The sequence below is a fragment of the Mesoplodon bidens genome, assembly GCF_964165515.1.
Source record: "Mesoplodon bidens genome assembly, chromosome: 1".
Lineage (NCBI taxonomy): Eukaryota > Metazoa > Chordata > Mammalia > Artiodactyla > Ziphiidae > Mesoplodon > Mesoplodon bidens.
In genome coordinates, this window is record NC_138176.1 from 62577858 (window position 1) to 63154573 (window position 576716).

The following is a 576716-nucleotide window of genomic DNA, read 5'->3' on the forward strand; positions in this document are numbered from 1 at the left end:
AACCCTCCTGCACTGTTGGTGGGAATGTAAATTGATGCAGCTATTATGGAGAACAGTATGGAGGTCCTTTAAAAAACTAAAAATAGAGTTACCATAGGATCCAGCAATCCCACTCCTGGGCATACATCCAGAGAAAACTCTAATTCATAAAGATACATACACCCCTAATGTTCTTGCCACACTATTTACGATAGCCAAGACATGAAGCAACCTAAATGTCCATCAACAGATGAATAGATAAAGAAGATGTGATATATATATATATATATATATATATATATATATATATATTATATGTGATGGAATATTACTCAGCCATAAAAAAGAATGAAATAATGCCATTTGCAGCAACATGGATGGACCCAGAGATTATCATACCAAGCAAAGTAAGTCAGACAGAGAAAGACAAATACCATATGATATCACTTATATGTGAAATCTAAAAAACTGATACAAATGAACTTATTTACAAAACAGAAATAGACTCACAGACATAGAAAGCAAAGTTATAGTTACCAAAGGGGGAGAGAGTAGAGGGATAAATTAAGAGTTTGGAATTAAAATATACACAATATATAAAATATTATTATATATAAAATATATAACAAACAGGGACCTACTGTATAGCACAGAAACTATACTATAATATACTACAGTATCTTATAATAACCTATAATAGAAAAGAATCTGAAAAAAGATAGATATGTATAACTAAACCACTTTACTGTACCCATGAAACATTGAATCAACTATACTCCAATAAAAAATAGAAATCAAAAAATATATATATTTAAATCTAATCAGAGAGCGAATTCCAGAAACTACAGAACCAATTCAGAAAACTCATCCTTACACCTCCATTTCTCTAGAACATCTCTCAATACCAAAACATGTATTATTCAGTGTTCTTCAGAGAAACAGAACTAATGGAAGGTATAACTCTCTCTCTACCTCTATCTAAAGAGATTTATTATAAGAAATTGGCTCACATGATTATGAGGCTGACAAGTCCCAAGATCTTCAGGGTGAGTCGGCAAGCTGGAGACTCAGGAGAGTCAACGTTTTAGTTCCAGTCTGAAGACTAGCAGGCTTGAGACCTAGGAAGAGCCAATTCAGTTCCAAAGTGAAGGCAGGAAAAATTCTCCCTTACTGTGAGAAGGTCAGCTTTTTTTTTTTTTCCGCCCAGGCCTTCAACTGATTGGATGAGGCCCACCCACATCAGAGAGGGCAATCTGCTTCACTCAATCTACCAATTCAAATGTTAATCTCATCCAGATATACCTTTACCTACACACCCAAAATAATATTTGCCCAACTATCTGGGCACCTCCTGGTCCAGTTAAGTTGACACATAAAATTAACCATCCCACTCTCCAATGCTTAGCTAATACCTGATTCATTGTGGTGCCAACAAATGTTTGTTCGATTGACCTTACCATACACATCACTGTGTATATGAAAGATTGATTCATTTTGAAATGAGGTTGTAACTGATAATACATCTCACAATATATCATATGTTTTGAAATGTTCACTACATACCAATCAACAGTCATTGCATCCAGACCTAGTTTGTCATGATGTGTTAAGTACAAGATACTGTGTGGGTGTTAGTTTCTATGCAGAAGGCTCAGGGCCTCTTAGTCTTGTTAATGAGTCAAAGAAAAAGTTGAAATATAGATTGGGGAGTTGAGGAAGGCCCTCTAAGAAAGTGACATTTACATCCAGATCTGAAGGATGAATGCCAGATAGTCATTGTTCTGTTTTCTTATGATTGTGGGAAATGAGAAAAGAATCAGGGATTTGTCAGCCACAGTCCTGTACAGTGGATGCTCTGTTACCAGCATCCAGTGGGGGTGGCAGATGCAGGGCTGACACAGAGGTGACCTGCTGGGTCCTTCTGCGATAGAGAAAATCAGGTGCATTTCACATTTTCCTTCATACTTTGAAGTATTGTGTGAATTTCCTTCACAAGTATCTATCATGCTTACCTACATAACAATTAAGTCAAAATTAGAAACTGCTGGTGGGACTATATCCATCTAACTCATTTATAGGGCAATTTGGTAACATGTAATTAAAGATTTATAAAGTACATACCCTTTGCCTTAAGATGATTTTACTTTTAGCATTTTATTGTGGATAAATGTGGGCGTACAAAAACATCTGCCATCACCACACCCACAAAAAGATGTGAAGTGATAAACGTGTTAATTAACTTGACTGTGGGAATCATTTCACAATGTATACACACGTCAAATCGTCATATTGTACCCCTTGTTATTTGTCAATTATATCTCAATAAAGCTGGGGGAAAAAGATGCGACTATTTGTGCAAGGATTGTTGTATTAGAGAAAAATGAGGAATAATGCAAATATCAACTCTAGGGAGACAGTGGGATCAGTTAAAGACCATCCACTTAAGGAAATCCTCCCCAGCCCTCAGAAAAGATGTGTAGAAAACTAGATAACAACAATTAGCTTGGGAAACAAAACAGATAAAAGCAAAAAGTGGGCTGATAAAAGCAGTGGTAAATGATAAGTCCCTAGCAAACTACAGAGGCACTAAGTGCCGCTTTCAGGAGCCCAGTTGCTTCCCCAAGTTACCTCGGCTATTAAATACTTCAAAGGCTATGGCAAATGACAGGGGGAGATCTGGCCAGTGCTGGAAAATGTACCATTATGTACTGTTACTTTCCAAAATAAGTTGTTTGATCTTGGATTAGGGTAGGGCTTTTATGAAAGAAAAACACAGTCACACTTCAGATGTCAGTCCTAATAATAGAGGGACTCAGAAGTCAATTCCAAGCAAGTTCGGGCATCAGGGGGTTCTTTTGTTTGAGAATGATTCTCTGGGTCCAAGTTGCAGGTAGAAGTTTGTCCTTGGCAGGCTTTGGGGCACTGGGCAGCCAGGCTGTCTTCTGGGTGTTGGCAGCCAACCTGCAATTCTGTGAAGCCCAAGGGAGAGTAAAGGAGGCAGGAGGTCTGTGGCTGAAATCTGGAGGAGCAAAGGGAGTTCTGGCAGATTGGGGGCGGTGGGAGGGAGGGATATGGTCGGGGAGCTAGGGAGGCAGCACTAAAAGCAAGGTCTGGGAAAACAGAGGACGAACTTGATATAATGGATAATAATTTCTAATATGTTAGAAAAGAGTCTGTGTAACAGAGATTTCGCTAGCACGGACTGTCATTCATGAACTTGTGAAATATTTGTCACCCACTTTATTTGACGCAAGCACAGTTTAGAGGTGTGGCACAGTGTGTGTGTGTGTGTGTGTGTGTGTGTGAGAGAGAGAGAGAGAGAGAGAGAGAGAGAGATTTGGGAGGATGTCATGTAAAATACAAAACCTGCCTTCAGGGACCTTATCCATCATCTAACAAGGAGGACCACATTCTGTGCGTGGTCCCTCCATCATGCCTAGAGGGAAAGGTGTCCAACCCATCAGGGACACTGTGAAAAATATAATTTTATATAAAGCACCAGACTCTACATTTGTATGGCAGTTAGTAGGCAATCGGTAAATGATGCCATTGCTGTTATTATGATAACAATTATTAGTACAGGAAGAGACACATGCAAGCTCTCCTGGCCTCCACTTCTAACCCATTGTGTTGGGCTAAGCTGGCCTCTTCGTGGTTGGATCTGGGAGGCTGGGCACACCAGGTCCATTTCCCTTCTCTGTTAGAGTGCGAGGGCTGCTGTAACAAAGCACCACAAACTGAGTGGGTTAACCACAGAAATGTATTCTCTCAAGGTTCTAGAGGCTCTAAGTCTGAGATCAAGGTACAGGCAGGGCCATGCTCCCTCTGAGGGCTCTAGCCAAGAATCCTTCCTTGCCTCTTTCCAGCTTCTGGTGGTTTCTGGCTGTCCTTGGTGTTCCTCGTCTTGTAGCAGCATCACTTCAGTTTCTCTCTCTGTCTGTGTTTCTGTCTCTGTGTCTCTCCTGATAAGGATGCCCGTCATTGGGTTTAGGCCCACCTTCATCCAATAAGACCTCATTTTAACTTGACTGCATCCATCTGTTTACAATAATATCATAGTCACAGGTACTGAGAGTTAGGACCTGAATATATATTTTGCAGGGACACAGTTCAACCCTCCACACCCACCTTCTGGTAACGGGACACTGTGGTTTCATGTGGTCTCTGGATTTAGAAGGGCCAACTCTGACCCAGGCCGGAAAGGTGGACACGTGACCCAAGACTGGCCACCCTCTTGGCCATATTGATTAGTGTAGATGTGTGCATTTATGTCCAAACCAGGCAATGAGATCCAATGCCAGCATTTTTTGGAAACTCCTGCAGAGGAAACCTCTCTTTCTGCTGGACTAAGTGGGCAGATATAAACCCAGCTCTGCCTATGGTCACCACACAGACAAGCCTGCCTGGGAATAAGGAAAGCCTATAGGGGCAGCAACAGGGTCCAAGTCCTGATGATGTCATTTGGGACCCTGGATCCTACCGTACCTGAATACAGATACTTCTGATTTTTCCAATCACGTAAGTCAATAAATTTACTTTTCTTTTTTGATTATGACATTTGTAATAGTAAGTTTTTCTTGTACTTGCAATTAAAAGTCCCAAATGATACATTGTATTCATCTTCACATTTCTGTTTTTTCTGTTTTCGTGGCAAAGTTTGTTGCATGTCTGTTCCACCATATACTAGAAAAGGCTTGTTCTCTGCTTTCAAACAGCTCACAACCTAGTGTGAAGATGGACAAGGGGCTGTGGACGATATTGGTTGAGAGCCTCAACAGAGAGGACCCAAATGCCTGGGTTCAGTTCCCATCTCACCCATCACCCATTACCACCTGGGTTACCTTGGATAAGTTACTCAGCCTCTCTGTGTCTATGCTTCCTCATCTATAAAATAAGAATAATAATAGTCCTTATATTATGAGATTGTTGCAAGGATTAAGTGAATTAATATATAAAAAGTGCATGGAACAATGCCTGATGCTTTTTAACAGCTATGTAAAGGTTAGTTATTGAGTAGAAAGTATTCTTCCTAAATTCCCATAATGGCCCTATGAAATTAGTACTATTATTTCTACTTTACAAATAAAGAAACTAAGGCTAACTTCGGTGATTCAATAATTATGTGAAATCTAGTTCACACAATGAGGAAGTGACAAAACTGAATCGAGAGTGCAGTGTCTTTGACATTTGGCCACATGGCCAGGCATGGGTCAGAAGTAGATTACAAAACTCTAAACAGCAGCTCTGAGATCTTTTGGATATTGAACAATTCATGATGACAAAGGGCTTTATAGGGTAATGACTTCTGAAAATGGAGTTTCTTAAGTTATCACATTTGCCCATTTTTGTTGGGCCAGGATCTAGCATAGTATCTGACTTGTACTAAATAACCAATAGATGCTTTCTGAGTGAGTAAATGAATGAATGAATAATAGCTTTTATCCATCCCTATACATTATGTTTTTATCTATATATTATGGATAGACTAGCCTAGAATTAGAGGATGTAAATTGCTAGGACAACTCTTGGGATTCATTCTGATAAGTTTTTATCCATTTATTTTACAGAAATATATAGAGCACCCACATGTACCAGGCAGCATGTTAAATTCTGAATGTACATGGGTGGATAAAACCAACACATCAGCACTCGTGGAATTTACAGTCTCATGGTGGACACAAGCAATAGAAAAGTAAATAGCAAATACAGACATTACAAATAATGACCAGAGACCTACCAAAAGGAATTCAATGATAGAAAGTGATGGCGCATGCATAGGGAATTTAGATATTTGGTCACGAATGGCTCTCTCTGAAGAGGTAACATCTTGAGCTGAGACTGAAGGCTAAGGAGGAGGCATGCCAGAGGCAAAGAGAGGAGGGTTCTAGAATCTAGAGGAAAGCATTTAGTGTGTCCTGAGAATGAAGGGGGTGGAGTGTCCTAGGAGGAAAGAGAGGCACAGATGTGGTTGGAGGGGCTAGAAGGGGGCCAGATCACACAGAGTCTGAGGGAGGAGGGTCCCACACATGGTGGGCACTCGGTAAACACCTGTGGAATGATAAAATGAATGTTGGATGGTCCATGCTGTGGGGTTGGATTTTACTGTTGCTCCTCAAGAAATGAGCTGTTCTCAGTGGCTATGGCCTTCTTAGTCATTACAATTACTTATTAGATTTGGTTTAGTCAAGAGGACAGTAGAGAATGACAGGAAACACCACAAAAAAAGTAAATCCAAGACGTCTCCAAAATTGCAGGGTTGAGACAGATTTCCAAGCTCTTCAGGATAGTCAGCAATGTTCTCCTCAGCCGAGGACTAACTCCATTTGTAAATTTGAAATGCCTGGACCACAACAACTAGTAATGATGAGAAGATGGCCTTTGGGAATTCCACAAAGTCATCAATCATGTTAATTCCAGGTAATAGCCAAGAGCAATGAGAGAAGTCTTTCAGCCTCTGTTCTGGGCCTTGTTTTATCTAGTCCAGAGAGAAGTTACTGAGTAACCATGTGTTAGGGATTACTTGGGCTGAAATCAGCCTCCCAGAGCATCCTTCAGTTCTTGGGTCTGTCTGAGTCAAATCCACCCACCTCGTATCCACAAATCCTCTTGCTCAAACCAAGCACTTATCTTGTCATTTACTGGCTCCTCAGGGCCCATGCAATAAACTGCAAATTCCTTAAAGTGGTACTTTAAGACCTTCTAAAATTGGGCTTCAACATCTTTTTACTGTCTCTACGTTCTCAAAGTTTCTTGATTTTGCTTGATGTCAAACATGTTCATTTCTGTAGTGTTCCTGCTGTTTGGCATGACCTTCCACAGACTCTCATCTTTATCTCTCTGACAGATCCTTCGAGGATAAACACAGATGCCAACTCCTCTGTGAAGCTTTCTTTGACTTAACTAGCTTGAACAGATCCTTCCTTCCTTGAAGGCTCTTTGTAAATTAGCATTTCATTTGTAAAGTTTGAAGATGCCTACCATAGGATGTCTTAGATTTTTCTGCCTTATCTCTACTGCTAATGCCTACTCCCTATCTGAGCTTGTCCTCCACACTTCAGAGTGTCATTTTATGTTTATTTCTGAGATTGGGTAATCCCTGTTACTTTTTCTAATAATAACAGTAACAACTATGAACACTTATTAAATGCCAAGTACTGTTCTAGTCGATTTACATGTATTAACTTATTTAATTCTCATAAAGGCCATAAGATTGTTATTAGCCCATTTTATGGGTTAGAAAACTGAGGCACAGAGAAATTAAGTGTCCAGGATCATACAGCTAAATGCAGGATTCAAGATTCAAGCCAAGTCAGTGAAGTTCCAAAGCCCATCCTCTAAAAGAATATTCATGTCTTTTTAAATTTTTATCTCCCTATCACATCTCAGCCGTATCTTGCACGCATATGTTAGCTAAATGCTTATGGAATGAAGAGGCAGAAAGAAAAATAAAAGATGCAGAAATAGGTAAGAAAAGGCAGAGAGGGACAACCAAAGAGTGGTAAGAAAACTAGCTTTCTAAAGCAAATGCAGTTTCATAGAAGGAACTCAAGACGGTGCAATCAGATAGATTAAGGAAAGGGACAATGACTTCAATACCTAGATGGATGAGGCAGGTAAATGGAAATTAGGGACCTTGGCTGGTGAAGGCCATGGAGTGATGGAAACCATGGTGGATGGACAAGCACTAATAGGTCCCACTGCACATTGCCATGCAGGCAAGGATGGGGCCAAGGGTTGCCAGAGCTTAGGATTTTTCAAGAGAAGATGAAAATCTGGATTTTATGTGAAATTCTTTATTTTTGTAAACTGTTGTCAAGTAGTTCAAATTAAAGGAAAAATAAGCACTCTATGGGTTAAACCTAGGGTGAATATGTCAAGATGAAGCTCCAAGCTCAAAGGTCGGGCCAGATTTTAGAGCATCCTGAATGTCTGTGAGAGGACTTTTGCAGCTTATTCAATACTCAACATGCAAAATTATATTTAAACTAGCATGGTTCAATTTTGGGGGTAATAGAACTGTTGCATTGGGGTTAGACTTGTTCATTCTTTTATGGTATACAAACATTGCTTCTTGAATTTCTTTATGGTTTCCTAAAGGAGTTGATTTGCAGGCTTCAAATGAGGACATTTCTTTCATTTCTCAGGCTCAGCCCTGGGCCAGAATAAGATGAGTCATAGCTGGTCCCTCAGTGTGGGGGAGGGATAAATAAGGAGGTTGGGATTAACATATACACATGTATATGTATACAGATATACATATATACCTACTGTATAGCACAGGGAACTCTACTCAGTACTCTGTAATAACCTATATGGGAAAAGAATCTGAAAAAGAAGAGATACATGTATATGTATAACTACACCTGAAACTAACACAACATTGTAAATCAAATATACTCCAATATAAAATAAAAATTAAAAAAAGAAGAAAATCCAGAAAAAGAAAAAAAAGAAGCAGGGAAGTGACAAAACCAACCAGGTAACCTGATAATGCAAAAGATTAAACATCTAACAGTGCAACTTTGGGAGTATGTGCTGGAAGATTTGGACAATGAGAAAAGTGGGAATAGTTTGGTGAGGCTTCAGGGAGGATGGGTAGAAGTGGGGCCGTGGGGACAATGGATGCCTGAAATTGAGCAGAACAAATAATAAAATCAAGGTGATAAGAGCCACTTCTTCCTCTTGCCCTTTCTTCCAATAAATTCCATGCGTATGGCTTGAGTACCTACCGTGGGCTTAGCACTACGCTGGCCACTGGGGACAAAGAACAGAGATGCCCTAAAGATGAGGAGGATGGACCTGGGTTCAAAGCAGCAAAATGCTTAAGACCTAGGCAGACTGGTGTGAATCTTGTCCCTGTCACTAATTAATTGTTTGATCTTAAAGGAATTTCTTAGCAACTCCAAGTCCTAGTCTCCGTATCTGTAAAATGGGGAGAGTAGTTCCATCAATCACATAGGTTTATTGTGAGATTAACAAAGAATATTTGTGTCAACCAGTCAGCACAGTGCCTGCCACATAGTAAGGACTTAATAAACAATAGCAATTACTACATTTACATGTAAATTCTCCAATAGAAGAATATAAAAGATATAGTGTTGACCCAAAGGGGGAAATTATTTTCTATCTCTTCCTTTGATTTGTTTCCTTCATAGCATGCACTACAATTTGAAGTTATGTTCCCAAAGTCTTATTAGTTTTTCTATGCTACCTGTACCACCAACCCCCCATTGCAAGGAGCAGGAAAGCATCTGCTATATCCACCTTGACCTCCCAATGTTTCCTAGCACCTAAGTATGTGTTAGGTACCTATTAATAATAACATTTTTGAACACTCATATGTGTGGATTCTAATCCATTCTAGTGCATTATCTCATCTAATCCATTGCAGCAATCTAAAGGATTGTTGCTATTATTCTCTCCAATTTAAAAATGAGGTGACTGAGACATACAGAGATCGAGTCACTTGCTCAGGTTCACAAGGCAGGTAAGTGGAACCAGGGTTGAAATGTGTTCTGGCCAGTGCTATAGCCCATGCCCCCATCCAATGCCAATGTAGTATTTGTAGAATAAACGCATTAATGAATGGGCAATGGAAAAAAGGCTCACAGGGGAGGGGACAGTTTAATTGGATAGGAGGATGAGAGGAATCTGCAGGTAAACAAGGGTCAAAGAGTACAAATGTGTGCATGCATGAAATGAGATAGTAACTACAGGAAGATCAAGTATAGCAAACAAACAAACAAATAAATAGTGTGTGTGTGTGTTTGATAGAGACAGAGAGAGACAGAGATAGACAGAAAGAGACAGAGAGACAGAGAACAGGTCTTAATGAATTTGGGCATTTTCCTACCAGCAGCGGAGAAAACACTGAAGGGAAAACATGGGGCACAGTTACTTCCCTTTCTATAATCAACTTTCTGGTTGTAATAAGGATGAATCACAAGTTAGAAGACAATTGTGACTCTGTGAGCAGTTTCAGATATTTCTGAATTTGGAATGTTTAGGTATTAACAGGAAGAAATATTTCCAATTATAGTTTGGAACAGTCCACAAGAATTAATGAGAGCAAGACTCAACCTTATTCAGAAAGGGGTTCCCTAAATGGATTTTTCAGCTTTTCCCATTTTTGATCCAATATTGGACTGCACAGTTCTGCTAGGTGTTACTTTAATTCTTGGGCTGAAACAGCCACGTAAACACAAACGTGGACAGGCACTAAACCCTTGGACGGTCTTTAGTTTGGGAATTTTAACACAAGGAATGGTTAGGTTTTGCAGTGGCCATCATTCCAAAACATAAATCACGCCAAATTTGTTTGAATTCCTGTCTTTAGAAGGTTGTGTGTTTTGACAAACCTTGCAGCAAATTTGGTCCAGCTTTTGGATGTGTAATGAAACCTGAAACCAAACGTGCTGGCCTGCCTTGGGGTCCTCTTGAAGGAAAGAGTTCCAAGCAGCCTTACTGTAATGCCTTCCCTAATCTCATCCTGGCAAGAGACGTTACTGTATTGGGCTGCACTGGAAGGTTGGGGTGGACTCTGCAAACATTTCGTGCACTTATGGTAAAGGACTAATCAAGACCGCAATTTGGGGGCATTTCTATGCCTGAGTATTCTTAAGAGTGTAAATTGCAGAATTAGCAATACCTTATCCCCTGTTGGCTAGTGACTTAGAGATACCCCAAGCCATGACTGGGGCAGAAAGTTAATTAATCTGCTTATTAAAAAGAAGAAATGTCTCATTTGCATGCATTTACATTTAAGTCTTGCATGCATCAAGCTTTTTGGTGGTCTTTGCTTTCTTTCCTCAATACCACTGACCTAGCTAGATATTAGTTCAAAACATTTACATTTTCTGCATCTGGGCTTTGTTTAAGGGGTAGATGTCTGGTTATCATTGGTTCCAGCAGAACTTGATTGTCATACAGATCATTTAATATCTATAGACATCCTTTCCCCTCCCATGGGCTGTGTGCATTTTCTCCCAGTTATCACATACCGCAATTGAGAAAAGATTCATGTACTTGACCAGTCTTAGAAAATAAAGACCTTGTCTCCATTAGAGTTGGACATGTTATTTGGGGATGAGCCATTCAATTATTTGTAATTTCCTACTCAACTGAATTTTCCATGGTCACTTTTGTGGGAGTTTTCTCTTTCTTGCTTTTCCTCTCTTACTTGGAGGTCTGCTTTGGCAGGTTTTTTTTTTCTTTTTCTTTTTCTCTCTCCTGGAGAAAGAAGACCATTGCACCATGGGTGTATCTTAGGCATTCCACATTCCAAATAATCGTTTTTTACCTGAAAATGCTTCAGTGACCTGAATCCTGGCCCCCTTAAACCAGCTTGAATGAAGCTTTGGGAGAAGGAGAGGGAGGGGGCTGGGAAGAGGGGTGATTGGGGAGGACAAGGGGTTAGGATGGGTTGAAATGCAAAGACTCTAACAAGCTCTTGCTTGGAACAACAGTAAGCAAAATCAAAATTATACAGGAAGATTAGTGCAGAGGGAAATCTGCATGGGAGTGAATCACCAGCTCAGTTACCGGGGACCACGATGCCCCCGTTTCTGTATTTTGTAGTCATCACATTTCTGAACCATTACAACGGTGTGGCTGTCAGGGGTGAGTGGCTCTGGCAGCGGTTAAACCACCTATATGCTAACAAGCTCAGCAATCAGGTTGTGAAGGGTCCTGGCTAGAAGAAAATAATCCACCCAAACCTTAGACCTCTGTCAGGCTGTGAGGAGAATTATATTTTTGAACTAGTCTACAGTGTGGACAGGAAATGACCTCTCCACAAACTGCTTCTTTAAAAACAAGCAGTGGTGCCTAAAGCTATCCAGCTCCCCTCTCTCTCTCCCTCCCTCCTTCCCTCTCTTCCTCCCTCCCAGCCTCCCTCCCTCTCTGAAGCTCCTGCTCTCTCCCTCCCCTCCCGAGAGCTCTCCCCCCCTCCTCCCTCCCTCCCGCTTGCTCTCCGTCTCTCTCTCGCTACCGAGGGCTCCCACAGCAATTCCCAGCCAGTGTGTTCAGCCTGCCTGCCTGCCTGCCTCTGTGTGTGTGTGCGCGCGCGTGTGCGAGCGTGTGCGTGCGGCTACTTTGTACTGTGAAGAACACAGCCCATGTGCTCTGCATGGACGTTACTGCTACTCTGTTTAGCTTGATTTTCGACAGGCAGGCAAGATGTCCAGCACACCACATGACCCCTTCTATTCTTCTCCTTTTGGCCCATTTTATAGGAGACATACACCCTACATGGTACAACCAGAGTACCGAATCTATGAGATGAACAAGAGACTGCAGTCGCGCACAGAGGTAAGTACTTCAACCTTGGGTGTGTGTTTGTGTGTGTGTTTTTCAAACTGTGCCTGAGCTTTTCCTGGGTGGCTGGCTGCATTCTGCGGGAAGTGTCCCACTAGATACTACCACGTACGTGGAAATGAGCGCCAGCCTGAATCCACTAGTTTTGAACGCTGGGTTTCCAGGCACAGCAACTCTTGGAGCTGGGGACAGTTTCTGCCGGAATCTTGAAATAGACAACCCAGCACTTGATTCGCCTGCCGGGTGTCCAGAAATGCTGCTCTACCAGAACTCTGGCATTTTCAGGCTCTCAGTCGGTTCCCTTAGTGTTCTTAAGATAGAATTCCGAGGGATTTGGTGATCATTTGCATCCAGCAGAATAATTTATTTTTTTTAACAAATCCCAGAGGAAGTCTGCTTGACAGGCATTTGCTTTTCAAAGTCATCAAAATCGAGGTGAAAAGGGCAGAAGAGCCACCTTTCGTACTTTTCAGAACTAGCCCTGGAGGGACATGTTTGTCTATTTCCGTGTTAAATTCAGAAACCAGTTGCTTGGGGCAAGGGGTTCTTGACTTTCTTCCCTAGGCGGTGGGAGTGTCTCCCAGGAGCTCTCACTTCCACGGGAGCTGGCTCAGAATTCAAGTCAGCTTGAGTTTTTGCATATTGTGATCTTGTGCCCCAGAGAGAAGCCTCACCTACTCGCAAGCAACTCTGGGAGCAGAGAGGAGACAGGACTTTCAGAACTTTGTAAATGCAAAACTCCAGACCGCCTCCTGCAATTTAAATATTTAATGCCAGTTGACTTTTCCTCTGTGCTGGCTGGGCTGGTAGGTCCTACTCCTGGGCTGTCCATTTGCCTTTTAGTTGGGGCTTTGTGTTGAAGTGTTCTGAGAAGGAGTTTGTTATAGGGGCACCAAAGTCACTTTAAGAAGTAGAAATCGCTGGGAATTCTGTCTTCTCTGCAGAGTACAGATACCCGGAGGGTTGATGGCAAAGAGCTTTCAGGGAATAGCTTTGGTAGAATTTTAGGTAGAAGCTTGACTCTCAATTCTGGAAAGGGACTCAAGGTTGTACGATAAAATAAAACACACTTGCTTGAATTGTTAACAGAGCCATGGAGAATTCATGATGTTTAATGTATTTAATACAGCTAACAAGAAGTGACCTGCTTTCTGATTGGCTAACTGCTGGACAAGGACTGATTTAAAAAAAAAATCTGGGCTGTCTTTATCACTGCTATTTTCTTTATATGTTAATACATCATAGATGTTAAGTGTACTTGATGATACAGTTGCTCTCCCCAGAAGCCAGTAGCTTTTATACAAGTGTAAACTCTGTCGTGCTAAGGGTGGTGAGCTGTTGGCAGAAAATGATATTTGTGTGTTGTGTGTGTGTAGTTGTGTGTGTACGTTACAATTTGTATATTGCATTCAGATCTTTGCAACTGTGTATTGGAATCTTAAACTCTTGCACAAACTATTGATTGTCGCAGCCTGCTTTCAGAATTAGGAGGACAGAAAATGTCATACAGTTCAGGCACACATAATTGCAACACAGATTTGGAGTAAAAAAATGACTTAAAAATATGATTAGTTTTAAAAAAGAGACCAGGGGCCTTTATGGATCAATTCTTGAACAGCGGCAGGATTTAAAAAGAACCCGTGTCCATCTTACATTTTAGAAAGTTTTTGAGGAGTTGTAGAAGGAGGTTTTTCTCCATGCTTCTTGTTTAAGAGAACAGGCAGATTTCTCAGATATCTGTGTTCTCCTGTGCCCCTTAATTATCACCTGGCCAGTTCTGAGCTAGAATACTTATCTGGAGGACTTCTCTATCCTGGTCCTCATAAAAATCTGCAGGATGCAATAAGGTCCCCACATTTGTTTCACATTTGAGAGAAAACCTTTAAAGTCCCCCATTCATAGTATTGTTTCTTAAAACTGACACGTTATCTTTTGTGAGATGGCACGTTATCTTTTGTGAGAGCTAAACTCAGGAATTCCTAACTTTTGGATTCTGAGGTATTACTTTTAAGTAGAAAACCTGCTTCACAGCTTAAGAAACTGGAGAGGAAAGCTTGCTATGACAAATCCTAAAGATTTTCTTAAACCTCGCTGACTGACAGAAAAGCACTGAGAACTGTTTTCTGGTATGTTCTAGAGCCAACCCTGAACACTTCTTCCCTTAATTAGATCTTTTTTATAATTATCCAGATAATTGCTCTGACACTTCCTTTTTTCTTTGCCAAGCAGTAAAGGATGTCACGAACCCAAGGCCATAAGTTTGTTTTCATTTCATATGAAAAAAAGGAGAGAATCAAATAATTGCTCCTAAGATATATAAATATTAACATTCGATATTAGATTTTGATCAAAGTTTGTAATGGAAAAAATATTTAGAAAAAAATAACTTCTTGAAAAAGTTACATTGTGCATTTATCAATATTAATGGTGACTATTTATGGTAAAGTTGTTCTGAGCCCTAGAGAGGGATTGGTTGGAATAAAGTACAGTAATACCCAGCAATACCCAGTTTATTCACACACAAAATCACATAGATTGTTGAGTGATTACTTTTAGAATTTAACTGATGCATCCAACCATTTTGGCCAAGAGAGACTCATTTTCTTTCTTCTCTCTCTCTCTTCTGGTTCCTGCTTCTATATTACATGGTATTATTTCGTTGACTCCTAATATCGCACTCTCACACACACATACACACCTATGTAATACTCTCGATTCTCCATCTTTTGCGAACGTAGACTTGCCTAGAAAGAAATTGCAGCAAATCAGTTTCAATGAAAAAATTATAATCAAGTTTGCAGAAATTTCCTAGAAACCTTCTTTATGGAAAGGAAAAAAAGTAGTAAAGAAGCGCGGTGCTCACCTACTCTCCTTCCATAGATGACTCCCCCAAAGCATTCTCTCCTGGGGATTGATGCATTTCTTCCAATTAAATAAAATCAAAGCCCTTCAGAAGCTGGGTAGTTTTAAAAAACACTGGATTGGGAGTTAATCCTTTTTCGAACTTGTTTCTTTCACTTACATGGATCTTGGTTCCTCATAAGCAAATTATCTGCAAGGCCTCTTTAATTTAAAAATTCAGATTTTACCAAAGTTCAAGGTTTGGTTTTCTTTAGTATGAGAAAGCATTGTGAACTTGAGTAATGAGCACAGACGTTACTTCTTGGCTTACGGTACTTAGTTCAAAATCACAAATGGTACTGAAAAAATAGGGTCATAGTGGAGAAAATATTGCAGGGAGCGACCCTGCCAGTCTTGTTTAAGGCCAGTGCTGGGAGCAAGCAGTTCCTGGGACAAAGTAGGTGCTCAATAAACATTTGTGAACAAGCCGATCATGAATCAGTAGATGACAGAGGAGAGAGAATTTAACTATATCACTGAAATTGGCACCTTTCCTGAGAAGCACAATTCTGATGCCTTTGGGGGTCCTGGTACCTCCTGAAGCTGCTTTAGGGACCTACTTCCAATTCCCCTAAAAGTGCTCATCTCCACATTCTCCACACTTATTGCATCATGAGGCAATTTAGATCCCTAATCTTTGTGGCAAAGGAAAGCAAGTGTCTAAGAAATTATGGGACCTCGTTTCTTTTTAAAGGAATTTGTATGCATTATGAAGCAAACAAAAACAACACAAATATGCTTTAGATGCTGTTGGCTATTGTGGGAAATAAAATTTCTTTGCAACACCGGAATCTCAGTGGAATTTCATAAAGAAGTACATAGATGTTTCCCCCTTTTTTAAATTGAAATTCAGAGAAACTCTTGGAGCTTTGTGTCAGTTTTGGTCACTGTAATTCCCAGGCAGTAGGAAGAGGGCTATGTTTTCCATTGTGTATGTTGCCATGAATTGACCTGAGATCTTCCAAATTATTTACTGTTTGAATGGTCTTGCTGTCTCAAATGTATTTTGAAAGAACGAAACTGCACAATTTTTAGTTTAACACTGCACACAGAGAACCGTCAGATAGGACTTAAAAATGTGTCCTAAAGATTTCAGGATTTGTTCTGTAACAAGCTTCAGTAATAACAAAAATAACAGTATTTTTTTCATTTCCTGAAGTCTGTGCTATAGGATTAAAAATATGTATAGGTAAAATATGAGATCATCATAGTGACCTTCATTTTTAGTGAAAGGATTTTAATAATGTTGGATTTTTATAGAATTTAAGAAAGTTTATCAAGTTATAAAAATTTTGGATATTGTAGATATCCAAAAATATTGGATATTTTTACCTTATTCAAATGACCAAAAACGTCTCCATTCCAATGAAGATGTTTTTAAGTGCATAGATTTTTTTTCAGGTCGGCAGTATGCTAATTTTAATAAAATACCACAAACACCAGGAAAGTGTGGGTACTAGGATGTATTTCTTCTGTTTTGAAGTTTTTTATTCTTTTATCAGTATTACACATCCCACTCCCAAAGAGAAAACTGTGATTACAATGGGAAGCTGCCATGTAACAAGGATTTTATTAGAATTACGGTTTTTAGTTTTACAGGATTTAATATGAACGTTGAAAATATTTGAAGACCTTGAAATTTAAATCTGCTGCTTTCACCCCGCTTCAGCTCAACTCTCCAACTCCCCGGGGAGGGGGTGGGAGGGGGTGGAGGGCTCTCAGTCTTTTCTTTCAGCTACATTTTTATATACTTTAGTCACAGGGTTTCCCGTTGTAGCATCATGTTTATTCATGGGGTAGCTTAGTATCATTGATGCTCAGATGGAGCCTAGTTAAAATGAGATTAGGTATTTTGGATAGGTGGGAAAAAAATGAAAACTGCTTTGTGATAAACTTGGATTTTTTTTTTCCTAGAAATTTAGAAAGAAAAATGGTGCTGTTACTCTGAGGCATATGAATGATTTTCAGTGTTAAACACAGAACTTTCCAAGTTTTTCGAAGGGGGTTGGTGAGGAGTAGGGGGAGGGGGGATTAGTAGTGGTAAGGAAAGCTATTTTGAAAATGTTAAATGAAACCAAAAGTGAAGTTTTAAAAAATAAGAACTTCCAACCTCTCTTATTTTTCAAGATCTCTACATGGCCTCAGAAAACAAATTGCTGGACTCTTGTACGGATTTTATTTTCCTGAGGTCTTTTTTTCCCCCATTTTCCTACTATGGGAACTGTTTTTAATTAAAAATTGCTGCAAACTAACTATTCGTAGGAGGCCAAGAAGAAAAAAAAAATCTCTCAGCTCACATTCAACACAGATTCTTATCAGCCTAAAATCAATGCACACTTAAATCTCTCCCCTTTTGGTATGTAAATTTTGATATAGGATTTAAACAGTATTCATTTTTTAAGCATTTAGCTTTTTGTTTGGGTTTCAGAAAGAAATTAATTTAAAATGTATGGAGACAGGGCTATAAATCTCCTTTTATTACATTTGTCCACATTAACCCATTTTCAGGAGGAACACAGAAAACCCCCTTTCTGAACAAGCAAACAAAACAGAAAACAAACAACCCCAAATATCGTCAGGAACAAGATTCATAAACTTACTTATCTGGATTTGGTTGGTGGGTCTCGGAATATAATTGATCTGGAAAAACAAATCTCTTTTTGAAAGTAGCAGAAAACAGAGCTTTAAAAATGTGTTCAGCTGATGTAGATATGACATATACCTTTGTCATTTTCTGACCAAAATATTTTCCTCCTTTCTTTCTTTCCTTCCTCCTTCCTTTCCCTTCCTCCCTCCCTCCCCTCCTTCCCTCCCTCCCTCCCTCCTTTCCTTCCTTCCTCTCTTTCTTTTTCTTTCTTTCCATCTTTCTTATCAATCTGAGCTTAGACTCTTTTTTTTTACATTTAAATTCTGGCAGCATGCATCTGAACATAGGCAACTATTAATACTTGAGACAAACTTCAGCCCTTCCTTCAAGAATTTCTATACTTCAGGCAATGACAATATCTGTGTCTGGAAATACAGAGATGATTAAGACCATTTGGTAACAAAGGGCGACGTACAAACCAGTTCTTACAATGTAGTGCCCTGTTAGGTTAATACACTGTGCCTTTGTATATTGAAAGATATACACCTTTCTGAAAAGTAGTCGTGATGATAGTAACTAGCATCTATGCAGGGGTCACTATCTGTAGGGCCAAGGCGCTAAGTGCTTTCTGTACATCAGCTTATGTAACCCTCATAGTCACCTCCTGAGATTGGTACTCCTAACATCTGCAGTCTTACCGATGAGGAAACAAAGGGTTAAGTAAATTGTCTAAGGTCACACAGATGGTAGTTTAATTTTAGAAGTTATGCTGTTAACTGCTTTGCTCTATAGCACTTCTCTGAGATAAGAAATACTAGCAAGGATTTTAGTTTCACCTGTGGAAATTTATTAGGTGAATGCATTCATTTTTTCCTTGGATAGGTTGACTTTGGCAGTGGCTGGAAAGATGACCCCATCCACCTAGCCTGGTTGGACTGTTTGCCTCTCAAGTGTCTGACTCATTTCAAAAGGGACCATGTGAAATTCCAAAGGATGGAATCAGAGGTGGAAAACATACCCTGGTTATATACCCCAAATTCACACTCCCTATTAAAGAATGAATATTTTCAGTATTCATTGAAGTGGCCTTATCTGAAGAGTCACTGGACTTGTTGAGGAACACTATGCATAGTTATCTAAGAGTTTAATTTTTTTTTAACTTAAAAATATTTAAATTTCTATTCAGTGCTTGACTCTTCTCAGGAGTGTTCTGTAGAAGACGGTGGTTTAATTATTTTAAACATCAATGGGATGAGTAGAAAAGCTATCCCATTTTTGGTAGTGCCACCCCCCTCCAAATATAAGATTAGGAGAGTAAATTAGAATGTAGCATGATGTTGGCTTTCTTTGCAGGTAATCAATTAGGAATCATAGAAAAAATAAAGGCATAGAGGGAAGAGAGCTCCTAACATGTATTGGTTTCTCACTATCCTAGTTTGACCCTAAGAGGCAGTCTGTCCACGTCGTGTGTCTTTGGATTTCCTCGTGGGAAATGAGGTTTCCTTCCTAATCCTGTAGCCTACTTTAGCTAACTGTGAGTCCACTGTGTTTGTAGTAAATGCCTGCCAATTATTAGAGATAAGATGGATCTCTTCATGTGATCCACTCCCAAGCCCAAGATGCATGTGTTCTGGTTCCTTTAACAGATAAGGAAACTGAGGCTCAGAGATGTGACGACCAAGTCCATACATGGGCATCCCCGTGGGCTGGATCTTTTGACTCCCCCGTTCAGTGCTCTGCCCAGAAGCTTGCTGGTAAAGGCTACCCGCTCCCTGTTGGAAGCCCTGACAGCCACCCCTTGCCCTCAATTTGCTACCACTTTTGACCAGCCTAGTTTGAAGTTATAGTCTTCCAATTAAAAACAGAGTGCTGAGCATTAAAGATGTGGTAGACCCCTCTGAAGAAGACGAACCACCCCTGTTCTGGGGACATCACAAGCCCCCATCCTCTCTTTTCAAGATTTGGATGGTCTCCTAACTATACTCTCTGCTCCCTCTTTCCACTATATAATCTATTTTCCCACAAGCAGCCAAGGTGATATTTTTGAAGCAGAAATCAGAGCACGTCACTTTCCAGCTCCCCCTCACACCTAGAATAAGCTCCAAACTCCTTGCTCTGGCTTTTAAGGCTCTATTGATCTGTTGTTTCCTGATGGACCAGTCTTACCACGTGTTCAGCAAACTCCAGCCACAAGGGACTTCTTTGGATCCATTAACTTGCCAAGCTTGTGCATACTTCAACACCCTTGCCCTCAGTGGTAGAATGCATATACGGATTCCTCCATAATAACACTTATAAGTATTAGGAAATCTAACTTGTATTAGAATTTGGCATGGTGTTGGCTTGATTTGCAGGTAATTGATTCAATGTCTCAAATAAAATAACAACCATGAAGGATGAGTCCTAACACTTAGTAGGGCCTCTACTGATCAACTTAGATGCCCCCTTCACAGAGAGGCCTTCCTTAATCAGCTCATTACCCCTCCCCCACACAGTCTCACTCACTTTCTATCACATGCCCTGATAATTTTCTTCGTAGGAATTATAGCAAGCTGGTATTTTTTTTGCTTCTAGTTTATTTCTCAAGTGTCAATAGAATATAAGCCACGTGGGAACAAGGGCCTCATCTGTCTCCTTTACAGTTGTCTGCCCAGTGCCCCATAGCACATAGTTGATATGCAAAATATATCTGTTGAATAAAGGAAATTATGTTGTACCAGCACTATCCAGACTGACACTGGAATTTACCTTGAATCTCCCCAACAATCACCGACAACTACAGTTGGAAAAGAATCTGTAAGCCTCATAGTCGGGTGATCATTTACAGATAGAATGTTCAGCCAGACCTGCAGAGAAAAGAAGCCTGAAGAGAGGAATTTCTTCTGTGAAAGACGTGTTGAGCTGAGAACTTTTCCCTCTGGGTAGTATGAATCTGTTGGGAATCTCCTGACTTCTGATGAAAAATATTTACACCTTTCTCATTTGCTATTTCTACTACTTCTCTCTTTGGGCCCCTCCCTGAGGGCCCACAGCCATGAATTATGATATGAATCACGATAATACCTTACATTTCCTGGAGCACTTTGCATTTTGGGAAAGTGCTTTCAGGGCCATTAATTAGCTTATGTGAAGTGATTTATACAACAGAAAATATGGGAAGTTATATTAGTATATGATGTGGTTTATAATGTCTTTGTGTTTACGAATTGTGTGGTGTGTTTGTGTTGTGTGTGTGTGTGAATGTGTGTGCATATGTATTAGAGAGAGACAGAGACATAGAGACAAGAGAGATATTTGCTTGCCCCAATCAGATTTTGTTTGTGTATGTGTGAAACTTCTAGTTAGGAAACATGCACAACTTCTTTTCCACTAGTGGTTTTTCCTTTGGAATGAAAAGAGTAGCGTGCCTGGAATGTAAAGATCTGAACTGAAGTATGACTTATAACAAATCAGATTTGGATCCAAACCCTGGCTCTACCTCTTGCTTGCTGTGTGATCTTAAGACAGTCATTTAACTTTTCTGAACCTTCATTTTCTTAGCCTGAATTTTATTTTGGGAGGTGAATGGCTAAATGCATGTAAAAATTCCTGGTATATAGTAAGTGCTCAATAAATGGGAACTATGATGATGGTGATGATTATGCTGCCCTTTTCTCTGCCCCATCAGAAAATTAAGTTGTGTAAGTCATGCAAAACATTGCTTGATTTCCTAGAAGTATCTTTATTTATTTATTTTTTATTGAACTATAGTTGATTTACAATATTGTGTTAGTTTAAGGTGTACAGTAAAGTGATATATGTGTGTGTGTGTATATATATATATATGTTCTTTTTTCAGATTCTATTCTATTATAGGTTATTATAAGATATTGAATATAGTTCCCTGTGCTATATGGTAAATCCTTGTTGTTTATCTTATATATAGTGTTGTGTATCTGCTAATCCCATAGTCCTTACCCCTCCCCCTTTCCCCTTTAATAACCATAAAAGTATCTTTAAAAATATATCTTACAAGGCTTGCACAAGCATATTTCAATTTAATGAATGAAACTTGCAGTGACATGTAGGATTTGTGGGTTTGGGGTTCTTATAATACGTGACAGAATCATCAGGGCGTTCCACCATCATATAATAGTGATGACACAATAATCATACACCTTCTTGTGGTTGTGATCTCCCCCAAAGTCCAGGTTATAATTAACTCTTAGACATACCAAGGTTAAAGACTAAGAACTGATCAATGTATGGGACACATGCACACCATTCTGTTGGGGAAAATCTGTGTTCAGGGTTTGCTCTAGCTAAGAACTCAGTGGAGACAGCAGAATATTGAAATGTTCCTCTTCACCAGTGCCTTTGCAGGGCCATCTAAACAGGGACCCTGGGGAGGGCTGGAGAGCACACACCCACTGGCCTTGACTGGCCATTTTATCTAAAGAGGTGTACTTCTCAAAATGCTGCCTGGGACAGACTCCTCCAAGGGAGCTGTGTCAGTACTGGGTGAAGCCCAGAGCCCCACCTGCGTGTCTGGACAGATAACAGCCCTGCCAAACTGATCCACTGTGACATCTTGTGGCTTACTCCTTAACACAGTGCAATGTACACGGGTGGAACTGGTGATGCTCTGAACAGCACCATGTGGCATCTATCTGGCCAGAGGGATCAGGGTGACAGGTAGTAAAGCTACCCGCCTCTACTTTCTTTATGGATGCAACTGATTGTTACGATGGGCTGTTTTGTCCCACCGACTTCAGTGTACAGCCTCCCTGATTTTTGATATTGAATTCCTTAAATTACACATACCTTCCTACACTTCATTTCATTGATTAGGTCACCTGTGATTTTAATGTAGAATTCCACATTAATAATAATTTTTAATCAACCTTTCTAGAGGAATAGCTTACATAACTCAAACATTACATTGTTTTAAATTTTAATTTAATACATATTAAATGAAATATAATTTAAATTTACATTTGTTTTAATATATGTTATTTTTTTAGAGAGGGTAGTGCTTTAAGTTTTGCCTCCCATTATGGGTAATTTCTTAGGATTCATGAAAATTTGATCTTGAGATTGAAAATCTGTGCAGACAATCAAAAGTTACACTAATAATTTATACAAGGCTAACCATTCGGCAGTACACACGCACACACAAAACCCTTCTTATGCCTTATAATGTTATCCATGATTACTCTGCAGTTGGCTGAAATTTCTTCCTTGAAATTGAAATTAAGCAGTTGGTGCGTATCACGTGCCTTTGAAAGGTTCTGACACAGAAACTCTGATGGAACCTATGGCTTCCCAGTTGGCTGAATCCTAGAATTTCAGGGCTGGAATAGATGTGAGTGATCATCTAGTCCAAACTTCTGATTGTGGAGATTGTGGAAGTGCTGAAACCAGACACAGGTGGCGCTTACCTGGACTACAATCTGTTGTGGATTCAGAAGTGGTCTCAGGTTTTCTAAATCATAACACTAGTTGCCCAGGTAGTACCTAGGAAGTGGCCAAATCAAACACTCTTACCTATCACTAATTTGTACTTCAACCCTACAAACACTTTTCCTTTTCAAACCCCTTTCTTCTTTCCAGTTTTCCAATTTGCCCTAAAATGGTATCGATCTTTAGCTTCATGCTATTGATGTTGAAAAACACATCACTAAGCTTTATTGCTTTAGAATTTATGACTGTTTTCCTTGCCAATTTATTTAAAATAAAGTTGCATATGTTTTAAGAAATAGGTCTACTTTTTCTGATTTTAAGAACTTGGTTCATTATCAATAATAGAATATTTGTAAAGTACAATGTACAAATACATAAATACAAATTATCTTTAGTTCTACTATGCAAAAAATTGCTGTTAACATTTTAGCATATCAATCTAAGACAGACAAACATATGCATCAGCCTTTACATGCTTAGGGACATACTGAACACCCGTTTGAATCCAGCTCTTTTAACTAAAATTATGAGTATTTCACCATGTTCTTAAATCTTCTTAAAATTTTGAGTTGCCTGAATTATTTACACAAATGTTTTTGTTTTTAACATGATATATATATGGATATATTAGCATGATATATATATATTTAAAAAAATTATCCAGCTTCTTTGCACCATGATTTGATCTCAAGGAAATAGCATTCTTAGTAATCAATCTTGTCCCAAGTAAGTTGGAGGGCTGCTGATATAAGGCGTTAGCTATGGTGCCTATTGTGATTACCATTAACATTTAATACTAGTCAGAAGTCTTGCACCCAGGACTCTCTGTCTCCTTTAAGAAAGCTTTTCCCTCCCATTTGAAGGCAGATCATTTTCCCCCCGTTTATCTTTCCTTTGTATTATTTCTGAGTCGGGAGGCAACCAGCACACAACCTTGTGCAATGTCTGTAAATCAAAAGATTTTTGCACAATTCCTACTGCAAAGAGGGAGGTTGAATTCATGTTAAGAGTTAGTGTTGATCTAGAACCAGTAGTTGGGATACAGCCAGTTAATTTATGATACTGTTTGAAGGACATGTCTTCAATTCAAGGAGGAAAGTGATATCTCATAAAGTGGGCTATGTCATGAGTTGTATGCAGTATTATCTTATTTTCCTCACTGGGTCGAAGAGCTCCTTGGGGTCAGGTACTACCTTATTCATGTTTTATCCATCATGACAAGTGACAGCCTTGGTGGCCAACTGCAGTCTTTTTTTTTAAAGGTACATTTCACAGAAGCCGCCATTTTGTAATGAGATTTTGAGTTATCACTGTTTTTATATGGGTGATATGCATTTTATAGATAAGCCTCACACACATGTTCTAGGAAAGAGCAGTCATAGCATGCAATCAGACTGTGTCCCCTGCATAACATGAGCATTGAATGATTAACTTCTGGAGTCCAGCAGACTTGTTTCTCTCCTTACTATTTGTGTGACCTTGAGTGAGTTAACTCACCCTTCTGCGCTCTGGATAATGTGGGGATGATAATAGAATCTACATCCTTGGATTTTTATGAGGATCAGGTGAGATAATTCTTATAAAGTGATGAGCATAGTGCCTGTGCCCTCTGAGTGTTCATTACTACGATGACGATGATGCTGATTTGTTTGGCAGATGTTGAAGTCTACCATATGTGATATTACTGGTCTGGAGATGAAGAGGGCAGCATGCCTGACTTGAAAGGGCTTAGTGAGACCACAGTAAGGATTTGCAGAGAAGGAGGGATGAATGGGAATTTGCCAATTTAAGAATAGTGGTGGAAAGGATGCTTTTGGCTGAAGGAAAGGCACAGGCAAAGAAAGTGAGTCTCAAAAGATGATGCTCTGTTTGAGGAAGGGTGAGGATTTTGGCATAGCTGAGACTTAAGGTCTAGGGTGGTTGTATGCGTGTGTATATATGTGTGTATTTGGAATGGGGTTGGAATGTGGTAGGAAGTAAACCTGGAGAGGAAGTGAGGGCTGGTTGTGAAGCCTTCGTTATGTCCAGTTATGTCCAGTGAGGCCGTTGGTCTCTATCCATTAGAGACTATCTGTTGGACTTCAGTATAGTGAGTACGAATAGGGCCCTGGCATGATTATTTAATTTCTCAGTGCTTTGGTTTCCTCATCTGGAAAATGACACAAGAGTAGTCCTCACCTCATAGGTTTTGTTTTAGGGAATTTAATGGGATGAGGCCTTTAAGCTTTTAGACCTGCTGGTCCACCACCTCACTACTATGTAGTAAGGATTCCATCAACGTTGGTTTCTACTCTCAGGCAAAGGGAACTGATAAAGGTACTTTTTGGCCTGGGCAGTGAAACCAATGATGTGCCTTCGAGCAAGGTCACTCTGGTCACTTTGTGGAGGGCAGACTGGCAGTCTGTCTAGGAGCATATTTGTCTGCTGAGAGGAGGGGGTCAGTGGATGGGGAGATGCACAAAAGAAAAATGACACACATTTACTGGCTGACTGAGCTATTTTTAGCCTAGCGTGTCTGAAGCAAAGGATAGATTTTCATGGCATTTTTTTTTAAGATGCAAAACTACTGTGAGCCAAAGTTATGTAACTTGCCTAGGGACACTTTATTTGTCCACCAATGAGGCCACTGTGGGGTCCACGAAACTTTTAACAGCCATTTTAGAGGGTGGGTCCCCAGGGTCGCCAACCCTGACTTTTCCTCTTGCCGTGACAGAATTGGGAAACTCGAATTGATGAGCTGGGGCTTCTGGGAAGATCCCCCCCTTACCTGGCAGCCAGCCTGGAACCAGGACCCCAGACGGAGATGACAGTGAGTCAAGTGAAGAGGTTGAGTGGGGAGAGAGAAGATGGGTTGAAATCCTTTCCCACCCAGGCCATGTAACATGAGTCTCTGAGCCTCAGTTTCCTTGGTGTAGAAAGGGCAGAACAATAGGTCAGCATCCGAGGAAAATCTTGGACAGTCAGTGAGATGGTGGAGGGACACTGCCAATACCGGGAGGTATTGGAGGGTGGCTCTGCCCTTCCCTACCTGGCATTTCATGTCATATCGAAGGCCAAAGAATTTTGTTCAAGAGTGTTTCTTAGACTCTTCTTACATTTTCTTTTCTCCTTAAACTTGAGCCTGTGACCTTAGATAAATCTTTCCCTTTCCTGAGCCTATTTCCTCTTCTGACAACTCTGGATTCGAAGAGATATGAACTGCAAGGTATCCTTTCCATCACTATTTTTATTCTGATTCACATTAGGTGGACTGTCTGCTTCTGTTTTTAATCTCCCCCATGAAACATACAATCAAGGTAAATAATGTGCTCCTGACATTGAGACTCCTGCCCCTTTTCTCCCACCTCGCTTGCTGAGGGGATCTTGCTGAGTCACAGAAAGATTTGTCTTGCTTTTCCTCCGGCATTGGCTGGAGCTGGAGCACCACTCTGGCCTTCTCACCCTCTGGGCACCATTGTCTTAAAACCTGCACATGAAAGAAGGTCCGGGGATTGTTTTTTCCGGTCTTTATAAAAAACCTCAAAATGCAAATGCAGGATGTCCTAAAATCACAGAGTTCAGAGGGGTCCCAGTACCGTTTGTTTTTTTCTTTTTTTTAAAGAAACATTAAAATTCATCCGAACCAAGACTAGAAAATAAGCTTAAGGTGTCAGGTTATTCCGAAAAGACTGTTAATGCCTGTTGGCTGAGTGCATTAAACTGCTTTGAAATGATCACTTGTGTGTACTATTTTAAAAGCTGCTTGCTAGGAGGGTTATTTAAACCTGTTTTTTTCCGGACTCAAAACTTCACATTTGTCCGTTGAAAAAAATACTATATTTGAAACAAATAAACATTAAAATATAGTTTATTATATTTCCAGCCATTCGTCTGAAAGGAAAATATGTCAAGACATTTATAGTTAGAAACTGAAAACTCCGCCCTAATTCACTCCATTGTATTTCCAAGGAGCCCAGCCATATATAATATTACCGGGTCTCCTGAGGCCTCCTTGAAGGGATACCAGATACTCCTGGTATAACAAGAGATTGGGGTAGGTGGGGAGAGAACGGCCAGGGAATGGCTTCCAGTCCTAATTCTATATTTCCTGTGATTTTTTTTTTTTTTAATGGAGGCAGGGGAAAAGGAGAGAAGAATGAACACTGCTGTTACTTTTAGTATGGATTTGACTTTTAAACCATTTAAAAAGAAACATTCATGGTGGCACCCTGGGGTGTCTAGGATGGGATTGCCTTGGCTCCTTCATCCCTCAAACACCTGTTGAGTATTTTTTATTATGTGCTCAGTGATAGAGGTCTACCAGGAAGCCCTGCCCTCATGCTCAAAGCCTTGTGGGGAAGACAGCCAGCTGAATGTCTGCTTATGATGGGCAAGACTGGGCTGTTGAGAGCAGCGAGAATGGAAGGTATCCCAGCAGGGACTGTGGTATCAGGACACACACACTCCTGCACCCGCTTACGCTCTAAGTTGCTTACATTATGGAGTAAATTGTGATCTAAATATTCGTATTTTTAATCTAGAGCACTGCTAACTTTTTGTCAACTCTGTGTATCCGATGATCTTTGGAGAAATTAAGCTGCTTAAATATCCCAAAACAGGGAGATAAAGTCATGCAGCATTCATGCCCCCATGATGGCTGCACCCAGGTCCCTTAAACTACTATAACCTAAACTGTGGGTGAGGAAGAAGAAAAGGGGACTCCTCTAAGCCTACTTAAAAGCCAAGATATGGCAAAAATAATCTTTTTTTTCTGCCTTAGTCCATGAGAAATTGTCTTTGTGTAGGGTAGAAAATGTCATCCTTACCAAAGAGTTAATCATAGTAATTTTTGTAAAACTTCCAGGTTCTCATTTAATGAACCTTAATTGAAAAAATATCCCCCTCCTCCAACTATGTTATATAGCTAGACAATATTGAGAGGAGTTTAGGGAAGGAAACAGATCATGCAAAGCCTTGAGTGGTTAGGAATCCATAAAACTGAAGGCAGGGGACTGGATGAGAAAAAAAGCAGTATCTCAAAAATTCAAGATGAGGAACAATGTAATCATATTGTGTATTTATTAAGTGTCTGCTGCATGTCAGTCTCCCAGGTGAGTACTTTAACTTTAAGTTAAGTTGCACAGCAGTGCAATAAGTAGGATTATTACCTCTATTTTACAGATGAGGGAACTGAGGCTGAGAGAGGCTTAGTAATTAGCCCAGAGTTTCACAGCAGGCAAGAGTCACACTATGGCTTGATCCTGGGTGCACCCAAGGCAAGAGCTGATCTTCACCCCGCAATTCCACTAACTCTCCAGATGGTGCCCCACTTTACAGGTGAAGAAACTGAGGCCCAGGGAAGTCCAAGCAGGCCTTGGGTCATAACACGGGGCACAACTGAAGCCTTATCATTGGTGATGACTTTGGGTCCTTAGTGGGAACCAGCATGTGCACAAAGAGAATCCACCATGAGTTCACATCACCCTGGCCTTCTTGAGGTATGGGACCACATTTGGCTCATCTTTGTATCAACAACACAGAACACAGTTGCAGAAGAGATGCTCTAGACCTTTCTTGACTCAATAAAGACTATGAGAAAAAAGCAGGCCCAGAAATTTAAACACAACTAACTAAGCTCCACACAGACAAGCACGAGGTCTGTTCTTCCAGGAACAGCAGCCTATAGGTCATGTTTATGTGAATTAGTAAAAGGTCTTCCCTCTGGGTGAGCTTTTTTGTGCAAAGGGAAAGCTTTCTGATCTTCCTGGCAGACACTAGCCCCAAAGGGCTTGGCAAAGTGCTTGGGATTTTAGTCCTCTCTTCCTATTTCCTAGACCAACTGCCTTTTTTGCAGTGCGGAAACTGCCCAAATGTACAAATAGGACTATTTTTATTTAATTCAGTCACCCAATGTCTAACCCAGGACCTGGAATCTGATGGATATTTACTACATATCAATTGAACACATGAAGAATTTTAAAGGCAGTGCTAAATGGTCTACTGTCATTAGAATACAGTGAATACCGTAGAATGTTTAGGCCATGTGTCATGGAAGAGGTTGGATCTGAATTGGTCTTATAAGGGATTATAGGCTTTGGATTTGTTGAGGAAGAAAAAGAGCAACCCAACTGGAGGGAGCAAAGGCCCGAGATGCTGGTCTGGGGCAGGAATAGGATGTGGCTGGCTGCGCTCTGCTCAGGGGAGTCTCTGCAGGTGGGAAGAGAGTTGCATAATTGGAGTAGGCACCATTCTATTCTCACTGTGTTCCATCCTTGGGGCCCGCAATCCACAGAATACAGTCATTTTAATGGTATTTTGAAAACATCACTCAGGTTGCTGAAAGGAGAATGATTTGGGAGGATTTAATAGCAGATGAAAGAAGACACATTAGAGAAGGATATTACAGTTTTCCAGGTAAAAGATAATAATGAATTGGATCAACTTGAAGCCCATCAAGGGGGCAGATGAGTGTGGATGGGGCAGTGCTTGGTGATGGATTGGCAATGGAGGGCGTTGGGTAGGAGAGGTCTCCAGCCTAACTCTAAGGTTACTGGAATAAGTGTAGGGACTCTTTCCAGACTTTATCTCTACCCATTCTTGCCAACAGCATGTATCTGTGTCCTCAAGCCCCAAATCAGTGTGCAGTTCAATGATGTTCACTCTACCTGCTTCCCAGAATCCACTTGAAATAACAGTAACAGCATCCTCCTTGTCCATCCATTCTGTTAAATTCCTCCGTAGCCTTCTCTGCCTCCCTTGAGCTCTGCATTTCCCAAGCCCCTTCCCTTTACCTACTTTAGATTAGCTTCTACTTTCACAGCATCTTCATCACTTACAAGTTTGTTCAACATTCTTTTTTTTTTTTCTTTAAAGCAAAGATTGATTAAGAGTTTATTCTCTTCCCCATTTCTGAGTCTCATTATTTCCCTGTTTCTTCTTGGTTTTTAGTGGTCCTGTTTTCTCTCAAGTACCTTTTGTCTTGAAAAGCTCTTGTGATTCTCTTAAGCCCATTTGCCGTTTTCCTGGCCTGTCACCCTTTTCCCTATCAACCTTAAGTACGGCATTAGAGTTTTCTTTCATCCCTTCTTCCCTTCTCCAGGTACAACTATAGACACTTGACTGCTCTAAGTTTGCTAAGCAGTGTCTGACTCAACATAGAAGCTCAATAAATATTGGTTAAGTTTGTTCCTTTTCTTGAATGTGCAGACTTTTATGGAACCACTTAAAATGCTCTGGTACACACTCTCTTTTATATTTATATATATATATGTGTATGGCTACCTGAATCCAGGCTTTCCCTGGGGAGACTCACAAAATAATTTAATTCTCTGTGACTCTGTAACAGTGAGGTGGATTTTCACCCATGTCTGTGGGAATACCTCAAAAGTATTGGGTGCTCATCATAAATGTTCAATCAATTCTTATGAGTGAATTTACTTTATAAATTAGTTGCTAGGTGACTTTTGATGTTTTTGCATAATGATTATGGGTCTCAGTTTCTATATCTGTTAAGTGGCGGTAATCAGGGAATCAAAAAAATTTAGGGACATTTGCAGAGTATGCATATATTCCACATATGGAAACTGTGCTAGATTCCAAAGAAGCAAAGATGGCTAAGACTAGAAATAAGAAGGAAAATAGAATGGTTTGTTGTAATGACCCTTTGAAGATCTAGTTGAAATGTGAAGAATTGTTTGCCCTGGATCGGAAGTGGACCCTAAAGTGAGGTCATTTATTTCTTTAAACCACATCTGGCCTGTCTCTCTCCAGGTTAATGTTAAAGGTAAGATGAGGTAACATTTGAAAGTGTTTTCAATAAATATAATTACCTTATAAATTCCACGCTGGGAAAATATCATTAAATCAGAGGTTAGAAGATTTATACAATGGATGTGGCATTTGGTGAGTGAAAGGAGATTTTTGAGGACCGATTAAAATAGTTATTTCTGGAAATAGCTTGTTGTTTGCTGATTACTGCTAATTAGCCTCAGTTTAATGCTTTTTCTCTTAAAGTGTTTAGAGATTTGTGATGGGATTATCTATGCAAATTGAATACTTAAAAAACCCCTCTGCAAACCTGTATGTTATATTTATAAACTTTACATTGTACTAAAGTCAGCAAATGTCACAGAATTAAAATCAGTAAATGCAAAAGTGAAGGTTTCCATAGCAACAGTAACTAACCCATATTGCATGTAAAATGGAATGTACATTAGGATTTACATTTAATCGTCTATTAGTAGATAAAAATACTATACAGAGCAGGTACAATATGGTTACGTTCGGGTGACCCTAGCAGCTCTTTATCTTTTAAACTTCAGGCTTTAGCTACTGTAACTCTTTTGTATCTAGCAAATTTTGACTCCTTTAAGGAAAATGAGGTACGGAAAATTAGAGGCGATGTTAGGGCAGAAGTATGCATCCCTAGATTTAAATGTAGCAGAACATCATCCTTGCATAAATTATCAATCAACTCAGTAGGTGTTTCAGAGAAAGAAATAGATTCAGAATACTAAATGTTTATGAAATTGTTGCACGAAGCATACTTAAGAATTTCTGTCTCTGTAGTTAGTTTATCCAAATGTTCAGTGCCTCTAAAACATGGTAATGCAAGGTGATTTTGTGGCTTTTAATTGGTTGTGGAAAGGCCCATAGGAGGGTGGCAGGACTTGTGGCAAAAACATGGGTCATAGCTCCATCTTGCTACTTCTGTGCATCTGGCCTCCCTCACTGAACTTCACTGTCCTCCTACTGTGCATCCATTATCTACTACTAAGTGTTCTCAGTGTCTCAAGTTGGAATGGGAGGAAGAGAATGGGGGGCACTTCACAGAATCTAGACCTCTTTGTATGGATGATGGTTTGGCTACAGTGTGAGCTGCTTTCATATGGAATTAGCAGTCCAAAAATTAGGCTCTGCCTTTGACTGTCTTCCCTGGAGATGGCCTGTCCTTGGCTGTGGCTTGCATAACAGGATATCTTCTTGTTCTGAGGCCTTCCCAGCCCTTCTGGTAGATAGCTCTGTGTCACTGCTGAGAAACAAGCCTCCTCCATCCCAGTCTAGATCAGGAGATGGCTCTAGATAGGGACTCTTTTATTGAACAAAATTTTCTTTTATAAAATTAGAAGAGATGTTGGTACTGACTAAACGTATGATTCACTCTAAAATGCGGTTGATTTTCAAAAATAACTTTAAGTAAAATTAATCATAAGATTTTTCCCCATAAACTTTAATGGTCTTTAGTATTTCTTGGCTTTGATCTCCACCTCTTTGATATGGTAGATCCTGAGTAGGGCACAGAATCTGCTTTTTATCAAGTAACCATGGTAACTTCTAAAAATTTCTTTTAAAATCAATCCGTTAATTTCATATAGTGTAAGATGTTAGAATGCGGTTATCTGGCTACAAGATCAGAATTTTGCCATAAGCCCAGAAGCTCTGTCCTAGTCACAACCCTCTTCTTTGTAGAGTATTAAGGGACATTTTTGTTTTTAACGTTCTGTTTTCTCTATCAGTTTCAGCAGCTATTTTCAAACTGGTCTGCCTCATTTTCCAGTGAATACCTGTTGGCTATTTTTGGTTCACTTATTTTCTGGGTCATCAGATGAGCCATGGCTTCTTTCTGCTTCTCCCTACCCATACTCTGATAGCATGCATATCCTGTAGCTGTCAGTGGTCTCTTCCACCTGCCTGCGTCTTAGAGTTCATGTCACTTTTTCTTATCACATAAAATTTTTATTACATACTTACTTAAAAAGTTCTTTCAGTCTTTGCCTTGTTTAGTCCAATCTCACTCTTGTGCATATATAAACAGGAATATAAATGAAGTACGTTGGTTAGGTATCCTAAGACTGTTCATATTCAGAGTCTGATTTTTTGTTCTTTTGACTCATAGCAGTCCAAGAACATTGGTGAGACAGCACACTGCAAAATCACCCATTTAAAAAAAAAAAAAAAGCCATTGGTGCTAGGCTCTGAGCAGACTTTCATTATATAGACCTTGACTAATTTTGAATTCCATGCTCAGGAATGTAGCTTATCTTATTGGATGCACAATCTCCCTGACTCTGACCTTGAACCATTTGATTCTGAGAGGTTCAAGTGCGATCCATTTTGTCTTTCATTTTCCCAAATTATTCACACCTAATCTGCCAATTACAAGGCTTCTGTTTCTGATATTTGCACACATGCAATGACAGTGACTGCTTGACAGAGAGGGTAAATTAAAAACAATGTAAAACACGCATTTAGACTTTAGAGCCCAGAGCCATTGATTGATATTGGAAAAAAAATGTGCACCTTAGAATTAATATAATTATACACAGAGATATAAATATTTGGGATCTTACTGCATGTATTACTTTGTAACCTGATTTTTCATCTTAAAATATATATTCTAAACATTTTTTCCATTTAATAGGATATAAAACTGGACTTTGAGATTTGCATATTTCCAACCTATGCATTACCATGTTATATATAATCAAAGCGCTTTTGGTCTTGTCATCTAATTTTGTTGTGTTTCCCGTGGGTTTTTGGTATTACACAACTCTGTCTGGTTTATGTGGGGAGTTGGAGATATTTTACAGTGATGCTATCATTGTTTATAAGAGTCAAAAAATAGAAATAACCCAAATGTCTGTTAACGGTGAAAGGATAAACAAAATGTGGTATATCCATACAATGGGATAGTTTGAAGTCATAAAAAGGAATGAAATCTAATACCTGCTGCAGCAAGGATGAACCTCAAAAATATTATGCTAAATAAAAGAAGTCTGTCACCAAAGACCATGTATTATATGATTATGTGGGTGGGATGGGGTGGGAACAGGAGCCCCTGCAATGGGCAGGAGGGAAATAAGCTGAAAATGGTTACGGTGATGATTGTGAAAACATGTGCATTTTGTGGCTTGTAGATTATACCTCAATAAAATCATTTAAAAAACCTATTCTGCCACCGCTGCTATTTTCCCAGAATATTAAGTTTTAAGACTAAACATAGGCTAAATAATATGATATAAAATAGTATTAAACAATTTTTTTTAGAAAACTTTTTTAGAACAAAAGAAAAAAAAATTTTTTTTAAGGCATGAGGTAGATTGTTGAAAGCAAAAGGACAAAGACTGGGTTTAGTGACAAAATCTCCAGGTGAATAGAGACTATTGACATCACCAAAGTTAACCACAGGCTGGAAGTCAGATTCTCTTTTCAGTCATCCCTCACCCATCCCTGTCCTCTGCTCTAGCACTTTCGATGTTGAGCAGCCCACCTCCTTTTGAGGCAATTCGTCCTATTGTCTGAGGTTCCAATTGTTAAAAGGAATAGAAATGATTAAACTAAAGTTTTTTAGGCACTTTCAGTCACCAGTCATTTTCTAAGCTTGTACAGAACACGTTCAGTCTTTTATGAGACAATCCTCCACTCTCCAAATATTGGGAGTTAATTAGACCACACCTCTAGGTCTTCTCATTGTTGGACTAAATATTCCTAGGGGATTCAGCTGTTCTTCAAGTGCTCCATAGGCATATGTGCCAATCTCCATCACCTATCTCTTGACTCATCTGGCTCCCCATCGAACAGCGAGCATCTCCCTGGACTGATTGCTTTCCCTGGCCATTGGGTTGTTAAAGGGACTCTTAGAATGTGGCCTTAGAAGCAGGAAAATTACCTCACAGGTGATCTGGGCAGTCTTGGTTTGAAGACGATGGGTCTTCTGCTTTCCCTGCTTTATTTATAAAAGTCATAAGAAACATAATTGTAGATCTTGTCATCTTTTGCTGAACAATATTGAAAGTAAAGTAATAGTCAGAGGTTAGTTACACAACACTGATCAGAAGCTGTAAAATCTTTTTTTTTTCTTTCCTTGCACCAATTTCTAGACCATACTGGCAAATGTTCCTCTTGATTGTAACACTATGAGAGGGGTCTGGAGTGCTGCCTACATTTACTTGTAACAAAAGATGCCATTAATTTGAGAAGACCTTTTGCACTCATTCATTTTTTCAAAAATATTTGTTAAGTACCTGCTATATACCAGGCATCTATTCTCAGTGCAGGGGAAAAAGAATCAGTGCCCCCAGAACAAAGTATGTTTTGTTTTTCTTTGTTTGCCAATTTAGAACTCACAATTCAGTGGAGGAACCAGATGGCAAGCAAGTAAACAGATACATGTATGATATAGTAATAAGTAGTGATAAAATACTATGAAGACAAATAAAGTGGAATTGGGGATAGAGAGCTATGATAGGCACCACTAATGTGATCACTGAAGACTTCTTCGAGAAGATAGCATTTGAGCAGAGACCCAGATTAAGTGTAGGAGTGACACCATTGTTGTGTGGGTAACTGTTTAATGACTGGTTTTCTAAAAAAAAAAAAAAAAAATTAAAAAAATAAGGAAGCATGCATATACATATATATTTATTATGATTTTAACTGATAGAAATATTTATAGTTTAAAGTTTATGAATAATAATAAAATATACAATGTTCTTTATTATAAATTCCATAGAGCCAATTAATTCTCCCCAAATGCTTTCACTGATTTGTGCTGAACTCTTGTATTCATAGGCAAACTATCATTTTAATTGACAAGAGTAGTTCTGATATGAAAGTTGGCTGATACTTTCTTTCACATTAATGAATAAAAAGGAAGTGAAACAACAGAGAAGAACATCTAAGTTTCTCTCCTTCATCAATGGCATGAGTTACTTCTCTTTTGAATAAGATAGTGGTTTTTAAATACTGGAAGAATATTTCCTCAAGTGTGCTATTCACAGTGAAATGGCTACCGACAAGGCACACTTTTATGCTTAGTCTGCATTATCAGTGTTTTTGTCCATCACTTTTGTAAGTCTAGACAATCGGCAAAACAAAAATATCAAGCCCTGATGTGTAGCACTGGCCAGTTTCTGTGGTGTAAATACTCCCACTATGGCCAATTTCAAGCTACCAACGTGAAGTTACTAAACATGGCATTGGGAAGAGCTGCCCACATGCCAGGGGAAGGATCCATCATGTAGGTACAATAGACATGAATAACCTCAAGAGCTCAGTAATAGCAAGATAGAGCAAAATAATTTGGAAGATTTGAGCATTTATCACAGTTGTTTTTAATATAACTTATTGAACTGGAAATTAACAACTGTCTCACAAAATTCCTGAAGGTGTAGCACTAGGAGAGCTGATCTGAGCTGGTTGTAGCACACTGCAGAGTGAGGTATATGGACATTTGAGGGAAGGCAGGGAAGTGGGGTGTGGGAAGGCCCTTAGGTGGGAAGGCCAGGGGGTCAGTGTTGTGGATACAGAGTAGACATGAGGAGGGAGGTGGGCAGCAGAGATAGTGGGGCCTGATCAGAAGGGGTCTTTGAGCCTTGTGGATGGGTCATTTTAAGGGGATTGGGATTGACCACTGAGAACCATGCTCTCCAAGTGAGACTACCCTCCATTGGCACACACCATCCTTAGTGGAGATGACAAGCCCCTACGTGACTTTGGAGGAGCCACTTATCTCCTGGCTGTCACTTTTCTTATCCAAGATTAGAAAGTTGGACTAATGTGACATTCAGGCTTCCTTCCAATTCTAACAATCGCTGAATCTGGATAAGACTTACAATCCTTTTCTTATGTTGAATGCAGCAGGTCCTGCTGCATCTTGACTGTCTGTGTGGAGATCCCTGGGCTTTCTCAGCATGTCTGCCATATTGATATGGGTATGGTTCATTTTCCAGACACCGTGAACCCACTGCATCTTCTGCACCTCCTACTTGCCTCTGAACTGGGGGGCCTGCCCCAGTAGCTATCTTGTAAAAAGAACCCAGTGACTTGTTTTTTCCAGTTAAGCATCTGGGGACAGTGGGGAGCAGCCCCATTCATTCCAGGTGTTGTTGTTGGCTGGCATTCCAGTTTGGGCACCAGCTCACATCAGCTCATGTCACTGCCACTCTGAATGAACAAGTTCCCAAAGACTGAGATGCCTAGTTAAGAAAAGGCTGCAGGTAGGGAAACAGATTCAAAGAACTTTCTGAGCACCGTTCTTGAATCTCCACATTAATCTTCTAGACCGCTTCCAAATTTGGAACCAAAAAGCTGGGTATTCTTCAGATTGTTAAGATGTAGGATGATAGAAGGTATCACCGGGGAAAGTGAACATCTGTGTATCAGTTATGACCAGCTCCAAATTCAAGGGAGGAAGCACGTGAACTGTACCCTTGTGACTTAGGAATGTCTGGCCTCAATAAGAATTATCATTTTTAGAAACACCCATAGTGTAGTGGTTAAGATTTCAGGCCATAGGACCAGACTGTCTGCATTTGGATTCCAAGCCAATCATTCCTTGGACAAGTTACCCAAATGTCTGAGTCCATTTCATCATTTTGAAATGCCAGGTGATAGTGACAATAACTGCCTCATCAGGCTGTTATTAGAACTAGGTAAACTAATACTGTTACATAGTGGTCATATAACATGGTAGTTTTAGAAGCCTCATTATACATATGATTTCACTTTCTCTTTAGAACAACTGCTGTCTTAGTCAGTTTGGGCTGCTAAACAAGACTGTGTGGCCTAAACAACAAGTATTTATTTCTCACAATCTGGAGGCTGGGAAGTCCAGGATCAAGACAGTGGCAGATCTGGTGTCTGAGGAGATGCACCTCCTGGCTTGTGGATAGCTGCCTTCTTGTTGTCCCTTCACGTGGCTGAGAGAGCAGGCTCTAGTTTAGTCTCTTTCTTCTGGTGAGGGCACTAATCCTATCAAGAAGGCTCCACCCTCTTATCACCTTCCCGAAGGCTTCATCTCCAAATACCATCACATTATGAGATTAAGATTTCAACGTATGAGTTTTGAGGGGATACAACATGAAGTCCACAACAGCCCCCCTCCTGAAAGAAGGTTGGTTAGTATCACCACCTCCATTTCAAAGGGGTCAGCATAGCGTGATCTACTTTTCCCCAAACTTCAGTCATTTGTGAACTATTTTTTAGGATTTGTGCCATTCTAGAATTCTAGAATACTAGAATTCTACCTCTGGAGCTGACCTGCCTGAGCTTAATTTCCAATTTAAATCATTTTACTACTTATGAGTGTCTTTGGGGGAAGTTAATTCACCTCTCCAGGCTTCGGCTTCCTCACCTGATGAAAGGGGATAATAACAACAACAACAACAATAATAATATAACAGTGATAACCTTGCCCACCTCATAGTGTGATTGAGAATTAAGTGAAGCAATGAGGCACTTAGCATGATGCCTGACCAATGGTAGTACCAGTCATCGTCACCAACATTATCACCAATAACATCAGCAGCAGCAGCATCCTCCTCTTCATCAATATCATCCTCATCACCATCATGACCATTATCATCCCATGAGAGGAAACAGGATTTCAAGGAGGTGAAGGGACTGGACTGAAGAAAAGCATCAAGGTGAAGGTCCTGGGCAGGCAGTGCCCCATGTGACCAAGAAATGCTTCTGTGTTACACTCTCCATGATTATGACCATGTTGTCTTCATCCTTTGAGAGGATTTGGCCCTTCTCAAAAGACTCCTTTGTTTGACTGACTATGAAACAATGCAGTGAAGAAGGCATTGAGCCTAGAGTCCAAGTTCTGCTTTTAATTCTGTCTCTTCATTGATTAACCTTGAGAATGACCTTGGGCAGTTCACTTCCCTTTGAGGCTCAGTTTCTTCATCTGGCAAATGAGGGTGTTAGTCTAGACAGCCTCTGTAGTCTCTCCAAATGTTACAATGGTCTTTTATTTATTAGATTTAGTTGGTTTGTATACTTATGTATTTATTTTATTTATTAAATGTACTCTTAAGGTTAATAAAGTAATATAATAGTGTACAAAATTTCGAAAAATAAAGGAGGACTATCACTTATTATTGCATCACCTAAGTTTCGTATTTGTCTATTTTACCCCAATCCTTTCTGGTGTCATCGTAAAGTGTGTTACTTTGTAACCTACATTTTCATTAACCTTGCATCAAGTGTATTTTCCATATTGATGCCTTTTTGTGTATTGATTGTTTTTAAATGGCAGTTAGGGAAAAAGTTCTGCACAATCACCTTCCTTTTTCTCCAGCTCTTATCACCCAGTCCTCTGTAGATATCCTGTTTGGCTAGAACAATAGTTATACTTCCATGTGGCGATAAGGCCTTTGAAGGAAAATAAAATGGGATAAGGGGTTGGGGAGTGACTGGGATGGGGGTAGCTGATTTAGGAAGGGTGATGAGGAGAAATCTCTGAGCAGAGGCCACCTGCAGGAAGTGGAGGCATGGATCATGTAAAGGTCTGGGGCAAGAATATTCTAGGCAGAGACAGCAGCAAGCACAAAAGTGAGAATGAGTTTGGAGTGTTCATGGGGCAGTGAGAAGGTCAGCATGGCTGGAAGCATGAGTGGAAGATTCCATCCTTGAGCTCTCTGGGACACATGCCCCTACCCTTCCTTTTTCCAAAGTCAAATTGGATCGTTCCCAGAGTGACTGGAGACAGCCACGTGGTGGAATGCTGACTCAAATATTCTTAGTCAACTGCTCCTTTGGTGTGAGGCTGATTTGACTGAAAGGGAAAGAGGGGAGTTGGAGATGCTTCCCCTCCATCTGAAGTGTTGGCTTCACAGACAAGGACACATTTTTGGAGGCTGTAGTCTTCCCACCATCGCTGGGGCTGGCTGTGGAGACTCCCTGGATGCACGTCCAACAGGGCATGTGGAGCTGAGCTTGCTGCTGGGCCAGTCCTGAGTCCCTAAATATCAGAAACATTAGCCGAATCACAGAGAGTTCCTACCTGTGCAGAATACAGAGGCTTCCTGCAACAGGGCTGAGGGCAGCAGTTTCTGAATACTGCTCAGTGGGGCCCAAGGGGATCTCAAGATGGCCAAGTGAACTCTAGGCATGGACCATTTTTAAAGAGATGGTTATGGTTCCTCAGTTTCTGTCTTTGTGGCAGTTTTCTTTATATTGCTGTTTTCTTTGTATTCTTTGTATTGCCTGAGAGGGGCCTTTCATACTCTATGGATAATTACCTACCCTAATCTTTAGTCTTTACATTTTACTTGAGTCTAACATTTGCTGTATTAATTTGGCACCAAAGTGAGTAGAGGTTTAAAGCATAATCTTGGATGTGCAAAGAAAGTCCAAGAGACATATTATATTTGAAGGAGTTTCCATTCTTATATCTGAAAGTCAGATTGGATTTTGATGTGATGAATCACTCTTTGACTCTCTTCTGGGTTTGTTTACCAGTTTTGCCCTTAAAACATGTGCATTGGATCTTTAGAATGAAGATCTAATAAAATTGTAGAATAGAAAAGAGTAGTGTAGATTCATTAGGTTAGACTAGCTACTGTAATAAAAAATTCAGAATTTCAGTGCCTTCATAAAGTAATTTGCTTTTTTTTTTTTTAACCCCTCTTCCTCTCTCTCACTCCTGTGACAATCCCCGTGGGTTTGTGGGAGGAGGGTTGGGACTCTGATCCACTTGATGGTTCTGGGACCTCTTCTTTGAGCAGCTCTGCTGCCCCTCTTGCCCAGGGCTTCCCTTGGGTCCTCTGCATCCAACCAGCCAACAACCAAAGAGAGTGAGGATGGAGCAGGGGCCTGAGAGCCAGACCTAGAAGTGGTGCATGTCACTTCTATCCCCTCATTGGACAGAACACGGTCACATGGCTGGATGTGGCAGGTGATAAGTAAGAATAAAATTTCTCTGGCCCAAACCAAGACCTCATGAGGCCGAATAGCTGAATACGAGGCCAAGCGATCTGCATTGTAATAGGCCATCCAGCCTATGCTTTCAACACCCTGATGTTTCAGATTCACTGGCTGAGAAAGCAGAGGCTGAAGTTATATAGAAGTAAACATGACAACAAATGCTCCCCTCGTCGCGCCTTCTCTACATCTGGCACCTTTTCAAAGAGGAATTAAATTAATAACTTGTTGATTTGTAACTCTTGCCTTTTAAGCATGTAAGCTCTCAGCACGCTGGATGTCAGAATCATTAGTCAGTACATCGATACTCTTAAGGAGTCTACTCAATTAACGAATGAAGCAATGCCAAGGTTGTTTTTTCGCTGTCCTTGGCTGGCCAGGGCTGGTGCCCTCTGTGACTGGAAACGTCTGTCCTTGGCTGGCCAGGGCTGGTGCCCTCTGTGACTTGGCTGCCCGAGAAAGGCTGGTGATGGATGGCCTCTCTGCTTAGCTGCCTGTGACCCTCGGTATCCTCTTCCCTTTCCTCATCCTCTTCCTTTTCCTGGTGACCAATCTCTGCAGGGTTTGGCATCCTTATAAGTGTTACACAAAGAACTTCAAATTTGCTGGACTTCAGGGGCGGAGAACTGTGGCATTGTTCCTATTTCTCCTGTTATCGTTTTCTTTAATAATTCCAATTTCCTTATATTCCCGTGGGAAACGGGAAGCCTTTTAAAAAACTACTGTTGGTGGCAAACAGTGTGGGTTGCAGATAGCACTGTTTGGAGAGAAATCCCCCACGGCCAGAGCTGGAGGCTCTTTGATTCACACAAGATAGGGCTGTTTCTATAGTTACACTGGTATCAAACTTGTATTCCCAACTCCAAGCACTTAAGGGAAGAATCTATAATAACCCCAAATGGAAAAAATGGAAAGTCCCTCAAAAGAAAGAGATTTTAAGGTTTTTAGGTCTAATTCTGTATATTAAATGTGTGAAGATCGTATAGCCCAGAGAGTGAGCCCATTCTTGTCAAATAATTTTCATAGATTGGTAAGAACAGCAAGATAGAGGAACTTTTCAATAAGAACTTGTTAGGTGGCAGCCACCTGAAGTCCTTTACTTCTCATAACACCCATGTGAGGAAGGCTTCAATGTGCCCATCCTACAGAGGAGGAAACTGAAGTCTCAGGTAGTTAGGTAGCTTGATGGAGTCTGATTCTGGGGCAATTGAGCAATGAATCAATTCAATTCAATTCAATTCAATTCAATTCAAGTCTAATAGTTATTGAGCACCTGTGGAGTGTTCACAGCTGATGTATGGGTTTAGGAAGGTGAATTCATGTAGTCTTTGTCTGTGAAGACAGGAACAGCATTGCAGGCAGAGGTAACAGTATGTGCAAAGGAGGAGTAACGATGCACAGTGTGTCTGGGAAGTGTCCAGTGCTACCATGTGGCAGGAGTATCAGGGTTGGGACTGATATCATGTCTGGAGGCCACCCAAAGTTGTCTGTGATTTTATAGCCAATGAGAAAAAGACTTGAGAGTTTTAAAGCTGGGCTTCAGAGGCTTCCCTGGTGGCACATTGGTTAAGAATCCTCCTGGTGGCGCAGGGGACGCAGGTACGAGCCGTGGTCTGGGAACATCCCACATGGCGCGGAGTAACTAAGCCCGTGCGCCACAACTACTGAGCCTGCGCTCTAGAGCCTGCGCTCCACAACAAGAGAAACCAACGCAGTGAGAAGCCTGCGCACCACAACAAACAGCAGCCCCCGCTCACCGCAGCTAGAGAAAGCCTGTGCGCAGCAACAAAGAACCAATGCAGCCAAAAATAAATAAATTGATAAAAATAAAGTTATTAAAAAGGTAATAAAAGAATATATAAAAAAAAAGCTGGAGTTCAGCATAATAATACCTGTGATTTGTAGGAGGGCTGGTATTACCGAGAAAGTTAGAAGTGAATGGAGTAATCTGGGCCTGAGCACGACCTCAGTCCTCAGGGGAACAGAAGAGTTATCACCCACCCTGTATTCTTTGAACATCTGTAGCTCTGGCTTTCACTCGGGGGTGAGTTTGCCTCACCAAGAACACTTGTCAATGTCTGGAGACATTTCAGTTGTCACAACTAGAGGGGAGAGCTACTGACATCTAACAGGTAGAGACCAGTGATGCTGCTAAACATCAGACAATGTACAGGACAGTCCCCCACAGCAGAGAATTAACCAGCCCCAAATATCAGTGGTGCCAAAGCTGAGAAACTCTGAGTGACAGTGATTCAGGGTAAAACTGGCTGAGTGTTGACTGAAATTCACAATCCCCATATTTATTCTCATCTCTTTTGATCAACTTAGTGAGTCTGTGCTTGAGTTTTCTTATCTGTAAAGTAGATATGAGATAACAGAAAGAATCCAGTTGTATGACAATTTTATCAACTGTCCAGTGATTATTTTTTAATATATATGTTCTTTATAGACTCATAGTCAAGCAAGGGAGACACCCTCCTTACCCTAATGAAGGTAATTCCATGGGGCAGGGGAGAAAGGTGGTTCTTCTAAGTTAACATGCCTATTACATTTAAACAAATTAAAAATCCTTGTTTCAGGATGAATGCCTGCTTTTTTGGCAAATTATTTTAGATTGATTTTTTTTTTTTTTTGTAGCTGTAGTTATACCCCTGGGGTATCTAGTATTTTCCACTGGGAAGATATGGATCCATGTGGTAAAGAACAACTGTGTTGCCAAGGTCAATATATTGCTGGATATGAAATAAATTCACCAAGCGTGACTTAGTCCACAAATGTGGGATCACTGCCAATATTGCTTCAGCATTATAGAGTCTCTCATTGGATAGGCTGGTCATGAAACTAGTCCTCTTTGAATGAGATCATTTTAGAACACTCTGTCAAGGAACCATAGAGCATTTGGATGGATGGGACCACTGATTTTGTTCAGTCTACCTGTACTTTTACAGATGAACAAACTGGGGACCAGAGATGTTGAATGATTTGTCTGAAGTCACACACCTGATGGGCGGCAGCCTTTAGGTCCTGTTTCTGAGGAGGTAGGCATTTAAAAACCACCTGCACCATGCGGCATTCTCTGTATTCAGAGATGAGCAGGTGTCATTTCCTTCTAGGTTGAGCAGAGGTGGATCACTTTGATTCAGATTTGGGCTCTCTATCTAACATAGAGACATTCATGGAACTGGAAGAATTGCATATCTGCTTGTATGAGAGGAATACTTTGTTTTCTTTGTGACAGTGGGTCTCCTTGTGCCTAAAGGATCAAGGCTCCAAATTGGTCTGGAAAGGCTTTCATGGCCCTTTTTATTTTATTTATTTATTTATTTATTTTTATTTTTTTGCGGTACGCAGGCCTCTCACTGTTGTGGCCTCTCCCATTGCGGAGCACAGACTCCGGACGCGCAGGCTCAGCGGCCATGGCTCACGGGCCTAGCCCCTCTGTGGCATGTGGGATCTTCCCAGACCGGGGCACGAACCTGTGTCCCCTGCATCGGCAGGCGGACTCTCAACCACTGCGCCACCAGGGAAGCCCTTTCATGGTCCTTTTTAAATAAGTCCCATTCGTATTTCAATGGTATAGGAAAGAACAGGTAAAGGATCCGCAGCCCCTGTGGGGCTGGCAGATGATTTTACTTTCCGGACTACCAAAACCCTTCTGTCTTTCTCAGTGTTTGTCTCAGCAGAAATGCGTAGTTAGGAAGATCCTTTGTGGCTAAGTTAGGGCTTTGGAGAATTTCATTCTGTGTGCATTTTCCCCGTGTTTACAGTACAACAAGGGCCATGCTGCCAGACAGGCCTGGGCCTTTGAATCCTGTCTCTATGACTGAGTGGCTTCTCTGAGAGGTCTTCTCATCTGTCAAATGGGGATAATTATAGTACCTGTCTCCAAGTTGGAGATGATTAATTTTTTTAAAATTTGCATTAAGCACTTTGCACAGTGCCTGAAAAATTTTAAGAGCTAGATATATATTAGCTATTATTATTAGTTTTAATATTGCTATTATTGTTGTTATTTCATTATGAAATGTATCTGACACAAAGCAGGTTTTCAACAAAGGTTACTTCTCTTTTTCTTTTCAAATAACTCCTCTGCTACTAAGTGACATGTGGCCCAGAAAAAGGCACCCTCCGCTCTAGACCTCAACTTCCTATTTTGAATGAAATGAAGACGGCCCCTCCCAACTCTGCACATTCTCTGTAATGAGTCTCTGAGTCTGTGATTCTGGTCACACCATAGTTCAAGAATCCAAAGTGACAGCAGCAGGGAAAATGGATGTGAAAGTGTTGAGGATGCAAAGAACATTTCTCATGATGTTGATTTGGCTGTGAAGGCTCACCCCATAATCAATTAGGAATAATCAGGAGGGGAGAAAAGAAATGAGGCATTGTGGCAGCTTCAGTATTGCCATACTGCTTATGACTTTCATAATGCAGTTTAATATGTGGTTAACTGGCTCTGGTACCGGGGTGAATCACCCACACACACAACCAGTCTGGGCGACAAGAATGGCATCCTTGCTCTGTGTAGCCCTTACTCAGGGAAGTCTGTTGATCTCAAGTTAAAGTAGCAAAATGTTTCAGGGACAAGTTATTTCTCTTATTTGCCACGTAGAGATCAGTAGTCAGACTTCCAGGGATCAGGGGATACACCTGTGACTCACTGAGAGTGTCATCACACCACTTTCCTTTGCTCAGTTTCCTCATCTGTAAAATGGGAAATATTCACAGTCTTGGGGTGTGACAGTACTGTCTATGCTCTACTGATGTATAGCATAGTGCCTGACACATAGGAATCACCAGAAATGCTATTTTCTTGTTATTTGTCTTTTTTTTGAAATGTAGTGATTTAGCAGGGTTCTATCTGAGGCCTCTTTTTGTTTAAAAAAATTATGATTTCAAGTTTGGAGGGTTGGTTGATCACAGGGCAATTAGCAAAATCTTTTAATGGATTAAAAAAAAAGACACCCTTCAAAAACATGGGCAACGATACAGAAAGAACTGTCTATTGACGCAGTTTGTAGAATTCAGTAAATATTGTATCAAGTCCAGGATGGAAAAAGGATGTTGCCGAAATCATTGTGATGTGATAGTCTAAAAAAATAAACCCAACAATAGGCCAGTGTGCTGGCCAGCAGGAAGCCCCAACAATACCCCACCTTTTTCCTGTACCTTACCCGGAGTTCCTTCCAGGCGACACAGATAACCGATGGGTGATAAAGTTGTGGACTGGGTTTGGTGCCAGAGGAGAATGGAAGAATGAGTGTCAAATGGTTATCTGATCAGAAAATGGACTTAGCAAAGACCCTCCCCAAGCTGTGTTTAAGAAAGTCCCTAGTGGGGGGGAAAGTCCTTTTTTTCACCTGAGAGGTCCCTCTGAGTCACGGTGACGCACTGAGACTCAGCTCACCAGGAAGAGGAGCACCTCCGTCTCTGCGGCCCTTTATTGCATCCTACACAGAGCCTTTGTCGTCCGCGATGACGTCAATAGTAATTTCTCTCATTTATAGAGAGCACCGAACTTTCAGCGAGCATGCCCATCCCTTATTCCTTTTAGCTCTGGAGGCAATTCCTGGCTTTGACTATTACCACTGTGTAGACCTGGGAACCTGGGCAAACGACTCATGCCCTCTGAGGCTCAGTTTCCTCATCTGCAAAGTGGGAGATAACGATTACATCAATCTCAATGGGTTGTTGTTGAGATTATGTGAGATAATGCAGGCAGGCTGTTTAGCAGCACGCCTGGCATTTCTTGCTATAGTCTAATAATGAAATAAACAGTAATTATTACTAATAACAATCCTGTAAGGGGCAGTATTTTCTCCATTTTAGAAGTGAGAAAACTGAGGTTCCTTCCATTGATATATTTTTTGAGTAGCCGTGTTCCACGCACTATTTTAGGTTGGGCTGAGGTGAGAGAGGTTGTAAACAAATAAACATATGAAAACAAGATGTATTGGGTTCTGATAAGTGATATGAAGAAGGTAAATCTGAGGATGGAAAGAGACAATGAGGGAGATGGTAGTGGTGGTCTTCTTGATTAGATAGGATGATCAGAGATAGTCTCTCTGGGGAGGGGACATTTTAGCAGAGACCTCCATGAAACGGAAGAATGGGCCTTGCCAACATCTCAGGGAAGAGCATCCAGGCAGAGGGAACGGCCTGTGCAAAGGCTCTGCAGCAGGAGGGTCTTCATCTGTCAGGGGAGTGGCAAGGACCCCTGGGTGCAGAGTGAGCCAGGACCTCATTAGGAGACGAGGTCAGGTCAAATGAAATCAGGCTTTGAAGGCCCTGGTGAAGATTTGCAGTTCTGTCCAGTGGCAAGCCACTGGAAGCTTCTGAGCAGAAGTTTTGATCTGAATTGAACTTTGTATAAAGCTCACCCTGGATCCCATGGAGGGAACGGATTACAGGTGGATAAGATGGGAGCAGGTACATCCATCTGAAGACTTTTTCAGTTCAGACAAGCAATGATGGCTTCTTGGACAAGAACGGTAGCAGTTATAACACTGTAAATCAACTATACTTCAATAAAATTTAAAAAATTAATTTTTTTTAACGGTAGCAGTGGAGTCAGTTGAGTTGTTGACAGATGGTAAGGAATAAAAAGGGAGCATGAGAGCCATTCATTCCTTTTTTTCCTCATTTTTTAAAAAAAATTATTTTATTACTTTTTAAACATCTTTACTGGAGTATAATTGCTTTACAATAGTGTGTTAGTTTCTGCTGTATAACAAAGTGAATCAGCTATACATATACATATATCCCCATATCCTATCCTCTTGCATCTCCCTCCCTCCCATCCTCCCTATCCCACCCTTCTAGGTGGTCACAATGCACCAAGCTGATCTCCCTGTGCTATGCGTCTGCTTCCCACTAGCTATCTATTTTACATTTGGTAGTGTATATATATCCATGACACTCTCTCACTTCATCCCAGCTTACCCTTCCCCCTCCCCATGTCCTCAAGTCCATTCTCTATGTCTGTGTCTTTATTCTTTATTCCTGTCCTGCCCCTAGATTCTTCAGAAAAAAAAAATCTTTTTTTTAGATTCCATATGTATGTGTTAGCATACGGTATTTGTTTTTCTCTTTCTGACTTACTTCATTCTGTATGACAGTCTCTAGGCCCATCCACCTCACTACAAATAACTCAGTTTCATTTCTTTTTATGACTGAGTAATATTCCATTGTATATATGTGCTATATCTTCTTTATCCATTCATCTGTCAATGGACACTTAGGTTGCTTCCATGTTCTGGCTATTGTAAATAGAGCTGCAATGAATATTGTGGTACATGACTCCTTTTGAATTATGGTTTTCTCAGGATATACACCCAGTAGTGGGATTGCTGGGTCGTATGGTAGTTCTATTTTTACTTTTCTGAGGAACCTCCATACTGTTCTCCATAGTGGCTGTATCAATCTACATTCCCACCAACAGTACAAGAGGGTTCCCTTTTCTTCACACCCTCTCCAGCATTTATTGTTTGTAGATTTTTTGATGATGGCCATTCTGACAAGTGTGAGGTGATACCTCATTGTAGTTTTGATTTGCATTTCTCTAATGATTAGTGATGTTGAGCATCCTTTTATGTGTTTGTAGGCACTCTGTATATCTTCTTTGGAGAAATGCCTATGTAAGTCTTCTGCCCATTATTGGATTGGGTTGTTTATTTTTTTCATATTGAGCTGCATGAGGTGTTTGTATATTGTGGAAATTAATCCTTTGTCAGTTGCTTCATTTGCAAATATTTTCTCCCATTCTGAGAGTTGTCTTTTCATCTTGTTTATGGTTTCCTCTGCGGTGCAAAAGCTTTTAGGTTGCATTAGGTCTCATTTGTTTATTTTTGTTTTTATTTCCATTTCTCTAGGAGGTGGGTCAGTTTTCCCAGCACCACTTATTGAAGAGGCTGTCTTTTCTCCATTGTATATTCTTGCCACCTTTGTCAAAGATAAAGGGACCATATGTGCATGGGTTTATCTCTGGGCTTTCTATCCTGTTCCATTGATCCATATTTCTATTTTTGTGCCAGTACCATACAGTCTTGATTAGTGTAGCTTTGTAGTATAGTCCGATGTCTGGGAGCCTGATTCCTCCAGCTCCATTTTTCTTTCTCAAGATTGCTATGGCTATTCACCATCTTTTGTGTTTCCATACAAATTGTGAAATTTTTTGTTCTAGTTCTGTGAAAAATGCCATTGGTAGTTTGACAGAGATTGCATTGAATCTGTCGATTGCTTTGGGTAATATAGTCATTTTCACAGTGTTGATTCTCCCAATCCAAGAATGTGGTATATCTCTCCATCTGTTTGTATCATCTTTAATTTCTTTCATCAGTGTCTTATAGTTTTCTGCATAGAGGTCTTTTGTCTCCTTATGTAGGTTTATTCCTAGGAATTATTTTCTTTTTGTTGCAGTGGCAAACGAGAGTGTTTCCTTAATTTCTCTTTCAGATTTTTCATCATTAGTGTATAGGAATGCAAGAGATTTCTGTGCATTAATTTTGTATCCTGATACTTTACCAAATTCTTTGATTAGCTCTAGTAGTTTTCTGGTAGCATCTTTAGGATTCTCTATGTATAGTATCATGTTATCAGTAAACAGTGACAGTTTTACTTCTTTTCCAATTTGGATTCCTTTTATTTATTTGTCTTGTCTGATTTCTGTGGCTAAAACTTCCAAAACTATGTTGACTAATAGTGGTGAGAGTGGACAACCTTGTCTTATTCCTGATCTTAATGGAAATGGTTTCGGTTTTTCACCATTAAGAACGATGTTGGCTGTGGGTTTGTCATATATGGACTTTATTATGTTGAGGTAAGTTCCCTCTATGCCTACTTTCTGGAGGGTTTTTATCATGAATGGGTGTTGAATTTTGTTGAAAGCTTTTTCTGCATCTATTGAGATGATCGTATGGTTTTTCTCCTTCAATTTGTTAATATGCTTTATCACATTGATTGATTTGTGTATATTGAAGAATCCTTGCATTCCTGGGATAAACCCCACTTGATCATGGTGTATGATCCTTTTAATGTGCTGTTGGATTCTGTTTGCTAGTGTTCGGTTGAGGATTTTTGCATCTATGTTCATCAGTGATATTGGCCTGTAGTTTTCATTTTTTGTGACGTCTTTGTCTGGTTTTGGTATCAGGGTGATGGTGGCCTCGTAGAATGAGTTTGGGAGTGCTCCTCCCTCTGCTCTATTTTGGAAGAGTTTGAGAAGGACAGATGTTAACTCTTCTCTAAATGTTTGATAGAATTCGCCTGTGAAGCCATCTGGTCCTGGGCTTTTGTTTGTTGGAAGACTTTTAATGACAGTTTCAATTTCAGTGCTTGTGATTGGTCTGTTTATATTTTCTATTTCTTCCTGGTTCAGTCTCGGAAGGTTGCGCTTTTTCTAAGAACTTGTCCATTTCTTCCAGGTTGTTCATTTTATTGGCATATAGTTGCTTGTAGTAATCTCTCATGATCCTTTGTATTCCTGCAGTGTCAGTAGTTACTTCTCCTTTTTCAGTTCTAATTCTATTGATTTGAGTCTTCTCCCTTTTTTTTCTTGATGAGTCTGGCTAATGGTTTATCAATTTTGTTTATCTTCTCAAAGAACCAGCTTTTAGTTTTATTGATCTTTGTTACTGTTTTCTGCATCTTTTTCATTTATTTCTCATCTGATATTTCTGATTTCTTTCCTTCTGCTAACTTTGGGTTTTTTTTTTGTTCTTCTTTCTCTAATTACTTTTTGTGTAAGGTTATGTTGTTTATTTGAGATTTTTCTTGTTTCTTGAGGTAGGATTCTGTTGCTGTAAAGTTCCCTCTTAGAACTGGTTTTGCTGCATCCCATAGGTTTTGGGTCGTCATGTTTTCATTGTCATTTGTTTCTAGGTCCTTTTTGATTTCCTCTTTGATTGCCTCAGTGATCTCTTGGTTATTTATTAGTGTATTGTGTAGCCTCCATGTGTTTGTCGTTTTTATACATTTTTTTCCTGTAATGGATAGCTAGTCTTATAGTGTTGTGGTTGAAAAAGATACTTGATATGATTTCAATTTTCTTAAATTTACCAAGGCTTGATTTGTGACCCAAAATATGATCTATCCTAGAGAATGTTCCATGAGCACTTGAGAAGAAAGTTTAATCTGCTGTTTTTGGATGGAATGTCTTATAAATATCGATTAAGTCCACCTTGTTTAATGTATCATTTAAAGCTGGTGTTTCCTTGTTTATATTCGCTTTGGATGATCTGTCCATTGGTGAAAGTGGGGTGTTAAAGTCCCCTGCTATTATTTTGTTCCTGTCGATTTCCCCTTTCATGGCTTTTAGCATTTGCCTTATGTATTGAGGTGCTTCTATGTTGGCTGCATAAATATTTACAATTGTTATGTCTTCTTCTTGGATTGATCCCTTGATCATTATGTAGTGTCCTTCTTTGTCTCTTGTAAAAGTCTTTATTTTAAAGTTTATTTTGTCTGATATGAGAACTGCTACTCCAGCTTTCTTTTAATTTCCATTTGCATGGAATATCTTTCTCCATCCCCTCACTTTCAGTCTGTATGTGTCCCTAGGTCTGAAGTGGGTCTCTTGTAGACAGCATATATACGTGTCTTGTTCTTGTATCCATTCAGCCATTCTATGTGTTTTGGTTGTAGTATTTAATCCATTTATATTTAAGGTAATTATCGATATGTATGTTCCTATTACCATTTTCTTAATTGTTTTATGTTTGTTACTATAGGTCTTATCCTTCTCTTGTGTTTCCTGCCTAGAGAAGTTCCTTTAGCATTTGTTGTAAAGGTGGTTTTGTGGTGCTGAGTTCTCTTAGCTTTGGCTTGTCTGTAAGGGTTTTAATTTCTCTGTTGAATCTGAATGAGATCCTTGCTGGGTAGAGTAATCTTGGTTGTAGGTTTTTCCCTTTCATCACTTTAAATATGTCCTGATACTCCCTTCTGGCTTGCAGAGTTTCTGCTGAAAGATTAGATGTTAACCTTATGGGGATTCCCTTGTATGTTATTTTTCCTTTGCTGCTTTTAATATTTTTTCTTTGTATTTAATTTTTGATGGTTTGATTAATATGCGTCTTTACATGTTTCTCCTTGGACTCTCTGTGCTTCTTGGACTTGATTGACTATTTCCTTCCCCATAATAGGAAAGTTTTCAACTCTAATCTCTTCAAATATTTTCTCAGTCCCTTTTTTTTTCTCTTCTTCTTCTGGGACCCCTATAATTCGAATGCTGATGTGTTTAATGAGGTCTCTGAGACAACATTAAATGCATCAATTGTCTGAGACAATTTTTAACATATTAAAATTTAAAAATGTAATTAAAAAAAGCAAGAGAGAAAGAAAGAAGAGAGCAACCAAACCAAAAACCAAATCCAGCAATGATAACAAGTGCTAAAAACTATACTAAAAAAAACAAAAACAAAACAAAAAATGGACAGTCAGAAGCCTAGGGCAGATCTCAAAACAAAGCTATAGAAACAACATCACACAAAGAAGCATATACATACACACTCACAAAAGGAGAAAAAAAAATGTATATATAAAAAATTAAAAAAGGAAGAGAACAACCCCATCAATAAACAAACCTACCAATGATAACAAGCTCTACCTACTAAACTAAGATAAACATAAGACCAGAAACAAATTAGATGCAGAAAGGAAGCCCCAAGTCTACAGTTGCTCCCAAATTCCACCACCTCAATTTTGGGATGATTCCTTGTATATTCTGGTATTCCACAGATGCAGGGTACATCAAGCTGTGTGGAGATTTAATCTGCTGCTCCTGAGGCTGCTGGGAGAGATTTCCCTTTCTCTTCTTTGTTCACACACCTCCCAGGGTTCAGCTTTGGATATGGACCTGCCTCTGCATGTAGGTCGCCTGTGGGCATCTTTTGGAAAGTGTGAGGTCTTCTGTCAGCATTCAGTAGGTGTTCTGTAGGAGTTGTTCCACATGTAGATGTAGTTTTGATGTATTTGTGGGGAGGAAGGTGATATCCACATCTTACTCCTCTGCCATCTTGAAGGCACCCCTCAAGAGCCATGCATTCTTAATCCTTAAAGAACTGTTGGTTAACCAGGACATAGAAGATAGGCCAAGGGAATATTAAACTCCATAAACTCCAGAGATATTATTTCCTGCGGATTAAGAAGAACAGGGATTATCATGGGCCTGCACGGTTAACAATATCTTTAAGGAGGACATTGGACTTCAGATGTCCCTCAGAAAATTTGAATAAATCAAGGAATGAAGTCAGAAAACCACTTAATTTTGGAAGATCTATTAAGGGAAGACACCAACCAGAACAACATAATCTTTAAAGTCTCTAAATATTTCGGTCATTTCTAGTGTTTTGCTATGCAAAATAATGTTGCAGCCAACATCCATTAATTAGCTGTGTGGCCTTAGGTGTTACTAAACCATGATGCGCCTCAATTTCCTCATCTAGAAAATGGAGAAACTAACAGTATTTACTTCATAGAAGAGTTGTGAGAATTAAATGGGTTAATATATGTAAAGTGATTAGGCTCATGCCCAGAGCATATTAACCAGTATATAGGTGTGAGCTTTTCTTTATAGGTACTGAAGAGCAGAGTAACCGAAGCACGAGTATATACATTTTAAATATAAATAAGCCTTTAAAGAGTCTGCAAGTAGCAAATGCTGGAGAGGCTGTGGAGGAAAGGGAACCTTCCTATACTCTTGGTGGGAATGTAAATTGGTGCTGCCACTACGAAAAACAGTACAGAGGCTCCTTAAAAAACTAAAAATAGAGTTGCTATGTGGTCCTGCAATCCCACTCCTGGGCATGCATCTGGAGAAAACTATAATTCAAAAAGATACATGCACCCCTATGTTCATAGCAGCACTATTCACAATAACCAAGACATGGAAACAACCTAAATGTCCATCGACAGATGAGTGGATAAAGAAGATATCCATTGGAATATTACTCACGATGGAATATTACTCAGCCACAAAAAGGAACAAAATAATGCCATTTTGCAGCTACGTGGATGGACCTAGAGATTATCATTACTAAGTGAAGTAAGTCAGAAAGAGAAAGACAGATAATGTATGATATCACTTATGTGGAATCTGAAATATGACACAAATGAACATATCTACAAAATAGACTCACTGCCATAGAGAACAGACTTGTGTTTGCCAAGGGGGAAAGGGGTTGGGAGAGGGATGGAGTTGGAGGTTGAAATTAGCAGATGCAAACTATTGTATATAGAACGGATAAGCAACAAGGTCCTACTGTGTAGCACAGTGAACTCTATTCAATATCCTATGATAAACCCTAATGGAAAAGAATATGAAAAAAGAATGTATATATGTATAACTGATTCACATTGCTGTACAGTAGAAATTAATACAACATTGTAAATCAACTACACTTCAATAAAATAAATTTTAAAAATATAAATATAAATAAGGCTTTTTTTCCCCTTTCTTTGGTCTTCATTGAAAAAGTATGCCAACCCCTATAATAGACATGGCCTAAGTGACCTTCAGAGTAACTGTACCAATTTATAATCTCTTAAGCAATCAGAATATGAGAATATTCACTTCCTGTACTCTTACTGATGCTTAATACTATTTTTTTTCTTTTTTTCTGGTACGCGGGCCTCTCACTGTTGTGGCCTCTCCAGTTGCGGAGCACAGGCTCCGGACGCACAGGCTCAGCAGCCATGGCCCATGGGCCCAGCCGCTCCACGGCATGTGGGATCCTCCTGGACCGGGGCACGAACGCGTGTCCCCTGCATCGGCAGGCGGACTCCCAACCACTGCGCCACCAGGGAAGCCCCGCTTAATACTATTAATTTTGACAATTTTAACTAAGCTGATGGATCAAAAAATGGTATCAGACTTTAACCTTCATTTCCTTGACCAGAGGTTCTCAAAGTTTTTGTTCTTAGGACCTCCTGGCACTCTTTAAAAATTTTGAGGGCCCCTAGGAGTTTTTGTTTCTGTGGGTGATAGCTATCAAGATTTACCATGTGAAAAATTAAAGCTGAGAAATTTTAAAAATAGTCATTTAAAAATGGCAATAGTAAACCCCATGTTAACATGGATGACATTTTTTTAATTAGAAAAATTACATTTTCTCAAACAAATTAGAAGTGAGAAGACTGGCATTGTTTTGCATGTTTGCAAATCTCTTTAATGTTTGCCTAATAGAAGAGAGATGGATTCTCACATTAGTTTCTGCATTCTGTCTGCTGATAGGTTGTTTTAGTTGAAGAAAATATGGAGAAAATCAGTGTCACATAGATATATGGTTGGAAAAGGGAGGAATATTCTAATAGCCTTTTGAAATAATTCTTTGTTCCTATACCAAAACTCTACAAGTGGTAGTTTCTTAAAGATAGGTTTCAATGTAGAATCTGAAACCATATCATTGAACTTTTCATGCTCTGTAATATTAAAAATTCATTAGTCTATCTTGCACTGAGTGGTGTACATGCTCATGAATTTTTAATGTCATACATTGGTTATTTGGAAAATAACTGAATTTTGCAAATCTTACAAATTTGACACTTTTCATTATGCAAGAGCAAAAAAATCACATTTGTTAATATCACCATCAATCTCATCAGAAAATTCTTTAAGTATTGGGGAGCTGTCAAGCTCACAGTGGTAGATATAAGTTTACCATAATTTAATTTTTGCTCAAAAGTTCAAAATTTGTCATTGGCAACATATACCATCAGTTGTTTTCTTTAAAGTGATTGGCTCACTTTGCTAATTTTTGAGAAAATATCTGCCAAATGGAATTCTGAATAACTATAGCTTTCAGTTGTTCTTTCACCTAAAATATTATTGAATGAAATAAGCCACTAGCTGAGCTTACAACAATTACACGAGTGTTTTTCCTAGAAATAGCATTCATACATCTCATCTCATATGTCTCACACAGAAAAATAAAATGGCTAGTACTCAATGGTAGAGATATAATACAATTTATAATTTTTATTCCTTCATCAAGAAATATTTTTTTAACTCCAAGGGCATGGTGGTGAAGAATACAATTACTCCTATATAGTTTGGTACCACTGCCTTGATTTTGTGTGAAGGCTCCCAGTTTTTTCCACCACTGCTGTGCACTATCATTGCAAATGTCAACACAAAGAAAAAGGCAAATAATGTAAAGTATGATGAAACTGTTCTGGTCTCGTGTATCCCCTGAAATGATCTTGGGTACACTTTTAGTACTGCTACCCTAGATAATACTGAGATTGAGCATATTTTTATCTGTATTTTCTTCTGCTAACTGGCTATTTCCTTTGCCAATTTGTCTAGTGGGTTGCCTTTTCCTTATTGATTTTTAGAAGTGAGATATATATATATATATATAGAATAGTGATCTTTTATATATATATATTGCAAATATTTCTTCAGCAATAAGGCAAAGCCTAAATAATTATGTGCCTCTGTACATAGTAAAACACAACACTGCATGGCATGATATAGAATGTACTGACAGAAAATCCTAAAAGATATAGTTTATTGTAAAAATGGCAAGTTTCAGAAAATGTAGAGTATATTGCTTATAAATTACTCTCTCCTACCCAAAACAGTTTTTATATAAACATATATATAATTGTATAACAGTTAAATTGTATATGTGTACATATACTTATATATACATAACTGTTATGGATATAAAACACATATGTAGATGTAAAATATATTTAAATGTGCAGGAAAATAAACAAATAATTTGAGTGTTTATCTTGAAGGATAAACAGCCACATTGTATCACCAAATGATAATAACCATTATTTTAGATGGATGGAGAGGACCCACAACAGGAAGTTATATCAATTTTATGACTTTTGATTTATTTGGTATTTTAATTTTTTTTACAAGGAGGATATATTTATGAATTTATTAACAGCATTGATAACTTTTAAAAATTACAGAAACATGGCTTCTTAAACCTTATAGCATAATTCACACGAGGAAATATTCCTATTCCATATGCAACAGGACGAATAACAGTGCATGCATACTTGAAAAAATAATAATGTTTTCTGGAAGCTCCAATGCTTTCTTTTGGTTGCTCCCTACTGAGAAGTGATGCCTACCTATTCTGTTATGGAATTGTGGGCCAAAGTTTTCATTAAACTTAAAGTGACCTTTACTTTTTTCCATTTTCCAAATTCTGACTAACTAATATAAATAAGCCTAATTCAATATTTATATGAAATCCAGGGTACAGTAACCACTGTTACTTAAAATATTTGGATCAGTTTGTTTGATTTAAATATTAGTGACTGACTTTTACACTTTCGTAACTGCCTAACTTTCATATATTTACCATAGGAAAATAAATAAAGTTAAGTTTTCAGCCCCCAAGAAACCATTTAAGGGATTTAAAACAAATATTACTCTTGTATTGAGTTCATATAAGAAATGAGATCATAAAAACCCCCAAACAGCTAATGTCAATGTAGGAAAAGCTGGAGCAAGTTAATTTCCTAGGTATGATCTTCTGAAGTTATACAGAGTTCATAGCTTCCCATGATTCATACCAATAGAAAATGTAAGGGTTTCCCTGGTGGTGCAGTGGTTAAGAATCCTTCTGCCAATGCAGGGGACACAGGTTCGAGCCCTGGTCCGGGAAGATCCCACATGCCGCAGAGCAACTAAGCCCATGCACCACAACTACTGAAGCCCCCGCGCCTAGAACCCATGCTCCACAACAAGAGAAGCCACCGCAATGAGAGACCCATGCACCACAACCAAGAGTAGACCCCGCTCACTGCAACTGGAGAAAGCCTGCGTGCAGCAGCGAAGGCCCAATGCAGCCAAAAATAAATAAATTAATTAATTTTAAAAAAAGAACATGTAATTGGTAAAGACCACAGATATTCATGTAACGTCTTTTATCCAGATGATCCTCCAAGTGCTTTATGAATGGATTTCCCTCTGTGTGGCCATACCTAGCTCAGCCCACGGGTATGAAAGTTCCTCACTTCACTGTGCTGTAGTTGTATGTGGGGGAAGAAAGGTCCATCCTGTTTATCCCTCATGTCCTGGGAGCTGCATATTTACCCAGTAGAAGGAGCATTTCCTTCCTCCCAGATCATGGCTAGAGCACAGGATACTTTGTAATATTAGTTTCAATGCCTTAATGCCCTTGATAAGGGATGAAGTAAAGAAACTAAAAGCACCTGGGATCTACCCTGTTCCAGGTACTTTGATAGGTCCCTTGCACATTTTAGATAATTGTGTCTTCATAAAAGTGAAGTGAGGTTATTATCATCTGCATTTTACAGCTGTGGAAATGAATCTTGCCTGAGATCACAAAGCTAGAACGTGATAGGGTCAGGATTGCTCCCAATTGTCTGATTTCAGAAATCAGGCCTGGGCATCACAATTTCTTTCCTGCTCAAGATGGTAACAACAGAGCAGACAGAAGAACATTCCCCAGAAGTTTCTTTCTCTCTCTAGCATATGGTGGTGCTCTTTACCACCTGAAATGCTTCTCGTCCTGTTGAGTAGCTGTTGTCCTCAACCATTTTTTGGCTGCTGCTTGCTTTCTATCTAGTGGCTCATGCCTCTCAGGTTATGCTCAGACCCCACCTTGACTCTTCATCCTGCTGTAGGCATTGCTTTATTTCTGCCCTGCCCTTCGTAAGCCAGGGTTTTGAAAAGCTTTCCTAGATTTGTCTCCAGTTCCTTTCCATTTGTTCCCTGTCAAGGCACTGAAGGTTGACTTCCCCTTCCCTCCCTTTGCTGAATCTGCCTCTCAAGGGTATCCCTCACCTACATATTGGCAAACTGAATGGTATGTTTTGTGTTTATTTACTGGATCTTTCTGTTGTGATTGCCACAACCCCTACTGAGAAACTCAAAACCCTTGACTATCATGGTGCTGTTTTTTCTTCTGCTTCCCTGACCATTTTAGCGTTCAGTCCTTTTTATCCTCCCTCTCCTGCCATGTGTGGCTCACACTTGCTTGTGAAAGCCAACTGTTAATTTTTCAGGAACTTGTGAGCTGTTAATGTCATGTTGGTAGCTTGAAATCAGTTATACTAGAGTATTTACACCATGGAGATTGGCAACTGTTAAAAATCAGCCCCCCTCTAACCCTAAGAGCGTTAAACATTTACCAGCCCCCCACTGCTTCTACTCCCACATAATGTGGGTATTTCTTAGGGTAGCCACTCTGAACTTTTCCCCTCACTTGATATATCTCTTTCCAGCACACACACACACACGGTTTTAACTGTCATCTGTACTATTACACCTAGGCACCTATCGGCAGACCTGAAGTCACTCCAGAGTTTGAGAGCTGTATGTCCAACCACTTCCTGAAAATGTCTATTTGGTTTAACAGACATCCTAAGTTCACCGAATCCCAGTCTGAACTTACCACCATCTGGCTCTTTTCCTATGTCCCTTACTTCAGTGAATGGCTCCACCATCCTGCTTCCATCTATTTCAAAAATTTGCCGTGATCTCTCTCTCCTCTTTTCAGTCATGCTGAGCCCAAGATGACATTGTCAAAAAGGATTCTCATTCTAGGAGCTAGTTTTTGGGGTGATAACATGAGGGAAATGGTGATTTTGGGTGACACTGAGGTTTTTGTTTTGATTCTCAGACTGTTCAAGTTTTGCAGTGTGGGAAATTTGACATCAGAAATTTCTGCAGTGAAAACAGCATCCTCCTCTGTGCTCAGGCAAGGGAGGAAGTAAGCTCATGTAAATTAAGCATGTACTAGATGCCAAGACTTTTAGAAGCTTTTCCTTAAATAAGTTGACTTAGTCTTCTGGATATTTCTATGACATAGATATTACCATAATATTTTTGCACACAAGAGAAATTGAGCCTCAGCTAAAATAAATAGCTTGTCCATGGACCACAGCTAGTAGGTGGCAGAGTCAAGATTTGGACACGCCAATGGGACTTCAGAGCTTGTGATCTCTTGTGATTACCCTTCCTGGTGCCTCTGGTCAGGTGTTTTTGTGTGCACGAAACTGGTCACTGGCAACTGAAAGGACCTCTTGCCCTCACCCCATGCAGAGCTCCAAAGGCCCTCATTCTTTGTAGTGCGGCCTCCATGTTCCTCCACATCCAAAACCTTGCCTGCCCTCCAAGGACCTATGTAGCTTTGTGTCTATTGAAACACCCGGATGGATGGAGTCAAAGTTCATTAACATTTGTTGGAGTTTTTAGGCTAAAAGGGCCCCACTTTCTTGGAGAACATTGTTAGAAGTATGGTTTTCACACTTTTTTAAGGTCACTCGGCAGTATGCACATGCCTACTAGCTTGTGCATTAGGCAGGAGCAAAGGTAACAGGGACCAGAAGTAAGGCTAAGAGCTGGTGCCGGCTTTCAAGTAGGAGACAGGACATCTACCCATGAAATAGTCAAAGAATGATAGGAAGGAAAGTAGGGGCAAGCGTCCTTGTGTTTTTTTTTGTTTTGTTTTGTTTTGTTTTTTGCGGTACGCGGGCCTCTCACTGTTGTGGCCTCTCCCGTTGTGGAGCACAGGCTCCGGACACGCAGGCTCAGTGGCCAAGGCTCACAGGCCGAGCCGCTCCGCTGCACGTGGGATCCTCCCGGACCGGGGCATGAACCCGTGTCCCCTGCATTGGCAGGCAGACTCTCAACCACTGCGCCACCAGGGAAGCCCTGTCCTTGTGTTCTTGATGGCTATGTTTCAATAGCTACACTTCAAAGAATGTGCTACTTTTGATAATCAGGAAAGAGTCCTGTCATCAAATGTCACTTAAGACTCCATTAGTCACTATATTGTTAAATGGCTCCATTTAATGGAGTTAAGGAGTTAAATACATCAGTTGGGCCAGAGAGTTTGAAGGGAGTCACACAACTGTCTGAAAAAGCTTCTCAATGAGTCACTAGGCTCCTTAGATAGTGTCTTTGTGTTCTCCCTGTGTGGAATTTGGTCCTGGTCAAGTGTATCTAACACTCATTCCATCTGTGTTAGTTAAACAACTGCTTTATACCAAGCATTTTGAATGAAGCAATGAACAAGATTGACAAGGTCCCTCTCTCAAGTAGCTTGCATTAGGTGAAATCTATTAATGAAAAATAAGAACATATCAAGTAGTGATCTAAGTAATAAGAAGAAAGAAAAGAGGGTGATGGGAGAGAATATATTGGGTGCAACTTTAGATAGGGTGGTCAGGGAAGTCCTTGCTGAGGAGCTGATACCGATATTTAAACAAAGATGTGTATGCAAGAGTAAGCCAGCCCTATGAACATCTGGGAGGGAACATTCTAGGTGGGAGCCAATGGCAAATACAGAAGGAAAGAGAAAGTGAGAGCGAGAGACAGTGAGCCAGACAATACAGCTGAAGCAAATGACCTGAGGTTGTATTGAAGAGATAGTTGGGGGCCAGATTTTTCTGGTTCTTGTAGATCAGGGAAAGGATCTACAAGAACCTTGGGGTTTAATTGTGGTGCTTTGGGAAGCCTTTGGAAAGCTACAGGTAGGGGAGTGGTATCTGATTTATGCTATAGATATATCATTCTGGCAACTGTACAGAGAGTGAATTTCGGGGAATGGGGAAAGAGTGTGGACAATGAGGGGGCCCCTCCAGTGCTCCACTGGAAACAGTTTGGACCAGAATGGCAGCATTGGGGTTGGGGAGAAGTGGATGGATTTGAGATGTATTTGCTGATGGACTTGATGTGGTTGGTAAAGGAAAGAAAAGATTACAGTATTTGTTTTCAGCAACTATGTGGGTATTGGTGCCATTTACTGAGATGGGGATTACACAGATGGTGGTGGGAGAAGGTTTAGGAAGGAAATGATTTCTCCTACATTCTAGCACATGGCCCTGCAGTCTCTGCTAAAATCCTTTCCAAGTTGAGGCTGCCCACTCCTTTGTGGGATGTCTCTAAAGGTGAAAAATTCTTTCACATGCTAATCTAGACTCTGCCTTCTTGAAACTTTCATCCATGTGTATATTTTTGTTTCTCTGGAAACACATGGAATACATCTGCTGTCTTCTCAGAAAGTTTTGCCAAATATGTGAATACCAAGATTCTTGACATTGTTTTAGCATATTAAAATTTCAAATTAGTTTGGGTAAAAAAGCCATTAATTTGATTGTAGTGTGTATACGAGGGCTTCTCCAAACTGACTGTATAATCTCTCTGTGGAACCATGTTATGTAGCCTTAGTTTTGAATGAAATACTAATCTTTTAGTGGTGACTTGTCACTAAGATGCTTTATATAATTCTTTTTCATCTTTTTTGCTTTCTATAATTTACTTTGTACTTAGTTTTAATGTAATATCTTAAGTATTTTTCACAAGGGGATGATATTTGTACTATACATTTATATTTTGCTTTTTTCATTATAACAAATGTTTAAAAATATTACTTTTAAAGGATTTCTCAGAGAATATTTCTCACACTTGCTGAATATTTTTTCAGTCAGTAAGATGATTTAATTTATTTCTAGAGTTGTAATAATTGTTATTAGTTTAATGCCACTGTAGTGAACAGCTTTGGTTAAAAGGACTTTTCCATAATTTGGATCAAATCCTCAAGGGGGTTACAAAGTCAGAGAGTGTGGACTTTCCTGAAACTCTTCTTTTTTTTTTTGGACATTCCTGAAACTCTTCTTTTTTTTTTTTGGACATTCCTGAAACTCTTCATACAGTGTGACAACACTGAGTTTCCAGTAAGGTGAAGCCATTATTTCTCCTATCATGGATGTGCTTGGTGATTTGACCACACCCGGGCCTGTGTTAAATATCATTAAAAGAAACATCTGCTGATTTAATAGACAAAACCTATTGGCGTTAATAGTCTCATTTGCATTCTGTGACTTACTAGTGAGGATGAATTTTTTTCTATATGTTTGTTAGTCATTACATTTTCTTGCTTCTGAATTTTCTGATTTTGCTTTTGCCCATTTATCAGTTGAATCTGTTATTTTTAAGACACTTCCCTGACCACCATATCATTATTCTGTCCCTTATCTTGTTATAAAAACATTCATAAGAGATTTTTTTGTGAGCTAGAGTCCAACTAACTAGAATGTTAACTATTCAAATTTGGGGTGAGAGGCAAATTGAAAAAGAAAGATATGACACATTCTCCACAAGTAGAAAAATTCAAATAGAGTGCAGTCTTTCTCCAGCTCTCAGTATAAAACTCATCAAAGCAAAAACTGTTTTATTTAGACATCTGGGGAATGTACTTTGACAAACAGCCGCTTGATGACTGTCAGTGTCATAAAGAGACTTTGATATAAAAAATCCACAGAAACTACTGAAATAAATTATATATTTTTATGACAAAGCGCTCTTTGCTGACTCATTTGCATTGTCCATGTGATGTGGCTTTAGCATCTTAATACAAAGGAGGGCTCCATTTTCATGTAAATGACATGATGGAATTAATAAAGAGCTCTGGGGAGTCTACCAACTGCAAAAGTAGGATCTCCTTCTACCTGCTTTGAGCAATGCTTACACATGGTTGCTCTTCAGTATTTTTAACATATAAGTGTTTCCCAAATTTAAGTGCTTTTATAGCTCTAGAAAGACTTTCTCAAACTACCACAGAAGGTAACAAAACATCCTTCAAAAGTCTGATTTCTATGCATGTAGGCCATAAAAATATACAGATAGAATCTTTAGCCCTACTTCCAATAAGTTAAAATGCAACCAGTTCCATTAGAGTTTGATCTTTTGTTCATTAACAGTGCAAGGAAGAACATACTTTGCCTTCTGCTTTCAAAACCTGAAACCACTGGGTTATTAGTTGTTTGAAATTATTAAAACCGATTAGTCATCCTGATGGGCTTACCTATTACAGGGGAAGTGTCTCTTCTAACTACCAACTGCTTGGCAAATTGTGTGTATTAGGCAATAGGCAGAATGTCAGGAATGGGCCAAAGTCTTACAGACAGTGTGATGTGTAGAAAAAGTATGAGAGTCGAGATCAGAAAGACTTGGCCTTAAAAGCCAGCCTTGCTGCTTAGTACTAGCTCACCTCTTCTGGGGCAAACTGTTTGACTCCTCTGGCACTCAGTTGTCTCATAAGTGACCTCCTAAACTAGAATTAATAATATATACCTGGCCTGAAAGTTGAGGACTGAAAGAGATAATATATATAAACCACCTAGGAGAGCACCTGGCCCATGGTAGGTTTCCATAAGTCCTTATGCTGTTATTATTGGTGGGCTTATTATTACCTATAACTGTTGCTATCATAGAATGTTGCTGGAAGAAGGAACAGTGAGTGTGGAATAATAGGTAACATTGTATTTTGTAAACAGCCTATATGATATTGAATATTAGCAACCATAACAAATATTTATTGAGCACCTGACGTGCCATGTCCTTGCGCCTTGTGCTAAAGGAGAGCAAGAGAACAAAATGGCCCCTACTCACTTTTGTCTGGATTCCTTTAATAGGGAGAGTGTTACTGACAGGGCTTACACACCCACCAATGCTCAAAAGAAAAAGGCATGGCCATAAAATCTTCACATGCAGAGTTAGAAGGGACCTCAGGGGCCCCCAGTACAGTTGTGGTTGTGGTTACCAAAGCTGCTCTTTCATATGGAGGCTCAATGTGTGAACTTGGGAGTAGGGGATCTGCTCACAACCATGCACCCCACTTCCCTCCCATGAGGCCCTCTAGATCTTCAGAAACCACAGAACAAAGACCACTGACCTGGTACAACCCCACACTCCAGTTTTAGCATGGTGCAGTTGAGGCCCCAAGTCTGAGGAAGACCCCTCTAAGCTGGGGTTGAGCTGAAACATTCATTCAATGTGTCTACTCTACGCACTCTTAAAGAGCCAGAGTGAACTGGCCCCCAGTGACCAGTGGATTCCACTGCATCTGCTTGTAGATGTTTACTCTCAGCCCACCATTAGCAGAAACATGACATGATGTAGTTTTCCCCCTTGTACCTGTTAACAACAGGCCACATTCCATTTGCTTTGAACGTACAGTATCAAGTCTGAAATTAAAGGAACGAAGGTGGAGAAAACACTAGCCTGTAGAGGTCACGGAAAAACGATGTTTCCAGGGGTTCTGAAGGATGTGAAGAAACTCTTGGCAATAAGATCGGGGAAGGAGCCCTTTGAACCACTGTCTTAAGAAGTCATTGCCAACACGATTCAAGGTGAGGAAAGGCAGGAGGAATATTTTCTTGAGTGCAAAGAGTCAATCAGTTTGATTACTTAAAAATTAAGAACATCTGTGCCTCAAAGATATATTCCAATTACACCATAAAAAAAAGCAGAATTAGAAAAAAAATCCTTATGAGAAAAGTAAAAGACAAATTCTTAATATCTTTACTGTATAAAGGGCCATGAGGGAGCCACACAAGTGCTTGTGAAGTCAAGTTTTAAAGTTCCTTTTCCAGATGTGGAACTGCAGAAATGTAAATAGAGCTTGAGTGAAAGGATGTCCTTTTAGTGAAAGGATATCATTGGCCAAGGGATTTGAAATGTAGAGGAGGGAGGGATTTAGTTTTAACCTCTATACCTGTTGCTAGTTGACCCACTATTAATTGCTCCTAACGGGAGGAAAACACCTTGGTTTTTGAAGAAATAAAATGTTTGGGGGGAATTCCCTGGAGGTCCAGTGGTTAGGACTTGGTGCTTTCACTTCTGGGTCCCGGGTTCTATCCCTGGTCAGGGAACTAAGATCCCACAGGCCTTGCAGCATGTCCAAAAAAAAAAAAAAAAAAAAAAAAATTTAAGTTTTTGACAAAAAGTTTATGCCATTTGATAATGCCTTCATTAATGTATGCAATGAGAGTATTCTATAGTTTTTAGTACTTGGCATTTACATTTTAATGAATGATATATACACTTACACCCAATGTTTAATATATAACATGTTGAGGTCATTCATTCATTCATTTGTCATTTCTTGAACCAGGCTCTCTGCTAGTCTCTGGGGACTTAACAATAAAGAATAAAGACATGGTTCCTGTCCTGAAAGAACATACATATAAAACATTCATTCTTGGGAAATAGTCCAGTGTGTGGAAAATGCTAAATTCAGGAAGACACTTATTAGAACATTATTTTTAATGCTAAAATTGGAAACAACCTCACTGTTTAAAAACTAAGGAAAGGAAATGATTACTTATAATAAATTTACTGAGTGTATATATTGAATATGGTGTTTGTGAGAAAAGTGTTTATGCTATATTAAGTAAACACTGCAGTGTACAGATTTGTATATACCGAATGGCTGCAAATATGCTAACAATGAGGAAAGGGAAAAGTACAACAAGGAAAAAAAATAATAAGGATTGTAGGATGAAATTATGGTGGACTTTCTTCTTCTCTTTGCAATATGTCCTTTTTGTTGAAGTGTAATGATAACAGTTTCCCTTTATAGTAAACATACTCTGCTAGGCTTCATGAGTTTGATACACATTCGTTCACTTAATCCTCACAATAGTTATATAACAGGTAAGGAACTGAGGCACTGAGAGTTGAGAGCTTAGAATCCAACCTGGAAATCTAACTCTATGCCCAGTTGTTCCTTCAGAGAGAGAAACTGGTCTGGTTTAAAAAATACAAATCCAAGCAATGGTCTCCAGAGTTCAAGCTCCATGTCTTGTTGGTAAGATGGAGATCTTAATAATATCCACTGCTCAAAGGTTGCTGCGGAAAGTATCAAACACGATGATGTTTGTGAACGTTTTTTGTAAATTTTAAATTTCCACCCAAAAGTCAGTGATAGTGCATATTCAAAATATTTTGAGTGCCTTAGTCAATGTGTATATTAAATAATTTTAAACATGTTTCTGTTGAGTGTACAAATGTAAGTCAGCTAGTTTATATATTTTAAATAACTGTTAAGAACATAATTTTTTTAATTGATGAGAAACTGTACTGGATAAGGTCTATTTTGGAAATTAGTTTTTTCCTGTTGGGTCAGCTCCTCTTGGCTCTTTCTCCCTTTATCTCTCTGACCTTCTCAGTCCCACCCATTGTGTGATTTTCTTGACTTTTTCCTTTCATTGAACAAGCCCCTTCAAGGTCAAGAAACTGCTCTAATTTGCACTTTGGAGGTATTTGGCAGGCAAAGGTTTAAATTCTCAACGAGCAATTGGGATGCTGGGCTTAGATTGCTTTATTATGCTTTATACCTGTTGACTATAAGTAAAAAATAATATGTGGAGTAGAATTACAAAGGTGACTCTTAAAAAGCATGTGGAAGGATTATAACCTTAAAACATGCTCACCAAAGCCATGAAAATAGATTGAGTTCCCAAGAGGTACCCAGCAATACCCCTTTATAGACTTCTAGAATGCATATATGAATTCCACGTGGGCCTTGATGGACTTGGAGAAAATGGGGAAGAGTTTTTTGTTCTAAGAGTTTATGATGTTTTGGGTTGCACTGTATGCAGCTATTTAATTTGGAAGTGGTCTGTTGAAAATGTCATCTGGTTTTCATTTGTAGGGGCCCACTTGAAAACGGGAAGTTGGACTCTGTGACCTCCTGGTTTCCTCCCAACTCTGAAGTTTTTGAGGTTGTTTGATTCTAAGATAAATGTAAAGTTGATTTTCCAGCCCAACAATCGATATTTGTGTAGAGCTTCAGAATTGACAAAACATTTTTCACACACTCCATCATCCTGTCTTCAAGGAGGGTAAAGGGAGAAACAAAGTCCTTGTTCAATCTAGGTTAGAACACATAGTATACAACACGGATGGTATATTTCTGGGTGTTGTTTGCAGTCAGAATGGAAAATAATACCTCTCGTTCAAAGGTAACTACGTGTGAATTAGAATCTTACTCACAAGCAACGTGTTCTAAAGGATTGTCAAAACCTGTGAAGTAGGTGCACGCATCATGGATAATGCCATTGAAAAAGGAGTTTCAGCAGGTGGGAGAATTTGAATAAATCATGTCATCATCTAATTTAAATATTTGGTTCATCTGCTTCAGATATTGAAGGGAAAATATTGATATTTTTCTGGGACTCCACTCACATTTTCTGTGTTCTAAAATGGACTTTAGTATACTGGGTGCGTTAGCTATGCTTTCCCTGGAAATTCAGGGCTGCTTAGAAACGTCAAGGCTAGCTATGGTTATACCTGCCCTGAATTTTTAAAAATGTAATAATGGAATCTTTTTCTATGGGGACTAAGAAAAAAATGGTATTCTATAATTTTCCTTAGGGACTTGGGTAGATAAGACCAGGCATATGTGGTGTACCCAATCAAAACACAATTTCACAGGTTATGAGTTTGCATGAGATGCAGTCTATCTCATCTGGGTTTGAGTGTGCATGCAGAAACGGGGAACACTGATGCAACTGAACAAATACCCTTGGATCCTGTTCATTGAGTCTGTATTACTGGCACCAGTTCCTTCCTGGTAGGGTCTTCTAGGGGTTGATCAGGGAACTGTGAACTGAAAATGGGGCATCGCCCCACTTGCTTCAGGAAGAAGAGAAGGAGAACTCTTTGTTCATTCTTAGATGAGAAGAATGGACATATTAAGAGCTCTTGTTTTCTTTTGTGTGTATTATGTATACTGCGCCAAGCGCTGTAATCCATTTGATAGTCTTTGTGAGTTGGGTATCTTCGTCTGAGACTGAGGTCAGAGTTCATGGTCTAACCTCTGTTCTGTCCTATCACTCACATAATCCGAAACCTCCATGCATGCGGGATTAGTAGACATGCTACTCAAACCACAAAGTCAACAGGGCCTTCTCTCTTTGACACTTTCTTCTCCCCAGTGTTGACCTTCTGTGAGTTTTCCTCTCTTATACCTTCCCAGATACATAACTGGGAAAGATGAGATAGAAAACATCAGTATGCATTTTTGCATCAATTTTTATCAGGCTCATTCATAAAAGAATGTGTGGTGTGTATCTGTTTACATCACTGATTATAGTACATACATAAACTTAGGTTACACTTTGTCACTTAAAGTCATGTCCCTGTGAAGTTTACCACTGGTGCTGAAGAGCTATTGAGTCCAGTACCTGACCTCACCATTATTGGCTGATGAGTTTGGAGCAAGTTACTCAACTTCTTAAATCTTTAACTCCTCAACTTTGAAGTGTGTATAATATTTCCTTTCTTTTAAAAAAAAATTATTGAAGTATAGTTGATTTATAATGTTATGTTAATTTCTGCTTTAAAGCAAAGTGACTCAGTTATACATCTATATATTCTTTCTCATATTCTTTTCCACTGTGATTTGTCACAGGATATTGAATATAGTTCCCTGTGCTACATGGTAGGGCCTTGTTGTTTGCCCATCCTGTATACAATAGTTTGCCTCTGCTGATCCCACACGCCCAATCCTTCCCTCCTCCACGCCTCCAACTTGGCAACCACAAGTCTGTCCCCTATGGCTGTGAGTCTGTTTCTGTTTTGTAGATAAGTTCATTTGTGTCGCATTTTAGATTCCACAGATAAGTGATATCATATGGTGTTAGTCTTTCTGACTTACTTCATTTAGTATGATAACCTCTAGGCCCATCCATGTTGCTGCAAATGGCATTATTTCATTAATTGTAAAGGCTGAGTAATATTCCATTGTATACATGTACCACATCTTTTTTTTTTATCCTTTCATCTGTCGATGGACTTTTAGGTTGTTTCCATGTCTTGGCTATTGTAAATACTGCTGCTATGAACATAGGGGTGCATAGTTTTGACTTGATATATGCCCAGGAGTGGGATTGCTGGATCTGTAATATTTCCTTTCTGATAGGATTATTGCAAGGATAAAGGAGACGGACGATTCTGCAGGTGCTTTGTAAGCTGAAGAGGTTATAGACACAGAAGGTATTAAATACACAAGGATTTGGGAGACCTTTGAAGTCCCTTTTAGTCCAAAGAATTAGTGAGCTTCATAAAAATGTTGGCCACTTTCAAAAAAGTTTGCGTGTGCATGTGTGTGTGTATTTGTCTACTATTAGTGGACCTGTTCATAAGGAGTTAGATTCAGACAGAGGGGTTTCCTCATCTACAAATCAAGGATAATAATTTCTTCACATTTAAATAAAAAAATGGACATGAGGCTCATAGCACAAGGCCTGGCACATAAGTAACTCTCAAAAACAGTATTTTTCAGTTGAAATTTTCATTTTGAGTATCTGTTTTACCATTAATTACCTGCCCACCCTCAGCTAATCATGACAAATTTCTTAACTTGGACAAATAAATTGTGACACATTCCTTAACTGGGGAAAATGACTTAATCTTCTCAGCCTCAGTTTCCCCTTATGTCATGAAGGTCATTCCCAGCACGTGGAGGCGTAGCCACGCTTCCATATAAGCATGTGTAGTAAGCATCCGGAACGTAAGAAGCTCAAAAAGCTGTAGTTCTCTTTGCCTTCCTTCCACTCCCATTGTCGGGTATGGCGTTTTTGAGACTTGCGGGCAGGACACACTTGGGAAAGTTACTTGACTCTCTTGTGGGACTTTCTCACTCACAGCACAATTCCAACTATACTCAATATCTTGAGGTAACCTATAATGGAAGAGAATGTAAAAAAAAGAATATATATATATATATATCTGAATCACTTTGCTGTACCTCTGAAACTAACACAACATTGTAAACCAACTATATTTTGATAAAAATTAAAAACAAAATAAAAACAAAAACAACCCACAAAGGCAAATGGAGCCTTCTGGGGCCAAGTCACCGATACGGCCATTCCTATCAGACCTTTAGACGATCTTCTTCCAAAATGCATGAACTATGTTTTTGCTTTTTATTCTTCACTCAGTGCTCAGATGGCTGAATCCTTTATTAGCATGAATGGAGAACAGATTACGGTCCTCCCACTGGAAGTCACCTGCTTAGCAGGCAGGGAAATGGTTGAGGTGAGTGCGTGACTTCAGTGTGTGTCAGGGGTTTTGCAGTGAGGTATGTCCCCCAGTGTGTCCCCTGAAGGGTGACAGTCTACTCTGGGTGTCCTTCTGTAAATACTCGCCAAGAAGTGCACTCACATCCCAAGGGTGCCTCCTAAATCACGGCACACTGCTCGAACTGCAGGCTTCACAGACGTGGACCTTGTGTCTTTAAAGGCCAAAAGGGAGCCACTAGTGTGCTCATGAAATCAAGTTCAGGAGCTGCTTTTCCAGATGTGGAGTCACAGAAATGTCAATACAGGTGGGGAAAATGCCCTTGTGGTCACACAGCAAGGGATTTGAGGTTGGGGCCGGGGTAAAGGAAAGGCTGCTGAGTTTGATTCTCTGTTTCTGTTGCTAGCTGATCTCCACTCCTTATTTCCCCTCATTGGAGGAGGGCAGCCTCTTTCAGCATAGGAGCTGGGATGAGCCTTTCCTTTTTTATTGCATATTCAGTGTTTTTATTTTATTTATTTACTTATTTATTTAAATTTATTTTTGGCTGTGTTGGGTCTTTGTTGCTGTGCATGGGCTTTCTCTAGTTGCAGTGAGCGGGGGTTACTCTTCATTGCGGTGCATGGGCTTCTCATTGCCGTGGCTTCTCTTGTTGCGGAACATGGGCTCTAGGTGCGTGGGCTTCAGTAGTTGTGGCACGCACGCTCAGTAGTTGTGGCTCACGGGCTCTAAAGCGCAGGCTCAGTAGTTGTGGTGTATGGGCTTTCTTGCTTCACGGCATGTGGGCTCTTCCCAGTCCAGGGCTTGAACTCATGTCCCCTGCATTAGCAGGCAGATTCTTAACCACTGCCCCAGCAGGGAAGTCCCTTCAGTGTTTTTAATAAACTACCAATCTGTAATTAGGAGAAGCAATGTGTGAAGATACATTGGTTCATGATTTCAAACATATAGTACATCCTGTAGGCCAGCATCCAGCACCTCATAGGTGTTGTCTCAGTTGGAGGTTCACCTGGATCCTCAATAGGCCATTCTGCTGTGCTATAAGGCAAGCTGCTTGTTGAGGCATGGAAAGAGTATGAGATACCACTTCACACCCATTAGGATGGGCACTGCTAGTGTTACAGGGTCTCCTCTGGAGGAAGGGGGCGGCTGTGTCTCACCGTGGGGAGGGGGACGCTGGCAGCAGAAGTTCTGGGAAGTACTTCTTGGCATGAGGCCTCCCAGAGTCCACCATTAACCCCACCAAAGAGCCAGGTAGGCTCCAGTGTTGGGTCACCTCAGGCCAAACAACCAACAGGGAGGGAACCCAGCCCCACCTATTAGCAGACAAGCAGATAAAGTTTTACTGAGCTCTGCCCACAAGAGCAACACCCAGCTCTACCCACCACCAGTCCCTCACATCAGGAAGCTTGCACAAGCCTCTTAGATAGTCTCATCCACCAGAGGGCAGCCAGCAGAAGCAAGAAGAACTACAATCCTGCATCTTGTGGAACAAAAACCACATTCACAGAAAGATAGAGAAGATGAAAAGGCGGAGGGCTATGTACAAGATGAAGGAACAAGATAAAACCCCAGAAAAACAACTAAATGAAGTGGAGATAGGAAACCTTCTAGAAAAAGAATTCAGAATAATGATAGTGAAGATGAGCCAGGACCTCAGAGAAAGAATGGAGGCAAAGATCGAGAAGATGCAAGAAATGTTTAACAAAGACCTGGAAGAATTAAAGAACAAACACCTAGAAGAATTAAAGAACAAACAAACAGAGATGAACAATACAATAACTGAAATGAAAAATACACTAGAAGGCATCCACAGCAGAATGACTGAGGCAGAAGAATGGATAAGTTATCTGGAAGACAGAATGGTGGAATTCACTGCCGCGGAACAGAATAAAGAAAAAAGAATGAAAAGAAATGAAGACAGCCTGAGCAACCTCTGGGGCAATATTAAAATGCACCAACATTCGCATTATAGGGGTCTCAGAAGGAGAAGAGAGAGGGAAAGGACCCGAGAAAATATTTGAAGAGATTGTAGTCCTGGGATGATCCTTTTGATGAAAAGTGGAAGTCCTGGATTCTATGTCAGAAAAAGTCCATCTAGTGAGAGAGGTCCCATTGCTCAAGAAGACGCCTATAAATCTGGATTGTTTCTATTAACAAGACTTTGATTTTCTTTAAATTCAAATGGAGTCAAGTTTCCTTTACTGCAAAAAGCCTTATTTTGCACCTTCTCTGTGTCCCAGTTCTGTGAGATGCCATTGAAATACAGAGCCTTGTCTCTGCCTTCAGGGATGGCTCAGTCTCAGACAAAAGCTTTCTGCTTTATAGAACTCACTGAACATGCATCACATACCTTCCGCATATGAGCTAGAGTGCTGAGTGCTGGGAAGCTTGAATATGAAGGACTCATTCCTGCTTAACACACCACTCCAAAGTTTAGTGACTTGAAACAACCACTGTTTTATTTGCTCTGAATCCTGTGCCCTGACAACTTTGGCTGCACTGAGTTTGGTGGCCCTTCTGCTGTTCTCTCCTGGGACCACTGATGTGACTGTAGTCTTCTGGCAGCTCCTTTGGGGCTGGCTGGTCACAGGTGGCCTCACGTACATGTCTGGCAGTTGGTGTTGGGTGTCAATGGGGTCACGTGCCTCCAGTAGGCTAGCTCATGCTTTTTCATGGGGAGACAGCATTGCAAGAAAGCAATCCCAGTGTACAAGTGACTGTTAAATCTGTGCTTTCAGCCTGTTTACTAATGTTCTGTGGACCAAAGCAAGTCATACAGTCAAGCCCAGAGTCAACAGGGGAAGATACTATGCCAAGACATGGATCCAGGAGGCATCATTCACTGGAGGCCACCACTGTAGCAATCAACCACAGGCTCTGACCCCCTGTTTGCCCATGCTGTTTTGGGGCTTGATGCTTCACATATGTTATTTTATTAAATTTATATGATAGTTCTTGGAGGTAGATATTATTATTCTAAGTTTTCTGAGGTTAGTTGAGTTACCTAAGTTCATACAGAATGTAAATGGCCAGGATTTTAACACTGAACTGTACAATTCCATGGAACTATGATGGACACAGGCCTGGACCAGCAACGATTTCAGGAACAAAAGATGAGGTAAGGAATTGTATCGGGAAGGTGATGGTTGTTTAGCAGCTTAGTGTGTGTTAAAGGTTGATCAACCATAAGGGCTAATAATTCAGGAATGTCTTCAGTGAGTTCTAGAGATTTTAATTAGATTTTCCTACAAATGGGAAGCATCAGGCTTTGGTTATGAAAAGAGCTAAGTTCAAAATCTGGTAATGCTACTTCTAGTATGTGATTATTTAAATTTTATGAGCCTCAGTCATCTTCTTTTTAAAATTTCGTTCTAAGGATTTAATGATTGCATGTCTGTAAAATTCTGAACACAGCATTCATACCTTGATGGAACTCAGTAAGTGGCAGGCATGAATGATTTGAGTGGGAAAATGGCAGAGGAAAAAGGAGAGGGTATTGTAGGCAAGGAGAGCCGTGCTGGGAAGTGGGAGGAGATCTGATAGCAAGGATGACCTTGGGCTCAGTGTGCACATTTCTTCCCATTCTGAGGACAGATATCTGGTGTAGCTCAGAGGAGAATCCTACCTGTGAAAAAGTGGGTATATCTTTGTGTCACCTTGAAAACAAAATACCACACCTACAGATGGCTGAAATGATAGAGACTGCTAACATCAAATGTTGGTGAGAATGTAGAGTAATTAGAACTATTATATATTGGTGATGGAAGTATAAAATGGTACAACCACTTTGGAAAACTCTTTGACCGTTCTTCATGAAATGAAACTTACACCTACCCCTATGACCCAACAATTTCACTCTTAGGTATTTACCCAAGAGAAATAAAGACTTATATCCACAGAAAGACTTGTACAAGAATATTTATAGCAGCTTAAAATAAATAATGGCCAGAAATCATGGCAGAAAAAGGGTTGAACAATTTGGGTTTGTCCTTATAATGGAACAGTACTCCGCAATAAAAAGGAATGAACCATGATACATATAATGGCATTGAAGAATCTTAAAAAGTTATGTTACATGAAGGAAACCAGAACAAAAGAGTATGAAGTGATAATTCCATTTATATGAACTTCAAGAACAGGGGAGTATATCTATGACAATTGACAAGAACACTGGCTACCTTTGGGGTGGGGATAGAATTGACTGATAAGGAGTCTAGGAGAATTTTCTAGGGTGATATAAAGGTTCACATTTTGATAAGGATGGTGGCTACATAAGTACATATATTTTTCAAATCTCAAACTGTAAACTTGAGATTGATGTATTGATATTTCATGGTTACATAAATATGACCATGATTTTAAAAATCAAAGCCCATATTCTTAAATGTAGGAGATAATTGAAAGGAGATCTTCCTTCATTGTCTTTGTGGTATAGAAATCAACCCGCTGGGCTCAAGATTTAAATTCCATCTGTACTGTCTCCATGCTTTTGGGTGAGTTACTTAGCCTCTCTAAATTTCAGCTTCCTCTTCTGAAATATAGGGAGAATATATTCATTTATCCTTTCAATCAATAATCCCATGTGCCACTTATTGTGTAGATGCTGGGAATAGGATAGTGGACAAGAGAGACCCTTCCCTTCCCTCATGGATCCTACCTGCTAAAGCTGGTGCCTATAGGGGTTAAGACAACATCTGGAAATCATGGTGGTGAAAGTTTGACATTTCGTTCACTTTTTTTCCAAAACACATTACAGGCTAAACACTTAGGTTTGTGAACTTTTGCAAAGTTTACTTATTCTTGCAACATCTATTTATAAACCCCAATCTGAGGTTTATCCTATCTGATCTTTCATCACTATTTCAATTTTTGTATCAGTAAAACAGAAATATTTAAGTTGTGGAATCATATAGTAGGTGCTCAGTTAGGTAAGCTTTACTGAGACCCTCAACTTACAGGATTTTTCTAAATTTTTCCCATGGTCTTGCAATTTCGCTTTATAGGAAGTTGAGAGGTTCTCAACTTCACCTCACCCAACTCCTGTGTCATTTATGTCCCCATTTGTCAGCAGTGTTCGTGGCACTTACAGAGGTCCCTCAATTCTGATTGTCCTAATCTGAGCAATAGCCTTTCTCAAAGCATTGTGGGTAGATTGTTAAAATGCTGCTCAAAATTCAAAACCACCTACTTATTTCTATTTTAATCAATTTCAAGACTTAGGGTATTTTTTTCACTATGAATTTTGACGTTACACTGTGAAAGTAGAGTTAGTGCAATATGCTTAGCAAAAACCAAAATCATAATCATTTTCTTTAAAGAATGTTATAGCTTAAAAACTAGTTTTTGATCTAGTTTAAGGACTATAACCTGAATTCCTTTACATTTCAGTGTCATATAAGATGTCGAAATGCAATGTTGTTAGATAAGAATAACTAAGATATTCTTCTTTCCCTGTAATTTCATCAGTATTATCTTCCCCCTTTTCCCCTATTAGTGAAATTCTAGCTAGCCTGGCTCTCCTAATTATAAGCTGGGCAGGGATCATAGGTTATTTAACTTCTCACTGTACCAGCTTTCTTTCCACAAAATGGTGACAATAATAGTATTTCTGTCTTGGGATTGTGAAGACGAAAGAACAAAATATGTGGTGTAAAGTATTGATACTTTCCACATTACCTGGAACGCAGCAAGCATTTAATAAATATATTAATAGCTGTTATTATTTTTATTATCCTTTGATTCAGTTAGGATTAGGGCAACTATGAGTGACAGAATAAGATCCCAAATCATAGTGTTTTAAACAAGTTGGAAGTTTAGTTATTGTTCACATAAATGTAGGCAATCCAGGGCTGGTATAGATGCACGAGGATCAGTGAGGACCAAGACTTCTTTCCTGAGTGCTGCCAACTTCAACACGCAGGTCCTACTCCGTCCAAGATGGCTGTTCCAGGTCTGGCCATCCTGTATCAGCACACAGAAAGGAAGGGAAAAGGGAAGGGTATGCCCCCTTTCTTTAAGGACATCTCCCAGTAGATGCACACAGTACTTTAACCGACACCCCATTGGCCACATGGTCACATTTGTTGCTGGTGAGACCAGAATATATAGACTATTGTTTTTTCTGGGCAGTCAAGCGCTTAGCTAATATCAGGGGTCCAATTACTGAGAAAGAAGGGGACAACTAGCACCTTTGCTCTGTCACATTCTTTATAGCAGAAACCACGTTCTTTTATGAAGTTGTCCTCAGCTACTTGGATTCCCTAGTTGTTTCTTTCCTCTTAGAACGCTCAGGAATACACCATTCTGAGTCTGCCTTTTCTTATCACCAACACCACTACTATCACTGCCTTTGTCCAAGCCACCATCCTCTGGCCCAGGATTATTGTAGCAGCCACCAATGGGACTTCTGCTGCCACCATTTTTTCCACACAATAGGCAGAGTAAGCTTTTGAAAATGTAGGTCAGATCATGTCTCTTTTCTCGTCAAGACCTTCCAATGGCTTCTCATATTACTGCGAAGAAAATCTCAAATCTTTGCCCTGCCGTCTGAGATATATAGGACCCGACTCCTCTCTTACTGTGACTTTGTTGCCCTCCCCCTCACTATATATACTCCAGCCACACCAGCCTCCTGGCTGCTCTTTCTACTCCAAAGGAAGGTACAATCTTTCCTTAAGGTCTTTGCACTCAAAACAGAAAGACAAGCTCAGTGAGGCTAAGTTGCACAAGGCCATGCTGCTTAGAAGTAATGGAGCCAGGATCCAAAACCAGGTTAGTCTGCCTACATGTTCTGTATCTTTTTATTCAACCCCATTGCATAAATGCTTAATGAATGCCTGATTGCTCAGTAATAGATTCTCTGGAGGCCATCAATCCGTTCTGAGAAAAGACTGCTCAGCATTTCTGTGAGAGCCACAGGTCCTTCTGTGGGAGAAAACGAGGGCTTCTAGGATCCCTCTCTGCCAGAATCATTAGGAGCCCTTACTCTAGGCCCTGTATCCATAGAAAATAATAAGCATCATCAGACATGAGGTCAGCAGAAGCAAATTGGATCAGCCATCTTCCTTTCATGGACCAAATGGAAAGATGCTCTCTGGGAGTTAAGGTTGGACCTCCTCAGGTCAGTGGACTCTTCTGCTGTTCTTTGTGCTGAATCATTTCCATTTGGGGCAAGCAAAATTAGATACAGTTCTTATCCCATTCACTGAGTTGCCTCTTTTGCTGAGCATTGAAATTGATTTAAAAGAAATGAAAAGGAACATGCTTGCCCTTAAGGACTTCATTTAGATCAGTTACTTAACCTGGGGAGGAGGTGGTTTTTTTGAGCTTCAGAGAATCTGAGATTCCTTTGAAATTATGTGTAAACTCTTGTCTGTATAGATACATGTATTTGTTTTTCTAGTGAGAGGAAACAGAGCTTTTATCAAGTTCTCCGAGGGGTTTAGCACTCCGAAAACAGTGAGAATTCCTGGAAATAAACACTTCCCTAGATGCTTATTATTTATTTAGCACAGAGTATACACTCTATGTTATATTACTCCTTTTAATCCTCGAAACAACCCCATGAGTCAGCATATTACCATAGTAATTTCATAGGTGCAAAAACTGAGGTCAGAGAGAATCAATTATTTTTTAATATCACACATAGATTTTAAGCCTGGGAATCACATTTCAAACCCAAATCTGTTATACTGCCAAGAATGTACTCTGTTTTCATCTTGACATATATTTTACTAAAGCAGCCTATAGACACATGGTTTTAAAAATTAAATAGTACTTTGTAAAAACGTTTTCTTCTGCTTCCTGCATTGTCTCTTTCTTTTGGATTTTCCCCTCATTCTTTGTGCTCATTTCTCTGATTTATGTTGGAAACTTTGCTTAAATCTGTGAATCCTTGGTTACCCTTTGATATTAAAGATGTGCTGCCCAAAAAGCTCATTACAAGCTCTGAGGGTGGGTAAAGCTTTTTGCCTCATGGGTCTCACCACTGGGAGATTGGGTAACCAGCTGGCATTTTCACTGGAATGACCCACATGAGTTTCTAGAGTTTGTTTTCCAGACCCTTTAAATTTCTCCAGGCAAGAACTTTCCAACTCCCTGCTTAGGGTGTATGAGACCTGCTGTTTGGTAGGAGGCGGGTAGCAGTTCTTGGTAGGTGGGAGGAGGGGACGTGATTCTCTAAGTACTCTATTATAAACAAAGCCCTTGTTTCCAATTCTATGCTTCACATACCTTCTTCAGGCACACATCTAACTTCTGAGCCTTTCTGGGGATCTGTGGGATAAACTAGCTCACCTTTCTTTGATATCCCTCTCTGCAGGCTGCCATATCCTAGGAGTCTCCACTTTTAGTGACGATATTACTACTTCTCCATTCAATTTCCATCTTCCAAAATCGATTAAACTATCTCATCCATTTCACTTCTTCCATTTCCTTTAACCCCTGGAGTTGCACATTTTCTATTACTTCTTTGTCTCTTCAGATGGACTTTTTAAAGAATGGATGTGGTCCTGCCACAATTCTAAAATGGAAGTTTCTAGGTTTGTTCTTCCCACTGTCATTATACTACCTCTTGATATCTATCACATTCCTTCCAGACTCTGAGAGGGACGCAAGAAAAACCTTCAAGCGATTCTGCCCTTAAGTGTCTTATAGTCTATCCCCTGATGAAATCATGCCATAGACTATGCACCTTGGATACGACCACGTGATTGCACACCCAAGAGGGAGATTACAGAGTGAGGGCTGGAAGTTTAAACTTTTCCTATGCAGAGGGATCCAGAAAGGTACACTTAATGAGGTGGAGAGTGGTATATCTAAGACTAGGGGGAAAATATGAGCAAAATCCTGAAGGCAGACAAGTTCAGGGAGAAAAAAGCAGTGTGTCTATCAGCTGGCTTGAGGAAAGGAATGTATGAAAGGAAGTATTAATATGCAGATCCCCATCCCGCTAGGCGCCAGGTGGAGTCAGGTCCTGAATGTTTGATTAGAAGTTTGGGTATGATTTTGTCCTAAGATGATGGCTCGTCATTGGCATCCTACAAACAGATGGTATAAAGAGTGTCTATAAGAACTCTTATGAGGGGTATGTCACTTAGGACATAATAGGCTGGAAAAATCACTTAAGGGTCTTGAGGTCTGGACCAACCAGGGCATGTCACATGAACAGGGTTATATCCCAGATGCTGGTAAATCTGGGCTTTTCCATGAATCTTTGTGATTTCTGCTCCGATTTTTGTCCCCTGCCCGTCCAGTTATCAAAGTGCAAACATATGCGCAAAATTTTAGAATAAGAACAAGATAATGTTGTTGATTTTGCAGTTCAGGCAAAATGTGAATATTGAACTGTATGCAGACAAGAGAATTTTCATGATCTATTCACATTCCAGATTACTTTTTTTTTTTTTTGCTGTTTTCAAAAATGAAGACTCTTCAACATTAATCTGCTTAGCAAATCTTATTAACTAAATTGAAAGCCTTGCAAACCTATTGCCAAACATGTGAAAACTGTAGACTTTTCTTAACCTGTTATCCTGGTGTTCATCCTGTTTTTTTTTTTGTTTTTTGTTTTTTGTTTTTTTCCTACGTAGATAGGAAACTTCTGAATATGTTGAAGAGTAAGGAATGAATGGCATTTTTTAGATGCATCTTAGTACTTATTTTTTTCACTTTTCATAACTCCAAATTCCCTTTGAAAATGTCAGCCTGCCCCCAGCCTCTCCACATTGGCCATTCCGAAGCTGCCCTCCAGCTGTCTGGGTAATGCTGCTTGGGGTGGAGCTGCGGTCTCTGCCCACCAAGGCGGATGGGCAGTGCCTCCGTGGAGATTCTTAAATGCCTTTTCTGTGGATGGGTTTGTGCTTTCTTGGGTCCTCGCGGGGAATCTTCCTGTAGGTCCCATCTCTGAGTCGTGATTATGATTGAACCACTCCGCCAATCAAGCCTCGTTCAGTATTTAATCAATCTCAAATTACCCGCCAAGTCGTTGCAGTTCAAATGTCAGTCTTGAAGCCTCCCTAACTCTTTCCATTGGCATTTAACATACCTTTTCTGTTTTTTTTTCTTTTCCTCTTTTTTTCTTATTGTCCAGACTCTTCCCAAAATGTTTAAGCTTGTTGAAAAAAAAGCATATTTTGTCAAGCATTTGCAGTCATATAAATAAGCTAATGAATCAGAAACGGGCTTGGATTTCCCCCTTTCACTGCAGGTATTAGAGCTCAGGTTTGGCTGTTGCTGGAAATGCTTGGTGAAGAACTCTGTCTCTGGAACCGTCTGTGGGAGGAGCCCTGCTCACCAGAGGGAGGCAAAGGGAATTGCTGTGCACCAGAGAGGAGATGTCTTTTGCATAACAATTTAATCCATCCACTTGCTGGTGAATATTCATATTCTAGGTGTAGAAGTTTTAGAATTTACAAATTTATGGAAGTAGGAAATGTAGATCATCATCAGGTAAATGTAATAGTTACTTCTCTGTTTTAAATGGCCAGGATCACCGAAACTGAGTTTAATTTTTCTCCTTCTGCTTTTGTTTACACTGAAATTAAGCCTGGAAGGTTATAGATACTGAAATATTGGTAACAGATATGCTCTGATGACTTTCATTTTGTGATAAATATGAGTTAAAGTCAGTTTGCTCAATTATGATCTAAGTATTGTTTTTGTCTTAATGTTATAGCTAGCTCTATCTATGTTCTATCTGCATATTTCTCTACTAATCAGTAATCCATAAATAGATTAGATAGAACATTAGAGCTAAACCAATATTACTGATGCTAATGATTTATATATACATAATTATTATAATATATAATGAATATATGTGTGTGTTTCATACATACACATGTCTAAAATCAGTTTTATGGGTGATTAATAAATAAACTAAATTTGGAGTGCTTTAATTATATTAAGGCTTTCTAGAGAAAATGAAAAGAAAATTGCTACTTATTAATCTCTGTGGGAAAGAATTTGACTATATAACACATCTCATATATCATGTAATTCTCATAAAAACTCCGTGATGCAGATATGAGAAAACCAAATCACAGAGGGTGATGTTCATTGCCCAAAATTGCTGAGCTGGGCTCAGGGTGTTTTTCTGTTTTACTAGAGAAATGTGGTCCCTCCATCTCACTATAAGAACAGAATTAGAACTAAACTGTGTGCCATCCTCATCTCCTTTAGAAAGGAACACTTCTCTTTTTTATCTCAAGGTCTTGCATTGGATAACACTGCATCACCCTCAAGGTCTTGCATTGGTCTTATTTTGGATATCATGTGGTCACCCAAAGACCTACATGGATCACAGACTGGATGCATCCAGTAGATGTTCAAGGTACTACACTTGCTTTGGCGGTTTAAAGTATCAGGAAAGATCAGGGTCTTGGAGTGTTCTCACACTTTGGGTCTCTAATCTGGAGAATCCTAGCTCCTGTCTCAGAGTTACCATTTTCACTACTTTTTTTCCGGTTTATCTCTTCACTCAATGAATGACCACATCTAGGATTAATATTTCAGAAAAATAACTGAGCTCCATACTCCAAGTCCTTACTTCTTATTATGCCAAAAAGCAAGTCTTTTCTTTCTGCCTGGAGTGTCCTTCCCACATTATCTGCCTGGTGAACTAATCATCCTTCAAGGACTCTCTCTACAGCCACCTCCTCCAGGAAGCCTGCCTTCTCTGAAATTCCCAGACATAGTCAGTATCTCAGCTCCTATTGCATTGCAAATACTTCTCTGGTATCCCACATGTATTTACTCAGCACCTAGTATGTTAGGTACCATGGAGGTTCCATTAGCATGAGTTACTCTGTAGTGTAATGCTTTCTTTTCTGTCTCCCTCACATGGCTTTAAGACTGAGATGTCCACTGTCTTATTCACTCTCATATCCCTAGCACCCAGACTCATACTGGGACATGGTTGGCACTCAACCATGGGCTGAGTTAAGGAAATCCACCTTCAGTCTTAAAAGCATGCTCTGGAATGCATCAGAAATTGGATGGATTAAAGATGCCAAAACTTTGGGCTGAGAGGTTATGGGCAGAGTCAAAGAAGGGACTTAACAGACTTTGGGGTTCAGGCAAAGTTCAGGCAAAGATCACACAGGTTTAAGTTCACATTCTATGTTGCCTCTTGAACACAGAGGTACTAAATATTCTTCAAGTTAAAAAAAAATGATGGTGACAATACTTACCACATGTGGTTGTTATGTAGATGAAAGAAAACAATATTATGTGGATTAATTAAGACAGTTTCTAGGACATGAACTCATTCCAACTTCCCGTAAGTAACTTGGTCATGACGTGTGAGTAGCTTATGGCATAGTCAGTATTCTAACTCTAGTCTTCTATGTCCAAAAGCTAGTGGTGATTAACTTGTATCATTCTGCTTTGTAAACAAGTACATGTGCTCGCGAGATGAGGTGAATTCTCATTAATCTTTCATTTGTGTCTAAAAACCAAAAGATAGTGGTCAGTCCTCCTTCAAATGGATGTCGTAAAGCAGCGAATGATAGCATCATACTTTCTACATGGAGAGCGGTACTTTCGTCCCTAAGTTTGCCCGCCCCTGTGGAATTTGAGTAGAGCATCCCTTCATGGTGCCACCCAGTAACTGGTGTTGTGATGAGGTGTTTAAAAATGGATGTAAATACTTAACACTTCTTTGAAAAGGAATCAAATCCACACTTATAGCCTTTATCAACCAGCTGGTTCTTATAAGCTTCTTCCCGATCTGTGTGCAAACATTACTTTTAAGTGATCAGCTGGCATAATTAGGTAAGATTGTACATGAGAAGCACAACTGTTTTCATCTCGGCTAGAAGAAGAAACAAACATCAAGGATGATGATGTGACGGTAAGTTAGATGTGGGAGATTTTTCCAGCAGCTGCAATACCTTGCTAATCAGCAGAGCTAGTTATTTATTTATTTGTTTTTCTTTTTGAGTTCAAAGGTGCAGCTTTACAGAACCTCAGCCAGAGAGGTAATTAGGAAGCCTGATACTCGTGCGGTGCAGATAGCAGCTCAGCTGGGTCTAGGATTCTGTGTTTTATCTTCTGTTAGGATTTTTTAGTATTTAATTTTTTTTTAATTTTCTTAAAATTCTCATTGCATCATAGATTTAAATCAGATTTAGGGAAACTGAATTGAAGACCGGGCTGGGGATGGGACTGGGGGCTGTGACCTCAGAGACAAGATGTTTTTAAAGAAGTAGGAAGATGTTAAGCAGGGAAACCATATAGCTTTGATAAAATGGATGGCAAGTGGTTGCAGAATGGGGAGACCCACATTCTAATGTCAGGTGTGCCCACTGGGCAGCTGATTAACCCTCTCTTGACCTCATTCTCTGATCTGTAAAAATGAGGGTTTGGAAATAGTCCCCAAATGGATTGAGTGCCTGTTATGTATCAGACTCTGAGGTGATTCTCACCCCGTGGGGCTCAGCTGCCTGGGAAGACAGACCAGGTGGACAAAGGATCCTGATGGAGAGAGTGCAGGGTCCATGCGTTAGCAGGACCACGTGTTATCTGGAGCTAGACTGGCCCGTGTCACAGCCATCTCTGAGATTACTAACTGTGTGATCCTGATGACAACACCAATACCTATTGCATCAAGCTGTTGTGAAACATGGAGAATATTGCCTGACACATAGTACGTGCCCAATAAATCTAGCTGTTAGTATGGGAGCGCAGAACAGAGAACCACGATTATGTAGAGGGTATGGGGAGACCAGACCTCTGAGAGGAAATATTAAACTGAGACCTGAAAAAAAATCCAGTGGGCAATTTTAAGGCATCTCCCACTTAACAAGGTTGGCTGACAACTTCCTTCCCTCTGTAAAATGTATGGTTGATGCCCAAGCTCATGGTCAGTAGGTCATGCTACCTCGGCTTCAACCAATGTTCCATTAACCTATCAATTACCAGGTCCTCTTATGCCAGATAAAAGAGCATCTATGGTCAGGGAATACAGCCAGTATTTTATAGTAACTTTAAATGGAGTATAACCTTTAAAAATTGTGAATCAGTATGTTGTACACATGAAAATTATATAATACTGTACATCAACTATACCTCGATAAAAATTTTTTTTTAAAAGAGCACCTACTGTAAAATAATTGTTAATATTCATGGGGCAGATCCAAGGCACAGATAGCAATTTAGGTGTACATGGACACGTATGCCCAGATGATCTCATTTAATCTTTTTTTTACAATCCTAATAAGGCTTCTTTATATGCCCATTTGACAAATGAACCCATAAAGTGATAAGTAGGGGACCTGAGATTTGAATCTAGGTCTCTTTTGGGCCAAAGCTACCTCATCTAAAAGCACTTTAGAGGTTTGTCAGGTGGAAAAAGTGATCCAGAACATTCCAGGGAGAGAGAACAGCATGTCCAAAGCCTCAGAACAGAGACAAGTTCTAGGATGCTTTTCTTCCAGCACTAACATTTCATTATTTAATGACTGGCCGTGAGTTTCACTGTAGAAAATGAGGCTCAGAGAACTCAGGAGATTTGCCCTGTGATTTTTACATATAATTCCTTATCGTGATTTTTTGTTTGTTTTTTACGTTGGAATGGTTTCCATTCTCAGGTACCAAAGATAAAATTGTTCCAAATATACCATGTAAAAGGGCAGTGGTTTCAAAGTCTGTGGTCTGTTTTCAGACTTTCTGAGAATCCAAAACCGAAACAGCACTCCTGATATTTAAACGCTGCACTAAAACCTCAGGATAGCTAAATCAATGCCTTCTTGAGGGACAACACTGTGAATACCTCTTTACCTGCTTCCAACCCCTTGCTGTCACCCCAGTGAGTGGGAGGGGTGACGAAGGAGAAGGGGCAAAGGTGCCAAATGGTAAAATATTTTGGAGAAAATCAACTCCAGCCTCTCACATTCTCTGTTGACAAAAATAGTATTTTTTTCTTTTGCAGCTGTAAAGCATTTTGTAATTAGTCAACTCATTTTTTAAATTATCAAATAATGATTAAGAAGTTAAAAAAAACCCTGTAAATATTTAGAACACGACAAGACCATTGCTAATGGAAACTTTGGAGAAATCGGGCTCAAGGGAAAGAAAAAAAATCCTTTATACAATCAAACATTATCAGTCTGATCTTTGTCCTAAAGGGACTTTAACAATCAGATTTCAAACCTATCAGGCTATTTTGAGTATGTACTGTGCAGAAAAATTTTACTGGGTTTTTCTCTCTCCGCCCCCCTCCTCAAAATATGGAACAAATAGGGGTTGGAGTTAGAAGCATTAAGAATGAGGCCTTTAAATGCAGTATATTCACATGGAAAGAAAGTGCTGGGTATGTGAGATTCTCTATTCTGCGCCTCCCCATTTCTCCTGGAGAACGCTCTAGGCCTATTTCCTCTTGGGGATCTTTGTCCCGGCAAGTTCACTGCCAGGAAAACTCTGCCCTTGGGTTTGCAGGGGCCTGACTCCTTCCTGCCATTCAAGTCTCAGATCAAATGTCACTTCCTGAGAGGTTCCCTTGACCTGTACATCTGAAGTCATCACTGATCTTCACAAGCTGCTTTTTTTTTCCCCCTTCATAACACATCACAATCTGCAATGATCTGGTTCCTTTATTTGTCTTCTTGTCACCTCCCTCAGTTAAGCTGTAAACTTCAGGGGACCTTGTCTGGTTCGCCACTGCCCAGAGCAACGCCTGGCACAAAGCAGGCACCCAAATACTTTTGAGTAAGTGAATGAAAATAAGTGCTTTTAAAAAAGTAAAGTGCCCCATAAATATATTATTATGTGAAAATTGAAATCAGAAAATTTTTAAAAATTTAAAATATTTGTCTCATCACTTCTAGAAGTTTTTGAGACAACGGTGTCATATATTTTCCCTTAAAGCCCATTTTAACTTTATTCCTCATGGACTATTTACCTGAGTGCCAATTTCTAGAAGTTTAGGAAATCAATATTTTCTAAAATAAAGTGTCTTTGCATTTAGAGTAAAAATATATCTTGCTTGTTGGCTGAATATACAGGGAGGAGTCTGCATTGTTTTATATTTGTGAGAAAAAAATTACTAGGTCATACATTCCAGCCAACAGAATCGAACAGATCAGAGAAACAAGGTCATCCACAATTCATGTCAACTCTTAATACTTCAGAGTATGTTCCTGTCAACATTTGCAGAACTGTTGAGTCATGGAATTTCAGCATAAAAGGAAACTTATGGTTCATTCACTTCATCCAGTCTCCAAACCTGACATTTGTATCCCTAAATCACTTCTTTAATTTTGCAGGTTGTATCTTCTGAATTAATTTAATTTAGCATCAATAAAATATTGCTCACACTTGTATTTTAAAATATTCTCTTGAGGTTTAATTTCTAGACATCATTACACTGAATAAAAATTGAATTGTTCATGCTACATCCCCAATTGGAAGGATGGTCCTGATGCTTTTGAGGTAGTAAAATTTCATTTAAAAAATACTGCTTGAAATGAATACAGGACGTATGAGCTGGGGCTTGGGAATATTTTCTGTGCAGATTTTTCTTCTGAGGGCAGGAAGGTTGGGTGAAGGGAAGGGTTTTTTGACCTAAGGTAGAGAATGTGTTTTGGGTTCAAATAATAATATATGAGCTGATAAATATGGCAAGTGTATTAGAACAAATAGTCATTTTTTTCAGGGTCTGGTTCAAAGCAAGTTAGATACAGCCTCTGTTTTATACAAGGTTATGGTTGAAATGATCATTCCCAGAATCCTTTTTGATCTGGAAGGAATCAAAAAAGGTCACCTAGTCCAGTGGCTTTCAAATTTTTCTCTATCATCTACAGGAAGAAATACATTTGGGGGGCATGATCTGGTACACAGACACACAGACAGACAGACAGACACACACACACACACATGCACACGCACATGCAAATAGGCAACCACAACTGAAACAAGAGATTTACAAACAGTGTTCCCCCTCCCTTGTTTTCTATTTTTATACTCTGTCATTTAAAAAAATGTTGGTTGTGCTTTTATAAACTGAGTTCAAGAGCACATTAGTTTGGAGAACACTAATCTGGCCCAAACCCTTCACTTTATAAATGGGAAGACAAAGGTGCAGAGAGGGGAAGCTACATCCTCAAGTTCATACCAAATTCAAGTAACCCTGTCGCTAAATTGTGTATTAGTCAACGTTCTGTGTCTTCTCTTTCATTCCAATCAGTGAACCTATAAAACCATAAGAAGAAGCTACAGTTTAGTTAAAAAGAAAGAAAACACACAACACATTTCTTGGGTTTAAACCCAAGTCCTCAGTGGCAAGTTTCCTAACCTCTCTGAGCCATGGTGTACTCGTTCTTTATACAAGAACTTAAACCTTCACCATAACAAGCCAACATCACTCTGTCCGATGAGTACTGAGACAGTGTGGATGGAAATGCCTGATAAAACTCCTGGCTCCTGTTCTTCTGCCTTACTCCCCATCCCCCCACCAAATAATAATAACTTTTTAAAAAAGAACAAAAAGTAAAGAACAAAATACACAATGTTATATTTTGGTTTAACTACCCAGAAGTCAACCCTCTCTATGATACTTGCTCTGTAGACTAAGATGGCCATGGTTTTGCTGATGGTTCTCCTAACAAGAGGCAGGGTCCATTCCCCCTCTTCTTGTATCCACCTGGCCTGTGCCTGCCTTGACCAGACCACTGCAGAAGTGGTGCCAGTTCTAGAGCTGGTCTTTAAGTGACTGATAGTTTTCACCTTGGTCCCTCGAGCAAGGAGCCACCCTGTGGACATGTGACTACACAGCTAAGGGACCATGGGGAGAGGTCCTGACACTACATGGAGAAGAAGCTGGGCTCAGCAGAGACCAGCCTTCCAGCTGTCCCCATCCAGGGGCCAGGCAGGTGGCAAATCTCAATGGATCCTCCAGAACAGCCTGACACCAGCTGAATACCACCCTGTTTGAACCTTTTTGATCCTACGTGGAGTAGAGAATCACCCAACTAAGCCACTGACCTATAAAATCATGAAATTTCATAAAATGGTTTTTGTTTTAAGCCACCAAATTTTGGGGTAACTTTTTTTTTTTTTTTTTTGCGGTATGTGGGCCTCTCACTGTTGTGGCCTCTCCCGTTGCGGAGCACAGGCTCTGGATGCTCAGGCTCAGCGGCCATGGCTCACGGGCCCAGCCGGTCTGCGGCATGTGGGATCTTCCCGGACTGGGGCATGAACCCATGTCCCCTGCATCGGCAGGTGGACTCTCAACCACTGCACCACCAGGGAAGTCCCTGGGGTAACTTTTGAATACAACAATGAATAACCAGAACTCTTGAGTTGCTGCAGATAGTTTAAGTAAGCAGTTTCCTAGAGACAACATAGCATGGTACAAATTCTGGAACAAGAATACCTCCACTGAATTTCTATGTACCTCAGTTTCCTCATCTGTAAAATGGGAATAATAATACTACCACCTCATATAAGGATTACTTTGAGGATTAAAAAAAGTTAATATATATAAAGTTCTTAGAACAGGGTCTTGCACACAGAGTGTGCTTTGTAAATATGTGTTATTATTCTAGAGCAAGAAATTACACTTTTGAACACTGATTTAGATTACAACTCAGAGGATCAGCCTTTACTGCTTTTAGATTGTGAGCAGGTCTTGGTTCTGGGTCTTCAGGTCTCTTGAAATGACTTGCATAAACAATTCAGATTGGGCTTATGAATGAATATCACCATGGCACCTAAAAGAGATAAAGAATTGTAAACAAGGGGAAGAGAGACATGATATTTGCTGGAGTGGCATTTAGTGACAGGTCCACTGTTCTTAAATGTTGTTATTAGCAATGTGAACAAGAGGATGAATAGCACATTAATCACATCTGTGACATCAAATCATGTAGAAGACATGAGAAAACAGGGATTACATCTCTGTATCAGGAGAGAGCTGCACTGGGGAAAGAAGGAAGAGGAAGAGGAAGATGCACTGGGGAGAAAATGAAACAGTAAGATTAAATGCAGTCAAGTTCAAGATTTTGAATTGAATCTGTTGATATGCCAATCCTTTCCCCAAAGGATTATTTGAAGCATTTCAGTTGAACAAGTATTTACAGATGGTGTGCCAGGCACTGTTCTCAAAAATGGAAGCTCCTAGGTAGACAAGGCCTGTCCCTTCCTGTAAGAAGCGGTCTTGTAGGCAATGTAGATAGAAACCAATAAAAATTATACAGGGTGATAGGTGCCAGAAAAAAAATGTACATACAGGAGGCTCCTTAAAAAATTAAAAATAGAGTTACCATATGATCTAGCAATCCCAATCCTGGGCACATATACAGAAAGGACTCTAAGTTGAAAAGACACACATACCCGCAATGTTCATAACAGCATTATCCACAAATAGCCAAGACATGAAAGCAACCTAAATGTCCATCAATAGACAGATGGATAAAGAAGATGTGGTACATTTATACAATGGAATACTACTCAGCCATAAAAAAGAATTAAATAATGCCATTTGTAGCAACATAGATGGACCTAGAGATTATCATACTAAGTGAAGTAAGTCAGAAAGAGAAAGACAAATGCTATATGATATCATTTATATGTGGAATCTAAAAGAATGATGCAAATGAACTTTTTTAACAAACAGAAATAGACTCACAGACTTTGAAAACAAACTTATGGTTACCAAAGGGGAAAGGGGGGAGGATAAATTAGGAGTTTGGGATTAACAGATACACACTACTATATGTAAAATAGATAAACAACAAGGACCTACTGTATAGCACAGGGAACTATATTCAATATCTTGTAATAACTTATAGTGGAAAAGAATCTGAAAAATTTCAGTTATATATATATAACTGAATCACTTGCTGAAACTATCACAACATTGTAAATCAACTATACATCAATAAAAAATGTATGTACAGCGTGCAGATATCATACAGATGAGGGAGTGAATGTTTCTACTTGGGATGATGTATACAACAACTGACATGTAAACAAAAGATTTAAAAAGTAGAGATAGAAATAGGAAATTGCGTCTGTATATATAGAGAGAAAGAAAACAGAAGGTCACAAGACCTTGTATGTTTGAGAATCAGATTTGTCTGTGTCTTTTCTGTGAATGACATAAAAAGAAAACAGGATGAGTTGCAAGCTGCCATCAGAGAGAATGAGAGTTAAAATCAAGATATAATTGAAGAAAAGTGATCCACAAAAAAAAAAGTTACTGAACTTGGAAAAAATCACTGAGTAAGGGAAAATAGACTTCACTGATATCCACACATAGGACATTTGCCTTGTCTTTGGAAGTAATAAGATTTTAAGACAAGTATATTAGAGCTCTGTGTTCATTTATCCATTCATTCATCAAAGTTGACACAATGCAAATAACATATAGTCACAGTCCATCTGGGGAGAATCATTAATCAAATAATTATGGCAGTACATAATCATAACTTTTTCACCTTATAATGGAAAAGCAGAGTGAGCTATGAGAGGGGCAACTGGGATCTAATATTAAGGGACTGCTTAAAGGGGTTCTTCTTTAAAAGATGATGCTTGACTTGAGACTTGAAGAATGGGTTACATAGGTAGGAAGAGAAGGGGAGGGTCAGGGCAGTTTACACAGAAACTACAGCCTTTACAAAGACCCTGTGGTAGGAGGATCTTATAAAATAGGCTTTGGAGAAAACAGGATTTGCTGAAAGGTACTAGATTTCAATAAGTACCATATGACCTTCAATAGAAAAGTTTTTGATTTATTTTATTTAACCTCAATAAAAATTCAGGGTTACTTCAGACCCCAGTGAAATATTTTGGACAGTATAAACCCTTTTAAACTGGGAGAAATATCTAAAGGAGGCTATTATATGCTTTTTCACTCTCAATAATGTCACTAGTGTCAGGGATAGTTTAGACATTTTTTTTTAACATCTTTATTGGAGTATAATTGCTTTACAATCGTGTGTTAGTTTCTGCTTTATACCAAAGTGAATCAGCTATATATATACATATATCCCCATATCTCTTTCCTCTTGTGTCTCCCTTCCTCCCACCCTCCCTATCCCACCCCTCAAAGCACCTAGCTTATCTCCCTGTGCTATGTGGCTGCTTCCCACTAACTATCTATTTTACATTTGGTAGTGTAAATACGTCCATGCCACTCTCTCACTTTGTCCCAGCTTACCCTCTTGCCCCTCCCTGTGTCCTCAAGTCCATTCTCTAGCAGGTCTGCGTCTTTATTCCCGTCCTGCCCCTAGCAACCTAAGTGTCCATCGACAGGTGAATGGGTAAAGAAGATGTGGCACATATATACAATGGAATATTACTCAGCCATAAAAAGAAGTGAAATTGAGTTATTTGTAGTGAAGTGTATGGACCTAGAGTCTGTCATACAGAGTGAAGTCAGAAAGAGAAAAACAAATACTGTATGCTAACACATATATATGGAATCTAGACATGATTTTTTTAATCTGAAGTATTTGCTCTACTTAGGATACTGACCAATTATAGTATTACTATAGCTTTCATTTGGAAACCCGCTTCTAAACCCAGCAGGATTTTACACTGTCATCAAGTGGTAAATATGATGAATGCAATGAGGAACACAATACTTTGCTTTTGACTTACAATTAAAAATGCTTATTAAAGTTCATGTTCTCCTGCTCTGTGATAATTTTCAGGCTTGATGTGAACAAATGCTAAATAACACATTTGAGTGATCTGAATATATAAAATCATATTTCCACAAACGCTCTGCTTTTCCATAAATCAGTCACTGCTTCTTAGAAGGAAAATAAATTTGCTTTTGAATGGAGCACCAATGTTTTTTTTTTTCCTAGTGTTAGACTCTACATATTTGAATGGGTTGCAAATCCTGTTCATTTTTCAGGACCCAGTGGAAGCTCCTGCTTCTACAGAAAGCCTTTGTTATCTCTCTGCTTAGCCTGATCTACGTATTTTCTGATGCCCATCACTTTGTACCCCTGATTGTGGCATTTCTTTATATCTTATTTTTTTTAATTTAACTCTCTTAGGTGCTTGTTTCTTTTTCTCATCCTGATTATCTTCCAAACCATAATTCATAGCATGGCAGCTAGCAATTGATAAATTCTCAATGTGTATGTCTGTTGATGGAAGGGATGAGAGAAAGAAAGGGGCGATAGTGTTGCATTAGCTCAGGCCCTTAAGTTGCAAAAACAGAAAGCGATTTTTATTAACTTAAGCAAGAAGACAATGTATTGGAGTATTACAAGGGTTTCTCAGAGGATGGGCAGGGAGGCTGAGGAACCAGGCTTGGGAGAGTTGGGAACCAGTAGATGCCATAGGATATGAGCAGCAGAAATAACTTCATGGTCATAGCCAGTTATAATCACTGGATTGAAACCATCCTTTCTTCCAACCGTGTGTCCTGCTTTTCAAGATCCTAAGTCATAGGAGACAGAATCCAACTGTCTGAATCTAGGTTTCCCTGTTGACACGTGGCTGCACTGGGTCAGGTAGAGAAAGACCTGGAAGAACAGCCTGTAGGATTCGCTCACCTTGCATAGATGGTATGTTTACTATCCAACCAGGTCTACGCACACTGCAAAAGCTAATTTTCCACAAGAAAATCAAAGTGCTGTTAGGAAGATTAGTATGGGTAAGACAAAAATTTAAAAGGCCACAGAGATATCCATTGCAGGTGGAACGAACTCCACAGTAATGAAATTGGTTTTGAATTTGTCTTGACTTCTCACTGGCCGGTGACCTTGGGTGTGTCATTTGTCCTCTCCAGTCCTTTGCTTTCTTACTTATCATATATAATAACGTTAGCTTCTCTACCTCCCTGGATGGTTGTAAAGATTATAGACAATAACATATCTAAAAATGTTATGTAAATGAAAAGTGCTGTATAAATGCAGAATACTCCTTTTATAATTTTTTGGTGTATTCTGCAGCACCATTATTCAGTAGGTGCTGGTTGAGCAGAATTGAGAGGCTTATTCCTCTCTTGAATGTGGAGGCTCCAGAGGAAATGTGAAGGTGACTTTCTCTTACCTACATCATGCATTCTAATAACAATAAAAATATCACTTATATTTACTGAATGTTCACTATGTGATGGGATCTCATCTAAGCCTCTTTCTGTGTCCTAACTCCTTTAATCCTTACAATTACCCTATGTGTTAAATACTATAAATATTATTTTACAAATGAGTAAACTGAGGCACATTGAAACATCAGATGTATCTCATCAACATCCCCCTCTACACTCTATATTCCACTGATAAAGTTTGAATATTAATTTTTTGCTTCTTAACCATCTTGCAAGGTTATAAAGAAGATTAATGAGGAAATGTTGGTATAACATTTAGTGTACCTTGGAAGAAAGCTTCTGGTGAATGCAATTATTGTGGTGCATTTTCATAATAATTAAATGTGAAATATTGTAGTATTTTATGCTCTTCTTCTCTTTAATTAATCTTCCAATCCTAGCTCACCATCAACTAAATTTCCAAAGCCAAAGACTTCAGAATAGTTACTCTTTCTTTTTTCCCCCTGAAAAAAAAAAAATATATATATAATTCATTGGTTCTAGTCTCACATATTTATTGTTTTACCCTTGAGGGACAGAGCTGCAGGGCTGCAAGAGTTTAAACTCTGGGTCCAAAATGTGTTGTAGCTCCTCTGGTGAGGAGATGATCAAATTTAGATTTGGGGGAATGAAACAAGCAACCCTAAGTTAAAACTTTAACTGCAACTGCAGAGTTAATGCCCATGCTTCTTAGATCATAATAAGGGACCCTTCCTGTGTTAAGAGAAAAGGGAAAGGAGAGAGGGAGAGAATGTGGTCTGGAAAAAATTTCCCCTGATATCTTGTCACTCACCCAAATGACTGGTTATAATTGGACAGTGGAAACATTTGTAAGATCAAATAGGGTACCACATCCTTAAGAAGCTACATCTCTTGACAGTGGAGTGTCAGTCACAGGGGCTCCATGCCTTGCTAATGTCAACGTGCTAAACCTCAATTATCAGAAAATATGATGAGAAATTATAAAAGATGGAACAGAAGACTTCATCCAGGTGATAGAGTTTAATAGTATCTGGGATAATCCCAAATTCTCCCGTAAGGAAAATAAAGATACAGACATATTGTGGCAGGATTGGGGGCCTAGAAGAAAAATAGCTGATAAAAATAATTGGAAAGATTTCTATAAGCCTATGAATGAGTTCTGATAATTTTGTTAACTAGAAAAATATACTTTTTTGTGTTCATTAGTCAATCTTCCAAGTTTAAAAAAGCACCTTTACAGAGCAAATATACATATGCATATATAGCTTCACTCTTTATTTATTTATTTATTTGGAGTATAATTGCTTTACAATGTTGTGTTAGTTTCCGCTGTACAGTGAAGTGAATCAGTATTCAGGAATAAGTATACCTATATCCCCACCCTCTTGGATCTCCCTCCCACCCTATAGCTTCACTCTTTTTATCTGCTCTTCCTAACTGCATTTTTATGGCACTCTTCCTCAGTGGAAAACAAAATGTTTTACAGCAGACCTAGATATAAGTTGATACATGTGTCTGTATTATAATATAAATGAAATGGCTGCTATGTTAAATTTAACTTATATGTCTAAGGGAAAGCAAGTGTACATTTAGGGATGGATTAACTGTATTTAAAACATGATATAATTTTACAAAAATAACAGATTGGATGATCATTGTAGAAAATTTGGTCCGATAAATGCCCTTTCTCTAAAAGATTTTTTCAAAGTTTTTTTTTTTTAATTTTTATTGGAGTATAGTTGATTTACAATGTTGTGTTAGTTTCAGGTGTACAGCAAAGTGAATCAGTTATACATATACATATATTCACTCTTTTTAGATTCTTTTCCCATATAGGCCATTACAGAGTATTGAACAGAGTTCCCTGTGCTATACAGCAGGTTCTTATCAATTATCCATTTTATATATAGTAGTGTGTATATATCAATTTCAATCTCCCAATTTGTCACCACCCCCCTTATCCCCTGGTTACCATAAGTTTATTGTCTACATCAGTGACTCTACTTCTGTTTTGTAAATAAGTTTGTTTGTACCATTTTTTTCTGATTCCACATATAAGCAATATCATATCTTAGTCTTTCTGTGTCTGACTTACTTCACTCATTATGACAATCTCTAGGTCCATCCATGTTGCTGCAAATGGAATTATTTTGTTCTTTTTTATGGCTGAGTAATATTCCATTGTATATATGTACCACATCTTTATCCATTCCTCTGTTGATGGACATTTAGTTTGCTTCCTTGTCCTGGCTATTGTAAATAGTGCTGCAATGAACATTGGGGTGCATGTATCTTTTTGAATTATGGTTTTCTCTGGGTATGTGCCCAGTAGTGGGATTGCTGGGTCATATGGTAGTTCTATTTTTAGTTTTTTAAGGAACCTCCATACTGTTCTCCATAGTGGCTATACCAATTTACATTCCCACCAACAGTGTAAGAGGGTTCCCTTTTCTCCACACCCTCTCCCGCATTTATTGTTTTTTTTTTAAGTTTGATGTGTGTATAATAGAGTCTTATAGTATGAAAAAGTACAGTCAGTAGCAGTATTTGAATGCTTGATTAAAAATATGGTAGAATGATTTAAAGGTTGTTCTATCGAGTGGTAAGAATCCTCATCAATCTATTAAAAACATTAACTGAGCAACTATTGTAAGGAAGGGGCTCTGCTTGGTTTGGATGGATCAACCTCAGGATGTAGTAAAGGGCCCATACCTGACTCCTGATAAGTGCTCAATAAATGTTTGCAATATGAAGGAAGAAATGAACTCAGAAACTTTGAATAACCCTGAGGATTTTTTGGAGTAGATACCACATGCAAAGCGCATCCCATGGATCAGTCCACTTAATCCTTACAACAAACCTGTGCTGTAATTGATTATTCTTGTATTAAGGATGGGTAGAATGACAGATTGAGAAACTATTTGAGGCCAGGCTTCTGGGGGCAGGTAGTAAAACTGGGATTTGAACCTGGGTTTGATTGCATCTGTTTTGGGGGTTCATGGATTTACATGACCTTCTGTGAATTCCCTGAAACTGTTTTTCAAATTTGACTGTAAATTTTTCCAGAGAGACAGCTAATAGCTTTCATCACCTCAGTGAGATCTATAATGAGATCCCATATTTTCCTCCCAAATTTAAAAACTCGTACAATAATTGAAAAACTAAGATTTAGTCATAACACAATAGAAGATCCAACACACATAGATAAATAGATATGGTTCAACGTAAATAACGTGTGATTAATTGCCTGGGAATGTTGTAGGGTTGAAGGGGTAGAAACTCCAGTGGGTGGTGTGATTTGGGAAAGTTTCTCCTAGGGAGAGACGTTTGAGGTGGGCCTTGAAGAATATTGCTGTGCATGCCTCATGGAACTGGATTCCAGCCTTGTGCACTGCCAGTGGACTCTCCCTCCCTCCCCTCTCCCATTATAGGGACATTTGTCAGCAAGGAAGAATTAATTACCACACATTTCCCTCTGCCTAGAGCCTATTACCTGCAGGCTGCTCCATGAACATTAGGCTGAGAATAGCAAGGAAAATGCCATTTGGAAATGTTCTGCTCAGAGCAGATGTCCAGCTGCTCATTTAGATCATGAACTGTTTGTCAATACTGACAATTAGTGGGCTAAAGATTGCATTGACCACAAGACAAGAATCAATATAAGCAATACTTGTTAGTTATTTACTGCCAAGTGTATTAAAGCCTGTAGATTTCTTATAAATCCTTCAAAGCCATCCTGCTATGATCCTCTGGACAACATGCATTGACACATCAATAAATCCTTTTGACAAGGGTGATCTGTGAAAATCAATACCAGTTTATCCACAATTCCCATGTAGTTTTTTTTTTTTTTTTTTTTTTTTTTTTGATAGGCCAGTAGAGGTTTAAGATCATTTCCCAAAGCTGGAGAACTTACATGGTTGAGGTACAAGGCTTGTTGTCACTGTGCTTGCAGGCACTGACCTTGATTACTATTCTTTGCTCAAAGAATCTTTGTAAATCCCATAGGCGAGAGAGAGACCCACTCACTGATAGTGGTGATGACTTCAGCCTCTTTCAGAAGTGGAGACTTAAAGGTCTCAGTGCATAGTAATCTGCCGCTGTGCCTGACAATCTTCAGTTCCTCTCTGTCTCAAAAAAAGTTTCCCAGCAGTTACTCACCCTTATTCTTTGACAGCCTTTAGCACTGGTGCTCAATAATATCTGCTTGTTGAATAGATTTGCTTTTCATTTTTTATTATATGAGCTGAATTAAACCTTCACGATAAACAAAAATACTCACAGTTCAAGTTCATGTACATAAACAGTGTGTTAGTTGGGATAAGAATAGCGGCTGTAACAAACCTACCTCAAAATGTCAATATCTGTATTACATGTGGTTCTTGTAGCTGTTTCTGGACAGGGAGTGATTTTTCTCCATATCATGATTCAGGGACCCTAGCTCCTTCCATATGTGGCTCTGTTATCCTCTAGTATCTGAGTGATTTCAGCCTGAGGAAATGGCAACAGAAGAGAGAAAGAGAAACCCACCCACTTAAAAAAAAAATCCTGACCTGGAAATGACACATTTCGTGGGCTTATGTTCCACAGGTAGGAACTTAAAAAGGGGGCCACACGATGCAAAAAGGGATTTGTCTGTTTAGCCCTAGATGGACAGTCACCTCCCAGGGATAATCCCATTCTGCAAAAAAGCACAGATTTTCCGGGGAGAGCTGGCCAGAAATGTAGACTAGGACTGGCTACATCTGTGACATAAAGTACCTGGGCTACAGACATGGAAATACACCGCTCAGATACTTCACAAAGTTTGCTAGCAATTGGGGGAGACGGTCTGTCTGCCCTAAACTAGCAGAATTTATGCAAATGTTCTTTTCCTCTTTACTAATCTCCATGGTCAAACCCCCTAAATGCTGATAAACTTTATTTCTCTGGGTTTCCATGGACCTCTGCTCTTGGCATAAAAACTGCTACATCAAAACGGAATCTTAAGTCTCTTCTTTGAAAGTTCTGTTAGCAGCAGTTAAAAGACACTGAAAGATAAAGTGTTCATAATCATCTCATGTTCTCTCTCCTCTCTCGCTCTCTCTCTGTCTCTGGAATATAATCTCAAAAAGAAGCAACTGCACTAAACTTTCAGGCTCCCAGGTCCCCTGGTCATTCATAAAATCTGCCCCCAGCTCTATTTGTCTCAGGGCTTTCTTGATCTCTGCCTTCTCTCTGCCTCTTATAAAAGTCTTTGCTGAAGAGCCATGTCTGTGTCTTGCTGAAACTAATAAAATGATATCTATCATTCTCTTGGGGAGCTCTATCCAGAGTCACATTTGAGATCCAAAGACAAAAAGAAGTTTCTGCTGGCATTTTGCTGTAATGAAAAACCCAGCAGTTTTCCAGAGGGGCGTATCTAAAGCAAGAGATGTCCACTAACTTGAGGATTTTGAGGGTTTTTTCTTTTCTTTTCTCCCTTCCTTCCTTTTATATCTCTTCCTCCTCCTCCTCGACCTCCTCCTCTTTCTTCCTCTTCATTTTTCTTTTTAAATGACAATACCAACTGCATTCAGTGTTTAAAGTGATCTGTTCTCTCATACTTTTTCTAAGCATAAAACTTTGACATATGGAATTGGGAGAAGAAAAAATGCTTGGGAGAAAGCCTACCCTCCCTTTATGTAGGTCAACTTAAATATTTAAATTCTGGAGGAAAATTCCTCATAGGTAAGGCATACATTTTCTGAGTAGTCTTAAGTTTTTGGCTGTGTATTGAAGTCTTTGGCAATTTCTTGTATGCTGGGGTGACAGATAAGTGAATATTTGGAAAGACACGGGTAAAACAAGACTGGATGTGGGGGAAGAGAAAGCTGATCTTTGTGTCTTGTTTTTTTAGCCATCTTAGTTTCTCTAAATACAAAATTTAAAGAGTACAGCAGTGGGTGAGGTAGGGATGTTCAGTTTCCCTATAGCTCAGGTGGCCATGAGAATCAGAATGAAAGATCTGGTGGGTTTTCTACAGTGTAGCAAATGAAATAGCTCACTAGCTGTAAGCAGCCAAAACTCTTGCGTCATTCACCAATAGCTACTATTCCTCAGGGAAATTTATGCTAGGCAAGGCAGGAATAGTAAGGAAGCAAGAAGAAAGGGCACAGGTAAAGCAAGGAAAGAATGAGTGAAAGCATGCTTCCCATTCTTTCAGAAGGATGTTCTGTTTCTGACATACTGAGACATTTTTTGCTGTACTTCATCTTTGTATGTAGACTATTTTTAGCATCCAGCATTATTCCTGGTTAGAAGGATGACTTTGGGTATTATCCATGATTAATTAAGGCCATATGGCTCTTGAAATATTTTACTTGTGAATATAATAATAAGATCATAACTGTTTACATTTTTTCAAGGTATGGTCACAATACATTTTAACCCTATGAAGTACACAGGCAGGAATTTACTCTTGTTCTACAGAGGGGATGATGAAATGACACACATATCTTAGGCTCATATTTCAGGGGTGAAAACTTAAAACAGGGCCACACCCACATGAAAGAGGGACTTGTCAATGTAGTCCCAGGATGGGACAGATGCAGGCCAAAACACAGTTTTCTTAACTCCCAGTCTGTGGCTCTTTCTACCAAGGAGATTTGAAATAGAAATATACTAATGATAGCTAACATGTATGGAGCATTTTGTTAAGTGCTTTTCATAAATTAACTCATTTACTCTTCAGAGCAATGCTATATAAGTTCTGTTATTAGCACTCTTTTACAGATAAGAAACTGGGGACCAGGAGAGGTGAAGTAGCTTATCCTTAGTGACTCAACTGGTAGGGGAAGGGGCTGGGAGTACAATCCAGGCAGTTTGTCTGCCAACCCCATGTTCAGAACCTCCATGTAATGCCTCCTCTCTAGGAGTTTCAAAATTTGTGCAAGATTCTTGAATGTGTCCCATGTCCTTGAGGATCCAGAGTTCAGATTCAAGACTTATCAGTCTTCTCTCCTGAGTCCTGATGAACTCCTGCAGAAAGAGTTTTTGTATAATTGGAAGCAAAATCACCCATAAAGTAGTTCCTCTGCCACAGTCCCCTCCCTTAAAGGCAGGGGGAGCTTCACAGATGACCTGTATCCTGTGGACCCTCTTGCTGCACAGAACTAGACCAGCCTGATGGCCATTTATTTATACCTTCATCTGCCATGTACTAGTGCCTGCTGTGAGCTATGGAAGACATAAAGATGGAGAAGCTCTGGTCTTTGTCCTTAAGGAGATCACAGTCTCAAGCGGAGACAGAGATGTGGAATCAGATGGTTATTACATGCAGTAAGTGCTACCATGGAGGTAGGAGCAATGTTCTCCTTGAACCAGAGATGGGAGGGACTAATTTGGGCTAAAGAAATAGGGGGTCAAGGCAGTACGGATTAACTTGCTGCTCAGGGACTAAAATCAGACTGCTCTGTGTTCAAGTCATGGCTGGGTCGATTTGTACTTGGAAACTATTAGGAAAGTTCTTTTTCTTCACTATGACTCAGTTTCTTATCCTGACAAATCAAGATGATAATGCCATCTCCCTCGGGGGGTTACATGAGGATTCTGGAGAGAGCAATAGGAAACCGATCCCATAGTAAGTGTTTGGGAAAGGTGATGATAACAATAGTGACCATCTTGAAAGCTTCATGGACGCTGTGACACTTAGTGATGGCGTTGTGGTTGATGTGAAGGAGGTTGTCAGGCAGAGAAGGGAGGGAGTCTGAGCCGAGGGAGGACATTTCCTGCACCAGAAATCAGCGCATGTGAACGAAGCCACAGAATAATTTCTCCCCATAGTACAGTCCTAAGAATGCTGTCTGGCATAAGGCTCCACCTTCCTTTTCTCTCCGCAGACCTTGCCTATTCTAGTTGATTCTACATATAGTCGGAGGAATCATTGTCCATTGCCATAATTGCTATCATAGCAATTTCCCTCCTGAGAACCGGGCAGTGGTTCCCAATTGCCTCTTGAATCAGCTTGAATCAAAGTGATCATGGACTCCCAGCCCTCATACCCATCCCTCATCTCATCTCTTGCCATACCCTGGATTTTCTCTCCACTCCAATCAAGGAAGCTAGCTTTTCCTGAGTCTCTACATTATTTTCCATCCTTCCCTCTTCATATGAAGGTGACCCTCTTCATAGGCATTAGACAGAAGGTGACCCCCTTCATAGGCATTAGACAGAATTTCTAAAGTAAGTGTGTGTATGAGTGTGTGAGAGTGTGTTTGTGTGTATTGTGATTTTAAAGTGGTAAAATATGGAGAAGCATGGTGGGTAGAATTTATCTGGTCACAAACCAATGGCTTTGATCCAGATAAGCATTCGCTGATGTAGAGTGAACTTTGTCAGGCTACGCAGTGTTTAAAAATATTCAAGTACAGTGTTATGGACTAAATGTTTGTATTTTCCCCCTACATTTGATATGTTGAAGTCTTAACCCCAATGTGATGGTATTCAGAGATGGGGCCTTGGGCTGGTAATTAGATTTAGATGAGGTCAAGAAGGTGGGATGCTCATGATGGGATTAGTGTTCTTCTAGAAGGGTCACCAGAGATCGTCCCTCCTCTCTCTCCACCATGTGAGGTTGCAGTGAGCAGGCGGCTATCTACAAGCCAGGAAAAGAGCCCTTGACAGAACTGGACCAAACTCATACCCTGAACTTGGACTTCCAAGACTCAGCCTCCTCCCACATGGCAACAATTGCCTGGAGCTGATAGAGGCCGCCCTCCTTCCACGGGAACCTCCAGTTTGCCACAGTCCTCAGTGATTCCTATTGCCTCCCTCTGCTGTCCTTGCCTTGTGCCTGTACATTACCTGCAAGACAAGTGTAGTCATTTGAGCTTTCTCTTCCTGCTTTAGAATCATCCTTTCTTGTTAGGAACACACTTCCTTGAAGACCAATCACTGCTTTTATTGCATAAATGAAACAGTAAAGTAGCATATGTGTATTCATGAGCAACCTCAATAAATCTGTGTCAACAGTGAAGTGCAGAGGGCAATTCAGGGGACTTCATTCTTTTGTACTTGTTATTTTTCATCTCGTTCACCTCTGGGCGGGGCCTTTCCAAATGTCTGTTTATCTCTGTCTCTTTTCCTTTGTTTCACCCTCTCTTTCTGTGTGTGTGTGTGTGTGTGTGTTTGTGTGTGTGTGTGTGTATACATATACATATCTATGTGTATGTATTTATGTAGGTTTGGTATACATTATATCAAATACATCAAATCTGATTGTGTAAAAATATGTATCTTCTCTCTCAATTTACACATTTACATAGATCGATAAAAAAATTGCCAACTTTCTCCAAAAGGCAATTTATAATTACATTTTAATTGTACTCAATCAAGTGAGGAAATCAATTCAGTCTTGAGGAATCTCTTTGCTTCCTGCAGTAACCTCAACAGTCCTTAAAGGTAGAAGATTGTCAATTCTTTATTCCCAACACCTGACTGATATGGAAACTATTTCAGACCCATAATACTTAAGAAGAAAAATTAAAATAATAACAAGCGTTGTTACTTAACAACTAAGTGTTACTTAAGCAACTGCCCTGTGCCCAGCACTGCGCTAAATTAACTGCTCTCTTCATCTCATTTAGGACATGAACAAACCTAAAATAAGTAGGATTATTTCCGTCTTACAGATGAGGAACTCACGACACAGCTAAGTTAAGCAATAATAAGACATAAGCATAGAGTCGTAACCCAGATTTTCTTACTGCAGTCCAATTCTTCTTCCATTTTTGCCCTATTTTTCATGATTCTGCGGTTGAAAAATTATTGGTTATATGTGAGAGCTTGACAGCCCATAGCAATTTGATAGGTTTACATTCCTAATGAAGTGTGTGCTGCTTTGATTTAAGTTTAAAATAAAAAGGAACTTTGCCCTGAGGTCAAGCCCTCCTTTATAATTTGAACTCTGAACCACTTTTCTTAAATGATATAAATTTACACATGCTCTGACTCCCCAAAAAATCCTTTCTTGGCAAGTCAGCATTCTTCTTAGTTTTCAAGAGCAGTGATATTTTTCTGAATCCCAAGAAATTGATGAATTCAGTCACTTGAGTCAATGACTTGATATAGGCTTGGGGACTTTTAAACTGAAAAGGGGATTGGAGATGAGTTATGAGTAACAGCAACTAACAAACTGGGGTCAGTGATTTTTGAATGAAAACTAAGTGATATTCCTCAGGGCACAGTAACTCCTGTTATTCCTGGTGTAGTCCAACAGGGAGGGTCCTTAGGGTGAGATATAACTACTTCAAAGCTGATTTGTTTTTTTTTTTTTGGCTGCACTATTGCACGGCTTGCAGGATCTTAGTTCTCCAGCCAGGGATGGAACCTGGGCCCCTGGCAGTGGAAGTGCAGAGCCCTAACCACTGGACTGCCTGAGAATTCCCCGAGATGTAACTGCTTCATATCATCTCTCTAGGATGCCAGCCTTATACAGTCTTTCCTTTAAGCAGTGAGATGCAAAATGTATTGTTTTCAAGGCCAGTGGCAGAGGGACCTCTGGGCCCAAAGACTGCCCCCGAATGTCCTATGACTCAGCTCCAATCTCAGGAAAGCATACAATGATCGGTCCTATTTCAGATTCCTTCAGTTCAAAGGATTTTTCCCTTAAAAGCTTGGCCTGAGATGGATGCTCCTGGTGGTGAGGTGCTCACACCAGCACTTAGAGCCTCTTGCATGAATTCCGGAGTTCCCCATCCCACCTTCCCCAACCATGCCCACTGCAGTTCCATTGGCAGCTGGCCAAGTGCAAATCTCTCTTCACAGCTGCCCCATCATTTTCTAGCCATGTGGCCTGGGACAAGTTCCTTACACTCCTTATGCTTTGTGAGGGAATCAAATACTTCAGAGTATCATTGGGAGATAAATGAGATGGCAGAAATAAAAACCCTACCACCAAATTTTCAAACAAATACTACATCCTAATTGTTATGAGTTTGGGTCCAGTCATTTGGCTTGATTTGATAGTATTGCTGCCACCATGTTGTAATAAAACCTTGGGGAGGTTTCAAAACATCTTTGGCGTCATTTTCTTCACATCTCAGATGAGGATGGAAATGGTTACTGTCACATAAGCCTGGCGACGAGCATGTTAAGAGAATGCATAGAAAGCACTTAGCACAGTGCTTGGCACGTGGCAAACACTCAGTATCTTTTAGTTCTTGTTCTTTTCTAGAATGTTTTTTACACTTGACTGTGTCTCTTCAAACAGAGCTAACTTGTGTTCTGAAAGGTGGACATTAGAGTCACAGGGGGATGCAGCTCTCCAGCAAGATGAGTCCATGGGGCGCACACCCAGCTTTATCCTCAGCACCCCCCCTCCTGCCTAGAGCTACCCACAGTGGGGCACCACCACGAGTTCTCCCTCCAGAAGGGTCAAACCCACATCCTGACTCCAGCCTGGCCTTTGCCTATTTGTGGTGGGAGGGGCGGATTTCTTTTGCCAGCAGGTTTTGTTCATTGATATGAGGGACAGGAAATAGTAGCTGTTGAATGACCAGTGACCACTAGGCATTCAGTAGTGGCTGCTGTCCCCTGAGGCCAGCTAGGACTTGTCAGAAGAGAAATATAGGTGTGATGGAGCCTGTAGCACCTGGTCTCAGCTCACTTTCTCCACAAGAAGGAATCAGCTTGTACCCGCAGTGGAAACAGTATGGTTTGCAGTGGGAGCTGGCAGGCGGTAGGGAAGCATTACCCTTAATGCTCACTGAGACTCAGATCTCTGCAGTAAACACCATTTAGCTAATTCACCTGTGCAAGGCCATCAAGGGAAGGATTTTTACAAATGGAAACCATAGCCACCAGAGTGGGCACGCTTGAGGACTAGAACTCAGGTTGTCCTGGGGAATTATGAGAAGTTACAGGATCCTGAAATTCTATGGGAGCTTTTAATTGGTAATTGAAGGCCGAGATGGGACAACACATTTGAAAGGATTTGGGAGTTTGCACTTTTCCTGGAAGCACCTTGTCTAAATGGGTTGGCTTTTTTCCAGATTGTGGACAGTTGAGGTTCAAAAATATATTTTTTCTTTCTTTCTTTCAAATAGGGAACTTCTTTTTTTTTGAGAAAGAATATAAAACACTGAGATTTTAGGTGTCCAATTTTATAATTCAGTTTCATAGGAAGAGTAATACAAATTATTATGTTGTGATGTTGAATAATATAATAATTAGTGCTGTGCAGTTAGACCGGATAAGAGTGAAGCAGCCCCTGGGGAAGGAAGGTGGCTTAGTGACTTGTCCCCTAAAGTGGTTTTCTAGGAAAATATAGCTAGGATGAGTCTGCTTGCCTTCATCCTGTATTTCTCATTCCCTTAGCTTCCCTCTCTTATGTGTGTAAGTGATCCTATTCTTCTTCTAGTGCCATTATTCGTTCAACATTTTTTTGAGTCTCTCTGTGAGCCAAGCCCCTCTGCTTGGAGTTGGGAATGTACATGTAAACAAACCAAAGCAGGTTTTGGTCCCTGCCCTCACAAAGTGCAATGGAATGCAGGCTATAGAAAATTAAGCAGTAATTGCAATGCAATGAGAAAAGTGCAATGGTTGTGAAGCCCAGGGGGCTCATGGGAGCCCACAGGATGGGCATCCATCTAAACCAGACTGAGAGAGGTCGGGGAAGCTGGAGGGAGCCCCATAATAGGGGTGGGGCAGAGGCAGGGAGAGAGTCCTTCAACTCACAAAGGCAGGGCGCTAAGGGTGACAAGGAGCACTGCCCCCAGGGAATTTTGACTTCACCCTCAGGGCCACGTCTCAGAAGTCAGGAGAAGGTTTTCCATGGGGAATGACACCATCAGATTTACGTTTAGAAACACGTCCTCCTCTGTGCCTCTCCAGCCAGTCCATTTCATTTCACATCTCTCTAGCAGTCCTACAATTACTTAGGCCCAGCCTCCATTTAGACTTCCTTCCAGACTCACGGTCCAGAGAAGAATGACAAACTGCCAAAGAGTAATTTTGTATAAAAGGTAAAATAATGAATCTTATAAATATAAAACTTGTATGTCAAATATTAATGTCAAAAATTAATTTAACTCATTAGTTAATGAGGAAACTGGTAAGATGTTACAACCAGTTCAAAGGAGAATTCAAAGAACCACATGTTTATGTGCCCTAAAGGAAAGCTAAAATAAGTTTATAAATGGATGCAGAAATGGGTCTGTCCATAGTGCAATAATCAACCTCATGCAACTAACACACATCTATGGATAAAATGATTTACATTGTTATCCGTTTTCCGTTATTTACAAAGCTGGAGAATAACTTAAAAGTGGAGATAACCCAGATGGACAGGAAACTTCTGCATCTTTTTGGTCCATTTCAAAGTTTTTCATAATTTTTCCTGATAGGTTCTAGAAGCCTGCATTCATTTCTGAGCTTTACCATTCTAATTTGAACCCTGAAAGTCCAGCCACTTCCCCTCTGGACCTCAGTCTTTCCATTTTAATTTATTCATATACTAGGCCTCTGTGTGTGATACTATTTAAACAAAGCAAGCCACTAAAACAATAATTTATACTCTATGTAGGGTTGCCAGATTTCACAAATAAAAACACAGGATGCCAGTTAAAATTGAATATCAACATCAATATAAACATCAAATACTTTTTTAGTGTATGCATATCTCAAATATTGCATGGGACACACTTGGACTAAAAAAATATTCTTGATTTGTCTGAAATTCCAGTTTAAGTATCCCATGTTTTATCTGACAACACTACCAATACACAAAGGGTTAAGCAAGGGATGTAGACTGTAGTATTCAGAGTCCACAAGAGAAGGTGATCAATTCAAATATCGTATGATTTCGCTTATATGTGGAATCTTAAAAAAATGGTACAAATGAACTTATTTACAAAACAGGGATAGAGTTACAGATGTAGAAAACAATCTTATGGTTACCAGGGGGGAGAAGTGAGGGGAGGGATAAATTGGGAGATTGAGATTGCCTTATACACACTACTATATAAAATAGATAACTAGCAAGGACCTACTGTATAGCACAGGGAACTCTACTCAGTACTCTGTAATGACCTATATGGGAATAGAATCTAAACAAGAGTGGATATATGTATATGTATAAATGATTCACTTTGCTGTACACCTGAAACTAACACAACATTGTAAATCAACTATACAACAAAAAAAATTTTTTTTTAATATTTTTTTAAAAAAGACTTGGAAAGCTCGAGACTCCATATCCGAAGTTTTAAATTTTGTTTTGTTTAGTAATGAATCCTAAGGAGAGAGATCTCATTCAATACAAAACTGAGGTATAGGCTACAGATTGGCAGAAACCTATGTTCCAGAAGGAAAGAGAGGGGAAACAGCCAGTGGAGAGATTGTTTTCCTTCTATTATCTTCCTCCCATTCATTGGGGTCTGACAGGTATTTGCTTGTCATAGGAGAGGACACTGGCCATGCAAGTTCCATCACCAGAGTGGTTCTCTGCTGGCCTTAGAGAAGATCTCCATCCCTAATTAGCTCAGTCTAGGGCCTTAGGTTACCGTGCATCTGCTTGAGGCGAGCAGGTGCTCCAGGTGCCGTGTCGAGTGTTTGGGGGTTCACAGAACACTGTGAGTTGGGAGGGACCCATTTCTGGTTCTTCCAGACTATTATAGGATTTAATCATTCACATGGGATAGCTATTCATTTTCTTTATTTTTTTTTTTCCTAATTGTACAGTTGGCCGACAGATGAAAACTCTAATCTTAGCACAAGTAAGCGGCAGAATCTCTGTCCCTGGATTTGAAATAACTGCAGATTACAGAGTCCAGCTTCCCACGGCAGAGGCAGAGGAAGAAAATTCTTATGCCGGAATTCTTACATGTTTTAGGGGGAAACTGGACATTCAGGAGCAAATTCTGTCCTTACGGAGAATGCTAGACAGAGAAAGGTCCACTGGCCACTGGTCCTTAGGAGATGTGGAGAGAGAGAGATTGGGGGTATTTATGGCTTTATCAGAAGTGGTCAGTCTACCAAGATTTCCTGGCAATTAGTAACCAGGAAGGTGTCTGTAAAATTGCAGAGTAGACCAAGGTTAGTTTTGATGCTGTGTCCTCATGCTTTTAGATTTTCTTTCTTTTCCCTTAGAACTTCCTCCCACTCCTGGAATCTCATTACTCAGGGTCCTAGGAATTGCTTCTTTCCAAGATCCTAAGTCTTGTCTTTCAGGCTTGGGCTTCCTGCCAGATGGGCCTGACTTAGTTAGATCTCTAACTGTGAGATATGGGGCAAGTTACTCTCTATAAAAAGGTAGCTGGTAACTACCGCATGTGATAATATTTGCTATGTAGAGAAACGACAGATGGAAAGCCCTCAAGAAGTCACAGTGAGGGTATTACGTTGAGCAGTCTACTACATACTGATGACCATGGAGTCATCTATATACACACATTGAATTCTCATAATAACCCTGTGAGAGGGGTAGCATAATTAATCCTCTTTTGCAACAAAGGAAACCGAGGCACAATTAAATCAATTTGCTTAAGACTGGACAGTTTTAAGTGCTGATGCTAATATGTGAACAGGCAGCCTAGCACATGGGACTACAGTATTAACTGTGATGCTCAGAGCCTCTCTAAAAATGTTAGTTATTATTATCATTACTGTTGTTATTATTATTCCTAACTATTCTAGAGAACACTAGGACCCAAGAGAGTGTAACAGCTATTCATTTCCCTAGTCATACTCATTTGGCAAGATTCATAATGCATCTCAATATATTAAAGTATCTGAAAAGTCAGATAGTAGAAACACCATTTAATTTTTTAAAATAGACTTTAAAAATTTTGGAATACTTTTGGATACACATAAAAGTTGCACAGATAGTCCCGAGAATTCCCATGTGTCCTGTACCCATTTCCCCAGTTGTTAAGATCCGATGTTAGTGTGATACATTTGTCACAACTAATGAACCAATGTTAAAGCATCATTATGAGCAAAAAAATCCATACTTTGTTCAGATTTCTTCAGCTTTTATGCAATGTTCCCAGGCTTCCACCCAAGATACCACATACCATTGAGTCATCATGTCTCCTTGTTTCCTCTTAGCTTGGACAGTTTCTCAGACTTTTCTTGTTTTCTGAGGATCTTGATCGTTTCGAAGAGTACTGGTCAGGTATTTGGCAGAATACCCCTCAATTTGGCTATGTCTGTTGTTTTTCTCATGGTTAGACAGGGGCTATTGGTTTTGAGGACAAATACCATGATGTATAGTGCCATTCTCATCACTTCATGTGAAAGCTACATATCATCAATTTGCCTTATTAGTGAAAATGTTAAGCTTGATCCTCTGGCTAAAGCGTTTGTGATGATTCTCCACTGTTAAATTATTATTGTTTTCCCTTCTTTCTATACCAAACTCTTTGGAAAGAAGTCACTAGGCACAGCTCATGCTTAAGGGGTGGGAAGTTATACTCTACCTCTTTACAAGGGGAGTGTCTACAGAAATTATTTGTAATTCTTCTGCATATGAAATTCATCTCTTTTCCCCCATTTATTTATTCAACCATTTACTTATATCAGTATGGATTCATGGATATTGGTTTTATACTTTGGGTTATAATCCAATACTATATTATGTATCTCTTTATTCAAATTGTTCCACTGTTGGCCATTGGAAGCTCTTTCAGTTGGCTCCTGCATCCCATATCCCGATCAGCAGTGTGTGTGTGTGTGTGTGTGTGTGTGTGTGTGTTTGAGCACTTCCTTACTTTCTGACACTACTAGGTACTCCAGGCTCATCTTATATATTCACTGCCCCAGCTGTAGAATTCACCATTTTTTCGAGAAGCCTTTCTTCCTTTTATTGGAGAATTGGGTGCTGGATGGGCTCATTGCTACTGAGGTGTTATTGCTTCTGGGCCCTCTCAGTGGAGGAAGTTTGAAACTATATGTATGTATACTGACCCATTTACTGTCTCTAAGCAAATGTTTCCCAAGCTTCTTTGAATACAGGCCTTCCCCCAAATGCTCAAAACATTGCTTAATATTTCTCAGAATGTTCGTATTCCATAGAAATGACTTACTACATGGTACTATAGCAACAGCATTTGTGTATCTGGGTTTCAACAACACGTATTAATAACAGTAGTCATGATGATAGTAATAGTTAATGATTATTGATGATCTATTCTGTACTAGGCATGGTGCTGGTCTTGGAACTAGGGTAGTGGGATAGACTTCTAGGTCCTTATTCTTAGGGACTTCTGTAGGTGACTTACAAGGCCTTTGATGACTGGGTCTCCGCCAATTGTGGTCTCTAACTACTCTCTCACCCCAGATTCTCTTTCTCTCTACAACCACACCCAACATCCCTCTTCCCCAGGCTCTCTCTTACTTCTAGACCTTCACAGAAAGGTCTAGATGTTTCTGGAATAATCTTTCTTTTCATCCAACCAATCCCAACTCATTCTGCATGTCTTGAGTAAAAGATTACTTGTTCAAGATTTCTCTGCCCTCAACCTGTGCTCTGCATCAAGATCCTGTTTTCAAGCATGTCTTTCCATAGAGCCCTTTACTTGCCTAGAGAAGCACTCACACCATTGATTGTACTTGGTTGGCTGCCTTCTGTTTGGATTAAGCTCTTTGAGGGAAGGACCATATCAGCCTTGCTCACTGTTTATTCTCAGTGCCTGGCACTAGTCCAGGGTGTTCAATATTCTGCAGATAAGTGAGTGAACAGATGAATGTATGAGGCATCATGGAAGGCTTCTAGGAGTTGGTGATGTTTGAGTTAAACCAAGAGAAGAAAAGATGAGGTTTCAGTAAGGTTACGAACCTTAATAGTTAAGTTAAATGGTTGATAATAGGTTGAACCATATGAAATTGTAGTTTCTCTAAGTCAAAAATGGTTGAATATTCATAAGGGTCAACCTAATGATAGCTAACACGATTGAACATTTAGTATGTGCTTTAAGGTCTTTGCATGTATTGACTCATTATTGATGTTGTCAATCCAATTAGCTAAATACTTCTATTATTTACATTTGACCAATGAAGCAACTGAGGCACAGAGAAGTTAAGTAACAGACCCAGGGTCACACAGCCCAGTAGGAAATCTAGGGCTCCAGCCCAGAATGTCTGCTTCAGAACCCTGAGCCTGTAGCCAATATCTTGAAAGCAAGGAGGGTGGGGCACATGGAAGGACATTAAAGAGGGTATGAGAAGATGAGACGTGCATTTTCCATAAAATAGAAAGTCCGTTGGGCAGATTGAAGATTAGAAAGAGTGGCAGCCATCTTGAGATGGTCATCCTGAAATTAGCAGTTTCTTTTCACCTTTTCCTTTAACCAGGGCACTTCTGACCCTCTCTTTCTGCCAACCAAGGTACCTTGAGCATGTACAGACTCCAGCCTGGCATTTCAAGGGGTTTAAAGCCAAACCATGCCAGCTCTGCCCAAGGCATCAGCTCTGCCCCACCGAACCCACTGGAGGCCACATATTTGTGCTGCTTGCCGTGGGCTTCATGGTTTTTAGCGGGTAGTTCTAAAAGGGCCCTTTTCTGGCAAGAAAGAAGACTGCTTCTCCCTCTTGCTAAGGCTATTTTCCTGGAAGTTTGCCAGTGGATTTTGGATATGGTCATATTTACTGAAAGAGGCAGCTATGGTGTTTGGCTGTTGCCATCTAAGATTTTATTGAGAGAGTGAGGAAAGGAGCCTCAGGTCCCAGACAAGTGCTTTAATTGCTCTAATGATTCTATGGAGCTTTCAAAGGCCTCAGTGAGCTTTCACATTTGTAAAATGGAAGCATGATCTGCCTGCTCCATTGAGTTCCAGCCCCTCTGAGTCCCCAGTCTACATGGTAGTTCTCAGCACACAATGGTTCAGACTGATGCTCTGCACAACTTTGCTCCAAAAACATGTTCTGTATCCTGTCTGCCCCAGCAGAGCGATATAGCATGCAAAGAGAGGTCACAAAGAGGAACCATTAAAAATCCTTCAGAATCATTTGTGAATTATTTACATGAAGGATTGAGATGTATTCAGATGTCTTTACGTCCATGAACAGACACTCTGCTGTTTGTATGAACGAATGACTGCTTACAAGACAAAACTCCCTTTAACTTGAGTAAAAACAAATCTTGGGTAAAGACCCCAGTGATTAGAAGTAAGAAGCTTGAAATGACAAGCTGATGGCTTGATGGCTTGGGCTTCAAATGGAATTCCACTGACTGAAACTTTAAGTATAATTAAGCGCAAAACACCACCTGAAGGAACACTGAGGATTTGATGTAAACCTGCAGAAACCAGAAGATTCAGCGGAGGCTCTAAAGTCACGAGGCGCATTCTGCCCGGGTTAGAGGGCGCTTTGATACTGTTTTCGCTCCTGGGAGGCGGAGCCAGAGCAGCGTGTGTAATCGCCTAAACCGAAAGGACCAGGAAAAGGGGAACAAAAGCTCGAATTGAAGGCAAAGTGCATGCCAGTTTCCACCGCTTTCCGTTCGTCAGCTGAAGGAAACCTAGAGATTCTATTGAGCACATTTAGAAATGAGGTTTCCTGATCTGGAAAATCAAATGCTTGAACTGTACAAAGAAAATAGACGCCTCAACCCTCCACTTACATAACGCGAAATCCTGTTACAACGTACCTCAGCCACGGGGGCGCTCTTCCTTCGGGACCCGACTCCTTCCCTTTGAGGTGAGGAAGGCTTGCCACCAAGACCCCTCAGACTGACGCTTTCGTCCTGCACTTGTGGAAACTATTTTACTCCCTCGCAAATATATGAGAAAATAAATGTTAGCTCCCCTCAGAGGCAGCACATTGGGACAGAATGGGTGTCCTGGGTAGGAATCAGCCAAGCCCGGCAAATCCATAAAATAGGAACAAAACATCCCTTCTAGGACTTCAGGGTGGAGAGGGCCTTTTTTATTTTTTTAACATTTGCCCGTTATTTATCATGTGGCACTTATAGTAGCAAGTTGTCCTGGAAAGACAAAATCGGTTAATACACATAGAAGGAGGAGGAAGTGAGGAGACACCCAACATTTATTAAGTGACCATGATGGACCATTATACTTATATTGTAATCACATAATTTAATTTTACTTTGTACTTCTTCTTCTTCTTCTTTTTTTTTTTTTTTTGCGGTACGCGGGCCTCTCACTCTTGTGGCCTCTCCCGCCGCGGAGCACAGGCTCCGGACGCGCAGGCTCAGTGGCCATGGCTCACGGGCCCAGCCACTCCACGGCATGTGGGATCTTCCCAGACCGGGGCACGAACCCGTGTCCCCTGCAACGGCAGGCGGATTCTCAACCACTGCGCCACCAGGGAAGCCCTTTACTTCATTTTTGTAAAAATCTATGAAGTGGGTTTTCCAGAGATGAGGTGACAGCTCAGAGAAGTTAAGTAACTCACTCAAAGTCACACAGCAAGTATGGGGCAGAGCTGAGATGTAAACCCCCAAAACCATGTTTATTTCTACCACAGGATGTGGAAAATACTTTTCAAGTGCAGTCATAGAGTGTATCATAACATTCTTTCTTTCTTTCCTCCTAGTAAAGCTTCTTGCAAGAGTTTTCGTAAAATCCTGCCTGCAGGTCACCGAGAAGAGAGCTTTTAATTGCAGAGATAGCCGGAGTAAAGGGAAGGGAACAGGGACGTGATAACTGGGAGGAATACCAGGTTTCCATATTTGTCAGCCCAGATTGGCAGGGCATTGTCTAGGGGCTTGGCACTTTCCCCATAATCAGGATGCGTCTTTTGAAAGGAAATGAGAAGTTGCTCAGAAAGAGTAATTAGATAATTGGTTCTGGGGAAGGGGTCTTGCTAGACTAGGAGTAGTTTTCAACTCCATGACACTTTTCATCCGCTTTAGAATGTGCAGTAGTTCTGAAAAATTCATCCTATGTGATGCAATGAATATTTCTTTCCTACATGATAGAAACAGAATATCATAGCTGGGACTCAGATGAGAGTTTAAGAAGATAAAATAAGGGGCAAATCAGTACCTATCTCATAGGGCTGTTATGAGGATTCAATATTGATAAAGCACTTAAAACAGACCCTGGCACATAGTAGGAATGTAGGTATTTGCTAAGTAAAAGTAGTGGGTTGCCCTGTTATCCTTACTAAGACATGCATTCCACGGGTAGTGTATATTCTTGTCAGGCAATAAAGGCTCATTAAAGTTTAATGGATGAAAAACCCAGGGTGACCATAATGGTCTCAAAAATATGTGAAATTCTCAAATCCACACCTATTTTGTTTCTCACTGAGTGTGTATATGTTTCTCATTAAGTGTATATGGGAGTGTAAGAAATTACAAAATCAATACTGAGCCTGTTCAACTTCTCTTCTCCAAAACTGGGAATTCATCTATGTAAGTCTCTTAAGATACGTGCACCCCAATGTTCATTGCAGCACTATTTATAATAGCCAAGACATGGAAACAAACTAAATGTCTATTGGCAGATGAATGGATAATGAAGATGTGATATCTATATATCTATCTATAGATATATATGTATATATCTATAGATAGATATATAGATACATAGATATATAGATACATAGATTATATATATAGATATATAGATACATAGATATATAGATATATAGATAGATAGATACAGAATGGAATATTACTCAGCCATAAAAAAGAATGAAAATAATACCATTTGCAGCAACATGGATGGACCTAGAGATTATCATACTAAGTGAAGTAAGCCAGACAGGGAAAGATAAATATCATATGATATTGCTCATATGTGGAATCTAAAAAAAAAAGATACAGGTGAACTTATATACAAGACAGAAATAGACCCACAGACATACAAAACAAACTTATGGTTACCAAAGTGGGAAGAGAAGGGGAGGGATAAATCAGGAATTTGGGATTAACATATACACACTACTATATGTAAAATAGATAAACAACAAGGACCTACTGTATAGCACAGGGAGCTACACTCAGTATTTTTTAATAACCTATAAGGGAAAAGAATCTGAGAAAAGAATAAATATATATATATATATATATATATATATATATATATATATATATATATATAATAGAACTAAATCACTGTGCTATACACCTGAAACTAACACAACATTGTCAATCAACTGTACTTCAATAAAAAATAAATTAAAAAATAAAAATAATGGGACTTCCCTGTTGGCACAGTGGTTAAGAATCCACCTGCCAATGCAGGGGACACACTACTGAGCCTGTGATCTAGAGCCCGTGAGCCACAACTGCTGAGCCCATGAGCCGCAACTACTGAAGCCCACACGCCTAGAGCCCATGCTCCGCGGCAAGAGAAGCCACCGCAATGAGAAGCCTGCGCACTGCCACGAAGAGTAGCCCCCCTCGCCAAAACTAGGGAAAGCCTGCGCGCAGCAACGAAGACCCAAAGCAGCCAAAAATAAATTAATTAAAAAATAATAATAATAAAAAAATGCCTTTTGCAGTAAAAACTTAATAAGTTTCAGAGAGAACTATTACATATAAAAATGTTTGGAGCTTCAAGTTTTAACCATGCAAGTGGGTAGCATTCCATGTGGCTCTCTGAAATGCTCAAGTTGGTTGGTGAAATGGATGCATAGAAGTTATTACAGGGGCTTCCCTGGTGGCGCAGTGGTTGAGAGTCCGCCTGCCGATGCAGGGGACACGGGTTCGTGCCCTGGTCCAGGAAGATCCCACATGCCGCGGAGCGGCTGGGCCCGTGAGCCATGGCTACTGAGCCTGTGCATCCGGAGCCTGTGCTTTGCAACGGGAGAGGCCACAACAGTGAGAGGCCCGCGTAACGCCAAAAAAAAAAAAAAAAAAAAAGAAGTTATTACAGGTAAGCACTTCATGATACCTAAAGAGTCCATTCATAATCTTCAATAAAGTGTCAGCTTATCCATATGCAGCTCCCAACCCCCTTTTCAACAGCAAGAGTGAGGAAGGTGCTACAACAAATTACTTGATTAGCTATCTTTCAAAATTAAATTGGTTCTGATCTGGATGTTGTCAAAAAAAAAAAATCTAAAGCCTGGGGAAGATTACAGTGTTTATAAATCAAAAGCATCTGCTTCTATTTGTCATGGCATTTTGTTTAAAAAAAAAAATCTTGGTTCGACAATCTCCCTTTCAGGTTTGATTGAGTTCAATACAAATGTGAAAAATAGGCAATGTATTAAAGCACAAAGAACAGGTTTTATCATGGAAATTCTAAAATGCCCTTAACTGTGGTGGTGGTGTGATGTGTCAGCTTGGCCATCCATCAGAGAAAGCTAACCCAGGAGCTGATAATGACAGGTAGTTTTATAAATAGATTTCGGGAGCCAGGCAGTTGGGTTTCTGTAGAGAACAGAAGTACACTGAGCAGAAAGTATGCTAAGAAAAGGCTGGTGTGAAGGTGCACACAGTTCTCATCTACACACCTGACTAAGTCCTGGGTTGCCTGTTTATGTCTCTGCTGAGAACGTGCAATTTAACAAGAGGCCCTTTCATAGTTACCACATTGCTTTGGGTCCTAAGCATTTTTCCGTTTCTGGTTCATTCCCAAAAGTTACTTTGTAAGAGTGTTGAGTTTAGCTCTGGCTTAACTGGGACAACTAGACAGCTCAGAGGGCCCACATCTGCGTTCTTCTCCAGTGAGTCTGTGGACGGTGACTCCAGGATGTTCTAACACTTGAAACTTTCCTCCTGGTTATCAAGGAAAATACTTATTTGTTCCATTAGACTGCTTTGTATTATGTTCTGGGGAGGCCAAAAGATTGCAGGGTCACACAGACCTAAGTCTGAATCCTGCCTTCACCCCATACTAGTTTTATCATGTAGCAGGTAGGTCAAGCTAACCAGGCTCTCTGAATCTCAGTTTGTAGAATGTGGCCAGGAAGTGCGGACATGGAAGGCGTGTGGCAAGGATTCTGTGTCTGCTATTTAGCAGGTGCATTCATCACTGCTTGCTGTTATTGATCGTAGACCTTTGAAAACGGCATAAAGGGGCAATGTTGCATTTGAGGTCACCTGCTGTGTCTTCGAGCAGATAAGTTTCAGAACTCTGAGCTTCAGTTTCCTCATCTGTAAAACAGGAATAACTATACCCATCTCATTGGGTTTTTGTGAAGATTAATGAAAGGTTTGGTGAGTGTCTAGAATGTAGTAAGCATTGAGTAAGTGGATTAATGGTAGTTGTGTTATTTTTGTTATTGCTGGTTGAGGCCACTACTATAAATAAGGAAATAATCAACTTCCTTATCACTGTACTCTGTTACATTGATTTCCTAGCATTGGAAAGTTTTGCATAACTCGTTGCTTCTTTCTTGTCTCCCCTTCTATAGAATATAAGTTTATGAGGTCAGGGAACCTTTATTTTTCTGTTTCACTGCGGTTTCCTCCAGCTCCTACTTCAATGTCTGACTCATCATGGGCACTCATAAATATTTGTAGGGTAAATGAATGAATGAATGAATGAAGGGTCTTTAGGTGGAACACCACTTCCTCCCTCCCTTTGGGGTCCCTGGGCCACTGTGCAGTAGCGCTCTCTGCCTGATGCCTGGTTGACTGTTCCACTGTGTGCCTCGTCCTCTGAGAAGATTCTCTCCACCTCTTGGCATCTTCTCAGGCCACCTCCTTCCTCTGCCTGCTGCCCCTCCCCCAACCAGCATGTGCTCAGGGAATGCACACTAATTTAACCAAAGCCAAACATAATTAGGAGAGTAAATCTGCTGCTACTGCTGCTGCTGTTGCTGGAGCAGCAGGAAAAAAAAAAGTCTTACAGTGCATTCCAAAATGAAATCCAGTCTGGAGGCCTCTTTGGACCCCCTACTGTTAGTGCAATGGCTGTGCCTAGGTGTCCCCTACCCCACCAGGCTGGGAGGGGAAGAGTTAATTGCACAGTGGCACCCCTTGGCTGCCAGTAGTGTCGAGATAACATCCACCCTACGCATGTGCTAGTTCTTAAGGATTCACTGTTGATATTTGACACAAGACCATGCCAAATCCCAGCTGCTTCTTTCCTTTGTTCATGTGTTCCTTTAGTTCTTTTGTTCATGCATTCATTCATGTGTTCACTTATTCATCCACTTACCAGTGCTTATCCAGGTTCTGCTCTTGTGCCAGGCACTGTGCTGTGTGTTTGAATTACAGCAGACAGTAGAAGCTGGTGCAGAGCGTGGGTGTCTTGGGGGCTGGCAATGTTGGGAAGACTAGTCTAGGAGGTGCCCCTTGGTTTCTCTTGGTTTCTGCTTAGACACCTGAATAGAGCTCATGCCATAGATCTCACAGGGACAGGAAGGCTCAGCATTTGAAGAACTAGCATAGCAAGTACTTGCCTCTGACTTTGGTTTTACATCTATTTGGGTTGCTTGAGGTGGGGGAACCTGACTCCACAGCACCTCCTTTCTATTATCACCCCTGAAGTGCCTCTTCAGCCATTCCTTGGATCGTGCCCCCATGGACAGTAGAGTCTCGTGTTAATAGAATGTAATATGGCTCCTTGGGCACTCTTGCCGTAGGTGAAAGGCTATTGAAGAAGCTCTTGGGAATTTCTCTTTTTTTTTTTTTTTCCGGACGCGCAGGCTCAGCGGTCATGGCTCACAGGCCAAGCCTCTCCGCGGCATGTGGGATCTTCCCGGACCGGGGCACGAACCCGTTTGCCCTGCATTGGCAGGCGGACTCTCAACCACTGTGCCACCAGGGAAGCCCTTGGGACTTTCTTGAAGCCAGATATCACACATCTGTCTGCGTCTTCTTGCCTAACTCCCATGCCCAAACTTCACTACTGTACAGGGAACACCAAGCAGGAGCAGGGGAAGGAAGCACCCTAGCAGCCGGAAAGCAAGATGATGAAGCATCCGTATCTGAGCTTAGTTACATTCAAACCTAAGTGGTAGGAAGCAAATCTGAATTCAGGTCCTGACATACCTCCCACTCCCCGTTTCTGATAATAATTTTCACAATGTAGTGAGTGCTTGCAGTAGGTCTTGAACTTTATTAAGCTCTTTATACATGGAAGTGTGCTGAACCCTTACAACTGTCCTGCAAGGCTGTGAAAGGATTCCCATGTTTGAGTAACAAAATCAAGGCTTGACAATAGGCGGTGACTTGCCAGGGCTATATGCCTTCTAAGGGGCAGAACTACGGTTTGAATGAAGGTTAGCCCTTATTTTGCTACGGTGGCGTCATCTTGTTTGCTTATAATAAATTTTGTTGCACCCTAGGTTTATTACCTATTTACTCTTGTGTGTTCTCTGTTGGCCATACGCTTTTTGAGGCAGGGCTGTGTCTTTAGGTTCCCTCTCTGTCCCCAGCCCTTAGCACAATCCCTGACTTAGCATGGCCGTTCCCCACACATTTATGGAATAAAAGAGGGAACAAATGAATCAATGCCACTTCAGCACCTGGTACTTCTTCCGTCCTCCGCAGCAGCCTTGAAAAAACTCAAGCTTTCTCACAGAGAAGATTTTCATCTCTATTTTGTGACTTACTTTATTTAAATATCAGCAGTGAGTCCCCTCCCTTTCAGGGCCTGTAAGACAGCTCCGCTTCTGAGGCAAGCCAGCTGGGAGAAGGAGAGTGTGTTGGGTCATCACCCTGCCAGCGCCAGGGATGCGTTCATGAGGAATCCGGAGTCTGCAGAACTTGGGCTTCGGTTTGGTGCGGGCAGGAGAGGCAGGTGCCTGTGGTTTCTGGTGAGGCACGAGTATTTCCCAAGGACAGGAAGGCTCGGCCATTTGAGGAGTTGCAGTTGTTCTAAGTCTTACATCAACACTGAGAGGGAGGAGAGAGTGCAAGAGGAGAACTTAAGTCCTGAGAGCATGGCTCTTCCCCTTTCTCAGCCCTTACTGTCTGGGCCAACCATTTGGCCCTTAGAATATGCTACCATGATGTCTGTGTTTGCGTGTGTGTTCATGTGTGTGTGGCTCGCCACCCAGCCAGGGAGACTAAAAATTCATTCCTGGTGGGACCTGTTTGCATCCCCAGGCTCCAGTTTCTCATACTTAAGAGGGTCATCATGTAGGAGAGGAAAAACATCTTTTTCCTCTACCCATCTTAGGTTGTCCAGCTAGGACCCTGCAGATTAGACTGATTTACAAGAGAAAAACAAACAGGAGTTTATCCATATGTGCATCACACATACAAATGGGACCATTCAGTGAAGACTAACTCAAAGAGGTGGTTAGAACTTGGACTTATATAGCATTTTAAGGTAAGAACAAAATATTTGTAGAGAATTGACAAGACAAAGGAAAAGGGCTTTGAATTTCTAGGAGCAGCAAATTGTGGGAAGGTAAATATATAGGTAACTCATGGAAGATAAGGGCTAGTTAGCAAAGTTTGTTATGTAGATTCCTCTAGTGCTAATAAGGTTCTAAAGTTGTCTCTGGTGGTAATTTCTATCCTTCCTAGTAGACAGGGGAGGGGGAAAATCTTTACAAATTTAGGTCCTGCTTTTAAGCAAATAGGGGGAAGGCAGAGGGCTAACTTGTATCTGCTTCTTCTCAGTTGCCTTCAGTTCTAAATAATGCTTATGCCAAAGTGGCATATTTGGGGGTGGCATATTCTGATCCCCTTCACCAGTCAGCAAATATGTATCAATATTGGGAGCCCACAACTGCCGGGCAGCTCAGGACTACAGCAGTGAGCACGGCAGATAAAAATGTCTGCTTTGTTGAGCTCACATTCTAGTTGGGGTAAGACAGACAATAAACAAATAAACATGTAGGAGAGCAGATGCTCCAAACTTTTGTGGTGGATAATGATGCCGACTATAGCATTCGCCAGCTCTGCTAATGAGTCTCCCTGGAAACTTGAGTGGTTGATAAGCGTATTAAGAACCTAGAAAAGTCATACGAGTAGATTGGCCGACTTAGGAGTTACAGAAGCCTGTGGATCATGATAGATGCAGGATTCTGTCAATTACATTCTGGCTGGGAAGAAATTCAATTAAAATGTATATGTTGAAACTTTCTTCTTAAGGTATTTGTTCCAGAAATCAGAGCTCCCTTTTAGTGGTTGTTAATATCAGGAAATGAATATCTGATTACATTTTTCAAAGGCGAGTCCCTTAGCAGCAGGTGGAATCTCATCTTATCACAGCTTCTGCATAATTCATTTTGGGGGAAATCTCTTGAGTTTTGTTTTCAAAACTTGAGGAGACAAATGAAGCTGGTTTGGGGGTCATAGGAGTTTTTAACCTTTCAGGATAAGCAAAAATACCTAATGTCATTCCAGGAACAGACCCTGAAATGTGGATTCCTTGAGAAATGACAAAGGAGCTAGGGCACAGGCAAGGGGGAGGAAGTGTGAGCCTGCAAAAAGCCAGCCAGCAAGTGTGTTTTGCACGCTGCCTTGTTTATCCATCAGGCATGTCTTGGGAACCACTTTGCGTGCTTGGCTAGGTCTTATTATCATCACAGGAACATTATAGAACATTGTTTTCTTTTGCCTGGTCCAGTGGCTGCCTTGCCATTGAAGCCACAATAGGCAATGCTTGCACATTGCATTTTGGCCTGTTTGTGGAGCCGGAATGGGCACCTGCTACTCTGTGTTATGGTGATGTGTCCTTCCTCATCACACAGCCCTTCTGTGTCTCAGCAGAGCACAAGGGATTCTCCCGCGAGCTGCCCCTGCCCTCTTCTGTTCTGGCCTGGCCTGTGGTAGAACTAAGACCCAGGAAGTGACTGGGGAAAAGTTGGAAATGGTTTGCACTTTGGTCTGGGCTCTTTCTGAGCACTGGGGTAACTGGCCTGGGGTCCTCGGGGCTCTTGGATGGAGCCATGTTTTTCATGCCAACAGACATTTTCTTTGTGTCACCTTTAATTTAACCACCCAGAGAATTTCTCCCAGGCTTTAAAAAAATAAACATATTTGTGCAAAATTGAGGTCATTAATTTTATATATATACATGTATATGTATAACTTTATATAGTGCTTAGTTTATTCACTATTGGATCATATGCTCTTTCTATGGTATTAAAAATTGGAAAATAACTATTTTCCTTAATTATAAAGCAACACCCATTGCCTTCATCCACTCGGGCAGCTATAACAAAATACTGTAAACTGAGTGGCTTAAAAACAATAGAAGTTTACTTTTCACAATTCTGGAGGCTAGATGTTCAGGATCAAGGTTCCGGCATGGTCAGGTCCAGGTGAGGGCTTTCTCCTAGTTGCAAAGTACTGTCTTTTCACTTTAACTCCACATGGCATAAGGAAGGAAGGGGCTAGCTAGCTCTCTCTGGGGTCTCTTGTGTAAGGGCACTAATCCCATTCATGAAGGCTCCACCCTCATGACCTAAGCACCTCCCAAAGCTCCCACCTCCTAATTCCATCACATTGGGCATTAGGTTTTAACATGAATTTGGAGAGGACATTCAGATCATAACACCCATTTACTGCAGAAAATTAGACACTGTGGAGGATTGGAGGGTATCTAAGTGTGGGAGAGAAAAGGGATGTGGTAGACTATGCCCAAGGAGCCAGATCTTCAACACTACTTTATTGTTAAAGTAAAGAAAGTATGATAGTGAAGAAAAAAATGGATGTTTCTGTCATTACTTTAGGGAGAATAAAAACAGGTACAGAAATGCATGAGGTATATAACAGGCTAGGGAGAGAGTTGTTGGGAGAAATCAGAAGGAAAGAGATTGATGGGTTACCATGGCAGGTTGGGATGAGACACCAGAGAGCCTTGAATAGTGTACTGAGGAATTTGAGCTTTATTTTCTGAGTAGGGGATTTTGCTCAATACTTTGACAAGTGGAGAGAAGGATCAGGAAGAAGGAAACGTTCTGAGGTTGTTGTTGACCTGAAGGCTTGGAACCAGCCTCTGAGACCCTAGAAAGAGATATGTATCTTATCTGCCTCTAAGATTGGGTCGTGGTCTGGAAGCCTGGAGTGCTGGCATTATGTGTTCCTTTGGAAATCACTACCATTGTTGCATAACCCCATAATTTTGCAGGTCCAAAAACTGAGATCCAGGGAGTGGAGCAAATTAGAGAGACATGGCAATGGTTATCAGAGCATGTCTTTGTGAGTGAGTTGCCTGTCTCTCCAAGCCTCAGTGTCTTCGTCTATAAAATGGGACGAGAGAGTACGAGCCTCACAATGTTGTTGAAGGGATTAAAAGACACAAAGCATGTAAAGTATTTAGCATTGATGTTTGGCATCTGTAACAGTAACAGTAACTATTCAGGTAGCAGTAACTATTTTCACTGTCGGCAGTCATTGTCATCACCATCCTCATTATTTGTGTAGTGCAGGTAGTGTAGCATTAGTGGTTGATAAAACCTAATGTCAACCCCAGAAAAAAAAGAAAAAAAAAAAAAACTAATGTCAAATGACTAGTAAAAGGCAGATCTTAAGGCATCTTTGCCATGAGCACTGGCCCAGGAACAAGGCCTTAAGAATACTTCCCTGCCTGCTGATGGTCTGCCTAATATAACATTTTTAATCACAAGGCCCTTGAAGATATATTTAAAAAAATAATTCAGTTTCATATCCATGATAGTGAGGGCCATTGGTCATCCTGTAATTGGGTTCTGATGAAGATGTATTCATTCTCGTCCTGGCCTCTTTGGTATTGTAGTGGATTTAACCTATTGATTTCTTTCAGCCCCAGGTAGAGACACATAGGACTCTATTTACCTGTGTCTCTGTTTCAGCAGAATTAGGACATGGGTTTGTTTAGAGGCTTCCTGTCCAGCTCTGCCTCTGAGCAGATCTGTACCTTCTCTTGTTCTTCCAGCTGGTCCCAGTGTGGGTGATAAAACACTTCCCACGCAGAGCTTACCCAGATGCTAGGCCCCGGTGCCAGCAACTTGGCCATCCCAGAGGGCACTTTCTGGGTCTGTGACTTTCACACACATGCACAGGTACAAGGCTCTCCCTCATGTCCTGCCTGGATCACAGGGCTAGGAGGTGACAGACACTTGGTCAGGAGAAGAAGGAAAAATAAGAAGATATAACACTGTCAGAGACATGCTATGCTCATTACAGATATTCACTCATTCATTGTGAGGTTTGGTGCTTGATAAAAGTTGCGGGTTTAAGTCATGCAAGAAGTGTATTTGGGTCTCTACCCCCATGTGTTTATGAGACAGCTGCCAGGTGATGCAGGTTCCACAGGGGCTGAGCTCCTTCCTCTCTGGGTGGGGCCTGCCTGCCTGGTCTGTGTTGTGCAGGAGAGGAGAGAGTGTGTCTAGCTTACACGGGCCTGCTGGACAAGTAAAAGATGTAGGGCCCCTTTATGAAACTCAGGCCCAGAGAGACACTAGACAAACATGTGTCCCTGGAGACCTCATATTTTAATGACTTTGGGATCTGAACCCGTACTGAAAAAGCATGAACAGATTTGGGGGTACATGGTGAGTAGAAAGACCTCTGGAGACACCCAGGCTTGGATCTGAGTCCTGGATGTGCTTTAATGTTCTCAGCCTCAGTTTCCTTATCTGTAAAATGGGACAAGTGATCCTTTATCTTGAAATTTTGTGGGGATTAGATACGAAGTATGCAGAGTGCTGATACCATATATCAGCTAGGCAGACTAGCAGCTAGTAATTATTCAATAAATTTCATTTGTTCTTATTTCTTGTCTACATAGAGAACTTAAGTTCTATGAGATAGGTAGTGTTATTATCTCCATTTTACAGACGAGGATGTTAAAACACAGATGTTAAGTAACTAGCCAACATCATACAGTAAGTAAGTGGCCCAGCTGGGATTCAAATCCAGGCGTCTGATCTTAAATCCCATGTTCTTAATCATTACGTTATTCTGGCTTTTACAGGAAGGCTGCTGGTTCAAATGTACTGAGGTGTCCTGTAATTACTGTGTTCAAGTCATGAGGTCTGGCTGGAGTTGAGTGAATGCGGGAGGGAATATAAGGAGGTGAAGACAGAGAGGTGAAGGCAGCCAGCTGATAGCTGTGGGCCCCATGGGCTATTCTAAAGACTGCCTTTTCCTCTGCATTGATTGGGAACTACTGGGGGCATTTGAGCAGAGATGAGACAGGATTTGTGTTTTGAACCCCTGTATTTTAATTCCCTCTCTTCTTCTTAATAATTGCTGGCATTTATTGGGTGCTGACTGCATTCATTATTATGCTAAGTGCTTTATGTGCCCTTTCTTATTTAATTCTCAAGCCAAATTTGCGAGGTGGGAATTTCCAGCCCCAATCTACAGATGAGGAAACTGAGGCTTAGAGAGTCTCAGAACTTGGTCAAAGATCCCATAGCTTGTAAACAGTATAATCCAGTTTGGGTTAAAACAAAGTCTGCTTGGTTCTGGAACCAGTGTTCTTTTTCTCTCCTATCTCCAAAGAGTTTCTTATCTGCTCTTCTGTTGTGGTCCACAGACTTAGTCCCAAATGGTCCCCCCAAGGGAGGGCCCCACAACTGAGTTAGTGCTCCATTGCCAACTTATCAACACCAAGGGGAGGGGATTTCTCTTAATGTCACCTGCCATTATATCTCACCAAGCCCCCTCATGGTACAGCTGGAGAAGGTGGGATGGTGACAGTGACACTCATGAAAATCAGAAATCTCTGAGCTGGTTGACATGAATTCTAGTTTCAGGTGTACCAGCAACTAGTTGTGTGATCTTAAGCACAGTGCTTATCCAACTGTAATCAAGAGTGCCTGTGAATTTGTGTTTCAATGTCTATCTTCCCAGAAGCCTTCAGGAGGATAAGGTCAGTGTTTATCTCACTTCTTGCTGCATCCTCATTTCTTGGAGCAGTGTTTGACACATAGCAGAAGGCCAGTTACTATTTGAGTGAAAACTAATAATAGCTGGCTATTATGGAGTGCTTTCTCCCTACCAGGCACAGTAAGTACATTTTTCCATGTCATTGAATAATGACAACTATTTAAGGGTGGATAATATTATCATCATCTCCATTTTACAGATGAGAGAAATTGAGGCCAGCAAGTCTTAGCAACTCATTCAAGATCACACAAATAAATACATAATGAAGGTGACCTCAGTGTCAATGACCTTGGATAGAAAATTAGAGACTCTAATTAGCTTAGGTCTGAGGGTCTTTCCAGTTCTAAAATTAGACCTAAAGAACCTGACTCCCAGCGTAAAGCTTTTTCATCCCCATCTCATTGTCTCCCTGTAACTCAGAGGAGGGAACTTTTAGGACAAACGCATGGTTTTCACAAAGCTCATTTTATATCTTTCTTTGTGTTCGCTTTTTCAGGGAAACGCAGTGGGACGGATGAGTTAGCCTGGCCATCTAGCTGGGGCGGGTAGTGAGCTGGAGAGGAGTCTCTTTGCAGAACTTGGCTTAGGTGGCTCAGGGATTTGAACTTGGGCTGCTGCTGGCAGGACTCCTCACCGCTGCTCAGCGAGGGATGGTTATGCAATTTGCTTTCCCTCCCCAAGTGCACCACAGGATGCCTGGTCTTCTTGAAATTGCTCTCATTTAAGAATCTGTCTATTTTGAAGCAAATGCATCGTCTGAAACCTTTTATGACTATAGAAATCTAACTGCACTTTCGAAGCACAGATGGCCCGGGTTTACCTGCCTGTCTTTTTCACTCCCACTGTTACCCACATAGGAAGGCGACTGGATGGCAAGTTAAATATCTCTTTGACTTTGGCCCCATCATCTTGGATGATGAGAGGAAATGAAATTGTCTTTTGAAAAAGAGAGGAAAGACTCAGGGATGATTAACCTGGAGAGGAGGAAGGGCCATGGGGCCCTGGCTATGTCCTCGAATGCTTGAAGGTCATTTTTAACAGAAGGAGACCAATATTCAGGACCCTCAGGTAGTAAACCAGCCCTGATGCTGAGTAGCCAAGGAAAATGTGTGACTGGGCAAGCTAATTTCCCCCTCACCCCCTTACCTCACCCTCTTCAGTGCAGTTGACTGAATGCAATAGCCAGATATGTCCAAGAATGCTTATTCTAGATTATATACAAGGTTCCTGCCGTTCTTAACTTGCTATGGTAATCCCACTAGTAGAAATTAAGCGTGAAATTCTTTTGACTTCTTTCATTTTCTTCTCCAAATTGCACAATCCTCTTCCATTATTTTTTTAAACTGTTAAAATGATGAAAATAAGGCACCATCTCCATTTGCTGTCACAGGATTTATTTTTTTCCTCGTTCATTCTTTTGACAAATGTTATTGAGTGTATTGCCCTGTGCCAGACACTGGGATTAGAGAAAGATGGACTTAATCTGTACCCTCATGCAGCAAAAAGTCTAGAACAGGAGACAGACAATAAACACAGGAGTAAATAAAACACACAAAAATATCATTATTTGTATAAGTAGTATGAGGAAAATGGACTGAGTCTAAATAGAGGAGACATGTCCTCTTTTAGATAAAGCTTGTTTGACAGGGTCTCCCTGAGGAGGTGACATTTAAGTTTCCTTAAGTACCTAAAGAATGAGGAGGTAGAAACCATGGAGGAAAAACTGTATTTCTCTATCAATGAAAATATAGGTCTTTCTTTCCAGACCTCAATCCAGTATGTTTTCTCTCTTTCTCATAACCTTATTGTCTCTCTATATATCGGGTCTTTCAATTTTCTTCTTTAAAAATTTATTTTATTTACTTAATTTTGGCTGCGTTGTGTCTTTGTTGCTGCGCGGGCTTTCTCTAGCTGCGGCAAGCAGGGGACTACTCTTCGTTGCGGTGTGCGGGCTTCTCATTGCGGTGGCTTCTCTTGCTGTGGAGCACGGGCTTTAGGCGCACGGGCTTCAGAAGTTGTGGCACATGGGCTCTAGAGCGCAGGCTCAGTAGTTGTGGTGCACGGGCTTCGTTGCTTCGCGGCATGTGGGATCTTCCCGGACCAGGGCTCGAACCCATGTCCCCTGAATTGGCAGACGGAGTCTTAACCACTGCGATACCAGGGAAGCCCTAGGGTCTTTCCGTTTTCTTCGTGCAATTAAAAAAACATTTATTGAGCACATCCTATGTGTCTTGAACTGTGCTATATGCATTATTATTTTTAAATGTAATGCATATTTTAACTCTGTACGGTAGGAATTGACATCAATGAGGCAATGGTCGCTAAGAAGGTTAAGCTATTGGTCTACAGTGAGATGCCTAATAAACATTAGAGCTCAGATTTGGACTCTGGGCTGGTTGATTCCTGTGTCTATCATCTCTCCACTGAGTCCCAGGACATCTTTGGGGATGTCCTGGGCATATCTGGGCTCTGGGTGCATGGAGGTGGCTGAGATCCTCTCCACTGAGGGAAACTGTCTCCATACTCTGGCCTTCTGTTTAGGATTCAGAGGCTTCTGTTTCCATCACTGAGAGGAGCTCATACTATAACTTGTAAGGAGAATGGACTAGGAATACGCGAGCAGCGGCTCATGATCCAGGCTAAATTTAGAACCAGAATGCAGACAGCAGAGACACAAGGCTGAGATCTCAAGGGCCATGCAGAAGGAGATATATAATTTGTGGCAGTTTCTTTAGCTTCCCTGAGTGCTTCAGAATGAGTCTTCCTACAAGGTATCTCCAAGAGGGAGCCCTGCACTGGGCTTGTGCCTCCCCCTTGGCTGAACACAGACCAAGAGATAAAGCAGAAGCAGAGGAGATAGAGCCCTGAGCTGAGGGAGGCTGAAAGGGAGAAGGCAGGGCAGTGAGGGGTCGGCAGCCAGCCCCTGACCTACTTCACTCCTCTTCCCCTCTGGTAGACTGAATACATCAGGGGGAGAAGAAGAATGTGGGTCACCCCTCACACTTTGGCATACCCATGTGTTCAGCGGAGAGTAAAATTCTGTCATACTGAATCCATCAGACAACCAGTGCTCGTGAAAGTAAATCTATTTTCCAGAATCAAAGACTAAGGTGTAGCCAACTGTCCTGGGTTGAATAGTACATTCTCCTCGTATCCCTCTCTCCCAAATCCTAGACTCTCAGAATGTGACCTTATTTGGAAATAAGGTCTCTGAAGATGTACCTAGTTAAGATAAGGTCATACTGGGTTCGGGTGGGTACAAATCCAATGAATGGTGTCTTTATGAGAAAATAGAGACACAGAGACAGACACACACAGGGAGAAGGCCATGTGAAAGCGGAGGCAGAGATTGGAGTGATGCAGCTACAAGCCAAGGGATGCCAAGGATTGCCTGCAACCACCAGAATCTAGGAAAGAAGCATGCAGCAGATTCTTCCTGATAGCACTCAGGAGGAACCAAGTCTGCTGGCACCTTGATTTAACACTTCTAGACTCCAGAACTGTGGCAGCATAAGTTTCTGTGGTTTTAAGCCACCAGTGTGTGGCCATTTGTTACAGCAGTCACAAGAAATTAATACAGCCGCCAACTTAACAGTGAGGACCTCTGAAATTCCATTCCTCAGGCCAGGTAGCATTACCAACTGTCAAGTGCCAGCCACTCCTTGGTACCCTGACATGTTCTTCACCTCACATCCTACTGCAGGGGGCTGCTTTCTCTTTCTCTCCATCTCCATTCTGAACTCCTTATGGGCAGAGACCCAGATTTAATTCTTAGCTGTTTCCCCAGCTCCTGGAATATACTTGGTACTCAACAAATATTGAAAGGATAAATGAATAAAATAGACACTTCTTGGCTACAGCAGTCTTTCCAAAACTTCAGAAACTCCAAGCAGCCTACCATTTTATGCATTCATTGTACTGATGTTATTAAGTGCCTACTGTGTGCCAGGAACTGTGCTCGGAGCAGGGAACATGGTGGTAAACAAATAAAAGCTCAACATTTCTGCTTTCTCATGGCTTATTATCTAGAGAAGAGATTGGGCAAGGGCATAGGTTAAACCAGCAGATACACTGATGTATTAATAGGTAGTTTTGGAGGGCGATAAGTGCTCAAAAAAAAAAATCAAACATGATAATGGGTAGAGTAACTGGAGTTTCCTCAGTTTGATGCTGCTCGAAAGGTCTCTCTCTGGCATTTGAGCTGAGACCTAAATAATAAGGGGGATTCAAGTCTGACGCTTTGGAGGGCAAGCCCTACAGGCAGAGGAAACAGCAAGTGCCAAGACCCGGAAGCAGAAATTAGCATGCGGTGTTGGGAGCACAGAGAAAAAGACTGCTGAGCAAGGTCCAGGGGCCCCAGGGTAAGGAACGATATCAGTGAGATAAACTTGTCTCCTTTTTCATCTCCTGAAGCCGGCAGAGTTCCAGTTCACAGGAGAGTGACTTATGTATGTTTCTGCGGTGAGGGAAGTTGCTTAAAATCAAAATTACGTTGGATGTTTATGGCTGGCAAAGGGGAGCCCCAAGGATGATCAAATCCTGCTAAGGAATGGGGCTAGGTTTTTATCAAAGCCAAAGGGAGGAGAAGCCAGACCTCGAATTTTCTCCTCCTGAGATCATTGGTCTGAATGGCCACCCATGGAGGCTTGGTTATGCTTGTCTTTGTTTTGTTTACAGCGCTGTGTTCTTTGTGCTCTAGCAGAAGGCAAGGAAGACTGGACTTTTGGAGATCATGCCTCTGGCTGATTTGAGCCCTGTGTCACTGGTACCAGCTTTTCAGCCATTCTGTGTCCTGCCGTTGGGTGGAAGGGATTTGAGAAGTGGCCTCATGTTAAGAAGTTGTTTTGTTTGTCCTTGGTTTCCACATTTTCATTAAATCATAGAAGTCTTTATTGCTTCCATGTGGCCGAAATGCTCCTTGATTGGAATTCTATGGAAAATAGAGTTTGCTTTATTAAGTAGCATTTCTTGAGGGATTTGAGTGTACTTTGGTTTCCTTCCTCTCCCTCCCCTCTTTTTCTCTGAGTTTTTAATTTGTTGCAATGTATAATCGCTTGCTTCTGTGCTGGAATTGCTCTCCAAGCTTCTACAATCGTGTATTATAATTCCCTTTATTACTGCAGAATCATTTTTAGCCTTCAGTTAAGATGACTGGACAAGAATCAGATTAAATGGAATTAGTACCTATTTTTCATGGTGCATTGCTCCTGAGGTCAGAAGCCCCCCTTGCTTGCTAACTTTTTTTGTGGTTTTGGAAAGAATGAAATTATAAATAATCAATTCCTGATCTCTTTTAAGCCTCAGGGCACCCTGGGGGACATAGGTGTAAGTAATCCACATTTTACCTCCTTAGAGAAGTAATATGACTTGTCCAAGGTCATCCATGCAGAGTGTGTCAGAGCTCCAATGCCAACCAAGCTCCTGGAAATCCAAAGCCATCTCTCAGGTCCCTTCTACACTGTGATTTTCTAAAACATAAGTGAGCAGGGGAAAAAAAGCTGCTTCTGAGATGTTGGAACAAAACAAATTACATCTAGTGCAATGTGTTAGTGAGTCCTTTGCTGCAAACTATTGATAATTAATGCTTCTTCTCCACTGGAATAAAAGGAATTCTATTTCTACTTAATACAGAGAATGGAAACATACTAGGGCTTAGGTGTATACCACTGTATTAGTCAGGGGTCTCCAGAGAAACAGAACGAATACGATATACGTATACATAGAAAGAGATTTATTACAAGGAATTGGCTCATGCAGTTATGGAGGCTGACAAACCCCAAGATCTGCATGGTGAGTTGGCAAGCTGGAGACTGAGGACAGGACTGAGTCCAATAGCCTGAGAATCAGGAGAGCCGACAATTTAAGTGCCAGTCCAAGGGCAGGAAAAGACTGATGGCCCAGCTCAGGCCAGTGGAGTTTCCTCTTAGTCCTTCTGTTCTATTTAGGTCTTCAACTGATTGGATGGGGCTCACCATCAGGAGGGCAATCTGCTTTACTCAGTCTCATCCAGAAACAACTTTACAGAAAAACCCAGAATAAAGTTTACCCAAATATCTTGACACCCAGTGGCCCAGCCAAATTGACACATAAAATTAACCATCACAATTCCCTAGATTTGAATTTTGCCTTTATCATTTACTAATGAAGTGGTCTTGGTCAAAATCTTATTTTCTTCATCTGTCAATTGGAAGCAATAATATCTGTCTCATAGGAATGTTGGAAGAATTCAATGAGATAGTTTTCTGAAGTGCTCAGCACACTGCCTGGCCCAGAGAAAATGTTCAATGATTGCTAGTGATTTATTTTGTTACTATTAGCATGTTATTGTTGATGATAACAAGTCCAGGAACACACAAGCAATGTTTTTGTGCATATATTTATGTTACATAGTTTGAGTCTAAACTTTTTTTTTTTTTTAAGTTTTGGCAAATGGCAATTTTATTCAAAATAGAAGTCTAGCCACTGGAAGTTAGAAGATTCATATGTAGCTTATGACTTTGATATTTGCTTCCTGGTAAACTTTGAGCACATTGTTTGTTTGCTCGTTTACAAAACACCTGTGTTGTTAATCTTACTCTCTTGGTATGGGGATCGCATAAGATTCAGTATGTGACATCACTGAGCTTGCATCAGCCCCTCCAGAGGATGCTGACTGGGGTGGAGAAGGGGTGTTGCTTGGTATCAGGCCCTGTGCAGGTGCTCGTATCCAAGTTAAGTGGGATGGAATTACTGCTGCTAAAGGTAGTGGGGGAGGGGATGGGGATGAGGGCAGGGAGGGCTGGGAAGGGAAGCTTGTGCAAGGATCAGCTGGCAGAAATTCTCTGGAACGTGAATTGAGGAAAAAGGCTTTACAGGTAGAAGCACTGTGTAAGCATTATATGTCTTATAAGAAAGTAGTACATTGTCATTAGATGGGTGGGTGGTTTGATGACCCTCAGAGGTGACAGTTGATTGCTTTGGAACCCATTCTTAAGGCAGGACTGAGAGTTATACATATATGGGGCCTTAAAATATTTAAGGAAGAAGAAGGCCTCATCGACATTGGTTTTCAAGTGGAAGTATTTGTCCCCAGTAAGGACTACTGATAGAGAATATACAGTCCAGGTGTGCAGAGAAGCTGGCAAGCAGGTGGTGACCTAGAAGTAGAAATGCAGGGCTCTGGGTGCAGAGGCTGGAGCTGGCCTGGGGGTGTGGGTGGGGGCAGGGCAGGGCAGGGACGGGGAGGGTGGATATGAAAGCTACACCCGCAGTAAGTTTCACTTGGTAAGCTTGGCCTTGGTAAGCTTCCAAGAGAAAGGGAAGCAAAGAAGAGCTAACATTTGTTTAAGGAGAGTGCTCTTCATCAAGGCTAAGTTTATGACCAGGTGTGCTCTGTGTTCCAGGCACAGTTCTAAATGCTTTGCATAGATTCTCTCCTTTGATAATATCTCACAACAAACCCATGAAGCAGGTACTAATATTGTCCCTATCCCCCATTTTACAGATGAGAAAACTAAGGGCCAGTGTAGTGAAGTAATTCACCCAGGGCCACACAGCTCTTCAGGGGTGGTGGTCACTTGGTCTTGTCATAGAAGGTCCTTGGAACCTAAATTGATCACAACACTTCCCTGCTTAAAACCTTCCTAGGAGGTCTTGCTGGTAGGAAGAGATCCCGGGCCCTCACCAGGCTCATCTTTGGCCTCACTCCTGGCTCCCAATACTTGGCTCAGATGCCCTCCTTTTCATTCCTTAAACGCATCAAGATCTTTTGACCTCCAGGCTGGGGCACTTCTGGATCCTCACCTCTACTGACCAAACCCTCTCTTGAGAACAAATATACTTAAGAAGATATTTGTTTGATGTAAGTTGGCTGTGACCGGGGGGAGGGGGGTAACCCCAGACTTGTTCACCCCTCTGCCTCTGGTGCCTTCCCAGGATTCTTCTAGATCTCTGTGTGGCTCCTTCTCTCTCTTTCTTCAGGTTTTTACTCTAAATCAGTGGTGGTCAACCTGAAGGACATCTGGAAATGTCTGGAGACATTTTTTGGTTGTCACAACCGAGGGAGATGCTACTGGAATCTCTTGGGTAGAGACTAGGGATGCTGTCAAACATCCTACAATGCACAGCATAGCTGCCCCCTCCCCCAACAAAGAACTATCCAGCCCAATGTCAGTAGTGCTGAGGTTGAGAAACCCTGATCTAAAGAGACATTCCAGCAAGGCCACCCGTGGTTGCCCCATCTAAAATCTCACCTCTTCTTTCTTACCCTCCATTCTTTGTGTCCCACTTTTCTGCTTTATTATTTTTCTTCTGTGCACCTGTCACTCTCTGATAAATGGTATATTTCACTTATTTATCTTGTTTATTGTTTGTCATCCACTACTGTATATGCTCTACAAGCACAGAGATTTATGTCCTTTTTGTTCACTGCTTTATCGTTAATGCCTAGGATATTGTCTAGCCCATAATAAGTGCTCAATAAATATCAGTTGCACGTAAGAATGGATTCAGAGTCCAGGTAAGTAACAATCACTAGTTCATCACGGAGGCCGCTTGGGTTAAAATCCATTTGCCATCCCTATGGAGACTCTTCTTGCACCCTGGAAGGTGATGGAAATATTCCTTTTTACATCCTCTGGTGATGATGTTGCCTTTACTTTAGCCCTGACCAAGATCCCCCAAAAATGTTTTCCCTGAAAGCAAGAGTAGGGAAGGTGGACAGGTTCTTTTGTTGAACAATAATCCCTGAAGAAGTGAGTGTTCTATCAGGATGCCTTTGGAAGGACCCTTAGCATCATCCTTATACTTGACAGATGGAGAAATCAAGGCCTGAGCACATCCTCTAAGGACATTTAAAACACTTAAGAGTCTTTGATTTGTACTTGTGTGAGGTCACCCAGCAAAGAATTACCAGGATCAGAATTAGAACTCAGTTTTCTGCCTTCAGTGGAGATGGAAGGGGGAAAGTGAAAAATCCCGTATCAACAAATATGCTGCTGGCAGGCAAGCCACAATTCTCTAAAGCTCTCTTTTGCCTTGCAAGTTGTGATATCTAGCTGACAAGGAAGCAAATTGAATAGCTAAATGCAGAGCTTTCAGAGATGCTGAGATGCAAATTAGCCCGAACCACAGACAACTGTGGATTTGGGGCTGGCGTGCAAAACAGAGGCTTCTCTTCCTTAGGTCTGCATTGTAAACTCACTTTGTTGGATAATGTACCCTTGCTTTTTCCCAGACAGGCACTGTGCAAGGCACTAGGGAGATGGTGAAAAACAAAACATTGATCCTGCCTTTGAGGAGTTTGCAGCCCAGAGAGGGAGACAGACAGAGGAGGGTGTCCTTGTTTGCATCTGCTGTCAGTGGCAATTGTGGGACAACTGGATAATTGGATTATACATTTTCTGAGGATAGAGATCTCTGTCTTGGGTGCCCTTAATGCCACCTAACACTGATGGCCAGAACAATAATGATGGGTAAGAATTAATAAGCTCTTCTTGTGTACCAGACACTGTACTAAGCACTTCAGTGTATTAGTTCATTTAATCTTCACAACAGCACTACGGGGTGCAGGGAACATTATGGTTCCCATTTTCACAGTGAAGGCAACTGAGATTGAATATCTTGCCCAGAGTTACAGAGCAAAGACGTGCTGGCTATTGACATCTAGCCCCAGGCTGTCAGGTTGTCAAGTGTGTGGGCTGTTCTATAAGATGTATCACTGATATATATTATTTAATATATATCCACCCAACCCTGGCCTTGAGACTTTCTCCACCACTTAGTAATAATGCCCTTTATTGGGTGTTTACTCTCTTCCAGTCACTGGTCCATGTATTATCTAGTATAATCCTCACAACGAAAGGTGAGGAATTATTATATCCATTTTATACCCAATGAAGTGGAGACAGAGCGAGCTTATGTAATTTGCCTGAGATCACACAGCTAGTAAGTGGTAGAGCCAGGATTCAGGATATTTCATACAAGTGGCATCATTCAATATGTGGCATTTTGTGTCTGGCTTCTTTCTCTTTGCATAATGTTTTTGCCGTACATGTTAAAGCAGTTATCAATATTTTACTCCTTTCATTGCTAATAGTATTCCATTATACAGAGATACCACTTTGTTTATCTGTTCATCAGTTGATGGACATTTGGATGGTTTCCATTTCTGGGCTATTGTGAATGATGAAGCAATGCACAAGTCTTATATGTGACCTCTTATTACTAATATTTTCTGTCTCATGTCAGTCAAAAGGGATGAGTTCTGAAGCCAGGACGTGGCTTTGAACACTGATTCCAACATGTACCAGCTGTATGAATGGGAAAATTAAGTAACCTGTCTGAGCTTTGGGTTTTTTTTATCACTTGTTAAAGGAGGATAATAATAGTAGCTACCTGATCATGCTCCAAAGCCTGAAATATATAATGCACAGTGTTTGGTTCATAATTAAACACACAATAAATGTGTGCCAGATAAGCAGTGGGAAGCAAAAACCAACCCAAAGTATATGATGTCTCTACCCATGGAGTTTAGAGTTATTGAGACATGAAAATGTAATAATTAGATATAATGTGAAATAAAATAATATTAAAATATAGTACCACAGGAGTAGTCAGCATGAGGCCCATAGTAATTGAAAATTTTTTAAAAAATAATGTTTCTCAGTCTAGAAGATGGAGACTTTTTGTAGTTTGGAAATCCTGGGAGGCTTCAGGATGGAGGCAAGACTTGGATGGATGTCTTGAATGAGCAAAGGATGGTTGGGAAATAGTGGAAGAATGTGTGGTGAGAGGAGTATTGCAGGTGAAGAGGCGGAAGGGATAAAGGGAAAGTTTGTCAGGCTGCAACGACGTCCAGGAGAGTGGTAGGTGCTGAGTGGGTGGGTAATGCTGGCATCTGCCTACTTTGTGCATCGGGGCTTTCAGACTATGATGAGAAGTGACCACAGTGCACGAGAGTTCCCGTTTCCTCAGCTCTCCAGCAATGTGTGGCATAGTTCAGTTTTTTTTTTTTTTTTTTTTTGACAATCACATGGATGTTCAAGGGCTTGGATTTAATTTACCTTTTCTTGACTACAAGTGAAATAGAACATCTCTTTATTGCTTTATTGACCATTTTCTGGGAATGGTACTTTCACATTTTTTGCTCTTTTATATGTTATTGATTTTTAATCTGGAACAGTTCGTTATATATCCTAGTTACTAATCCTCTTCCAGCTCGTCATTTATACTGTAGCATGTTTACAATGTCTTTTATCGTATGAAATGTTTATATTTTGATGGATTCAAATGGATCGCTTGTTTCTCATATGTTTTGTCTTGTGTTTGTTTACAAATTTTCCCCCTGTTCTGAGGTCACACAAAATATGCTCTCTTTTCTTCAAATATTTTGAAAACTTTGTTTTTCTTCATTTATATGTTTCATCCATCTGGAATTTATATTTGGTTATGTGAAGTGGAATCAAATTTATTTTTTCCATGTGAAAAGCCAACACTACTTACCCGTTTGTCTATCCTTCCTCACTCCCCCATAAGGCCACCTCTTTCATAGACCCAGGTTCCATGCATGCTTCTGTCTCTCAGCCCTCCATTCTGCCCTACTGCTCTGTTTATCCATCTTGCTTTCTTAATTTTACATTATAACCTAAGCATGCCTTTGTGTTATTATAAACCATGGGTAAACATTATGTTTAAAGATTCCTATTTTCTTTCTAGTGGACATATCATGGTTTCTGGAATCATTTCTCCCTTGTAGGGCAGCACATTGTTTCTAGGTTTTTTTTTTTGCTATTATGAAGGCTCCTGTGGTGAATATTTTTGCATATAAAACATTTACATAGTTTTGGATTATATCCTTTGGATGGATTCCCAGAAATAGAATTACTAAGTCAAAGGACATGAATATTTTTAATGCTTTTAATTCATGATATATATTTATTTTAAAAATTAAAGGGAATAAAGATTCTGGTAGATTCCTAGTACTCTATTATGTAGTTGTAGCCAAATGCACTGTGACAAGTCTGGATCTGGGAATTGTTGCCCTGTAGAAGTCCAAAAGAGAGATTAATGTGGTCTCTTTGATAAGATTTCTCTTTTCTTTTTTCTTAACACATTTTCTGGTATTTTCATTTATTCAAGCCATCATTTATTAAGCCCCTACTGTGTACCAGGTTCTACAGCAAAGTGGGCAGCAGGATCCCAATGAGCTTATGTTTGTTAGTAGGTAGGAAGACAAGAAATAGACCAAATCAAGTGATAAGTTCCTCCTGGAGAAAAAACATTAACTGATAAGGTAAAAAAGTTGGCTCCTATAGACTAGTGACAAGTGACACAGAACTTGAGATTTGAATGACAAGGAAGAGAAAACTATGCCAAGTAGAGGAAAGGCATCCACTCACGGATGGAACAGCGAGTGCAAATGTCTCTGTGGTGGACTACAGTGTGGCCCCGGGTTAGAAGGAAGGTCTGTGTTGCAAGAGCTCAGGCTCGTGAGCTGTGTTCAATGAAGGGAGCTGAGGCCAAGGAAAAATACCAAGTCCCAACCACGCAGAGCAGTTTGCTCCATGACTAAAAGCAGCAATGGGAATCCACCGGATGGTTTCGACAGGGAGTGATGCAATCTAGTGGGCGTTGTTCAAAGATCATGCAGGCTTCTCAGCAGAGCACACGTACAGGGAAACAGAGTGCTGGCAGAGAGAAAGATTAGGAAGCAATCACTGCTCTCAAGGCTGGAGGTACTGGAGGCCCAGACAAGGAGTGCAGGTGGAGGGAGAGAAATGTGGGTGGGCTCCATTCTAGGTTGGAAATAGATTGCTGTTGGATTGGGGGTGTGGACTTAGGAAAAGAGCAAAGTCAAGAATATGTCCTAAAAGTTTGGGCTAAGAGAATGACAACTTGGAATTACATTATTGACATAGAAAAGAGTGAGGAGAATAGGTTTGAGGTGTGGTAAAAATAGGGGTGGGTCTGGCTTTGGCCATGTTCAGTCTGAGATGCCTCTTTGGTTAACAAGGGGGGAAGTTGGTGACGCAGCTGGAGCCAGGGATCTGGAGCCCAGGGAGAAGCTGGGAGCTGTGATACAGACTTAGAGCGAATCTAAGATCCCAATAAACAGATGTGTAAACTGAAAAGAGCATGAAGGCCTTCGACCATCATCAAAAGAAACCTATTATTTTCCTTCTGAGTTTTGAGATTATGCTGGATTTCTTCTATTTATCTTTGTGAACAAAAACCTTTTCCCTTTTCCCAAGGAAGAGGGAAAAACACAAGTTTTCTTTTCTTGCATCAGTCCTGGCACGGCCTTCCAATTTTGAGTGGTAACTCTAAGAATTATTCCTGTCATTTGATTCCGATGCAATTGGGCAGGTCACAAAATTAAGCTTTTGCATCTTGCAAGCTTTTCCAGAAGTGTTCTCTCATTGTCTGCTGTGTGTATGTTGGAACAAAAAATTTGTGTCTGATTTTATGGTGCACTTTTCCCAAGATATACGACTTGCTGCCTCATCACATTATCCTGCCTCTCAGGACCTCTCACACCTAGAGGGTATGATGTAATATGAGGTATGGTGCTCGCCGCCCAGAACTGTCACCAGCGAGACCCATGCTGCTAGAATAATGCTTCGCTAGGTCATTTTCAAAGTGGGTTTGCGCAGGGTCCCTAGTATATTATTTTTTGATATGTCAGAGTGCGTGTTTCCAGGTTGGAGTCTGACAGAGGAAATTTAATTATGAAGAAAATACTCCGCCTCCTTCACACCAGAATAGTATAGATGAGAACAGGCAGTGAAACTTTGCAGCTAGAAACAAACATTCAGGAATCGCAATATTCAGGAACCAAATCCCAATGTTGCCCCTTACTTGGTCTGTGACCTTGGGTATATATCTTGACCTCCTGGGGCCTCAGTTTCCCCATTTAAATTGGGATAATAAAGGTACCAACTTGATAGGGATTCTGTGATGACTAGAAAGTAATTCATTGTGAAACTCCTAAGCACTTTCGTTGAGTCACTGATTAAATATTTAACACCCCTGCTTAACAGACACATGAACAAAAAAGAGAATAGAAGTGTCCAACCATCATGAAAACACGATTGTGTTTCTTCAAGGTTTTGAGAATATGCTGGTTTTAATTTAACAAATATTTATTTGTTAAATGAAATAATTTAAATAATCAAGTAATTGAGTACTTATTTGTTGCATGCCTGCCAGGTGTTAGCAAATACACAGGCACGGGTAGAGATCTTGCCCTCATAAAGCTGATAGCAATTCAAACTTTTAAAAAAAGTTATTATTTCATAATAGTTGCAATAAGTCCAAAGCTTATTTTTGGCACCTCAACTTGTATACATTTTAGTCATTATTTTTAGATTATTGTAAATAGCATTTCTCTTTGGAATCCTCACCATTAATTAATACTTTAGTAGGTCAAGGGCAGAGATTGAAATACATAATTTTTCTAGGTGTTTGGGGTGTTTGATGTAGATTTAGCTACAGAGGCATATCTGCTGGATGCCAATTCCTGTCTCTCTGCCTGTTTTAAGAAATGTCTCTCCCAAGGCAGCAGCACAAGGGACTGAAATGTAGTAGACACTTTCTAAAAGGGAAGCCTCGAATTGTGAGTGAAACCCTGTTCTATCAAGACACACAATTTGGGCTTCCCTGGTGGCGCAGTGGTTGAGAGTCCGCCTGCCGATGCAGGGGACACGGGTTCGTGCCCCTATCCCGGAAGATCCCACATGCCGCGGAGCGGCTGGGCCCGCGAGCCATGGCCGCGGAGCCTGTGTGTCCGGAGCCTGTGCTCCGCAACGGGAGAGGCCACAGCAGTGAGAGGCCCGCGTACAGCAAAAAAAAAAAAAAAAAGACACACAATTTACTCTCTTAGTAACATGTCATTTTAGAATTTCTCTGTTAAAATGATAACTAACGTTTACTGTTAAATCAAATGCAATTTAGTTGAGAATAAACGAAGTCATAGTTGAGAATGAGAGAGAAAAAAAAAAACAAAACTACAACCTCTGGGGGACTTCCCTGGTGGTGTAGTGGTTAAGAATCCGCCTGCCAATGCAGGGGACACAAGTTCAAGCCCTGGTCTGGGAAGATCCCACATGACACAGAGCAACTAAGCCCATGTTCCACAACTACTGAGCCTGCACTCTTAGAGTCCGTGAGCCACAACTACTGAGCCCACGTGTCACAGCTACTGAAGCCCGCATGCTGCAACTACTGCAGCCTGTGTGCCTAGAACCTGTGCTCTGCAACAAAGAGAAGCCACCGCAGTAAGTCAAGAGTAGCCCCTGCTTGCCGCAACTAGAGCAAGCCTGCACAAAACAGCAAAGACCCAATACGGCCAAAGAATAAATGAATAAATAAATAAATTTATATAAAAAACCAACCTCTGGGACATGAGATTTAAAAAAATTCCATAACGTTAAATAAAAAGGGAGGATTTAAAATTCTCTCCCTGTGTTCATTACATGCTTGTTCAAAATTACCAGCTAGTGAGAGAAAATGATCTTACCCTATTACTTTTATTTCTGTGTCTCGATGTAGAATTCCATCGATGTGATGGAAAGCCTTGCTTTGAGTTGTCTGTTCAAGAAACAGAGCCCCAAACATTCAGTGCATTAATTGGAGATTGAAACAACTAAGAAGACAGTAGAAATTTTGAAGAATATTGCTCTAGACAAAGAACATCGTAGTAAAGTGCTTATATGAGCCCAAACTCAAGAGCCAGAGTCCCTGTGTTTGAAATATCTCTGCTACTTGTTAGCTTCATAGTCTTAAGCAGATATTTAACTCCTCTGTGCCTCAGTTTTCTCATCTATAAAATGGCATGAATAATAGGACTTAGCCCCTAGGGTCATTGTGAGGTTTCAAGGAGTTTATATTAGTCAGTGGATTCAGAATGGTGGCCGGCACACAGAAATGCTATGTAACTGTTGACTACTATTATTACATGTGGCTAATTTGGAATAAACATGGTTTGATACAAGACTCCTAGGTTTGGAGAAATGAAGGAAGCAAAAAGACCTTTGTAGTTAGAGAAAATAAAAACCTGCATTCCCTTCAGTGTGTGAGAGCCTCTAGAAAGGGAAAACCAGGAGATTTGGCAGGAGATTATTGTCTTCTGTCTCAACATATGCAAGTGACAGGCAAAGAAATTTAGGGAAAGCAAGTCTGACCAAGTGCGCATCAGTCTTGGTCCTGGAGACACATGTTTTTTTCTGCAGTGTTTTCTAAGAGAGGTCAACTGACGTGTGTAAGATGGGAGTGACCACAATGGTAAGATGCAAATGAATAGTGTGCTATGTGTGCGTGCATATAAGACAGTAGGGAGAGGAGATATCATTATTTTCTAGAACCGCAAGATACTGAAGAAAGTCAGTGCCCTCCTCATCTTCCCGTTTCCAGACCCCTTCGTACATTCTCTCCACTTTGACCTGTTTAAGTTTATTTTCATTGAAAAAACACACTTTTCAAGAAATAGATGCTTTATGTATGGTTCATTCTTTGGAGGGGGTGTATGTGTGCCACGTGACAAGTGGTTGCCATGGTAATTTCTCATTATTGTTGAATTGAAAAATAATTACTCTGGCAAAAATCCCACATAACCTGTCAGTGCTTAAGTTAAAGATGCTGGGGGGCAACCCTGGCACCAGGATCCTGTTTTTGGTGGAGAGAGACAGAGATAGGAATGGAAGAGAATCCGGGTTGGAAGCAAAATGCTTTTGTGGATTTTTAAATATAATTAAGACTCTTCTGCTATTTGACCTGAGTGCATCTCTCGTCCTGATATATGATTTGGCTGCTGGGGCTACTTGGGCTCACCTGTGAGATGGGACAAAGGGACCAAGGATTTTCATCACAGAAATGTATAGAGGGGATTACTTAGAGTGGAGAAGATTTAATGGTGTTTTTACCTAATTAAAATATATGAGAATTGTAGGCCGCACCCCTCCACCCGGGGCCTGGGTTCAGGCTGAGTTAATTTCGTCTTTATTTACCTGGAGGCTGCTCTCTGCTATTGTTACTTTCCAGCTTTGGGAAAAGAATCCACTTTTTACTTATTAATATTCACTAAGCACTAAATATGCACTGTTCAGATACTAAACAACAGCCAGGATTGAAAGGCAAAGGCAGGCATGACCTCCATGAGAAGCCTCGTGGCAGAGTGTATGGAGTTAGATGCCCCTCACTCCCTACCTCTGCGCCCACACATTGGGGTGTTTGGTACTCAATCATTCTGTCTCATGAGCCATTTCGGAGGACCATGAAGCAACTATGCTCCCTTTCTTGTGTTGTGTCAAGAACTCATCCTGCTTTTGGTTAATGAAGTCCCTGGGATACACTCTGCCTTTAAAAGAATGATAGGAAAACTTTTATTAGGAGTGGTATTTCCATCATTGCATATTCTTTGGACTTTCAGATGCTCATCCTTCTCCTGGCAGAGCTGGACTCTGTTTTGTAATTCTGTGGATCTCGTTATTAGGTCTCACTTGGAAATATATCACTTGGAAATGCTCTTAGTTTCATCTCTACCCGTTCATCTTCAGACCAGAAGTTTTCAATCTGGAAGCATAGGGACCTCCTAATGGAAGAGCCAAAATATACACAAGTGCACACCCTATGCCTAGGCATGGCCGCTTTAGATATATGCCCCAGAGAAATTCTTACACATTAACACAAAGGGACACTGCAAAGATACTTATCGCAACATTGTTGTAATGGCAAAAAATTAGAAACTGTCTAGAGATCATTAGTAGCAAAATGCTTAAATAAAATATATTCTTTTCTTCTAGTGTACTACCATGTAGCTTATATAAGGAAAGAAGAGTCCCTAATATATAAAATGGAGACGTTTCCAAAACACAATGTTGAATGAAAAAAAAAAAGTTTAAAGAAGGAAACATAATGTATGATATCATTTAAATAAAATATTAAAAACATAAAACAGAGCTATATATGAATGGAGTCATGTATGTATATAGATATAAAAGATGGGCTAGGAAGGGCCATATGATTTTCACAAAATGATTGTTTATGGGAGCCTGGGGGAAGGGAGAGAAAAATACAGCAAGCTATGGAGACCCAGGACGTTTATTTATATTTATAATTTTTAATTCCTTTTAAAAAGGAAAGAAAGATATTATTTTAATAATTGTTAATTCTGGATAATGGGCCATAGGCCTTCACCATATTATCCTCTATTCTCTATTTTAAAAAATTAATAAAGTAAAACATCACTTATTTATTTATTTACTTATTTTTAAACATCACTTATTCAAGTTACAATCAATGAAGTGTATTCATTTAACCAATGTTTCACTGAAAAGAACAAGAAAAATGCCCAAAGGTGGTCCAGTGGAATGGCAGTGTAGGTGGGAAGTAATTTCTGCATCAGTATGAACTTGTCACATGCATGGTTGGTACGTCCACTGATGAAAAGTGAGGCAACAGTGATATGACAGAGAGAAGCCTCTGCTTGTACATTGTCCTGGTCCCCTAACCACTGAGTTTAGACTTAAGATTCCTGCAATCTTCGAGGAAGAATCTTACTCACTGTGTGGTTACGGCCTCACCATCTGTTCTACTCCCTCCTGGGTAATTTATAGGTGGGAGATCTGTTGAGGATGGAGAGATGCCTAATGCCCGGTCCTTATCCTTAAGCATCTCATGGTCCTCTATGGCAGCCACAAGTTTCGATAAATTTATATTTCAAGGCAGTGATTCAATTATAATATGATCCACATTCTAACAGAGGTAGAGGTATCAAGCTTTCCTAGCACAGGAGACAGGGAAAAAAGGAATCAAAGGACTGGGACTTGGTATTTGCTGGACATGCCAGGCCAAAAGAACAACATATGCAAAGAAAAGGAGGCAGGAAATGGTTAAAGAGGGACCCTTGGTTTGACAATGTAAGTTGCTGGGTCCTTTGGCTCCACACAGGCCAACTCCTGACCATGCTGGTCCCCAGAGTGGTAAGAGTGGCTTTTCCCTGGATAGAACGTCTTTTCCGATATATCCACCAAATGTTGTATCTATGCTATGTGGCAGTAACTGGTGTGCATGGCCACCCCACCTACCAAAAACCTCAAGCAATTTTTTTTTTTTTTTTCGGTACGCGGGCCTCTCACTGTTGTGGCCTCTCCCGCTGTGGAGCACAGGCTCCGGATGCGCAGGCTCAGCCGCCATGGCTCACGGGCCCAGCCGCTCCACGGCATGTGGGATCTTCCTGGACCAGGGCACAAACCCGCGTCCCCTGCATCAGCAGGCAGACTCTCAACCACTGCGCCACCAGGGAAGCCCTATTGGTTTGTTTTTAAAGGCATTTGTCATAACCTTTACCTCCAAGTCTTGAGAGGTTGATCTTGACCTGCTGGTCAGTCTCAAGGCCCTTCCTAGTTATTCTCCGCATTGGTTTGACTTGAGGGGATTGCCTGCGTGGAGAGTGGGCAGCAAAATCCTACCTTTCCTTCACACCTTAGGGGAAACCAGACTTAGTGAGCTCCTCTTTGGAATCCTTGCTGCGAAACAGCCTTGGAAACTTTCCTCACACAGCCTCCTACTGGTCAGCTTATTGGACTTGGCCATGTGACCTGCTCCCGAGGGAACTCCTTGGCTCTTCCATTTCTCCAATGATGGAGGCGCCAAGTATGCAATCAGGAGACAGAAGTGTTAGCCTGTGGATAGATAGAACTGCAGAATCGTGACTAGTCATTTTCTGTTATATTTCCTTGGTCTCTTGCACATGTTGCCTTAGTCTGCAAGGCTCAGACCATCTAGATGACCAACATCTAGAAGTTGAATAATGGTGGCACTGATTTTTTAACATTGTCCACAACTCATGAGGTTGTTAGCTCAGCTCTGTGGCTGAGAACTGAGATTCCACCAGTCACACTGTAAGATCTTCTGCCAGAGATTTCGTATTTGGTTTAGCACAGGTCTTTGTAGCTGCATTGCGGTGGCTGCCTAGACTCCTGGCCTAGTCATTAGGCAAATGACTTCCATAAAATTGCCTCACTGATCGCAGGAACTATACCAGCCAGCAAAATGGAAGGAAGGGCTGTTCAAAGAGGAGGTTTATTTTCAGAAAAACAACATGAAGGTGGGGGAAAGTGGGCAAAATCTGAAAGAACTGGAGGAGGAGATCTGTTCAAGCAAAATTTCCTCATGCTAATTAATGCTGGCCTCTTCTTCTACTCTTGTGAATCTTTTTGTCTTCAACCTAAGGTGGAAAATCACTTTTTAAGCAGAATTATTTGGAAAAAACCTGGCCTGGTCAGTTCATCAAGTGTAACAAATCTGCTGCTGTGGTGAGGGCTGTTGGTAATGGGGGAGGCTGTGCATGTGTGTGGGCAGGGAGGGTGTGGGAATTCTCTGTACCTTCCTCTCAATTTTGTATTTTAAAAAAATAGACTGGAATTAGGCAGACTCGGATGTGAACTTTAGCTTTGCCACTTTCTAGCTGTCTGATCTTTACTAAGGAGTTTAACTTTTTTGAAATTCAGATTCTCTGTTTATAAATATCTGAAGGTCAAAGGAGACCATAAGAAAAAATAATAATAGCTGCCATTTATTGAGCAACTATTATGTGCTGGGCAGTTTCTCCTTAGCCCTCACAGTGCACTGAACTGATTGTTCCCACTTTGCAAATGAGCAAATAGATGCAAACAATTTAGGAGGCTTGACTTAGGTCATCAGAGAATAAGAGGCAGAATTCATATGTTGAAGCCAATGTAACATAGAGGTTAAGGGTATAAATTCTGCTAAGGATGCCTGCTCTGCCCCTGGGGGCAATTAGGACAGTTGTGAATATAAGATGGTTCAATTCATGGAAAAAAATTAGAAAATATTGAGTTATGGGTACTACTGTTAACCCAGGGCCCCCCAAACATGTATTCTTTTTTTTTTTTTTTTTTTTGCCGTACGCGGGCCTCTCACTCTTGTGGCCTCTCCCGTTGCGGATCACAGACTCGGGACGCGCAGGCTCAGCAGCCATGGCTCACGGGTCCAGCCGCTCCACGGCATGTGGGATCTTCCCAGACCGGGGCACGAACCCGTGTCCTCTGCATCGGCAGGCAGACTCTCAACCACTGCGCCACCGGGGAAGCCCAAACATGTATTCTTTCCACGATCTCCTTCCTTCAGAAAAAAGCCAAGTCAAGACTGGCCTGTACTTGACATTTAGTAATATTTTCTTAAAAATACTACTTTTTAATTCCCTTTCTCCATCAGCATTTTTCCTCTCATAACTAAGGACTAATAAAAAGCCTTATATATATGTGTTGGGGGGCAGTTGACAACTATAGCTTAAAAATAATATCCAAATATTTTTTGTGTCAGTTTAAAAATATTGGCCAATAGACAAAGTAGGGTCAACCATCTAGAGCTCACAAAAACTGTGTAAGTGATTTTCTTGAGTTGGGTTTTTGATGGAACAAAAAGGAATTCCAGTCTTTCATCCACTCATTCATTCTATCAGCCAAAATGTGTATATATTCTATTATGTACCTATTTTGTGTCTGGCCCTGTGAAATCAAATATCACATTTTTAGTTCTGGAATGTTCTTCCAAGATTTGTGACCAAAGCCAATTGATTCTTTGTTTGTGTATAGTCACCTGATATGACCTTCTCCTACCAAAACTGTCCTGACATTTCCTGAGACATTGACTCATCTCATGCTCCATTATAGTTAGTTTGAATCAAATGTCATCCCCCCTTCTTGGGTCATTACTCCCCCTCCCCCCTTGATTTCTGCCAACACACACTTGTCTGGGCCCCGTGGAACCTGTATGGCTACTCATAGACAATTCTCCCACCTCCTTACAGCCTGAATCCTTTCTTTTCTCCTAGTGACTTCAGATCAGCCTGGATTCTCCCTGGGCTTTTACCTTCCACTAGTCCATTTTCTAGCAGACGTGCTAAAAACCAGGAATTAGATGACAGGAAAATGGAGATACAGGAACTGATCTAGCCACTGGACCTTTGAACAATTAGCACGCCAAAAGGAGTTGAGCAATTTCCATTCAGAGTTTTCACTGTGTTGTAGACAGGTATTGTTGCCAAGTAAATGGGTTACAAATAGTTGAAGTGATTTGGAGACAGGCTTGATATATAAACTTTTTTTTTTTTTTTTTTTTTTTGCGGTACACGGGCCTCTCACTGTTGTGGCCTCTCCCGTTACGGAGCACAGGCTCCGGACACGCAGGCTCAGAGGCCATGGCTCTCGGGCCTAGTCGCTCCGCGGCATGTGGGATCTTCCCGGACCGGGGCACGAAACCATGTGCCCTGCATCAGCAGGCGGACCCTCAACCACTGCGCCACCAGGGAAGCCCTATAAACATTTTTGATGTAGAGTTCTTTAGAGCATGGAATGCTTCATCCCTTAGGAATGGTGTTAAAGATGGTAGATAAAGGTAGGAAAGGGGCATTGTATTGATCTTTACTGTGTTCCAGGCACTCTGCTGGGCACGTTACAGCCATTAACTTATTGAATTTTCACATCTACCTTGCAAGATAGTTATTAATGTAACTGTTGTTGCATCTACTGTGAAGATAGTTATTACTGTTGTTGTTATTATTATCATTATTGTTATCCTTAATTTCCAAGTAAGGAAACAGGGTCAGGGAGGTAAAATAAGCTGTCCAAGTTCACATAGCTGGGAAGAGGTAGCGTCGGGATGAGTCTCCTCTGAGGATTGCCCACAGGACGAATTCCACCAGTGTTGTAATACCACCTGCCCTACCGCATGGTGCCGGCCTCTTTCTGGGTGTGAGTCCTGGCAGTGGGACAGCGAGGAGCTGGAAGAGAAACCAGCCTGAGACAAAATATGCCCTTTTCCATCTCCCTTCCTTCTTTCTGAACCCTAGCTCTTGCCTTCCCAAGGACTCCAGAGAAATGAGTCGGCAGAGACCGGGGCAGATCTCAGATGTCCGATAGTCCCAGTCCCTATATAGGAATTCTGAAAGCGTTCGCCCCACTTTCACTTTCTCTCTAATATCGTATTACATGATTAAAATATAGTTCTGGAACAATCATTCCTTGAACTGGCATTTTGACACCACACGTAATAACTATTATGGCATGAACGTGAGTATTTTAAAAAGCTACATGTGAACACCAGCTCTGCTGTTTATTGGCCGAGTGGACTTGGGCAAGTTACCTTCACCACCTGATCCGATTCTGCAGTTGTAAAACTGGGATGATAACGTGAGCAGTTCCAGCCAGTCACTGAACAGCTTTCATTGAGTAATACCATGGCCTCATCACCGTCTGGGGCCTGGGAGATGGAGAAGCAGGCAAAACACAGCCCCTACTCACAAGAAACTGATATTGTACTGACAAGGGAAAAAAACAAAACAAAACCAAGAATCGGGGTGGTAATGACGAGCGAGTGAGAAAACGTATATAAAGTATTTAGAACAGTGTTTGGCGTGTGGTAAGCGCTCAATAAATGTTAACCATTGTTCTTTTTCCATCCGTATAGCAATTTGAAATGAAAAAAAACCCTGTGTATCCAGGCTCCCAAATAGGGTTTCTTGCCCCAGCTGCTTCTTCACTTCCAAGCCCACTGATTTTTCTAGAAACTCTGACAGTTTCCAGAGCATTGAGGCCCTGTGTTGTGGTCTCAGGTGTGGAGCGAGGCTGTCTGTTTGATGCTCAGTCGGCTGCGCCCTGCCAGTGGGTTTGAGCCCTTTGAGGGTAGAGACCAATCTCTTATCCTGCTGTGTATTCTGAGGGCCTGCACGTAATAAGTGCTCAATAAACATTTGTTTCTGAAGGGAGAGGGGAGGGGGGTATTTTGTATGTGGAGTCATGATATACCCCTGGATGGTTTTATATTTACTGTATTCTACTAAGAAAAGTGTTGGCTTTTGGTGTGGCGATTGGGAGGAGGCCAGAGAAAAAGAGACAAGGACATTCATTTGTCTAAGCTTCTTCTTTTCTGAAAAGAGGAACAGCATCATTCTTCAGTGGCCCCTTATTTATTCCCGTTGGGACTGAAGGCTTGTTCCCAAAGCCTGCCAGTGACAACAACTTAATGTTATCATAAGCAGAACAACTTAATGGGAGGAAGAGAGGCTGGTGAGACCTTGGCCGGGGCCCCAGGGTGGGGGCCTTTAAGAGAGGAGCAGCGGGCCCCTCTGTGTCCCTCCCCCATCTGACAGGCAGCTGGGAAACATCTTGCCCTGAAATCTGGCACTAACCAACAATTCTCTGGGAAAAGATTGCGCTTAAGAATTTGAGGGTAAATCGAGCACTATACAGAGAATGAGGCCCAGGTATGATTCCCCCTTTTAAATGTAACACTTTGCATAACCCTCCTAATTCCCTGTTAGAGGAGGCCCTTCCCCTGCCCTTGAAGCTTAGCAATGATTTTAATGGCCTTCAACTGGGCCAATTTCAAATTATTTTCTGGATGAGCAAGGGAAACATTCAACCCAAGACAAACAAACAGAGTTCATGTGGATGGTTTGCATTCTGCTTAACTATTCTGTTTTTAATAACTGATTTAATAATGAGCAAGTGATTGCCTATAATCTTAAACCAATCCTCAAGAACAATCCATATGCATGTGATGGTTGCTTGTGCACAAACTCATCTTTCTACATGAATCCATGTAGCAATACCTGTATCTTTTATAGGGATATTTGCATAGAGGAAGGCTACAAGCCACACACAACTTTTTTTTTTTTGAATAAATTATTGTTAAAAAATGTACTCTCCTTAACCTGGTTGTAATATTGTGCTTTCTGTTTGTAAAATTGGACTCCTAAATGAGCAAAGAGAAAGAGAGAAAAAGCTGAATGCATTTTACATTAAAAGCAAACCTTTTTCTTAAAAAATGTCACATTGTGCTCCAGAATACGTTTATTAAATCTCCCCAAATATGTCCTCGAGAATTAATTTTCATTTGCTTTGCATTAACTCATTTATTGAATTGGAATTCAGTCCCCATTTGAGGCAATGAATCTGAAGAGTGACCACACGCCTGCCCACACCCCTTCCAGAACACCCACACACATATGCTAAGTCCCAAGCCACCGATGACTGGATTTTTCTGCCTTTTTCTCTTTTCTTTTCCCCTTTGAGATATGTTTCCACTCTTGCCTGTTAAATAAATGATCTGTCTTTTTGCAGGATAGCGACAACCTCTGGTGGGATGCGTTTGCCACCGAGTTTTTTGAAGATGACGCCACATTAACCCTTTCCTTTTGTTTGGAAGATGGACCAAAGCGATACAGTAAGAAAGAAGTTTATTTTCTCTAATATTCCCTCTTTTTGCGCCCGTAAGAAAACCACAGGGGTCTTCAGATAATAATACAGTGCTGACAGGCTGACAATAATCCCGGCCTCCTGCCTCTGATCAAGGCACTGTCACCGGGTGGCAGCCCGGCTCGGCAGCAAGAGATTTCCTTCGAGGTTTAGGATGTTTGGGCATTTGCCAGTTTAGAGAGCGAGGCAAATGTGAACCAAGCCCCCCCAATGATAAGTGGTAGCTGAATTGTGGAGGCTTGCCATCCATCTCTTCCCTACGACCCTTCTTTATGCTTGACAACACTTCACACCCAACGTTCTGCTTCTGAAGTTCCCTTTAAAAAAATATCCTCACAATCACTGTTATCAGCTATATCCTTCTAATCCCCTCTTATCAATTATCTCAGGTATTTATTTGACAAGTGCTATGTTTTCTTGGGGGCGGGGGTGGCCACAGCTGCTTTGAACACACACTTTGGGATCCGTGTTGACAGAATTCATAGTTCCTTGTCTTTCTGGGGAGTGATAACTCTGTAAAGATCCTCAAATTACAGCCTGTGGCACCTTGGGTAACAGCTGATCTGTCCTGATTAGGTTCAGCCAACTTGTCAGAGATCAGATTTGCTAGTTGTGCTGTAAGACCAAGAGGCATAAACACGTCAGCACAAAGACAATTAATGTCCAGTTAGATCAGAGAGAGATGCGTTTTCAGAAATCAGGGTTGCACATGTGAAGGGATCTGTCTGTCAGAGGGTAAAACATCCCAAATGTGTCAAACACGGAGCTGATGATGGGACCAACCACAGTATGTACAAATGAGTCGGTCCAGAGCATTGAGTAAATGATAGGTAATAGCACTCTTGATATGCACAATGAAAAGATCTGATTGTTGCTAAATGTATTTCAAAGCCACTAGAGTACAACCGGTGCTTTTTTTTTTCCTTAATTTTACAGGACTTTAGATAACTTAGTATTTGGATCTATTGTATGATGAGTTGATTAATTATGCTAATAAATAGATGGTGATTTTGTAAAAGTGGCAAACAGTGGAAAGCAGGACAACTTGCTCAATTGAAACTCATTGCCGGAAGCATCTCTTTAGATTTGTATATTGTGGGCTTTCAGAGGCTGGGATGTTTTTAATAAATATTTTGGGTGAGAGGGGCAGCTAGTGTGCCAAACAAGGGGCTTTTCCAGAATGTCTTTACATTCAACATAATGACACCTGTTGCAAGCACTGGCAAGCCCACTTTATCAGGGGTCCTGATGAGTTCACTCGCTTTCTGTGTGTGGGTGCTCCCAAGCAGCCTCACACCCTACAGAGTGGGAGAGTCGGGTACAGAAGCTGCCGTTTCAGAATTCCCTAGGAGATAAATGAACTTGGCAATCCAACAATTACTCTCTCCCCAAAAGCCCTCTGGATCAATGGTGAATAATTTCGAACCAAGCAGTCATCCATCCTCGGAGTCTTCTTATTTTTTTCTGAGGCATAAGCTCAGATAACTTCAAGTTATCATTGTTTTATGTTCCTGTGCTGTGTGTGTGTGTGTGTGTGTGTGAATCCGTCAGGGTCTGCTCAGGGAACTAGAATTACTAATAAAACAGATTCTCAATCTTCCTTCTGTCCACCCCTGACCCCAACATCATTTGGGGGTGAGGCATGATCAGTGCTTGTTAAGATCTTTTATTCATGTACAGGAGTAAATGCCTGACTACGAGCCATTGTTGCCCAGGTTTCTTTGTTTCTCTGAACCAAAATATTTCCCGAGCGGCGAAGAGAAACAAAGATGATCGACAGTCTGGAGCCCAGTCTCATCAGCTGCTTTGCTGACAGCCTGGTGATGTGCACACGCTGCTGATGTGCGGGCAAGTGACAGCTGATTGACAGCCTAGGACCGGGAGATAGGGAAGATGAAGGATGCTTAGAACGCCTGACGCACGTGCTGTTTATGCAGCGCTCCAAGCACCTCGCGGCCACCTTAACCCATTCACGGTCCAGGCACACTGTGCCGGGTGGGCAGGGAAAACACACGCTGGCCCTGGGCTGGGGCTGCAGCACTTCCTGGAGACCTTGCAGGGAGCTGAGAGCTTTGTATTTCTGAGGAGGAAAATAGGACTTGGCTATTACATTTGTGTATGTAAAACATTTCCCCATATTGCTTTCATTCTAGGTACCAAGAAATATTCTAGATGAGGTTTACTTAACCCTTACTAGAAAAATCTTTTCCTTCTCCCTCCCCATGTCTACTTTTTCAGAGGGTTCCTCTGGCTCTAAGAGATCTTATCTCTAAGCTACCGTAAATCCTGTAATATGTGTTTACTTGTTTATTTGTTGTCTGTCACCCCCTATTAGAGTGTTATCTCCCTGTGCACAGGGGCTTTGTTTTATTTATTGCTGAATTCTCAGATGAATACAGAAACTTGCACAAAATAGGTACCCAATAAATATTCATTGAATGAATGATTGAAGGAATGAATGGACATTTGGGGAAAAGTTTATATGCTGGCAAAACAATCCCCATACCGACATCCTTGGACTTACTTAAATGGGAAGAACACAGTCCAAAGTGCTCTGCTGGTGTTTTCAAATAAGCTCTAGGATATGGTTGGATCTATTTTAAGTTGCAGGGGTAGGGGGGACTCAACATATAATAATTCAGGAAATAATTATGTTGGGGAGATATATTACTCTTCCTTTCACAAAGTTCTTCTGTATCAGTCTTATTGCTCCACCCACCCCAGTCCCTACTCTCCTGATGGGAGTGGGCCCCCTCCCCAGGTGGGATATGACTGAGATTGCCTATGGAGACTACTGATGTCTTCCTAGAAGACCGGGGTGAGGTTTATGTGGAGAGGGGCCAGACAGACAAGGTTACTGGAACATGTAGCAATTGGGATGTGTGTCCCTAAGGCCATGTGCCTGCCCCTGCCTTGTGGGGCTTCATGAAGTGTTCCCCCAGCAGCTGGAGAAGCCAACAGTCCAGGGAAGTGGTTTCTGCTTGGGTTAGGTGGAATCTCAAGTGGTGAAGAGGGCCAGGGGTAAGAGATTCCCTCTTGATCAGCTGATCTGTGGTTAAAGACCGGTAGAGCTGAAAAGTGTCTTTCTGGAAATGGACCCTTCCTTGGTCCGCAGAGCCCCAGCTGGTGAGTTATTAGACCTCAGGTTGACCGACTCCGGAGTCGGAGATGGGGCAACCCCCGCCATCCTAGCCCTACACCTCCCACAGCTAAGAGGAAAGAAATGGATTCGTCAATTCACACATTCCAAGGAACATAAGTCACAAATAATTCCTGTCTTATTTGATAGAGAGGGCAAGGCAAGCAGAGGAATGGGGTCTCAGCTCTCTGCACACTTATTTTGCAATTCTGAGTCCAGCGTGGTGTATGATTTTCCTTCCGCATCTTATACAGAAGCAACCGTTCTTAGGTTGCTTGCTCACCATTAGCTTCAAGCGAGGATTGATTTTCCTCTGCTCCTTTTCTGGGTATGTAGTGGAATTGTGCCCCACAGTCTCCCTGCTCCTGATGACCAGCACAGAACATTTTGGGTAAAGGTACTGGTAACCGCCTCAGGAAACCTAGGCCATGTCCAGGGCCACACTGGCCATGTTCTTCATCTGTTGGAAATACATGGTTCCCAATTCATTCAGGAAATATTTCTTTGTGGGGAAAGATATATGGAGAGAGTCCTTCTGGGACTTCCCTGGTTGCGCAGTGGTTAAGAATCTGCCTGCCAATGCAGGTGACACGGGTTCGATCCCTGGTCCAGGAAGATTCCCACATGCCGTGGAGCAACTAAGCCTGTGCGCCACAACTGCTGAGCCTGCGCTCTAGAGCCCTTGAACCACAACTACTGAGCCCATGTGCCACAACTACTGAAGCCCATGCACTTTAGGGTCCACATGCCGCAACTACTGAGCCCACGTGCTGCAACTACTAAAGCCGCGCACCTAGAGCCCGTGCTCCTCAACAAGAGAAGCCACCACAGTGAGAAGCCCGCATACCACAATGAAGAGTAGCCCCCACTCTCCTCCACTAGAGAAAGGCCTTGCACAGCAATGAAAACCCAATGCAGCCAAAAGAAAAAGAGAAAGTTCTCCTGTGTCCCATGGTGTTGGAGAGGCTGGGAGGCTAATCAATATAGTAGAAAGCTCACAAGAGTTCAGTGTGAACATTCTTGGGTCTTAACCTGTGCTTGTACTGGTAAACAGAGCCTCCATTTCCTTATCTGTAAAATAGCCATAAGACTACCATCACTGGCTTGCAGTGAAAATTAAATGAGATAATATAATCAAAGAACCGCGGAGCATTTGAAGAATGTGGTAGTCAGCATTGACTATTATTATTGATAACAATGCACGACCTCGGCATCACTACAGCTTCTGTGCATTGGAGAAGCTTGCCATTGGCAAGCGCTTATCAAGTACGTAGAACTTGCTGGGCAGTGGTGAGCCTACAGACCCTTCTGATGGGCAATTCCTGCTGAACTGCAACATTGAAGAAATCACCCTCTCCCAGGCTTTCAACTGCAGAAACCCACTGTCATCACTGGTAAGTGATGTGCGAAAGGAAGGGAAGGGCAGTTGAGAATGTGTGGGTTCTGTGCTTTGGGGGCTAAAGACTCCAAACACTAAACTATGTCCAGGTTGGTCTTGCTTTGGAAATTGGGGTGGGGGGAGTTGACATAAATACTAAAATGCCATCTTATTTGGGGGCACTTCCTATTGGCTTTTTTTAAGGGAAAGGTGTGTGGTTCAGGCAGGGATTCCTGGTCTGAAACCTGTGTTCAAACCCAGCTTTGTCTTTTACTGCCTGAGTGATTTGGCCTAAGTTGCATTCTAAGCATCAGTGGCCTCATCTGCAAAGTGAGGGTTTGATGAGATGACACGTAAATTTCTTAGCAGAGTTTCCAGTGCCTGGAAAATGCTCCATAAATAGCTGTTGTTATTCAATTGAATTCCAATGAGCATACCTCAGCCTCTAGATTGAGATCCAGGACAACTCAGATACAATCATCACTAATCCTTTAAATATTGTTTGTAATTTGAGGGTGATGGGTCCCAGTAATTTTCCGTCTGACAACTGTTATTTCATCTTGAGTTTCACATTCTTTCTGGAATAAGGATTTCTGGCAGAACTACACACCTTTCTAGTCACATGAGCCAAAGACTATTCTTGTTTCCTCTGTGACTGCTGGGGGTTCATTTCACTGTCCAAAAGCAGAAAGTTGTTTTGGGATATGTCATTGCTCTCCAAGCTGTTCTCTTCTGTTTTCCTTAGTCATCAAGTCCCATTAGATATTTGAAGGACTGCACATCGGCCCCTCTGTGGAGCCGTTTCTTCGCAAGATGCTTCTCTTTTACATTTTCTCTCCTATTTCCCTTTTTTTCTGAAAGCTCTGATAGCATTGCAATATTGACAAACTTCTTCAATTTTGTCTTGTAATATGTGTTTTTTTTTTTTTTTTTTTTTTTTTTCTTTTTGCGGTATGCGGGCCTCTCACTGCTGTGGCCTCTCCCGTTGCGGAGCACAGGCTCCGGACGCGCAGGCCCAGTGGCCATGGCTCACGGGCCCAGCCGCTCCGCGGCATATGGGATCCTCCCAGACCGGGGCACGAACCCGTATCCCCTGCATCGGCAGGCGGACTCTCAACCACTGCGCCACCAGGGAGGCCCGTAATATGTGTTTTTATGTGTGGTGTATTTGGATGTGTCCCCCAAGGAAGAGAAATTCTACAAGGCCCAAGTAACTTGACTATCTCTGGTTACTATTTTTTTTTCCCTGTTTTTTTATTGGTTCACCTTGTCCAGCTGTGTTTTTATTGTGCTTGCTATATAGGAATTCTGAAAGCATTTTCTCCCCACTTTCTCTTTCTCTCTAATATCATATTACATGATTAGAAATATATTTCTGGGAAAATCATTCCTTGAATCAGCATTTTGACACCACGCTTAATAACTATTATGGCGTGAATGTGGGTATTTTTAAAAGCTACATGTGAAGAGCGTGCACTACAGCACACAGGCAGAAGGATTTACAAGGCCAGAATCGGTGCCTATGTCTTTTCTATGGATAACACCTCTAAAGAGTCCACCTGAGACCTGGAAATGTACGGGTTTGTGCGGCCAGTGTTTAAAAACCCTTAGCTTCCTCAAGAGACATGTGCCAATTAGTCCAGGGGCTCTTCCTCTATAAAGTAACTTTGTTCCTCTGAAAAGTTTTCATTCCTTTTCTTTTATTCATTTATGGAGGTAGAGATCAAAATCACGGACTCTGGATCCCTTTGAGCCTCTGCTTCACCAGAGCTGTGCGAAGTTAGGCCTTTGACTTGATGCTGGGCATCCTGCCTAGAATTTTTTTTTTTTTTTTTTTGCGGTACGCGGGCCTCTCGCGGTTGTGGCCTCTCCCGTTGCGGAGCACGGGCTCCGGACGCGCAGGCTCAGTGGCCATGGCTCACGGGCCCAGCCGCTCCGTGGCACGTGGGATCCTCCCGGACCGGGGCACGAACCCGTGTCCCCTGCATTGGCAGGTGGACTCTCAACCACTGCGCCACCAGGGAAGCCCCTGCCTAGATTTTCTTAACCTCACTTTCTTTATACATAATGTCTAGGTGATAATAATGCCAACGTCATAAGATACTTGTGAAGATTAAATAAGATTAAGTAACATGTACCTTAGCTTAGTGCTGTACACTAAGTGCTTAGGAAAAACACACAATAAATATTTATTGCTTGAATAAATGAATGGATGAATGAATGAGTAAGAGAATGAGTTAAACCTATGAAATGCCAGTCACTTGGAATTAAAATAGAGGATAGTTTCCATTACTTGTTCCATCATTTAGCACATAGAAGGAAAATCTCTGGCTTTGGGCAAAGCCAGATCAGACTTGTCTTCCTTCTATAGGGAAACCGTAAGAATTTAATGACCAACTGGAAGAAAACCTGATATTATGGAAGATGATGACTTAAAAAAGTCCCAAACTACTACAGCTGTGACACCTGTCTAACAGAGGGTGACGTTTCCATCCCCTGTTTTGCTCAGAGAGCTAGGAGCTACTGAATACTTCTCAAGTGCCAGGCACTGTGCTAGGCACCATTGGGCTCTATGTCTTATTTACTAAGGACCAGATGAAAGGAAATGAACTGTGGTTGCATTCAAAATTAATCCCAGAGAAAAGAATGCACCTCCTCAGAGTAGTCCTTGATGGTTAGTTACTGGATGATTGTGGCATTTTTGTTACATAAGGACATAGATGTCTTTGTCTCAGATGACTCTGGAAAATGCTTTCCTTTGCATGAGCTGTACTAATGATTTCTGGAAAGCTCTAGTCTTTGAAATTGTGATTTTAGTGAGTGACCCTCCTCAACAGAATTCTTCATTAGGCTGGCAAGATCTGGAGTAAATTAAGTTAGGACTAAAGCAGACATTCATTTGAAGTTCATTTTTTCCTTCAGTCATTCATTGATTCATGCATTCAGAATGCACTGAATTCTTGCTTTTTGCCAGACATTGAGAGGGATAGTCTTGAGAGGAAGGAAGTTCATCACCAATTTTCTCATTTACTTTTAATTTCATTTTAATACAAACTCTTACCTTAAATTAACATAATCAACTAAGTAACTCAAAAAGAAAATATTCTTGAAATATTAATGCAAAATCTGGGATTAGTTATAAAAAAGACTTGAGAGAAAGCCTACAGCTGATGAATGAACTAACAGACTTCTGAAGGGAAAAAGGAGGCTGAATCTCTTCCCATTTGTGGTTTCAAATTGATGATATCAAGTGCTGCAAATTGGCCGTAACGAAAGATTGAGCAGACATCCCATTCACTCATCTGCTAATAAATACCACATGAATAATCACATGAGATAATGGACAGAAAAGTGCTTTGAATAAATGTAAAGTGCTATACAAGTTGAAGGTATAATTATCATCATATTTATAATTGATCTTTAGGATTTGGTGACTTTATTTTCCCTTTATATGTCAAGCTGTTAAGAAATCTGGGAGGATTGTTTGATCTTTTCTCATGGGGATAAAATTCATTGTCAAATATGCAGGCTTGAGCAAGTCAGACCTATTCTCAAGAGCTTGGTTGGGAGGTCTGAATGAGGTACTAGCCAGGAAATGGACATCATGTCCATTTTTGAGACTCTGTGTGACTATAATGTCTGTGGGGTCCTGGCGTGTACATTTCCTGACCTTGGTTTCATGGGGTATATTCCTACTCTCATTATCTTCCCTATGGTTCTCAAGCCAAGAAGGCACTACCTCATAGTGGGAAACAGGATAAATGTGGCCAACTTTTCATTATCACAATGATAGGTAATGCTACTGGCATTTATTGTCTGGGGGCTGGAGAAGATAAATGTTCTGCTCAACAAAAAATTATTGAGAAACATCTTACCTGACCCTCTTTACATCCAGTTTACTCATCATCCTGAAGGTAGGGTTGCTAGATAAAATGTAAGTATACAAATGCAATACTTGGGACATATACTACAAAATTATTTGTTTATCTAAACTTCTAAGTTAACTGGACATCTTGTGTCTTTCTTTCTTAAAGCTGGCAGCCCTACTTGAAGGACCCCTGTTCACACTCAAATATGAAATCTTGATAACTGCAGAGCAGCTACAATGGAGTGTGAACATGATACATTACATGGAAAAAACTCTAAGAGATTTACCTGGTCCTGTTCTGCACATGAGTCTTGCCTCTGCTTACATTCAGCATCTGGACTCATGAGTCCCACCTAAAGGATAAAATACCTCATTGGGGCAGGGGGGGAGGTGTAGGCTACATCCTGCCTGAATTTAAATCCAAAGTTCATATTGCAGGCCCTCCACAGTTGACTATGCCACACTTGGGCAGGTGCTGAGCACACATGAGTGTGTAATATCATCTCCCTTAAAGGAGCTTACAGTTTAACAAGGGAGATAGACATAAACAATTAACTCTAATGCAACAGCATCCACAATGAAAGAGTAGGGCAAACAAAGTACTGTGGGATATAAAGAAGGTGATCAAATCTGCTTCCAGGAGAAAAAGACTAGACTGGTGAAGACTTCTTTCTAACCTAAAACCCTTTTGTTTCTTAAAGCCATGACAGAAAACACCCTACCGCAGTACCTTGCAGATATAAGGTTTTCAGTAAATATCTGTGGACTGAATAAATGATGCAGCACTGGTAAATAGTATAAGTATGACCCAAAGGAACTGATTATTTAGCCCACAGGCACATTATTGAACATACGGTTTTTCCTATGTTTTAGTAATTTTCCACCATCACAATCTCCAGTTGTAGCAACTCATTTTGTGTTATAGAGTAATAGAAATGTCACAGAACAATTTGGAAATTTGTCCAGAAACAGAACCAAGACTGAGACTTACATTTAAATACCAAATCAAAATCACATCTACCCAACCTACAATACTAGGACTGATTGTTTTGTTTTGTTTTGTTTTTCCTTTAATGCTTTGGGCCATGGGTTAGTAGAGTATTTCACTACATATTCTGCCAATTTTCCTGGTAAGTACAATTGTGTCATTAAATCTCGTAGAATAAGCAGTCTTCAGCAACCATACATAAATCTTCTTATTGAACAGATCTTATTGGACATAATTTCAGTTGAAACATCTATGTATTTATTTAACCTTTCTCAAGGACTTTCCATGTGTCATCTTTCTGTGCCCTGGTGATAAGAAGATGAATGAGCAAAATCTCTTGCCTTGGAGGAGCTAAAGGTCTAGTGAGCTATTGTTTCTAGGACTTGACTAGTAGCAGATCTTAGCCAGAATTTTTCTTATTGATGCTCTCTGCCTCTGTTTATAAACCTGTTCTTAATAATGCTCACCACCACATTCTGAGATTCTATATCCAAATGTATGATTGATATCATTTTTAACATAAAACATTTGGAAAAATCAGGGTTAAGCTGAGATGTATGCAACATTTCCTTTGTACAATACTGGTTTGTGAAATTCTTGTTTCACGGCATGAGCTGATTGAAGCATCCTCCCCACACGCCTATGTTTAGTTTAATCTTCACTTTTGCTTTATGTTTTCAGGTTGTGAATGCACCTTATTTATGCATATGGGGTAAAATAAAGCATTTGTTGAAGTCAAGTTAAATTAGCCTTCTTCTACAACTATATTAATCAATGTTCATGTGGATTTCATTAAGAATATAGAGGCTCAGTGACAAAATCACCCGTTAGGGTGTGTTTCATTATTTACTGTTTAATCAAGGTGGTTGTATTGGAGTATTTGAACTCAGGAGCTTGAAGAACTTGGTACCTTCATATACTTTGCTTTTATTATTCATTCCAAGAGAATCAGCTTCACCCAACCATTATAATGTGCTTATTTACTTTTATGAGGTTGGTCCTATCCCAATTAATGCTACCTTTACTATATTCTTTGATGAGAACTTCCCTGATGCAACATTACCTTTGGCTTTTCAATAAGTCAGGAGGACCTGAAATTGACAAAAATTGATACTAATAATCACTCTGAAGATCTGTTGAAGGGAGAAGTAAGGTCACCTAGGAGCATGGTAATAAAGCCATTCCCTTTTTATGAGACAATTTCTCCATATTATCTAGAGCAAATAGAGCGTTACATTATTTTTACAGACTTTTCTAAAAATACGTGTCTTACTTAGTCCTGCCTTTGAATTATATGATTTGCAATTTGTTTGTCTTTTTTTTACTTTAAAAAATACATCATTTGCTATGCCAGAATGGGTTAGTTACACTGAGAACAATGAAGAGGTAAGAGTTCTTCCAGAATCTAATTATGAGGTAAGCCTAGTCAGTAATGCTTGGGAAGGTATTTCCTCACAGGCATACATGGTATCTCCATGTTACTCTCATATTCCAGATAAAAAGCAACCACTTAAGATGTTCTCAGTAAAAGACAATTTGTGTGTTGTTTCAGAATTAATGCAAGCTTTGAATATATTCCAAAAACTGAAGTTAGTTACCTGAGAGGTGTATTTGTCCAGGTAAAATTTCCCCTGGAAATGTTTGTCATGTCATATATGTGAAGGAGTGCTAGCATTTGATAAAGTCAGCGACACTCTTCAGTTTTCAACTGAGGCATTTAGGACAGTTCAACTTTCAAGCTTTAAAAAAAAGTTAATAATAATCAACTTTTTTAAGGTTGCCTGCATAAAATAACTTAATGTTCCCATGATTATTTGCTTCTCTTCAATAGGACCATAAGAGAAATGATAAATGGTGTTTGACTGATTATGTAAATAAACTGCTAATTATATCCTTTATAGTTCTCCACACTTCTAGACACTGTACCTGAATGTATTTCCTATAAAATGCTTTAGTACTTAGTCCTCTATTATTTTTTTTAAAGAGGGGCCCAAAATCAGTAATTATGAGCATTATTATTCAGGTTCACAGCAGTGCGGCTGCTATTCTTCACTTGATAATTACCTTGTTAAACTAATGTCAGATCAGCACCAGGCCTTAGTTAAGAAAGTGGTCTATGAGCCCTGTGCAAGCAGGCCCAGCTGTGAAAATATTAAAAGGTTTATTAAATCCAGACACCTCTTCAGCATTGCCTCACTGACATTAGTTACGGAAGTTCTAAGAAGTTGCATATTTCTCATTAGATGTTCGTAATATCTTTCCTGAGGTGCCATGAATCTCTTGACAGTTGGTGCTTCCATTGTATTCTCCCCATTCTCAGCTCTGGGCTTTGTTGCCAACTGGGCACTGTTTAATTGGCATGATCTCCACTCAGAGCCTCCAGGAAGCACAGGGAAGAAGACCCATCCCTAGGGAAACGAGGAAGCCCTATGAGACTGTTTCTCTTCCTACTTTCGCTGGTTTTGAATTCCAGTTTTATTTATTATTTCTTTCCCTTTGGAAAGGAAAAAAAAAAATCAAGATCCTCCACTATTAGCTGTGGTTTTGTCTAAAAAAAGACACAGTTACAGATTCCAATTTTTAGGCCAAAATAAGTAATTCTTTCTATGATCTTCTAATCTGCAAAAAAGTCAGATTCTTAGTGGATTCTTGTCTTGGTGTTTTTCGAATGTGTCCAACAGTAACCTCCTGGATTGGTTAATGAGTTTAAATGACAAACATTCTGATAATGCTTTGCAGTTTATAAAATCCTTTCACAAATCAGGACCATCTGTAAGCTAGTGGAGGGAGAAGATGACCTTATTCTTCTCTGGAGCCTCAGTGCTTGCCACTGTAAGGGACGAAGAGGGGGCCCGTGGTTAATATTTGCTGAGCAGGATTGGGTGGCAGTATCTCATTCCATCCTTGCTATGAGCCCAGAGCAGGTATTATATTGACCATTTGTACTGTAGAGATGAAGAAAGTGAGGCTCAGGACTCAGAGACTCAGGACTCAACTCTTCTGCCTTCAATACCCATATTGTGGCCCCTTTATCATCCCATTTACCAGCATCTTTTTTAAACAGTAGAGAATCTTTAAATTTTACCTGTTTGGACACGAAAAAAATCTAACCTCTTGCTCTAAATTCTGGAGCCTTTCTCCCTTCTCTCCTCATCCACTCTTCCCTGAAATAGCACAAGGTAAGGAGAATTAGTTCTTAATTGGCGAATATGTATCCCCAGCATATTTTTCTCTTCAAGTTAAGTGCAGATCACTTCAATCCTTCCAACATTGCTGCCTCAAAGCTGACATTTATAAATTTTCTTTTTCAACGCAGTATGGGATCCTCCATATGTCTTCCGCAATAATTATCTATGTTTTCAGGGAATCTAAAGATTTATTTCCTTCCAAGTCCTTGTTGCTGGCATTTTCTCCAAGCCTCCAAAACTGCCAAGAGATGAACTTCAATTTAGAGGAACTGTTACATTTGTCATTGTGAATTTGCTAAACTTTGGATAAATTTGAAGATTTATGCTTATTCCCAAGGGGGCCCTGAGACTACCTTTGAAGCTCAGAAAGTTCACGCTTGACTTCCTTTCTGCTGTTCTAAGTAAACAAGTCCTTAAATCTGTGCTGTCTCCCTGCCTGGGCTCTGGGTCTCTGTCATTGTCTAAACCTGGACACGTTTGTACTGCCAGGAACTCAGATGTGACTCACTTCTAGGTGTGGGGAAGGAGTCTTTTCCTGGGCTCGTGCTGTGGAAATCACACTCCATCTATATCTCTAGGATGATCCAATCAGAGAGGACCTTTCAGTAACCCCTCACTTTAATAGCCCCGGCCTGTGAGACAGACAACCTTTAAATTATGACCTTGTCCTGCGGTAACCGCATGACCTTGGTTGTTATACCCAATCTCTCTGAGCCTCACCATTTTCATCTATAAAATTAGCATAAAGTCTATCTGGCCACGGTAGGATGGTATTTATAAATAATATACATACAGTCCGTGATACATGAGAGTTTATCAACAAGTAGTAACTATTTTAATAGTTATTGATAGATAACATACTAAGAAGTTGAGTTGTCTTTGACTTGTTCAAGGCAATTGGCTAGATTGTGATAGAGCCAGGATTGAATTCACGTCTCTTGATTCTTTATAAAACATAAGACTCCACTTAGTGACTAGCTAACAGTTCTATACTCCTTTTTTTATTGAACAGAGTCTAGAAGTAACATGGTTTATAGGGACCATATATGATTTAATTTTGTTCTTTGGATCATCTTTAAAGTCAGAGTCAAGTGCAATAGGAAATGTCACTAAATTCTTTGAATTCAGTGCTGTGCAAAAAAATGGAGATCATCTGTTGACTAGGTGTTTTAGTTTTCTGTTGCAGCATATCAAATGACCACAAACTTAGCAGCTTAAAAAAGCACATATTTCCTATTTCACATTTTCTGTGGGTCAGGAGTCCAGGCACTAGCTAACTGGATCCTCTGCCCAGGGTCTCACAGGGCTGAAATCACTGTGTCAGCTGGGACTGTGACCCCTTCTAAGACCTAGGGCTGTTGGCAGAATTCAGTTCCTTGCAGTTGTAGGACTGAAGTTCCTGCTTTCTTGCTTGCTGTTATCTAGAGACTGTTTACAGGTCCTAGAGGCCTCCAACTGTTGCCCGGCACATGGTCCCCTGCACACATGGAAGCTTGGTCTTTCAAGGCCAATGGGAGAATCTCTCCTTTCAAATCTCCGACATTAAGGACTCACCTGATTAGGTCAGGCCCACCCAGGATCATGTCTCTCAATGAACTTAATCTGTTTAAGGACTTTATTTACATCTGCACAATCCCTCTGCCAGCTTATGTAACATAATCATGGAGTTATATACCATCAGTGTCACAAGTCCTACTCACACACAAGGGAAGGAGATAATAATGCAGAGTGTGTATACCAGGGGGTGAGAATCTTGGAGGGGGTCATCCTAGAATTCTGCCTACCAGGGAAATGAGACAAGTACATAGTTATGATATAAGACTTCCTGGCAAATGTCATCAAATAAGGTTAAAGTGCCCTGTGAAGCCCAAGAAGACAGGTGATTTACCGCTAGGGGGCTTGAGAGGCATGTCAGGGACAATGGGTAGGGTTTGGGTAGGAGGAGGTTGAGGTGAGCAGGGACAGTGAAGAAGGAAGAGAGTAGAAGAAGCACATCCTAAGGGAGGCAAAGAAGGTATTTGGGGAAAAAGGTTCATTGTTTGGTTTGGCTGGAACTTGGTTCTAAGGAACTGCTCTGTGGTTTTTAACAGACATGAAACTTATAGGGAATGTGATGAGTACTGACTGATTCCATGAGTGTCTTTTGCTTCTTAATGTACTGGCTCATCAAGAAGGGAAGATTCTGGCCTGGCCATGTGTCCTTTGTTTGTAGGGCTCTGAATCCTCCCTCTGGTGACCCTTTAGGACCTTAGAAAAGTTGTTTCTACAGGTTCAGTGCTGTAAGTTTTTGTGAAACCAGCTGGAGCTGGCTGGGGCTTAAAGAACCCGAGACCATGTCGTGTAAGAAAACAGTGCTCTTACTCATTCATGTGTTTGTTGAACAAATATGTACCATGTTCTCCTGTGCCCTTCACTCTGCTTTTGCTCAGGAGATGCAGTAAATAAGACAGCCTTGGCTCCTGCCCTCATGAGGTTTAGAATCTAGACTCCAGACAATTCTTAGATTATTTAGGCTTTAGATTGTCAAGGGATAGAGAGCTAATAAAGACACACTCATTATGAATTAATTTCAGTTGTGATAAGTGCTATGAGCAAAATATATGGGATGCCATGAGAGCGAATCAGGGGCTACCAATCTCTGCGGAGGTGGCAGTGGAGGTAGCAGGGAGGGTGTCAAGATAAACCTCTCTGAGGAGGTTATAAAGGGTGAAAAAAATCTCAGAAATAAATGTACCTTGGAGAAGAGACAAATTAAAGTGAACACAGAGTTCTCATGTATCTCTTGGGCAAACATGGTAAAGAGGTTTTTAGATTTGAGATAGAATGAATCAGCTTGGATGCTTTTCTTGTCTTTTTCTACCTGGGGTACCAGTGCTCATTCTTCAGAGCCCTCCTCTCTCCCTAGTTCCCTCCAGAGGCTCGATTGCTCACTTCTCTCTGTGCCTGTGACATGTGACATACACATCCATCGTGCCGTGGCTCTCATAGTTCATGGTTGTCTGCTTACACAATGCTTGGCTGTAACCTCACTGCCGATGTCCTCAGACAGTGATTACATCCTCTTCATCTTTTCATCACTTATACCTAATACTTCACCTGACACCACAGTTGGTACTGAATAGTATTTGTTGAATGAATAAACCAGAACTAGTTGGAAGTGATGAACGTAACTCGTTGATAGACCACCATGCCTTAAAAGAAATATCTTTCCAAAAAATCAGTTTTCCAAAGAGAAACATTCTGCCTCAGAATGAGAGGCAGAACTCACCATCCTTGGAGGTGACAAAAGTCCTGTAAATCTGGGTATATGAATCATATCTAAAATAGAATTTGAAAAACTTGATTATAGTAATTATCAAATTATGTTTTTGATCCTGATTACTTGAGAAAGTTGATACATTTTTTAAAGGGCTGAATTTAGGTCCACAGGTAGCATTTCTGTTTTTTTTTTTTTTTTTTTTTTTTTTGCGGTACACGGGCCTCTCACTGCTGTTGCCTCTCCCATCGCAGAGCACAGGCTCCAGATGCGCAGGCCCAGCGGTCATGGCTCATGGGCCCAGCCGCTCCGCGGCACCTGGGATCCTCCCGGACTGGGGCACGAACCTGTGTCCTCTGCATCGTTAGGCGGACTCTCAACCACTGTGCCACCAGGGAAGCCCCACAGGTAGCCTTTCTGATTGGGAGAGTCTTTCCTGGCCGTGTATTTCTGAGATGTGCTATGCATTTTTGACTCATTACAGAATGTTACATTTAGGATAGGGAGGATAAGATTTTTTTTAAGTATAAATATGATACATAGATTACAGTAAGGAGATATTCCAAGTTGTCATTAGGACAGAAAATCCTGTTGAACTATGAATGAAAATATGCCTATAGGACAAACGGACAGAGTAATTCTATTCACTTTGTATAGAAGAAAAATGCCTATTTGTATACATCAGTAAAAGTCCTCCACAACATAATTCTCCAATGGTAGAGACAAGCCTAAGGAGGGGGCATGCCCTAGAAGTCCCTGAGTTATATTAGGCAAGTACCACATTAGCATGAAGCAAAAATCAAACTGATGCAGAAAGTTCAGGAGTTAGTGCCTGGCATGCTGATTTTAGCAGCCGGAAGGCCAAAGGATACGGAAGAACAATCAAAAGAACAGCTCACACTATTGGAGGCCTGGTGGGATTGATCCACGGGCAAAGAACAAAAGATGTGCGATGTAACTAAGTGACTAATAGCAGAGTACGCGTCGTTTGAGACACCTCCAAGCCTCCAGGGCTCACGAGTGACCTGTTTAGGGCAGTGTAAGCAGGAATATAACCAAAAGCAACAAGACAAAAGAAGAATTTAAATAGCTGGGAGTCTGCCAGGAGAAGAAATGAGGAAAACTGCCTTTTGGAGGCTCAAAAACAAAGCTGATTTCTTTCAAATAGGAGATGTCCTGGTTTAGTGCTCATAAAACAAAACCAAGAAATATTTATTGAGACCACACCATGAAATCTCTGGTAGCTCTTTCCTGTTTCCAATTCCAACTTTAACATTTTAAGTTTTTTATTTCCACTGATCATACGTATTGAACCATGTAATCGCATGACTCCTTTATTTCATGTTCAAGGAGCCTCCCTCATTTAATCCAAGTAACGAACACATCCTTTTCCAGTGCATTTTAAATGATTAAAAGTAGGAACATTTGAACTCAGATATAAAATGCAATCTACTTGAAAAATAGTTTGTTTATATATTGATTTATTTATTTACTTTTGTTGAAGAATAGTTGGCATACAATGTTATATTAGTTTCAGGTGTACAACATAGTGATTTGACATTTATATATGTTACAAATTGATCACCACACTAAGTATAGTAACCATCTGTCACCATACAAAGTTACAGCAATATTATTAGCCATATTCTTTATGTATTTTGTAACTGGAGGTTTGTACCTTTTAATCCCCTTCACCTATTTCACCCAACCACCCATTCCCCCTCCTCTGGTGACCACCTGTTTGTTCTCTGTAACTATGTGTCTGTTTCTTTTTGTTTTTTTTGTTCATTTGTTTTGTCTTTTAGATTCTCCATATAAGTGAAGTCATACAGTATTTGTCTTTCTCTATCTGGCTTATTTTACTTAGCATAATGCCCTCTATGTTCATTCATGGTGTAGCAAATGGTAAGATTTCCTTTTTTGTGGCTGAATAATATTCCAGTGCATATATATATTACATTTTCTTTACCCATTCACCCACTGATGGACACTTAGGCAGCTTCCATATCTTGGCTGTTGTGAATAGTGCTGTGCTTCATGAAAGGAGTTTCAGAAACTGATAGAGGGGTCAAGATTCAATATCCTGGAGGAAGATTGTTTTGGCGGTCCCTTAGACTGGTTTAATTAAAGAGACCCCATGTAGAAGTTTCATCTGGAAAAACTGGAAGACAGTCTGTCTCTTTCAATCTCTCTTTCTCTCTCCATTTCTATCTTTCTCTTTCTCTCTTTTTAAAAATTAACTTTTAACTTCTTCTATCACAAAATTTTGGGATAGATATTCCAAAATGATAGGGATTTTCCAATTTAGAAGAATTGGATCCAGAATATTTAACTGCCTCCCTCCATCAAAAACCCCAAATTACTAGAACTATCCCAGCCTGCACTGAGAAGATTTGCATATTCTGTAGGTAAACAGTCCATGATAAAATTTTATTCAATATGGGACAACAAATGTTATTTCATCTCTTCACATATTCATTCATTCTACACTTAACACTCCTAACTTTCATTCATTAATTTGCCAAATGTTCTATGTCTCCTTGTCCTTAATATATACAAACCAGATTTTCACTTTCCTCTTTGGATACCTCCAGTAGCCTTAAATGTTTTCATTGATAATGTGAAAATGAAAGTGTGCCTTTCCATTTGACATGAGTAAGTGTGGATTTTGTACAGCAAGATACAAATTAATTTTATGTCCTTTAGGAATAAACATCAAAAGTCACAAAGACTAGGTGAGAGCTTCCAGTCTTGGGTAATGTGTTTTATGATGGCTGAAGAAAAATCATTTCCAGTGTTCAACGTTCATTGTGTTTCACCAAGTGCTACCCCCTCACCTCTCCTTCCCCCTCCACCTCCTTCTCTTCTACTTCTTCTTTCCTCCTCTTCTTCATTTTTAAAAATATAACTGCATTGTCATTATTTTGGTCTCAGGATAATGAAAGTTGTACCATCCCTTTTGGCGGTAGGCAGATAGGTGAGGGGCAGTGGTGTATCCAATGACAGAGATTGTGAAATCCCTAATCTTTGTTTTCCTGATATTCTATCTGAGTGACAGGTCCCATTTATAGGTTCCTCCCAAACAATTTATCACATCAGGTATTGATACCATGGGTTAGGTATTCTAAAGGGAGCCCCCAAATCCTCTGCTTTTGACTTTATACCTCTCACCTTAACGACTAACTTAACTATTAAACTGAATTGAAAGTGATCTGGGATGAAAACAAATTCATTTAAATAACTATAGGGACTAGCTGTCTATAAGTGTTATTGAATCACCATAAGAAGTAAATCCTTATTCTAAAATCCCTTCCTTGAGTAGTATAAATTGTTCAAAAAATAACCACAAGCAATATACGCTCATTGAAGACTTTTAAAATACAGAAAAAAGAAGAAGAAAGAAAAATAGAAATCATCTATAGTTCAGAGACAAATCACTTAATATTTGGTTTATATATTTCCAATCTTTGTTTTCTATGTTCAAATGTTTTTTCTTTACAAAATTGGAACCATATGATATGGACTTTTTGTAAGTTGTCTTTACCTCGGCTCAATATATAATCAGCATCTTTTTAACATAAAATATTCTTTTATGATATCCTTTTTAATGCCTGTGTAATATTCTATTTTATAAATGAGCTTCATATAATTAACTGATCTCCCATCATCAAATATTTAGCATCCTTTAATTTTTTGTACTGTTGTTCATTGTGTCTTAATGAACATCTCATCATTAAATCTTTGTGAATAAACCTAGTTTCTTCCTTAGAATAAATTCACAAAAGAAAAATTGCTGGATAAAAGTAATGTAGACTTTAAAAATATTCTTATATTTAAAGACTTTTAATAGATATGGCCAAATTTTGATCCTTAAAATTTGTATCAATTTAAACTCCTACCAGCAATAGATAAGGAAGTCAATTTTTCTGTACCCTTAGCAGCACTAGTTATTATTACAAAAAATACATTTAAAATTTTTATTTTCACTCACTTTATTTACATATATAAAATATCTATATTGCCAATGTTTATATTTAAAATTAACTGTAAGCATAAGTTGGTTAACATAAATATTTTGTTATTCTGGTTTTAGGGGATTAAATGAAAATTAAGACCTCATAGAGACACTCAGCAATTTTTGTGTTCTTGATTTGGGTTTTTTTAATTTAAATATTTGATAACAAATCTTTTTGTGCAGAGGTCTCTGTTGATGTGAGTTTCTGCCCCATTTTATGTTACTTCCTAAAGACAAAAGGAGGCACATTCTAGAAGTTTGGGGTTTTGTTTGTTTGTTTGTTGGTTGGTTGGCTTTGCTTTTTTTTTTTTAATAAACAAGAACAGACTGCCAATACTTCAGAATTTGAAGGTAAAGTATAGATTAAATTCCCAAATCTGCACAATTTGACATCTTGCCTTCAAGAAGATTCTGTGTCTTGCCTAGGGTCCCCTATACTTAGTTCAATATGTTACCTTTTTTATTTTCTACTAAAGGTATTTAACATCCCTTCCTGTTCAGTGCCTTATTTATTCAATTCAAAGCACTACAGAAATATTACATCAGATCAAGTGTAGATAAAAGAGTCAAATCAAAGCTGAGGTTGGAGAAAGCCTTTAAAAAATGTAGGCAAATAACAACGTAAATATTGAACTTTTGCTTTTCGAGGGGACAAACCCAGGATATTGTATGGAGACTATTAATTTTTCTATTTGGAAGGATTTTATTTGATTGCCTTTGTTTTTGGTAGTCCTCTGAGAGGAATGGAAGGCTGGAGAACAATGCATGCAGGTGAAGGAGGCTGGTAAGTTGGAGTCTGTGAGAGGTGTGTGCCTGAGAGCCAAAGGGGGCAGGTGGGTAGTGGGGACACTTCTTGCCCAGAACTGAAGTCCAGGGCACAGAGTGGGAGAGAGAAGCAGAAGGCTAGGGCTGGCCTCCCACTGCTGAGGCTGGTATTGCTGGCCACATACAGGTTGTTGCGCAGAGCCTCTGGTACCTTGCCTGCACCTGCTTAGGTCCAGCTCCATGGACACCAGCCTGTCTCTTAAAAGGAGTGAAGGTGGTACAGGGGAGGGGAGGGGAACTCATCTGGCTCCCAGAAGCAAGAACAACCACTTCACGTGGGGAGTCAGTTTGAGATTGTCTTCTCACAGCTCCTGCAGGACCCTTTAGCTCTCCCCGTCTCCATCTTCCACCACATCACAGGACAGAAGGGTGACCTGGAGCACAAAATACAGGAGGCCTAGAAGTGAAGCAGCATCATAGTTTGCTTTCCCCCCAGGTACGTGACCAGCCCCTAAATTTGAAGATGAAGACTCCTCTCATTCTTTTATACACAAGTTACAGAAATTCACTTCACAGCTGAGTCCTTAGAAGGTGGGGACCAGTTCTTCCTCAGCTTTGGTGCGAAAGGAGAAGATGGGCATCTACATGTGGGCAACAGCCAGAGGGGAGACATGGAGCAAAGGGGAGACCCCTGATGGCAAACAGAGGGAAGGTGGGTGGTCAGGAGAGGGCTGTGTGCAGAAGAACATTTCCACGTAGGATGAGGTGAGGGCGAAAGGCCAGGAAATGGTGCCCATCTGTGCAACAATGTTCGTTGGGGAATATATTAAAATAAAGTTTATTGAATTCCCTACAACAAATTCTTAGCACTAGGCACTGTCCTAGGGACTAGAGGTTCAACTTCTGAAATTTTTAGTGATTAGTAATGTTGGTATGTTCCTTAAATCATCTTCCTTCTGGCATTCATTCATCCATTCACTCATTGACTTACTTAATCAACCTGATGAACTATATTGTTGTTGGATGAATTACCTCAGTGTATGAGTTTTCAGACATCTTGCTCCAAAGATCTGACCTAACTAGCCATTTTTTTTAACATCTTCATTGGAGTATAATTGCTTTACAATGGTGTGTTAGTTTCTGCTGTATAACAAAGTGAATCAGCTATACATATACATATAACCCCATATCTCCTCCCTCTTGCGTCTCCCTATCATCCTCCCTATACCACCCCCTAGGTGGTCACAAAGCAACGAGCTGATCTCCCTGTGCTATGCAGCTGCTTCCCACTAGCTATCTATTTTACATTTGGTAGTGTGTATATGTTCATGCCACTCTCTCACTTCATCCCAGCTTACCCTTCTCCTTCCCCGTGTCCTCAAATCCATTCTCTACATCTTCATCTTTACTCCTCTCCTGCCCCTAGGTTCATCAGAACCATTTTTTTTTTTAGATTCTATATATATATGTGTTAGCATACAGTATTTGTTTTTCTCTTTCTGACTTACTTCACTCTGTATGACAGACTCTAGGTCCATCCACCTCACTACAAATAACTCAATTTCATTTCTTTTTATGGCTGAGTAATATTCCATTATATATATGTGACACATCTTCTTTATCCATTCATCTGTCCATGGACACTTAGGTTGCTTCCACGTCCTGGCTATTGTAAATAAAGCTGCAATGAACATTTTGGTACATGACTCTTTTTGAATTATGGTTTTCTCAGGGTATATGCCCATTAGTGGGATTGCTAGGTCATATGGTAGTTCTATTTTTAGTTTTTTAAGGGACCTCCGTACTGTTCTCCATAGTGGCTGTATCAATTTATATTCCCACCAACAGTGCAAGAGAGTTCCCTTTTCTCCATACCCTCTCCAGGATTTATTGTTTCTAGATTTTTTGATGATGGCCATTCTGACCGGTGTGAGGTGATACCTCATTGTAGTTTTGATTTGCATTTCTCTAATGATTAGTGATGTTGAGCATCTTTTCATGTGTTTGCTGGCCATCCGTATGTCTTCTTTGAAGAAATGCCTATTTAGGTCTTCCACCCATTTTTGGATTGGGTTGTTTGTTTTTGTGATATTGAGCTGCATGAGCTGCTTGTAAATTTTGGAGATTAATCCTTTGTCAGTTGCTTCATTTGCACATATTTTCTCCCATTCTGAGGGTTGTCTTTTCACCTTGTTTATGGTTTCCTTTGCTGTGCAAAAGCATTTAAGTTTCATTAGATCTCATTTGTTTATTTTTGTTTTTATTTCCATTTCTGTAGGCGGTGGGCCAAAAAAGGATCTTGCTGTGATTTATGTCATAGAGTGTTCTGCCTATGTTTTCCTCTAAGAGTTTTATAGTGTCTGGCCTTACATTTAGGTCTTTAATCCATTTTGAGTTTATTTTTCTGTATGGTGTTAGGGAGTATTCTAATTTCATTCCTTCACATGTAGCTGTCCAGTTTTACGAGCACCACTTACTGAAGAGGCTGTCTTTTCCCCCATTGTATATTCTTGTTTCCTTTATCAAAGATAAGGTGACCATATGTGCGTGGGTTTATCTCTGGGCTTTCTATCCTGTTCCATTGATCTATATTTCTGTTTCTGTACCAGTACCATACTGTCTTGACTACTGTAGCTTTGTAGTATAGTCTGAAGTCTGGGAGCCTGATTCCTCCAACTCCACTTCTTTTTCTCAAGATTGCTTTGGCTATTTGGGGACTTTTGTGTTTCCATCCAAATTGTGAAATTTTTTATTCTAATTCTGTTGAAAATGCCATCGGTAGTTTGATAGGGATTGCACTGAATCTGTGGATTGCTTTGAGTAATATAGTCATTTTCACAATGTTGTTTCTTCCAATTCAAGAACATGGTATGTCTCTCCATCTGTTTGTATCATCCTTAATTTCTTTCATCAGTGTCTTTTAGTTTTCTGAGTACCGGTCTTTTACCGCCTTAGGTAGGTTTATTCCTAGGTGTTTTATTCTTTCTGTTGCAATGGTAAACGGGAGTGTTTCCTTAATTTCTCTTTCAGATTTTTCATCATTAGTGTAGTGGAATGCAAGAGATTTCTGTGTGTTAACTTTTGTATCCTGCTACTATACCAAATTCACTGATTACCTCAAGTAGTTTTCTGGTAGCATCTTTAGGATTCTCTATGTATAGTATCATGTCATCTGCAAGCAGTGACAGCTTTACTTCTTTTCCGATTTGGATTCCTTTTATTTCTTCTTCTCTGATTGCTGTGGCTAAAACTTCAAAAACTATGTTGAATAATAGTAGTGAGAGTGGACAGGAACTTTGTCTCATTCCTCATCTCAGAGGAAGTCGTTTCAGTTTTTCACCATTGAGAATGACGTTGACTGTGGATTTGTCATATATGGCCTTTATTGTGTTGAGGTAAGTTCCCTCTATGCCTACTCTCTGGAGGGTTTTTGTCATAAATGGGTGTTGAATTTTTTCAAAATCTTTTTCTGCATCTACTGAGATGATCATATGGTTTTTGTTCTTCAGTTTCTTAATATGGTGTATAACATTGATTGATTTGCATATATTGAAGAATCCTTGCATTCCTGGGATAAACCCCACTTGATCATGGTGTATGATCCCTTTGCTGTGCTGTTGGATTCTGTTTGCTAGTATTTTGTTGAGGATATTTGCGTCTATGTTCGTCAGTGATATTGGCCTGTAATTTTCTTTCTTTGTGACATATTTGTCTGGTTTTGGTATCAGGGTGATGGTGGCCCTGTAGAATGAGTTGGGGAGTCTTCCTCCCTCTGCTATTTTTGGGAAGATTTTGAGAAGGATAGGTTTTAGCTCTTTAAATGTTTGATAGAATTCATCTGTGAAGCCATCTGGTTGTGGGCTTTTGTTTGTTGGAAGATTTTTAATCACAATCTCAATTTCAGTGCTTGTGATTGGTCTGTTTATATTTTCTATTTCTTCCTGTTTCAGTCTCAGAAGGTTGTGCTTTTCTAAGAATTTGTCCATTTCTTCCAGGTTGTCCATTTTATTGGCATATAGTTGCTTGTAGTAATCTTTCATGATCCTTTGTATTTGCAGTGTCAGTTGTTACTTCTCGTTTTTCATTTCTAATTCTATTGATTTGTCTTCTCCCTTTTTTCTTGATGAGTCTGGCTAATGGTTTATCAATTTTGTTTATCTTCTCAAAAACCTGCTTTTAGTTTTACTGATCTTTGCTATTGTTTCCTTCATTTCTTTTTCATTTATTTCTGACCTGATCTTTATGATTTCTTTCCTTCTGCTGAGTTTGGGGGGTTTTTTTGTTCTTCTTTCTCTAATTGATTTAGGTGTAAGGTTAGATTGTTTATTTGAGATGTTTCTTGTTTCTTGAGGTAGGACTGTATTGCTATAAACTTCCCTCTTAGAACTGCTTTTGCCACATCCCATAGGTTTTGGGTCGTCCTGTTTTCATTGTCATTTTTTTCTAGGTATTTTTTGATTTCCTCTTGGATTTCTTCAGTGATCTCTTAGTTATTTAGTTGTGTATTGTTTAGCCTCCATGTGTTTGTATTTTTTACAGATTTTTTTCCTGTAATTGATATCTAGTATCATAGCATTGTGGTCAGAAAAGATACTTGATATAATTTCAGTTTTCTTAAATTTACCAAGGCTTGATTTGTGACCCAAGATATGGTCTATCCTGGAGAATGTTCCATGAGCACTTGAGAAGAAAGTGTATCCTGTTGTTTTTGGATGGAATGTCCTATAAATATCAATTAAGTGCATCTTGTTTAATGTATCATGTAAAGCTTTTGTTTCCTTATTTATTTTCATTTTGGATGATCTGTCCTTTGGTGAAAGTGGGGTGTTAAAGTCCCCTACTATGATTGTGTTACTGTTGATTTCCCCTTTTATGGCTGTTAGCGTTTGCCTAATTGATTGAGGTGCTCCTCTGTTAGGTGCATAAATATTTACAATTCTTATATCTTCTTCTTGGATTGACCCCTTGGCCACTATGTAGTGTCCTTCTTTGTCTCTTGTAATAGTCTTTATTTTAAAGTCTATTTTGTCTGATATAAGAATTGCTACTCCAGCTTTCTTTTGATTTCCATTTGCATGGAATATCTTTTTCCATCCCCTCACTTTCAGTATGTATGTGTCCCTAGGTCTGAAGTGGACAGCATATATATGGGTCTTGTTTTTGTATCCATTCAGCCAGTCTATGTCTTGTGGTTGGAGCATTCAATCCATTTACATTTGAGGTAGTTATCAATATGTATGTTCCCATTACCATTTTCTTAGTTGTTTTGGTTTTTTTAGTGTAGGTCTTTTCTTTCTCTTGTGTTTCCTGCCTAGAGAAGTTATTTTAGCATTTGTTGTAAATCTGGTTTGGTGGTGCTGAATTCTCTTAGCTTTTGCTTGTCTGTAAAGGTTTTAATTTGTCCATCAAATCTGAATGATATCCTTGCTGGGTAAAGTAATCTTGGTTGTAGGTTTTTCCCTTTCAACACTTTAAATATGTCCTGCCACTGCTTTTTGGCTTGCAGAGTTTCTGCTGAAAGATCAGCTGTTAACATTATGGAGTTTCCCTTGTGTATTATTTGTTGTTTTTCCCTTGTTGCTTCTAATATTTTTTCTTTGTATTTAATTTTTGGTAGTTTGATTAATATGTGTCTTGGCATGTTTCTCCTTGGATTTATGCTGTGTGTGACTCTCTGCACTTCCTGGCCCTGATTGACTATTTCCTTTCCCATATTAGGGAAGTTTTCAACTATAATCTCTTCAAATATTTTCTCAGTCCCTTTCTCTTTCTCTTCTTCTTCTTGGACCCCTATAATTCAAATGTTAGTGCATTTAATGTTGTCCCAGAGGTCTCTGAGACTGTCCTCAATTCTTTTCATTCTTTTTTCTTTATTCTGTTCTGTGGTCGTTATTTCCACTATTTTATCTTCCAGGTCACTTATCCATTCTTCTGCCTCAGTTATTCTGCTACTGATTCCTTCTAGAGGATTTTTTATTTCATTTATTGTGTTGTTCATCATTGTTTGTTTGCTCTTTAGTTCTTCTAGGTCCTTGTTAAACGTTCTTGTATTTTCTCCATTCTATTTCCAAGATATTTTATCATCTTTACTAGCATTACTCTGAATTCTTTTTCAGGTGTACTGCCTATTTCCTCTTCATTTGTTTGGTCTGGTTCGTTTTTCCTTTGCTCCTTCATCTGCCATGTTTTTCTCTATCTTCTCATTTTGCTTAATTTACTGTGTTTGAGGTCTCCTTTTCACAGGCTGCAGGTTCGTAGTTTCTGCTGTTTTTGTGTCTGTCCCCAGTGGCTAAGGTTGGTTCAGTGGGTTGTGTAGGGTTCCTGGTGGAGGGGACTGGTGCCTGTGTTCTGGTGGATGAGGCTGGATCTTGTCTTTCTGGTGGGAGGACCACATCCAGGGGTGTGTTTTGGGGTGTCTATGACCTTATTATGATTTTAGGCAGCCTCTCTGCTAATGAGTGGGGTTGTGTTCCTGTGTTGCTAGTTGTTTTCCATAGGTTGTCCAGCACTGTAACTTGCGGGTCGTTGAGTGGAGCTGGGTCTTAGCATTGAGATGGAGATCTGTGGGAAAACTTTTGCTGTTTGATATTATGTGGAGCTGGGATGTCTGTGGTGGACAAATGTCCTGAAGTAAGCTCTCCCACCTCAGAAGCACAGGCCTGACACCCAGCCAAAGTAACAAGACCCTGTCAGCCACACAGCTCAGATGAAAATGGAGAAAAAAAGAAAGGAAGAAAAAAAGAAACAAAATGAAGTTATTAAAATAAAAAATAAAAAAATATTAAAAATAAAAAAGTTAAAAAGTAATAAAAAAAGAAAGAGAGAGCAACCAAACCAAACAAAAAAAAAATCCACCAATGATAACAAGCATTAAAAACTATAGTAAAAAAAAAAAGAAAAAAAGGAAGAGAGCAACCGAATCAATAAACAAGTCTATGAATGATAATAAACTCTAAATACTAAACTAAGATAAACATAAAGCCAGAAACAAATTAGATGCAGAAAGCAAACCCCAAGTCTACAGTTGCTCCCTAAGCCCACTGCCCCAATTTTCGGATGATTCGTTGTCTATTCAGGTATTCCACACATGCAGGATACATCAAGTTGATTGTGGAGATTTAGTCCGCTGCTCCTGAGGCTGCTGGGAGAGATTTCCCTTTCTCTTCTTTGTTTGCACAGCTCCTAGGGTTCAGCTTTGGATTTGGCCCCGCCTCTGCGTGTAGGTTGCCTGAGGGCGTCTGTTCCCGCCAGACAGGATGGGGTTAAAGGAGCAGCTGATTCGGGGTCTCTGGCTCACTCAGGCCGGGGGGAGGGAGGGGTGCGGATGCGGGGTGAGCCTGCGGCGCAGATGCCGGCATGACGTTGCACTAGCCTGAGGCACGCTGTGCGTTCTCCCGGGGAAGTTGTCCCTGGATCACGGGACCATGGCAGTGGCGGGCTGCACAGGCTCCGGCAGGGGAGGTGTGGAGAGTGACCTGTTTGCACACAGGCTTCCTTGTGGTGGCAGCAGCAGCCTTGGCGTCTCATGCCCGTCTCTGGGGTCCGCGCTGATAGCCACAGCTCGAGCCTGTGTCTGGAGCTCGTTTAGGTGGTGCTCTGAATCCCCTCTCCTCGCACACCCCGAAACAATGGTCTCTTGTCTCTTCGGCAGCTCCAGACTTTTTCCCAGCCCCCCTCCCAGCTAGCTCTGGTGCATTAGCCCCCTCAGGCTGTGTTCAGGCAGCCAACACCAGTCCTCTCCCTGGAATCTGACCTCCGAAGCCTGAGCCTCAGCTCCCAGCCCCAGCCCGCCCTGGTGGGTGAGCAGACAAACCTCTTGGGCTGGTGAGTGCTGGTCGGCACCCATCCTCTGTGTGGGGATCTCTCCGCTTTGCCCTCTGCATCCCTGTTGCTGCGCTCTCTTCTGCGGCTCCAAAGCTTCCACCCCCTGCCCACCCTCCGCCCCCATCCCCCCTGCCATCTCCGCCAGTGAAGGGGCTTCCTAGTGTGTGGAAACCTTTCCTCCTTCACCGCTCCCTCCCACTGGTGCAAGTCCTGTCCCTATTCTTTTGTCTCTGTTTTTTCTTTTTTCTTTTGCCCTACCCGGGTACGTGGGGAGTTTCTTGCCTTTTGGGAGGTCTGAGGTCTTCTGCCAGTGTTCAGTAGGTGTTCTGTAGGAGTTGTTCCACATGTAGATGTATTTCTGATGTATTTGTGGGGAGAAAGGTGATCTCCACGTCTTACTCCTCTGCCATCTTGAAGGTCTCTCTAGTTGTTTTTATTAGTCACCCTTTTTATCATTACAGCCATTTAAGGAGAACTTCTGTGCCAGAGACTAGGTTAGGAGTATCACATAAAGCGTCTCAGCTCTCTAATCCATCCAACAACTCTAAAAAGTCATTATTATGAGTCTCACTTATCAGATGAGAAAACAAAGGCCAAGTCAACATTTCAATTCAGATTGCTTGTTTGTTTGTTTGTTTCTCCTGAATCCAATTTTGTTCTCCTTTCCCTGTGCCAGGCTGCCTCCCTAACATAATAAATTGTCTTCTGCAGCTTCAGCTTTCCCAAGCATCGAGCTTTTATTTATTTTATCTGTTACCACTAATAACAATATTTAAAAAAAATAAGCCAATATGTGATGAGCGTGTGAAAAGTAAACATGGTAATTAGGCAACATCATAATGAAGTTAATTATTGCCTTGATGACTAGGGTGGCTTGTGTACAATAGTTAAGGCAGCATAAGCGTCGTATCAGGAAGCAGTACTTCTGCACGCCTGCCATGCCACAAGGCAATGTTCATCCTATGAGTGTATCACTGGAAAATGAGCAAGTTCTGGATTCACTGGTGCCACACAAATAATTTTTACCCAGTGCTGCTATTTTCACAGGGCTTTCTCTTCCATTGCTTCATTATATCCCCAAACTTCCCTTTGAGGCAGATGTATTAAACCCCCAAGTTGTCAGTGTTTCGTTTTATAAGTCTGTGTCTGCCTGATCTGTCAACAGCCAGATTCCTGATTCCAAGACCAATTCCTAGATGGCATTTATGCATCCTGTATTTGTCAAGAAGTTCCAGAACTGCTCAAGAATCAGATGCCAAGTATTCCTGTACAATAATTGGATGTTTGTTAAAGTTCATCTAAATTATGCTGCTCATGGCATCTTCCCCAGGTTTAAATTTTATGCCACTCCAGTGCACCCCGTCATCATGAGGGACTAGATTAGACCCTTTTTTATTCCTACCTTGCATTATTATTAAGTGTAGGGAAATACATACCTCTAGTAACAATTGGCCTCATTTGCTTTTGCATCATCTCTTTTGTTGTGCTATTACATTTCATCTGAATGCTTCATCTAAGAAGGGGCCTGAGTTTGATGCTTGTCCTAGTTCACAGTTTCATTCTTTTTGTTCTGGTGGCTTTTAAAAATGTGTGTCCAGTTCCAGTCAAGGCTAGTTTCCCCGACTATGATTTGTGTAACCTCAGCAGTTAACCCAGAGGATTACGAACACCTCCTATGCCTTTCTCCCCAACCTGAAAATTTCCGCCAATGCAGAGAAACAGTAGCTAGGTAAAAGTGGATGGATTTGCATAATTTGGTTTTCTAAGTGCAGAGTGTTCATTTTTAACTTACATTGGTTTTGCTTTGTTGACAAACCCCTTTTCAGAGAAAAATGCATCCCATGTTTTTCCCCTCCATCCTGGTCCCTGACAGCTGATACTTCAGATGTGTTTATTTCTTTATCCAGTCAGATGAGATCCATCCCAGCCTTCTTCTATCAAAATACAACTTTCTGTATTAGGCAGTTTCTCACATTTTCCAATTTGACTTCTGTATAGAACTGTAGCTGGAGACGGTAATGAGTTTGCCATAGCAGTTTCAGGCTTCAGTACTCTATAAATCCTATTCTATCCATGCACAATAATTAAGGTTATTAATGAGGGACTGAATTAGTATAAAAACAGTATACTGAGCCACTGTGATTTGCTTGACATAGGTTAATAATCATACATTATATAACATTTGCAGCCTCCTTGGGTTCTGGAATAGAAGCCATGGTGGCAAAGAGCATTGTGATCAAATCCAAACTAATGAAGTAACATCTGGAGCTTGGTAGGGGATAAAAAGGAAGGTGTTGTTATTGTGAGTGCCATAGTATTGTTCTTTACCATTTTAGGATGTATTGAAATGCATAAGTAATAACCGTATTTGCATTTATATAAAAAAGCTCCAACCAAGTCCCAGCTCGTTTGAAAAGGCAAGGCTGGGAGGTGAAAATCATAAATCCGGGTGTCCTGAAACATTCTTTAGGGAAGGAAACTTTTTTTTTCTCTGTGCAGCAGGTTCGAATCCATAATAAGACAGATTAGAATCTGAGCAACTCAAGATTGATAGGGTAAATAGTTCATACTAAATGGCTTTGAAGAAACGGATCTACTATTCAAGGCAAGACCTCTGAATTCCTGTTAGGACATTCTCAAAATCTCACCCACAGCTTGAAAGGCCACCTGGGTGAGTTTGCAAAAGGAGTCTGCTTTTGCCTCAGATAGCTTTGGATTTGCATTGGTTTGCTTTCCTGAAGTGACTGCTTTAGAATGGAAGCAGGCAGACCCGGATGGGCAAAAGAAAAATTCTCCAAGAATGTTATAAGCTGAAGACAGCCTAGGCCAGAGCAAGGGATTTGGAAATTGAAACAGGCTGAGGAGGCCCCCAAGGACTTTAGGAGAGTATAAGTGTGTTAGTCAACCTGGGCTGCCATAACAAAACACTGTGGACTGGGTACCTTGAACAACAGAAATGAATTTTCTCACAGTTCTAGAGGCTGGAAAGTTCAGGATCAAGGTTCTGGCAGATATGATTCCTGGTGAGGGCTCTCTTCCTGGCTACTATCTTGCTGTGTGCTCACATGACCTCTTCTTGGTACAGACACAGTAGGAGGGGAGGGGCAAGCAAGCTTTCCAGTGCCTCTTCTTATAAGGACACTAATCCTGTTAGGAGGACTCCATCCTCATGACCTCTTCTGATCTTAATAATCTCCCAAAGGCCTTCAAATATCATCACATCAATGATGATGAAGCCCTGGTAGTACTTCCACATATGAATTTGTGGGGACACAATTCAGTTCACAGCCATGAGTGAGCCTATGTGCCAAGTGCCAAGTTGGTCATGTGTTATTTCATTTCGGTCCAATCTGTTCCATTTCATTCTATTTCAACCCGTTCTATTGTACTCCAGTCCACCCCATTCCATTCCATTCCACTCTATTTCAACAAATGCCTCCTTGAGACCCACCTATGAACCCAGCAAACTGCCTTATTTGACTCCCTCTTTTTTCCTTCTATCCTTTCCCTTCCTATCTGATTCCTTTTGACAACCAAGAGCAATTCCTTTGTTTTCTCCCTAATGTCCCTCCCTCTCTCCAATTCCAACTTCCTTGGGGAAGCACTGGGAAAGCTTTGTCCAACAAATTAAACTCTGCTTCTGACATTCCATACGGCCTCAGAGAAGTCACCTCAACTCCAAGTTGTTGTGCTCCTGGCAATCAGTGGGGATGCTAACAATGATAATACTTCATGAAACAGGGTTGTTGTGTGTATTAGGAATGTCTCAGAACAAGGAGCTTAGTACCTGGTATCAGGCATTACCATGATAAACAAGATATGACCGTCTTATCCTGAGGATTTCTTGGCCCAGTGTGGGAAGCAGCTATGTGAGAAGATGAATCTATGGGGTCAGCCCTGGTGCTCTGAAGTTAGCCTGTGTGAATTTAAATGCTGATTCTATCCCAGGCTTTCATGGGCAAATGACTTAGCCCCTCTAAGCCTCCACTTCTCATCTAAAAAATAAGATGATATTAGTAGCCACTTTATAGAGTTTGAGAGAGGAGTAAATGAGTGTTTGGTTTGGAGTACATACTCTAAATATTACCTAATATTATTATTATAAAAAAATCCATAATGTGGTAAGTGATGCAGTTATTGAGTCTTTCTCAAAGTATTCAAAGATGAATGCCAGTCTCTGCTCTCATGGAATTCAGTGTCACAGACGAGACAGGTACTATACACTTGTAACTGTGGAAATGACCATGAAGCAGAGATCTCTAGTGCTATGGAGGCTGTGTAAAGGGGGCACTGAGATTTGGGTGGGGGGTCCTGGACTTCAGGCAGAGCTATGAAAGAGGTGGACTCTGGGTATCTTAGGATCCCCTCAATTTGCCAGCAATCAGGGAAAAGCCAGGACAAAAAAAGCCAAGAAGGATCTGTTTCTTTCCAATGTTGTTGGACAGAATCTAGGCTTCATTATAAACAACAAAAACGAAAACAAAATGAAACAGCATAGACCTCAAGTACCTGGATGATACTGTGCCAGCATTGTTTTCAACCCAAGGAGAATGTGTTTCTCCAGAAAAAACTTGATCATGAGAGCAAATATTAGGAGGAGGTCTTGGTCATGCCCTGATATTAAACAGTTAGGCTACCACTGTTCACTTTCTTCCCAAGGTGTTAAAAATCGATGCTAATGATGAAACACTTTGTGAGGTGATGATTTTAGAAAATCCCTATTGGAAACAAATGCAGGGGCAAAGTGTGCTCTGTGCCAGAGTTGTGTGTGCTCCTTAGAAAGATGATCTGTTCCCTGTAGAGAAAAGAAAGAAGTAGAAATGATAACCACTTTTTAAATACATCAGCTTGCTCATGTGTCAGTGGTAGTGTATTTTTTTTTATCAGCTTTTCAGCCAAAGCTTCATTTGATTTGTGCAGGGAGGTGTATAATAGGGGAGGCCAGTGAGCTGATTTTTATAGAGTCCGTTTGTAGCTTAAACAAAGATGGGGGATTTGGAGGATAAAGGCAGCCTGAAATATAGCAGATTATGCAGCTTTATTTTTCAGAGATTTGCTAATTCCCCTCCTCCCCCTCCTGCTCTCTGACTGAGCTGGTGGCTTTGTATTTTTTCTTTCAGTTGCCATTCAAAGAGAAAATGGTAAGTTTTCAACTTGAATTTCAGACTGAATTCCATGTAACCCAGCTCTGTTACATTTGCCCATCCTCTGTAAACAAATACATGTTACCTTTAAACAATGTAACCTTATAATAAATAATATGATAAATAAAGGCTGAACTTATAAAGCCTCTTTTAATATGAGAAACAGAATTCGAAGCATAAGCCGAGAGGGCTACAGGGTTTGTGTTTATGTTTTTAATGTGAAAGATGAAGTTTGCTTTGAAATCTGAAATAATCTGAAATACAGTAAGAAAAGGGAAGCACTTGAATTTTCAGTGAGGCGATGCCTTTCTCCTTTTCTCCTTTTCTGTGTAATTCAGGGGCTTTTATGTATTTTTAGGATCTGGCTGCTGATGACATGGACCAGTTCTCACGCATTAGCAGACCATAGGTCCAAATCCAAGTCCTTCCAATAAAAAAAGGATCTCATTTGATTTTTAAATGTGGCTTTAATTTCTTGACGGGGTTTAGCACTTTATTTGCATGCAAGCTGCTGGGGTAAAAAGTCCTGCAGAGCCTCATTTGAGAACTCTTATTCCTTTCCTTGACTTGTCAGTGAGATCATCACTTTCTCTCATTTGGTCATTTAACAAATATTTATTGTGCTCTCATCTTGTGCGAAGGCTTGGCTGCACCCATTGAGGGATACAGGGATGCACGTGATCATGTGATATGACCTCTGCCCTCCAAATGAGGCCATTCTAGTGGTACCCCTTGGAGACTGAGGTACCAGGATATTTTCATGTTGCATCAGTAGAAATTACGTCAGTATGAAATATGAAGGATAGACACATTATATTAGTTACTGTATTATGTGACAATGATGCTTACATTGTAAATACATCATTAACTATTAATTATGTAGTCAATGTACGTATAGTTTATGCAGACTTAATTTATATATATATATACATATATATATATATATATATATAATTGACTGTCATGAAAATGTCCATGTAAGCAAAACAACATTATGTTTTTTCCCTTCTTACCTTGCTGGTTATTGAGTACATATTTGGTGTGGATATTCATGCTTTGCCTGTTACTGTACTGAATTGTTTAATTCTTTCTCTCCCTCTCCCTCTCCTTTCATGTACTAAAATGCAAAGTTTTTGGGTAAACTGATTTCTTTAAGCCTCTTGATGGAAGGTGCCACTTCTCATATGCCTTCCTGCATGACGAATTTGCCCTGTCTCAGCTGCCAAGTTTTCCCTTGCTCTTCTATTCAAACAAATTTGATTGTTTATTCCTTTTTTCCCCATATTTTGCCATGCTTCTTTTCCTCCTCTCCCACCCTTATCCCGTCTCACTTTTCCTTTCCCTCATCCTCACGTGCAGAATTAAGCAACAAACACAAAATTCTGAAATCCATAGAGCACTCGATTCCCCGCAGGGGAAATCTTTGTTCATTCTCCAGCAGGATGTCATAAGATGGGTATCATCTGTCAGTGGCCCATCCTATAGCTTTGGGACTGTTTAGAAAAAAGTCATCCTGGACTGGGAGCTTGGGATTAGCAGAGGCAAACCATTATATATAGGATGGATAAACAAGAAGGTCCTACTGTATAGCACAGGGAACTATATTCTATATAATTATGATAAACCATAATGGCAAAGAATATGAAAAAGAATATATGTATATGTATAACTGAGTCACTTTGCTGCACAGCAGAAATTGAACACAACATTATAAATCAACTACACCTGAATAAGATTTTTAAGAAAGAAATAAACCTTCCTGAGCTCCCATTTACTTCTCTGTAAAACTTGGGCTAGGTAATAATCAGGGCTCCTTCTCACAATAACATTCTATCATTTTACGTTCCTCCGTTTTACTAAATAGGATCTGCCTCCACTTTGAAAAGCAAAACAAAGAAATGAAAAATGAAAACTTACACAAACTTGGGAAATTAGGGTGTTTAATGTTAGGACAGGAAGAGTGGGCTGCTAGATAAACATTAGCTTGTGGGAGATATAAGAAAAGAGACCCTGGGTATTAGTAGGGCAAAACAAATATTTCATAAGATGCCGTAAGCTATCTCTCTTTAAAAGCAAAGTGGTATCTCTTGTGTTTGAAGAGTAATTCAGAATACAGGAGGGGAAAAGTTCGGTGAGGAGTGCCTTGGACAAAGGGGTTCTGAGCCACATTTTGACTGCTTTTCCTATGCCCTGGTCATCCGAGTTCACGGAGAGTGATATGGACTCTGCCCTGACCTGCATGTGGGCTCCATGGACAGAGACAACCTCTGGCCTGGCTTTCTATCTCTGTCACCCTAGTACACCAGCCTTTTGGTTTGGAAATTGCCAAAGCAATTTCTCTGCAGAACAGAGCCTCCGCTCTTCTTCCCCTGGGGACACCGTCTGTAACACTGCCCTTTTTGTTCCAAATTCTGGTGGCCTCGTGTTCTGCATCCTCTCTGAGTCAATGAATTAGGAATCTGTGCCCCTGGGAGCATCTATCTTACTGGCTCTGCTTCTAAGTTACCCCAAGAGGAAACTGAGCACCCTCGCCCATCACTTAAATGTGTTTCGGTTGATTTATCAATCTGTGCAGTTACTTGTGAAATAACTTGCCATCAAACTAGCATAATTAGGCCATTTTTCTAAAGCAACATGACCACATTGTTGTGAACATTGTTTAAAAATAATTATACACATACACCTGTAATGTACATATGCAATTTGTGTGTTCCAGATTTCTTACTGTTAGGAGCTATTTAAAGCTTTTGAAAGAGATCCAGTGTTTTCTGAAAAATGTGCAAAGATGAATTTGGCACTGTTTTTTCATCTGCTGAATATTTTTCTTTCTTTGCTTTAATTCTGACCGACATTCAAAGACACCCTAAACAGCCATTGAACACACATTATCAGTAATGACTGTTTGGTTGTAAATGACCCACAGGCTGGTCTTCCTTCCCCTTAAAGCCTTCCTTGTAGATAGTATCATGTGATTCCTCTAAGGTGCTTTAAATAGCTTTTCATTGTTAGCACTTTACTTAATTCAAACTAACATTTCCTGGCTGCTGTGTAGTTGACCAATGGTGGACTCCAGATACTAATTTGGATTTGAACAAACTCAAGGAACTTCATTCTGGTGCTGCAGTTTTTTCTCATCCTTCTTGCCTCCAGTTATTTTGCATTTGTTAAAATATAAATGTATTCATTGAGCACCTGCCTGTACTTCGTGCTTTCATAGGTACCATGGAATGTCATCTTCACCATCACCCTACTAGTTTGGAAATTGTAGGTATTCATCAGGTGAGGACCCAAAACTCAAAGAGGTTAGATCACTTGTCCTAGGCCACACAGCAGGGGAGTGGTAGGACTAAGTTCAAATTCAAGGTTTTTTACTCCTAAACTCAGTGTTCGCTTAACTAAGCTGTATACACTAAATAATAGTATGTGACATGTTTTCAGATGGTAATTGAATGAATAGATTTAATTTAACAGGCATTTATTTTAGTTTAGATTGGAAAATTACTAGTTTATCACTCTTTAAGATAGAAGTTTGAAAATTCCTTTTTAAATGAAATTTTAGACTCAAAGGCAGGCAGAGCAGTGGGAAAGCTTTATAATGGAAAACAAGAAAGTTTCATGTCTGCCCTGATGAGAGGCTCTTGTCCTGGGGAAGCTGGAGGAAGGCAAACTAGAAGTGGGGCATCCCATATAATTGGTTAAGGGTGCATATGTGGCTTTCTCTGGTTGCTCCTAAGTTGGAAGTGGGGACAAAACCTAATCAGCAATCAAGTAATTAGTTATTAATCAAGTCCTGGCCAATTTAAACCAATTATTACAGAAGTTATTGTTTAGCTTTCTGGATTGTCACTAGAGAGAGCAATCAGGCTTCCTGCAAGTCTGGCTTACAGCAGGCTGGCTTCCTGGGTTGTTCATTGTAGATAAGGGTTGGGTTCCCAGGCAGGTTGTTGCAGTTTGTGGGTCAAAGTTCTATTTTTATAAATAGTCTGGTTATTGTCTATTCATGTATTGTTTTTCTCTCTCTCCTCTCCCTCCCCCGCTTCTCTATCTTCCATCTAGGTGGATAGATTTAGATATTTTATGTAGTAATTTCTCACCATTACTAATAACTCAGGTGCATGCCAGTGAATAGGTAGCAGTAACCTTGAATTCTCCAAGAAGCTGTTCTGCTTCTCCTACATGTGGACAGGCAGTAGCAAAAGACAGAACAGGACAAGTCCTTTTTGAAATCGGAGTTTTTGATTTCTCAGGTAGAGTAAACAGACCTCAGGCTTCTCCTGATTCTACCCATGACATGTGGTGTCACCAACTGCATATCACTTTATGTCTCTGGGTTTCCCTTCCTGTGTCTCTAAGATAAAAGTCTTAATACCTGTCAGTTCACTAAGTGACAAGAGCAACATGTACACTCATTGGGCACTACCTCCTCAGTGCTCACCCATCTCTTGGGAAAAATTCTCTATGACTTCTTTAATTATTCATTATGCAACATTTTTGAGTCTCAAATGCCAAATTTGCAGAGGGAGGGAGTGGACTCAGATTTGTATTCAGTCTCTTCTCATCATAATTTGGGTTTTCTAAATATTGGAATGAGGAGAATCTAAAATGTTGTGTTAGTTTCAAGTGTACAGCGAAGTGATTCAGCTATACATACATATATATCTATTCTTTTTCAGGTTCTTTTCCCTTATAGGTTATTACAAGACATTGAGTATAGTTCCCTGTGCTATACAGTAGGTCTTTGTTAAAAAGTCTTGACATGACACAGAAGGTATAAATTGTAAATGTAGTTCTGGGAGGGGAGTCTCCCAAGGGAGCTGACTCAGCTTGATTACTTTGCCATGGCCCAGCTGAGGGTGCACCCCAGGCAGGGGAAACTGGAAATAGGACTAGAGAGAAGCCTCTGAATTTAGTGCTGGCTTTATTTACTCAACAAGCATGTAAAGTGCTGCTTCTACCTGCCAGACCCCATCATTGAAGGCTGAGATGAATGAGATAGGATTCTCAACCCTGAGGAGTACACAGAGAGGCAAATCTTCAATCACTACCTAGTTGCCAGAACTGAGTTGATTTCCCCTGTACTCCTGTGCCCACAAATGCCCCTGCTTCCAATGCAGCCCTATTACTCATACCACTTCTTTTTTTTTTTTTTTTTTTTTTTGTGGTACGCTGGCCTCTCACTGTTGTGGCCTCTCCTGTTGTGGAGCACAGGCTCCAGACATGCAGGCTCAGCGGCCATGGCTCACGGGCCCAGCCGCTCAGCGGCATGTGGGATCTTCCCGGACCGGGGCATGAACCCATGTCCCCTGCATCGGCAGGCGGACTCTCAACCACTGCGCCACCAGGGAAGCCCTCATACCACTTCTTAGTGTTGGAGCATAGATGTCCAAATGTCATGGCAAACAATGCGCTTCACATCCTATTGGTCATTTTCTTCACATTTGTTAAGAACTTTTATAACAAGCTATAGGCCAGAAAACTGACCAGAGATGGACTTTCGGTTATTAACCTAATGTTTCACATGTAAATTTATTGCTATCAGAACAAGCCCCTTAAAGAACATTTGCAATATTTGCATGATGAGAATTATTTTATCCATTCATTTATTTACCTGCAGTTTTTGACTACACTGTGCTGGGCACCATTCTAGGCATTGAGGATATGGCAGTAGATGAATACATGAAAGATTCTAACTTTATGACACTTTCATTTGAGTGGGGGAAAAACAGGCTATCTCAAAATATCTTAGTCCTGTTTCGAGTCATAGAAAATGCCATGGACAAAAGAGGTAGGCAGTAGGGAGGGAGCTGTGTGTGACGGTGTTGTTTCTTATTACCGGTGGTCAGGGAAGGACTCCTGGGCTCATTGGCATTTTGGCAGGGAAAGAAAATGAGTCATGGGGACCTGAGTAAAGAGCCTTTCAGGCAAGACAACGGGAAATTCAAGGTCCTGAGGATAGGGCCAAAAGAAGACCGTTTGAAGGTGTAGGATGAGGCAGCTTCATGGTGGCAGGGAAAGAAGGCCAGGTTATTGTAATACTTTATTCCCAGATATCCTTTTCCCCCAAATTTTGTCAGTACCATATGGTATGATGAGGGCCAAAGCTGAGATTGAAAACACTCTTCATCTCACAGAGGATATACTGGGCCATGTGCTTAGGGTGTAGAGGAGATAACATTCCATCTGGGTCTTTTTTTTTTTTTAACATCTTTATTAGAGTATAATTGCTTTACAATGGTGTGTTAGTTTCTGCTGTATAACAAAGTGAATCAGTTATACATATACATATATCCTCATATCTCTTCCCTCTTGCATCTCCCGCCCTCCTACCCTCCCCATCCCACCCCTCTAGGTGGTCACAAAGCACCGAGCTGATCTCCCTGTGCTATGCGGCTGCTTCCCACTAGCTATTTATTTTACATTTGGTAGTGTTTATATGTCCATGCCACTCTCTCACTTCGTCCCAGCTTATCCTTCCCCCACCCCATGTCCTCAAGTCCATTCTCTGGTAGGTCTGCATCTTTATTCCCATCTTTCCCCTAGGTTCTCCATGACCACTTTTTTTTTTTTTTTAGATTCCGTATATATGTGTTAGCATATGGTATTTGTTATTTGTTTTTCTCTTTCTGACTTACCTCACTCTATCTGACAGACTCTAGGTCCATCCACCTCACTACAAATAAATCAATTTCATTTCTTTTTATGGCTGAGTAATATTCCATTGTATATATGTGCCACATCTTCTTTACCCATTCATCTGTCCATGGACACTTAGGTTGCTTCCATGTCCTGGCTATTGTAAATAAAGCTGCAATGAGCATTTTGGTACATGACTCTTTTTGAATTATGGTTTTCTCAGGGTATATGCCCAGTAGTGGGATTGCTGGCTCGTATGGTATCCATCTGGGTCTTGAAGGATAAATGTTTCTTGAAATGGACATCCCTTCTGAGGCTAGCCCCTTAACAATGTTTATTTAATAGACCCTTTGTTATATTGTAGAATCACAGAATAAAGAACTAAAGGATCTGAGAGAACATCTAATTCAACTCTCACATATTCTAGCCGAGAGGCAGTATAGCATGATGTTTAAGAGTGTGGGTTGGAATCTTAGTTGACCTCACTATAGGACCCTGCCTTGGTCACATTACTTTCTATACCTTACTTTTGTCATCTGTAAAACGGGGTTGCTAAACATACCTAGTTTATAAGGTTGTTGGGAACATTCTATGAGATAAATTGCAAAAGTGCTTTTAGGAAAGTAACTGAGACATAATAAGAAAGCTTTCAACAAGTAGTAGCTATTGCTATGATACAGAAACTGAGAAACAGAGAAGTTAATTAATTTGCCTACCATCTCACGAGTAATTACTGACAGGCTTGGATTAGAACCCCAGTCTTTCACTTTCTAGTCCAGGAGTCTCTCCTCGACATGACATTTCATTCTATCTTGAACTAGTTTATGTTGTTTTAATTTTTTATCAGAACAAAACAGAAATGAAAGTAAGCTTTTTTTCTCACTTCGCAGAGCCATGGTTCACAACTTAGGAAATGAATGTGATTAATTCCTACTTTATCCCCAGTTCCCTAAAATTCTTTGAAGCTACCTCCAAAGGTCACTGTGCCTTCACTCTCTAGCCTTGTGGCTTAGACCATCTAGAAGCTGACTCTACTGCAGCCCAGCCCTATCAAGGGAGAAAATGCAGAGTTTCAGGGACAAAATAAGACGAGAAGCCTTCTACTGTGGGTGGGTTTGGTGTGAGCTGTCTTTATGATGTAAGGTACTTTTATCTATGACGGAGTAGTGAGCTTCACAATTTAGGTTTGCTAATCCATATATTACAGAAACTTGTGCGCAATAATTTTGCCCTTTTCAGCCTCAGATTTTCATGTGGGTGGGCTGAACTTTAGAGAGTCTAGGGGAAAATTAAAAATATATATTGATGTTAATTCTTATCAACAGTTTAATCAAGAATTCTAATTGAGTTAATCTAGAGATTTAAAAAAATAAGGGAACCAGAATTCTATCAAGGAAGTGGATATTTTTTCAGCAATAGTCACCTCTTAATCATGGAGCAAGTAGAGTACAGGATTTAAAAGCCAAATGTAAAATTTTGGGGCCCTTATCTGCTGTTTTGGATTATTTATCCATTTGCTCCAGATATCAATGTGGATAACTGAGAATTGACTCTGATTAACTTGCATTTTTTTTAGTGCCTGTTTATGGATCTTTGTAGTCACCCTTGTGGGAGGGAGGCGCAAATCAAGAGATAAGGTCCATTAATTTACTTCTAATTTTGCAAAAAGTCCAAGCCTGCACGTACTTAGTCATTTGAGGACAGCTTTATCAGCAGTTTAAAAATGATATTATGCAGACTAAGTATGTAAATGGCCAGAAGACAGAGTTTTGGAATAAGGGAACTTAGGGTTTGTCATCTTTAGCTACCATTCAGTGCCAAATTCCCTCCCTAACTTGCCTGAAAAGTGCCTTGAATTTGGGCTTCCAGACCTTGACAAATGGAGAACTTCCCATCTCTTGGATCGGCCCAGGTGATCTATGGGTTGGCTTAAGAAGTCCTTCCGTGTATTGAGAAGAATCTCACCTCTTTCTAATTTATACCCATTAAATAAGATTATGAATTCAAAGATCTTGGTCCTTTGTTGGAAAGTGGTAATTCCTTAGTAAATATTAATTATTATTAGCATTACTATTTTCATCTTGCAACTAGTACAAGAAAGGTAGTGTTATGTAAATTAAAAAACATTTGTATTGTTTATTCCCAAAAGGTATGGTTAAAGCTGCCTAATTAAGTCAGTGCGGATCTGATAAAGCCGAGACCTATTTGATTTAGATGAGCTGAGTTTTGGTGGTTACCATGATGCTAATAGTTCAGAGCTGAACTCTGTCTCTGGACACAGAGATGTGAGTTTTAATCCAGATGTTTCAGCTAGAGAAACAGAACCAGTAGGAGATATACATTAGACAATTCATTGCAAGGAATTGTCTTACGTGATTGTGGGGGGCTGGCTAGGCAAATCCAAAAATTTCAAGGTGGGCCCACTGGGAAGGGCAGGCTGGCACTCTCAGGCGTGAGCTGATGCCGCAGTCACAGGTGGAACTTCTTCCTCGGGGGGTATGAGCTCTGTTCTTCACACCTTTCAACTGATAGAATCAGGCCTACCATGCCTATCTAGGGCAATCTCCTTTAAAGTCAACTGATTATGGCCTTTACTCCCATCTGCAGAATACCTTCCCAGGGCCAACTAAATTAGTGTTTGATTGGATTACTGGGGGTTAGAGTCTAACCAAATGAATACAGAAAACTGACTGTCACACTAGGCTCCACGTTTGACTCCATACGACCTTGAGGGAGCTGTTGAACTCCTCTGTGCTTAATTTTTCTCATCATAACAGTTGGAGTTTAATGAATTATAAGAAGATAGACATTTAAATTGACCTTTGATTATGCTTAAAATAATCTCTAGGATCTGATTGGTTTCTTGCTTCAGGTTGTTTTGTATCACTGAACTTCAGTTTCCTCATCCATAAAATGGGGAGAACAATGCTATCTACCCACCAGTGTTGTTGTAAGGAGTGAAAGGGAGATTGAATTTCAAATTACTGGCAAATTATAATTACAGTCAACACTTAGGGAACCTTTACTCTGGGCAGATGTTGTTAAATACATTACCTGTATTAGCTCATTTAAGAGCTACAGTAACTATTACTCATAGTAACATTAATAACTATAAATATCAATATAATCATTTTAGTGGAGAAAATTTACTAAAACCTCAATGGGCCAGGAGCAAGAAGGGTGGGATTCTGAGACACTTCGGCATTTTCAAAGGGATCAGTGGGATGGATGATGGAGAACATATATTTATATATATAATTATAAATTTATAATAAATTATAATTTATTTATTATCTCTTTATCTATCTATATTTAGTGTATACTTTATTTTTTACATCAATCTATTCCCTTTTTTAAGCCACTTTATTGAGGTTAATTGACATATAAAGAGCTGTACATAATTAATTTATATGATTTGATGAGTTTGGAGGAAAGGATACACCCATGAAACCATCACCACAATCTATGCCATAAACATGTCTGTCACTTCCAAAAGTTTTCTCCTGCCCTCTTTATTTTTTGTTATTATTATTTTTGGGGGGAGATAAGAACACTTAACATAAGATCTACCTTCTTAGCAAACTTTTAAGTATACAATTCAGTATTGTTAATTGCAGGCACTGTGCTGATCTCTAGGGCTTATTCATGTTGCATAGCTGAAACCTAGGACCCCTTGAGAATGAGGTTTATTTTTAAGTTATTTTTTATGCTACAGAAGGCCTTATTGAAGAACAAAGGGCTAAAGTGATACTCATTCTCTCTGGAACTAACATAATGGAAATAAAATTATTTTGACTTTATTGACCTTATGAATATATTTTTTCAAGCTAAGAAACTCCCCATGGTTCTTTGTAGGCATTTTCTTTGTAACTGAAAAGCATGGCTCCCTTTACTTCTGCCTTCTCTAAAGGAGTAATCCACAAACTTGAAACTAACAAAGCCATATGTAAGAATTGACTAAAACAGTTGAATCATGTTTATGTCAAGAAAAAAGAAATTGGGGAAAATGAAACAATTCATAAAGGCTGTTTAACAACAGATTGGCTGCTCTGTATAAAATCTTTTTTTCTTTTGCATTTACTCATAACCTTCCTTATTACAGGCTATTCCCTCTTACATACCTACTTATTTTCAGTTTCAATTTGCACAGTTTTCTTCAATATACAAACATTGCGTTCTGGAAATGTGCATGGCAGGATGTGGCAGTTTAATCTCTGTAAAGTGTCACTGGAATCAACACAAGTGGTCTATGGATACTCTTTTAAGAGCAGTAGATACATGTTTGTTACCCATTACTACCATATTTCCTAGAGATTGTTCTGGGGAGCACAAGTTCCATGGGATGCCAATAAATAGGTGCTACACAAAAAATTCTATCCATGATAAGGTAAGTTTGGGAAAGGCTGATTTTCATAAATTATGCAATACCTCATCTAGCTTTTCATATGTGGATTTGTCATGAATCTCTAAGATGGAGAGAAAGTATTCAATGATTCCCCAATTAAGTTGATCATGCCCATCCTTTTTGTTTGTTTTCTTCCCTCAAGGGATGATGCTCTGCAGGATATACTTGCAGAAATAATAGTATAGCCATTAGGTCAATGACTATACATATCCAGATTGGCTGCCTCAGATATGCAGATCTCAATTTTTGCCCATGTGTCTTATGTCTAAAGATAACAGCAAGAGTGAAAGTTGTCAGAATAACATTTGGTTTAAAGCCATTTAAAACTCTTAGACTCAATCTTATATTGAAAATTCTTTTAAACTCTTTTCATTTTTCCCTTTCATTGAATTAGACAGCTTATTAAGTGGATTGAAGAATATACACACATACATACATGTATGTAAAATCATATTTGTTACATATACATAGTTACATATTAATGAATTTCCCTTCTAGATTGGCGATTCCTTGAGGACAGAATTCATGTACTATTTTCCTCCATTTCTTCTATTTTCCTGGTAGCTGGTACAACGCTCAGCACCCAGAAGAAGCTGAATAAATAATTTTCCAGTAGGAAGATGAATTGTACCAGTACCAACACACACACCCCCCTCCGAATAATACTTTTATCAGTTTTTTGGGTTTTTTCCAGAGGGAACAGTGCTTCTTACTTGCATTTTAAAACTTACCTGGATATCTTTATTAATCCCCCCTGGGTTCCACATTTCACAAGATTTTTGTCTACCCAACTGCATATATTACATAACAATGAACTTGTTTTCCCATTGTTTGCTGTTGAAAGATAGAGCTTCTGATTGCAGGAGATAAGCACTGCTATCACACTGTAAATTCCTGCTTAAAGCAAAGAAACTTGATATTTTAGTTAATCTTGGCAACTGTATTTTTGGGGGAAACATGATATTTTAGGAACTTTGAGCCTTGGAGGCCCCCATTACCACTTTTAGGAATATTTAAAGGGGACAAAAGTACAAGAGGTGTCACTGACATGATAATTTGGGCAAGATGCCAAGAAACACAATCAGTTCACCAAGGAGGGAAGTGTTTATCAAATAAGACATTTGGATATAATAGAAACATAGTAGGAAATGAATGCAAGATGATCATATGGATTCATTGTTCACTTGCAGGGCTGTGGGGTAGCTAAATGCCCAGGCATTGAGAAATACAGAAGGATTTTTGATATGATTATTAAGATTCTTAAAGTATGAGTATTAATCATAGTTTGGCATCATTTTTCTTCCTCTGGGAAAACTTCCCTGCCAGTGTAAGCAAGTCAATGAATAATGACTCAATATGCAGCTATTTGCATCACCCATGACTTCTCCAGAATGCATCTCACGTGCACGGGGGAGGAGGTGGGGGGGGGGTCTGGGTATGCTTTGTATTCAAGGTAACAATCCAGTTTTCTCCATCAACATCCAGTTAACCAGGCCTGCATTTTCTGGCTTGTAGAATAACCACAGCTATTGTTTCTTGTGCTGAGTCATCTCCTGATCACCTATTTCTGGTCCCAGTAGAAAGGAAACTGGGAAAGAGAGAGAAGTGAATCTGGTCATCATTATAACTATTGTTATCATTATTATTTACCACCAGCTTTGGCAAAAAATGAAACAACTCAAGTTATTAACTACGGTTTGGTCTTATCGTTAGCCTTTCTTTTCTCCACACTAATGAAACCATCCATAACTTTGAATAATTAAGAAACATCTATTATGTACTTGTAGGCAAATAGGGGGAGGGCAGAGAGCTTTTCTTGGATCTGCTTCTTCTCCCTTGCATTTAGCTCAAAATAATCCTTATGTGTAAGGGTCATATTTGGGGGTTGCAGATTCTGTTACCCTTCAAATGTAACTCCCAAAAAACTAAAGGAACCCAACCATTAACTCTGTCTTCCATGAACTAAGGGAGTTGCGATTGGATGCCATACCTGCCAATCAATCTTCCCAGAAGAGGTTATAAAAAGGTGTCAAACAACCCTACCACATTGCCACACACCCATATTCTTTGTGGCAGACTCCTGCTTGTGGGTAGAGAAACTTAGTCATTGCACCCATCCCACAAAGAAAATAAAATTGAGGAAGTCCTCCTAATATGAGAGAGAGAGTGTGTGAATCAAAGAGAGAAACTTCACACACACATGTGGTAATATGTGAAAGTCAGATGATGTTTTTGTTTTTGATATCATTTTATTAATAAAGGAAATAATGGGTAGGAGAATAACCCTCTGTCTGGTCACACATTTCTGACTCTTGGAGTCTTAAATTTTTATCTTATTGCTAGTTTTAACCCAACCCTGAATTAAGCTTAGCTAGAGGAGAGCCACTTCTTTATTTTTTATTTTTATTTATTTATTTATTTATTTTTTTTTTTGCGGTACACGTGCCTCTCACTGTTGTGGCCTCTTCTGTTGCGGAGCACAGGCTCCAGACATGCAGGTTCAGCGGCCATGGCTCACGGGCCCAGCCGCTCCGCGACACATGGGATATTCCCGGGACAGGGCGCGAACCCATGTCCACTGCATCGGCAGGCGGACTTTCAACCACTGCGCCACCAGGGAAGCCCCTATTTTTTTATTTAAATTTTTATTGAAGTATAGTTGCTGAACAATATTATATAAGTTACAGGTGTACAATATAGTGTGATTCACAATGTTTAAAGGATAGACTTTTTATAGTTATTGTAAAATATTGGCTATATTCCCCATGTTGTACAATATATTCTTGTAGCTTATTTTACACCAAATAGTTTGTACCTCTTACTCCTCTACCCCTATATTTCTCCTCCCTCCTTCCCTCTCCCCACTGCTTCTTTTTTGTTGTATTTACTGATTCATTGTATTTTTTTAGATTCCACATATAAGTGATATCATGCAGTGTTTGTCTTTCTCTATCTGACTTATTTCACTTGTCATAATGCCCTCCAAGTCCATCCATGTTGCTGCAAATGGCAATAATTTCATTCTTTTTTATGGCTGGAGAGCCATTTATGATTTTGGCCAGGTCCTATTACAATTTTGTTGACATCTGTACCCCAGTGTCCAGTACAAAGCCTGTGGCATTGTGGGCATTTATTTAATCAATAAATATGTATTGAGCACCTACTGTGTTGTTTGTTAATGAATGAATGAAAGAATGAATGAATGAAATCTGTTGTCACCTATAATCTGTTTGAAGTTGGCACCTTGTCTGGTTAAGCCTATATGGGAGGCAGCATAGAGGTCTTGTTTGAATGTGTTTCCAGAAGCATTCTATATGCCTGGCTTAATAGCTGATGTAGGAGAAGAAAACCTTTTCCCTCTATCCTTCTAGTTTCTCTGACTGGTCTAATAACTCAAACAAATTTAATTTGCCACCTACAGGAGCCCCACAAAGACATGAGAGGCTTCCAGCAGTCAGGCAATTGAGGCTTGTATACCATCCTGAGCTAAGGAGAGGAGGACAGGGGTCTGGGGTCTCAAAGAGGAGGAAAACAAATCACAGGAAGATTTGAAGTTTGGTGAACCAATGTTTTACATGCCATGAAGATGAGTCTTTTCTGATATAAAAAGTTATATTTGGTATTAGCTCTCTTCCTGGTATAGGCCCTCAATCTAAATTCTTTTAGTCAGTTAAGAAAGAGGTTAAAAAACAAACAAACAAGGCTTCACTGGTGGTGCAGTGGTTAAGAATCCGCCTGCCAATGCAGGGGACATGGGTTCGAGCCCTGGTCCGGGAAGATCCCACATGCTGCGGAGCAACTAAGCCTGTGAGCCACAACTATCAAGCCTGTGTGCCACAACTACTGAAGCCCGCATACCTAGAGCCTGTGCTCCACAACAAGAGAAGCCACCGCAATGAGAAGCCTGTGCACTGCAATGAAGAGCAGCCCCTGCTCACCGCAACCAGAGAAAAGCTTGCGCGCAGCAATGAAAACCCAACACAGCCAAAAATAAACTAAATTAAAAAAAAAATTAAAAACAAACAAACAAAAACTATTCTGCAGCCTGCTAAGCCTTGAATGCCTCCAGGTCAAAACAATCCACATGCAAATGTGGTACATTTTGGGGTGGCTACTCTGCTTCCCCTCACTGAGTAACATAGACCAGTTAGTCAATCTCTTGGTTTTCTCATTTATAAGACGTGTATAAGTTTTTACCATATAGTTTTGTTTACCATATAGTTTTGTATGGATTAAACATGATAATACACCTGAATCACTTAGAAACACATGGAGTACATATTAAATCTCATTAAGTGTTAACTATTTGTTAACAGGCTGATTCTGTACCCCAAAAAGATATGGCCAAGGCCTAACCCCTAATACCCGTTTAAGTGACCTTATTTGGAAATAAGATCTTTGCAGATGTAGTTAAAGATCTCAAGATGGACTCCTGGATTTAGGGTAGGTCTTAAATCCAATGACTGGTGTTCCCGTGAGAGAAAGGAGCAGGGGGTTTGAGACACAGAGGGGAAGACCACGGGAAAACCATGTGAAGACAGAGGCAGAGCTTTCAGGGGTGTGTCTATAGACCAAGGAGCACCAAGGATTTCCAGCAGCCTCTAGAAGCTGGAGAAAGGCATGGAATGGATTCTCCACCAGAGTCTTCAGAAGGAACCAACCCTGACGAAACTGTGATTTTGGACTTCTGGCCTCTCCAACTGTGAGTGAATAAATTTGTTTACCCTGTTTGTGGTACTATGTTACAGCAGCCACAGGAAGCCAATACACTCTTCTAACCATAAGGGGAAGAATCATACTTTCATTGTTATTTTTTTGCCTTCACTACAGCACCTAGTAGACTCCCCAGTTAATAGGCTGGGCTGTTTCACAGTCTAAAGTAGGAAAAGAACTTTCAAGCTAGAAGAGATCTTGGTATCCCTCCACTCCAGTCTTCTCATTATCTGCCCAGGAAGGTAATGGGGCTCCCCCAGGGATGCACAGAGTGGTGACCCAGCAGTTGAAGGGCCCAAAGTGGATAAAAGGCCTCTGAGGAGTCAGCTGGTCCCTTCTGGGCGCTGCCCACACCATGCCGCTCTCCCTAGGAGAGATGTGCCTGGTCCGCGTGGCGGAGCCCAGCTACACGGCTGTCTCACAACTGCCTGAGGTGAGCAGGGATACATCACTTGTTCATTCCACGCACAAGTAAAATTCCTGCTGAAGAAACACAGCAAGCATGTATTTACCCCTTTGCAATGTCATCTTCCAACAACATAGTACCCAGGTTGGAATCATGATCAAAGAAAAACCAGTTTCTCCAGACAAAAATTCTTAGCATGAAATGGATATTAGATGGCTTTCTGATTCCTGCCCAGAGGAAGCAGTTTTCCACCCTGTGACTTTTCCGTGGCTATTTCTGGCTGCTTGTCAGAAAGAAGCTGTTAATTGCCTTTTAAATATCTTCTCACTAGTGAGTGAGTCCTAACTGCTCTTAATTTCTCTCTGGCTGTTGTCCTTGACCTACCATTTGGCATTTCTGATGATCTCAGGCAGAAATCATCAATCTATAAATGGACATCCCTACAGAAGGCGATTGCAAAGCTGGGATAGAATTGCTCTGGCTGGAATCTACAGATGGAAAAGAAGAGATGTTCTCTGCCACGTGGGTCAAGATCACTGTGTGTATGTCTGGAAGCAGAGGACCACAAGCATTATAATGAATTCCCAGGGCAGTCTGTGAAGTTGATCCCTTCTCTTGTCCTATAAGCTCCAAAAATAGCTACACCGGATCACCACTTACTGTGTGACCTTCAGAAAATTTCTTAACCTCTCTGTGCTTCAGCAGGGTTTTCTCATATATAAAACATGGATAATAATAGTCCCAACCTAATAAGGTTTCTATGAAAACCTTACAATGATTCATATTAGACACATAACAGTGTCTGGCACATAACAGTTGCTCAATTAAGATTATCCATCAGGGGCTTCCCTGGTGGCGCGGTGGTTGAGAGTCCGCCTGCCGATGCAGGGGACGCGGGTTCGTGCCCCGGCCTGGGAGGATCCCACATGCCGCAGAGCGGCTGGGCCCATGAGCCATGGCCGCTGAGCCTGCGCGTCCGGAGCCTGTGCTCCGCAATGGGAGAGGCCACAACAGTTAGAGGCCCGCATACCACAAAAAAAAAAAAAAAAAAAAAAAAGATTATCCATCAGTATCATCCTTGCTTTTAATCCTAGAATTTTTTTTTTGTCACCCACTCTCATATCCCTTTGGTTCCCAAGTTCAAGTTCTGCTGATGCTATTTTTTTTTATTGTTGGTTCACATCACATCCCTCCTTTCTTTCTTTCTTTCTTTCTTTCTCTCTTTCTTCCTTCCTTCCTTCCTTTCTTCCTTCTTTCCTTCTTTCTTTTTTATTTATTTTTGGCTGCGTTGGGTGTTCATTGCTGTGCGCAGGTCTTCTCTAGTTGGGGCAAGTGGGGACTACTCTTCCTTATGATGCGTAGGCTTCTCATTGCAGTGGCTTCTCTTGTTGCAGAGCACAGGCCCTAGGCCTGCGGGCTCAGTAGTTGTGGCTCGCGGGCTCTAGAGTGCAGGTTCAGTAGTTGTGGCACATGGGCTTAGTTGCTCCGTGGCTTGTGGGATCTTTCCAGACCAGGGATCCAACCCATGCCCCCTGCATTGGCAGGTGGATTCTTAACCACTGTGCCACAAGGTAAGTCCACATCCCTCCATTCTTAATCTGTTTTTTTTTAAATGGCTTTACTGTCTATTTTATGCATACCATAAAATTCACCCACCTTAAGTATACAACCCCAAATTTTTAAAACTATACTTACAGAGTTGTATAACCAACACCACAATCCAGTTTTAGAACATTTCCATCACCCCAAATAAGACCCATTTGTACACTCTCAATTGCTGCTTCTAGCCCCAGGCAACCACTAATCTAGTTTCTGTCTCTAGAAATTTACTTTTTTCTGGACATTTTCTATAAATGAAGTCATATAATATGTGGTCTTTTGTATCTGGCTTCTTTCACCTAACAGAGTATTTTTGAGGTAAATTCATGTTGTAGTATGTATCAGTACTTCATTCCTTTCTGTTGTCAAATAGCATTCCATTGTATGAATCCATTTTATGGCTATACCGTGATTTGTTGATTCATTCACCAGTTATAGACATTTGGATCATTTCTACTTTTTGGCTATTATAAATAATGCTGCTCTGAACATTTGTGTATAAATCTTTGTGTATAAATGTATATGTTTTCAAATAGATGCATATAAGTAGAATTACTGGGTCATATGGTAATTTTATGTTTAACATTTTGAGAAACTGCCAAACTGTTTTCCAAAGTGGCTACACCATTTTATATTTCCATTAGCAAAGTATGAGGGTTCTGATATATCTCTACATTCTCTCCAACATTTGTGATTTTCTTTTTGACTATACTCATCCTAGTGAGTATGATTTGTAATTCTCTAGTAACTAATGATGTTGAACATTGTTTTCATGTGCTTATTGGCTGTTCACACATCTTCTTTGGAGAAGTGTGTACAGAGTATTTTGTCCATTTTCAAATGTGTTATTAGTCTTTTTATTGTTGAGTTGTAAGAGTTATTTACATATTTGGGATACAAGTCTTTTATTGGACATATGATTTTAAAATATTTTCTCCATGTTTATGGGTTGTCTTTTCACTTTTTCAATGACATCTTTTGAAGCACAAAAATTTGTAATCTGATGAGGTGCCAATTATTGATTTTCTTTTTATAGGATGTACTTTTGGTGTCATACATAAGAAATCTTTTCTTAACCCAAAGTCTATGTTATCTTCTAAAAGTTTCCTTGTTTTAGCTTTTACATTTAGGTCTATGATTCATTTTGAGTTCATTATTATGTTTGGTATGATATAAGGGTTCATATTCATTCTTTTGTTTGAGAATATCCAGTTACCCCAGCACCATTTGTTGAAGACTTTCTTCTATTGAATTGTCTTGTATCTTCATTTAAAATCTATTGACAGTGAATGTAAAGATTTATTTCTGTACTTTCAGTTCTAGTCCATTGATCTATATGTCTGTCCTTATATCAGGACCATACTGTCTTTATTACTGTAGCTTTGAGGTACATTTTGAAATCAGGTTCTTTTCTGTTCTCACCTGAATGACTAGACCATTCTCCTAATTGGTCTCCTGCCTCGACTCTTTGCCTTTTTCAGTCCATTCTCTATACAACATTCAGAGAGATCTTTCTAAAATCCAGATCTGGTTTCATTTGCCCCAGGCTTAATAAAAAGTTATTTATTAAGCAATGTGGCCCCTGCCTATCCATTCATCTTTGCCTCTTCACACCCTCACTCATATTCAAAGCCGTATGCTTTTAACACCTTCAAGCACCAGAGCCTAGCACACTGGCAAGCACAGTACCTGGCAAAAGTAGATATCCATTATATAGGATGAACTAACCAAGAAAACAGCTGGTCATTGCCTGGCCACCATTTTATCTTTCTTTGTTAACTGGTTAACTGTTCCCAGAAGGTTTTCCCTGACCAAATCCTCCTCTGTTGCCATGTACTTTTGGTACCCTAGAAATACTTTTACCATACCCTTTACCATATTACATTATAATTATTGGTTTACATGTATATACCTCCTAGATTGTAAGACCTTCAGTATTGGTCTTCAGGGTGCCTGATACCCAGTAACATTGTCGAATGGATGGGTAGGTAAATGTATGTTTTGAAATTTATTTTTTAGATTTTTTCAGGAAGAGCCTACTTAGCCAAGGATACTTCATAAGATTCCTGGAGTCTGGATCCATGGTTGTTTGCAGTGAAATTGTTCCCCAGCCTTAGGCAATAAGGGCAGAGTCAGTTGCCTTTGGACTATTCTTGAGCCCATCACTCCCCACCCTTAGTTTTACGTCTTTCCCTGTTCCATCTTTCCCTCACATACTATTGTGAGATGGTTCTGGGCCAATAAACAGTGGGCTAGAAACAAGAAGAGGGAAAAAATTAAGCAAGAAAAACTCTTGGCATAATGATAAAGCTCAGTTTGAATAATGCTTAAGGATAAGTTGCTGAGCCTTCTGTCCTAATACAAATCCAATATATATCCTTGGAGACACATTTCTTTTTTCTTATTTTCTTAAAAACGCCCTTAGGAAAACCTTCCTGTCAACTATTAGGGAATAGCTTTCTAAGTTTGCTTTCTACTTTTGGTGTCTATTTTTTTCCATCTGGATAGCTATTATCTTTCTTTCATGTCACCTTCTAGGGTTCTATCTATCATACACATAAATGACTCCAGATTTCTCAGGAAGCCTGGATTCTCCACAGACTCTCAGTAATTTTCACTTCATTATGTTACTGATGAGGCTAACCCAAGGAAGAATAATTTGACTGTCGGACGCCAGACTCTGAATGAAACCACTCTACTTTTTAGAGGTGTCAGTTGATCTTACTGTCAAACAAGGCATCCTTCTAGCATTTTCTAGACTGTATGTAGCCATGGTCATCCCTTCTCTTCCTCAAAGGCCAGCAGAGAACATGTGCAGAACAAATTAACTAACCCCACCCTGTTGTTTTCGGCTCACTTGGCTAGTTTGGGAGTATTATGAGTTTTATTTAAAAAGGCAGAAATATTTTTTAAAGTGGTTTTTCTTCCCATCCCTTCACTCTCCATTTTAAATCCTCTGTTCTAAAAAAAATAGGCAAAGGATTTAAACTATAAATTATTAAGAGTCTAAGAGTGCCTTAGAACTCCTAATCTCAAATGATCTCTCTTGCTTCTCCCTTAATATGCTTCTTTAGATCAAGGTCACAAAGCCAAATATCTCCAGGGGTGTATGGACACATGAAACTAGCCAGGTGGGGACTGTAGTGAGGTGGAGAGTTCATGCCCCATACAAACAAGAGAGCCCCACAGAGCTCTAAACAAATTCCTCCTGGCACTATTCCCACTTACACTATTTCTAAATCCACTACTATTTCTAAAAAATATGAAGGTCAATTTTTTTTAAATGTCCGATGTTTTCATATTAAAATTCTTTATGTTGGTAAACAATTCAAAATTTAGAAAAACAATGTGCAGATACAACGAAACACTTCTGCAGGCCACTAGCTGATGAATTCTTGTACAGAAACCCTTAACGTACAAAAATGTCCTGTGAATCCAAAGTTTGTTTTAGCTCATTCATTTAATATATTCAACAAATATTATGAGCACCTTTTCGTGCTAAGCTGTGTGCTAAGTAATAGGGACTCAGTATTGGATAAGAGAGACCCCAATGGGCTCATGGAACTGGTGTTTTTAGTCAGGTGTTTGAGACCTGAAGCCCCTTTGTGATGGTCAGTTGGCTTACAACTGATAGTGAGTTCCCCTTGGGCCTTAGACTCGTGATAGTCTTGAACTTTTTTATGTTCTTTACACTGCAGAATAGTTTTGTGTGGTCACAACTTTCTAGTCAAACATCATCCATCATATTGTAATATGCCGTAATTCTAAAAACACTTCATTATTAATTTAACACATACTTATTCATTTAACTTATTCACGAAATATTTACTGGGCATCCATTATGAATGAGGCTCTGGGCAAATAAATGAGAATTTGGTGATGGATGGAATAGGCAGCTTATATATCATTGAAAGCCTTCCATATAAGGGCCTGGACCCTGAGCATATGGTACAAGGAAGAGCTGCCATTGAATCCACACCCATAGCTTAGGAGCAAAGAAGGAATTGGTCAGCTCTCACCTCCAAGGTGTTCAAGGCACCAGGGCAGAAGGAGGTGGCTTGCAGAGTGAAGATCTGTAGAGTGAGGAGCATATCATTGTTGTCACTTTTTTCCCTTCCAATGGAAACCAAGGTCCTGCCCTTCTCACCCTCCCTTTCAGGAGAAAAACAGGTGTGATGGAGAGAGGCAGCTTCCAGAGAGAACACACGAAACCTAAGGAGGGAGGAGAGGCCCTTCCCCATTCTTACAGGTCTCTGTACTATCCCGAATGGAGGATGTCTATGGCTTCATTGTAATTACTCTCTTTCCTGTTGACTCTAATTGTCGTGAAGTAGAGACCATTTCTACCTTGTCTAAGAATGGATCTCCAGCACCAGGCCCGGAGTCTTCCACATAATAGGTGCACAATAAATATGTGAACCTGTTGCACAATAAATAAATGTGTGCACCTGTTGACTGAGGAAGGAGAGAGTTTCTCCAGGGTCACATTTGAAGAGGGGAAAAATGGTAGATAGTAAATGGTAGGTGAATTCCTGCAAGACAGAGGTAGACAGGAAGAGGATCTTGGAGGGTCAATGGCAGGAAGCAGAAGTGTGGAGCCAGGGCAATGTCAGAGGGGCAGTGGCTGAGGGGTCCTGAGGAGTGTACTGCTGGAAGGTGATCAGGTAGAGGGGAAGCAGGTCCAGCAGTGGCTGAACACTCTGTAAGACTTTCTAAAGTTTAGTGGAAGTCAAGCGTCCTGTGTTGAGTTTCTTAGTAAAAGATGTTACCACCAATAACACAAGGTTAAAGGAACTGAGTTTCTTTCTTTTTTTTTTTTTTTGAATTTTATTTTATTTATTTTTTAATACAGCAGGTTCTTATTAGTTATCTATTTTATAAATATTGGTGTATGTGTGTCAATCCCAATTTCATAATTCATCCGACCACCCCGCCCTGCCACTTTCCCCCCTTGGTGTCCATATGTTTGTTCTCTACATATGTGTCTGTATTTCTGCCCTGCAAACCAGTTCATCTGTACCATTTTTCTAGGTTCCATATATATGCATGAATATAGGCTTCTTATTTTTCTCTTTCTGACATCACTCTGTATGACAGTCTCTAGATCCATCCACGTCTGTACAAATGACCCAATTTCGTTCCTTTTTATGGCTGAGTAATATTCCATTGTATATATGTACCACATCTTTATCCATTCATCTGTCGATGGGCATTTAGGTTGCTTCCATGACCTGGCTACTGTAAATAGTGCTGCAATGAACATTGGGTGCATGTGTCTTTTTGAATTATGGTTTTCTCTGGCTATATGCCCAGTAGTGGGATTGCAGGGTCATATGGTAATTCTATTTTTAGTTTTTTAAGGAACCTCCATAATGTTCTCCATAGTGGCTGTATCAATTTACATTCCCACCAACAGTGCAAGAGGGTTCCCTTTTCTCCACACCTTCTCCAGCATTTGTTGTTTGTAGATTTTCTGATGATGCCCATTCTAACTGGTGTGAGGTGATACCTCATTGCACTTTTGATTTGCATTTCTCTAATAATTAGTGATTTTGAGCAGCTTTTCATGTGCTTCTTGGACATCTGTATGTCTCCTTTGGAGGAATATCTATTTAGGTCTTGTGCCCATTTTTCGATTGGATTGTTTGCTTTTTAATATTGAGCTGCATGAGCTGTTTATATATTTTGGAAATTAATCCTTTGTCTGTTGATTCGTTTGCAAATATTTTCTCCCAACTGAGGGCTGTCTTTCCATCTTGTGTAGCTTCCTTTGCTTTGGAAAAGCTTTTTAAATTTAATTAGGTCCCATTTGTTTACTTTTGTTTTTATTTCCATTACTCTAGGAGGTGGATCAAAAAAGATCTTGCTGTGACTTATGTCAGAGTGTTCTTCCTATGTTTTCCTCTAAGAGTTTTATAGTGTCCGGACTTACACATAGGTCTCTAATCCATTTTGAGTTTATTTTTGTGTATGGTGTTAGGGAGTGTTCTAATTTCATTCTTTTACATGTAGCTGTCAAGTTTTCCCAGCACTACTTATTGAAGAGACTGTCTTTTCTCCACGTATATCCTTGCCTCCTTTCTCATACATTAGTTGTCCATAGGTGTGTGTGTTTATCTCTGGGCTTTCTATCCTGTTCCATTGATCTGTATTTCTGTTTTTTTGCCAGTACCATATTGTACTGATTACTGTAGCTTTGTAGTATAGTCTGAAGTCAGGAATCTGATTCCTCCAGCTCCGTTTTTTTCCCTCAAGACTAATTTGGCTATCCAGTGTCTTTTGTGTATCCATACAATTTTTTTCTTTTTTTGATACGCGGGCCTATCACTGCTGTGCCTCTCCCGTTGTGGAGCACAGGCTCCGGACGCGCAGGCCCAGTGGCCATAGCTCACGGGCCCAGCCGCTCCGCGGCATGTGGGATCCTCCCGAACCAGGGAACGAACCCGTGTCCCCTGAATCAGCAGGCGGACTCTCAACCACTGCACCACCAGGGAAGCCCTCCATACAAATTTTAAGATTTTTTTTGTTCTAGTTCTGTAAAAAAATGCCATTGGTAGTTTGATAGGGATTGCATTGAATCTGTAGATTGCTTTGGGTAGTATAGTCATTTTAACAATGTTGATTCTTCCAATCCAAGGGCATGGTATATCTCTCCATCTGTTTGTGTCATCTTTGATTTCTTTCATCAGTGTCTTATAGTTTTCTGAGTACAGGTCTTTTACCTCCTTAGGTAGATTTATTCCTAGGTATTTTATTCTTTTTGTTGCAATGGTGAATTGGTTTGTTTCCTTAATTTCTATTTCTGATCTTTTGCTGTTAGTGTATAGGAATGCAAGAGATTTCTGTGCATTAATTTTGTATCCTGCAACTTTATCAAATTCATTGACCAGCTCTAGTAGTTTTCTGGTGGCATATTTAGGATTCTCTATGTATAGTATCATATCATCCACAGACTGTGACAGTTTTACTTCTTCTTTTCCAGTGTGTATTCCTTTTTTTTCTTCTTCTTCTTCTCTGATTGCCATGGCTAGGACTTCCAAAACTATGTTGAATAATAGTGGCGAGAGTGGACATCCTTGTCTTGTGCCTGATCTTAGAGGAAATGGTTTCAGTTTTTCACCATTGAGAATGATGTTGGCTGTGGGTTTGTCATATATGGCCTTTATTATGTTGATGTAGGTTCCCTCTATGCCCAGTTTCTGGAGAGCTTTTATCATAAATAGGTGTTGAATTTTGACAAAAGCTTTTCCTGCATCTAGTGAGATGATCATATGGTTTTTATTCTTTAGTTTGTTAATATGGTGTATCACATTGATTGATTTGCATATATTGAAGAATCCTTGCATCCTTGGGATAAATCCCACTTGATCATGGTGTATGATCCTTTTAATGCATTGTTGGATTCTGTTTTCTAGTATTTTGTTGAGGATTTTTGCATCTATATTCATCGGTGATGTTGGTCTGTAATTTTCTTTTTTTGTAGTATCTTTTGTCTGGTTTTGGTATCAGGGTGATGGTGGCCTTGTAGAATGAGTTTGGGAGTGTTCCTTCCTGTGCAATTATTTGGAAGAGTTTGAGGAAGACGGGTGTTAGCTATTCTCTAAACATTTGATAGAATTCAACTGTGAAGCCATCTGGTCCTGGACTTTTGTTTGTTGGAAGATTTTTAATCACAGTTTCAATTTCATTACTTGTGATTGATCTGTTCATATTTTCTATTTCTTCCTGGTGCTGTCTTGGAAGGTTATACCTTTCTAAGAATTTGTCCATTTCTTCCAAGTTGTCCATTTTATTGTCATAGAGTTGCTTGTAGTAGTCTCTTAGGATGCTTTGTGTTTCTGCAGTGTCCGTTGGAACTTCTCCTTTTTTATTTTCAATTTTATTGATTTGAGTCCTCTCATTCTTCTTGCTGAGTCTAGCTAAAGTTCTATCAATTTTGTTTATCTTCTCAAAGAACAAGCTTTTAGTTTTTTTGATCTTTGCTCTTGTTCTCTTTGTTTCTATTTTATTTATTTCTACTCTGATCTTTATGATTTCTTTCCTTCTGCTAACTTTGGGTTTTGTTCATTCTTCTTTCTCTAGTTCCTTTAGGTGTAAGGTTAGATTGTTTATTTGAGATTTTTCTTGTTTCTTGAGGTAGGCTTGTATTGCTATAAACTTCCCTCTTAGAACTGCTTTTGCTGCATCCCATAGGTTTTGGATCATTGTGTTTTCATTGTAATTTGTCTCTAGGTTATCTTTGATTTCCTCTTTGATTTCTTCAGTTATCTCTTGGTTATTTAGTAGCATACTGTTTAGCCTCCATGTGTTTGTGTTTTTTACTTTTTTTTTTCCTGTAATTGATTTCTAATCTCATACTGTTGTGGTTGGAAAAGATGCTTGATATGATTTCAATTTTCTTAAATTTACCGAGGCTTGTCTTGTGACCCAAGATGTGATCTATCCTGGAGAATGTTCCATGTGCACTTGAGAAGAAAGTGTAATCTGCTGTTTTTGGATGGAATGTCCTATAAATATCAATTAAATGTATCTGGTCTATTGTGTCATTTAAAGTGTGTGTTTCCTTATTAATTTTCTGTCCGGATGATCTGTCCATTGGTGTAAGTGAGGTGTTATAGTCCCCAACTATTATTGTATTACTGTCAATTTCCTCTTTTATAGCTGTTAGCAGTTGCCTTGTGTATTGAGGTGCTTCTATGTTGGATGCATAAATATTTATAATTGTTGTATCTTCTTCTTGATTTGATCCCTTGATCATTATGTAGTGTCCTTCTTTGTCTCTTGTAACATTCTTTATATTAAAGTCTATTTTATCTGATATGAGTATTGGTACTCAAGCTTTCTTTTGATTTGCATTTGCATGGAATATCGTTTTCCATCTCCTCACTTTCAGTCTGTATGTGTCCCTAGGTCTGAAGTGGGTCTCTTGTAGACAACATATATATGGGTCTTGTTTTTGTATCCATTCAGCGAGCCTGTGTCTTTTGGTTGGAGCATTTAATCCATTCACGTTTAAGCTAATGATCAATATGTATATTCCTATTACCATTTTCTTAATTGTTATGGGTTTGTTTTTGTAGATAGTTTTCTTTTCTTGTGTTTCCCACTTAGAGAATTTCCTTTACCATGTTGTAGAGTTGGTTTGGTGGTGCTGAATTCTCTTAGCTTTTGCCTGTCTGTAAACTTTTCATTTTTCTGTCGAATCTGAATGAGATCCTTGTTGGGTTGAGTAATCTTGGTTGTAGCTTCTTCCCTTTCATCAGTTTAAATATATCGTGCCACTCCCTTCTGGTTTGTAGAATTTCTGCTGAAAGATCAGCTGTTAACCTTATGGGAGTTCCCTTGTATGTTATTTGTCGTTTTCCCCTTGTTGCTTTCAATAATTTTTCTTTGTCTTTAATTTTTGTCAATTTGATTACTATGTGTCTCGGCGTGTTTCTCCCTGGGTTTATCCTGCCTGGGACTCTCTGTGCTTCCTGGACTTGGGTGGCTATTTCCTTTCCCATGTTAAGGAAGTTTTCGACTATAATCTCTTCAAATATTTTCTCAGGTCCTTTCTCTCTCTCCTTTCCTTCTGGGACCCCTGTAATGCAAATGTTGTTGTGTTTAATGTTGTCCCAGAGGTCTCTTAGGCTGTCTTCCTTTCTTTTCATTCTTTTTTCTTTATTCTTTTCCATGGCAATGAATTCCACCATTCTGCCTTCCAGGTCACTTATCCGTTCTTCTGCCTGATTTTTTCTGCTATTGATTCCTTCTAGTGCATTTTTCATTTCAGTTATTGTATTGTTCATCTTTGTTTGTTTGTTCTTTAATTCTTCTAGGTGTTTGTTCTTTAATTCTTCTAGGTCTTTGTTAAACATTTCTTGCATCTTCTCAATCTTTGCCTCCATTCTTTTTCTGAGGTCCTGGATCATCTTCACTATCATTATTCTGAATTCTTTTTCTGGAAGGTTGCCTATCTCCACTTCATTTGGTTGTTTTTCTGGGGTTTTATCTTGTTCCTTCATCTGGTGCAAAGTCCTCTGCCTTTTCATTTTGTCTGTCTTTCTGTGAATGTGGTTTTCCTTCCACAGGCTGCAGAATTGTAGTTCTTCTTGCTTCTGCTGTCTGCCCTCTAGTGGATGAGGCTATCTAAGAGGTTTGTGCCAGATTCCTGATGTGAGGGACTGGTGGTGGGTAGAACTGGGTGTTGCTCTGGTGGGCAGAGCTCATTAAAACTTTAATCCACTTGTCTGTTGATGGGTGGGGCTGGGTTCCCTCCTGTTGGTTGTTTGGCCTGAGGCGACCCAACACTGCAGCCTACCCAGATCTTTGGTGGGGCTAATGGCAGACTCTGGGAGGGCTCACGCCAAGGAGTACTTCCCAGAACTTCTGCTACCAGTGTCCTTGTCCCCACAGTGAGCCACAGCCACCTCCCACGTCTGCAGGAGACCCGCCAATACTAGCAGGTTGGTCTGGTTCAGTCTCTATGGGGTCACTGCTCCTTCCCGTGGGTCCCAATGCACACACTACTTTGTGTGTGCCCTCCAAGAGTGGAGTCTCTGTTTCCCACAGTCCTGTCGAAGTCCTGGAATCAAATCCCACTAGCCTTCAAAGTCTGTTTCTGTAGGAATTCCTCCTCCCGTTGCTGGATCCCCTGGTTGGGAAGCCTGACGTGGAGCTCAGATCCTTCACTCCAGTGGGTGGACTTCTGTGGTATAAGTGTTCTGCAGTTTGTGAGTCACCCAACCAGCAGTTATGGGATTTGATTTTATTGTGATTGCACCCTACCTACCGTCTCATTGCGGCTTCTCCCTTTTCTTTGGATGTGGGGTATCTTTTTTTGGTGAGTTCCAGTGTCTTCCTGTCGATGATTGTTTAGCAGTTAGTTGTGATTCTGGTTCTCGCAAGAGGGAGTGAGTGCATGTCCTTCTACTCCCTCATCTTGAACCAATCTGCTAAAGGAACTGAGTTTCTAATTTAGACAGAAATCACTTTTGTTAAGCACAAACGTTCCCGGAGTCATCCAAGGTCACCACGTGTCAGTTTCAACACTGGAAATCACTCATTTGAGGCACACATTTGAATCCTTCTCACTCTGAATTATCTAAGTTTTCATGTCGAGTTCCTTGCATTCCAGCCATGAGTCATGTGGGCCTCTGTGAAGGTCAGTGTATAATGATACAACATCTTGCCTGATGATTTTTTTCACAATGTATTTTTCTACCCAAGATTTCTGAAAATCAATCTCTCAGTTTTTAAGCACTTTTTTTTTTTTTTGAACTGAGGCTGAGCAGCTGGATGTTGGAATTTGCCATCAAACTATTCACCCATCCCCAGTCTTTAAATGTTTGGAGATGAAAATAAAAAAAGACTTGTGTAAAATAATTTAGTAATCCACAGAATTCATTTAGTTTAATTTATGCTAATTGTGGCATATTTGTGTACTGGCAGATAAAAATAAAGCCGGTGGAGAAGATTGCATTGAATAAACTGAGACAATTAACCCTAGAAATTATCACGTGAAGTGATTTGAGCTTGCTACTGAAAATAACAGGCCCTACCAATTGTCTTAACTAGTGATGATTAAAAACCTCATTCAATTTCGGGATTTATTTTACATTACCCCCACATCTATTGGTCATTTTGTATAATATTTTAATTTTAGGGATTTTCCTTCCTCTTAATGGTTAGAGATGAAAATTAGAATTTTATTTTATTATTATGCTCAGTTACTTGGCAAAATGTATATAATAGAAAGATAGCAGTTGTGTTATATGTCACAAGTGTTAAGGTGAAATTCTTAGTGACATAAAATGACCCAAAACATTGTCTTTTGAGTTGTGTGATAATTCACGAATTATCAGATTTTATCTCATCAGATTAGTTCCTAGACTTCCATATGCATCTTCTGTCCCCTATATTAAGTACAATAAGATTATTATTAATTTTATTATGGAGATAAAATAAATTGAAATTGTTAATACTTTGTCTAAAAGTATTGCAGACTTTGCCTTATCCTGGATTACTTGCCAAAGTAGAAAATTATCATTTTCCCAGAGGATTGGGGGATATGGAAAGGACAGAATCGTGGCCAGTAAAGGCAGATAGAGCAAACATTGTGTTCAAATAGTGAACTTTGCAGGAATAAGCTGCTTCCTATTCAAGCCATCCTTGTCACCCTGCCAGCCATGATGTCTCTGAGAAGAGTTGCTGTGGATGTTATTTTATCTTTTTCAATTTTATTATTCACTTAACTATCCCATTCTCATCACTTAAAATACAGCCAGCTCAACCTGCTTAAAGAAGTCTCCTCTGATTTCTCCCAGGTCTGAGTTAGGTACTTCTTCTTTTATGCCCTCACAGGGAGAACACTCTTTCTATCTATCCAAATACATAACGTGCTAAACTTCAGATGTCCAGGGAATTGTGTCTCCTGCTATAGCATAAATGACTTAAGGCCAAAAACCACGAGCTTGCTCTTCCTATCTCAAGAACCTAATATGGGGCTTAGCACAGAGTAAGTTCTCTATCAAAAGGCTTATTGTATGAGTAAAAGAATATACAAATTCAGAATTATTTTTACTGGCATGATTGGACCCTCCACCATTCAAAAAAACAGTATTTTCTTCAACAGTTTTTTTTTTTTTTTTTTTTTTTTTGCGGTAGGCGGGCCTCTCACTGTTGTGGCCTCTCCCCTTGCAGAGCACAGGCTCCGGACGCGCAGGCTCAGCAGCCATGGCTCACGGGCCTAGCCGCTCTGCGGCATGTGGGATCTTCCCAGACCGGGGCACGAACCCGTGTCCCCTGCATCGGCAGGCGGACTCTCAACCACTGCGCCACCAGGGAAGCCCCTCTTCAACAGTTTTTAAAGTCGCATCTGAGCCCACAAGATTTTCCTGTTTATTTGGTTCACTTAAAAAAATCGATTATACAGTTACTGGGAAAAGTGAAAGAAAATTCCATATGTATTTTGTGGCTATAATTTTTAAAGTAGGATTGCTTATTTCTCTTCAACTCACATCTGATTGGTGAGTTGATTGACTAGATTGACTGATTGACTACACTAATGCAAAAAGCTCCTGCAATGGAGCCACAGACCATTAAATATTTTGTGTTATAAACTGTCCTAAAGAGTGGGGGAAACGCGCAGTGGACCAGACAGACAATGACACTGACTCTGCAGAGTTTACAATCATTCAAGGAACCATATAATGTGTGCTAAGGGTAATGTATTGCTCAGCTATTAATGCAATATTGTTGTGTAACACCAAAACCACGTGACTTAAAGCAGCAAAAATTTATTTTTTGCTTCATGGGTCTGTGGCAGTCCGGGGAAGCTCTGTGTCAGGCTTAGATCGGCCAGGCTTGGCTCCAGGCCTTGGGCTGGGTTTAATGTGCCTTATTCTCCTTGGAACAGCAGCTATGAGTCACGTTGTTCTCATAGCAAATTGCCAGAAGGGAAGGAGAGAGGGAAACACACTCCGCCCCCTGAGACTTCAGCCCAGTCACTTCCACCCACTTTCCATTGGCCAAGGATGTCACATGGTCATGACCAACCTCAAAGGGTGGGAAAATATACCCCACCCAACTCCATCAGGAGATATGGCAAAGTTAGATGCCACAGGGCACGGATGTGTGATTCTAACACAGGGAGAGCATGTAGAGTGTGGACACTGATTCAATCTACTGTGGGGAGTCAGGAAAGGCACAAGGATGGTTCTAGTCTTTACAACTACTTTGTACATTATACCTGATGGTATTTATATAAACTGTGAAAGGACCTTATATAATCATTTCACAACTAACAACAGAGTCATTTTGTTCCTATTTTAGAGCTGGGGAACTTGACTATGTTAAAGAATATAGTGTAGGTAGGTAAAATTTCCTCTTAAACCAATGATATTTATGCACTAAAAAAATCAATAAAATCTTAGGTAGAATCACAGATCACAGATCTAGAGGAACACACAAGACACCTCTAGGTCCCCTGGAACATATCCTATTCATCTTTATTTTCCATCTGCCTCTGTTAGTGTTTTATTAGGGTCATTTGTGAGCATGCTTTCTGTGGCTTCAACATGTAGGAGAGGTTTGAATCTACATCCTTGTCCTCCCCACAAAGTGCCTGGCCTAGCAAGCATCACTTTCTACTAATTTTTTTAACCATTTTAAAAAATTGAAGTATAGTTAATTTACAATGTTGTGTTAGTTTCAGGTGTATAGCAAAGTGATTCAGTTATGCATGTACATATTTTTTTTCAGATTCTTTTCCATTATAGGTTATTACAAGATATTGAATATAGTTCCCTGTGTTATACAGTAAATCCCTGTTGTTTATCTATTTTATATATAGTTGTATGTGTATGTTAATTCCAAACTCCTAATTTATCTCTCTCCTCCCCCACCCGGTAATATTTCCTTTATGTGACTTCATCATTGACCTTGAAGATAGACATTACAGAAGCCCATTTATTGTTTGTAAATTTTTCCTTGCTTTGAAATTTAGCCAGGTTTTAGTCTTTAACTACAAATCATACAAGCTATGTGACTAGATATATACAAAGAGCAGGTGTGGGAATAAATGTGAAAGTGAGTAGAGATGTATGCGGCTTGCTTTTGATTTAATATCTACTTCCAATTTAGGCAGGACATTTGTGGGCTGGTTATATCATCAAAAATAATCATAAACAATAATAATGTTAATTAAACCCTCTTTTCTAATAATCATAATAACAATAACAGTCATGATCATAATGACAATAATATAGCTATATATATAGATTATAGTTTGGGGTTGCAAACACAAGAAAATAACCATGGTTATTTAAGCAAAAGGGAAGATATCAGAAGGCTATCAGGAACTACTGGAATTGATAGGAAAAGGAGAAGAAAAGCTTAGAGACTGGAGGAAACAGAAATCACAATAACAATCTTACATAGGAAGAGACTTGCTTAGGTGCCATTGTTAGAATGAATGAATGACATCTTTTTTCAGTCTTGTTGACTTTGCTTACAGTTCAGATTCCAGGGAAGAAGTACCTGCTTGGCTTAGCATGGGGCACCTGGCTGGCGAAAGGAAGGGCAACCAATTAACACTCCCACCAAATATATCCAATTGGAAGAAGTCCTTCCCTAAAGAAAATAAGGACTCTAGTAGATGGGAGAAATGGTTGCTGGGTAAACACAAAACAAGAACTGTCCACTATACTACATGGTAAATCCTTACTAAATTTTTGGCACTGTACATAAGTTATATTTCATTTTCAAAATATCTGCGAGCTAGTGGTATTACTCCTTCCACACAAATGAGTAACAACAGTGATAATGTACACAATGCATTGCCCATATCCTAAATGTCAGGCTTATGTGTGTGACAAATCTCACATATAAGAAAAGTGAGGGCTTCCCTGGTGGCGCAGTGGTTGAGAGTCTGCCTGCCAATGCAGGGGACACGGGTTCATGCCCCAGTCCAGGAAGATCCCACATGCCGTGGAGCGGCTGGGCCCATGAGCCATGGCGGCTGAGCCTGCGCATCCGGAGCCTGTGCTCCACAACGGGAGAGGCCACAACAGTGAGAGGCCCGTGTACAGCAAAAAAAAAAAAAAAAAAAGTGAGCTTCAGAAAAGTTAAACATTTTGCTATCCAATTATCAAAATAGCAGTAGTCTGACAAGCTCTAAGGTGCGCTTTTAAACACAATCATGTGCTGAGGATGCTGATGATCAGAGGAGTTAAATAACTTACCCAAGGCCACACAGCCAATGAGGGATAGGAATGACTATCTTATCTAAAGCTCTTCCCATATGTCCAACTGCTCTCTGCCCATCAAATGACCAGTGAATGTAAACTGGCCGTGACAATGATTTTACTGACACACCAACAGACCACTATGATTCTCCCCCAAGAAAGCTCTCTGTCCCTCCCACACACCACACCCATTCCTGTCCCAGCATATTTATATAGCACCTTCCACCTGGAACATTTTGCTCCAGATCCTTTTACTGCTGGCTGTTTCTCAGCCTTCAAGACTCTGCTTAAATATTAGTTCCTCCTTTAGAAGGTTCGTATCTGGCTTCCAAATTTCATGTCACTTCTGGCATTTACTCTTTACCACATTGTCCTACTGTAGCTTATATAGCCCTTGTTCCTAACTGAAATTATCCTTTCTCCATTGCTTAGAGCAGGGCTTAGCACACAGAAGGTGCCAAATGAATTGGGGTTAACTGGTACTCGGGATATAGAAATACTCAAGAAGGACAAGTGATCTAGACTTGGTGATCAGGAATGCCTTCCTAATAGATGTCATGTTTAAACTTAACCATTCAGGGTGAGTAGAGAAAAGGAGAGGAGAGAAGGGAGTTTTTCATACAGAAGAATTTTTTGCATCAGACCATGAATGAAGAGAGAGCGAGCACATTGGGCATCCAAGGGCCAGGAGCAGTTCAATACAGGAGACTGGGAGGGATAGGACATAAAAGGTCCTCAAGAGCAGTCATTAGGAGGCTCTTAAGTCACAGAAAGGAGTGAAGCTCTTGCCATATTGCCAGTGTTCCCACATGGGCGTGTGTCTGTGCAAACACCGCTGGGACTGGGCTCACACATCAATCCCTGTGCAGACCAAGAAGGCACCCGGACCTCAGCAAACATCCTTTTCATCTCCTGAGTGAAGTAGATAAGAGGAGGATGACGCTAACCCACATCACAGGGTCTGCAGGCGAGAGACACTTGGCAAGGAAAATAAAATCCAACAAAGCCTAAGACACAAAAGAAGCTTCTCTCACCTTCATTTTGTCCTTACTTACCTCTTGAAACTACTCTGGAAGAGAAAAGACATTGAGTAAGGGGGACAGGTGGAGACTTCAGTGCTGACTTTTTTTTTTTTTTAACAATGTTATTGGAGTATCATTGCTTACAATGTTGTGTTAGTTTCTGCTGTATAACAAAGTGATTCAGCTATACATATACATATGTTCCCATATCTCTTCCCTCTTGTGCTTCCCTCCCTCCCACCCTGCCTATCCCACCCCTCTAGGTGGACACAAGGCACCAAGCTGATCTCCCTGTGCTATGCAGCTGCTTCCCACTGGCTATTTTACATTTGGTAGTGTATATATATGTCCATGCCACTCTCTCACTTCGTCCCAGCTTACCCTTCCCCCTCCTCCCCGTGTCCTCAAGTCCATTCTCTACGTCTGTGTCTTTATTCCTGTCCTGGCCCTAGGTTCATTAGAACCATTTTTTTTTTTTTTTTAGATTCCATATATATGTGTTAGCATACGGTATTTGTCTTTCTCTTTCTGACTTACTTCACTCTGTATGACAGACTCTAGGTCCATCCACCCCAGTACAAATAACTCAATGTCATTTCTTTTTATGACTGAGTAATATTCCATTGTATGTATGTGCCACATCTTCTTTATCCATTCATCTGTCAGTGGACACTTAGGTTGCTTCCATGTCCTGGCTATTGTAAACAGTGCTGAGTTTTAGCCACAGCAATCAGAGAAGAAAAAGGAATAAAAGGAATCCAAATCAGAAAAGAAGAAGTAAAGCTGTCACTGTTTGCAGATGACGTGATAGTCTACATAGAGAATCCTAAAGGTTCTACCAGAAAACTAATAGAGCCAATCAATGAATTTTAGTTGCAGGATACAAAATTAATGCACAGAACTCTCTTGCATTCCTATACACTAACGGTGAAAAATCTGAAAGAGAAATTAAGGAAACAATCCCATTTACCACTGCAACAAAAAGAATAAAATACTTAGGAATAAACCTTCCTAAGGAGACAAAAGACCTGTATGCAAAAAACTATAAGACACTGATGAAAGAAATTAAGGACGATACAAACAGATGGAGAGATATACCACATTCTTGGATTAGAAGAATCAACATTGTGAAAATAGCTGTACGACCCAAAGCAATCTACAGATTCAGTGCAATCCCTATCAAGCTGCCAATGGCATTTTTCACAGAACTAGAACAAAAAATTTTACAATTTGTATGGAAACACAAAAGACCCTGAATAGCCAAAGCAATCTTGAGAAAGTGCTGACTTTTAAAACAATGCATGTAGGCTTGTTCCGGTGATTCAGGGCAATGTGCCTGTGGGGCTGGGGATAGGAGCATTTGGGGCATTTTCAGTTTGGATTTTTTGTTTTGTGGATCCTTGTTAAGAAACATTGATAACCAAGGAGAGAACTTTCCAAGTTCATACTAAGTGTTGGCACCTGAATATTGCAAACCAAATGGGAATAAAATATTTGAAACTCAGAGGATTGGATATTTTAGATCTTATCGCCTTTTGATTTTCTCCCAGCAGCCGTTCATAAGGACTTCTTTCTCTTGAAGAAACTTTGGTCTTTGCTTTATTTTCTTTTTTTCCTTCTCACTTCCAGATTTCTAGAATTTCAAAAATTACAGACCCTTTGAACTGTAAAGTCTTCATTTTATAAGACAGAGACAGTGAGCTGAAATAGAAAGGGCATAAATAATAATAGCAATAGTAATAGTAATGATAGTAGTAATAATAATAGCAATGGCAATAATAATAGTAATAACAATAGTAATAGAATAGTAATAATAATAGCAATAAAAATAGTAATAGCAATAGTAATAGTAGTAGCCAGCTTGTATTAGTGCATATATTCTAGGCAATTGACATATGGTATTGTCTTCTTTAATTGTAACAAACTCTACTATTTTCCCCAACTTACAGATGAAGTAAACAAGGCAGAGAAAGCTTAAGTAATGTGCATAGTATCACACAGAAAAAACTGGGTGTTAGACCAGGACTAGCTCCCAGGCAGCATGAATACCACAACCATGTAGCCCACAGGTATCAGCACCCAGGAAGTGAGACAGGCATGATGCAACTCTTGGCCTTGCTTTTTATTGGATATGTGACTTCTGGAAGATATTTTATTCCTCTGTGACTCAATCTCCTCATCTACAAAGTGAGGGCAACAATGGGAGTTAAGATCACAGTGTTCTTGGCACCATATATGCTAAGTACACAGTCTTGTGCCTGACACATAGTAGGAACTCACTTTAGTCTGGCTGCCATGACCATTTGATCACTTTCTGTTCTGATGAGGAAACCACTGCAGTGGTGAGACCTATGACCTGTCCAAAGTCACATGGCTACTAGGAAGGTCTCAGATATTCAATCCACTCTACTCTTTTGTCGTCCACTTTACTTCACTCTTGGGAGCATAATGGGTGGTGAGGCTGGTCCACAGACAAACATGATGCTTGTCAGCTGACAGGGTATCTACTGAGCCATTAGGTCTTTGTTGTGGAGTCTGAGGCTGCCCAGTGTGGCTTCTGGTATAATCAGAATAAGCCCTCTAGAGAGGCAATTAGATTTGCTCCACATGGCCATTGAGAACATTCTATTTTGCCTTTCCCTTATCAGATAATCTGAGAAACAAGTAGCCTCATAGAAAGGAAACATCATATTCTCTGCCTAGGTTTGATTTCCATCTTGGCCACTTCCTAGCAGTGTAACCTGGGGTCGTTATTTAACTCTTCTGTGAGTTAGGCTTCTCTGCAGTAAAATGGAACTAATAACAGTTCCTCCCTCACAGGACTGTTCTGAGTAACAAATGAGTTAATATATATAAAACACAGTGCAAAATTAGGCTATTTATATTAGTATCATTCGATATTGGCTGTGATTTACTCACTCATTTGTCCCTTTACTTGTGGGAGATGATGAAGACATTTATTCTTATCTCTTCAGTAGGGGGCTTTAACTTTTTTTATGAAGTCATTACCTAGACTGTTTTTGTATTCAAACTGGTCCAGGAGATGTCAGAAGTGATTGCTTTTACTTACAATCCAATGAGGTTTTGTTTTCACCTCAAGTCCTCCCACTTTGTATATGTACAAGACACTGGTGAGCGGGTTCCATGGGCTTCTCACTACATGGTCTGGCTTCTGGCCACTGTAGTCTGTCTCACTCCAATTCAAGACTATCTTTGCAGGTATGGCATGATTGAATACAAAATGCCACTTGAAACAGAACAAATACAGTGATCTTTTTTAACCCACTGGAGGTTTCCAGTGTGAAAGCATGTCGTAATTGTTCCTCAGATCAGAATATGTTTATGTATAAATGAAATATGTGGTTAGGTTTTTTCTAAGATGTTGGGACTTCTCAGGACAAGGATGTCTTCTTACATTGGCAACCAAGTGTTTTTAACACATAAAGTTTGGGGTTACCTCAAGAGCCACCTTTATGGAATCTGGAATTTCCAAAGGAAAAATAAGAAGTTGACCATTCATTAGGGTTGCCAGGTAGAGTATAAGGCACCTATGCAATATCTGAGACATGTTTACCCTAAAATTTAGTCATTATTTATCTGAAATTCTAGTTTAACTGGGTGTTCTGCATTTTTATTGGCTAAATCTGGCAACCCTACCTTCCATGAATTCTAGTGGATGGAGCATCAGCCATCTTGGGAACAGAGTACATCATGAGAATTCCAGCCTCTCAGGGATTTCTTTTGGTTTTCTTCCCAGAGAAGAGAGAAGTGAGCAATGAAAGGCTGAAGTTTTTCTTTGGAGTAATGTTCATTTTAAGCTGTGAATCTGTCTTTGGTCTCTTCTTCCCTGTTCCTCTTCTCTATAGCTTTTATTTCTGAAGGTTGGAGTTATTGCCTTATTTCTCTCACAGTTCTTAGAGCAGTATCTTTCTATTTCTAGATGTTCTATAACCTCTCCATCTCAAACATTCTCCATGGGAACATGGCTCTATTTGCATAATGGATGTTGCTACAAGGTTGTCATATACCTAATTACATAATAAAAGTCAGTGGAAAATGGTATTGATATATAGAACTTATCTAACAGGAAAAGTCACAGAAGTACATCCAATTCCCATGAACTGCAAAGAAACACATATTACTTGATAATATCACCAGAGAGTGAAATCTGTACCAAGATTTACTGCACAGTTAGTTAGTGATGATTCTTATCATGGAGTGTTGGTTTGATTTTTGCAGTGTGGATCACAAAGATTGGCAGAATCTGTTATTTCAATTGTGTTCACTTTATCACAAAATCACGAGCAAACACCAGGAGACAGTGTTTGGCTCTGTATTAGGAGGAACTAGCTCACATTGAAGATGAAGAATGTGCAGCCCCCAAAGATGCCATCATCTCCTGCCCTCGACCTCTGTTCATGCTGTTCCCCTGATTGAACCACAGTTCCTCTACCTCTTATTTGAAAAAAATGAATAAAAAGCTGTTTAACAATATAAAGGGCTGTCTGGTAAAATAGGAAAATTAATTCTTATGGAAGCTGAAGGAGAACCTGGCTGATCTTCCATCAGAGATATCAAGAAGGAGATTCTGTCATTGATTGGAAAGTTTTCCTTGGTTTTCTTTAAGAGCCTTTTATTGCCAATATTCTAGGAATTCTGTCTTTCATATAACTACTAAAGATGGAATGTTTGTGTCCCTCCAGATTCATGTGTTAAAAGCTAACCCCCAGTGTGATGGTATTAGGAGGTAGGAGTTATGGAAGTTGGTTAGGTCATGAGGGTGGATCCCTCATGAATTGGATTAGTGCCCTTATAAGAGGGATAAAAGAGAGCTCCCTTGCCCTTCCCACTGAGTGAGGACACAGAGAGAAGACTTTTTCTATGGAGTAGAAAGGGGGCCCGAACCAGACACTGAACCTGCTTGTGTCTTGATCTTGGACTTCCTAGCCTCCAGAACTGAGAGAAATAAATTTCTGTTGCTTAATGCCACACAGGCATTTTGTTATAGCAGTCTGAATGGACTAAGACAATAACTTTGTTCCTGATGAGAACACTAAGATTCTTACTACATGAAAAATACATCATTGCCTAGGAACCATGAAAGAAAATAAAATGTTTGCATTTAGATAAATTTAAAACTTCTCCATATGGCAAACAAAAATAAATATAAAATAAATAAGTGAAAAGAAAGATGACAAACCAGGAAAAAATATTTGCAATATGAATCATAAAGCGAATTTTCTTAGTTTACAAAGAACCCACAGAAATGAATAAGAGAAAAGATGAACAACCCAAGAGAAGAAGGGGCAAAGGATATGAAAAGACAGTTTGGAAAGGAATGCAAATATCCAATAAGCATATGAAAAGATGTTCAAGCTCATTCATAATTAAAGACATGCAAATCAAATAAAACAAGCAGAAATCTATCAGATTGACAAACTAAAAGTTTGATAATAGGGGGGACCTGTAAGGTATATGGAAACAGCTTTATTATTGGGTTGGCCAAAATGCTCTTTTGGTTAATGAGGTTCTTGGTGAACATGAAAAATGTGTCCTTTATTTTTACTCAAAACCAAACGAACTTTTTGGAACCCAATATTTTACACTGGGAATGTATGGTAGTTCAAATGGCAATATCGTTTGGAGGGTAATTTGGAAGTATCTATCAAAATTATATGCTTTTTTTCTTTTGACCCAATAATTTTGCCTCTAGGAATGTTCTTCACTAATGTGATGCCCAGTATATCAAGATATATTTATATTTATAATGTTCAGTGATGTTTCGAATAACGAAAAACAAAACAAGAACTGATCTGTCAGCAGGATTTCAGTTAGATAAAAACAATAAATAATGGGGTAGGTCTGCATGTGCTTTTGAGAAAAACTGTCCAAGGTATATCAGTCACAGAAAAAAGCAGAACATAGGGCAGTGCATAAATTATAATCCATTTTGTTTTAGTATGAAAAAAAGAATATGCATACACATTTTTAACTAATATTCACTCAACGCCTACAGTGTTCCAAGGACTTTTATAGGTGCTGGCACTGCAAAGGTGAGCAAATTTCTGCCACATTATTTTGTTTTTCTTTACATCACCTACCACTGCTTATGTCAATCTTACTTATGTATTTCTTGTTTCCTGTCTGTCTGTTCCTACTAAAAGTTCAGATTGATGAGAGCAGGAACTTTGTCTATCTCTCCCACCAGTCTATCCCCAGCACTGGGCTCAAGGAAGCTTCCCTGTGGAGGTACTAGGGTCAGGGATGGGAATAAAAACAGTGCCAACCCTGTCAAGATCAGGGAGTGGAGTGTTCAGGCAGAGGGAGGCAGGAGCACAGGTGGTGGATTTGAGAAGAGCAGGGAGGCCAGTGAGGTGGCGGAAGGGAAGCAAAGGAGAGACAGGTAGCATCAGACAGGTGGGCAGAGACCAGATCTCATGGGGCCTCAGAGGCCATGGTGGGGAGTTGGCGTCATCCTTCAGGTTTAATAGGGAGTCATAGGAAGGTTTTAAGTGGAAAAGTGACTTGATTTGATTTATATTTTTCCGAAGTCCTTCCAGCTGCTGTGTGAGGAATACACAGGGGAAAGGAGGAGGAACAGCAGAGAGAGCAGTCAGAGGCTCCTGCTGTGGTCCAGGGGAGAGATGCTGGGAGAGCCCCCCAGAGCCTCCAATAGTTGAGCTGATTTGGAAAGATAGATAGTGGTTAGTTATTTGTAGGTGGAGGAGGAGGTAATCAGTCCAGGCAGAGGGAGCTGCATGTCTCTACCCTCGAGGTGCAAAGCATCCCGGCGATGTAATTAGAACTGCTGCTTGGCAGCGCGAGCTTATAGATGTGGAAATAAGCACCTGTGGTCACAGTGGAGGCCACACATAGCTATCAGTCGTGCATATAGTTTGTGCTCGACAAATGCTTTCTGATGGTTGAAATGAAAGTGATATATATGAGGAAAAAAAGTGTGAATACATGAATATATTTGGGGAGGGTATAGTTCTACTGGGGCAGACACATGGCGTGGTGCAATGATTTTTTGAAAACTTGTAATTCAGTATTGCTAAAGACGGAAATATAACACTTGGCGGTTCTTGAAGCTCATTCTGTGCTTGGCCACCGTGATGTCTGTGGAGACCGTAAGCAGCCATTTCTACCTGCCCCCTCCCTCCCAAGAAGCTTTCCTGTTCAGTTCACTGAAGAAGTGAGCCCAAACCTGACTGACGTTAGAATGACCTGGGTGACTTTTTTTTTTTTTTCAAATACATATGCCCTAACACCACCCCAGACCTACTGAATCAGGAGCAGTCTGGGTGGACCCTGGAAACCTGTATTTTTTTAAAGCTCTGCAAGTGAGTCTAATACAGATATCTGGGTCTGGGGGACCATCCAGTGGCAGCTTGGTGGCCATGGTCATATAGACCCTTCCAGGAATAGGCCTGACAGCTTCTCTTAAAAGGACTTTGTCACAACCACCGATGGCACAAAACGACAGCCTGAGGTGCAGAAACAGGTAATGGATCTCTCCCATGACCAAATTGCAATAGAGTTTAGGCCTTTGACAAATAGGGTCTATCATCATTCTGGTAGGTTCAAGTGCCTTCAGCCCCTCCCACATTGTCAGCTCTGCCCCACCCTGGAATCATAGCCCTGACTCCTAAAGGGCCAAGCACAGGCCATGGAGAGACAACCCATTCTGATTCTTGGAGATGACTTTTTATTTTTTAATCTATATTAACTCCTTCCAAAAAAAGTTTCTTAATGTAAGTGGCAACTTTGATTATTTTTGTTTAATTTTGTCAAACAGAGTAATCATTAGTAATCATTACTGAAACATCGTCAGCCACTTGCAGAGTTTGAGCTGCCCTGGCTAAGAGGACAATGGATAAACCGGCCTCTAGGCTCTGCAGCATCCCACCATGTATGGCAAAAAAACTTGCTTTTCGCCTCAGGGCCTGAAAATGTTCAGAGCTACTATTCTAAGGAGCAGGCCACTGAGTGCCCCTCAGTCACGCAGAAGGGCTGAGGAGTCCCTCTGCCCTAAGGCTAGTCCCACTTTCCCTTCCATCCCCTCTCTCCCCAGGTCTTTGCTGCCCAGAGTTACCCTATAACTGCCTGAGAGTCATATCAGGGATCGCATTGCTCTGATGCCACCATATTAGTGATCCAGTCCAGGGAATGGCAAAGTACAACCCAGGGCCAATCAGACCCACCCTCTCTTTGTGAATGGCTTGCAAGCTAAGACTAATTTTTACATTTTAAATGCTTAGAAAAAAATCGAAAAGAGAATAGTATTTCACGACATGTGAAAGTTATATGAAACTCGAATTTCAGTGTCCATGAATGAAGACTTATTGGCATACAGCCATGCCCAGTCATTTACGTTTTGTCTAAAGCTGCTTTCCCCCTGCAAGGGCAGATTGGAGCAGGATTCACAGAGGCTTTATGGCCCGCCACGCCTGAAATATTTTCTGTTTGGCCCTTTATAGAAAACATTTGCCGATCTCTGGTTTAATTGTTTCTGATAAGATGGTGCTCATGCTAAAAACACTCTAGATATATTTTAAAGCATTATGATTTTTTGTATAATTTCTTTTTGCAAGTTTTATAAGGCTTTTCATTCTTTTAAAGGCTTTGCTAACTTTTTTCTTGCTAAATCTGTCACCTTTTGTGAGGTGTCTCTAGTTCTGTGATGGTCCCTGATCACCGTAGAGAGGTTGGGGATTGATGCTGGCGATGCTGAGGCCGAGGACCACTGTCCCCGATGCATGTCCCCCTGGAATGTGACTGCAACACTTCTCATACATACATATTTTCTGTTTTTCTCCTGAGGTGCATGTTCCCATGCTGACACTAACCAGGGCAAGGTACAATTATAGAAAGTGACCTGACACACCAGACTTTTTCTCCCTCCCAAGGAAGCAGCCTGGGATGCAAATTTCTAGGGATAACCTTGAGCCCTCTTCAGTATTTACACGAAATGAATCATTCAAACTTTGAATCGTGTAAATTACCTCTTGGCTGCTCACATCACACCACTGAGTCAGCAAAAGCTGAAAACCACAGCTCCATGGACCACTTCTGAGGCTTCCAGTCCAATCTGTGATGGGTTTTCTTTTATTCTGCCTGAAAGCTGCAGAGCTTAGCTGAACGTCCCCTCTGTAAGGAAGCTTCTTTAGTCAGGGTTTGGTCTGCACATTTGGGATAACTTACTGGAAAGATTTTAATGGATTTCTGACCCCGATAGTCACTTGTAAAAACAGCATTTTACAAACACATTGCCATATTTCCTCTCATGTTCACACCTTCCTCTGATTTTGAGAAGAAACTCAGAAGAGGCGTTCTCTATATCCTCTTCCCCCTTCTCTCCAGACTTTTTCCTCTCTGTTTTAAGAACATGGGCTCATAACAGCCAGTGGTAGAACACGGGACTGAGAGACTACTCACTGCATTAAAGAGAAGTATCATCGTAGTTCATATTTATTTCAACGAAGGGTGCTTCTTGTAAAAATAGCAAAACACTAAATTAGGCATTTGCGCTATTCACATCTGGGGATGATCTGCCACGTTGGCTTATGTACCACCTCCTACAAGACATTTTCCCTTCTTAGTTTCCCAGATCTTAGTAGGACACACCTGTATTGAAATTTCCCATGGGATGTGTGTTGTAAGCTCTGGCATGAAGACAAAACCCAGTATGAACACTAGTAGCATCTTATTTATCCTGGAGTGTCTAACATCACATGGTCTAGACTCATAGCTTTCTTCTCTCTATTCTACAGTTTACTCACCTGCTCAGATGTACGAAGTAGCTACCATCCAGAGCTGTGCAGATTTAAATTACTGATAGAGCTAACACTCAGGACAATGCTAGGCATATGATCATTATTTAACAAACCCTAGTGAGTTATGATTAGAACTCTTATTTTTTAATCAATGTAGGAAGTTCTGTGGCTTTTTGGTACCAGTTTGGATGGGGGAACAAAAGCTCCTTGTTTAGGAATCTCTATACTTACCTTTTCTTTTTTTTTTTTTTTGCGGTACGCGGGCCTCTCACCGTTGCGGCCTCTCCCGTTGCGGAGCACAGGCTCCGGACGCGCAGGCGCAGCAGCCATGGCTCACGGGCCCAGCTGCTCCGCGGCATGTGGGATCCTCCCTGACCGGGGCACGAACCCGTCCCCCGCATCGGCAGGCAGACTCTCAACCACTGCGCCACCAGGGAAGCCCAATACTTACCTTTTCTTTTTAGCCATCTTCTCCTTCCCAACTCCTTCTTCTTCTTCTTCTTCTTCTTCTTCTTCTTCTTCTTATTTTGCAAGTTGTGGTTAGTAGTAAGTAAGCTTTGATTATTTCATAGATTCCTTTAGCATGGATTTATAACTTAAGGTCTAATGAACCCCAAGAGGGGGCTTCAGGGACCTGTCAGCGGCTTGAAAACATAGTACACATTTTTGAATATTTGTATGTCTGTGAATTTTTCTAGGGCCAGTGACTATAGATTTTTGTCAGTGTCAAAGGGATGCAGGCCGAAAAAAGTGTAGAATCATTCCTCTAGGGAGGAATCATTACCATAGTGCAAGAGGGCACAGCAATGCTAGAAGATTCTAGGGCTACAAGAGTTGCCTGGTTCTTCTCTCTAAAGATTCTCAGGTCCCCAAACTGATGAGACCCAAATAAAATCATGATTCATAAATAGGTCTTTGATTCTCTTTCTCTGGGACTCATTCCCAGTATGTCTCATGATACGGAATCCTTACTGCCAATGTCCTACACTAAACCAAGCCGAGGCCCCCAAAACTTGTTTTACTTTCTCACTTTCTTTGAGAATTATACGGGACCTAGTCCAGAAAAATACTTCATTCTCAGTCTAAAAATAAGTGGGGATGGAGGTGGGGGGAGGAAATTTGGGGAGCAAGGATGACAGGAATTAATGCAAATGCTCACATCAAGGAACCAATTGCTTTGGGTTTCTAGAGTAGACACCAGTCTCACGCTTTCTATGTCTATGTAAGGGCCACTATATGTATCTGTAAGGACTGCAAAAGTGAATCAGGCATAATCACCATCTTAGCAGAAGTTCAGCATCAGCCTTGAGGACCCTGAAACATTTCTGAAATTCACCAAGACAAATCTTCATCTCTGTGCTTCTTTCTGGCTCTGTGTCCCCTGCTACGCTCACCCAGCTAGACTGATAGGGGCAGTGGGAAATTCCAAATGGAAGAGGTTCTTTTTTTTTTCTTCCCCCTGCAGAGCTGAGCTTTACCAAAAAAGAAAAAAAGAGAAAAATTCTTTCTTTCCACAGCAAAGAAGAAAAGATTAAAGTTGTATGACTGTTATAAATATTACATGCTCAGGGCGCTAGTACACGCATATCTCCACGTTCCGAGGCTAGGTTAGAAGTAACCCCTTTCCTGCTGCTGTTGGATTTTAGACTTGACAGATCCCTAAGGACAAGATTGAACCTAACTTTTTATTTGTTTGTATATTAGCAAGAGACTTGATAAGAAGACATCAACCATGCTTATTTTGAAGGTCTCAGCAATTAATGGAGGATTGTTTTCTCCTTTATATCCTCCAGGCATGAGTCAATGTATTTACATTTAACTTCTACTTTATCAAATTAGGATGTGTAACTGCATAAGTTTATATATATATATATATATATATATTTTGTTGTTTTGACACTTATATGATGTTTCTTTTCCTATAAGATTTCTCCCTCCAAATAAATGCTTTTGGCTCTCGTGATGAAGTAAGGGGTGCTACTTTCACACAATAATATTTATGATACTTCAATCCTGTGATTCTCAGGATGTCACCAAGGCCACAATAAGGTCACTGGATTATCAAAGAGAAAAGGTCTGGAACTCAACTCTTTCTAACCACAAGCAGTGCTGCTAATTAGCAGGAAGGGAAAGGATGTAAATAATGTTCAGGACAGGAAGCAGCTTCTCAAAGGATCATTAAGTTAAACAGAGAAGGGGGTCCCTAACAGAAGGAATGGAAACCTGAATTTGTCAGACTCCTAAACTCCTTTTGACGAGCGTCATCGTGAGAAAAAAATGGGTTAACGTCTCCCTTTCATTTTACAATGAGAAAATGGGAGAATCAGAGTATAGAAGATGGTGCACTGCCTCTATTCCCCAAAAAGGGCCTGAAACAAAAGCTGCCAAGGCCAACTGGCCAAGTTGAGACTGAGCTCAAACGTGCCAGCCAGAGTTCTCATTCTTGAAATTAGATATTGCATGGTTCCTACATGCAAGAAACCACGGTGTTCATTCTTACATCCCTGATACCATCTCCTTTCTATCTTGTGGTTGATAAGTCTCCTCCACTACCTAATGGGTAGCATCACGTAAATGACTGTAATCACAAACACAGCCCTTACTTACAGAATAGCCTGCTTCCCTCAGGACAGAACGTTATATTGGGCTGGCCAAAAAGTTCATTCGGGTTTTTCCCTCACCGCGAACAGCTTATGGAAAATCCGAACGAACTTTTTGACCAACCCAATAGTTACTGTGAATAATTTGTATTTGCAATGCTGCTCTGCCTCATGTTTATTCTTGTAGTTTCAGAGCCCAGTACAGTTCCATATACATGGTTAGCCTTCATTAAGTATTTGTTGAATGAATGAGTAATATTTTCTCACAGAAGAGACATAGCATTGTTGACTAAAAATAATGCACAGCCTAAGAGGTGAGAATTATGTTTTATTGGGTGGATTTTCTGAAGGCTTAAGCCCAGAAGACAGCAACTCAGATAACTCTGAGGGACTGCTCCAAAGAAGTAAGGGAGGAGCCAGAATATATAGTTTTTTCAACAAAAACCAGGTAGCTGGAACACCTTAAAATGACTGTTAATTAAAGAAAACCAGGTATCTCAAGTTAATTAATTTAGCCCTTTTCTATGTATGGGAAGATGCAAGAGTCTGGGCTCATTAAAATCATTGCTTTGGTATGTACCTTAACCATCTAGAGCCAGTATCCTGCTTTTCTCCATCCTGAATCCCCTCAGGGTACACACCTGGGGATGGCTACAGTGGCTGCTGGCCTGATGGCTGCAACATCCTTTGTTTACTGATATGGCAGGTGACAAGTAAAACATCTTGAGATGTAAAACATCTCTAGAATCCATTATTTAAAACTTTAGGAAGTTTACCCCAATATGACCTCAGTTGCTGAAGCATAACTTTGTCTCTCTCCTCCATAAGTTTCTCCTGTTTCAACGCTCAAGTTGAAGTTTCTAATCAGACTTAGTTGATAACATTTACATTTGTTTGGCCTCTTTCCCCTGAGCCTGAAGGCTGTCCCTCACTTAGGAGGACCTCTTCCAGCTCCCAAGATGATTATAGCAGGTGTAAAAAACCATAGATTTTCCAAGTGTATGTTGGTACTTGATTGGGAAATCTTGGCAGTAGCTGGTGTGGCATTGTTTATAGCACACATCCTTGTGATAAATTTCCCCATGAGTTAAAGAGTGAAGACAGTGTGTTCTCTTTTTAAGAGCACTTGGCCAATGGAGATTAGCCGAACCATCTTTGTTTATTTGGTTGGATAACTGAAGTCGATTAAGTGCACATATGGGTTTCACCCAATTTGGGGCAGTCCTTTCTGTAGCCTCCTTCCGAAGCTGCTTTCTACTGTGATTTTCTCAGTAGAGATGGCTTTAAGGAAGGTGAGCTCTGCAAATAGACTTTCATATTTACATCTTCAAGGCCCAGTTGTTCTTAGAACTTTCCAACCAGACACAGTCAATTCCATTAGGTTGTACAGTATACAGCTAGTGATTTAGGGAGATGAACAAATAGAAGCCATTAGCTCTCCAAACGAATCATAATTCATTTGCAACCCAGGCAAGACTGCAGTACAATAAGAAGCTACTCATTCCCCGAGCTCAGGGGGGCTTAGGTCATGTTCCAATGTTTCATTTCATCTTCACCCTGGCCCTAAATGGATGAGTTTATTTCTCCCATAAAATAGATGAGGAAATTGAGACAGATTTAGTAATTTAACAAGAATCAGAAATCTTGTAAGTGGGAGAGCCGGGATCTGAACCCAAGTCAATCAGACTTGTATCTACTACGTCTAAAGCCTTGGGCAACCACCCAGACTCCTGCCTGGCACTTACCTTTGGGACTCACAGGCTGTTTTGCGTATGTAACTATAATGTCTGGCCAATGCAGATGTTGTCTTCAGCAGAGGCTGAATCTCTTTTATTTATTCATTTATTTATATTTTATTTATTTTCTTTAACATCTTTATTGGAGTATAATTGCTTTACAATGCTGTGTTAGTCTCTGCTGTATAACAAAGTGAATCAGCTCTACATACAATATATCTCCATATCCCCTCCCTTTTGCATCTCCCTCCCACCCTCCCCATCCCACCCCTCTAGGTGGTCACAAAGCACTGAGCTGATCTCCCTGTGCTATGTGGCTGCTTCCCACTAGCTATCTATTTTACATTTGGTAGTGTATATACGTCCATGCCACTCTCACACTTGGTCCTAGCTTACCCTTCCCCCTCCCCGTGTCTTCAAGTCCACATTCTCTATGTCTGCGTATTTCTTCCATATGTGTTAGCATATGGTATTTGTTTTTCTCTTTCTAACTTACTTCACTCTGTACTACAGACTCGAGGTCCATCCACCTCACTACAAATAACTCAGTTTCATTTCTTTGTATGGCTGAGTAATATTCCATTGTATATATGTGCCACATCTTCTTTATCCATTCATCTGTCGATGAACACTTAGGTTGCTTCCATGTCCTGGCTATTGTAAATAGTGCTGCAGTGAACATTGTGGTACATGACTCCTTTTGAATTATGGTTTTCTCAGGGTATATGCCCAGTAGTGGGATTGCTGTGTCATATGGTAGTTCTATTTTTAGTTTTTTAAGGAACCTCCATACTGTTCTCCATAGTGGCTGTACCAATTTATATTCCCACCAACAGTGCAAGAGGGTTCCCTTTTCTCCACACCCTCCCCGACATTTATTGTTTGTAGGTTTTTTGATGATGGCCATTCTGACCGGTGTGAGGTGATACCTCATTACAGTTCTGATTTGCATTTCTCTAATGATTAGTGATGTTGAACATCTTTTCATGTGTTTGTTGGCAATCTGTATATCTTCTCTGGAGAAATGTCTATTTAGGTTTTCTGCCCATTTTTGGATTGGGTTGGTTGTTTTCGTGATATTGAGCTACATGAGCTGCCTGTATATTTTGGAGATTAATCCTTTGTCAGTTGCTTCATTTGCAAATATTTTCTCCCATTCTGAGGGTTGTCTTTTCATCTTGTTTATGGTTTCCTTTGCTGTGCAAAAGCTTTTAAGCTTCATTAGGTCCCATTTGTTTATTTTTGTTTTTCTTCCCCTTTCTCTAGGAGGTGGGTCAAAAGGATCTTGCTGTGATTTATGTCATAGAGTGTCCTGCCTATGTTCTCCTCTAAGAGTTTGATGGTGTCTGGCCTTATGATCTGGTTCTTCTGGGACTGCCCTTCCCTCCACTTCACAGTTCATGAGTGGTTCCAGCTCTACTGGGGGGCCTTGGATCCTGAACTCCTGTCTCCCCCTCTGGCTTCAGGGCTCAGGGCAGCTGAAACTGAGTACCTCAGATGGGACTTGAACCTATGGGCCAGTACTTGAACCCAGCCAGAACCCGGATTGGGACTTGAACCCATGTCTTTTACTTGAGATCACACACCTGGTCTCAGGACTTAATGAAGCACAGGTTCGTTATGTCTCATGGTAGAAAGAATTCAGTGTGAGACAAAGCGATAGGTAAGACATGAATTTATTTAGAGAGAAACACACTCCACAGACAGAGTGTGGGCCATCTCAGAAGGTGTGAGAGGCCCTGAAATATGGCCTGGTTAGTTTTTATGGGCTGGGTAATTTCGTAAGCTAATGAGTGGGAGGATTATTCCAACTATTTCAGGGAAGGGGTGGGGATTTCCAGGAATTGGGCCACCGCCCACTTTTTTTTTTTTTTTTTACCACTGTATCCATTCATTCCTGAATATTAAGTGCCAGGCACAGTGATAAAAACTGGGTACACAAAGACGAATAAGATAAAGTTCCTACCCTCAAAGAGTTCACTCTTTAGCAAGGAAATCAAGTAAGTGAACAGACAACTGTAACATATTTACAAGAGTGGCTCAGAAGAGTTTTCGATGGGATGATCACATAGCTTATAGTACAAACCAGGATATTTTTTAGAGTAAAGGGCCATGGTATTAACTAATGTGCCTAAAGAAATGCACACGCCAGGTCCATCACAGGCAAACCAGCTAATGAGAAAGTGTGGCCCCTTATCACCGCCTATTTTTTGACCTTTTATGGTTAGCCTCTGAACTGTCATGGTGCCTGTGGATGTGTCATTTAGATAATATTGTGTTACAATGAGCATATAATGAGGCTCAAGGTCCACTGGAAGTTGAATCTTTCACCATCTCGGACCTAGTTGGTTCTAACCAGTTTTTGTCACATCCTATGACTATGTCATTCTTTTAAAGGTTGTGTCACATCCTATGACTATGTCATTCTTTTAAAGGTTGTGCCTTGCCCCCTTCCCTTCTGTTTCATTCCCCCCTCAGAGATTTTACTCCCATATTCTTATGGGAAGCAGAGAGGTGACGGTCCTGCAGTGGGTAATTTCTAGATCACTTTCTGCCCCCGATTTGTGGTCTCAGCTCCTCCACCATGTGTGAAGACAATGCCTGTGTTATATCCCCTCTGCTTGAAATACCTAAAGTGGGCTTTGTTTCTGTGACTTGACCTTACCTAACGCACAATCCAAAGCTAGAAATCTGATATATTGTTTTATATTTTTAAAAACCATATTGAAAATAACATATCAAGACTTGAAGGTATATATTAGGAGAAAAGAAAGATTGCTAGGGACAAGAAGAGAAGGCAGAGACTCTGAATTTAGGCTCCAGGATCCTGTCCCAACACTGAGCCTACAGACTTGGAATGGAGAACTTTGCATAGTATGAATACCTCATTGAAATGCAGCCCATTCTCTGTTTTGAACACAACTGAATTGAAAAAGCCCCAAACTATGTCTCCTGGGCAAATAATTCCAGATGCTGACAGAAGCAAAGCTATGTTATAATTTTTTTAATTATTATCAGATCCCATATTATAACCAAATGCTGTAACAGTAATTATAGCTACAGAGCAAAATTCCATTCTGTGCTTTTTTAAGAAAATGGAATAAAAGGAAAAGTGAGAACCTATAATTTCGTATGCGTCCAGTGTGTGGGCAGTGTCGGCAGCCCCCGTGGCCTCTGTCACTCTCTGCATTTAAGCGGCCTTAACTCTCACATGGCCCTTGAAGTCCGATGGGGTCTCCTCAATGGCACGAGTATGATGGTGCCTTCCCACCCTCCCTGCAAGTGATGGGAAAGCATCTCTCCACCTCTGCTCAGAGGAATGAGAATTTCTTTGATGTCCTCTTTTGGACCTAGAGAGAGGGTTCCTTCTTTCTCTGTAACTTCCTCAGGAGCCACTAACATGTCATCCTTACATTGTCTCCCTCCTTTGTCTGCCTCTCCTCCCCTTCCCAAAAGAAACATCCATAAACCAGGTTGATCCAGCCCCTCTTCCATGGGGTCCATAGTGAGCAGACTGCAATTTGGAAACGGCCCCACATAGACTCTCAATCGTATCCCCATCAAACAAGCATGTGGGCTGCTCACGCTTGCTTTTCGGGGCCGTGGTAACATGCCTGTACTTGTCGGCTGGTCTGTCCCAGCCCACGAATATCTCTGTATCAATGTCTGAATGGGTTCTTCTAACATAGAACTTTACAGACACAAAAAGATTAGTAAAGAGGGACTGTATCTACATCTCAGTGCAGTGTGTCTGTGTGTGTGAGTTTGTGTGTGTGTTCAGTACATAGAGAAAGCCACAATAATATTCCACAAAAGTAGCATGTGCATTAGCTCCAATCTTTTCTTACAAATTCTTACAAACTCCTTCTGGTCCCATCTGGACCCTCTTTGGCACCAGCTTCTCCTGTTCTGCTGTTTCTATTCTGCACCCTGTCTCAGCTCATGTCCCACCTTGAATCCTGCTCGCTAAAGTCACACAGATCATTTGTGAGCATCTGGGCTGATGTGTGAACTGCATACAGTTATCAGTTTAGAGATTATAGATTAAGAGCGCAGATTTGGGGTTTTTTTTTAATACATCTTTATTGGAGTATACTTGCTTTACAATGTTGTGTTACTTTCTGCTGTACACCAAAGTGAATCAGCTATATGCATATGTATATACCCATATCCTCTCCCTCTTGAGTCTCCCTCCCACCCTCCCTATACCACCCCTCTACGTGGTCACAAAGCACCGAGCTGATCTCCCTGTGCTATGCAGCTGCTTCCCACTGGCTATCTATTTTACACTTGGTAATGTATATATGTCAATGCCACTCTCTCACTTCGTCCCAGCTTACCCTTCCCCTCCCCATGTCCTCAAGTCCATTCTCTACGTCTGCGTCTTTATTCCTGCCCTGCCCCTAGGTTCATCAAAAACATTTCTTTTTAGATTCCATATATATGTGTTAGCATACAGTATTTGCTTTTCTTTTTCTGACTTACTTCACTCTGTTTGACAGAACCTAGGTCCATCCACCTCACTACAAATAACTCAATTTCATTCCTTTTTATGGACGAGTAATATTCCATTGTATATATGTGCCACATCTTCTTTATCCATTCATCTGTGGATGGACATTTAGGTTGTTTCCATGTCCTGGCTATTGTAAATAGTGCTGCAATGAACATTGTGGTACACATATATTTTTGAATTGTGGTTTTCTCAGGGTATATGCCCAGTAGTGGGATTGCTGTGTCATATGGTAGTTCTATTTTTAGTTTTTTAAGGAACCTCCATACTGTTCTCCATAGTGGCTGTATCAATTTATATTCCCACCAACAGTGCAAGAGGGTTCCCTTTTCTCCACACCCTCTCCAGCATTTATTGTTTGTAGATTTTTTGATGATGGCCATTCTGACCGGTGTGAGGTGATACCTCATTGTAGTTTTGATTTGCATTTCTCTAATGATTAGTGACATTGAGCATCTTTTCATGTGTTTGCTGGCCATCCGTATGTCTTCTTTGGAGAAATGCCTATTTAGGTCTTCCACCCATTTTTGGATTGGGTTGTTTGTTTTTGTGATATTGAGCTGCATGAGCTGCTTGTAAATTTTGGAGATTAATCCTTTGTCAGTTGCTTCACTTGCAAATATTTTCTTCCATTCTGAGGGTTGTCTTTTCATCTTGTTTATGGTTTCTTTTGCTGTGCAAAAGCTTTTAACTTTCATTAGGTCCCATTTGTTTATTTTTGTTTTTATTCCCATTTCTCTAGAAGGTGGGTCAATGAGGATCTTGCTGTGATTTATGTCATAGAGTGTTCTGCCTATGTTTTCCTCTAAGAGTTTTATAGTGTCTGACCTTACATTTAGGTCTGTAATCCATTTTGAGTTTATTTTTGTGTATGGTGCTAGGAAGTGTTCTAATTTCATTCTTTTACATGTGGCTGTCCAATTTTCCCAGCTCCATTTATTGAAGAGGCTGCCTTTTCTGCACTGTATATTCTTGCCTCCTTTGTCACAAATAAGTTGACGATATGTGCATGGGTTTATTTCTGGGCTTTCTATCTTGTTACATTGATCTATATTTCTGTTTTTGTGCCAGTACTATATGGTCTTGACTACTGTAGCTTTGTAGTATAGTCTGAAGTCAGGGAGCCTTATTCCTCCAGCTCTGTTTTTCTTTCTCAAGATTGCTTTGACTATTTGGGGTCTTTTGTGTTTCCACACAAATTGTAAAATTTTTTGTTCTAGTTCTGTGAAAAATGCCATTGGTAGCTTGATAGTGATTGCACTGATTTTGTAGATTGCTTTGAGTAGTATAGTCATTTTCACAATGTTGATTCTTCCAATCAAAGAACAGTATATCTCTCCATCTGTTTGTATCACCTTTAATTCTTTTCATCAGTGTCTTATAGTTTTCTGCATACAGGTCTTTTGTGTCCTTAGGTAGGTTGTTCCTGGGTATTTTATTCTTTTTGTTGCAGTGGAAAATGGGAGTGTTTCCTTAATTTCTCTTTCTGATTTTTCGTTAGTGTATAGGAATGCAAGAGATTTCTGTGCATTAATTTTATATCCTGCTATTTTACCAGATTCATTAATTAGCTCAAGTAGTTTTCTGGTGGCATCTTAAGGATTTTCTATGTATAGTATCATGTCATCTGCAATCAGTGACAGTTTTACATCTTCTTTTCCAATTTGGATTCCTTTTATTTCTTTCTCTTCTCTGATTGCCATAGCTAAAATTTCCAAAACTATGTTGAACAATAGTGGTGAGAGTGGGCAACCTTGTCTTGTTCCTGATCTTAGAGGAAATGGTTTCAGTTTTTCGCCATTGTGAATGATGTTGGCTGTGGGTTTGTCATATATGGCCTTTATTATGTTGAGGTAGGTTCCCCCTATGCCCAGTTTCTGGAGAGTTTTTATCATAAATGGATGTTGAAATTTGTTGAAAGCTTTTTCTGCATCTATTGAGATTATCGTATGGTTTTTATCCTTCAGTTTGTTAATATGGTGTATCACATTGATGGATTTGCATATATTGAAGAATCCTTGCATTCCTGGGTTAAACCCCACTTGATCATGGTGTATGATCCTTTTAATGTGCTGTTGGATTCTGTTTGCTAGTATTTTGTTGAGGATTTTTACATCTATGTTCATCAGTGATATTGGCTTTTAATTTTCTTTTTTTTGACATCTTTGTCTGGTTTTGGTATCAGGGCGATGGTGGCCTCATAGAATGTGTTTAGGAGTGTTCCTCCCTCTGTTATATTTTGGAAGAGTTTGAGGAGGGTGGGTGTTAGCTCTTCTCTAAATGTCTGATAGAATTCGCCTGTGAAGCCATCTGGCCCTGGGCTTTTGTTTGTTGGAAGATTTTTAATCACAGTTTCAATTTCAGTGCTTGTGATTGGTCTGTTCATATTTTCTATTTCTTCCTGGTTCAGTCTTGAAAGTTTGTACTTTTCTAAGAATTTGTGCATTTCTTCCATTTGTCCATTTTATTGGCATATACATAGTTGCTTATAGTAGTAAGATGCAGATTTTGGTAGGAGGTAAAGCCAGGCTTGAATCCTAGCTCTGCTACCAAGAAAATTATGGGCCTTGCAAAGCAAACTCTTAAGCAATCATTTCCTCATTTATTAACAATAAATTTAAAATGAGAATAATAATACCTCCTCCAAGGGTAATATGGGTGAAATTAAATCAGGTATGCAGAGTGCTTAGCAAATCTCCCACGGTAAATCCTTACTAAAAGGCAACCACTGCTACTAAAACTCAGTGACAGTAAGGGATGTGCTACACTTCAGCCAGCTGGGTGATTCCTGCAGCTCCACCATTCCGTGAGTGCTGCAGTGATGCAGGACTTCTCAGTACTGCAGGACGACTCAGGCTGCTGCCCTGCAGAAGTGGGGGCTGCATAAACACCTGCCTGAATTTGGTGGGATAGGAATCTCTGAATCAATACCCACTGTATTCAAAAGACTTTTGTTTGATGGGTATTTCCTTTATCCTCTTACCGAGTTCCCACATCCAACTCCTGGGGAACTGCTCTTTTCCTGCTGGATGAGGCCACTGCTGTATGCAGAGTGGTCCAGTCGCAGAAGCAATTAGGACTTCAGGGCCCAACAGACAGGGGAGTTCAAATCCCTGTTCTTGCACTTCCATACCTTGTAACTTGGAGTAATTCGCTTAAGTCTTTATGACTCATTTTTTTAATCTGCCTCGTAAAGTCTGAGTCTGAAACTAAAATTATTATAAGAAAAACCTAGCCCAGTGCCTGACACTTATAGGATGCTGAACAAGCATGATACTATTTCCCAGAATTTATAACTGCAACGTGAGTTGAATTGGAGAAGGGCTCCCACTCAAGCAGTTACTCCGCCCATTTTTGTTTACGGTGAGCAAGGTTAATTCCATGCTTAACTTCCTTATCCTGAAAACTCATGAGACAGTGCTTAGAAACACATATTCTCACATTTTCTTCCCTGCTGTCCTTCACCTTCATCCCAAATGCTTTCAGAAAGAAAGCGTCAGAATAAATTATTTTCTTCTTTTTTTTCACCAGTAGAATATGGGGTGAGAAAGAGGACTTTTTATTTTTATATACATCTAGATCCTATGACTTTATAAACTTAAGAAAAGCACCCATTTGAGTTCATTAATGTAACACCATGTGCTTCTTGTTAAGAGTCCTATTTTCAATCATGAGAATAATAATAATAAGGAAGACAGTGATTTAAGAAATACATAAACTAAGTCTGGATTTCTTTAGAAACCAAACAATAGCAGACCCTATTGGAAAATATATCCACCCATACCAACAAATGTTCACTCATTTATTCAAGGAATTTCTCTTCTCCCCCATTATTTCCTTTGTGCAGGGCACTGTACTAGGCCTGGATCAAAAAAGAGACCAGGGAAAAAAGTTAAAATGTGAGAATATGTGTTTCTAAGCACTGTCTCATGAGTTTTCAGGATAAGGAAGTTAAGCATGGAATTAACCTTGCTCACCGTAAACAAAAATGGGCGGAGTAACTGCTTGAGTGGGAGCCCTTCTCCAATTCAACTCACGTTGCAGTTATAAATTCTGGGAAATAGTATCATGCTTGTTCAGCATCCTATAAGTGTCAGGCACTGGGCTAGGTTTTTCTTATAATAATTTTAGTTTCAGACTCAGACTTTACGAGGCAGATTAGCCTTGATCTGCCACATTTACATCTTTTTGACTTACTTTTACTTGATTTTGATGATTACTTGCTGAAGACTGCTTCTAAATTCTAAGGGGATATGGGCAGCTTTGATGGTGATATTGGGTGAAGAAAGTTTCCTGAAATTAGTCATGGAATCCACATTTGAATTCAGCTCACATTGGAACATCAAGATCTGCTTGTGGCCCCTGCCACTGAGCTTCATATACTTTATTTCACTTCATCCTGTCAGATAAGATGTGTTAGGTTCATTGAACAGTTGAGGAAGTTGAGACTTAGAGAGTTTAAGTAATTCATCCAAGATGGCCTACCTAGCAAGCCTTAGGTCTGTGCCCTCTGAGTCCAAGTCTAAAGTTTTCTCCAACACAGTTAGCTTTCCAGTCTAAAAAGAACCTGAGAGATGTAAAGGATATTTGAGGTAATCTCGCCTGACCCCCTCATTTTAGGGAAGCAGAAGCAAAGGCCTACTGAAGTTAGATGAGGCAAGCAGGATCACATCCTGCATACTGACACAACCAAAATTAGAACTTGGTCTCCTGGGTCTCAAACGTTGTTCACTGGAAGCTGGTAAATATCCTACCCCTTCATCACCTGTTTACAATAGAAACATTATCTATTTTTTTACTTTATCTTTTTTTATCTAAGTATAGTTGCTGTACAATATTATATAAGTTACAGGTGTACAATAGTGATTCACAATGTTTATAGGTTATACTCCATTTATACTTATTATAAAATATTGGCTGTGTCCCCTGTGTTGTACAATATATCCTTGCAGCTTATTTTATACCTAATAGTTTGTACCTCTTAATCCCCTACCCCTGTATTACTCCTCTCCCCTACCCTCCCCCCACTTGTAACCACTAGTTTGTTCTCTATGTCTGTGAGTCTGCTGCTTTTTTGTTATATTTACTGGTTTGTTGTATTTTTTAGATACCACATATAAGTGATATTGTACAGTATTTGTCTTTTTCTCTCTGACTTAGTTCATTTAGCATAATGCCCTCCAAGTCCATCCATGTTGCTGCAAATGGAAAAATTTCATTCTTTTTTAATAGCTGAGTAATACTCCATTGGGTATACATACATACATACATATATATATATATATATATATATATATATATGTACACACACACATGCTACATCTTCTTTATCCATTTATCTTTTCATGGACAAACATTATCTATTTTATATAGGAACTTCCAAACAAACCAAGAAAATCTAGGTCCAAAGTGAAAGAGGAAAACAGGCCCCCTCCCAGCCATGAGTGAGGAAGTTTTCCATTTTGGGTTTTCTGCCATCTTGTCTCTATTTTAGGGATCAGTAAACTACAGCCTAGGGGTCAGATCCAGTTTGTCATCTTTTTTTGTAAATAAAGCTTTATTGGAACACAGCCATGTCTATTTATTTGCATCTCATCTATGGCTGCTTTCTGCTTTCCTGCTACCAAGGCAAAGTTTAGGAGCTGGGACAGAAACTATATGGCCCATAAAACCTAAAATATTTACTGTTTAGCCCTTTATGGAAAAAGTTTTCCAACCTTTGCTTTGTTAATACTTTTTGGCCTAGAGGTCTGAAATTATATTTTTAATAAGTTTTTCTCAATTATAGATGATAATGTATGGTGGAGATGTTATCAAATCCAAAAGCCAAAGGTCCAAATGTCTTTACTGGGCACACACTTGCATTTACTCAACTTACACTTGTCTTTGCCTTAGAGAGCAAGTTTAAAACAAGGTTCAGCTATCTTAGATAATAACATGACACTTTTTCAAAGTGTTTTTTTTTCCCCACAAAACAAGAAATATAACTCTGTCAGCATCTCAATAAGCCAAAATATGATGAATGGGCAATCAAGGAATATATACATATTTTGTAGAATATTCTTGATGAGTTGAATTTTACCTGAATCCAGCCATTCTTCATTCTTATTACAGTTGGACAGAAATAACTGCGATCACATTTTCTCTTCTCACAGTCATCTGGCTTGTATTTCTGCTTGCATGCACTGAAAACAAAAAGGTACACAGAGCAAAAATACACACTACATTTCAGCTGAGTTGAGCTTGCTTTTAGTCATGAATGGTGCTGTTTTATTTGGCACACTTGTGTCACATAATTAAAACCAGATAAAGTAGAAATTAGTTGCTAATGGGGAAGTTGCCGTAGAAAATAGAAAGTTTATGTCTGTGAGAAGCACATCACATTAACTGTGAAAGATGGAGCTATTGTTCTCCAAAGGTTGACTCTTATTTTCCATAGAAGAAAGTTACTGCTGCTAAGTGGATACCCCGCCAGGAACTAGAATTCCTTACCTCATTTCTTGCTCTTTTATATCTAGGCAAGGTCTATGACCCGTTGTTGCCAATAGAATGTGAGAGAAGAGATGCGTGTTGTTTTTGAGTTGAATGGTTAAGAAGTGGTGTGCCTTCTTCACTGTATTTTGACCCTGAATGGAATTGCTGGACTAGAGGCCCTGAGGGTGATGGGGCCACAGAGCAGGAGTTGGGGTCCTCAGTGAGCAAGAAACACATTTCTGTTGTGCTAAACCACTGAGATTTGGGGTTTTATCTGTCATAGCAGCTAACATTAATTAATGCGCTCATCCATAATTCTGCTTTTTTCTATCGTGGCACCTCCCTAATGTGAACAATTTCTGATGGCAGTGGTACTCACCCTCTTCTGAGGGGACACTTCCCCACCTTTCTGATTAATTCTACTCCTGTGTTCTTTGTTAATTGGCCCTTAGAAGGGCACACTTTTAGAGCAGGGAGGAACTTTGGAGATTGCAGTCCAACCAGTTCTTTTTACAGGTTAATTAACTGACGTTTATAAATGACATCAAGCAATTCAATCAAGGTCCCATTGCTCATCAGTGACAGAGCTAACTCTAGTGCTCAGGTGTCCTAATGCCCCCCAAATTCAGGGTTTTTTTAATATCACCATAGTACACCCTTTTTTTTTTTTGCGGTACACGGGCCTCTCACCGTTGCGGCCTCTCCTGTTCCGGAGCACAGGCTCCGGATGCGCAGGCCCAGTGGCCATGGCTCACGGGCCCAGCCACTCCGCGGCGTGTGGGATCTTCCCAGACCGGGGCATGAACCCGTGTCCCCTGCATCAGCAGGCGGACTCTCAACCACTGCACCACCAGGGAAGCCCCACAGTGTACCTTTTTAATCTGTGTTAGTTTATACTTGAAATTATGTTAGCTCTTGGGTATGGGGAAAACATAATATTAGTATTAAGGCAGGAAGTTGGCCTATGTGACTTCTTCCAGCTGTACAATTATCTCCAAGTGGAATTTTCCAAGACAGAAATATATTTGGAGATAAATACATTGCTGGTTTTGTAATGGATTATTTAAAGTGACACATTATTATCTTCTGGACCCCGTAAGCATTTATTTAAGTTTACTTCTCATTTATCTCTGGAATATAGAACTCTGAGGCTGGGTGAGTTTGTTAAGAAGAGAAAACCTGCTTAATGTAATTTATTAGAGAGATTTGTAAATAAGAAGGGACATCCACTAAGGGACATGGCCTAGAATCACAGGGTCTGCTTTTAGTAGCTCAATCATGTACCTCAAAATAAAACAAAGATGAGTTATAGTGTTCCAGGGATGTTACTGGGAGTTCAGAATAGAAATCCCAATAACAAGCATCCCATTTCCTATCTTTGTTCTGAAAAGTAGAAAAATAAAATAGAGCATTTAAGATTAGGCCGAAATATCACCCTTCTGATTAAAAGGCCAGATTGGAGAACTTGGCATGAGATATGCTGTCCAAGTGGGCTCCTCATTCTGAGCCCCAGAACTGGGTGCAGCAAAGCCAGAATTCAGCAAGCTTCCTCCTACAGAAGCTGAGTTGGCCCCTGGAAGAACAGCTGACTTCTTGAAGGAAGAAGGGTGGAGGTAAACTGAGCATGTCCAGGGTCTTAAGTTAACTGACCTGCTGTCACAGGAAAGAAACATCAGGAGCAGGGAAGCAGCATTGCCAACTAACTGGTGGGTAGTCTGGAGGGGCAAGAATGAACATTTCTTGAGTATCTACCAATAGTTGTCATTATTCTAAGTCCTTTAAAAATGACATTGGTTGTCCTTGTAGCCATCTTGTGTTGAGGCTCAATGGTCAGTGAGGAGACAGAGCTTCAGTTGGTCAATGAGGGAGAAGCCAGCTGGCAGAGCCTGGTCCTTCCCTTCTTTCTACAGGCATTATTGTACTCATTTCCCCATCTCTTCCTTTCATCCTCAAAGAGGTGAAATAGCCTGCTTTTCAGGGCTGGCAGAACCTAAACTAGGATCTTTTTTTTTCCTACTTACTTTTTTTTTTTTTTTTTGCGGTATGCGGGCCTCTCACTGTTGTGGCCTCTCCAGTTGCGGAGCACAGGCTCCGGACGCGCAGGCTCTGCGGCCATGGCTCACAGGCCCAGCCGCTCCGCGGCATGTGGGATCTTCCCGGACCGGGGCACGAACCCGTGTTCCCTGCATTGGCAGGTGGACTCTCAACCACTGCGCCACCAGGGAAGTCCCCTACTTACTTTTTGATTTATTTCTAAGGCTTTTCTTTTTTCCTGACAGATTAAAAGATTACAGTGTGGGAACAAACTCTTTTTACTTATTTAAGACTCAAATCCCATCAACAATCATACACAAGTGTCTTCTCTCCATCTATGTAAAATAAACATGTTGGTGAACAATGTTCAAAGTGACATTAAAACTTTTTTTAAAAGATACATACTCATCTGGAAAATCAGTCAGCCTGCATATTACTATAAATCTTCATTTATAAATAGGCAGCTATCTCCTATGTCTCTGTATGGTTAAACTTAATGCCACTAAAAGTAGAAAAGATTTCTTCAGTTCCTAAGTTTGCAGAACTGGAATGCACACATTTTATTAAATTGAGAAATAGAGTACATTTCAAAAATTCACGTTATCACAGCGAGATTCTTTTATTCACTTTTTTTTTTTTGCTTTGTAACAAATTACAACAAAAAATGGTTTAATATAATACTCATGTATTATGCCTTGGTTTTGTAAGTCAGATGTCCAGATGGGTTCAACTTAGGGTCTCACAAGGCCCAAGTTAAGGTATCAGCTTGCTTAGTCTCCTAGCTCATTCATGTTCTTAGAAGAATTCAGTTCCTTGTGGTTTTAGGACTAAGGTCTCCATTTTCTGGCTCACTGTTGACCAAAGATAGCTCTCAGCTTCTTCCTCTTCTAGGACCAACCAGAGAAAATTCTCTGCTTTTAAGGGGCTCATGTGACTGGGTCAAGCCCACTTGGATACTCTCCATATCTTAGGCTGATTAATTGGTACTTAAACTACATCTGCAAAATCTTTTGGTAGCAGCACCTAGATTACTATTATACTGAATAAGCAGGGGCCAGAATCCTGTGGTGCCATCTGAGAATTCTGCCTACCAAAGTTCTATTTTCTTGTGACTTTTCATCTTAATGGTAAGTTCTCAAGTTTACTACTTAATTGAATTCTGCAAGGCTGTTTCTGCCCTTTTTTAGTTATATAATAGTCAGGGACTGTTGATTCTAAGGAGTAAGACAGGAGAATGCAGATATATTGGATTGCAAAAGGATCTTTGTTTTTGTTTTTATTGCATTTGTCCTTCCCCTAATTCTTTATCCTCTGCCACTTGTTGAAAAAGTGGAGAGAGGCTAAGTATTCAACAATGGACAAGAGCATGGCTTGGGAGAAGGGAGGGACCAGGATTCCAATCCATGCTTCTCTACTTACTTGCTGTGCAGCACTGGGAATGCTACTTAGCCATTCTGAGCCTCACCTCCTACCTCTAAACTGGAGACAGTACCTTCCCAGGTGCTCTTTGCTAGCAGCAAATAAGTCCTCAGTGCAGCCTCCCTGCATGTTGTATGGATCCTGTAAGTGGTGACTATTTTAATTGCTTACACAGTAAAGTTTTAAGAAGACAAATATTGGTCCTCATTCCCAGAGGTGATTTTTAAATTAAGTTGCTAGAAGAAAAGCCAGGAGCAGATCATGTTTCCCTGCCTCCATTTCACTGAGTCTAGAGGAAGATAAAAGTTAAAATTAGCTTGGATTGAGGGAAAGGGACAAGAAAGAGATGATCAAGTAGAAAAGGGATAGTCTGTGTCCTCCCTCCCCGCACGGACCTTCCACTCTGGTCAGGCTGGTTGGCAGGCATCCTGGGGAAGGTCCTTTGGCTGCTTCACCTCTGGCCCTTTATTCACATCAGCTCCTCCTTCTAGAACATTCTCATGCCCCTCTTCCCTCTTGAACTTCCTCCCCTGACCACCCACTCTCAGTGGCTGCAGAGTATAAAGGTTTGAAGCACATGGCTGAAGGCAGCACAGGGACACTCACATCCAGCCCCTTTCAAGTCAAGTGACTGCAAACGGGTCACTTAACTTCTGTCTGCCTCATTTTCCTCATCTTTGAAATTGACATGAAAAACAATAGTATCGACCTTACAGCGTTGTTGTGAGGATTAAATGAGTTAATAAAGGTAAAAGATTAGCGCCTGGCTATAGCAAATGCCTGAGAAGCATTAGTGCTCACCATTATTAATTGTCATCATTATTATTGTCTTCCAACCTAGAAAAGTTCCCCTCCCTTCCTCCTCCTTCCTTTCCTCCCTCCTTCCCTCACTCCTTGTTATTCCCTTTCTTTACTATACAACGTCATAACATCCACAATTAAAAGGATCATTCATCCACAGACACTCCACTAAAATCGTTTTATTTTTTGCATTGTTTTTCAGTTCTTGACCATATGAGTGAAAGGATGAAAAAGGAAAGTTTAAAAAAAAATCACCTGGGGGGCTTCCCTGGTGGCGCAGTGGTTGAGAGTCCACCTGCCGATGCAGGGTACACGGGTTCGTGCCCCGGTCTGGGAAGATCCCACATGCCACGGAGCGGCTAGGCCCGTGAGCCATGGCCTGCACGTCCGGAGCCTGTGCTCCACAACGGGAGAGGCCACAACAGTGAGAGGCCCACGTACCGCAAAGAAAAAAAAAAAAATCACCTTAGTACCATTTATATTATTGTGAGACATTGAAAAGATGCAATTTTTTATTTCATATCTTTTCAGTTTTCTTAATTTGTGTGTGTGTGTGTGTGTGTGTGTGACCTCCACAACCTGGTGATAAGCTCAGAGCCTATATTTTATATTTCTTAGGTTTCCTGCCACTGAGATTTGGTAAAGTCTAATAAACAGCATGTTTCATCCCTACACTTGTTTGACAATAAAAGAGAAGTCAAGCAGATAGAAATCAAAAATCATCTTTACAAAGATAAAGGCTAGATTAGAAAATGGGACTTTAGGTGCTTGAATCAAGTAGGCTTTCCTCTGTGGGACCCCAGAGAAGACGTATTTACCCGTCCCATGTGGGCGGTGCTAATGTTCCCTAATCCTTGCATCCATCTCCCTTCCAGGCCCTGCCCTGAAAGCCATACGGTGCAGAAGAGCAGGGAATGGGTCCTTTCTGCAGGTCTCTTGCATAGAAGAGAGGTTGAGGCCAAGCTGGATTTTCTCAGTAACTCCTGCAGAATTTACCAAGTAGCTTATTCCACATTTCCTGAGATAAAGTGGGAAAGGGCCCAAGAGAGACCCAGGGCGTTACTACAGTGAGGCTCACTCCACTTGGAAACCTGAAGCCCAGGATGAGGTGCCCCCCTGCACCCCTGAAACCCCACGACTACCCAGCATTACACATCATACACTATATATTTGGGACGCATCAATTGGACACTTGATGATCAAACGGGAGTAAGAATACCCCCAGGTCAATAACATGTTCAGTTTGTTGTATGTCAATTACACTTCAGTACAGCTGTTAAAAAAGGAAAGAATTTACCAACAGGCCTAGTGCAAAATAATTGCTCAACAAATGTTAACTCTTGAGTTGACCTTTACTGTATTCCTGTGGAGAAGATAAATGCCACAAAGACTCATCCTTAACTACTCCCCATAGAACTATAGAATCTACAGAATGGAGATGCACTCCCTGGACTCCTTGTATCATTGTTTGGCAGGCTTGGCCATCCTGCCTGGGGACTTCTGATTTGGGGCTGAGCTCTGAAATCACTGTTTGCTTTCTCTATCCACTGCTGGTCCAGATACAATGTTCCATCTCTCCTGCATGGCAGTTCCCAGGGCCTCTCATAATTGTTTCAGATGCTGTGAGGGAACAACTGTCTATACCTTTGAGGTATTTCTCAGACCCCTCACTGCAAATTTTACAGAGATCCACGTTCTAATTCACACAGTCTCAAATATACCCACCAAGCATGGTAAAAATATGTCCAGCCATTTCCCAGTGTTTCTATAATAGAATACAAAACAGAAATGTAATATTATTTATTAAATTATTTACGTGGGTCGTATGAAATTCGTGCACATGTTCTGGTTTGGCTGGACGTTTCCAGTTTCTCTCCATTTTCCTGGCATCCCATCTGGTTTCGCATTTGTCAGAACAAAAGCCTTTCAGTTTGGATAATAAACTATATGAGCACCCTAATTATATGGAACAAGATATTTGATCTAAAAACAAAACATGTTGTGGAGCTGTATGGAATCAACTAGAACCTCAGATTAGTCAATTCTTAGATTCTTTCCCAAGGAGGGGTCTTGTCTAATAGGGACCAGCATCACCGTGCTGTGAAATTGAAGCTCTGAATTTGGGGCATGTGGATTGCAATCCTGTTCTCTCCCCAGCGAGTGTCACTCAGCTTTGTTCACTTTTCCTGCCCAATCCAGGCATCCCTCCTGCCATCTATTCTTTGCGATTCTTATGCACACACTTCAGTGCTTTTCTCCATTCTGTTTGATTAGTTGTGAATAATGTTTAATTTGTTAAAATATTTTATGCACATATGCTTATTTGTTTCTATTTAGTTGGGTGAGCTCAGAAGACCCTTCACAGCATGGAAAGAAGTTCAATTCCACTGCCCCACGTCGGTCACCCCTGAACTCTGTCCATCCTCTGTTACTCATGCATCCTCTTCCTCTCCTCTTCTCCCCCCACCACACCCCAGTGGCTGTCTTCCTCCAGAGCTTATTAAATGTGCTAAGCACTTCACAGGTGTTAACACATGCAGACCTCACCAGGACCCTATCACATGTGTAATATTCAGTCCCCACTCACAGATGAAACTGAGTCTCTAAGAGGTTAAGGAACTTTCTCACTCACTGCTAATAATCTAGGAGCCTAGAAACAAAAGTTCAGCTTATCTGATTCAAACACCAAAGGCAGGTCTCTGTTCTGGCCTCTCCATCTGGCACCAGGCTTCCTTCACCCTCAATGCTAAACGCACATCCCACCGCATCCAAGAATCCTTTCCTGACTCGGCTCTCATGCTCCTCCTTTCTTTGTGGTTTCCTTACAGTGTTTATGGCTTAGGCCATATGCTTTTATAAAATCAGTCATTATGTCATTCTTGTATCACTCTTGAAATGCTTCTAATTTCTGACTTCTTATTTAGAGTGTGTACTTCTCAAAGGTAGAGATGATTCCTCAAAGCTGTTTGTATCTCTGGATCTTAGCAGTGTGCCGTATATATCGTAGCTGGTGAATAATGCTCACTGGTAGGTAGAGTTCCCTTTTCTGTGAAGTTCCCACAGCACCTGCCATGGCACCTTATACAAAGCAGGCACTCAAGGGTGCCCGCTCTGATCCAGTCACCAGTGGGCACTGTGATCCTGGCCTGGGGGCTTTGCTTTCCTGTACTTTGGGTCCTTCCCAGGTAAAACGCACTTGGATTCTCTCTCCACTCTCCAGGGATCTGGGGAAGGCGTAGAGAAAGAGACAAAATACTCTGCAGTCCTGTCCTGGTCTCCTCTCTTGACATCTGCCAGGATTTCACATGACTCTTAGACACAGAATTGGGGACACACTCCAGGAGAGAGTGGGCTAGATTTAGCAGCAAAGAAAGAAAATGCACTTAGATTCATTTGTTTAACACACAAACACAGCCCGTTAAGCACAACCCTCTCCCTCAATGGGAGATTGAGTGTGTCAGGTATGCGAACATGATGCTATTCAGTTATAAATGCTGTTCCTCTGGTTTCTCCTGATAGGGGCTTTCATATGGGTATGACATATACTGTTCTTCCTATTATTTATAAAAGCTTAACGAGCACCTGTCCCTCCTCATCTGACAAACATCTTTGTTTAATCAAGCACAGACAGATACATGTATTTTATGGAATTCTAAATAGTCTTATAATAAAGAAATGGGGAAATCTATGTATAAATGAGTCAAGTCTGGCATGGATTTATTTTTATTTTTTAACATATTGAATTAAATTGTTGCAATGGGAAAAGATAGACAGCATCTGATAAATCATTAGAGCTCATGTGCTTAAATGTTCAACATATGTTGCATGAGCACTATTAATATATTAAGATGTATATAGTGTTAAGGGTTTAAGTGACTTTGGGATCAGAGCCAATATAATAGCCACCAAAATACATAATTTTATTCATCTTGATTATTTTTGCAACTACAGTTGACCCTTGAACAACACAGGACTGGACTGCATGGGGCCACTTATACGTGGATTTTTTTTCAATAAATATGCACTGCAGTACTACACGATCCACAGTTGGTTGAATCCACCAATGCAGAACTGCATATACAGAGGGCCGACTGTAAAGTTATACGTGAATTTTTGACAGCAGTGGGAGTCAGTGCCCTAAGCCCCCGTTGTTCAAGGGTCAACTGTAATTGAAAGGCTTCTTTCATTTTGCACTCGCTGGGTTCTATAATTATCTACATTCCTGCCTTTCCCACGAGACCACAGGTGCCAGGACAGCAGGAGCTATGTTTTTTCTCTTCCTGTCTAATATTTTTTATTTTATGAAAGTGCCTGGCACAGAGAATATCTTCAGTGAATCACTTGAACTACTCTGCATTAGAAATGTGCCTCATCATTGTTTCATATTATTTGACTTTTATTGAAGTTACACAGAGTACTTATCATACCACAAAATTTTAAAAGTGCACATGTGATAAAATTGCATAAAACTAAATACACACATGGTGAGCTTTGACTAAGGTGGGGCTACAGTATCAACACCAATGCCAGTTCACTGTGGTCGTTACTGTACTCGGGCTATGCCAGATGAGACCACTGGGGAAAATGGAGAGAAGAATATTCAAGATCTCTCTGTACTATTTCTTACAACGGCATAAGAACCTACAATTATTTCACAATAAAAAGTTTTTAAAAATGAGTACATCCAAGGTACAGAGGAAGTTCAGTGACACTATTTAGAATTGTAGATAGAAGTTAGTAATTTGACCATCCCATTGTTCATGGAGCTTCCCTACATGTAAACATGAAAGCCAACGAGGACTTCATTTTCAGGTTCCTAGTTAATAAATCAGATATTTTGCTATTCTAGTGCTGAATCAGAACAAAAGCCACATGCTATTCCTTTACTGTTGACAAGGAACAAGATTGTGTGTGTGTGTGTGTGTGTGTATGTGTGTGTGTGCTATCAATATGAGATCTTTATTTCTTCTTCAGTTTTCTCCAGGAAAATGACAGTAACAACAAATGCTGATTCAATACCTACTATACACCAGGTACCACGCGTCTGCCGATCTCAACTGATGTAATCGTGTATTACAGACAATGAAGTCTTGGGAAGGGGGGGCAGACAGACCAGGGTTCAAATCCTGGCTCACAAGTTGTTCTTACTTGTGTGCCTCTATTGTTTACTTGTGTGAGACAATTGTATAACTTTTTGGTTTCCTTATCCATCAAATATTAGTAAGTGACAATCCCTAGCTTGCAAAAATATGGCCCAGAGATGAAATTATATTATGTAAGAATATAATATAAACCAAGTCCCCGTCCAGCCCAATACATGGGAACTCAACAAAAGATAGGTGCTTCTAAATTATCGCTGGGAACATGCGGGTCCCCTCTCCTATCACCTCCCCATGGCAACTGCTCTTATCTTTGGCATTTCAAAGATGAAGGGCAATCTCTGTAGTCGTGTATCAGCGGCAGATGCCAGCAAACACTACAACCAGCATTGGGATTCGGTAGCAGATGCCTGTGATGGATTATTACAATTTCCTATCATGTAATTGCTTTTCTGTTTGACCAAAGGTACTTTGTTTAATCTATTTCTAATTTGTTTTAAACCGTTAATTCTGGAAACTCATAAAATGGGAAATATTCTTAGGGAAATCTTTCCAACTTTCTCCCCAGTGCAGCTGCAGTTGAGTTAATGTATGGGAGTGCACTTGGTAAACAGTAAAGCGATATACAAATGTGAGTCATTACTGTTATTACTGTTATTGATCTTGGCTCTAATTTTCCTAGGCACTCTCTCTGCGCTCTGGGCTCAGAGATCCCACGGAATTTAATGGACCTTGTCAAAGGAGGGAAGGTGTGCAAAAGAGGAAGAAATGTTCTCATTTTGATATTCATGGTTCCCCTCGTTTTCGACAAGAACCCCTTGTCGAGGTAACCCAGTTTTTCAACCTCGGCACTATGGGCATTCTGGGGAGGATAATTTTATATTGCTCCAAAAAAGCTATTGGAACAAATTTCAGAGCTAGCTAAAATTAATTCTTAAACAGAGGGCATGTATGACAAGAGGGTGAGTTTTGAGAAGACCCAAGTTTTTCTTATTGCTACCTATTTTAAAAGTGACGCACAAACCCCAGCTCCAAAATCCAACACGGGGGCTACAGGAATAACCTTGACTTTGGCATTCTGCTACTTCTGATATCATTTATTCACTCAATGATTATTTATTAAGTATCCACAAGTGTTTTCAATAGTCTCTTAGTGGAATATACACATGCTGATGCCCAGGGGCCCTAGAAACTCCCAAAGGGAAGAAGTTGGACTGGTGTTATAGGCAGAGCACATCAAATAAAGACTTTGTATTTATAGATTTTAAGCAAAGGTATCAATTGTGAAACAGATTCGTGCCTTTTTCCCCAAAAAGGAAAATGGTAGTAATTACCACCCTCCTTCAGAATCACAACCCACTTGGTCACAAACCAGGATTTTCAATGGTGAGTTGGGAAAAGAAGGAAGGGAGGGAGGGAGGGAGGGAGGAAGGAAGGAAGGGAAAAGAAATAAAGGAGGCAGCAGTTCTTTTTTTCCCCTTGAAGGAAACATTCTCTCCCTGTTACTGTAGGGAATGAGAATCACTACTGTTTCTTATTTTCCTGACCCTGCGAGAGGCAGGGTGTTTAATTAGAGATCCTCAGTCCTGTTGACAGGCTGACGCCAAGCCCCGCCTCCACTGATGTTGGCCGCCTGTACTTTGGCTCCTTTTTGCCCATAATGTATCTCTCTGTCTTTGTGCTGTAGCTGCTGCCTAAACAGATTTTCCGTTTTTAATAAGGAGCGGGAAAGTCTTGTAGCCCTTCCCAGTAGTATAGTTGAAAAAAGAAACAAGAACACAAGTAAACAAGGGTGCAGTTGCCATTCTGTTAACTCTTGCTTCACTGGTAGTGAGCCTGGGGTGCAGTCTGCCGGCCTCAGCATCAGCTCAGACAACATTACTAAACTTTCAGCAGCACCCCCAAGGCTTCCTTCCCTTCTGTTCTTCTCCTGCTCTGACTTGGCCACAAGAGAATGTTGGTATCTGGGACACCTTTATCCTGGGAGTTAATAGAGTTAGGGGCTAGGATTGCAGGTTCTGAACTCAAACTGAATTGATTTCTAATTGGGTTCTGTCACTCACAGGCTGTGTGATCACAGGCCAGTTGGTTAACCTCTCTGAGCCTTGGTTTTCTCAGCTGTAAAACTGAGATGATAATGGTACCTTCCTCATAGGGGGGTTATGAGTGAGGAAACACCTTTAAGGCACCTGGTAAGTGCTTGGCAAAAGGTCTCGGCTGCTGTTCTTGTCACCATCACTTGAGTCTTGGTCTTCTCTGTGCACTTGGCCAGGGAGCCAGGAGGCAGCTCTAGAAATTGCCTCCCGGTGGATGCCAGACCTCATTTTTCCTGCTGAAACTAAGAAAATGGTGAATCATTAAAACAACAACATGCCTGGGCTTCCCTGGTGGCGCAGTGGTTGAGAGTCCGCTTGCCGATGCAGGGGACACGGGTTCATGCCCCGGTCCGGGAAGATCCCACATGCCGTGGAGCGGCTGGGCCCGTGAGCCATGGCCGCTGAGCCTGCGCGTCCGGAGCCTGTGCTCCACAACGGGAGAGGCCACAACAGTGAGAGGCCCGTGTACCGCAAAAAACAAACAAACAAAAAAACAACAACAACATGCCAGCTGCAGCCCACTCTTGTCCTGTGCAGAAAGCAACTTATTTCTTGAACCTGGCTTGTATAATCTAATTATAGTCCCAATCACCCAACTGCTTGTGGAGGAGCTCTGTGCATATGGCGTCTGAGACACGGCAGCATCTTTGTGCTTTGCCGTGTCCCTGGAGCTCTTGCATGGTCCTCGGTGGCGTGGACACCACCTGCCATGGGGGAGAGGCCAGGTTCCCTGATTCACTCACCAGGTACCTTCGGTCTGGGATTCTGGCCGTTTGAGCTCCCAGACAGTGTCCGCACGGGATGCTCATCCATTTGCACATGTTAAACCCAAAGTTCTAATTGTAGGTTGGTTTCCTTCTCTGGGGGCTAGACTGAGCTCTATACTAGAATATGCCTGGGTTCTGGTTGCTGAGGGAGCCCAGACCCAATGGGACAATGGCAGGGGAGCCGAGGGTTCTGGTGGTGACAGCAGCTTCTGCTGCATGCAGCAGGTTTTACGTGAAGTATCTCCTCTGTCTCTCACAACAAACCTAGGAGTCTGGCTCTGTATACATGAAGAAACTCCTGATAGGCTGAAAGGGAATGTGAGTCTAAGTACCCCGGAATAGAGATTTGCCAGAATTTTTCTTCCAAGATGCAATTGACAGTTGATGTTCTCATGGGTGAAGTACTCTCAGGGGTAAATCTATGATTTTAATAAGCCCACCTCCAAATTTTTCAGAGGAAATTAAGAAAATTGGGTTTAAACCCTAAGCTTTTGTTTCTGTGTGTGGGCTACTTTAAAAATATGTTTTTCTGAGCATTTGAGTAATGATATCATTCAGTTAAAGGTCTATTTCTGAATATCACAAAGATAACCCAGGCTGTGGGTTCTAAACCGTCCCTCCACACCAGCTATAACTACCTGCTTCCTTCTCGTGAGGGAGCGAGCATACCACAAATCAGGTAATAGTTTCAGGGTTGCAGGTTAAAGATAATCCGTGCACAGCTCTTAGACTACAATTGTGTATTCAGTACACTTAATAAATAACAATAGCTAATCTACACATAGCCCTTACTACATGCCAAGCATTCTCTTACTGGGTGGTACGTATTTTAACGAATTTAATCTCCACAAAAATCTTTTTCAGATAAGTACTGTTAGTACCCCCATTTTACAGACGGGGATAGTGAGGAATAGAGTAAAGTAATTTGCCCGAGGCTCTGCCTGTAGAAAGCAGTGGACCCGGGATTTAAACTGAAGCAGGCTTGATTTGATCAGGGTCTGCAGTACTGTTTCTACGCACTAGGCCATGTTTTACTGTGAACTTGAACTGGCTTGTTTCTTTAATTTAAAAGTCATCAAGTCCTAAGCTTCAGAATTTGAACTACTGTTATTAACAAGTTATTGTGGCTGCTTCACAGATCCCGGTGAGGCCTCTGTGCTGTGACTTCACCTTGAGAACCACCCTGGAGAGTGCCCAGCAGAGAGCACAATTGACCCAGTAATTTGATTTCATGAACCATAATGGATTCCACCCTGTGTTTGAAAAATACTATTATATAGAATATTCTCGTCTAAGATGGGGGACTGTGATGATGATGTTGATAGCTTTTATTATTAATAGTATTATGATGATTACTAACATTACATTAGTAACTTATGTGCCAGGGTCTGTTCTAAGCTCTTTACACATAAAAAGTACTTTTAAACTTCTCTGATCCTGTGTTATCTGTCCTTTCTTTCTTTGTGCAATCTCATAATAGTTTAGCATTTGTAACCACAACTGAGAATTACCTTAACTACATCCCTATGTCCTTTTGTCTTAGTTTAGGCTGCTGTGACAAAGTACCACAGGCTGGGTGGCTTATCAACAACAGAAATGTATGTCTCACAGTTCTGAGGGCTGGAAGTCTGAGATCAAGGACTCAGCAGATTTGGTATCTGGTAGGACCTGATTCCAAATTGCAGGTGGCCACCTTCTCCCTGTGTCCTCACGTGGCAGAGGGAAAGCTTCGATCTCTTCATCCCTTACAAGGCACTCATCCACTCATGAGGGTGCCACTCTCATCAACCAGTTACCTCCCAAAGGCCCTCAAGAAGGTCAGTTCCATATAAGTGAGGGTTAGCTCGGAGACCATGAGCTTAGAGAGATTAGAGTTCTAATTCTTACTGGTCGAAAGAATAATACAATAATGCCATGTGCTCAGCCGCTACTCTATTCTATGTAAGGTATCTAATCCTGTCTTCATCCCTATCCATACTCTTCATTTGAGGAAACTGAAACTCAGAAAGGTGAAGCAACTTGCCGAAAGTCACACAGCTAGAATGTAGCTGATGCAAGACCCAAATCCAGGCCTAAGCCTGTATTTCTCCATACTACCCACTGATCTCTCATCCACTGACTTTCTCTACCAAAAAACATTTATCAAAACCTATATCTGGTTCACAGAAACCACTCAAGGAATGTTGATTGCAGATAATGCCATTGCCCTGGAATCATAACCAAGTGCAGAAAGGATTCAAGACCAAGTGTTGAGAAAAAGGAAAGAATTTCTCCAGGCCCAGTGAGGTAGCATGCATGGTTTGAGGCAGGTTGTGGCCAGAGCTGGGGCTCAGAACCAACCCCAGACAGAGCACAGAGGTCCAGGCCAGCTGCCCCGATGGAATCCCCAGGACTTGGATTGCCATTTTAAGATCCCCTGTGACTTGGAAGAACAGTATTGCCTCATGCAATATTTCTCTAATTTGAGGACCATAGACCTCACATAATAAGTTTGTGAACTCTCTGGATCCAATTTGAGAGATTTTGCCTTAAAAGTTAAGTTCAATTAGACCCTGCCTTAAAGCATGTGCCATAAACCCTCAACCCACCTGGATGCTGAAGCCACAGCTCAGCCCCCTGTTACTCCCAGGTCATCCCAATGACCCAGAAAAGGCGTAATGTTGTGATTTTAGATTACCCTAAACACAACTACACAGCATGTAAAGTGTTCTTAACGATAACTCCGAAAATCTGAGAACACGTCCACAAACCCCAGTGTAAGAAACCATGACCCAGTTGTTCAGGGCATTGGCTTTAGGGCCAGACAGATGCTGCTTGAGGTCCCTTCTATTTCCAGCTCTTAGGAAGTGCCTCAGGCCAGGCAGGTGAGCTCGGGTGAGCTCCCACCCTTTGGCATCTCAGTTTATTCATCTGTGAAATGCTCATGGAAAAAGTACAGAGGCTTAAGAATGTGGGTCCTGTTTTTAAGACAGTGCTAGGCCCCTAGTAGAGACTTGATAGATGGTGGCTATTAATATCTTTATATTAGTGTTCATATATATATATATATATGTTTTTTGTAAATAAATATATTTAACTAGTGTTCATTCAACAGAAACACATTGGTCAATCTCTCACTATATTCCAGTCACAGTCCTACTATGAGAAGAGACATTTACATGAAATCAGATGGATAAGAAGACATTTCAAAGCTCTAACTCAAATTTGTCCAGAATTTGCTTTCCACCCAAGCCTTACATGACAAAATATCTCATTTGAATTAGATAGGACAAATATTGTGATTGTCACTTTAGAGGTGAGAAAACTGAATCCTCCTTAGCAAAGTGAACCATCCAGGAGAGAGCCTGAAAAATCATCAACATTTGTAGCTTTAATTTACCAATGTTTACTCTGTTCCAGACACTAAATATGATTTATCCCATGTTATTAGTTCAAGCCTGGGTAAGGTGGGTGCTGTTATCCTCATTTTCCAGGTACTAAAATCAAGGTTAAATAAGATAACATCTTGCTGGTCTGATCCCCAAGTCTTAGAACCAGAATCTGGGTTTTCTGTGCCCTTTCCATTCCAGCATGAGATGAATCCTCATGGGTTTCATGTTCTTGGTACTTTAAATGAGTCAAATCTTCTTTGCCCTGAACAGTTTACTCTTTTGCTGATATCCAGTGTGAATCTGGCCCTTTCATGAGTTTAATTACCACAATTTTGTTGTTGTTTTTGCAATTTTCAAAGTGTAGTGGAATCACCCAGATGCATCACGCAGATACGTCGTTACTGAAGAACATTTCTGAGCACCTACTCTGTGCTAGGCAATATGCAAGGTTCTTTGCATTTGGAATTTTGCCCAGTCATCTACAGAACCTAGTATGGCATACATCACCATCCCATTTATAGATGAGGAAAGCAAGCTCCCAGAGGCTACGAAACACGCCCCCTGGTTGCAGAGCTTATAAATTAAAAAGGACACGATTCATACCCAAATCTTTCTGAGTACAAAGTTCCTTCTGCTACATCATTTACATAAACCCATATGGAGGGAGCCTGAAATAACCACAAACACAAGACATATCATATGGTAACGTATGACGGATTGTCAGATGCAGGGAATAGGGCAGAACTTTTCAGAGGAGAGAACTATTATGATGGCCTTGAAAGGTTTCACAAAGCACAAAAAACTTTTAGGATGGGTAAATAGGAGAGAAACAGAGAGGTAAAGGAAGGCAAGAAGTCAGGGAATGATAAGATTCCAATGTTCTCGAATCTCAGGCACTTTTAGAAGAACAAAGGGAGAAAAAGGGTCTCCTCATGGGCACTGTGGCTGCCACTACCTCTACCTTCCTGAATGTCTGAGTGGATGAGCCTCGGTGATGAACTGAATCACTCTCTTCCTCTGCCAGTTTTGTGGGCCATCGTCCTGCCTGGGGCCAAATGGTACAAAAGGCCATTAGAGGCCCACAGTGAGAAGGAAGGTGCCTGGCCTCGACAGTCACGCCATGACCTGCAAGATGCTTGCGTAAGATAAAAGTACACACAGGATGGAGAGCCTGAGGCCAGTCCAGGGACAGCTGCGTGAGGGACAGTCACCTTCTCGCCCTTAACTGCATCCAGGCAGACATTGCTAATTGATCCCAGCACTTTTTTCCTCCAGGCCTGAGCTCAGCCTCTGAATCCTTCTTAACCCCTCTCTCTAGACATCTGCTCCCCAAGGAGAAACCTATTTGCCATCCATGAGTCAGCCTTACAGATGAGGGTGGCTCTGAGTTGCCTGAGCTCAGAGTCTGGACTGAAACCCGGTTCTGCCTGATTACCAAGCCCTCGTTTATTCTTCTGCCTACTTCCTGCTCTGCGGGGGCCGAAGTGGCTGGTGTAGCAGAAAACACCAAATGGAGAATCGGGAGAGCCCAGGTCTGCTGGAAACTAGCCAAATCATTCCCCCGCTCTCAAACTCAGCGTCTTCAGCCCTAAAATGGGGATGATACCTGTGGGCTTCTCAGGAGCACAGCACGGAATAACCCAGGTTAAGCATGGAGCCCAGGCCTCATGCACTGCAGGGGCTCAAGAAATGCTCCCCCTACCACTGCTGCTCAGCAACAGTTGGCAGCCCCCGTGGTGTAATGGAAATGCCTCCTTAGCTCTGTCAGATACTAGTCGAAGGTCACCCTGAGAATATTAGGACCAGGCCTAGAGCTGGAAGCATTCTGGGCTGTGACACAAGTGCTATCGCTCCCTGCCTCTGTGTGTCATTTGGCAAATCACTCACCCTCTCTGTGCTTCACTTTACTCCTCTACGAACAAAACTGAAATGGGATTCTGTGATCTCCGATGTTCCCAGATACCCTGGAGTGATGATCTTAGTCTAACAGACAGACACAGTGTTCAGGGGTCTGTCTAACCAGCTTGCGACATGCTCACCCCTCCATCCCCCCACCGCCACTCAAAGGGAAAATCCCCAAGCCAACCCATGTGGATGGAATAAGGTCCTTTTCTTTGCCTTTCCCCCACCATTTTAAAAAACACAATGAAGCTCTGTGAGAAAACAACTACTGCCTGTTCTGTGGAAATTGAGTCTAGGGGGAGAAATTGCGGCACAGCTTTTGGACTGGCACGTGTCCAATTTGCCGCTGTTTGAAAACTCCCAGGTCTTTCCATTTCTTCAATTTTGTAAAATATCGTGGATTTTCTCTCCAAGAACCCGTCTCCATAAAACTGTCACCTACCAGTAGGGGACTGGGGTAAAGCCACAGAGAGCACGAAACCCAAGCTTCAGCAGATATCTCTGCAGTGGAAAGGAAACAAGACCGACCCACCCAGAGAAGCAGCAGAGAAGTAACTCGCTCTGATGACAGGAAGTTGCCTTCATTTGGATTTATTCTACCCACGGCAGCAGCAGGTTTCTTCCAGAGGTAGAAAAAGAGTGTCAGGGAGGCGTCAAGACCCTCTTGTGGGGTTGCAAACCGGGGAACAGCTCCTTCTTAGCGCTGCTCCTTAGCCTAACGATTCCGCTTTGCACAGCATTCTGGGGTCACAGCTGGGCTTGGTGGAGCTTCAGCTCTTCATTACTGCCCCATGTGAGCCAGAGCAAGGCAAGTAAAAACACCTGTAACTCGTGTATGGCCCAGGCTTGTCGTGTGGATTATGACAAAGCATTTCCTTATTTTGTCTTCCCATCATCTCTTAAATTTACTTTGGGTTCTCTTTGTTTCCTGTGGCTGCCATACCAAAGTACCCCAAACCTGGTAGCTTTAAAGGAGCAGAACTTTACTCTCTCCCAGTTCTGGAGGCCAGAAGTCAAAATCAAGGTGTCTGTAGGGTTAAGGCTCTGAAAGATTGTTCCAGGCCTCTCTCCTCGCTTCTGGTGGCTCCCAGCAATCCTTGGCTTGTAGACGCATCACTCCTATTTCTGTCCTTCCATGGATGCCTCCCCTGTGTCTCTGTGTCTATTTTCCCTTCTTACCTCTCATAAGGACTTGTCATTGGATTTAGGGCCCACCCTAATCCAAGATGATCTCATGTCCTTAAAAGACTACCTTTGCCAACACCCCTTTTTTCCATAAAAGTTCACATCTCTAGGTTCCAAGTGGACATATCTTTGGGGAGGGGTGGGCTGCTATTCAACCCACTTCAGGGGATTTTCTCCTTCTGTCCTTGGAGAACGCTAGGCACATCTTTCCTGCTCCTTCTCAGGTATGATTCAGCTACTTTGAGTTTCAGTTTAGCCACTGGAATATCTAACGCTGAGTAACAGCCAAAGCTTGAGCTCCAGTTAGATCTTCTCTCCCGTGCAGCTCAGACCTGGTTCAGACTGAGAGATGCAGTGGGCCAGGAAAGCACTGCTATTCTTTCTACTCTTTTCTGCTCACCTCTATCCTTCCCCCAACATGCAGCTGCTCTTTTGCTCTCTTTCAGGGTCTAAGGTGGGTAAGGTGGAGGTGTTGGGTGGATTCATGTTCCAGGCCTGGCAAATATTCCAAGGGGAGACCCTGGCTAGGCCTGGCCACTGTGAAAGCAGATTGGTTCTCTCATGGTCCCCTTCCTCGTGCAGTCCCCTTACCCAGGCTGATGCACCTGGTCCTAAACCCTGGCATTCAGCCAGTGCCTGTAGAACAGCTTTATTGGACCTTCCCTCACTCTCCCTTTGCTTATCTGGCTCACAGGACATGCACTTGTCCGTATGTCCTCCAGGATAGAGGCTTGGTCCCACTAAGCGGTCCTCTCCTGGCTGGCCACCCAGCAGGCAGGCGCTCAGCCTCCCCTGCCCCTTCTCAGGGCTTGAACTCGGATACTTGATCCTCTCCAACTTGCTCGGGTGTGGGTCAGTCTCCAGACTTCTGCATCTTCCAACTGCCAGAAATGGAAATAGACTTCAAAAATCTCCACATCCCTGAAGCTTCCCTCTGGTGGCTTGGGGTCACAGGTGGCAAATGCCCCGTGCCCTGGGAGAAAGGGTGGGACTCGTACGAAGACAACAGCCCTCTCCAAAGAAATCCCTTCCCCAGTGTTCTGTGCCCACACTCAGGGTCCCTTTTTTATCCCATTGTGCTGTTTGCTCTGTTAGTCCACACAGAGCAGCCCCCTGCCATGTCCCACTCACTTCGCTATGTGATTATCGCATTTAGCTCCTTAGTTGCGATAGAAAAAGGAAGAGCCTTTTTCCTCTGTGGAAGTTATGTGGATTATCTTAGGTCCCTCTTTTGATGAAGGCATTCTCACTATTTTAACTTTCACTACTGAAAACAAGGGAAGTACAGCCCAGTAGATTGGGAGTCTCTGCAGAGAAGCCAGTCTGAAGTTTCTGGAATCATGCAGAGAGTACGAGTGTGCATCTCCTCTGCCTCTATTATCATGCAAGCTCTTGAAGGGTGGGGAAAAGGTAGAAGAGAATTAAACATGGGCCGCTGTTTTTTGCCTCACAGAAAGGAGTTTCACCAGAGGAATGTAAATTTGAATAGCAGGGATTTTTTAAAATCTCTTGTATGAAAGTGATGGGGTATTGGGTGATCTTTCTTGATTAAAAAAAAACTCATTGGTAACAGATGAAATGGGAACTCAAGAGCTCTTTCCTAGTTCAGATCGACAATGGGCGTCTTTGTTCCCACCCAGTCCTTCATTTCTACGTTCCTGGCTCCCTCAAATGTCCCATCTTCCCTGCCATGCTACCCCTGCCCCAATTTTATGTTCTTTTCCAATTCTCATTTTTTTCTCCCACTTTTATCTAAACTTAACACCACTTTGTCCCTCTAACCCCTACATGTCTGCCAAGAAGGCTGGGAGGAAATTGTTAATAACTCGTATTGATCTGTGTTAATATGGTGTCCATTGCTTGGACTGTCTTTCCCAGGGTGCTGTCAGTCTAACGGTCACTCAAGGAAACTGTGTAGACCTTAAGGAAAGATTTTATACCTTAGAATTACCTGAGAATTGACTCTTGCCCACCTGACAGTCTGGGAGGTTTAGATCATATATCAAGACAAAATCGGGTAAATCCAAACATATCTAAGCAGGCATGATAGTGAGACATATTTCAGACATGACAAGTATCATTCTAAATGATCTTAAGTTACAAATATATTTGTATATTCCTTGGAAGCAGCTGTTTATTGACCAGCTACCCTGCACAAACCAGGGACACAGAAGGCTGTCATCTTGCCTTCAAGGAGCTTCATGGAAAGAGGCCCTGTGCTTTGAAATGTAACAGCTTCAAAAAGTGTATCTGTACAAGTCCTGAAGGTGTTGGAGGAGGCAGGATCCACCCCCCACCCTGACATCTGTGAGGGTGATGAGGTGCTGGGGCCAGCTGTTAGCAGTTCACCACAGCCATTTGTAAGCCTCTCTTCCTAAATCTGTTCTCAGTTACGTCCAGTTCATAGCTGGAAATCTACCACAGTGGGAGTGTTTACACCACAGAAGCTGGTGAGCACTACAAATCAGGGCTTTCTTGTTTCAAGAGAGTTCAACATTTACCAGCCTATCACCAATGTCAGGAGGGTGCTTCTTCCCCTGACTTTCAATGTGACTTGGAATTCACTTTACAGCAAACCATTTAGCATGCCTGTATCTCAGCGAAAAGAATCACTCATGCTTTTTCTTTTAATTTTTATTGGCGTATAGTTGATTTACAGTATTGTGTTAGTTTCTGTTGTACAGCAAAGTGAATCAGTTATACATATACATATATCCACTCTTTTTAGATTCTTTTCCCATATAGGCCATTACAGTGTATTGAGTAGAGTTCCCTGTGCTATTCAGTAGGTCCTTATTAGTAATCTATTTTATATATAGTAGTGTGTGTTATGTCAATCCCAATCTCCCAATTTATCCCTCCCCACCCCCCTTGTCCCCTGGTAGCGATAAGTTTTTCTACATCTGTGACTCTATTTCTGTTTTGTAGATAAGTTCATCTGTACCCTTTTTTTAGATTCCACATATAAGTGATATCATATGAGATTTATCTTTCTCTCTTTTAAGGGAAACTGTGAGAACCAAGGAAAGCATACAAAAGGAAGTACTTTGGGCTCCCTAGAAGAAAAGGTTTCCATTCTTTATTCTTTGACTCCAGGAAATGAATGCTCGGGATAGTTCAATTTCTGTTCCCGGGTCCAGCAAGTCAATAGCAGATCTTTGGGGGAGGGGCCCTCTTTTCTGTCTGTTATTATAATGTTCCAAATCATTCTCTTATTGAAGGAAAATAAAACTCTGTAACATAAAGTATACTTTTAAAACATTCCTCACTGTTTGTTATGATCGAATGATATATTTTCGCCACATATTAATTGACGCAGGGCACTGTGTGGGAGATGGTGGGCTTATAAAAATCAGGAATGGGGCTTCCCTGGTGGCGCAGTGGTTGAGAGTCCCCCTGCCAATGCAGGGGACACGGGTTCGTGCCCCGGTCAGGGAGGATCCCACATGCTGCGGAGCGGCTAGGCCCGTGAGCCGTGGCCGCTGAGCCTGCGCGTCCGGAGACTGTGCTCTGCCAAGGGAGAGGCCACGGCAGTGAGAGGCCCACGTACCGCAAAAAAAAAAACAAAAATCAGGAATGGGAGGATAGGGAGTTTAGAAGTTTATGGCCAATACTTATTATTGAGCTGCCATCCACACTTAGGTTTGCTTGGATTATTTTCATCTTTCAACAAATAATTGTTGAGCATCTTCTGTGCTGGGTTTGGGGCAAAGAACAATAAGAATCTAATCCCCAGGTGGGATGAGCTGAAGGTCCACAGTCAATGTGTGTTTACGGAATGGATGGGCACAGTGGTGAGGAAAGACCTGAGTGCGGTTGCAACCAAACTCTTGCAGGGTGAAATGGAAACAGAAAGATATTTACAAAGAGAATTTGCACAGAATGAATCCCGAGTTTTCTAGCAGTCAGTGACCTACTCCCCTTCTACCTCTGTCTTATAGAAAGGAGAAATGAATAATTGAACGGATGGAAGGGGACCAAGAGTTTCATCAAGGGTTTCCTTTGGCTCAAGGCTAGAATCTCTGTGGAATGCTTCCAAGAATGGATGTTACCTGCCCCATTAATTAAAGTTCCCAGAGAAGAAATTTCCATGAGCCCTTCTGCCAATGTCCTGCAGAGTCAGGCTTTCCACTGGCAAGGGATCTCTCTGGCTCTCATTCTTTCTTGACTCAGTTTCTACTCTGTTTCTCTTCTGTGGTATGTAGTCTGTATTTTATCCAATCATTCATTTATTCTTCAGTCGCTATGGAGAGCCAACTGCATGTGAAGTCAGTGACTTTCAAAGTTATGGAACTTATGAAAAAAATACTGATGCCTGGACCCTCATTCCTTGAAAGTGATGGAATGCTTTTGGACTGGGGCCTCTTATAATGATGATGATCATGATGATGATGATGACAATAAAAATGGTAGCAGAGCAGCACTTGTAATAGCAGCTACAGCAAACACTTATTGGGTGCCAGGCGCTGTTCTGCTTTGCATAAATTACCTCATTTAATCCTTACGACAACCCTATGGATAGGTAATATTATCCCCATCAAAGATAAGGAAACTGCAGCATGGAGAAATTAAATAACTTGTCCAAAGTCCATATCTGGTAAGTGGAAGCTGGCGTTTGACCCCATTCAGTCCGTTTCCTAAGCCCTGTGCTTCGCAGCCTCCATATTTCCCTAAAGCTTCCCCAAAGGCTCTGATGTATTTCTGAAGTTGAAAAGCATTGCCATGGTGATAGTACTTGGCACAAGTAGGCTGTTTGTCCAGAACTGTTTACCCCTTTTCTTTTGTTCCTTGGTTCACTGTCCAGCAGTGGGGATGGATACATTAAATATGCAAATGCACATGCACACGTACGCACCATGTACAATGTGACGAGTCATGTTCAAAGTACTGCGACGAGGACCGTGAGTGTCGGGAGGTAGAGCAGAGTGATTCCTCCTGGGTGTTAGAGGGAAGGTTGGAAGGGATAGGAGAAATCTTGTAATTTGGCTTTAAATTCAGAAGTCTGTTCACAGGTGCTCAAGGGAATTAAATATGCATCCCTGGGAGCCCTGCTCTCATGTGGACGCATTCTCCATAATCCTGTGTAGGACAATGGCTGTCTTCCTGGTGCTTCTGGAAAAAAAGTGAGCCTGTGCCTGGATCTGACTGGGCCAAACTCCAAATAATTTATGCAGTCTGTTTCCTAACCCAGTCCATTACATGTCTCTGGCCATTCCTGACCTCACTTGTATCCTCTGAGGGTCACTGGTTATGAAAGGAACTATGGGATAAGGAATCCAGGCCTCATCTACATCATCTGTCCCCATATTTATTTCTCTTGTTCTGTCCAGCAATTATAAGAAGATCCTGGAGAGTAGGAATTGATGCAGCAAGGGAATAAGGCGTTCATGTCTTGCTTGTATTTATAACCCCTGAATTTAGCAGGACACCTGGCATGTAGCAGGTGCGTAGTAAATGTTTGCTGAGTAAATGAATGAAAAAAAAAGAATGAATGAAAAAGGAGACTATGTTACTTTAATATGGACATGTGTGACCCCCCCCCGGGATGATGATGATGGCAGTGGTGGTGACATCTGATAAGGCCTGATAGGCATCATCTCATTTAATTTTCTCAATATCTTGTGAGATCAGGTGGGCAGGTATCATTATCATCTTCAGACCCATTGATAAGTAAAGAAATTGAATTTCAGTGAGCTTAAAGGCCTTGCCTAAGACCACTCGGTGGCCTGGGCAAAATCTAGGTCTTATACTCAGCCTTCCCAAATTCCGTGCCTTCTCTACAACTGTGGGAGGCATTGCCAATATCAACTGTAAAATAAGATTTCTGCACCAGAGAAACTGGAGAAATATGTATCTTCTTTTCCCTGTGAGATGAAAGATGCCTCCATAATCTCTTTATCTTCAGGGCAAGCTCTCATATCACTCTTACTCTGTTTTGTAGTTTGCATCTACCAACTAGATGCCAGTAGCAACTCCCCCAAATCATGACAACCAAAAATGTCTTCAGACATCACTAATTGTCATCTGGGGAGCAAAATCTTTGCTTGTTGAGATCCACTGGTCTAACAATTTTGTCCAAACAGTAAATTTCTAATTAGTTAAGCTCTGGTCATATTATTTCCTTTTTTTTTTCCCCTTAAATGAGAACCCTGAGCTACATAGTTCCTAAAAGTGTGGTAAGGGTTACAAAAGAAGAGCTTAGGAGTCAGAAGACAAAGTTAGTCGAATATAATCACCAGAGTCACAGGACTCAGAATCACAGTAAAATGATTCTGTTTTCTTTTTTATATTGAACTTTAAGCTTCCATCCACTTACTTTTCTCAGAAGGCTGATAACATTGTGGTTTGCTACATGCATGTATGTATATATTAAGTGTAATATATATATAATTTTTTTCCTTCAGAAGTGTTCTCTCCCTCCTGCCTATGTAAAATTAAAATTAACCAAATTAATTAATTAATAACAAATTAAAGTTAGAAAACTTTGGTCTTTGAGTCACAAGTAACATTGATTTTCTACCCATCACATGAACAATGAAATTCAGGAAAAATATGGAATTAAAGCCTAATAAAGTGTTATATAAACTCTTAAGTCATGTTGACTTAAGTGGTGAGATCATGCCAAGAAAGTTAATGGAGCTGGCTCTGGAGACACCAATCCAGTGATTTATCCACCTAAGCACATTTCTAAGCAAAAACATATGTCGGCAAAAGGAACTTTGCAAACCAAAGAGAGAAAGATCACACTGCCAAGTGTATCTCAGACCTTGTCCATACATACAGCTTTCATATTTGAAGGCAGTTTTGTTCTTTACGTGCTTGAAGAAAGTACGGCAGGACCTTGACATATTTAAGCACGTGTCTTTCTTTGGAGGGCATTGCCTGAGTGGTGCTCCTGGTCGTGTTTAAAATAGGACCCCATCCTAAAATTCAGGTCATTTGGTGGGCCTTTTAGAAAGAGAATTATTTTTTTTCTCTGTTTCTGTTTAAGAATTTGTGTGGTATCTGTAATTAGAAGGCAACTCAATGTATTGGAAAGATCAATGGCTTTGATTTCCAGGCCCTGCCACACCAACTTACTGGTTGTGTGACCTTGGGCGAATTACTTAACCCTTCTGTGCCCTACTCTTCTCTGCTGTAAATGGAGCTTATGAGATGCATTTGTCAGGGAGGCATAAGGAGATGTTGAATAAAAAGGTGCTAGTGCGGTGTTTGCTACATGGATTGCTTACTGAGTGTTTACTCCTGTCCCCTTTTCTTAACACCAAGGTCACAATCTGACCATCCAGTGAGCCAAAAGTATTTTGTTTGCAAAATACTTCTAAACATTCTGAAATAATTGCCAATATTTAAAACTTGGAGATTTCAAGTAAAAATCTAAATTGCAGGCTTTTGAAAGAACCAAAAAAAGTGCGCAAATCTGACAACACTGGACCCCTGTAGATGGGACACATTGCCCCCAGTCTCCGAATCTCTATCACTCTCTGATGTCTCACACCTGGACTGCTTCACGCATTATGTCACATGCCTGATATGTTTAAGACTTGACTTTTTAGCCACAGTACACATAAACAATTACGGAGACTCTGGGTACGTAGGAGGCCTCAAGGGTGCAGAGACCTACCACCGTAGACCCTGCCTTCAAGGAATTCACAGTCTTAATAAGGGCTTACTGTAAGTGATGATTTCAATTTAGCAGGAATTTATTGAATTCCTACCACAGATCTGGCACTGAGGATACAAAACTTAATAAGATGCAGCCCCTGCCCAAGAGGAACCTGCTCTGCTGACCTCTTCCATCCCATTGATTGGATTGGAGTTTCTGTTTTCTGTTTCCAACCTGGGTTGAGTCTCATAACATCATTAACTTTTTATATTCTGCTTACGAGCCCTGGTTTTTGTTTTGGGGTTTTTTTGTTGTTGTTTTTTCAATATACTGATAACATAAAATCATTGCAATGACTTCACTGTAGATAAATTTAGTCTTCCTAAAATCTGGGAAAACAGAAAACACAAACAGAAGCCATTTTCCCTTTTATATCCTATAGAGAGAAGTTAAAAAAAAAAAAAATCTGGCTTCCCATCTCCTAACTAGTGCCTGGCAAACTGTGGGAACTAAGTAATGTTTGTTCATTGAAATAAATGGATGAATGCATACAACATTGAATGGATGGGGGAAATCCCGTTGTCCAACCCAATTCATTCCTCCCCCACATCCATTTATTTATTTAATCAGCGATATATACAGAGCTGGGGAAAGAGTGCTTCAGGCAAAGGGGACAGTGAGTCCAAAGGCCTTGAGATGGGAACAAGCTGGATACCTTCCAAGAAGCAGAAGGAAGGCTGGGGTGGTTGGAGGAGGTGGGGAAAAAGCAGTTAGAAATGACATTGGCCATTTATGCAGGACCTGTAGGTCCTCTTGTAGGTCTTGTTTGTTTTCTAAGTGTCGTGGGAATGAGACATCTGATTTCCATTTTTAAAAGATCTCATTGGTCACTATGTTGAGAATGGGTTACAAGGAGGCAAGAGTGAAGCTCCAAGACGAGCTGGGTGGTGACCCACTTAGAGCAAGTGAGAGGGGTTAGGTGACATCTACGAGGTGACAGTGGCCATGGGAGCAGATTCAAAACAGGTTGTGAAAAGCGAGCATGTACTAGCACCAAGACACTGTCTAACTGATATATCATGCCAACTATATGTGTAATTTAAAATTTTCTATAAACCACCTTTTCTAGTACCAACGTTTTCGGTTTGAGTATGGGGGGGATAACTTTTCAAATCTACTGGTATTTGCTGAAAATATCTCTTTATACTGTCTACTTTATTACCTTTAACTTTTCTTTTATACAGCAAATGGCTTTGTTCTGTTCTGCTGCAGTAAACTGCGGTTGACCTTCCTCTTGAAAGTGTGATATTCCTTCTTCTAGTCTCTTTTTTCTTAACTTTTCTGGTTGTAGAACTAGCTTGTGATTTGCCCCTAGATTTTTCATCAATATTATCAGTTTACACTTTAAAATCTGTCTATACTTACTTGTTTTAACTATAAACTAATCTAATAATTTACAAGTAGCACCATTATTTTAATTCCCAATTGTGATTTATGTAGTTATCCCTGTTACTTGTGCTGTCTGCATTAAATATTTAAATAAACATATTACAATGCTGTCTGGTGCAAAGAAAAATCATTCATGCTGAATAAGTCTGTTGACAGGAACGAACACACAATGCCTGATGTGTTTATGTGTAATAGTAGAAATGACTCGTGTACCTGACACTCTCACTACAAAATGACAATATTATCTATGTGATGCAACAATTACATGGAAATGGGATCCTACCAACATCATAACCATGTTTGATGGAAAAGTAGCTTGCACGGCTTAAGTTTTTCCATTTAACTTTACCTCAGTTAAATTTAAATAAACATTTCAGTTCCCTGGTCTCACCAGCCACATCTCAAGTCCTCAACAGCAGCCTGTAACTGGTGGCTGCCATATTGGGGGTGCAGCTCCAGTGAAATTTTAAGCTGAGAGGCTCTGCCCTTACCTCTCCTGTCCTGTTCCTCTCTGACCAGAGAAGGGGTTGGATGACAGGAGCTCTAAATGCTGCACTCCCTGGTTTTCCATCCTGTGGTGCTCAAAACTAAATATTAGGGTTTGCTTAGGGCATTCAGTTAACAAACAGGTCAAGGCTATATGACGCCAAGCCCTTAAGAACCAGATTACATTTTTTGAAGATGTTTTACTCACAAACCAATGAACATTTGCTTTCAGAGAAGGAAATGATCCATTTGACATAGAAAAATTGATTCATGCACACAAACGAGGTTTTTTTTTTTACCTGTTACATTTTAAGTATACATGTCCATAAACCCAGCAGCCTTGAGCAGTCCAGGACTGGCTACCAGCCATGATGGCTGATGTCCACATTACAGCTTTGAGGAGTTGCTGCCACAAGTTGGCTGAATATGTGCATTTTTGTTAAATACCAAATAGGGGGCTGTTCGTAGGCTGTCATGTTCCATCAAACAAATAATGCCAACAAATGCCATTGGTATTCAGTAGACCGTCACATTTCTGAAGTCTGTTGAGCCAATTATACTCATTTTAAAATTTGTGTAACTGGGGATTGACACTTATTCATGTGTTTGCGTGATAGGCGGAGTCACTGCTGGCTGTCACACACACACACATATACACACACAGACTTGCGCTCATGTACATCCATGAGTATTTCTGTTCCCAGAAGCACTATCCTGCTTAAACTTTGATCCCACCGTAGCCCTCCTAATGGCTCTCTAGACCTGCCAACACTGTGCCTTGTCTTTGGGGAGTGCTTTGAAGCAAGAACAAACACCTTAATGTCTGTGAGACTCTGGTTTTCAAGAAGGATCAACTTTGACTTCCTGCTGCTGATGCAAGACCCTCTTTGCCCACCTGTCCCCTATGGCTAGTGTCACAAATATTAATGCCACGCTTCCACATGCTGGGCTCAGAATGGCCCCTTTTAATTAAAATATGAATCTATTTTTTCAAATGCATTTTCCAATTTCTGCATGGGGAGAAGTGCTTCTCCCGCCGAGTGCAATTTCAGATTGGGCAAAATCGGTGTAGATTTCGTTCGAATCTCTTTGAAGTTTCTGAACGTCCTTAAACCCTAGGATGATTTTTTGCTGCTTTTATATTCTCAATGGTTTCCTGGACATTAGGGAACAGCTTTCATGTATTCACTTCTTTGGGATTCTGAAACATTATTGGATAAATATTAAAGAGAACCAAATTGAATCAAAGTTAAAGTGAATCAAATAGGCCCTAAATAAAATTTAAAAAGCAACACTTAAAATATATTGTTATTAACCAAGACTTTGGGGGAAGTTATAGACTAAATGTGATTCTCATACCAATGAATCAAGGATTTCTTATGGGGAAAAATACCCTCTACTTTTACATATCAATGTGTCCACATGGAAATAAAGCTCAGAATTTACCTCTTTAGGTAGCAAAGAAGATGTATCAGGAAAGGAACTTTCTCTGTGCTAAATTTCTCTGACTTTCTGAGTGGATCATGGCTTCCTTTGGTCCCACAATACATTTTGGTGCCTCATTTTTGGCATTTATATTATACCTTATTGGCATTAATATTATATTTGATTTTTTGTTTATTTTTTTGTTTTTTTGCTTTTTTACCATTTTCTTTTTTTTTTAATTTTTTTTTGGCTGCGTTGGGTCTTCGTTGCTGCGCACGGGCTTTCTCTAGTTGCAGCGAGCAGGGGCTACTCTTCATTGTGGTGCACGGGCTTCTCATCGGCCGTGGCTTCTCTTGTTGCAGAGCACGGGCTCTAGGTGCACAGGCTTCAGTAGTTGTGACACGTGGGCTCAGTAGTTGTGGTGCATGGGCTCTAGAGCGCAGGCTCAGTAGTTGTGGTGCACGGGCTTAATTGCTCCGTGGCATATGGGATCTTCCCAGACTAGGGCTCAAACCCTTGTCCCCTGCATTGCCAGGTGGATTCTTAACCTCTGCGCCACCAGGGAAGTCCCATATATTTGATATATTTTTTAATGAACACTCCTGCTTCTCCCTCTCCACTTCTTAAACTCCATGAGGACCAGCACGATGTTAGATGTTAATATCTCATGGTGTCTCTGCATTGCCCCTCTAGACTCTTCACGATTTTATCCCTTGACTTACCGTCAATTTCTTGTAATTTGGATGGGGTAGGGCAGCTTACAATGACCTATTCTGCAACTAAGTGTATAAAGCAGGGATTTAGAGGGAAGGAATCATGTTGATGTTAACTCTAAATTTTCTTGTTTTCACTAATGTACAGAGTCTCAAGAGAGATTCCTGGGTTCCTGTTCTTTCTCTTGTCCATAATGTTCATGTGTTGGTCAGTGTTCCCACACTCAGATGCTTGTCTGCATTAAATTTTCATGCAAGTTCTTTGTGCTAATATTTAGACCTTGGGAGTATAACTTGATCATAGACTTTCAGTCTTGCTGTCTATCATTCATTTAGAATTGTCAACATGCTTGGAATCACCCCAAACAGAGGAGTGAATGGGGTTGCAAGGCTTGTCTGGGGCTTTCCAGAGTTTATACTGTGAAGTTCAGGGAAGAGCTCTGAATTTCTTCTTTTATCAACTTAGTTACCCCAATAAAATAAACCTCTGGGTTTAGATACAATCACCTCTGGGCTCATTGATAAGAGTGACCAGATCTGAGAAGGCGCAGTCGCAGCATATCTCACAGACCCCTGCATCATGGCGGCCCAGCTACTTTATGAAGCTGTATTACTCCCACAATGACTCAGCCCCCGAAAGGAGCCCAGGCACTATTGCCTTGACTTAAATTTATTGTTTGGTATGTTTGTGTTTCCTGCCTGGTTTGCACTCTGTTTGCAAAATCTACAAAGTCTGTTTTCTCTAAATGTCTTCCTTTTGCATTCCTCAACTTTTCAGCTGATGTAGCCATCCTCTTCTCTGGGTTTTAAGTGCTTGAGAAGAGTGGAGTTTGGTCTTTGTGAGGGTAGCAGTGTTTCATGGACAGATGAAGACTTTAGGTGGATCCCCCTTCATTTGGAACTTTAAAACTTTACTTTTGCCATTTCACATCCTCAGAACTGTTGTTTACAGGGCATAATTCCCAGGTTTGGTTTGGTTTGATGCTTTCATCACCAAACACCAGTGGTGGGCAGAACATAGCCACATGTAAGACTCATCAGGCGGGCTTACTGTGTCCCACCTGTGTGTACCTGGTGGTGTATGTTTGATGGAGGGGAGAGAGGACACTCACAAAGATCCACAGAAACCTAAGAACGAAAAAGAAGGTGTGAGTCAGGAAAGGTGATAAGACACCTGCCAGGCTGAGTTTTCACGAGGCAGGGTGGCCGCAAGACAGGAGGTTTCTGATCCACTGCAGGGCCTGGGCAGCAGCCGCTCAAGCTGTGTCTCACAGCCACTCACAACCGTTCACTTCAAGCACATTTTCACACTGTTTGGCTCAAGCTCCTGGCAGCGTTCCTAAACACTCTGAGGAAATAATTCCACAAAGTGGCATAAATTAATGTGACTAATTAACATGATGTTAATTATTTGTAAATTGTATGTTTGGATACACATTACTTGAGAGGCATATGTTACATTCAATGTTTACTGAAACAAGTGACTGCTAATAGCGCCTCCTGAGTGTTCCCTGCACGACAGTCGGCAAATGGAAGCTCCTCTAAAAATAAAAACCGTGTCCTCGGGGGAGCTGTGTGAACGCCTGAATATCATCAAGTGCCACTGAAGTAGCCTGTTCCCTTGGAAAGTGGGACTTCCTGAGGTTCCTGCTCCACACCTGGTATATATGGGGTTTGGCCTCATTAAAGCTGTTTCTTCTTTCCCAAAGCCCACTGACAGCAGAGCTTTGGGGATGCTCCTAAAGTGGTACCCAGGTCTGGTGGGAGTGACTGCAGCATCTCAGCATCTCCCTCCAGGTCTATGTCTGTCAGGTCAGCCATACCCTCAGTACCATGCCCCCCTGGGACAGGATTAGGGTGGTGCAGGGGTTAAAAATCTACCAGCCTGCCCTTCGAACATTCAGAGTTGTTCACAGCTTCTTACTCAGCAACAAAGCATTATCTTTGGGTTCAAGCTTGATGTTCTTATTCTTGGTCCTGGGATAAACCAGTCTGTTTAAGTGGCTTTTAAGTTCTGAAGAGGGTATTTTGTTTCCTCAAGGTTCATTAGTTTAAGATGCTTTGGGTGTGTATTGCTAACATGTAAAATAAGTTACTCTTTTTACCTGAAAAAAGAAAGTACAGCTTCATAGCATTCTTTGGATACAGTGGCTAATGAGGTTTCTAGGGGGGAAGGTATTCGAGTGACACCTTTTTGACTATGGCATGCCATCTCCTAGTGAATAGTACAGCCATGTGTTTTGCTGAAATTCTTTGGTCAGGACTTAATGACCAAGTCCATTGGGGGGACTAATGTAGATCCTGCTGCCAAGAGAAAGAAAATAGGCCATGGTTAGATCCAGTCATGGGAAAGCCAAGGGAAGAGTGCATAAATCCCATTATTGGGGGTAAATATCTCCAGCTTTCATATTTTATTATAGGCCTGGACATCAAAAAAAAAAATGGGATAAAAACAACCCAGGCTCCAAAAAGATCCCCTGAGTGGGTGAGGCAGCTCCATTTGGGGGTCTTCCCTGTGTTAAGTCTGGAGACAGATGCAACTCTTCTCCGGACTATTGTTCAAAGGGAGAATATGGATGGACTTTGTTTCCTGGAGGGGCTTGTGAAGAGAGTTATGGAAAGTCTAAAGCATTTTAACTTATACATGGGAGCTAATGACTTAAGTAAAAGCAAAGAATTGTGTTTAAAATACACACCTGATTAGGTCCCACATTGGAGTTGAAACAAAGTCCTAATGAAGATGGCACCTGGCTTAGGAGCTGTCTGTCACATCTAATGCCAATCTTACTTTTCCCATCACGACCACCATAAGGCAAGTGCCCGGCATGGAGTAGACACTAAAGTCATGGGAGTGAATGAATGGCTGAGGATTGGTGGGGAATTAAAAAGAAAGTATGCATCCTTTTCAGACCTAGATAACATAGTCATTCTCAAAACTCTGTAACAGCACAGATAGAAAAATCCTTCCAAAGTCTCCAGAGAAAATGTGAGTTGATTTCAATTGAGTTGACAAAATGAATTTATGACACTTGGAAGATATAAAGACATTGGAAAAAAGTGGAAGGAAAGCTGTCAAAAACTGAATTGTCCATGAATGTGATAACCCATAAATACTAGGAATGAAGGAATTAGGATTTCCAGAAAGGCTTTTACATATTGGTTTACAGAACTTTGAATTGAGAGGGGAGTACTGTGTTTTCTAAGAGAAAGGAGAGTGAACATTTACATGACAATAGTGTAGGAACACATGAATTCAAATATCAGGAGGAGCCACGTTTGAGATGGCTCTGAAAACCTGGGGTCTTTCAATGTGTCCACTTACAGAGAGATGGCACAACCTGATGCTATAAGGAAGATAGCAACTCTTTCTATACACTGCAGGTTTGGTACTTTAAAACATAAACATAAATTTTTTTACAGTAACTAAGTGGTATAAGTAGAGTTCTGGAACATAATTGTTTTTAAATTGTATAAATGACTATAGGAAAGAATTGGAAAAATTTTTGACCTTCCAAACATAATCTTAGAAAAATTGTCCTGAATTTAGATTCTTTGTAACCTCAACACACAGCATGAACCCCAACATATAGTTAACCCTCAATGAGTGTTTAATGGATGAATGAAAGAGTTCCTCTAAGCAAACTGACAAGACGTGGAGAAGGTATATAACAATAATAGCAACTGTACTGCTGAGAATCTACTGTATGCAGGCCCAGTTCCAAATGCTTGGCATGTATTAACTCTCTGAGCCTTCACATAGCTCCATCAGGTATGTTCTACCATCATCTCCATGTTACAGATGGGGAAACCTTGCACAGAGAGGTCAACAAACTTGTTTAGGGTCACACAGCTTACAAGTGGTGGTACCAGGATTGGAGGTTAGGCATATTGGTTCCAGAGATTGTGCTTCTAACAATTCCTTCCCTTGATTAAACAGAAGAAAAGCTTTCTCTCAAGGAAAGCATGCTACCTCCTCTGTTAACAAGCAATCTCAGAAAGAACCATGCCATGGGCCCTGCTTTGGAGCAGAACTCGGGGCAAAGTAAGACACTCCCCCCAACCAGGCATCTACAGGTTAAAAGTAAATATTCTTTAAAACAGATAAATATTCTTTAAAAAAGATAAATATTCTTTAAAACAGATATTTTTTCTGTTACAGCCACCAGCTTTATAAACTCCTTAAAATACTGTTCCAAATAGTCCTCATCTCTGAGGCATTTTGACAGCATGGCATTCATCATTAGTTTAATTTTCAGCATTTTATGCTAGTCTCTAAGTTCTGATAACAATAATGAGCAAAAGAAGAGGTTAGTACTGATTCAGTGTTTTCTATATGTGAAGCAGTGTTCTAAGCCCTTACATGGACTTGTGCAGTAGGCACAATTATTGTCATCCACATTTTACCGATGAGGAACACCCCCGCCCAGGCACAGAGATTAAGAGTTAGTGAGTGGTACTGTTGGTGGGAATATAAGTTGGTGCAGCCACTATGGAAAACAGTGTGAAGGCTCCTCAGAAAACTAAAAATAGAATTACCATATGATCCAGGAATCCCACTCCTGCGCATATACCTGGACAAAACTATAATTCAAAAAGATACATGTAACCCAATGTTCATAGCAGCACTATTCACAATAGCCAAAACATGGAAGCTACCTAAATGTCCATCAACAGAGGAATGGATAAAGAAGATGTGGTACATACACACCATGGAATACTACTCAGCCATAAAAAAGAATGAAAATAATGCCATTTGCAGCAACATGGATGCAACTAGAGATTTTCATACTAAGTGAAGTAAGTCAGAGAAAGACAAATACCATATGATATCACTTATACCTAAAATATGGAATCTAAAATATGGCACAAATGAACCTATCTACAAAAGAGACACAAACTCACAGACATAGAGAACAGACTTGTGGTTGCCAAGGGGGAGGCAGGTGGGGGAGGGAAGGACTGGGAGGTCAGGATTAGCAGAGGCAAACTATTATATATAGGATGGATAAACAACAAGGTCCTACTGTATAGCACAGGGAACTATATTCAATATCCTGTGATAAACCATAATGGAAAAGAATATTAAAAAAGAAGGTCTATATGTGTATAACTCAGTTACTTTGCTGTACAGCAGAGATTGACACAACATTGTAAATCAACTGTTTCAATAAAAAAAATCAATAAAATTAAAAAGAGTTAGTGAGCGGTAGAGCTGGGATCCAGGTAGTCTGGGTCTGCAACTGCTCCCATGATTCCTGGGTAGGTTTTTAATGCACACATTGTAAAGCAGAGTGAAGGTGGCACCCTTTATACTGATTTACTCTACCAAATGTAGAAGGTGTGTTATGGCTTGCCTGTTCATTGTATAAAAGAGATCTGTTAAACACTTTTTTTCCTTCTTCTTCTTTTTTATTTTTTTATTTATTTTTTTTTAGGTTTCTGTATTTTATTTTATTTGGAAATTATCTAGATTTTAAATGAATTTAACTTAACCCATTATTTAATTTATTTTATTTAACATCTTTATTGGAGTATAATTCCTTTACAATGGTGTGTTAGTTTCTGCTGTATCACAAAGTGAATCAGCTATACATATACATATATCCATATATTGCCGCCCTCTTGTGTCTCCCTCCCTCCCTCCCTATCCTACCCCTCTAGGTGGTCACAAAGCACCGAGCTGATCTCCCTGTGCTATGCAGCTGCTTCCCACTAGCTATCTATTTTATGTTCGGTAGTGTATATATGTCCATGCCACTCTCTCACTTCATCCCAGCTTACCCTTACCCTTCCCCATGTCCTCAAGTCCATTCTCTACATCTGCATCTTTATTCCTGTCCTGCCCCTAGGTTCTTCATAACCATTTTTTTTGTTTTAGATTCCATATATATGTGTTCGCATACGGTATTTGTTTTTCTCTTTCTGACTTACTTTACTCTGTATGACAGACTCTTATGTCCATCCACCTCACTACAAATAACTCAATTTCATTTTTTATGGCTGAGTAATATTCCATTGTATATATGTGGCACATCTTATTTATCCATTCATCTGTAAATGGACACTTAGGTTGCTTCCATGTCCTGACTATTGTAAACAGAGCTGCAATTAACGTTGTGGTACATGACTCTTTTTGAATTATGGTTTTCTCAGGGTATATGCCCAGTAGTGGGATTGCTGGGTCGTATGGTAGTTCTATTTTTATTTTTTAAGGAACCTCCATACTGTTCTCCATAGTGGCTGTATCAATTTACATTCCCACCAACAGTGCAAGAGGGTTCCCTTTTCTCCACACCCTCTCCAGCATTTACTGTTTGTAGACTTTTTGATGATGGCCATTCTGACAGGTGTGAGGTGATACCTCATTGTAGTTTTGATTTGCATTTCTCTAATGATTAATGATGTTGAGCATTCTTTCATGTGTTTGTTGGCAATCTGTATATCTTCTTTGTAGAAATGTCTATTTAGGTCTTCTGCCCATTTTTGGACTGGGTTGTTTGTTTTTTTGATATTGACCTGCATGAGCTGCTTGTATATATTGGAGATTAATCTTTTGTCAGTTGCTTCGTCTGCAAATATTTTCTCCCATTCTGAGGGTCTTTTCATCTTGTTTATGGTTTCCTTTGCTGTGCAAAAGCTTTTAAGTTTCATTAGGTCCCATTTGTTTATTTTTGTTTTTACTTCCCTTTCTATAGGAGGTGGGTCAAAAAGGATCTTGCAAAACAAAAGAAAAAAAAGGATCTTGCTGTGATTTATGTCATACAGTGTTCTGCCTATGTTTTCCTCTAAGAGTTTTATAGTGTCTGGCCTTACATTTAGGTCTTTAATCCATTTTGAGTTTATTTTTGTGTATGGTGTTAGGGAGTGTTCTAATTTCATACTTTTATATGTAGCTGTCCAGTTTTCCCAGCACCACTTATTGAAGAGGCTGTCTTTTCTCCATTGTATATTCTTGCCTCCTTTGTCAAAGATAAGGGGACCATATGTGCGTGGCTTTATCTCTGGGCTTTCTATCCTTTTCCATTAATCTATATTTCTATATAGATATATATAGATATAGATATAGATATTTCTATATATTTCTATATATAATCTATATACTGTCTTGATTACTGTGGCTTCGTAGTATAGTCTGAAGTCAGGGAGCCTGATTCCTCCAGCTCTGTTTTTCTTCCTCAAGATTGGTTTGGCTATCCGGGGTCTTTTGTGTTTCCATACAAATTGTGAAACTTTTTGTTATAGTTCTGTGCAAAATGCCATTGGTAGTTTCATCGGGATTGCACTGAATTCTTCTTCTTTTTAAAATCTATGCCAACCTGTCCATGTCTTCAGAAAACTAAGGAAAGTGAAAGGTTTATAACATGTTAGAGCAATTAGTCTTTGGTCGTATGTTTTACAGGGAACATTTTGGGCAAATGTATACTTCAGCGTGAGGAATGGAAACATTTGATTCCCAGTATAAACCTAGCTAGAACTGTAGTTCTTAACCTCAGCTCACCCTGGAGGCCAAATATTATAGTCAACTCCTGACAGCAGAGGTTTCTGAGTAGCATTCCCATCAGGGTGATGCCAAGGGCAGATGTAAAGAAATAAAGTTTGAAGCTGGATTTTACTTCTTGCCACTGCCTAGTTAATATAAGATTAATATTTTCCTTTTCTACATAAAAAAGTAGTTTTCTAAGGGATCATAAATTTATAAAGCAGAGACTGTGATTTCTGATTGTTTTTTATAAATTCAAATTATTGGCTTCAGCTCCCATTTTTAAACTCTGTCCTGCTTTGTACTTACTGCGAACACTCAAACTTCAGAGCCCTTCATCTGTGAATTAATCATGTGTGGAGTATATGCAGTTGGAATTTAGCTATAAATATAAATGAAATGGCTCCAGCCATGGCTGGGTTCAAAAAAACTAAAGTGATTCGGAGTTTTCAGTTAAAAAAAAAATAGAGAAATTTTAAGAAAGGAAAAAAAGAGTTAAGTTGAGAAGGGTGATTAAATATGATATAGTCTTTTTTGCATTAAAATATTGGGCTTGTGTGGTATCTGGACTTGATTCCTAAGATTCTGCAAATCAGTTGATAAGCTCTACTGTTAAGGTGAAAGGGATTGAATGGTGTTTACCAGACTCCGGAGTATCTTTCTCACTTGACCTGCAGACACGTGAAAAGAAGTTGCGGACATTAATCACCATGAAATATGACCACATGAGGGGTTATATAGTTTTTCTCGGGTACCAGTTGGCAAGAAGGTTCGCCAAGCTGGGCAACTGAGACAGATGAGACAGAGTGACAAAGATGAATGAACAGTGCCTGCTGGCCTACAGGTACACACCTGAGATGCCATTTTCCTCCCAGAAAAGTTTGGGGTATAAATAGCTGGAAAGCACTTTCATCTACTCTGGAGTTTCTCATCAGATCTAGTTGAAATGTCTTCACTGCTGATGAGGGAGGAAAAGGAGCTGGAATTTGAGGTTGGGGCTCTGAGTTTCAGTCCCAGTTGTCACACTTATTAGCCATGGGGCTCCAGCCAATTACCTAACCCTCTTGGAGACTCAACTTTGTCAGGTATAAAACAAGAGCATCCGCCTTTTAAGATTTCTGTGCCTACACAGTTGAGATCAGCTGCTTTAATTACGGAGCTACATTGAATGTCTGTTGTGTGCTGTGATGCTGTGTAAAGGGCTAAGGATACAAGAAACTGTTACTTCTATCAAGGAATTTATCTCTCAGGAAGACAGATTAGTGAACAATAATGAGAGTACATTGTGAGAAATAAAACAGTAGAAATAGGATTACATTATAGGGTTAGCATAGGAGAAAGCTGAGTCAGCCTGTAAAGTGTACTCTCTGTGGCTGAAAATACGCTAAACGTTGGATGCATGTCCCCTCTCTCAGAGAAGGACACACAGAGAGGACCTGAGCACAGTATTGGTACTTGAATAGCAGTGCCTCAGATGGGTGTCAGAGAGAGAGCGTGGCACGAGCAAAGACGTGGAGGCCGTCAGAATGGGATGACTGGGGTTGCAGGGCTAAAGCACAGAGTCTGATCAAGGGAAACTTGATTGCCTTTCCTGGAGCTTGAGCTCCATCCCAAGAACCCTGAGCGGGTGAGGAGTGTGGTCAGATTTGATGCAGGCACAGGGGCCAGCCCAGCATGGAGCCTGGGACCCACTGCTTCACAAAGGTGATCATTGCCCAGGGAGCTGTTCATCTCTTACTCGGCATACTTCAGGAGTGATTTTTTTCCTTTTCTTTCAGTTTTTCTTGTATACCAGCTGTATTGAGACGCAATTTACATATCACACAAACCATCTATTTAAAGTACACAATTCAATGGTCATTACTATATTCATTGAGCTGTGCAAGCATCAGCACAATCAATTTTAGAACATTTTCTTCACCCCCCCAAAAGCCCATACCCATTAGCAGTCATGTTCCTTCCGTCCCCCAGCCCCTGGCAACTACTAACTTCCTTTCTGTCCCTGTAGATTCTGGACATTTTATACATGGAAGCACAAAACATGCAGTCTTTTGGGACTGACTTCTTTCCCATGTCTTCAAGTCTCACCCATGTTAGGTATCAGTAATTCATTCCTTTTTATCACCAAATAGTATTCCCCTGGATGGATAGGCCACATTTTATTTATCCACATTTTATTTGACGTATATTTGGGTCATTTTCACTTTGGGGCTGTTGTGAATAATGCTGCTCTGAATACCCATGTTCAAGTACAGGTGTGGACAGATGTTTTTATGTCTCTTGTGTAGGTACCTAATAGTGGTATTGCTGAATCATATGTTAACTCTATATTTAACCTTTTGAGGAACTGTCAGACTCTTTTCCAAAGTGGTTGCACCATTTTCCCCTTTTTACTTAATGCCTGATATATTGTCTATTGTTTGTGTGTGAACTGGGGAAGAGAACCAGAACAAGGATATACAACTCAATTTAGTCTGTTTTCTCCTGACAGTCCAGGGAAGGGTTGCTATTATTGTGATAATGCTGCAAACAAAGCCCAGATCTTAGTGGCTTACAATAACAAATATTTATTTCCTGCTCTTAGGTCTACAAGTCGGCTGTAATTCTGCTGGCTCTGCTAGGAGAGGTTTGATTGTAGTCTGTAGGTCAAGTGCATTCAGGGGCCAGTGGCTACCGAGCCCATATTCTTCCTGTGGCAGATGACAGATATGCACGAGGCCATATCAGACCACTAACACTCCTTTAGTCAAAGCAAGTCACATGGCTAAGCCGAAAAGTTAGTGGTGTGGAGAAGTTTGCTCTACCTACTTTTTTGGAAGGTTCTGCAGTGTCACATGGCAAAGTGTGTGTTTCTATAACCCTATTATTAAAATGGAATAAAAGGCTGAGAAGAATGAGCTAGTATTCCACAGTCAATATAGAATTTACAGTACTCTAAATCAAGATGCTAAGCAGGGAAATAGATAAAAAGGAGAAAGGGTAGAGAGATTTACAAATTATAGCATATTTTTTTAAAAATTAAGACGTGAGAATGTCATAGTAATTTAGAAGCCATTCTTTGGAGTTGCACTTTAATAAAAAGGTGGAGGTATTTGTAATTAACCTACTGATTTTACATATTCCATTTCGATGCTCATGGAGTCCTCAAATCCTTGGTACTTCACAAAATAATAAAATACAAGGATGGAAAGACCCTTCAGAGGCATCTCATTCTATCTGTAGAATCACTAAAAAGTGTTGAAAGATGTAAGCCTGGGCTCCAGACTGAATGGTGCCCTCTTCTTAAGGTAGCTTGGTTCTCTGACAGCCATCCTGGGTGGTTCTCGTAATAATTACTTATTAATACATTCTACTTATTTCAAGACAGCCCTTAAAGGAGATGCTGTCATCATCCCATCGCACAGACAAGGTACCCGGAACTTAGGAAGATCCAGGCCAAAATCACGGCTACCAAGGGACAGATTTGAGAGTTCAGCTTGGAGCTGTCTGACGCCAAAGCCCACATGATCAGCCACAATCCTGAATGTTTCTGGATAGAAAATCCCTGCTTCCACTGATTATTAATCTTAGCCAGAATCCACTTCCTTTTAGTCATTCATCCTAGTTTATCTTTTTGAAGTAGGTAAAACACTCCTCTTTGCAGCCTTGCTTATACTTTTGATCTACCCAACTGATCTCTCTCTCTCTCTCTTTTTTTTAATCACAGCTATTATAAAAGGAAACCTTGACTACCATGTGAATTAGCTTAGGTTCTGAACTGATGGAGTCTGAGTCATTGGGGTTCAGTCTGTTGCCTAAAAGATGCTGTACTTTATGTATGGGCTTCAATTGGCCACGCTTCTCCCTTTGGTCACAGCCTAAATGGAACACAGCTGATACATAGAACAGAAAGTTGTTTTGTTTTATTTCAACAGTAGTAAGAACTTTTTTTCTCAGATTAGGTGTTTGTACTTATGCCTTCATAACAGGTGGGCCACTGGAAGCAAATAAGATGATCGGAAGGTACTTGGAATAGTAAGAGAGTGATGGTGAGAACAGAAGAAGGAAAAAACAAAGGTGTCCGGAAGGTTAATTGGTCTGAATATCTGATATGGAAGGTGAATGGAAAAGATATAGTTTATCAAGAGATGATTATGGGGATCTGAAAGGTGGAATTCTGAAAGAGAGAAGCCTTATCAGAAAGTATGAGACAAAAACCAGTTCATGGGAAACAGCTAATGATGAGGTTGGTGGTGAAAATGGGTACCTTGCTGGAGGGAGGAGCTAATGGCATTAGACCAACCCTTCCTTAGTGAAACACCTGGAGTTTAGAATGAAATATTGAAGCACAGGCCCCATTCATTTTTGTCTCTATATTGGTCGACATTCAATATTCAAAGAAATTCTGTCAAAATCAGAGTCTGGGGCTTCCCTGGTGACGCAGTGGTTGAGAGTCTGCCTGCCGATGCAGGGGACGCGGGTTCGTGCCCCGGTCCGGGAAGATGCCACATGCCGCAGAGCGGCTGGGCCCGTGAGCCATGGCCGCTGAGCCTGCGCTTCCGGAGCCTGTGCTCCACAACCGGAGAGGCCACAACAGTGAGAAGCCTGCGTACCACACAAAAAAATAAAAATCAGAATCTGCCAAAATGGTGGTAAGAAATCTCCCATGAACTCTCTCTCTGTCGTCTTGGGCATGAACGGAACTCACTCAAACAGGGCTGCCGTATTCAATGGCATCGCAAAGGGATGAGCTTCTCCGTCAGACCGTAGACAGCTGTGCTATGAGAATGTTCATAAACTGTGTGTGAGCAATTGAAAAGTTGACAAAACATTGACAAAAAACAATCACTCAAGAAGCAGCACTTGGAAAGGTTGTTTGTTGTTGAAGAGATAGCAAAGAAGCAGAGGAATAACAAGAGAAGGTGCTCTTTTTGCAAATGCACTAAGACATTATTTATCAGACTGCATCTCAAGACTCTATCCATAAGGAAAAAGTTAGTAGATGAAATGATATACTATAATACACTAAATGAATTCCTTACATTTTATTTGTGAGATGCACTTCATTACTGGGCAGCCTTTAAAAAAAAAATCGTTAATCACTCTCCACCAAAGACCAAAATACAGAACTTATTTTAAGATGTCTATATGCAAGTACTTGAAACAGATGAAATACTTTGAAGTGCTTAAAATATAAAACATATTTTGAGAATGATTTGCTTTCTTGGGTTGGAAAATGCAAAGGAATCAGGGTTTTAGCACCATTTAACAACAACAACAATAAAAATATGATGATGATGATATAAAATAACATTTAGCTCCTATTTTGTGCCCATTAGCCATGCTAAATGTTTTACTTGTTTAATGACTCCTTGATACCTCTCTATAAGAAAGGAACTTTTATTAAGCTTTTTTATAGATAAGAAGTCTGGACCTCAAATCAGTTATATTACTTTGCCAAGATCATACAGCAAGTAATCAGTGGAATCAGGGTTTGAAGATAGGTATGTCTGAATCCATGCCCAGGGCACTGCAGTTAGCACATAGGGAGTCTCCATGGGAATTAGGAAACAGTGCCTCTCCCTCAAGATACTTTTATCTCTGTTAGAAAATTGTTGTAATAAACTGATTGTGTAGACCAAGACGGCTTACCGCCATCTACCAGAAAATTGCTGTAATAAATATACAAATCTATGACATCCATGATGTGAAAGGTATTCCCTTGGAGGTGGCTCTGCCTGGCTCTTTACTGATTCTCCAATTCAAATAGGAGAACATTCTTATTTTCTAGGAAAACTAAAGAAGAGAAAGTTCTCCTGCCCACTCTGCTCCAAGTTTTCCTTTTTATTCAAACTTAAGCCTTAATGAAACACTGCATTGATCTTGATATCAATTATCTATCCATCCAACATTTATTCCGACCACCTACTAAGTGTTTATACTCTCCAAGGGGATGTGAAGAGGAGTAAGAGAGAATGTCTGCTTTCTAAGAGCTCACAGTCTAGGTGGGGCAATGATTAAACCCATTATTACACTGTGGAATAAATGTCCCTGGGTTTCCTTGCAAGAACTATCTCCAAGTGTTTGGTCATGGCCACATGGGGGAGAGTCACTGGCATCAAGAAGGAAACGGATCCTGAATCTGGGTTCACGGAGAAGAAGTCTCACTGGTTATTATTACTTTGGCAATTATGTTATTTTATTCCTTAATGCGTTTTGTTAGATTTTCTTTTTAATTTTTAATTTATCTCCATCTGGCATTTTTTCATCTTATTTCTGAGTTTTTAGTTTAATGAATTCATGTTCTTATCAAGTTTTTCTGTATCATGAAACTTTTATGGGACATTTTCTTTTTTATTTATTTTTTCTTAGAAGTGGGTTTCTGTGCCATTTTTTATCTTCTATGTTCTCTTTTTTTCTCTTCTTTTTAAAAATATTCTTTTCCTATAGTATATTCTCATTCTGTGTAGCTCATGGTCATATTAATCATGCTAGGAGGTGCAGACTTTCCAGTTCTGATACAGTAGGGATGACCTCTTTGCTCTCTCCTCTACTGAGGTTTCTAGGATTTTCCCTCTAAGCGACTCTTTTCCGAGGCAGTTTGATTTCTGGGGCTGAGACCAGCTTTGGTAGTCCTGCTGTGTTGCAACTCTTCATTCCACTTTAGAATAGCTTGTTTCTTTCTTTGACCACCAGTTCTTAAATTTCATTACACTAGGTCACATCCCTTCACTCTTTGGTTACTCTTAGTCATTGTTTTTTGCTGCTATTTACTTTTCTTTGTTAAAGTAACTTCATATTTGGGCAACTCCACCCCTCCCAGGCCCCACCTATTTTTCTGTGAGACTGTGTATCTTTTTTGTTCCTAAATGACCTGCTTTCCCAACACAGTTACCCTGTGACCCTGGGCTCTTACACTATAAACTTCACTTTTTCTTCTTTTCTCATGGAACACATTTTCTTGGGCTAGGCTCATTTCCTGCTCCTTTCAGTGATACTAAAACAAACCTATGCCTCTTAATTCAAAAGCTATTGGCTGTTTTAGATACTCATCAGATACCAACTTCTTGTTTCCCACCTGCCATTTCCTGAAATGAAGTCCTCTGCTCTTACAATGCCCTTCCTGTTTTGTTCTCTCATTATGCTGTCTACTCATCAGAGAAATACCATTTCCCTCTTCTCTACCTCCAATGCCTTGAATCAAACCTAAATTCAAAATCTTCCCATCTCCTCAGCTTTATTCTTCTTTTCCTTATAACTTTCAACTCCCCATTGTCTTTTGGAACTTGTATTCTGTCTATCCTAAATGTGCAGTCCTGGCATAGGAAGTAAACTAAACACAGCCATGTGTGCCTGTACACACACACACACACACACACACTCACTCACACACATGTTAAGGCAATAGAGTAGGCTGTGCTCTGTGTTAGCTGCCTGGTATTGAGAACTATAGCTGGGCTCTACCAGGTAGGAGAAAGGTGGTAAGGTGTTAATTTGCTTCATTGCATTGAGAACTCTGAGCGTCAAGTGGAAATTGACTCAACTAAAATGAAAACAACATTGTCATCTAGAAATCATGGTTGAATTTCAACTAAAATGGCAGTGTTTCCTGATAAGAACCAGTTCCAAATATGAATCTTACATTAAATTCAAAATACTAGATAAACAGTTCATTAGGACCCCTTTAGAGTAGAATCTGCCCTTTCCAGAGAAACATTTGAAGCAAGACTATTTGGGTTTGAATCCTGTGTGTGACAATTACAAGCTATAAGAGCTGAGCCAAGTTACTTCACCCCTTTATTGGTCAGTTTCTCTATATGTAGATTGAGGATAATAGTAATATACACTTCATAGACTCTATTGTAAGAATTAAATTAATTAACAAATAACAAATGTTTTTAATAGTACCTGGCTGATAGTAAATGATCCAAAAGTATTAGCTGCTACTATTATCTTCCTTTATCCTATAGATCTGGGAAACAGTAGGAAGAAAAGGGATGAGTATACATTCCTAACATTGTCCTCGTGGGTTATTCTTTCTCCTTAAAGAGTCAGGACCATCTCTGAAGCCTTTATAACAGCCCAGCACACCTAAGAGATTTTTTTTTTTTTTTTTTTTTTTTTTTTCTTTTTGCGGTATGCGGGCCTCTCACTCTTGTGGCCTCTCCCGTTGCAGAGCACAGGCTCCGGATGCGCAGGCCCAGCGGCCATGGCTCACGGGCCCAGCTGCTCCGCGGCATATGGGATCCTCCCAGACCGGGGCACGAACCCGTATCCCCTGCATCGGCAGGCGGACTCTCAACCACTGCGCCACCAGGGAGGCCCCTAAGAGATTTTTATTATTTCAGTTAACTGTTTATAATCCATTAACCATCTAAAGAGTTTCCATTATTGCACTTATTTGGCTATTTTACTGTTTTCTACTTATCTGTCTCTTTCTTCACTAGTCTATTAGTTCATCTATTTGTTCATTCTGCAATTTTTATTGCAGATCCACAAGGCAGAATACTTACCCTCATATTCCTTACAGAATAAAAGGCTAATAAGACACTAAACAGGTGATTATACTAGTAAGTAGTATATTCTAATTGAGATAAGTATTGTAAAAGAGAAGTTTAGGGTGCTACAAAAATATATAAAATAGGGTGGCACATAGTAGATGTTTAACAAATAATTAATGAAAGATAGATAGATAGATAGATAGATAGATATAGACAGATAGGAATTTGGGGATTAACTAACTCCAACAAAGTGAGACTACTGTAATGTCCTTCGGAGACAGATGGATAATGGATGCTTTTAGTCATCTTTATCTTCTACTGATATTTTATACGACTGTGAGTGCCTTGAAAGCACCTCTGTTCCACCTCCTCTGGGTCTCTGGTTACATATCCATTGAAGGAATGAATTTAATGTAAAATGTGAGCTACATTCAATATTTGAAAAAAGTAATTCTTATTTGGTTCCAACTTCCTCTATATTTATTATCTTTCATCATAATGGCTATCTTTTTCTCAATAAAAGATTTGTTTATGCCAGGGTTGTGTTTAGAATGCTACAGCTACCCTTGAGTTTGTTTATAGCTCTCTCTGAAGACAAATCATGCCTATGTCCAATTCCTACAGACCGAGTTTGGCACAGTTAGCTATCTAACCTTTAAATTACTTCACAGAAATTTGGGAGGTGTTTTTTGTTTGTTTGTTTTGTTTTCTTTTGTTTGTGGTACGCGGGCCTCTCACCGTGTGGCCTCTCCCGCTTTGGAGCACAGGCTCCGGCCACGCAGGCTCAGCAGCCATGGCTCATGGGCCCAGCCGCTCCACAGCAGGCGGGATCTTCCCGGACCGGGGCACGAACCCGTGTCCGCTGCATCGGCAGGTGGACTCTCAACCACTGCGCCACCAGGGAAGCCCAGGGAGGTGTTTTTAATTGTTGTTGTTGTTTGGTTGGTTTTGCCAGACAATATTAGAAACACTTTGCCTAGAACTAATTCTACGCAAAATTATTCAGGGTGAGAAATGTGAAACTAAATAAGAATTATAATTCTTATTTAATTTCTTTTCCTCCTTCTGCAAACTGTATCAATTTCTTTTCCAAAGCTCTCAAACTCTTCTCTGAAACATTCCAACACTGAAGAATCCAAGCCTGCGTTTACTGTTTTCTTCTGCATCACAGGGAAGAAGGCATTTAAACAGTATCTTACAAATTCCAAATTGGAGATTGTCTCTTTGCTCCCATAAAATCTTGTGCTGGCTTCTACCAAGAGCACATGTTCTTGTCTTCTCGTAACAATCTTCCCTTGTTTGTGTTGAGGGCCAGATGACAAACTTATGTACAGGAAATATAAGGTGCCTACTTTTATGCTCTGACAGCCAGCATCACTGCTTGGCAGGTAGAAGGAATTCACTGGATAAATGTTTGCCAAATGAATGAAGGGAGGAAGGCCGATGAAAACTTTCAAAGTGCAGTGTGGACAGGGTTGGCAAAACACAAAAGCAATGAAAGTTAATATGAAAATCAAGGAAAGACAAATATCATATGATATCACATATATGTGCAATCTAAAAAAATGATACAAATGAATTTATTTATAAAACAGAAATAGACTTACAGGCATAGAAAAACTTATGGTTACTGCAGGGGGGAAAAGGGGAACAAATTAGGAGTTTGAGATTAAAATATACACACTACTATATATAAAATAGATAACCAACAAAGACCTACTGTATAGCACAGGGAACTACTCAATCTTGTAAAAACCTATAATGGAAAAATAACCAAAAAAAGTATATGTATGTGTATGTATATATATGTATAATACATATGTGTGTGCATATATATATATATATATATATATATATATATAACTGAATCAGTTTGCTGTACACCTGAAATTTAAACGCTACAAATGTAGAGGCTGTGAATATTTTACCTGGACTAGGCTAGGCTGCGAAAATGTTTCTAAAGCCAATGATTTACTGCAACAAGACAGAAGGCGCTTCTGTTTATCCTAGAGCAAAATGGTTTTGAGGAATCTCAACACCTAAATTGCTGTGATCAGTTGGGGGTTTCCAATTTCAATTAAAGCAGACCCAACCATACTCCTATCTGGAAATTCTTTGTTATCAGGGAGTGCAAATTGCAGAGTAAACTTTAATGCAATACAGATAGTGCTTCCTAAAGTCTTAGGGCAATTATATTGCTTTTTCTTCTAAATGGCTTCTTAGCTCTCCTTTGTGCAAATCCTATTTGAACTGCTTTGACGTATATGAGCTGTAATACTCCAAGCTGCTTTGGAGCCTTTTGTTCTTCTTGTTTTAGCTAGCAGTTAATTTATAAATTTAAAAAACATGTCATCTTCCTGAAATCATTATATGGTCTAGGCTTCTCCCCAATTCAAACTGCCCTTCTTGTCCACCCTCCCCACCACACTCCCCTTGTCGAAATGTAAGAGGATCTACTGTAATAAAATGATTCCTATTATTAATCTCAAGAATGAAAATGCAGAGTTGAAAACAAAATACATAAATAGAAGTTGTCATATAGCTGGAAGGATCTTCAGGTAAATTACAGAATCTTATTGTCTAGGGATCACCTTATCTCCTAAGTAGTCAGAGCCCCGCCAGAAACATAACACTTCAGTGGGCTGCCACAATCTGCTCCTCCATGGGCTGGCTACCCTGGGCCTCCTGGCTGCTAAGTGTGATCTCTGCATCTCTCCACTTCCAGTTTCTTTGGTGTGATAATTTTGGGAGAAGAGGGGCAAGCACAGGCCAGCTGGGGCAGTAGGGAACAATACAGGATATTCCACATGGCTGTGGCACTCCCCATGAACCCAGGCAGACTAGAATCTCAGCTCTGTTTCTGTTATAGTAGTGTGGCCCTAAACACTTCAGCTCCCTGAAAGTCAGTGTTCTCATCTGTGAAATGGGAATAACATAATCATGACTTTCAAGATGTGACCCTCAGTGTAACTCAGGTGGGGCTTTAGTAATTTGCAATGGCTTTTTATGCCACATATGCCCCCATATAAAATAATCCTAAAACCTGCAAAACTTCTGGACAGTTAAGTGCTAAGGAGAATCATGCTTCTTCCAGTCTTTAGGGACCACTTCTTAGTGAGAGCGCCTCTTTATCTGGAACATATCTGAGAAACTAGGACATAACAAATGATGATCACAGCCCCCCAGATAGGAATGATAAACCGCATGCAGCAGAGCTCTTGTATTTCACTTCTGCCAGAGCCTGTGAGCCCTGATTTGGAATCATATTTACTCTTTTTACACATTTACAAAAGGCTTGGTTACCTGGTTTTCTAAATGATGGGAGATTAGAAACAACAAATAAAAGAGGGTGGGGTTGCTGCCAAGGTGAACCAACAGAGAAGAGTCAGGTGATGATACAACAAAGAGGAGACAGAATCTCTTTTTTTCCCTTCCTTCTCCCCCAACATAAGAATTGGAAAGCATGGTTGATACAGATGTAAACATCCCCACACACCTCCAATAGCACTTCAGGGCATGACTGCATTCCAACACTAACCAAGGACAGCACATACATGGTACACTTTCCATCACTCCCTTCACCTGTGTCTAAAGCAGACATCACAAGTCAATCCTGATACTCTTAACTGATGCTAGTACAAGACATCCTTGTATTGGCTCCTGAATCTTTTCTCAGTCTTACTCAGGCATGACCTACCAAGACTTTGAACTAAATCCACGAGCTGACATTCATTTACACTCTCCGTGTAATGATTATTTAAAAGGATAGGAACATGAGTAGCCACGTTTGAGAGAGTTTCTTTCTGATGTTGGGGGAGATGGTAAAAAATATTTAACTCATTGAATGATGTATAGGATTTTGTTAAGCATGAAAGTTGAGAAAGGCATTCCCTGAAGTTATTTTTCGCTTCCTACAGTTATTAGGGAGATGGAGCATGGCAAATCAATCTGAGGCAAACTCACTGGCTGTTAATTTGGGTTAGAATCAATTACTTTGGGCCAAGGCTTCCATTGTAGCTAAAGGCATGGTGAACCGCCCCAGAGACATTCTAAGTCAGATGATACCCTCCCATGTTGCTAGAATCCTATTTGGAGGTTTTGGGGCATGAGATAAAGGAATGCCATTTTTTAAGGTTCCCTGGAATTCACATAATCCTTACAAAACAATATTTTGATGAATGGAGTCAGAGGAATGCAACCCGTATGTTTCTGCTTCATGTCGAGTTTATGAGGGTTTTCAAGTTAAAGGAAGAAGTGCTAGGCAAGATGTATTCTCCAATTTCACTAAACCCCAAACATCTGAAACAGAGCCTACTTTCCCTTTCCTTGTGTTTAACCCAAAGCTCAGAGACTTTTTGGCCCATTCAGGAACCTTTCTAATCTTCCCTGGGATTTTATGACCCACAGGGGGACAAGGATGTATTTCTCTAGTGGTATATGCACAGTGAAAGGGGCTGAATCCAAATTGTAAGTTGCTGGTGTGTGTTCATTTCACGTCGGTTGCTTGGCCCTCTTGTCTGCAGGGGCTGGGTGATCAGGCCAGTACTCAGAAGTCAGTTCTCCCACTCCTCAATGGAATGTGTAGTAATTCACTAAAAGGGCCAGAGCATCATGTCTTTGTGTGTGCAGGCACATTTCAGAGGCAAAGCATTTTGTCTTTTTACATGAGGTTACTCTGCCTCCCATGCTTTCCCCTCACATTTGTATATTCATTTCAAGAATGTATTTGACCCCCTACAGTATGCATTTGGGATACAGAAATTAATGCTATAGGCTCTAACTCTCAGTTAATAGGAAAGAGAGACATAGATACAGATCATTATAATACAGTGTGATGCATGTTGTATGAGGGGAAATACCTGCTGTTATGGGAGGAAACAGGTGGCTCCTCTGACATAGTCTGGGATAGTGGGATGGGGGCAGATCACTAGATGCCAGTAAAGATTTCCTGCAAGAAATGGCCTGTGAACTGGGTTTTGAAGTATGTGTAGGAGTTCACCAGAAAGATAAATAATTGGGGAAAGGATAAAAGGGAGATGGGAGAGATAGCAGTCTTGGTGGGAGGTGCAGCATAGGTAAAATACTGAGGACTAAGAAAGCATGGGATGCTTGGAGGCATTGCTAGGCAGGTAATGTTTGCCAGTTCATGAGGCACCTTTCATTTGCCACCCTGCACAATGAAATGGAAACCCCTTGCGTTCCAAGTGGCTGGTGGGGCCCGTTATGTGAAGGACCCTCAAAGGCTCAGATCTGAAATGGGACTTGAATATAGATTCAGGATGTAGAGTGTAGAACTTGGGTGGAGTATATAGGGGTGCCCAGATATCCAACACTTTTCAATCCACCTGTGTCCAGCCACTGCCCCTGTGTATTCCTCAGGCCCTGTAATTGGCCTGCCTACTTCCCCTTACACTGCCCAAACATACAACACAACTTGCCCCTCACCCCAAGCCAGTGTACCACAGAAAGAGCCTCACACACTTCCCTGCACCCAGGATCCTCTCTGCCTCTGAAAGAAACAAGTCACAACCCTCTTTTTCGTAGAAAGCAGAGTTGTCAGGGCTCTGGCACTGGAGGGGAAGCCTTCAGGTGGTGAAAAGAAACTGTGTAGGTGGCTCTGAAAGCCAGCTACCCCCTTTCTGACTCTCATGTTCTCTCAATGGGTCTCTCCTATTGCTTTCCACCCATGGCTCTTATCAGGCTCTCCAAAGGAATACCGCCCAGTTTACCCTTTAAAGCTCTGCACCAACTAAAGATTTTCAAACACCAACAACAACTACAAAAGTCACTTCTGTCTTGGTTCTTGTTAGCTCATTAGCATCTTTGCGATTTTCCCAAAAACTTTACCAATCAACAAGGAAGTACAAATTCAAAATAAAGAGAAACTCAGTTGAGTGACACAGTGTAGCTCTCTGGGGCTATTATAATTGGGGCTATTCCTAGGCTTCACAAGGCTCGTCCTAGGCCACCTGTTATTAATAAGACATAGCAATGACCACAGCTACTGGAAGCCCATGCATGAGTTAGAAGACGCCCCCTTTGGGTGGATATAGCCAATTTCAGTTTACTCCTGCCCATTGCAGCCCAGTACCTCTGTGCAGTGCCCAAGCTATACAACTGTATTTGGTACCCTGGCTACAATCTAGCCCCAAAGGGCTGCTGCGATACTTACTAGACTCATCACGTCTCAGTTCTTGACTGGTGCACACCTGGGCTCCTTTTTAGAGCCCAGAAGTGGTGGAGAGTGAAAAGGTAAACCTTTGGAATTTCTTAACCAACTTCCTTCTGCTCTTTCTTCTTTCCTCAGCTCCCAGACTTGTTGCATTATGCTCCATTGTGGGTCATCATTGGGATGACGTCCCCAGAACATTGACTTGAAATATTACAAAGTTAATACAGGTGTCCAAAGGACACTGTGACACAGAGAAAGAGTTCAACGCTTAAGCTATGAAGTCAACCAAACTAAGATGGTGTATCAGTCAAATATTGCTATGTAACACATTATCCCAAAACATAGCAGTTTAAAGAGCAAACATTTATCATCCCACAGTCTCTGTAGTTTAGGAATCTGAGTGTGTTTTGCTGGATGCCTCTGGATTGGTTTTTCTCACAAAGCTTTAGTCATGATGTCAGCTGGGGCTGCATTTATCTCAACACTCAACTGGGGAATCTGCTTCCAAGCTCACTCTCATGACTGTTAGCAGATATAGGTCCTTGGTGTCTGCAAACCATAAACATCCTCCCATAGTGCAGTTCACACATGGCAACTGGCTTCCCTCGGGGTGAGCAAGCAACACAGGGCAGCCATGATGAAGCCACAGTCCTTCTATAACCCAGTCTCAGAAGTGGTATCCCATCACCTCTGCCACATTCTGTTGTACTGCCAGAAGAAGGTCACTAAATCCAGCCCACACTCAAGGGCATAGGATTACACAAAGGTATGAAAACCAGAAGGCGAGGATAGTTGGGGGCCATCTTGAAGTCTGCCTACCACACTAGGAATCTTAACTCTTTGTCACTTAGTATCTGTGTGAACTTGAGCAAATCATCTAATCTTTCTGAGCCTTGATTTCTCCATCAATAAAATGGAGACGATTAATGTAAAGGACTACATATATAATAAATAGCAGCTAAAAATAATCATGATGATGATAACAATGGTGATGATGATAGATGATGATAATGATGAATGTTAGTTTTTCTTTTCTTCTTTTCAGAAAGTAGAGGAAGGTCCCAGGGAGCGCCTAGTGGAGTAGTCATTTGTGTAGAAGGATGTACTGGATGGATGAGTCTAATGTTTATTGTTTGTTTGTTTGTCTGTTTGTTTGCGCTACGCGGGCCTCTCACTGCTGTGGCCTCTCCTGTTGCGGAGCACAGGCTCCGGACGTGCAGGCTCAGCGGCCATGGCTCACGGGCCCAGCCGCTCCGCGGCATGTGGGATCTTCCCGGACCGGGGCACGAACCCACGTCCCCTGCATTGGCAGGCGGACTCTCAACCACTGCGCCACCAGGGAAGCCCCGAGTCTAATGTTTTTAATATTCATCATCCATTTTCTACCAAGCTGGAGGAGAATAGAGGCACACTGCCCCAGTAATATGAACCACACCAATAACTTCCACATTCACTTCTGGTCCTCTCAATGATCATTTACTTTCCAGGAGCTTTAAAAACATAAAGTAGCAAATGGAACGTGGAATTATGGTGGGGTGGGCATGACACTGAAGGGAATAATCCTTTAGTCAGTGGACTCCCAACCTGACTTAATGGAGTTTGTCTCACTGTCAAGAAGCCCTGACTATGAATATGCAGCCTTCGGGGAAGGAGACATTGAGAAGAGTGGATATTTTTTCACAGAGCCTCCCCAGGTTTCTTTAAATAGTGGCAGCAGCCTTTAATACAGCTAAGAGGCAGCTCTCTGTGCTCAGCCTCCTCGCAGTTCTTGGAGAATCTTGTCTGTAAATCCAGCTCTCCCTTTATGGCCATCCAAACAGATCTGTTTTCTGCAGCATTTTCATCTGGCTGTTGGCATCCCTTCAGAGTCGAGGGCAAGAAAGGTATCCTACTGAGGCTCATGTGTGTTAAATACACAGTTAGCTGACCTTCACTGAGAGTCTCTCTTCTGAGGACCTCATCTAAAACTCACTACACTCAAGATAAAGGACTATTATCATTCCCATTTTATAGATGAGGAAACCGAGGCACAGTGAGGAAAAACAGATTGTCCAAGGTCACACAGCTAGTAAATGGAAAGATGTTTGTGATGATTTGCAAAAAAATGAAATTTTGCCCAGATTTGGCCACTGGAAAAGGGTATAAATTGTACTTGCTTGATTTTTTCCCAGAGAATCTGGCTAGGTTCCAAGCACTGGATTGGAGCACAGAGCTAGTAGGATTTCAGAATAAGGTCTTTTCAAAGTTGTCAACATATGCTACTCACTCCTGACCAATTTCATACTTTAGGCTTTATAATATGTCTCCCAAGGCAGTACATTGAGAGTGAGTTCAGTGACATCTGACATTGTGCTACTGCAAAACAGTGAGAGAAAGAATGAGATGTGGGCAAATGAAACCCAGGGGCTTAGATTGGTAGTGAAGGTTAAATCTCACATTCTCTGGGTGGTCCAATAACTGATGTGTATTCTGATTGGAATGCAGAAGTCTGGAGTTGTGGCTGGGGAGAGAGCATTAGATGTTTAGCCAGTGTGGGACTTTGGACAAGCCACTTAGCATCTTTAAGCCTTACCTCCCTCATTTGTACAAATGGGTTAATAAGAGCTGCCACCTCATATGGTTGTGCTATCAATAATTTAAGATACTGCACAAAATCTTGGTTCAAATATGCAGGGTTCTGACAACTACCTTGTGGCAACTCAGGATTTCATTTCCCTGTCCTATATCAACCTATATCAGAATGAGGGTGTTGGGCAAGATGGTCTCCACAGCCCCTTCCAACTGGACCATTTTGTGACCCCAGGACAGAGCAGAAGGGAACAAGAGTTCCATGGAGATGCTGTCAGGAGTGGGAAGAACGTGCCTTCCTAAGAAGCTTTCGACATTCTTTACAACAGAGGATGCTATCACAGGTGAAACTGCATATGCAGATCAGGAAGGGCTTCCTTGGGCTTCCCTGGTGACGCAGTGGTTGAGAGTCCGCCTGCCGATGCAGGGGACACGGGTTCGTGCCCCGGTCTGGGAAGATCCCATATGCCGCCGAGTGGTTGGGCCTGTGAGTCATGGCCGCTGGGCCTGCGCATCCGGAGCCTGTGCTCCGCAACAGGAGAGGCCCACGTACTGCAAAAAAAAAAAAAAAAAAAAAGAAGGGCTTCCTGTGGCTAAAAGAAGCCACAGAAATGAGTAGGCTTCGGGACTGTGGTTAAGCTTCTGTGCGTTTTCAGGGCAGCTCAGACTGTTTCCCATGTGAAACCATGTCCAGGATTCAGAAGACTACCGCACAAAGACTTTATTGCTTTTGTGTCTTCCCCAGTTGATAAGCTGACTTATTCATGGATGAGAACTCAGTGAGCGTCATAAATCCTGGCTGCTGGGTCTAACTCATTCATTCACCAAGTGCATATCCAGTCTGCCCTGTCCCTGGTACTGTGGGGATACAGCAGTGAAACAGTTGTAGTCCCTGCCTTCAAAGAGCTTATGATCAGGTAAACCAAGTAAACTGTTCAGTCCAATGTGAGATGTGCTCTATTACTGGAGAGTAGAAGAAATGGCAGAAGCATTGCTAAAAGACACGTTCTCCAAATGTCCTGGAGGTGGATTTTGAAGAAGTAATTAACCAGAGGAAGGTAATGGTATTCCAAACAGATGGAATCTCATGAACTAAAATGCAGAAGCAAGGGAGAGTTGTCAGATTTAGAGGAGCAGTAAAAAGTTCTGTTAGAGCCAAGACTGTGTGTCTTTTTGTGACGTGGGCTGGATGATAGGGACAGGAGAGAGGCGGGAGAGGATGAGGAGAAACAGAGATGCAGGGAAGTAGTGAGAAACGAGATCAAAGAGATAAGCAGGGACCAGGTCATGAAAGATCCTTGAAAGTCATATTAAAGAGTCTGGACTTCACCTTGAAGACAACTGTGGGGAGCCATTGAAAGATTCCAAAGACTGTTGAAGTTGGCAGATACTTTTGGCACATGGTTAAAGTAGATGATCTTTAAGGTCCCTGTAGATTTAAACCATCCCCAGCAGATACTATTGTATTCTCTTTGAGATGCTATCCAAAGAAATAAATTATTTAATATTTTAAAGATAGCCAATTGCACTTTTGTAGGCTTTATTCACACGATGGCATCAATCTAGCAAAATTTTCATTGTTCATCTATTATGTGGATGACCCCGTGCTGGGTGTGTTGCGGAATTCATTTGTGCATAAAGTTAAATAAAAATGTGAGGGACACATAACTGTCCTACACAATAAAAGAGATGGCACAAGATGTATTATTGATTGATTGATTTTGGAGTCAGACATTCTAGGTACATGAACTCTATCGGTCTGAGCCTTGGTCCCTTTATCTATAACATTGGGATAATAGCAGTGTCTACTGTGTAAAGTCATTGAGAGTATTAGAGGAGATAGTACAGTTTTTTAAAAAAAACTTAGGGCTTCCCTGGTGGCACAGTGGTTGAGAGTCCGCCTGCCGATGCAGGGGACACGGGTTCGTGCCCCGGTCCGGGAGGATCCCACATGCCGCGGAGCAGCTGGGCCAGTGGGCCATGGCCGCTGAGCCTGCGCGTCTGGAGCCTGTGCTCCACAATGGGAGAGGCCACAACAGTGAGAGGCCCGCGTACCGCAAAAAAAAAAAAAACAAACAAACAATCCAATGACTGGCACGTGATAAGAACTTAAATTTAGTTAGCTACTAACATCATTCTTGGTAACAGTAGTATTGGTACCTTTGTGAAGCTAAAACTGGCAGAAAAGGTGTGGATAGCAACAGTGGAAGGTTTTTACTACTGTCACATTACCAGCTGCAATATAATCTCTTTTATTAGAACACCTCAAATTCGGGATCATGGTAATTTAATTTAGTATGAAATTCTTTTCTCCATGGGACCAAAAACAGTTAGCTTCATAAGTGAACAAAGGAAAGTCTGATGATGGTAGAGGGGATAGGGGTGTTAAATGCTCATTAAAAAAAATAATAATTATTATATATATATATATATATATATATATATATATATCAAGTACTTTAAGCCACTTCTAGGCATATATGCCACATGATAATTATAAATGTAGCCATACTGATCTATTCAAGTATCTCCAAGTATCACTTAAATTGGTAGCACTTGATAGCCATTGCTTTTAAAGAGCATGTTTAAAGCAGTAAAATGGCATTTCTTTGCAGAACATTTTGTCCTTTTTATTATTTGGCATGTTTTTTCCCCCTTGCCTTCCTCCAGTTACTCTCCACGAGTGTTATTTTTGCTAAATTCATAGCAGTCATCATTTATTTATTTATTCAACAAATATTTATTGAGTCCGTGCTCTGCGCCAGGAAGTAGGCTGGGTGCTGGAGATACAGAAATGAACAAAAAGACAAAGGTCCTCCCTCTTGGAACTTACATCCTAGTCATAGGTTTGCCTTTGGCGTGCAACAGTGATAATCTGTGAGATAATCTTTGGTTAAAAGTGTCCAGAGGTAGGTACAGAAAAATAAACATGGTGAAATGGGAAATGGGTAGATTGTGTTAAATCTGATGGACTTTAGAATTTAGACGATTACATCAGAATTTAGACCATTACACAAGATCACAGACCTGGGACAATAGCTTTTTTATGACATTGTTTTTGTAGAGGTTTTGATTGAGTCTCAAAAATTATACGAATGACTCTTTTTGCACAGAGATTTGAATGTTTTCCCCATTAACTAACACATGCTTTCACCCCACACCAAATCCATAAAGTTCCTTCTTAGTTCCTCAGTGATTTGATACGAATATTAACAGAGAAAATTAAGCACTACTGGGCTGTTACCAAAAACTGTCATAGAAATTTAAAGCTGAGAAATATTTAAATCCATATCTGTCCCAAGGCTCAAAACCCTTAATAACCTGTCTGCTGAGCTCTAAAGTTTTCATTTAAAACTGCCATATGAAGTTAGCCAACAGCTGTTGTTCTTCTTGACACCTTGTCTTTAATCCCCAAGGCCTCCTGAAGACTCATGGACTTTGGGTGTGGAGGGGAAATTATACCAAAGCTAGTGCCTGTAACTTGAACCACTGCCTCATCTCAGTGATTTGTGGTTTGTACCTGTCTGGGCTATCTTTTTTTAAGCATGTGTCTACTTCATTTATGTCATTCAGCCAAGAGATATCGAAGGCCTCCTGTGTGCCAGACATTTATAGTTTTTGTTTTTCTCTTTATTTATTCCCCTTGAAGTATATAATCCAGCCTGTGGCTTCTCTGAATTTCAAGAAGCATTCACTGTTGGTTCTCCAACTGGTACCTGACTCAGTCAGTCATTTAGAAAATCAAAGTAGCCTTCCCCATCAAAAAAGCAGGTATCATTGTTCCACTGATTATTCCTGACTGTCTGACCAAAAGAAAAGACTCAAGGAAGGAAAGTCTTTGGAAGGAAGAGGCGGGAGCTCTTTGTATAGATTTGTTATCCACTTACCTATCAGCTGTCATCTTTATTTCAAAGCATCTTCACCTATACTGTTGAAACATGGTTCTTTATCTAGGAAAAGTCCCCACGATAGTATTTTTGAAAACATTCTAAATTTACATGATTTATTTTGGAGTGTAATTGTTAGGAGAGCTCAAATGCTCTCTGGCTTGCCATTATGATCACCTGAGGTGGAGGTGATTATCTTCTTCCCAACACACATCTTTCCATATCCAGCAGCACTCATCCATGCATCCATCTAGTCAACCATGCCATTATGATGCTCTATGCTAAGCTGTGTTCTAGACATGGGGACCAAGACGAAGACTAACACAGAGTTCTTGCTTTCAAGGAGCTCACGTTTCAAGATGCACTTGGGACTGCAGAAGCCCACATCAACTAAAGTTTGAATATCTAAACCCAGGCACTGGGCAATGGCTTTTGCCATAAAATCAGTTGTCATGACATCAGAGACCTGCTCCTCTGTCTTGAGACTAGAATGTTGTATAGTACCCTGGCCTGAAATCTTGTCTTGGTTACTGCTGTAATTACTCTGAAAGGTAACATGGGACTGTACACATAGTAGGTGTGTGAAAAGCATTTGTAAAATTGAATTGGGTTGAAATTTGTTTGCTACCTGCCAACTATTTGTCCAGTGAATTGAGATTCCAATAAATGACACATTTTTTAACACTTACAGTTCTAAACCAATTGAGAAGTAAGACAAAGGAGATGTCAGATATAGAAGACTCTTTAATTCTGGTACAAACACTCTTTGGAGAACATGCCTTATATCTACAGGCAAATGGCTTTCCTAATATTAAATCCAAGAACAAGTAGATTACCCACCCGGACACCAGCATTGCTTGTCACGTCTCACTGGAGAAACTGAGCAGAACACACAATCCCTGTAGAGCTTGTATCCAAGAAAAGGAAGAGGAAGGGGTGGGGCTAGGGATGCCCAATTACTCCTTCTAAACTTTAAACTCTCCGATAAGATTTTTCAAGTCCCTGCTTCCCCCAGGTGGGTTGAACAAAGAGGCAAAGAGAGGTGAGGAGTATCACCTTAATGGGGATTCCTCCACAAGGAAGAACTCTCAAGAGTCTATAACACTGCCTGACAATATCAGTTCTCTGTTTCTTTCCAGAACGTGCTCCTTACCTATTTATTCCCTGCCTGTGTTTTTGTATCTGTCTTAGGCTGCTATTGGTTTCTCCATCCAATTCACCTTCTTTTAATTCCAACTCAGAACTTCCTTCCTTCTTGCCTGATTTCTCTCACCTGCACCTTCCACACAGGCTCATTCCTTTTTCTGGATCATATCTTCCTGGTTTGGCTTCTAATCCCAGTCTACCTGATCAGCTCCTGTCTTCCATCTGTTAAAGACCCAATGTGATGAACGGATACATCAATTATTTAGCAACTGTGCCAAGTGCTGTTTTGGACATTCAAGATGTAGCGGTGAATAGATATGGTCTGTTTCCTAACAGAACTTTGAGACACCCAGAGGCTAAGAGATGTAGCAGACAATTATATCCCAACCCTCATAATCCTTCAGGCAGAGAAAGCATGTCTCTGACGTATGCAAGATTCTCCTCGCATTGGCTACAGATATTAAAATATGAATTTAAACTGTTTTCAGTGGTGTTTAAAGGGCTGAATAAATGGTTATTCATAATTTTTATTTGCTGTCTTCACTTTTTTTTCTTTTTAAATTTTCTCTACTATTAACTTCTCTGGTCAAAGAAGGAAAAAAAAAAGAATCAAACCTTTCCAAAGTCTTATGCAGCCAGGAAAAAAAAATCAAAGATATCCACCAGCATCTTGCAAAAACAAGAGGGAGTTCTGGGGGTTATAAAACATATGCTTGACAACTGGTATTATCCACTAGCGAGATATTGTTTGTATCACCACAGCCTGAAATTGCACGAATGATCACTCAGGTTATCAATTCACACATGCTTACAACGGCCTGTTGGCTCTGGGAATTACTTTCTTGGATTACTGCAAATCCCTCATCTCCAACAAATTCATCATGCAAAGTCCCCACTATAATGAACCTTGGGTGAAGCTCAGCACTCAACTGTATTTTAACATGTTAAGTGGAGTGTGGGTAGTCTTAGAATTATAACAGTTTGGGAATGTTAGAAAAGAGACGCCATCTTTCAAGTCTGTTTCCCAGAATTATCTCGACACACGGCCCCACCACAGTCTCGGTTGTTTGAAATTGAAGTATTTGTCCTCTCAGCAGAAGTGCCACCAGGGGAGGCTCCCACCTGGTGGTATGAAGTTCCCTTGATCAGTGTCTGCACCCAGGAATAACCAGCAGGGTAAGCCTAGTGGAGTTTCCGGCAGGATAGGGGTGGTCAGCTGTTACCTAGTTGCCAGTAAGTGAAAGTTTTTGCTTTTGTTTTTACTTTCTGAGAATCCTATCCATTCTCTTGGCAACCCCTCATGGAGGAAATTGGTGATAACAACCGGAAGCTATGAGATGCTGTGTCCCAGTACTCCATGCCGTGATCATTCTCTGTCGAGAAGAGCAGACTCTAATCTACCAAACAGAGCTCCATGTCACATTCACTCAATGACTATATGTGTGTGTACATATGTACATATACAGGTATACATATACATACATAGATACACAGCCATCTACATGCCTACATACACACACACACACACACACACACACACACACACATAGAGAGAGAGAGGGTAGGGGGTGGCTGTTATTGGGTGCTGAGTGCTGAGATCAGTCCTACTGTGAAACTAGGCAGATATGGTTTCTGTTCCCATGGAACCTACATTCTAAAAGGACACAGAGACAATTCAAATAAAGTAGTCTTGGAATATGATCTAGGGATTACCTTCAACCAAAGCACCTGGGATACTTGTTAAAAATGTCAGACCCTGGGGCTTCCCTGGTGGCGCAGTGGTTGAGAGTCCGCCTGCCGATGCAGGGGACACGGGTTCGTGCCCCGGTCTGGGAAGATCCCACATGCCGCGGAGCGGCTGGGCCCGTGAGCCATAGCCTCTGAGCCTGCACATCCGGAGCCTGTGCTCCGCAACGGGAGAGGCCACAGAAGTGAGAGGCCTACGTACCGCAAAAAAAAAACTTTGAAAAAAAAAAAAAGTCAGACCCTGGCCAGTCCTGCTGAAACAGATGCTTTTGGAGGTGAGGCTTGGGAATCTTTATCTCAACATGCTCCTCAAGTTGTAGTCTGTTTGAGAACAACTATAATGTGATAAATCCTGTGACAGAGAAGGGTAGGTTGTCAAGAGAATTTGCAGGAGATACACCAGACCAGCTTAGCCTATGGAAATTAGAGAAGACACCCCAGAAGAAGTAGTTCTCAAGTTGGTAGCTAAAGAGTAGAAAGAGTTACCCAGAAAAAAATAAAGGAAGGAAGAAGGGTCGGCAAGAATGGCCAGCAAACAGAAGCCAGAGAGTCTATGGGGAGATTTTTCAAAACATACCACCTTGGTAACTAAGAGACTCCTGGGAATAGAGATCAGTGTGGTACTTTCTCCATTTGTAATGCTTCCAGTTTAACAGAATACAAGGCTTTCCTTGGCATCCTGATAAGCTGCATCCATTAGCTTCACTTCCCTCTTCCTGTGCTTATTTCTTTTCAATGATGACAGCACCATAGAAACCTGAATTGATGTTTGGACATATTGCAGGAGCCAGACCTCAGATCTGGAACCTTCCATGTGGTACTCTCAGGAACACTGAATCCCTGACCTCATGCCGGGTATTATGGTTGCCACCAGTGGAATGGATGATTTCACATTTCTATACAGAACCAAGAAAGTCCTGAGAAAGTGGAACTTCAAACGTCTATACACTGATGGTCCATTTCTCCACTGGATGCTACCCACTTCTTAATTTTATGTTTGTTCAGGATCCAGCTTACTGAGGTCAATTAAAGTCAGGAAGAGATGTCGGTTTGATTTAGTAAAATTGGATTCTTTGTCTCCCTTGGGTTTATCTCCTTGGGCTGGGCTGTCATTTAAATTTTATGTTTTTGTCCTTATTTCTTCGGACCATTTTTTTTTTTCTGGGAAGTGTTTTTCAGTGTTACACTCGCTCTATCTGTTTGCAAGGAAGGTGTTTGTTTCTATAAAGTGCCTGTCCTGTCTGATCTCTATCATTTTTACGGTCTTGCATTCTGTCGCCATGGCTCATGTCTGGCTGTGGTTTATGTTTTGACAGGAGTTTGTTATAAAGCTGGGGATCAGGGCTCTGGCTTTGCCTTTCAAACTTTCTTCTTTACGGTAGTCATAAACCCATGCTGTTAAAATGTTCCCTCTGAGGGAGGGGGTGAAATTCTGATAACAAAAGACTTGGGAGAAAGGAAAAAAGAGAGCGGGGGAGGAGGGGAGGGAGGGAAGGAGAGACGGAGTGAGGAAGAATTCTGTAGAGGTGCTATTAAAGTAGCCAGGTATATACCAGCGTCATTCAAATGTAAACTACAAAAAGAATACATAGAGTTGTCAAAGATTTGAGAAAATAATGACACAAAGAGAAATGCACCTAGATTATCATGCCGTGCTGTTTTTTATCTTTGGGATCTTGGACAAGCTGGGCAGTGCAGACCAGTGAATGAAGTTAGCCCCGAGTTTGCTGGAAAGGGAGAGAGCAGGGCAGGGACAGCCCCTGAACCCTCTGTCCTCAAAAGCAGCCATCTTGCAAGTTCCTTTGTGAAAATGCTTAGAACCATCTTGTTTGTTGTGTCAGTGGTGGAAGATTTATACAGTGAGGTGGTGTCTGGATTTCAACCTTTGTTCTTGCCTTCAGTAAGCAAGTAATGAGGACTTGCTGTATTCAAGGCCCTAACTCTGCATCCCTAACTGGTGGAGTCTACTGAGCACTGTTGTGCCCTGGGAGCTCAGCTAGACACCCAATGTCATTTTTTTCTATTTCAGTTAATCCCCAAGGTCATAAGGAAGGAACATAATATTATCCCCATGTAACTAGTTTATGATCAGCCACCTAGGTACACAACACATGTGTATTGACATGGAGGAGGTGGGGTCTGCAGAGAAAAAGAACAGGTGGATCCATTCTCATTAACTATCTTAAACTGCGGCTCCCTGTAGCAACAGAAGTGGGCTTGGCCCTGTTCCGTCTGATTTCACAGCCTGTGTCTCTCATGCTACCCCAAGCTGATTCTTCTCTAGCCAGCTAGTGAGGAAGAAAGAGGAGGAAGCACAGCACCAGCTCACTTTACAGGAAGGTCTGGGGACCTTTTACTGAGCAGGCAGTGGAGAGTTACATCACTGATTCCCCAGCCTGGGAAATAGCTCAGGAGATGCCTCTAGATGCCAAATGCAGCCAGCCCGCAGCTCCTGTGCAGCCCGGAGTGACTCCCACTCAACACGAGTTCTCCTGGTGGCCTTATCTCCCAGACCCACAAGCCTCACTCACACGTGAGTGCCTAGCCAAGGGTTTCGGTGTCTCTGTCCCACCTTCCCATTCTCCTCATGTTCACCACACTTCCCCCTCGCTGCCTCCCACACAGAAGTTATTTGGGGATGCGTCTGCCCTTCTCTCCTTCCTTACATTCATCCTCCATCTCCCTTCCTTTTTTTCTCTTTCTAGCATTTATTCACTGTGTATTGGACACAAAGTCAATACTCAGGTATGTTCCATGTTATTTAATCCATATAGAAAACTACCACCAATAACAATGAAAAAATAACAAAATAACTATGGTCAAGGTCTTTATGTGCAAAGTTCAGCCATTCAATAAATATTTAAGTGCCTACTCTATGTTCCACATTGCTCTCAGTTCTGAGAATATAGCCAGGAGCAAACAAATACAGTTCCTTCCTTCTTGGAGCTTGTATTCTAGTGAAGGAGCAGATAATATACAAATATAATATGTGGTCAATGCTATGAACAAAAATTAACTGGGGTATGATTAATAATTCATCGCCTAATTAATAGCCAGAGGTGAGAGCATTCTGTGGTTGATTTTATGTGCTCTCTACAGAATCCCTGTGAGGCTGGCCCTGTTCTCATCCTCACCTGGCAGTTGAGAAACCCAAGGTCAGGGTGATTAAGTAACTTGTCCAAGGTCACACAGTGGCAGAGCTGGGATTCAAGTTCAGGCCGGGTGGCTCCAGGTCCACGCTCTTGACCCCATGGCCCACTCCAGGGAAGAGATCAGGGCTAGTAAGGCCTGGGAGCAACAAGGCCAGGAGGGTCCCTGAGCCTTTTTGTCAGTTTTTAATAGTGACAGAGGAGAAAGAGGGGAGTGAGAGAGAAGCCAGAGTTGTGTGCATCAAGATGCAATGGACCTCCTCCAGCTCCTGTGGTCCAGGAGATGTCTGGAACCCTCATCTCCCAGTAAGATGGCACCTCTCCTCTTGGAGGTGATGGAGTGCAGACAGAGGCCAGAAGTGTCGTTTCATCCTGGGAGGTGAAGCCACAGTCCCCTCACTGCAAGAGGATGGGCAGCTTCAGGGAAAGAGCTATTGGATAATGGTAGAAAGTGAGGGTCTTTAGCTGTTTAACCCATGAGGGACATTAGCCCCATGCTGGTAACTGGGTACCAAGGCTCAGACCCATCCCAGAACCCACAGAATGCCCAGAAGCTGCCTTATCTTGCCTAAATCCTCTGATTTTTCTGAAAATCTGCCCACAGCATGTCAGATTCCAACAGCTGGCACCCACGTGGTTTTAACAGACCTGGGTAGGTGCAGTTGGGCTGTTAAGTCCTGCTGCCAGAGAGCCTATGCAACATTGAATTCACTGTCAGAATCTCTGTTCCTTTCTTTGTAGACACAATCTAAGGGTCAGAAGCACAGCCCCCAGTGGACTTCGGTGGAATGTGAAGCTGACCCTTTTACTGCTTCTCACTTCCAAGGATTTTTACTTCCCTGTAAAATAGCCCTGGAATGCTGACTTGACTTGCAGATGGTGTCTTTCTTCCTTTCTTCCTTCCTTTCTTCCTTCCTTTCTTTCTTCCTTCCTTCCTTTCTTTTTCTTTCTTTCTCCCTTCCCTTCCCTTCTAGCCCCTTCAAACTAAGTAGTCTCAGATGAGATGCTTTTTTACTTGTAAAACTCAAAATTAACTTTAATCCCCAAACGGATCTGTCAAAATGACTAGTCTCTGATCCTTAATTATCTGGACTAGAATATTCAGACATGAAAATTCCCTATATGGGACCCTAAAACCTTTTTTTCTTCTTCTTGTGGTTTTGGTTCTCCAGCCCTGAGTTTTGAAAGTGGTTTTACCTCTGTATTAGAAACCCATGTGTATACATAACCAGTTTGGGGTTGGCAGCCTGTCTAAATAGACATGTTAAGTCCACTTCCATCCATTTGCCAAATGTCTCTTAAGTAGCTATTTATGTCACGAATGTGCTGTGATACTGAGATGATTGAGAAATGTTCCCTGCCTTCAGGGAATCACAGTCACTGATGGAAAGACAATAAAATGAATGATTCCAATACTACAGTGTAAGCCATACAGTCTGTGCACACACAGTGTTATGGGAGCAATGACATGCATTAAATGCTTAGCAGAGTCAGTGAAGCACTTGGCATGCATGATGTTATTAATACCTGTTCACTGAATTCGTGACTATTCTATTCCCATTTGACAGATGAAGACAGTGGGGTGTAAAGAGCATAAATCGTTTGTTCAAGGTCACGAAGTGAATAAATGAACTTTCACTGCAGCATCCAATTTTAAAATCACTTTAAGAATACCAAGGAGATGAGAAAAACATAATTCAAAATGAGTCGTGTACCACAATGTTCATTGCAGCTCTCTTTACAATAGCCAGGACATTGAAGCAACCTAAGTGTCCATCAACAGATGAATGGATAAAGAAGATGTGGCACATATATACAATGGAATATTACTCAGCCATAAAAAGAAACAAAACTGAGTTATTTGTAGTGAGGTGGATGGACCTAGAGTCTGTCATACAGAGTGAAGTAAGTCGGAAAGAGAAAAACAAATATGCTAACACATATATGTGGAATCTAAAAAAAAAAAAGAATGGACTTGAAGACACAGGGAGGGGGAAGGGTAAGCTGGGACGAAGTGAGAGAGTGACATGGACATATATACACTACCAAATGTAAAATAGATAGCTAGTGGGAAGCAGCTGCATAGCACAGGGAGAGCAGCTTGGTGCTTTGTGACCACCTAGAGGGGTGGAATGGGGAGGGTGGGAGGAAGGCGTGGGAGGGAGGACATATAGGTATACATGTATATGTATAGCTGATTCACTTTGTTATAGAGCAGAAACTAACACACCATTGTAAAACAATTATACTCCAATAAAGTTAAAAAAAAAAAAAAAGGATACCAAGCAGAGAAGTGGAAAACTCGGAGGGAAAAAGGGATTCTCCACCACAGGATATGGTGCTTTAGCTAAAATTTGAGGATGCCTAAGACTTGGGATGAAACAGAAGAGGGAGGATACGATACCCCAGGCAAAGGATGCTGCGTGAGCAAAGGTTTTGAGGTGTGCTGAGCACGGAAGCACTAAGGGAGAGGGTGAGGTTAAAATGGAGCTGGGAGGATGGTGGGTACAGCCAGTTTATTGTTTTAATTCTACAAACCTTTCCTGCGACTTCAAAATCCACTTTAAAGGGTCATGTTTTATTAGCTTCTATTTTAGTGACCACTTAACACCTTACAGGGAACGTCTTGTATAATATCCAGCCCTGGGAGAGGGCCCAGTTTTATCCACGTTTGCCTCTGTCTCTGCAGAGAAGAAATCATCTCTTTTGCATCTCTTGGCATTGCTAAAGGTTGCTGAGTCCTGGTTTCGATTAAATTTGAAATCACACACATATGTCTGTTTCTCAGGCAACATTTCTTTAGCTCAGTTGAATTGTGCTGATATTAAAACACAAAATGGAATGACTTGTGGTGTCTCCATGGGTTTGAGTTTGAGAAGGCCCAATAAATCATACTGAAATAATTTCATAAGAATTCTTGATGTTTGGCACCTTTGAAAAATCAAGGAATGGAATTTTTTTGCTTCTCTAGTCTGGAGTAGTTTGTTTTTGTTTTTGTTTTTTCCTTTAGTCAAGTGAAGTGGTTTTGGGTAAAAAGATCCAGAAAATGGCAAACCATCTGAAAATGTCAGATGTGGATGGTTCACTTGGAGCGGTAACCCCATGAGCTGGAAGTCTGTAATTAATTACTTAATTTCATCATCTACATGTAGAGAAAGTTTTGCATACTTTAGGGCCGCCACTTTGTAAGGGACACACTTTGTGATCTATATGGCAAAAAATGCAAAAGTTAACACTGTTCATTGCTGGTGAAGTTGTGGGTAAAACATGTACTATCAGGGCAGGTGGGGGAGTAAATTGATCACAGCATGTGAAGGGTGATTACTGGTACTTAGTTAAATAAAATATACTTTTTTTCCCTTTTCAGTGTCTGTCCTTTTGGAAAAAGTTTAAAAACACTGTCTATGTCCCTCAACAAGGGAATGTTTAAATAATGAGTGAAACAGCTGTATTCTGGAATACAATCCAGTGATTAAAATCAAGCAATGCCTAATCAATTAGATGTCTTAGTCTTAGAACTCAAAGATGTATTATTGAGCGAAAAAAGACAAGTTCCATATAGATAGATTTATTATATAACTTTTATGTAAAACAAATAGAACAAAACAAAAAGCATGCACATAAAATGATATGTGTTATCTATGTGAACATATAAATGGAGATAAATGTATAATTTAAATATTTACAAGGCTACGTAACATACTGATAACAAAGGTGATCTGGGGAGGGATGAAGGCACTGACATTGGTGGGTACAGGGTTGTCAGGGAAACTTTAGACTCCTAATAATTGTATTAGTTAACCGTAGCTTCTTCAACAAATAAAACTCAATATCTCAAAGTCCAAATGGGTTTTCCCAGTATGTGGCAGCTCTCCTCCTGGTGGTAATCCAGGCTCCTCCCATCTCCTGGCTACTCCATCCATGGTGGGTGGGGGTCCACGGAATCCTCCGCTGGGTCTTCAATATCTGGCTGTTAGAGGTGGGGAAGAGCTTGCTGATTACATGTAGAATGATTTTACTCATCATTTCTGAAAGTTGAATATGTCTTGATGCCTACTTGGTGGGAAAAAAATGAAAACAGTGAGAACGTCCATTGGGTGGGCATTGGTTACAACTCCATCACAAGGCAGCACCCAACTGAAAGGCAGTTTAAGAAATGAGGTCTAGGGCTTCCCTGGTGGTGCAGTGGTTGAGAGTCCACCTGCCAATGTAGGGGACACGGGTTCGTGCCCCAATCCGGGAGGATCCTGTGTGCCACGGAGCGGCTGGGCCCGTGAGCCATGGCCTCTGAGCCTACGCATCCGGAGCCAGTGCTCCGCAACGGGAAAGGCTACAGCAGTGAGAGGCCCGCGTAACGTTAAAAAAAAAAAAAGAAAAAAAAAGAAAGAAATGAGGTCTACTCTATGCCTAGAAAAAGAAATCAGATCTAGTGAACAGTTAGTGAGTCTCTGCAACAGTACTGTATTAATTTTTTGCATGTGTATTACTTATGTAATTAAAAAATTAATAAAAATTAAATTCAGGCATAGAAATAAACAAAGATTGGTTGATTAAAAACAATAATCATTCTACTTTACCTCATCCTGGCCCCCAGTAGCTACGCAGCTTTCTTCTCTAGTCATCAGATTTTTCTGCTGTAAAATCAGGACGTGGAATATAATCATGAATAACCTTATTACATTTATTAAATGATTGTTAGTGTTTTGTATTATATTTTTCCCACATATGTTAAGTGTTATTCATAATCACTAATCAGGAGCTAATCAGTATCACCATGAGTTGAGTTCATTCCTACTCAAATCAGAGAAACATGCTAAACATACTCCTTTTTTAATAGTATTTCTGAAATATGGAACTAGCTAAGGTTGCATTTTGAGATTTTCAGAGACCCATTGGGATTAGAAAATGCTATGGGAGTCACTGGACTAAACCTGAGGTCTTCTCTGACTCTATCATTCTAATTTAGTAGCTAGACTAGTGCCTCATATAGAGCACTGCTTTCATGGGTATTTGTTAAAGAAATTAGTGAAATCATAAGTTGAATTTATGCAAAAATTTATTTTAAAATATATGTGTGCATGTGTGCACAAGAGGAAGGTTTATATCGAGTACAAAAATTATTCAATAATTGAAAATATGTTAATAGATAGCTTTCTAAAGGAACTTAGACAATCAACTCAATAGTAAGTGAGAAGGCATTTGATCAAACTAAACATCCATCAGGATTAAAAAGGACAAAATCATAAAAACAAGATGTAGAAAAAGAATTTGTTTTTCTTTCCGTAATAAGTAATATGATCAGATCTCAGATCAACATATAGTACTTCCCTTAATCCTAGAGGAAATTCTTTAAAAAATTAGGGAAAAAAAAAAAAAAGCCTACTACTTTCATTATTTAATTTTTTTTTCTCAAAGAGCTGTTCTAACTAGTGTAATAAGATGAGAAATTAATGGTATAAATATATTTGAAAGAAGGAAATACATAGATTTCTTCACCTAGAAAACTCAAAAAAATCTTCCAAAGAACTATTAAAATAGTAGGAGCATTCAAGTGTCAGTGTTCCAAATAGAAATATAATGAAAAAAATTATATTAACCATTCAGCATAACTAAAATATTCAAGCATTGTTAGCTATTTACCTATGGAAAGCTACAGAATGATTTTGAGGTAGAAATAAAGATTTAAACAAGTGGACAAACATTTCATGTTCCTGTACGGGAGGACTGGGTATTTTAAAGCTGTCAACCCTTTTTTAGCAAATTCAATTTAATTTAAACCAACCTCCTTCTAATTTTTCTTGCAGGGGAGGGATGGGGGGACTTGACAAAATTATCTTAAGGTTCATCTTTTTTGTGTGTGTGTGTGTGTGTGTGTGTTATGCGGGCCTCTCACTGTTGTGGCCTCTCCCGTTGTGGAGCACAGGCTCCGGACGTGCAGGCTCAGCAGCCATGGCTCACGGGCCTAGCCTCTCCACGGCATGTGGGATCTTCCTGGACCGGGGCACGAACCCATGTTCCCTGCATTGGCAGGCGGACTCTCAACCACTGCGCCACCAGGGAAGCCCCTTAAGGTTCATCTTGAAGAATAAACAGTATAATCATGAAAATGTTGTAATAAAAATAATAGTGAGGGCAGAAATAAATCTACCGGATATAAACTACATTATAAAGTTTGGATAACTAAAAGAATATTGTACTGTCATAAGGAAGGAATGAGAGAACGTTATGTAATGGAGTCGTTCATCCAGACAAGCTTTTCTAAGGTATAAATATTTAAGATCTGACGAAAGCAGCAGCCCAAATCATGGGAAACGCACATATGCTCCTTGACACATGCTGTCTGTCCCCTGAGCCAGGACTACTCTCTTCCCCCTGGTCCCCTGTGTCTGATTAATGTCTTTTCATCCTTTAGCTTAGGTCTTTCTCTGACACCTCACTCTCTCCCCATCAACCCTGCACCATGTCCATGAGGCATCAGTAACTAGAGCATGGACTTATTCTGAAAGTCAGTAAAGGATTTCAATTTCATACTTAGAGGGTACTGATTCATGGTAAGAGGTCCAGCCATGGCTGTGGACCTCACCTGCAGAATGCTATTATCAGTGCTTTGGATAAAGGGATAAAGAAACTGCCCATCATGAGAGGCACACAAGTGAGAAAAACACCCTGTGGTAGAGCTGAAAAAATCAGGATCCAAAATTATCTGATTATGCCAAGACACTGGTTGAATTAAATGAAAGGAAATGAAGTAAGGGTTACAAGTAAGTTCCTGGAACTTGGAACATGTAAATCCATTCATGAACTGCACCCATTCATTCAGCAAATATGTACGGGTCCTAAATGTGTGTCAGGCAATGGATAAACAGTGGAAAACAAGAACAAACAATGACACACATCTCAATTGTCCTTAATTAATGAATTAATAGCTCTAACAATTGCTTGATCAGAAGCTCCCTAAGAGCGGGATGGGGTTTATCAAAGTCATCGTTGTTTCTCCAGCACATATGTGAGGTGGTGTGGAAGAAGTCTTTTGGTAGAAAATGGAAGAAAAATGCCTATTAGATTTTTCGGAGGATCAAAAATTTTTGTGGTGTTTTGGAACCATGTTGACAGATGGATGACACATTTAAAAACAGTACCTTCATCAGATCATGATACATTTAAAAACAGAGTAGGTCCATCTGATCACATCACTGGCTGAAGCCTTCCAGTGCTATCTCATTGCACTAAGATTGACATGTCAGACCTATGCCGTGGCCGAGAAGGCTCCAGATAATCTGACGCCACCTCCTTCTCTGAGCTCATCTGTCACCTCACTCTCCTTGCCTGTGGTCCTTCCACACTGCCTGCTTTCTGATACCAGGACACGCCAAGCCCCTTCAATTCTAGCTTATTCCTCTCTTAAGGCCTTTGTCCTTGCTGGTCCCTGGGCCTGGACCTTTCCACTGCCAGATGCTCACATGGCCCGTTCAGTCCAGACTCAGCTCCATCAACACCTCCCCTCTGCAGCCTTGCAGACCAGCCAGTCTAAACTAGACTACCTTCCTTCACTACCAGCTTTATTCTCTGTCTTCCCACTTGTCTGCCATTTATCTCCATCACCTAGAACAAAGCCAGGCCCGTAGTAGGTACTTAATAAACATATACTGAATGAAAGAATCTTTGAAAGAGCAAGAAAGAAGATACTTAAATCAGACTGCTTTGCTTGAGAAAAGAAGTAAAATGTATGTTAGAATGAAAATAATGTTAATTTATGGAAGTAAAATGAATTTGGCTTGTTTTCTCTTCATTGAGACAAAGAAATCTGCCTTGAACCTGTATCACCCCTATCAAAGTTCAAGCATGTCTTATTTCCATTGTTTTGACTATTTATAATGGTTATTTATAATAAATAAAAACATCAATATTGTTTATTTCACTACCAGGCGCATTTACATGCTAGCATAATGCGTTTACTAATTTCTGAATACAGGTAAGTCTAAAGTTGAATGAATCTTCATGTTTATTATGTAGTAGAATTTTTTATTTATTATACAGTGGTATTTCAGTAGTAGAATTTCCTTTTGGATTTCTGAGGTATTGCAGCTTTAGAACAACTGTATAAAACTAAAACTACTCAGACTTAGGCAACCAGTTTATCCACTATCTTGTTTATGAAAAATTGTTTAAAAATCAGAGTTACCACTTGTTTTATTATAATTGACTTTGCCTAATTAAAAGCACAAATGTGTTGTGTGGTTATATGGTTTTCTCTTTCCAATGAGGTGGAAAATCTATAGTTATATAATTGTCAAGAGTTAAGTGGTACTAATATATTGTTAGTTATAAGCATTCTTCTTATTCCCCATTTTAATTGGAGTCCTCAACCTCTTACATTTTTTTTGAAGTGAATTTTCTTTGAAAGATGAAATTACAGGCATTTAGAATATAAGTGATGGCCCCAAATCAAAGGTCTTAACATTGGACAGTGGTTTCTCAAAGGTCTTGGAGAACTTCAGAGTGCTTAAGATCTGAACATTAGAACTGCCGTTTGACAAAGGTATTTACCAAGAGCTTAGAGTCACATCTAATAAACTACCAGGGAGTTAGAGATTCTCCAGACAAGGAGCAATTGTTACATTGATTTCCCTAGAAGTATGTGAGTATGCTTGTTTCATCACAACCTCATCAGATTTATGTTTTAGTCTTTTTATTATTATTTTAATATGTATCGTACTTTGATTACTAGTTTGAACATTTTCCCATATGATCATTTCCTTCTTGCAATTTCTTTCATGTGAATTCCTTATAAACACCCTTAAGAGTTTAAGAAAAAGTTTCACAATTATTGATAGAGACAAAATGCTCCAAAAGGCAGATGCACAGTAGTTTATATCGTCTCAGTGATTAAGAGTTCCCAATGAATCCATTTGGTTTCTAAATGGGGGAAAAAATAAGCTAATATCTACAAGTATCCTGTAGATACCTTAATGTCTACAAGTAACACCTACAAGGAAAGATAGAAGCTAGATCCTGCCTCCATAGCACCATCAGCCCTATGCAAGACCTTCTGGGGAGCAGTGCCGGTGCTTGGGGACAAGACAGAACAACAAAGAAAAACTTCCCAAGGAACTGGAATTCAGAGCTCAACATCCAAATTAGCTAAGGATAAAGTGTTAGCTATTCCAGACTAATAATGTTTACCTACACAGTAGAGCATTATTTAAACATTCTTTATGCACATTTCAGGCTCCTGAATAATTTAATCTGTGATTTTCTTTTTCTGTTTCATAAACACATGGATAAATAACATTACCGTATTCCACTCACCTAATATCACAGAAAATCTTCCCATGCTCTCTTACTCGCCATACTTCCCTTTCCAATTTTTGGAGCATTGACCTAAATGTGTTAGAAAAATAGAATCAATTTAATAATCTATTAGAATCTTAATCTCTTTTCAAGTATATTTGAAAGATATGATCCCTTTCGTGGAGGCACAGTGTAGATTTATACATATCAATATTTAAATTATTTTTAGTTCCAAGGACTAAAGTATAAATGTAAAGCTTAGGTGCAGCTTATGAGTGTGACAGTATAAAACTTAAATAGATCTAGAATTGGTGTGGCTGATGAGTCAGGGGACCATGGGGTCTAAATCTGTAATGTTCACTGATTTAAAGTCATTTATATTAGGCTGTGCAGTGTGGTTGCACAATTTATTAAAAGGACATTTTAATCTTCTTGGTGCTTCCAAAATAATAAAATTGTATATCAAATTCAGGATTCAGAAGAAAATGGCAAAGAGTTCAAAATCATAAACCTATTTTTAACTTTAACTATTTTCATATTGCATTATAGATACTTAGATATGTTGTTATTAGAAATGAGGTATAAAGACAAGGACAAAAATCTATCTTTGTGTTTCCAGCACTTGCCAAAGAGCTTTACACCTACTCTGGGTTCAGTGAATGTTTATAGAAGAGATCAGTGAATGAGCTAGAGGGATTTCCTCAAGCACATGCAATTTTTTTTTTCTTTTTCTGGTTGTTTGTCCCATTCACTGTACATTATCTATATGTTGCACCGTGTGTGTGTGTGTGTGCTTGTGCGTGTGTGTGTGTGTTGTATTTTTGACTATACTCCCTTGCAGTACAGAAGCTCTTTAAAGATAATCTTTATGGTAGACAGAATAGTAGCCTCCCAGAGATGTCCAGCCCGAATCCCTGGTACCTATGAATATGTTACCTTACATGGCAAAAAGAACTTTGCAGATCCAATTAAATGAAGGACATTGAGATGGGAGATTATCTTGGATTATTTGGGTGAGCCCGGTACAATCACAAGGGTCCTTAAAAGCTGAAAAGGGAGGCAGAAGAGGAAGTGAAAGTGAAGCCATGAGGATTCCATCCACCATTGCTGACTGTGAAGATGGAGGAGGGGGTCACAGCAAAGGAGTAGAGACAGCCTGTAGGTGCTAGAAAAGCAAGAAAATTGAGCCTGTAGAGAAAAATGCAACCCTGCTGACACCTTGATTTTGGCCCAGCAAGACCCATGTCAGATTGTCAAACTATAAGCCAATTAAATGATAGATGATAGATAGATAGATGATAGATACATAGATACATAGATAGATACATAGATAGATGATAGGTAGATTTTAAGCCACTAAGTTTGTAGTAATTTGTTACAGCAACAATAAAATACTAATAGCCTCTGACAACACCTTTTTCTCATCACTTCCTCCTTATTTTATGTGTGTTCACGCATCCATTCCATGCTGGAACAGGACAACATTAATCAGCATTCTTCTGTTTGCAAATCACAGAAAGCTAACACACACTCAAGCAAAAAAAAGGAGGTGGGGTAGTATATCTCCCATAAGTGGGACCTCCAGGGGATTGAGTTGGCTTCACTCCCAGCTAAGACAAGGCCCAAATCAGTCCACAAAGATTCTTGGTCTCTCTGATCTGCTTTCCTCTATATGCAAGCTTCAGCATTTCTACAATTCACATGCTTTTAGTGGCAAAACTGCCCTCTTTCTTTCAGGAAAGGATTCTAATTTGCCCATCTCTGTAGCGTAGGAGGTTGAAAGTGTGCTATGGTTATCCATTGCTACACTTAAAAATGCCCCAAGACTTATTGGCTTAAAATACAAACATTTCTTTTATTTACTCATGATTCTGCAATTTGGGCAAAGTCTGTGGAAGGCAGCTCATTTCTGATCTGTGTGAAACCAGCTTGAGGCAGCTCATTTGGGGCTCAAGGATCTACTTCCAAAATGGCTTCACTTATGCAAGCTGGTGCTGGCTGTTGGCTGGATGCTCAGCTGGGGTTGTTGTCTGGAAAACACAGTTCCCCTTCATGTGGCTGTTCCACATGGCTAGGTTGGGCATCTCACAGGATGGCAGTTTTAGAATAGTTGGACTTTGTACATAGCAACGGGTTTTTCCCCCAAGCACAAAGTGGAAGCTTCTAGGCCTTCTTAAGTTTTGGCCCCAGTAGACACAAGGTCACTTGCACTACATTCTGTTAATTAAAGCAGATCACAGGGCCCAGTCCAGATTTGAAAAGAGGAGACTACATACACAAGATCATGAATTCCATTGTTGTGGTTGGTTGGGGCCATCAGAGTAGCAGTCTACCACAGTGGATAACAGAGCTTTTTGAGTGATGGTCCAAGTAAGACCATCCGTTTCCAAAAAAATGGTACAGGCAGTCCCACAAAGGAAACAGGACTGAAAACAAACCTCAGGTATCCATAACAATCATTTCCCTCAGTGCTAGAAAGTATTCCATGAAGCAAAGCTGAATTTCCCTCTACGTCTATTGACTATACAGCGTGTACATTTCCTGAAGTTGGAGACGTGATTAAAAATTTAAAGTTAAGGAATTAATGAAATTTTTTCCCATTTGACTTTTCTTAAACTATGAATGAAAATAATGATATCATAGAGCAAACACTACTAAAAAGAAATTAAGTTGTGCAGGATTCATGAATAAACTATAATGTAGGCTAGTCCAATGATGTTTGTTTGCAATAACCTTTTTAATGTGACAATTCCTTGGATATTGTAGTAAAATATTTTCACCCTACATCTATATTTTTATGGTTTGTGTTTATTTTCCACAGTATAGATCCCAAAATGTCAAATTACTAGAGCTGATTTATGGTAATTAGTTTTAAGTTAGAATATTTGAAATGCATTTAATTAATTTTAGCTGTTTAGCAAAGTACAATAAGGTTTTTCACATTAATGAAGTTTTCTTTATAATATATCAGCTATGCATATGTTTAAGGATATGATGGACTCAGATTACTCTTATTTGAATTTTATATTTAACAAGTAAACATGCACTATTGGGGATTAGACAGTGTTTAGAAAATGTATGTATAAGGATTATTTAGGATGAAATTGCCAAAGACCCTGGAATATTTAGCACACACTTGTTGATTGATTTCACTGCAGTAAATATGAAGCAATAACAACTATATAAATTATTCAGAGACTAGTCATCCACATCGGGATTCTTTAGAGATCCCTTCAGAAAACAGTTTGGCAGGGTATTCTTTTTATAGTTTTTTTTTTTTTTTTGAAAATCCATGTACAAAAGAGATATAGATCCATACAAAATGGATAAATACTGATGCTTTTAAAATGAAATTAAATATTTTTAGACATTCAAATGAAAATTGCATGGTTTTTCCTACTAAAGCTCTCTTTGGTAATTTATTTATCTTAAGTATTATTTTTGTCTTTCAGGAAGCCTTATATAGTGAACGTAAGAGATTTATTAAAAACCTTCAATCGCTTGAGAGTGCTTTAGTACTTTGCCTCAAAATCTGCACATAGGCAAAATTCCTGATATTATGAGTTGGGATTTTCAGTGTAAGAGGATTTAAAATCTCTGCTAAAGCAAGGGCTTGTTAGCTGTTTCTAAGCGTCATATATCAGAGGGACCCAGCTACTTACCAGTCGCTCAAACTAAAATGGGGCAGGACAGGACACGTGGAATGAAAGAGACCAATTTAGACCAAGTGGAAGGTATCAAGTTCTCTGAAAATGGCCCTTTTATTCTAGAAAGATATTTTATTCAACTCCAGAAGCGGAGAGAGTAATCAGCACTTACATAGGTATGGATCTCTGTACATACAGATACGGATCACTTTTTAAAGATTTCCCTTCATTAAAGCAATTTGAGACATAGTGTTAGAAAGTGTTTTAGTGGTTGGGTGTTTGCAGATTTGAAGTTAGAGACCCCAGTTATCTACTTATAAATCATGTGACTTTGAAACATTCCTAAAAACTTTTTCTTTTGTAATAACCTTTTTGGGTCTCAGTCCCCGATTCTCTTGAGGTTGTGCTAAAGATCCAATGAGTGAAGGCCAAAATACTTCACATACCACAAAGCATTACATTATCAAAATTTATATCATTATGACTACTACTGCCAATAATAAAACATGATTGGGTAACTGGTCTGCAAACAATCCATTGAAAAATCCAGGTGAATTGGATATGTTTTATTTTTTGAAAATATTTTAACTCAGAGAATACACATGAGGTCCAAAGTAGTCAGTACATTTGCCCCCCTTATATTTAAAGTATTAACTCTTACATTACTGACTTTTGATGGACACCAAATCTAGAAAGATGACTGTATAAATTTTTCCTGAATATTAGGGATTTTATTTTATTAACTGTAACCCAGAAGGAACATGGTGGCTAATAAAGAGAAATTTGCCTCCTGGTACAATTTGTATCCAGTTGGAAGTCTGGCAATGGTGTGGGGCATATGAGACCACCTGGATATTTTTGTTAATGGTTTATTTCTCTGTTGTTTCTCTCCCAGCTATCGGCAGGACCCTCATCCCCCGTTACTTTAGCACTGTGTTTGAAGGAGGAGTGACTGACCTGTATTACATTCTCAAACACTCAAAAGAATCCTACCACAACTCATCCATCACGGTGGACTGCGACCAGTGTGCAATGGTCACCCAGCACGGGAAGCCCATGTTTACCAAGGTACAGGGCGGGCTCGGCAACAAGCCTTGTTCTTCTTTGGGTGCTTTGAAGCATAGTAATTATGGTTGTCTTCTGGAACTTTAACCTGACTTCTCACATCTCAGACGCTTTCAGCACTGTGAGGTCATCTTTTTTGTTTGTAACATGGCAAGACTCTATGGCGAACCCTGTTCTAAGGTGTGTGCATGTGATACAGATCCCAAGGAGTCAAACATGATAGACCCTCAAGACTAAGAGAAGAGAGCTTTGGCTGCCTATCAAACTTAGGCTGCTAAATTAGAACTTTGGTGTTTTTTAAAAATTGAGATATAATTGACATTTAACAGCATATTAGTTTTAAGTAGACAAAATAATGATTCGATATATGTATATATTGTGAGATGATTAATACAATAAGTTTAGTTAACATCCATCACTACACATAGTTACAATTCTTGTGATGAAGACTTTTAAGATCCACTCTCTTAGTATCTTTCAAATATATAATACTTGAAAGATACTAGGTATTGTTCACTATAGTCCATGATGTTGTATATTACATAGAATTTTGGTTTTTATACAAAGGGTCTTCTACAACTAAAAGAACACTCTCCTATTACTGTGCGGTCAGTACTTGTGTTTTGTTACTAAAATTAGACAATTTTTAAAGCTAAATTCAAATATTAACAAGCAGGGGAAAAAAATCAACAAACCACAACTCAACTAGCCATAATCTTTAAGGAACACAAAAACATAAAAATGTAAATGGAACACTATAGACAATCCCTTTATATCTTCTCCCGAGGAGAAAAATTAGTAAGAATAAATATTTAGTTAAAGAATCTGGCAAACAGAAGTTTATTGTAATGAACACTAGTTTATTGCATTTTGACTAAGATTCAATGTGAAACTAATTTGTAATATCAACGATAGCAGCTATCTCTTTTAGTTGAAACAAATGACAACCCTCTCTTTATAGTTAAGAGAAGTTGAATTATCAGGGTTAATTGCAGAAGCCCAATTATAAAACTGAAGATGTGTTTGTTACTTATGCACCATTTTGCGGAAAGAGTAGCTATAAAATGTTTATTATTTAAAGTATTCTTTGATCTCGGTGTGAGTTAACCTTTCCAGTGCCCACAAGGGAGTAAAAAACCAAAGGAAATGCTTATAAAATGCTTATAAGCAAAGGAGACACTTATAAAATGCAAAAGCAAATCACTAAATGCCATTGTTTTTATGGTACCTTGATTTTTGTCAATAGACATTTTAAATGTGGAAGAGGAGATGGGTTTTTCCCTTTCTTCCTTTTTAGCAGTTGAGCAGAGAGGAAAGTTCCCACTGCATGTGAAAGTCCATGCTGGAAAGAACGTTTTGCTCTGTGGAAAGGAATGATCACCTAGATGATGGTTTACTCTGTCTGTGGCTCACCTATTTTCAGAGATACAAAACATTTAGGTATCACCTTGTGGATACCTGAGCCATTTGTAGCATGACAAAGCCTGAGCACTGCAGAGAAAGCCTTTTTTCTGTTGCTTCATTATCGTTTGTGTAGGCTTATTGTTACTTTTAGGTCATTCAAGAAAAACACACCAATTCCTTATGCTTTCAGGGAAAAAAGAAATCCGTGATATGTAAATAAAACTTTCCCATAATGAAGGAGCTACTTCCAAAGCCTGTAGCCTCTGAAAATAAAAATGCATGTTGAAATAGCGCTTTCATCTATTTCCTCAATTTCTTTCTTTCTCAGACCAAAACTTTTTCAGAAATGAGCACCGTCAGTTGTTCCGAAGATATAGTGCTGTACATTCTGGACTGGTTTTAAATCAAAAAGAATCCAGTTCTTTCGATGACCTGATAAGGTGCTTTTTTCATTCAAATTAAGAAACTAAGGTTTTCCTCTGTTGCATTCTCCCCTATCCTGGAGCACTCCCCTCTCAGATGGTACTCACCTCCCAGATGGGACAATCTCCTGAACTCAGCTCTCTTGGTCTCAAGATTTAATTATTTAGATCACCCATCTGACTCTACTCCACAGCAATACATTTGCCAACTCTTGTAGTGAATATTTCTATACTGTGGTGAAAAATATCCCTTTCTGGGAAATGTAGCTTAGCTGTGTGGACTTCGTCCAGATGCTAATTATGCACATTTATTTTTAGAAAATTCCAAAGCATTCATTTTTTCTCTCTCTCTTTTTTTTTTTTTTTTGCTCCTTGGTGATTATTATACTACCCAAAGAATCTTCCAATTTTTCTTTTGTTCTTATATTAATTAAAAATAAGTCATCTTTATATAGTAAAATAATACGGCTATTTAGTAGAAAACAGGGGGCTAATGACATTTCAGTATCACAAAGTAAGATAGTTTGGAATTTTTTAAAGGGGAGCCAGCTATTAGTACATGGCATCACTTAGCACATTATGTGAAGCACTATCACATTGTTCTAATTTAGAATATCAATAAACTCTAATTCTCCAAATAACATTTGACCCAGCATTTCTTAGTTGCTTTTATGAAAATGTGGTCAACTGGTGAATCAAAAATCAGCCACAGTCCTAATCAACAGTAATATTTAATATTCCTCAGGACCATAGTGCATGTTTTGCAATTTCCTGATCCTAGGAACATTATAGATTATGGATAAATATGTAATTAGAGTTTTTAAACACACATTATGAAGCCTTTCTTTTCTGTATTCAATTTCAAATCAAACTGGAAATGAGGCTTAATAATCAGAAGAGCAGTCACCAAGGTTTTCAGAGTCAAAGACCCCTTGAATAGTGTTTGAGGGTGTGAATTCTGGCAGATAATGAAAGAACTCCTCTCTGGGGTACATGTTGGGTTATTTTGGGGGCTCACAATCTGGAACCATAATTACAGCCTTTACTGGACACCTTATCACTTCTGTAAACATAGGTTTATGTTTTTTTCTGATCTCAATTATTTATTATGAAATTATTTACTACTGCAGAAAAGTACCATGGAAATACCAACCAGTTTTCCAATATGAATCCTCATTCATGTCTTTGACAGTTAGTTCATCATTCTTACCTTAGCCTGTACACCATGTTACCATGTTATACTCCAGGATTTATACATTTACTCTCTTATCCTGACTCTAACAAAATTACTATAATATCAATGATTGTATTGCTCTAATAAATGTATATATATATATGTATTGACATATGCATTTACATATGCAGCATATCGAAGTAAAACACAATGAGCTTTTTGCAACGGTTAATCTAAAAGCACTAGTCCATGCATGCTGTTCAAAGCATAAGGGCCAAGAAAATTAAATGAACATCCCCACCTAAAAAGTACATTGTATTTCATAAAAGCTACATGAGAATCATTTTGTTATACAACTACATGGTCAGTATTGCTTTACAATTAGTCAAAGAAAGAAAAGGGTTAAAAAGCTACCGGTTAGTTTGAGAAATGTTCTTTTTTAGTTCTCTTGTTCCTGGCCTAGTCTCAAGCTAGCACGTGATCCGCTGAACGCCTGCCAGCCTCTTTCTTGTTGATCCTCCAGAGACCATCTGTGCTGGGGGCATTGATTAGAGTGTGTCTGCTGGGATTACATCTTTTCTGTTGCCATGCCAACTAATCAGCTGATTTTGGTTACCACAGAAACAAAATGTCAGAGCTCACAGTACGGTAACATGAATTCAGCACAACAGAAAATGTTTTCTTAATTGGGGACCCTTTTGATTTTGGATTCCAAGTGAAAGGCAGCTTTTTTTAAAAAAGGCCAACTTTAGATAAAAACTACATTAATTGTATTGATTACAAGGAATGCACAGAATTTTTCTGAAAAGAGAAAATATTAATTCGCCTTCATAAGTTATGCCCATTTTTTTTTTTACAATTTCCAAACAAGGAATATATACACTTTTTTTTTCTTAAGTGCCTCTATTCCATTTGCTGGTTGTTGCATATAAAATAAATCACAAAGCCTTCAGTTTCCTTTAACCTCCATGATGGGGGCAGGGGTTGGAGAGACCGCATAGGGCTTGGGTGGAGGCTGTGGGTAGAAGTACTTGGGGAAGATTAGCAGTGACCAAATTCTCTTCCATCTTTTCGTTCAAGGAAGTCAGTCATTTAATTTCCCTTAAAGAAAACACCCAACACAATCAACTTAGATTCAATTCTCAGGATTCCTCTTTTGCACATCCTATGCCTTGGATAAAGATGATTCCTTGGTTTTGGCTGAGAAAGGAGGGGTCCAAGGCTGTTGAGATGTTCCCTTTTGTAGGCCCATAGCAGTTTGGCTGCATGAAGAGTCCTCAGCTGGTTTGCTATGTCACAGTAAACAAAAAACACAGTTTAACTTGACCTTAGAGCTGCTCCAATTGAGTAATTCATCAGACGAACTTCATCCAGGCCTTCCCTTTATGAAATTCTATTCCAGTAGAAGTAAACCAAAACCACTCTCTGCCTTGGGTTTATGGTTCATAAACACAAAACAAACAGATTAGATAATAAAAAAGGATGACATTTAACTGGGCTAATATTTGTTTAAACAGCCAATAATCCTCCCTCTTTAAAAGAAAAGGATTGTAGCATCCAAATATCCCTTCCCTGTCCTGTATTGTCAATATATTTCTCTGTCAATGTCTGGCTGCAGTTACCTCCCCTTTGTGAAAGCCTCCACTGCAGGTGGCTTCTGTCATGTTAACACTCCAGGGGGAATTGCGTGTCTTAATCTCCATGCAACTCTTTTGAAAACCTTGTTAAATTAATTCTGATGCTGATGAGGCTCTAGAGGAGTGAGGTGGGGATGCTGAAGTCTTCCCCAGTTTCACTGTGCTTGACTCTCATGGCAAAGTTGCCAAAAATGAGGCTCTGAAGACCACTCAGCCAAGGAGTTTTGGGGCAAAGAGCCCAATGCCTGAAATTACCCACAGATTCTTCTAATTAGCTCTGAGTTAGAGGTCTTCACCCAGATTATCAATAATTATCTGTCAGTCCTTCTGAGACCTTTGATAAGATGAAGATGGCAGACGTTATTAGCATCTTTCTTAAGTGGTGCCCTATCAACACGTTACTAATTCTCCTGCACTGGTATTTCAATGTTTAAAGAAAATATTACCTTAAATTAGAGAGAATAGAAATCACCTAACCCAGTGCCTAGGACATAGTTGGAACTCAATAAATGGTGGCTTTTTGTATTAAATTCCCAAAGAAGGAAGTGATTATTAATATTTCATAAAAGGTTGATATAAATTGCTAATTATCTTCATGGACTATAGTTTTAGAAATGATCATTTTCCCTATTCAGTTGATTGCTTTTTTTTCTTTAATGTGTAGTGCAGTGATTTCCAAAGTTTTGTTCTTTTCTCAGTCTAAGAAATCTTTCTTCGAAAAGGCTTGATCAGAAGTCCAATATTTAAAACAGATAAAACTGAAGCTGTTCTGGTTGAGTCTAGAAAGTGAGTGGGAATCTCAGCATCCAGGTGGAGGCTAAACTTTTCCCAGCAAAGCCCCTGAGACACTGCTCAAAAACCCACCAGGTCTCAGATAAGACATTACAACAACCCCTGGTCTAGGGTTTTGTGTTCTTTGATTACATGTCTTTCATCTTTAAACTATCATTTACTGGCAGGTACAATACTAGGCAATCTATATACACAATTTCATTTAATATACTTTCCCAACAGTCCTACCTAAGGATATTATTATCCTCATTTTACAGATGAGGAAACTGAAACTTAAGGAATTTATTTGTTTTTCCCAAAGTTGCAAAATAAGTGGAAAATGGACTCTGGATTTGGATTTAGGACTTTCTGATGCCAAAGCCTCCATCCATTATTTTCTACTGCTTCTCTAAGGCAAACATGGACTGAATAATGAGCTGTAATTGTTTAATTACAACTGAACCAATATTATGCCTCCACTTCCTATCTTATATAGTTGAGATAGAATGAGTGCCATGAGACTACCCAGCATTTTCTTTCATTTCAAAGTCATTAACAGTGAAAAGAAAGGTAAATAAAATAAGAACTACATGCCAAAAATCATCTGACTTTCAAAAGAAGATAAAAATGCTACCCTGTCACTGATCACTCTATCAAGGAGATTCTGAGCCTCAGAAACTCTGTCTCATTAATAATATATATTTTTCTTAAATTAATTTGGCTCCCCCAAAGCCTGGCCCTTTATGCAAGCAGAATTTGTCATGGCTGATAGGATGTGATTCAAGGAATATATTCTAAATGTGCCTCTATTTTCCACGTGTCACTAACTAATACCCACAGCCTTGGGTTAAGCGTTGCCCTCTGGCATTTCTCTTTGGAAATGAAAACTTCCTCTGGTTGGGCAACCTTGTAGTAACTCATACGTAAGCAGGAATACTTTTATTAGATACTTTCTCCCAGAGTAGCATAACCAAGATTAGAACAGAGTTCAAACTCCTATGGTAGAAGCATAATGAAAGTGGAGAAAAAAGGAGGTGAAAGAGTACCAATTTTGTGGGGGACACACTATGTTCCAGGAGTTTTTGACATATCATTGCTATAAGATGGGTTTTGTCTGTATATTTACAAATGAAGAAATGGGGGCTCCTGGAGTTTCAGTAGTAACTAGTCGAGTTACCATTAGCTCATGGCTAGTGAGCAGCTGTGCTGTCTTTTGACCCCACTGATTCCAGATCTTACACCTATCTTCGTTCTCCTTGGATACATCACCTGTGTCACATTTTTGTCAAGATCCAGCACCGCCCAAGGGGAGTCAGGGAGACCACGCTGAGTGGCAGACCTGTGAGTTACAAAAATGTGGTGATCACAAAGTACCTAATCACTGAGTCCATTGTTTGTTGCTTCCAGGTGTGTACAGAAGGCAGACTGATCTTGGAGTTCACCTTTGATGATCTCATGAGAATAAAAACATGGCACTTTACCATTAGACAATACAGAGAGTTAGTCCCAAGAAGCATTCTTGCCATGCATGTAAGTAACTTAATTTCTATTTTACTACCTTCCTTTCATCCCCTCATTTTACTCAAAAAGGAGAAGCCCCACTTTCTCACCATGCAAGAACTCCCAGTGTCTGCACACTTTAGGTAATTAACTCTAAATTATGAATTTTCCCCCAACCATTTTCATCCACACGCCCCTTTCTCCCTCCTTTGTTTCTGAGTTTGGTGCATTGTGAGCCTTTTTAAAAAATAATTTATTATTTTAAACTCCAAATTGAGGTTACCTCAATAAACAGTTTGTACTTTTCTTAAATTCCATGCAGTCATTATCAAGTACTGGTCTGCCTGGGCTAATAAACATGTTATGTATAAATGGGCAAAGAAATAGAACAAAGAGCAAGAAAAACATTTTCCAGTTTTGATTAGAACCATCCGACAAGACTCGGGGCTCACATACCTCCGATCCGTGTCCATGCCCCTCCTAACCACAGCGCCGGGAAGGGGCAGAACACCTGGGATCCTCTTGGTTGCATTTGGCCATAAATCACATCAAATTTATTGAGCACAAATGAGGTGCAAGGGTGGATTTGATGACAATCTAGAGAGATTTTTAAAGGTAAGACTTGGTAGGAACTCATCAGGTCAGTCCCTTAAGAAGGAGTCACATAGCATCAAATTAAATAAATCCCTCTTCCAGAATGCGCGATGCAGCGGTTTCTGCGAAAATGCTTTGGAGCAAAATCAGACTGAATGAGCCTGATTTTTAAGACCCTGTACAATGAAAAGAGAATACAGTTACAGTAGTGAGCGTTTACTGGGTGTTTGATACGCAGGGCCTGTGCTAAGCATTTTGTACACCTTATATTGAGTCCCTACAGTAACTCGAAGAGGTGAATTGTTATTACTCCTATTTTCTAAGTAAGGAAATGGAGGCTCAGATAGGTTTAATAAGTTGTCCAAGGCTTTTCAGCCCAAAAGGGACAAATGAAGATTTCGATTCAGCAGGTTCTAACACCCAGGCTGAGAAGCTATCTGTCTCCCCACTGTTCATACCCAGGCTGTCTCCCCAGGCCTTTGTCCTCAACATCCTCCTCCCATCTGGTTTGTCCAATCTCTACCCTTTCCATTGACCCTGTGCTTTCTGCTGTACACTTGAGTGCTGTACACTTGAGTACTACATTTTTTTTGCCCATCCATGCCCAAGTCCTCCTCAATTTTCAAAGCCCAGTTCACATCCTCCACTCTCCTTGAAGCAGTCTGGAATAGCCATTCTTATTAGTCTCAAAATAGACAGAGAAGCAGCAGCATAGAGTAGTGGTCAGGAGCCTGGGCCTGAGAACACACGGGTTTGAATCCCTGTTCCTGTGTGACCTTGGGCAAGTGACATGACACCTCTGTTCTTCCAGTCCTCCGTCTATAAAATGGATATAGTAATAGAGCCTGCCTCAGAGGACTGGTTTGAAAATTAAGACACATAAGCACTTAGGCCAGTGCCTGGCACATAGTAGGACCTCTGCAAGTATTTGTGATTGGCTATTAGCAACAATGGCCACGATGAAAGCAAAAATATCCTTCCGTGGGTTTATTATCGTCCTGTCTTCCAACTGCAATGTGAGCTCCTTGAGGTCGACCACAACTATTTGATGCATGGCTACAGAACCAGCTCTTCCTGGAACCTGGAAAGGCTTCAATAAATACCAGTTCCATGTCCACAAAGGATCCCCTTTCCAGAAATTGACATGAAAAGTGACAAGCTCTGTTTCTCCTGCATTTTATTTATATACACAAAGCCAGTTGGTTGTATCACTGTGAGGAAAATTAAAGTAAAAAAAAAAGAATAAATTAAGGTGTTGGTATAACCTAGATGGTCTCATGAATGCAGATGTGGAGACAAAGGGATGTTTACTTAAGATTTCCTCTGTTTAGCAACAGTTTATATTAATTAAAAAAGAAGAAAAGACAAACAGAAAGAAAAAGCATCAACTAAGAGACACTTTACATTGGAATCCAGAAAGAATTTTCATATTTTTCTTGTCAAACTGAACATTGGGGGTGGCCCACAAAACATTGCATCGTTTTTTTCTGTGGCTGATACTTTGGAAAATATTATGCATACCCTTGCAGTCCTGCAGGATGAAAATTGTTGAAGACATCTATTTCTAGCCTCTGCTTAATGAGAAGGAGAGTTAGAATTTTTTAATATATGTGTATATTTCATGGCAGTTGCAAAGTTTTCACATTTAGTCCTCGGCTCCAAGCTGTTAAAAACAACACTGTCACAATACGCAGCAAAGGCCAGTCCTAAAGTATGGCTCTGCCAAATCCAGACCACACCTTCCCTCGGGGCAGGGAAGCGGCAGTGCCAGGGACCTTGGAGGTGTCCTGGGTGGACTTAATGACCCTCCTCCTGAAGACACAGGGCCTCTCACAGAGGAAGTAAAGTCATTTCTCCCATCTGACTCAGTTTGATTCTCTCCGGCAATGGGTCTTGCACCACTAATCCAAAAGTGTCCTTAAGTGTCATATGCAAATGTCTTCAAAATGTAAATTAAATTATCTCCAGCAGCCTACCCCTCTGAGAAAAATTGACAAGGTGCAGATTGTATTTCTTAGCAGCTGTAGCACAGTCGAGGACTTTGTTGGTACCATCTTACAGGGATAAAATATATGATTTTTTTCCTGTTTAGGCACAAGATCCTCAGGTCCTGGATCAGCTGTCCAAAAATATCACCAGGATGGGGCTAACAAATTTCACCCTCAACTACCTCAGGGTAAGACCAATGGGTTGATTATATTTCCTGTTGAGTTTGAATTTAGAGGTTTATATGTATCTTGAGCCAAGGAATTAAAATGAGGTAATATAGCAAAATACGTATATCTTTTTAAATTTATTTTATTCAAGTATAGTTGATTTACAGTGTTGTGTTAATTTCTACTATACAGCAAAGTGATTCAGTTATACATATATATACATTCTTTTTCATATTCTTTGCCATTATGGTTTATCACAAGTATTGAATATAGTTCCCTGTGTTATACAGTAGGACCTTGTTGTTTACCCATCTTATATATAATAGTTTGCATCTGCTAATCCCAAACTCCCACTCCACCCCTCCCCCACCCTTGGTAACCACAAGTCTGTTCTCTATGTCTGTGAGTCTGTTTCTGCTTTGTAGAAACAGAAAATTCATTTATGTCATAGTTTAGATTTCACATATAAGTGATATCGTATGGTATTTGTCTTTTTCTGACTTACTTCACTTAGTATAATAATCTCTAGTTCCATCCATGTTGCTGCAAATGACATTATTTCATTCTTTTTTATGGCTGAGTAATATTCCATTGCATGCATGTACCACATCAACATTTGCAAATGTTGATGGACATTTAGGTTGTTTCCTTGTCTTGACAATTGTGAATAGTAGCACAATATGTATGTCTTATACCACTGTGTGTGTGTGTGTGTGTGTGTATTTGTGATCAACAGATGATTGGGTTTAATTAACAAAAAGCATCAAACCTAGACTTTGTCAGTGTTGAGCTTCTTCTCTCTGTTTGTATGACTCCTGGAATAAATTATTCAAAGGCTAGCAATGTCTCTTTCATAAAATGCTTTGGCACTACGTCCCTTCTGATTGTCTCAAGTTTCCAATGTGCTTTTGTTGAGTTCACAGCCTCTTTGTCTGTACCCAGGGGCCAGTCACCTATGAGGAGGCTCGGTGTGCCCTCCAGAGAGAGTCCCTTGAAGAAATTCACCTCGGTGCTATAACACAGACATTTATTTCTAAGGCTTCTTAGGGACTCTCTGTGTAACATGTAACAGATTTTCTGGTTTAGATATAAAGTGAATTTTTATTTTAAAAAAATTAAATGTTAGGCAAAACTCTCTGCCCACATAACGTTTACAGCCTCCGTATTTGGTCTAACAGGGTAACATATATCACACTGGTTTTTAGTGTGGAATGGCAGTCATCACATTGCAAGTAGAGGATATGGTTTCCTTCATAAAGCAAGCATTGTCTTCCAGAGTCAACACGAAGGCAGTGGCCACAGTCCACATTCCTTTGCCTCTGGGTTGCTGGCTTCCTTCACCACTGTGATGTAGCAGACCACTTCTCCAGGGCCCGACCCCATCATAATATTTATGCTATTGTTTCTTTAGCCTTAAGTGCAGGTTTGTGAATTTTGTTTTGTATTCACAATCCTCTAAGTACAATCATGTTTGCATACATTGAAATGCTGAAATGTCCTGGCCAGACTTCCTCCTCTGTAAGTGAAGAATAATTTGGACAAATGTTTCCAAGTCATGCCCTCACTGCAATGTGCCAGGCACTGGGCAAGATGCTGAAGATTCAAAGACAAAAGTCGTTGCACCTGTTATCAAGAAATGTCTTCCTATGAGAGTCAGACCCATAAAGACAGAACATTATATGCAAAATGGTGAATACCATGATAGAAGTTTCCAGATGAAATTATGGGAGTACAAGATAGACATTTCAGAAGAATCAGTCAGAGAAGGCTTCGTGGAAGAGATAATGCCTGTGTAGTGTGTGAAAGAACGAATAAAGTTAAACCAGAGAAAGGAGGAGGAAAGACATTTCCATCAGAGGGAGCAGAAGTTAGGGGATGGAATTCCAAGCAGTCTGTTGATGCTGGGACATGAAGGGAGTTGCCAGGAGAAATGGGAGAGAGAGTTAGTTGGGAGCCAGGTCTTGGAGCAACTGGCTGCCTGGGCTACAGGGCCAGGAGCCTCTGAAAAGATTAAACACGAGGATGGCAGTGTCCCCTTCTTGGGTGAGCGAGAAGAGTCTCTTTCTATTCAATTTAGATGCCCCAGAGCCAAATCCAGACGTGGCAAAAGCCAGAGTCAGCTTCACTTCCTACCGCCTCACCCCCAGCATGCCCACCACTTTGGCAGCCCTGAGCCAGGGCGTTCTCCACTAAACAGCCCCCTGGTTCCTGCTCAGAGGAAAACCAGAGTCTGCCCAGGAGGGTGGATCCAGAGGGGAGTGCTCCCAGCCAAGGTAGCCGAGGCTATGTTCTCCTAAACCTCCAGGCTCTGCATTGAGAACTGTTCCCCCATGGGGCTCCTGGCACAGTGGGAGTGGGTAGCAAGGTCTGGGCAAGTGAGGGTCTGCATTGCCGTTCCAGCCACAGGAATTCAGAAGGATGCCCTACACTGCTGGGCATTTCTTCTTGTCAGGAACCAGGAGAGATTTAGTTTAAACATCTGAACATGCCTCTCCTTAGGTGGATCAAGAATTTCCACACTATATACCCTCAGCTGACCTCACATAGGAATCTGGGACTTTGGAGTCTATCCTAGACTTGGTCGCTAACTCTCTGCTGAGATCTTGGACAGATCCTTTATTACATCTTTTAGCTGCATTTAACACAGAGAAATAAAGGCTGAATTTCCTGCACCCTACCCACCCCCTGCCCCCAGTTGCTCTTATTGTCATCAGTAAAACTGTGGCCTTCACCCTGGGGTCAACAAGGCCCACTGGTCCCCACATCTGCAGTTCTCTGCTTCCAGCCCACAAAGAGTGAGGACATCACACATGCAGAGGGAGAATGACACAGGGAACCGTGTATGGTTTGGGGCAATAGAGAGTAGCGTTTCCAAGGCTACCATCTGAAGTAGCTGCAGGCTCTGCTGTCTGTACACGTCCTGATGTAGCTGGATGTCACAATGGCCCACGTGCACCAGTACCTTCCCCACAAGAGAGCTGGCACAGATGGTGTAAGTAAAGTCAGTCACCCAGCTTTAAGCCCCCAAATGGCAGAACCAGGACTTGAACTCTAGAATCTATGTGTTTCATGGTAAAACTGCTGGCTTTCTAGTAAGAAAGTAGAATGATAGTTTTTTTTTTTAATTTTTGTATTGAAGTATAGTAGATTTACAATGTTGTGTTAGTTTCAGGTGTACAGCAAAGTGATTCATATATATATGTATATGCACACATATATTCTTTTCCAGATTCTTGTTTATAGATTATTACAAGATATTGAATATAGTTCCCTGTGATATACAGTAGGTCCTTGTTGTTTATCTATTTTATATACAATAGTGTGGATCTGTTAATCCCAAACTTCTAATTTATCCCTCCCCCCTTCCCCTTTGGTAACCATAAGTTTGTTTTCTATGTCTGGGAATCTGTTTCTGTTTTGTAAATAAGCTTGTTTGTACCATTTTTTTAGATTCCACAAATAAGTGACATCCCGTGATATTTGTCTTTCTGTTTGACTTAATTCACTTACTATGATCATCTCTAGGTCCATCCATGGTGCTGCAAATGGCACTATTTCATAGAATGATGATATTGATAGGAATTGGGTCATGTCTTTCCTGCCTTGATGGGGGAGTCGGCGTCTCTCACTGGGTCCTTAACCTACTTCGCCAAAAGTAATATCAGCTCCTGGTATGGTTTAATGGGAGAATTAAGTAAGACAATCCACGTAAAGGGCTTAGCCCAGAGCCTGGGGCAGAAAGTACCCAGTTAATACTTATTAATAAATATTGTCATATTTATTGAGTACCTGCTGGGTGTCCACCATTGTTCTTCATACTGGAATCACTTAGAGCAACATGGCATCTGGCTCTCTTCTCTCACCCTGGTCCTCCCAACACTACTTGATTTCCCCGGCTCATGCATCTTGGTTCAGTGGCCATTTGCCTTTCTTGCCTCCACTCACTCCATCACTTACTCATCTATTGATTGCTTCAGGACACTTACTGAGCCTGTTCTGTCTTCCTGGCTGTGTGCCAGATGCTGGGCCTTCATCGTGGAGACCTGGCCTCCTTCCTAGGGTCTTGCTCACAGGCTGATGGGCAAGGCCGGCAGGGTGAGGTACGCTACAGCTCCAGGGAGGCATGCTGACATGGAGGGATGTGCAAGGCCCATGGGAGCCCAGGGAAGGACCCATGGGTCTCGGGAAGATGGTCAGGATAGAAGCCAACCTCCCATCAGCAACCCCTCTGGGCAGCTGTGAGCCACTTGGCAAATCATGGCTGAGCAGATTTTCAAACTCAGAATCCAAATCCAGGACACACGGGCTTCCATGATGAGACCTGGCCTGATCAGTGGTCGCTAAGAAGGAGAAATAGAAGTTATTTCTTCATTTTAGAACCAGAATCTAAGATTTCCCTGGTACTCTTATCACCTACTTTTGTAAGACAGTTGAGCAGTCAGAAAAACCATTTATTTATAAAACTGCTTGAAAACCTGGAGCTCCCCCATCCTTCTGAGGAACTCAGCCTTTGTCTCAAGCCTCAGAAAGTCAGGTGAAGTGTCGTTTAAATAGAGTTAATGAGGAACTCCCATAACTATGCCCAGTATCTGAAGAAGAGGTCAGACGTTTTATGTTGACAAATATTAATGCAAGGCCTTCTAAATCAGTAGAAGAATTTGAAGAATCAATGCGTCCTGCTTTGGAAAAGAGGAATGGAGATTTTAAATACTCCAGACATCTGAAATTTCAGTAAGCTTTGTCTTTCATGAAACGAAATTAAGCAATACAGAAGGTAAGCAATTATAATCACCTAGCTTTGCCAGAACAAGTTCATTTATTCCCAAGAAATTCCGAATCACTCTCAGGGCAGCCTGCCTTCAGGGAATGTGCAAAGCCCAGCAAGGCGGCTCCCCTGTTTGGAGGAAGGAGCCTGCGAAGCACAGCAGCCCAGCTCCAGAGCTTGTGAACACAGATGATGATGCTGGTGTGCCGGGCAGCACTCTGCTGGGGACTCTGGGGACCTGATGCTTTTGAAGTGACCACAGAACAGCCGTTGTCATTTGATTTGAGTTGTCAAGCTGCCTGCGTTCCCTCGGGCACATCCCAGCACATCAAGGTTGGAGGTGCACAGTGCTTGGAGGCCAATGGCTGGTTCACTGGTCCCTGAGGAGCAGAGGCTGGAGGTGGCCAAGCAGAGATGATGCCCTGAGCAGGTGTGGCCTCACTTCCTCTGGAGGCCACTGTGGTGACCTCTGGGAGGCCAGGGCTTACTGACTGAGTGTCCCTGTGGTAGTTATCTGGGCTGGGGCTGGGGCTGGGAACGGACCTGCAAAGTGAGTGGCTGTTAGGCATCCCAGAAACCGGGTAGTGTGTTTCACAAAACGTGCCCACCGTCTCCTGGAGAGGGAGTCATTTCCTAACGTGGGTGTGATGGTGCCCCTCAATCAGTGCATTCTGGTGAGGGAACGAGAGAGGGGAGAAGGTGGTGGGATTTCAGGAACGTGTCCTTTACCATGTTTGCTGGACACAGCAGTAGGCCCTGCTGTCCCTGGTATTCCTTGAAGAGGGCACAGGAAGGCCGGGTGCCCTTGAAGAGGTCAATGAGACCTGCCCGTGGTGCCTCATCAGCTCCCCCCAGATCCCCTTCGCCCATTATTCACTGTTTATTCCACAAGCAGCTATAAAACACCACTCGTGTGCCAGGTCTCCAACACCCTTAAAGAGATCACTGCCTGGTAGGGGAGAAAGAAAAAACATGTGCTGGGAGAGAAATCTGTCCAGGTATAGTGATGCACATAATGCTAGCTAACATCACTGAGCACTTCCTGTGTGCCAGGCATGCAGCTGTGCTCTGTGCAGGGAGTCTTTTTTTTTTTTTCTTGGTACGCGGGCCTCTCACTGTTGTGGCCTCTCCCGTGCGGAGCACAGGCTCCAGACACGCAGGCTCAGTGGCCATGGCTCACAGGCCCAGCCGTTCCACGGCATGTGGGATCTTCCCAGACCGGGGCACGAACCTGTGTCCCCTGCATCGGCAGGCGGACTCCCAACCACTGCGCCACCAGGGAAGCCCAGAGAGTCTTTTTTTTAACACAACAACATTACGGGACTCCTGTTAGTCCTATCTTGCAGATGAGGAAACTGAGGCACAGGGAGGTAACTTCCCAAAGTCACAGAGCTGGTGAGTGGCAGAGAAGGGATTTAAACCCACGGTCTGACTCCAGGTACAAAGGATGGAGAAGTTGTTGGATGGCGGGTGTGGAAGGTATAAGTCTTCAAGGAGGAACTGGCCCTTGAATTGATTCTGAAAGATGAGTAGATGGTCCCAGACAGACAAGACAGAGGGTCAGCCATGAGCAGAGAAGGATGCAGTAAGCTGGGGGGCTGGGGGAACACTAGACAGTTCCACATGGCTAGAATGTAACTTTTAAGTTTGTTTAAGGAGTTTGGGGCTTCCCTGGTGGCACAGTGGTTGAGAGTCCGCCTGCCGATGCAGGGGACACAGGTTCGTGCCCCGGTCCGGGAAGATCCCACGTGCCGCGGAGCAACTAGGCCCGTGAGCCACAACTACTGAGCCTGCGCGTCTGGAGCCTATGCTCCGCAATAAGAGAGGCCGCGACAGTGAGAGGCCTGCGCACCGCGATGAAGAGTGGCCCCCGCTCGCCGCAACTAGAGAAAGCCCTCGCACAGAAACGAAGACTGAACACAGACCAAAATAAATAAATAAATAAATAAAAATTTGAAAAAAAAAAGGAGTTTGCGTCCAAAATGTACAGCTTAGCTGAGTGCTATAGTTCTAGAGAAAGTTTTGTCCTGGAAAGAGCATGGCATGGTCCAGGGAAGCATCTCATGCTGAGTCCTGGGCTAAGGGGTCAGACAAACAAGAGGATGTGTCAGAGGACAGCCACTTGCTAGCTTTGTGACCGTGGGAAAGTTACTTGACCTTTCTGAGCCTCTTTCCTTATCTGGGAAATGGGATGTAACACCACCCTCGCTGGATTCCAGTGAGATAAATTCATGTGGCGCTCCCTTCTCTTTGCCAAGTGCATTCTCGTAAAGGTCTCTGGTCCTTTCTCCTGGGTAGAATCAAGTCTTTCAGGTCTCTGGTCCTATCTCTTGGGTTGAATCAAGTCATTCACTAGATTCCCCTGTATTCAGAGTTATGAGAAGAGCTCTCGTGGGTCAGCACACCCAGGAGTCTCATCCTTCTTTAATTCTCGACTTTCATTTCATCAAAGTGAAAGCCCTTTCTAACTCAGGGTTTGAAATTGCCATCATTTCAAATTTCTCATATGCAGTTCTTATATGTGAGTGTTTACTGTATGCAGAAACTGTTTTCTTTAAATAGGTTTAAAGAATAAGACTTTAAAATTGAAAACGAAGTAATTGACATCTGTTCCATTTCCTATCCCATAGAAGGAATGAGGGTTGGTAATGCAGAAACCCTGTCGGTAAGCATTTAAAGGAAACCGCCACAAACCTCTGGCTTGGCCATGAATGGAATGTGCCATTTTCATTCATCTCCCATCAACAGCAGAGTGGACAATCCTTGCCCACTGGATACTATAGGGACAACACTGGGTAGTTTGGCTTTGTTTTTAAATTTTAAATCAATCATGTAACCAAGAGACTTTTGGGGTGGCATCTACTATGTTCCAGGCTCAAAAGGGCCAGGACAGGGTGTTTATAAGAATGGATAAGGCACATTCCCTTTTGCGGGGAGTTGAAGACACTGTTAGAAGTAGGTCTGCTTCCAGTTCACATTGTCCAGCCTCAGCTGGGGACCTCAGGTCATCCCAGAGTGTTCCTCCTCTCCTAATAGCCTGAGGATACCCATCCTTGTTGGTCTCAGCAGGTGACTTAACTTGGACTTGTTTACAGTTTCTAGTGCCCTCGTCAAGTGCTCTCCTTCTGACTTTGGCACTCTAGGCCCTCCGTGATGGGGCCTCTGCAGCTTCCCGGCCTCGTCCCACATCCCTTCCCCATCTCACATATCATCCTGTGGCCACACAAACCGCCTGCACTTCCCCGAACTCGTCATGCCCTGTTGCTACCATGCCTTGACTCACTGCCTGCAACACTGTTCCTACCCTTCCCTTCCATCCAGTTTTCCCAGGCTAGCTTCTCCTCATCCTTCAGGACTCATCGGCCATCACCTTCTCTGAGAATTTCTCTCTGACTCTCAGCAGGAGCAGCTGCCCCTCCCCTGTGCCCCTGGTGCTTTGCACACATGATCTCCTGCTCACCTCTTGGTAGGTCCTGCATAAGAATTGTCACTCCATGCATCTGTCTCCTGTGCTAGACTGAGAGCAACATAAGGTCAGATTATCTTGTATTTCTAGGGCCTCACAAGGTCTAGATCATGATAAGCACCCAGTAAATGCCTCTTGAATGGATGGTTGGTGGATGGGAGCTTGGTAAATGGAAGACTAGATTTTGAATGACATACACACACCAAAAGTAATAGAACTCGGATGAATTCACCTGCCATACAGTATTTAAAAAAAAAAATGTGTGATTCATTTTCAGAGTCACTACCTAGAACTTCACCATGAAATCTAAAGAGAAGTAGAGTTGAATGCATCAAGGAAATGAAAGAAACATGGCATGGGGCCTCCAGATCGCTCTAGTGTGCAAAATTCCCACTTAAAATACTCAGACTTCCCAATGTCAAATTTTTATTCTAATACCACTACTTCTATTTGCTCTGAATCAGCATTTAATTTTCACTCTAAGTGCCATTATGCCCTTCTCATTATTTTGGAAATGTGTTCTTTCAGATCTCGAGGACACATTTCCTAATGGGAGATTATTTTTGCCTATTTTCTTTGGCCAGCTTTTCCTGATGCTTGGATACACAAACGTTTTTAAGCATTATGTTTAACGCAACTGTAAAACATCTTGTTATCCTGTATCCCAGCCAAAAGATATTTTCTTTGTGTTTCCTCTTACTCTTTATCCATCTAATATGCATAATTTCTGCATAAATGTAATCAGTATACATACAATTTCTTAATGTTATTTGGTAAACACTTTTGCATGTTTCTAGATAGTTATCATATCAGGCACTTATCATTTATCACCCTACAAATATTCCAGGGTGGGGCTAACTAAACTGTTTCTCTAAATGTTGAGAAGTCATATTCAAGTTGTTGCTGTCATTAATACCATTCCTCTAAGGGCCCTTGCCGTGTCCTGCTCTCAGTGGTGTTCTCTGCAGAGGCGGAGCTGTGGAGGCCATGTGGGTAAGAAAAGCAAATGTGCTTCAGATTCAGAGAAATGTGGGTTCAGATGCTAACCCCCCTACGACCCATAACACCCTTGAACTACTCGTTTAAATTCTCTGAATCCCACTTTCTTCATCTGAATATCAGGAAGAATAATGTCTCACAGGTTGGCACAAATTACATTTTATAAGATTAGATGAGTTACAAAGTAGAAGAGCCTGGCACACAGGAGGAACATAATAAACGCTAGTCCCCTCCTGTGCTGTCTACAGCAGTGGATCAGGGCTCCAATTTCACTTTTGCCACTTTCTCCTTCTATGATATTGATTAATAACTGCCTTAATTTCTTGGAGCCCCAGTGTTCTTATGCCTGAGTGATTACGTACATTGTGAATCACAAGAACTGAATCGCAGTCGAGGGTTAAAACGATCATGCATGTGAAGAGCACATGTAACTTGAAATGACTACACCAGGAAGCCAAGTAAGTCTCATTCCGTTTATCAACTCCTATACATTGGTCATGGCCTTGAATTCTACACTGAGATTCTGAAGCCAGATGATAGATGAGAAAAAAAGAGAAGTGATAAATGAATGACATCTGCCGAGGAGGGTGGCAGGAGGGAGTCTGAGGCATGTGCCGTATATTTGAAACCCCCTTTCCAATACAAAGTATAATCATTGTCACTGGGTGTTTTCAATACGATTTATAACCTTTTGTTGTTGTGATTGTTAAATAAATCTACCCCTTAAAAAAAGCAGTGTCCTCAACTGGGAGTGAAAGCACTGAGTTTTCACGGGAATGTTTTTTGATCCTATACCTTTAATTTCCCAAACCAGTGAAAATTTTTGTTGTTGTGACTGTTACATTCTAAAGAACATTGGTCCCTGCATGTAGCTTCTACAGATAGCAAAAGAGTATTGTCCAGTGCCTGGAAGAACTGAGCAATTAGCTTTGGAAAATGACCCTCAACAGAATGACATGATGTGACGACCTCTTGAAGTGGCCGTGGCTGGTGAGCATTTGGAATCCTGCCAAGGTTTTTTTTGGTTTGTTTTTTATTTTTATGAGGCTTGACTGCCAGCCAGGATATTTTCCTTGGTTTTTTGACACGAGAAAGGATTACAGTCCAACCCCCGTTCCTATCTAAATGCCAAGCCAAGCCTGAGGATGGAACAGGATCCTTGCTCAGAGATTGAGATGAACCAGTGTTGCTGGCAGTCACCATAATTATGGGCTGGCACCTGTGCAGACTGCTGACCGTTCACACAGGCACACCAGCAGCACACTCTTACTAAACACTGAAGTTGGTGGCGGGGAAAGAACCATCCCAGCAAACCTCCGGGGCTTCCCACAGGGCCTTCATGGTATGAACCCTCAAAAAGCCCACAGCCTAAAACGTGCTATTCGCTCTGTGGTCCTTGGATCCCTGCAGATTTGCAAACTGTTTGTTACCAGTTTGTGATAAGTCCAGAAAACGAGAATTAAAAACTTTAAAACTACTGTAACAGTCGGACATCACCAAGACATCCAAGTTCATGCAGTGGACTCAACCCACTGACCGGGCTATAGAGCAGTTTAGGTGTGATTCAACTCCCGTGGTGCGTGGCCACCAGTCAAGTGCTGGGAGCACACGTGACCCACCGTTGGACAAGCACTGGCTTAGAGCACTGGTCATGAACTGTATTCAGAGACCGTTCAGAACCACCATGACCATCATAACACCATTAGTTAGCCAGGAACTTCTCGGTTTCTCAATAAAAGGATGAGACAGGAATTATTATCCACATTTTACAGATAAAAATCAGTCAGTGCCTAAGGTTGCGAAGCTGGTCCTGGCAGCAGTGCTTCCCAGGGCTCAGGCCTGCCTGTTCCCCAAGCCCCCTGCACACCCAGTCTTGGTGAGGACAGGCTCCTTGGCCTGGGCCTGCAGGAGAGATGGTGCTTTAAGAGTGAGGAATTTGGCCTCTGAAACAAAGCTGTCCCATCTCATTCTGATTTTTCCACTCCTCCTCCCCTTGGAGAAAGGCTCCATCTGAGTGAAGTCAAAGAAAGGCCTTCTGAGCCATGAGAACAATGCACACATAGAATGAGCAAAACCTGGAACACCCGAAGGGAACTTTTAATTGCATTTGGAGATGGAAAAGTAGTACACGTGACCACATGATAAGGGAATTAAAGCAGTTAACTCTTAAAGAAGTAAAATAACCATAACATAGAGACAGCCCAGTGTTCAGAAAACAGTGATTTCTAAAGTCAAGCCAAAAGAAACGGCTATCAGAACATTAAAAGAAAAAATTACACACACACACACACACACACACACAAACAGTATTTTTACAGAGCAGTCCTAACTGAAAACAATTTCAGAGCCACCCATGCTTCTAAAATTCTTGGCCTTAAAGGTACAAATAGGGCTAGGATTAAAGAAAGTAATTTCCCAGTCTCGGCACTAGAGAAAGAGAAAGAAATTGTTGTTTAACAAGACGCTGAAAATCAGGGGAGATGGGAAGGTGGGAAATGGCAGTCTGGGGGGAAATGGCTGAGGGATTGCAAAGTGAAGTGCAGGACGAAGCCCAGAATTAATGGTCCTGAGAAACAGCCTTCCTCATTGTCTAGAATGGGTAAAAATTGTGTGTCAGGAAAATTCGGGGCAGGGGGCAAGGGGAGAGCTGTTTGAATTTATTTTAATTTAAGAGCACAGGCAGGGAAGTAGCCTGAAAAGTGAAAAGGGGCTAGTAGGTTTCACTGTGTAGCGATGGGGCTCGAGACCTTTCTCTGTGCCCGGTCTCTCTTGTTCTCTAACTTTGCCTGGGCACCACCTCAGTGCCCACAGAAAACTCACATTCCTTAGAGATAGCAACTGTTATTAGATGACCTGACCTCATCACTTGTCCCCAGCAGAGTTCAAGGAGCAGAGCAGGTAGAAAAGAAACAAACTTGTGGGGCTTCCCTGGTGGCGCAGTGGTTGAGAGTCTGCCTGCCAATGCAGGGGATACGGGTTCGTGCCCCGGTCTGGGAAGATCCCACATGCCACGGAGCGGCTGGGCCCGTGAGCCATGGCCGCTGAGCCTGCGTGTCCAGAGCCTGTGCTCCGCAACGGGAGAGGCCACAACAGTGAGAGGCCCGCGTACCGCAAAAAAAAAAAAACTTGTGAAAGGGGGGAAGACACATGAGGTTAAACTCTCCAGTCCTGATCTTCATAAATCCGCTTGGGAGTGGCTGGAAATGTGAACCATAATTAAGAGAAAACAAGTAAATTTTAAAGTGTCCACCATGCCCCTCCCAAAGAAGAGGGGGCAGTGAACTGCGATTGTTGAGTACCTACTATGGGCAAGACACAAACTTGGCTTTATTTAATCCTTACGACTGGTTTGGGAGGTAGGTGTTCATGGCCTCATTTTACAGAAGAAACAGATTCATTGCGGTTCCGGGACTCATCTAAGGTCATTCAGTGGGTAAGTCGCCAGGCTGGATGGGATCCCATGTTGACCTGGTGCCCTGTCCACAGTCATGCTGCAGAAATGTCACCTCCTAACAAGAGCTGGGTTGAAGATTAGGTCAGTCATTTCCACTGAGATGACCAGGCTGTTTTGCCAAATTGTCAACAGAAAATTATCAACAGACAATTGTCAACAGATGCCATGGATGGAGAGCACAGAACACTTAAGCACAGGGAAGCCATTGGCCTGCAAGGCCTTATGCGATCTGACCTCCCTAGCTTCGTCTCATCACAAGCTCCAGTGCCCTGGCCTGATTTTTGCTTTCCAACCTATTAAGTTCCTCTCCAGGGCCTCTCTACTTGCTCTATCATATCATTTATCTAGCTACGGACCCTTGGGCAGTTTTCTATCCTTTCTGTGCCTCGATTTCCTCATCAACAAAATGGTGATAATAATAGTCCCTTACCTCAGTGGGTCATTGAGAGGGTTAAATGAAATGGTACTGGTGGTTAGAATAAAGCCTGGAATGTAGTAAGTCCTCAGTAAATAACATCATCATCGTTGTTGTCGTCATCATCCCCACTGCCTGGGATACTCTGCTACAAGGCTGTCTCACTATTAGTCAGCTCTCAGGACACGTCACTTCCTCCAAAAGGTCTTACCTGATCAGCCAGTTTAAAGTGGGCTCCCCACCTCGGTTATTTCCTGTTGCCTCCTTACCTGGCTTATTTTCCTTGTAGCATTTTTCATCAGTTGAATCGTCCTACCTAATCATCAGTTTTATCCTTTGGTTGTTTCCCTGTCTCTTATGCCTGTCACTGGAATGCAGGTGTTTTGAAAGCGGGAATCTTGTTTCTTCTTCCCTGAATAGAGAACCAACCATTTTAAGCCTACTCAACTTGAGATGTGCTCCTTGAGAAGCTGGAAATTTTAAAGAGCGAACCATTTATAAAATCCCAATTCCAAGTTTTGCCTTGGAATATGGAGGACACTTGTGTGAAGGCTGTTAACCATCCTTGACACCATAGACTGAGCGCCTGTAGCACTTTCCTCTAAGGATTTGATGTTCTTATTTGCAATTATAAACAACCTGTCAGTGAGGGTAGGGGAGGGATGTCATTAACTTTATTTGATAAATGGTACTCATCTATCAAACAAGGGAGATAAGCATGACTTCTAAGGACTTCTAGTCAAGCATTCTAAAAAGAAGGAATACAAAGTAGAAATATTAACAAATACCACAAATAAAGTATTAATAAATCCCATGTTAGAAATGAGGAAACTAAACCCAAGAGGTTCAAGGCTGACCCAAATTCAAGGCTACCTGCCTATTAATATAGGATAGTTTCTGGCTTTCTTTTTGTCTCCATTTGCAGGACTCGTTCACAAGCATTCAATGCACAAATGTTTACTGAGCACCCACTGTATACCTGGGTCTAATCTGGTCCCATTCAATCTATAAACCTTTACTGAGCACTTACTGTATGCTTGGGTCTATTCTGGTCCCATTCAGTCTACAAATGTTTACTGAGCACCTATTGTATGCCTGGGTCTACTCTGGTCTCTAGCCAGCGGATTCCCTATTTGACACTAAATTTTTCTGTGCATGAGAATCTCATATATGTTTCTCCTGATTTCTTTAAAACTTTTCCTAGGCCAATCATAACATAAGACTGGAGGTCTACCTGAGAAGGCAGCTAATTTTTCCCTCATTTCTTGCCTGTTTCCCAAGCTTTGTGAAACAAGGTAGGGATGAAGTGATGCCTTTTCAGTTCAATACTGCCGTAGATCATCATGGAAACTTTTGACACAAGAGCAGAACTGAACTCCAGAAATTTCACAATGTGGCTTTTATAGAAAAAGTATCTGTAGTCTTAGGAATTGATCAAAGAAGTTGTTTTCCTTCCTTCCTTTGTCAATGTCCCTCTTGGGTTCTGCCTATGCTTTACCTACAGAAGGCATTTGTGGTCATCTATTCATATTCTTGAAACGTTTTACCATGAGGGGGAATCTTAAGTGGAAAAATCAAAGTTTTTTTGATGTTAATTAACAGAATTTACAAACATATGCAAAATGGTAGCAACCCTACAATTTACGCATAACCTCTGAGCTTTGGGACTCTTGGTATCTCACTCACAGATGGGAGGTGGAAAGGACAAGTGCTTGCTTTGGAGAAATGTGAACTGTATAGTCTTACCATTGAACAGGGGCCATGCCCTGGCAGTGGGTCTTGGCCATTGTCAATTCCCTCAATACCAGTTGTGTTGCATTGTTTAGCACTGGCTTGCAAAGCAGAAATAGTTCCCCTTTTGTAAAATGGGGTGGGTGTTGTGATAACACCTTCAAAGTTTAAAGAATGTGTGAGGCCACTTATACTAAAATGCTTTGTAAGCTGTAAGGTTCTTTTGCAAAACAGGTATCCCTCATTCGCTATTCAAACCTTCAATGTCCAAACTCTTCTATTCCTAATTCAGGATTAAATGAGTTTTGAAAAAAAAAGTTAAATAAATTTTTCCTTATCCAGTTCAAGCCTACTCGCTATCCAAAACTCAGGAACTAAATTGATTCATGTAGTTCAGTATCCCCATTATTCCAACTCATTCTCTGAATTCTCACTCTCCAAATTTGGAAACCAGGTAGGTTTGGATGTCAAGGAATAATTAAACAAATGGCCACCATTATTCTCACTATCGAGTACAGTCTTAATTTACATAGAAGAAAGTAATTTGGGATTGAATTGTATGAAATTGCTCTTTTTGCAGGTCAAACCCTGTTAAATATTGGCTATTTCTTATGGTTCATTCTAATATTTAGGGACAGGGACCCCCATATCCAAGATAGATAATCACTTGACTCCATGATTTTTCCATTTTCCACCATCATCATCCAATTCCTATTTAACGTCATAATAGCAAACATAAGAGCCATTTATTGCCTGGTGACGTTGTGCCAGGCACTGCAAGTCATTTAATTAACCCTCATTAAAAACAATTATATTTTGAATAGATAACTTATTCATATATTGCAAAATTCAAAAACTGTAAAAATCTTTAAAATATATACCTTTTACACCTAGTTTCAACCTCTTAGCTCTCCTTCGTAGAGGCAGCCAGCATTGCCAGTTTCTTGCATTTTCTTCCTGTGATATTCTATGCATATACTTAAGCATATACTGCTTTAAACACACACACACAGAGACACACACATACACGTGTGTGCAAATGCTAATATACTATTCATAAGGTTCAAAGTGTTAAGCAGTGACACTCTTTAGAAAAATGGCAGAGATATATGCTAAAGAGGTATATCACTCTTTAGAGATATATCATAATTTATTTTATAAGTCCTGTATTGATGGACATTTAGGTTGTTTCTAATCTTTTTCTATCATTAACAATGATGTGCAAATATCTTCTTGTATTTGATTTTATACAGCAGCAACTAAAAGACTAAATTCGTAGGAGAAATTCCTGGAAGTAAAATTGCCAGGTCCAAAGACACATACATTGTAATTTTGATAGATATTGTCAAGCTGTTCAACATAGAGGTTGTACCAAGTTTCTGTTTCCCCAGCAGCACATAAAATGAATATTTTCCACACTTTTCAACAACTGAAGATTATCAAGTTTTTCTATTTTCCAATATTATAGGTGAAAAATGGCATCTCATTTTCAGTGTAATATGCCTTTCTCTTATTACAAAAGAGATTTATTATCTTCTCATATACTTAAGAGTCATTTGTATTTCCTTTCTTGTGAATTATTTGTTCATATAATTTACCCATTTTTCTTTTGGCTTGTTCTTTTCTTATATTTGAAAGAAGCACACACTTTGTTGTGATATATAGTTTGTGGGGCTTTTTAAACTTTCTATACGTTGGTTTATCCTTGATTTGGTTGTATTTTTTATGTTTTGTTTTGTTTTGTTTTTTGGGGTTTTGTGTGTGTGTGTGTGTGTTTGTGTGTGTGTGTTAGGTGGAGCAGTATTTCCCCTATGTCTCCAGTTTTGTGTTTTGTATTTAGTATTAGCCCTCTTTGAGCTCATAATAATAAAATATATTTCTCTATGCTCTCTAATGCCACTTTTAAAAGTTGGGGAACTTTTTATGTTTAAATAATTGATCCCCATGGAATTTGGGGGGTAAAAATGTGAAGCCCCTATTTAATTACTCAGTTGTCCAAACACACTTTGTTGATTAATGCATATTGTCCCCACCAATTTGAAACACCAGTTTAGCATATTCTGCTTTGCCGTACCTATTTGAGTCAATTTCTGGACTGTTAACTTGTCTTTATATTCTTTATCCAACACCACACTTTAAAAATTACTTTTGCTTTACAGTATAATTTAGCACCTAGTAGAATTAAGATAGTATCATCATTTTTCTTTATAGAATTCTTTTTTTTTTTTTTTTTTTGCGGTACGCGGGCCTCTCACTGTTGTGGCCTCTCCCCTTGCGGAGCACAGTCTCCAGACGCGCAGGCTCAGCGGCCATGGCTCACGGGCCCAGCCGCTCCGCAGCATGTGGGATCTTCCCAGACTGGGGCACGAACCCGTGTCCCCTGCATCGGCAGGCGGACTCTCAACCACTGCGCCACCAGGGAAGCCCAATATAGAATTCTTAAATCTTTATTTTTTCATATAAACTTTAGAATTAGATTATCTAATTTAAAAATAAATTTACTGGTATTCTATTGGAATCCTATTAAATTTACTGATTAACAATAGGGGAATTGCTATCATTATGATCTTTGGTCTTTCTATCCATAATTTTGGACAGCCTTTCCAATATTAAGGTCCTTTTTGTGCCCCTTGGTAATGTTTTGAGGTTTTTCTTTGTATGTATATATTGTATGTCCATATGTATGTGCATTTTGTGTACAGATACAGATATGTATCTTCCATTTCTTGATAACTTTGCACCTACATCATCTGTTTTCTGTTCATTATCACAAATATAATCTTTTATTCCATTTTATAGTTTAATTGGTTTACTTGTTTTTATAAAAGTTATTGATTTCTATGTATTACTTTTATTCCCAGGCATCATATATAATCTTCTTAATATTTATAACAGCTTTTTTTTTTTTTTTTTTAGTGTATCCTCTTGGGTGTTCCATCTAAGTTACATCATTTGTAAATGATGACTATTTTACGAAGTCTTTTCCAATTTTTATGTTTTCTTTCTTTCTTTTCTCTAATTATATTGGCTAGTACCATCAGAAAAGTGTTAAATAATAGCGAGGATAATTAACATCCTTATCTTGTGTCTGACTTTAATGGGAATGCGTCTAGATATTTTCATTAAGCAGGATGATGGCTTATGATTTGAGATAGATATATTTCTCACATTAAGGTAATATCTCTCTATTCTTATTTTATTAAGAGCTATTTAAAGAAAAAAATGGATATTGAATTTTATCCAATGTATTTATAGTGTCCAAATAGTTGATATTATTTTTCTCTTTTTATTATTATGATTAGGTATATTAAGAACAATAACTGGTGCTTATTTGGTGCAATTACTATCCAAAGCAGTATTCTAAGTTCTTTACATGTATCAGCTCATTTCACCCTTACCCAATCTAGAACTCAGTATTATTAGTATTTTCACTCTAAAGTTAAAAAAACTCACATTCACAGAGGTTAAGTAACTTGAACAAGATCAGACAACCAGTAAGTGGCAGAGCTGAGAGTGGACTCATGTCGATTCCTTGTGTGTAAACACTATGCAAAGTTTCATTTTGATAGGTTTCTTAGTAAATCATAATTTCATTCTTGGGACAAATCCCACTTGTTCAATATGTATCCTCCTTTTATTGGGTGACAGATTCCATTTGCTAATATTTATTTACAATTTCTGCGTTAGTCTTAAAAAAATTCAGTTAAAATTCTATTTTATATGATGTTTTTGGCTGTGCTGAGCCTTATTGGTATCCTGGCCTCATGAATGTTCTGCAAATATTTCTCTTTTTTTTCTTCTTCCAGGATAATTTAAATGGCATTGAAGTTACTTGCCTTTTAAAGGTATTGCAGAAGTCCCCTATGAAACTACCTTGGCCTAATTCCCCTATGAAACCATCTGGGCTTGGGGTGGTTTTTTTTTTTTTTTTTTGGAGCAGGGCTTTCTGATACGTTTTAAATTTGTTCTAGATAATTGGTCTATTTAGTTGGTCCTGACTTCAATACAGTTTAACATATGGGAATAATATACATTGAATGAATAAAACTTATGAATGTAAAATTACAATCACAGTAAGGTCTAGAAAAGAAAAGAGGAGCACATGTCACAAGAGAGAAAGTAAAAGTCATAAGGGATGGAGATGGAAGGTGGGTAGAGGGGAAACTCTCCCAAAATGAATAAAGACCCTTTGTGGGCAGGGAGCTTTTATATATTCAAGGGACTAAAAGAAGTTTAATGTAGCTGGAACCCAAACAGCAAGAGGGGGAGCATGGTTCAAACTGAGGCTGGAGACACGAGCTGGGCCCCTAGATTGTTAAAAACTTTACCCTAAATCATTGCAAAGCTGTTGAAGGTGAAGAACATAGAAGTGGGTGTATATGAAAGATTTGAGGATAGAAAAGTTAGTACATTGTGGTGATTAGGTAGGATAAGAAGTGTGAGGAAGAAGGAGGTATCAACTATCTGTCTTGTTTTCAGAACAGGCTGGATGCTGGTTTCCTTCACTGAGTAGGGATTGGAAGATTTTGTGTAGGGTGGGTGTGGAGGGTTTGGGTGTGGTGAGACACTGAGTTGGTTTTTTTGGTTTGTATGTTTGTTATTTGATATGTTGGATTGGAAGGCATTTGAGACATGTAGATTGTCACAAGGTGATTGGATATAAGCTGTGAGTCTTCTGAATATCTGACTACCTGATAATTAAAACCTTGAAGATCATTGTGAAGAATGAAGCCCATGAAGCAAGAAGAAAGGGAAGACAAGATGTTAATTCTTGGAAAATTCCATCAATTGAGCATTTGATCTATTTTGCTACCCATTGAGATTCCTTGTCAGGGATTCTGTGAATTCTAAAAGGAAGAATGTGGAGAGTTTCCAAAAGAACATCCCTGACTTGGAGTCTTCAGGGAATCCATAAATGTCTCTCCTTAAGGAGATATTTGGTGTCCAATGTCAGGTCTAAAGTAATGTGACTGCCTTCTAGTTTTTCTGTTTTGCTGTTTTAGAATCTCTGAGCAAATGTTTTTGAATGTTTTTAATAACACTGTGCTTTGTAATTCGGTACGTGCACCCAAAGATCCTCTTGAAACCTAACATATAAGTTTTTAATACAAAAATATATATATATTTATATATATATATATATCCCCATAGGACCTTGTTATTTATTTTATATATAGTAGTTTGCACCTGCTAGTCCCAAATTTCCAATCCATCCCTTCACCAACGCCTCTCCCCCTTGGCAACCACAAGTCTTTCCCCTATGTCTGTGAGTCTGTTTCTGTTTTCGTAGATAAGTTCATTTGTGTCATGTTTTAGATTCCACATATAAGTGATATCTATGGTATTTGACTTTCTCTTTCTGACTTACTTCACTTACTATGATAATCTCTAGTTACATCCATGTTTCTGCAAATGGCATTATTTCATTCTTTTTTAAGGCTGAGTAGTATTCCACTGTATATATGTACCACATCTTCTTTATCCATTCATCTGTCAATGGATGTCAAATTGGTGTGTACTTCTAATTAAGTAAATTCCACCTTGGAAAAGAACATATAGTTCTTTTTGTGAGTGAATATAATAAACTCACCTGTCTGAGAGATCTCAGAAGCCTTCCCTGAGAATGTGATGCTTGGACCAAGTTTTAATCATGAGTTGGTTTTAACTAATGGAGAGCAGAGGAAAAAATTTATAGACTCAGGGATCAATCTTGACTAAGACTCTCTGGCAGGAAGAGGAAGGAGGTCAGTGGCTGGAGAGAGGAGTTAGATGGAGGATGATGTGAGCTTACATTGGGGTGGTAAGGAACAGGAGGCAAGAAGTGGTTGGTGACCAGTGACAGAGATCCTATAGGCCATGTTTCAAAAGGCTTGATGCTAAAGGAGGAGACCATAATGTAAGCAACTGCTTATGCATCAGGAGTGTTAGAGTAAAACTATATACCAATTGTTCTGTGGGCTCAGAGGGAGGAACCATGTTGTTGGAGGATCAGAGAAAGCTTCCTGGTAGAGGACATTGAAACAGATGTTTGAAAATGAATAGAAGTTTGGCAGTCAAGGAAGAAGAGTATGGCCATTCCAGGCAGAGGGAATGTGCTAAGGCCTGGTGCTGTGGTCTGAATATATGTGTCCCCCCTGTCACAGCAAATTTGTATGTTGAATCCCCCAAAGGTAATGGTATTAGGAGATGGGGGCTTTGGGAGGTGTTTAAGTCATGAGGGTGGAGCCCTCATGAATGGGATTAGTGTCCTTATAAAAGAGGCTCCAGAGAGGTCCCTAGCCCCTTCTACCATGTGAGGACCCTACAGGAAGAGTCAGCAGTCTGCAGTCCAGAAGAGAGCCCTCATCAGACCATGCTGGTGCCCTGATCTTGTACTTCCAACCTCCAGACTGTGAGAAATAAATGTCTGTTGTTTACAAGCCACCCAGTCTGGGGTATTTTATTACAGCAGCCTGAATGGAAAAGATACCTGGAAACATAAAAAAACATGGTGTATTCAGAAGGCATGAAATACTTATGTGTGGTTAGAGTGTGTATGTAGTGTGTATATGCGAGTGTATTTATGTACACATGTATGCACACATGTCCACCTGCAGGGGGACCAGGATGAAAAGTCTTAAAAGATGCATTTAGAAATTCAGGTTGGGGCATTAGCAAGGTAACACCATCTGCCATACTAAGGAATCTGGACTATCCCATAGTCACTGAGGTCTTTTAATAGGTGAGGGACCTCTTATAAACTCATATTTGTGAGTTTAGAATGATATTTCTCTTAACTCCACTGACTATTATAGTAATCATTTGGGGAGGGGCCTGCTAAAGCTGCAGATCCTTAAACTATCCTAGACCAATTGAATCAGAACCTTTGTGGGCACATCCAGGCATTGGTACATTTTAAATCTTCCCAGGCAATTCCAATGTATAGCCAGACTTGAGAGCTAGTGGTTTAGAGAGATGCCCTGGCTGCTTGGCAGAGATTAGAGTACAGGAAGGAGATCAGGAGGCTTCCATAGCAGAGAAGGGTGAGGTCTTGAATAAGGTGGCACCCAATGGGAACTGAAAGTAGGGGATGGGTTTCAAAGACATTCAGGCCATTGAATGACAATAATAATAACAGACATCAGATTGGATGTGACTGGAAGGGTGAGAGAAACTCCCAGTTTCTAATGGTGGTGTCATAATCCAGAAAGAGTGGTGGCTAAGAGTTGAGGATATGGTTAGGAATCCCTGCTCAGCCAATTTACTAGCTGGAGGGGGAGGGGGGGCGATACCTTAGGCAAATCACTTACTCTCTCAGGCCTCAGTTTGCTCGGATATAAGATGGGGATAATAGCAGTACCTGAATGAGCTAATTCACACATGAAGGGCTTAGAACTCAAGCTGATGTATCAGGTGCCATTTACAAATGCCAGTTCTTTTCTGTTAAGAGCAGCTGAGGCAAAGGCAGGGTGATTTTCAAGAAAAAACTTAAACCCAAGGCCAACGTTGGGAAAAGGAGGTTTCTTCCACTCTCAGGTTCCGAAGTACAGCTTCACCTGTACTCTACTGGCTGTGCAATCTTGGTCAAGGCTCAAAACTAGAAATACCTCTCTGTGCCTGTTTCCTCACCTATAAAATGGAGATCATAAAAATATTTTGTTCTCAGGTTACTGGGAATAACCTGCCAAAGGAAAATCCCTCTATGCCTACCTAGTGCCTGAGAAGGGCTATTTCTTGCTTTGACGTGGTTCTCCAGAATGCATGGAGATTTGGAGTGATGTTTGTCTATATGAATGTGTGAGTGATTGATATGCTGGGGACTGACCACACTTCCAGACAATGAAGGAGCCTGTCCTGATGTGGGGTCGGTGCCTTCCACCTCCTGCACCCTCCTTGGCCGAGCCTGTCTTGTGTCTCAGGCTGTTAAGTTGGACAGGACCCTTCTCAGCCAGGTGAATATCACCTGCCTGTAGAGATCCTGTCCTTGTAACTGTACATATTTTGTATTTCCAGTTTGTTTGTTCTCAGTCATCTAAGTCCAGAGAGTATCAACAAGAGACTTTGGAAGAAATGTTTGTCAGTTGTGGTACAGAGATCGTTGAGAGAGGTCTGTGACTTTGCTTTGATTTGGTCTTAAAACAGTCAGCTGATGAGAATTTTGTGTTTCAGAAAGTGTCACCTCTGAAATAGGAGAAATTGTGGCATTTGGGTGAGTGGCGGTGACACAAAGATGAATAGCAGAAAGCTTGGTTTTAGAAGCATCTCTCTGATGCAGACTGTTTGCAGTCTTATGGTATCCTTTGTTTCACAGATGTGCCAAGCAGCAAATAAGAAAGAAGAAAAAATCCTAAGTAGTTAGAACTGTTGAATTCTAGGGAAGAGAAAATGTTTGGATATTTTTAGGTTGTTAGGGGTTTTACTTTAAGAAAAAAAAAACCTTTTATTAATGAAACTATAATTGAGTGTATTAGCTAAGAGTTGGGAAAATTCTCAGTAAGATAAAATTCAAATGCATTGGGATAATAAAGATTGGGATTTTTTTTAATGCTTTGCATGCACTCTTAAGACAGCGCCATCAGAAATACATTGATTAATTCATTGATATAGTCAAGTAATATTTCTGTTTACTGAGCATCATTTATGCATCAGGCCCACCAGTGTAAAGTTCTCCATCGCTGCCTTCAAGGGACTGAAATAAGTACCAAAACTATAATACAAGCTAGTAAGGACAAAGCTGAAGCAAATGGAAGACCTCTTTTTCAACAATCTACCCCAGGACCTAGAAGAGGGTTATAAATAGTTAAGCTTCAGCAAATAGTTGAAAGGATGAATGAATGAACAAACGAACACTACACATAAGATTTATAAAGCGAGAAGAAAAAGAAAATGATTCTGTAAAGAATGAAGTGGGTATTTGTAAACCATATATTTTGTAATATTTGGTTCAAGTGTGTTATGCCCTCCAAAATATTCCCATTACAAAAATATAAGGGAAAATAGTGGAAATTAAAGAACAAATATATGTCTATATATATATATATATATATATACATACAAGGACTTTTTAATGCATTTCATTTTGGAACTTGTCCAATGGAGTTTATATAGTAAATAAACTATGAAGGCTATCTCACCCAGGTGCCTTGAAAATCATTAGCTGATGTGCAATTTACATAGTTAAGATTAAATTTTTCCTTAACTCTTTAAAAATGTTATGAAATGTTTTAAGATGAATGTAATGAACAATCATGTATCTACCACACAACTTTTTGAAAATTTTAGCATTCTGGCATATTTTCTTTAGTCTTTTTACTTGTGAAATAACCACATTACAGTTGCATTAGAAGATCCCTCCTCAACTCTATTATACTCTTCCCATCCCCCACCATCCAAAATTTGATGGTTACCATTACTTGCAGGCTTTGATACTTTATTCTGTATCTTTGTAGGTAGAAAAAAATATATAGCTTTATTTTCTGTTTTTAAACGTATTAATAATAAAAGTGGTGTTCTGTACAGTATACATCCTTTTATAATTTTTTTCTCAGAAATATGATTCCAAAATTTATTTATGTGAATGTATGTAATTCTCATTTATTTATTTTAACTGCTGTAAAGAGTTGCATTGCAGGAACAAGCCCCAATTTATATATCTGTTTTGTTATTGATGAACATTTAGGTAGTTTCCAACTTTATTGCTATTACAAACTGTGCTATTATGAATATCTTTGTGTGCGATTTCTCAAGGTCATGTACCCAGGAGTAGAATGGTTGGTAAGATTCTGTGTGCACCTCAAGCTTTATTTTCCAAAAGGGTTTTACCAATTCACTCTCCCACCAAGAGTGTGTGACAGTCCCCATCACTCCCATCCTTATCAACAGTCGATACTGGGATTTTCACCAATCTTATTAACAGGAAATAGTTTCTCGTTATTTTCCTTATCTCATGAAACTACAGTGCTTCCTTTTTCTTCTAGTTCACTGATACCTTTTCCCAAAGTAATAAAGGAAAATCACTTGGAAATACAAAATCATAACTAGTTTTCACACTGGAGATATACCCTCCATTATGCCTGAGAGCTCATTCACTCATTTATTCAACAAATGTTACCAGCTTTACTGAGAATACAAAGATACATAAGACATGTTCCTTGCTACCCAGGAACTCATGGTCTTGAGGAGAAGGTAGACATGCAAAACAAATAGGAAGGGATGGTAAACACATTGATGATTTATTATGAATAGAGAAGAAAATTGCAGAGGAGGGGGAGATTGATTCTGTTAAAAGCTTAAGCAGGCTTCCTGTAGAAAGTGATATCCCAGAAGAACTCAAGATAAATATGACTGAATGGATATGATCCTCCGAAGTAAATATTATCATCCCATCTCACATGTGGGGAGAGTGAGGTCTAGGGAATTTATCATAACTTACTTGGGTAAGTAAATAGTAGAGGAAGGAATTGAACCTAGATCTTTGACTCTAAAGCTTGAACACACCAAAGGATACCATATTGTTTAAGAAATCCTGACATCTCAATGGGTACCAAAGTCCTATGGATACAGATTGGGTAAACTCCGAAAAGAGCAAAGAGAGCATGCCTCACACAAGATGACAAACCCAGATATTTGGTTTGACTCATACATTATCTGAATTTCCTATTAGTTTCAGTCCTTCTGCCATTCATTTTTTGCTGCCTATCCGCAAAAACAATTGTGATTGTTACAGAAAGGAAGTACTATATCAACAAGAGTCTGCCATATTCCTACTTCAGATATGACCTTAATGGAGCTGAGGCTATGAGGAAGTAATTTTTCTAACCCTTTCCAGGGGCTTCCAGGGCCTTGTAGATCCCTGAGAGAACATAAGTTTTTACTCTGGGTGACACTGCAGGACTTCAAGAAGGGAGTACCATGGTCTGAGTTTGTCTGAGCAGGAAGACTGGCTGCTGTGTTGAGATCAGATGGAAGGTGGACAAGGGTAGGAACAGGAGACCAGTCAGGAGGCTGTTACAAAAATCCAGACAAAAGATGATGGGGATTGGACCAGAGTGATAACAGTGGAGATGACCTCTGGATTTATTTGAAGGGCAACATCAACACTACTCCCTGGTAAACTGCAGGGGGACTTAAGAGAAAGAGGGAAAACCATTTCTGTTTTCTTCCTCATTCCTCAAAAAATTGTGAAAGGACAAGCAGAGGTGATCTTGTTAAGAGTAGATGCCTGATACAATCACAAGTCCCCTCCTGTAGTGGACACTTGCTTGGCCTCCACCATGAATTTGTTTTCAACACTAAACCCCTAAGCTCCCCTAAAAGCTGTGGACTGGGCATTTATATGAAACTAGAAAAAACTTTGAAAGGACACTAAGTCTGCAAGGTACCCTTGGGAATTGTTTTCTCATTGGCTCCATGACGTCTAGAGACAGCTCCATGTTAGGAGAATGGCAGGCATCACATTCCTGCCTCAGTTCTACCTCATAACTGAATAAAATTGGTTCCAAGACCCATAAAGCCCTTGATACTGTAATACCACTTAATCACATAGGATGCCACACTTCTATTTTCTTCATTTGCTCCCAGGCACAAGTTTTGGGATCTTACTCTGTCCTTAATCTTCTAGAAATCCTACTCCTTGCTCTTAATCTCTATGGCATCACATCTCTGCCACTGGCACAATTTGCTGTGCTCTTTGTGAAGAATAAGTTGTTGGGCTTTTTAGGAATCTAAATGGTGAGTGACTCCTACATTTCCCAAAAGGCTTTCAGCTAATTGTTGAAACAGAGGATTTTCGGACTATAATTTGGAGCCAAGATCCTTTTACAGGCCTACCCTGACCTTTACTCTCAGAAGCTGCTAAACAAATGGGTGATCATTTCACAAAGGTTCCCTGCATCTCAACTATATGCAAGCTGTGTTCCAAGTGTCCTAGGTGCAGATAGGAGTAAAACAATTCCTGCTTTCGAAGCACTGACAGTCGAACAGAAGGGACTGATTAATAAACAGATCATTATGCCTCAGCCCACCAGATCAGTGGTGAGTGTCTAGAAGGCTGTACCTAAGCTGAATCTGACTTGGGGAGAAAGGGAAAGAACAGAAGGGAAAAGAAGAGCATTTCAGGTGAGGGAAGAAGGCTAGGTACCACCTGGAGGAAGGTGGGCTAAATCAAACAGTAAACTATGGAATGTGGGCTTCTGGTACCCTGAACAGATGGTCTCAGAAATACTCTTCAGAGCCATCCATACCTGTCTTTTCTTCCCTGGATGGGAAGAAAAGGATGAGATCTTGCTGACCTTGAGTTTGGGTCAAGAACTAAGAAAGTTAGATGTTTGTAAAATTTGTATTTATTTAAAGTTTTTTAAAAATTGTATTTATTTAAAAATTTAAAATTTTGTATTCAAAGAAAATAAACTTTCTAAGGGCTGAGCAGTCTTCCTAGCACTTCACAAATAGCAATTAATTTAATCCTCATAATGCCCGTCAGTGTATTATTATTATTCTGAGTTACAGATGAGAAAACTGAAGTAACAAGGTAGAAAACTTACCCAAGTTGAAACATTTGGAACAGAGAGCCTGAACAAGGCTTCAAGCCCAAGCATTCAGGCTCCAGAGTCCATGTTCTTAGCTCCTGCATTTTGCTGCTGCCTCTATAGTTAAGGTGCCATTTGGCGGTATAGACAGTTCTTGAATAAGAATGTGAGTTGCAAGCCTCTAGTTTCAGCAGCAGAATCAACTAGAAGCCAGCAGGACCCCAAGGTTGGGTATGCATCTTAAGAGGGAGGTGTGTAAGACATCCCAAACAGGTGCCAAGGTTCAGAGGGTCTGGGCTGCAGCTGTGGAATTGAGTCATTAGGTTAAAGTGGCCTTTAAGGTCTCATTGGGGTGAATGTATTATGTTCCTAAGGCTACTGTAACAATTTGCCACAAACTTAAAGGCTTAAAACAACAGATAGTTATTCTCTCAAAGTTCTAGAAGCCAAAAGTATGTAATCAAAGAGTTGTCAGGACCTGTGAAGTTTCTAGTAAATAATCCTCCCTTGTGTCTTCCAGCTTTTGGTGGCCCCGGGTATTCTTTGGCTTGTGGCGGCATCACTCCAGCCTCTGCCTCCATCTTTATATGGCCATCCTCCCCTTGTGTTTCTCTGTGTCCTCTCCTTTACTCCTAAGAATGGTTGTCAGTGGATTTAAAATCCACCCTCAATCCAGTGTGATATCATCTTAAGATCCTTAACTTAAGTCCACCTGCAAAGACTCCATTTTCAAATAGTTTGCATGCACAGGTTCTGGGGGCCAGGACTAAGATATCTTTGGTGGACATAATTTTTTTATTTTATTTTATCGAAGCTTAGTTGATTTACAACATTGTGTTAATTTCTGCTGTACAGAAAAATGACTCAGTTATATATACATATATATTCTTTTTCATATTCTTTTCCATTTTGGTTTGTCACAGGATATTGAGTATAGTTCCTTGTGCTATACAGTAGGACCTTGTTGTTTATCCATCCTATATATAATAGTTTGCCTCTACTAATCCCACACTCCCAATCCTTCCCTCTCCTACCCCCCAGCCTTGGCAACTACAAGTCTGTTCTCTATATCTGAGTCTGTTTTTGGTTTGTAGATACGTTGATTTGTATTGTATTTTAGATTCTATATATAAGTGATATCATATGGTATTTGCCTTTCTCTTTCTGACTTACTTCACTTAGTATGATAATCTCCAGGTCCATCTATGTTGCTGCAAATGGCATTACTGCATTCTTTTTGATGGTGAGTAATATTCCATTGTATAAATACCACATCTTCTTTATCCACCCATCCTTCAATGGACATTTAGGTTGTTTCCATGTCTTGGCTATTGTGAATAGTGCTGCTGTGAACACAGGAGTGCATGTATCTTTTCGAATTATAGTTTTGTCTGGGTATATGCCTAGGAGTGGGAATGCTGGATCATACGGCTGGATCTATTTTTAATTTTTTGAGGTCCCTCCATACCATTTTCCATCGTGGCTGCACCAATTTACATTCCCTTGGTGGACATTATTTAACCCACTCTAGTGGATGAGCTCATTCTGGGAAGCTTGAGCAAGCATGCAAGTAGACCTGGAGCAGAAGAGTGGGGGAGGACCAACACTAGGGGGAAAGAACCCTGAGAGGAGACCCAAGAGAAGCCATCAGAGATAGAAGGAGGCAATCGGGAGAAAAACTTAGAAAACCAAGGAGAGTGTATTATATATAAAAAGGATGGCGTGGGCAACAGAGTCAAATACCCCTGAGAAGTGTGGAGCATATACAATGGGTTAGCAGAGGGGTTTTTGGTGACACGAACCATTTGGGGATTTTTTTTTTTCAGTTGGCAGTGCTGATGGGAAAAGGGGCAGGGTGGAGCTGAGATTCCTGGTAGCCAGCACTGTCACACCATTTGCAAGCTGTTCAATGACATTCTACACATCAGCAGCCTAGAAAAGCCCAAATGAGGACACTCTCATATTCTAACCCTCCCCCATCCCTTATAAGAGTGTGTTTTACATTAATATTCTCTTATACGATTACATTGAAGTGCAGATAAATGAATGACTTTGTCTATATAAGGTAATTATTTTAGCTGACAATATTTTGACTCTCCATTTCCTTTAAATTAGTTTTACATGGTAGGGGGCCAATTCACATTTTGAGTGAGTTAGAGTTTGTTCAGAAGCTGTTTTAATTGTGCCTTCAAACATAGATACCCAGGCTCCTGAAATGTCAAAACTGGGCTGCATTTTTGATAGCAATAAATGACATTTCTTATACTTTGATTTCACTAGTATGATTACACTAGTATCTGTTGTGAAATAGCAGAGCATGGAGCTGACCCCAAGTAGATTTTGGATGCTTAAAAAAATTACCTTCTTTTATCTGCTTGTCTGAAATAAGAATGTAACTTTTCTTACAGTTACCAGAGTTCATTTCAATTAAATCTTAATGAGGAAAAATGTGACAAATGGGTCCATGAGCATTACCTCTCAGACCTTTTAATTTTTATAAATTCACTTGCAGAGTTAGACTTCCCTGTTGCAATTATTTCATTTGGCTCTTGGAAATTTTACCCGAATTGCATGCAGTGGATGCCAGAGGCAATCATCTGCTTTGGGGCCTAACTCTTGTGGTCATGTTATCCATCTAAATCTATAATCGGAGAAGGGGCATGTTAGAATGTTGAAAAGTATCATTTGTCACGGCATTCTTGCGTAAAGATGGCTGGGGATTGGGGAATAAGGCAGTAGGGGCAGTTTTTCTTCTCATTAGCTGCTTTATTTGTAACTGCAGGGGCTGTCAGAAGCGTGGACTTAATAACCTTCAAGTATTTCTGCATTAATATAAAACAGGTTGCATGAATTTTGCCAAATCAGTGTCCCTATGAGAGTATCGGAAATACTTTTGCGGGTGAATACAGAATAACCCTTCTTTGGGGAGTGCTCAGCTGAATTAAGTATATAATTGAAGTGGATTCACCTAGAATGAGACATTTATGCTGATCATGTATACATTTTGATGATTCTGAACCTTCACTTAGAGTGCCTTTTCAATTCTCCATGGGTAAAAGTTGGAAGGAAAATACCAGCAGTGCTATTATTATAATAACAGAGTGCAAGGGATGCATTTTTTACTTAGATATGATTTTATCTATTTTGTACTTAAATATCTTTATCTGCTAGGTCTTTGCATGCATTGGGAGGTATCAGGAGAAAACCTAGAGTCCTCAGTTCTGTGAACAGGACCAGAGAATATCCAGCCTGAAGGATGTCAGACTAACTGGGGAAGGAAGGAAGGAAGGAAGGAAGGAGGGAGGGAGGGAGGGGTAAAATCCTGTTATCCCTTCTTTTGATATAGCTCATATTGTTTCTTGAAACCTTTTTTTCTCTTGATTCATGCTCTCTTGGTTTTCTTCCCGCCACACTGGTTGCCCTTTCTCAATCTCTTGCCCCAGGACTCAGAGCATAGTTTTCTTCTTGTCTCTTTTTATACCTTTTTCCCAGGAGATCTCCTCTAGTCCCATGCCTTTCTAAGATGATAACTTCTTACTCTACTTCCTGCCCTCCTTTTAATTCCAGCCCTGTCTATCCAGCTACCTACTCAACACATCCATTTGGAGGTCTGTCAGACAAGTCCAACTCCTCTTCATAATTGAACTGATTCCCCCACTCGTGCCCACATTTGTCTTTCCATACACTCTCAGACCAGTGTTGTTGACTTTTTCTCCAACTCTCTTCTTTATCTCACAGCCCCTACCCATCCTATAGGGAAATCCTGCTGGTTCATCTTCGAACTATTTCTTGAATCTGGTGACTCTTCACCTCTCCTGCAGCCAATCCAGTTGCTTTCCCTGTTTCTACTCAGTCTATTCTCTCCCCAGCAGCCAGATTTATCATTTTAAGCTTAAACTGAATAATGTTGCAGCACCTCTGCTCAAAAGTCTCCAATGTTTCCCCATCTCAGAATGAAATCCAAAGCCCTTAACTTGGCCCATGAGGACGTATATGGTCTGGACTCCATCCACCCCCACCATCCTTCCTCATCCATCTCCTCCTCCATTGCTCCAGCCACCAGCCTTGAGCACCAAGCATGCTCCCTGCCACAGCCCTTTGAACTTACATTCCCCACTTCCTTGACTGCTTTTCCCCTGGGTGTTCTTAGGGTGCTCTTCTTTCCCATCTTCTCTCCAGACCCCATTAAAGAAGTCCTTCCTGACCCCTATCAAAAGCAGCCAGTACACACCTACACACATGCATGGAACTCTCTCCTAATGATCTTCTATTTTTCCATCGTAAAGCTTAACATTTCCTAACCCATTAAATATGTGTTTGTTTATTGTTTATCTCTCTCCACTAGATTATAAGACCCGTGAGAGCAGGAATCTAATTTTTGTACACCATTGTGTCTTCAAAGTCTAGCACAATATCTGGTCTAGGCTGGCTGCTCAGTCATTATTAGGAGAGAAAGAGAGAATGATTGAGAAAGAAAAGGGGAAAATATTCTTGAAAATTACCTAAACTTCAGTAACAAGGGTAGACCAAGGGAAAGTTGCTCTTCTTAGACTTCAACTCTTGATTGTAATGTCCAAAGGGAACCCTCCAATGGCTTCCCTTTGCACTTAGAGTAAGATCCAACCATCTTTGATTGGATTATAAGGTTTACCATCACCTGGCCCCTGCTTCTCTCCCCCTTTCTCATTCTACTGCAGTCACTCCAGCCTTCATCAAATAAACCAAACCCTTTCCACCCTCTAGCCTACTTGGAAGAATCTTGTCCCAAATCATGATCTGGTTGAGTCCTCAAATGTCATCTCTGAAAAACCTTCACCAACCCTGATATTCCCTTCTCTAGTCCTTTTCTGTCACATAACTCTGTTTTATTATCTTCATGGCATTTATCCATATCCAAAATGTATTGTTCATTTCTTTACTTTTCCATCTTCCCCCTTTAGATTCTGAGCCTTATTTGGGCAGAGGCTTTCTCTACCTTTCTTACTGCTGTGTGCCAAGTGCCTACATCTCCACCAGGCACATAGTAGGTGTTCTGTTAGGATAAGCTTAATGAATGAGTAAATAAGGCTGCCTACTAAGATGTTGACCTTCCTTGTGTTCTCCTGCCCTCCCCTGATGTCAGCACTGATGACGAATATTTACAGATTTGCTGCTATGTGCATGGCAGTGACCTGGGCACCTGGGAAACAGAGAAGACTGCAGAGTTCTTACAAGAAAGTGTTCCAGGGAGTAGAAAAGACTGAAGCATAACATAGTTTGGAAAGGAAATGCCCACAGCAAACCTGATGAGGCGAATCCTCATTCCTTTGGACCAAACCTTTCAAATAGTATCCCCACACAATTCCTGAAGCAGCAATTCTCAACTCATCAGCTGTGAGTGGTACCATGTATGGCAGCCAAATTCCCAAATTTGGGTGTTATTTACCTGTTATGTTATCAATCAGGTGAGATTTAAAGTCATCCTTGTAGCATCCAAGTTGCATTGGATTCTAATTTGCTTTCTTATGGGGCTGGGAGTGAAGTGATAACTGACATACTAGCAGTTGTAAATAGGGCACAGCCTTTCTTGCCTGTCACCCAGCCCTTACCTGGGATGCCCTAGGCAGAGTGACACACACTTGACTCTCATCTATCATGTCTGTCTCAGAAAACGAAGAATAGATTCAGGAACCCCAATCATGGTGATCACCTGGATTTCACCAGCTCCCTGCCCCACACATAACTATGCAAATACTCAGGTTCTACTATGGAGTAAGTACAATTTCAGTGTTTAACAGCTCATCATCATTTTAATCAATCCTCATGCTGCCGGTTTGATGGACATCACTATTTTTTGTTCTGTAGCTCACTCAACCTCTCAGGTAAAGCATAGAAATCTTGTTGAGCAAAGATAAAGTACTTCTCTATAAACTTTTGTATTTTCTTAACTTGAGTGCAGATATAAAAGTTGTCCAAGACTGAAAAACCTAGTCGGAGAATCATCTCACATTAAATTACATCATTTCTAAAATCAGTTAAACTGCCTTGGGAGTCTAAAAGTATCCCAAGCAAAGTGATCCTTTCTCACAGATCCATTTTTCAGTGACATTCAGTCCCATGCACATTTCTTTTGTGCCAGGCTCTTCCTGGAAAGAATTTCTTTTTCTAAATGATTGCCACAGCTCTGCTTTCAAGAAACTTACTTACAATCTAGTAGGAGAGGAGGAGACTGTAAATAATCCTTGAAGGACATACTCAGGGACTCTAAGTGGTCCACTGAGGCAAGAAAGTAAATTGGGGGGAGAAATGCTGGTAGGAAATAAAATACAAAGATAAGTAGATCACAAAATATCTTACCTGCCAGGCTCAGGGATCCAGACATCTGCTGGAGCAGTGGAAAATCTTTGAAGACTTTTGAGCAAGAAAGATAAATGACTTCAGCCGGTCCTAATGTGAGATTAGCGATAACATGTTTTCTGCAGTGTTTTCTGGAATATTTCTATTTGTCTCTATTCTCCAGAAGGCATATGTCAACCTGAGATAAAGACTAAGAGAAGGTAAGGAATAGATGCCAACGTTTTGAAAACTATTATAGGTAGGACAGGCTAGGCTATGCCAGAGTAAAGATAAGACCCAAAATTGCAGTTGGCTTAACCCAATAAAGACTTGTTTCTTTCTCTGAAAGTCCAACTTGAGTTGGCCACCCTCCACCATCTTGAAACTATCCCGTCTAGAAGACACGACATCCAAGGTTGCTGTGTTGGGGAAAAAGCAATTAAGAGAAAGGAAGTAACTACTTTAACTTGAAATGACACCTCACTTCTAGTCCCAGCCCACTGGCCAGACCTAGTTATGTGACTTTGGCTCAGCTGCAAGGGGTCTGGGAGATTCAGGGGAGCACATGGGTATTTGGTGAATGCTAACTCTGCCAGAGTAATGGTGAGCTTTTAGTAGATCTGACTGATTTTTTTTTTCTTACTGGATAAGAGAAATAGCAGGAGACTTCTGGACTCCAAATGCAAAAAAAAAAAAAAAAAAAAACAGGACTTCCCTGGTGGTACAGTTGTTGAGAGTCGGCCTACCAATGCAGGGGACACAGGTTCGTGCCCTGGTCCGGGAGGATCCCACATGCCGCGGAGCGGCTGGGCCCTTGAGCCATAGCTGCTGAGCCTGCGCGTCCGGAGCCTGTGCTCCGCAACGGGAGAGGCCACAACAGTGAGAGGCCCGCGTACCGAAAAAAAAAATGAAACAAAAAAAACAAACGTTGTTTGACTACTACCTTTTGAGGTAGTGAGTAAATTTGGCACAAATTCATATAAGCAGCTGGAAGTTAAATTATTTTTGTGTAACAGGGGGATGAAAATACTCCCTGCGTTGCCTTCTTCACATGTTTAAATGATGTACTGTAATGCATGTGATTGTGTTTCATAAACTGCTAGGTGTTGTGCAAATCTAATCTATTATCATCATCACCACTATCATCACCATGGTTACCAGCGTGGAGGAGGGCAGAGACTGCCTTGGTCTGTGTATGTGACCAGAGAAAATCAAAGCCCCTGCTTATCCTTCTAGCTTCATTTCCCTCCTCTTTTTTGTAAATATTCTGCATTCCAACCTTGCTGAACTCCTGACAATTTCCCAAACATGCCTGATCTTCTCTATGTCTTCATACTCCTTTCTCTCTCTGCTTGAAATGCCTTCCCTCTCATTCCCTCCCTTCCTTCATCTAGAAAATACACATGTCCTTCAAGGTTTCACTTGAAATCCCCCAATCTGTAAAGGGGTCCTTGACCCCCAACTCTAAGACAACTTGGGGTCCCTCCCTGTGTCATAGCTCTGTTGTGAACCTGTGCCTACACATCACAACCATTTTCATGCCTGTCTCCCCTACTGAGCTATGAGCATCTACAGATCGGGGACTGAGGGTTTTGCATTATTCACCAGGACAGGCTCAGGACAGTGACAGCATGAATTCCAACCCCAACTCAACCTTGTACTAGTTGTATGATCCTGAATGAGTTATTTCAGCTGTCTTTGCCGCCGTTTCCTCATCTGTAACATGAAGATAACAAAAGGGCTTGTCTTGATGGTCAAATAAAAAATGCAGGTGGAGTGCTTAATAATAATGTCTGGCACATAGTAGGTGCCCAGTAAATGTTTAATGAGTGAAGGAATAAATGAATGAGTGATAATTGACTCAATCTCATGAGCTGGTATTTCTCAGATGAGGAAACTGAGGCTTCGGGGAGGTTTTGTACTCAAGGTCACACAGCTGGTTTGAGCTGGCTGACTGGAAACTCCTCTTTTGATGCTGGTGTTCCACAAATGGGTGGAGTAAACATCTGAATCGATGAAACCAGATGAGAACCATGGGAAGGGAAAGGGCACGTTGAATGAAGCTTCAGGATAGCTCTCCTTGTCTCCCACTGAATCTTTGCTATTGTGATAGTTTTTGCTTGTTGGTCTTTTCTGGTTTCCTTCCAGTGGATAGAAAAGGAAAACAGCCCATGCAGCAGGATTGGAAGGCTCTGGGCACAGAGCAGGGATTTTTCATTTCCCAGGTCATACGCAATGCTCAGCATCCCCCTCATAAAGTCAGTCTTTATTCCTTTTTTATTGAAATGTAGTTGATTTACAATGTTGTATTAGTTTCTGGTGTACAGGAAAGGATTCAGTTACATACAGATACATATATATATATATATTCTTTTTCATATTCTTTATTCTTAATGCCTCCTTGATGCCGGGAGAAAGCAGAACAGGGTTTGTTGCTTAGAAATGCAGTCCAGGCCCATCAGGGAGTGGTCACACTTTCCTCTTTTGCTGCGTTAAGAGCGCAGATGAAGAGTCTCAGGACCCGAGCCCAGCAAGTGCGAGGTTTGAGGCTGACTCACAGGGATGGAGAGACCCTGAGCATCGCCCCTGTGGGGAGGCACTCTCTGAGCCATGTTCACAACCCACCTCCTCAGTCACCAAAATGCCAGATCACCCGTGCCTAAGTCCCTTGTCCCAAGCCCTGATGTTTAAAGGGACCAAGTAACATGATGTAAACTAAAGGGACCTTCAACCCTCCACAGTTTGGCTCACTTTCTTACCCTCAGAGGTGACCCCTGTAATAAGTAAGTGACTGCCTTGCCCTATACTGTAGGGAACTTCAGCAATCAGGAGCAGCCAGGGACAGACAGCACAGGACCCAGATTCTAATCCCACTCCAACCCTGACTAGCTGGGGGCACATAACACCAGCATCTTGCTTTGAGTGCCTACAAAAGGAGGAGGGGGCCCTCGGTGACCCTCCCCTCTTGATTGTTAGGGGGATGTTAGGAATAACCCATCCTCCATGAGAGTTCTTTGCAAACTGCTATGATCTGTAACCACATCAAACTGTAAGAGAGGCTAATGTTGACCTCAGACTCTGTTATGCTGAATTCCCGACACCCTCCCCGCTGTCAGTCACAGACTAAGTTTTCTCAGTAAAGAAACGAAGAAGGGAAAACAGCCCAGGCTGTTATGGATTTATTGATCAAAGAGTATTTGCTTGGAATACATTTCACATATACAATTTTCCCCCCTGAATTATCCCTTCCCAGGAAGCAGTATTTCTAAACCTAGATCTCCATGCTGCAGAAAGAAACTAAGGAAATCTACACATTTCCTTCTAAAAGAAGGGAAATCGAGAGAAACTAGTTGTTACTTAGTGAAAAGTAAACCGTATTCTGCCTGTTAAAGTCTCCCAGAGTTTTCTTGCATTATCACTCGGGGGGAAAAAAAGCTGATATTTCTAAGAATCAAGAGGAAGAAAGTCCCTCTTTCCTAAAAAAACATAGACACACAGTCACACAAACATGATTTTTGATGTCATACAATAAAAAAAAAATCAACATTTTGAAAACCTCTAAAACGGCAATATAGAAATAGGACTTCAGAAGGAAAAAAAAAACCTGAAGTGACAAATACGGTTGGTGACAAAGTGCCAGCTCAGTACTGGGCCTGGTGCTTTCCATACATCATCTCTTTTAAATTTCAGAACAACACTGAGAACGATGTTTTATTTTGAGCACAGAGACTGAGTACCTGGCCTAAGGCCACGCAGTCATAAATGGAGGAGTGGGGTTAACAACCAGGCATGCTTGAGTTCTGACCTGTTCTTGCCCTCTAGGCCTTCCTCCCCATTCCCTCAACGCCTCAGGAGGCTTTTCAGCCGCCTTGCCACCTCCTTCTCTAGCCGTTCTCCATCACCTGAGCCATCCGCGTTACATGATTCCCGAGGATGACATAACCAGGATTCCCTCCACCCTAGGACAACCTCCTTTTAGGTGAGAACACATCTCCTCGTTGCACAGGCCAATTTGAGTTAACACAGATGCCTGTGCCTCACGCTGTGGGCTCCCCCTTCTCGCCCAGGTGGCAGGGTTTTTTTCTGTCACCTGAGGCAAAAGCATCTTAAAGAGGCACCATCCTCTCTGGGAAGTGACAGAGGCCACCAGGGCATCTGACCAGCAGCCCAGCTCGCCTGAGTGCCCACCCCGTGCGGCCCAGGAAGGCAACATGGCCCGGTGGACCACATGTATTTTCTTAGTCTGTGATTTAGCTCTGGACTCCAGGATGGGGTGACACCTGCTGATACAGCAAACACTGAGTCCAGTCTGTTGACCTAGGGCCCTTTGCTCTGTTTTTTTTCGTACTATACCCTCACGTAACATTTCTGCTATTCATAAGTAGGTCTCCTTGTCCTGTAGAAAAGTCCATCAAATTTTGCCTGACTTTAAAAGCTTTTATTAAACAGCAATTAGTCTGGAAGTGGTATATAAGGAAAACATGGCACCTTTCCTCTTCACAGGGGTTATGTTTTGGACTGGAAAAAATACTTATATTCACATTTTGCAAACTGTTCTCCCAAACAGAAGTCCCCGATCAAAGAGCTTGGTGGTAAAATGCTAGGTTGAATCATATAAAATCGCCACTATTTGACTGTTATTTATCTACAAAAATGGCAATTTTGATTTACAAAAAAAAAAAAGAGTTCAACTTAGTAATAAATTTAGGAAATCCGGCATCCTTCTCTTGGGAAGTCAGCTGATGGCTCCGAGAATTCCTGCAGAAAATTTACTTCATTTTAATTCATTCAATATAGTATTCCAAACTGCTTCAACCTGGGATATTTTTTATTCTTTTGCCAAACATTTATTAATATCTGCTAAGTACACAGTAAGAAATATTGATAACATACATTTTACAGACCTTGGGGTTTATTTCCTGCCAATCCTCCCCCCGCCCCAGTAATACCAGACACTCCCCAAATATACTATTACTGCCTGATGCTTCTATACATCTGCACATGATTTTTCCCTCTTTTCTGCCTGGCAAATTCCTTTTCACATTCAAAATCTAGTTCACTCCTTTCTGACCCTCACCCAGAAAAGAGAGCCACTCCCTTCCCTGAGCCAAAGCATCCCTGCCACACTGGACCTGAGTGTGAAGAGGGGCCAGAACACTGGGAGTCGGGCCTCACTGTGGTTTCACCCAGTTAGTAAGACCCCAGAGGAGATGCTCCTCTTTATACTGGGTCGGATCGTAAAGTTACAGTGGGAGGCGCTGCCATTTTCTTAACATGCTCGTGCATTGTCAGGCAGGGTGGGTGGGATAGAATAAGCCCTTTATGACTTATACAAAGATCTTATTTGTGTTTTTGTTTTTCACACTGAATTATAATTTCGTTTTCACTGGTCCATCTTCCTCACTGGGTTTTGAGCTCCTCTGAGTTGGGGAACAAGGCTTATTTATTTCAGCATCTCCAGAAGCTACCCTAATGCCCATCTACTATCTAGTAGATCCTTAGAAAACAGTCTTTTAAAGTTATTATTGTTTTTTGAATTTCACATAAAGGATAAGAATACAATAAAGGGCTAGATTCTGGTGAAGGAACACCTGTTCCGGGCATTCTGAGCAGAGCTATCTCATGGTGTGAAGGGCACTGTCAGGAAGGCTTTGATGAGGGAAGCAGGGTCGCGTAGGGACAGGTGGAGAGCCAGGGGGCCCACTGGAAGCATTATCCGAACCTGTCCTAATCCATTCTGGGTCTGACATCCTCCTCCTTGTTGGCATCTCAGCCAAGCTGTGCTCTTCAGAATTTACGTTTGGAAAATGAAATTAACAATTTCGTATCATTTTGCATCTACCAAATTGGCAAACTTATTTTTTCAAGGGTAAGGCATAGCGTTTGTGAAGATACACAGAAACGGGTGCTCTTTTAAACTGCACGAGGAATATAAATTAGCATGACTCTATGTTCAATAGTTTGTTTCCTTTCTCATGACTAGCACAGGCCTTTAGCAAAACCAGTGATGATAAAACATGCATCTCTTTCACCTGAGTGCTTCTGGTACCAGAGACAAGAATCCCACAAAGCCAGCCTGGACTCTTGAAGGATGGGGCTGGAAATTGTGGGGCAAGACCATTGGGGTGACACTCGGTTTCCAAGATCCTAAAGAAGGCACTCCCGCTCAGCCACGTACAAGTATCATGATGTCCCGCGGGTTTAAAGATGGAGTCTGCAGTAGAATAAGCACTGCTAGGATATTCATCATATTTTGCCACATACAAAATTTGGGAGTGCAGCCAAATTCACTCAAGCTTGGGCTGTAAAACCTATGTCATCTCCCAGGGCACCGTGGACAGAGCATTCACGGTTATTTAGTGATCACCAGAGAGAGGTGAGCTGTGCACAGGCCATCCTGCTCTGCAAGGCTCCCCGACCCCCAGGTTTAGGATCATTTACCTTAAAAGCTAAAATTAGAGCATGGCTCCAGCACGAAGGCTCTGTTGGTGTAATGAATAATGCAGAGTCCTTGCGTGCTGTATGATAGGAATTGTGTTGCTAATTATATTGTTATGAATGTGGTTTAGAGTATTATTAATGCAGGAAATATCAATTCTTAAAAGCTTCTCTGGCAGGGAGATTTTTGCTTCAGTAGACATGAGCTGGCCTGTAAGCATTAAATACTCTCTTGCTTAGAGGAATTAATCTGTACTCTCTTTGAATACATTTAATTAAATTTTTGACTTTCCAGTAATTGTAATTTTTATGTAGCCCCCAAAATGGAATTTTAGTGGAGGGAAAGGTCTTTTATATAAGCACCATCTGTCCAGCCAGGAGATGGTGAAGGAGGAGGACTTCTCTGTTGAAGTCTTGCTTTCCTGGAAAAACCATGTGTGGAGTTAGAATGAAGGGACCACCATGGAGGGTATAATTTGACTGTGTCATTTGCTGTCACTTTTTTAGAACCTACTTCTGAGAGCTCATCACGAACCACTTTGAAGCCAGCTAACCCAGGCTCCAAAGTTCATTATTTCTTATATGTGCAGATATTTTCACCTGCAAGATTCTGCCTTGTCTCAGGTGATTTGTGAGGTAGTTGTTATTATTTTTATTTTTGCCAACGGGATGGTTTTATGACTTCAGAAATGAATGTGGCAATGGGGATGGGGGAGAGTACTGTATTCTACAACTTAAATATCTTATTTAAACCTCATAACAACCTAAGACTAGGCATTTCACCCCATTTTGAGATGGGGCTTGAGGAAGCCCCATCTCTGAGGCTTGAGGAAGTTAAAGGGTCACATAGCTGGTAGGGCCCAACTGGGATTTGAACCTTGGGTCTGACTCCAAAGCCCAAGCCCCTTCCTGGCTTCCTTCAGTCAAGTTGGTTACTCTTCCATCTTCCTTCCCTCAAGTTGGTTACTCTTCCATCATGGTTGGTTACTCAACCATCCCATTTTGAATGGGACCAAGCAATTTCCTGGGATGTGGGACTTCTGGTTTTAAAATCTGGGGCTGTCCCAGGTGAAGTTGATCACCCTCATTCCAACCCATAATTCCTCATTTTACACCATCTTCCCTGCTGACTAATATCATCAGGTTATCCCAGAGAGGGGATTGAAGACTACTGACCAGCTCGCTGCCCCCAAAAGCGGTTGACCTCCAAGAAATGTCCAAGTGACTCACAGAGGGAGCAGATGCCACAGTGAGGGACAGAACTTCCCTGAAACAAACCCGACCCAGGAAGTCACACTAAAAGGCCCTGGGTCAGTTACCACCAGATGCTAGTCCCTCCATCGGAAAAAAATGTCTTCTTGTGTTGGGTTTGGAAAAACATAACAGTATTGTTCAATGCCAGCTGTCATGGAGACAAATAAACAGACATGGTCTATTCGGGTGACAGAGAAAAAGCAATGTTTATCAAATGTTCACCTCTCCAAATAATTTGCAGCAGATTTAAGAAGCCCTCCATGAACACACTAAGGAGTACCACGTTTTGAGACTTTACTAATAAAGTTCAAAATATGCTAGTATAAATATAGCTGGCACTAAAGAATAGGAAATAAATGCCTGGAAGTTTGTCAGCTTATTAATCATTCCTTTGTAAGCGGTGTTCTTGCTTCCATTGCTGCAGCATCTAACCACAGTTCATTGGCTAAAGGCCAGGCTAGCTTTCTCACTGGCATATTACCATGTGCTGGGGTTCTGTGCTTCTTGTCCATTTATTAACGCTGCAGACTTCCTACCGTTTAGTCTAAAAATAGCATCAGTTCTGTGGAAAACACTGCATTTGTGCTTTAGCCGTGGTATAGAAACATGAAAGAATGTGTGTGTATGTGTGTGTGTGTACCTGGAGAAAATATTGTGACGCCTGAAATCCATAATTTGTTAGGCTCCTGAAAACCTTATTTTTGGCATACTGAAAATTAAAAGAAAAAAATTAAAAGGGAAAGTGGGGAGGTTAAAAAGGAGAATAAAAAAGGAAGCTGATTTTTCCCCCAGAACCCTAGCTATGTATAATCTGTTTATTTTTAGTGCCCAAGAGGATCATGCTAAACTAGGAAGAAACCTTAGAAACAGTCTTTTATAAGAGCCTTTTATTCCTAAATGAAAATTGTGCTGTGCTCACCTTAGCTGCTATTCTGCTTTCTCTCATCAGTTTGAACTGCCAAGTGTCCACAGAAAAATGATCTGTTGGCATATTTCCTTATATGATATAGAACTGCCTCCCTTTGGGGTATTTTTGGATAGGAGAGTCCCAGATAAAAATTATTCCAATAGTAAGGTTTTCCTAAACCACATGCCTGATTTGAAAATGTCCATCTGTCTACTAAGCCGGGCCAGTGTGGCATGCGCAACTCTGGATGACATGGTGATGATTTATTTTGGACCCCAAAGAACTTGAACAAGACAAATAGTGTTTGAGAAGCCATGTGAACCTGATGGAGCTGCCAAGGACACACGTGAAGAGTGATAGGGGATGCATTTCATAATGGAAACACGAAGCACAGAAGGAGTGATAAGGTTTCTTGCTGCACAAATAGGAAAAGTGAACAGTTTGCATATCAGATGCATCAGGTGTTAGGATTTGACGCAGAACTCCTGAATAATGTGTTGTTTGCCTTTTGGAGAAATTAAGAGGAAGGAAATGTCATTCTGCAACTTCACACCGATAGTGAAGAGAGATGGGAGACTAGGAAATTGTCATTTCCTAGGCTGCTTCCGAAAGATACCGTTGGGCGCCAAGGGTTACAGGGCGGTCACAGAGGGACTGAGACGCCCACAGCTGGCTCGAGAAAAGCACCCTTGGCAGGATGCTTTTTTAATCAACCTCGTGTGCCAAAGGAAGAGATAACTTTGCAATAGCAGAGGGTAGTGGAAAGAATGTGGGCTTTGGAATAATCCATTTCTTCAATAGATGTTTACTGAGCACCTGTTATTGGCTGAGATCCTGTCTGGGTATAGGATTAAAAGGAGTTATGCTCAGATCTGGCTCTAGTACTTTCTAGCTATGGAATAGGGGAAAAGCACTGAAGTTCTCTAAAAATCTGGTGAAAGCCTCTGAAAATGGGGATAACTAGTCCAAATCCGTAACACTGTTGTGAAGATGAGTTAGTTTATGGAAGGTGAGTCACTTAAATCTCTCTAAGTTTATCTATAAAATGAGGATAAAAATACCTAGTTCCTAGGGCTGTTGTGAAGTTTAAAAGGGGTAACAGAGCAACTCCCCAAAGTAGTACATGGCATTTTTAGGATTCGTTGTGAATAAAATTCAAGAACAGGGCTCCCCTGGTGGCGCAGTGGTTGAGAGTCCGCCTGCCGATGCAGGGGACACGAGTTCGTGCCCCGGTCCAGGATGATCCCACATGCTGCGGAGCGGCTGGGCCCGTGAGCCATGGCCACTCGGCCTGCGCATCCAGAGCCTGTGCTCCGCAACGGGAGAGGCCACAACAGTGAGAGGCCCGCGTACCGCAAAAAAAAAAAAAAAAAAAAAAAAAATTCAAGAACAAATTTCAGGAGAGTCTCTGTGAGGATAAATGGGAACTTGTGATTTTGGGAAGGTTGTCTAGACCTTCCAAACAAGCTTTATCATGCAAAAAATTCCAGAAAAGTGGAGGTGTGTGATGACCCTTGTTTCATCCATGTTTACATCGAAGGAATGTGTGTTTTAAACCAGAAATGAACTGGCTCCTCTTTGGGACTTGAAGGGCTCGGTTCTTCCTGAGATCAGAGGGACAGAGAACTGGCCGCCACTTGCTGTGTGCTCTTGGGGAACTTAACTTCCACTAGCGGCCACATGGAGATTTGTCCATATGTAACAGCATTGCAATTTTGTGGGGGAGGGGGAAATCTTACACAACAGAAATTTACTTTCTCACAGTTTTGGAGGCTAAAAGTTGGAGATCAAGGCATCAGCCGAGTTGGTTGCTTCAGAAGCCTCTCTCCTTGACATGTAGATGTCTGTCTTCTCCCTGTGTCCTCACATGCTCTTCCCTCTGTTTGTGTCATTCTGGGGGTCAGAAGTCCGCAGCAGTCTGACCAGGCTGAGGTGGGCAGGGCTCATTCCTTCTGGAGGTTCTAGGGGAAAATCAGTGTCCTTGCCCTTCCCAGCTTCTGGAGGATGCCTCTATTTCGTGGTTCATAGTCCCCCCCCTCCATCCTCAAAGCCAGCAATGATGTTCAAGTCCTTGTCACATCGCATCACTCTGAACCAGACAGAAAGTCCCGAATGCCAGAGGGGAGTTACAGGTGGTGAGAATTTTCCAAGAGCTAGCTAAGAGGACCAAGACTAGACCCAACTGGAACAAATGTCCCATTTGGAAAGGAGAACACCTTACCAAGTGTCACAATGAGGTAGAAATGACAGCCCCTGAGCCAGGAGAGGGAGGACCCTAGTTCCCGGCTGACCCCAGCTCAGCAGTGAGGGGTCAGGCAGTCTCTCAAACCCCAAGAGCTTCAGTCTCCATTGCTGTAAAAATGTGCAAAAGGAGTCCAGGTTTCGAAAGTCTATAATCTTAGGAGTCTTTTGGTAGCTGCTTGCTGATTTATAAATAGCTTGAGAGTCTCAGACTTCACCCGAATTTAGTAGCCTAGAATGAATTTATGGTTGTGTTTCATGCCTGTCTTGCTGGAAGACCCCAGGTTAGTTCTGCCATTTGCATTGTCATCTCCAATGAAGATGCCCACCCAGGTTCTCTGCTGCTCTCAGAGGGCCTAGGGAACACATTGTTCCTCACATCTAGGGGTTCAGTGCCAGAAGAGGCAAGGTCAGGCAAATGTCAACCATAAAACTCTCTTAAACATACACACACACACACACCACACACACACACACCTAAAAAGGATGGAAGCGGAAGCCTCAGCCTATTGGGTCAATTTCATGTCTAGAACAGGAATAGGTTCTCAATCATTGTTTACAGAGCTTCTGTCAAGGGCTCAGGGACCAGAGATGCTCTCAAAGAACAGAAGAGGAAAAGAAAACAACGAAATAAACACTTGGAGGAAGATGAGGAAGGGAAGCTTCCAATGTGAGTAACTATAGACAGATGAAGAAAAAATAAAAAGAACTACCATCTGTGATCTATCTTGAGACTCTTAATATTCTCGGGGGGGGGGGAAATAAGCAGAGTAAAATTAGAAGTGATGTATATTTAAGTTTTCATGTGACTCCAGAGAAAAAGCAACAAAGGAGCAGGATCCTCAGGGCCTAACTTGATTCTGCTGAGGATGAAGGAACAAGGGACCTGTCCTACCTGTGACCTGGCCTCGTCCATTTTTTGACAGTGAAATTTCTGCAGCAAGACTCATAGAGGATATTCCATTCATTCATTCATTCAACACTAATTTGTTTTTCTGCCTGCCTACAACATGCCAATTTCTGATGACATAGATAGACAACTCTTCCAGCCTCAGGATCCCAGTTTCTTTAGGGAAGCAGATATATGTTCAGTTCATTATAATGCAGGGTGACAGAGATGTGATCACATGCATGAGTATAAAAATTAAGAGGGAGTAACAGACCCAGTGTGGGGGCTAAATTCAAGGTGGTTGAAGCTAATAAGTCCCTGAAAGCTATGTGACCTTGGACCAGTTACTCAACCTCACTGGTCTCCCTTTCCTCTTCTGTGTATCTGTATGGTTAATGGTGCTGGGAGGATGAGAAAATCCATGGAAGCCACTGAGCCCACTCCCCAGTGCCCAGTCAACACTGAGTGCTAGGCATGATTAGAGGTAAAGAGTGATTCATTAACAAGCTACTAAAAGTTTTATAATCATGGTTTTCTTCCCTCCTGAAAATTTTTCAAGGGAATTTTGAGGTGTTTGAAGAGTTGAAATATGGCTCCTCGGATCTTGGTTTAGACTCTGCTGCTCTGAATTAAGTGGAGTAGATGGTGGACAGGACATGCTCTCTCCTGTATTCCCAGACACTTGATTTCCAGAGTGAAATTTGGCTTTGTACATAATGTCTTTGCCTTCACGAGGTCCCCAGGCATCTCTCCTTTCCCCCATCATTTATAGATGACCTTACAGCCTTCAGATTTCTCATCATGAACCACTTTGTTCTTCTCCTGAAATCCTCTTGTCTCCCTACACCTTTCAGGTTCTGATGGCAGATGGAACATCATTGAGTTCTACCAATTAGAAGGCCTCCTGGCCTCCCAGCTCTTGTGTGCTTAAATATCTAGGTCCGGGCAGTGCAAAAGTAGATCAGACCCTGTCGTCACATTGCTTATAATCAGCATCTCTTCCTTCTCAGGAGACCCCAAACATTGGTACTCCTCTACCCAAAGACCCCAATGTCTTCCCACTCCACTCAAAATCAAACCAACATCCTCCTTATGACCATCATGATCCAGTTCCTCACAACCTCTCTGAATTCATCTTCTCTTACTGGTCTACTCATTCTTTCCCCTCCAACTGTACTTCTTTCCTAGATTTTCCTCAAAGCCCCCAGGCCTTTGCCCTTGCTATTCCCTCTGCTCAGAATGCTATTCCTTCTGCCCAGAATGTTTTTCCCCCAAAGAGCCCACTGTATAACTTCCTCTGAGTTGAGGATTGCCAGATAAAATACAAAATGCCCGGTTAAATTTCAAATAAATAAATTATTATATTTACTTATTACTTCAACAGATTATAATTTATTATCTGAAATTCAAATGCAACTGGGCATCTTCTATTTTTATTTGCTAACTACGTAACCTTATTAGAGATCTTTACTTAGATATCAACTTTAGGTGATTGTATTAGTTTTCTATTGCTGTTAAAACAATTACCATGAATTTAGTGGCTTAAATCACCACAGATTTATTACCTTGCAGTAGATCAGAAGCCTAACATGGATATCAATGTGCTCAAATCAAGGTGTTGGCAGAGCTGTGTGCCTTTCTAGAGGCTCTAGGGGAAAATCAGTTTCCTTGCCTTTTCCACCTTCTTAGAGACGACCCACATTCCTTGGCTCAGGGCCCCCTCCCATCTTCAAAGCCCTCAATGTCAGGCCAAGTTCCTCTCATGCTGCCATCTTTCTGATTCTCCTTTCTGATTCCTTCTTCCATTTGTCAATACCCTTATAATTAAATTGGACCCATCTAGATAACCCAGACTACTCTCTCCATCTCAAGGTCAGCTGATGAGCAACTTTAATTCCCTTTGCCATGTAACCTGACATATTCACACATTGAAGGGCTTAGGCCATGGACATCTCTGCAGAGCCATGATTCTTCCTAGCACAGTGACTTTAGCCAAAGTGTCCAAATTTTCCACCCTCCCAACTCCAACATTTCATGTCTCCTTTCCCTGCTTCCTTTTTTCTCTTTGGTACTCATCACTACCATACATCTTTTGCTTTTTAAGTGTATCTGTCTCCTTCACTAAAATGTAGTTCTATAAGAGGACTTTATTTCTTTTCTTTATTCCTGTTTACAGCATCCCCAGCACCTAGAGCAAACGTGGGGCACATAGTATGTATTCAATAAATGTGTGTTGAGTGAGTGAATGAGTGAGTGAGGGAACCCCAGCCTCCTCCAACTCCATTTTCATAAAGCATTGCCACTGTCAGCATGAATCCCTCTTTCCACCCATTTCGCTTTATCCCTGGGAAGGGAAATGGCTGCTGATTCAAGGCTCCGCAGGCATAATGATGGAGGTGGCCAGGGAGCAGTCAGGCAGCTGAGTGCTCCACTATTGAGAAATCACTCCTTCCCTTTGTGTCAGAGTGGAGTGGCAGGGAGGGCTGTTGCCTGGCAGAAGCTCCCAGAGGCAGGCAGGCAGGCAGGCAGGCAGGCACTCCAAAGGCAGCTGGGCTCTGGGTGTCCAGGACCAAGAGAGAGAAGTCCATACCCGACACTGACCAGAGCCCAGAAATCCTCCCAGACAGCGGCCACGTGGATGCTGCTCCAAACTCCAGAACACAATGCTGTCTTTAATAGCCTTGTGGGTATTTACACCAGAGCAGGAGAAAAACATAAGCACGCAGTTAATGTTCGGGAGGGATTATAACTGCATGAACAAGATAGCCATGTTCCTTGGAAACTGTCACTGACAGCTCCCGAGGACCAAATCCAAATTCCCTTACTCACAATATTGGGATTGTAAGGCCCCGTTCATAAACACTAGTACTTAAACATTACCTCCTTTCAACTACACAGTTTCTCAGTTCCCCGGAAAAAAATAACCAACATGTTACAAAAACTACCTATTTCCAACAAGGAACAGTGTGGACAAGTGTAAATGCCCCCAGTGGTGCGATCAGCACCGGTCGGCCTGGGGGACAGTCGCCACTGCTTGGAGACAGAGCAGCCAGTGTTTGGGGATATTTGGTGCTTTTGTTTTACCAATCACGTCAAAATGTCGATGAGGCTTTCCTCACGCTCGGGAAACGTGGATGAAAGAACAGCATGATATTTACCATATTGCAGTTCGGCGTTCAGCTTAGTGGCATTTGTGGAGGGCTCGTCACGCACAGCATCCTTTTGGCTACATCAGTTGCACCTCTCGGCTCCCGTGGGGTAGAATCTGAGGCCTTGACGAGTCTGGCCACTGCCTGCCTCTCTGCTGTAGCTCACACAAGTCAGCACTAATCCCATCATTCTGTGGTATCTAATTCTGTGTTCTCTCTTGCATTCACACATGTATTCCCTCTACCTGAGATGTCCACCCTGACCTTTGTCCTGGCTGTCTTCTCTTTCACTTGGCTGACTTCTAAGTCATCTCTTTAGCTCTGAACTTAAATATCAGTTCCTCCTGGCAATGTTTCCTGACATCGCTTGCCCCTCTCCTTTACAATATCCAGCCCATTTGGAATTCTTGTTTATCATCTGTCTCCCATCTGGACAGTAAGCTTCAAGGGAGGGAGGTTGTGTCTGCCGTTTCACCATTGCATCCCTGCTACCCAAGTTACTATAATTACAAAGTGGATGAAGCAAGATCTGACCCATTTTCTGATGTCTGATCGCTTATTTGTTTTTGTTTTCCACTCTATCTTATTCATGGATTCAAGGGGTCATTCAATCCACAAACATTAGACTCATTGGTTGGTGCTTGGCAATATTTTAAAAAATAAAATAATAGGACACAGCCTAGGTCTCCAGTTCTTTACAGTGTCGTGAACTGTGATGGTTCTCTGTGGCTTAAGGCAGACCTAAGGCAGTCAGGCTGCTTTAACAAAATACCGTAGGCTATGGAGTTTAAACAACAGAAATCTATTTTCTTACAGTCCTAGAAACTGGAAAGTCCAAGATCAAGGTCTGGCAGGGTTCACTTTCTGGCGAGAGTGCTCTTCCCAGCTCGCAGATGACTGCCCTCTTGCTATATTCTCACATGGCCTTTCCTCAGTGTGTGCATGTGGAGAGAGAGAGAGAGATCTCTGAGGTCTCTTCTTCTTACAAGGCCACCAATCTATCAGATTAGGACCCCACCCTTATGACCTCATTTAACCTTAATGACCTCCTAAAGCTCTATATCCAAGTATAGTCACATTGGGGGCTAGGGATTCAGTGTAGGAATTTGGTGGTGGGGTTGTCACTTCTCAGTTCGTAGCATCTATAGTACCAGTTATTTAGTCAAAGGCTAATCAAAGGTTTTGCCGTAAAGATATCTTGCATTTGGTTTTTCTTTGGTTATCGTCTAGCCCTCAGCTGACTTTAAGTAAAATAGAATACTGTTGGGGTGAGCTTCATCCAATCAGTTGAAGGTCTTAATAACAAAACTGAGGTTTCCTGGAGAAGAGAGAATTCTGTCTCAAAACTGACGCACTAACTCCTGCCTGAGATTCCAGCTATGGAAACTATGGATTTCAGACTTGCTATCCACTGCAATCACATGAGCTGTTTCCTTAAAATACATACATACATACATCCTATGGGTTCTATTTCTCTGGAGAACCTTATCTAATACACTGGCAGACAATAAAGAGGCACTTAGAGTAATTCTGAGCCACTGACCTTCATTTTCAGTGTCGGACTCATCTGAGGGCACAACTGCTCAACAAGAATTTTTTAAATTTACCTGAAATTTGCTCATAGCCCTCTAGGAACAGACAGCACTCCTTAGATATTTGTTAATGATTGTGGGATATTTCCAGGCAGATTTTTCCTTTTTCCTTTGGAAACTTTCCAGCTACTATGCCCTAGAATTTAGAGACGCTGGTAGAACACATGAATAGGATACTTGTGGCAATGGCTCAGTGATAAAATCAAGTTATTTACAGGAAAGGCATGTTGACTGAACATTTTTTCTTTATTTACCATTTTTATTATGCTTGGCTTAATTTTATATGACAAATGCATAATTTTAATTTTTTCTACTATACTTTTCTACACTTTGATTTCCTTTTTCCAGCATCTAAGAGAAAAACAAATACCGTATGCTAACACATATCTATGGAATCTAAAAAAAAAAATGGTTCTGAAGAACCTAGGGGCAGGACAGGAATAAAGACGCAGACGTAGAGAATGGACTTGAGGACATGGGGAGGGGAAAGGGTGAGCTGGGATGAAGTGAGAGAGTGGCATGGACATATATACACTACCAAATGTAAAATAGATAGCTAGTGGGAAGCAGCCGCATAGCACAGGGAGATCAGCTCGGTGCTTTGTGATCACCTAGAGGGGTGGGATAGGGAGGGTGGGAGTGAGATGCAAGAGGGAGGAGATATGGGGATATATGTATACGTATAGCTGATTCACTTTGTTACACAGCAGCAACTAACACAACAATGAAAAGCAATTATACTCCAATAAAGCTGTTAAAAAAATTTTTGAGTAGAAAAAAAAAAAAGACTGAACATTTTAAACATCCATTGTACCACCAAAATCTAATAATTAAGCTGTGCGTATATGTGTATATGTGCATTGGGCAGGGAACATCCATGAAATTTTAATAGGTATGTTCTGACAAATTTCCAAATGTCTTCCATGAAGCACCTGCCCCCTCCCCAGACTGATTATCCCCCCATCATAATAAACATGTATAGAACAATTTCCATATGTTAGAACCTAGGTACATACTTTAAGTGGATTTTCTTGTTTCTCCTAACAATGTAATAGTTAGGTACCATTGTTGTCCTGACTTTGCAGATGGAGAAACTCAAACACTAAGAGCTTAAGTAACTCACCCAAGGTCACTCATCTACTAAGTAGCTGCCATTCAAACCAGAGACTAGTTTGCATGCTTAACCACTACACAAGATGCCTCCACACACATTTTAGATACAGTAAGTCCCCTGCATATGAGGTGTTACTGTCAGGCCACCTGATAGAAGCTGGCACCATAGTGGGCCTTGGTGACAGCTGTTGGAGAGGCCATCTGAACCACAGAAAGGACAAGAAATACCCTTACTTATTTCTTTACCCATGTGGTACCATGAGTGGTGTCCCTCAAAAATCCATGTTTATCTGCAACCTGAAGATGTGAATTTATTTGGAAATCCAATGACTAATGTCCTTGTAAGAAGAGGAGAGGATGCAGAGACATGGGGGAAAAGACCATGCGAAGACGGAAGCAGAGGTTGGAGCCATGCAGTCACAAGCCAAGGAACACCAAGGATCTCCAGGGCCAACAGAGGTTGGAAGAGGCAAGGAAGTCTTCTTCCTTAGAGCCTTCAGAGGGAGCACAGCCCTGCCAGCACCTCGATTTCAGACTTCTAGCCTCCAGAATTGAGAAGAAATAAGTTTCCGTTGTTTTAAGCCACCCAGTTTGTGATACTTTGTTACGGCAACCCTAGCCAAATAACTCAACCCACTTTCCTCCAATCTTTCCTGGTGCCTCCAAATGGCCAAAGCTCACCCAAGGCAGTTGGCAAAAAAAGTTGGGAAATAGTGTGCAGGGGTCTCTCCCCTGCAGTACAGAGCTGGGAGGAGGGGGTGGGTCTAAGGGTAGGAAGGCAAATGACCAGAGCACTGTGGAAGGGGTGCTCGTACCAAATGACATGGCAGAGAGATTAAGTCCATGGGTCCGAAGGAAAGAGAATGAGCATTGGAGGCCTTGAACCATCTCTTCATGGGCCTGACTGGTGCTGCCGAAAACAACTGTGAGCTTGGCTCTGTAGCTCAGGAAAGTCGCCCAACGCTTCTCTCCTGAGGGTGGGTCAGAAAAGCAGCCAGCGGCCTCAGTGACCATGCATAGGCGTCCTTCCTTGCAGCCTCAAAATTGAGATCAAGGCATAGATATTGAAATGCACATGCATTACTCCTTGCTCTGGAAGAGGATGGTCCCTCCAAGTCCTGAATGGTTCTCACTATACCCCCTCCTCTCCTGGAGCTTAGAGAGAGCTGCCAATCTCCAGGGTTGGATGTGATAACTTCCCTGAGTAATCAATTTGCAAAACAATTGAGAAAAGGCAAAGGCTCCCCTGGTTGAATCTTCAGATAAAAAAGAGGATGTTTTGAATTTGACAATCAATCTACCTTTAATCCTATCAGGAAATAAACCCAAATCATAATCTGATGTTTTGGAATTGCATAGCTTCTCAGGGAAAGCATTTCCTTCCCTCTCCTGTTTTTCTTCCTCGGAGGCAGAGTGGGTTTTACTCATGTGGATGCCTGTTATTCATTCTTATCTGTTTCTAGGGGAATTACCTGCTTGTTTTGTTTTGTTTTCCTTTTAGATTCCGTATGTTATATTTTTCTTTTGTTTTAATACAAGATCTCTTTTTGTGATGTGTTTCTTAATTAGGAGAGACTCCTTCACCCTTAGATAAGAGCTTGTTTATAATCATCCCCATCCTCTGATATCTTTCTAATTCAGAGTTAGCCAGAAGAGTAGGTTACTGGGGGAAAAAGAAAAGAAAAAGGACTCTGGTTTATGGATTTGAACATTTTGTATTTATCACAGAATTCTAAAACTGGATTATTATCAGAGACATTAGCTACTAAAATGCCATGGACCATTGACCTGATGACCATCCCTTACAGCATTTAGACCCCCTAAGTCTCAAGGAGACCAAGTGATTTACTTCCCGGAGTAACTAACCAATCACATCACACATTGCTGTGTTGGCTCAGTGAAACTGCACCACTGGTGCAACCAGTATTTATCATAATACCAACTTCCATCTTTTGAGCACTGACCTTGGTCCAGGCATTGCATTAAGGATTTACAGATATTGTTTCAAACCTTCAGAGATGAATATCAGTATCTCCATTTTACAGATGAGGAAACTGAGATTCAGAGAGGCTGAAATTCTTTTTTTAATAAATTTATTTATTTATTTATTTATATTTTTGGCTGCATTCGGTCTTGGTGCTGCGTGTGGGCTTTCTCTAGTTGCAGCGAGCGGGGGCTACTCTTCATTGTGGTGCACAGGCTTCTCATTGTGGTGGTTTCTCTTGTTGCAGAGCACGGGCTCTAGGCACATGGGCTCAGTAGTTGTGGCTTGCGGGCTCCAGAGCACAGGCTCAGTAGTTGTGGCGCACAGGCTTAGTTGCTCTGTGGCATGAGGGATCTTCCTGGAACCAGGGCTCGGACCTGTGTCCCCTGCGTTGGCAGGTGGATTCTTAACCACTGTGCCATTAGGGAAGTTCCAAGGCTGAAATTCTTGGCCAAGAACACACAGCTAGTAAATGGCAGACTAGCCACTGGGTTTGGATCCAGATGAATCTGGCTCCAAAGCCTGCACCCCTCTGTATCACCCACCTCTCTGTGTATAGATACACTTCTCTGTGTATATTGTTCCTTGCACAATACCATGTGCAAGGAACAATATAAAAGACAGGGAGAGCCTTGGAACTTGTTATTTTAGCAGAAATTTAGGCCATTCATATTCAGAGAATTAGACAACAGAGCAGTGAGGAGTTAGGAGCACAGGGTTGAAGTCAGGCAAACTTGACTGTGAACCTCTTTTCTGCCCTTCAGATGGTTGTATAACCTTTACAGTATAAGAATCACACTCTTTAATATCAGCTCTGTGTGACTTACTGGCTTTGAGTCTGAGTTTTCTCACCTGTTAAAAGTGGACCAGGAGGTGGTGAGGGTTAATGATATATGTCAGTTGCATACTCCAGGGACAAACATAGTTTAGATACTCCACAGCGATTATTAAGTTATGACTCAACAAATATTTGAGTATTCCTAATACTGTGTTAAGTAAGAGGGAGAGAAAAGTAAAATAGGGCTTGCTATAGATAAGGAGATGAAACAAGTCCACAAGAAAGAAAAATTCCCAATGCAAATATTAACTCTGGGAGTCCTTTGTGGGTGGGGATGGTCAGAGACAGATGTGAGATCTCAGCTGGACCATGGAGGACCTTAATGGTCATACTATTATGACTCAAATATGGTTTGCAGACCAGTGCCAGACTGTGGATCAGTTAGTGATCCACACCAAAATAAGGAACTTGTTTTGGAATGTAAAGCAACTACCTTGTTGAACACATTGTTTAGTTCATCTGAGTTATTTTTTGACACAAGACTTTCTTAATGAAAGAGGCAATGAACTGAATTATACTCTAACTCAAGCTCTTATCCGATCATGAACACATAACAGATAGTTTGCAGACGACCTCCTTTGAGTAGCATTGGTTTAGGACAGAGGTCAGCAACCTTTCTGTGAATGGCCAGATAGTAATATTTGGGGAGTTTGTGGGTCATATAGACTCTGTCATACTTATTCAACTGTGGCATTGTAACACAATAGCAGCTCTGGACAATACATAAGCATGGCCATGTTTAGCCCACTGGCTGTAGCTTGCCAATATCCGGCTGAGATGACTGAGAAAGAGGGAAGAAGATCTTCAAGGCAAGAACAACATGAGCAAAGGCCTGAGCTGCTATGGACACAGTAACCCTGGACAAACCTATATACAAAGAGTAGGTCAGTGGTTCAAGCTCAGAGTATGTCATCCATGATCTGGAAAAGACTGAATTAAATGTTGGAGGTCAGGACCCAGCTTTAGGAGTTAGCCAAATGCCAACCCCAAGGCATCAGCTTTTTAGGCCAGAGCCAACTCTGACAGGCATCACCCACTCCTGGGTTCAGGCCAGGAGATGAGCAAAAAGAAAAAGTGTGGGTGTGTAGCTAAGGAGAATCAAATTTCTCCAGGAGAACTGTCAGATGAAAACAAAACAAAATAACATACTGTCTAGATCTACCAGGTTCTTTGTTACTATGAACAAAGACAGAAGTCCTGGGGCTGAGCTAAGATGTCCCCGCCCAACCAGGACATGTAGTAGTTGGGTATATACATGTGCACATGTACAAAGCATTCTCCAAAGAGGAGGCAATCAGTTATTTATCAAATGGACAAATTCATCACCTCTAAGCCCAGAAGACAATGCCCAATTTGTCTGCTACTAGCAAATGACTCCTTGCTATAAATCTGGCCAAGATATCTGTTAAATCATCCATCCATCCATCCACCCATCCACCCACTCATTTACTCACTCAGAAAGTCACCATTGTGCTTATAGGTTTTGGTTTCATACCAAAGGGTCAGTGCTGGGCCAGAATCCCAGAAAATGAAGTCGGAAGCATAAGGAGAGCAAGCCTAGCCTAAAACTCTCACTAAATCTGCCCAAAGGCATCCTCAGAGCTTTGCCAGGATGGGCAATGGGCAGTGGTTTTCTTTGCGATTCTAAGTGGACCTGGCAGAGGCTTCCTATTCAAAGAGAGGTCTCAGGCCTTGCTGGCTCCTGCCACCTTGCACAGTGCCCTGGGATTCTTCCTGGTATCTTCAGGCAACCCAAATAAAGAGGTAAACTGAGGCAAGCTCAAATGACCAGAAATTGAGTTTATTCAGGAATAGCGGAGGAACTGCAATTAAGGAAACATGCTGTGAGCCAGCCCTTGAGGATTAGGGATGGGCTGTATTTATGGACAAGGAGTGCAAAGACAGGGAGGTCCAGCCAGAGTCCCAGCAGCAAGTTCATTGGCTTGAGGATGTGGATGGATTCTTGGCAGCTGTTCACTGGTCCGGAAGTAAGTTTCCATCATCTCTAAATCAAGTACTTATGGGAAATCAGTCTCTCACTTCTTAAGTTCCCTTCTTCTGAGGGCAGGTTGGGAGTCTCTGTTTCCTATCCTCCGGTTCTATTTTAGATCGAAATCTTTTCACACCTCCCAACACCCCCCGCAGGTGTAGACCAAACTCACTCATGATGCTGCAGTGTTGCAAATGTCACTGTCTGAGGCCTTTCTTTTCAGGCAAACGGACTGTCCACTGGGAACTTTGTAGCAGACACAACTTTACAGATAAAATCGTTCTTTAAAAATCAAAGGACGCTGTGCTATTATGCTCAGTTCCATTAATATGCCTTTGAGGTTGGAGTGAGGTGTGTGTGTGTGTGTGTGTGTGTGTGTGTGTGTGTGTGTGTGTAGGGCAGGGGCAAAGGCATCTATATTTTAGCCCGGATCATATATATTACAAACAGGGGACTCTTTACCTGGAATCAATGGATGGGAGTGTAAGAGTGTTCATAAACCTCCAGATATTTTGTATAAAATTTGGAAGACAGGCTGCATAGCCTTCACCAGATGCTCAAGGGGGTCTGAGACCTCAGGGAGAGCAGGAATCCTGGCTCCAGAAGGATTTGGCTAGTGACTGAGGGAACCTACTCCCCGAACTTTCCTGGTCTCCTTTCATAAGGCCCCAGGCCTTTGCTGTTGCCAAGATGCACTGGCTTGCTATGGGAGAAGGCAGGCTCTTGTCTGAGTTAGTTCTGCCACCTACAGCATGCAGCCTGGCAAAGGCACCATCTCTGCGCCAGAGCTGGAGGCTCATTTGCATACATGAATAAGGGGTGGGCTGTCTCTCCAGCCCAGTACCCCTCCACTGGAAGAAAAATGACTTTGGGGATTCCTGATTAGCATTCAGAGATGCAAATTCCTTTGGGGTGGGTTACAGCAACGGGAAGATATTTTTACATGAAAGGGGAAGGGATAAATCCTGAGGATTAGCACCGGTAAAAAGTGTTACCCAAAACCCCGAGAGGAAAGGTACCTGGAGAAAAAAGAAGGAGAAAATGAGCTCGTGAGTTCTCACAATAAACGCAACTCTCCTACTTCCTAGCATGTGCAATGCTGAGAATCCTTTCTAGGTCCAAATAGGCCTGACACTTAGGAGAAAACTCAATAAATGCTTGTTGATTTAAAGTAATAGAAATGTGGTTTGTTTTGCAATCTGTGCTGTGCTTGCTAATATGTAATCATAATATCTGTTTGTTGAATTTATGTGTCAAGACGTATTATCTCAAATTTCCCAAACAATATACAAGATGGGTATGGTTTTACAGGTGAAACTGAGACCCAGCGTTATTAAGTGGCTCATCCAAGGGTATGCATCTGGTGACAGACTCAAAATCTAGACCTAGATGTCTTGATTTCTAAGTCCATGTTTTGTCCCACTCCATCCATGTATTTCATAGCCACTGTAAGTCAATTGCTCAAGAATGGGAATGGACAAAAAGGAAATGGTTTTAAAACCTTTATAATATTTTTAGTTAAAAGAAAATGTTTTCCCAGTCTTTAGAATTTCTCTGAAAGCTTTTCTTACTGCCCTAGCTTAATAATAGATGCAAACATCTTCTGACCGTGTCTGAAGCTAGCAGTGGTTCTTTTTTGGTGGATAATCCATTCTTATCTCTATGTGTAGAGATGATTGTGGAATCCTTCACTCCATTTGGTATGAGTGACAGGGGAAGACTTGAGGTTGTCTGTAATTTGCACATACTTTGATTTCCAGTGTGGAGTTGTTAGCAGAGGAATACACACTTGCAGTCTTGGAATACGGACTTAATTGCATAGTAACCCTCCCTCTTTCACAAGGTTTTCCTTATTAACATTTCAAAAAGGACTCCAAAGTAAACAAGAAGATAGACAAGATTGAAGATGCATCATAACTAACCCAGATCTCATTACTTTACAGCCTGATACACTAGGGTCCAGTAGCTTTGTCTCTTTGGCTCACATTGCACCTGTGTTGTTCAGGCTTTGAAATCTTAGTCTCTTCTTCCAAAGAAACTGCAGATGGAAGGAGATTACAGTTGGCCCTTAAATGGGGTTTGTGGTTCTGGCAAAGTTTAGATCATCGATAGGTAAAAAGGGCTGAGAAATTTCTCTAGATGAAGGCAATTTTGATTATCATGCCTAGACTTGAGAAGAGAGGAAGGGCATGGAAAAGTGAGGTGGGGGGATAAGAAGAGAGGGGAATTTGAGCTGGAAACCCCTGGGGATTTGTGCATGTCTTGCTTCTATATTTGTCTCTTCTAAAGCCCAGCATATGCAGGGCAGTGGATCTCAATTTTGGGTCATATTTATCAGAATTAGATGGGAGAATGCTTTTTTAAAATACAGATTCAGGACCCCACCTCCAGACTCAGTGAAACAGAAAGGGCAGAGTCTGGAAGTCTGCATTTTTAATAATCAACTCTTCTGATTCTGATGGAAGTGTTCCTTAGACTTTGAGGAACATTGGCATAGAAAGGTCCTCCAGTCTTTCTAAGAGTCACTCCTTAAATGCATCCATTCATTTGAGCCAAATCTAGGAACACAGAGATAAAAGGCATAGTCTCAGCATTCAAAGAGTTCAAAGCTGAGTGGAAAAGAGACTTGGAAGCCGATGGTTACAAAACGTAAATGAGTAAGTTTGTAGAGCAGAAAGGGCTGGGTCCTATGGGAGAGCTGTAGAGTCATCCAACTCAGCCCACACAGAGAGAGGTGCAGAGCCAGGGGGGAAAGGCCTAACAGAGGAAGGAACTTTGCCTTCAAGGATGAGTGGGCATTAGCCAGGAAGAGGGAGAGCAAAGAATTCCAGGTAGAGGGAACCAGAGGACAATAAGGAGTGTGGACTCTAGGGAAATACTCAAGTGAGAATTGGCAGAAGGGAAGGGAGTAGGAAAAACGATGGCCCCATGAACATGGGGATTGCACATCTGCCTTTCATAATAAAATGACGTTTTTCCACATGGGAAGGTGCATTGCCAATGTTAGTATAGCTGTAACTGAAACAGCAATGGATGCATTGTTCCTGGTCTTGGTCTTTGCCCTCTTAGCAACAGTTCTTTCAATGCAGCAGCATTCTGAAAAGCTTCCAAATGAGAAGGAATTCAAAAAGTCCAAGGCAATCCTAACTGAATTTACCTTCTTATTTCATTCATTAATCTTTGTCATCAGAGGTCTTGGACCAAAGTAAAGCTGAAAGATCTAACTAATGGAGAGAAGAAGGGCGACCGTGTGCAGAACCACAGAAAAAGCTCCCACACTGAATGAAAGTCAGCATATGTTACTGACGTTCTCATCTTGTGTAAAATACAAATGAGTATATGAATAAAAATAAAATAGTGTTCTTCATGGCCCTTTATAAGAATTAGGATCAAAAACATACCTTTAGTTGCCACTTTGTTCTCCAAAGTTTAAAGGATGGCTTTCACTTCCACAGAATCTACATAAACTAGCATTGTAACTCACAGTGTGTGGTTATACAAACAGGAACTACAGCAGAGACCAGAGTCAAAATCAGAGCATGCTGCGCTCCATGGAAAAGAGCTTTTTTCTTTAACCAGAGAGAATCATTTCAATTCAGACTAGAACCACATATATCCACCCAACAGTCAGTACAGAATGTGTGGGGATGTGTGTGTGTGTGTGTGTGTGTGTGTATGTAAACCACTCAGCTATAATATGATATTATAAATGATAGTAAATTAAGTGGGCATTATCAAGTGTTGGTAATATTTCTTTTCCTCCAAACTTATACGGAGAAAATCAAAACCCGGGGTTGGGGGTGAAGTACCTTTAAGCTTTCTTTTGGATTCCAGCTGTTAACATTATTTAATGCAAATGTTATCAAGTAGTAAAACACCAATGTCTTTGAACTCCTTGCAGTTGTGTGTAATACTGGAGCCAATGCAGGAACTGATGTCCAGACATAAAACTTACAACCTCAGTCCACGAGACTGCCTGAAGACCTGCTTGTTTCAGAAGTGGCAGCGGATGGTGGCGCCACCAGGTACGACTTTGTTCTTCACTCTCCGTCTACATGCTTTTTTGAGACTTCTTCTGGGGATGAAGGCGTGTGAAAAGGAAGTGATCATAAATGTATCAGCAAAGTAGTTTATAAGGGATATTCTGACCATGATATTGGACCCAAAGACACTGACTTTGTGAAGGGCAAACATCCTCCTTAGATTTAGTGACCATCGTCTACAGTCTCCTCACTTGCTAGATTAGGACCTGAAACCCACAGAAGGAAATTGATTTATTTAACCTTACCAAGAAAATATTGACAAAGCCGAAATCAGAACCCAGGTTTCCTGTCTTCCAGTCCAGTGGTTGTTCCACTGGATAAGACTGGTGGCTGCTCATGGCTTACTGTGATTTTGTTTGTTCTTTGAAGAATGGTAGAAATTATGAAAAGAAAGGGAGGGAGAGAGGGAGGGAGGGAGGGAGGAAGAAGAAAGGAAGAATAGGAGGGAATAGAGGAGAGAAGGAAAGAAGGAAAGAGGAAGGGAGGAAGGAAATAAATAAATATTTTTGCTCTATTTTTTAAAGTATATAATATCAAAGGGTTCTCTGATCATGAAAAGGATACATAAAAGACCCCATTTCTCTCACTTCCCTAGAATGTAGTTTAGATACTATAGTCTCCTGCTGGGGTTCTGAAATTACTGCTTCCAGTCACCATTAATTGTCCTTCTATCTAATACATTTTCACCCCCAGGCATGTGTCGAGCCTCATTGATCATAAAAGCAAAACGTATCCATTCGCTAAAAATTATTTTTATAAAGAGTAACTATTAACACGAGGCACATAGCCTTCTGAATCACAAAATATAATGGTCACCTTCTGCTGGTAATTGGCCAGGGGTTTTATATAAAGTGAATATAGCAGATGTAACCAAGTACATACTTAGAAAGCTGAGAAAAATGAGCATTATTTTACATAGAATAGTTGCATCCCCATCTTACAGGAATTATAGACATTTAGAACATTATTTTTCAGATGTATTAAATGTGCGTAAACTGGCCTTATTTTCTTTCAGTACCAATAAGGCTTCATAGGAAAAAGTTTCGCTCACTAAATGCTTTGAACACCTATTTTTCAACATGTGCACATATAATTCATATATTATTCATTAATTCAGTCATTAACTCAACAATTATTTATTGAGCCCCTACTAGGTGCCAGGCACTGCTCTAGCCACTGTGGGTATAATACTACATGAAAATAGTCACAAATCGCAGCCCTCTCAGACCTTCCATTCTCTTACTGAATCCTCACAACAACCTTATGAGGTATTTCTTGCTATTCCCATTCGATATAATAGGCCTGAGATTTAAAGTAGTAACTTGCCGAAGTTAGCTGAAGCTAGTCAGTGGAGGCCCCTATGTCACAATAAGTTTTTATGTCTTCAATTCGTGACTCTATTACCACAGCTACCTACTGCCAATGGGAGTAATCCAAAGCATACCATTTAGGTGTATTTCCCCAAAATTCCATGAGAAAGTACAAAATTTTTTTTTAAAGTAGCTGATTTCAATTCAAGTCAGAGGAAGAAGATGCCTGTCAGGGAAAGCTGGGTGTTTGCTTTACTTTAGAATGTACCTCTCAACTCTCCTCTAGCCCCATGAGCTGGAACAATTCTGTTTCCTGTTTCCATAACCTTCAGAATAAGCACCCATAACTCTCTATGTATAGGGATGTTAGGTCCTTTGATGAAACTCTTTAAACATTAGAGATAAAATATTTATGAAAGAAAATATGTTATATAAATAGAAACATAATCTCCTACTTCATCAAAAGTCAGAGATAATGTGATGGACTAAGTGGTCTTTGAAATGACCTTCAAGGAGATCTTCCCCATTGTTCATCAGAAGCAGTATAGATGCCTCAAGAAAATGCTACAAGGTTACCTCACTTAGTTCCAGTATGGTCCTGGCTTACCTTCTCTCCATCAGAGTTGGATCTAGAATAGGGTTAGCAAAAAGGATGCTCTTACATGCCATTTCCAATTCATTTAGTAACTGCCTGGAACAGGCTTCTGAAGATTTTTCATTCTCAAAGCAAAGATTTATAATAGTACCTAGTTAATAGAGTTGCTGTGAATATAAAATAATGACATAGAAAACATTAAAAATATGAAAATATTGAGTCATGCTCATAATACATAATAAATAAATAATATTCTTTTTACTACACATTTCCATGAGTCCCTATACTTCCATTAAGATGTTGCCTCATCCTTCAGGTCCAAAATATTTTTTTTCTATTTCTAAACAGACCTATCTGGAAAAGGTCTAGCTTCTCTTCATTAATATGCTGGCTGTAGCATACTAAGACATTTTTTCCCCAGGAATTTTGAAATTAGTTGCATCTTTTAGACACCAGGATCCAAAGCATGGGTATTTCTACTGAGCTTCGGAATCCCTAAGTTACACATCAATGGCTGATGGGATGGACACTTCCTCTTCTTTTTATCGGGTTGGCCCAAAAGTTCGTTCGGGTTTTTCCATAAGATGTTACGGGAAAAACCTACACAAATTTTTTGGCCAATTTTTCAACATTTCAGCGTGTGATAGAGCTGGGCTGCAATATGACACTTAGCCAGTAGGTGCTGCTGTAACTCACTGGTTCACTTAATTGAGCTCAGCTCATACTTCTCTCAACCCCTGGAGGTTCCCTGGGAGTCCCAGAGCCCTCCTTTTGCTATAAAAATATTTTTGCTGCAAAAATATTTTTTGCCCCAAATTCATAATGGTAATAATATTTTAAGTTCAAACTATAGTAGTGGTGTAACTCACCCTAAGACATATTTAGAGCTTCCAGACACACACACACAGTAGATGACATCAGGAAGAACAATTAAATACAAATCACTTTATCAAGATACTGAAGAAAAGAGTTTCAGTCATTGTGTGCTACAAATAAATCAGCAGCTTTCTTCTTTTAGGTTTCGTCAAGTTAAAAGAAGTGGAAAAAATATCAACAGTCCTACTCTTTTGAACTTACAAAAAACGGCTTCCCTGGAGGGCCCGTATTCTGGTGGTCACCCTGGCACTGACCCTCTTTCCATGTTTCATGTTGCAGCAGAGCCCACAAGGCAACCGACAACGAAACGGAGAAAAAGAAAAAATTCCACCAGCAGCACCTCCAACAGCGGCGCTGGGAACACCGCCAACAGCACGGGCAGCAAGAAGAAGGCGCCAGCCGCCAACCTGAGTCTGTCCAGTCAGGTACCTGTAAGTCTCGCTTTCCTTTTAGGCTGAAATCCTGCCTTTGCCTGTCGTCTCCCCGAGTCCAGGGGCCCTACGGCAGTCTCTTTTAGCTGCAATGACCTTCTGGGCCCGGTGGGGGGCGGGGGAGGGGAAGGCAGGGACAAGGGGTGGGAGGGGGGGAGGAGCTCTGTCCTGGAAACCTTCCCCGACAAACTGGGACTTAGAAAGGAATATGAAGAGTCTGTGCTGCAGTGGGACCGGAATGAAAAAGGCTTCAGAGTCGTAGACAGGAGATATGTCACTTAAGGTTTAATTAAAATATCACTTAGCAGGGTGCTGGTGGCATATAAGGGACTCTCAGCACCATCACCGGGACCCCGTGCTCCCCTGGAAACTAGCTCCTGGCACTAAGGCTCCAGATTGTCCTTCGACTGCCCCCCGACCCCCCCCCCCAGACATGGGCATCCCCTCTTATTTTAAGATTCAGGTAATTAACTCAGGCCACTACAAATGCAGCTCAGTGGATTTCGCTTTCCCATTTCATTAGCTTAGGGGGAGGCGCAGCCCCTGGTTTGGTCTCAACTCTCGACCTCTTGAACCCTTTCTTTCATTTCTGGGTCTTGACAAAGGAAATGGGCCACTCAGAAGGGGGCTTCTTTGAACTCCAAAGCTGACAGCTGAGGGCGTCCCCATAGAGGGTAAACTGGGCGGGAACTTTCTTTACCTCCTATGTTTTCTTCCTCGATTTACTCCCTTCTGCCTGATTCCTTCCTGTCTCTGACTTCCTCATCCCAGTACTAGACCACTTTTAAATTCTCATGTGTCTTTAAGCATTTCTTGCCCCTTCTCCCCACCACGATGACTTGTGGGTTTTCCTTCTCTGCTGCCCTTGTCACATCACACTCACCAGGCTTTTGACTATCCTTCAAATCCTGGGATTTTCGTGGTGCTTCATAGGTACCCTCTAGATACTATGTCTTCAAAAATGCGCCCTTTCTTGTAACTTCTCTCAAGTGATGCAATTTTACCTTTTCCCTCTTTCTCACTCTTTCCCCTCTCTTGGTCTGTGGGCCTCACCCTCTGCTTCTGATCCTGCACCATCTCTCTCCATGTGAGAGCGGACCTTCATTTCCAGGGGATTCTCCACTTACTTCTAATTGTGCCTTTCAAATCTGTCCCCCACCCACTCTCTCCCATTTTCCATTGGTCAGTTCTCTGGCTAAAACCAACCCCATCAGTACCTGAGAATTACCTGGCCTCTCCTCTTGTCCTCCACAGACAGAGGACACGGTTGTCATCCCTGTTGCATTAGAAAGAAAAGGTCACGAGAAAGTGGCCGGCCTGTGGGATAGGTGCCATTTTCATTTTAAGACTGCTAGGGATTGTAGTTCTTAAAAAATACCAGAGTTACCTCTGTTTTTTGAACTGAGTTTTCACCCCAGAAGAGTCAGGAAAAAAAAAAAAATCAAAGGAGAAAAACAGAGTCTTTTTATTAAGGTGCCAGTAAGTTATACCCACTCCTGGTTAAATGGGAAAATGCATAGAAAAAAATGGCCAGGCATAAATAAATCAACCCCAAAAGTGCACACAAGCAGCCCATTTATTCATCTAATTCTGGAGTTTTAGAAACTAACGTTTGTTAGTTTCCACGAACAAATGAAAGTACATTCCAGAGATTTCTGGAACTTTGACATAGCTACTTAAAGGCTGCAAGAATTCAGATTGGTTCAACAAGTGTTTTCTGAGCTCCTACTATGTGCCCCACACTATACGAGGTGTTGGTAATAGCAAGATTTAAAAAAAACAAAACCAAAAAAAGACCCACCCAAGCTCTGTCATTGAAGAGCTCACTGTCTAATAAAGTGATAAAGAGGTTTCCTCTCTCCTTGCCAGCTCAGACTCCTGGTTTCAGCTCACAGGGTACAGTATTGAGAAAGATTCTGAGGCCTGGACTGGGTCTGGTGGGCCATCCATTAGTGATGTCTGCTATGGGTATAGAATAGCAGCATGCACATCCATGTATTTTGACATAACTGGCCTAGTCGGAATCATTTCAATTTTTTTTAAAGAGCACCTAACTTTTTCTACTCCATTATGCTCTTGTCCTCCCAACCTGCAATTGCATTTTGGTGGAAGATACCTGTGTCAAGAGGGTTTTTAATCAGTCAAGACCCTTTGGATAAGAACAAGGCGCCGTTAGAAAGTGCGAGTAGAATTTCAGCACTATCCCCGCCATGCAAACAAGGATGTTTTCATTAAGTAAAACTTAAGAGATGGCTGAGAGAAACAGGGAAGTCATCCAGGTTAAGAAAATGTGTACATTTCTGTATGTCCTCCAGCTGAATGGACATCGAACCATAAGCCCTGGCTGGCTTGTAGGGACCACATTATTTAACCCTGTCTCCTGAATGACCAGCACCCCTTTCCTGTTTAAATAGAAATGCAACCTGCAGGCCTTAGCTGCCTTGTCCGAAGGCATGTACAGATCGGGTGTGCTACCACGACCACGGCTGTGGTCCGCACAGCTGCCACGGCAGCAACGTGTGTGTCTGGCGAGGGCTAGGGTTTAATCCTTGGATTCTGCTTCTCACTCCATGAGCAGGGGCTAGGAGCGATCCCGAACTGCAGCCTCAACCCTGGGAGGGATGGAGACCTGTGTCATTCAACAGCAGTGACCCCTTCTGGCCAATTTAAGGAGAAGCATTGAGGGGCCCTGAAAGGAGTCACTTCCAGTCCTCCTCAGAGGTTGGTGGTCCTTGCACGGGGGATTAGTGAGAAGATGTGACACGGGCAAGAGCTGGTGGCACCTGCAGGCCTCTGGCGAGGAGCAGAGGTCTGCTTCCTGGGGAGTCGAGACCATATGGGTTACTCTCAGATGGACCAATATCGCCTCCTGTGGGACACACAAGACAGCAGGGACGGGAAGGAAATGCATCTCTCACTACCAGTGTTGAATGTTGGGGGGGGACTTTTAAAGATGTGGGGCGTGTGGGGAAAATGGTGCCAACATCCCCTAGTTAGAGGGAGCCCAGAATGTATGTTATGTCTCCACTCATTTTGTGTGAGGATAACAAACCAAGCCCTCCTGAGCCGAGAACCCCTATCCTAGCCCAGAGATTTAGAAGAGCCAGGTAGAGCGGTGTTTGTAACTGTGTAAGTGGCCTCAGGTATCTACGTGCATATGAAGTCCTTAGCACACATCTCTTTTGTAACTTGCCATCTATTAATCACTCACGCATGCACACATGCGTGTACACACACACACATGCACACGCATGATTATGCATCTGGCTAAGGATATGTTTTATAATCAGTAAGGCAAATGTGGCATCTCTCTGAAATTTAGGATGCTCCAAAATATCCATGCCTGGACACCTTTTCCAGCCGTTCCTGGAACAAAGATATACCAAACCTATTACGAGCCCGTATAAGCCCCATTTGAAGTGATGGAAATCACTATTTTCATAGTACTTTTCTGGAACGACTGTTATTTTCTGATACAATGAAGGCATCTGACGTGTTGAGAACGTCTCTGCTAATATCACGCTTAAATTGGCTTCTTCTGTTTCCAAATTATGCTTAACCTCCCATTCTCCCAGCCTCTCTCGATGACCTTGGACTCACAGTACTAATGCAGACCCACGTGTCGCTTCTAACATTCTTCTCCTGCCCCCTGACACCTCATGCATGTGTTTCCCCAGCCCTTCAAAGTGTGCTACACACAGGTCATTTGGTGGAATTAACCCTCATGTCGTCCTCCACCCCCATCTTAACCTGGTCTTCCCGCCTGCCTTTGTTCCTGATCGTAAGCGCGGTCTCCTAATTGCCCATGACGAAGTAACACTTTTTTATCCCCAACACCCCAATGGGTCAGGTGGAGGCCACATTCCATTTAAAATCCTGTCAGCATTCTTGCCACTCGGAGTCTGTGTCTATTTTGCATCTCACTTTAAGAGTCCTCACGAGTCTCCTACATGTCAGTGTCATGTCTGGCTCTTCGTGGCATCCTAAGTACATTCTTGGAAACACACAACTGAATATCCTGCCAGTACCTCGATTGCTGAGTCTTCCCAGGTCATATTTTAGGCATTTGCTTCATCTGGGGCATTTCTCTTTAACATCACTGTTATCAATTCACAAGAGTGATTAGTCTGAAAACAGTGTGAAACCTATTGATTATCTCTCCTCTAATTCGAGGAGAATCGATCAATCAAACAAACAAGGTTTTCCATTCCAAAACAAATCAGGTGGTCACTAAGGGATTTGTTCAACTGGCACCTTCAAAATTCTAGAAGGACCCTGGCGGGGCTGCTGGACCCTCTCCTGACCACAGGCAGTATTCCACTAATATACTGCTCCAGGAAAGCCTCTCTTGCCCCAGTGAAAAGAATGTCTACCCAGCTGTCAAGGCAAATTAGCCTCCCTATCAGAAAATTCATACTTACGTCTCCAAAAGCATATGGCCAGCCCTGATTTTCCAGCCTCAGTGGAGGCTGATGGCAGTCGGGCACTCTTAAGTAGACTGTTGCTCAGAGCCCGCCCAGCAGGATCCACCTGACAGGTGTCCTGTCCCATGCCCATGTCACCCATCAACCCCATAGAGTCCCCTTGGGACAGAGAGGCCAGAGCCCTGCCCTGTGTATGTGTCCTTCTCCCCTGTCCCCGTGCTTCTGCAGCAGTGGCCTCCACAGAGCTCCCAGCTACAGTAGGTGGCTTCCTTGTTTGCATGGAAGGACAATTTGTACTTAAAGGAGTGATTAGATGGATTCTTCTTGCATGCTTCCATTTCTGATGACTACTGGCTTCATCATTGTAATTACAATTAGCGCTCTTCATCTTCCTTTTATGGCACCAGCTGGACAGACTGGCTCTCTTTACTGCCCAGATTGGTGGTGGGGTTGCCTGTGTGGGGATAGGTGACAGGCACCATGGAATAACAGATGGTAAATTCAGGGCTTGTTGGCAATCAGCAGGTTTTTGCTAATGACTTAATTAGCTATGCAAATTGTCAAATCAGTGTGAACATTGTTTTTATCGAAAACTTTACCTAAATTAATTACCATAATTAAGTAGCAGAATGTCAAGGATATCGGCTGCATAAAAGGGCCTGGCTGAGTACAGAAAAGAGAGATCTGTCTTCAATTAAAATGTATACCGTCCTTGGGACAGAGAAAATGCCGTTTGGAATGAGTTGCATGACTATTGCAGAACTGCATCCTCCCCGTGTTGGCTGCTAGTTTCCAAAGCCATCCAGAGGCCCTAAATAAAAGTGGTGGATTTCTGGAGGTCTTGCAAAGCACCCAGCAGAAGGTTCCACAGCCCTCTCAAGAGTCCCCAGTGTCGGCAAGTTGAAAAGCGTGGATTTTTTTAATTTTGAAAAATCCATTTTTTTATTTCTGCAGATTGCTAGCATTGCTCGTTCTCCGGTGTCAGGCTGCGCACTAAGGACATAAACTCGCGTGGTTGTTACACATCAGGAGGCGATGTTTATTTCCTGTAGAAAAATCCAATATGCGTCTTGGCCCCCCGACATTGAGACTTGACCCCGGTGTACAGGACACGAGTGTGTCTGGCCTAGATCCCCCAGCGCCTCCCACTAGTGTTTTAAGCTGAGCTTCTCTCTCCCAAGGTTTCCCTGTAATAATGTCAGCTGCTGTTCACAGGATGTGATGGTGGTAGGAGAGCCAACTCTGATGGGAGGTGAGTTTGGGGACGAGGACGAAAGGCTAATCACTAGATTAGAAAACACGCAGTATGATGCGGCCAACGGCATGGACGACGAGGAAGACTTCACCAGTTCACCCGCCCTGGGGAACAGCAGCCCATGGAACAGTAAACCTCCCGCCACTCAAGAGACCAAATCAGAAAACCCCCCACCCCAAGCTTCCCAGTAAGATTGACCAGCTCCAGCATCCACTGTCAATAGCCACCGTGGGTTACACTCACTATTTCAGATCCTTACTCACAGGAGAGGAAGGAGGAGACATTAAAACTTTTCCAAGCAAATACCGATTTCTAAACCACAGTGATCTGAGTTTCTCTCTTTCTTTTTTTTAATTGAGAGGATCATTCCCAATAAACTTCCATGACCCCTCCCTGGAGGCCTTCACAGGTAACACAGATACTGGCACTGATCGTGATTAAAGTAAGAGCAAACGCTAGCGCTTCTCCTGGCTCGGTTTTAACCACGTTTGTTAACTTCATTCCACCCCCCCCCGCCCCACCCAACCATCCAACGAAGGCCATACTGTCAATAAACCCTCAGTGCTCAGGATCTCATTCTATGCCGAACCCAACTACAGATAGACTTTTTAATATTGTAAAATATTTTCTGCTTTTTGACTTGCATCTGAGAGTTTCTTGTTTCAGTAAAAAAAGAAAAGAAAAAAAATCCACTTTTGGAAAGTAATTTAAATGTACCTTTATTTTTTTTTCCCCTTTCACCTTTTCTTTCAATGGGTAACAGCTAAGAGGGCCCAGCAGGGTAATTTATGGCCGAGCTAATGTCAATTGGTCCTCAAGCCTGAGTTGGTTCAATCGAGCCCGAGTGCTGAAACAAGAAACATCTTTTTGTCATCAAAGACACCAAGGCAGATTTTTATGTAAAGAAAGGCACTTGGCCCCCTGAGAATGTATGCGTTTGTAAAATTTCTGTTGATCCAAATATTTTCAAGCCATGTAATCCATTAATTTTGTGGGCAGTTTAATAAATCTGAAACTCTTTTGTGTTTTTTTTTGTTGTATCTGAGTTAACTGTTGTTTCTTTTCATAGTATATTTCCTGTATAATATTTTGTAAAGCCCTAACCTAGTTCTTTTATGGGGACTTTTCTTTGGGAGCAATTCCAGTGTATTTATGTGAAACTTTATAAAAGAACTAATTTTTCCATTTGCATATTAATATGTTCCTCTATACATGTAAAGACACAGTGGCTCCGTGTGTTATAAAACAGCTGTATTTTATGTATGCTTTACTGATAAGTGTGCCAATAATAAACTGTTAACGACCAAAGCAAGTGTGTCTGGGTGTTTGTGAGCCTGGCAGAGAAACCTGCCCACAATGATGAGAAGTATTGAGCTTGGATTTATGGCCCAAACTCCAGATGGAATGGAATTGTGAAACCTGCACCATCTTTATAAGGTATGGTTTCTTTCCCCGCTCACTGCAGTTTACTTGGGCAGACACAGGGGTGCCTTCCATGTGCCAGGCACTCTGCTGGCTGAGGACACAAGGATGGGAAAGGAAGGATTGACCTGGCTTCCTGGGGCTGGCCAAATGCAAGGGCAGTGGCTTCCATTCACTGAGTGCTTATTCTGTACCAAACATCTCTATTTAAGGTCCACAGACATTATTTCGACTAATCCTCACAACTCCGCCAAGTAAGCCTTAATCTCCCCATTTTTAAAAATCAGTTCCTCGGTTTGCCTGTTTTTCTAAAAGATTTGCAATACAGAGATATGGAAAATTCACGTGAGGACTTTTTGTTTAAAGAACTTTCATCATATTTTTCTGCTTTGTATCCATGAGGAAGATGAGAGAGGAAGTCTGTTAGTATTAACTGAGTGTGTACGAAGTGCCAGGCCATAGTAATATATCTTCTCAGCCTGTTCTGGAAAAGGGGGGCTTGAAAAAGAGAAGCTAAGGGAGAGTGTGTGTCTTAGGTTGAGATTCCCAGAAGAAGAGCCTGAGACCAGGATCCCGGGCACGGATTTATTGAGGGAGAGTTCTTCAGTAAAGAAACCTTTAAGGGAGTGGAGGGGGTAGGATAGGGAAAGGGGAAGAGCCTAGGAAAGCTTCAGACTCAGGTAACCTACTCCCTGAGCCTGGTCCATGGTGCAGGGGAAGGTTTGAGCACAGTTATCCCCTCCTGGGCTGAGCCGCCAGACTTCTGTGCACCTATACTGGTCAGTCATCGGCTGGGGCCATCCCCAGGGTGTGTAGGAAGTGGTAACTTTTACAGAAATATGGCACCCATCAACCAAGGGCTGTTCTGCAGAAAAGAGGCCAACTAGAATGCAACAGTCCTAGAATCTTCGCATGGGTGGACTGGTCTCAGAAAGGGCTTCTGGGCAGGGCAGCAACAGTCAGCTTCATTAAGTGACTTGTCCCATCTCAGAGCTCATGGGTGACACAGTTAGAATTTGATTCTGAATCTCCCTTGACTACAAAGCCTGGGTTCTTTCTAGAACATCACATTGCTTCCCTAGAACATTAGCATTTGAAGGAAAATGTGCAGTACAATAGCAACAGAGCCAAAGGAAATAGAGGAGAATGGCTACTTTATTGCTTCCTCACTAGTGTACTGCTAAGAGAACTGCCAGTTTGTCCCCCACCCCACCTGACCGTTTTAGGTTTTATCAATTCTTTAAAGTCAGCAGTATGCAATCATTACAGATGATGCCTAGGACAATTTGTTTGACATCTGTTCCCGTTATGTATTACTCCATAGCCAATCAACCCCAAACTCAGAAACTAAAGAGACAATTTATTATTATCAGTTACCCTTCTGAGAGCTCACTGGTCTGTACCAGGTGGTCTGCACTTAGAGGCACAGATGCTGGATGGGGCTGGAGTCATCAGAGCTTAGGCTGGGCTGGACACTCAAGATGGTGCACTCGGGCTTCCCTGGTGGTGCAGTGGTTGAGAGTCCACCTGCCGATGCAGGGGACGCGGGTTCGTGCCCCAGTCAGGGAAGATCCCGCATGCCGCGGAGCGGCTGGGCCCGTGAGCCATGGCCGCTGAGCCTGCGCGTCTGGAGCCTGTGCTCTGCAACGGGAGAGGCCGCAGCAGTGAGAGGCCCGCGTACCCCCCCAAAAAATAATAATATGGTGCACTCACATTGCTGGCTATTAGGTAGGAGCTTGGGTAGGGCTGTTGACTGGAGTGCCTTCCCATGCAGCCTCTCCATAAGGCTTTCATAGAATGATGGTTGGGTTCCAAGAGCCAGCATCCCAGGAGAGGAGAAACATAAATTGCCAGTGCCTAGAACTGAAATACCATCACTTCTCTGTGCTATCCATCAAGGCAGCCCAGATTCAAGGGCTGGAGGCACAGACTCCACTCCTTGGTGGGTAAGTAGCAGGTGCCTCCAAGGAGGGGAGAAACTGATGGTGGTCATGTTTGAAAACATCTACATCATCCAACACAGTTCACAACCTGTTCCTTGCTTACCTTACTTTGTATCTTTAGCCACTTCCCACTTGAACCTGATTCACCATCTACCTAGACTCCTCTCATTTTCCTGAATACACTAAGTGCTCAGGTCACACGTGTCTTTGTATATGTTTTTTCTCTCTTAGAATGCCATCCCCCACCTTCTTACATAACCAAAGCTATTCATTCTTATAGGCCCAGTTTGATTCTCAGGTCTCCAGAAATGCCTCCCCAACTCTGGTCAGGGTCTGTTGTCCCCTCTGAGGTCCAAGAGCCCTTGGTGCTTGCTTCCTCCTTGGTTCTTTCCTTACAAATTTTTGTTTTTGTTGTTAAACACTGTCCCACTAGACATTTCTAGGTCTGAGTAGTGTAATCATTTCCATCTGAATCTTTAATATCTAAACTCTATCACACATGTTGGTGGAATAGATAGAGTTAAGAACTTCCAAGCTAGAAATCATGGAACCACTGCTTACCATGCATTTTTCCATTACATTTCAAACAGTCTGTAATTCTATGCCACAACGTAAAGTGACATTTATCCCTGTAGGTACGTAAGAAGGTAAGAGGTAGCAGAGATGGGCTTGTTCAAGTTTTTCAGAGGTCAAGTAAGCACAAAACAAACATTTTACACAACATTGGCTTAAGCGTAACTTCTATTAAGAAACCCCATGAGATTTGTCAGGCCCAGAATAATCCTAAGGGCAACCATCTATTAAATACACACTGTGTGCCAGGCACTTGCTAGGTGCTTTGCCTGGGTGGTCTCAAACTGAGAATCCAAGGGTATGTAAGTTGGGTTTTGCTTTGTAATAATCTCCAAACCTCAGCAGGCTTTGACCACAAACCTTTTATTTTTCTCACTCATGGGACTGTGGGTCACCTGGGGCAACTCTACTTCAGGTCTGCCCCTCAGGTCCCTTTCTACGACAGTGGGTCCCCAGGGCATGCTCTTCTCTTGGCAGATTCTACTCATGCTGCATCCATTGGCCAAAGCAAGTCACAAGGACAATCCAACATAAGTGGGGTGGGGAAATATACTTTACCACTTGTAGACTGCAATGGCAACGGGTATGAGTAAACAACTGAAAATCCAATCTACCACTGGCAGCCTACACAAAGGTGCCTGAAAAACTTCTAATCATTTGCCAACATTTAAAAACTGATGAATTTTCTATAAAAGTTAAAATTTCTTGCTTCTCTCAACAAATCGGATCTAACAACCATAGACTCAGACTTCTGAATCCCTGGATGGTAACAGTTGGCTGGCACCAGGTCATGGCTACCCTGCTTAGACACTCCAGCTCGTCATCTCCACACCATTTTACTCACTCACTCTACCTGCCTGGCTTCTGTTGGCGGCTGCTCTATACATTACACCATACTCTCTACTCCTTAAAGCCATATTTGGAAGTTGGTATTGGGGACCCATTTTACAGATATGAAGACTGATGCTCAGACAAGTTAATTGACCTTGCTTATCACACAGCTCATAAGTGGTGAGGTGGGCTTTGAACTTGGGTGTCAGGGTCAAAGCCTATACTCCTTTCACCAAACCACACTGGTTTATAGGAGCCACAGTAGTGGTTACCTTCTGTTGGTTAGGTTAGGAATGGGAGAAGCATGATCTCATTGAATCTTTGCAATATCTCTGTGGGTGAGGTAAGGTTATTTTCCCCCATTTTGCAGATGGAACGTAGAGCAGTTAAAAAGTTTGTCCAAGGTCACAGAGCTCACAAATGACAGCATCATGTCACCTGGACTCTGACCCACTTTATTAGACTTACTGTCAGGTGCACAGTCCGTCAGTGGGGTGTTTGGAGGTGTTCTCTGGCCTGGGAGAAGGGTCCTGGCAACCACCTTTCTGCCATTCACTATGTATTTCAGGGGGTGACAAAGAGTTTGCCAGAGATCAAGACTTGCCACTTACGTGGTAATGGAACAAAACAGGGAGGCCCCCTTTTAGGGCCTTGAAATCTCGAGGATATCTGACAAGGGATTTATAAATAAGTGGCCCAATCCCTTAGGGAAATTCTTTCTCTCTCCATTTCTCTTTAACCTTGAGGTGAGCATTTAATGCAATAGAATAACACAACCCACAATGGTACTACATGAGGTGGGGCACAGTGAGAACAAGGCCAACAAGATCAATTATTTCCCTAAAGCAGGTTTGGCAGCATCCTTGGGAAATTCATTTTATAATGGGATACCCCCTCCATCTTCCATAAAAAAATTGCTAGGCTATTTTTTTCTGATTGTTAAGTAATACATGTTCGTTATAGATTATTTGAACAAATGGGGACAAGAAAAAAATAAAGTAATCCCCCTACATTGATATAACCATTGCTGATATTCTGATACAAATCCTTCTGGTTTTTTCTTCTTGGCTCATATACATTACAATGTTGGTAATATACAGACTAGATAATTACATAACCCGCCCTTTTCGTATAATATTGTAACGAGCCACTTTGTTAACTATTCTTTAGAAACATGATTTTTATTTCGATATAATGATCCACTAAGTGAATATACCATAATATATTAAACCATTTATTTATAGCTGGTCAACTCCCTTTTTACATCCATTAGAATTTCCTAATCATTAATAATAAGCTGGTCAGAGGTTGATAAGAGTGTATTAAATTGAAATACAGTTATTGGCTATTTGCCCTGTGCCCAACACCATGCTGGGCATTATAAGGGATACCTGTACCTAGTCCTACCTTCATGGTGCTTACAGTTGGGATAGAAGACAAGTGCATAAAATGCTACCCAAGCATATGAGGCTGAGTGTATGCAAAGTGTCCGCAAACACCAGGAATAAAAGCTCCAGGAGTTTATAGGTATGGAACTCACCTTCATTGAGCCCTATTATGTCATGTGCTGCACCTCATTTAATCTTCACCACAACCAGGGATGCAAGCATTTTGTGTATGAACCTCACAAACCGAAAACAACAAGGTCAAGTTTGAATCAGCGCATGACTCCAAGGTCTGTTCTTTCTGTGGTAAGCCATAGGAAATCCCTGGGAAGACACAAATGCTGTGATTGTGTGTTTGTGGGAATGACTTCACGACAGAAGGGATGATGCTTTGATACGGGTATGCACTTCTGAGTGTCTGGTTGCTTCTCTGAATTTGCTCTCTGGCTTCACCTCCTTTGATCCATCGCTACTGTCAGGATAGTGTCTCTGATCATTGGGAATACTGAAGAGTTTGTGTTTTGAACAAAACCTAATGCAGCAGCACTGTTGGTGTTTATAGAAAGGTGTCTTTTTGCACTTAAAGCCATTGAGCTAGAAAAGGCACTGAAAGGTTACTAAAACAATAAATTAACGAAACTGGTGAAGCAATTGCTATGGCTTTGCTCATTCCTGTTTTACTTTCAGTTCCTATCATTCCAGAATTTTATACCATCCTGGACAAAGAAAAGTTCTCTTGTTTTCCAATGGCCTTCAACGAATCTCCAGAAAATACAGTCATCTTTCATTATCTGCAGATGATTGGCTCTAGAACTGCCCCTCCCAACCTTTACCCTCCCACCCCCAACCCTCCCATACCAAAATCCAAGGTGCTCAAATCCCTTATATTAAATAGCATAGTATTTGGGGTCGACTGAAAAAAGAATGCACAATGTGACAGCTGTGAGTTAAGTTTTATTGGGAGTTAAATGAGGGCTATAGCCCGGGAGACAGCATTTCAGATAGCGCTGAGAAACTGCTCCAAAGAGGAAGCGGGGAAGGTCAATATATATGTGATTTTGGTGAAGGGGGAGTACATGCAATCAAGCACATTTTTTTTTTTTGCTGTACGCGGGCCTCTCACTGCTGTGGCCTCTCCCGTTGCGGAGCACAGGCTCCCGACGCGCAGGCGCAGCGGCCATGGCTCACGGGCCCAGCCGCTCTGGGGCATGTGGGATCCTCCCGGACCGGGGCATGAACCCGTGTGCCCTGCATCGGCAGGCGGACTCTCAACCACTGCGCCACCAGGGAAGCCCCAGCACATATTTTTTGTAGAAGGTTTCTGCGGGTTTCACGAAGGTTACTGCTAGTCACGAGGAGCAGACGTCACCATGAAGGATTTTAGTGCTTTTCTAGATATGAGGAGATGCAAGAATTGGGCTCATAAAATCATCTCCTGAAAATATCAACTCTCTGAAGGCCTGTTCTGCCAGTTTTTCCCAGAGCACAGAATGTCTCATTCCTGATCTTCACCCTGAACTCCTTTCAGGGGGTGTTGAAGGTCAGCAGCTACAGCGGCTCATAATTTGATCCTTGTAGAGGTAGATGGCAACTTGCCAATTTATAGGTGACATTGCATATAACCTTCGCACATCCTCCTGTATACTTAAAATCATTTCTAGATTACTCAGAATACCTAACACAATGTAAATGCTATGTTAAGTTGTTGCCAGTGAGCAAATTCAAATTTTGCTTTTTGGAATTTTCTAGAATTTTTTTTTCAAATATTTTTGATCTGCAATTAGTTGAATTTGCAGATGTGGAAACCGCAGCTGACTGTGTTTATTCCTGAGTTAGGCAAACCTGTTTGGGAGGAAGTTCCTGTTTGTATCTCTTTCAGAGCTGACATTCTGTATCTTGAGCTAAGTCATACTCTGTCTTTTCATTCTTAATTTGTTAAAAGTGCTAAATCCACTCTTTTGGGATTTGCAAATTCTTCTGTCATGTTCTAATGAAAGTGTTAATGCTTGAAGTGAAATCTGCAAAAATTCAAGAATGAGTGTAAAATTGATTTAATTCCTGAGGCCTAGCTGAAGTCGATTGTCACAAAAATGAAAATTTAGAATTGGAAACTTACATTTTGAAGAAAGAGGGAATTTTGTAAAACCTAGGCACTATCTGAGGGATCAAACACGATTTGTTGATCGCGGCAACTTGGGACCTTGCATTGGGAAAGCTTCTGAGGAGCAGCTCACTGAGGAAGAAAGATGTGAACCACCTTTAGCAATGCCTGCCATTGTAAAACAGTGGAGCTGGAGGCTCAGATTCCTCTCATTTGCCATCTCCACTCTAAATCACAAGCATTTCAAAGGCAGAAGCCTATGGAATTCACCAAAATTGTTACCCCATGATAGGGTGAGAAACTCCATTTTCCTGAATCTGTCCCAGTTTTAACACTGAACACCCCTCTTCCTGGGAAATTCCTCAGTCCCAGGCAAATCTGCCCACACATGCAACAAAACAGACTTACGCAAAATTGTAACAGCTACTACTTATTGAGCATCTTTTTCATTACAGGCACTTTGCACGTATTGATTCTAGTACACCCACCCTGGGTGGGGACCCATTAATGCCATCATTTTACAGGTAGGAAAACTGAAGCAAAGAAACATGAAAGAAGATGCCCAAGTACCTCCAGCTAACAAGCAACAGAGCAGAGATCCGATCCTAGATGTGACTGACTGCACCGTCTGTGCTTTCTCTGCTACACCCATGGATTTGAACTTTTTTGGCTGTGCTGCGTGGCTTGCAGGATCTCAGATCCCCAAACAGGGACTGAACTCGGGCCATGGCAGTGAAAGCCCTGAGTCCCAGCCACCAGGCCACGAGGGAACTCACTGAAATTTTATTCTAAAGAAGATCAAGGTAAGTGCAATATATGTTGACTAAGAGGAACAATCAAGCATCAGAGACTGGGAGATGCAAAAAAAATTCCCCAGGAACCAGAGTCCTAGCTGTGCAAGCCAGGGACATACCTGCCTCTCACACCATCCCTCCTTCAGTTATAGGAGAATTCCACCGGCTCACTTGAAAAAGCTACCACGCACTATTGAAGTTAGCCAATTAGAAAGTATTCAGACAAATGACATCAGGAACATACAGCAGGCAGGCCAAGGATTATTCCATTTGGCCGAATGAAAACCTCCCTCCCCCGTGTAAGGGAGGTTAATCCAGCCTGTCTTAAGGACTCACCCATGGTTTTGCTGAAGAGAGCAGTTAGAAACATCTGTGGCTAATTTGCACTTTAGTTCAGTTACCTCTGCAGCTGGGTTTGGGGAGTTTGCATTTGCCAAGTGCACCTTGTGAGATTCTTACAAATATTTAAACATGAAAGTTGTTGTCTGGAGTGAGCGGAAAAACCTCCAGGGTGGGCAATTGTATAACTCAACCACTGGGTCTACCTTTCTGCCAACACCCAAGAGGGTCAGTGTTGCTTACCTCTCACTGCAGAACTCAGATAATGAGGTTACAGAATCCCCAGGCTGTATTTTTGAATGGAAAGTATTTTTTAAAAGAGACCAAATTGTCTCCATTAGCAAATTTAATCTCAATAGTCGCTGAGACCAAACATCATTTATTCCCTCCTTTCTTTCAAATACGTGCACAAAGTTGACTCCACTTTTAAAGATCCAGACCAATTACTGTTCTATATTCCTAGGAAAGAGGTTCATGGATAACTTCGGATTTTAAAATGATGCCCAGTTTAAACTGGCTTCTAGCTGTTGCCCTAAAACAGAGGACAACTGATGTAACTGCCATCAAAAATAAATACTGGAAGGCACAGCCCAGAACATTTTTGAAAATGAAGAATAATGAGGGGAACTTGATCCCCAGAGACATCAAAGCAGAGTGTAAAATGGTGTGGCATTGGCGCAGAAGCAGACAAACCGGGGGAAGGGTTCAGAAACACACCAACGTCAATATCTCCATTTATGTTATTTTACATCTATGAGGAAAGGATGAGATTAAATAATATGTAAACAATTGGCTATGAGGGGACCCTCCCTGGGAGTCCAGTGGTTGAGACTCCACCTTCCAGTGTGGGGTGGGGGGTGTGGGTTCGGTCCCTGGTCGGGGGACCTGGGATGCCACGTGCCTCGCAGCCAAGGCACCAAAACCTAAAACAGAAGCAGTGTGCTGCAAATTCAATAAAGCCTTTAAAAATGGTCCACATCAAAAAATCTTAAAAAAAAAATGGCTATGCATTTTGAAATCATTATCTTACGTCCTTATCTTAGCCTGTATATGAAATTTTCAGATGAATTAGAGACAAACTAAAAAACAAAAGCACTAGAAGAAAATATTGTTAGGATTGGGAGCTAAAAAACAACCTCTCTTCTCTAAAAACAAAGACTAGAAACCACTGTTTTTTTAACAGACATATTTGGAAGGGAATATGCAGTTGTGGTGAAGCATCTGAACTCTGGAGAGTCAGACCTAGGTGCACACCCTGACTTTGACATATACTGGTTAGGTGACCTTGGCAAGTGACTTAACTCCTCTGATTTCCTGTTGTCTTCATCTGTAAAACAAACATGTTAATAGTTCCTACTCAAAAGTTTGTGTTGCAAATTAAATGAAATATTATATGTAAAACACCTGGCACATGGTAAGAAATCAGTTGACATTATAAATTATTTGTGCTAATATTTTTATAGTAAAAACATAAAGTAAGACTCAAGGACATATAAAAATTAGAAAATACAATACAGTGGAAATAAGGTCAGAGTAAGAGCTATGATAATAAGCTTAACTGATTTAAACTCCTCTGTTAAAAGGCAAAACACAAAAGAGAGACAGGCACAAACAGAAGCAATATCCAGTAAGTAAGAAAACATGTATAAGATAAAAATGACTCAGAATGATTACAATTAAAAGGATGGGAAATTATCAGTTATTCATATACAAAAAGAAATCAAGATAGATGTTAATTTTAGACAAGTTGAAATTTGTGGTAAAAAATACTAAATTTTATATTGACCATGTTCCAAGCAACAAAGCATCAAAATACAAAGCAAAAGACTTCTAGAACTCAAGAATTTGACTAAAGCACAATGGCAACATATTACGTTAGTTTTTCACAGATTAAACGAGAAAAAAATGGGAATGGGACATAATTAATGTAATTAGGTTGAAATAATAGGTATATATTTATCTTTAGACAGATTAGTTAACGAGTATGCCACATTTTAAGGTAATATATACAAAACATTCTCAATAATAGGTCCCCCCCAAAAAAAACCCATTCACTAGTGCAGTAATTTGTACAGGTTGCATGCTTTGATCATAATATAATACAAAAGTGTTTAACAGAAACTTAGACAAATATTCTCACCACTTAAAATTTTTTAAAGTTCTCCTAAATAAGTGTTGGGTCAAAGAAAAATATAGATAATATGTATGTGCTATTTTGAAATAAGGATATTGAAACCATTGCTTACAAAACAAATGGATTTTTTTTCCTTTCCATTCTCTTGTTATTGCTGTGATTTCTGTACACTGATGTCTCAATTTGACAACTTTACTGAATTTTCTCATTAATTCTAATAGTTTCTCATTCCATTCCCTTGTGCTTTTTAAAGGATATAATCAATTTGTCTGTAAGTATTAATAATGTTACTCCTCCTTTCCAATAGATATCTTTGTTTTCATTTCTTTGCTTAATGCACTAGATAAAATTTAAACTATGTTAAATAATGATGGTGGTAACAGGCATTTTTGTATTACTCCTGGTTTCAGTGAAATTAATTCTAGTGTGTTTCTTCATTCAGTATGATGCTATCAATTCTATAATATGTAAAGAAAACAAACTTTTAAGATTTTCTAATATTTTTTATTTAATCACTGATGGAAGTTAAATTTTAGCAAATGCCATTTCGTCAACTCAGTATACCATCAAGTGTACTTTTCTTTTTGTGCTATTAATGAGATATATCTTATTGATTTATTTCCTTACTTTGCTAGGTTAAACTCAACTTGGTCATGGTAAGTTATTCTCTTAATATGCTGTTACATTATATTTGTTATTATTTCATTTATGCTGAATACATCTGTTTTCTGAGTGGAACTGGGCTATTGCTTTCCTACTTTGTTCTATTCTGGGCTATTATGCTATCAGAATTGCACTATCTGTGTAGAATGAACTTGAAAGTGTCCTGTCCTTTCCGGATTCTGTAATAGTTTATATAGTTTTGGTATAACCATATGACCCCATAGCGCTCTTGAAGGCACTATTATGATTTTTCTTCAGAGATGTGAGTCCATTTCAAATTGATATAAAAATTACTTAATTTCTGTTGTTATTTTAAGTATTTTCTATTTTGTTTTTCTTATCTTTATTTAACTGTGCTTTGGGGATTCATTGAGTTGAAGCTTGACTTTTTAATTTTCATTCTTTGTTGCTTAATAATGATACAATTCTAAACTAAGAATGTCTCTCTAGTTACAGTGTTTGAGGGTCCCTAAAATTTTTATAAGGATTTACATTCTCACCATTATTCTTCCTATCATTTTCATTCAGCATTTTAAAATTTGCGTCTATGTTAAAATGAGGATAATTGGAAATTAAATGAATCAATACAAGTGAAACAAAATACTTGGAAAGGTATCAGGCACATAATAAGAATACAATAAATTTAGCCATTCTTAAAATTTTAGCTAATCAAACAATATGACACCTCAGTTCCATTGAAATTCAACAGGATCCAATCCCAGAAGCTATTTATTTACTTATTTGTTTATTTATTATTTATTTATATTATGTTTTGGGCCACCGCTTGTGTGATCTCACTTCCCTGACAAGGGACTGAACCCAGGCCATGGCAGTGAAAGGCTGGAATCCAAAACACTAGGCCACCAGGAAATTCCCAGCCCAGGAGCTATTTATTAAGTGACCAGATCCAGCATTCATGAAAGCATATGTTTCCATGGGTGATACATGCTATGTATAGGCCCATTCATAATGAAATAGAAAATAACAGTTGTACCTATTAGGAAAAATACAGAATTACCATTTTCTTTAACAACAGGTTTGCTGAGATATAATTCACATAGCATACAATTCAGGTTTTTAGTACATTCACAGAACTGTGCAATCATAATCTATTTTAGAACATTTTCATTGCACTCTCCAAAAGCCCCATATCCATTAGCAATCACTCCCCATTTCTCCCAACCACACCACTACCAGTTTAGGTCATCACTAATCCACTTCCTATCTCTATAAATTTGCCTATTGTGGACATTTCATATAAATGGAGTCATGTATAATATGTGGTTTTTGTGACTGGCTTCTTTCACATAGTGTGCTTTCAAGGTTCATTCACATCATAGCATTGTATCAGTATTTCATTCCTTTTTGTAGTCAACTAATATTCCATTTTGTGGATATACATATTACTAAATCATGCATTAATTAACGAACGTTTGGGTTGTTTCCATGTTTGGCTATTGTAAATAATGCTGCTTTAACCATATATTTGCAAGTTTTTTGTGTGGATATACATTTTAATTTCTCTTGGGTATATACTTAGGAATGGAATTAATGGGTCATATGGTAACTCTGTTTAATCTTTAAGGAACTTCCAAACTGTTTTCCAAAGTGACCACACAATTTTACATTCCCACTAGCAGTGTATGACAGTTCCAACTTCTCCACATCCTCACCAACACTTGTTATTATCTATCTTTTTGATTATAGCCATCCTTGCCAGTATAAAGTGTTATCTCATTGTGGTTTCAATTTGCATTTCTCTGATGGCTAATGATATTGAGCTATTCTTGTGCTTATGATCATATGTAGAAATTATTATCTAGTCCAAGTTCACAAAGATTTATCCCTATGTTTTTTCCTAAGAGTTTGGTAGTTCTAGCACTTACATTTAAGTCTTTGATCCATTTTGAGTTAACTTCTGTATATGGCGTGAGGTAGGGGTCCAACTTCATTCTTTTACATGTGGATATCCAGTTGTCCCAGAACCATTTGTTAAAGACACTGTTCTTTTCCTCATTAAATTATCTTGGCATCCTTGTTTAAAATCAGTCGGCCATAAATGTGAGAGGTATTTGTTTTTGTTTTGTTTTATTTTCTGAACTCAGTTCTATTCCACTGATCTGTATATTTATCTTTCTGCCAGCACCCTTCACACTGTTTTGTAGTTTTGTAGTAAGTTTTGAAACCAGGAAATGTGAACCCTCCAACTTTGTTTTTCTTTTATACAACTGTTTTGACTATTCTAGGTCCTTTGCATTTTCATATGTCAGTTTCTGCAAAGAAAGCAGCTGGAATTCTGATGGATATGTGTTGAGTCTGTAGATCAACTTGGAGAGAATTGCCATATTAACAATATTATCAAATTTTTTTTCTGGTGAAAATCCAGAGCAATCAACTGAGAGCATCTTCAACAGATCACTAAGTTGGCCAGGTACACTATAAATATAAAAATTAATACCTTTCATATATGTCAAAAAATAAATAGAATGAACAAAAGTAAAAATACATATAAAATACCTAGGAGTAATCTTAATTTTAGTACAAAATCTATATGAGAAAATAACAAAACTCTCCTAAGTTACAGAAAAAGAACACAGAACAACGGAGGAATCTCTTATACACAAAGACTAGAGACATACCTGGGTTTAAGTCCTGACTCAGCTTCTAATCAGCTATGTGATTTTGGGAAAGACATCTAATTTCTCTAGGGTTTATTTGTCAAAGGAGTCCCATAATAGTACCTATCCCATAAGATTATTTTGAGAATCAAATGCAATAATATATATGCAGCACTTTTGAGACATCAAAAATACTCATTAAACACAAAATACTATTAAGATTATGTTTATACAAAGAGGTAAGTTCATCTCAAATTAACATAAATATTCAATCAAAGTCCCAAAATAATTTTTTGTGATAAACATCATTCTCAATTTCTTTAAGAAATACATACAGAGTGAAGTAAGTCAGAAAGAGAAAAACAAATATTGTATACTAATGCATATATGTGGAACCTAGAAAAATGGTACAGATGAACTGGTTTGCAGTGCAGAAATAGAGACACAGATGTAGAGAACAAACATATGGACACCAAGGGGGGGAAGCGGGATGTGTGTGTGTGTGTGATGAATTGTGAGATTGGGATTGACATGTATACACCAATATGTATAGAATAGATAACTAACAAGAACCTGCTGTATAAAAAAATAAATTAAATAAAATTCAAAAAAAAGAAAGAGAAAAACAAATATCATATATTAATGCATATATATGGAATCTAGAAAAATGGTACCGATGAACCCATTTGCAGGGCAGGAAAAGAGATGTGGATGTAGAGAACGGACCTGTGGAACTGTGGGAGAAGGGGAGGGTGGGACGAATTGAGAGAGTAGCATTGACATATATACACTACCATGTGTAAAATAGATAGCTAGTGGGAAGCTGCTGTATAGCACAGGGACCTCAGCTCGGTGCTCTGTGATGACCTAGAGGGGTGAGATGGGAGGGAGGCTCAAGAGGGAAGGGGTATATGTATACATACAGCTGATTCACTTTGTTGTACAGCAGAAACTAACATACCGTAGAGCAATTACACTTCAATAAAAAAATTTTTTAAAAACCAAATACAATCAGGCACAATTGCTAAAAACCTTTTTTAAATAAGAGCAATTGGTGAAGAGAGATTTTTTTCCTATTTAAATGCATTATAAAGCATCAATAATTCATAAAACATTATAATTACAACAATCAACAGACTGTTAAACCAAAATAGATAGCTTAAGAATCAAACTCCAGTATATTTAAGGATTTCACTAATGACATCACAAATCCATAGACAAAGAAAAATTATTTGATAAATGATATTTGCACAATTAGCTAACTATGGAAACAGGACATGATTGCATATACTCAGCACTCACAAGAGAAAAAATTAAATTCCCAAATGGAACAGGGAGCTAAATGTATAAAACAAAAACATAAAATAAGATAAAAGATAGCTGCATTTGTCTGATCTGACACTATAGACTGACTTTCCAAGTATAAAACCAATAGAGAAAATTTTATGAAGAAAATCATCTGATTTTCTATTGTAAAAATTTAAAACATCTTCATAACATGAAAACCAAAAGGAAATCAACTGGGAGAATTAAGTATCATAAATCTACCAGGCAAATGGTTACTATTGTTGTTAAAATAAAAGCATTTATGAATTTGAAAATGATAAAACTTTAAGAGAAAAAGAGACAAAGGATAAGATAAAGTTTATCAAACTATGAATCATTAATAGACATATGACAAATGTTCAACCCACTGGTAATCAAAGAAATATGAATTCTAACTACAGCCATCTCCCCGTGTCTTAGATGTCAGGTGCAGTCACCTAATTAGACTCAAACTCCCAGTTTTACAGCCTGAGGAATTCCAGTGCACTCCCCACCATTTCCATGAGCCGTAAGCATCCCTGTGTCATGGCTCAGCGCAGTCTTTCTGTATCTGCATGTGCATCTGCTCCCTCTCTCACCCTGTAACTGGCTTGAATTGTCTTCTATTCTTGCAGCATCCCCCTTTCTTCTAGTAACAATGGTCTATTACCTTTACTTCTTAATTGGTTGAAATATTGGTAGGACTGCATATCAAGGTGCTCGGCTCTCCTCTAGCCAAGGATGTGGCTTGTGATCCATACAGATCATTCAGAATATTTCATCCAGTGAATCAATTTGAGGGAGAAAGAAAATAAGTAAATAATCTTAGGTGGCGATGGGGGCCACCAAGAACACAAAACAAGAGAGTGGGCTAAAACCTACCTTCAGCTTCCCTAGGCATGGGGCCAAGGTCACATTAAGACAGGCTTGCCCTGGGTGACCTCTACAATAAAAATACGAATGGCACCTCAGTTCCATTGAAGTCCAGCAGGACCCAATTCTAGGAGAAATTCATGAAGTGACAAAGTCCAGTGCTCGTGAAAGTTGATGCTCCCTTGTATGATAAATGCATTATCTCTGGCCATGAGTTTTACATTCAAATGCTCAAGAAAATGCTTACAAGGGTAGCCTCTTCCCTTCCAACTCTATTCTGAAACTGGCCCTTATAATTTGTTGTAAGAATTCAGATTGTACCTAACACAATCTTTATTTTTGTTGTATTGTTCAGAGAGGAATGATTGTCTCTTTTGAGTATTAATCTTTTATTGTTTCCATGGATACCTGATTCACTCAGAAATGAAGCAGGGGGAAATAAGGGACTCAGAAGCCAGAGAATCTATATTTGGTTCCTGATGGATGGAAAATCTGAGGCTCAGGGAGGGGAAGTTGTAAACCCCATTTCAGTGGGCATGAATTGGTTAAACAATAAAACTCCAGCTCCTGTGTTTGGGAAAGAGGGAAACATGTTTAATCATTTTTACAGCCGACATAATAACATCTGCTTTTCTTGTCAAAGGAAGAATCCATCTTCAGAGCACACCCCAATCAAAGGGATGCTCTCATTGCTGAGAGGAGTGAAATATAAACCCACTGCCAACCAGACTCCAAAGGAAAAAAGGCAGCTATAGACACTCTAGGAGATGGGCAGGTCCATGTGAAAGCACAGGGCTCCCCTTCCTGGGACAATGCCTTTTCAGAAATATTTTCCACTAAGTGCCTGTATTTAAAGTCTTATTTTTGAACAATAGTATGCAGAAAACAAGATTTTGCTCTGCAATCCCACATTACGTCAGTAATCAAGGAAAAGCACACACCCTGGCAACTGACCTCAGGCAGAAGCACAGGGGACAAACTGGTGAGAACCAGGAGGACCTGAGTAAAGAGGAACTGGGACCAGGACAAATGCAGACAGTTCTTTTATTCACAATTGGCCCAGTTCCTTATACTAAAAAAGTAGAAAAGTCATATCAAAATCCCTTTGCATTTTGCTGTGTATTCTGAATATCCTGATGGTTAAGGCAAAGAGAGAATTATGAATGATGATTCTTATATGTTGGAGTGGGACGGGTCCCAGTCCATAAAAGGAACCACATCTCTGACCAAGTTTGGAATCAATTTAGAGTTGGATATGGGTTACATTATATGGATATCAGCCGATTACCTCATTATGGACAATGCTGATGTAGAGAATATGGCTTATATTTGCAGGCATGCAGCCTTCATAGACTAAATTAGGGAGATATAGCCAGCCAGTCAGAGGTGGCCCTGCAGCCCAGAAGGCTTCCTGGAAAAACCTGCTTTACCACACGATAGCACACCAAGCTAGCAGAATGTGTGCTTCCTTCACAAGAGCAAGGAGAGGGGAGAAGTCTGCATCTAGTTTCTCTTCTCAAAACCATCCATCCAGTAAGACACTCCACTGCCCAGGCAGGAGGGTTGAGAGAAGTCAAGAGCATTAACCTAGTGGATTTCTTTCCACAAGGAGTGGGGCAGACAAATCCACTACCCCCCACTCCATCATTAGGGTCCAAAGATTAAAAAAAAAGTTTCTTAGGAAAGCCAATTTTCTTTTCACTAAGACTTACATTCCCAATACCATGATCTGAACTTCCTTTTCAAAGCACTGTATACCTTCTATGTCCTTCAAGACCAGTACCGTCATGCTGATAACAACAACCAAAATGATCCCTGAGATTCATTCAGAGAATTTGAATGGTTACTCCCCACAGAAGAGGGAATCTGTCTTTTAATACAGGACTGTGTTGGTTACAAAGGAATGAACTACTAATAGTGAAGTTTGGAAGGTCACGGTATTGGGGAGGGATAGAGAAGGAGAAAACCTCAAAACCCATGTTGCATTCTGCCCTTTGAGTTCAGCTATGAGATTCCAATTCTTCAAATTCGTGAGCTAAGAATAAGAACTTAACTTCCATTTATTGAGTGCATGCTCTTCTCCAGGCTCCATTATAATAGTACTCACTCTCTTCTTATAAAAGTCACCGAAGACATTGACCCAGGAAAATAGTCCTTGTGACAGCATCACAGCAGGAGATATAGGCCGTGGGACAGACTTTAATTCTCCAAAGTCCAGGTTCTTTGTAATAGGTGACATGTAGATCTCCAGAAAGGTTTGAGGAGCAATGTGTGTTGAACGCTTAAAGTTTCAAATTCTCTCCAATATTTTCTTCATTTGTGGATACCTTGCTAACCAAATACCAGTAACCATGAAAATTGCTCCTAGGCCAAATTATCTGTCAAGAAGATGGTGACTGTGTTTTAAGTCAAGTTCAACTCAACAATTCATTTCGAAAACTGTTTTTGAAATTGCTGTAATGTGCAGGGCTTTGAAAAAAGTGGGTCTTGCCTTCTAGGAGTGTTCAATCTTCTCAGGATTTTAGAGACATCCTTAAACCACCCCCAGCTACCATTCAACAGAAGGCAGGCTGAAGGCTATAATATTAGAGAAGAGAGTAGGTGTGCTATGGAAACACAAGGGGAAAGAAGTATTTATTCTACCTGGAGAAGAGATGAGTTTTTTTGTTTTTTTGTTTTTTTTTCCAGTACGCAGGCCTCTCACTGTTGTGGCCTCTCCCGTTGCAGAGCACAGGCTCCGGACACGCAGGCTCAGCGGCCATGGCTCACGGGCCCAGCCGCTCCGCGGCATGTGGGATTTTCCCGGACCGGGGCACGAACCCGTGTCCCCTGCATCGGCAGGCGGACTCTCAACCACTGCACCACCAGGGAAGCCCAAGAGCTGAGTTTTGAATGAAGCCTTGATGTAAGGTCAGGAATTGAATAGAATCGAGGTTGTGGTTCATCTCGTACCTAAGTGCATGGCTGGTGAAGACAGGGTTAATTTAAAAAGAGAGCATTAAACTTCTGGGGGCATGCCACTTTCTTTTCTGTACTCTATGATCTAATCCTGCCTGGAACTTCTAAGCACAAGGGTCAGTAAGGAGCCTAAACTATCCACTGTCTTTTTCTGACTTCTCTACGGTGATTGCTCAGAGATACTACATCACATTTTCCAGTCACATCCAATACATGGGCTAGAGGCAAGGCGAGAAGCCTGGATCAGAATTTCTCTCGGTCAAGGATTTATCTCCTGAGGTCACTAAGCTCCAAACTCTGAACTAGTCAATAAGGGTGAAATTCCTTTGAGGCCCAAGGTCATGCACAGTTGACCTTTGGAAATGGAGGTTTATTGCAAGGAATTGGGTATGGCACAGAAAGCCCCACCTTCACACGGCTAACTCATATGCATAGCTCATTTCTTGGTTCATACCACACTTTGTCCAGAAGCTTCCCTTTCACCACCAAACCAATTTTGTTCCCCTTCCCTATGCTTTCATATCACTCAGAGCTTACTTCCATCCCAGAATGTACATTCTGCTTTGCAGTTGTCTTTTTACACTCTTCCTCCCTGTCTGGAAGGCAGTATACTCTATGGTGGTAAAGACTACTTCATGGTTGGTCATATGCCTAGTGTCTAGCAAAGCAATTGTCCATAGTAGACATTTTAATGAACACATGAGTGAAAGAATGAGTCAACCATACAATACAGTCCTAGCAACTTTGACACTGGAGTCTGCAGTAGAGTCAACAGAAAACCAAGGAAGAAATTTATCACTGCTTCAGAAAGAAATCTTGAATGAGGTACCTTCTTTTATTCCTCTCAAATTTATATTTCTTCAAAGTTAGGTCAGTTGATGTTGCCACCTCTCAGCATGGAGCATCCCTGCTAGCTAGAGTTCACCCCAGTCACCCTGGAGGTGGCTGGCCAACCCACAGCCAATCTTTAGGTCAGTCACTTTTCACTTATGTGTTAATGCATTGTTTGGGCAACAGGTCACAAGTCTTAGCAGTTTATTTAAAAGACAAATGTTTAGAAGCACTTTCCTGAGCAAGGTCCAGTGAATGCAGAAAGTTTAAAGACTCTACCGTCAGCTTATCTCAACTAGACTCAAAACTAGTTTCCAACCGGCTGCATGGACACAGGACACAAACTGAAACACACACACAGAAGCTTGACAAGTTTCAAGCCTTTAGGGGCTGCAGGGATTCCTTAAGCTGGAGCCTTCAGTGGGCTCCAATGGAGATGGCTGGAGTGACCATCCAGGACAGTAGGGCTCCTGCAAGACTGGAGAACCAAAATCAGAGTGACTCAGTGAGAAAATGTATCTCTGCAACAATGTTTTTCCTGTTAACAATGGAATGCACATTGTTTTCCCTTAGAGAAAAGCGTGGCCTGGACAACATTGCAATCCAGGCTGTAATTTTCAGGATTTAAAATGCTAATAATCATTCTGTATTAGATTTGCATAAGCACACTTAAAGGGTCTTCCTTATTAAACTTTTAAGATTAGTATCAGCATTTTAATTTCTGAAAGATTTATTACATGATATTATGCCTCCCTTATCAGTAAACAAACACAGTTAGAAATGGAAACACTCCTATATTTGAGATTCACCAAGTTTGATGTGAACAACAACAGAAAACCTCAATAGAGAAGAGTCATCATTTCTAAGAAGTTTCAAGATGCCCCCGCTTCCCTGTCTGAAAGTTATTACTTGGCTCTGAGGCATTCTGGGAGAATTTGTCAATGGGCCCCCTTGTTTGGGCCCTGATCAGGAACTCAGCTCATGGCCCAGGTAAATCTCACCCTCAGGTATAAACAATGCTGGGACCAGTATTTGCAGTCCCACGAGGACTAGCAGATGAAAAAGCTGCCAGGGACATTGTATGAGGGTCTTTTACAAGAAAGATTATCCAAGGCCTCTGTCCAGGGCTTTGCTCCTGCAGGGAGACTTCCTGGGCCAAAATCCACAGTGCTCTCTCTCCAGGGAACTTTGACGATATTTATTACACACAGTTAAATGCTCACTGAACCACAGACAGTCAGAGCTGGAGAGGATCTCAGGACATCTATCTAGACCATGGTCCCCATATCACTGCCCACAGGCAAAGTGACCTGCAGATGTACTTTGTTTGGATGCATAATGCTTTGGAAAATATTTAATCAGTCAGCAGCACTTAGAACTAGAAAAAATTTTCATTTAAAAAAATATGGACTTCTTGATTGTCTTAAAAAATAAGAAGCTCTTACAATGCCAGGCATTTTGGTTATTAAACTACAGGCTCTCTGCTCCAAGCTCATCCTGTCATAATCTGGTTTATGACACTGGCACTGGGGCTCTGCAAACGTTTCTCTTTTGCCAGCTGGTTCCCTGTCAGGCTCTGCCAATAATAGGCATTAGAGAAAGAGAGAGAGTCTGGAAGGCTGGACACATACATCCCTGGTCCTTCCTCTTCCTGTCATTGTCACCCCAGCAACAGTTTCTTACCCTGGCAGGGCAGGATTTTCCAGTCCATGGTTTTTCCACACCCTCCAAACCAGGGTAGTTGTACCGCTCACTGAGATTCAAGCTCCAGCCAGCCCACATCCCCTCCTTGGAGGTCTGGGCCCCAACGCCATGGAGCCCTTGCTCCTAGCTTCTAGATTAGTGCTGTCCAAGAGAAGGATAACAAGAGCCACAAATGTGAGTCACACATGTAATTTTAAATTTTCTAGTCACTACTTCAAAAATGATAAAAATAAACAGGAGCAATTAATTTTAGTAGTTAGTATGACTCATCTAAATTTATCCAAAATATTATCTCAATATATAATCAATATTAAAAGCATCATTAAGAAGGTAATTTATGGGGCTTCCCTGGTGGCGCAGTGGTTGGGGGTCTGCCTGCTGATGCAGGGGACGTGGGTTCATGCCCCAGTCCGGGAAGATCCCACATGCCGCAGAGCAGCTGGGCCCGTGGGCCGTGGCGCTGGGCCTGCACGTCCAGAGCCTATGCTCTGCAATGGGAGGGGTCACAGCAGTGAGAGGCCCGCGTACAGCAAAAAAAAAAAAAAAAAAAAAAAGATAATTTACATCCTTTTTTACATACAGTGACTTTGAATCCAGGATGTATTGATATTTTACACTTACAGCATTTCACAATTCAGACTGGCTACATTTTAAGCCCTCAAAAGCCAAATGGAGCTGGTGGCTATCATATTGGATATCACCACCCCAGGCTCTAAGAACCCTGTTCTCTCTTTCCAGTGCTGCAGTATAGCAGCTTCCTGCAATTATTAGCTCAGCATTGTCTCAATGTGCTCCTTAGGCCTTTTCAACCCCCTAGTCTCTGTTTAACCATTTCTTATAATTCTCCACATTAAAATGAATGATGTATTTTAGGTTTCCTGATAGATCCTGACCAATGCAGTACTTGAATGAACAATTGCTGAGTAGTAGCTGCCCTCTGGTGAGTCCAGGACTCACCCTTTTATCCCAGAACACCCTCTCCCCAATTGTGAGGTTGAATAGCAAGTGGGTTGTTATTTACCATTCTTCTGTTGGTAGAATTATGAAGAAAATGATGTTTCCAACAAATAGTCTCGCTTCCAAAATTTGGAAAATAAATGAAGGAACTAACTTTATGTGTCAAATAAAATGTGAGTGGTCTTTTTTCCCCCAGGAAGTAAAGATTCTTCCTATAGATTTAAGCTGTAAACGATAGCAATGTTCCTTTCCCAGTACCTTCACTCAAACACACTGTTTTCCTGGGCCCTCTGGGCATTTGGGCCTGCAGTCCCAGTTCCAGACTATTCTGGTTATGAGCTCTCAGAGGATGGATTATACCTCCTGGAGACAGCCAGGGACTTCCTGACTGATGATGAACCTGGCGGTTGTTCATGTCACAGGTGAGGCTGAGGATGAGGAATGGTAACTGTGATGACGGTTTAGAATTTACAAAGTGCCTTTACATTAATTATCTCATTAGCCAGATATGTGCCCATTGCTTTCCTACAGCCTTGCTTCTCACTCCACAGCCCAGCCTACAAGACTCCCGGCCTTTGCAACATAGGCTGCCCCAGTGCAGTAGTTAGGAGTGAGGACTCTGAAACCAGAAAACCTGGGTTGGAACTCTGGTCTAACTTTCTAGGGACAAGTTCCTTAACTTCATCTTTGTGCCTTGACAGCCACATCTAAAAATTGGGGATAATAACTGTGTTGACCTCATTGTGTTTGTGTGAGAATTCAATGTGTTAAAGCATGCTCACAACAGTACCACTGTGCTTGGCATATAGTAAATGTTCAATAAATATTTGGCGGTAGCAGCCGCAACAGCACCACTTTCTGGACTATTAGACCAGTAGGTAGAGATTAAGAATATGAACTTGAATTCAGATAAAGCAGTGTGCAAATCTTCAGTCCTCCACTTACCAGCGGCGCTGTCTTCAGCAAACTGCTTAACCTCTCTAAGTCTCAGTTTTCTCACCTATAAAATCATAATGTAGGCCTTCAAGGCTTTTGTGGAGAATAAAATAAAGTAATACATGATGCATACTATTGGGTATAAGGGCTAAAAAGAATGCATGTTATCTAAACAAGACGAAAAGATAACCCTCAGAATGGGAGAAAATATTTGCAAATGAAGCAACTGACAAAGGATTAATCTCCAAAATTTACAAGCAGCTCATGCAGCTCAATATCAAAAAAAACAAACAACCCAATCCAAAAATGGGCAGAAAACCTAAATAGACATTTCTCCAAAGAAGATATACAGATTGCCAACAAACACATGAAAGAATGCTCAACATCATTAATCATTAGAGAAATGCAAATCAAGACTACAATGAGATATCATCTCACACCAGTCAGAATGACCATCATCAAAAAATCTACAAACAATAAATGCTGGAGAGGGTGTGGAGAAAAGAGAACCCTCTTGCACTGTTGGTGGGAATGTAAATTGATACAGCCACTATGGAGAACAGTACGGAGGTTCCTTAAAAAACTAAAAATAGAACTACCATACGACCCAGCAATCCCACTACTGGGCATATACCCTGAGAAAACCATAATTCAAAAAGAGGCATGTACCAAAATGTTCATTGCAGCTCTATTTACAATAGCCAGGACATGGAAGCAACCTAAGTGTCCATCAACAGATGAATGGATAAAGATGTGGCACATATATACCACATGCATATGTGGGTGGATGGATGGAATATTACTCAGCTATAAAAAGAAACGAAATTGAGTTATTTGTAGTGAGGTGGATGGACCTAGAGTCTGTCATACAGAGTGAAGTAAGTCAGAAAGAGAAAAACAAATACCGTATGCTAACACATATATATGGAATCTTAAAAAAAAAAATAAAAGGTCATGAAGAACCTAGGGGCAAGACGGGAATAAAGATGCAGACCTACTAGAGAATGGACTTGATGATACAGGGAGTGGGAAGGGTAAGCTGGGACAAAGTGAGAGAGTGGCATGGACATATATACACTACCAAACGTAAAATGGATAGCTAGTGGGAAGCGGCCGAATAGCACAGGGAGATCAGCTCGGTGCTTTGTGACCACCTAGAGGGGTGGGATAGGGAGGGTGGGAGGGAGGGAGACGCAAGAGGGAAGAGATATAGGGACATATGTATATATATATATAACTGATTCACTTTGTTATAAAGCAGAAACTAACACACCATTATAAAGCAATTATACTCTAATAAAGATGTTAAAAAAAAGAATGCATGTTATCATCATCATCTGTACAACCATTATCACTATCATCATTATCTTTCCTCCTGGTAAAATACAAGCATGGAAAAATACTTTATCTCTTTAGATTTACTGTATTCAAGGTCAAGGGAACCTACACAAATTAGTGAGGTGTTCCCACTAACCATGAAGCATCACCCACTTTAATCAACCTCCCTTCATAAGTAAATTAAGAGGTATGAACTAAAACTCTCAAGATCTCTCCAGCTTTAAAATGTTTCTTTGTCAAGTCTATAAACATTTCCATGAATAGGTTTTTCTGATAAACATCAATTGTCCAGGGAGCCTCTGGGACAGAATACAGAAAGTGTAATTTTGGGATGGTAGAAAAAGGAGAGAAGAAATTATTAAAATATGGATTGATGCTTGGAAGGGTGGATAGATGGAGATAGATACATACATACATACACACATAAATATATACATACATACATAGATTATCAAACAGATGACTAAATGCAGCAGGTTCAAAGTTTCATCTGGTGCAACAGAATCCTGGGAGAAAGATTCAGTAAATGGAAAGGAAGGTGGACCCAAAATTTATTGGACACCTACTCCCCAGGTCAACTTGAACTTGCTACTTTATTTTATTGTCCACATCTTATAGTTGAATCCCAAAGGGGAAGTCCCAAAAGTTACAGCACTTATAAGTGGTAGAACCTGGACTTCAACCAAGGACTATTGAACTCCAAAGCCCAAGTTCTATTTCCAAAGAGTTGAGTCTGCCAGTTCAGAGTGAACCTGGCCGAAGAGCAGCCACAAACCTGAATTCTTAATGAGAAAAGCAAAGGCAGAATAAGAAAGGATGCTTGGTTAATTTCATAGGAAACCCTTTCCTCTTCCAAGTGTAGGTGAAATGCACTAAAATGAAACTCTCATCTTGGAAATAAAATCTGCTCTGTGCAGCCAGCTGAATCTATATGTAATATACTTTGCAACTGGCTCTTTGGAAATTTAAGCTGGGTCAGTCTGTGCTGACCTCCTTAACCAATTTTAAATCTAGGCAATATCTAAAACATTTTACTCTGGGGGAAAAAATCTTTCTCATAAACCAATTAAGGAAGCTGAACAATAAATAGGACACCTTTTCTAGTAATAAAAGATGGAATTGCTTGTCCTGCATTTTCATCATTTGTTTACTCAAATTTTTTTCCACTACAGAGTTCACACTGCACAGAATTCCTGAGCATCCACGTTAATCAACTACTGCGCTTCACAGAAACCAGCTCAGCTTAAGCTAATCCTCTCATCAGCTAGATAAATAATATCTTAGACCTTTCTAAGAGTGGTCCAATTGGTTTTATTATTGTTATAATCTTGTTACTTTCATTACCAGCATTGGACTTTTTAATACTGACCTGATACTCAGAGCCCACCAATCTAAGGTCATGGCTTAAATGTCAGAAAGCTCTGGGGGAGGAAAGGTTTCAATGAAAGTTCAAAGGGTGGGCCCAGAACATCCAACAACATCAAAAAGTTAAGCAGAGAGGGACAAGTTGAGATTGTTTATTTTATTATAAGGTCATGGAAACTGAGCTGAAAGCAAGGAATTGGCTTGTCCAGACACAGGCTAGTGAGTGACAACGTCTTGACTCATGGCCCAGTGCTGCCTCAAACTAATTTGGGTTCTGTTAGTAATAAAGCAGGGGAGAAAGGATATTTCACAGGCTCTTAGCACTGTCAGACACAATACAGAGCACACAACAATGGTGGTACATGGAAAACCATATTTTTAACTTTTAATAGTTAAGCATTTATTTTACTATGTATTAGAAAAAATGACTAGTATAGTAAACTTGAGATTTTATGAATATTTTTGTTTTTAATGATACTAAGGGAGGTAGAAAAGCAAGAAAGTAAATTGCTTTAAACAAAAATGTTAAGTAAAATTGTGCTGGCAGTTTTCAGATACAGTATGAGATACTTAAATTACTACAATTTGGAAAATGTTGGTGCAAACCCATTCAATTTCCCTGAATATTCTTGATCACTTCACTTCTCTGTGCCTTTGCCAATAGATATTTCATCCTATTTCATCCTAAAATAAACTTCCCTAAGCTTTTCTTCCTGGAGAAATCCAAAATGCCTCCACAAATTTCATCTCCTTTGTTATGCCTTCTCTGGGGTCTCCAGTTCCTTATTCCCTACTGTGGGTTTCCTTCACCACTTGGTATATACCTATATCTTCCTTATCTCCTTGTATCAGTCAGCTTTATCTGCAATAATGCTGCATAAAAAACAACCTCCAAAACTCAAAGGCTTATAAGCACAAATACTTATTTCTTGCTCATGTTGCATTTCAGCAGCAGTGGGTCAAATGCTGTGCCTCCACCAGGTTGTGACCAGGTCTGGGTCTGATCCTCATGTTTTCTCATTTAAGTACCCAGGCTGAGGAGCAATCCCCTAGTCAGGACCATTAAGTTCTCATTGTAGAGGGTGGGAACGCAAAAGAAAGTTAGAGAAAATTTGCAATACCTCTAAAACATTTATTGCGCTATGGCAAACCATCACGCCCACCCACAATTCCACAGACAAAAGCAAGCCCACACGGCCAAGTCTAACATCAAGCAGGCTGCCCCCCTGAAGAAGTGAGCGTGAGGATTTGCTGATAATAATACAAACTTCCATGCTCCTGATGTTGTAATAATGTGTTTATATCTCTGACATTGGCACTAGACTGAGCTCTTGGAAGGTAGAGACTAGGTATAAGGGATGTTTGTCATTGCTTTTGGAGAATCTTACTCCAAGTTAAAATATAGAAACTCACATTACCAGATTCTCTTGCAGCTATGGCAGCTAAGCATGTAACCAAGGCTCCTCCAATCAGGAGAACTCACTGGAGACTTCAGTTCAGACATAGTATCCTGCAGAAGGCAGGGCCATGTGGAAGCCTTTCCAGCAATATGGACATTTGCCTTTCAGCACTGGCTTCAGTCTGAGAAGCTTTTCCCCAGTGACAGGAGCAGAGGCTATGCTAGAGCAGTCCTGTGGAAAAAATTGGCATTGTGGCTGCCAGTGTTGGCCAGTAGCTGGCTAGCCCAGAGATTCTATGAGCTACCAAATATCCTTTGATAAATTTCTTTTCTGCTTAAATTAGCTAGAATAGATTCTGTAGTTTTGCAGCTCTGAGCCTAACTAATACACTACGTCTTACCACTGTGCCCAGCACAAGGCGGATGCTGCAGGTTTGATGGAAAAAAGTAATTTATAAGATTAAGAATAGCTAGTTTATTGAGCAGTTACTGTATACCAGGCACCCTTCTAAGATATTTTAATCAATTTTCCTGTTTAACCATTATAATGACCCTTTGAGGTGAACGCATTGTAAAGATCAAGGCACTGAGGTTAGGAATGAATAACTATCAAATCATCATATAACTAGCAAGAGCTCCTCTGGAGGCATTATTTCTCTCGCACTGCTTTAATTAAAAAACGTGGTCTCCAAAACTTTGCATGTACCTGATTCAGTCAGGAGCACCTCTCTTGAATGGCCGTATGGAGTTTCTTGGTGTCTCTTTTGTCAGTGCATTTAGAAGACATTTAGCAAACACTCGGTTTGGAGCAGTCGTTTAACTCTTCTTATATTCTCCTCCATTGTTTATTTCCTCACATAAAGTTTTATTCTCTTCCTAAATGATCTCTGGGGGGTTGAAAGACTGGAAAAGCTTTTTAGAAGGATTGTTTCAGTAGCTCCACTAGCCTCTTTAGGAAAGTGACTCTGAAATAACTCAGGTGTTATTTTTAAATCTTTACTTAGTGAATTAACCCTTCAGCTGCTTTCAGAGATGAGAAGCACTATCAATTCTGTTTTGCTAATTTTCTGCTCCAAGATCAAATACCCAGAGTAAAGTTAGACTGAATTCTGCAGTATTCTGGAAGATTGCAGAATCTTAAAAAAATTATCTCAGCTGATTCTATTAATGTGCGTAGCTTTTGGCTGGAAAAAAGAAAATGAGAGACAAAGCAGTTTACAGTCTGCATGAATTGTATTGATAGGTCTCTGTGCAGGGCTCTTCCTCCCAAAAATCATCCAGATGAAGGAAATTGGCTCTTTCACATCAACTGCCAGCCCCTTCTCTCTCCTGTTTGTCCTGGTCTTGGGTGTCCTCCTATTTTTTGTTCATTAGGAAAGAAGTAAGCTAACAATGGTAAGGGCCAGATGAGTAGGTATTGAGTAGAAAACACATAACCTCATTCAATTTTCACAACCACCATTATGGACCCCTAAAGTGGAAAGGGATGAAGCTGAGGTCTGGAGTAGTGAAAGGACCAGCTAATGAGCAGCAGACTTGAACTTCTAGTTCAGTGTACATTGTATTAGATCACGTGGCCAAAAGCCCAATCATATCGACTTGAGAGAGATTTGCATTTTAAAATTCAAGGATGAAAATTCTTGAAAGCACAAAGAAAGGAAGCAAAAGGCTGGAGCAGAAACAGAGAGGCTTCTGCCAAGCACGTTGACCTGCAGACAAGTTGTAGGAAGCCTGCCAATTAAGCCACGTATAAAACCAGCTCTACCTGCTTTGCGAATTGCTTTCAGGTAGTCTTTAGCTGTCAGAGTGTTTCATCTAAGAAAATAATTCATCCAGAGACTGACCAAGCCTAGGGGAACACCAACTTGAGTGCCTGTTGCAGGAGTTCTTTCCTGTGCTGGGTGAAATAAGATTGGAAATGTTACCTGGTCTTCAAGCTCCTACATAAATGGCATGTCCCTCAAGCCTTCTTCCTAAGAAAGAAAGATCATTGAAAATCAGGAAGGACTGGTACTCAACGCTCAGTGAATCCATGTATCTATTCTGAATGGGTCCACAGAGCCAGTCCACCCAGTGACACGGTGAAATATCCCGATGGCCACCACTTATGGGCCAACATGGTGTAGATTAAGAGTAAGGGCTCTGGGGCTGGATCCTGCCTCTGTCATCTCTGTGTGTTCTTCAGATCTTCAACATCCTTACTGATTTTCTGTCTGCTTCTTCTATCAGTCATTGAAAGAGAGGTATTGAAATCTCACCTGTAACTGTGGATTGTCTTCATCTTTGGCCGTCCTATTACTTGTTGCTTCATTTATTTCAATGCTCTGTTATCAGTGACACAGCAGTTTCAAACTGTCATATTCTCCTGTTGAATTTACCCCTTAACCATTATAAAATGACCTTCTTCAACCTTAAGAAGATTCTTTGCTCTGAAATCTACTTTGTCTAATGTTGCTACAGACCTTGCAGCTTTCTCCTGACTAATGTTAGCTTTCTATATCATTTCCATTCTTTTTCTTTAAACCTATTTGTGCGTTTATATTCAAATGTGCTTACTGTACTAAGAATATTGATAGATCTTACTTTTTTATCCAATTTAACAATCTCAGCTAAAGTGATTCTTAATATGACTAGGCTTAAATCTATCACCTTTCTATTTGTTTTCTATTCGCCCCTCTTTCTATTTGCTCTATTTTTCCTCTTTGTTTTTGCCCATTTTAAGAGCATTTTTACTAGTCTATTTTATCTCCTCTTTGGCTTATAAACTATTGTTTTTTGTTGTGTTAGTATAGTGGTTGCTTTAGGGTTTAAAACATGTAGCTTTAACTTATCACAGTCTACTTTCAAGTGATGCTTTACAATTTCATGTATAGTATAAGAAAATTTCAATAATACATTTCTATGTTTCCTCTTTCACCTTGGTGCCATGTTTTTAAACATCTTACTTCTACATAATGTTACAAATCACACCTTACTTTATTAACACTTTTTTTAAACAATAAATTATCTTTTATTAGTTAAACTTTTTCTTTGAGATAACTGTAGATTGTAAGAAATGATACAGAAATTCCATGTACTCTTTACCTAGTTTGCTTCAATGGTGATATCCTGCAATGCTGCAGTACAATGTCACAGTCAGGATAGAGACATTTATACACACAACCAATCTTATTCACATTTACCCAGTTTTCTTTGTACTGATATGTGTACGTGTATTCAGTTCTGTAAGTTCATGTATCTCCCACCATAATCAATTGTCTTTTAAAGAGATTTGCTGTGGACTGAATTGTGTCCCCCACAATTTCATATGCTAGAGCCCTAATCCCAATGTGATGGTATTTGGAAACAGGGGTCTTTGATGGGTTTAGTGCTCTTGTAAGAAGAGACACCAGAGAGTGCCCTCTCTCTCTCTCTGTAGCTCTATCTCTATCTCTATCTCTATTGCTCCCTCTGTCATGTGAGGACACAGCTAGAAGAGAGCCATCGGCAAGATGTGCTACAGACTGAATTGTATCCCTTCCTCCTCCTACTCTCAATCCATATGTTGAAATTCTAACCTCCAGTTCCTCACAATGTGACTGTATTAGGTGATGGGGTCTTTAAAGAGGTGACTGAGTTAAAATGAGGTCATTAGCGTGGGCCTTAGTCCAATATGACCAGAGTCCTTAAAAGAAGAGGAGATTAGGACACATACAGACACAGAGGGAAGACCATGTGAAGACACAGGGAGAAGATAGGGAGAGAGACCTCAGGAGACACTAATCCTACTGATATCTTGATCCTGTACTTCTAGCCTCCAGAACTGCCAGAAAGTAAATTTGTGATGTGCAAACCACCTAGTCTATGGTGTTTTGTTATGGCAGCACTGGCAAACCAATATGGTCATCATTAGGGAGGCTAAGATTGAATCCTACTCACTTCATTGTACAGTTGTTATTTCTAACTTGCATCAGAAAGCAACATATTAGATATTTCTTTGGCACTATCAAATGCCCAGTTCTCCATCAAACATTCATCTAGTGATTTTACTACCAATAGAAAATCTTTCCTTAAATCAATGTTTCCAAGAGGGTTTGTAAAATGAGATATTTAATTCTATCATTCCTTTCCTATTTATTAGCTAATGTTCTCTTATAAAATAGAGATTTCTGTCATCAACTAGGGCTGTTTGGTAACACCAAAACATAAGTTCTATTGGAAAGGTAGGATAAGTGTTTAACACTGTTCGTATAATTACCAATTTTCAGAGTAATCAGTTATTTTTAAAACTGCCTCAAATGAGATTTTTTTCTTTATCTTTTCTTAACTATTATTACAGAATCACAGATTTTTATTGATTAAATGTTTTAACCTATTATAATAATTACAGCCTTTATGTTCAAATTCTCATAACATTTTATAACAGTTTTTAAGCTGACTCTTGGGTCTCTTTTACATTACACTGTTAAACTTTGAAAGATTCTTTGCTTTTTGGCACAAGATGTTTCTAATTCATCTTGGCCCCAGACCCAGGATTTCCCATTTTTCTGAGAATCTCTAGTTCCTTTTAGTGTATAATTGAATCAGAGGTCATAATCTGGATGCCAAGTGTACTCTTTGTTACCATTTCTATGGATAGAGCTAGGGAAAACAGTGTGTGTGTGTATGAATGTGTATAAGTGTGTGTGTGTGTGTATATACACACACACAAACATACATATATACATATATATATAATCCTGCGTTCTTACTAATATTTCAATTCAATAACATTTTCTTTAACTTTATAATTGTGTCTTAAACTGAAAATGGTGACTTCTGAGAGCATTAACAAGATTATTCATTTGCTCTAACCAACATTATAAAAAATTACTTTCAGAGTATCAATGCTGAAGTTACTATAAACAATAAAAGTATTTCTGGAAGTTTAAAATTTCTTTATACCTCTTTTCATCCTTAGCATATTTCCCATCGAGGATTACAGTGTTCTAAAGCCCATGAAATAAATTTGTTCTCCCTGTGCCTGTGATGCCAGCTTGACATATGGTTAGATTCTTTCTCTTATTACTTTCAATTTAAAAGGTTTTTTATTTATGGCAGTGTATTTGCATGATTTAAAGGCCAAAACTATACAGAAAGTTCTGTCTAGAAAAATCATGTTTCTACCACTTATCCCTCCATCCTCTCCCCTCTATCATAGCTGATCTTTTTGTTTTAGTTTTTACCTTTTCAGTGTGTTTGTCAGTTTCCATGGTTATAAATTTTTTTTTAATTTTTATTGGAGTATAGTTGATTTACAATGTTGTGTACAGCAAAGTGAATTAGTTATATATATATATGTATATATATATATATATACATATATATATATATCCACTCTTTTTCTTTTTTTTTTTTTTTAAGATTCTTTTCCCATGTAGACCATTACAGAGTATTGAGTAGAGTTCTCTGTGTTATACTGCAGGTTATTATTAGTTACCTATTTTTATATATAGTGATGTGTATATGTCAATCCCAATCTCCCAATTTATCCCTCCCGCCCTCATCCCCTGGTAATCATAAGTTTGTTTTCTACATCTGTGACTCTACTTCTGTTTTGTACATAAGTTCATTTGTACCCCCTTTTTCTTAGATTCCATATATAAGTAATATCATATGATACTTGTCTTTCTGTGTCTGACTTACTTCACTCAGTATGACAATCTCTAGGTCCATCTATGTTGCTGCAGATGGCATTCTTTTGTTCTTTTTTTATGGCTGAGTAATATTTCATTGTATATATATGTACCACATCTTCTTTATCCATTCTTCTATTGATGGACATTTAGTTTGCTTCTTTGTCCTGGCTATTGTAAATAGAGCTGCAATGAACATTTGGAGTGCGTATGTCTTTTTGAATTATGGTTTTCTCAGGGTATATGCCCAGAAGTAGGATTGCTGGGTCATATGGTAGTTCTATTTTTAGTTTTTTAAGGAACCTCCATACTGTTCTCCATAGTGGCTGTATCAATTTACATTCCCACCAACAGTGCAAGAGGGTTCCCTTTTCTCCACACCCTCTCCAGCACTTATTGTTTGTAGATTTTTTGATGATGGCCATTCTGACCGGTGTGTGGTGAAAACTCATTGTAGTTTTGATTTGCATTTCTCTAATAATTAGTGATGTTGAGCAGCTTTTCATGTGCTTCTTGGCCATCTGTATGTCTTCTTTGGTGAAATGTCTATTTAGATCTTCCACCCATTTTTTGATTGGGTTATTTGTTTTTTTGATATTGAGGTGCATGAGCTATTTGTATATGTTGGCGATTAATCCCCTGTCAGTTGCTTCGTTTGCAAATATTTTCCCCCATTCTGAGGGTTATCTCTTTGTTTTGTTTATGGTTTCCTTTGCTGTGCAAAAGCTTTTAAGTTTAATTAGATCCCATTTGTTTATTTTTGTTTTTATTTTCATTATTCTAGGAAGTGGATCAAAAAAGATCTTGTTGCAATTTATGTCAAAGCGTGTTCTGCCTATGCTTTCCTCTAAGAGTTTTATAGTATCTGTTCTTACATTTAGGTCTTAAACCTTTTTTGAGTTTATTTCTGTGTATGGTGTTAGGGAGTTTTCTAATTTCATTCCCTTACATGTAGCTGTCCAGGTTTCCCAGCACCACTTATTGAAGAGTCTATCTTTTTTCCATTGTAAATTCTTGCCTCCTTTGTCATAGATTAGGTGACCATAGATGCATGGATTTTTCTCTGGGCTTTCTATCCTGTTTCCATAGTGTAAATATTCTTAACATGGCCAATTTCAAGCTCCCACATGGGTGCCCACTGGCTGGCAAAACTCCTGAAAATTTAACAATCAGCCTCAGCTGATTAACAATCAACTGCCTCGAGTGAGTCTTTACCTGTCTCCTCCACCTCCTGCTTGTACAAGAGGTAGTAAGCTGCTCTGAGCCTTGATTTTTTTTTCTGTTTTGTTTTGTTTTTCCCCTACTTAATAAAATTTGGTTAGATGCCATGAAGTGGTTGTCATATAAGTCATTAGAACCTCTTCCTTGCCTATTTCATTTCATGTAACATGACCTTCCACTTTTTCCCTAAGTATGGACATATGGGAGAGTTTAAATTTGGAGTCAAAAAGATTTGGGTTCTGACCCTAAATGAGACCTTTAATATGTGTGATCTTTGGCTGGTTTCCTTACCTCTCTGAACCTCAATTTCCTAATTTATGAAATGGGAACCATAACAAAAGTTTATGGTTTAATAACTTGAAATAAAATGTTCAAATATAATATTAATGATAATTTTAATAGCCAGCTCTTATTGAGCATTCAGTTTTTTTCCAGGCACCATTTTTAGTACTTAACCTAGATTAATTCACTTCATCAAACATATGGTGTATACTATTCACAACATCAAAATGTGATGTATACTATAATTATCATCATTTTACAGATGGAGAAAGTGAGTCACACAGAGGCTAGGAAATGTTCTCACACTCATATAGCTAGTAAGTGATGGAGCCAGGATTACACTCAAGCCATCTACCTCCAGAGACTGCCCTCAGTTTAACCACTACCCTCCAGCAAGCGCCTGGTACAGAGGGGTCACTTAGCGGAGTTAGTTTCGTCACCTCCCTCTAGTTCTTTGGTTTCAGCTGCAACTTCCTCTTAGTTATTCAAGGAAAGTTCTTCTCAATGTGTGGAGCTCCTGAGCTTCTCTCACCAACTATTCATCTTCCTTTCCTTGTTCCATCCTCCAAATCACTCCCTACCCACTCCAAATTCATGGCCACAGTCCATCTTTGGGGAAACTGAAAAATGGACAGGAAAAGCTTAGCTGGCAGCACTGCCCTGACCTCTCCCTAGTTCAGAGACCCTCTGAACTGCCCCCTCCAGTTACCCAGCACAGCAGGGTGTCCATACTGATAGATTGGTATCTTTGTTGGACTAGTTGTCAATATTTTGAATATTTAACAAAAAGTTTCCATTGTATGTGCTCTCATTGTTTAAATGGGGAAACTGGCTCAAAGAGATTAAATTATTTGCCTGAATCCCAGGGAAGTCAATCCTAAGATTCAAGCCCAAGACAATGTGACTACCAAACTCCTTTTTTTTTTAACCTATAAATAATTATTTTCTTTTTTTTAACTCATTTTTTAAAATTGAAGTATAGTTGATTTACAATGTTGTGTGATTTTTTGCTGTACAGCAAAGTGATTCAGTTATACATATATATATACATTCTTTTTTATTATGGTTTATCACAGGATACTGAATATAGTTCCCCATGCTATACAGTAAGACCTTGTTGTTTATCCATTCTACACATACTAGTTTGCATCTGCTAACACCAACCTCCCACTCCATTCCTCCCCAACTCCCCTCCCCCTTGGCAACCACAAGTCTGTTCTCTATGTCTGTGAGTGTTTCTGTTTCGTAGATAAGTTCATTTGTGACTACCAAACTCTTAACCTTTGCAGTTGGCATGGTAATTTTGAAAGGAGATGGAAATCATCATTTCCAAGACTACTTGGGGGAGAGGCTGCTTTCACTCAGTGAAGGCTTAACTGTCCAATTAGAAAGCTTTGCCCTCAACGCTGCCCTAAATCAGAGGTACGATCTCAATCACCAGCATTTGGCTTGGGCTCAGGTTCCTAGGGCTGTCAATTAGATTTAATACTTTACCACATACTCAGTGCTGATTTAACAGGGACCCTGCTGCTTTAAGAGTGGATAAAATTAGATGCTGAGACCATGATTCATCTCTAGCATCGTTGCAAGGATACAATGAGATAACTCATGCAAAGAGGTTAGCGTGATGTCTGGCACATGGCACTCAGGAAATGCTATTGATTTTATTATTACCGCAGGAAAAAAGTACATGAGAGAAGACTGAGAAGCAGATCTGGATTTAAAACTCAGAACTGACACTTAGTGACCTTAGTAAGTCCTTTACATCTCTGAGTATTCTCCTCTTTAACTGCTGCAAGGAGTAAATGAGATAATATATGTAAAGCATCTAGCACATGGTAGACATGAATATAAGAGAGCAAACTTGATTCTGTATTTGCCCAGCAGCAAAAAGTTAATGAAGGGCTTTAACATTTGTGCAAAGAGCAAAGGAGGAGGGTTACAAAGACCTGCCTCCGTATTTGAAAAAAGAGCAAAATTACGACTCTTCTCTGTCCCTTTTTCTTTCTCTGTATAATGGCTGGTTTGGAGTCCATGATGTCCTCCCAGCTCCAGTGATGTGCTATTTCTTGGAACACCTGTCACTCCTTCCAGTGATGCTGTGAAATAGTCAACAGGCATTGCACCCATCTTACAAATGAGGAGGCCAAGACTCAGGATGCCAGGGACTCAGAATCACAGACTTTCAAGGTCGAAAGGATCCTTAGAGAGTGTCTTGTCCAGCGATCCTTGACCTCCTAAATCCCCTTATCTATCACCCCTTCTTCAGTCCTTCTCCCTCTTGACAGGGAGTGGGCTGGGAACATTGTTCCTCTTTGATGACATTGAGAGTCCGGCAGAGAGAGCCCGTAGCCAGCTGTCATGGGGGAGGGTGCCGCGGAAGATGGACCTGCCATCACACAGGGATGAAGATATGGTGAGAAACAGGACCGAACAGTGGTAAGGATTCAGAAGCCCTTGGTTTATTCACCCTAGTCCTGGTCAACCCAGTGGGAGGTACAAGTTCACGGACTCAATAAAGCCATTTATCCATCAACGAGTCTTCCTATGGATGAGGTTAGTCTCTGGCATTAGCACAAAGTACTTCCAGATTCCATCCTAGTGCTTTTTGCCCTGGTTTTAGGAATAGCAAATTGCATAATCTCCTTTGTCTGATTCTGTTAATTGTCTGCATTCTGTTTCACCTGCAGAATCTCTCTAGACATACAGGGCTACATCTAAAACTCCCTACTTGGTATATGTTGCATATGAAAATTTATCTCTAATTTAATGTAAAACTTTTACCCATCTTTTCTGGAAGTTCCACAAACACCCACATGTTTGGTAACTAGGCCAAAAGGACTTCCAGGCTTCAGAGGCCACTGTAGTTGCTTCTATGCTTTATTACAGTGAAAGGAAATGCAGCAGGATCCGTGTAGGGAGAACACTTAACAGGGGGAGTCTGGAGGAGTCCAAACACAGGCTTCCAGTGTTCTCCCTCCCAAGGGAATTGTCCTGTAGCAAGTGCTCCTTCCTGCAGTGAAATACAGCCCTATGTGTATGGCGTTTCTGCTGAGGAAGCACAGGTAAGACTCAGAGTCCAGGGTCGTTATTGCGGGCTGTTCACATGGTCACTCCAAGAAAGAAGGCAGGTGTTCACCATCTACATTGTTGGCACAGTCTAGGCAAATTGGTACGGCGGGTTTCAGTGCCCTAGGCATACAAAACAGGCTTATCTGTTAATAACAGAGGGAAGATGCCAAAGCCAAGTTCCCAGATGCCAGGCAATGGTCACCTCAAACACAGGCCCATCTAATGAGCAACATCAAGTTTTTTATGTGAACTCTTTCCTGCAACTCATTCATGCCTCTTTGGGACAGACACGAAAAGCCCACCTGCTTATTTAATTTTTGAAATTTCACAGTGGGTTAAACATCAGGACTAGGTTGACAGCAGGTTTGATGTCTGCTCACGAAGAGTTTATACAGCGTTACAACACTTTCCTCTTCCGTGTTGGAGAATCACTCATTTAATCCACTGAGCATCCTCCCTCATTCACACGTGGACCTTGAATCCAGGCCTTCTTATCTCCCTAGAGTTCCTTCTCAAACTTAACTGCAAGCTGTAATTACCTAAGGAGCTTTAAAAACTACTGAGCCTGGGTCCCATGCCCAGAGATACAGATTAAATTTGTCTGGGGTGCAGTCTGGGATTTGGAATTGTTTACGCTACCCAGGTGATCCTAGTGTGTAGCCAAAGTTAAGAACCATTCCCGAAGGCCAGTGGTTCTCAAACTGGGGATCCCCGACCAGCAGCATCAGCCTGACCCAGGAACTTGTTAGAAATGTAAACTCTCAGGTCCCACCCCAGGCTTACTGAATCAGAAATTCTGGATGTGAGACCCAGAAATCTGTGTTTCAATAAGCCTTCCAGGTGATTCTGAGGTATATTCAAATTTGGGAACCATTGCCCTAAATGAGGATACAAGTTTTCTGCCAGCCCCTGGGCTCTTGGTCAGGCTGCTTTTAGCCACAGGAAGTCCCAAGCACTACACCTGTGTGCTCCTAAGAGCCTCGACTGGCACAGCTTTGCTTAGTATCTCTTATTTATTTATTTATTTTTTTTTTTGCGGTACGCAGGCCTCTCACTGCTGTGGCCTCTCCCGCTGCGGAGCACAGCCTCCGGACGCGCAGGCCCAGCGGCCATGGCTCACAGGCCCAGCCACTCCGTGGCATGTGGGATCTTCCCGGACCGGGTCACGAACCCGCGTCCCCTGCATCGGCAGGTGGACTCTCAACCACTGAGCCACCAGGGAAGCCCCAGCATCTCTTTTCCTCCCAAATTTCCCAATGCTGCCTTTGGATGTGGGACTCGGCGTGTTAAACTCACAGCCAAGTACAGGAAGATGGATATGTAAACAATATTTGCATACTGCTGGGCAGGACACAGAGAGAGTGTGGAGAGTGAAGAGTCACGCAACAGTGCCGGGCAGAGTCAAAACACAGCAAACTGGGACCTGAATTCTACTTTCCATTGTGACTCTCCTGGTACCCAAACGTCTGCATCTCAGTTTCATCATCTGCAAAATGGAGATAATAATTATTTCCAATCTAATCCTGAAAGCCTCTTTGAGGTTTTATAGAAATAATATATAATATAAATAATACATAGAAAGGTATAAAAGTATGACGAAGATCAGATACTGTTATCTTGGTCTATAGGGAGAGAGGCAAGGCTGGGAGCACAGTGTCGTCTCTCTGCTGGAAGCTCATTGATCCCATCCTTCCTTTAAGATTTATGTTCACTCAATATGCTAACCACCCTCTGGAAAGTAAAAATTCTATCCAGTTCCTGTATTGGTATCATGTTAATTCACAGAAATATCTCAATCATTTTACTAATTTCGATCTATATATTTTCTCCAATTCAGAGGAATTCCTGACACACGTGCAAGTGTAGCTCTTGCATTGCCTGCATCGGTGCTTTCAGGGGACTCTCGTAGGGTCAGGGGAGGGAAGGAAGGGAAGGAAACTAGTATTTATCTAGTACTTGTTATGCACCATTGCCTTCCATTTCTTATTGTTTAATCCTGACTGTGAACAACAGAAATTTATGATTATCTGTATGTAATAGATAAAGAAACAGAAGGTTAGAGCGGTTAAGGAACTTGACCAGAACCACACAGAGATAGAGCAGCACTGTGCTGAGGTCTCTGAAGTTCACACGCCTCCCTCTAGCCCAGTGTCTGTTACTTGCAGACACATCTCTGATTATGGGGTGAAGCTGGGGGGGACCCAGTAATTAGAAAGATGGGGATTCCTAGCCACATATGGTTTGTCCTTCCCTGAAACGCCCCAGCCTAGTGAACAAGAGATAACTTCACAAAGAACAGACATCCCCCTCTGAAGCTCTGCACATTATGCTTTCCAAATTGAAACATGAAATATCTCATAGGCACTTGTGGAAATCAAACTCTTGTATATGGAGAAAGATAGTGTAAATCCCTGGCAGTTGCGAATCACCCAACCCAGGGAAAGTTACTTTGGAGTGCGAACAGCCTTGCTCGGGAAAGCAGGGGACTAATCTATCTTCAAAGAAAACACTCTCCTGAGATGTCTGGATGTCTGCCGGCACATCCAGGGCCCATCACCAACATGGCAGAAAGGCATGAGGTACGGCAAGAGTCCCTGGATGTCCTCCTCGTGCTCCGAGGCTGCAGGCACATGCCCACGGGCACTTGTTCCTCTGAGTCATTCCCTCTCTGAAGCTCTGAGAAGTTTCTGCAGACCCCCTAAACCTGCTTCCACACGCTTCCTCAATTTTTCACTTTCAGTTGTCAGGAGGTCTTAGTAATGGTTTTCCATTCTTTCCAGGTGGTCTCCTTTCATAGACCTCCCTGCTCATTTCAAGTTTAGAGTTAAAAATAACACTGTATTTTACTGATCCATGGAATGTAACTTAAATGGTTGCATTTCCAGAACAATAAATGTCACTGTACACTGACTAAGTACGTCACACAGAACTATGCCTTGTCCTGAAGATAAAGCAATAGAACCTCTGGACCCAACTTCGGCTTATAGAGCCGATGGGGGAATCAACCTAGCTGAGTGAATCCCTGCAAAGCAGCTTGCTAGTGGGACCATTCATAGGTGCTCCATCTGGCTCTGGTGTCCCTTTTCTTCCTCCACAACATCTTCCACTTCCCTTTGGGGCACTTAGCACATTGTTTTGGTGCTGCTGGTTTACGCACCTGTATACCCAGCAACACTCTCCACTTTTTGAGGGCTGGAACCACTCTATTCCCAGCATCTATTACCTAATAAGCCTTCGCAAAAAAATGTTTGTGGGAAGAATGAATGGGATAAGGAGTTGCTCCTGAGTTAAATGTTTATAAATTGAAATCTATTTCAAGTGTATTCACTGGGCACTTTTGAACTAACTTAGGGCAAATTGATTTTTAATGCAGTTCCTTCAGGCTGTGTTAGGAGGTGAGAAAGTGTGTAGGATCAGGAGAGGAAAGACGGGCCCAGAGGAAGGAGGGACAGTCATGGGCCAGGTAGGGGGCTGATTCAGCAAGGGGTCCTGGAGTCACAGACAGAGGCCAAAGGCCAAACACAACTGAGCCCTGTGGTCTGGGCCAACACAGAAGGCAGTCCTGCCATGACTCAGAATTAGCACCAAAGGTTCCCCAAACTAATTAGCAGCTAAGGGGAACCCATGAAGGACACATGGGAATCCAGTCATAGTTTTCAAGGTAGGACGCCCTCAGGTCACTGCATCTGTTGGTCCAGCAATGGGAGGTGAGATTAGGAGCTGCCTGCTTGACGTGGGACATGTCCTAACAATTCCTTAGCTGGGAGTTGTGCAAGCACAGGCAGAAAAACGATGTAGAAGCATGATTCTTCCCTGAGGAGGAAGCTTTGGGCTAGCTCTTAAAGAAGAGAGGTGCAAAGAAGATGATGCCGACGGGAAGTGAGCCAGTGATAGCCTAGGGCATCATGCCCAAGGGTGTAGTCTGGGTGCCTTGCAGGCTTCATGCAGTGGTGGTGGGGAGTATCTCCAAAATGTTTGTGGGAAGAATGAATGGGATAAGGAGTTGTTCCTGAGTTAAATGTTTATAAATTGAAACATATTTCAAGTGTATTCACTGGGCGCTTTTGAACTAACTAACTTAGGGCAAACTGATTTTTAATGGGTCTAGTGGATCACATATTTTGAATGTCACCACTGAGAGTCCATTTCTAATATGCATCATTCGGGTTAACAGATCAATTTCACCAGTAAAAAAACCATCTCAGATATTCACTGAGTTACTCAGTAAAGCCTAAGTTATTGATCCAATATGGGTAGCAGACATTTGCATCTGTCTCCATCAGAGTGTGCCCTCCTCATTAGGAAGTGAGCAATGTGTAAGTGATAGATTAATACCACACACACACACTCACACATGCACAAACAAAATCACACTCTGTATACTGAAGTATGTTCAAGTACATTCCAGACGTCATAACTAGCAGTAGCAAAACCTCAGGTTGGCTTGACTGCATGATTGCCTGAGATCTTGCCCTTATTCCTGGATCTTTGGAAGCTGAGGCAAATAGCTCTGTAGCTAAGTGTGCCCATGAGAAGGAAGTGGCCACTCAGCAGAGCTCTGCACCACATGGTCCTGGGCAAGACAAAACCTCAGAATGGTGTCCTCAGCCTGAGAAACTCCTTCCTATAACCCCTCCTCCAACTCTTGGGACAACCCTAGGAAGGAGTCACTAAAAAGTTGGATATTTTTTCCTCCAACTCTGGTGTGTGTTGGTTGCGCCAGATTTGATTTGGTTTAGAAACAAAAACGTAAAGGGACATTCCTGACATCTTAATTATGATGGAGCACAAGCATACTCATGACACATCTATTATCTAATTTAATTCTCAAAGCCGAAGTATGGGTTTGGGATTAAGTTTTCCCATTCTGAAGAAGAGAAAACTGAGATTCTGAGTGGTTCAGAGATCTGCTTAAGGCCACACAGCTGATAAGCCAGGATTCAGCTCTGCCTGACTCTAATGTGGGTGTGTTTTCTGTACTCCCCAGGCTGAACTTTATATCAAGTGGCAAAAAGCTGTTTAAATGTGAGGATAGATATATACTCAGGCCATGAAGAGTTAATAAGATACAGAAAAAAGTCAAGGGAACATATTTCCATTTTATTGCCATTTTTGTCCATTTAAAATCTCTATTATGTTCTAGGCTTTTGACCCCTAGCTTTTCTAAAGTAATGATTGGTGAGCCTTGATTGTTTAATTAGAAATATGGCACCATTATTCAAACAGTTGTCATTACCTAAGCTGTATCGGTCAGAGAATAGTCTAAATACATGGAAAAAAAATGCTTGACACGTCTCTTTAATTTAATTGTATTTATTTTCACATTTCTAAAAATACTCTCTCTGCAAACAGCTTCTGGGCACAAATTCAAAACCATAAATCGGCCAAGCTAACAGCACGCTCCTCCTCTGCTTCCTCATTTAGGTAATATCCAAAAACTCACTGTAGTTTCTGTTGTTTTTTAAATACTGTACACAGAGCCAACTGTGGATGGTTGTGACTCCGGTAGCCTCCTGGCTAGGCTTTCAGAAACCCTGATCTAGACAAAGGGAAAGGGAATTTCAAGACCACCTGTCAGGAAGTTGAAATGTTTGCAAAAGTAACAGTTAACGCTTATTAAACATTCTGTGTCAGCTACTGCTCCATGAACTCAACTGATTTATTCTTTACAATACTTCTATTCAACCCATTTCACACATGAAGACACTGAGGCACAGAGTTACTAAGGAAATAGAAAAAAGGATTTCTGGGGTGGGTATCCAGGTCAGGAAAGTGTTCTGGAGAGGATTCCTGAGCTGAGTCCTAAGGAACAAGTGAGTGTTGCCAGGCAACTGGGGGGAGGGAGGGGTTACAGGCAGAAGCGAAGGAAGTATAAGGAGAAAAAGTTGCATGCCAATAAATCTATCGGAAGTTCTTTTTACTAATCCAGAGAGTAGAGGAGGAAAGCCCAGACTCGGCAAGTGCAGTGAAAAAAGAGAGGATGAACAGAGATAAGGAATATTTTTTCTATTGTTTAAGCCCCCCATCTGTGGTATTTTGTTATGGCAGCCCAGTGTTCAATGATGACTCATTGGAATGGCATGAAATAGTGTCTCGGTGTCCTTAAAAAAAATCAGACTGTTTAGATACAGAAGGATAAAACAAAGAGGAGTTCAAATGCCTGCAGGGGCCTGGACGGACTGCAGTTTCACTCCATGACAGGAGAAATGCAGGAAGAGGGCAGCCGTGGGAGACAGGATGAGGGGTTAGTTGGGGCACACTGAGTGGCCACGCCCATGGGACATCTTGGAGATGTTCAGCAGGCAGCTACCCATGTGAGTGGGAAGTTGGTAGAAGGCTGGACTCTGGAGATAAGTTGACAGTTGGCCAGTATGTGGCGGAGCTGACATCCATAGACCACACTTCCTATATTTCATGGGCAGGCAAAGCACCTGGGGAATCTTGCTAGAAATCTAGACAATTCCGTGGCTCCAGGGTGGGACCTGAGACTCAGAATTTCTAACAAGTGCCCAGGTGCTGTTGATGCTGCTGCTCTGCAGACCACACTTTAAGTAGCAAGATCCTAGAATGTTCCAGGCCCCAAGGAAGAATATTCAGAGAAAAAAAAAGCAGTGGGTTGACAATATATACCTGTAGGAACATCAATATGTAAAGGTATTCTTTGTCTCAAACGTCAAGGATATACAGGGTTTTGACAAAAGCTATGTCCTGCATCACCTAAAGAAGCCAAAGGGAGAAGTCAGCCTCTAGCATTTAGTGGTTGACACAGCACAGAGACTACACTCAACTTTCAGCAGGTGGTCTCATCAACTGGCTGAGACCGAGGCCCCAAGGGCAGTAACTTGGTCTGGTCTACATTACAGCCCAAGTGCTAACACAGCACACGACACATAACAGGCATAATGGGCTGGATTGTGCCCTGCAAAATTCCTAGGTTGAAGTCGTAAACTTCAGTACCCCAGAATGTGACTATATTTGAAGACAGATCCCTTAAAGAAGTCATCAAGATAAAATGGAGTCATTAAGGTGGGTTTCATCCTGTATGACTGGTGTCTTTATAAGAAGAGGAAATTTGAACACAGGTATGTGGACACACAGAGGAAAGACTATATGAGGACACAGTAAGAAGGCGGCCATCTGCAAGCCGAGGAAAGAGGTCTCAGAAGATACCAACCCCAGACTTCTAGCTTCCAGAAATGGGAACAAATACATTTCCATTGTTTAAGACCCCATCTGTGGTACTTTGTTATGGCGACCCAGTGTTCAATGATGACTCATTGAAATGGCATGAAACAGTGTCTCAGTGTCCTTAAAGCCTTGGAGGTCCCACACCTCACTCCACTGACCTCTTCTGGTTCTGGTATAGCAGGAATTTTTAGATATCTCCTCTACATGACCACTGGTCCCAGGCTTCCGTGACCCCCTCCATGAAAGAGCCTTGGCCATGGCACAGAAGTGCAAGTAGCCAGAAGCAGAGCTGCAGGAGGCTGTGAGGAGAGGAACGGGGAAAGCAGTCTGATGGAACCACTCTTCAGATGGAGATTCCTCCCTAGGAGCCAAGTGTTTGAGAAGTCTCAAGGCAGAAGGGACTCTGGGCCTTTGCCTTTTTGCCCAAGGTGACTGGCTTACTTTTTCAGAACCAATGTCTTTTTTGCAATGACTATCGGATCCCAGTGACTTATTTGTATGTTGCAGTCAGATGGCAATTGACTAGTATCAGGAGGTCATGCTGGGAAACTAACCAAATCACACACCCCAGATTCACAAGCAGCAGTATTTCAATACTTTAAACCCTGCTCAGCCAATATTTCTAAAACTGACCACCAGTGGTTAAATGGTTCCCCCATGTGACAGTACCCCCTTAGAACCCCCCAAAGCTCAAACACTTGAAACAAATGCAACTTTGCATATAAATGTTCAAACAAGTCCCATCAGAAAACAATTTAAAATATCACTTTAAAACAATTTACTTGGGACAATCAAGTATTCTATGAAGGTGATGATTGCACGCTGAGAAGATGTTACAGAGCTTCCTCTAGATAGCATAGGGCATACAATCGGAGAATTTTCCAGTCCTACTTAGGACACGTGGGTATTTTCTTTTTCTCCCAAATGCCTGGCACCTAGCAGGGCTCCTTTCTCAAAAGGCGCATCATTAAACCCTAAAAAGAACCAGTGACATATTTATATCCAATTTGTACAGATAAAGATACTTAGTACAGAAATGCTTAAGCAACTAGCCCCTGGAACTACACATAATAAATAAATGGAGAGGCAAGAAGTTTTTCTCAGGTTCCCGTGACTCCAAAGACTGTAAGCTTTCTACTGTTAGCATCTTCTTTTTAAGGAGTTCTGCCCTTCAAGGTTACCTGTGTTGTTCATTTTTTACTGATTCACCTGAACATCCTGTAGGCACCAGGTTAGACTTGGAAGTCTAACCCCAGAGGACCAAGCCGGTGACCTTTTAATGCACCTTCCCTGGGGACTAAAGTCACCTTTTTTCATCCATCCAGTCCCCTGTGCTATGTTAATCAATAGCCCCTAAATCCATTTCAAAGAAAACCTTTGTCTGGGATCTGAATTGCTCATTCCATAATCATTTCAAATGATCCCTCTGTTTACCTGCAAATTTCAGGAAGAGACCAGACTCTTTTATGAACTGCTCTCTCTATGATCAAAGCAAATCATTCACCCTTGTGATCAAAGAGATGCTAACTCCCAGCTGGTCTTTCCCAACTTGCACAACTCCCACTACCTAAGCCATAATTTAAAAATGGTTCAGCTCAAGACTTCTGATTACAATATATAAATGACCTTGTCACCAGCAGGCTTTGAACAAAGCCACGGAGAGGGCCAGTATAAGCCTCAATATTACGAGAAATTATGGCGACAGTAAATACTGTGATTTTGCAGGTCAATATGCCTTGACAGTTTCTGACCTGCGAATTGGTCTTAGAAATCTTGGGGGCACCCAGCACAACCCAGAGAGAAAGGGGAAGGACGAGGCAAGATGCAGGGGGACCAAGGGGCTTAGAAACGTGCCCCAAGCCTTTGAAATCTCCCCAGCTTCTCCTCAGCACTATTTGCCAACAGGATAGCTGAGAGGTGGTAAATAGAAGCATCACTTGGTGACATCCTGTGTCTGGGGTAGTTTACTGAATTACATCTGCAGCTGACACAATATGCAAAGCAAACCTCATGTTTCCCAGCTGATACCATTCAGCACTGGAGAGATCTAGGTTACCCATGGGGAGGAGAGTGGGGACGGCGGGCCTTCTGAATGTGACTTATTATAAAAGGTTGGAGCAGAGGGCAAGGACACAAGGCAACTTAGCTAAGCTTCTCCAAATGTGGGGAGGTCAGAACACTAAGTCATTTTTGTAAAACACAATAAATCATCTCAATCACCAGGAAAACAATAGCCGGCCATCCTTGCTGATACCAATGGAGCATGTTCCATGCAGAGGGCACTTGTTTAAAGGCCATCAAGGCCAAGACCTCTGAAACTTAGCTTGTGCAAAGGGACATCGGGTTGGCTTTGGAGAAAGTTCAGCCATCTGAATGTTCTGAGTCTTTTCTGCAGCTCAGGCTACCGATGCATGCTTGAAAACCTCAGGTGAGAGCTTTTCCTTGGGAGTGAGTATTCAGGGTACTGCCCTGTTATTACATTTAACGAAATATATTCACCACAACTTCCTCAACCAAGAAATCGTCAGGTGTCATGGCACAGGTGACCTGGCTATCGATAATCTTCAAGCTGGTCTAGTTCTTATCCAGCAGACTTCACATGAGGAATAAGAGGAGTGAGAGATGGGGAGTGTATGTGCAGGCTGGAGGAATAGGAAAGGAAATGGATTCTAATTATGCAGGTTGGGAAAGTGGAGGCCTGAGAAGAACTAGATGGTCAGCAGTTAGCACATAACCTCTGCCACCCAGCATAGAGCCCAGACCCCTTCATCTTTGTCTCCAGGATGTAGTAAGAGCATCCCAATAACATGGACTGAGGATGGCATGTAAAGACACTGTTAAAAGCTTTATAACCACTATTTTCATATGTACCCTCAAGTAGTTGCAATTTATTATGCCTGTTTTGCAGAGGAGGAAACTTGAGGCTTTTCAAGGTTAGGAAACTTGAGGCTTTTGAAGGTTAGAAACTTGCCCAAGTTCACATACCAGTAAATAACAGAGCCAGGATGTGAACTCAAGCCTTTCTGGCTGCAGAGACTAAGCTTAGAACTTCTCCTGTCCAGCCTAGGAACTGCTCAGAGGATACTTGTGAATTTACCTCAAATGGATAAATAAGTGCCCAAATTGATGAATAAATAAATGAGTAACATCTTCACTTTGGAGAAGCCCCCAGATTCTTTTACCAGACAAACTCTCTGGGTCATAAAATTCTTTCTTTTATATGAGGTAAGGTCTATGTGACAAAAAACAAACAGTTGCTGCTGTTCTATTAGTAATTAATGATAAACAAGCTCATTGTTAATAAATAATCTAATGAAATATTAAGCACAATTCAACTGTATTTTTTTTAAAGTCCACCAGGACCAGGGCTATACATGATATAATGTAGAACTTCAGCAAAGATTTGTAAATAATAAGCTATTATTAATATATATCACAGCAATAGGTCAAAGGCAACAAAAAGTATATCATTTGAATAAATGGTACAAAGGTACTTTATAAAATTTGTGACCAATTTCTATTTAAAAAATTCAAGTAGGAATATAAGAAAAGCTGCTTATCATGAAAAAGAAAATATATTTCACAGTAATAGTTGATAGCCACCTAAAGGTAAAATAGCAAAATCAAGAACCAGAAAAACAAGCTCTTTATCATTATATTTTACATCATTTGAGAAATTCTGACCAAAGGAAAAAAATAAAAAACAAAGATAAATATTGAAAAGAGAAAAATTTTTTTCTTTATAGATCATGTTCTTATATACGTAGAAAATCGAAAGGAATGTGGTAGAAAGTATCAAAACTTAATAAAATTTAGGAGTTTGAATCCAAAATAAACAAATAAAGATTACCAAAAATAATGTAAAAAATAATTTTAAAAATCCTATCTCCAGTAGCAACAAAAATAATACATCATAAATAATTCTGATGGAAACTGTATGACCTATATAAAGAAAGCTGTGAGACTTTGAGGGCCTCTATGAAAGAAACCTTATATAAAAGGAGGCAGACCATGTGGTGGTGCTGAGTGTTGCAAAGTTTTAAATTCTTAAATGAACGTGTGGCTTGCTACAGTGTTAATAAAAATCCCACCCCAACTTTGACAAAATGATTCTAAGGTTAACCTATAAAAATAAACAGGATATTCAAGAAATTTTTAAAGGGGAAATACACCACATTTTCTAAAGCTATAAAAATTGAAATAATGTGACACTGGTGCAAAAGTAGCATTAAGGACAATAACCCAGAAAAATGATCCTATTATGTATCATATCCTACTATATGATAAATAATTCATCATAAGTCAATTCCCAGAAAAGCTAGGATTTTTCAATGAACAATCAGCTAGGACAATCAGCTAACAATTTGGAACACAATATATTTAGATAATTACATCATTCCACATACCAAAAGCCATTTCTGATTAATTAGAGAGTATAACATATATAAATAAAAGTTAAAAGAGGATTCCATTTAATTTCCTTGTTTTGGAGGGAGTTAGTCTTCTATTCTCAGGAATGATAAAATAATTCATAAAGGGAAAGATAGACAGATTCTGCCTGGTACAGTACACAGGAAACACCCAACCTTATGGGTTCATACTTGCATTACACCAATGTTTACATTTTGAAAATCACTCTTGTAGACAACTGTGTATCAATTAAAATCTTTGCAGGGTAAAAACAAATATATAATGATAACCAGAAGACTAGGAAAAATAATTCAACCAAAGTGAGAAACAAATAAGAAAAGCATGAAGACTCCCATAGGTAAGTTAGTGAAGGAAAGAAAAATTCACCAGAAAGGGAAATGTGATTAGCAAATAAAGTATAAGAAAATGTTCAACCTCAATGCACACTATAAGTTATTAATTTTTGCTGATTAGCCATTTTATGTGTGTATGTCCTGAAAAAAGAAAAAAAAACTTTAAAATCCATATAATGGCAAGAGTGAGGTAAAACAAACACCCTGTATATTACTAATGGCAACTTAAATCAATAGGTTTGGAAAGGAACATAGCAATTTGTAGAAAAACTTTTAAATGCTCCTTTGCACATTTTGACCCAGAAAGTCCACTTCTGGGAATCTATCTTAATTAAATAATTCTAGGTGTAGAAAACACTCTATGAATGAAGGTGTTAAATGCTGTGGTACATATAATAGTGAAAAATAATAACAGCTCTTCAACTTCAGAAGAATGATGTAACGGGTTGAATTCTATCTCCCCAAAAGGTATAGTCAAGTCCTAACCTCCACCACCTGTGAACTGTACCTTATTTTTACCTTATTTTACAAGGTCTTCACTGATGTAATCAAGTTAAGATTAGGTCAGACTGAGTTAGAGAGGGCCCTAATCCAATACGACTGGTGTCCCTATGAGAAGAGGAGATACAGAACCACACTGGAAGGTCCTGTGAAGATAGAGACAGAGATTGGAGTAATGCATCTACAAACCAAGGCATGCCAAGGATTGCTGACAATACCAGAAGCTGGAATAGATTCTCCCCCTAGAGCCTTCAGAGAGAGTGTGGCCCTGCTGACACCTTGATCTTGGACTTTCAGCCTCCAGAACTGTTACAGCATACATTTCTATTGTTTAAATCTACCTGGTTTGTGGTAATTTGTTACTGTAGCCCTAGGAAACTGATACAAATAACATGTCTGTGTTAGTTAAGAAACAATTTCTCAATGGAATATGCAGCCACTGAAAATAAAACTATGTAATTATTTAGAAAAAAAGGTTACAATATATTATAAGTAAACAAGCAAGATATAAAGTATATAAAATTATGAATGCTATTAGCTGAAACAATTCACTGATGCATAAAAAAAGACTGGAAGGAATTTCAACAAAATATTCAAAGTGGTTGCATTTGCACAGTGAAACAGCAATATGTTTTCTACTTTTCTAGAGTTTTCAGTTTTCTTTAGTGGAAATGTATCCATAATTAATTACCATAGTTGGTTGAGACTAGTCGAGACACCCTAGGACGGGGGCTTGAGCTGCACTTGAAGACCTGAACAAAATTGGGTTTCTATTTACAAAGTGGGTAGGATGTTAGGTAGGCAACTAAAAATGTCTGCTACGGTATCCCTGGTGGTGCTTCAAGCTTGATAGACACTGTGAAGAGGGGGATGGTAAAGTTAGTATAATTAACGTGGAGAAGGAAGAGTGTATTTCCTGAAGACTAGGTAATACCACCGAAATGACCATTTAATTCACTGATAAAGCTCAACATTAGTATGATACAAGTTGATTACCTAAGAGCCAATCTTAGGATAACAGACAAACTAATTTTCCTATTCTTGGTAAGCCAAATACTAGAAAATTTCCTAAACCTCTTCCTTTTATGGCTATGTAGGATTTAGTCGATCAATCACAGAAGTCCACAAAGTCCAGTGGTATATATTCACAATTCAGTTGGGTAAACCCTGATATATCTGTTACTGAAACACACATTCATTCATATTTCTTGTTCAATACTGGGTTGGGAGTTCATGTTACAACACTGAACAAAAATATCACAGTTCCCACCCTTAAATATCCTGTAGTCACATTGGAGAAACAGATGTTAAAGTATAGCACATTTCATAATATAATTATGATTGTGATTAGTGGCACAAAGGAGAGGCAACAGGTACCATGAGAGTCTATAGTGAGGAAAACTAGTCTAGCCTGGAGAGGCTGGGAAGTGATATTTAAGCTGACCTATCTAAGATGAGGTTAAACTGATTCAAGAGAAAGGAGGAGGGGCTTCCCTGGTGGCGCAGTGGTTGAGAGTCCACCTGCCAATGCAGGGGACACGGGTTTGTGCCCCGGTCCGGGAAGATCCCACATGCCGCAGAGCGGCTGGGCCCGTGAGCCATGGCCACTGAGCCTGCACGTCCGGAGCCTGTACTCCGCAACGGGAGAGGCCGCAAGAGTGAGAGGCCTGCACACCGCGAAAAAAAAAAAAAAAAAAAAAAAGAGAGAGAGAGAGAAAGGAGGAATTTGCCAAAGAAACTGGAGAATGGAAGTGATTTGAATATCCTGAACAGAAGGAGCAACTTGGGCAATAGTCTAGAACTATTCTGACTGATTTGGGAAACTAAGAGGAGGCTAGTACAATTGACATGCAATAAGCAATGTGGAAAGTGGTGAGAAGTGAGGCTGGGAGTGCATACAGAGTCCTGTAGACAGCGCTGCAGATATGGGACTTGATCCTGAGTGTAATGGGAAACCACTAAAGAACTCTAAAAAGAGAAGATAGTGACATAGGCTTTATATAGATCAGGACAGGGAAGGAGTAGATGAGGGGAGACCAGGAAGCAAGTGATATCACGAGTTCTGGTCAAAGGTAATGGTGGCGTGCACTAGGAAGTGAGGCTGTAGAACAGATTTGGGATATTTATGTATAATTGAGTAAATTTGGCCACAATGGAATACTGACACATGTTGAGCACTAGGAAACATTGGACTGCATGATCCAATAAGGTTTTCCTTTGATCTCCTCATTCATGAATTCATTCAATATTCATTTACTATGTACAAATACTATATTCAAACTTACAAATTCATTATTCAGCTGTATCCATCTGTCAGTTGAGTGCATCTATTGAGTTTTCTATTCTAACAGTTATATATTTTTTATTTTTTAAATCTCTGAAGATGTTTATTACCTGCTTAGTCTTTCCACATGTCACTTTAGATTTAATTCCTCTTCTTTATCTTTCAAATAATATTGAGTACACTTTTAAAAGTTTTATTTTGCCTATTCTGAATTATTCTATTTCCTCATATAATCACTCTTACAGTTTTTAGGTTTTGGTCTATTTTGTAATCTGGGCCCCTTGCTCAAATATTTAGTGAGTTTTAGGCTGTTCCTTATGTGAATTGGGCTGGGTGATAACCTTTATTAACAGCTATGATGTCTTGTGGTATTACACTTTTCAGCAAATATTCACTCCCCTCATGTCCAACCTCCATGGAATGAATATACATCCTAGATCATTTGATGTTAGACTTGGCCATGTGACTTTCACTGGCCAATGAAATGTTGTTAGCAAGACCAATAAGATTAGAAACCTGCTTTCATGGTTTATCTTGCTTTCTTAAACTTTTGTCATCCCCATGAGAAGCACACGCCCTGAACAGTTGCTGGTCCTAGAAGAAAGAGAAAATGTGAAGAAAGATCTAAACTAAGCCTGTGGCCAAGAGCCAAGAAAAACTGAGCCCAGCTTAGATCAGCTATATGCCAGCCAACTCCCATCCCCTCACTTGAAAAAAATACCACCCAGCTGACTCCCCTCAGGCTCATGAGTGAAGAGTATGTGTTTATTGCTATATTTCATTGATATTTTTGTGGTGGTTTGTTACACAGCAATAGATGACTAACATATCTCTTCCACTAAGAATTTTTCACAGCTTCTGTCCATGAAGAATTTTCTCTTGTTTTCAAGTGCTAGTATTATTTACTTATTTGTCTATCTATCTATTTATTTACTTATTATTTACGTTCATTGATATTTATTTACAATTTTATTTTTTTATCATTTGTAGGTCTTTGATGTGGAACAGGAATATTTCAAAGAATTCTCAGGCTACCATCTTGAAATTAGAAACCTGAGCATGAGATTGAATCGGTTATAGGATTATGCTAACTGGTTTAATCAGAAAAGCTCTAGGAACTTTGGGGAGGTCCAGAGAATAGCACTTGGAGGCTACTACTCATCCAGTAATAACTTCCACATTAAAGCAAAGGGCTGCTCTCCTGGTGACACCAGTGCTGCCACTTCTGGGCTCAGCTACCATGATGACATCTCTGGTGCTGGATGGCACCACTAGAACCTCTGCCTCTGACACCTCTGCACACTGGACATTCCTGACACTGGCCTCGCTAGGATGGATCCTACCCTGTAGCTGCATCTTCACTTTGCTAGCTTCTGAACTGAAATCTCACACAGTTGTATCTGATCCAGAGCCTAAGTCACATTTCAGCAAGGAAAGCTGGGAAGGTGAATTTCTGGCTTCATCTAGGGGAAAAGTGAACCCATAATGCAGGAAAGTCTTCAAGCATACAAAGGTAGATAAGAAAGTTGACAAGCATGCCTTACAATCACTGCTTGGTTATGTTAGAGGTGAAAATAAAAGAAATAAAACAAGTTTGTACACTTAAGAAGATCACAGACTACAACTGTCAATTACAATTAATTGATAAAATATTTATGGACACCCCTGGTGGAGTCCCTATCACGTAGCAGGCACTCAACAAATGATAAATCAGTCACTCTATAAATAAAACTACAAACTACTTCTGGGGCTTCTCTGGTGTCGCAGTGGTTGAGAGTCCGCCTGCCAATGCAGGGGACACAGGTTCGTGCCCCGGTCTGGGAAGATCCCACATGCCATGGAGTGGCTGGGCCCGTGAGCCATGGCCGCTGAGCCCGCGCATCCGGAGCCTGTGCTCCACAATGGGAGAGGCCACAGCAGTGAGAGGGTGCCGCAAAAAAAAAAAAAAAAAAACCTACAAACTACTTCTGTAATATGAAGCACAAATACCTTTATTTAGTCTTGTCTTTAATTCCAGTGTCGCCTTTTTTCTCCTGTTCAAATCTCCATCTTTTACTTTCTATTTATCACCTCTTATCTGCTGGTGGGAAGATTTCATTTCACAGTACACCCTTGTCAGAGCCTTGCCGGCTGGACCTACTTACACCTTACCATCTCCTCGTCACTGGCTAACAGTCCCTCCCTGAAAACGTTCATTCTAAGTTGTTGGTCTGGATCAAGAATTTGAAGAGATAGAAACATCTGTGGACCAGTGATCCTCAAAATTGTAATTTGAGTGGAAAAGGGGAAAAAACTTTCTAGCATGCCAGAATTGATGTATAATAAAGTGTTTCCCCTCCCTTTCCTGTCTTCTTGAGCTAGCGAAATTCCACACGTGAAGTAAGACCTGGAGATCAGTAAATGTAAATTAATAAAGAAAAAAGAAAACATAACTTTCTAACTTTGAAAAATATACTTTACACTTTAGGTTTTTGGAGGATTGGGCAAAGTGGGTTAACCCAAACTTCTGTAAAAATTTAAATAAGCATTTATTGAACACTGGTCATGTACCAGGCTGTTGGCCTCTGGGGTACAGAGGTTAGCAATATCAACAGGGTACCCACTCCAAATCTGCTGCATTTGAACTTGGGCTTCCAACCAGATGACTCCAATAAGATCAAAATATTCCTTTACCCAAGAAAACAAATCAATATCACTCTTACAAAAATAGGAAGGGAGGAAGAAAGGGAGGACAGGAGGGAAAGAGAGAATCTTAGCTTGGGTTCTTCTGTTAGCAGAGTCTGAAACAGTGGTTTATGTGTGAGAAGTTTATTTGAAAGTATGAGCTCAGGAGGAAGAATTGAAGGAAGAGGAAGTGAAATAGAAAAGGAAAGAGAGCCATCTTCTTTCCTTCCTGCCTGCCTGCCTGCCTTGCATTTTCCATTGGCTGCCATAGGTGACTGGATACTTGATCCCACTGAGAAGACTTTTAAAATATAAAAGGAAGGAAAGGGGGAAGAAAGAAGGAAGGGAGGGAAGACGGGGAGGGGAGGGGAGGGTGACAAGTTCTTGGCACTGTGAATTTTTAATCAGAAACATTAACAGAAGCACCACTCAAATATTTGAAGTTCTCCTATAATTAATTATTGTGGCTTACCCTTACTGATTATTTCATTCGATCTTAAGAGCAACCCTTGGAAGTCGGTATCATTGCCGATACACTAGTGTGCTTAAAAGTGTGGGCTCTGGAGTCAGACAGCTTGGAAGGAAATCCTGGCTCCATCACTTATTAGTTATGTGACCTCGGACAAATTGCTTATCATTTTTCTCATGTGTAAAAATGGGGAAAATAAATGCACATGCCTCAAAGGGCTGTTTGTTGTGAGAATTAAATGAGTTAATATTTTTAAAGTACTCAGAATGGGTCTGACAAAGAGTAAGTTAGCTATATAAAAGGCTGTTTTGTGTGTGTGTGTGTGTTTTCTTTTTCTGATGCTCTTAACTGGGCTAAAGGACAGATTTCAAATGCTTTCTGATCCATAAAATAGGAGCAGTTCCTGCATTAGCAGAATTACTTTGAAACTCTTCAAAGTAAAATCCTCTAGAAACTGTCCTAAACAAGGCTACAGGGCAGCCACAGGAGCAGGACGCAGCCAGGAGATCGGGGATGGAGGGGTGGGCCTCAGCTGGGAATGTGCCTTTGGAGCAAATGCACATTTCACTGATCAACAGCTTCTTGAGGGAGGTCCTCCCTAAATCGTTTCTCTAAAATGTAAAATCATCATTCTAGGCAGGGTGCCAGGTTTCTCTCCTCTGTACCCAATGAGCCAGTGTTCCCTTCTCCCTGGCCATTTGGAGAGAAAGTGAAGCCAAGATCCTGTTTTAGTCCAAATGCTCAACATTTATGGAAACATGTTTGGGTGGTTTACAAAGGCTAACCCCCCTCTTCCACTCCAATGGAATGATTTTAGCAATTCCGGGGGTTCTCGTCACTGTTTCTCACCCCAATTCTTTGCAGACTAACAAAGAAGTTTCCTCTTCCTCACTTCTCAGCAGCCCCATGGATTCTACAATATCTGTGAGGCCATCGACATGTTAACAAAAAATATTGTCCCTATCTGAAGCTTCAGAGGTCGTACTTAGCACAATCAGGAAAGGGGGTTATTTAGACAGCAAGTCCACACTTCGATAACATGAGAATCAGTGTCTGCGCTGGCTCACAAAGCCTTCAGCCTTGAAAGAGGAGAGGAGCTGGGGAGACAGTGGGAGCAGGCAAGATGGTGAGAGACTCTAAGCCATTTTCCCAACTTGGGAGGTGTATTAAATATTGGCAGAAAGCAATCATTGCAAAATGTGTATTTATTTATTTATTGGAATGGCTGTACTCAGCCATTGCTTCTTCCCTCTGGGGGCAGCTGGAAGAATCGCAGAAAATGAAACTGACTCATAGCTTGCTTTTACAGCTTAAACTACTCATATCAGATCCCACAAACACAAGTTATCTATTATATTCTCACCCGTGCTCACACCCACCCTCGGATCTCAATCCAAATTCCATTTATATTCTAGAATTTCCAAACTAAAATGGTCTTCTTGTGTGTTTCCTAGCAGTTGTAGTAAGGAGACCAGAGGCTCACTTTCTGACTCATTCCTGCTTATAAACTTTGCCTATCTACTCTCACAAATACACACACATACACGGGTATCCTGTCCACATTTCTAAGTCAAATAATTTCACTCTTCTTTGTTCAAAAACCATTTAAGCTTTCTGAGAATTGTGGAGAATCTTCTAGGTAAAGTCCCCAACAACCACAGATCTCTCTCATTTTCCCCACTCATGCTAGCCTTCCTCTTCCTCCCCACCCACATTATGACTTAGGGTTCCTCATCTATCAAGTTCTAATTGTTTTCCTGCTCCTGTCTTTGTCTTCATTGATCCATAAAGACTTTTTTTCCAATGGAACATCTCGGACTTTTTTTTTTTTTTTTGCGGTACGCAGGGCTCTCACTGTTGTGGCCTCTTCCCTTGTGGAGCACAGGTTCCAGACGCGCAGGCTCAGCGGCCATGGCTCACGGGCCCAGCCGCTCCACGGCATGTGGGATCTTCCCGGACTGGGGCACGAACCCGTGTCCCCTGCATCGGCAGGCGGACTCTCAACCACTGCGCCACCAGGGAAGCTGGGCAAGATATTGAAGCCTGGAGAGACAAAGTGATGTGTGTGCTCCCAGACAACTGTCCAAGTAGTTACTGGATTTTGACCCAGTATGGCACACTCCTAATGAGGGCAGGGATACCTCTTAAATTCAGTTTATGAGTCTCTACACCATCTTGGAAGAAAATAGTTGACAACTTTTCAAATGAACACATCCAGCATGTTTGTGCAGGTGGTCCAATATAATTTACCAATAGTCATAGTTACCCATATGAGTGAGTGGAATCAGTCACTGGCTGGGGACATGCATTCAAAATCCACCTCAGCCTCTCTGTGGCCGTGGGCAATTCACTTATGCCTGCCAAGCCTCTATTGCCTTGGTTTCCTCATCTATAAAATGGGGATGTGGATACAGCACTCATAAAATTGTCATAAAACTAAATGAAATCCAGAAGTAAAATAATAACTAAAACCATACTATTAATTGAGCACTGGGCCAAGTGTTTTAAAATCCATGTTTCAAGGGATTAGAAGTAGCCAGAGGTTAGGAATGATGGGGGTGGGAGTGGCAGTTGTGACTATACAGGGGTAGCACGAGAGAGACTTTTGTGATGGAAAATTCTGTATCCTGATTGTGGTGGGGAATTAAATGGATCTACACATGTGATAAAATGGCACAGAATTATACACATTGTACCAATGTCAATTTCCTTCTTTGATAACATATTATAGTCATGTAAGATATAACCATTGGGGAAACAGGTAAGAATACTCAAGACCACTGTACTGTCTTGGCATTTTCTGTGAATATATAATCATTTAAAAATAAAAAAAAATTTTTAAACAACAAAATAATAAAACCCCTTTCAGTGGAAAAACACTGACCCTTAGAAAGGTTAAATAACTTGCCCAAGGTAACAGAAGCATTATGTGACAAAGGCAGGATTCAAACCCCATCTGTTGACAGCAATGACCATGCTTTCCCATTTTGCTATGGTGCTTAACATGGCACCAGTCATTGCCCCCCTGTCCCATGTGCCCAGGCCATAACATATAAAGAACTGGTCATCTGCTTCTTTTCTGAGTGTCCAAGCAACATATAACTAAGCACCTACTCTTCCATCTGGCTCCTTTAGACCTTTACTATCTTGCAAGCAAACACTCTAGATTTTACAAAAGCCACAGAGATGTGAAAACTGTTATCACCGGTGATCCTAATTCAAAGGGTTAAGGACATGTCAACATATGAACATAGGGTAGTTTAATGTATATTTGGAGCCCATTTAACATGCCCTAGAATAATCAGCACATTCAATTGTAATCTGCAGCAGTCAGGCAAACCTTACATCTAGAACGACCACACTTGGCTTTGGGATTTCCCTCCACATTCATCCAGCACTCAGCTACCAAGTGTTCTATAAATGTCGCCTGGGAGGTAGCTGGGCACATTCATATCCAGAGCAGTTTCTGTGATCACATGGCCCTGTCCTGCTGAGTTGGGCACCATCTCTGCACATCTTCCCTTTTCTTTAGTCTCATTTCCATTTTTCTGGTTTGCTATCCTACACAAGGCACTGACCTGGACTTTGCAGAGTGCGGAGAGGAGGTGAAGTGGATGAGATACAGGAGATTAAAGAACAAAGAAAAGGGTAAGATACAATAGGAAAGACTTCATGAGATGGGCTTAAGAGTTCAGTGATCCAACTCTTTTTCCCTGAAGGCATAATCTTGGCAGAGGAGAGGTTCTAAGCATCAGCTCTATTGGGGCCCAATTCTGTCCACTTGAACAAATCCACTCCATATTCCTCTCTGTTATTTATCTAGCATTAAGGACACATTTCATGGTCAAGACAAGCACAACAATCCACTGTACATCTTTTAAAGTCTAAATAACACCATTGGAGGATACCAAATATTCAGTGCATATTCACCCCTTAACAAAAATATACGTCTCCTTTTCTTTAAAGGCACAGTCGAGATAAGGATATACCAACCTACATGCATAAACAGAACACTGAGTATGGCAGCTGGCAGCTGATTTATGGCCAGCTCAACATTTCTCTTTTTCCTTGACCTCCTGTTTCCTCTTCTTCCACTCGCAAGAAGCACTGGCCTACCTGAGGTCAGGCCCCACAGCCTCCTACCCAAACCTGGACACACCCAGCGCAGAAGGGCCTGGCCCGAGGCCCCCGCCAGGCTTGCATGCTCTTCTGTTTCTCCAAGGTAGAAGTAGCTGACCCTCAAATTAGAGTGGTAAGATCTGAGTCTCAAATTTGGCCTTTAAGTGGGCAAGTAGAGGAAACAGGTTCCTGAGAACAGCATATCAGGCTGATCAAACTTAAGGAAAGGAGAGCTTCCCTGGTGGCGCAGTGGTTGAGAGTCCGCCTGCCGATGCAGGGGACGTGGGTTCGTGCCCCAGTCCGGGAAGATCCCATGTGCCGCAGAGTGGCTGGGCCCGTGAGCCACGGCCGCTGGGCCTGCGCGTCTGGAGCCTATGCTCCACAACGGGAGAGGCCGCAACAGTGGGAGGCCCGCGTACTACAAAAAAAAAAAAAAAAAAACCAAAAAACTTAGGGAAAAGAGATGTTTCCTCTTCTAAGACCCAACCTGTCCACTGACTCACACTGTACTCCTGAAGTTGCCTTGTTTCCTCAAGAGCAGAAGCTGGCTATCCATCTGCTGAGAACATAGTAGATATTAGGGAATGTTATTTCACCCAAATACTTTATGCTCTTGGCTATATTCATATACTGCCTTTACCATTATTTTCTTAACATATTTTAATTGACCATAAATAGATGCATAGTCCTAAGCAATCATATCTTTGTAATCACAGCTTGATGTTCCAATTCTGTGTTTTCATACTCATTAAAATAAACACATGACTGTTAAAATAAGAAAAGGTAATTGTCCCTCTATCACCTATGGTCATCTGGTTTACCATCGGGGATGTCCAGACCCACTTTGGGAATTGCCTTCTGATGCTACAGTTCTGATTATCACAGGAGAGGTTTGAATCTGCAAGAAGGAAGGGAGATGTGGCTCAGGCTCAATGAGGAAAACACAATGTAGCAAGATACATGCAATTAAAACATGTCAGAGAACAGCAGGAAGCACACATTCAAAGGTTTTTATGTAGAGATAAAAGAGCTAAACTGATCCCTGGAGGGGCAAGTGTGTCCATTCTGGGCTTGTTTTTTCTGAGCCAATGAGTAAATTGTTGTTTGTATTTGAAGAGGAGTATTGGTTTCTCTCACTTGAAAAAGGAAGATGAAAAGCATTCTACATGAGTCTTCTGTTTCAACTAGATGGAGAGGGCATTCTCCTTGAATTTCCATCAACTTGTTTTCTTTTGTTCATGGTTTTTGGGTTGTCAGTTGAAAGAATTGATGGTGTTTTGTTGTACATATCAGAATGTATCCATGTGACATAAGTTTAATGCCACCTGAATCAACCCATAAAGAAAAAAACATGGGATACTACTAATTTGTGAAGTTCCACACTCAATCTTTTCTGTGTTGGGGAACCAACATTTTAACTAAAGTTTTCAAAAAATGCTTTAAGTCATAAATGGTCTTTTCTCAAAGTATTGCATCAGAACCCTTACCTTTCCCCAGAAGAGCATCTCGGTCATAAGTCTTAATGTTTTCCACACCATAAAGGGTGCATTAGCTCTGGGGAAAATGATAGACTGGCAATATTTGTTTTCGGTGACCTAACTCTGCTTTCGAAATACTGTCTCCAACGCTCATGATTCATATACCACTTCTCAAGGTTGTTGGAAAAGCTCATCATCTTGACAAAGATATTCACAGGAAAGGCTTTGACATCTCTTACCCCTTAGAAGGTAGTGCACCAGAGTTCCTCCTCCCTCCTCATGTTTGTAGGCTATGCCCTCACAGAAAGGATGAAGTGAGCAGCACGTTGGAAAGAGTGTTGTCTTTGGAGTGAAGAGAGTTGGGTTCGAATCCTAAGTGAGTTGTCTATCTTGGGGGAAGCCAACTTTCCTTCCCAACAGAGCCACTTGCCTCGTATTGAAATACTAGCCATTGAAATATTTTGCATTCATTATAAATAGTAGCTGCCTCAAGCTTTCTGGGGGCACCTTCTTAACCCCAGTAGGGAGTTTGTGTCTCAGCCTTCTTAACCCTTTCTGGGACCAGCTTTTCTAAATGGTCAATGCCTGTGCTATTTTTGGTGGTTAAATATGTTGAATATCCTTCTTGTTCTCAAGCCTCTGTGTCCTAATCTGTATAATGGGGCTATTATGGTGAAAGAAAAAACTGAACATGCCCAATATTTAGTAAACATTTAGTAAACGATCAACAAATGCTAACTGCTTTTACTCTTCATGTCAAAGGGATTTAGGCTTAAATCTGAGAGACCTTTCTTCCCCACCAATCTGAATAAGTGTTTCCAAGCCCAGGACTCAAAAGACACCCCCATATAGCAAACAAACACTTATATACACACACACATGTTGTAGGCTTCTTGTCACAACTACTTTGTAGCCAAAATATCAGAGGGCTCTGCTCACGTCGCAGTCCTTGACATTAGGCAAACATGGTGATATCCTTGAAAATACAGACTTCCACGATACTGAGTCTTACTCCTGCCCGGTGCTTCCTTTCCTGCCTCCAAACTCCCTTTCATGGGCTGTCAGATCGATTCTGCAGCCTGTTTGAGCAAGTTGATTAGGGCCTGAGGGAGCAGCTGGGCTCTGCCGTAGACTAATGAGGAGGGGGCAAGGCTGCTGAAGGCTGGGAAAGCCACCTTCTTTTTCCTCTTCAAAATATGTGCTGGGGGGGTGGGGAAAGGCCATTTTTGCTCAGTTTTGCAGTTTTCTAATGTCCCCCAGTCATTTGAGCTGGAAAGTTTAAATCCAAGATTATGCCATAAACGGCATTTTTTCAATTAGCCTATTTTAATTGCATAAATGTTCTTCTTTGTCTTGAAGGGAAAACATGATGCAGAGTTCATTGCAAAGGGCTGTTGCCTTGACTGGGGGTAATGAAGACTTTCTGTTCAAATACACCATATCAGGACTAGAAAGCTAGATAGGACTTATCCTTTCAAATTGCCTCCAAAAATTAAAGAGCTCTCACCCTAATCCATATTTTTCAAAATAAAGCCTAAATAGAGGCTAAATAAATAAATAATCTGTTTGTATTTTCTCTCCTTAAATATTCTTTTCAAACTCTAAAGCGAGTTTTTACAGATTTTACCTGTATTGAAACATTGAAGGTATTAAGAAGGAGGTTTGGTGGGGTGAGGTGGGGTGGTGGAGGTCTCCTCTCTTGAGAAGGGACCAGCATTGTCAGGATACTGGAAGGGTATTTTGAGCTCTCTCGCACATCCAAATTTGCCATTGGGTTATAAAGCGTTTCCATTTATTTTAAGAAAATGTGGTTTAGCTTTCATCCATTAAAAATATTGTTTAGGGGCTTCCCTAGTGGCGCAGTGGTTGAGAGTCCGCCTGCTGATGCAGGGGATATGGGTTTGTGCCCCAGTCCGGAAAGATCCCACATGCCGCGGAGCGGCTGGGCCCGTGAGCCATGGCCGCTGAGCCCGCACCTCCGGAGCCTGTGCTCCGCAAGGGGAGAGGCCACAACAGTGAGAGGCCCGCGTACCGCAAAAAAAAAAAAAAAAAAAACAAACCAACCCCCCAAAAAAAAACTGCCTTTGAAAGCCCCATCTGGTGTAAGTGGGGTTCTGCACTGCAGTCTCCCTGCTCTCCCATATCTGCATCTTGTTCCCCACATCCATCTCTCCCGATTTCCCCCAGAGCATTTTTAGCTTCTTGGATTCTCTCTAACCTCCCAGTCCTTCCAAGTCACAGGACTGGGAGGTGCAAATTGTAAACCCAGGCACAATCCCTGATCTCCCACTGATCAACTCTACTTTCACGAGGATGTTGGGAGGTATCCGTGAGCGCATTGGCACATTTGCAAATCAGGAACAGGAATATGAACCCCATATGGTTTGGGAGAGTTTTCCATGAAGTGATTTATGTTAAAATCCTGGCATCTAATAGCTCCTTGATAAAATTTAACTTCCCTCATTTCCCTTCCCAAGAGTCAAACATACTGTGAATCAAAGATTGTGAGAAAATAAGTGTAGAGAAGCCGGACAGAAAAGAGAAGATTAGGAATCCCTGAGGAGAGAGATGGACCCTATCATGGGCCAGGCATTCTGCTAAATCCTTTATAAGAGCCAGTGAATCCTCACCCATACTCCGTAAAGCAGATGCCATTGTCTCCCCAGTTTTCTGAAAAGAACCTAAGCTTAGGGAAGGGGTTATCAACCCAACACTATTGACATTTTGGACGAGATAATTCTTTACAATGCAGGGCTGTCCTGTGCCATTGTAGGATGTTTAGCAGATCCCTGGTCTCTATCCACTAGATGTCAGTAATACCCCCTCTCCCAGCAGGGACAACCAAAAATGTCTCAGACATTGCCAGATCTCCCCTGGGGGGCAAAACTACCCCAGTTGAGCACAGTGTTTTAGAGAGATTCAGTTACTAATTCAACATCACAAAGCCAGTACAACCTAGGGTTTCAAAACCCATTCTTGTCATTCATTAACAAGAATGACAGAGAAGACAGAGACAACTGGCTTTTCCCCTGTTCCAGTGTTGCCCCAGTAACACTGACATTTTTTTTTCTTTTTTTTTGCCGTACGCGGTCCTCTCACTGTTGTGGCCTCTCCCGTTGCGGAGCACAGGCTCCGGACGTGCAGGCTCAGCGGCCAAGGCTCATGGGCCCAGCTGCTCCGCGGTATGTGGGATCTTCCCGGACCAGGGCACGAACCTGAGTCCGCTGCATCGGCAGGCGGACTCTCAACCACTGTGCCACCAGGGAAGCCCAACACTGACTTTTGATGAAAGCAGTAAGGGATGCTCTTTATACTCAAACCACACCCTAGGACAGAATGACACAAGGGTAGAGGGCTTAAATCAGGAAGATTTCTCACAAGTGTCAAGTTAGGTGATGAAGATACACTAATCTCTCCTTCCACAGTAATTGAATTTTTAGATGATCTCATGGTCAACTGCAACAAAGTCATTCATGCCCAGCATTCCTTGGAGCTAGATGTGGCCATATGATGCAGATCTGGACAATGGATATAAGTGCAAGTGATACAAGCATCTTCTCAAGGACACATGCTCAAAAGGAAGGCATATGCTTCCCCCTTAATCGCTCCTCCATCATGATGCGGCAGCTGGATACATGGTGAGCAATCTGAGACCATGAAAAAAAAGACAGCACCTAGAGATGGCAGAGCAAATGAGACAGAAGCTGCCTGGACCCTGACAACTTTGCAGAGCAGAGCTACCTGTCCACCTTGGACTTTACACAAGGCAGAACTAAGCTTCCATGTTTTTTCAGCCACTTTCTTCTTGGGTGTCTGCCATAGGCAGCTGAGGCAATAGCTATATCTCTCTGTACAAGGTGAAAATGCTTTCAGAATGATACATTAGACCTTCTGACATTAGCATTTAATAGGGCCCAACCTTGACCCAAGCAATTATTCAGCTGTTGACTCCTGGTCACTGATGCAAAGGGCTGCACATCTGAGTTGGCAGAGCAGCAGTGTGGAGTAGTGTGAAGACATAGGCTTTGGCATTGAGTTGGCCAAGTTCAAATTTCTGCCTTCTCTTCAAAGCTGTGTGACTTTAGGCAAGTTACTTGATCTTTTTATGTTTCAGTTTCTGTTGTTATAAAATGGGGATTATAATTGTACCTATTTCAGGATTTTTTTGTGTGGACTAAATAAGTTAGTATATATGAAGCACTTACAACAATTCGTGGTACAGGTAGTAACCAGCCAACAAATATTGCCCACCATTATTTCTCATATACTGTAATTTAGAGAGAATAGAAAGGCCTCTTTTATAAACTTTCCTATCTACATTCAACAAAAATAGAACCTGAGACAAGGATTTAGGAACAGGCAGTTTATCTGGGAGATGATCCCATGAAGCCCAAGTGAGGAAGAGGGGAAACAGAGGCAAGGAAGGGAGAAAATCCAGTAGGGGTGCATTAGAGTATGAATAACCACTTCGGGAAGCTGACTCAACCCTACTGGGGATGCTCTAAAGAACAATATAGAATACGCCTTAGTATTGCCCCACTGGGAGCAGGGGCTCTGAGGTAATTATCCGTTCTCTTCACCCTTCACTAGTCCCCTTCTTCCAGGTTGTGTCTGACATCTGGGAGCAAGCTCCTGAGGTTCAGAAAAAGTCATCAGGTATAGCAGATGAGAGATGCAGCTACTTGAGATGGGACAGTGTCAGTGCTCTGGCAAGTCTTCTGGGATTGCCAGTTTACTCAGGTGGGCCAGAGGATATGTGGGCAAAATATCAACAGTGTCTGCTACTCAGAGACTTCTTGCTGGATTTTGTTTAGGTTGCCAAGGCAAAGAGACAAAGCTAGTCTTTCTATTTCTAAGGAAAGAGACTCATAAGACACCATCCCAGTTTGTCCAGTGGTTTGTCTTCTGGATTCATAAGATCCGTCATCTTATATCAAGGTTTCTTATGAAAATCAGCAAGGTCATAGAAAAGCTTCTGCTTAATCATGTTTTAGCAGAATTAATCAAGACCATTGGCAGCCATGTGGCTAACAAACCATTTAGGGCCATTCAGGCTCCCTGGGTGCTTCCTGAAACAAGTTTTCAAAAAACACCTTTAGCTTTAATACATATGGTGAAGGACTTGTGGATTGGGAAACAGTTTGACAAGAGCAAAATTAACATAAACAGACATGAAAATGTAACAGTTGAGGCAAAATGAAGAAAATCTGCCTGGTGTGCTTTCCAAGACACTGGATTCTCTGGCAGAGGAAAGGACAGTGTCTGCGCAGGCACCGGGTTAGACATTTTACAACCATTATCTCATTTGGTCCTCAAAGAGCCCTTTGCAGGAAGAACTGCTGTTTCCACATCACAGATGAGATAACCATGGCTTAATGAAGTGATCTGCCCAAGATCACATAGTAAGAAAAGTCAGCATTCACATCCTACCCATTCTATCTCCAACTTTCATGTGCTTTCCTGGGTTTTCTTACTCCTGCCTGTGTACCAGAGTTATTTATATTAAAGTAAGTTTCCCAAGCCTGTTGAATCAGTCTCCCAGACCAGGCCTAGAAAATGGCTGTTGTAAATTTCCCCAGGTAATTCTAATCAGTCACATTTTGTAACATCTGTTCATGATACTTTTTTTCCCCCTGGATGTTTCTGTGGTCAGAGAGGTGAAATTGAAAAAAAGAAAAAAGACTGTAGAAAGAGCTGATTTAAAATCAGTTAACATTGGGCTTCCCTGGTGGCACAGTGGTTGAGCGTACGCCTGCCAATGCAGGGGACACGGGTTTGTGCCCCGGTCCAGGAAAATCCCACGTGCCGTGGAGAGGCTGGGCCCGTGAGCCATGGCCACTGAGCCTGCGCGTCCGGAGCCTGTGCTCCGCAACGGGAGAGGCCACAACAGTGAGAGGCCCGCGAATCGGAAAAAAAAAAAAAAAAAAAAAATCAGTTAACATCAGAGGTGTGTCCAGATCCTGCAGGAAAAAAGTATGCTCTAATACAAGAAACAGCAAGCAGCTTGTGTAAAGGGCCAGATGATAAATATTTTAGTCTCTGTCACAACTACTCCACTCTGCATTTGTGAAAGCACTCATAGACAATATGTAAAAGTGAGAGGGCCTGGGCTCCAATAAAACTTTAATTATAAAAACAGGCTATGGGCTGAATTTGGCCCATGAGTCATAATTTGCTGTCCCTGCCCTAATGGCAGGTGCTTCTTGGAAGTGTCTTGGGCAATTGGATATCTTCTGATGATAGACTACCACTCCAAAAGGAAAATTTTCTTTGTTTACGTTCATGTCCACAAGATTAAGTTTATATTCATGCACATAAGAATAGACCATTATAATAGATACTCTGGTTTTGTTGGCTGACTTAATATTTGATGTGAATCAGGTACAATCAAATAGGCCATAGTAGCAACCACGGCAAGATTTGATTGAATAAATTGTCTATGATTGAATTAATTAGAGTTAAAGAATGTTCTCAGATTCTAGTTTCAGAAGCACTGGGGCTTCTTGGCAAAGACCTACTTATTTCAAACCATGAAAGCAGCTCTTTTGCCCCTTTCCTGTTTGCCCATTTCTTTTTCCCTCTAAGCTTAAAAGAACCTAATTATAGGAGTGAGATCACTAGGCAACATTTAACCTAACTCCTGACCTATGCTCTACTGGATGCACATAATATCTCGCCTAACCTGTTGATTCTTTCCCTAGATTAAAAAAGTAGGAAAGAAGAATTAAGTAGTTAAAATTACTAGCTCTCTACCTCTAGCAGCCCCCTCAGCAATCCTGCAGGCAGACCACAAAAGGACGAGATAAAATCTGAAAAAAGATCATGAGGAGTCAGCAAGCCTGTACGCAATGGAAAATGACACAGAGCTTGATCTCCTGACTTGATGATTCACGGAGACTCTTTCCCCTTTTTCCCTTTAAAAACTGACAGGCTGAGCAGAATCTTTGGAGTTGGTTTTGGGGACATGAGTCAGCCTTCTACCCAAATTGCTAGTCTTCTGACTAAAGCCACTTTCCTTTCTACCAACACTTGCCTCTCAAGTATTGGCTTTTGAGTGGTGAGCAGCTGAACCTGAGTTCGGTAACAATCAGAAGAATCTTCACAATTTGGAGGATTGAACAGAGAGACAATAGACTTTGCTCTTGTAAGCTCTGGATGACTGGGAACAAACACTTAATCCTTCTCTACCTTATGCCTTACTTTTCTCATTGGTAAAATGAAGCATTTGATTAGACTCGTTCAATCCTTTTTCTTGCTGACCCTCACGCAGTTGATGCTAGACAGGAAGGTTTAAGAAGACAGGTCAGGACATGACAAAGGGAAATCTACTTAAATAATAATATGGATTGAGATAATCTGTTTTACAGGATATAATTTCCTCACTTTCAGCCTTCTTTCCATTACAGAAGCCCTTCCCTTCATTACATCCATTCTCCAGAAGAGCCTTTGTAAACACCTAGACTCCTCAAGGCTGGGCTACAAGAGGAAAGAGAAGAGGATATCAGAGTGAAGCTACCAACAACCCACAGATTGTTCAACAACTAGAGCTAACTCTCCAGATGGTAGGGTCATTCTTGCCCCAAAGAGTTCCAGTGGGAGAAACTTATGGTATAATAGTGTTTTACATATACATACATATCATATATATATATATAAAATAATAAGATTAGTGCTAAATGGAACTACTAACTTATTTGAGCCTGGTCAGGCTGGGAAGAAGACTCTAAGGTCTCTTCTGACTCAAAGTCTGTGATTCTGGAGCCCACAGTGGGTAACACTTTATTTCCAACTCTGACATTGGTAACAAGGGCTAATATGTTGGAATTCCTGGTTTCCTCTTGGCTGTCTAATTCAAAAGAGAGGAACACACAAAGGAAGTTCACTTTTGAGAATCTATCCTAAGAAAGGGTGCTCTAAGCATCTTACATTTCTTTTCTAAATACTCATCTATAGAACTACCTACTCATTTATTTAATTGAACTCTTCTTGATGCTCTTTCTATTTTCACCCCATGGTACTTTGTGGGGTAACAATGATATTCTTGGGTCTTTGAAGAGTGTTCCTTTCCAGGCTGGGGCTTGCAGTGTTGTGTAGACAGCATTTGACTCTGAAGGCTGGTTGGGCTCTACCTCCACGCCCCACCGTGCTCCCTGCTTCATTCTATCGCAGCCCTCACTACTGGGCATTGCAATTACTTTTTTTAGTAGGTTTGATTTTCCTCATAATACTGAGGTTCCTGAAATATCTTATTGCTTTGTTTTTGTATATCAAGTAAAAATATAACTCGGGGCTTCCCGTACACAGAGTGTTGAGAAGGTCAATTGCAACCATCATTTGGATGTCTTCCGTAATTCCCAGGAGATTGTAAACTGTCAAGAACATTCAAGGAGGCCCTTCTTCTTCTTCCTCTTTTTTTTTTAGATTTTTTAAAAGTCTTTATTGAATTTGTTACAATATTGTTTCTGTTTTGTGTTTCTGTTTTTTGGCCCCAAGGCATGTGGGATCTTAGCTCTCTGACCAGGGATCAAACCTGCACCCCCTGTGTTGGAAGGCAAAGTCTTAATCACTGGACCACCAGGGAAATCCCAAAGGAGGCCCTTCTGATCTTTTGTCCACAGGCCACAATATTCCTTTAGGCAGGACTCTGCAGTGTCTGCTCCAGTCTTGAGCTCCAGGTCTTTACAGGTGCAAATTTAATAAATTTGCAAAGGAAAACAGGTATTGAAGGACAAAGAGTGATCTCCCATAATGCTCATCAGCTATTTCTTAATTTTCCAGTTTTAGACATTACCTTCCTTCTAGGAATTTAGCTCTCATTTTCCCTATATGCATGTGTATACACACACACACACACACACACACACACACACACACTAACCTTTCCCTCTCTTTATCTCTCCAATGTAGTTATACAGCAATATTTGATCTACTATGTATTTAGTATTTATCAGACTGATTTGTGTAAATGTTATTCGTAGCTTCTTAGTTTTCCCTTCTGAAATTTTTTTGCTTTCTCTCAAGTTAATACCTTACATTGAATCTGCTTAATTTTCTATGCACTCATCAAAAATTCCTTTCCAAACTCCATGGGAATCGCAACACATCCATCAGTTGTTTCTCTGTTGGAAGCCTTCTTCCACAGCTCTTTGAGTTTCAGCTTTCTCTGGACGTGGTGTTTTCTGAGCCTGCTGCAAAACCATCCCCCACAGATGTCTCTTCCCATGATCCTGGGAATCCCTTCCCTACTCTGCTGTGCTAAATTCACTCTTTGCAGAATCTCATATCTCCCAGCTTCTAATCATACTCCATTTTTGTTGAGAATCACATCCTTCTGAGAAAGGAGCTATGATAAGGGGGATTTTTGAGAGATATTAAATGTCTGAAAATGTCTTTATTCTTGCACCACATTTGAATACTCATGTGTTGGATATAGAACCCTGGGATGGAGGTAATTTTCCCTCTGAATTTAAAGTTGCTCCTTCGTCACCTGGCTTCCAGTACTGCTGTTGAGAAGTGTGATGGCATTCTGATTCCTAATGTTCTGTAAGTGCATTGGTTTCTCTCTTTGGAAGATTTTTGGATCCTCTTTTTATCTCCAGTATTCTGAAATTTCATTCTAATATGCTTTGATCAAGGTCTATTTTTTTTAATTCTTAGTATTGTCTTTAAAATTTGGGAAATTTTCTTATGTTATTTTCATGGTTTCCTCCCCTCATTCTCCTCAATTCTCTCTCTGGAACTTCTTGCCTCTGCTTTTTACACTTTCTTTGTCTCTTTGTTCTACTTTCTGTGGGATAGCTTCAACTTTACCTTCCAACTGTTTTATTGACTTTTTAATCTGTCTAGTATCACTTTTTTTAATTTTCAGGGATTCTTTCAATTCTGAATATTCCTTTAAAATCCTTTCATGGGTATAATATCTTGCCTTACCTTTCTAAAGAATTAGTATTAATTGCTGTGTTGTTGAAAATTTTCTTCTATTTACTGCATTGTTTCCTTTTCCTCTGGGATTCTTTTTAATTGTTTATTTAGGTGCCTATTTTTCTTATTAGATGTCAGATGATCCTCAGTTGTCTGTTCATATTTGGAAGTGAGGCATTAAAAAGCTGCCTGGGATCTCTGTGTATGGGCAAGTTTACCAAGTAATGGATTTCACCATAGAATGACAGGAATTGGACCTGGCCATTATTAGGGACCTCTTCCCCCAACTATTTATATCTGCAGATTTTTTTTCTTGGGCTAGCTAGTTTCTACCCAGAGAATACTCCAATCCCCCATCAGGGGCTATAAACTTGCCTGTGAGCATTCTTAGCACAGCTGGAGGCTGAGAATTTCATAGTTGAATAATGTAGATTCCCACTCAATCTACATTTTTCTATTTTTATAGTGCTCCTATCTTTTCATATCTTATGTCTCAGATCCCAGAGTCTACAGTCCATCTGGTTTAACCTCTGCTTAGAGTAAACCTCCAGTTTTCTACCAGTGGAGCAGGACAGTTCCTACTTAGAGAAAAGATCTGGGCTCTTCCTGCTTCCATGAAGACTTTCAACTACACATCCTGCTCTCAGCTCCTCACATTCCCTGCCTTCAGTGCTACCTGATGCCCTGAATTCCTTTCCAGGATTCTATAACATACATCTGTTTTCCCCTTATCTTTACCCCAGCAGGCACTTAAGGTTCAGCTTTCTCAGTCACACAACCCAGTTACCAACAGCAAGTCTGCTTTTCAGCTTTTAAAGATGCATTGATATCTCCCATTTGCTTTAGTCACCTCTCTCATCCTCTTGGACTCCACGGTTTTATGCTTTTTATCCCTTTACTGTCACTTTAGTTAGACTTGGAAAAGAAATGATATAAATACATGTATTTGATTTGTCCCATTAAAGTTGAAACTTGCAGAAATATCATTTTTAATGGTTCCATAATGTTCATGAATAGATGCCTTATGTTTCCATAACCATTATCCAGTTGTTGGACAGTTAAGTCGGTGCCCATTTTTTCACCACCACTAAAAACAGCACAACAGTGAATCTCTATGCATAAAGTTCTTTCTACCTTGGACATTATTATTTTTAAGACAGATTGCTGGAAAAATAATTACTGATCAAATTCAAAGGTTTCTGCGATTACTTACAAAATAGTTTCATCAGGGAACATACCCACCAGTGGAGCAGGAGAGTGTCTGTCTCACTAGCGTGACCCTTGCAAATTGTTCCTCTTATTTTAAATCAAGGTCATGTTAGAATAGAGGGCTTTTCTTTGTATTTTTAAAAGCAAGACTTCCCTCCATGGAAGGAATCAAAGTGGAATCCTGAAGGGAACAGCAGGAAGAATTACCTGAGAGGCATCCAAGCTGCCTTAAGAGACAGGCATCCTGAAATCAACAACGTACAGAAAACAAATACTGTTCTGGAAAGAAGAAGGAGCTAGTTTTACTTCACTTCTTTACTTCATAATCAAGGTGAGATGCTGTTTAGGAAAGTAGATGCACTGTTTGGAGAGCTATTACAGGGTTTCCTGAATTTTGAAGCGATGTCTAGAGGAGCCTAAAAAGACAGAAGCCTAAGTACCAGGAAAGCACAGGATGAGGTGGGCAGAGCAGCAAGACGATGGACTTGGGAGCCAGAGAGACGTAGATGAGCGACAATATATTCCACCTCTGCCTCCTGGGACTCAGTTTCCTCATCTGTGCAATGGGAATATTGACACTCTCTGTGCAGGCTTGTTATAAGACGTAAGAGAGAGAATGTTGGTGAAGGCTTCTTGCTCGGATTTCACTTGTGAAGCTGAATGATGTCTTTAGCTCCTTTCATTTCCCTCCAAAGGGATGTTTAGATTTGCAAAAAAAAAAAAAAAAAAAAAAAAAGCCAGAAGCCCCACTTGTTTTTCTTTTACATCAGAGCTTAGAATACAAATATCATTGATCCAGTGATTTTTTTCAATTTTTAAAATCCCCAAACTATAATAAGCTAATATCTTAAAGGATTTGTGTTTTCTTTCCCCTCTCCTGCTAAGAGGGAAAAGATTTTACCTATAAACTCAAGATTTCCCCTCAGGTTTAGATGCTCTCAGGTTATCATGTGTCGCTGAGTTTGTTAGTTGGCTACCCCTATTTGTTTTCTGTTTTGTATCATTTTGATATATATAGTGAATGAAGCAACAAGGCACAACACGATGACAAGCTGGTGTTTCCTCTCAATCACTCAGAAAACCCCAAGGTTGGTGAGCCAAGAGTGTTGGTAAAAGCTAGAACGTATATGGCTTAAATCAGATGTGGCCTTAAAAACCTCCTATTAAATTTCAAGTGAGTTATTTTAAAAGTAAACTGTAAGTCTACTATAGCAGAGAAGGCAGTGTTTTATCAGGAAGCTTCTGGTAGACACCCAGATCACTCAAGCACAGCGAGGAAACTTGAAATATATACGGCCAGATTAGGTACTATCACAGCCATAAAGATAATGGTGCATTTCCAAGACTAGCTATACTCCATGGACACCCAGGGGTTAACAGAGCTGGGTGTGAAGGAAGCTATGAAGAAAGACAATTTATATGAGCAGCAAAAGACACTAACTCCTGGCATGTGATATGATAGATGGGTTTGTTGGAAGATTTATATGACTAATCCTGAACTGAGGTATAATATTCAACTGCTTTGCCAGCTATGGTCTGCTCAACAGTAAACTTTTTGCAAAATCAAGATAAAATTTATATGTACATTTCACTTATATGCTAATTTCTATGGTAGTGTATCTTGTATAGTGGCCTCTTAGCGAAAATTAACAGAAAATTCAGGAGGATTTGTCTCATTAAAGCAATAAATAGAGTAAGTGCTCCCCATCTACTGCTTTCCCATACCCCTGCATCCTCTTGGTGGGCAAAACTCCCGGGAAGGGGTTTGTTTTTTATTGAATTAATTTATTTTTTATTGAAGTATAGTTGATTTACAATGTTGTGTTAGTTTCAGGTGTACAGCAAAGTGATTCAGTTATATATATACACATATATATGTGTGTATATATATATATTTTTTTCAGATTCTTATCCCATATAGGTTATTACAAAATATTACAAAATAGAGTTCCCTGTGCTATACAGTAGGTCCTTGTTGTTTATCTATTTTATACATAGTAGTGTGTATATGTCAATCCCAAACTCCTAGTTTATCCCTCCTTGCCCACTTTTCCTGTTTGATAACCATAAGTTTGTTTTCTTTGTCCTTCAGGGGAAGGGGTTTTGTAAAATCTTTCTACGTAGCTTTACGTGTAGGTTCCTATATATGGGCATAAAATGAGTAAGATGGCCATGGCAAGAGGGTGGGAGGAGAGAGGATGCAAGAGAGGGAAGGAGGGAGAGAGGGAGGATGGGAGGTATGGAGGGAGGGAAAGGGGAAAGAAAGAAAAAAAGAAAGACTTATCCACTAACATGTAGCCAGAAATGTCTGCTGCTACCTCCCAGACCCTTGAAATCTTAATAAGAATGGAACATTTATTTTGTAACCTATAAAAATTGCAAAGCTTTCTGCCAATATGTCAAGACTTTGGGGGACCAATTTCCTTCTAGTGGCTTTCTCTGCCTTTAGCATCCAGCCTCTGCATCTTCATCCAGAGGTGAAATGTGAACTCTTGCTCCACTGCAGCAGTGCTGACCACAACAAAAACTCACACAGAATCTGAGTGCATGTGGATCGTACACGTTATTGAGTATTTGGAGGGGAGCCAGGGGAGACGGAGAATGGTTTGCATCATGGAAAAACAAACAATTTAAAATTGAACATTAGAACAATTTCGTTTTTTAAATCTGCTTTGGCCGTTACAGCACCACAGAATTGTCACTGTTCACCCCACTGCCTGCCAAGGTGCTCACTGGCTTCTCTTTTGTTTTTCTCCCTTCTCACAATCCTTCTGCCCATGCTTAGATGTTTCACTGTTGCATATGACAAGCCTGTCCTCTCCATCCCTGACTTCCAAAAGTGACCTGAGGCCAGGTTTACACATCCAAACCCATCATATGAGACAAAGTCCTTGCTTCCCTGGAGGCAGATACCCCACAAAATATTATGCTCTTCCCAGCCCAGTGAGACAGCTGGCCTGGCTGGCTGATATCCAGTCTCAGCAAAGCCAACAAGCCACACATAACAGCCCCACTCCACCCAAAACACTGACGGGTAGCTGCTGGCTCCATCCCCTGGCTTCTCTGTTACCCATGCTTTCTCATCCTGCCCTGCCCCTCAGCCCCAGGGCACCAGTCTCCTCCTTCACACTCATGGACCATCTTTCTCCTATGACTTATATAGACCCCATGACCTCAAGCCATCCAGTCCAGTCTCAGTGTCCCTTGTAAACACATTCCAGCTGCGGAAATCAACTAGGCTGAATTCTAAATGTGCAGCTCTTAAAGAACTTTAAAGATGATCAGATTCACAGTCTATTCCCATGCTTCTTTTGTTTGTTTGTTTGTTTGTCTGTGTTGGGTCTTCGCTGCTGTGCGTGGGCTTACTCAAGTTGTGGCGAGTGGGGGCTACTCTTCGTTGCTATGCACAGGTTTCTCATTGCAGTGGCTTCTCTTGTTGCAGATCACGGGCTCTAGGAACACGGGCTTCAGTAGTTGTGGCACCCGGGCTCAGTAGTTGTGGCGCCCAGGCTTAGTTGTTCTGCAGCATGTGGGATCTTCCCGGACCAGGGCTCAAACCCATGTCCCCTGCATTGGCAGGCGGATTCTTAACCACTGAGCTACCAGGGAAGCCCTTCCCATGCTTCTTAAAATGATTTTTCCTTCTTTTTTTGCCTCTCCAGGACTCTCCCACCCTACTTTACCTGTATATCTGTATCTACAACCCTCAGGTCAGCTCTCTGTTCAAATACATTCAAAGTCCAAAGCTCTGCAGCCCTTTTATTCACTTTGTTTCCCTCCTCTGACTCAGATTTCTTTGTTTCTAAGCATTTTTCCACCTCTACCACCCCAAATCCCAGCAACGCAGCAGGCAGCAAGAACTCTTCCAAGAAGGTGGAGGGGAGGAGAAATAGGATGGTTACCCATCCCCTACTGGGTTTTTGTCTTCAGCCTCTTTATCTCCTAGTCTCAGAGGCTTGGCCTCTTCTCTTAGCCCAACATCAAGGCTCTATGTCCTTCACAAAATCCATTAAACTAAGGTTCAAATCATTAGCAAAAGAACATTTCCCTTTCATTTTCTGAATTTAGAGAAGACGGGTCATTTTGAAATACAATGTCCTATCTTGTCATGCAGAAGAAACTTGCTGAGGGATTGAGGAAGAAGGCAAGTCGCTTGTTTATATGATTTTCCACTGGTAAGGATCCTCACATTTGGCAGAAGATGAGGACCTTTCATAGGTGCTCTGAATCCTTGGGCAAAGGCTTCCTAACAACTCCAAGTTGCTCTGCAGGTTGTGTCCTGGCTCTATGGGCAGGCCCAGAACATAAGAGCATGCTATAGAAGCTTAGCAATGGAATGATGAAGTCTTCCCAGGGTGGTAAAGGGATGAAAGCGAGACAAAAGGACATCTGAGAAGAAGGCACAGTTGAGCTGGTTCTTGAAGGATGAGATTACCAGGTAATAAAACTTGGGACCAGGTTACTGCATAGAAAGGTAATTTGGGGGGGAGAGGGGTATATGGGGGCAACAGATCCCACAGAATGGCTCACAGTTCCCATGTGTACTATGGGGGCTTTCATGGGCTTCGTATGTTCCTGGACACTTGTCTGCTCCTGTCAATAGAGCCCTTGGGGAAGGCGACTCAGGAGTCACCCTTATCTGGTCCCTCATGGTTCTCCCTGCCTATTTTTAGCAAAAATGTGCCCATTTGATGAAAATATGGAGAACTTTGATGGGTGAGTGTGTCAACTGAATGTGGTCTATCAAGCTTGCTTTTGTAAATCATATTAGAATCAGTAGTGTTGATTTTAGAACTGGAAGGGGACTCGGCATGCATCTGGTCCTACTCTGCCCTAATCTGGCTTTGAAGATGCACAGACCTTGTTGGAAACTCTACACTCCCACCTCCAGCCATGAGACCCAAGTTAAGTCATCACCTCCCTGAGCCTCAGTTTCATTACCTGTGCAATGAGAACAATAACATGCAATTCACAGTGTACCATGAGGATTCAATAGGATAATGGATGTCAATGGCCTAGCACAGTGCCCGGCACAAAAATAGACACTCACAAAAATGGCGCACATGATCATGATGCTACGGCCTTTTAAAATGTGAGATAACTGAGTGCCCATGAGATAATCCATCTGCCTTCCAATGAATATCCATTTAATCCATTCTTCCTAAAAAAATTTTTTAAAGATGTGTTCTCTAAAGGAAGGGCTGATACAGTGGAAGTCAGCTCTCTGTAATCAGTCTCTTCCACGATGTGGCTGTCTACTCCACAAGCAGAAGCAATGAGGTCTTGGGGCCCAGGACTCTTCCTCCAACTCCAGAACTATGGCAGTATTGAGGAAATCACGAAGCAAGCTGGAACTTTCAAGGATTTTTATTGCAGTCTAAAAAGACACACTGGTCTGCCTGCAAAATCTCTATTGTTGCTTGCAGATAAGAACAAGGGTAAAGTTAGACCCAAGTTTTCATGAAACTCCACTGAGAAATACAATCCTCACCTCCTAGAGTTTCTCATGCAGAAAAGCCCTGTGAGCCCCCAAGGAGTGAGGAAGGGGGAAAGAAACTGATGTAGTAACGGGATCTTGCAGGGAATTGAACCTGATCCTGTGTCTTTCAACATCTCTCCAGGTCTACCAAAGGCTCTCACAACCTTTCAACCCCAGGCTGGCCTGTATTTTATTCAATGAAATGTATCCATCTCTCCATCACCCCCCGGGCTGTACCCAGCGGAGTGCTGTGTGAGACTGAGCCCCTTCCTGAGCCTTCTTCCCAGGGCGACTCTTCATGAGGCAACACCAAGGGGGCAGCACAGAAATCACTGTGATGTGTGTTTTATTTGGTCGTTTGCACACTGTCTTTATTCATAAGGGATTTAAAGCAGGTTTCAGCAATAATAATAATAAGTAAACAAACAAAAGAACACACTACCACGACCAAAATAGTTTCTATAGAAATAAGAACTGAACACTGAGACCAGCAAAAATGTAAATAGAAGAATTCAAGATGGGGGAGGGGAGGGATCATCATAGGCCATCTACACCACCACAGTCATCCCAGAAGCATCTTCAAAAGTCAGGGTGCGTGGTCACCCCTTCCAGTGGGCACCCTTTTTCCTCTCTGACTCTGCCTGCTGCTTTCTCTTGCCTTTGGGAGCTGGCAGCAGACACTGCAGTGTGGACAGGGGCCGTGGATGCTCCGCCCTATTGTAACTCACTGTGTGGCTTGATGTAAGTTGCTTGCCCTCTCTGGGCTTTAGCCTCCTCATCTGTGAAACGAGAGAAAAAATTAAAAGAGGGGAGAGACTTCCCTGGTGGCACAGTGGTTAAGAATCCACCTGCCAAAGCAGGGGACACGGGTTTGAGCCCTGGTCCAGGAAGATCCCACATGCCACGGAGAAACTAAGCCCATGCGCCACAACTGCTGAGCCTGCGCTCTAGAGCCTGTGTGACACAACTACTAAGCCCGCATGCTGCAACTAATGAAACCCGGGCACCTAGAGCCCACGCTCCACAACAAGAGAAGCCCCCGCTCACTGCAACTAGAGAAAGTCTGCTCACAGCAACGAATATCCAGTGCAACCAGTTATTTAAAAAAAAAAAAAAAAGAATAAAAGAGGGGAATATGTCCTAATCCTTTTCCCCTCCCAACAGACACAGGGGAGGAAGAATAAAGGGCCTCTGCCTTCCCTCTCCACCCCTCACAGGAGGCCGGGGCAGCAAGTGCCTGTGTGTGGAGCTCCGGGCTTCCCGCTAAAGGAGGGAGAGCAACAAGGGTGGGCTGGCCGAGCTAACAGACCACTTGTGCTTCAGTGGGCTTCAGTGGGTTGTGCCTGCCTTTTTATTCTAAGAAGGATGGCGGAGAGCAGCACTGTCCAATAGAAATTATGAGAGTCACGTAGGGATTTTAAGTTTTCTAGTAAACACTTAAAAGAGTAAGAAGAAACCAGTGAAATTAATTTTAATAATGTTTACTTAACCTAATATATCTAAAATATTATTTCACCATGGGATCAATATAAAAATTATTACTGATATATTTTACATTTCTCTGGTACCAAGTCTTCAAAATATGGTGTGTATTTTACACTTAGAGCTCGTGGCAATTGAGACTGGCCGTATTTCAGGGGATCAATAGAGTAGCCACCTGGGGCTGGTGGCCACCATTCTGAGTGAAGGCTTCTGTGCTCTAAGGGACAAAGGAGGAACAGTGTCTTGTTACTGGGGATCTGGGGCCCCCAGGACAAGGGGAGGACACAAGCCTTGAGGACGTACCAGGGGTGGAAGCTGGGGTCCACTCTGAGATATGACTCCAGAGACAGGGAGACGGAGGTGATTCCAGGGGACTGAGTGAGAGTCCCTGAAGCATGAAATCAATCCACTTGAGGCATGTCTTTGAGGTCCACTGGGAATGGAGGTACCTGAAAGGATATTGAAGGAGCAGCTTCTGACCCCTGTTTTATGTAGCATAGGAGCATGACCAGCACGGGCTGATGCCTTAAATCACCCACATGCACACACACAGTATTACAGTGTGCAGAAGGCCCAGAGCAAGGCCCATCCAATGGCTGTTATTGGGCTTCTCGTGGACCTTGGTGTACAGGGACTGAGCCAGAGTTGATTCGATTTAGACAAATTTAGAAATGTGACCTTTTGTCTACCTCAAAAGTTATAGAGTAATTTACATATGTTGTATAGGTCTTAAAGTCCTGTCCCACATTTTTTTTTTCTTTTCGTCCACAAAACAGAAAGCTGGATGTTGACACAGATCTAGGAATCATATTCACAGGGTTCATTCCCATCTGATGTGGACATCAAGTCCTGCCCTGTCTCCCCTCAGGAAATCACCTAGGATTTGTCCAGACACCAAAAGCTTTGTGGACAATTCTCACTCAGAGGTCTGCCTTCTAATGGCTCCATCTTCTTCCTGCTGCTTTTATCTCATACAAGACGAGGAGAGTGGAGCCACACACAGAGCAAGGGGTCCTCAAAGACTCACAGAGAAACAGCCATGATCCCGAATTCCCTCCCCTCCACCAGCCACCTACTGCAGTGGCTGCCATCTGTGTAGAGGAAACAGTTCAGGCAAAATCATTCCTCCGTTGTAGCCAGAGATCTGGTCCTAAAACCCTGTAGGGAATTCTCCACTGAGGAATTCTCTCCTGGGAACCCCAAGGGAATGCTGAAATTCCTTGATATTGACCCCTTTAGCTTAGGGCTTAGATTAGTGGTTTTCAGACCTGGAGTCCCAGATCATTGTACATCAGGGCCCAAGATGCCTACAAATGAGAGCAGGGCTGCACAAACTGGACTGTCCATGAAGATCTCCTGTCCCATTAACATGCAGCAGGCCCGGGGTGGATGCAAGATTCTGCACCTGTGACAGTGTCCTAGCAATTCCAATGCCACTCTTTGAGTATCAAGGAAGTCAAGTGCATCCCATGGAATAAAGAATTTGTCACCTCATCTCTCTTTATGGTCCAAGCTCCACTACTTCACATCAGGACCCAGTTGTGCCTTTGGCCTTGAATGTGTCAGAGTGATTCTGCCCAGGGACAGGGTTGGAGAAGGTTGGTAAGTTTAGTAGCTTTACTGCAGATCTCAGTGGGTCACAGCTGGAGGTCACATCCATAGGACACTTGCCATCCCACTGGCTCCACGCACTGACTTTTCTATCATCATTTTGCCCTACCTCCCCACAGACTCCTGGGTCACGGCTGAGGTCTTCTCTGGTTTTATGCAAAAAAGCTCCACCCACATTCAGACCCACTTTGAGGTCTGCCTTTCTAACCCATGAACCTTCCTGAAGTCCTTCCTAAGAGAAGGTCTGGTCAATGATATTCTCTATCTTGTATGTAAAGCAGAGGTATTTTTATGGAAAGAGAAAAAGAGGGAGAAATGTGTGGGTGTGCTGAGCCTCCTGTAACACCAGTGGCTCTGAGTTGATTCTGCAGAGCCCCCTAGAGGTGGAGAATGCTTAATATCTACCTTGGATGGTGCCAGCCTCTGGTCTAAATACTCCCTACCAGGGCTGCATTATAACTTCCATGAATTCTAGATACTTCACCTTCATGTGCCCCTTCCTTCATTAAAAACTAACAATAGTAATAATAATATAAAATTATATTTTATGACTGCATTGGTATAAACATGAATATGTTAATATCATGTATTAAATACTTACTTCCCCCTAAAAGTTCATTTTTTTTCCTTCTGGTTTTACGAGAAATTAAAACATTATGTTGGACCCTAATATTTAAGGCTGTGACCCCTGGGCAGGTGCCTACAATATCTAATGGTAAAGTTGGCCCTGCTTCAGACATATACATCTATTTAATACTCTTAACAACCCATTTTACAGGTGAGGAAGCAGAGCAGAGAGAGACTGTTACCTGACGTGTCACACAGTAAGTGATGGAGCTGGATTCAAACCGAGACCACCTGGCCTAGTGCCCTAGTCATAACCACTGTGCACACCACCTCTCTCCTTCAAATGTTTCAGAACAGCTCTTGTGTCCTCATGCCCTTTTATCCAATAAACTCTCCCAATTCTCTCAAATACAGGACTGCATAGCGTAGTGGACACAGAACAGAAATATGGACCAAATTTGGGGTTTTGTTCTATTTTTGCCACAAATCAGCTGTTTTAATTTTCCTGAATCACTTACTCCCAATGAGTCTTGGTTGTTCTATCTACCAAATTGGCACAGTGATGCCTGCCATAGTAATAATACTTACAGGGTCATGGCCCAGATCATAGTCGATATGGAATGCTGGCAAATATTCCTAGCCATTAACGCTGTTAATAAATGTTAGCTGAATTGAATGTCATGTTAGCTGATTTGCAAGACATACGAATAACAGTAAGTGTACTAGTGAAAGCTGCCGTTGATTCAGCACCTACTCTGAGCCACACGTAACACTGCTCATATGACCAACACTCTCTCTTTAAATCTTCACAACTGCCCAATCAGTTGTATACATCACACTTATCCCCCTGGCATCACAGGTTAGGAAATGAAAGTCCCTAGAGGTTAAGGAAAGCTTATTCGAAGACACACAGTCAACAGCAGGGCCAAAATTTAAACGCAAGGCTGTGTCCTCAGATCTCTTCACTAAACCCCACACTGTGTCAGGACAGTATTTTTATTTCATAAATTGAATATCTAACTTCCACGTAGGGCCTGCAAGACACAGCCCTGTGTGCTTTCCATGAAATGAACTCACACCAGCCCAGGAGCAAAGTCCTATTATCGTGCCCAAAGGAAAGTGAAACATAGACATGGAAGAAACTCACTGTCTTAAGTCAGGCTCCCCAACAAGAGACACTGCAAGGGAGGATTCAAGTGCAAGTGATTTACGAAGGACTGCTTTTCAGAGAGCCGGAAGAGGGTGGAGAAAGTAGGGCAGGGCAGGAGAGGAAGACAAGCAAAGGGTAAGAAATCAGGCAAAGTCTGGAGGGAACAGCATCTGCCTGATCTTGTACTTACACTCTGGGGTGCAAGTGAACTCAGAGATGTCCAGCCAGAGACAAGAGAGCCAGGCCTTCACACTCCTTTGTTATTGGCTAGGGGTCATCCCAGGGAGTCTACAGTTAAGAGATTCAAGGGGATTAGGACAGAGAACCGACATTGCCCCGGCACTTGGCAGAGACACAGCTCTGTGCATGGAGCTGGGATTTGAACCCAGCCAGCCTAGCTCCAGCATCTATTATCTTAACCACTATTAAACTTCCCTTTAAGGAATAAAGGGAGAAAAACTCTTAGAGGAAAACATAGGCAGAACACTCTAGGACATAAATCACAGCAAGATCCTTCTTGACTCACCTCCTAGAGAAATGGAAAAAAAACAAAACTAAACAAATGGGACCTAATGAAAGTTAAAAGCTTTTGCACAGCAAAGGAAACCATAAATAAGACAAAAAGACAACCCTCAGAAAGGGAGAAAATATTTGCAAACGAAGCAACTGACAAAGGATTAATCTCCAAAATTTACAAGCAGCTCATGCAGCTCAATATCAGAAAAACAAACAACCCAATCCAAAAATGGGCAGAAGACCTAAATAGACATTTCTCCAAAGAAGATATACAGATTGCCAACAAGCATATGAAAGGATGCTCAACATCACTAATCATTAGAGAAATGCAAATCAAAACTACAATGAGGTATCACCTCACACCAGTCAGAATGGCCATCATCAAAAAATCTACAAACAATAAGTGCTGGAGAGGTTGTGGAGAAAAGGGAACCCTCTTGCACTGTTTGTGGGAATGTAAATTGATACAGCCACTATGGAGAACAGTATGGAGGTTCCTTAAAAATCTACAAATAGAACTACCATATGACCCAGCAATCCCACTACTGGGCATATACCCTTGAGAAAACCATAATTCAGAAAGAGTCATGTACAAAAGTGTTCATTGCAGCTCTATTTACAATAACCAGGGCATGGAAACAACCTAAGTGTCCATCAACAGATGAATGGATAAAGAAGATGTGGCACATATATACAATGGAATATTACTCAACCATAAAAAGAAACGAAATTGAGTTATTTGTAGTGAGGTGGATGGACCTAGAGTCTGTTATGCAGAGTGAAGTAAGTCAGAAAGAGAAAAACAAACATTGTATGCTAACACATATATATGGAATCTAAAAAAAAAATGGCTCTGAAGAACCTAGGGGCAGGACAGGAATAAAGAAAAAGCTGTAGAGAATGGACTTGAGGACACAGGGAGGGGGAAGGGTAAGCTGGGACAAAGTGAGAGAGTGGCATGGGCATATATACACTACCAAATGTAAAACAGATAGATAGTGGGAAACAGCTGCATCGCAAAGGGAGATCAGCTCAGTGCTTTGTGACCATCTAGAGGAGTGGGATAGGGAGGGTGGGAGGGAGACGCAAGAGGGAGGGGATATGGGGATATATGTATACGTATAGCTGATTCACTTTGTTATACCGCAGAAACTAACACAACATTGTAAAGCAATTATACTCCAATAAAGATGTTAAAAAATAATAAAGGGAGATAGCAAAGTATTGTATATAGGATGGACAAACAACAAGGTCCTACTGTATATCACAGGGAACTATATTCAATATCCTATAATAAACCATAATGGAAAAGAATATGAAGAATAATATATATACGTATAAATGAGTCACTTGGCAGTACAGCAAAATTAACACAACATTGTAAATCAACTGTACTTCAGTAAAATACATTTTTAAAGAAAAGAATAAAGGGGGACAAAAAAGAAGTAACACCAACAACTCTGTACCATGGGCTGCCCTGCCTCAATGCCCCACATGCTTGTCCTGTTATTCTGAGTTCATTCATTTTAAAAAAATTGAAATAATTGAATCCCACAAAACTAAAGAGCTCTGAAGGGAAAAAAAAGACCTCTAATTTATTTATGCAGATTATATGTTTCTGCATCTGCCAGCACAGAGCCAGCAGACGTAAGCATTTATTCAAATAGGCCCACATTTTAGAGTTGTTACAATACCTGCAACTTACAAGATGAACATAATTATCCTATTTTTACAAACTGTAGTATGATCTCAATCAGTGTCAGTAAGTTTTGATTGAATTTGTTGCTGATTAGAGTTGATCGTCTCTTTGAACAACAAGAAATTATGTCTTATTCAGTTCATTAGCAAGACTAGCGCTTAGCTTACGAGCCATAGTACCAGTGGTACTTATCAAGGATAATTGATTTCTAATGTGGACATATTAATTACATAGCTATAGGAAAATTAAAATATTTTACCCTGCCAATTATTATTATGAAAAATAAACCATAGACCATGGACAAGAAAGTTTAGTTCACGCTGCAAACTTACCTCCCCTTTTGTCCCAGAGAAACTACATCCAGTAATGAGGTTATGGCACAGACATACCACAGACAGAGGCCCTAAGAGACTGGCTTGGAAGAGCGGACCCCAAGGGAATCTGAAGGTGACCCTCTGCAGAGTAAGAGGAGGAAGAAGATGGACATGGAAAGAGAAAAGGAAGGTCTCTGTCTCATCTGGAAACAAAAGAATGTGCATGGAGATGGCATAGAAGAACTCATACCATCATGCATGCATTCAACAAACATTTATTGAGCATCTACTGTGTGTTGGACGCTGGGTTAAACTACCAAAACATGACTGCTCTCAAGCGCCTACAGCTTAAAGGGAAAGTTTGCCATTACCCATAAAAACATCTAAATACCTACATAAACCTAAGTATTATGAAAGAAAAGCACAGAATTCTGTGAGAGGGACTGAGAGTGGGACCTAGTTTAGATTGGAGGTGGGGATCATGGAAGAACTCTTGAAGGAAGTGGCATTTACCTTGACACCTGAGTGATGAGTTAGAGAGGTGAATAGGGGAGAAGTATGAATGATCATGGAAAAGAGTTGGGTGCATTGGAGAAAACTGATCGTCTGAAATAAAAGACGGTGTTTCATGGTGATGTGACGTAGTCCGGGCTAGACTATACAGAGCAGGGCCATCCAATAGAACTTTCTGGGATGATGACAACCTTTATATCTGTACTATCCAGTACAGATGTGGCTATTCAGCACCTAAAATGAGGCCAGTGCCACTGAGAAACTCAGCTTATACTTTTAATTAAATTAAATAGGGACTTGTGGCTAGAGGCCACCATATTGAAAAGATCAGGAGCCTTATAGGCTTTGATAAGAGCCGCACATTTTATTCAAAGAGCTGTGGGAACCACTGAAGACTTTGTAAGCTCAGGAGGGCCACAGTTCCATACGTTTTTGACAGCTACTCAGTCCTTGGAGCCAGGAAACTCATTTACAAGACCACTCACTCTGGGAAAATAGAAATGGGATTTGTCAGATGCCTCTGTCAACCAAGGGTAGCATGTTATATTGTGTGCTTATTGATTCAACCTGTTCTTTCAAATCTGTTTAGAGTAAGGCGTGAATATGGCTTAATGCTAACTATGGTGACACAAAGTATAGTGATTCCCAAGTCTAACAAACTACACAAAACAAGATATTGTATGGTGTCCTTAACCTTGACCTAGAGTTGTAAACCTGAGCTGACAGTGGCCGTGGCCTGTGAAGGAGAGAGGAGATTTTTTTTTTTTTTTTTTTTTTGCGGTACGCGGGCCTCTCACTGTTGTGGCCTCTCCCGTTGCGGAGACAGACTCCGGAAGCACAGGCTCAGCGGCCATGGCTCACGGGCCCAGCCGCTCCGCGGCATGTGGGATCTTCCCGGACCAGGGCACGAACCCGCGTCCCCTGCATCGGCAGGCAGACTCTCAACCACTGCGCCACCAGGGAAGCCCGAGAGGGGATATTTGACTTTGCCTGCAGATGCAGCCCACAGCCAACCTTGACCTTAGTTAGAAGGATTGTGAATGCCCTAGGAGAGTGGTTCAGGTGACCCAGAATTGAGTCTTCCTGGATTTAAATCCAGCCAGTGTCAGTGGGATCCAAGTAGCAGGCAACTGAGCCCAAGAGACAGGGCTACGCATCTGGGCCACAATTTCAGCACTGCCATTAGGAGAAACAGGCAAGCTTAACCTAAAGCCCCTACTTCTTTTGGAGAACTACTCCTCCCAGCCCTACCCCAGTTCATAACTAATAGGCTATCACACTTATAGAACATTCCCTATGGGTCAGACACCATTCCAAGCAATGGCAATGATAACTATACGGACACCATGACAATGTGAGAACAAATGAATATTATACACACATACATATAGATATATACATGGATACATATATGTAGAGAGTGTGTTTTATGCTTACATATGCATTTTCACTTCATTTATTCTATATACATTTATATTTAGTTCTCATGAGACACATATTACTATTATCCCCATTTTTATCTCCTGTTATCTCCATTATCCCCAATAAAAAAAATAATATGAACATTAAGAAAATAAATAAGCATTATATATACACACACAATGTTTAGTCCTTACATGTATATTAGATACCTATAGGTATATAGATATAGATAGCACAATGTCCATATTATTATTAGCATCTCTATTTTCAGATAAGTAACAGATTGGTCACAAGGGGTTAAATAAATTGTCTAAGATCCTGCAGCTAAAAAGTTGCTCCAGGGTCTGTGCTCACCTCCTCACACAACTTCCCCAACAGATGCAAAAGGGTGTATGAGCTCAGCTCACTGGACACAGTACTTGGTCTGAGGGTTGATCTCTAACCCAAGCCTGCCTAATAATTGGACCTTGGCCTGTGGCTACTAATGGGTCCAGACTGTGGATATCTCCCAAGTTTGGTCCAATCAGAATATTTCTTGAGAGTTTTTGTCTCTCTGGAGGCCATCCTGAGAAGAAGCCAAGCAAGGAGCCGTAGATGCCATGATGCCAGTCTTCTGTAGAGAACAAGGGGAAGAGTAATGCCCAAAATCAGAGAGAGGGAAGAGCGAGAGGGAGAATGAGTGAATCCTGGTGGAGTTCAGATCCCTCTGTCTAGTTCCTCAGGTACCCATATCTGTCCTTCTTTCCCAAGGCCTGGATTTTAGCTCTTCCTTTGATTCTGAGAGCAACTTGGGAGTCTCAGGCTTGTTCCAGTTGAGTTCACGTCCCTTGTAACCAAAGGTTGCTCATACACGAAGGTGACCGACTAGCAGAGACCAGCACAGATTTCCACCACCATCCTGCAGGCCCAGGGTGTGATGCTGAGTGCCGAAAGTAATATTAGTTAAGTCTAAATGTTTTTGTCCCCTTAGGGACTCTGAATAGTGATTAAAGTTCCTAGAAATCAGTCCCTCAACAGCTTTAGAACATTTAGATATTATCTGAACTCAGTGAATTTCTGCCTTCAGCATTTACTTTGAGCGACTGCCGCCAACAGCACCCAGCAGAAGGTGGGGACCTCAGCTCCGTGTGCTTTTCCTTGGCTGCTCATCAGTCTGCATTCTCAGTGGCACTCCTTGTCCTTTGAACCTTTGTCCACTAGGCACCTAATTAATTTTAATCATTGATAATGACATTTCTATAATTAAGAGGACACAAATCATCTGGAATAACAAAGGACAAGATTGGTTATATAGGTAGGAATGAAGTAGTGTGAAGTATACATTGATTTTCTGCATTTGGCCCAAGTGTGGCTTTTCTCTGAAGGTTGTCTTCCTTCTAACTAAATTATATTTGATGTTATTATAATTCAATTCTTCATCACACTTTTCCTGAGTGTCTACTATATGTTAGGCACTGGGCCTAGGGTTGGGTTGTCAGGATGAAAGAGGAAGCATCACTGTCTTCAAGGAGATTCGTCTAATGATGGATTCAAGCACAGCACAAGACATCACTGTTGGCTTACTCAGCATCTAGCCCTTCCTGCTTCTTAACAGACACCTGCTACTGTTCCGTTACCTGCCTTGTGCTGCCCAAGGATCCCAGAATAAGCTGACCCTATACCAGGCTTGAGGACTTGGCAAGGGGTTTCTAAGGAACCCCCTTTAGCCTTGCCGGTGAGTGGTTAGTGCAGGAACCCAGGCCTGAGCCAGTCAGCACGTGGCCTTCCCAATTAGCAAGACTGACTCAGCAGCAGACACCTGAGCTCCAAGAGGTCAGTGAGATAAAGAAGGAAAGTTTGTGGTTTCTTTCTGGCCATGGAATGTAGTGAAACCATTACAGCCATCAGGCACCCAACTTGAAGATTAAGCCAGCACCTAGAGGACAACAGGGCTAAAAGAATCACATAGACACAGAGCCAAAGCCTCCAGATCAGGCCCAACCTGAAACCCAACCAGTCTCTGTGTTTCCAGCAGCAAGAGTGTACATGTTATTTCCTCATTACTTAAGGAAGTTTGAGTTGGTTTCATTCTAATGGATGGAGACAGATGTAAATATATAGAGAGAGTCTTAAAGGAAATCTGAGTCAGGGTACCCACATATCCCAGCAGGGACGGGGGTTGCATGGACAGGTCAGGGGAAGAGACACCCAAGTGGAGCCTTAAAGGATAAGTAGGAGACGAACTAATGAGGGTAGCGGATAAGGAAGGAAAGCATTTCAGATAGAGGGAACGGTCAGATGGAAACACAGAAGGAAAGCAGTGTGAAGTTCAATACTCCCAAGTCATAGATTATAATGTGGCAGGTAGAAGGTGAGGTTGGAGCCAGATGGTGAAAGATTTGGATGCCATGAAAAGGAGCTTGGACTTAGCCTGTAGACGATGGAGAACCACTGATGCAAAGGAGACAGGCCTGGCATCATCAGATTCGCATTGTAGGTATGTCCCTCTGGTGCCCATGGAGAGGATGAACGGCAAGTCTGTCCCAACTTCTCAAATCCATCTTGGCAGTACAAAAGCAGCTAGAGACTATATGTAAATTAATGGGTGTTGCTGTGTTCCAATAAAACTTTATTTATAAAAATAGGCTATGGCCTGACTTGCAGATTCTCAGCACCTCGTAATCTCATAAAAAGCACAAATCAAAGAGAATCAGTCCCCTGCTCATAACCTTCCTGTGATCTCCCATCACACTTGGAATAGAACTCAACCTTCCCAAAGCCTCCCAGGCTCTGAGCAGCCCCTGTCTTCCTTACTGACTTTGCCTCCTGCCACTTCTGCCCTTGCTAACTTTGCTCCGGCCACACTGGCCTTCTGCTGCCTTTTGGATACTCCTAGGTTATTCCCACATGAGGACCCCAGCACTAGCTGTTCCCCCTACATGGAATGTCCTTCTCCCAGAACTTTGCACAGCTCACTCCTTTATATGGCCTGTGTCTCTGCTCAAACGTCACTCCCCAGAGACATCTCTGCCAAGCACTCTGTCTAAAATTGCTCCCACACCTTCTCTAAGTTCTATCCCTTAATACTGATAAATTCTTTTCTTCACAGCACTTATTACCACCTGACTTTACATTATGAATTTGCTTGTTTACCGAGTTCTTATCTGTTTCTCTGACTGGAATGTAGCTCCACTAGAGCAAGTCATTTTGTCGTGTTCACTGCTACATCCCCAGCACCTAGTATAATGCCTGGCATGTCATAGACAAAGAGTATGTATCGAAAGGCTGAATGAATAAATTTCTGCCTTATATCCCAGAACAACCCATATTACAGGGACTTTATCAGGAGAGACCAAAAGCCTAAGTTTGAAATTGTGACCCTCATTTCCTATACAGAGATCTCCACGCTTCCCATTTAGGGAGCTCAGCTCTTCTCATGGGCTCTTAGCATCTTATGATACCTCCCATATGCTCAACTTGGGAAAATATGGGATGCTTTTATATCAGGATGTATCATTTGCAATATCCAGCAAAGTCAAGCATCCAAAGTCTCCAAACAAGCCTATAATTACTCTGAAGTCAAAGGGAAATCAACATATTAGTGTGACAGAGGCGTGATGCCGAGGGACAGAGGCAAGAAGGATGCAGGTCAAGGTGGGAAAGAGTCCAGTGGAGGTTGGCCTAATGAGGTTTAAGAATCCCAACAACATCACTGACCATTCATGATGAGGGGAAACTGCCCCCGAGATCATCTAGCCTTCGTGCTGCTTTAGCTGTGGTCACTGAACCAGCAGCATCACTTCACCCGGGAGCTTGTTAGCAACCCACAGTCTCTGGTCTCAGACTCCAGACCTCCTGGATCTGACTCTGCTTGTCAGCAAATCCCCAGGTGACTCACATGCACATCCCAAAGTGTCACTTCAGCCCATTCACCTGGCAGTTCAACTTCTGAGGTCTTTTGTCTACCAAGATTCACCTTGCTCCGAATTATTATAAAAGTCATTTGTTTCCCACATTAAAAAAAAAAAAACAAGGAATGTCACAAAGAAATCAGATCCCTAACTATATTTGAAAACTCCCAAATCTGGCAGCCCTGGTGTGTGCATTCCACACGGCACCAACTGGGGAGGGGTGAGCAGAACTTCCCTGTTACCTGGGGCAGGTAACCTCCAGCTTACGAAGCCCTACAGTTCACACCCAGACTGCTGCAATCATCAATTATACTTGTCTGAACACCACTGATATTTCTGTTTCCAACCTCTCATCTAGTCCAAAAATCTCCTTTTACAGAGAAGAAAAACAGGCTCAGAAGGGTTAAGCATCTAGGCAAAAGATTCACAGACAGAATGATGCTCTTTCACTTTATATTATCTGCCTGAGAAATAGGTAACTTTATTGTTACCTGAAAGATGAGAGAACTGAAGGACGTTAAAGAAACTCATTGGCTCTCTTAAAATAAACAAAGAAATAAAAATATCCTGATTCTCCAAGGCTAGCAGGAGAGAGGGAGTCTCCTGAAGGAGGAGGGCAGTGGAGGTAGCCCTGTGCCCTGTACCTCCAAGCAAGGGCTAATCCTTACCTGGAGATTCACTCAGGACCACTTACCTGTCCTCAAGGGAAGGGACATCTTAGGACAGAGAAACCTCCTCAGCAAATGGAGTTCACCCCAAAAGGGAGGATTAGGGTGTGACACTAAGTGAATTGGTGGACATGGAACAATCAGTGATTGACTCAAGCTCATGTGAGTGGCAGAGATAAAAGCCAAGGATGGAATTTCAAGTTCCAAGTCCAGATTAGTCTGCTATACCTTATAACCTTGGGCGATTTTTATTCTTCTGGATTTATCCAGTTCCCAATGTTCCAATTTCTCACTCTCAAAGTTGATGACAATACTAATAAAAATAAGTCATTTAATAGTAACAAAAGTAAACCATTCAGAATAATGAAACAAATTCTTCCAATGGGTATGGTGATTTAGAATTTACACGGAACCTTCACATACATTATTTCCTCTGAACATCACAGAAGTATGACTCTTCTGTTTCACAGACGAGAAAGTAACCTGTCCAAGCTCACAGAGTCAATATGTGCTCCAACTGATACTCAAACCCACATCAATGGACTCTTTAAAAGCTTGTGAAAACAAAGTAACTGAAAAGGAGACCACGGTGCCCTGTAGACAGCCTGAAGAGAATTGCCAGACCACACGCAGTGGCCATATTGAAGAGAGTACGGAGCAGCAATACGGCAGAAATTAACACAACATTGTAAATCAACTATACTTCAATTAAAAATAATCAAAACAAAACAAACAAACAAACAAAATAGCGCACACTTAGAGTCAAAAGACCAGAGTTCAAGCCCCAGCTCTGCCACTAACCAGCTGTGTGAACTTTCAGACGTTACTTAACCTCTTAGGCTTAGGTTCTTCATGGATTAAATAAGGTTAATAATAGCACTCACCTTATTCTGAGAGTCAAACAAAATAATGTGTGTAGAAATGCTTAGCCTGCAGCCTAGTGCATAGAGTAAATATTCAACGAATGAGAGCAATTATTATACATCAGCCTGGAAAGAGAAATATCTCAATACAATGCCTAGAAAGACCTTAGAGGTTTGTAAACCAAAAAAATTAGGTATAGAGAAGAAACGGAGAGAGAGAAATCTTATTCCTCTAATCTAGCAAAAAGAGACTCCAGGGCAAGCAGAAATTGTGATGTATAAACAACTTCAAGATTACAATATAAATTAATCAAGGGAATTTCTTCCTTTCAGAGGATTTAGACTAAGGAGCAATGGCCTGAAGCTACAGGAGGGGAAATCTGGGTTAGATACAGCAAGACAAGAATGTTCTCAGCAGGAAAAGTAAATAGGAAATCAAATAGGGTCCTTGGGGATGGGATGGAGGAAACTTCCCTGACAGTAATCAAGAAGAAATGAGGGGAAGAGGACAAAACAGGCAAGAATTGCAAAATATCCATCCAGTGGGAGCGGGAGGGGGTGTTTCTACACCTTTTAAGGTGTCCATCAAGTAGTCAATAAGCAGTCATTTATGATGACCTATTTCTTGGTGCCCCATAAGGTCTGCAGAGAGATGCAAAAGAAAGACAGGGAGGATGCTGACCTCAGGAAGCTTGCCATCTCTTATACTGAAAGCAGAGTTCCCAGACACAAGGGAGCAGGGGGGAGGGGAGAGGGACTAGTACCATCTAACCTGGGGGACTTCGTCCCCACTTGGATAACACTCAAGTGTTTTCTTCACTTTTTGTTTCTCTCTTGACAAAAAATTTTGACAGCTTTACACTGTCACAAAACAAAATGCACCAAGTAGGTTTAACATTTGATATTATTGATTTTATGTAAACAGTTAAAAGTTCTTTTTTCCTGTGGGTTATGATGATGTTAGCTCATGAGATGTTGCAGTGGGACACTGTTCTGGTGGGGCAGGGTGGCAAGGTAGCATAATGAAAGGGAGCAGAATATGCCACCCTCAAATATGTCACTTTGGCATATTGATTATTTTGAATTAAAGTTATTTGAGAAACAGCTAGTACAAGAAGGACATTCTGACCCTTCTTTGTCCCTCTGAAAGCAGGAAATAAATCTCCCATGTGAAAGGTACCTTCCCTCTACCAGGGAATTATCACCAGAAATAGGGAATTTAGGTCCGAGAAGGCTGAACAAACAAAGCTTGTTATTTCTCCACTAATTTACTACCCCAAGCCCAAACTCTTCTGTCTTGTCAACTTTTCACAAATTTACTGTTTCTTTGTCTAAAAGGTATAAAAGCTTCCTTCTCTGGTTACTTCTTTTTTTTTTTTTTTTTTTTTTTTTTGCTGTACGCGGGTCTCTCACTGCTGTGGCCTCTCCCGTTACGGAGCACAGGCTCCGGACACACAGGCTCCGCGGCCATGGCTCGCGGGCCCAGCCGCTCCGCGGCATGTGGGATCTTCCGGGATAGGGGCACGAACCCGTGTCCCCTGCATCGGCAGGCGGACTCTCAACCACTGCGCCACCAGGGAAGCCCCTGGTTACTTCTTTTGAGTCTCATATTTTTATGGGGCTCCTGTACGAATGAAGTTAAATTTGTTTTTCTCCTGTTAATCTCTCCTACTTCAATTTAATTATTAGGCCAACCAAAGAACCTAGAAGAGAAGAAGGGAAAATTTTTCTGCCTCTACAACAGTGAGCCTTTTATGTACAAGAGAAAAATAGGAAAAGTCACAAGACCAAGCTAAGACTGATGCCTAATTCTATGGTAAAAAAAAAAAATTTTGGCTGAGAGGAAAACCATGGTAGGCTGACGTGGGCAAAGATATCTCCTTAGGATGAAGTGAGATTGAAATTAGACTTTACCCTGAATCACGATACACTTAAGACAGTGGACAGCCATCATCGGCTACCTATTATCACAGTACTGCTTCGTAACAAAAATCTACCGCAAAACTCAATGGCTTTATCATATTAATAGATCAAATGAGAAAAATCAGAAATTAATATGATAAAGCATAGTACATTGAAAAGAACTGAAATATCTTTACAGTTCTAGAATAAATCTCACCTGGTTATGATAAAACAAACAAGCAAACAAAAAACCTCAATGGCTTAAAACAATTGCCGTGTATTAATGCTCACAATTCTGTGGGACAGCTGGGTGGTGCTGTTGACCTGGACCAGACTCAGCTGGTCTTTCCCGGGCTTGCTCACGGGCTGTGGTCAGCTAGTGTGTATGCAGGGCCCCGGGTGGTCAAGGATGGCCTCAGCCACCACGGCTTCTGTGTGCTTCACACAGTCTCATCCTTCCATGGGCTTCTCGACTTGTTCTTGTGACCAGGACAGAAGCACCAAGGTCTCCTAAGGCCTGGGCTCAGGGCTCAGAACTCAGAACTCCTCCTGACTACCCGAAACTCCAACACCCTGTTGTTGAAGGAAGAAGATTCTGGTGAAGTGCGTTCCTGGCTCTTCTTTGTCTGGCTCGATCCAGATAATGAAGGGCAAGGGATAATTTTGATTGACGTGATAAAGACTTGGGCTAAAAGAAGGAAGGGGAAGAGACAAAAGAGTGAGAATCTGCAGTACTCCCATTTAGAGAGTTTTATGGGGGATTTAGAGAGAAGCAGAAATTGGGAGCATTTTCAATCAGCAATATCTATAAGGCAAAGATGGAAACTCTAGGTTTCAAAATGTTTTTCTGAGAATGAGACTGAGATCCTCTTTGGAATTCTTAGAGAGACTTTGGTAGGGGTTGAATTGCCTTGCACTTATTCTGGCATTGCTTTGGAATGCTTTGAATTCTGTGCAGCCTGGCAGTGGCTTGGTGGGGGGGCAGGACAGTGGAGCTCACTGGGAACAGGCACACCATCAGCCTCATGCTACACCCTAATAAACATCTCACAAACACCTTGGTTCAGGTCTGACTAGATGGCACTTAACCAAGGGAATAAATCAATCCCAACTCTAAATGAAGGCTGGAAATGAAATGGCCTTTTTTAGAAAGAGATGGCCAATTCACACAACTGCACATAAATTTTGCCTTCATTTGAAATTGGAAGAAATCTTGCAGATCCTTCTTCCTGATTAAGAATGTCATAAATCCCAGGGATTGGAGGGATAAACAAACTCTCTCTAGCCTCTAAAGTCTAATGCATTCCAGAACGGCATCCACCCCACTCTTAAAAGTCCCCTAATATTTGGTTCCAAGACCTCAAAATATTTGCAGAAAATCACAACTTGATAACTCAAGAATATGTCCAAATTATTTCTGGAAACACATCCTTATTGTGAGACTCTGTTTTCTATGTCTTCATTGTCTTTAAGCAGGTGTTTATAGAGACTCAAGGTAATACACATTTGTTTTCTAGTCACATGAAGAAAATGAAGTTCCAGGAGTCTGTTGGTCATATCAATGTCTGAAGAACAAGTTCACGAATTAGCAGTCATCCTCATCTTACCACTAACTCCTTGATGATCTCTATGCATGGGAAAGAGATGGACCAAGGATATGGTGTGGCCTCAGAGGAATGCCCTTTTAGCATGGCAGCCAGCATCAAACAGAAAGCAGAGCCTGTTGTTACATGGGGTCAGAGTCAGAGACTCAGAAAGCTGGATTGGTCCTTAAGTCTCACAACCTGGGGGCAGTCCTTACAAGTCAGATCATGTCACACCTCTGCTTAAAATTCTCCAATGGTTGCCTGTGTTCTTAGGGAAAGTTTCTACTTCTGCAGACCAAAAAGGCTGCCCAAACTCGGGTCCCGACTCATCTCCCTAGCATCGCCTCCATCCAGCCATCCTCTAACTGCCCCCTTACATACATGTGGAATCTTAAAACCATCAGTAAGGTCTGGTGAATCAAAACAGTCCCAGAAACTACTCGTGGGTCTCTGCATGCTATAAAACCTCTCCAGCTTCTGTGTCTTTGCACATTTTGTTTCCACTGCTTGCAAGGCTCTCTCTGCTGCTCCTGATGGTGAAGCAAACCCACTTATCTCAGAAGCCATCCCCTCAGAAGCCTTGCTTAACCACCCTGGGCAGTCAGGTGTCCCTCCACCCCACCTCCTTGGAGACCTGTGCACTGTCTGTCCATAGCACTCACTTCCTTGACCGGTAAAGCAGGACATTTTCCAGGCATCCACCAGGGAGCGCTGATACAAAGATAATCAACACAGTATGAAATTGATAGAAGTATTTAGGTTAGCCCCACATACTCAAGTGAGCGATTAACAAGTATACACCAATTGACCTGGCATCCCCACAGATAATCTGCATCTCTTTAGAGGGGAGACTAGGTACATCCATTCATTTATTCATTCATCAATACATGTTTGTTGAGTATCATCTATCTGCCATCGTATCAATTATCTGCTTCTATTATGACAAATCACTTCAAAACTTAGTGGACTGAAATTTAAAACTTAGAGGTTTCAAACTTCCACGTTCATTTGATCAGCATTCTGCAATTTGGGAAGGTCTGGGTTCAACAGTTTGTGTCTGTTCCATGCAGTGTTGGCTGGAGGATGCAAGATCATTTCACATCTACATCTGGTATCTCTGCTTAGTTGACCAGAAAGGCTGTGGTCTGGCTGGATCTGTCTCTTGCTTCATGCTGTCTCAGCCTCCAGAGTCTGTCTCTGCACATGGTACCTCTAGCAGGATGGCCTGGACATGGTGTCTCAGGGTTCCAAGAGGGGGAAGGCAGAAGCCACAAGGCCTCTTAAGCCCTAAGCTCTAAAACTTGCACCATGTCATTTCCACCACATTCTGTTGGTCAAAACAAGTCACATGGTCAGGCAGTATTCAAGGAGTGAAGAAACAGACACCACCTCTTGATGGGAGGTGGAAAGGGGTGGGACGAGGGAAGCATGATTAATTGGGGCCATTATATAAAGACCTAGGACACCCAGGCGGTGGTCGCTGCTGGGAATGCATTGGTGAATAAGACACAGTTGCTGTCCTCAGAGAGCTCAAGTGGGAGAGATAATACATGGATTGTAGATGATTAGTAAATGCCAAATTAGGTGTCACAAACATCTGCAGGTTGGGCACCTTTTCACCCTTATTTATACAGCACAACATTTGCAAAAAAAAAAAAAAATCACTGATTCTCCCTGCTAATGAAGGGGTGAACCCATGCGGGGGTGGAAAACATACTTGCTCTGTCTTCCCAAAATATTAGCAGACTCCTTGGAACCTTTAAGACATATATTCTCCATTCAGACTTCTCTCTCCATAGATTTGTCTTCTTCTCTTCTCCCAAAAGGTTTGCATTTACCTTCCTATTATCAGGCATCAGATAAACACACCCCAGGAGAAATCCTTGCTACTTCTCTTGTCCAGCTGCTGTCACTTGGGCCACCTGTGGCCACCTTCAGGGATTCATATTTTCGCCTGCACATTCCTCCACGACTCCACCCAACTCAGATTGAATTAATATATTCTACACTTTATCACAAAAGCCTTTACAATGGACCTTTCTCACAAATGAGCAGCTCTTAAACTTTTGGGAATCTGATCAAAGCTACGCATCCTGTCTCTAGATAGATGCACATAAGCTTAAGCTTGCATTTTGTTTACAATATCAGAGGGTCCATAGACCTCTAAAATCCAGGTAAGGGACCATTGTACTGAATTTTTTTAAAATTATTTTATTTATTTATTTTTTTGGCTGCGTTAGGTCTTCATTGCTGCACGCGAGCAGTGGCCCCTCTTGCTGCGGAGCACAGGCTCGAGGCATGTGAGCTTCAGTAGTTGTGGCTCGTGGACTCCAGAGTGCAGGCTCAGTAGTTGTGGCGCACGGGCCCAGATGCTCTGCGGCATGTGGGATCCTCCAGGACCAGGGCTCGAACCCATGTCCCCCGCATTGGCAGGCGGATTCCCAACCACTGTGCCACCAGGGAAGCCCTGATTTTGCTTTTTAATCTCTGTTTCTCCATTGCTCTGCCTAATAACTGATACAAAAATGAATCAATCAATCAATTCATCAGTGTTTTAGGACAATACCTAATATCTCTTTCAGTTTTCTCTGGTTAGAGCTGAATGAGGGCCACTTCTTGCTGAAATGTACATTGTCATCTCAGTGGTTAATCAAGAACAAGGAGGAGAGGATTCCAAAAGTATTCACAGTCCAATCCCTCAAGACTGCGGCAATTGCCAGGGAGTCTGAGCATTTAGAAGAGGTTTTCTCTTTATAGTAACTCAGCAATCCTTGTCTCAGGCCGGATCACAGCCTAAGCCTGTGTCAAGGACGGGAGCTTAGCTGCTGGTCACATAATCGCACACCCTCTGCCCCCCTGTTTCCAGTCCCGCAGACTTCCACCAAGTTCACAGTGTAGGAGGAGAGTATAAGGACCGCCAGAAGGAAGATGAAACTGTCAATCACTTTCCAATTCTTTCCTGATGTAAGGGGAAGCGAGGAGAGGCTCTGAGCCCTTTTGTAAGTAAGTGAATCAATAGGTCCAATGCGACAGGCTGGATCCAAGAATATTGTCCTCGTGTGGCCAGGCCTGGCAATTTAATTTAACTGTATCTTTTCTCTTCTTTTCCCTTCATCTCCCTGTTCCCCAAGGAATAAAGAAGACTTTGTGGACTTGATTTCATTAGTCTTTAGAAAATCCTGGGGGACAGACTGGGGACAAGATGCTGAATCCTCTTGTGCCCGGGGGAGGGAGATTGTGTCTGGGGGAGGGAGAGGCTTCCCAAGGTCAAGGGATGCTCTGCTTCTAATGCCAAGAGCAGGGCTCTAACCCTAAACCAGCGCTGTCCAAACAGCCAGGCAGGCCATAGAGGGTTCTGAGAGGGGCTGGGGGACAAAGGTGGCACCCAGTGTGTCCTTGGTGGAAGGAGCCTTAATCACCTATGTTCTAATCAGCTACCCCAAACATGGCCATTCCCAAATAACCTAGAGTCTAATAAAATTCCACACCAGGCTTCCCTGGTGGCGTAGTGGTTGAGAGTCCGCCTGCCGATGCAGGGGACGCAGGTTCGTGCCCCGGTCTGGGAGGATCCCACATGCCACGGAGCGGCTGGGCCCGTGAGCCATGGCTGCTGGGCCTGTGCGTCTGGAGCCTGTGCTCCGCGACCGGAGGGGTCGCGACAGTGAGAGGCCCGCGTACCGTAAAAAAAAAAAAAAAAAAAAAAAAATTCCACACCTAACCTATATCTAAAAAAACCTTTATAACCTATGTCTAATAAAAACCTATAATAAAAATCTATAACCTGTAATACAATATGCATTACATATAATTATGTTATATGTCAAATAATATAACCTATAATAGCCCATAAGAATAATAAGCTACATCTAATAAAAGTCTAAGTAACCTATATCTAATAAAACTTTGCTATTTAATTGTAGTTTAAGACCAGGTCTCTGGCCCCTCTTTGCAACCAGATTAATGGTCCTAATCTCCTTTTATATTGACATGCTGAAGCCACCACATTCAAGGGCAAGGAGAGACTGAGGAGAAGGGACTCAGAAGACCCCCTCCCCCAGAGCTGTTTATGTATTAGAGATCTGTGTGCTACTTCATCTGAAGACAGGGTTTAAGTACTGCCTTCTTAGAAAAAAGATGGAAAACCACTGCTCTTGACTGTCAAAAGAAGACCAAATTTGGCTACAAAGTTTTTTTGGCGGGAATGATAAAGTTCTTAAATCGCAGCACTGCTGAGAGGGAGAAAAATGGTCAAGGATTCAGAAATTGGCTGGAAGGGAAGTTTGGGTAACCCTTGTTTAATTCAAGTCACCTTTTGGGCCTCACTAGTATTTCTAAAATTTGCTGATTCAACTATACAGCCTCCTTACTTAAATGTGCAGCCTATATCAAGATCTTGGCTTTTTTCTCTCAGATTGAATCTCACAGCATAAATGACCCCGGAAAAGTTTAAAGTTGCTATGTTTCAGATTCCACATTTGCAGAAAAGAGACAATAATAACTGAATAAATGCCCCAGGGATGGGAAAGCCCTCTTGGTACCATTTTACATTCAGGAGGCTCCCACTTTTTAAAATTTCTGTTAAGAAAGTGAAATTGATTTTGTTCCATCCTCTACCTCTCAGACTTATCAGGGAACTATGATCTCAGTATTCACCTAATGTTTATAGAAGGAATGAATACGCTCAAAGATTACATGTAAGTGATTTAAACACCATACGATGTTTTGGAATGTCTACCTTATTATTCGGTTGTAGAGCATCGATAATCAAGAACTGTTATGTGATCCGTCGGCAAAATGTCACCAGAATGACAGAAGGTGCCAATTAAGTAAAGTAATTTATCATGGAAACATATTGAAAGATTCTAGAACTATGTGCAGAGGGACCATTCTATTATTTAAATCTACGTTTTTACTGGGAAATTTATGTCAGTAAAATGACATAAATTCATTCTCATTAGGCGTAATGAGTTCATCCAACTCAACTAATAATTTGCAACATCTGTCAGGGTGATCTTCCAACATGCTCTTTTCAGTGACATCATAGAACTTGTTGATTTGTGCTTCCCAAGTACACCAGGGGGTTAAAGGTCAGCCGACTGGTCAGTGCACAATTACTGTGAGACCCACTTCTCACTTGCTATTGTGGATTGAGCCCTGTTGCTAGAGCTGCATCATCCAAAGTGTATGCTAAACTAGTCTAGTCCTTTGGGATGTTAGGAGAAATAAAGTAGGGAAGGGGGAAAAGAGGGGAAGGAGGGATGGAGGGAGGAGGGAAGGAAGGAAGAATGAATTCTCATGATCCTTTATGTTTGGCAGACAGAATGAAATCTTTATTGCAAAACTTCTCAGAGCCTTTACAATATAACTCTGCATTATGACTTTCCAAGTGGAAGATTGGATAGTCAGTGTTCAGTATCCATTTGCATGACATATTGGAAAGAATGATGCTCATGAAAATCACTCAGGAGAACACTGGATAAAATACTCCAGACCTGCTCCTTTTTCGCTGAGTATGACTCGTGTCAATGTTCTTTGCTTGGGTTCCATCCAAGCCTTCAGCCGTCCTCACAGTAAATACTTTAGGCATCACGATTAGAATGCTGCACAAAGTGACTTTACTGCCCATCCTAGGTTCCTCGGAGTCCTTCAAACCAGCATGTCAGGCCCCTTCAGGACGCTGCAGTGAGCTGGCACCAGCCTTCGGTTCCCAGGTAGAGTTCCCAAGTGGAGGAAGACCTGAGGGAGACTGTATGAGTCCCATCTTTAGGCAGAGCCAAGGTTAAACTCTGGTGTCTTGCTCAGACATCACTTATCAAGTTCAAGGAGCATTAGCAGTAGACAAAGCCAATGGTTCCAAGCCCATATACCTGCAAAGGATGAGCAAGGGACAAGAGCAAAAAAAATTGCGGAAGCCTAAGAAATGGGTCCAAGGCATTGCTGAGAATGGACCTGGGGACACAGTGAGTGAAGGAGTCAGCGTGTTTTGAAAGCCAAGGTCCTGAGCAGACTCTAAACGAGGCAGGCTGTGTGTCGGGGAGCCCGGGCTCACAGGCTAGTGGCATCTGGAATAGCTCTTGCTGTCATAGTCCTGGAATCAACAAGTCTGAAGTGAGCCTTTTACCCCTGGAAGCCCACAGACACCTAATCACAACTATGTCTGCCTTAACTTCCAGCTGGACTCCTGATAAAGCACTTACAGATACTGGAGGATGTTGAGCTGCCTCCTTCCTGCCAGACCCTCTCCCTAACCATGACTTTGCTTCTGTGCCCCAGCTGCCAGAGGGGTCTTGTGTCAAAACAGAAAGAGCATGCAGAACAAGAATACTGCTACCCTCCTGAGGATGCCAACATCCCAGCTGCCTGGAGGTTCCTGAGGGGGCAGGGTGGGGTGGGGGATGCGCAAGAGATGATCCCAACAGGAAAATGAGAGGTCTCAATCTGCAAGAGGTTTCGTCTGCTTCTTGGTCCTCTTAACTTCCACCTTTAGCCCTTAACAGTAGTATGTGAGCCTCAGACACTCCCGTGTTTCCCTTCAATTTCTTCTAAAAATACTATAATATTATAATAATTATGTTTTAACATTAATTTTATAATTACCAAAACTATAATTTATAATATTTTAATTAATAATTTAATAATTGACATGCTGGAGATTAGTTTTTATATAAAGATATAATACACATTTATAATTTTAGTAAGAAGATGAAAACTCAGTATTCACCTTGTAGTTTAACAAATAGAATGTTTCCAGAGCCTGTGAAGTCCCAGTTCATATCTAATGCATTACTTCACCCTTCCAACCAAAAGAAACTCTATCCTAAATTTTATGTTAACCATTCTCTTGCTTTACTTTATGATTTTGCCATGGGAAACCCTAAATAATATAATGTTCAGTTTTGCCTGTCTTTGAACTTTGTATAAAATAAATCATACTGTATATATTATTTTGTAACTAGCTCTTTTCACTCAACTTCAAGAACAATAATGATAAATATAACTCTCCTTTCTTAAATTTCATTGCTATATGGTATTCCATTGTTCGAATACATCATGCATTATTAATTAACTCTTGTAAATGGGCATGTGATTATTCTAGCATTTTGCTGATATGAACAAAAAAATGTTCTTATATTTGAGCCCTACTGCATATGTGCAAGAATTTCCTAAGGTCAAGCTCCTCAAAAAGATTTTTTTTGCCTGAGTACCTGCTAAAAACTTTTGAGAAGCTAAATATTCCCTTAAATATTTTTAAGTAAACATCTAAAGCTTTTCAATAGAGACTTAAGTAGTTGCAAAAACTGTAATATTTGTCATGGTGTAAATATGGTAAAACCTTGTGATAATGCAAAGTTAAATATAAAACCATGAGTGGTTGGCACTTTCATCCACTATTTCCTATTCTCAAATGAGATTTTATCTTCTGTAAGAGTGGGGCAGATACAGGACTTCAAGGAAAGAATGAGTCCAGGGGAGGAAACAGCAGGCAACCCTGTTTCCGGACACATAAGATGGAAGTTGGGAGACCGTGTCTCAAGGTATCTCCTAGCCCAGGCTCCCTAATTCAGGCTGACACAAAGGTCTTCAACTCACAGAGATTCCCGAAATTGCTGCCACTTTTCTGGACATTATAGAAATATTCAAGACACGGAAATATCGCCATTGATATTAAAGCTGGAAATGGAAGAGATATTATAGAAAAATCATTCAATTCTTTGAATTCTTTCGAAGCCTTATGCAAGAAGTCACTTAGTAATCTAGCATCTTTTTTTTTTTTTTTTTTTTGCGGTACGCGGGCCTCTCACTGTTGCGCCCTCTCCCGTTCCGGAGCACAGGCTCCGGACGCGCAGGCCCAGCGGCCATGGCTCACGGGCCCAGCCACTCTGCAGCATGTGGGATCTTCCCAGACCGGGGCACGAACCCGTGTCCCCTGCATCGGCAGGCGGACTCTCAACCACTGCACCACCAGGGAAGCCCTAGCATCGTTAAAAATTATTTTTAATGATCCCTCAGCTGACGACTTGATTAGATCCTGTTTCGACTTAGTTGAAAGTAAAACACTGTAAACGATTTGACTTGTAAAACATTTTTCAGTCATTTGAGGTATTCATTTTTTCAGTTTCTGGGAAATAGAACAAAGAGGTTTATCATATGTTTATTCCAGAAACATTTATCAAATAACTATTCATCATCCCTGTAATTTTTTCAGAGTCCCCTTGCTTTTACGTTATATAACCGAGAAAGTGTTAGGAAAAGGAAATACTGCTGATTCGCATCAAATTTTGCTGATATAATATTTTTAATAAAATTATTTTTATCCTAAAATGTGCTTTTAAAACATTTTCATCTAACCGTCAGAAATGAGGATGGAACCCATTCAATTTATGGCTAATATCTAGTATATAACTGAATCGGCAAACTAATCTTTAGTTTTAACCAATCGCTCAGACCAGACTTTGTGTCAGTGAAAAGATCTGACTTCATATCTCAAATTAAAGTGTTGAAGTGAATCCCTGACAAACATTTCATTTTGCATTATGACTCTAACATAGATAATTCATTGGTAGATGAGTGGATGGATGGATGGATAGGTGATAGAGATATAGTCTTGCTCTAAATTTGTGACCTGGATGAAGTAAGGCACTGCCACCTTTGATACTCACCAGAGTGATGCATTTTTTAAACACTTATTTATTTATTTATTTATTTGGCTGCGCTGGATCTTAGTTGCAGCATGCAGGATCTTCGCTGCCGTGTGCAGGACCTTCATTGCAGCATGCAGTATCTAGTTCCCCGACCAGGGATCCCTGGTCACAACAGTGAGAGGCCTGCGTATCGCAAAGAAAAAAAAAAAAAAAGACATGAGTAAATCTTAAATGAAACTAATGTACAAATGCTATATACTGTATGAGTCTAATTATACGACACTCTAGAAAAGGCAAAACTATAGAAACAGTGAAAAGATCAGTGATTTTCAAGGGTTTCAGAGGAGAGAAGGGAGATTTGAACAGGTGAAGCACAGGAAATTTTTTCAGGGAGGTAAAACCATTATGTACGATATAGGACGCTACTGTGGATATATCACACTGTGCATCTGTCAAAACCCACTGAAATTTACTGCACAAGGAATGTTTCTTGATGTATGCAAATAAAAACCTATTTGAGTGTCTAGTGGAATCCCAAAATGGAATGCAGGATGTGACAAAACAATCTAACTGTATTATAAATATGTGAAACAACCTCACTGCAGGGGTTGGGGGTAAAGGTGCTTGCCTAAGCAAATTCGAAAATGAGTAGAGTCTGTAAAACTAAAGGCAAAATAAATTATACATATACAACCAGGTCTATACTCTAGTTGATAAAATTGTTTCCCCCAAGTGCATGGGTTAACAATTCTGATACTGTTCTGCATGTATATTGAAGTTGAACAATTGAGTAAATGGTTGTTTTCATCACTGTTGGAGTGGAAGATTACAGACAATCCAAGGGAAGGGCTAGAATGATTCTTATGATAATGAATAGAATTGGAGTCATCAGCATGAACTCATGTTTGGCTTAATATAGATACAGGTGGTAATATATAGATATATTTATAGATATCTGTATATGTACATGAATTAATATATACACATATATTCCCTTGTTTTGTCAGCTGGGAAGGCCTAAAAGTTACAACACTCCAATAGCAATGAGCACACCTAGTACCCCAATTTTTGTTTCTAATACCATTGTTCAATAAAAGGAACCAGAGTTCCTTGGAGAAATAGTTGGATCTAGCACTGGGGCAGGGCTTGAGATGAGTCTGGAGCATCTTACAATGCTAGAAAGTAAGAAAGTACTAACACACACACACACACACAAACACACACACAAGTGATGGGGATATGTCAGAGGGAAATAGGAGCTAAATGAAAAAGTTCCAGATGGCCAAAGCTGGAAAAAAAAATGAGCAATAAAATAAAGTAGTATTGGATTGTAACCAAGGTATAAAATAAATGTCATGAGCCACACTGATATAAATAAATAACTGAATAAATAAGTGTGAGAGAAGAGACAAGCCTTTCATGCAGGAAAGTCTCAAGTAGTATATGTAGATACTCTGCCCTCAAGGACAGGGAGCACAATTTCCCACTCCTTAAATGTGCACTGTGTATATTGACTTCCTTCCAAATAGTACAGTGGTGGGGGTAGAGTGAAGGGAGTAACTTTATGTGGAAAAATCTTACAAACACTACCTCTTCTAGGTAATCAAGGTCAAAATCAACTGTGCTAAGTCATGTTGTTGGTAGGTACCCTTGATGTGATGTGATAAAAATGGCATTTTACCTTTATCATCTTTCTTCCAAAACCCCTGACCCCAGGCTAATTATGAGAAAAGCAACAGACAAATACCAATCGAGGGGCATTCTCCAAAATATGCCAGTAATCCTCTCAAGCATCAAAATCATCAAAAACAAGGAAAATCTGAGAAACTTAGAGCCAAGACAACCCTAGAAAATGATGGGATAGTTCCCGTCTGAGTCTGAAGGTCTGAGAACCAGAATGATGGTTCTGAATGAACCATCATCTGAATGATGACCTAGGTTCGAATCCAAAGCCGGCAGTCTCCAGACCCAAGAAGAGCCAAAGACCCAGTTCAAAGTAGTCAGGTAGGTGGAGTTCCCTCTTCCTCACCTTCTTTGTTCTACTCAGGTCTTCGATTGGCTAATGCCCACCCACATTAGAGAGGGCAATCTCCTGTACTCAGTCTACCAATTCAAATGTTAATCTCATTGAGAAACACCTTCACAGACCAGGATAATGCGATAATGTTTGACCAAATATCTGGGAACCCCATGACCCAGTCAAGTTGACACATCAAATGAACCATCACAGCTGGAGTCAACAATAAAGCCAGACAGCAGACCTCCAGCCCTGGCAGTTGAGATCCCAGCCTCTGTGCCACTTTCTATACAGGGAATTCAGCTGCAGGGTCTACTCATCTCCTTCCCTCCAGAGGGGAATGCTGTCCTCGTCACAGTTCCCAACAATGATGAGGGGACCTCAACAGCCACTGCCTGGGCCTGTTGTGAGGACTGGATGAGATTGTGTGTGGGAACATACTATGTAAGCTGTTCAGTTCTGCAGAGGTGAAGGGCTGTCATTATTCTGCTTTTTTTCCTGGGAATTATCAGCATTCACATTATCTTTATGTTTTCCAGGCCGAAATGAAAAGATAACATATCTGAAAAGCTAAGCCCCCATGAATTCATAAAGAGAGACTAGCTGGCATTGCCTGCATCAAAGAGAAGAATAGCAGTGCAAATTTCTGTGTTGCTTTTGGCGCACAAGCCATTTTCTCATGCATTATCTCATGTAATCCTTACCGAAATCCTGTACAACAGAGGCTGTTATTATTCTGCTTTTTGTAGATGTAGAGAAAGCCTGAGAGAGGTTAAATGACTGGCCCAAGATAACACTGCTAGGAAGTAACTGAATTATATTTTAATGCTAGGCTTCAAATTCTAAACCTGTATTCTTTTCACTGCATCACAATCCCTCTTGAGAGGAAACAGTGAACTCAGCCCTTGGCACCAGAATAGCCTGTAAAGAAAGACAAGTAAACTTTGCTAATAGTTGAATAACAGATTTTTGGTTCTTCTACATTTAGAAGAACATATCCAAGTGAGGGGTAACAGTATCTAAGGAATCTAGTTTCATGTTACTCATTAATTCATGCAGTCCACCACCATCCATCCATCCAATCAACAAATTAAAAGTCTACTATGTGCTAAGCACCATTATAAGCACTGAGAACACACGTGATAACCTCAGCCCCACCATCATCCTCATCATCAACAACATTTTCATCCCAATTCACTTTGATTATGTACATGTCATAGGTGACTAGGTAGAATATCATGAAGTCTGAGATTACAGAACATGATGCCAATATTGTGTTGATCATGACTTTGACACACACACTCACCAAGGCAGACATTGGAAGACAGAGTAAAGGAGACACAATCAGCTGGACAACATGAAGATAGGCACAATAAATGCATGCAATACGTACACAGAGACAAATGCATTTTGTGGTTATGTATTGGGAAGAAGTAGTCATGATATTTGAATTAATAGAATTGTAAAGAACTTTTGTTCCTGAGTATGCAGATTGATGAAAGCACTTCTGATAATAAAGCAGGACTGTGTCTTTTGGTTCTTGTTATTTCCAGGAGAAAATTCCAGCAGGAAATTCAGCATTCAGCACCCAATGGTGTGGATTTGACTTGCTGCACTGGTGCATAGTAGGTCTTGAATAAATGTTGATTTTTTTTCTTTCCCTTGATTCAGAATGATATGTGTGGAATGTTTTTCAGAGGAGCTGCTTTAATTTGGGAAGTAATATAAATTCCTCAGAATATATTCATCAGAGAACCACAAAAATAGAAATTCTCCTCTGACCCTTTCTCTCTTTAAACAATGCCTCTTACTCCACTCTAAGGTACAAATCAAATGCGGCTTCTGTCAGGGAGACTTCTTCCCATTCTGACAAGCCCCTATCAGGGTCCATGCATCTGCTTTGCAACCTCCTAGGCCACATAGCTGGGGAGCTGAACACCCCTCACTGTAGCCTCTGCAGACGCTCCTCTGTTCTTACTGTGGATGAAACGCCATGCTTCTAGCTTAGATGAATCCATATATTTTTAAACTGGACCCTATTCCCACTTAACCACTCAGCTACAGCAATGTTCCTCTCTCACTTATCTTTACATTTTTCCCTTTCTATTTGGTCTTTCCCAACAGTAAACACACTGTTACTTCATCTAGTTTTCAAAAACCCTCTGTTAACCATGCCCCCCTCCATCTACTCCCCACTTATCTGTCACATCTGTGCCGTGGCCTTCATAGAATTTTCCTCAACCAAAAAAACCCAGCACTTTCCCTCAAGAGGAAGATCATAGCCAGTGACTGACTCCCATGAGGTACCAAAAAGCTGGCCCACTGCCTTGGAGTAAGGATAACTTTGTGGTGCAAACTGTTTTCCTAAGCATCACTATAGGTGCAGACTGCAGGTAGTTGTAGCTGAGACTACCTCTATTCCTGCTTAGCTTTTTCCCTGCTCTATTCTGCTTCCCTTACTTTATGTTCTCTGAAAAGTATTTTCCCAATAAACCACTTGAATAGAATACTCATCTTTGGATAGGCATTCTGTTTCTAAAGAACAGTCTGCGTCTAGGGAACCAAGCCTAAGACAGTTGGTACCGGAAGTGAGTGGTCCTAGGAAACTCAAAAGATGAGATTCTCAAATTGGATCACTTGCTGGCTGAATGGCAATGAGGACCCCATCACTAGTGTTAGGTGGAATACAGATCATTCCTGACATATTCAAGTGTTGGAATGGCTGAGGCTCTTAGTTTTGATGAACAGTTGGAAAGAAGTATGCTAACTGGCACAATGTCTTTGGCACTCAAGAGATGTAGAAGATATGATAATTATAAAAACTGTGGAGTCTGGTGGTTGTTCCTAAGCAACATTGACTTATTGAAAAGGGAAAACAACAGGGTCAGATGGTCAGATCTATTAATCAACAATTCAAAGCACAGTGTGAGGGCCATAGGTTATTGTTGACAGTATTTTAAAGACCTTTATTGAATAGCTAAAAGGCAGACATTGCTTAAGATCATACACTAGAGTTAATTTTAAGAATCATAGAGCTTCAAAAAAGTCTGAATGTTCAGCCTAAGCAAATATCCAAAGAAAAAGTCATTGGGTACAAAAATAGTAGCCCCCTGAGGCTTGAGATGGGGATACCCAGACAGATGACCATGAGAATATTGACCCCCAGATTCCCCTGAGCCTTCTGGGCCTGCAGAAGTAACCCCTCCTTCTTTTTGGAAGATAGAGATTCTCCCTTGCTTGAAAACTATGCAGAGATCTATAATGAAGCAAGTGAATTATGATATTATACTTGCCCTCATCAGAATCTCTTTCTACCTTTCCTGCTGGCTACCAGATTCATAATTAAAGTTAAATCTCAGCTGGACCTGACTAGAGAAATGCCAATACTGCTAAGTGAAGAAAGAGGTTATATTCCAAAAGGGCTGTAGGACCAAACTAACATGTACTTCCAGGACCAGAGAATGTGACTGGGGGTGGAGCCTGATTATCTGACCAAGGTAGAGGGATACAAAGCTGGATAATGGAGGGCTTGTCAGTATGGGATACTCGTCTGTAATACAACATCAATCATCCTGAATAGGGCCCCAAGTATTGGTTCCAACACACTGCTGGAGTAACACTTAGGAGTTTGGGAAAAGTAATGGTCCATGTTCCATGAAGGAGGGATGCCAGATAAAGCATGAAAGCCATGGAGGAAGGATTCCTGAGGCTCAGAGAAGTGAGGATACTAGAATATGTCTATTAGACAAGACCAGAAAAAATACCAACTAAACATCTTCCTTGGGATGGCTCAGAGGACAATAAAGGTAATAAAGAAAGTGCTGGCGAAAGAGTCACAAGCAATGAAAAACTGAGAAGCAGTTTTCCTCTGTAGGTCAGGATGGATGATAGCAGATACTGCTTCAGAATTGGGCTCCCTAATAGCAATGAGAATGAAAGGAGCATGAAATAGAAGAGGTCAGGTGGCAGCACCTAACAATCAGAAACAAACTGAACCTACTTGCCATCATGGACACCAACACTAGAATAGCAGCCAAGGTATGACCGACCAATAGGAATCTTGGAAATAGCTCTTAACACATGGCATTCTTAGCGACAATATAATACATGGACAACCAGCAAATCTACTGCTTAAAATACATAAACAAAGAAAAAGTTCTGAGAATGGATGATCAGAAAGATAAGGTCAGCTGCTCCAGTGGAAAGTCATGATTGTCCAGTTTGCAGACCAGAGTTCTCAAATCCAGAGCTCATTGCCTGCAGGAAAGACCAGGTCTCTGTGGAAAAAAACAAACAAAACAACAACAACACAGCAAGTGTACACAGCAGTGTTTTCCCAGTCCTTCTGCCCAACAAGCAAATAATAACAACAAAAAAATTATGGTCATTTACTCAGATAATTGTGTGTTTAGGACAGGCAAATAAGCAGATCTTTTAAGGGCTTAGAATACAGGATATGACTAGACACTAATACCCAGGAACCCAAGCCCAAAATGCCATTGTTACCCCTGTTATAGTGGGGACTATGGGGCTCATTAATAAATGAATTCCTGGCCCAGGTCCATCTCAAAGTGGATCCATTGGCTCCATAGATTCATCCACTGCTATTTCCCTGATTTCTAAATGTATAATCAAAATTGTCATACTTAGCAATTTGGCAGAACTCTCAAATTAACCTGCAGAGTAAGAGCTATGATAGTAAGAAAGGCCAAGTGAAAGCTTGTGAAGTTGCTCCTCCCTCCAAGATAGTAAATCAAAAACAATATCTCATCCCAGAATATGTATGACAGATATTAGTGTCACCCTCAAATCCTTAATAGATTGTCATATCCCATTTTCTTCACTAGGGCAAAAACCAGATGGATTATGATAGATATTCATGGACTATCACAAACTTAGCCAAGTATGGTCTTATGTGTAGCTGCTGTGCCAGATGTGGTGTCTTTACTTGAGGAGATTAATACAGTCTAAGATGTATTGTGTGTGCTATTGATCTAATGAGTGTGTTCTTTTCCATTCTCATAAGAGAGGAAGATGAGAAATAGGTTGTATACTCATGGGATAATGGTACACATTAACAGTGTTGCTGCAGGGCTGTTAATTTTCCCAAATATTGTCCAAAAGCAGCTTGACCATCTGGACATCTTGAAGATGATAATGAGCACATAATCGTGGAATCTTTTAGTCCTACTATATTGCAAACTATCCAGAGGCTACTGGCCTGATAGAGGGATGGAACAACCTTTTGAGGACAGTTGAGGGGCCAGATTGAAGATGACACCTTTGAATATGGGGTGATAGTCTTTATAATGTGGTGGACATTTTAAACCAATGGCCATTATATTGTGTGTCCAATAGGTGAAACAGATGCGTGAGAGAACTAGGGGTGGAAGTAGGGTAAGCCACTTAGGAAATAAGTGTTTCCTTTGCCTGTAACTTCAGACTCCGCAGGTATAAAGGTCCTGGTTTCCAGAGAAGGGGATGCTTTTACCAAGGGACCCAGAAGAGTGCTACTTGGTCATTTGAGGATCCTCATGGAAGTAGACCAGCCGTCACAGAATGAGGTTACTATACTAGCAGGGGCAGTAGATCCTAATCCTCGATGGGATATAAAACTTCTGCAGCATAATAAGACTAGAAAAAAATAAGTTTGGCAGGGAAGTGATCCTCCAGAGTGACCCTTGCTAGTTCCATGTCCTATAAATGGGCAAGTGCAATAAGCTTAGTCCTATGGGACTCTATCCTAAAATCCTCCTCAGGACACACCTCAGTCAGTGATGTATTGACATGGGTGTACAAAAGGCTAGCCCCCTTTGTCTCAAGATGGGACTAACTCTGTTATATTATTTGTGCTTCAGAGTTTCTTCATAGGATCAAACTAAGGCTTGTCTCAGTTGAGACCACATTCTTGCTTGGCTTCTTTCCCCTCCCTATCCTACTTTCCTCACTCTCTTTCTCCCATGAGCACTTCCAGGATAAATCTCTTGAGCAAGAAGAACATTTTCAGGCTCTGCTTCTAGGGAATCTTGACTAAGACACAGAGATTTTTTTTGACAGTTTTGCTCATGAATATAACAACATCTCTAGAAAAAAGATGCATAGCACACAAAAAGCACTTAGATAATATATGTTGAATAAGAGTTTAATCATTTTCACACTGAATCGTCATGCTTGGTTTACTTGTTATTATTTATTTACTTTGTGATTTATTTTATTCATCTGACAGGCCTTTAGCCAGTGTCTCCCATGTTCTAGGCTCTATACCGCATGGTGTAGATACAGAAAAGCAAAAGTTGATATCCCTTTCCTGAAGCCACCTTCAGCCTTATCAAGAAGACGTACCAATAAACCAGCTTATTTGGGTGCAAGGTAACAAGTGCCATAATACAGAGAGGGTCTGGATCTTCCATTTTTTAACCTCAAGAGAAACAGACACAGGCTCACAGTAGGCACTCAATAAATAAGGGAATATTAAATGAATAATTTGAAGCAATTTCATAGAGTCTCAGGCAATGTGAGACCTGGTTAGATCTGGCACAGCCTCAGTTGCACCCCAGCAGCTCAGAGGGACCCATCCTCCTTGCTCTGCTCATGGGGGAAAGGCCACCCCATTTCTATTTGCCTGGCTATCTCCTGTTCACCATGGAAGACTCAGTTCTAGCATCACCTTCCCTGGAGTATCCCTTGACCCTACTGCACCCTGAGATCAGAGGAGGTGCCTTTTCTAACCCTCTGTGCCTGCCTTTTCCATCGTGCTTAGCATTGTGTGCCATGGTTTTCTGGCCTATCAACTGATAGGTTTTTTCATGGTTTTAATTGGTTTTTGTTTAATTATTTAACTGTTTTTTAATGTCCAAGGGAGCATCGGTGTGTGAAAAAAGATATTTGGTATAGCTTGGGTTTTCACCAATAGTCATTTCTTTTCATTTTTTATTTCAAATCTATCTTTTCTTCAGTCTTTAAATTCAATTTTCACGTCCAGCATATTTGCTTGTAAACTTAGTATTTAGATGTGAAAATTAAAAACACTCTCATTTGTTCTATTCTTTGATTTCTACTAATTTAACTCATAAATTTCACAGATTAATTTTCCCTAAGTACATGAACATTATTTTTAAAGTTCATCAAATTTTTTCAAATATATCAAAGTCATAAAAACTTAAAAATTTAACAAGTTAAAATCTCCCATACTATCTAAGACTTCATTAATTACATTCCCTTAAACATGTCAAACTATGATCATATATTGAGTATATTTTATTTTCTTAAGCACTTCAAACAGCCAACAAGACAGGCTTATAAAGCTACCAATAAAAATCTTTCTAACTCTCCACAACTCTCCTAACTTTAATACATCTGAAGTTACACAATGAATAGATCAGATACAGTTAAGCATTTCAATGTCTCCAACAGTAATGAATAAATATGATAACTTAGATTCTCTTAAGCTTTCAAACAAATGTAATTAGATAAAACTTCCTAACATTTTAAATTGAAATCTCAAGTCTAAATTCTCTAGGATGTTATATTCTCTTAAATGTCTCAAACATCCTACAAAGTATATCCCAACAACACAATGAATACAAAACTTTCTACTACACTTGTATAATCACAATTTACATAAATGTTTAAATACAAAATTTATTTATTTATCATCTATATACCTATATTTATATATTATATCTTCCCAGGGTTATAAAGTCACTTATCCAAGGTAAGACAGGTCTACAGATGCAAGGTTGTCAGAGATTTGAGACCATAGTTACAAATGCAAAGGTTTAGTCAAAGATTTGGAAATGCATAACCTGAATCAAATCATGAGGAAACAATCAGACAAACTAGGAAACATTCTGCAAAACAACAGATTGTGCTCTTCAAAAATTTCAATGTTGTTCAAAACAAAATAGAAAGACAAGAAAGAAGACTAAATAGACATGATAACTAAATGTAATGCATGATCCTGGATTGAACCCTGGATGAGAGAGGAAAATAGTACTTTCAGGCAGCATTGGGCCAATTAACAAAATTTGAATATCGACTATATATTGGAAAATAGTTTGTATTAAATTTAAGTTTCCTGAGTTTCGTCACTGCATTGTGAGTATATGAGAGAATTTCACCCTTTTTAGGAGAGTCCTGGTGAAGTATTTGGGGGTGAGGTGTCAGACCTCCACAACTGATTCAGCTAAACAATAATAATAATAGTAAGAATAATGCAAAGAAGAATAAAAACCTGTATATCTTTATGTGTGTGCAGAGAGAGAGAAAGAGAAAGCAAAACCATGGCAAAAATGTCAACAATGGGCGCAGCTAAGGTGAAGAGAATATTGAGAGCAAAGTTCTTGCAACTTTTCTGTAGTTGTTTTTACAAAACAAAAAGATTTCATTGAAAATTAAAAACTAAAAAATCAAAAGTAAGATTTGGGATGAGCTCATATGAACTTGGATGTGTCTTTGAAGAGAATTAAACTTGAGCAATAGACAATCAAAGCAACAGAAAACCACTGGCACATTTAAACAGAAAACTGACCTACTGAAATGATACTGGATTCTTTGGAGCTGAAGGAAGGTTGGGAAATGAGTTTCTGAGGCTGTTCTTCTAGAAGAATGCCTAAAATCAGATTTCTTCCCAAGGAAAACAACATTGCCATCATTGTGCCACGGCGCTGCGGTCACTGGACCCTGACTATGCGGTGGATTCAAAGGCTGGTCCCCCGAGGCTCAAAGCTCCTATCATAGCTGTTCCTCTGGCCACCAGGATGGATTCTCCACATCTCTGTTCTTTGCATGAACTGCTCACCATTCAAAGCCTAAGGCATTTGCTTTTGATTACCTGAGTCTAAGGCACAAACCAAAACACTAGCTGGGAGAGAAGCTAGGAAAAGTCAGGATCTGACCTCCAGCTCCTGCCACTGCAGGCAGGCTCTGCGGCTGTCATCAAGGGTCCTAGTGACCGGCTTCCCCAATCACAGGAAGTGGGTCCATACGATGGGAAGAGAAAAGGAAAAGGATCCATGTCCATGACACCCAGTGCACTCCTCTTAAGCTCTGCCTGCTCTATCAAGGGCCCCCAAGGCCAAGCTTTTCGGCTGGGCTCTACCTTTGCAACTCCAGTCTGAATTCATGCCTTTCTTAAGGTAACCGCTTTCAACTCTTATCACTGATTCGAGTAGACAGAAGTCTGCCCCCCTCATCCCTACCTCTTTCAACTAAACATTTCAGTGCCTAATTACTTTATTGAATTCTGTGACCCTCCCTACCCACTTCCCTTTCACCCCTGCAGTCAGGATTTTGACTAACATCTCCTAGTCGTGAATTGTAGCAGGATTGTCTCCAGGCTCTTTCCAGCTTTCTTATGGATCTCAATCACCACTTTGTGACACTCTATTGTCAGGACCCAGCACAGAGCCTGGAAAACAGTAGGTGCTTAGGCACAAGGATTAGTAAATAAATGCATGAAGAAATGATAAGGAGCAAGTGGATGAATAACCTGATGGATACTATGAAACATTACCCCTCTGGTTAACAATAATATACAAAACACACTGATTCTGACATTGACAGAATTTCAATCCATTTCTCGGAAAATGGTGTCTGTATTTAAACATGAGGTTTGATTTCTTAAGGCTGCTGGGTCCCTGGGAGAGTGGGACCTCTGCCATCATAGATGGCAGGACCACCTGAAGATCTCCCTCTTACAGCAGCACTAACTTCTCTCCTTCCTGTGACCACCCGCCATCTTAGAAGGGATAACAAGTGACTAACTTCACCCATAGTTCTGACACACCAGCAGACCTGAGCTCGGAGAATAGGCTAGTTCATTCTTGAATCCTGATTTTTTTAAAGATGTGAAAGACACAAAAGGTTAATGATAAGTGTTCAGAATCTGTGCGGAGAAGCTAGTCCCAAGTTAAGATCTCCCAACCCTCTCTCTTTTTCTTGACCTTCTCCCTGCAACCAGGGACCTTAAAACCTAAACGCTGAAAAACTCATTATCACCGGATAGAAATGTAAGTAAACAAGTCATTACAATAATGAATTCTATGGCAAAAGGCAGGAACAGAAAGAAGGAATTTTTTGCAAAAGATTGGGCTGGAACTGGGCCATTTTCCAGCTACAATAACACTAAGAAGGCTTTTGTCGGTTTCCAGACATGTAAATCAAAAAGGCTACTTCAAGACAAAAATGGAAGGGGGAAGCAGTCTTTACCATTGACCCTCAACCTGCATTCCAAAACTAACTTTAAGGCTAAGAAGCTCTAATCCCTCAACCAAACAGAGGGAGCTAAAAAGATTGGATTTGAAAAGACCACAGGAAATGAGATTGGCAATAGCTCTCTACACAGAGCTAGTCAAAGGACTTGGAGAAGTTAAAACGAGATGAAAAGGAAGAGTCGAAAAATTATCCACAAAATATATACAAAACATGAAGTTGAAACCAGCTGAACTGCCTCCCTAATTTCTCCCAGCTCCACAGATGCTTTAAGTGCCAGATCTGGGGTTCCCGGGACTGCCATTGATGTGAATGGAAGTGGGGTGTTTCTGCTTGTGAATTTCATTGTATTAGCGTGAGTGACAGGGAAGTTGCTTGTGATTTGATTCTCAGGAGCCGACTGTTTCTGATATTTTACTAACAATTTGGGTAAATATGCCGAAACCAATATGTTCAGCCAGGTGCTGGGCAAATTCAGCCCAACGTGGAAGGGGCCTGCACAAATCTGTATCCCCAGATGCAAGACACCGAGTTACAAATTAGTGTAATTCAAACAGAAGAGGTTTGACCAAGGGAAAGCTTAAAGAGATCAAAGGGAAAGCAGAGGTGAAATTGGATACAGTTGCATGTTGGTTCATTAGAAGGCAAAGGGTACTTAGTTATTTTATTCCAGCTTTTTTTTCGTTTTTCAAAGAATTGGGTTAATGCTTTCACTATTCCAGTTTGGCCCTAAACTTCCCCACATTAAGAAAGCTCTGTGTCACAGTGATATGGTAAATACAAAGGAAATTTCCTACATCATTATTAATCTGGGACCAGGCATGAAATTCCAAGTGTATTTAAAATTAGAACCCTATTTTTAAAAAACTGTGCTAAACATGAGTGTCATCAAAGAGATGTATTTATTTTTGTAGGGTGCTATAATTTCTCTGTATTCCCAACTATTTATCAATTATTTCCCCCAACAATATATTGTTTTAAAATTGCAATTAACCAACATAGTAGGTCTTTAGTTATTATCATATTATATCATTTTATCTTTCTATAGGCATGTAAAAATCACAATTATTGGGTCATTTACTTTCCAGGTTGGGGGTCTTGCCCAGAAGTACAATAATAATTATATTTTAAAAGAATTGGGGGGAACCTTCAAGATGGCAGAGGAGTAAGACGTGGAGATCACCTTCCTCCCCATAAATACATCAGAAATACATCTACATGTGGAACAACTCCTACAGAACACCTACTGAACGCTGGCAGAAGACCTCAGACTTCCTAGAAGTCCAGAAACTCCCCCACGTACCTGGGTAGGACAAAAGAAAAAACAGAGACAAAAGAACAGGGACGGGACCTGCACCTGTGGGAGGGAGCTGTGAAGGAGGAAAAGTTTCCACACACTAGGAAGCCCCTTCACTGGAGGAGACGAGGGTGGACAGGGTGGAAGCTTCAGAGCCATGGAAGAGAGAGCAGCAACAGGGGTGCAGAGGGCAAAGCAGAGAGATTTCTGCACAGAGGATAGGTGCTGACCAGCACTCACCAGCCTGAGATGCTTCTCTGCTCACCCGCCAGGGCAGGTGGGGGCTGGGATTTGAGGCTCTGGCTCCGGAGGTCAGATCCCAGGAAGAGGACTGGGGTTGATTGCGTGAACACAGCCTGAGGGGGCTAGTGAGCTACAGCTAGCTGGGAAGGAGTCTGGGAAAAAGTCTGGAACTGCCTGAGAGGCAAGAGACCATTGTTTTGGGGTGCACAAGGAGAGGGGATTCAGAGCACCGTCTAAATGAACTCCAGAGATGGGTGCGAGACGCAGCTATCAGCGTGGACACCAGAGATTGGCATGAACCGTGAAGGCTACCGCTGCAGCCACCAAGAAGCCTGTGTGCAAGCACAGGTCACTATTAACACTTCCCCTCTCAGGAGCCTGTGCAGCCGCCACTGCCAGGGTCCTGTGATCCAGGGACAATTTCCCTTGGAGAACACACGGCGTGCCTCAGGATGGTGCAAAGTCACTGCCGGCCTCTGACGCTTCAGGCTCACCCCGCATTCCATACCCCTCCCTCCCCCTGGCCTGAGTGAGCCAGAGCCCTCTAATCAGCCACTCCTTTAACCCCTTCCTGTCTGGACGAAGAACAGACACCAGAGGGTGACCTACACACAGAGGTGGGGCCAAATCCAAAGCTGAACCCCAGGAGCTGTGGGAACAAAGAAGAGAAAGGATAATCTCTCCCAGCATCCTCAGAAGCAGCGGACTAAATCTCCACAATCAACTTGATGAAGCCTGTATCTGTGGAATACCTGAAGAGACAATGAATCATCCCAAAATTGAGGCAGTGGATTTTAGGAACAACTGTAGACTTGGGGTTTGCTTTCTGTGACTGATTGGTTTATGGTTTTATGTTTATCTTAGTTTAGTATTTAGAGCTGATTATCATTGGTAGATTTGTTTATCGATTTGGTTGCTCTCTTCCTTTATATATATATGTATATATTTTTTTCTTTTTCTCTTTTTGTGAGTGTGTATGTGTATGCTTCTTTGTGTGATTTTGTTTGTATAGGTTGCTTTTACCATTTGTCCTAGGGTTCTGTCTGTCCATTTTGTATTGTTTTTTTACTTTTTTTAGTAAAGATTTTAGTGCTTGTTATCACTGGTGGATTTGTTTATTGCTTTGGTTGATCTCTTTTTTTATTACTTTTTTTATTTTAATAAATTTATTATTGTTTTTCTTTCCTTCTTTCTTTTTTTTTCTGCCTTTTCTTCTGAGTAATGTGGCTGACACGGTCTTGGTGCTCCAAAGAGGTGTCAGGCTTGAGGCTCTGATGTGGGAGAGCCAAGTTCAGGACATTGGTCTACCAGAGAAATTTAGGAAGTTTCCAGCTAATCCATCTTGCAAAAGATCTATTGGGTAAAGCACTTTAAAGACCTAAAAAAATGGAGGAATATATCATGTTCATAGATTGAGAAATGTAATGATTGATTCTCCACAAGTTAATCATAATTTTAATCAATATCCCAGGAGGATTGCTATAAAAATTGACAAGCTGTTTTAAAAATTTTTAACAGAAACATAAGGTCAAGAAAAGTCAAGAATATCTTGAAGAAGAACAAAGCTAGAAGATTTATGATGTCAGATATGAAGATGTATTAAGAAGCTATAGTAATTAAGAGAGCATAGTATTGACATTAGACAGACAAATAGGCCAGTGGAATGGAATAGAGAGTCCAGGGATGCACAACATATAATGGGCACTTAATATGAGAATGACAAGGCAAAGGGAAAAATGGACTTTCAATAAACAGTATGGTTCAATTAGATATCCATATGAATCTGTACCATTACATCACAAAATACATAAAAATCAATTCCAGATAGGTGGTAGATTTAAATATGAAAGGGAGAACAATAAAGCTTTTAAAAGAAAACACAGGAGAATATCTTCATGAACCAAGGGTCGGCAAAGGTTTCTTAAGTGGGACATACAAGGCATTAATAATAAAGGGAAAGATTGATAAATCGGACTGTATTCAAATTAAAAATGTTTGTTCATCCAAAGACACAATTAAAAGAGTGAAAAGACAAGACGTGCAGTAGTAAAAGATAACCAAGAAAAGACTAATTTCAGAACATATCTTATGAATCAATAAGAAAAAGACTGGCTGCCTAATCTTTTTAATGGGTAAATAACTTGAGCAAGCACTTTAGAAAAGGTACTTGAAAAGGTACTCAACCTCACTGATCACTAGAGAGATGTAAATTAAAACCATGACATTGAATGACTATCATTAAAAAGACTGAAAAATATACCAAATGTTGAGGATGTGGAGTAATGGGAACTTTAAAAAAACATTGCTTGCAGTGTACATTGGATTGGTACTCTTTGGAAGATTATATGGTCAATTGAATTATGGGTTTGAATTCTTCATTTCTGTATAATAGAATTATATATCCACACACTAACAAAGACCTCATTATGGGTGGAGTGAATTTCCCCCATCCCTTGGGTTTGACCATGTGACTTGTATTAACCATTGGGTTGCTGATGGACATTATATGAGCAGAGACTTGAAATGTGCTTTTGCAGTTAGGCGTACTATCTTAGTTCCAGCCTTGAGAAGAAGCTTGGTTGAGCCTTACGAAGAATGTGTCTTGAGGAGCCTCTGGTCCAAGAAGGATGGGAGGCACATGGAATAGATCTGAACCCAGTGTCTGGCTTGAAGCCAAGTCCAACTGAGTCCAGCTTAGAACAGCGGTACCCCAGCCAACACACAGATGTGTGAGTGATAACTTCTTATTGTTGTATGTTGTTAATTTTGATGTGGTTAATTACAGAGCATTATTGAAATAATAGTTGATTAATATATATACGCTCTACCTACTAAAGCTCAATATATGTCTACTCTATGACTCAGCAATCCTACTGCTGTATGTATCTCCTAAATTTATATCCAACAGAAATACAAGCATAAACACACCAAATGTATGACTGCTCACATGGGGACTTCCCTGGGGGCGCAATTGGGAATCTGCCTGCCAATGCAGGGGACATGGGTTTGAGCCCTTGTCCAGGAAGATCCCACATGCTGCAGAGCAACTAAGCTCATGCACCACAACTACTGAGCCTGCACTCTAGAGCCTGTAAGGCACAACTACTGAGCCCATGCACCACCATTACCGAAGCCCGCACACCTAGAGCCAGTGCTCTGCAACAAGAGAAGTCACTGCAATGAGAAGCCCGTGCACCACAACAAAGAGTAACCCCCGCTCACTGCAACTAGAGAAAGCCCACGTGCAGCAGCGAAGACCCAATGCAGCCATAAATAAATAAATAAATATATAAATATATAAATTTTTTAAAATCTATACATTAAAAAAAAAGAGTACTCATGGGAGCATCATTCATAATAGACAAACACTGGAAACAGCTCAACTATGCATCAATGCAGAATGATAAGCAAATGGTAGTATACATACGCAGTGAAGACTGCATAGTAAAGAAGATGAATGAACTATCCGTACACCAACCAACACAGACAAATCTCACAAAGATAATGTTAAACAAAAGGAATTCAGGCCTAAAGTAATGCATATTGTATCATTCTCTTTACACAAAATTTAAAACAAAATTAATTTGTGGAGTTAGAAGTCAAAATAGTAGTTATTTGGGGGCAGGAGGAAGGCCAAGAGCACACTGGGGTGCTAGGAATTTTCTAGTTCTTGATCTTCATAGTGGTCATATGGGTTCATTGTGGGAAAATTCAGGAAAGTGCACTCTTGTGGCATGTACAATTTTATGAACATATGTTATACTACAATAAAATAAAAATTTTGTTATTTGCTTCTTTCTATTTGCAAAAAAAAAAAAATCATTGGGACATCAGTAGACTCAGCCTCTAGTCCTTCCTCTTCCATGAATTCAATTACCTCCAAAGTGAAATGAGCAAGATCATCATTTGGGGTAAAGGAAGAAAATATTAGGGCAATTATTTAATTGTTTATCTTTTGAAAAAATAAGAAAAGCTTTGCTGGTATTTGATACACAGATTGACACTCTCACCCTCCTTTGGCTCTTATGTCAGAGGGTCACATGCCACATAATGTACACAGAGGACCCTCATGGACAAGTTCCATGATGGGTGAGAGACAGCAGCAGCTTCCTTGCACATCCATTCACTGTCAGCATCTTACCCTGTACCTAGATAAGTGGATTTGGGCACTTTATGGTCCAGTTTTAATCAAACTAATCATCACAAAATGAAGAAATGGTTAAAAATATTCCTGAGCACAGTCTGAGTACAAGAGAAAAACAGCAGAGTTGTTGCTTTTCCTCCTGATACTCAACCCCATCACAAGATAGAAATAATGAAGTCAGTCAAAAACCCTCAAAATCTTAAAAAAGATGTTGAACTGTGGAATTAAAAATTCATATTAATAATGAACTTCATCTAAGTATATAACGTGCCCCAAGAGGCTAGTATGCATGCCATCAACATAGTATAAAGTCATCACAACTAATGCAACAACAAATATTATTTACTTCATCATTACCTCATTCTTTATTTCTATTATATATATTTTTTCATAATGTGTACAATATGTCAATATAGTAGTTAATGTATATCAAATATACATGTTCAATATACAAAATTAAATATATGTATATATGGGGAGTACATGCTCATTTTTTATTGATGGAATAATAAAATCAGAATCACAATCAGAATGGTCTAGAGACCACTGCAAACTGCAAGATGCTGAGCTAGTTACTAATGCTCTCTGGGATGAAATTAGATTGTCTGTAAAATAAGGAACATTGAACGTAAAGAAGCTGAATACATGTTAGACCATTTCCTATTCTAGTGTTCTATGAGTCTATCATTTTATGCCCGAAAAGTAATTTTCCAAAATCTATAAAAAAATAAGTTGGAAATTAAAAGGAGAATTAACACAGAGTGCCCATTATGAGCCACACCCAGGTGAGGGGAGCAGCTTTGTGTACATAACTCGTTCAATCACAGCAGACCCATGAGGAAGATATTGTTCCCATTTTCCAGATGAGGAAATAGAGTCAGATATGAAATAAATGTCAGATAGGGAAACAGACTCAGAGAGGTCACATTATGCAGGAGTTGGGAATTTAAAGCCAAGATCTGGCTCACTGCAAACTTCTTCCCACCCCATCACATTACCATTCTGAAGCAGAACACAAAATTTATGTTTAGTTTTTTACATGACTTTTATGCTTATTTATATGAAATGCTCCGTTTTATTTTCCTTTGGAAGTGCCAGTGATCTTTCTAATTATCACTGTTAACTTCTATACCCCATCGTCTAATACATTGTCAGGCACAAGTTGGCATTCCATAAATACTTGTGGAAAAAAAGTCCAAATAAATGAAGGAAGGAAGGAAGGAATAACATGGTAGAACATATTCCATGTTAACTAAAAAGCCACTTTTTTGTGAACAAAGAAACTCTCCTACTCTGAATTTTGATTTTGCCATGAAAAAATACATCAAATATGAGCCTTCCTTCAGATCTATATGGCACTGAATACAGAACCAAAACATGCATTTAAATCACTTACATCTAACTTTTTATGATGCTATTGGGAATGGTGTTCTTTTTGCATTTGCAGTTAAAGGGTAGAACAGATGGTGGAAGTTTAGTTTTAAGTGATGGGCCCATTAAAATAACTTATGGTGTTGAGTGATTGTTCCCTCTAATGGCTCCATTCATTATATCTGAGTTTGCAAGCTCCGAAATACTTGGGAAGGAAATAGGACTTCAGGAAATGTTTGCTATATCAAGAGCTTTGCTGCATTAGGTCTGCAGACCCACAAACTCTATCCTTCAAAGTAAGAGCTTGCTAGAGGCTTCGCTAAATAGGATGTTTGAATCATGGAGAGCCCACCCTAGTAAGGACCTTCCCAAGAGACCTGGGATTAGGAAAGAAGGTTCAGGGAAAAAGTATCAAGCTCCCTTGAACTACATTCTTTCCCCTCTTTTTCTGTCCTCTATGAGATGGGTTTGACTAAAGAATTTCAGCGTTACCAAAAAACCGTAAAGACAAGGATGAAAGTGGAAAAGCCACAAATGTCAAATCAGAGTCTGGCAAAGAACAAGGCTGAGAACCAACTGCAAAAGCTCCTTCACCTCTTAACAGAGTCTAACAGTGTGGAAGTTCACAGCAGAAGCTGGGCCACATCAAATCCTTTCTATCTACTACCTCCCGTTCATCTCAGTTTGTCTGGCCAAATGGTGGAGTAAAACACACATCTTGGACAAGAAATCAGGACATCTGAGTTTGTAATAATGGCTGTCAGCAAGTGCCAAATGACACATTCAATGCCAGGGAATTCAGATACATTAACTCATCTAATCTTCTCAACGACTCAATGATTAATATTGTCTTCTTTTTGCAATTGACAGAATTGAGTATGCCCAAGTCACCAAGCCACTAATTGTGGCTCTAGGATCCAAACCTAAGCCTGTGTGACTCCAAAGTCTTCAACTCACTATCTCACACTCTCAGCATTGACACAACCCACACGAAATTTCGTCTTAAATAAAATGATGGGTCGGGGCTGGAAAATATCTACGATCAGGTCCAGTTATAACATGCCATGATTACCCCATGACATTACAAAAGTGAACAACTTTTGTAATATTTTATCATAGGATATTTAATACTGATCCCATAAACATAAATGGAGTTCTGGGGTGCAGGTTTGATTCTAAATATTGGGGACCTGATTACAGATTAGATGTGACCACCGTCTTTATTGGCAGGAAGCAGAGAGCATATTCAAGATGGGTAAGTTACAGAGAGGATAATAAAAGGGATATTTGCAAAGAGATGAGCAGGGATAGGCAAACCAACAAGGAATAGTGCAGACACTCATCTCCCGTCCAATGCCTGTCTCCTTGTAGCTATGCTCGCTAAGGTCCTGGTGTCCTCCTCTTCTCCTTTCCCTTGCAGAATGAGAGGCGAGCTGCTCCTTGCTAACCCTAGGCCCAGGTGCTACAAGTCCCTTTATTATCCTCTCCTTAACTTTAGAAAGAGGGGACTGCAGAATCAAGCCTGCATCCCAGAAAACTGGCATGAAGTCAAACGTGCAACCCCTCTTCTTAAACCACTTCAGTGGGGAAAAGTCACACATTCTGGGGTTGGAAACTTACAGGCAGCTGCATCTTTGAGGGCAGATTCAAAATAAACACTGGCCATCAAGACTGCTCTTTCTGACCTTATATATTCAACAAACATTTATTGACTTTATAAATCCAATAAGCATTTATTGACTAGACTTGGTCTGAACACCGGGGTTACAAAAAGTAATTAAGCCCAGAAAGTTGACACATCAACACAGGCATTTACAATACAGAAGGAATATTGCAAGAGTCGTAGTTCTAAAATATATGAACACTAATCCCAAAAAAGCTTCCTGGAGAAGGGTACACATGCCTGAGTCTTGAAGGACAAAGAAGATAGTGTTACTTGAAGAAACAAGGGACAAGGGTGTTCAAGCCAAGATAGCAAAGGGTGCACAAACTTAAAGGTGAGAAACAACTTGGGTTCCAGGGCCTGTGAAATGTCAAATGGGAGATGTCTAGCTATCCAATAGCTGCAGCTGGTGTTGGAGATGGAAATGTGCCATCATCCAGGAGAATGAGGAAGGTCACCAGGGAAAGTGTATAAAGATAGAAGAAGAAAACAGCTGCAAACTACATGAGGTTTGTGTTAGGCAGCAGGATGACCCCCGGAGACGTGGACATCCTAGTCCATGGAACCTGTGAATATATTACCTCACATGGAAAAGGACTATGCAGATGATGGAATGAAGGATCTTAAAATGGGAGATTATCCTGGATTGTGTAGGTGGACCCAGTGTAATCACAAGGGTCCTTATAAGTGAAAGAGAGAAGCAGAATCATTAGAGTCAGTGAGAGATTTGAAGATACCACACAGATGGCTTTGAAGATGGAGGAAGGGGCCACAGGCCAAGGAGTTCAGGCAGCCTTTAGGAGCTAGAAAGGTAAGGAAACAGATTCTCAGCTGTAGTCTCCAGAAGGAATGCAGCCCTGCCAATACCTTGATTTTAGCCCAGTAAAACCCATTCTGGACTTCTGACATGTAGAACTGTAAGATAATAAACGTGTGTTGTGTTAAACCACTATGTTTGTAGCAATTTTTATGTTAGGAGAATGTGGTTGACCCGTTAGTACTAACAAAGAAAGATTTTCTAGACATATTGTTAATTTATAAAAACAAGCTGCAAAAGTATGTTTACTTAAGAATTTTTAGAACTCCATAAAACCAAACTGTATGCTTGTGGATTTTTAAGTAAAAGTCTAGAACCATTCCTACAAAGCCAAAACAGTGGTGACCTCTGGGGCGAGGGAAGGGCCTCAAGATTGCAGATAAATATCAAGGAAAAGTCTGGTTTAAGCTGCAGTCTTAAAAAGCATAAATAAAATAATGAAATAAATTCATATTTACTAGCATAATCCAAACATATCAAAGTAGAAATTTTCTTTGGATACATAGGTGTGTATGTAAAGGTTGAGAAAATATAATCACAATGAATCTCACCAAAGGATAACCCCAGTCACCTCTGCAGTATAGAGAGGGACCAAGGGTAGTATTTAAGGGGAGCTTTGGCTTCTTCTGTATATGATGAATGGTTTTAAACAGATATATTTATGTATTCATTGTGTAAATAGTAGAAAGTCAAATATTTTTTAAAATCCTTTAAATAGTGAAGAATATGGCCTGAACACAAATCGTTGGGTAATTTTTTTTAATGTTTTAGCAAAGGAAGAGGAGTGAGCCAAAGTGACTAGAAGGAACAGCAAAGGGAGAAAAGTATTTCAAGAAAATGTCCAGAAGTTTCAACCATGTTAAGTGCTGCTGAAGTATGAAAAGTAATATAAAGGCTTAAAAAAAATCCATTGGGTTTAGCCCACAAAAGACACTGGTGACCTCAGAGGCTGAGGGGTCAATGGGGAAGTCCGAAGTGGTGAGGGAGAAGGTGGCCAGGTCGTTAGGCAAACTATTGAATATAATGGAGAGAGAGAGAGTGATGGCAACCAGAAAGTATCAGGGCGCGTTTTCCAAGATGGCGGAAGCTGGGGGATATTTAGGTGCTGATGAGAGGGAGATAGAGGACAAGGGAGGCTGGCTGCAGAGGGAGGAGATAATGAAAGGAGGCATAGAGCAAGGTGCCTGAGGAGGTGAGACGGGAGGTGATCTACACAGAGGCAGAGGGCTTCTCCTTGCCCTCTCTTCAAGTCTGGCACTATATCCTGAGTCAACATTTTAAAAAGTAAATGTGATCCCATGCTAAATTCCTTCCATCCTTCCCTTTCCCTCAGGACAGTATCTACACTAAACCTCCCCAGGCTTATCTCTCACCAAATCCAGTCCTCAAACTTTCTAACCACACTGAGTTTCTTGTAGTTTCCCAGAGATGCCTGTCTTTTCTTGACTCTGAGCCTATGCCAGTCCCTCTCCCAGGAATCATCTTCCTCCAGCTCTTCACTGGATAAACCCCTGTTCATCTATCATATCGCAGAAGAGACTTCATTTCCTCCAGCATGTCTTCTCTGGCTTCCCAATCTGATTAGATTCCTGCATATATGCTCCCTTCATCACCTCTACTTTCCCATCATAGCATTAGCACACTGAGTCGGAATAGCAAGGTTTTTGGTCTGTCTCCTGCCATTAGATTTTGCACATCATGAGATGGGTGCCAGGTTTTATTCACCAATGGGTTCCCAGCACCTCACACCATGCCTGGAACACAAGACACATTCAACAAATATTTGGTGAATATTATTGAAAATCAGGCTTCCAAATCCTGAGCCCTTCCCACTAGGACTCTCTTGTCTGTAACACAAAAGGTTAAAAACATGGCATGAATATATTTGGAAAAGAGGATTTATTCATGACAAGCTAATGAGCCAACCACTTAGTATCATTAAACAGGAAGCATTTATCCCTATGGCCTGAAAAGAGTCTATTTTGATGAAGGACGTGCCAGGCTTTTTAACATCAACGCCAAATTATTTTTTAATTAACTCACAGGTACTGTCAATAGGAAAGTCCACTGTTGATTATAAATGAGAATGAAGATAGGAGAACTGCTTCCTCCAGGATTTTAAAATTATCTTGTAGCTATTACATAATCAAGGTAATCTTGAGTTAGGCATCCAATATCTAATCTGCTGTTAGCCCTACCCAGTGTGTTTTTCATCTCAGACATTATAATTTCCATCTCTAGAATTTTGATTTGGGTCTTTAAAAAATCTCTTCTATGGCTTTACTTACCATGTTCAGTCTTTTCTCTGGCTTCTCAAATAAATGCTCTACAGATGTAATAACTTTTAATGTTTTGTATATTAATCCCAACATCTGTGTTACTATTTCTGGATGAGTTTCAATTGATTGATGTTTCTCCTAATTATGGGTCACGTTTTCTTACTTGTTTGCATACCTGATACTTTTTGATTGGGTGACAAATAGGATAAGTTTTGCCCCACCATTGAGGCAAAACTGTTATTTACAAATGCCTTGTGAATTATGAGGGTTTCCAAGTTGTCTTATGAGAACATGAACCATTCCCATCTCTGTGTAAGTTCTGGACACTTCCTTCTAATCCTTTTGAGTGGTTCTTTCCCTGGTCTTGAAGAGTTTCCTCGCAGACATGCATTGGTCATTACACAACTGTGTACTCAAGGGAGACCCTCTGTAACTCCCCAGAGTTCTCTGTGAGCAGTGTTTTCATCTTTGGTACTCTATCGTGAGAACCTTAAATGTGTGGGCTTCCTGGGACTTCCAGTTCTGTTTCTTCAACTCCTAAAGTCTCCTGGGCTCTACCTGGCTTCCCATTCCCTCAGCTGTGGCTGGAAACTTGGGCACAGCCTGGATGACTCTCTAGGACTGTGCTACAGCTGTAACTTGGAGCTTCCTGTCTCTGCCTCTCTGTTGGGTTGTCTGTTCCCTGGACTCCCTGTTTTCCTATTTCTTGGTTTACTCCCCTTCTTGCTAAAATATGTCTTCCAATATCTTCAAAAGAATGGATGTATGGGAAATACAAATTCTTAATCTTTTCCGGTCCAAGAGTGGCTTCAGTTTACACTTAGGCTTGACTGAGAGATACCTCAGTAGAGAATTATTGGTTGGAAATAATTTTCTTTCAGAATTTTGAGGACGTTCCTCTGTCTTCTTGCATCTTGTGTCACTATTGTATTTTCTAATGCCATTCTGAATTTAATTTATTTGTATTGACTTGTTTTCATCTAAAAACTTTGATTCTTCTCATTCTTACTAGCTGACTGAAATTTCTTGATGATGTGCCTCCTCTGGGTCTCTTTTCATTCATTGTGATAACGACGTGGGGGCATCTTCAATGTAAAGAGCAATGTCTTTCTATTCGAGAAATTTCTCTGTACTATTTCTTTGATAATCTCCCCCCAATTTTTCTTCTCTTTATTCTTTCTGGAATTCCCATTAGCTGGATATTAGATCCCCTAGATTGGGTCTCTGATTTTTCTTACCTCTCTATCCTAATGTTTACTTCTTTGATTTTAGCTCCAGTTTTTGAAAGACTTTCTTGACATTTCTACCAATCTTCCTATTTAATTTTTTATTTCAATTATTATATTTTTTAAAATCAAAGAGTTATTTTTCTTATTGCTCCTTTATGTCATTCTGTTCTTTTTCATGGATTCAATATCTTGCTTTATATTCCTAAAGATACCAATAATGAAATTTCTAAATGTTCTTTTGTTGTCTCTATTGCCTTTCTTTCTTCTGGGGATCCTTTTTCTCTGTTTTTATCTCTGCTTTTCATGTTAGCATCTTTTGCAGATTTTTCAAGTATCGAGTGATACTTGATATTTGAGAATGAGGTGCTAGGACATGAGTGGAAGTTCTGTGCTGGTGAGCCTTACCCAGGTGGATTAGAGGCAAACTGGGTTTTCCATTGCGGAGACACTACATGGTCAGGGTGTCAATATCTGTAGCCATTTTCCCATAAGCAATTCCATTTCTCCAAAGAAGAATCTTGTGATCTGTATGTGTGTTGGTGGCAGTGAGAAGAGGATGGAATACTGGCTGGTGAAGATCTGGAAGCAAGTCAGGGAGCAGGGACTGGGGGCAGCTTGCTGTGTCTCACTGTTCAGTCTGTAGACTTTTACTAAATGCCTTTTATTTCAACCTGATGCCTCAATCCTCCACTCTACCCCGCTCCAGCTGGCATCCTCAAAACCTGAAACTGAACCTCCAGCCCCATGGAGAAGGGAAGGGAGGCTGTTTCCTGGCAGCAAGAGGTGGGGATTGGGGGGGTCTCAGGTCTTATGTTCTGTATCAGACTTTCAATCAATTCTTGTGTTTTTAGTCTTGATGTTCTCCTCTGACCTTTAGCCATTCATGCTGTTTCCAAGTTCCCAAATTTTCTTGCATTCTGGACGGTAAACACAGGCTTGCTTTGCATCATCATCCCTCTCTGTAGGCTCCCAGGCACTGCTTCATTTACCCCTCCTCCACACGCTCTGACAGCATGTTGCTAGTTCTCATTTGCTCTTTTCTCCCTTCCCCATTCTTCCTTTTTCTCTTTTATTCCTTTCTCTTCAGTTTAGTGGAGATCCCGCAGGGAGCTGGGGTAGATGTAAGAATTCAATACTATATATCCCAAATAAATTACAAGCATTCTCTTGTTTAATTCTTGCAACAATCCTGTGAGATGAATAGTAATTATTCCCATTAGACAGAGAGATCGAGGCTCAAAAATACTAAGGCATTTGCTTAGGTGACATGGCCAGTAGGTGGCAGAGCCAAGATTCGTAACCAGTTCTGACTCCAAAAAACATGAATTTACCACATATGATACTGTTCTGAGTTGAAGGGTGGGTGCATGGACATTCAAATTTATCCGTTCTATTAATCATTGGCATCTGAGTACCCAGAACTCACTTACCCAACCTTCCTTGGATTCCCAAAACCTTGTGGTCCATGTGCATACAATCCCAGTGTATCCAACCTTAGCCTCCATTGCCCTGCATTACTGGAAGAATTACTGGAACACACAACCAACTGGACACACTGCAAAGGCCTTTCCATCTTTGCACTGCATTTCTTTCATTAAGTACTTAACCTTGGGCAACACCATGTGCTGAGCACTGGGTAAGATGTGCTCCAATGAAGCAAAAAACATTTTGAAGTGTTCATATCTAGTTGGGGAGAGAGACCCCTGAGAGTGAGACACAAAGAGAAAAGAACAAATTGTGATAATGTGACCTTATAGAAAAGAACCTGCTTTAGCTGGGATTTCAGTGAAGGCCTTAATGAAGAGGCAACGTTTGAGCTGACACCTACACAGGTCACTCATTCATTCTTTCAACCCACATTTATTGAGCATCTATCATAAAAAAGACAATACAAACTTGAGTGGAAACTTCTAAGTGCCTGGCACTGTCCTAAGTGCTTGATGTGTATTTCCTTGTTTAATCCTCACAAACCTGTCATTTTTCCCATTTTACAGAGGATAAAAAGAGGCACAGAGATTTGAATAGCTTTTTCTAATTGACACATCTGTTACGTTTTAGCACTAAGATTCTGAGTAGGCTGTTTGGTGCCACAGCCAATGCTCTTGAACACTATACATGAAAGGAAATGGGGAAGAGGTGGAGATAAATGAACCACATGGGCTCCCTGCCCTCGTGGAGCTTATGTTCTAGTGACAAGAATGAGATGAAGTCAGTTACTGAGCACACACTAATGCTATGCCTTATCAATATATGACAAGGTCTTCTTGGGGCGGGGGTGGGGTACTTAAATGTGGAGAAGTAGTCCAGGGCACACAATCTGCCAGCATCATTATCCCATGGACAAAGCTGCGCTGGATCCGCAGCAGCAGGTGTTCCAGGAGAAAGGAAGGCACACCTACTGTGCCAGCTGCTTGCTAAGCCTCTAAAAGTAGGGAGGAAATGGGACCTCTAGATTTGTCTCTTTTTACCAATCCAGCAAAGAGAGGATGGAGATGGAGGGACCTGTGTTTCAGGCAAAGGTAGCCACATCTGTGGGGGGACCAGGGGGTTCAGGAGGTCAATGTTCGATATCTTGGGATTGTATGCACATGGACCTCAAGGTTTTGGGGACCCAAGTGAGGTTGGGTGAAGAATTTGGGGACCCTGATGGTCACTGATGGATAGAAAACCCTGAACAAAGGCCAGTGGCCAGAGTGTGCTGGATGACTGGGAGAGTAGAGAAGGGTATGGCGTGGAAGGCATGAGCCACATGATGTAGGGCTAGTCAGGCTGAGGAATGAGGCTTGGTTTTCAAGCCACCGAAGATCCGACTTCCATTTTAAGAGCTCCTTCTGGCTGCTGTTAAGAGACTTGGTGTGAAAAAGGCATGAGGGGAAGCAGAGAGACTAATTAGGATGTAAAAATATGTTGGGGGCTTAGACTAGTGGTCTGGGAGCGTTACTGAACCCAGGTCTGGCTGCTCGCCACTCAAAAGCCAATACTCAAGAGGCAAGTGTCAGTAGGAAAGGAAAGCTTGCTTTATTTTGGAGGCAACAATGGGGGAAGAGGGTGCACTTCTGTCTGAGAACCAACTCTTGATTGCTGCTCAGGGGACAGGGGCTTTTAAAGGGGAGTTTCAGGGTTGTGTAGGCAGAAGGAGGGAGAAGAACAGCATAGTCAGCTCTGACAGTCATCTTGAAACCCGTAATGTGGTGGTCTGATCAGCATCATCTTGGTTGTTATATTTTGTTTTGTGTAAAGGCTTAGAGTGTAAGGTATAACTAAGTTCTAAGGCCAAGGCAGTGCTTACAGGAGTGGAGGAGAGAAGCAGCCAGATTAGGAACATATTTAAGAGGTAAAATTGATGGCACTTGCTGAGGGACTGGATAAGGAAGTTGAGAGAAAGGGAGGAGTGAGTGATGATGCCTAGGTGTCCGTATTGGATAGATGAGGAATTGTGGTACCACGTGCTGAGCCAGTAAAGAAAGGTTGAGTGACAGCGTGGTGGTGAAGGTAGATTGGGGCTTCAGTTTATACTGATCCAACTGCATAACTGGGATTGAGAAATGCTAGTGCAGAAGCGCCGTCATCCTCTCCCACAGGTTGCACAGAATGCCAGTTCAGCCTTCCACTTACTTCCGAGGTCACTGTGAACTCTAATAGGCTGGAAACCAGTGAAGTTTAAATGAATATATACCCCAGGCTCCTCTGGGTCACAGAGCAATCAACCCATCCTAAAGTATGGCCATTTTCCTCACATTTCTAATGCCATTTCAAGGGTATCTTACATTTCAGTTTGGGTCCACCATTTTCTCCAGCTGGGTTTCTTTTCAATTCAACCCAGTTTTAACACCAATATTCAATTTATTTTTTTTCCCATTACGCCCATAGATGGAAGCAAATCATAGTATCTTGTATAAATGCAGCTGTTTTTCTCTCTTTTCTCATTTTAGATGAAAAATCTTCTTTCTCCTTTTTTTTTTTTTATTAACAACACCACCTCCTCCCTGCACCCTGCTGAGTTCCTTACCATCAGCTGTTTCTCTTCCTCATCTCCTGTGCTCTTTCCTGTTTCTTCAGGGAGCCCCTGCTGAGATGTTTTCTTATATAATCAAATTATAGGTCAAATTCATCAAAGGGATGGCGCACAAGTACATTTCTTATGAACATTTCAACTAATCCAGTAAGTAATACATTCTTTGTTTAAGTGGGAGCATTGGTAAATAATGATGCTCTTTGGTAATGAAGAATGAAGTAAGGAATAGAGCTTAAAAATATGCCAAAGTTCCCTGTTAAACTGAAAAGCTTGCAAATGTCTGTTGCTATCACTGCCAATATTGTGACTAGGTTTAGGTATTATATATTGTATAAAATCATTTATATGTTTTATAGTTAATTAGTTGATTTCAATAAATATCTCCAGGTGCCTAACAGAGGTACACACTGTTCTAAGCATAGGAGATGCAGAGATGATGCAAGATGGTCCCTCTATAGCAAAGGGCACAGGCAAAGGAACAAAGCACATGAACAGATACCTTTGATGGAGGAAGCAGAAATGTTGTAGTGGTGGCAACAGCAGAGAGAATGCCTACAATAATACGTGCAGCAGGAGGTACTCTTATCGAGTGCCTACTTGGAATCAGACATTGTGAATCATGCTTTACATGCATAATCCCATTTGATCTACATAGCAATCATACAAAATAAAATTATGACCCACATTGTATAGAAGAGAAAAACAGGTATAGCACAATTAAGTAATTGGCTGAAAGTCACCAAGATATGGAGTAGCAGATAGAATGAGGGAAAGCTCTCTCTGGCACCAAAATTGAATTCTATTTCCAGTCCTCCCAGAGATGTATATGGTGTAGTTTGGGAGGATAGAGGAGGGTGGCAAAGTCATGCTGGGGTGGGGGAGGGAAGAGTGGGTCTTTGAGAAAGGCTGCCCCAAAGATATGACATCTGGGCTATGTATTAAATGTTGGGCAGGCAAGAAGGAAGGGGAGATGCGACATCTTTAGCAGAGAAAAGCAGAGAGGTATGGAATGGCATAGGCTGGTGGGCTAGACTCAAGTTGTACAGGATAGCTAGAGGATCAGGGTCAGAGATAGGGCTGGGGAGAGATGAGGCCAGGACTAGAAGGCCTTATGTGCCACACTGAGGAATCGGGACCTGATTACAAGAGCCCGAGAGCAGTCTCAAGGGGTTTCAAGCCAGTGGTGGACACAGTTTGACCTAAGCTTTAGTAATCACACTGTCAGCACAGTGGAGAGTGCACTGGCTTCTGAGAAAGGATTAGGGTCATGAGATTAATTCAGTTTGTGCAAAGATCTTTCTTGCTGCTTCAGTTATATTTCTGATGGTTCAAAGCAAAAGTTCCACCATGGTAAAGCTGGTGTCAATCATGCAATCTCCTCCCCACCCCGGCATCTTCACCCATTTTGCTCCCTTGACTTAGAATCAGTCTTACCTGACTCACCTCTTGCCATTTCCTTCCAGCACACCTGAAACTCTGGCCACATTGCACTTCTTACCCAGCCCCAAATGTCACATCAGCCTCTTTCAAGCCTTTGCATATTTTTCCCTTCCTGGATTGTCCCTTTCTTGCATCACTAGTTGGAGAACCACCATCTGTGGATCAAGATTTACCTTCTCCTTTTACCGTCTTCTAGAAAGAGTCATTTCTTCTTCTGGGTCTTTTGTGCTTTCCTCTATGATATCACACTGTTCATGGTGATAGAATAATATCTCCTCTTTCTCCCTCATTACTTATGGAGTGAGTTCTTCATCCCATAAATACGTCATTCATATACAAGCAAATACCTATCTACCTACATACAATACAAACATATATATTTTATCCTCTTATTTTACACAAAAGGTAGCATACTATATACTTTCTGTTTTGTCAATTAATACATCCTAGCAATCTTCCTACATATACTCATGATGAAGTTCTTCATTGTGTAGATGAATAAAAATTTAACAGCCCCCTCTTGATGAACATTCAGGATGTCTGATCTTCTACAATTACAAACAATGATGCAAAGAATAACCATGTATATACGTTATTTTTCATGCAAGGGAGTGTAAATGTTGGATAAATTCTTAGAAGTAGAAGTGCCAGGTCAAAGAATGCTTGCATTTGTAAGTTTCACAGATGCTTCCAAATTGTCCTCTGTGGAGTTGTGCAAATTTGCACTGCTGTCAGGTACATATAAAAATACCTTCTTTTAGCTCATACAACTCAATATCAACAACAACAAAAAAACCTATCAAAAAATGGGCAGAAGACCCAAATAAACATTTTCCCAAAGAAGACATACAGATGGCCAATAGGCACATGAAAATAGGCTCAACATTGCTAATTATTAGAGAAAATACAAATCAAAACTACGAAGTATCACCTCACTCCAGTCCAAATGGCATCATTAAAAAGTTAACAAATAACAAATGCTGGAGAGGATGTGGAGAAAAAGGCACCCTCCTACACTGTTGGTGGAAACGTAAATTGGTGCAGCCACTATGGAAAACTGTATAGAATTTCCTTAAAAAGCTAAAATAGAGTTGCCATATGATCCAGCAACACCACCCCTAGACATATAACAAGAGAAAACTAGAACTCTAAAAGGTACATGCACCCCAATGTTCATAGCAGCACTATTTACAATAGCCAAGATATGGAAGCAACCTAAATGTCCATCAACAGATGAACGGGTAAAGAAGATGTGGTATATATATACAATGGAATATTACTAAGCCATAAAAATGATGAAATAATGTCATTTGCAGCAACATGGATGGACCTAGAGATTATCATACTCAGTGAAGTAAGTCAGAAAGAGAAGGACAAATACCATACGATACCCCTTATACGTGGAATCTAAAATATGACACAAATGAAATTATTTATGAAACAGATTCAGACTCACAGACATAGAAAAAATCTTATGGCTACCAAAAAGGGAAGAGGGTGGGGGAGGCATAAATTAGGAGTATGGGATTAGCAGATATAAACCATTATATATAAAATAGATAAACAAGATCCTACTGTACAGCACAGGGAATTATATTCAATACCCTGTAATAAACAATAATGGAAAAGAATATACAGTAAGTTCTCTACATATGAACCTTCAGGTTGCAAACTTTCAAAGATGTGAACATGCATCTGGTTCCAGCAAGGAACCAGAACCTGTGTCATCAGCATCAGGCGTGAGTGAAATTGCAGCTTGTCCTCCGTCTCCTATTGCTGATGATCCTTCAACTCTACCACCTCCCACCTCCTCTCCTCCAGTCAGTAACTCTTCTTGCCTGTTCACTCGATGCCAGCCCCAGTATGCCAGCTGTTGTACTGTGCTACCGTACGGTGTTAGTTGGGTACCTAGGCTAACCTTGTTGGACTTACACACAAATTGGACTTACTAACACACTCTCAGAACAGAACTCGTTCATATGTAGGGGACTTACTGTATATGTATTTATATGTATTACTGAATCACTTTGCTGTACACCAGATACCAAAACAACAGTGTAAGTCAACTATACTTCAATTAAAAAAAAAAAAATTTAAAAAGCTAAAAAAATCTTGCTTTCCTGTGACTGCAACAATATCCAAATTTTAGATTTTTGCTAATCTAGCAGGTAAACAATGACACTTCTGGGTAGTTTTAATTTGCATTTATCTTTTTCTGAGTATCTTTTTATGAGTAAGACCTTTTCATATGTTTTATATTCCCATTTATATATATTTTTTTCTATCTGTTCACATCTTCTGCCTACTTGTCTTTTGATTGTGAGTGTGAAATAATCAAATATATATACATTGGTCTCTGCCCCCGGTTCCTGGCACAGAGCTCCTAAAACTCTTATAATTTCCTAAGAGATAAGGCCACTAGAAGCATCTTTTGTTTTCATATTTGGTTTTTAACTCTGCTTCCTGACACTGAGCTCCTAAATCCCTTGGAACTTCCTGAGTGACTGGAATGTCTTTTGTTCTAATGAGGCAACTCTGGGTGGGCTCCTGGAGGGCTCCTGGATGAGGGCTGGTCACCAGAAAGACCAAACCATGATTAGAAGCTTGGCATTTTCAGCAACCCCCCCTACCATTCTCCAGAGAGGAAGAGGGGCTGGAAATGGAGTTAATAACTGATCATGCAGTTACACGATGAAGCCTCCATAAAAATCCCAATAGTATGGGGTTCAGAGAGCTTCTGCGCTGGTGAAGACATGGAGTTGCTGGGAGAGTGGCGTGCCTGAGGGGGCTTGGAATCTTCATGCTTCTTCCCATGTACCTTGCCCTACACATCTCTTCTATCTGGGTGCTCATTTATATTCTTCATCATATCCTTTTATAATAAACTGGTGAATAGTAGGTAAACTGTTTTCCTGAGTCCCATGAGCCATTCAAGCAAAGTAACCTAAGCCAAGGAGGAAGTCATGGGAACTTCCAATTTATAGTCAGAAACACAGTGGACACCCTGAATAGGTGATTGGCATCTAAAGTGGGAGGTGGGGGAAGTCTTGTGGGACTGAGCCTTTAACCTGTGGCATCTGACACTATCTCCGGGTAGATAGTGTCAGAATTGAGTTAAATTGTAGGACTCCCAGCTGGTGTCTCAGAAATGCTTGGTGGCGGGGTGGGGAGAAGCCACTTATCTGGTGTCAGAAGTATGAGTGTGGTAGTTGTGTGAGAGTAAAGGCAAAACACAGGAGATATGAAGGTGTACTAAACAGTGGGTCTTTCTAAAACTATTTAATTAGCTTTTGTCTGGGGCATGAATTGCAAATGTTTCTCCCAATTTGTCCAGTGCTCCTAAGGTTGCATAATGTTTGCCTTTGCCCTTTTTTTTACTGTAGAAAAGGCATGAAATTGGGTAAGCCATTGCCAGAGGTGTAAAACTGTGGGTTATTGATGATCAGAGCCTGTGGTCTTGCTAGAAAAAAATACTGCAATTGCCACCAATAATACACACCAAGTAACAAAAAGAAAAAGTACCCAATTGTATGTTACAGATTGCTTTTTCTTTAAAAAAAAGTTTAAAATTGCTTTAAGAAATGACTTGTTCTGAAATCTGAACTTCATAAGGTTTGCTTGAGATTTGCACATGCTTTTCTCTTTCACTAAAGAGAACTCATTTGGATTCAAAAAAAAAAAGAGCTTAGCCAAAAATGTTAATCTCTTTTCTCAGACAAGTGTGCCTATGATTTTTGCCGTAATACTTGGGCCATGTGACTTTAGAAAGCTGCCACCAGAGGATTATATTTCAGGAGCCAATATTTTGAGAGGTGAACAAACCCCTGTGGGAGTTGATTTGAAAAATGAAAAGTCGAAAGTGAAAACTTTGTGACGCCATTTGAAAACGATAGATGGTTTAGATAAACCAACACTTACACTAAGCCCTGGCTTAGAATCATATTTAATCATTGGAAAATCTAACCATGAAGGGTTCCTGGGTGCTTTTAAGTTCAGGGAGGTTAAAATGAGATTTTTCTGGCATCACAGCAGGTCATGTGGCCAGTGAGTGTGGAAGAAATATTGCTGATTGACTGTATACTTTGCTATGCACGGTATTGTTTCTAAGAACACAGAACTTTGAGAGACTGAAGAAAATAGCTGCTACCTGTCCTAAATTTGTTAATATAAGACTTGTACATGGGGCTTCCCTGGTGGCGCAGTGGTTGAGAGTCCGTCTGCCGATGCAGGGGACACGCGTTCGTGCCCTGGTCCAGGAAGATCCCACATGCTGCGGAGCGGCTGGGTCCGTGAGCCATGGCCGCTGAGCCTGCTCATCCAGAGCCTGTGCTCCGCCACGGGAGAGGTCACAACAGTGAGAGGCCCGTGTACCACAAAAAAAAAAAAAAAAAAAAAAAAAGACTTGTATGTAGGTGATCCTAGCATTTTTCTTTCCCCTCAAACACTGATGGGGTGAACGAACCCTGAATCACTTAAACAGATTATTTGACATAAGAAACCACAGCAAACTCTTCCAATGACTTCTCCTCCAAGGATGGTCCCTGAGTCCTCTGGGTCCAGAGCTTCACTGAGTCTAGAAGGCAGCTGGATACCCTACTCACACATCACACTCAGCTTTGCTCCCGGATCAGATTCCAGGGATCCCATGGCTGAGACCAGGAGACTTTGTGCTGAATTGAAAAGAATATACTCTCTCTACCTCTCCCATCTCTAACGTTGGGGCAGTTAATATGTTAAACTCTATTACAGGAAAATATGCATGGAGGGAGGTTAATTCTATGAAAGGTACAAATTATTTATTTTTTTCACTTTAATTTCAAAGATATAAATGAACTGCTGGAAATAGTTCAGGCTGTGGCTACAAATTTCCATACAGACTCACTTTTCATACAAATTTAGGACAGTAATAAGGAAAATTGGACCATTACTCTGAATGTTAACTTTACTGAGATTGTTTGTCTGATAATCTTATCTAAGCTGTTTTTGTGTTCATGAAGTATACAGAATATTTTCAAAGAAAAATATCCAAAATAATTTAGAAACTTTTAAAATATTTTCTTCAAGCTTTTAGCTGTTAGGCTTGTCACTCTTCTAGTTATATCTAATTTTAATGTAGCAACATTTTATCAGTGATACTAGTTACCTTCATATGATAGTGATGATTATGAGGATGGGAGTGGCAGTTAATATTTTGTGCTTTCTATGTCCCTGTGTCTACACTTTGTATGATTGTTTCATTCCATATTAACACAAAGCCTTTGAATAATGACCATTAAATTTAGTTTATGGCTGATTGGACAGAAAGAGGAACAGAGGTTAAATTAATGACACACAGTCAGTAAGTATTCGGGCTGGAATGTGAATCAAGATTTTACTCTAGGGCTTCCCTGGTGGCGCAGTGGTTGAGAGTCTACCTGCCGATGCAGGGGACATGGTTTCGTGCCCTGGTCCGGGAGGATCCCACATGCCGCAGAGCGGCTGGGCCCGTGAGCCATGGCCGCTGAGCCTGCACATCTGGAGCAAGATTTTACTCTAGAGTCCAAGCTTGTAAATCCCACCTCCTACAGAAGTTAAAGCTAAGGTTAAGTGACAAAAATTACAGCAATTTCAAGTAGTGTATTCCCTTAGGACTAACTGAAAACATCAAAAGCCATCCTCTATCACAACCTTCCATTTATTTGAACATATGTGTTCAGCATATGCACTCTTCAAGCTTAGGAGGTCCAGCTGTGAACAAGACACACAAGATCCCAGCCCTCATGGGGAGACAGAAAATAAATACATGAGATTATATACACAAACAGGGTAGTTTGAGGGACAGGATGACTTAGATAGGGTTGTCCCAGAAATCCTCTCTGAACAGGTAACTTTTGAGCTGGGAGTTTTACAGTATGAAAATGAACTAGACATGGGAAGAGCTAGGGAAATAATCGTATAAGAGCAGGGACCTATAATGGTGAATCCCTGCACTGAAAGAGACTCAAAGGAGGAGTCAAAAAAGCAGCTGGGGGCTTCCCTGGTGGTGCAGTGGTTGAGAGTCCACCTACCGATGCAGGGGACACAGGTTCGTGCCCCGGTCAGGGAGGATCCCACGTGCCGCGGAGCAGCTGGGCCCGTGAGCCATGGCCGCTGAGCCTGAGCGTCCGGAGCCTGTGCTCCGCAATGGGAGAGGCCACAACAGTGAGAGGCCCGCATACCGCAGGAAAAAAAAAAAATTTGACCACCATTGAACCATCTCAGCCTCCCATTATACAGATATGAAAATGGAGGCTCAGAAAAATTAAAGTTATTTTCTAAAGGCCACCTAGCTTGAGCCACATGAGTAAAGGTGACCTTCCTGAATGCCAGCCAGCTAGCTCTTGCTACGCCATAATGCCATGATGTCAGGGTTCTCAAGCACAACAAAAGCAATCTTAAATGATACTGTAATAAAATGTTTGTCATTCAAAAATCTCAAAAGACTGATGGAAAAGAGAATGATGGCTAGGATGGCTGTAAAATGGTTACTTCAATTTTGTCAAAATCAAGATTTCAAGGGGGGCGTCTAAGGATAACATCGTGCTGGAAAAATTTTTTCCATTATATGAATATATAATACATCATATGAATATATAATACATTGTGTGAATATACACATATATATTTATAAATAATGTATAAATAATTTAATATATAACTATATAATATATACATGATATAATATATAAACATATAAATATAATATATTTATATAAAATATAAATATATAAATATATGATATATAAATATATAAATAAATGTATAATATATAAAATATTGTCAACTGAAAAAATGCACAACGTAAAAGTTGAGAATTACATTTTATTTGGTGGTCTTACTGAGGACTATAGCTGGGATGATAGCCTCTAAGAGAGCTCTGACGAACTGCTCCAAAGAAGTAAAAGAGGAGCCAGGATATACAGGAGTTTGTGCTGAAAAAAAAAAACATGTAGGGTTTCCCTGGTGGCGCAGTGGTTGAGAGTCCGCCTGCCGATGCAGGGGACATGGGTTCGTGCCCTGGTCTGGGAAGATCCCACATGCCGCGGAGCGGCTGGGCCCATGAGCTATGGCTGCTGAGCCTGCGCGTCCGTTGCCTGTGCTCCGCAACGGGAGAGGCCACAACAGTGAGAGGCCCGCGTACCAAAAAAAAAAACAAAAAAAAAACATGTAGTCAAACATCAAAAGAGTACTGTTAATCACAAAAAACAGACATCTCAAGTTAATAATTTGAGTGCTTTTCTATGTGTGGAAAGATGCAAGCATCTGGGCTCATTGAAATCTTTCCTTTGATAGGTATCTTAACTATTATGAATGAAAATTGTTGCCTGCCATATCAGTAAACAAAGGATATTGCAGCCATCACGCCACTGCAGCTGCCCCAGCCGTGAGCCCTGAGGGGATGCAGGATGGAGACAAATGGGCTGCCCACTGCCAAGCCCTCAGCCCCTGCAGCCACCCCCAAAGGTGCACCCTGAGGGGACTCAGGATGGGAAAGAATGGGATGCTGGCCCCAGACAGCTGAGGTGCAGAGCAAAGGAATGATTTCAATAAGCCCAGACTCTTGCATCTTCCCATACATAGAAAAGTTCTAAATTCCTTAACTTGTGGTGTCTGATTCTCTTTAATGAACAGTAATCTCTTGATGCTCTGACTACCTGGTCTCTGTTGCAAAAACCCCTCTGTATCCGGGCTTCTTCCTTACCTCTTCAGAGCAGCCCCTCAGAGCGATCTGAGAGGCTGCCTCCCAAGCTGGAAGTCCTCAGAAATTCTGCCAAATAAAACATAATTCTCAAATTTTAGGTTGTGCATTTTTTTCAGTGGACACTATCTTGGACCTGTATCCTGTTTCTCTCCCTCCTGAATTTGCCTCAGGGTTCACCATGGGGGCGGCTGCATTGGCTGGTGCCTTTATGGCCAGAACACCCTTTGTTTACTGAAATGGCAGGTGATGTTCTTTGTCCACAATATTATATATAAATATAATATATAAATATATAAAATAAATGTTTTTCAGTATATACATACATATACATATATACATATATATCTCTGAAAAGCTGCTGTTATGCCCAGCAAAGTCTGGATGGGTCTACTGATTCAGTCCATCACCAGAAAGCACACAGTCTCCCTGATTACAGACCGTGGGCCAACTGAGAGACCGGGCCATGGGCTTGCTATTCCCATTGGGTCAGTTTCCCATCCACACACACTCACGCCTCAGATGTTCATGGAGCAGTATGCTTCACTCCTAGACTCTCTTTTCCAGATTCTCTGACCTCCCTCTGTCTCCCCTCTTCCAAGAAACTCATTCCCCAGAGCCCCAGCTTCATGGCTCCTGAGTCCGAGATGGTCACGGTAAAGACCCACCATCTAGAGAGGACCAAGATGACTCCTACCAGGGTCTTCCCGAGCCTTCTGGGAAAAGCATCTTCAAGACAAACAAATCTTCTGGGTGTTAATAGCGTGCCCTCTTATTGAATACTTTGGATGCATTATTCTGATAAAGGACACTCTCCCCTTCCCACTGAAGACAAGAATTGGGAAGAATGAAGGAATGAAGAGGACCAAGAATCCCAGCCTGCCTCCTATGAGTGTTTTACCCTCTAGAACAGCAAAGGGAAGCTTTTCCCTAAGGCCTTGATGCTCCAGTTCCGTCAATCACTGCAGCTTTGATTCCCTTTCAGAATTTTCTCCCTGCTGGTGTATCTGATGGAGGTGAAAAAAAAATGCACAATGTGAGAGTTGTGAGTTAAGTTTTATTTAGGGCAAAATGAGGACTACAGCCCAGGAGACAGCATTTCAGATAGTTCTGAGGAACTGCTCCAAAGAGGTAGGGGGAAGGTCAATGTTATATATGATTTTAGTGAAGGGGAGTATGTGCAGACAGGCACACATGCTGGCAGAGACTTGCTGCTAGGCACGAGAAGCAGATGTCGCCATTAACGATTTATTTTATTTTATTTTATTTTTGCGGTACGCGGGCCTCTCACTGTTGTGGCCTCTCTCGTTGCGGAGCACAGGCTCCAGACACACAGGCTCAGCGGCCATGGCTCACGGGCCCAGCCGCTCTGCAGCATGTGGGATCCTCCCGGACCGGGGCATGAACCCGTGTCCCCTGCATCGACAGGCGGACTCTCAACCACGGTGCCACCAGGGAAGCCCTCCATTAACGATTTCAGTGCTTTTCTAGGTACGAGGAGATGAAAGAATTGGGCTCATAAAATCTTCTCCTGAAATATCTAACTGTCTAAAGATAGGTTCTGCCAGATTTTCCCCAGAGCACAGAGTGCCTCATTCCTGGCCTGCACCCTGAACTCCTTTCAGGGCTTGTTGAAGGTCAGCAGCGGCTCATGATTCAATCCTTGTGGAGGTAGATGGCAAGTGCCAATTTGTAGTTGGCAGAGGCCTGATCCTGCCTAGGATTCAGCTACCCTGAATCTAAGCGTTCATTACCTGGGCCCTAAAAGGAGGGGAAGGTTGGGGACATTCTTACTGGGATCCCAGAGAGTTCATCTTATACAATTCGCAGGAATTACTATTCCCTCTGTATGGGACCAGCCTCTTTCTCCAGGCCAAATTGACAGAAAAGGGATACAAGTGGCAGTCAAAAAAGTAAACTGTTGAGGCTCTGTCTTTTAAACCACATCCTGCAGTTTGAAAATAAAGCTTCTTATTTTTAGAATGCCAGCAGAATTGTTCCGGCTCTGCCCCTGCAGTTTCAATAGTGGCCTTGGGCTCTGAAACACTAACCTTGAAAAGAAAACGTTTACATTGTAAACGCACTGGCAGTATGAAGACTATTCTATTGTGGAATAGCCAACGGAGAGTAAAAATTCAGAAGGGGCTTTTTCCTTTCTTGTGAAAGGCCTAATCCGCGGGCCTTTCACTGTGGCAAAATCAAACTCTAAGCAGTAATTGTGCATGGGTTCTACCTGTGAACTTGCATAAAATCTGAAATTTCACACAACCCATTCTGTTCTGGGGATGTCACCACTGATCGACAGAAAACGGAGCTTCTAGAGGGGTTTGGGGGAAATCAGACCATGCAGACCCTTAGGTGAACAAACTTGCTAACAAAACACCTTTAAAGTCGTCCCCTTCTTCCCAAACACACGCAGCCCCATCCTTCACCAAACTGAACCTTGAATACCGCAGAGGCACACAGGTTCTGAAGTGTGGGCTTTGAGAAACCACACCGTGTTTATTTCAGATACCTTAAGTCAACCCTCTCAGGTACTCTGATATGTATTCTCCTATTCTTCTAGAGTTAGGCTGGAAAAGGAAAGACTCAAACTGACTTGATGCCTGACGCCAGTGCTTTGATGGAGTGTGGAAGGATTAGGTCCATTTTAGGTCCATTTTGACCAGTGGGAAAATGACAGTCAATGGATGGAAGAAACAGGAGGACGCTTTCAACTCACATTGGAGGTCCTCTCTCATCATTTGGAGTGTCTAAAGCTAGAGTGAGCCAGATCTGAAGGCCGTGATCAGCGTGCCACTGAAGATGCCCAAGGTGCTTAATCATTGATGACATAGTGGGGACTCCTTCATTGACAAGCCCTGATACTGGCTCTCTGCAGCCATGGCCCAGCTTCACAGAGTGGCCCATGCTGGTCTCACAGGAGCAGATGGGAAATGGAGCTACATGAATGGGTCAGGACCGAAGCATTCACCTTTCTGGGGCTGCTGACTTTTTAGGAAGGTCTCCCTATGTGCTGGGACCATTCTCTTAACTCATTTAAAGTGCACTACGACCCTAAAGGAGTAGGTAATCTTATCATCCCTACTTTATAGATGAGGAAGCTGGGCCACAGGGGTTGAGTATTTGGCCAAAGGTCACAGAGCAAGCAAGTGACAGATGAAGGAACCCTGGCTGTCATCCTTGAGAGTCCACTCTATTAGCCTCTAAACTATTCTGCCTCAGAATCACCTCCACAGGCCCGCTGATACCCTCTCGTGTGACCACCAATATCTGCTTTCCTTACCAGGTCTTGTTCCATGGATAGATCAGGACTCTTCTAAGGTTAATCTTATAATTGCAATATCCACTCCTCTCCTTACTCAGACTATGAAAATCCCCAAGGTTTTCCTTTTGGGTTGATAACAGGCCTTTCAGTCACTTTATTTTTCTAGCACAGCTCCCCGTGTGAACACACGGCATCCACTACCAACGTAATCAAAGCTAAATGTTTTGTTACATTCTGCTTTCCAACCTGGTAGGTCCCAACCTCCTAAATGATTATTTTTGAGTGGTTTATGTTAATGTTTACTCTTTAATGCTCATGCTTTAATGTTTTATGGGTTTTGACAAATGCACAGAGTCATGTATCCACAATGACAGTATTATTCAGAATACCTGAACTGCTTTAAAAAAATCATAGGTGCTTAACCTATTCCACCCTCCTATCTTGTTAATTCTCCTAGAAGCCACTAGATTTGTTTGTTTGTTTGTTCATTGGTTGTTTGTTTTTTTTACAGACTCTATGGTTTTCTCTTCTCCAGGATGTTATATAAATTGAATCAGAGAGTATTTAGACTTCTCAGGGTGATTTCTTCCCCTTTGGAATATGTATTTAAGATTCATCCACATATTCACATCGCTTACTAGCACATTCCTTTTTTTCACTGAATAATATCCCATTGTATGGTTGTACCAAGATTTTTTATCCATTCACCTATTTTTTAAAACAATATCAGTTTGCGGCAATTTTGAATAATGCTGCTATAAACATTCATATATAAGTTTTTGTGTAGACCTCAATTTTTAAGCTGGTTGGGTAAATACCGTGTCACATGATTGCTGACCATATGGTAAGACAATTTGTCCTTGTAAGAAATTTCCACTGTCTTCCAAAGTGGCTGCATCATTTTGCATTCCAGCTATCAATGATATGAGTTTCTGCTGCTTGGATGCTAACCAGTAATTGGTATTGTCAGTTTTTCAGATTTTAGCCCTTCCATTAGGTGGGTAGCAGTATCTCATTGTAATTTCAATTTGCATTTCTCTTAATGACAAATTGTATTAGTTTTCTATTGTTGCTGTAACAAATTACCACAAACTTAGGGAATTTAACTATCACATATTTGTTGTATTTCTGAAGTATTGGTTAGAAGTTCAATACAGGTCTCACTGGGCTAAAATCAAGGTGTCAGCATTTCTAGGGAAGAATCTATTCCCTGGACTTCCAGCTTCTAGAGGACACTTACATTCCTTGGCTCATGGCCCCTTTATTTGTACTATCAAACCCTAAAAAAGCATCATTGTAACCCTTCTTCTATCAACACATCTCTGTTAGGGTGCAGCCATAGGAAATTTTTCCAGTTTTAAGGACTCATAAGATTGAGTCCACCAGATTAATTCAGGATAATCTCCCATCTCAAGGTCCTTATTCTTAATCATATCTGCAGTCCCTTTTGCCATGAATGGTAACATAGTCACAGATTCTGGAGATTAGAACATGAACATATTTGGAGACCCATTTTTCTGCCTACCACACAAAATATATTGAACATATTTTCATATGCTTATTTTCCATCTGTATATCTTCTTTGGTAAAGTGTCCATTCAGATATTTTGCCAGTATTTCAGTTGCATTGTTCCTTTTTATATTGTTTTATATGTCTTACAAATATTTCCACCTAGTCTGTGTGTGGCTTGCATTTTCATTCTCTTAAAAGCGTCTTTTTCAATGAAAAATTTGTTAATTTTAATAAAAGACAGCTTACTTATTTTTTCTTTCATGAATCATGCTTTTGGTGTTGTATCTAAAAATTCATTGCCAAATCCAAAGTCACATAGACTTTTCCAATATTTTCTTCTATAAGCTTTATAGTTTTGCATTTTACACTAAGGTTTGCAATCCATTTTGAATTAATTTTTGGTAAGGTATAAGGTCCCTGTTTAGGTTCGTATTTTTGTATATGGATAACTAATTGTTCCATTACCATTTATCAAACAGAACTATCCTTTGTCAATGAATTGTCATTGCTCCTTTGTCAAAAATCAGTTGACTATATTTTTGTGGGTTTGTTTCTGTTTCATTGATCAGTGTCCATTCTTTTGCTAATACCACCATGTCTTGATTACACTACATTTAATATAAGTCTTGAATTTGGTAATGCAAGCTCTCCAACTCTGTTCTTTAGTATTGTGTAGGGTCTTTTGTTTGTCCATGTAAATTCTAAATTTTATAGAATCAGCTTATTGATATCTACAAAATTGCTTGCTGGGATTCTGATTAGAATTACATTGAATCTATAGATCAAGTTGGGAATAATTGACAGTGTTTTTTAGTACTTATTGCTAGGTGAAAGAAACCAATTTGAAAAGGCTATGTACTATATGATTCCAATATATGAAATTCTGGAAAGAAGCAAAACTATGCATAAAGTGTAATATTTAGACATAAATCTAACAAAATATATGCAGAATATATACATAGAAAACTAAAAAACACTGATAAAAGAAATAGGAGAGGTAAATAAGTGGAAAGATATTCTATGTTCCTAGATTAGAAGACACAATATTGTTTAGATGTCAATTATTCCCAACTTTATCTATGGAGTCAATATAATTCCAATCAAAATCCCAGCAAGCTATTTTGCAGGAAGCAACCTAAATGTCCATTGACAGAGGAATGGATAAAGAAGATGTGGTACATGTATACAATGGAATATTTCTCAGCCATTAAAAAGAATGAAGTAGCACCATTTGCAGCAACATGAATGGACCTAGAGATCATCATCCTAAGTGAATTAAGTCAGACAGAGAAAGACAAATATCATATGATATTACTTCTATGTGGAATCTAATAAAAATGATACAAATGAACTTATTTACAAAACAGACACAGACTCACAAATCTCAAAATCAAATTTATGGGTACCAAAGGGGAAATGTGGGGGGAAATGATAAATTAGGAGATTAGGATTAACATATACACACTACTATATATATAAAATAGATAACTAATAAGGACCTACTGTATAGTACAGGGAACTCTGCTCAGTACTCTGTAATAACCTATATGGAAAAAGAATCTGAAAAACAATGGAGATAGATATAGATATAGATATAGATATAGATGACTGATTCACTTTGCTGTACACCTGAAAGTAATACAACATTGTAAATCAACTATACTCCAATAAAAAATTTTTTAATGTATTTAAGGCTCTTCCATACCTTTTTGTGGCTTGATAGCTGATTTTTTAAAATCACTGTATAATATTTTATTGTATGGATATATCACAGTTCATTAATCCATTCATCTATTGAAGGACATCTTAGTTGCTTCCAAGTCTTGGCAATTATGAATAAAGTTGCTAAAAAAAAACACTCATGTACAAGTTTTTGTGTGAATATAAGCTATCAACTCATTTGAGTAAACAGCAAAGAGCACAATTACTGAGTCATATGGTAAGAGTATGTTTAGTTTTTTAAAGAAATTCCCAAACTGCCTTCCAAAAATGGCTATGCCTTTCCCTACCAGCAACAAATAAGAGTTCCTGTTTTGCCATATCTTCTCCAGGATTTGGTTTTGCCAATGTTTTGGATTTTAATCACCGTGTCAGGCACATAGTGGTATCTCATTGTCATTTTAAGTTGTAATTCCCTAATGGCATATGATGCTGAACATCTTTTCATATGTTTATTTTATATATCTTCTTTCAGGTATCTTGCTGGTTTTTTAATTGCATTGTTTGTTTTCATATTGTTGAGTTTTAAAAGTTCTTTGTGAAGTTTGATTTCCATCCCTTTATTAGATATGTGTTTTGCAAAGATTTTCACCCAGTCTATGACTTATCCTTTCAAACTCTTAAGAGTGTCTTTCACAGAGGAAATGTTTTTAATTTTAGTCATAATCAAGTTATCAATTTTTTTCATGAATTTATTTTTGATACTGTATCTAAAAAGTCATCACCAAATCCAAGTTCACCTAGATTTCCTCATGTATTATCTGCTAGGAGTTTTATAGTTTTGCATTTTACATTTAGCTGTATGATTCATTTTCAGTATGATTTAATTTTATCTGCTCTCTTAGTGGTTGCCAGAGTTTGTGATATACATTTACAGTTAATCTAAGTCCACTTTCACAGAACACTATACCACCTCGTGAGTAGTGCAAGTATCTCTTAGCAAAGTATCAATTTCTCCCTCCCATCCCTTATGACTCTGTTGTCATTTATTTCACTTATCCATATGCTGTCATCACCTGATACATTGTTCCTATTATTGCTTTAAGCAGACAGTTACCTTTTAGATGGATTAAGAATAAGAAAAATAAAATATTTTATTTTACCTTTATTTATTCCTTCTTTGTCACTCTGTCACTCTTCCACATTTCTGATCTATATCATTTTCCTTCTTCCTAAAGAAAATTTTCCTTCTTCCTTTTAACATTTCTTGCACATCTGCTGATGATGAATTCCTCAGCTTTTGTCTGTCTGAGAAAGTCTTTATTCCTCTTTCACTTTTGGAGGATAATTTTGCTGCATTTAGAATTCTTGATTGGTAGATATCTCTTTCAACACTTGAAATATTTCACTCTGCTCCCTTCTTTCTTGCACAGTTTCTGATGAGAAGTCTGATAGAATCTGTCCTTATTACTCCTACAGGTAAGGTACTTTTTTCTGACTTTTTTCAATATTTTCTCTATGTCTGTAGTTTTCTGCAGTTTGAGTGCCTAGGTGTTGACTTTTTGGTATTTATCTTTCTTGGTATCCTCTAGGCTTCCTGGATCTGTGGTTTGATGTCTGTCATTAATTTTAGAAAGTTCTTGGCCATTATTACTTCAAATATTTCTTCTGCTTTGTTCTCTTTCTTCTCTTTCTGGTATTTTCATTACACAGATGTTACAAATTTTGATATTGTCCCACTGTTCTTTGATCCATTTTTGCATTTCATTCTTTTTTTCTTTTTGCATTTCAGTTTAGGTAGTTTTTATTGTCTTACCTTCAAGCGCATTGATCCTTTCCTTGGTCACATCTAGTCTACTAATGAGCCCATCAAAAGCAATCTTCATTGTCACTGTGGGGTTTTTCCTCCAGCACACACTTTGGATTCTTTCTTAGAAATCCCATGTCTCTGCTTACATGACCCATCTGTTCTTCTATGATGTCTACTTTTTCCTTTGATATACTACTCATAATTATTTTAAATTTCCTGTTGGATAATTGCAACATCCATATCATATGTGAGTCTGGTTCTGATGGGTTTCTCATCTCTTCAGAGTGTATTTTCCATTGCTTTTGGCATACCTTATAACTTTTTGCTGAAGGTGAGACATATGGTATCAGGTAATAGGGACTTGGGTAAATAGGCCATTAGTGTAATGATATATGCTAGTCAGGCTAGTATAGGGCTGTATTTAATGTCTCTTGTAATTGTTGATGCCTGAGTCTTCAAATTCCTCTAGTGTTACTCATCTTGTCTCCTCTCTTGACCTAGGGCTTCCCTATATAGTCTTGCCCAGAGAGAGTTTGTGTCTTGCAGTTCTTTTAGCTGTAATCCCCACACTGTTGGTTTGGTGGTAAGATGTCAGAGAGAAAGAGAAAGAGAGAGAGAGAGAGCAGTCTATAATCTTCCAATTAAATATCAGCCTTTCAGTGAGCCTAAGTCTTGGGACTGTGATGTTCACATCATTTCTTCAATGGAATAGCTGTTTTCTCCCTGCTCCCCACCCATAGCATTCCCAGTCTACTACCTTGAAGGGCTGTTCACTGATTAAAATGAATTTTTTCCCCATAAGTGGGATAGGAAGGCTGGAGTGGGGAGGAATCCCCTTCTTCCATCTGGAACAAGGCTCCAGCAAAGTTCTTTCCTAGGAGAATAGGCCTTTGTTATGAAGATAGCTCTGGGCTTATTTCACAATGGCTGCCAGAGTTACAGGGAGCTTTTTCTCAGATACCCACCATGAGAACCTGATGGGACTCCTGGAACAAAAGCCCATGAAAGTTTGGTTGGGGGGAAGACTAAGACTGATGGGCCCCAGCAGTCTTTACTGTCACACTAGTCCATACTCCATATCTGGCAGTTTGTTGAAATTACCACTTAAATGCCCCCACCAGTTCATGGTTCTAGTATCTGCCCTCAAGGTAAGCAAATCTCCATCTCTCTACATTTAGAAGTGTCAGTTTGCCCTGCATTCACACTTTTCTGAATCCAACCTTCTCTGAGGGCCCAATCTTACTTCTCTGATTTTTTTTTTTTTTTTTTTGCGGTACGCACGCCCCTCACTGTTGTGGCCTCTCCCGCTGTGGAGCACAGGCTCTGGACGCACAGGCCCAGCAGCCATGGCTCACGGGCCCAGCCGCTCCATGGCATGTGGGATCCTCCTGGACTGGGGCATGAACCCGCGTCCCCTGCATCGACAGGCGGACTCTCAACCACTGCACCACCAGGGAAGCCCTCTGATGGTCATTTTATCCAGCTTTTGCTGTAAGGATGAGTGATGACTTCTAAGTTCTTTACATGTTCAAGCTGAAACTCAAAGTCCTTACTTAATGTTTATTATTTTCAAAACTGGTTTCCTTATTTTAATGCATTTTATTGAACATTTCTTGTGATCCACAGAAATCTTTTCGGGTCTACATTTTGCTATAGCTGCTGCTGTGGAAATTCCAAGCAGCAGACTTTGACTAGGTCTGCCAAGGAATAACCAGAGAGCACCTGGCCTCCACATACACAACATACTTCTTATTTCCTAGCCTGGAGCTTTGCTGACACAGCCCTTGACTCTTTTGGGGAAACTATGCAACATTTACCTGCAATATGCAATCTAGAATTAAAGGAGAGTTAAGACCAGGAGACCATCTTTGACTAATAGGGGAAGAGAGCTGATGGATTTTTTTTTTTTCCTTTTACGTCCCAGGGAGACAAGAATTTCAAAAAGTTCTCAGAAGACCCTGATGAGACAAAACACCAGCCCCCTGCAGCACTGGCCAATACAACAATTCACTGTTGTATTTGCTTCCCTATCTACTCCCGAATTTCTGCTCCCTGGAATTACTTTCAGGATGAATAACCTACAGGCAAGTCTTTGTCTCAGGCTCTGCTTTTAAGGAACCCAAACTAAGGCATAAGTTTATTTTAAAAGAAATTCTGTAACACATCAGTAAATGGAGGAAAACAACCATTTGCCATTAAACAGATGATAATTGTCCTTTCATAACTTTCCGTGACTTCTCCTCCCATCAAACACATAATCCTCTTAGGCTGTTCTCCCCATCCTTCTTCTGCATTTCAACAGCACGCTGTCACTTTTATAAAATTCCCTGCTCTCACCCACTTCCCTCTACACTTTGAGAAATTAAGAAGAAAAGAGAAGAAAGGATAAAAGAAAACAATGCCATTGAACACTGATGTTGTACCCTTGCAGTTAAAAAGGGAGATTATCAAGATTTAGGAAATCACTACTCAAAGTGTGATTTGTGGGCTGGCTGTTGGTCTGCAAACTGCCTTTTCTGTCTACTCTTAACAGATTGCTCCAAAATGCAAATCAACTACATCACTACATGCAATATTTTGTTTAAGTGACACTTTTTAACTAATTTTTTTAGTTTACAACTGACTTCTTTTATGGCAGCACAACTCCCTCGATGAAGGAGCAATACATTGATTTATATCCTGTGTTAGCCCTTTATCTCATGGTGGAATGGCTCTTTGAGTAAGACTGAATTAGAGAGGTATAAAAGTATTAACAGGACATTTCTAAGTATGTACTATGTGCTAAGCATTGTTCTATGGGCTTCACTAATATTAACTCATTTAATTCTCAAAAAAAAAAACTTGTATATGAGGTAGGTAATATTATTATTCTCATTTTACAGGTAAGGAAACTGAGACACAGTGAAATCTAATATGTCTAACATTGCACAGCTAGTAAGTGGTAGCAGTAGACTCCAAGATGGCCTTCAGAGTGGCTCCCGATGACCCTGGCCTCTTGGTATCTGCACGTTTGTGTTGTCAGGTCCCATATTGTATCAACATTAGTATGTGTGACCAAAGAACACAGCAGAAGTGATAGTGTGTGACTTTCACAGTTACAGACTGAATATTTGTGTCCCCCCAAAATTCATATGTTGAAATCCTATCCCCAACTCTGATGGCATTAGGAGGTAGCACCTTTGAAGGTGGAACCCTCATGAATGGGATTAGTGTTCTCATAAAAGACAGTCCAGAGAGCTCTTGTCCTCTTTCCCTGATGTGAAGGTACAATTAGAAGATGGCCATCTGCAATTCAGAAGAGAGCCCTCACCAGTCACTAACCATATTGGCACTTGATCTTGGACTTACAGCCTCCAGAACTATGAGAAACAAATTTCAATTATTTAAAAGTCACCCAATGTGTGCTGTTCTCTTATAGTAGCCCAACTACCAAAATACAAGGCTAAGTCATAAAAGATACAGTTGCTTCCACTTTACTCCCTTTTAATATTAGAGAAAGCATCTAAGACACACTTTACCACTCCACACTTGTCTATTTTACAATTTTTGTTAAAGTTATCTTGTTCCCACGAAATGAATTCTACGCTTGTATATTTTGTTAAACTCACAGGCAATTTTGCCTCTTTTATAGTGTAAGACTTTCCAAATGAGGAAACACCTGTGAAATTCGTGTTTAAGGCGCTTTCATTCTCTTGCCACTATTTCCCCACAATGGTGACCTTTAAATTTAGCCTGAGTATAAGTGGGGTTGTCAGAACATCAGGTTACATTATGCAATGCAGCTATTTGTGCCTTTTAAAGATGGTGTAAGTCCTAACATGGACTGCACAGCGGGGAAGCTACCCTGATGATATTCTCGAAACCACAGCAGCCAGGATTGAATCCAACAGTGGGTCAGCCGTCAAGAAGCCACATGCTTCTTGGAAATCAGTTTCGCTGAAAACAGGTCCCCATTTGTCCTTCCAGAAAATAAGTAACCCTTGGCTCTTGTGTGGCCTTGCTTCTTCAGGCAGATTGGTGCGAAGCTTGGGTTTGAGGGAGAAGCAGGGAGTTGTGCTGCAGGGCTTATTTTTCTTTTTCAGGGTGGTGTGTGGAGCTGTGTGCTGGGATTTGTGGAGAACTGTGGAGTCATTGATTGTCCCACCTAATCAGAGGCTCAGAGACCTCCTGGGCTGACCAGCAGCTACTCCTCCTAGACGTGGGCCATCTCCCCACCTTTTTTGCAACTGTTTGCAAAAAACTGCCCCACCTCCTTGTTGATAAACAGTTCAAACTTTGGGCTAAGCAGCTCCCAGAGACCATTCCAGCTCTGGGTCATGCAGCCCATTTCTTCAGGGTGGTTTCAGAGGCAGAGATGCGAGGGGGAGGCAGTGGGGGAGGGGAGAAGGAGAGGAGGGGATTGAGTCCCAAAGGATGAGTCAAGGGCTTCTGCACATGATGTTGTGTTGCCATAAAACGAAGACTTCTTGCTGTGCTCTCAGTCCCAAAGAATTCACACAAGTCTCAAGTCTGAGAAAAAAGAAGAGAAGCTTAGACACACAGAGATCATAAGTGGAAAAACTACCAAAACGCCTAACTTGCTCCTTGGGAAACTTCAGGGTAGCACTAATCAAAGGACACCTTCCTGCACTTTTACCCTAACCCAGTCCAGTTTACATAATAATGGCCTGTGCAATTTTAGTTTTTTGTTTGTTTGTTTGTTTTTGCAGTATGTGGGCCTCTCACTGTTGTGACCTCTCCTGTTGCGGAGCGCAGGCTCCGGACGCACAGGCTCAGCGGCCATGGCTCACGGGCCCAGCCGCTCCGCGGCATGTGGGATCTTCCCGGACCAGGGCACGAACCCGTGTCCCCTGCATCGGCAGGCGGACTCTCAACCACTGCGCCGCCAGGGAAGCCCCACAATTTTAGTTTTTAAAGCTCACTTACTTGCAGGCAGGCAGGATGACCTAATAATAATGAAGTACATCATTGGGCACTGACTATATTACAGGCACTGTTCTGAGTGCTGTACATGTACTAAGTGGAATCATAGGCAACTGTCATTCTTCGAGGCCAAAAATGGCTAAATAACAGCAATTTCATGTCTCCATCTAAAATTAACTCTTTTCATTTTTACAGTAATCCTCTAAAGATTGTTGTTTTCTGGTGTGATGAGCTCTCTCTGGGTTTTAAACTCACCTCTGCCACCCTGGTCAAATGTGCCTTAGTTTCCTTCCCTGTAAGATGGAACTAATACTACTACTTGCTTCATAGGGTTGCCAGAGAATTAAGTGAGTTCATAAATGTAACAGTACCTGGCACATAAATGTTCGGTAAATATAGGTCATCATCTCTAGCTTTACAGAAAGTGATGTTTAACGCCTTCATTTGAGAATACCCTGTGTGATGACATCCAATGTTTTGTTTTTCTGCCGGGCCCTTATTTCTTCTTCTTCTGCAATAGCACCCCAATTTCCCCTTCAGAAAACTCATCCTCATCTGAAAGGGGCTGTCAGCCAAGGACCCTTTTTTCCCCTAGCTGTGGAGTATACATGTGGCTGAAGGTGGGTCAATCCCAATTTTTCTTGCATCCTGTACTTTTCAAAACCAGGCTCCTCTGCTTTCCCTCTGATTCTGCAGCTATTCTGTGTCCTTCCAATAAATTCCTTTTTGCACAATGGCAGGGGTGGGGGGGGCAGGGGGCAGGGAGGGAGGTGTAAGGTTAAGTTAACGATCTGCTAAATTGGTTTCTATTCTTGCAGTCAAAGATCCTTAATATATATATCATTGGAAATAGGCATTTTAACCTATTTCTAAATAATGAAACCAGCTAGCATATACTGACTCTCTGTCGAGACCTTTATTATGCGGTTACATTTAACACATCTCTACCATGGTAGGTGTCATTACCCCCATTTTTCACATTAAAAAAGTGAAGACCTAGATTTTTATGCCAGCCTTCCCTGTCGATGGCTGTGCATCCCTGAGCAAGGCTCTGAATCTCTCTGAGTCTCTGCCTCCTGCTGTACGAAGTGGGGTTGGTTACACTGCCTGCCTGGGTGGTTTTGAGAATCAAACAATATGATGGATGTAGAAAAGCACTTTGTAAAGTGGTTAAGTGCCATATAAGTGTAAAATTGCATTACGATTTTCTTTGGCCAAAGGATATATTTTAACTCCTCTTCCTGGTGCCTAATTCAAGTTGTCTGTTCTTTCTGCATAAAAATAATAATTTTTAAAATACAGGTTTTCACGTGGAAGTCCCAAGTAATCTGTACCCCAGGATAATGAGATTCTCTTCCTTGAAAGCAACGTTGCACCTCCGTGGAATTCCTGGCTGCTTTATTCCCTTGTCAGATCAATCATGGCTAAAGCTTGTGTTCCTTGCTCTTCTGATCAAACTTAGAGGATTTTCTCTCCTTTCACTCTTATTTCCCGACCGTCTTTCCCAATCTCACACCTCCTCAAGAATCAATAAATGCCAGCAATGACTACAGACAGTCTTATGAGGGGTTTTAGTAAATTGGGGATTAGATCCAACTTTCTGTATTAGAACTGAGATACAAATGAAGGTTTTCCAAAGTCTACTGAGGATTACATAAAGAGTAACAACGAATAGTGAAAATTAGGGATATTATTTCTAAATGCCATTGTTTTTAGTAGGCAAATATTGCAGGGGATCAGGCTGCAGTATATTAGCAAAGAAGAAAGAAAAAAAAAGTGGAAGGTAAACATATTTCACTTGTGAAGGCCAGATGAATATTCTTATTGGCCCATAGTGCCATCTAGTGGACCATTTTTAAATAGGACTCAGTTTCCAGCTGTGATTGCATTAGCTGTCTACTCCTCTTCGCTTAAAGTATCCATTAGGAGCCTGTAAATGATTTCCCGATAACCCACAAGAGCACAGATGATCACACCTGGTAGAATTCTCAAACTTAAACTCATTAGGCATGGTTGACCAGTCATCCCATGCTTTAACCTTTCCCTCCTGGCCCTCTGTAATAGTAGATGTCTATGGCTCTTCTCTCTGATAGTATCTGTCTAGGCTCCTTCACCAAATCCATTTTCTCTATGTAACTCCTAAGGTCTGATCTTTGCTTTCTTATTGTATGTGCAGTGGTTCTTCTTTTCGTAGGTTACATAACCCATAGAGAACCAGGGGTCAGCCATGGACTATGGTCCTTCTTTCCAGAAAATGACATATGCCCATCCCCTTCACTCACATACTCTTTCTCATACAATACACACACACACACACACATACTCACACATTTTTGCCAAAAATTTCAGGGGGTTCACAAAGCTCTTGACTCCATGTTTATAATGTTTGCTTCATAGTATTTCCTTCAGTGATGTTATAGAATCCCAGACTTTTTAACTATCACATCTATGAAGATGTATCTCAGATTCCCACTTGCCTTTATATATATATATATATATGTATGTATATATATATATATATATATATATTTTTTTTTTTTTTGTCTGCATTGGGTCTTCATTGCTGCACTCGGGCTTTCTCTAGTTGCAGTGAGGGGGGCTGCTCTTTGTTGCGGTGCACAGGCTTCTCATTGAAGTGGCTTCTCTTGTTGCGAAGCATGGGCTCTAGGCGCACAGGCTTCAGTAGTTGCAGCACGCGAGCTCAGTAGTTGTGGCACGTGTGCTCTAGGGCACGTGGGCTCTAGGGCACACAGGCTTCAGTAGTTGTGGCACATGGGCTCAGTAGTTGTAGCTCGCAGGATCTAGAGTGAGTGACATTCTCTGTGGTCTCCAGGCAAGGCTGAGCTTGTGCTACTGTGTTCCTGGTTCCCACTGGCAGAAAACAGAGAAGAGAGACATGAACACAAGAGAGTGTCCTCCATCTCCAGTGACCACTCTCTCTATTCCGAGCTGTGGTTTTCTTCCACACTGTGACCCAGACACTGTTTTGTCTGTGGGAGTCGATCAGTTTTATTCACATTCTCAGACCCACCACCTTCTCTATTGCTTCATCCATTTCAAAGGATGCTTTCAAGGGAGAGAGACACAGTCTATGTTGATTTGCCATCTAGTCAGAATCATCCTTTGCCTGGAGCTGTTCTCTGGATACCTCAATATACAGCCCAGCCATCAGTTCATCAGTTATTTCTGATTTAGGAAAGAAAAAAAAAAAAAGGAGCTTTCACAATTCTCACATGGTAGCACATGGATAGGTAATTAAAGCTAAAACCAAAGTTTTAAAACATATCTTAAAGATTTTTGCTCAAGAAAGACTAAGCAGCTATAGAAAAGTTAAGACATTGATAAATAATGGTTTTCCAGACACAGTTATTGTTGCAAATAAAAGGATGCTTGCAAGAGGCCATTGATACACTCGTTTTTCTTTTCAGCCTTTATTCAGTTGATACTTCGTTGTTCCTCCTCCTCTTCTAATGCACTTTGCACAGCTGCTGTAATGGCAGGGCCCCTGTGGTAGGAAGCAAGATGCTCAGAGCCTTACCTTTGTCACTAACGGGCCACATTGAGCAGGTCACAGGGCCTCAGTCTTGCTGTCCAGCAAGGGGTTGGATTGTTGAAATTCTCACCAAATTTAACATGAAATAGTGTTTCCTTGTCATGGAGTGAAGATGAGTGTGCATTGTATTTTTGTTAGTTTCTCTGAAAACTTAAAGGAGCTAAATCTCCAAGAAATTTTGCTCTGATTTTCTCTCACATTTATGTAGCTCACAGAGAGATGAGGTTACCTATGTGAAATGATTGAAATAAAGCTGGTTTTATATATCTGATGGAAACATGAGATTTACAAGCACACAGTTTGGCCCTAATGTCTACGTTTCTAGTTGGATAAAGAATGAACATGTTCTCAAAACATCTGAAAGAATGCAAGGAGAAGCAAATGCTCTTCCGATTTGAAGAGTTGACTTCAAAAAATTAAGGGGTTACAGACTCACAGATACAGAGAACAAACTAATGGTCACCAGTGGGGAGAGGGAAAGGGGAGGGACAAAACAGGGGTAGGGGATTAAGGGGTACAAACTATTAGGTATAAAATTAGCTATAAGGATATATTGTACAACCCAGGGAATATAACCAATATTTTATAATAACTATAAATGAAGTATAAGCTTTAAAAATTATGAATCACTGCATTGTACACCTGTAACTTGTATAATATTGTACATCAACTATACTTCAAAAAAAAGAAGGTGTGGTAAAAGGCCTCCAAAAACAGTTTCTATCTATGGCCTGAGAGCTCTGAGAAGCACCGTTTTCTCTTCTCATGGAAAAAAGCAAAGCAAAACAAAAAAAAAAATGAAGAACAAAAACAAAAACAAAATAAATAAAAACCATGCCTCAGGAAAGGGACACCGAGAACACTGGTCCTTTCTGAGAGATAGACCATCCACCTACAATAAGGAAAGGATACATAGAAAGCTCTTCAGCTCCCTTTCAATCTAGGAATCATGCTTGCCTGGTTGTCGTTGTGGTTGTTTTTAATAGACTTTAATCTTTAGAGAAATTTTAGTCCCACAGAAAAATCGAGCAGAAAGCAGAGAGTTTCCATATGCCCCTTGTCCCTCCCCACAGCTGCCCCCTCTCTCAGCATCCCCTGCAGAGGGGCACATTTGTTACAATCCATGAACCTTCGCAGATACATCATTAACACCCAAACTCTGTAGTTTACATTAGGATTCACTCTTTATTTTTAAGGTTGGATATTTCCTTATAGATTTTTAATTATTTATTTATTTTGTTTTACCGGGTCTTAGTTGCCGCAGGCAGGCTCCTTAGTTGAGGCGTGCAAACTCTTAGTTGCGGCATGCAAGCGGGATCTGGTTCCCTGACCAGGGATCGAGCCTGAGCCTCCTGCTTTGGAAGCACAGAGTGCTATCCACTGCGCCACCAGGGAAGTCCCAGGATTCACTCTTGATGCTGTACATTCTGTGGGTTTGGACACATGTACAATGACATGTATCTTTCATTATAGTAGCATACAGAATAATTTCACTGCCCTAAAAATCCTCTGTGCTCTGCCTATTCATCCCTCCCTCCCCTCTAATGCTTGCATTTTTTTAAATCTCAATAAACCTTTTGATTTTGCAATAATTTTAGATTTTCAGAAAAGTTGCAAAGATATTACAGAGTTCCTGTATACCCTTCAGCCAGTTTCACTCACTGGAAACACCTTACATTTTCATGGTACATTCATCAAAACCAAGACGTTGACGTTGGTACCTTGCTGTTAACTAAACTCCAGACTTCGTTTGATTTCATCATTTTTTCATTAATATCCTTTATTGTTCCCAGATCCAACTCAGGGTGCCATATTGCATTTAGTTGTCACATCTTCCTCATCTCCTCTGGTCTGTGACCATTTCCCCGTCTTTCCTTGGTGGTCATGACCTTGAGAGTCTTAAAAAATTCAGATATCCTATAGAATATCCCATAACCTGAGGTTGGCTGGTGTTTTTTTCTCATGATTAGCCTGAGGTTATGGGGTTTTTGAACAAACATACAGATATGAATTACTCTTCTCATTACAACAAATAAAAGGGTGCAGGACATTCACATGACATCATATCACAAGACATGTTTTGGTTAAGTGTTTGCCAGGTTTCTCCACTGTAAAGTTGCTGTTATTCCCTTGCCCTATCTATCCTGTTCTTTACAAAGAGTCACTGAGTGTAGCCCACTCTCAGTGGTGGGGAAGTTGGGAGGACAGTGTGTAGCAATTAAACTCTAACTCTTGAAGGGGGACCATCTACACATATTATTTGGAATTCTCCTTTCTTGCTTGCTCTTTTGATGTATATGTTTCATTCTGTTTTGTTTTGTTTTGTTGTTTTGTTTTGTTTTAGTCATATGCCAGTGATAATGAACAGTTGGCTCATACCAGCTTGGGAAAGCCTATTGTTACATTTTCAGGAATTTTCCAAGCTGGTTGACATACATTGACAGCCTGCAATCAATATAGTGGGAGTATTTACACCACAGATATTGGCAAACACTACAAATCAAGACCCCGCCCCACCTGAGAGCTGGTTGTTAAACACCAACACACCCCTATATGGTCTATGTGACAAATAAATATAAAATGCTCCCCCCAAAATGCAAGAGACAATAGTGATAAGATATCATTATGGGCCCTTTACTTCTTTGTTGATTGAAACAGAAAACAAAGTAGGAAGATGTCCTCACTCTGCCATCTCATCCCTACATCAGACACTACACCACTGTGTACAGAAAGGCTCAGCTGTACATCTGCTGTTTGCCCCCATCAATGAGTGAAATATACCACTCTTCAGAATTCCAGCTGAGAAGTTTTTAATACCTATTTTTCTTTATGTTATCCTGAATGCAAACATGAAATTTCCGGTCAAGGCAATCATTATTATTTACTTGTAGCAATAACTGCGTCCATTCCTCGTGCAGGCATCCTTCCCCCTTCTGGGGTGATGCAATGAGACCCTCACCAGCACAAACAAAAGGAGGTGCTCAACCACAGGGGAGGAAACCTGAAAATATGAATCTGGGAGTGTATATGCATATTGCCCCCTACATTCCAGACAGAGGGAGAGAAACCTGTCTCCTTAATGTATATGTATTCCCTTTGGGAAAAGAAGGGGAAAGCGCCTGGATTTTTACCCTTTAGAATTTAAATAAATGTCTCCAGGGGATAGAGGAGACAAACTGAAGTTTAAAAGCAAGGGTTTTATCCCCCTTTGAGATGTAAACACGTGGAGAGATAAGCCTCCTGAGGTCTCTGGTTTTTCAATCATCTTTTAACTTCCCAGGCTGTCTTCAGAGGGCTTCTAGGTTTCAACCAAGGACCTAGATTTCTTTGCCCTGAAAGCCCAAGCCATGTAGAAACAAAAACTTCTGGTCTGTCCTACACCATCATCTGGAGAAGGAAGAGACAATACAGAGTCAAAAGTTTTAATTAACAAATACTAAAAGAAGGACAAAACTCCTTGGCTGTTCTCAGTCTCTAGAGTCTTGCGTTTTCTTTTGCTATTATCCAAAACACTAAAGTTATGGTTTCATCAAAAGAGGCAGCCCCAACTTATAGGAACCTAAAAATGAACACATCAAGTTTTTGAGGATGGCGTTTGGTCTCATGAAGAGACATAACTAACAAATTCTGCCTCTCCAAGAGAAGAGTAAACAAACTCATCAGGCAGACTTGGTGGCAGATCTCTCACAGGCCACCCCAGGTGAGCTAGAAGCCTTCTGAGGACAGCAATTCTCAAACACAGCCTAACACTGACTGTATCTCCATCACCGGGACCCATGCAGACATCCTGAATTGGAACCTCTGAGCTTCTGGTACCCAGGAAGCCATATTTTTACAATGTTCCAGATAATCCCAAAAAGCAAAGAGATGCATCCACTGCTCCAAGGTTCCTTTCAACTCAAAATGATACGATTCTGAAAATGGTGTACAGCTCCACTGACAGCTGCTACTCGGTTTTGCAGCAACTCAATATACACCAGTTACCAAAAGTAGCCTTTCCATGGGAGGTAAACATGGAAACCTGAAACATCCGCTTTTCTACAATCATTGCCTTCTGTTATACTGATTAGATTGTCCTTTGAAATCTTTCAGGGACCTCTTGAACAGGTTCCGTAACTTTCTAGGCATATTCAGTTATTTAAAGTCTAAACCAGTTTCTAACTTCAAACACTCTTTAAATCCTATCTCCTCTCTACGCCCTCCTCACCACCATCCAACTCAGGCGTAAGGGGTGAGGATAGAAGTTGGGGGCATAGTCCACTCTTTCCTCACACCCCTGGAAGGGGGAGGAGGAGTGTGTCAGCCATAAAATCCAAACCGCCTTCCCCTCCCTCTTTTTGGTCTTGCTCTTGCCAGGTGAGTGGAAAGTGAGGAAGAGAGACACTTTTGAAGGGAGTTGTGTCCAGGAGATGCCCAGCCCCCTTTTCGAGTGAGGGGTCCCCTTAGTGACCACTTAGAGAGCCCCTCTGTCCTGCCTCATCCTCTAACTTCTGTTTCCCTCACATGAAGCCTGAAGAGCTGTGGGTATCACTTCTACAACCTCTGGGTCACCCCTGAAGAAATGCAGTCAGGGATTCTTCTCCTTTTCTTCCCAAGTACTTGTCCTGCTGAAACAAAGGGCTCCAGCAAGCCTCCTGCTTTTAGGAATGTAGAAGCAAAAAGCAGTTAACAGGATCTTTGATCATTTGTGTCTCTACACCACTCTCCCCTCCACTCGGACAGCAGCACCAGGGTTCTGTTGCCCTCAGCAAGCTACCAGCAGGAGAGCAAGATGGCAATCTGCCCTTACTGCAGACATCTCCGATCCCTACACGAGGCTTTCCAGGAGCATTCCCTGGCTGGGATTCTGGAGAAGGGAAGTATCCCTCTCCTCCCTACAAGACCAACAACCCTTGACTTAGGTGAAGGGGTGAAGCATAGCTAATAGTGGTAAGGCCAGGTTTGCCCACTTCTACATAACCCCTGGCAGGAGTCGTCAAACCCCATCAATAGTTGGCAGCTCTCTTTAGAACGAGGTATATACTCTGTACCTCTTTGTCTTCAGCCTTGGGTCCTAGTCACCAACCATAGAGGGTAAAGAAAAACCCCAATCAGTACTGCTACACAGTTACATCCCTCAAGAGGCTGACTGCAGGAAAGATGTCAAACCCCACTGTCTGTTCACAATTGCATTTCCCATGTTTAGCAAGATGGCTGTGACACTGCATGCACTCAGTAACTCTTGAATGAATCAATCAGTCAATCAATTTAGTTCTATGTTGAGAACCAAATTAGAGACTAGATTCTGTCTTTTCCTTACATTGGTACTTACAGATTTTGCAAGGAAGCAGCAGCCACCCCTCAACTAGAACTGATAACAATGATAAAAAACAGGAACCCACCAAATGCTGGGTAAGGATTATGGTTTTAAATCCTTCAACAGCCCTCTGAAGTAAGTCCAATTATCCTCATTTTATAAATAAGGAAACTGAGGCTTAGATATTTTAGTAAAATGCTCAAATACTCTCAGGATATACCTGGTTTTTAACCAAGATTTCTATCATTCTGCTTCTTTTCTTGACCAAGAACCTGCGGATTTTAGTCTTTGACTCTTCAAAGCAGGGATGGCATCTAGGTGTGATTTCATGGGAGGACATTTAAATGGTAGTGGTTGCCTGAAGCACCGTGTCAAGAACAATACTGGGATCCCAGCACTATTGACTGATTATGTCTGCCATGCATATGCAAGGTGGAAGGTCGTGGGACACAGTACCAACCCCCATCCAAGCAACTGGTGATATTTTTTCCAGTCAAAGATAGAAACTGGGAAAGTCTGTCTTTGGCATCCCCAGCATCCCTCCTTCTGCCACCTTATTTCCCTTCTCTTTCTTAGACTTGGTGTCCAGTCTTTCCCTCACTCTTGCTTTGATATGGATCACTTTTACTTGTCTGCAGTGACTCTCCCCATGTGCATTTGCATTTAATCTTTAGAACCATTGGCTACTGTGCTGAGTACAAAGTGCACTGGACCTAGAATCAGATGACCTGAGTTTCCATCCTCTCTCAGTGCTTACTACCTGTATGATCCTGTAAAACTGACTTAATTTTACTCAGATGATCATGACTCCTGTCAGACCTACTTCGAGGGTTGCCTTGAGAATTAAATAAATTTAATTAACTAAAAGGGAATATAACTTCTTACAGCTGGGACATGACCAAATTTGTCTGCTGTTGAAGGAGGTTCGGGACCTGGTTAGAAGCTGGAGGAGATAGTCTCCATGACAGGTACAGTTTCTCAGATGCTCTGCCACTATCCCATGTTGGGCAACATCAAGCAATTAAATCACAGTGGCTAAGATGGTGGGTTGGAATTTCAGCTCCACCATGTACAGCTGTCTGACTCTGAGAGGTCTGTGTCTCTTTCCCCTTTTCTAAAAAATGGAATAATGACAGTTTCTATCAGGATTAAATGAGACACAATATAAAACTCTTAGAATAGTGCCTGATGCTAAGTGCTCTATAAGGGTTAGCTATTATTTTCGACCTAAGCTTCCTCTCTTCTCTCGTCTAACAATCTTCATCTTGGCTTGGAAAACCAGTTACTGACCAGGGAGAACTTCATGAGGGGTAGACACCTTGGAGAGGTGGATGCTCCCATGCCAGGTGCTTCTTGTGTCTAAAACCAGGTGCTACACCTCCTCTCATGGTCGCTTCATGGAGAACTTCATAAAGGCAACTCCACAGCTATGGAATGAATGGCTATTGAGTTTGTCTTGTCTATTAATTTCCCAATAAGGCATTGCCATGAATGGTTAGGAGAGTCTGACCAGGATCATTGATTAGGTGAAAGCATACACTTTGGATGTCAGCAGGAGTTTGAATGGCTGTGTGACATTGCATAAGTTACTCAGCCTCTCTGGTACACTCTGGCAAACCCTCTTCTTTAGACAATCCAGTGTTTATTTTCATCTGCTCTTTTTTCATCTTTCATTGCAAAGGTTGGAAAGCCAAATGCTCACTTTCCTAACTTCCCTTGCAGCTTGTTGTAGCCAACTGAGAATGTTCTGGCATGTAAATAGAAGTCTTCTAGGGCTGGGAAGGTGGGGGCTTCTGGAGAATATTCTACTCCTCCAATTAAAAAAAAAAAAAAAAACAATGAACCTACCACCACCTCTTTCTCCTTCCTCTTGCCTTGAATGCAGCTATGGCAGCCATCTTGCACTCATGAGGAAAAGGACAAAAGAACTGCACAGATGCCATCCTGACACTGTTGAACTCTTGAGTCAATACCAAACTTATGAGAGGAAAACAAACCCCTATTAGTTTCATCAACAACAGGCAGTTTTTCAGAATTCTTTAGTTAAAAGCATTTCTACCTGAAACAATCAATTCCATATCTATAAATGAGATTACCTGATTCATAAGGATATGGAAAGAATTAAACAAGATCCTGTATGTAAATCACTTTGAAGCTAACAGATGTTCAATAAATGTTAGACCCCGAAGACAAATTCTTTGCCTCCCCTCTCACTTCTTCCCCTGTCAATTTAGTGAATTACAACTTAGACAACAATTACATCAGCCACCATGGTTCTCCATTCTTCTTGTTGTTTCCCAGAAATAGTTCCAGCAACAAGAAGTGGGATAGCAGAGTAGATAAGAGTGTACACTTTGAGTCAATGAGATCTGGGTTCAAACCCGAGGTCTGTCACTTATTAGCTATATGACCTTGGGCAAGTTGTTTCACCACTTCTGAGCCTTGATTTCCTCATCTGTCACATGATATCAACATCACAGTATTGTGAGAATTATAAAAAGTAATTTATTTCACATAGTGCCTGGCACATAGTGCCTGGTAGTAAGTGAGTATAGTTGATGGCTACTGCTGACTCTCACTAATCTGTTAAGTGTCAAGAAGGCTAGGACTGTGGCTGACTTTTTCTCCTTTGAACCTCAGAGCCTGGGAAAGACTAGGCATCCAATGTGAATTGGCCAAATGAATGAATAAATGAGACAAGATGCTGTAGGAAAGTAAGTCCCCTCCATCTTGCTTGCTGTTGTATCCCTATATCTAGGACTGTTCCCAGCAAACTGTGGGAAACGAATAAGTATTTGTTGAATGACTTATTGGCCTTTAATCAAAATGAGTCTCCAATTATATAATGGAGAGCACTGAAAATGAGATTCAACATAAGAAATTTCATTTTATGAAACTTTCAGAGATAACCTAGTTTATTAATCTGGATATACCCAACCTTGATGCCTCCTCCATTTGCAAATTATATGTAAATAAAATGTGTGTATATAATTGTATAAAATTTCTTCCTTGTAATAAAGACATCCTGATGGTGAAAGTCATCTTAATAAGTCAAGATACATTTTCTCCCTCTTTTGGCTTAAACAAATATCTCTGTGATACAGCCCAAATTTTTACACCTGTATTCAAATCTTTTCTTTTTACAGTTTTTTGGGGTTTTTTTGTGTGTGTGTGGTACGCGGGCCTCTCACTGTTGTGGCCTCTCCCATTGCGGAGCGCAGGCTCAGCGGCCATGGCTCACGGGTCCAGCTGCTCCGCGGCATGTGGGATCTTTCCGGACCGGGGCATGAACCCGTGTCCCCTGCATCGGCAGGCGGACTCTCAACCACTGCGCCACCAGGGAAGCCCTCTTTTTACAGTTTAATGACATCATTCTCTGCATTTTGTGAAGTTCACAATCTTATCTAAAAGATTTTTTAGATTTATTATTTTTTCCTTCTGTCTTTTCATTTGTTAATAATATATACATATCCTTCTAGTAGATTTTTTTAAATATCTGAAACATTAGCAGGACATCCTATGAAGGGTGGTATGCCCTATCACTTACATCATTATTCATCAATTGAATTGAATTATTGCCAATGGCCTTTATAATATACTAAGTTTTTCATAATGTTTAATTTTGTACTATTACTTCTCTTGTTGTAACATAGCTGATTTTTCTTTCTCTTTAATTTTCCAGAACCTAGCCTAGAATTTTTCATTGTCTTTCAATTGTTCTGAATTAAAAATATTATTAGTGATTCTCCTTAATTTTTTTTTTTTTTTCTTTTTGCAGTATGCGGGCCTCTCACTGTTGTGGCCTCTCCCGTTGCAGAGCACAGGCTCCGGATGCGCAGGCCCAGCGGCCATGGCTCACGGGCCCAGCCGCTCCGCGGCATATGGGATCCTCCCAGACCGGGGCACGAACCCGTATCCCCTGCATCGGCAGGCGGACTCTCAACCACTGCGCCACCAGGGAGGCCCTCCTTAATATTTTATAACTGTAAAAAGGAATAATTTATTTATAGTCTTAAGTGTTCACATTTTGCCTGAGAAGCAACCATTTTTTATTTAAGGAAGATTGTTGCCATCATTACCTCTCAGTAATAATTCAAGATGCTTATTATGAATAGATATAAAATTAAATTAAACCTCGAACTCACTGCTCATGCCAAGAACTTTACATTAATCAACATCATTATAACCATAACTCATATTTCTATATATTTTTTCAGTTTACTAAAGCATTTTCATATTCACTATTAAACTTACTCAATATTATAACTCTATGAAGTGGAAATAGTTTTATTAATTTGGAGATAAGAAAACTGAGGCTCAGAGTAGTTATCCAAGCTATAAATAGAAAAGAACCAATTCTGACACCAATTCTAGAACTGACTCCATCATTATTCTGTAGGAATACCATGGAAACCAAAGAATGAAGGGAATTTAGAGACTAGTTGATGGAGGAAAAAATGGCCACTGTAGCAAACAGACCTGGAGTTGAAGTTCATTTATGCCTTAAACAAGATTTAGCTGAGTGCCTGCTGGGTTCTATGTCACTGGTGCTCATTGTTGGGATAAAATGGTGAACAAGGCAGATGTGGTCTCTGACCTCCATGAACTCACTCTCTAGTGAAGAAGAGAAAATAAATAAACAGGGATTGGGTATTAGAAAGAATCTCTGAGGTCTTCTTTTGCAACTCATTCAATTTGCAGGTACAGAAACTGAGGTCTTGAGAGGCAAAAAGACTTGTCCAAGATCACAAGACAGATTGTCAGAAACCCAGGACAAGAAGCTAAGATTCCTAACTTCCAGTCTAAAGGAATATATATAAGTATCATTTTCAAAATTATTGTTGAATAATAGGCCAAAGAAAACAAAGAGACTTGGAACTGGAATTCTTATTTCATCATTGACATATATAGGGATTACAGCACATCCATTTATTTACATACTGTCATGGCTGCTGTCACTACAATAGCAGAGTTGAAGAGTTATGGCAGAAACTTAGGAGGGGTTTAGCTGTAAATAGCTGAGGACCAAACTCAACTGCTTAAATAAGAAGGAAATATACACGGAGGCCCATGGACAGGCAAAGAACTGAGCTATAGTACACTTAGTGGCCCAGTGGTGTGATTGAGGACCAGGGATCTTGCCGTGTCTCCACTCTACAGATTTCAACAAATTCTTCTTCCTAATGCTTATTCTCTTTGTGCTTACAAGATGCTGCCATTTTTTTTCTTGCAGGAACCACCTCTCCTGACTGAAACACTATATCCAGGAGTGCTTTATAAACTGTAAAGTGCCATCCACAGTTAAGGAGTTAGATTGCTATAGTTATGTTTTTATTTTGTGAGCTCCCTAAAAAACAAACAAGAAACAGCACTGGGGATAATGAATACAAATAATGCCTTGACTTTTGAGTACTTAGGTATTCACTAATTTATTCATTCATTAAGAAAACCTTTCTGAGCATTCACTCTAAGTCAAACACCACTCTGGATGCTGGTGCACAAGAAGATTAAGACAAGGAGTTTCTACAATGATTTATTAATATGGCCACATTCTGTAACTTTTATTTAAGGAGTTATCATTACCTGTTCCCAAAGTTCCTCTAAAAATGTTTACACCAGTGTTTGAAATGGGAAAGCCCAAGGATTACGTTTAACCACTATGACCATTTGTTTGCCCAAACAATATTTTAAATAATTGGAGAATTTTGTACAATAATCCAAATTACTGCCTTCCACTTGGGATGCTTGTCTGGATTTGAGGAGTGATTCTGTCGTTGGATGTAGAGGGGGCATGAGCTCTCCAGGTTCCAAATATCATCATCACTGCCTTTTGCTTCACATTTTGCTGGCTTCACTCATTTACATTCCTTGTCAGCACCTGAAGGGAGATCACAGGTCCTGGTGTGGATGGATCAAAGTGAAATAGATGACTGCATATTTGCTCAGCAAGTTTGTAACAGTCTATCAGTGGCTTTTCTCTTTTGAGGATCAGAGGTCCATTTATAATCTGATGGTAGCTCTGAAAATGTACATAAGCACAAAAATCTGCATACAATTTTAGGGGGTTATATTAACCCCCAGGAAAAGGTTTTTTTAAGTGATAGTTGTATCAGTTAGGAGGGTTTTGGCTGCAAATAACAGTAGGCTCCAACTGGAACTGGCTTGAACAAGAAGGAAATATACCTGGAAGTCTGAGTAGGCCTCTTGTTATGGACTGAACTGGGTCCTGCATCTCTGCAACACACACACACACACACACACATGCAAATCCATATGTTGAATCCCTAATCCCCAATGTGACTCTATTTAATGATAGAGCCTTTAAGGGGATAATTAAACTTAAACAAGATCATAAGGGTGGGACCTTGCTCCAATAGGACTGGTTTTCTGTAAGAAGAGGAAGTGACACCAGTGATCTCTCTCTCCAAGAAGAAAGGCCATGGGAGGACACAGCAAGACAGTGGCTGTCCGCAAGCCAGGAAGAGAGGCCTCACCAGAAACCAGCCTGACCATCACCCTGATATTGAACTTCTAGCCTCCAGAACTATGAGAACATAGATTTCTGGATAAGCCACCCAGTCTGTGGAATTTTGTTATGACAGCCTGAGCTGACTAATGCACATTTCCAAGACTGACAGTGGTCTAAAGTCTTCAAGTGGCCAGAGATGGGTAAAACAAGGATGATATGACCCTGGTGGATTTGGACAAGGTTGCAAAAAGCCCATTCAAAATAATATTAAAGATAGCAGCTAATTTGCATTCAGAACGTACTATGTCCCAGGTACTACACAGTGCACTTTACATGTACTATCTCATTTAAATTATTACAAGAGAAAGTATTGTCCTTATCTACACCCCAAAAGAAAGGACACTTCTTGATGTGTAGTGGGGGCTGATAATTTGCCTGCTGAACTCATCTTGCAAAACTGAAACTTTGCAAAACTAGCAACCACCATGCTATTTTCTATCTCTAGGATTTTGACTATTCTAAGTAACTCACATAAGTGGAGTCATACAGTGTTTTTCTTTTTGTGACTAACAATTCATTTAGCATAATGTCCTCAGCGTTCTTCCATATTGCAGCATCTGTCAGAATGACCTACCTTTTTAAGGCTGAATAATATTCTATTGCTTGTATTTACCGTGTTTTATTTATCTATTCACTCATTAATGGACACTTGGGTTGCTTCCACATTTTTGTTATTGTAACAATGCTATTATAAATACAGGTGTACAAAGGGATTTATTATTTGTGAATGTGGAGTTTTCTGGGTATTATGATCTCATTTGATTTTCCTGGTTATCATGTGACATGGGGTTGCAGACTGCTAGTATCCCCCAATATGCATTCCCCCTTCTTCCTTAAGTAGCAGAACCCTCCCTAGCACATGGAAAAACAAAGTAAAAATGCTAATGCCCCACTCCCCTTGCATCTAGATGAGTCTATGTAACTAATTTCTCTCCAATGGGTGTGAACAGAAATTATTGTGCAACTTCCAGGCAGGCTCTTAAGAGTTAGGGGAAGACCCTCACCTTCCCTTTTCCCTTTTCCTACAGGCTGGAATGTAGATGTGGTGGTGACCTATCGTGGACCGTGTAGACAAGGGTACCTCCCCCCTCCACAGAAATGGGGAGCAGCAAGATAAAGGAGTCTGAGTCACTGACTTTGGCTGTTAATGTGAGGGGTATAACATCCCTGTCTTATGTAAGGCACAGTTTTTGGGATCTCTGCTAAGATGTTCAACCTGTATCCCAAGTAATATGGATATGTTATTATTACTGCTGTTTCACAGATGAGGAAACTAGTGCTCAAATAGAATGACTTCCATGCAATCATAGCCAAGAACGGACCAGCTCTGCCTGGCTCCTTGCCTGCTTTCTTTCCATTATATCATCTTGCCCCAGATAATGTTTAGGTGATGTATATGCATCCGCGAGTGCATGTGTGCACACACATGTCGTGTGTGTACATCAATTTAGATTGTTTTGTAGAATTAATCTTTCTAAAAAAATTAAAACTCTAGAGATTAAATAATATTTTAATTGCACCCAGGACACTTCGGATTCAAAGACATTTTTTAAATGAATAATTTTGTAAGGTGAAGACTAAGTCCCAGTTTTGTTTTGTTTTGTTATGCAAATTCAGATTTTCCTATACTACATTTAGTTTACTTAGATCAGATCATACA

At 40.9% G+C, this 576716-nt stretch overlaps 1 protein-coding gene across 7 annotated transcripts; it reads left to right on the top strand.

Annotated features, from left to right (window-relative positions):
- Positions 1–11788: 11788 nt before the first annotated feature.
- LDB2 (LIM domain binding 2) lies at positions 11789–403771 on the top strand. 7 transcript variants are annotated; one of them, XM_081236872.1, is made up of 9 exons: positions 11789–12288; positions 151537–151639; positions 323656–323828; positions 330641–330763; positions 333420–333503; positions 393431–393554; positions 396633–396778; positions 399363–399505; positions 402424–402554. In XM_081236872.1, the coding sequence occupies exons 1-8, from the start codon at positions 12157–12159 to the stop codon at positions 399465–399467; spliced, it is 990 nt and encodes a 329-aa protein (XP_081092998.1). In that variant the 5' UTR covers positions 11789–12156; the 3' UTR covers positions 399468–399505; positions 402424–402554. The 7 variants fall into 7 exon arrangements, with proteins under 7 accessions (XP_081092998.1, XP_081092999.1, XP_081092997.1 ...); XM_081236871.1 differs by having other exon boundaries at positions 11790–12288; positions 396633–396784; XM_081236873.1 differs by lacking the exons at positions 399363–399505; positions 402424–402554 and adding an exon at positions 402163–402399 and having other exon boundaries at positions 396633–396784.
- The last annotated feature ends 172945 nt before the right edge of the window (positions 403772–576716 follow it).

What these genes read in the sequence shown, in the direction of transcription:
- LDB2 (XM_081236867.1), top strand. Translation starts at nt 12,157, where the DNA reads ATGTCCAGCACACCACATGACCCCTTCTATTCTTCTCCTTTTGGCCCA. An exon ending in TCACCCTCAACTACCTCAGG is followed by an intron (nt 333,504 to 393,430) that starts GTAAGACCAATG and finishes AACTCCTTGCAG; the next exon opens with TTGTGTGTAATACTGGAGCC. An exon ending in GCGGATGGTGGCGCCACCAG is followed by an intron (nt 393,555 to 396,632) that starts GTACGACTTTGT and finishes TTCATGTTGCAG; the next exon opens with CAGAGCCCACAAGGCAACCG.